The sequence below is a fragment of the Passer domesticus genome, chromosome 14 (assembly GCF_036417665.1).
Source record: "Passer domesticus isolate bPasDom1 chromosome 14, bPasDom1.hap1, whole genome shotgun sequence".
Taxonomy (NCBI): domain Eukaryota; kingdom Metazoa; phylum Chordata; class Aves; order Passeriformes; family Passeridae; genus Passer; species Passer domesticus.
The window spans coordinates 718,906-1,261,557 of NC_087487.1; the positions used below are offsets into that span (position 1 = coordinate 718,906).

At 42.6% G+C, this 542,652-nt stretch overlaps 10 protein-coding genes and 9 long non-coding RNA genes across 32 annotated transcripts; 10 read left to right on the forward strand and 9 right to left on the reverse strand.

Moving 5' to 3' along the window:
• Nucleotides 1-68,337: 68,337 nt before the first annotated feature.
• Nucleotides 68,338-71,990, forward strand: LOC135281115 (uncharacterized). Its single transcript, XR_010347875.1, has 3 exons — nucleotides 68,338-68,482; nucleotides 71,544-71,670; nucleotides 71,775-71,990. It is a non-coding gene; the product is annotated as an uncharacterized LOC135281115 (long non-coding RNA).
• Nucleotides 71,991-72,727: 737 nt separating this feature from the next.
• On the reverse strand, nucleotides 72,728-75,053 carry LOC135281113 (uncharacterized). Its single transcript, XR_010347873.1, has 2 exons — nucleotides 73,713-75,053; nucleotides 72,728-73,398 (listed from the first exon to the last, which is right to left on the reverse strand). It is a non-coding gene; the product is annotated as an uncharacterized LOC135281113 (long non-coding RNA).
• Nucleotides 75,054-75,275: 222 nt separating this feature from the next.
• On the forward strand, nucleotides 75,276-120,840 carry UBE2Q2 (ubiquitin conjugating enzyme E2 Q2). Of its 2 annotated transcripts, XM_064389726.1 has the most exons (13): nucleotides 75,279-75,696; nucleotides 91,423-91,527; nucleotides 98,033-98,137; nucleotides 99,762-99,818; nucleotides 101,852-101,992; nucleotides 108,245-108,329; nucleotides 113,048-113,108; nucleotides 115,198-115,288; nucleotides 115,617-115,675; nucleotides 116,929-116,977; nucleotides 117,860-117,955; nucleotides 118,388-118,454; nucleotides 120,205-120,840. In XM_064389726.1, exons 1-13 carry the CDS (start codon nucleotides 75,511-75,513, stop codon nucleotides 120,234-120,236), a joined length of 1,134 nt encoding a protein of 377 aa, XP_064245796.1. In that variant the 5' UTR covers nucleotides 75,279-75,510; the 3' UTR covers nucleotides 120,237-120,840. The 2 variants fall into 2 exon arrangements, with proteins under 2 accessions (XP_064245797.1, XP_064245796.1); XM_064389727.1 differs by lacking the exon at nucleotides 91,423-91,527 and having other exon boundaries at nucleotides 75,276-75,696.
• LOC135281114 (uncharacterized) lies at nucleotides 114,107-120,205 on the reverse strand. Its single transcript, XR_010347874.1, has 2 exons — nucleotides 118,548-120,205; nucleotides 114,107-118,016 (listed from the first exon to the last, which is right to left on the reverse strand). It is a non-coding gene; the product is annotated as an uncharacterized LOC135281114 (long non-coding RNA).
• Nucleotides 120,841-121,892: 1,052 nt separating the features above from the next.
• On the forward strand, nucleotides 121,893-129,319 carry FBXO22 (F-box protein 22). The gene is made up of 7 exons (XM_064389725.1): nucleotides 121,893-122,052; nucleotides 122,141-122,273; nucleotides 122,956-123,043; nucleotides 123,439-123,534; nucleotides 124,410-124,574; nucleotides 124,906-125,071; nucleotides 126,125-129,319. The coding sequence occupies exons 1-7, from the start codon at nucleotides 121,949-121,951 to the stop codon at nucleotides 126,552-126,554; spliced, it is 1,182 nt and encodes a 393-aa protein (XP_064245795.1). The 5' UTR covers nucleotides 121,893-121,948; the 3' UTR covers nucleotides 126,555-129,319.
• A 5,587-nt stretch (nucleotides 129,320-134,906) lies between these two features.
• NRG4 (neuregulin 4) lies at nucleotides 134,907-156,335 on the reverse strand. Of its 2 annotated transcripts, none has more exons than XM_064389730.1 (7): nucleotides 156,176-156,335; nucleotides 151,955-152,114; nucleotides 150,927-150,981; nucleotides 146,895-146,988; nucleotides 138,994-139,143; nucleotides 135,240-135,319; nucleotides 134,907-135,144 (listed from the first exon to the last, which is right to left on the reverse strand). In XM_064389730.1, the coding sequence occupies exons 3-7, from the start codon at nucleotides 150,934-150,936 to the stop codon at nucleotides 135,128-135,130; spliced, it is 351 nt and encodes a 116-aa protein (XP_064245800.1). In that variant the 5' UTR covers nucleotides 150,937-150,981; nucleotides 151,955-152,114; nucleotides 156,176-156,335; the 3' UTR covers nucleotides 134,907-135,127. The 2 variants fall into 2 exon arrangements, with proteins under 2 accessions (XP_064245800.1, XP_064245799.1); XM_064389729.1 differs by having other exon boundaries at nucleotides 134,907-135,164.
• A 141-nt stretch (nucleotides 156,336-156,476) lies between these two features.
• On the forward strand, nucleotides 156,477-240,985 carry TMEM266 (transmembrane protein 266). Of its 4 annotated transcripts, none has more exons than XM_064389721.1 (13): nucleotides 156,477-156,631; nucleotides 180,415-180,592; nucleotides 181,686-181,786; nucleotides 182,750-182,855; nucleotides 184,911-185,099; nucleotides 195,487-195,641; nucleotides 200,783-200,856; nucleotides 210,004-210,060; nucleotides 211,807-211,945; nucleotides 213,460-213,575; nucleotides 222,485-222,671; nucleotides 232,777-232,827; nucleotides 239,996-240,985. In XM_064389721.1, exons 4-13 carry the CDS (start codon nucleotides 182,842-182,844, stop codon nucleotides 240,565-240,567), a joined length of 1,554 nt encoding a protein of 517 aa, XP_064245791.1. In that variant the 5' UTR covers nucleotides 156,477-156,631; nucleotides 180,415-180,592; nucleotides 181,686-181,786; nucleotides 182,750-182,841; the 3' UTR covers nucleotides 240,568-240,985. The 4 variants fall into 4 exon arrangements, with proteins under 4 accessions (XP_064245791.1, XP_064245792.1, XP_064245793.1 ...); XM_064389722.1 differs by having other exon boundaries at nucleotides 180,415-180,492; XM_064389723.1 differs by lacking the exons at nucleotides 180,415-180,592; nucleotides 181,686-181,786 and having other exon boundaries at nucleotides 156,483-156,631.
• Nucleotides 215,731-219,093, reverse strand: LOC135280713 (uncharacterized). The gene is made up of 4 exons (XR_010347571.1): nucleotides 218,718-219,093; nucleotides 218,289-218,365; nucleotides 218,097-218,175; nucleotides 215,731-217,763 (listed from the first exon to the last, which is right to left on the reverse strand). It is a non-coding gene; the product is annotated as an uncharacterized LOC135280713 (long non-coding RNA).
• Nucleotides 240,986-241,142: 157 nt separating the features above from the next.
• On the reverse strand, nucleotides 241,143-270,191 carry ETFA (electron transfer flavoprotein subunit alpha). Its single transcript, XM_064389728.1, has 12 exons — nucleotides 270,101-270,191; nucleotides 264,358-264,507; nucleotides 262,551-262,632; nucleotides 262,369-262,451; nucleotides 260,821-260,920; nucleotides 259,529-259,639; nucleotides 258,284-258,385; nucleotides 257,422-257,490; nucleotides 256,356-256,438; nucleotides 245,449-245,514; nucleotides 242,050-242,130; nucleotides 241,143-241,240 (listed from the first exon to the last, which is right to left on the reverse strand). The coding sequence occupies exons 1-12, from the start codon at nucleotides 270,137-270,139 to the stop codon at nucleotides 241,202-241,204; spliced, it is 1,005 nt and encodes a 334-aa protein (XP_064245798.1). The 5' UTR covers nucleotides 270,140-270,191; the 3' UTR covers nucleotides 241,143-241,201.
• Nucleotides 270,192-279,204: 9,013 nt separating this feature from the next.
• On the forward strand, nucleotides 279,205-282,608 carry ISL2 (ISL LIM homeobox 2). Of its 2 annotated transcripts, XM_064388909.1 has the most exons (6): nucleotides 279,205-279,343; nucleotides 280,342-280,531; nucleotides 280,726-280,985; nucleotides 281,096-281,379; nucleotides 281,465-281,635; nucleotides 281,781-282,608. In XM_064388909.1, the coding sequence occupies exons 1-6, from the start codon at nucleotides 279,286-279,288 to the stop codon at nucleotides 281,895-281,897; spliced, it is 1,080 nt and encodes a 359-aa protein (XP_064244979.1). In that variant the 5' UTR covers nucleotides 279,205-279,285; the 3' UTR covers nucleotides 281,898-282,608. The 2 variants fall into 2 exon arrangements, with proteins under 2 accessions (XP_064244979.1, XP_064244978.1); XM_064388908.1 differs by having other exon boundaries at nucleotides 279,330-280,531.
• A 1,442-nt stretch (nucleotides 282,609-284,050) lies between these two features.
• Nucleotides 284,051-422,842, reverse strand: SCAPER (S-phase cyclin A associated protein in the ER). Of its 6 annotated transcripts, none has more exons than XM_064389663.1 (32): nucleotides 422,764-422,842; nucleotides 421,058-421,133; nucleotides 418,483-418,600; nucleotides 412,488-412,558; nucleotides 408,687-408,884; nucleotides 400,856-400,956; nucleotides 400,290-400,406; nucleotides 398,199-398,359; nucleotides 391,818-392,080; nucleotides 391,179-391,397; nucleotides 389,370-389,540; nucleotides 388,823-388,898; nucleotides 388,263-388,380; nucleotides 387,838-387,949; nucleotides 387,247-387,387; nucleotides 384,670-384,825; nucleotides 384,382-384,524; nucleotides 380,827-380,908; nucleotides 380,565-380,717; nucleotides 379,303-379,410; nucleotides 365,999-366,135; nucleotides 362,810-362,875; nucleotides 354,382-354,508; nucleotides 336,213-336,328; nucleotides 327,984-328,107; nucleotides 321,047-321,276; nucleotides 317,256-317,411; nucleotides 307,869-308,106; nucleotides 304,708-304,857; nucleotides 288,636-288,827; nucleotides 286,065-286,116; nucleotides 284,051-284,485 (listed from the first exon to the last, which is right to left on the reverse strand). In XM_064389663.1, exons 1-32 carry the CDS (start codon nucleotides 422,817-422,819, stop codon nucleotides 284,391-284,393), a joined length of 4,323 nt encoding a protein of 1,440 aa, XP_064245733.1. In that variant the 5' UTR covers nucleotides 422,820-422,842; the 3' UTR covers nucleotides 284,051-284,390. The 6 variants fall into 6 exon arrangements, with proteins under 6 accessions (XP_064245733.1, XP_064245734.1, XP_064245732.1 ...); XM_064389664.1 differs by lacking the exon at nucleotides 422,764-422,842 and adding an exon at nucleotides 422,614-422,691; XM_064389662.1 differs by lacking the exon at nucleotides 422,764-422,842 and adding an exon at nucleotides 422,256-422,546.
• Nucleotides 329,834-334,746, forward strand: LOC135281080 (uncharacterized). Its single transcript, XR_010347858.1, has 3 exons — nucleotides 329,834-331,917; nucleotides 332,620-332,731; nucleotides 334,318-334,746. It is a non-coding gene; the product is annotated as an uncharacterized LOC135281080 (long non-coding RNA).
• A 3,854-nt stretch (nucleotides 422,843-426,696) lies between the features above and the next one.
• LOC135280612 (uncharacterized) lies at nucleotides 426,697-427,727 on the reverse strand. Its single transcript, XR_010347492.1, has 2 exons — nucleotides 427,375-427,727; nucleotides 426,697-426,965 (listed from the first exon to the last, which is right to left on the reverse strand). It is a non-coding gene; the product is annotated as an uncharacterized LOC135280612 (long non-coding RNA).
• A 78-nt stretch (nucleotides 427,728-427,805) lies between these two features.
• On the forward strand, nucleotides 427,806-438,944 carry RCN2 (reticulocalbin 2). 2 transcript variants are annotated; one of them, XM_064388691.1, is made up of 7 exons: nucleotides 427,806-427,964; nucleotides 428,077-428,182; nucleotides 430,950-431,146; nucleotides 433,580-433,693; nucleotides 434,417-434,513; nucleotides 436,209-436,351; nucleotides 438,138-438,944. In XM_064388691.1, exons 1-7 carry the CDS (start codon nucleotides 427,863-427,865, stop codon nucleotides 438,288-438,290), a joined length of 912 nt encoding a protein of 303 aa, XP_064244761.1. In that variant the 5' UTR covers nucleotides 427,806-427,862; the 3' UTR covers nucleotides 438,291-438,944. The 2 variants fall into 2 exon arrangements, with proteins under 2 accessions (XP_064244761.1, XP_064244762.1); XM_064388692.1 differs by having other exon boundaries at nucleotides 427,807-427,964; nucleotides 433,592-433,693.
• A 7,440-nt stretch (nucleotides 438,945-446,384) lies between these two features.
• On the forward strand, nucleotides 446,385-496,739 carry PSTPIP1 (proline-serine-threonine phosphatase interacting protein 1). Its single transcript, XM_064388686.1, has 15 exons — nucleotides 446,385-446,686; nucleotides 463,117-463,217; nucleotides 466,777-466,851; nucleotides 478,046-478,080; nucleotides 478,894-479,000; nucleotides 481,021-481,083; nucleotides 482,090-482,188; nucleotides 483,838-483,883; nucleotides 484,676-484,755; nucleotides 487,050-487,148; nucleotides 487,681-487,777; nucleotides 490,380-490,464; nucleotides 491,924-491,994; nucleotides 493,198-493,295; nucleotides 494,799-496,739. Exons 1-15 carry the CDS (start codon nucleotides 446,654-446,656, stop codon nucleotides 494,928-494,930), a joined length of 1,221 nt encoding a protein of 406 aa, XP_064244756.1. The 5' UTR covers nucleotides 446,385-446,653; the 3' UTR covers nucleotides 494,931-496,739.
• Nucleotides 480,245-502,344, reverse strand: LOC135280616 (uncharacterized). 2 transcript variants are annotated; one of them, XR_010347497.1, is made up of 4 exons: nucleotides 496,763-496,866; nucleotides 491,895-492,001; nucleotides 483,176-483,267; nucleotides 480,245-480,736 (listed from the first exon to the last, which is right to left on the reverse strand). It is a non-coding gene; the product is annotated as an uncharacterized LOC135280616 (long non-coding RNA). The 2 variants fall into 2 exon arrangements; XR_010347496.1 differs by lacking the exons at nucleotides 491,895-492,001; nucleotides 496,763-496,866 and adding an exon at nucleotides 502,077-502,344.
• Nucleotides 496,982-505,882, forward strand: LOC135280618 (uncharacterized). Its single transcript, XR_010347499.1, has 2 exons — nucleotides 496,982-497,062; nucleotides 497,185-505,882. It is a non-coding gene; the product is annotated as an uncharacterized LOC135280618 (long non-coding RNA).
• On the reverse strand, nucleotides 505,304-527,011 carry TSPAN3 (tetraspanin 3). The gene is made up of 7 exons (XM_064388693.1): nucleotides 526,855-527,011; nucleotides 516,089-516,280; nucleotides 514,988-515,062; nucleotides 511,318-511,419; nucleotides 510,848-511,000; nucleotides 510,508-510,591; nucleotides 505,304-506,256 (listed from the first exon to the last, which is right to left on the reverse strand). Exons 1-7 carry the CDS (start codon nucleotides 526,915-526,917, stop codon nucleotides 506,164-506,166), a joined length of 762 nt encoding a protein of 253 aa, XP_064244763.1. The 5' UTR covers nucleotides 526,918-527,011; the 3' UTR covers nucleotides 505,304-506,163.
• On the forward strand, nucleotides 523,689-524,754 carry LOC135280614 (uncharacterized). The gene is made up of 3 exons (XR_010347494.1): nucleotides 523,689-523,753; nucleotides 524,042-524,153; nucleotides 524,687-524,754. It is a non-coding gene; the product is annotated as an uncharacterized LOC135280614 (long non-coding RNA).
• Nucleotides 527,012-542,652: the final 15,641 nt, after the last annotated feature.

The window sequence follows — 542,652 nt, forward strand, 5'->3', positions numbered from 1 at the left end:
GTTTCTCAGCACACTGTTGCCTTATCGTTAAACATCCCAACATTAATGTGCTGGGTTTGATGCAGATCTTAGTAAGTTGAGCCTGGTATCAGGGGTCACCTGATACCAGGTTCAAGTTCCTGCCTGTTATTTTCAGTCTTTTTTCTGCTTTCATCACTCCCTTTTCTCTCTTATTCACTATCCATTAGCTAGAATTGGTTTAAATTGGGACTGTTTAGCCTGGAGAAGAGAAGGCTCTGGGAGACCTTAATGTGGCCTTTGAGTACTTAAAGGGGCTTATAAGAAAGATGAGGACAGATGTTTCAATAGGAAAAGGGATGATGTTTTTAAACTAAAAGAAGTGGATTCAGTCTAGGCACAAGGAATTCATTTTTTACAATGAGGATGTTGAAACACTGGAACTGGTTGCCCACAGAACTGGTAGATTGTAGAGGCCCCATCCAAGGAAACAGAGTCAGACTGGACAAGGCTCTGAGCAATTTGGTCTAGTTGAAGACGTCCCTCCTCATTGCAGGGTGGAGTTGGACTAGATGACCTTTAAATATCCCTTCCAACTGAAATTATTCTATGATTCTAAACAGTGTGGGACCCAAGAGGGATTGTGAATGGTTTCAGTAAGACAAACAGAACAGTCACGGTGAGGAAATCTACTTGACTTAAAAAAAATAGTGCAGTCCTAGTGAGTACCTATAAATAGACGAACTGCATGAACTAGTGCATAACACTATTTCTCTGTTTTTCTCATGTTTAATCAACAGCATGCAAAAAGAGACTATAGAAAATTCTTCTCAAGTAAAGTCTTTATCCCGAGCCTTTCACTTTGTGCTTCTCACGACAGTGTGCTTGCCATGTACCTTGTCAGAGGCTTGTCTATCAGAGACCTGGCTACACTCCGAGCCTGCTGGGCAAGATTGTCTCTCCTCATGTACAGGGAATTGCTTTCACAGAGCTGAACCTTCAGTAAATAAGGGTGTGTTTGAGCAAAGCATCAGCGTGATGGGGAAGAAAGATTGCATCTGTTTCTCTGTTGTTACATTCTGATATCTGACCTATTTCTCCCCAAAGGCAAACCTTCCATCTGCCAACCCAGGCTGTGTGCTTTGCAGTGGTTGTAGAAGAAAGAGTGTGTGGCCCCTGAAGTCACTGTGCTTGTACCATCTTACGCTGCCTGGTGCTTGAGAACTGAGTAGCAGCTCGGGGTACAGCGAAACAGGCTGGGATTGCTTCTCCAAAGCAGTGGGCCCTCACAGAGCAAAAGGGTCACAGACCATGCACTGGTTGCTTGGGTTATCCTGCTGAAGCTGAGGTGGAAGGGAGGAATTACCACAGCTGGTTTTCACACACCTTCCTTTGCCATCCGCTTTAATTCATTCATTCCGATGGAGCACTCAAGGCCTTCCTTCACCACTCGTGCTCTGCAAACAGTGATGCTGCAGGATTCCATTTGTTCATTAAGCTGAGGTCCCGAAATGAAATGCCTTTTTAGCAGCCATTAGCATATGTGATATCGTGGATTTGCACGTTAATGCACTGTGAAAGCGTGGGAGCCACGCCTGAACCGGCTGGGGGCACTGCTGGAGATGCTTTGCATGCCGCAGGGTATCGGGGCTCTCAGATGCCTGAGGAATGCAAGATGTTCAAGTGTCCCGGGAAACTGGCAGTCCCCTTCTATGGATTCATCGTGGTGATTTTCAGCTGCTGTTTGTGCTAGGAAAGAACCATGCTGGAGCTTTCAAAGTGGAAGCAACCTAGGGTAATCTGGCTTCTTTAATGACGCAGGTACAGGTACAGGGAGTTTGCTGCAAAAATAAATCCTTCTGAGTGGAAGGGCACAGTTAGTTTCCAGTCGTTGTGATGCTGAAATGAAGTTTCAGAAAACATAGAACTGACTTCACGTTGCAGTAAGAGAACAGCTGTCACTTTCTGGTTGAAAATTACTACAGAAAATGTCAACTAATGGCAATTTTTTTCCCCCTAGCCCCTTTTAGGTGTGAAGTTAATGATATCTGCCAAAGTCCTGGCTCATGTCATCAGCAGTAAGGTTTATTTACATTGCTTTCTGTCTGGTTGAAAAATGGAACTTTTTACAGGTAACTTCTGCAAATACCCAGAGGGCTTTGCAGGTAAAATCCTGGTTTTCCTTACTCACCACTACCGAGAAGAGCTCATTAGAACAGCTGTACTGGAGCTAACATTTTGCATTTCTGGAATTTTTTTCATTACAAGTGCACTTACAGTCCTATTAGAGAAGTGGGATGCCTCAGTCATTCTGGTGCATTCAGTACAATTTTGGGTTAAATTGTACTACTGCAGCTTCATTTCACAGTGCTGTAGCGTAGCTCAATTTAAAATCTGCAAGGCAAAACAAAACTGTGGTACTGTAGTTCCAGTGACTGTCAGCTGGATGAGCTTAGTAGGTCCTCACAACTGTTGGTAGAAATTAGTGGGAAGGGCAAGGATATGTGGAACATTTAGTCTTCTGTAACTGAAAGCTTTGGAATTTAGTAAGCTTTTTTTTTGATTAGTAAATGCTTTATACTGGAGAACTAGTTTTCATCCAGAGGCTTACTCTACAGTGATGGACTGTGTCTATGTGGGTATTTGTGTCATAAAGTCTGTTTCCTACAGCATTTCTGTAGATGGATTTGCCTTCCCAGATGGGTTATAACCGGTATTTGTAATAAGCTGTCTTCAGGCAAGGCAAAACACCATCAAGCTTCGGCTAAGGGCAGTGCAAACTGCTGTGGATGATACCAAATTATCAGGTAAATAACACTCCTTTAGGGTTTCAAATGATGATACTATATGTTATCCCATCAGAATCTGCTCCAAACCCCCAAAATGTTCCAGATAATTGCAACTCATAACACTGGGACAATGTTACTAACAGGAATGACTCGGTAGCAATGGATGCAAGTCCAGCTTTCATGGTTAATATGCAAATTATTATGGATAAATGAAAAGCCACCTTTCTGCTCTGGAATATGACTGATGGCAGACAAAGTCACTCCTGAAAAACAGTGCTCTCCTCTTCTGGTTAATTTTGGAAGTTGTTACCATGTGCTTGTGAGCTACAGGTGTGTTGTGTTTGTAGAGTACATAGGCAATAATATTAAGTCTCTATCACTCACTGATTACCTTCACCATCTTTAACCTTTGACGTGCCCAAGTGCAACAAGCCCAGAGAGCTCTCCAAAGCAGTGCAGAAGCATCAGCTGGAGGTGGTTATGCTATTTTGGAGCTGATATTCTTATTTTTATTAGTCTTCTTTTGCTTCCTTTTACTTGCTTTGAGATTACTGCAGGAAAACCTGCTGACCAACAGTCATGCATCCTTTGAAAACATTGGAAATGAAGCTGTAGCTTTTCTCACAATGCCTGTATTTTGTATGAAGCTAAAAGGGGCTAAATATTTGCATATCCCTGGCTAGATATATCTATCTATCTATCTATCTATCTATCTATCATCTCCTTGTGTTCTATATACAGCATATGCATTTTTGCATGTTCTTACTTTCTGAAGTAAAAACTCTAAATATAGATTCCAGGAGTAGGACACAATTTCTTAATTTTGTCTATCTTGCTACATTATCCTAAATAAGAAACTGTGCTTCTTTAACTGCCAAATCAGTGTAATTGCTGTGCAGTTTCCAGCTTAGGTGTAACCACAGAGTGTATTGCATCTCTTGGTAAGATCCATTTATAAGTTTTTAGTATTCACAATGTTTTCTAGATTCAGTAGAATTGCCCCTTTTAATCCTCATCACTTTCTTTATTATCAAAGCCTAAGAGTCAGTTACTAAGGATTTATTTCCAGCTTTTTCAGTATTTACACCTTTCTAGTGAAATATGTGGAAAGCCCTATAGCAAAAACCTACAGCAAAAAACTATTTACCATGGGTGTCAAAAACTGTAATGCATATGACATGCTGTGAAATGGAACATCATTATCCCAAGAAAAAAGATTAAGCAGTCTGTGCTAAGGCAAATGCACAGTCAACTATGCAGATTGAAATTTTAGTACCATTTACTGCTGTGTTTTCTGCAGTAGTTGGTAAGCTATTGAGAAAAGCTCTACTGTCCACCAAAAGTAAATGCTATGAATAAATCAAACATGGTATTTTCAAGCTGTTGTGAATTTATTGTTGCAGGGCCAGACCTGCACATCTGCTTGAACTGTAGAGTGATGTGAGTTTTATCCATGAGGTTGGCAAATTTTATTCTAGCCAGACTTGTATTAGAAGGGTTACTTTTTTGGCAGAAAAAATTATTTTCCTTCTCAAGAGGCCTCTCTGTGCTGCAGGATGTTAATAGCAATAGATAAGTACATACCTGGTCATCTGGAAAAGCCAGCAGTGCTGTGGTGCAGAACACATTCACTGCAAAATTGTGAAGAGTTTCACTTGAATTCTAACCACTGCTCTTCAGTGAGACAGAGCTGCCCACTGCTGCCTCCTTCCTTGCTTTCATGTTGGGCCCATGCCAGGGTAGTAATGGCTCTTCTGTACACTGGGCTCTTAGGATGAGACATGGGCATTTGTGCATTAATCTTCTGTTACTGAGATCACTTGTATGCCAGAAAAAAAAACAACTCTCAACCCTTTGTGGCACAGTGCAAAGGTTTCTCTCTTGCACCCATGGTGGAGGGAATCATAACTTCTGTGTCTGCATATCCCTTCAAATGGAGAAGGAGGACAAGACTGAAGGACAGCTGTACTGCTTGAGCTTCACCTTTTTATTTAGAACTGCTACATTTCTAAATGAGAAAATAGAAAAAGAGGGCTGTAGGATACAAGACTGAGAGCCAAAAGACATGCACTGTGTTCTCAGCTCTACCACTAGTCTCTGGGGCTGTGTTTAGATAAGTACCATCCTTGCTCAGTGCTTCATTGTCCCCAGGTGTAAAGCAAAGATAAGGATTTCCAAAGAATTAACTAATGTTTGTAAAGGGCTTGGATGGCAAGGAATGAAAATGAATCATGAAAACACAGGGAAGCTGTGTAGTAATTTGGCTTTCACAAAGAGGCTTTTGCTTTCCTTAACAAGCAAATGGAATGGACACTGGTCTTGTGCTGCGGTGTGTTGTCATGGCGTGCCTGAGTTTCCCCAGTTCCTGCCCTGAAGTTTCCTTCCCAGGTGGGTGTCAATCACCTCTCCTTTCCCCACCCTTGACCCCTGCTGGGCACTGTCTATCAGACCAAAAATTCCAAGGAGAGCGTCGAGTGATTGGCAGGTTCAAGGACGCTCTCCACCCCCTGGAGGGCCATTGGCCCACCCAGGTGTCCCTCTCACCTGAGACCCCCTCCCCTGTGCCTGGTTGGTGCTCTCTGGGTCCCCTCCCCTGCCCCTCTCCCCAGGTAAAAGGGCAAGGAGATCATGTGGGGGGAGTTCTTGCAGAATTCAGAGGACATGCAGCACATAATTAAAACTCTGGGTTAAAAATTCTCCATCAGGACCCGCTCCTTTCTCTACCTCTCCTCAAAGGTTTCTCCAGCTCAGGAAGGCCTGAGGAGTGACTCCCTCAGCAGCAAGCTCCAGCCCCAAGCTCTGGAGCTCGGGTCATGCCCGACTTGTCCCCACGTTCCCAGCTGTGACCACAGGTGCTGAACAGCATCTCTGGGGAGAAAACCCCACAGGTGCCGCTGTTTGGTCAGCAGCTGGACCACACAGACCAAGGCAGTCCCGTTCAGTAATATTGGTAAAATCCAATAGGCTTGGCTATCATGAAGTTCATTTGGTGTCTCTAAACTGATTAATTAAACATGTTAAATGTAAAGAAGTGCAGCTGGGACAGATTAGCAGGGCATGTGGTTCTGTGGGAGGCCATTGTACATAACATATGGGAGGCCATTATACAGAAAATTTTCAATATGACTGTCCTCAAGGTCACTTGAAAGTGTTTGGGTACAAGTCCGATTGTTCCTGCTGCACTGCAGAGAAGGATGGAACTGAAAACACTGGTGGAAAAGGTCTCACAGCTGGAGAGGCAGGTACAGCCTTAATTTTTGCCTAGAGAGAAGCTCCAAAATTAATTCCTTAAATGTAGGGCTTTTGTACCTTCTCAGTTTGAGAAGCAGCAGGCACTGGGAGAATTAGAACCCAGAGGTCTGATACCAGAGCAGGCAGCTGGGAGATGGAGCTGTGTTGGATACAGAGGGTAGTGGTGCAGAGCTGGAGAGGAGGTGTCAGCAGGATCTTTTTTAGCTCTGCACAGCCAGGTACAGGACAGGAGCAGGCAGTGCTGCCAGGCACGCTGATGGCAAGCACAGAGGCAGGCAGCCCTTGAAGCCATTCACGGCATACACAGCCTGCACAACCTGGCATAGCTGTGAAGTGGGAATGTGTGTCAGGGCCGGCACAAGCGAGATGGCTCTCCTGAAAACTTGTGCCCCGAGTCTCAGTCTGACCCACATCTTTATTCACAAAGGTGTTCCATATGCATTATATTGCACAACTTTTTCATGCGTATTCAACCCCTGGCCCCGCCTGTCCTCGCCTGGCATGCTAAATAGGGCCACTCCCTCCTGGGCATGGTTTGCTGTGGTGGTGGCACGGGGGTCTTTCTGCGGTCTCTGAGGCTGAAGATCGTGGTCTTCCTCATGACTGAACTTTTCATGCGTGAGCTGGTGGTCCTTTGGTGCTTATCTGAGTCTGTCTGTCAGTCTTGATAAGCTTGGAGACAGAGAAGCCCCTTTATCTGGGTCCTTTGCATCTCTTGGTCTCCTCCGGTATTGCTCTTTATGCAAGAAGCTTCAGAAATTTGCGTTTCCTATGCCCTTCGTACCATGGCAGAGGTTTCTTAAGAAAAAGGTTAAAATCCAACACGTAATTCTACAAGTTAAAATTTAAATGCTTAATTCATTCTCTTTACTCAAGTGAACTTCAAAAACTTCTGTTTCCCCCTGGCAAGGCTTTCGTACCAATGCCGTGGTCGCCAAATGATCCACAGCCCGGCTGATGGATCTGCTGCTGCCGGGCCTGGACTGGCCATGGTGCTGTGCCTCTGGTTCCAGAGGGCACTGCTGCCTCTCCGTGTGACCATCACACCGCGGGCAGTGTAAGCAGCAGCAGCTGAGCCTGCTCCTGCCAGCCCCGCGGGCTCCGGGTCCTGGCCCAGCCGCGCTGGCACAAGCGGTGACGCGTAGGAGCAGCAACAGCAGATGGCAAGCAAGAGCTTGGCTGCCGGGCAGTAATGGAAGTGTAATAAAGGGATATTATGCAGGATCATGAAGCAATTCCCAGGTCCTGGATTTGAAAATTCGGTATTTCTATCTCAAAGTAACAAAAAAATTTATAAAGTCATATGTGTTGACAACGTGTTGGATTTTTTTGTGGTTGTATCACTTGATCTAGTAAAAGATCCTATTACTGCCTGCAAACTTTGCAATGTATAGAACTTGTGAACCTGTCATGTAACCACTAGCATTTCCTCTACCCTTCCTTCAACTTTGGTATACTAAGAAAAATTAAAAGAATAGGGAGCCATTTAGAAAAAATACTCTAATTGCATATTCATTATTTTTCAAAGCTGAAAATAGAGCTCCTTAGTTTGCTAGATAATATCTCAGTCTCTGAGTATTACACATCAATATACATTTAATGGAGAGACATGAGTATCTAAACACAGGCACTTCTAATTGATGGGGGGTTTTTTGTAATTTAGAGCAAGAATCCAAACTGAATTTTTAAGTATGTAAAATACTTTTTTTTTTTCGGTGTCCCAAATGAAAGGTTTTTTCTTTTGCCTTACCCATCATACCACAGCAGAATTTGTTATTTCCAAGTCAGAGGAAGCAGTTCCGTCTGTCTCTTCACATTTGGCTTTCGGGAGTTTCTTTAATGCCTCTGGTTCTCTCATCTGCACTATGTGGAAAGCAGTAATTTGTGCTGACATCATCTAACTGCCCTGAAGAAAAAATATGTTGCATATCACCAAAGAAAGGGAAAAATTTATCCATAATTTAGGGCAGTAATGGGGTTTAATTCACAAAGTCTCATAGCATCTCACATACTGACAGATTCTACCGTCATTAGCGACGTCTTGGGATGCTGTTGTATGGATTTAATCAGTTATGACTGAAAGGAAATCATTACGAGGGCCTCTGTTTTGTAACCACTTCTGGGCTTTATTATCCCTTGTGGTAGTTGTGCTTATGAGAACTCAGGAGACGTTTATTTTTCCAAGCGAGGAAACCCCCACAAATTGTTGATATTTGAGGGGGTTGGTGGCAGTGGGGTGCTGATGCTGAATAAAAAGCTGGCTCCTCCTCCCCAACCACAAACTCCCGTGACAGCCCAGACTGATGTATGGACATTTGTTGGTTATTTGTAGTTCTTAACCTGCCAGGGCTGTGCTGATGGTCCTGCCACAGCCCAGCAGTGTGCCAGGCAGGCAGCTGCAGTGCCCAAGGGGGGCACATGTCTTCTCTGTTTCCAGCCACTGCTGTCCCTGAGGCACACAGAGCTCACCGGGGCAGCTCCAGCCAGCAGCCTCTGTGACCTTATCCTTGCCTTCCACATGCACCTCATTGCTGCTGTGGTTTTCCTCAGTGGAGGGAAATCGTGTTATATGACATACAAGGCAATATGTTGCCTCTAGTTTAAGATTTCTGTTTGAAGAGATGAGGCATCTGATTAAGTAGTAAAACATTTGATTCAGCAGATAATAGATCTGACTCACTGGGTCATTTATTTGTTTCCCAAGTAGTCATAGAAAGTGATTAACAAAGTGTCTGGCTTACTACATGTTCTGGTTTTCTTTTTTTTTAATCCTGTATAATTAACTTATGTATGTCTGTGTGATTCCTCCCTAGCAGTCCATAAAATCTCTGTCAAATTTGGTTTGTGACATGTCTATCCCAGTGTATGCTCAAAAGCAATAGAGGCCCTGTTCTCACGCACAACTCAACAGCAGTCACTCTCAATGTGGCCACGAGCTAAATATAAACATGGGATACATTTGCTTGTCAGTAAAGGTGGTGTATTTTTGGAATTCAACTGGAACCTTACAATTTCCTATATGTTATTGAGAGGCTTCAGGGATGACTGTGTCTTCCACAGCCAAAAACCTATTTTGAGTTCTACCCAGTATTCCATCTGCTCCTTATTTCTGGCAGTCTGAAGCATGCCAGCATGCAAGGGGACAGAAGCCATCCTGTTTTGACTAGGCTAGAACTGTGTCTGTAATATTCTTGTTACAGTCCCATTTGAGGCAGTAGGAGTAATTGGTTTAGTGGGACTGGCACAAAACCAGACAGATCAGGTCAGACCAACACTGAACTAATTTTGGAGGATTTTTCTTACTGAAAATGTTTTAAAAATATTTTGTGTTGTCATCATTCCAATCAAAATGTTCTGGTTTTGAATAAGTTGTAAATATTGCAGACACTGAACTGGAGATACCCTGAGGTGAAATGCTTTTAGTCTCCGATTGCCACTGAATTTCTTTCCCAGAGTTTAAAAAATATTGACATTCCTCTTTTTAAAATTATTTTCATTTAAATGACCACTTTCCACTGGGAGCAGGAAGATGCTTTGAAGCATGTGCACTCCTTTGAAATTCTGAGCTAGGTTGGGTATTTCTGCCTCGCCCTACCCTATGTCTGACAGATATGTCCTGACTTCTTATGCTTTATGTGACTCTTTTCTGCCTAAATACCATTTTGTTAAGATTTCAGTTAGTTCTAAGAGCAATTAATTTTTGTAACAGCTGTCAGTGAGGAATTACTTTTCACCTGAAGACAGCTGCTGAATGTGAACACCTGAGAAAAAGCTGAATCCTTTGTCATTGGAGCTGAGAAGTTTGTGCAAAGGAGGACACTCCTCCCGGTGACCTGAGTTCCTTCATCCCTGCACTTGGAGAGGATTATGTCCTTGAGGCTGCTGGCATTGAAACACAGTGGTAAAGAAATCTTAGAACGTGACATGAAAGGGGTTGGAAGTCAAGGTGTTGGAAAACAGCTTCTTCAGGGTTCAGTTACATGGCTGAGGAAGGAGGAAAAACTGCTCAGAGAGCTTATAATGCTTGATTTCTTTATAAAGGCTAAATGTGTTGGGACAAAGAAATTTTAATTGCTGTTTGTTAAAGATTTATTATCATCCCTTAGTATATGGGCATGGCTAATAAAGAGGCCACAGGCCTTTAGTAGTGTCTTTAGCAACATCAAGGGAAGATAGCTTTGATAAAGTGTATCATCCCAAGATTCAAACACTTCTCTTTCAGATGAATCCCTTGTGTTTTGCCTAATTCTCACAAGAAAAAACTCTTTTTTAACATGTGAAAGTTATGATCCACTTATAATCAAACTGTCTTGCGTTTCTCTGAGCCTAGTAGTTCTTTCAGAGTTGGACTGCCAACACTAGGCTCAGGGAGGCTGCAGAAAGGGAGTGATTGGCACAGGAGAGCAGAAATTTGTGGATTATGAAGATATGAATATCTGTGCTAGGAATGAAATTGGATTTTCAAGCGAACAGAATTTCCCCACTGCTCTCAAAGCAGATCTCTAGGGGTTTGTTAGCTGGAGGTGAGGGGAGAGAGAGGAAGGAGCTGTTCATTAGTGCACAAGGCTTTCAAGAGGTGGCTTTGGGAAACTCATATTGTATGGAACAGCTCTCTGCTTCCAGAGGAATCAGAGGGATTGTTCCAGATTTTCTGTGACCAGCTGGGTCCCTTGGTAAAACAGCTTCAGAGAAGGGTGATCATGAGGGAGAACAGAATATGTGCATGCCACGCATTAGCTTTTTTTTTTTCTCTCCTTACAGTCCTCTCTCCCTGACTGAAGTCAGCTGCTCTGTGGTGGGTAGGAGGAAATATCACATGCCCCAGCTTTCCCAAGTTCTGCCTCTGCCAGCTTGTGTTCAAAGGACTCTCCTGCCTGATGTCTTACCTCCCACCACCCATCCCCTATCTGAGTGGGCTCCCTTGCCAGGGACACCTCCAAAGCTGCAGCAGTAGAATTGATCTAAGCACACACACCATTGGTGTGGAGTGCTGCTTGCTTTAAACCAAGAGCCATGCTGGTTATATTCCAATTACACTCTCCAAAGCACAGCTGCACTGGAAATGTCAGTGCAGCCCGTTTGTCCTGGCTCTTGTGTCGTGTTTAAGCAGAGGGGAGCATGAATGTGAGCCTGCAGGAAACTGCAGATCCCACAGGTCTTTTTCTGCCTTACGCTTTGCCAAGCAATTATTGAGGTTTATGTTGGCTTCAGTGCTTTTTAAAAAATTATCTTCAGGGTGTTTCATATTACCTTATTGTGTACACTTCAAAAATACTTCAATTAAAGCAGATTAGTATTTTATTAATATGATTTGTACAGGCTGTTTTCAGGCAGCTGCAATAAAAAGAAGTGGAATCTCATAGAAGAGAGATTCCAGAGTACAAAAAACTCCCAGCTGGAAAAGCTATGCCTGATGCTTCGCTTTACATTGCAGTCCTCACAAAAGATAGCTTTGAACTAACTAGAAACCACACTCCAAAACTAGAGATACTCTGGAGTGAATCTGTGTGAATGTGTGTAAGTGCTGGAAAGGATGCTGTGCTTTTAAATCCACTTGAAGGCCTGCTGGACCACCTGCTCGTGGCTACGCTGCCATCAGGAGCACTTCGAGAGACAGGGATCTAAACCAGAAGCAGAGAGGATTCAGAGCAGTGCTCAGAGCCCTGCGATGCCAGGACAGGTGTCTGAGGAGGCAGGTTCCACCACCCTGCAGGCAGCCAGCTTGTCAAGACAAGAAGGACAAGTGTCTCTTGTGTAGGTGAGAGCTGGAAGCACTGACTGAATGCCAGAATGCCTGGGGGATGTCTGTGTGTGCCCATGGGAGAATCCTTTGTCTATTGTCTGTCAACTCTTCAAAGTGTCTGAAAATTTACACACTGCTTTGCCTAAGGTCATGCAAAGAATTAAGGCTCTCTGGCCTCCACAGTAGGTGATGGGGGTTGCATATAGAGTAAGCTAAGTATTTTATTTGGAGTTAGCACCCAACTAAATACTATGGTATGTTGTGTCATAATTTAAGCAGCTTCTAATGCCTAAAAACACCAAGAAGCCCCAGAAACACTGGTACCCAGCCTTATTCTCTTTCTTGGGTCATTCAAGAATTGTTTGAAGTCATGAGTAGGTCTGACCCAGGAATTTTGGAACTGGCTGAAAATGGAGTCTGGTTTGCAAGGCTGTTTCTAGTACAGGTCCCCTGATTAATCAAGATGAGTATATTGGGATTTCTCTCTGCTGGTGGCTGCCTGTCTGCAGAGGTATTGAAGTGGTTCGAAGCCTTGCCCTTCTGGTGAGCACAGCTTTAGTCAGCTGTGAAGTTCCAAAGCGCCTGGGGCCAGCTGGGCAGGAATGTGACAGGAATAACAGCTCTTGCTTTACCAGGAAGCAAGGCTTCGAATGTAAAGCATGAAGTCACTACCCACAGGAGTTAAGGAGATGGGCTTTTTATTGTTTTATTAGCTTTTTACTCATAGCGTGTTTTTTTCATATTAGGATGGTAGTAACATTGAATCTTATTTTCCCAACCCCTCTGATTTTCCTCTTTTAAATCTCTCACAATTTGTTAATCCCAATGTTTTTGTGAATTAACATTCACAAGACCTCTTTTACTGTTGAGTTTCTAAGACATTTTTTCCTTCTCTAACTGGACTCTTTACACCCTCTTACTCCTTCCTTGCCTTTACCCACCTCCTCCTCTTTTTCTTAACACATCAGGTGGTTCTTCCAATTTTATCACAGCACTGGTAGACCGGCAAGTTTGCAAATGCATGGAACCACTTCACTGATGGTTCTTGCTATGTTTGCCAGTACCCAGCTGGAGAACTAAGTGCTGGTAAGCCAGATACAGCCTAATTTCATTGAACTTCATATTACTGTGAGGCCCAAACCACCCACTGCTTTCTGTGCATCAGCTGGCTCCTTTCTGTTATTGCTCTGAGAGCAGCACTCGAGCTGGATTTGTGCACTCTGGGTAGACAAGAGGGGTGGTGGAACTAAGCGTGGTCATCTGTCATGTTCTGCTGGCACAGAATTACAGGGAAATGTTCTCTGGGAGCTTTTCCCTTTTATGACTCGCCTGCAGATTTACAAGTGCTTTTGTAAAGGAGGAAGGAGGCTGGGTTCAGAAAGCAGCAGGTGCAGTAACTGGTAGCTTTCCACATGAGGAAGGCTGAATTTTACTTTGCTTTACTATCAGTGATTTCTTCCTCCTCTGAGATCAGTTATGCCATTTCTGCAGACCCAGGTCCTAACCTGTGTACAATCAGCATCACCTTAATCAGGTGGGATGAAAAATGTGTGCTTTAAGCCTGGCAATAAGATATTAGAATTCCTAGTTACTGGCTCAGTACTTATTGCTCAGTATTTAAATACTCAGTATTTATATTAGTTTAAATGATTTAAAAAAGAGAAGTCACATGTTTAATTTTTACTTCTCTCGCCACTCAGAGAACCATTTGGGTCCATCACTAGGTTCTGACAAGGGGAATTTTCTGGTAACTGAAGCATAGCAATAGTTGATATTACATTTGTCAGGCAAAAAACAAATATCCCAGCTCCCAAGCTGCTGAGCTCAGGCCAGCTGTGTATTCTTCTAGAGAGATTGCTGTTTCTGTACAGCTCCCAGGGGACAGGGAATTGAGCTGGTTCCTTGGGATATGTGTTTCTGGGGGAGGCATATAATGAACTTCTCCTGTTTGGCTCGTGAGTGTGCACATTATTTTGGGGATTTTTTTTTAATCTTACGGCAATTAAAAAAATCAAAGTAATCTACCATATTAAAGGACGATTAACTGGCTAGGTTTTATTTTTGATAATTTACTTAATAAGTCATCTAATTTGCAGGAAGATGGCAGCAACCAAAATGTGAGATGGTTCTTGATTTTTTCTATATCTAAGAGTTTTGTCCTAGAAGCATAAAAATTCTTTATTACTGAATGCAACAGAGAGTAGAGTTGGTTCAGATGGTTCCTTGGTCTTTCATTAAGAGCACTTGGAGTAAGCCTGAGCCTTGCTGAAGTCACTGGAGCAAGCAACCAGCAGTCAGGGAGGAGAGCCATGGAAAGAGATCTTGGTTTTGCCCAAGATGTAGGTTTGTGTGTGATGTTTCCTATGGTTCCCCTCAGGACTTTTCTTTCTGCATGGAGGGTTCAGCAGGTGGACTGGCTCTGTGGCACACAGAGCTCTGTACCTGCTTTGTCGAGGTTGGATCCATTCCTCATTCTTCTCCACAATTTCTGTGTGCTTGAACCAGTCCCTCAGCTTCTCTCTGCTGCCTCACTGGGATGTTGAGAGGATAAGTGACTCACAGAGCTGGAGGCTGCTCAATCCTGTGTTAACAGGGATCATATACATGCACTATATAATGTCTTAATGTGAATTTTACCCATTCAGCTTGATTCCTGTTCCAGTTGAGCTTCCCTTCACCCAGGATATTCAGTTGCTTTAGAATTGTTTCTAAAAATTCCTCTGGTGTTGTCTGCTTTAGGCTAGGTTTATGCAAACAACACTTCTTAAGACCAAAAAAAGCTATTTGCAGCAGCATGAATAACAAACCAATGTTATTTACTAAGATGTTTTGTATTTGAGGAGAATAGAAATTCCAAATCCCAGTCCCACTAGGTTTGTTGACAGAAGGTTTTGCCATCCTTTCCTGAACCTATTCTGTCAGTGTGTGATTGTTTTCTAGCAGAAAAAATCACAAATACAGGCAGAGAAATGGAAAAAGAAGTATAAATTTTGGACAGTATACTTTTGGATTATAATTTTGCATGCCTGCTTTGGTAAAGACCAATTATTTTGCTCTATATGATTGAGCTAAACTGACAGAAAAGAGAGATAATTAATTCTGGTATGGTTAAAATACCCAGTAAGTTACAGCATACAGAGAATGAAAAGTGCATCTATACATGGAAGCTCCTGAGCCTGAATCTTCATGCAGTCAGCCTCTTAGTAGGTCAATTAGCACCTTTACTCTGTTTGGGCCATAATAATCAACTGGTCTCTACAGAAATTGGAAATGACATTCACTGCATGTCCCCTTCAGACATTTATGAGTTCATTACCAGTGTAATAAGGCAGCAGAGCTCACACTGAGCATCATGACCTCTGAGTAATACCTAGATGCAAACATTTTGGCAAATAGTTACTGATTGCAGACTTAGGAAAAGAGGACATTTTAGATTCCACTCCTTTCTTCTATGCTTGAAAGGCTTGTGTAGGTGGGTACAGCAGGGACTGCTCCTGCTGAGACCTCCTCAGTCTGAGCAGGAGCCTTCAGCACCTGAAGTCCCAGCTGTCTCCTTTGGAGGTGGAGCTGCATAGGAAGTCTGGACAAGACAAGACCATAATTTTCTTTATCCAGGTCACTGGAAATATGTTTTGAAGCCTCCCTTGTTGGGTTTGTCATCATCCACTGTCTTGATTTTAAAGTCTGAGAGACAGGTGTAGTAAAATACATACGTTGGCTTTTTATCAGCCAAAGGTTATTCTTGGGGAGTATAGAGAATACATGACCCTGTTGTGTACATAGGAGGGTGAGGTGGCTGGGGAAGTTGCCTTGGTTTTCCTTAGGCAGTTCTTGGCAAGGCTAGGTAAGCATGAATTATAGCTGAAAATTAGTCCAGCCGTGCTTCTAGGGAAGGAGTGGTTTGGTTTCTCTTCAGTACTTTCCATTTTCTAACAGGACAAAGTCAGGGAAGCCTTTCTGGGCTTGTGCACGCTCCAAGCACCCCTCCTTGTTAGAATCTTCTCTATTTCTCCTGCCAGCTGGCACAGCATTTTAAAGCCATCACCATGCTGCACTTGGAGCAGAATTATCTCTGCTATAGTCTCCCTGAGGTCAGTGAAAATATGAGACTGAATTTCTGCAAATGGATTTTCTGTCCAATCTGCCTGTATTCATTTCTTTCTCTTGCCTTTGTCCGTGAGCTCACTCAAAACCAGTGTGGTTAAGTTGGGAGTATTCTGGGACACTGGATTTGTGCAGCAGATGCCATGGAAGGCACTTAAGGCTGGATAGATTGTTTTCTCTAACCAGTGTGTACATTTAGTACTAGGCTAAATCCTTTTGGATTAGAGAAGTGAGAGAAAAATAGACTATTTCTAGAGGGAATTTTCCTTCCATGCCCCTGATTTTTGTGTATTTACAATATTGCTCTGAACTGGAATCACTGTACTTGGTACACTTGATCTTTTCAATCTATTCCAATTATTAAGATTTGAAGTAGCAACCCAAAAAAGTGCTGATTCCTTCAGGATGACACTGAGGAGTCAGCCCAGCACTTTGTCACAGCTCTGTTTGCCAGCATGCTAAAGGCTGTTTATATCTTTCCCAAATCCTGGCTGGAGAAGAAATACAGCAGGCTGGAATTGCAGACAAACCTCACATGGGCCCTGGCATTCTCATTCACATGTTGTGTGTCCTGTAACTGCAACAATGTCTGTGTTCACACAGATGAGCAGACATTCCCAAAAACAGTCTTCTGTAACACCCATTCAGAGATTTCTGCCTTTCCCCTTAGGAAAAATCTTGTTCTTTTGCAAGAACTAAGGACACATCAAAGGTCCAAATGTGCCCTGGGCTTGAGGCCAGTTCTACCTTTGCAAAAAAGAGTTTATTTTGAAATGTAGGATTGGTTCCTGGCTAACAGGGAGTAAGGAGTATCAGTATGGAGTGTCAGGCAAAGTCTTGTGTATTACCTTTTTCCATATCAGTAAAATTTCAGAACTACAACAATTGCTACACATTTCTGATTTTTTTTTTTTTAACAGAAAGAAATACTGCTAATGAGTAATAAGATACAGGCTTGTGAGCTTACTTTGCTGCGAGTTTATTTAGCTTATTTATTTAGCTGTCCTCTCTGTTTCTCCTGCTTTTCTAGACAGTTCTGACATGGTTCAATTTGCTGACAGGGTCTTCAGCTGAGATCTGATGTGGGCACTGTGCGACATCCTGCATGAGCTGCAGGATCAGGAGTGAGTCTGTCCTTCCAAGTTCAGTTCAGCTGAGGCTGAAAGCAGTGTAAAAGCAATGTATTTTCCTGCAGAGAAGACAGAAAGTCGGGTTTGATCACGCTTCACTGCTTGCTCTCAGCTGAGACAGCTCAGACTCTCATTTCACAGCTGCAGGGTGAGCACAGAAACAACAGCTCCTCCAAGAAGGAGCAGAGAAACATAAAATGTTAGGGCAAAAGCTGTTGTGTCCAGAGACATGGATTGAAATCTCCAAAGAATATCATCCATCTCTGATCTTTGCTCCACACACTCAAATAGACCCATATGTGCACGTGCACTCACTGGGAGCCTTGATGCATGAATAAAAGGAAAAAATCAATATGTTGTGCACATTAGGAAGATAATGATGGGTTATACCTCTTGTCCTGGGATCAGCTCTCTGGTGTGTAGTGAGTATAGCTGTTTCTAATGCTTTAGAGCAGTAAAAGCTATTAATGTTTAAATATATTTGCCTTTTCTGTTCCACTTTTGCTGAAGGTGTGCTGTTATAGATCATGCTATCCCGGAGACCAGTAAGAAAATAGACAAAGTGAGTGTCATGTTGATGTATTTTTTTTTTAATTCAGTTTCTTTCAGTCTTTCTTATCCCAGCATTGCTGGTAGAACTGCAATGCTGTCCTTGTAAAAATTCTGGGATGGAAGAACTGACACCAAGAAAAGGAATTGATAACAGATAATGTCATCTCTCTGTTGCCTGTTTGCCAGGACTCCCTACAGTCCAGATTGGAAAATTCATTTCTGCATAGCAAATGCAGAATCAAAGCAAAGGGGCTTTGAAAGTACATCCTCATGCATTTGGGCTGCTGCCTTGCTATAATAATAGGTTTATTTAAGTCACTGCTGATTTCAGGATGTTTGGGACTTGCAGGACGTTGAATGAAAAGTCAGTGATTAATGGGACTAGACAATCACTCTACAAATGCATTTAGGTATTCAAACACTGTCCTACTTGAAGACAATGGAAAGTGTTGCAAAAATGAATGGTGTCTGGCCCTGCAGGGGTGTTTGCACCAGGCTGTAGGTAAGTCAATGAGCGCAATTATAACCAGCACTAAAAAATAGTTCCCAAAATGAATGACAGGCACTTTTTTGCTTATAGTGATCTGTAGCAGTACTGTCATAATGGGGAGGACTGTCTGTACACTATAGATCTTACCACCCTTCATAAATACAGAAACTGATGAAGAAACTCAAGTGACTCACTTCAAACTCTCTGAAATGTAAAATACCAACTGTGACTTCATTTATGAAGGACAAGAGCTGGCTCTTAGGAGTAAGCACATTAGTATTGTGGTGTGAGATGAAGAAGCAGACAGGAGGTTAAGGAACGAGAGGATTTTGTCCGTCAGTTCCCAAGGCAGAGCAGGGCACACACAGCAGAAGAGGAGTCACTCTGCACAGGCGGGACCTGCTATGGGCTTTCCATGTGTGGAAGCCTTGTAGTGTCTCCAGAGGCAGTGGTTGAAGACACTACATTTAAACCCTGATCTAAAGACCACAGAAATCACCATAAAGATTGTACTTGCCTTCAGTTCTTTCCTCTTATGCAGAAATAGAGATTTCTCAGCAGTAACAATAATCTGAGGTGCTGTAATCCTGGATAATTGCACCTGGACAATTGTCCATATTGGCCTTCTGTGTCTGAAACCCTCCTCAGCAGTGTTTCCCAAGCACTGCCTTGGGCTTTCCTTGGCTGTGTATGAGTTCCCAAGGGATGATGTGACTGTTGTGCTGCCTTCTTGTGCCAGCTCAGTCCTGTCACATCCCTGTAGCCACCCCGTGACTGTGTTGCAAGGGCGCAGCAGCTGGGAGGATGCTTAGCAAACACTGGTTACTCTGCTGCTGTATCCATGCAGGTAAACTAATTTGCTTCATCCTGAATTATTTGCTCTTTACACAATAACTGATTATTCTCCTTGAATCATCAAGCTTTTTAAACTTTGGGTTTACAGACAACTTCTTAAATGCCAGACTTGCAGATACTGAAAAGCGAAGGTTTCATTATTTATTAGTTCTTCTGCCACCTTTGTGTTATGCCAGTCTGGAAGGTGTTCTCTCTGGAGCAGCCTTAGCCCCACTTCAGCACATCTCTGTCAGCAGCTGAGCCTTTGGTGTGCTGTACAGCCTGGGGCAGGGCACATCCCTCAGGTGCAGGGGAATGCTGGCTCCTGCCTTCTCTGAGGAACAGACAGCTACTCAGTAATTTCTGCCATCACAGCTCAGCTCTATGCAGGCAGTTGAAAATAAATAAATAAATAATTATATATTTTTAAACATAATCCCACCAAAAATGTGAATATTGAAAGGTGAATGGTGATTACGACATGAATAAGAACAATCATGCCTGAGCAAACAAAGGTCCTGGCCACCAAACTCCTGATCTCTGCTGACATTTTGGTAACACACAGAATGCTTGGAGAAGAATAAAAGAAACAGATTAATGATCGAAACTCAGAGACTTCTACTAAGAAAAACTCATGTTTTTCTGTTTATGTTCATTTTCTTTTTAAGAATTCCAGACATATCTGCCTTTTTACTGCCTGTGAGTATCAAACACTTTCATAAACCCATTCACGATGACTCTCATATTACCTTATTTAGGGATGGTGAGTATTCTATTAAGAAGTATATTTAGTTAGCCCTGTTTTACCCTTGTGTGTATTACAGTGTTTTAAGAATATTGAATTTGAATGCTTATTCACCATTCTTTCTGTAACTCCTTGCAGTCACATTTAGATTTAATTGCCTGAAATAATTTGCTATCTTTACCAAACCAATCAAGCAAGTTTCTTATTCAAGTCACTTAATTGTGTGACTGTGAGGCAATTTATCTTTGAGACAGACACTTTGAATGTGTGTATGTTTTGAATACAAATACAGATTTACATGCTGTTACTATTCTACTAATGATGGTATAGCATTACTAACTTTTTTTTTTCCAGATTTAGTAAGTCTAAATAAAATGATAAAGGCTTAAGTCCAGGCGTTTAAAATCATGACTATGCCTGTGGATAATGAGGAGTGTAACCTCCTGTGTCCATTATCAAACTTCACACGTGTGCACAGAGACCACACAAGCTACTCAAATTCTCAATTTCTGTTCTTCTTAGTTAATGCAGTTCTTGCATTTAGAGATGAGTGCATATTTCCTCTGGAAATTAATAAACAATACTGAAAACATATTTATTTTATATATTTAAGGACAGAAATTAAGTTGCAGTATTACTTTTTATATCCATAATTTTAGATTACTGTAATTCAATATGTTCAAGTAATCTAGATATTCTAAATCCTGCTGATTGTGGCAGTAGGAGGGGTTTTGGTAACAGTTGATAATATAGTTCCTCTATAAGTATTTGTATTGGTAAAAGTTATCCAAAAAATCTAACCAGTTCTGGGAGAGCAATCACAAATGAACCCCACAGGGTAAACTTGAAAATTTTAATTCTTTATGAATTGTAAAGAAAAGAAAAGGCTTGTTTAAATCATGAGGAAAATCAAGTCTCCTCTCCGTAAAGAAGCAATAAAATGTGAGTAATAAAGCATTCATAATTCCTATTTCCTCACGGACTATAACATTGAAATACTTTCACCAAGTTACAGGGGTTGGATGAAAAAGGCAAACTCTTTGGAGGATGAATGTCTTTAAAGAGAACTAAAGGCTCTAACAGGAGGAAGTAACTGATATAAAATCAAGAAAAGATGCCCCCTGCGGTTTGTAGCCACCTGTGGGTGCTGTGGGCTGCTCAGAATATGAATCCTGGGAGCAGCCCAGCCATTTGTGTCACGTGAATGAATGCACGTCACACATGGTGCCTTGTACCCCAAACACCCCTGAGTTTGTTTGGTACAAAGTACTTAGCTTTGCCACGAGTGGAGCCTCTGAATGCTGAGCTGGTAAAAACCTGCTTTGTTCTTCCCTGGGGGGCTGTGCCACTGTGGGGCAGGGCTGGGTCCTCTGTACAGGATGTGAATTTGTGCCCCTGTGAGTTGTCTGAAGCTGAAATCTGCACCATATAATAGCTCTGGGCTTTCTTTTTGCATTGTAAGTGAGGTTGTGGCCTGAACTAACCCAGGAAGGATTTCTTAAGATCATCAAGTTCTTTGTCACTTGATGTGAGAACAAATCCATTTTCTAGGCTATGAAGTTAATTCCCTAAGTCACTGTCTCTGCTTTGTCCTTTTCAATTACTGCATTTAAAGGCAGTGGCTGTATTAAATAAGGGGGTTTGGAATATCTCCTTTCTAGCACATCCCCGGGGAAAATAATTTGAGGAAAATAGAGAGAAGATGAGTTGACAGCACTAATTCACCATTAGCTACCAATTATATTTGTGGAGGGTCAATATCATACCTGGAATAATGCAGGATGAGTTAATTATCTGCTTCATGATGCTGGCCTGCTTCCCCTTCTGGTTAGCCTGCCTAAGAGCATAAAACAAGGAGAGAAGAGGGGAAGATACTTGCCAGCTCCTGTTAGGGTTTGGTTTTTTTTAACATTGAATTATTTCCCTTAAGAAGTGGAACTTGATTTTGCCCCTCAGGCCTGGTGCATGCAAAGCACAGGCATCGCCTATCCAGAGGCCTTTTGACCCACATGGGACAGGGTTTTAGATGGTGCTTTTAGCAGTGATGGCAGTGACAGTGAAGCAAGGGAACCTCATCACTGTTCATCCAAGGACCTCACCTCAGCTGCTCCTGCGTGTGCAGAACTGCAAGCAGCTAAGCTCACTTGACTGGAGAAAGGCATGGTTTAGTAGTCAGTGTAAATAAGAACAGGATTAGATTTGCTGTGACATGGCCCTGGCCACAGTTCATTTTCAGGGCTCAGCTTCATGTCAGCTCCCTCTCAGGACTAACATGCACTTGGCAGTGCATTAAGCTGCAAGGGATAAACAGCTGTGACCGTGCGCTGCCTGTCCCCGGGCCACCATCAGCAGCAGGCAGGCAGCAATCTTGGGCCTGCAACGCCAGCGTGAGGCAAAACCAACGGGACGTGCCCTGGTGTGCAGCACGGAGGGAGGCAGCGCTTTGGGAGTGGGTTTGTGTCTGCTCCTCTGGGGAATGCAGCGCTTTGGGAGTGGGTTTTTGTCTGCTCCTCTGGGGAATGTCAGCCCACAGGGGCAGGGCAGACAGCAGGGAAAGAAAATGTCCCAAGAATGGCAGCTTGATCCACTGCCGGTTGCGTGTCATTTTAGATGGCAGGCCAGGGCGTTTCAGTAGCAAAATCAGAGGTTCCTTGCACATGGACTTCCGCTGTGTATCTTAAGAATAAAATAAGAATAAAAACGTGTTTCTTTGTTTCTGTGGAAAAGAGTTGAGGGTTTTCAGCTGGCTGATCATAAGAACATTTAAGTCACATAATCTTTTACAAAGGTATTTACAAGAGTGCTCACCCTGGTATCTAGAGCTGTGCTTTATGGAGCTGATGCCCGCAGGATTAAAATGAATGTTTTACTGGTTTTAATTTTGCCCATAAATATGAAAGAGCTGTCTTACTCAATTACTGTATTCATACTATGACTCTGTTAATTTTCCTTTTTGCCAGATGTGAAAAGAGGAGACCACCCCTGTTTTTCACTTGTGTAATAAGAGGCAGTGAGAAATGCACTAATGTTTCTTTTTGCATTACTGATCTGAATATTGGCTGTTTATCCAGTAGCTTTTCACCCAACTACTCGTTTATTAGTCTGATTCAGTTGCAGTTTCTTTGTGTATATCATAAAGAGGGTTACTTGAGACATGCAGAAGAGAAAACTTAAGTAATTTCAGATAATTCAGCAGCTCCCTAATCGTGATAACTTTAATAATTTCATGACTAAAGGATTTTAGCTTCTACTATTTTTTCTTTTTACTGTATATGTGTTATGAAAAAAAAAGTCATAGAAATAGTAGAGAAGATAAATAGACATGTAAAAAAGCTTAATTCAGTATAAAAAGATGAGTGATACATTTCCAGTGGCAAATTTTTACAGGAGCATATGCAAGTTTTCCAGATGTATTTCCAGATAAGTTTTCCAGGTATATATGGAAGATATTGGTTTTGTGAGGGGAAAAAAGGATTTTAATTCAGAAATTGCATGTAAAGTGTTTAGTTTAATCTGCACGTGCCCAGCTAAAGGAAGATTATGCAGTGAGCAGTAGACCTTCAAGGACTGCTTGAGCAGAGCCAGGACAGCAATTGTAGAACAGGCTGCAGCATGACTTTGGGCACACTGGCTCCACCCCAACAGCTTTCATTTCCCCTTCCACCTTGGCTCTATCTTTTCTGTTTAGGATGTAGATGCTTTATGAGTCGCATGCCCTTTGATGAAGTGCTTTTGCTGTGCAGTCATGATCTCTACTTCTGAAATAATATTTCATTAAATCTGCCTGGGTGACAGGGCTCTCACAGACTTCTAATTTAAGAGCCATTTGAGACAAGCAGATTTTTTTTTCTCAGTGTCAATGATTTTTTAATTGGAGCTGAATTTTCAATGCAATCAGAGAAATATTTTAATTTGCTTTGCAGTGTTGTCTCCTCCTTATGGTGTATTAATGCTGCTGAAGTAACTTCAGGTGACTGAGGTACCCCAGCCAGGGGCTCTGAACACTCCTCTGGCCCCTGCTGTGAGGATGGGTACCAAGAAGCCTGAGCTTCAGGTGCAGGAGAGGTTGGTGATGGTGTTTGTTTTCTCCTGAGCAGTTTAGAGTTACTGTTAACCAATGAGATCCTGAAGGGGTAGTGGAAAAAGTGCCATTCTCGGCCATGTGTTCTACTGGTTTGGTCAGGGGCTGTTGGAGGGGAAGACACTTGCTAATGAGCAGTGGAAGGAGAAGCAAACAGAGTGTGCTCTCTCAATTCTTAAAATTAGGTCAGTCCTCATTAGGCAGCATTTTCACATGTCACATAACTGGTAAACTCCAGAGTGCAATGTATCTTCTCTGAATATAAATGGACTTGTGTTAGTTCTGTGGATGTGAGAACCTCCATCGGACTGCACTCTTATTTTAGCACTAATGTTTGTCCAGTTCCTGCAAAATGCTGGACATTTACTCATTGGATAAGTTTATGATGTATCTTTGATTTACTGTCTCAAGCACTGCAATCCTGATTAAGTTTTGCAACAAATATTTGCAAATTATGCTGTGAGTGTTTCAAATGGCATTTCCATGCTTATAGCTCCTGGCTGCTAATCCACATGCAGAAATGCTCTTACATTTAAAAAGCTTTGGCCAACTTCACCAGAATGACTTGCTTAAGAGCAAACTGCAACATTAAAGCTTCATTTCACTGGAGCTGCAGGCTTTCATCTGCCCATTCAGCTTCGGCATGACCCCTTCAGAGCTGCACCTGCTCCTGAGATGCAGACTTTTCATCGGGTGCTGGGTTTGTTCATGCAGCTCACTTGAGGGCAAACCCTTGGAGTGATCCTGAGAAGTGAAATGTCAGTAAGAGTGGGATCCTTATACTTTTAAGCCAGTAGCAATAGAGCTGGCATCTAATGTGTTTGTCTTCCTGTGTATGTATTTTTTTGGGGTTTTTTAAACAGTTGGTAAAAAAAAAAAAGTGAAAAAAAAGGTAAAAAAAAAAAAAGTGAGGTTTTGTTTACACTTGGGAGGCTTTGACTCTCATCTCCCAGCCCTTTTGATCACATTTGGTCACTTAATAAAGAGAGAGCATATCTTTATTTAAAAAAAAATCCCACTTGCATGTTTAAATATTTCTTTGCTGTCAAAATACAAGTTTAAAAACCTGAGAAGTCAAATATATAGGGTTGATAAAATTTCTCGTTTCAAAATAGCCTGCAGCTCTACATCAACTTCTCACAGACCTGTACAGAAAAGACCACAAATAATTGAGTAGTAAATAAATCTGGATTGGCTACTGGCATTAAAATATTAGTCTATAATTTACAACTTGCCATGTGCAGTCAGTCCATAGTAATTTGAGAGCATGAATTATAGTGCTGTGATTTGTTCCTGCTTTCATTCTAGGGACATGGTTGAGAGGAAACTATGTACTAGCCCCAAGTTATTGTTCTGTCATTCATTCATTTCAATGTCCAACTGAAATATTGTATATTGTTATATTTACCAAGGCACCATATCTCAAAACAGCCACCTGAAAATAAGAAATTAAGTAGGGAAATACAGGAGAAATGAATCTTCTCTCAGAAGCCCAAGGCTGAAAACATCTGAGCACTTGAAGGAGAGTTCTCTGCCCTGCTGGTTGGTGCAGCAGCTCTTGGATGCCCTGGCTGAGCACTGGACACGTCTGTGCTGGGCCTGTACTCACACGTGTGCAAAGTGCTCTTCCCTCACCTTTATCCTTAAAATCCTCAGCCTTGTGCTCAAAGTTTCTGGTGCTGCCTCAGGGCTTACCTCCCATCAGGTTCTCAGGCATAGGGAAGGCAGAAAGAGGCATAAAAGCCCAGGCAGGTCCCTATTGATGAAGTTGCTGCTGCTGTTGTTATTGCATTTGTTTGTCAAGTGCCAGCAGATTTCTTGGTGGTGCAGAGGGAGGTCAATGTTTCCTGTTGTCTTGAATTTAAAATCTAAGTGCCACCTCTGTGAGCAGAACAGCCTTTGTTGATGCTTTCAGCTGTTTTTTGCGGTTGCAGTAACAGCAAAAACTATTGCAGCCTCTGATCCTTGCCAAGCAACTGGATAGTAATACATAGCAACACTGAGGAAAAGACAACTTATGGACATGATATCAGTGTGCTTTTTTTAACTTGGGGCTGATCTGAAAGCATTTTCTTGTGATGTATTTGACGTGGTGAATTTGAAAGGAGAGTAATGCTGGATTTGAGTGGAGGTGGGAGCTGGTGAATGGAGCATGAAAGGAAGTTAATGATAAGAGGACAGCTTTGGAAGGAAGCTGGAGAGGAAAGTCTGGTCAGAGAAGAGGCTTGTTTTGCAGAAGAAAGAGGGTCATAATTAATACATGACCTATAGGCAGGCCCGTGAAATAAAGGAAATAATGGAAAGTTAGAACTGTTAAAGGAGGGAGCTGAGCCTTTATGGTTCTTTGTGCCTTTGAGAAATATCTTGCTTTATGACTATTGGATTCCTTCCAGAAAGAATAATTCTGTTAGCCCCAAAAACCTGAGCTGTGCCTGCACTGCTGTTGTGCCATGTGAAGCCAAGGCTGCCCTGCTCTGCAGCAGCAGCAGCAGCAGTTCTCCTGCCTGCAGAATGCTTCCTTTGGCTCTGGGGCATTCCCAGCAGCACTGTAAATAATGCATCAGGACTGTCCATCTTCATCACAGCAGACAAAGTGGAAAGATACTTGAGGAAACTGGAAACTTGCTACTTTTTCTCCAGATCTTTCCAACTACTTCTGAGACCCATGTGAATGTTTCTTCTCCTATGTGTACATAGACATCAAGGGGAGAATGGAGCTGATTCTGTTTCAGCCTAGGAAGGGTCTCATCTGATTTCACCCACCAACTGTGCTGGGTCCTGTGCAGTCCCGTGAGTTGAAAACAAAGTAAAAAAAGGATGGCATTAAATCAATTGTAATGACCTTTACTGGGCTTTTAAGAGCTTGGGAACAGATTTTCTGCAGTGTAATTCAGCTAAATTTCACGCAATATGTTTGCAAATAATTTATTCCTTTGTGCTCCAGGACTTGGAAATCACATCCTGCTCCAGTACATATTGATGTACAGTTATTCCAGGCTGGACAGTTTATACCTGCAGAAAGCTTCTCTGCATTAACTTCATCTAAAAAAACCCACACAACACCACCACCACAAAAAAAAAAAAAGAAGAAACAAAAAACCCCCCAGAAACACCAAAACAAAAACAAACAAAAAAAACTAAGGAAAAAAAAAAAAGAAAAAAAAAAGAAGTCCCCAATACTTTAAAAAAATAGTATATGTAGAACTTTGTATTATCAGGTAGTACTCTTACTATTCTTCACAGCAGCCTTTATTTGAATGCCTCCTGAATATGCTTTATTTGAGGACTACTATAAATCAAGGTGCAGAATATTATATTAATTATACATGTAAGGAGAATCTGAAAAACTTAAGAATGTGGGCCTTGCCCCATGACACCACAGGGTCTGTTCAGCTGTGGGTGACTCAGAGGCTCTGGATCCACTCTTGAGTGTAATCCTGGTTGTGCAGTGACCTCTAGAGCTGGAGGGATGACAGAGGCTGCTCTGAACTCTCTGCTTCTCTGTGACTGGCATCTGCAAGTGCAACCCACATGTCAAAACCAATCTTCCTAACTGGTGCAGAGAAACCCAGGGGCTTCCAGAAAAAGTTAAACTTGTAACAACCTGTCCCCATTTTGTTATGAATGACAGTCATGAGATACCTTACATGTGCCAGTGACATCAGTGTTGTAAAAATACCACAGATACATTCTTGACAAAACCCAACAAAGGAAACCTAAAAATGTACAATGATGGCAAACTTCTGTATGTTCAAACTTCTGTATGTAGAATTCCAAGCACAGTTATTTCCAGAAGTTTAGCTGTGGCTTGTTTCACTTGAAATTATTTCTACTTATTGCTAACAATTTTCTTTGTTATTACTTTTATTTCCCGTGCAAAGGTTCTAGATCATGTCTTCTGGTGGGGATGAGTGCTGCTGATAAGTGGAGATTTGTCAAGCAGACAGTCCCCATTCAGAGGTGATTGTTATTATATACACTATGCCGCACTTTAAATGGTTTAAAATCAGAGCCCTGTTGCACTGAGTGTATACTCTGGAACATCATCCCCACTCCAAGGAGCATCCATGTGTAGGGTCTCACCTGGGGGACAGCAGCTGGTGAAGGAGGAGTATTCTTCTCTCTCTGCAAGATGGGCAGCAAGCAGCTTAGCCATGTCATGCAGGAAGTCTGGGCCAAATACAGTTTTTAATTGAGCTGGTAAACTGCATCGGAGTTGGTAACCTCAGCATTGTCCTCTCTTTGAAACACTAGGTTTGAAATTCTCCAGAATTAGAAAGCTGGTATAAATTAAGTCAGGAAAGATTAACGAGATCCTCAAAGATTTTAGCAGAATTTCCACTATATCCAAGTGAAGTGTAATTATGTTATGCTTGTGGAATAAGCTTCTCTGTTCAAGGCTAACACAGTTACATAGTTCCTGGTTACAGCAAAAAGAGTTTAAGGAGTGTTACAAGCAATCCCTGCAGTAATCCCTTGTACCATTACTTCAAGCTGTTCTGTCCTCCCAGCCCCACCTTCTGTCAAAAGGCCTGGTGATGTTTGGCCACAAATATGCTTCTCCAAAAATCAAGGCTAAAACTTGATTTTTTCTTCTTCCTTTCTTGTTATCTGATTCATTTTGCATGGTGCTAGTGGCACCTTGGTGTCTTTCCCCATTTCACCATAGACAGAAAGCAGGCAACCTTTCTGACAATTCAGATGCAGCAGAAGCTGGGGTTGCAGCCGAGTGCAGGCTGTTATGTTCAGTGTTATGAATAGAAAGTTGTATTTTTGTGTTATGAATAGAAAGTTGTATTTTTTTTAAGTTTCAGAGTTAAAAACAAGTCAGACCAGTCAGACCTCTTTAGTTTCACTGCCAAAGAAAAACTCCTCAATTACCTGTTAATGGCCGGTGATTAACCATTGTCCCCCTGATGCTGGCCGCTTGCCAGAAACAAACACAGGGACAGACCCTCCAAATACGAAGAAAATAGCAGTGACATCAGAGCCAGTATGAAGATGAGAAATGCATTGCGCCCCGAATTTTTACAGTTTTACAGTTTTTACAGGAAAAACCCCTAAAATCACGAGCCAACAAGTGACCTAAGTGACGTCTAAGGATGGGAGCGTAGTCCCGTACCTGCTTGGATCCTTTTTGCTTCTCACCCTAACCTGAAAAGATGCTGATTAAAGAGACGCCTCGGGGTGTTAGACAAAAAAGCAGGAATCTGCTGCTCTCCCGTGAGGACGGAATCCCCAGCTCTGCCTGCAGACCAGGACAAAGCTGCATCACCCTCCTGCTCGGTGCCACGCCTGGGAGCAGCGGCGGTGTGGGCGCGACCCGTCGACTTCTCCCCACCTGAGCTGATTCTTCTTCATAAAGGCATTAAAAAGGAGAAAGATCTCCTGCCCATTTATTTCACTACCAGGGCAGTCGTGGACCAGCAGAGCTCCTGGGGCAGGGCTCTGTGCTGGGGCTGCCCGCACCTGGCCCAGCCTGCTGTGCTCAGGCACTTGTGCTTGTCACACATTAGCTCTGAGCAGCTGCTTCCTGACCTCTTTCAAATCTCTTCGGAACAAAGCCTGGAAGTTCAGCAGCAGAGAGAGGAATGGCAATCCTGCTGTTCTGTCTTCTCTCTGAATGAATAAAACCTAGGTGTGATAGTAGGCCATTAATTAGCACTGACAGAGGGACAAGAAAAGTGGCTTTCCTGGGACACTTATTCTTCACGTGGAAACATTCCCTTGCTTTGCAGGTCAAGTGTCTGAGGTGTGTGGCAGGGTGTCTGCTGTGGGTGCTGTGCAACCAGTGGGCACCACAGATTGCTGGGTGAGCTCTGCCAAAAGGCCCCAGACTGTGGGTTACTTCCCCAACAACAGCCCTGTGAGCTTTGTAAGATACACACAGGTTCACAGGATGCTATGGAGTCAGCCTGGTTCTTGTCTTTCCAAACCAGAATAATTACTGTTTCAACACAAACACTAACTGATTTTTTGCTTCCAATAAGATTTGCTTAAAAACATTTTCTAAAAAACAAAAAGAGTAGCAAAATAGAAACCAAAGGTGTTACTTGATGTGTATCAAATAATACCCACTTCTGCAGGGCTCCAAGCATGCTTAGCACAGCTCTCAATTTTTCATTCCCTAGAATGAAAGCAGCGTATTTTTCACAGAGCAAATATAGCAAAAGTAAGCAAGAAAAGGGTCTGGTGGAGCAAATGCTTGATATAGTCAAGGGCTCAATTATGCATCAGTGGATTCAATTTACAGAGTAGAGAGCATCAGTCTTGGATGAAGTCAGTCTCCCACACAAAGCACTAAAGTACAAGCTGACAGAATGAATTAAGTAGAGTGCTAGCCAGAAGTCACTTCTTCCAAAAGGTAATTTGATTCACTCCTACAGAAATTAGGCACCAGAAGTGGAATATTTACATGTCTTGCTTGAAACCACTTGGAAGGTGTAGGAAAAAACCCCAACCAAACATATTTATTGTTGGGTGGCTTGTTTTGTGGTGAAAACTTTTCCTTGGATACAAGTGAATCTCTTCAGAAGCACCTGAGTGAGCAGACACCCCTGCACATTTGGTTTACAGAATCTAAGCATATTGGACTATGTCAGTGATAATTTTTCTCCCACATGTGTTTTGATGCAAGTGAGCAGTTTTGTGACATTTGGATAATGCAGATGGTACATAGGACTAAAGAGCATCACAAGCCATCTTTATCTGCTTCTCTTCATTACAGGGCCAAGAAAATCTTATTTGTGAGAGTGATAAAGTTGGTCCTTTTATTCTTGGTACTATGTGCACTGCTTTAATGCACAGCATCAAGCATCACAAATTATAAAAGAACAGTGTTGAGGGCTCAGAATGAGGTCAGTTGTGTTTCTCTTTGCTTTTGTGTGACAATAAAAGCCCTTGTAAGACTGTGATCTGCCTACATGTGAACCTAGGAAACCAGTATCCTCTGTTGTTGCAGACAACCAAATCCTGGCTTTCACGCATTCCCCTATGAGCTTGTCCATCTGAACTGGTTAGGTTTGTTCCCATTACTCCTGTTGGAAGAAGGATTATCTTCCAGAACCACCTGTCAGATCTGGAGATTTTTGCTTTTCTATTTGAATGCATCAGTGCAGAATGCAGAATGCATTCAAGCAGCCAAAACGAGAAGATTTTTTGCTTCATATGCAGAGGACTACAGAGTTGCAATTAAACTGCCTTAGCCCTTCAGTTTGACCAAGTCCTTGAAGTCCCCTCTCAGATCCTGCATGATGAAACAGTGGTATGCTGCCAAAAGAAGGGAAACTTTGCATTTATCTCTGGTGTGTTCTGCTAGAAAAGCTGCCATCGGTTTCTATTAACTGAAACAGAGGTGAGCAGACACAGAGTGAGGTGTCGTGAAGGATTCTGTGTTCTCTGACCTTTCATAAGCCTCCCCACCCATATATAAAAGGCTTGGAGATGGTTTGGATGGTCTCCAAAACACAGTGCCTCATCTTCTTCCCCCAGCTTCATGCCACTAATGAGTTAGCAGCTCCACCTGAGGTTGGTAGCAATGTCTTGACATCAGGCCTTATTCTTCTGTGGCTGGAGCAATCTGCCTGCTCCACGTTCTGAGGGTCAGGTTCTTGCAGGGAGCTGTACAGGGTGTTTTGTAGCTATTTTTCACTCAGTTGTTGGCAGGGCCCCAGGCTACTGCACCTTACTCCATTGACTCTTTCACTTGCATTTCCAATTTTCTTTCATGAAAGCTCAATCTATCACAGGCAGCCTTTCCACTGGCCATTAATTCTCACTGACTGACTGGGCTCCCATGCTGCATCACTTTGGAGGTTAATAGGATTACTAGAAATCCAAGAAACAGCTCACATGGTGACTTTTAAAAAAATGCAAAAGGAAGGAAGGAGGTGATAGCCAATTTGTCAGGATTCATACAGTGAGTGGGTTCACCTCCTCTGTGTTATCCAAAATTGCATTTGACTGCTGGCAGCCTTAATGGACCGATTGTCATTTTGATTGACAGCTCTACAGCAGAGTCTAGTGAAGGTTGTACAATTTAAATGAAGTTGCAATGGCAGTGGTGGCTCAGCGCTGTCAGCAGGGTACATCCAAACTGCAGAGGCAGTGTGGGCCCAAGGCTGTGCTTGAGCCCAGCCCGGGCAGCACACGAGTCCAGCCTGGGTGAGTGCTGCCTGCAGGTGAGCAGGGCAGGGCTCACACGGAGTGCTCAGTCTGCTCTGCAGGCACCAGAACCTCTCTGGGGGTCCTGCACCATGCAGACAGGACTGGGAGGCAAACTGAGCATGGCTGCTCCTGTTCCTTGGCTTACACTGGCAGTGTAGAAGCACAATGAAAGATAAGGATAGCACAATGAAAGATAAGGATTTACTGGGATATAGGCCACATTTTAGTCCAAAGCAGTCTTTCATGCTGTGTTCTTTTGCCTTTAGATTAACAAACTTAATAGCTGTGTAAAGGGCACGTATGTTTCCCATTGCTGAAAAGAAGCTTAATTATTGAACTTCCCTTCTCCTTCTCCCAGTGTCCCATTTCTTTTTTTCCCTACCTATAAAAGCAGGCTTGGGTAGTGTATGGTTACTGGTACCCTCTACCTGGTTCATTCTGTTAGGAGCCTGAAGAAGGTAAGAAGTGTGGAGGTGGTCTCAAAGGAGGGGATCTATAAAGTGGTTGTAAATTGAAGAAACTTCAAAATAACTGCTCCTGCAGGTTTGACAAAAGTGATAGTGCCTCCTGTTATCTTTGTCTTCTATAAGGTTCTTCCTAACATTTTAGGTATTCAAACTACTCAAATATTTCTGTTTTCTTTTTCTAACTCTGTGTACTGCAGTTCTCTCACAAGGCAAGAATTTCTTCAGAATCTCATCTTCAGCTGCTGAATTGGTGTTGGTTTGGTTTTCTTTGCTTGGGTTATAATCTAGTTTGAAGTGATTGTGGGGCTCAGTATTGCAGACAATAATTTGGGTGTGGTACACAGTCCACATCAAATTTCCCTGTGGCAAACACAGTCAAACTTCCCTGTGGCAAACACTTGGGTGTTTGTGTCCTTTTGGTAACACTGGCATTAAGGCCAAAGAGTAAAGCTGAAAGACAAAATTGCTCACAGCCCAAGAGTGATGTGGTTCTGCTGGGAGGTTCAAAGGGAGCAATTTGGGCAAGGAAAGCAATATCTTGTTGTCTTCTGTTGGGAATAAACCAAGGAAGAGTTGCCATTGCATTGATTATTTATTTCTCACCCTTTACTGTCAAGGCAAGTGTTCTCTCAAGTGAGCATTACTTTCCTTTCTGCACCTGCAGGACATGTTGCCATCAGCTTTTATATCAGTAACGCTGCTCTAATTCTTTCCTTCTTGGTGTGGTTGGTTTGGGGGGAGGCACCCCGGGGATCCCTGGAGGGCCCCTGGGCTGTGAGCTCGCTGGGAGCAGCAGGCAGGCAAGGAGACCACACAGGTTCTGAGGGTGCTGATTAGATGAGGGTTAATTGGGGGTCCCATCCCCAGGAACAGCATGGCCACTGAGGGGAAGGGAGAGGAGGAGAGGGAAAGGGAGAGCCTAGGGGAGGGAAGGGCCAAGGGAGAGTCTGATTTCCCTCGCACAGCTTAAGAGGGAAATTCAAAGTGGGCACGGAATCAGACTTGTGCCATTGGGATTACAGATACAGGATGGTTCAGGGCAGGACCACAGGCTTAGAATACACCACACATTTTGGAGGGGTGAAGGTATTGCATTTGGAGGAGGGTATTGCATTAGCTAAAATGCAATACCACACCTTCTGATTTTGTGAAAAAAGTTATGTGTGATCCCTGTGCTGTAACTTGTGCAATTCCAAAGGCAGCAGTATGTGGGAGATTTCCCACAGTCACAGGAACAGAACTGTTTCCAGATCCATCTATTTGTGTAATCCACATGCCAATCCCAGAGGGAGTGCAAGATTCTGAAACTGTGTATCCTCACATGTAATAAGAAAAGTGGTTATGAGGATGACAGGTGCAATTTGAATATGTAGATAAGCAGAACTTCTAAGACTGATAGTGGTAGGGGATAATTTGGGAATTGAATAGATCATTCCTCTCAGAACAGCACTTTCAGACTCTCCAAATGCATAGGTTTTCATACCAGGAACAAAGTCTGTAGACAAAAATATGTTGGTTTGTATTTTTACAAATACAAATTGATAGTTGTGAAGTTCATAATTGATCAAATTAGAATCAGATTGCCTTTTATCAGATTGGTTTCTTATGCAGGAATAACCTTTTCTGATTTAATCCTGTGCATACACACTGGGGACAGTTGCCTCTATATAAACAAGATAGCTAAAATGCCAAAGCTTCTGTGTGAGAAAAAGGCTCACACTCCATTTTGAGAGTTCTTGTTTTAGTGGTAGTGTAGCCAGTCAGGCGCTTCTTGTGCGTATCCCCAGAGCTTTTCTTTCCCTCTTGGATCTGCTATATAAATGCACTGAGGTAAATACAAACAAACAATCTCATCTGCTGGAGTAGTAGTAATAAGTCAACAAACTGTCATCTTTTACCATGCACAGCACTCATAGGAACCCTATTCTTTTCATTTATGAATAGGTAGAAAAGGATGGGCTTAGTAAAAATATGTCAGCTAAGGAAGTGAGAGAATCAAACACAGATGCTGAAACTGAGCATCATTAATATTTTTGTTAGGCTAAAGAGGCTGCATGTATCAATTTATATAGTTTCAGGGCAAAATGAGGTTTATATGGTTTCCTTTCACACAGAGCACAAGAGTGAGCTTTTAGTCTCATGAAGTTAACAATAAAGAGGAAAGAAAAGCTAAATCTCCAGGAGGGCACGTAGTGTGTGTTTGCTGTCTGCAGACGCGCATTGAGCTGAACAGGTCTCAGAGGCACAGTTCAAAGAAAAAAGGGCTGCCACAGCTGTGCAGGTTGTGTGGGCTGATGCATTCCCTTTACACACCGATTTTTCATTGAAGAGGAGGAAAATTCATGTGGGCAAACCTAACTTTGGAAGGAAAAAAAGGAGCGATCCTTCTAAACTGAAGTTATCTACTCAAAGCAATAGCTGCTAGTCCAAGCCAAGCATGGAAATTACATGAGAGATTCAGAGATAGTCTGAAATTCACATTTCTCCTGTGGACCAGCCCTAAGTGGGGGGTGTAGGTACCACATTGTGCAGCACATGGCCCCGTCAGCCCCAGCTGTGTCTGCAGTGCAGCAGAGACCTCACAGCAGCTGGCACAGAGCAGAGCTGGTGATGCCAGAGCTTGGCACAGCCCCTCATCCACATGCTCAGCGCCAGGCAGGGCTGGAGCTGCTCTGTGGATTCTCCCAGGCAGCAGCTGCCACCTGAGCACTGCAAACCCTGTTGGCTGTTGGACAGCGTTTCCTTCCACTGCTTCATTTTTCTTTTGTATTTGATTTGTGCTGTCCTTAAGGACTAATTTCACTGCCAAGGGAGTCTGTCTGAGGAACCTTCTTTCAGAGACACATAAGGAAACCACTAAAAGAAAAGCAGATATTTAACCAGTGTGTCTAACCACTGCACCAGTCTTGAAATGCATCACATTTTGATTTCTGGACCATTTCTGTGTCTAGAAAATGGATGGATTTTACTTGGTGTTGTGGATTTTAACTTCCTTGAACTCTTATAATCCAGAAACCAACAGAGTTTTACTCTTTTTTTTCCCAGTAAGTAGAAGAAAGGAAGTGATAACTGTTTGCCTTCCATTTCGTTATGGAGTGGGAAGCAGCTGCAGATCTGAGTACAGTGTTCTAACTTCACTGCTGTTGCTGATTGTATTATGTCTGGATATGCAAATCTTGCAAATTTTGTATCTGCAAAGCTTCTGGAAATACTTTAATGACATTTTATTATTTTCTTTTTGCCTCCTTGGCCTTATGAAATGTATGTTAAGAGTGTAAGAGAATTTTAAAAGGGTACATATGGCTTATTAAATATCTCCAAAGACTAGTAGAAAAACAGTTCACCTTGGCAATGAAGGTTACTTCTATCAAGAAAAATTTATTTGCTTTTAAAGCTGACAAAGTGTTTTTTTGGTGTCTGATTTATGGTGATGACCTGTACTTTGAGTTGCTCTTTGTCTGTATACTCGTGTGGGGTTTTTTACAAGAATCTTGAAATTTTTCTGAAATGAAAAAAGAGTTATGTAAGAAGTGAATTTGTGTGCTTTCCTTCTTTGGTCAAAAAAATAACATGGACAAATTTTTTTCCTGTCAAATACTAAGATTTTTCTAAGAGCCCTCAAAAACTCTGCTCTCCTGAAAATAGAGCAACGGTGAAGAATTTCACATTTAGAAAATAGCACAGTAAAAGGAGTTTTCCAGTAATGACACATGCTAATAATATTTTGTATGGTTTGGGCAATTCCTCATGAGGTCCCGAATCGTGTTATAAAACCATCCACTAGGAATAATAGTACTAAAGAGCTGAAGAGTTTATGAGCCATCTAAAAATCTGTGTCCACCTCAGTACCCAGTTTAACTGAGCCTCAGGGAATGCTGGAAGGTTTTAGCTCAGTAGATGGCAGGTCCTAGGAAGCTTTCCTAGCACATTTAGAAAAGAAACTATTGGAGACCAAAAAGCACTGAAGGTCCCAGATGGGCCAGAAGTGACTGGAATGGTTCCTATTGGCTCATCTAATGGAAATAGTTGTTCCCAGGCAGATTTTGCTCTTTCTGCCCCTGATTTAAATCCAGAACTTCAGTCAAATGGAAGGAGAACAGGTGAGCTGAAAATAAGGCCTCATAGATTTGCCCTGCAGCAACTCTCTCTGTTTCTCCCAGCATTGTGAAAGTCAAGACACAGTGGCTGCCTGCAGGCTGCCTTTGCTGCTGCTCTGCAGTGGGGCTCTTGTTCCTCCCAGAGTGCTGCACATCTGCTGCAGGAGCATTCCCCATTGCATTCCTGCTCATCTCACCCCACGCAGCTCCTGACTCTAACTTCAGTGGAACTGTCCACTGTAGCAGCAACAGACCCTATGTCCACCTGCCTGGTAGGAATTCTGTTGCAGGCTGGAGAGTTTCCAGCCAAGTTTGACACACCTATGCCTGACCCAGCTCCCAAATCACATCACATCCAACCACACAAAACCTGTCAGTGGCAGGCTGTAATGATCAAGAACCCCGTAGAGAAGTGGCTGCCTAAGTTACCCAGAGCTGCTCAGGAGCCCCAAAAGTTAGAGCTGTTGGGTTCCTCCCCTGCACCATACTGCATACACTTCATCTTTATCCCACTTTCCAACATCAAACCTTTGAACAACCTACTGCAATACCGAAGGCAGTTCACTGGCAGAAGGCAGTGTAATATTTTAAGCCATGTCACAGCAGATAACCCGTACCATTCACATCCCAAAAGCCTCCCTAAAGGTTTGTTTTTAATTTGTGGGGATGCGGGAAAGAGCAGGAATCCCTTCTCGGCTTTTAGGAGGGCCATGTACCATTGGGAGCTTGTCCCTGTTGGCACCCAACCAAACCATGATTGGTGAATGGACTCAAAAGAACAATTTGGTCAGCAAAATTCAAAAGAGAAGCATTGACAATTTGGACCCAAATTGCGACTCAGGAATTTTTCATTGGGCAAGGTCAAAGCAAATCGTTGTATCCCTGTTCCTTCTGGGGGTTGCAGCAACCAAAGCTCTAGGTGAATTAGGCCACCTATACTGCTGGGTAGTCAAACAGGCAAACTTGATATCCACAGCCATCAGCTATCTTCTAGATAGTAGTAAATAAGTGTGATTCGTGCTGACAAAATTGAAACAGTAACTAATATTGATACAGTAATTAAAATTTGGAAATAATAAAACAGTTAAAGGTGTAATGCCAAGAAAGAAAGGGAGAAGAGGGCCCCCTCACCTTCTACAGATGTTCAGAGCAGGAAGAAGCAAGAGATAATTATGACTAAATTTAGTTGGAAGAGAGGAGAATTTGGTTGGACACCAGGAAGATGTTAATTACATGAGATTTATTGCTTTAATATTAGAACATAATATTGGCTTATATTATATGAGCTTGGTGCACATGTGTAATCCAAAAGGTGAATTAAAGGACACTGAGGAAGAAGAGAGGCGTTCCTCAAAGAAGACCCCCAAAGATGGTACAACCCCCTAAAAGAATGGAGGAGCATGCATTGTAAAGGTGATGATGAGGGCGGTGATACAAGTGTGACAAATTGAAAATGGGAGGAGATGGTAATGACATACAGCATAAAAAGGGAATTTTGGCTTGACAAGCTTGTACATGAGGTGGTGGGGGTCAAGCCCTGCCCTCTGTACTCCATGGGTTATTTTTGCTTATATTGTTAGAACCAAATTATTCCTTATTTTAACCAAATTATATTGTCAATATTTTGAGTGTATTCAATTTTATATATGTTAAGCTACTTAATTCAAATTGCTGTTACATTTCAAATTCAAATTGCTGTTACATTTCATTGTGTTTGGGTTTTTTGATGGGATAATAGGGCAAATATAACATAGAGGACGAGGAATTTACCAGGCAGGCCACATTCCAAAATTTTGCAGCTATAGATTTCCTCCTGCTGCTGCATGGACACGAGTGCCAAGAATTTGAAGGACTTTGCTGCTTGAACCTGACGTCAAAATCACCCAACGCACACTGGCTCTCTGAGAAGTGAAAAGCCTGATGGGAGGAGTCAAGCAGGAATCCAAGGACTGGTTCAGAGGACTGTTCAAGGACTGGGCACCCTTGGTGGTCAACTTCGATAATTAAGACAATTCTGTTGTTTTTTGTTGTTCTTTTTCTAGTCGTGTTAGCATTCAGAATTCTACATTGTATGCTTTTAAAAGCTATCAACGGTTTAGTCTCCACTACCTCAGAAATCAACTGCACAGAGCTTGTGGACCTAAAGCAAACTGACAGGCCCGCAAATCATGAGTGGTGGACAAATTCATAATCTGGATCAGAATAGGTCAATGCTTTTCTTTTAATTTTTTTCTTAACAGAAAAGTTTATTTAGTGCAATAGTTGTTTTGCACTGGGTTTGGTATTTTCTACTGAATAGTATGTTTGTATCCTCATGGGATTCCCCTCTTATATCACATGGTCTTTCCCCTCCCTGGTCTACTCCTGCTGTTGTCCCCCTCCTCACTTGTATCCCACTGGCTGTGGTTCTTCTCCTCCACCCCCTTCCCCTGGGTTTAAATCACCCATTATCACACAATTGGCCTCTTTTTCCTCTGATCCTCTTGGCATCCCTTGGACCCCCTGGAGTAATTCCACAATAAAGCTGTGAGATTTTTGGTCCTGAGGAGAAGAGCACCTCAAGTCTTCTGTCCTTGTAAGGCTGAGGGGGGCTGAGGGTCCAGAGGTACCGGATTGGACCCTCAAAGGCCCGGGTGAGACCAGCCTCACAACTGTGCTCAAGTCTGTCTTTGTGAGCAAGACCTACTGCCTGTAGCTTCTTTTAGTTCAGCAAGCCTTGGGGAGCAGCTGCACTTAGCTGGCACCCAGCTGCTCCTGGCAGAGGGGAAAGAGTCACAGAGCAGTTCCAGTCATTCAAAATTGAACTCATGTAAGGAGATACTGCTTCTCAAAAACTTCAGAGAAGCAAGCAGCTGGATCCCTGACTCCTGGGAAATACAGTTTCTGCTGTTCTTGTGTCACTGGGGCAGGACAGGGAAGAATATATCACTTCATTGAGGCCATTCCCTTAATTGTCATTGTTTCCATGTCCAGCACTTCTAAATCTACTTTTGTTCCCACAGTAGCTCAGATTAGTAGTGCCTTCCTTTAGGGAGCTTTTATATTGCAAAAATAAATTTCTGGTTTGCTATTTTTGCTGCAGATATAAGGTAAGCAGAAAATGATGGGGTTCGTATACCTGGAGTAAGAATTAAAAATTTCATTCAATTACACAAAGAAAATCCCAAATTCCATTTTTGCCTGCCCAGACAGGAAGTGCTTTTGTTAATTCTAGTAATTATTACATCTTTTATTAGCCTATCAGTTTCATCTAATCTGGTCTTTCCTATTTTACTCCACAAACTCTATACAGGGTAGAAAAAGAAGCATGGTTAAGCTTTGCGCTTGAGTGGAAATTATTTATGTGTGCATGTTCTCCCTCTCACCTGATCCCCCACTTTTTCTTTATCTGAATTGCAGTGTAACTGATGATCTCGCTTCTACCAAAGTCAAGACAAATGCTGCTGTTTGCCTCCTTGTGCACAAAGGGTAGGAATGGTCTTCTTCCACAAAGAAGAAAGAGTTTTGTTTTGTTGTATCAAAATCTCCCTTTGGCCATAACCATCAGAGAAAATATCACTAGCAGCATTTCTGGATGGGTGATCTGTGGCCACATCAGCTGAATGTGTCCTGATAAGCTTCTCCATGGCCCCAGTGACTCCTACACCTCTTTCCCCCTCGTCCCTCTTCCCATCCCTTTCTCACTTCAGAACAGGAGACTTAAAAGCACTTAAACTGTGCCTTCTGTGGGTTGAGAATAGGGTCAAGATTTTTTAAGATCCCTTTGTCCAAGAGCAGGGAGTCCTGCATGGGGGAGAGGAGTTTCCCGGGACACCTTGGGTGTATGAAGTCAGCTGTGGTGTGGGGCCCTGGGGCTGGGCTGGCAGTGAGGAAGGGGACACTGCCAGCTCTGCTTTACCTGGGAAATGCCTCTGCCTGCAGCTTAAGAGGAGTGATCCTTGCTCTCAGCTCCTCTGACTGCCTGTGCACAGTTCCCAGGCAGGAGCTGAGTGTTCTGTGGTGCCTGAAGTGAAGGCTGCAGTTTCTCTTTGACTCGGACCAGGCTTCTGTGACACTTCCCTCACAAGTTTCCATTCCTGACCATCCCCTTGGTCTGCTCTGAGCTCGCCGCTCTGCCATGCTGCAGGGTTTTCATTGACTTCTCTGAAGCTGTTCCTGACCACAGTCACCTGAGGGGAGAGGGCTCAGTGGCACCAGAGTAGCTCAGCAGGGTTATCAGATTTGCTCCAGGGTTCTGAGAACAGGACAAGGTGACCAGGTGCCCTTCAGACTGTAAAGATGCTTATCTGCTGCTTCTTGTACCTGCCCTGTCAGCAGGCAGGCAGAGACACTGCACTTCTTTCCCCTGTGCAGGCTTGGTCCCAAGTCCAGGTTTTGCTTCTCTCTTTTGCACAGTCTCTGAAACATCCAGAGGCAGCTACCAGAACCTAGGTCTCCTTAACTGGTAAATTACTTTGTCCTTATTTTGCTCCTCATCATATCCTGCAATTTCCTGCTCATTTCTGATCTGTATTGCTGTCATCTTCTTTGTTGGATTTGTGTTGCTGTCACCTTATCTACTTCTATTCTGGATAATCTGATAGAAGTTAAAGAAAGTGGCTTTTCATTCTTATATTTTTATGTAGCAGTTCCAGCTAGTGTGCAATAGAACACTTGTGTATGAAAAAGGACAGGCAGGAATATGAGCAATAAATAGAAATGCTAATTAATGTGTTCTTCTGCTGTGAGAATTCTCTGTCTCCTAATTATTTTTTCTTCTTCAGAGTCAATTAGTTTAATGTGGTAACAGGAATTTATGATGGTGCTGCCAGACTGCATGTGTCTCAATCTCCGTGGATTCCCAGCATGACTTTTTGTTATGCACTGAGCAGTGAGAGATGTGTAACACTGAAAACATTATTCAAACCTCTTCCACTTTTCTCTATCTTTGGGCCAGGATCAGTTTAAAGAAAAACCACATGGGCTAGCAATAACAGTACATTAACTTGTCCTTTCTTGGTCCTGGAGAGATTCCTGTGTGTGCTGGTGTTCAGATGCAAACAGGTCCATTAAACGTGTCTGGACTGGGCAGAGATAAAGACAAACACGGAAATAAATCCTGCAGGACTGGGACCTTAAACCTGAGCAGAACACAAGGATACAGCAACTGCACAACCCAGTCTACCCTGGCTCAGTGTTTCTGAGTACAGGGTGGTTTACACAAAATTATGACACATCCATGATGCTCCTCCTAGCTCCAAATCATCTGGAGGCATTTTTTCTATAGTGACAAATGTTTTTCCTAATCTTCTTCCAGCCTGGATTCTAGTGACTGGGATCTGAGATTGGGCATGAGGTTTTGAACAGACACTTACTCTGCAGATTGCTGGACCTGTGATACTGATAGATGTTATTATTTTGGCTGTGCTGCACTGTCAGCACTTCCCATAGCACAGATTTTTGTATTGTGACCAAGATGTGCAGTGCCAGCTGAAACTGCTGGCAGCTGAATGGGACACATTTGGGATTTTGGTATTGTTCATGATGGTTTGGTGTTGGGTTTGAGCATTCCAGCTGACCTTCTCAGTACAATATTCAGCTGAGACATGATTTGCAATTTTAAACTTTACATTCAACACTTTTTCTTTTTTTAATTAAATAGTGACTACTCAGAAATCTCAGAGCTGGTGTCTGAAGCCATCTGGGATGTCTAGAAGAGAGCACTGAATGTGATGACTGCCAGGATTTGTGACAAGGACTGTGCTTGAATAAACTTGTCAGCCAGGGAGGGCATTATTTATTTTTGCACAACTTCTGGGGTTATGTCTTAGCATATATATTGTATGCACATAGAAACTTCTACCAGAAAGAGTTTGGACGAGCAAACCATCATTCTGGAATAGCCATTGTGTTTTCTATTTATACACCTGCTGCAGATGTTTTATCTGAAAACGCCCAAAGCATTTTCTTAGCAACATTCATGATGCTGTCCTTTCACGTCTTTGCTGATGTTCTTTATCTTTATTGAGAGTGCTGCGTCTGGGCATAAGCTACATTTTATGGTTGGATGGAAGATTGTTATCTGGGCATTTATCATTTCACACAAATCTTCTCTCTCTGTAATCAGTGAAGTGAATGTAGCTTTTACAGGCACGGCTTTGTGTTTGCACCTCCACCCCTTTATAGCATTTCAAAGAACAGCTGTCCCAGTTCTGCTCTATTTTGGGCCAGTGGAGGGTCCTGATACATTAATTAAAAGCTCGTCTGAGAGCAGAGAGAGGAATAAGAATTAGGTTTGTTTTGAGCTCTGTCCATCTCTAACCCTTCCCTCAGCAGTGGCTTTAGCATGGGTTTATCTTTGAAAAAAATATACAAACAACAGATATGGAGTGTGTTTTATCATATAATAATTTTAGAGCATCCTAGCACTGAAGAGGAGGGTAGATTATTTCAATGATTTGTCACAGGGCGAATGTTAATTTAATGGAAAACTAGAATGAATATTGGGGGAAAAAAAATAATCCTGCTACTGCAGTCCAGTGGGACAGAGAGGAAATGGAAGGACTATTGATTGGCTTATTTTAAAAGGTCTAAGGAATATATTATATCAATAACAATCTTTCCTTGGTTAAATCATCCAGGCATTATTTGCCTAATCAGACTGAATAAATATGTAAATACAGCATTTATTCCATCTGCATTAGGACCTGGCACAAATGTCCACCCACTCTGGGAAAAGTACTGACATGTGAATGCACGCTTAGAACAAAACATCTCTTTTGAACTTATGTTGAACTGGGCTCTGAACCCTGATGTGATTTATGAGCAGCTGTGGATGCTGTCCTGCAGACCATCCTTTCACAGGGGTGCTTTGCCCTGGCAGCACCAGCTCTGCTGGCTGAGCTTTGCAGCATTGCTGGGCTGCTCTCTGTCCCTGTGGACTCGGGGAGTTCATGTCCAGCCATGTGCCCACCTCACACAAATGGGATCATCATCCTCTGCAGAACAGACACTGAAATGGTAACACCTGGGCAGGCCCAAAACAACCAGGTGCAAAAGTACGTGGCTTGCATGTTGCTGGGCTTTATTGCCTATAGTACAGCATTCATTCGAATTACAGTCTTTAATTCCTTATGTTCTTTTGAAAAGCTGTACAAGCTCTATTAAAACTGATCAATTTTTTTTGTGGCTCATCTTCAGAGGAAGCTTGTTATAGTTTCTTTCTAAAAGATCATCAGTGGGTCTCCGCTGCATTGCACTAAAGTTGTTTTTGCGTTGTAATCTCATATAATAATGGGGTGGTAATGACTTTGCTAATAGACATGCAGGATGCAAATTATCTGTTTCTCAAATTTAAAATATTTTTGGTAGAAGGAGCAGCATAATGGAATCATCAAGAGGGTTTTGAAAAGTTCCTTCTCTGTATTTCTCTGTCTGTGTGCTTGTACTTAGAACATGAGATCACTGAGACAGTATTAGGAAACGAGATTTAGTGTCATTTTACAGGAGCTGTGTATTTCATAGGCACTGTAATTTGTGGAACAGTGGTCTCATCCTAAATGGAAATCCAAATGGAATTATGAGCACTCTTGAATTTTCAAAATTGTACACTTAATGATGATGGAGATTAATTTTATCATCTGTGCTTTGTGGCTGAAGCTGCAGGGTTGGAAGCAAGCATTAACATTTGATGAAAGATATTTTCCCATGGGGAAGGTCTGTTTCTGATACTGACCAGTCATCCACATTTGGCCCTAGATGGATTTTTAGGGCAAGTACAAGGCTGATGTATTGGAGGTAATTAGAGAGAGTTGTTAGAAAAATAATAGTGGCAAGAGACCACCACGAATGACTTGTGCAAGTGTGCTGCCTACAGGTTTTAAAACGTCTGTGCTGGATGTGCCTGTAGCTACAGTGGAGCTAAAGGATGTTTTTCGGGCATTTATAGGGGCCAGCTACTCCTATCTACTGTGAGGTAGGTAGGTAATCCTCTAGTCCAGTTAATGCTTCCTCTAAATCATCATTTCTGTAGGGAGCTCTCACTCATATCACACTTAATGTGATTAAAGAATCATGTGACTTCAATGTGTTAAAATCACATTAAGTGATTCCTTACCATGAATTTCAACAGATATTCCTTGTAGCCATTTCTGTCTAAAAGGTGTGCATTATTTCTCCTTGGAAGTCCCATGCTAGTTGTAAATGTAAAGTCCCATGCTAGCTGGGGTTTTTCTCTCTCTTCTGTTTCTACTTACCAGCTTTGGCTCCCAGTGGCTGAGAACAGCAGCTGCCAACGCTCTCTGTCTTTGTAAGGCTATTCAGGTGGAAAAGAAATTGTGCTTTCTTTAGTTCCAGTGTCATTTGACTTTCCCACAGTTACAAGGATTTCCAGGAGATTTGTTTCTTCTGCTTCTCCCTATGCCAAGGACTACAAAGGTGATATTTTTTTTCTCGGCTCAAATCTTTCTATTTATCGTGTGCTTAAAACTTGTAAGAGAGTTGCTAGAACTTTCTTGTCTCCAGTGATATTGGCCAAACACCTGAGGTGTGCTGAAACCTGGCTAGTAAATATCCTAAACTTTGCTTGTTAAATGCACTTTTAACAATTTGAATTTAACAAATTTAACAAATTGAAGAGCTGGCAGCTTGTCCAGCTCTAGAGCCACTCTTTGGTCACAGCTACAAAACTGTGGCTGCAGGTAGAGAAAAAAGTAATACAATAATGAGTGAGACTGGGCTTTTCAGTGTCTTTGTTTCTAGAGCTACCAGAAAAGCTTGATCATTAAATAAACAAATTGTATTAAAAGGAGACAAGGCTGGGAATGTTTTGATGAAAACTTTCTCATTGCAAAGTATTACACCTGCACCTGACTAGAAACATTTCAGTTTGGTCACAATCTGTCAGGAAGTTTCTCAGGCATGAGACAGAAATTATTGTAAAAGTAAGCAATAATTAGAATTTAATTTTCAATCATGAAAAGTTTGGGCTCAAGATCTTTGTGTTTTATGAACAGATATTTAATCTTTCTCTCCCAGATTCCCAGTCTCGGCAGTTACTTTGCAACAGAAATGATGATTTGAGTGTATTAGATAAACTGCCTGCCTTGCTGTGGGAGTGGTATAGTTTATAATACATTTCAGAACTGACTAAAAGGGAGGGATCTATCAGAAGAAATACAACAGAATCTATCAGAAGAAGTACAACGTTCCAGAATCTATCAGAATCAAAGGATTCAGAATCGAAGGTCCAAGCTTCCCAGGTCTCACATTGCTATTTCTTCAGAATTAGAATCAGTAAATCCATTGGGACAACATATCATTACCTCCATGTGGTAATTACCTGTACAATATATATAACATTCATCAGAATAAATGCCTAGTATTTGAGTTTCTGACTGGAAGAGTTAAGAAAGAGGGACAGTTAGGAAAGTGTATGTACCTGGGGATTGGAACAAGGTATTTTTCTGAAGAGAGTTAGAAAACCTTTTTCTTTCTTTTGGCTATCATGAGATCCTCTTCCACTTATGGCACACATTCTCCTCAATGCTTTAGATAGATAGAGGCTTGAATAATACTTGTAGCAAATATTTCTGAGGTGTGTTTTATTAAAAAAAAGCAAACAAGCCAGGAAACAAAAAAAAACACCAAAAATCCAAACCACATCTACCTGTGCAGTAAGCCTTCCTGGCTGCACACTGTGCTTGTTCCAAGCTTGATTTATGAAAGAACAAATACAGCACGCTCAGCAAGAACCCAGGAGAACCTATTTCACCTGTGACCTCTACTTCCTCTTATAGATGCAATAATTGAAATTACAATTGCTGCTTAATTGCAGTGACTCTGGGAATGCTGGGGTCTGTAGGATATTTGTGCTTGTGGCTTGCTCTTTCCACAAAGGGCTGAATCTGAAAAGCATTATCATCACAACCCATCCTGTATTAACCTCCCAATAAACTTGAGAGGAACTGTTTTGTCAGCTGGGGTTTGTGCCTGCAGCACTCAATACTGAGACATTTCACTGCTTGCAAATGTCAGCAGTTCCAGCTTATCTATTACAATGCTTCACTGAATTCAAACAAATTTCTTTTCAATGTGAAGTAGACCATCTGTGCATTGTTCAACTTGTCACTCCTTAGAATGCTTAAATAGTGTCACAGATGAATAATAAAAGTGTGTTGGTTCATGCACTCAGTTTTATAAAGTGTATTAGTATTCATGGTTTTCTTAACACTCCTGCACCCTAAAAATGGAACTGCTTGAATTTTAGTCCAGCTGTTAGTCAAGCAAATACTCCCGTGTTGATGTAGTGATGAACTCAAGTAAGAGATCAAAATGTGGAATGCTATTTTAAAAATTTTGGTGAGTTCACTTCTTGCACAGTGCTAGTGAAGCTGAGTGAGTGTCTGTGCATTAGATCCCTTGGAGGTTGCAGATGCAGCTGTGTTTATACTGCAGCCTGTTCCAAGGGCCTTCAGGAGAGCACGGGGTCCCTGAGCCAGACACAGAAAGAGAGGGGCTCACCCAGGGGGAACCACATACAAATGTTGAATGGGAGGAGACAAAGGGAGCAACCAGCAGAAACAGCTGAGAAGGAAAGTTTCAGTATGGGTCAAGTGTGGGAACAGCCAAAGCTTCCTGGCCCAGCTCAGTTCTCTCCAGATTTGGGGAGGTGTTAAAGAGCCCAGTCCTACAGGCTCATCCCAGGGCTGGCTTTCAGTTCTTCCCTGTGGGTGGTGGTAGGACTGTGCTCTGCCAGCACGGAGCTCCTCAGGTGCTTGGCAGCTTGTATGGGACTCTGCAGTGCCAGGGAAGTGAGCTGGGAAACCTGCCCTGCACCATGGCCTGCAGCACCAAAGTGCCTGTGGAAGCAGTGAGGGAGGCTGCTGTGCCCAGCTCAGAAACTGTGTGCTCCTCCTTCTGGAAAATGAACAGTGTGCTGATCTGGGCAACCCTGTGAGAGCAGGCAGATGCATGTAAGGAGCTGTGAATGAGCATAAAGGTGAGGAGTACTGACACTGCTGTTCCCTGAAGAAATTATGTGGAAGGAAAGAGCAGCATAAGTCTTGCTAGATTTGACATGGTGCTCACTCACCACACTGCAGATGCAGCTCAGTGTCTGCCATGTGTGGCAGGGTGTTTTCTTTTTGCATTCAAATCTTACATTTATCAGAAGTATTTGATGCAATGAGATTAATTTCTCTCTTTCAATTACTTTTGTTTTTCCTCTAGCTGATTCTAACCTTCTCCCACCTTTTGTTGTGCAAAATAGAAATACATTACTATTTTCTACTCCATAGGGTCATAATTGAAATTTTTGCATGAGGAGCAAGGTTTTCATGTTCAAGGTTTAAATAAAAAAAGCTGTATAATTGGCATCCCTTGAAGCAACCTGGTCTAGTGGAATGTGTCCCTGCCCATGGCAGGATGTTGGATCTAGGTGACCTATAAGGTCTCTTACAGCCCAAATTATCCCCTGACTCTATGAGTCTATACTCTGAATATTTATAACTTAAAGTTGGCTAAAATCGTGAGAGATTTTACCTTGCTCAAGCTGGATTCCATTGGCTAGGTAGGTGTCATTCCCAGCTCACCCAGAGGAAAACAGAGCCACACAACGTTTCATATGCTCCAACTGCACACAGACTTTGTGTTCTTTTAGCCTGAGGATAACTCAGGCATAATCTCTTACAGTGTAAATTCAAAATAAAAGTAAAAATAACAGTTCTAACTAGCAGAGCTTCTTTTGCAAAGTCGCTGAGTGAAGAGCTGTCATGTTACATTAAGAGCATGGTCACTGCAACTGATTACTTCATACAGGGTATTTGCCAGTCTGTCTCCTGTGTCATCATGAAGAATGCACTGGCTTCAGAATAGCTGCACATAAGTAAGTTGTGAAAAAGTCTGGGAGACAACTGAAAGTTCCTGTCATGATTGGTAGTGTGGAGAAATAGTGCCAAAGCTATCGGAAAAATACTCTCTTTTCATTATGTATTCCAGGAGATACAGACCTGCATCCCAAATATTCTTCAAAATATTTGGATAGAAAATGGGCACAGATAGTTAAAACTTGTTAGTGCTGGAGTTAATGGTAGTCCAGGCAAACACCAATCCATGGTATTTTCTGAAGTGCATTGCTGTGTTTTGTTGCAGAAATGAGTCAAGGAAGTAGCTGTGGTTGTGAAGTACTGAATATTCCATAGGAGTAATTAATGTTTGTCTTTTTTGGAGAAAACTCTTCTGAAGTCATACTCTACAAAAGCGTATTCCCTGGTTCTCAGGCAGACTGAAGCTCTTTGGCTTTGTCCAAAGCCTTGAAGAATAAATAGCTTCACTGTCAGTTTGTTCTGCTCTGCCTGGGTAAGACACAACCAATAAACTGTTCAGTGAGCTTAAGCAATTTGGAATTGCGCCAGGAGAAGGAGCAACAGCTACTTTCTTTGTTCATAAATCAAAGCCAAGGTGCTCAGGCACAGAGCTGTCCCTTTGAAACCCTGTGGATGACACTGGATTTCCTATAGGATTCTGTTAGGTTTAATATCTACATGTTTCATGGGGTCTGGGGTTGGAGACAGGGACAACACACATCCTGATGTCCCTGTGGCAAAGAAGAGAGTTTATCCCTCCAGCCTCTCTTTATAAAGGGGTTTGAAAAGCCCTGTCTGATGGATCACTGGTCTGATCTTTGACACTGCCCAGCTCCCAGAGCAGTGGGATGGAGCAGCTGAGGGTGGAATGGAATTGGCTGAGGTTCCTGTCACTCAGATCAGGGCTGGTTTATGGAGCCGGCTGCGTTTCTTGTTTATAGCCAAAATAACTGCCCAGTACAAGCCAGCTTGTACAGTAACAGGATTCTACCTTTAAAAAAATCTTCCAATTTCTTTCTCTCTTCCATAATACCTTTTCTATCTTCTTTTTAATACACCAAGTCTTCTATATGGCAAAAAATTAATTTTTTATTTTTTTCTCATTGTCTGTTGGCATTTCCATTTGTTAAAGGTTTTTAAGAAGGGTCAGTTGAGTTGGTTTAGTTTTACCAAAGATTTAGTAGATATAAAGAAACAATCTTTCTATTAATGCAGTCATACTCCTGTCAAAAATGGAGAGGGGAAACACTCTGAAATCTTATATTTACAATTTTGCCTTAAGCAACTGTGGTTTGCAATGAAAACTCAAAACCTTTCCCAGGAAACCTTGTTTGTGTTTGACAAATGTGTAATAGACATTTTTCTCCAGATGTCTTTAATTTTCAATATTTCTAAATCCTTTCAAATTTGCACTGCTTTCTAAGTTGCTGCTGCAAATATTTAGTGTACAAGAAATGCTGAATGGGGAAACATGAGGGTTTTTAGCTATTTCCCTGAGGGAGGATGGTGGTGTAGGAGCACTGTAGCATAGGCAGTGACCCTTGGATCAACAGGGAGGATCAGAAAGGAGCTCCAGGCCTACTTCTAAGTGTGTGTTTAGTATTTGTTCCAGATTAGCTGCATTTCAAAACCTACCATTTAGTGACCTGGTGGTGTGAACTTGTTCTCTGTCTGTTAGGCTATAACCAGCAGTCACCTCATAGCAAAAATGCACATTACAAACCTCTTCATCCAGAGGTGTCCTAGGAAAGCCTGCTTGTTTTAACTCCTGTTCTGAGCCGGGTAAAGCAGAGCTCTAGAGATATGCTGTATTTTATCCTGTATCTTGGGGTAGGTTAGTGGCAGATGAGGCAACAATTACCACTATGTTCTCTGGTCATGTGGACCTCATGTGGGAGGTCCACAACAGGAAAAAGAATATGAGGGTTATTGCAAGGGGTAGATTAACTGTGGGATTATTGCTGTAGGATTGCAGATGCCCAAGACTCCATGAGCAAGTTTGTGGAAAAGAGATTCCTGTTCTCTAGGTCCCACTAAATACCTCAAACCCAGTGTCTTAGGTTGGAAACACAAGATGTGGCTTGGGGTTTGCATTCTATTGCCATCTGTTAGAGGTGGGGCAGTTATCCTCTGTTCATTGGGCAGTTTTCTTTATCTCTTCCATGACCAATTCTCCCTCCAGGAGATCTTTTCTGTTCAAGGCCAGTGAGTGTCCCTGCATGGCTGATAACATCCATCATCCCATTGGGAGATGCTCTGCCCAGGGCAGGAGCCAAGCATTCCTACCTGGATACAATCTGAGCCTGGAACAGCACAGCAGCCTTTGCCCCCTGCATTCCCAGAGGAGCAGCTTTCTCCTGCCCTGCATTCCCAGAGGAGCAGCTTTCTCCTGCCCTGCATTCCCAGAGGAGCAGCTTTCCCCTGCCCTGCATTCCCAGAGGAGCAGCTTTCTCCTGCCCTGCATTCCCAGAGGAACACCAGGCCCATCTCCAGCAGCCCTGGAGCTCCAGAGGAAAACTGCCCCCTTGTGCAGGATCCCTGCTCCAGCAGAAGCACAGCTGGCACTGCAGGAGGGCTGAGCCACCATGGGATGGGACTGTGCCACCACCCTGACCCACAGGGGGTCAGGGACTGTTCTCACTCTGACAGTGTTATTTTGTATTACTGCACTTTTGTTTTTATATTTTCTTTTCTTTTTTTCCCTAATAAAGAACTGTTATTCCAACTCCCATATCTTTACCTAAGAGCCTCTTAATTTCAAAATTATAATAATTCTAAAAGAAAGGGTTTACATTTTCCATTTCAAGAGAGACTCTTTCCTTCCTTAGCAGACACCTGTCTTTTCAAAACAAGACACTCAAGAGGTCTCTGAGCTGCAGTCTGTAGAAGGGTATTTGGGGCTAGTACTTTCTCTCTTGCCTTCTTCCTGGAGCACCTAGCTTGGACATCAGGAGATCCAGGATAGTGAGACCAGAGGTGCATTTAGTCCAATTCTGTATGGCTGGACCTTGCATATTCTCAGCTAGATGGTGAGAAATGAATTTGCTTGTAAATGTACCTAATTGACCTCTGAAGACTGTGCCTCATAAAATGGCTAAAATGCATTATCATGTCTGTGCCACACAACACAATCTCCCTGTACTGCAGAGCCTGCTCTGTGGGACATCAGGCTGCAGTTTTGAGTGCTGGCAGTTCAGCCCCTTTTGTGAACACCAGATGAATTTTTAAAATGAAGAAAAGCTGAACCATTGCCAATAGGTTATAAGGCTGGTGAAGGAACATGAGACTGGGGAGATTTGCACAAAAAGAGCAGTAAGTGAGAGATTCTTCTGGACAAGACTTGTGCTCTGAGCTGTGTTAACTGCACTGAACTGGAATGTGTTAAATGACTGAGAGGAGATGGAGGCCATCTCCAAGCAGCACAGAACCCCAGGGACTGGTAAATAATGAACACAATTCTTCTGCTGTTAGTGGGATGACTCATCACTCGCTGTCTGTTTTAAGCACCTGCTGCAGGGGTTGGAGGAGGACTGGACCTCTTAAACCTGTATTGCAAGGAAAAAGCAGCTCTTGGCTGCTACTAGGTCATTCCTTTATCCACCTGTATATAAAAGATACCAGCAGCAATTACTGATAGAGGGAGCATAAACAAGGAGGAAAAATTGTCCTAAGGTGTTGTTTGGCAATGGAGGATCTTGACCCATAAGTTACTGTTTTCCTTGCCTTTCTTGAAACCAGGAAAACTGGAAGGTGGCTGCTGAGACAAAGATCTCCAGAGCTGTGTAGGAGTTTCTGCTGACAGGCACCAAGGGCTTCCCTGTGCACAAAAGCCCAGCAAAGTTCTGGGACAGAGCCATTCTGTCAACGGAAAGCCCAAAATCACTGACCCAGATACCAACTGCTCTGTGTGCATTGCTAGTGGCACCAGCAAAAACCTGATACTGTGCCCCATCATTTGTCCATTTGGCCAAGCCCAGAAGAGTCAAATGTGAGGTGTTCAGCTTCCTCCCCCAGCTCTGACATGTGGAAAAACAGAAGCCATTTCCTGCTGATATTTCCACAGGTGATGTCACTGTCAAAGCTTGTGTCAGTTCCACTGTGCAGGTTTAGGGGCAGCTCATAACTTCTTAGCAGTGGCTGTAAAACCATATTTTGTTGTAGTAACAAACTGGTGTTGCAGGATGCCAACCAAAGAGCAGGTCCCAGTGTTCCCTCTTTCATGCACCAATGTCCTTCACTTGCCTGTTGCTGCGTATCTGTCTTTGCTCACTGTGAAAAATGTGTATTTTATGATTGGCTTTTCGCAAGTATTAAAATGAATATTGTATGTGTATGTTAGAAAGTTATGCTGCATTAATTTTCTTAAGTAGTGTATTAAATATAGTTTTAGGTTATAACCTAATGTTAAAATAGAAACTATGCTATGTAAGATACTTGTTTAAGACAGGACTCGCACCAGATAGAAGCAACAGGACACCTAAATCTTTCAGAGAAAGGGAATTTATTGCTCCCTTATCAGCAGAAAACTAACTTCTTGCCACCTCGCTCAGACAGGAAGACGGCATGAGGATTAAGAGGAAGAAGTTGACAGTGACCAGACAGAATCCTGTGTTTGAATGGAATTTATGCATCATGTATGAGGTGTATGAATATGCAACAGGCAATTGTTTTTAAGGGTGAATTCTCTGTTAACGGGGGTCCTTTTTCGGGCTTGTGTTGCCCAGAAGGTACCCAGACATCCGTATCTCTTTGTTTTTATTGTCTCATAGTGTCCTAATCTCAACTGTTCAAATTTTATTACTCTAATTATATTACTCTTTTTATAACCGTTTTATTACTATTAAACTTTTAAAATTTCAAAAACAAGTGATTAGCGTTTTTGACACTCACAAATGAGCAATATTGAAGAAAATGAGTGAAATTGACTTTTTCTCTTGGAGGTCTTTGGAGCCCAGAAGGGGCTAGAAAAATGAAACCTGTCCCTCTGCTTGGATGACATTTTCTCCCACAGATAAATAATTTTCTCCCACTCTAAATTATAGAAAATAGCTCAGCAGACTTTATTTCACTTTATTAGCAGACTTTATTAGCAGTATGGGAAAACTAAGGCTGTATTTTGATATTGTGGTGGCTAACAGCTGGCGTGACTGCCTCGCAATAATAATTAATCCCTATTTTATAACTGAAAGGTCACTAATTGTACAGGTACCTTGATTATATAAGCTGAGCAGAGAGCAGGCATTGGCTGGCTGGCCAGAACAGCGGGTTTGGCTGATGGGGAGCCAGAGCACCAACCCTCAGCACTGTGTGAGACAGAGAGTGCACAGTGGGGTTTGCTGCTGTGCACGAACCTCAGTGGTCTTCGGCACACTCCTGCCTCTGACACCACAGCGAATTTTGGAAACAATTTTACCTGTGTTTGGACTTCCAAAGACAAATATGAGTACACCCATTGACCTGGTTGTCACAGCTATGTTTTCATCTGTGATTAATTTGATCCCCAGCTAATCACATATGCCTGAAAGCAGGATCAGACCTATTGCCTGAAATTCTTGAAAAGAGATGGTAGGCAATGTCTACTGGCATGCTGGGAGAACATAACTGTGCTGCTTCACATTTAACTGCAGGAGGGAATTTTCTTCCAAAGAGATCAACTTCAGTGTCACAATCTTTCCATTTGAGAGTTCTTATTCAGGCATACAACAAGAAGTTGTTCTGTTAGTGATGTGAGATAAAAGTAAAGAAGAATAATTCCTAAAAGTCCAAACCCCGTAATTGGCAGGTACGGCTGTCACAGCTGATTCTCAATTGCTGAGATGCAGGAAATCCTCCTTTTGCTAATCAGACTACTCTAAATTTAAGAGTACCTCTTTATCCTCTGTTGCCTCTTTTGGCTGTTTTACTGATGGAGAACCTATCAGCTGATGAGTGAAAAGTCACAGTTTCAGAGTTCTTGAACTGAGATGTTAAAAAAAATCTCTTGTGTGAGATTTGGGACATATTTATATCTGTTTTGGGATCAAATTCTTGTTTGTATTTTCTAGTAGTCACCTCTTCAACCTATGAGAAATTTGGGATTTTTGTAGTGTTTTTTTAAAGTGCTGTTCTCTGTTGCCCTGTTTAACTTTTTATCCAGGAACTGTTGTCTTCTTGCTAGTAGGAGTGCCACCACTTCACACCAATATCCTTCCTCTCTTTTCACATCCAATACTGTTCCAAATTTATAACCACCACTTATTACTATAAGTATTTTTCTCTGATATATATCTGTTTAGCTAAGGGCATTGATCTCCCTGTTTAATCCTCCTTTTTCTGCAAAAACATTTTCTTCCTTCCTTTTTAAAAAGGTGAAAATATCTTTTTAGGTCATTGAGAAACTTAGAACAGCCACCAGTATTTATTAGTTAGATGATTTCAGTGACTACACTGTCTGTTCTCTATCCACAGTTGTGTGTATCACATTAGTTGTCTGCCTTTTAAGTGAATTTAATGACTAATGTGCACACTCATTTGCTTTTAGACATTCAGATGAGCAATCTTATTTGTCATGAATTCTGCCCTTGACACATCCTTTGAGAGCACTTCTTGGGCCTCCCCAGTCTCGTGCTGGGGGCAGTCTCAGACAGTAGCTCAGCTCTGCTTTTGTACTTCCCATTGTGCTGCAGTTGTGTCTAGAAACCACACCTGTGATTGTGAATGAGTTTGTTGTAAGAAGAAACCCTTGTTCTGCAGAGCTCCGAGTCTAAAGAGCTGAGCCAGATGACAGGTGGAAAGGAAAGGGAGGCACCAGCAGGCTCTGTGACTGCTTGACCTCATGTGGCAGTTGTGAGGTGCCACGTGCAGGGTGTGTGACAAGGCTGGGGCAGTGATCCAGCTGTCTGGGTCCCCATGGCTTCGGCACAGCTCCTAGACCCGCCAGTCTCCAAAGTATCAGGTAGTGAGACCTTACCAAGAGTCCAACAGTACAGAGTGGCTGTAAATCAAACCAATGCAACTGTTTATCAGCCCAGGAGAAATTATCAGGAATAAGTGTATAATCTGTAGAGCCTTTGTGTCTGAAGTGGGATTGCTAGGGATTATTTATAGTGGCTTTTTACAGGGCAGTCGTCATGGAGAAATTGTGGAAATATCAGAAATGATGCTTCTACTTCTGTAAAGTATAAGATCATTCTTGGAGGGAGTGGTTTCTGGGAAGACAGCAGTGAAGTTCCAGAAGGATATCTGTGAAATGAAGTAGCCTGTCTGGGGATCAGCTGTGCTGCTCCTACTAATTCATAGGATTTCAGCAAGAATGTTCTTTGACCGAAGTAGGAAATACTCAACTCAACATTCTCTTTAGGTTTCTGTTAGAGATAGAGTTAGTAATTCATGCAGATAGAATTATATAAAAGGAATATGTATAAAAGCATCTCTAATTTATTATAAACAGACAGAAAACAAAGTGGCATCCTTTCTTGCTGGTAACTGAATGGACATACAACCATGATAAAACAGACTTGTAGCTTTTAAGAGAGAAGACTATGATTTTTACAATATATATAAAAACGAACCTACGGTACACAGGGGAAAGGAGAGGGAGGAATTTTTATCCTCAGGATGGTGAAACCGTGGCAGATGGGCAGAGAGACACCACAACATTTACCTGAAAAGGAAGCTCGGCTGCACAGGAGATGGGCATTCATGAAAGCGTGTGCCCGTGACAGGAGATGGGCATTCACGAAAGCGTGTGCCCCGTGACAGGAGATGGGCATTCATGAGTGTGCCCCATGACAGGAGATGGGCATTCATGAAAGCGTGTGCCCCGTGACAGGAGATGGGCATTCATGAGTGTGCCCCATGACAGGAGATGGGCATTCACGAGTGTGCCCAGTGACAGGAGATGGGCATTCACGAAACCGTGTGCCCAGTGACACCCAAGAGATGATGGCCCGGACAAGATACCTGTCTGAGATGATCAGGGCCATCAACACCTTCCATCTGAATACCATTCTGGGAATTGGGGAAGTGCATTATTCCATTCCCAGACGAAGGCTTTGTGCAGCTCAAACGAGGAATGAAACCAACTTGAATATGAAGAACTCAGAAAGAAACAAAGGGACTCTGCCGCGGGCAAAATAAATCATATAGGAACCGCTGCCTTGGAGCAGCCAGGGTGGACGAGGGGGACTTGGTGCCAGAGACCATTTCCCACGTTCACCCAGCTCACCTCCCGGAGTGTTCTGCTGTCTGATTGTTGGCTGTCGGGACTGTATTACGGTCGTAAAATAAATTGTTTTTATATTTTTTATTATAATTGGCCATATTTTCATTTTTACTTATAACAGTTTCCAACTCTGTACCCAACTGTGCAGGGCAAGCACAGGAGTGAACAAGCTCAGGTGGGAAAGTCAAAATCCACAAAAAGATGGAACAGCTTCTTTTAGAAGGGGAAAACTTGAGAAGACTTCTGTTTTCATCAGTTTTCCCTTTGCCTGGTTTACATACAAGCCTCATAGTCTTGGGTGTGTGAGACTGTGTAATATCAAGAGTACACTTCAGATACTGTGATATTTCTATTCACCTTGCTTCCTATTCCTAGAGGCATGCCTGGAGATCATCAGCTGAGAAGTCTAATTTACAAAACCACTTTTTTGCAATGCTGACAAAGACATGGCCAGTACCTGGTAAGGAATTGTGAGTTAAACTACTAGGGTAGTTATTCTTTTGTTGTTAGCATGTTAGGGAAAGGGTAATATGGCAAGGAAATCCTAAGAAAGTTGGCCAGAGATATTGCTTTGGATATTTCAATACTGCTTTGGATACTGATTTTCTAGCAGTGTTTTGTTAGTGTGTCAATATACGAAACCTATCTTAAATCCAGTTATAAGACATTTTCTTACCATCCCATATACTATTACATATATATATATATTACATCCCATAAACATTACCACTATAAACCAGATCTTCTATCAAACTAAGCACTTGCAAACAGCTGCTTATCAGAGGCTGTGCTCAGGGCTGCTGGCACAAGGCAACTCAAGATTTAAGGTACCTTGATGCTGCAGCAAGAGGGGTGTGCCTGGTACAAGCTGCAAGGATGCACTCTTGTGGCCAAGAGGTGCCGTACAGGGAATAGGTGGAGTTGACATCACCTTCTATTTATTAGGAAATTGAAGCCTTTCATACTCAAATAAGATGAATAAATTATCAGCTATACTATGGGAATTTTCTCTGCAGCATCAGTATTTTGTCTTAGTTGTCATTATGTTTTCTCTGCTGGAGGGTACATTTGTACTTCTGTTTTCTGAACTTCTTATAAGCAGGTGCTATTCAGCACGCGTCAGTGTTTGCTCCCCTGGGCACATATTCATATCTGCCTGCCAGCCAACTGTTTCTCTGTATGACTTAGAGGAGAGGAGCTGTCCAAGGGCAGAAGCTGGGGGACCACAGGCAGCTGTCTCCCTGAGGAGATCCCCCTGCCTAGGCAAGCCTGCACTCCATGGAACCCTGCCCCTGCTGCCTTTGCTCTGCAGACAATAAACCCACCACGGCTGAGGCAGTGCAGGACTGTCTCCCACTCTTGCTTTAAAATACTTCCAAGGTCAGGTGGGGAGAGTGCCAGGAGAGGACGGTGGCTGTGAAGTGCGGTGTTAACCCCAGAGCAGCAACATCAGAACCATGGCAAGGGGTGTGTGTGTGAAAAACACGGTCACTCCAAGAACCAGCCAAGAGGAACCACGGGTTGATTGAGGTGAACTCCTGAAAGATTCTGAGCATGTTTTAAAGGTGCTTAGGTGCCTGCTGGTATGGATGGAGTTTTGAGTGTTTGGAGTTTTGGAGTTCCCCAGAGAACCTACCTGAAAGCTATTTTCAGTCTTTCCTCTATCAGTAATGGTGAGAGAGATGGGGAGACTGAGTGGTGATCAGAAGCTGAATTTACTATGGACTACATATGCTTATATGCTATTCTAGAAAGGCTGGTAATTTTTTACTACAATGATTGAGTTAATCATCACATAAACAAACTTATACGTTTTGCCACATCTCTTGCTTGCAGAAGTTGATTCAATCTTTTATTCCTGTCAGCCAGTCCTGATTTAATCCTCAAAGCTCTGTTCGTTCTTGCCAAGGGATCCTGATTATCAGATCTCTTATGCTAATTACATCCAAAGTATTCTCTGTCTTGTGTGCCCCAATATTCCTCTTGGAGACATTATTCCCTCCCTGCAGAACACAGCTGATCATGTGTTTTTTCTCTGCCAATAGTTACCTATGTTGTGTGTTCAGAGAGGTTTTTTTTAACAGTTTGCTGATGTGCAACTGGTAAGTCTTTAGCATGAGTCTCCCCTGCCCACCTCTGTCATTTAGGAGCCCTGTTTCTACAAATAGATGTGTCTTACAAGAGTTTCCCTGTGGAGGAAGCCGGGGATATTTGCATACTGTTTATGTAAGGTAGCACTGACAAAACCCACTTGAAATGGTATGTAGTTATATCACTGATAGGGTGTTTTCCAAATATTTCTTACCATGTTCTGCAAAAGAAACCATAGTCAATCAGCAACTAAACTAGTAATGCAAAAGGTTAATAGCAAACAGAAGTGAAGAACATTGTAGCAGACTGCCAAGCAGTTGGCTCCATTCTGAGTGTGACAGATGGGTCGCAGGTACCAAAGCGAACATCGGATGTGCAGAAGAAAACACAGTCTGTAACACTGCCTCACTTCTCATAGAGACTCTGAAGATGAATGGCTCTCTCTGTTTTCCAAGTCACCCAAAGCCACCCTGGCAAAGTTACTTAGAGTAGGACTTTGCAGGATCTGTCCTCGGGAAGCACCATCGAAGGTCAGATGGCTCAGGAGTGATCCAGTGCAAAGCAGGGAGCTTCCAAGGCTGTTGGACTTGTTCCTGCAGGGAGCTGGGGACCTTCTCACCTGTATGGCCACCAGAGTTCATGTGCATAACTGAGTGAGAGGAAAAGGGTTTGGTACTGACACTGAGGCCATCTGGATCTCAGTGGATGTACAAAGGGCCCAGATGGAACACAAAGCCACTGGATGCTGGGTGAGTAACTGAAGTAGGTGATGTTGAAGATTCCAGTTTAACAGATAATGTGGATTATTCCTATAAAGTCCTTCTTTTTTTGAGATTTAAGATATTAGCATATACAAGATATGAACATAAGATTGGTCAGGACAGATTTGAATAGTTTCTAGTGTCCCTAGTTGAAAATGGGTTGGGAAAAGTTAAATAAATGGAAATTAAAAGGGAAAGAAGTCATGGATAAATATTCAGCAACACTGCTTCTCCAAACTGAGTTTGTCCCCTGTCAAAATGCAGTAGTATAATAAAATGGAATAGACTAGCTTTGGAACATTAATGTGATCATACTTTCCTTTTTATACTAAATTGTAACCACTGTCAATGAATCTGCACTGAAAATTGTTCATCAAACCATCTTGTGCTGCACTCAGACGGTAAAACTCCATCATAACTCTGTCCGGCTATCATACAGAATTAATTCTCTGGTTGACTTCAGTCTGAGACAAAGTAAATACTGGCAAACAGGTGAAGGCTTTATGAACCTCAGAAAAATAGATTTCTAGGTGCTTTTTCAGAATACAAAGTATGTTGTAGATTCTCAGGAACACTAAAATTACCAGAAACATTTAATCCCATACTGGAAATACCATGTGGTTTTCCCAAGATGCTGAATAGTAAAATTAGTGTGACTTAAATTAATAGGAATAATTGTCTAGAAATAGAACACTTTGCTTAATATCATAGTTCAGTTTAATTCAAGGAGCATTTTCTGAACTTGCACATCAGATCACTAGGAGAAAAAAATAACCACGGAACATATAAGGAATATCTTTAAAAGTCCTTTGAATGTTCTTATCTCCTCTGCATGAATACTGACCCATAGTAGCTGCTGCGATATCATAAGAATGCTCCAGGTTTACCTGAGTGTCACTGGCTTCTTGTGTGGAGATACCTGCCAAAGAGTGTAGTGTCTGTACGGCCTTCTGAGAAAGAGCCATGATGTCTTAAGAATATTAAGAATTATTTTCTCCCCTTCTGCTTCAAAGGATTTGTAGATGTAATTTTTTTTTTTAATTCAAATTTTACAGATTTTTAGAAAAATTCAGATTTCCAGAGCAAACAGGATTTGGTGAGCAGAAATGTCCCTTTCATTAACCATAGCTCTCCATCCCTGTGTCCCGTGAGATGGGTCTGGCCCCTCCCTTGCTTCCAAGGGCAGCTCCAAAGGTCAGGGTCCCAATGTGCTTCCAAAAGTGTTCCTCTGTCTCCATCTTCTGGTCAGCTCTTCGGCATTGGCTGCACGTCCTGCTGCACAGAGAAAGTGTGCATTTGTCAACGTGCAAAATGTCCTTCTCTGGTGGAGGCATGACCCTGCCCTTTCCCTCTTGTTCCTGCTGCTTTCCCTGGCTTGTGGAGAATGACACAGACCTGATGGGGATGGCACTTGGCTGAGTAGGTGTGTGAAGAAAGCTGCTTGTATTAACCACCAAGCCTGCTCACAGACACGAAAATCACAAAAAATACTATGAGCCCCATCCCCGTGTAGATAGGAGCTCTACACATCCTGGATGGTTTTTCTTAAAGCAGTTCTTCTGTTAAAAGTGACAAATATTGGCACCGAGGAGTGCAACAAGGGAATTGCTCCGAAATTGCTCACGCTGAGGGCCATGGAGCTTCCTGTGCCTCAGCTCTCAGGTGAAGCTCTTGGATCAGATCTGTGCGCAGAGCAGCAGCTTCAGCTGCTGGGACGGAAAAGCTCTTTAAAGTAGTGCCCCTCCTTGGAGGGTTGCAGATCTTATCTTTGGGGACTGAAGCCCATAAATGGTTCAACGAACAGAAGTAAAATTAAAGATCTGTAAACAATAGAGCTAATTATTGTTTACTGGGGGGAAAAATCCAAAATTTCTAGCTTTCCTGCCTTAATAACTACATATCTTTTTCCCATCCTAAAAAGAGCAACACGTTATCCAGCTTGTTGCTAAAAATGTTAGGCAGAAGTTGATCGCTGACTTCTTATGCTCATTTAACCTACATAGCCATACATCATTTAATCAACAGCGATTCAATTGTGTTTCTTCAGCTGATTTTGAAATTGCCATAGACAGTGATAGGCTGATGACTTGTGCTCTTTTGTTATAGAAAGAGATTATATTCTCTACAGGTAACTAGGCATAGGAAATTTGAAATGCATTCACTTTTTGAAAAAAGTCAGAGCAGTTCTTGGTCCTGCACATCCCCCTGCTGGCTGTTTTAAGCGGATTATAATCACATTTTCCTGGGTTTTTTTCAGTGTTTTCATCTTCTGTGTTGTGCGTGAAAAGCCCACACAAACAACAGGGAAAACTGACTGACAGCCTTGGGGCAACAGTGAAACTCTGCAAAATGCTGCCAGGCACAGAGAGCAAACTGAGTGAAACACCAGGGAAAAAGCAATTCTTTTTTGTCACTATATGTCATAATAGGAGCCTAATGGATTCTAACAGATGTGGGATTTCTGAAACAAGATGGTATCCTCAACACAGATGATGCTGTACTTTTTGGTGAAGGTTGAGTGTAAATGCTGCTTCTCACTTCACTATGACTGACGTGGTCCACTGGAAATTTCAAAACATCAGGGGGTGATATAGACTCCAGAAGATCTTTCTTTGGAAGAGGCAGCTATCTTTGGCTCCTTTCCCTGGATGGGAACTCTAAGGTGGAGTCCTACAACTGAAGCAATGTAGAATTCACTGCCTCTGGGCACACCACCCTTTCAAAGTAGGCCTTGTGCTTCTCATGAGCCAAAGCCTTTGTAAACAACCTCCAAAGGGATTTTAAACCAAATCAACTGACAAAATGTGGTACCAGAACCAGCAGGAATGGTGGAGGGCTAAGAGGGGTAAGCTCTCCAGAGGCAGAGGCAGTCTGGAGAGCTCAGTGCTGCACTCCTGTTACAGCTGCTCCCCTGCAGCTGTGCCTGGCACATTTGGGGGCAACTTGTCTGGGGACACTGGGATCTGGGGCTGGATGACCCTCCTTATCTGAAGAAGGCAGAGAGGAGATCTGGGGCCTGAGCTGCAGCTCAGCAGCTTAAGAATTTTCTTAGGTAGGTACCATCCTGGTATGAAGAAAACTCCAGGAACCAAGCTTCAGGTTACGTATTCTCAGCTATATCCCATCTGAGCTGTGTGAGCTGCAAAAATCAAATTAGAAATTCAGACAGATGGAAACCCCTCAAAAAATGTAGGCTATTTTGTTTCCTGGAAGGATTTTAACAAGTTGTTTAAAGCTGTGCAGCTTACTACCTATCTCTGCCTGGTCTTTGAGACACAATTTAAAATAAACTCATTAAAGGTTTGTGTTCCAGCAGGGGAAATGCACAGTTGCCTTTTTGCATTTCTAGTGGCAATATCAGCAGCACATAGCAACAAAGAGCTGGAAATCTCTGTTTAGATTACTGCCTAGCCCCCACAGTGGCATGTGATGACTTCTAAGTATGAAAACTTACCTCTTTGTAGCTCCTCTAGTGCATGTGCAGCACCAGCGTTAGTGCTTGGTAGGAGGCTGCTGGCAGTGAACCTTGAGAGGAGACTGTACAGTTGCATTTCACACTGTGAAGTTCTCATGGAATGCCACAGGCATCAGGAAGAAGTAATTGCTTCTGCATAGGTATCTGCAGCTGCTAAAAACCCTTTATCTCCCAAGTGTGGCAAGTGCATGAAGTATGTGATTCAAAAGAGAGATTGGTGGATGAGTAAATCTGAAGTTCAAACATTTCCTCATAGCAGGTTAACAAAACTTCTAAAAGTTTGGCATTTCAGTTGGGGTTTTTAATTGCAGCCAACAACAAAAGCTCCATGCCCCTTAATAAATGTGTGCAGGGTTGTCTTCCCCACAGTCCCTGAAGTAGGGCAGGGAGAGGCTGACATGGGAGATTTGTTTCTTCTGGACCTGCAGTAAAGTAAGGCATTTAGAGAGATTTTCTGTGGCTCCTGAGAATGCTTCTAATTACCCCAGAAACCTAATGGCTGTACCTACAGCCACACCTTTACACAAGAATTCCGTTTTCAGCTGCCCCGAGCTGCTGCCCTGGAAGCTGCACAGCTGCAGCACAGGGACTGGGGGCGATGGCACCGACAAGGAACAAGGAGACTGGAGCCCCAGCTTGTCTTCAGTGCTGGCTGCAGCTTGGCATGGAGGTGAAATGGGCCCTTCTGGCCACATTGCTAAGGCTGTGCTGGGAGGGGCTGTTCCGGCTGCTGCTGAATTGGAGTGAGAGCTCCCTGTGTTTGGCTCCTGCTCTGCTGTCCCTCACGGTACATCCTGCTCTGCCAATGTGACTGCACACACAGTCACTCCCTAACCTAGTTCTGTCAGAATGATGCAGGTTGGGTTAGCTATTTTTTTAATATGGGAAAAGTAGCCTCAAGGCCAGGTTCTCTTGCTCAACTTCTATTACAATAATAGCATGCAACATTCATATTATGCTCTGCTCGAGTGTGTGCGATCAGCTTGTGATTGGACTTAATAGCTCTGTAAATAAAAGAAACACAGAACAAAAAACGCAATAGTCCTCAGAAATCCAGCTGATTCCTGGAAGAGTTAACTCATTTAGAAACCTTTTAGTGGGCCATATTGATTACATGGACGTGTTCAGAGCAGCTGTGGATATTGCAGTAACAATGAACTGAAGCAGTTTATCAGCACATCAATTATTTTACTGGTATAAAAAGGAGCTTTAATTGGACTAATGATGATGGGCTCAATCTTATGTTGAAGCTATCTGGCTATCACAAAATTATCTCTCAATGAGCTCATCTGTTTTGCAAGGAAGAAGCTCATAATCTCATAGGATGGAAGATGTTCTGGCTATTTATAGTCACTGATTTTATTTGTAGGGAATATCATGACTTCACAAGTGCAGTGGCACTAGTCTCCCTGGTAAAGCATTTATCCTAATCTAAAGGGAGCTGTTTGCTACAAAGCCAGCCATGTACTTAAAAGGGCCATTGAACAAATTTGAAACACTGGCAGTCATTTGCTTGTAACAGCAGCAGGTGAATCAGTGTGTCCTGAATGCACAGCAGCCCAGAGCCAGACTGCTCTGTGAAAATGAGACAGTGAGACAGAGGAGAAGATATTCCTGCCCAAAATGGCTGAACTGCCCAGAGGAATTGGGCAACAGCACATGAGCAGCTGAGAACGTGCTGCAGCCTTCTGGCTGCTGGGGGCATGCAGGGATGGGTTTAGGCACTCTCAGTTAAAGAGCAGACTGCTGTTCTTACACCAAGGACAGGGAGAGAGTTTACTTTTTCTCACGTATTTCCTACTAGGAACTACTGTTCCAAACTAGCTAGTCTGGGCTAGCTTTTAGCATAAAGTTGTGTGGAATTACTTTTGACACCTGCTCCCAAGGGATGAAAATACCTCGCTGGTTGTTTGCAGAGATCACTGAGGACCATGGAGATAGCTGGAGTGTATCTCCAAGAGATCAAACATGTTCCCTACTGAGACGAATGGAGAATAAGTTAGTCAGAAAGCAGGGTGGAAGTGCAGTTTCTGCAGGGCTCAGGGATGAGAGGAGCAGTGAACCAGCAGAGATCACTGCTGGGGTGGAGGAGGGAGACTGGGGGGCTGTGACCTGCTTGTACCAGGCTTGGGTTAACAATTCCACAGCTTGAGCCTTCAACAGAATGTGGAGCCAGCCCCAGGACAGGCTGGGGTGCAGGCAACCACGTCAAAGCTGTGAAGGGAGGGAGTGTGGGTGCACAGCACCTGCTGCTTTCTACCAGGCACTTCATTTCTTGCATTGCTGCTGCAGTACCCTCAGCTATCAGCAAGCCACTGGGCTGCAGCTGTGCCTGAAAGGATAGTGCAGCCCCAAGTCTTAATTTTTTTTTTCTTCTTGAAATCTGCAGGAATAGAGTGCCCTTCACCAGCTTTCTGCCTGGTCTGCTGAGGCCTGCCCTTCCTGGTTGTGGGCTCAGTGACACCACAAAGATGAGCAGATTTGTACACAAGGTACGTGCAGGATAAACTAGGACCACATCAGTGGAAAAGGCCAGATGTGTGTTCCTTTAAATAATAATCCTTCATGTAATATCACACTTAGTTGTCATAGAAACCATGGCATCACTAAGACTTGCAACTCTTGATCCTGCAAAACAGTTGAGCACTTGCTTTTAATATAAAGTATGTGCTTAAATTCCAACTATTTCTATGGCACTGCTTGTATGCCTAGAACAAAGCCCACATTTCAATTTTTTCCTGTGTGAGAGTGATCTGGCACAGTAAAACCTCCTGGTTTCTTTAGTTAAGCCCAAACAGTATGCATGTTTCACAATCAGAAAAATTACTAGCACAGGAATGGTCTAAAGAGAGTCCAAACAGAACTTTTTAAAAAGATGTGTTGGCAACTGAATGCTTGATTAGATCACACCACTGTCTCTGCTTCTGCAGCCTGAAAAAGCATTAGTATAATGCTTTTCACAATTTCTTCCAGTACTTAGGACAGTGGACAAGTCTTAATTCTACTGATTGTATAAGGACAATTTTTTTCAATTAGTCTAGAACATATAGAAGTTAAATCATAATTTCTAACAGAAATATTCATGCTCCCAAATTAAATAACCTATTTATTGTAGCTGTTCATTAAGCATTTTGTATTTTTCTTTGAAAACTTAGTTTCTGATTTAAATGTTGAACACTTTCTGTTTTAATTTTAAGGTACGTTTTAGCATTCAAAGTGCTGAGGAAAGTATGAAAGTATCCCTTATGTCTCCAAGAAAACAAGAAAAGTTTGTAGTTGTGGGAGTTTTAAAACATCTTTTAGCTGGGTCTTTGAGCAGTCGTCCATGTTGAATGTTCAATTCTGTTGCAATGCATTTGCAAGATGACACATGGTATTTCACTCGTTTACATTAACTACAGTATTTCCCCCCAGATCATACTACAAGTGAAACGTCTGGGGTACCTTTTCAGGGACTAAATGTTCCCCTGCACACAGGGCCTCATTCCAGGCTTGCTGGGCTCAATGGGCAGATTTCCACTGGAGCTCAGTGGGTTCTTTATCAGAATTAGGTGTTTTATAGTTCATATTTGATCTCATGATAGACATGGGGTAATGCTTTGACCAATTTCAGCAGTTGATAACTGGGCCTACCCACATCTGTTACAACTGTTCTATATAAAGTTATACATTTACATTTGTGCCAAGGAAACCTGTTCTGTAGAACTTCAGTAGGTCGAGGTGGTGGCAACTCCACAGTAAATTCAGCGCATTTGTAATGCTTCCTGCAAGCAGAAGTAAAAAAGTAGCAATATCCCAAAGGCATCAGCTTTTGTGGAAATTAAAGCAGAAGGTTAATAAAGGTGGCTGAGTCACAACTCTCTTCCAATTCAGGAGATGTTTGTGGACAAATCTTCCTGCTACTTATTGAGCTCCACCAGCTGGTAAATGACTGTGTATTTCTAAAAGCCCTTCTTGTAAAAGGTTTAAATTTTGTGAATGGAGAAAAGGGTTTAAAAATGTTCCTGAGTAATCTCCTTGCCTGGAGCAGAATGTATCAGCATTTGTACAACTACAAAGATAAAGTGATGAGCGTGCTGTTGATTTTGCTGATTTCAGAGTACCTGGACAAAAAGAATCTCATCCATAAAAGCATTTTATGAAATAGCATGATTCACACCAAAAAATGAGTAAGAATTTATGGTAAACCATATTCACCAGCAGACACACAAAGAGAAATTTCTCCAGACTAGTTTTAATAATACTGTATAAATGTAATTAATTTAAGCTGGAAACAAGATAGGGAAAGGGAACAGTAAGCTACTTTTCTAGTTTATACTTACAGGGCTTAAGTGTAGTTTTTACCCAGCTCCTCTGAGTCTAAGAATTCATAGTGCTCCCGAGTGCTCGCTGAAGCCCATCGGAGGTGATGGACAAAAAGCGACTGACGGTCCTGAACGCGTGAAATCACTTTCGGAGCACAGAAGAGCGCCAGTGCCCTCCTCTATCGGTCGTGGCCGCTGGCCCGCAGGGGCCCGTTTCTCCCGCCGAGCCCCGAACGAGGCGGCCGTGTCCGGGCCGTGTCCCGGCTCTGTCCGGGCCGTGTCCCGACCGTGTCCGGGCCCTGTCCCGGCTCTGTCCGGGCTGTGTCCCGACCGTGTCCGGGCCCTGTCCCGGCTCTGTCCGGGCCGTGAGGGCAGCCAGGGGAACGGCCCGCCAGGGGGCGCCGTGCGAGCGCAGCGGGGCCGCTGGGGGACAGCGGGACGGGGGACGGAGGGACACGGGGACAACGGGACATGGGGACAGCGGGACGGGGGACGGAGGGACACGGGGACAACGGGACATGGGGACAGCGGGACGGGGGACGGAGGGACACGGGGACAACGGGACATGGGGACAGCGGGACGGGGGACGGAGGGACACGGGGACAACGGGACATGGGGACAGCGGGACATCGGGCGAGAGGGACACGGGGACACCGGGACATCACGACAGAAAGACACTGGGACATGGGGGACCCCGGCATGGGGCAGCTCCTGGGCACACCCGGGGCACACCCGGGACACCGGAGCGGGGCAGCTCCTGGACACACCCGGGACACACCCGGGACACCGGAGCGGGGCAGCTCCTGGACACACCCGGGGCACACCCGGGACACCGGAGCGGGGCAGCTCCTGGACACACCCGGGACACAGCCGGGACACCGGAGCGGGGCAGCTCCTGGGCACACCCGGGACACAGCCGGGACACCGGAGCGGGGCAGCTCCTGGGCACACCCGGGACACAGCCGGGACACCGGAGCGGGGCAGCTCCTGCGCACACCCGGGACACAGCCGGGACACCGGAGCGGGGCAGCTCCTGCGCACACCCGGGACACAGCCGGGACACCGGAGCGGGGCAGCTCCTGCGCACACCCGGGACACAGCCGGGACACCGGAGCGGGGCAGCTCCTGGACACACCCGGGACACGCGGCACCCGCGGCAGGGGCCGTGCCTCCGCCCAGCGCTGCCCGCACCCCGCCTCCTGCAGCCCGCCTCGCCGCCGTAACACCGCAGCCTTTTCCCTTGGCCTTCCCCGCCGTGCTCACCTCGGGCCACCCTCGGCCCGCTTCGTTGGCCACTCTTGGCAGCTCTTTTGCCCTCTGGCATTGCTTCCTCGAGGAAGCAATGCTTCCAGGGTCTCTTATGTCAGAGAGGCAGCAATCTTTGGGCCAACATTCAGGTAATATTTTCCTCTTCCCAGCTTCATTTAAATTTTCTTGCTTCTTCTCTGCATCAGAACTGAATAATCCCTTACGTAGTGCTCTCAGCCTGCAGATTTGGGGAGCCAGAACATAAAGGCAGGCCTGTGCTACAACTCGCTGTACTTTTGGTTACCATCTACTAATGAAGGGAGGGGACCATAAAAGTCCTTTAGTTCCTTCCCTCCAACCCTGTTCCTCTCCCCCTGTCTCTGTGGGAAGACAGTGTATTCCTATTTGACTATTCCCTAGCTAAAACTGTTTATATGAGACTGGTTCTTCAAGCCAGATCAATCTTCCAGATTTATCTCAGCAGATAGGGGACAAGTTAAGACTCTTGTCTAGAAAAAAAAAAAAAAATCACCTTGGTGAGTACATTGCCATACTACATTCTTGCAGGTGTCACACAGATGTTGTTCTGAGGTTGCTCAGTTGTGCCTGGAGCTAAAGTGAGTGCAAGCCAGGGCTAGGATTGGGGTGTGTAAAGGAGTATCCTAATGGACATTGGCTGCATCAGAGAATCTAGCTCTGGTGTTTAATGCTATTAGTCTCACATCAGAAATCTGTCCTCCAAGTCCCACACTCTGCTCTGGTTTTTGATAACTTTCTGCCAAGATCACAGGTGCAGTGTTCTAGGTAAAGAGCACAATAGAATGTACCAAGCAGGGTAGATTCTGAAACCAGCGACAGCATCTGCTCTGCCTCCCCGAGCCAAAACAGGTTGTAAGTGTGGGTGGAAATATGGAGAATCCTATGGAAAGTAGGAAGTGTGGAGGCATGGGAAGGAACTGGGAAGGTGGGGGGGGTGCGTGTTATAGAATGGGCCCAAGTGAGATCCAGTGTGATGGTGATATCAAAATGCAACCTATAGGAGAGCAGGAATCGCTAGGTTTGTTGCTTTATAGATCAAGGACATGATTTTTAAAATTTATTTTTCTGTACCTGTTGGAATTATTTTCTTGTCCTCGTTGCTATTCAAAATGTCTCTCTCTGGCATCTGATAATTTCATCAATTACAGTCTCTTCTAAATCACACTGAAAGTCTTGATCTGAACTCTAACATAGCACTACCATGATCCGTTTTAAACACATTCAATATCTTTCCTGTTCAATTATTTGCTATTTTTATTCCTTATTTACAATTCTTAAGCCAGTTCTCAAATTATGTGGGCGCTATTATTTCAAAAGAGATGTGAATTAGTTATATTCAGAATTCTGTGATTCAGTCTTCCAAATGTTGCTTTAATGCCAAGTATGTTGGTTCTGTTACTTTCCTTTTACTCACTGGTGTTGTAAATCCATATGAAGTTCCCTTCCTTATAAACTCCAGGGCACATATAACTGCTTGACTCTGTTATCCTTCACCTGTTTCAGCAGCTTTTTGTGCTTAGAATTTGTTTCTAGCAGGAAAAGAGTCAGATTTACAGAAAGTAATTGCTATGATCATTCTTTTTCTGAGGTTTGGTATCACATTTGATTCTCAGACTGATGTTTTCTTTGACTTTTTCTCAGTCATTCTGAGGAAAGATGACTTTAAGTCAGCTTTATAATGAAAATAAAATTATATTTTCTGTTCTTTTTTCACCAGTAAAGGTAGATGGGTTTGTTTTCCAGATGTACTTCACTATTTTGGGGGGGGGGGGGGGCGGGGTTGTGGAGTTTTTGTTTATTTGTTTTGTTTTGTGGTTTTGTTGTTGTTGTTATTGATTTTTTTTTACAGTGTTATATCTACCAAACTCAATTTTGTGCACATGATATTTAAAATTTAGCAGACACAGATTATGTAAAAATACTGGGGCTTGGTAGATCTTGACTTGTGGCCTGTGGACACTTGTGATTTCCAAATCAGCAAATGGTTGAAAACCACTGGGTTAGCTCCCGAGTCTGTCCTTCCCCACATATCAAATGAGGCTGCATCCTGTCCCACCTGGTTTGGTGGGACACTGGTAAGGCAGCACTTCAGTCTGTGGAGGGTTTGAACAGGGACAGTACTGTCCCAGGCATAACTCTGTTCCCCAAAATCTAAACTTGCCTACGAAAAGTGATGAAAGTAAATGAGAAACTGTGGATGGTAGGGTTGCTGAGATGCATTTGATCTGTCTTTTCCATGCTAAGTGGTTGCAGACTCTGGAACAATAACTCTGACCTGCCCTGTTCACCTCAGTGTCTGCCAACTCAGATGCCCTGTGCTGATATTTTAAATGTAGACAAAGTTAACTGCCTATCAAAATAAGAAATCAAAGGGGGATGGAGGGGCTGAGTATTCAGCTGTGGCTATGATTACTGTCCTGGGAGCACTTGAGCTGGGGGTCTGCCTATTCCCTTGCCTCCCACTCCAGGCAGAAATGTATTTAGCAGGACTGAGCCTGGCATCTGACCTCTGCTCCTGAGCATCCCTTTTAGGCCTCTGTGATGGCAAAGGAAGATAAGCATGCTGAGCCCTGCAAGGCTTTTGAGCCTGTGGATCCCCAGGAAAGGGTGCAGGTCCTAGGGAGTCAAGGGAAGGTGTGTTGCTCTGCTCTGAATAGTTTCGTTCAACTACTTCTTCCTTCATCCAGCTGGTTTGGAAAAATGATATCACATTTTCCTTTTTTGCTGTAGCTTGTTCATTTATTTTATCAAATGGAATGCCTCAGATATGGCTGCATGGCTCCTTGTTGCTTTCAGAGATGTGTTTTTAATCTGTTTTCAGGAAGCTGTGTGAGCCATTAAGGAGAGATCTAGGAGTGTCCTCTCACTGTATGCAGAAGGAGTTTGATTTCTGATGTGTATACAAAGAGGATTTTAATCCCGATCTGCAGCATTGCAAGACTGTGATTAGCATGGCTTGGCTTTCCTGGGGCACCTTTCTTCTAATAAACTCCCACAACTTTCATATAGAAAAGTAGCATATCATTGACCTTGCTTTGCAGACACCATCCAGCTTTTGACAGTTCAGAAATATTCACTGTTCAGTCATGGATGTAAATACAGCCAGGACTACATAGAAATCCACAAACAGTAGTGATCTCCACCAACAGATTATTGCTGTTTTCTGTACAGGATTACAAACATTCCTCGGGGGATGAGCCAAAGCACTCCAAAGAAGGGACCTAAATTACTTCATTGCTGACCACCACAGGGATGGACTCAGAAGAACTGGAGTTGAAAACTACGCTGACCATCCTGGGTACAATCATGAATCCCTCACCCACTGCACACTATGCTTCTTGAAACTAGCCATTTAATCAGCTTTCATGCACTGATGTATGTCTTTTTCACAATGCTTTGCAGGTGACTTCATTATTGAAGAATGACATTGGTGCTGGGAGCTCAGAATGATGTGAAAGCCTGGCTTTGGCAAGCAGGACAGCTTGACTTGTTTATTGGTAAAGCGGGATCCTCTTGACTCTTTCTGCCTTTGTCCAAGGTTTCAGATAGGGTCCCTCTCTTGTCCTTCTCTTTATGGGTGTCAGGTATTATTTGTCTTTTCTAGTCTCAAGTTCTGCTGCTATCTGTGAAAAAGTTCCAGAGTCTACCTGGGAATCAACTATTGTCAAACTGCATCATCCATTAGTAAAATCAATTTGCACTTCCTCCCATCTCATTAACTTTATCCTTTACTTTCTCTGTCTGCCGAGGTTCAGGGATACAAAAGATCTGGGCCTTCCGTATTTCTGAAATGGCAGTTCCTTTTTGGTACCTGACATTTCTTTGTGGAAAGTGACACCAGAATTAAACAGAAAGACCCCTTCCTAAGTGCTAGGCTGTAAATGAGAGAAGTGAGATCAAACAACAAAACTACAAACTACTCTCAGAGAAACAAATCAATCCTCTGCTAGGCACACTCAACTGAATGTACAGGAGCTACATTCAGGGGTAAAGCTGGAAAAACAGCAGACCTGGAAAAGGCATTCACAAGAAGAAGAGGACTAACACAAACTGAAATTCATCTGTGCTCTGGAATATCCTTTCTTTAAGCCCCAGACAACTATTGTTTTCATCAAAGCCCATTCATCCCATATTTTACTTAATTTCCTTCTTAATGGCTCCTTCTGAGCTTGTCTTTCCTTCAGTTCCCTTTGCCCCTTGCTGCTGGCCTTCTGTCTTGCCAGGGACATGCCCATCTCATGTGTTGGAAAAAAGGCTGGCAGTAAATGATGAGGGAAAAGACAACTTTGGTCTAAACTGTTGGTCTCCTTGTTCTACCCAAGAATGCAATGAGGAATCTGCTGGGTTTTTTTTCCAAAAAAAAATAATTTTTTTTTCAAAAAAAAAATTGAGAGTTTCAATTGAAGATTCTTACAACATTTCCTATATTTAAATAAAAAGGAGGAAAAAGAAAAAAAACTAAGATTATGAAGGTATATTATCTTCAAAAGAGGGTTTTGGCCAAAGTTCAGCCCCTGGCTGAACTTTGGCTGTATGATAGAGAGAGGTAATTGTGATGTTGAAGATGTGCATGCAAGTTAGAAAACAATGGTGCTTACAGGCTATATAATAGATCAAGGAACTTAAGAGCAACTGTAACTACTGGAATCTGATCAAATGCTCCTGGGGGCTGTACCAACATTCATGACATTTATTAACCTGGGATGTCAGGTCCCGCCCTGTGCACAATCATTTTGGCCTTTGGGAAACTCTGGGCTTTCCTGAATCATCTTATGACCAACATGAGATTCATGTCAATGTCCCATGGCAAGTCCTGAAGAAAGAAACAGGAATGAGTCACACAGGTCTAACAGCTCTTCACACCTCTGAAGCAGCCTCTGCATTCCAGAACAGGAGACAGCCCCAATGTGTTCTCAAGGTCTCATCATAGAAACTCATTCACAGCTTGCACAATGCCTACTAAATACTGAGAAAGGCAGGAGGATTCAGAGTGGTGGCTGTGCAGCTGCATGTTGCTTCTTGAAGCCTGCAACAAAAAGACAGATGAATGAGCTGGGGAAAGTTCTAGACCAGGTTTGCAGAACACACTTGGCCAATTAATTTGTTTGGCCTGCCAGGTGCTCAGAAGACAGTGTGGCAAGGTGGCCTCCCAGCCAGCACATCCACACATCTCAGCTGTGCAGCTGCCAAAACAAGGTGTGGTGTCACAGTCGGAGGAGAGGCAGAGGAGAGGAAAGGTAGATGAGAAGACAAGGATGATGGAAGAGCAGAGATGGTGATAGAGGCAGGTCTAGTAAGGTATGAGAGAAGGCGCAGTTTGAGCTTGCTAAGCCTACTCACCTAACTGCTGCAGTGAGGCATTCCAAGCCAAAATCCTATCCTACGAGGGAAATTGGGCTGAGTCACCATTTCATTTCTCTGCTGTTTCATGCATCACACCATGCAATGCCTGACAAAGTCTGCTTTGTTTGGTTTTGTCTCTGGGGTTCCCATAGGGAGGCTCTTCCAGGTCGTCCCTTTCTAATAGGTATAGTAATTTTCTGCTGCTTATTTATATCTAGTTTGCCCCTATACTTAAACCATCCCTTATCTCTCAAAGTTCTTTGCCCTGCCTGTTGATGTATTGACACACAACAGTTATATCCACTCTGGCTTCACTTCACCAGCTGTACGGTCTAAGCAATAGTTCAGCCTGTCTAGAAGAGCTGAGTTGCACACACTATATAACCAGTCTTTCAAATGACAGCTAAAAAATCCTGTGGGCTTTCTGGTATCTTTCAATGAGAGTATTTAACTAGTGTCAATCCTTCCTGAGTCCTTTTTTAGCAAAGTGTGTTCTTTGCAGCTCTCTTTGGTGGAAGGAGAGGAATCTCAAGCCCACAAATCAGTAAGACTTCCATATGCTTGGAGCTGGGCATGTGCGTAACTGTTTTTCTGGATCAAGATTAGAGTTCTCACCACTTGACAAGATTCACCTTGTGGTTAGTGAAGTGCTTCCAGTTTGTCTGGAATTAAAGATTTATAAAAAAATATCAGTTTTAGAAAAGGCAATTCCCTGTTTCAGGTTTATGTGTGTACTGCATTAATTAATACCTGGTTGGTGCAACGACATTGCCTGTATCACACTTGTCATCATGTGAGAGCCGTTCCATTTACCCAAAGAACTGACAACTATCTACATGCAAAACCAAGAGGGGACGGGACAGATAAAGGTGCAGAGAATGGTATTTCCAGTGTCAGGAAGGGGCAGTACCTCTTGATCACCGAATGTAGCGAATGTCCACTTCACCACTGATGCTTTCATGCATCGTTATGCTTTTCCTGGGGATAAAATGTTGGACAAACAATTATAGGGGACCTTAAATGTAGTAGTAGCAATTTTTCTTGGCCTCTGTATTGCTGGTTCCCAGCCTGCAGTCACTGACAGCAGATTTTGTGTGTATGGATCCACCAGAAACGTCAGGACAGCAATTCCTGGCTTAAGTCGACTGACCCCCGAGGAATACTGAAGGACTGACGGGACGCTGAGATGACAAGTGCAAACCCAATGCTGCAGTTTTTTCTCAGCAAAACAGAAGTGCGGTGAGGAAGCAATACCGAGTGCTCTTCCGCAGGGCTGAGCGGTGGGAGAGCAGGAGCAGCAGGGGTGAGCGGGTGCTGCGGTTCGGCAGCGGGAGCGGAGGGCTGCGAGCAGGGCTGCAGCAGCAGTGCCCGGGCAGGGCTGGGGCGGGCGGGCAGCGCCAGCAGGTGCTGCGGGTCAGCCCAGCCGGGCCCGGGGCGGGGCGGGCGGCGGCCCCGGGGGAGGAGCGGGGCGCGGGCCGGCCCCGGTGCGCGTGTCCCGGGCGCGGGGCCGGGCTACAGGGAGGAGGGCAGGGCGAGGGCGGGGCGGTTAGCGCGGCTGGCCCGGCCCGCCGGGGAGGAAGGGAAGGGAAGGGGAGCGGGCTGCGCTGTTGCCCTTTTAAGCGAGCGAGCGGGCGCCGGAGGCCGGTACAAAGGGAGCTCCGCCGTGCCCCGCCGGCTGGGGCTGCCCCGGCCCCGCCATCTTCTGCCCCGCAGGCGCGGCCGGGGCCAGGGTCGGGCCGGCTGAGTCGGAGGGAGGCGGCGGCAGCGCAGGCCCGGGCCCGGAGATGAGGCCAGGATGTCGGTGTCAGGGCTCAAGGCCGAGCTGAAGTTCCTCGAGTCCATTTTCGACAAGGACCACGAGCGCTTCCGCATCGTCTCCTGGAAGCTGGACGAGCTCCACTGCCAGTTTGTGCTCCTGCCACCGCCACCGGGCTCCAGCCCGCAGCCGCCGCCGCCGCTCACCATCCACTGCAACATCACGGTGCGGGGGCCGCGCGGGGCGGGGAGGGCCGGGCACGGCCCGCCCTCGCCATTGTCCGCGGGGCGCGGGGAGGGGGCACAGCCCCGCCGGGGTGACTCAGCACGGGGGGGGCCGCTCCTCAGGGGCTCCGGCCGCCCTCCCCGCTGCCACCATAACAAAAGTTACAGGGGGCGGGCGGCCCCGGCCTCTCCTCCTGCGCGGCGGGGGCTCCTCCGGGGGACCCGGGCACGGGGGAAGGACGCGGGCCGGGACCGCCGCTTCGGGGCCGAGAGCTGCGAGCCGGAACAAAGGGCGGCCGGGCCCGGGGCAGCGGGCACAGAGCCCTGGGGCGGTGTCGGGGAGGGGAGCAGAGGGACCCGCCGCCCGGCTCGGCCTTGCGGCGGCTCGCGGGTCGCCGGCTGTGGCGTGCGCGGAGCCCGGAGCAGGCGGCGGGCGGGCGCTTTACCGAGTGCGCCACACGGCCGCGGCCTGGGGCGGGCCCGGCCTCCCGCGGGGCAGCCCGAGGCGGCCACGGGGAACATGTCAGTGTCGCCGTCGCGGCGGGGTAACGCCGAGCCCCCGCTCTGCCGCCGAGGGGCCGTTTTATCATAACGGTGCGTTTGAACTTGTCAGGGCTACCAGCAGCCGTGTCCGAGTTGAGGGTCTGCTGCCTGCCGAGGGCTCTGAAGGTTCTCCTTTCTGTGGGTTTTTTTTTCTCCTTAAATTGGTTTGGCTTCATTTTTTTCATATGTGGAGGAGAAGTTGAGTAAAACGTTCGGTGCTGTGTGACGTGGTAAACAATCCTCTGGTTCTTTAGAAGTTTAAGGTCTAAACTTGCTGAAGGATGTGAATATATTGGCATCTGTGACTCATGTACAGGAAAGTGCTGGAGGTTCATTTTGTTGGGTTGGTCGCAGTTCTAAGTGAATTTAAATGCTTTATCAAGATTCAACTGAACAGTGACATATTGAAACACTTTGGGTGAAAACAGCACGTTTGTGTTCAAAGAAGACACATTCTACTACTCTTTTTTGTCTTTGTATGAAAGTTTCAAACACCATGGTGGTCAAAACATTCATGTAAATGTGAATATTTTAGTACTGAAAGATTAAAATGTGTGTGCAAACCAGGCAAGTCTAACAATTATCATGACCAGATTCTCACTTGACTTAAAGTAGATTTATTACATTAAAGGCAAATTGTTAAGTAGATCTTTCAGTTTTTACAGTTAGCAACTTTTCAAAGTGGTTTCTGTGGTTATGGGACAGATCTTTGTTTTACTGGGTACTTGTAAGACGTAAGATTCAGGGGTTTAATGGTAAGATAAACAAGAAGTGTTGGTGTTCCTGTTTCCAGACATGACCCATCAGATAATGAATTCTGTGACTTCCTATAAATATTTTTTATTCAGTAGAGAGTGTTCCATTGCAGAGAAATTTGGCTTTTTGTTTCCACACAGCATGATCTATTTCATAAGTCTCGCTCTAAACAATAAAATGGAAGGTCTGATCATTGTGCACCCTTAGTTGCCAGTTGAATTTGAGGAGTTATTTCTTCTTTGTCAAGTCACAGCTAACAGGTAAGCCAGAAGTAAGACCTGAAGTTGTTGTGCTCAGGGTTTGTGCTTGGTGTTTATCTACTTCTGGAACTGCTTTCATTGTACCGAGTTCTGATAGTAATTCTTCCTGTGAAGAAATACACCACCTTAGCTGTAGGCCTTTGGTGGAGGTGAGCAGGCAACAAACCGCTTAGGTCACTGTTGTCATATTTGTGTTAATGAGGAAACAGTGCCTGCAATCTGCTGTTACAGTCACTTGTCCCAAAGGTCAGGAGCTCTTTCACGTTCCATTAGACTTGTGGCATATGAACTTGCAAAAAGAGCAGGAAAAGTGCTCTTTGAAACCACAGAGCTGAGACTTCTGCTTTGATGAATGGCTGTGTCTGAGCTTCTTGAAAGTTCTGTTTACAATTGTCTGTGAGCAGCTTGGTGCTTTCTGATGTTGACTAATTTCTTGTTCTTCAAGGCAGGTGGCTACTTTTCCCATGTTAAAAATAAATGGGATGGGGCAACCTGAGATATAGACATAGCTCCTTTGAAACAAATGGGCAGCAAGTGATAGAGCCGAGAAGAAGCTCATCTCTGGACTTACATCCCAGTTCTTTCACACACATTTTAGAACTCTTAAGTGTCATAAAAGTGATTTTTTTTTTCTCCCCCTTCCCACTGAATGGAGTCCCTTGGCCCTAACTCCTGATTGCCTCCAGATATTTTTGGGGGTTTTTGAGGGTACTGTAAACTAGAAGAGCCTAAGTCTTTTTTTACTCTGCTTCAGTGGCTCTGCAGGTACTGAGGGAACTAGGACTTCAAAAAGCACTAGTAGCATGCAAAGACTGGTAAGGTTATAAAGTTGTTGGTAAACATGGTTTTTTTGGGGGGGTCTCCACATCAAAGCTGCTGTCATAGTGTTTTGGATTTGCAGAGCAAATATGCAGTTTTAACTGTTTGCTTCTTCTAGCTAGTTTAACCCCTATAATACTGATCCAGCTAGGGTATTTCCTTTACTCAGCAAAAGCATCCAGTGGGTTGTGTCTGGATGTTCAAGAATCCTGTTAAGGGGGAAGAGTAAGCACAGAGCTCAATCACCACTTCTTTTCTTTGTGGTTCTATTAGCATATCTTAATAGTTTACATAAAATGACAGCTGTCTAGCAGTGTGTAGAGATGCTGAGGTTATGGGATGGGGAAGTATCAGGTAGGGGAAGGAAGCTTTCAGTCGGTAAAAAGAGATCTGATAACTAAGTTGGCTCTGAAATTCCCAACAAATCTTTTTTTCTCTACAGCCTAGAGGGAAGAGGAAATATTGCTATGGAGATGTGAGGGAGCATATATGCTTAGGAACTGTGTAGGTCTCCACAAGTTTTCTAGACTAAAATTTAGAGTTTGAGAAGTCTGCCACTGGCATTTCTCAGTGAGATAATTTGCTGATTGTCTCTGTAGTATAAGTTTGTAGAACTATCAAAGTTCAATATTGGCTATAGCATCTCAGGGACACTGTACCTGTGACACTGAATAAGGCTAGAAATTAAAGCAAGATAGATTTTACTTGATAGCTCTTCTGTTTTTAGGGTGGCAGCTGAACTTTGTCCAAGTCTGTCCTTCACTATTTCTGGTAGCGACCTGTATTAGAGCTTACATGGTTAATCAGATTATTTTAAAAGAGGCAATTCAGGGTGGAGTCATCCCTGTCAGAAATATTGCTGCTTATTCCTGTGAACTGTCCAATTATTGAACTTGTTCAGGCTGTGTACCTTCACATTCCCATTTTGTTATGCCAACAATCGTGTCTCCATTTGGAGTTTTATTTCTGTTTTCCTCAGGTTTCCATTTTAGTTAACAGCACTATTCCATTTGATCAAGTTCAATAAACCTTGTCTTGTTCCTCATGTGTTTTGAAATAGTATCAAGCCTGTGGCCTTAGAGGAGTGTGTTTATTGATCATGACTTCAGGTAAGTGTCTTTCAGTACAATCTCTGGCTTTAGTTTGGTACCTTATCAGACTTAGGTCATAGTATTGCAAAGGGTGTGTTAGAATTATTCTACGCTAGAGGATTTTCCTTGTTATTTCAAGGAAAAGGACTGGTTTGGATTGCTAAAAAACATTTTGTATTTTATGTTATCTCTTCAAAGAGAAACTGGATATTAATATCTCTCCACCCATATGCAAAATTCCTGTTGAAATTCTGTATCCTCAAGTGACCCTTGCAGGTAGAATGGGCATTTTGTGCCAATTCCATGTGGTAGCAGGTTTGCCCTAAACGGATACCAGGCTGTGATGTGCAGTGATATCCTTCATACTTCAGCAGTTCAGTTCAGGTGATGTGGCTGACTCAGTAAACTCCTGCTTTTCTGTTGGAAAGAAGCATCTTCTGCTTATGCTGAAAAATACCCTGCTGCTAAATCAGAAGCTGCTATGAAAGACTTGAAAAGGCTGCTGCCTACAGATAACTGCAATTGGTGGAAGAATACTTTATTTTCCCTTAAAACCAGAATGGATGAAAAGATATTACCTGTGAAGCTTTTGACAAGTTGGGTGTATACAGAGAGTGAGTGTATTGGAACCTGGGACAGTTCTTCAAAGGCATAGGATTTTCATATTGAACTCACTCCTAACTAATGCCTAGACAGCTGGTAATCTTTTTTAAAAGGTTATTTATTTGTACACAGAACTAACCACATAATGAAGGAGGAATTCAGTTCCAACCACGGATATTTATTTTTTTGTACCTCATTAGGCATTCTGTAGAGAGATTGAGACCTTTGTCTCACAGCATATAGATGTCAGGACTGTATAAAAGCATACACAGATTTATCTTGATAATATGTACTTTTTAGCTAGGGTTAGATATACTTGCTGATTTAAAAAAAGGCACTCATGCAATTATTATCAAACATAGCATGCAATAGAAATTGACCAGGCTTAGTATCGCTTTATGCAGCAAACCAAAATCAAGCTAACAAAAAATTATTGAAAGAGTAGTGAGGGTTTTAGTTTCTCCTTTTATGTCAAAACTGTAATTGGAAAAAGAATATTGAAAAAAGGAGTAGGAGGAATCTTTTGTGTCTGGAAGACAACCTTTCTGACGCCACAGTCTGGTTGTGTGATGTGTGAAAGGCTGTAACCAGTACTTCAGGATTTAAAAGATGGTTCTGTATTCCCTACAAGGTATGAAATATCCCAAAATATCCTAAAATGTCCTGGAAAGCCACGGTGGTGGGCTTCAAATAGAAATGTGTGTAATAGAAAATAGTGTGTTGAGGTCTCAATGCACAGTAAATTGTGCTCATTTCCAATGAGTTGCTCATGTGAGTTGATGACAGTAACCTCAGAACTGGGATTGATGTGGGCTTGAAGGAGCTCTCTGTGAACTTTGATAATTAAAGAAGTTTTATAGAAAGAATTGCATTCTTTTTACTCAACATCTTTCCTCGTGTGAGCTGTTGAGGAGGTTTTGTCTCTTGGTGCCTTATTGATATCCCCAACACATATTGAAAATTGGAATTTTTAGTAAGAACAAAGTGTGATGGTAATAGTGCTGTTTCTTGCAGACCAGCAGAGGCTATGTGCCTTGTGAGGTGGCTGAAATTGAGTTTGCTGCATTATGATCTGGCTGGCATGTAAAAATTCTTACTGAGTTCTTGTTGATCTGGACTATTTCCCAGTCTGGTTTAGTTGCACAAACATCTGTCCTGTTACAGCAGGGGCACAGCACTGAGTGGGAGCTGCTGGACCTCGCAGTGCTGGCAGAGCCTGGGGTGGCACTTGGCCCTGACCTCTCCTGGGTGCAGTGCCTGAGGTGGCACCAGGGCCCTGGGCCTCCACCAGTGCCTGTGCTCTTACAGTAATGGCTGGACCACACTTAACCATGAGGAGTTTGTTTGCTTGAAAAATATGACTCTTTCCTGGAGACTGCAAGATACAGAGATGGAGACTGTTCTCTAAAATAGTATTATTATTATTATTAGAAAAGAAAACAAGGAGGTGAAATTTCTTGATAGGAACAAATGTTTGTAGAAGTTAACAGAAATTACTGCTATTTTAGTTATTCCTCAGTGTGGACTACTGTGCAGTACTGTCAGGTTGTTTGCCTTTTAGTAGTTTTGAAAGGTTGTAAATGCCTGAATTCCTGACTGGTGTATTAGGGTTTTTGGTTTTTTTTTCTTTAAATGGTAATATTCCCTTTTTAAGAGATGTGATAGTTGATGATTTAGTATGTGTTCTACTGTGTTTCTTCAGCTACAAGCTATGTAGGAGAAGCAAAAATGACCTTTCACCAGCTCCTAGAAGATAACTAGAAAATTAAATGACTGATTAAAGTAAGAAGATGCTATTTAGCATTTAGGTCTTCCATCAGTCTGCCTGTATGAAGTACACTTGAAGCTAATATGATCACAGCAGTTCTCAGTTGATCTCTGGTGGAATCAAGCATACCAGTTTGTCTTGCTTATGTCTTGCGTCCAGCTGTAATCTCTAAGCATGGTATAAAAATAATGACCTTACATGTGGGGATTTTTTTCTTTATCTCTTGCTTAAAAGACATCTTGGTGTACTAAGTACTGTAGGGCAGCTAATACATGATTTCTGAAGATTTAATACGAACTGTATTCTCCTTTCTCTCAGACCTTATAATATTTTGTCCCTTGCAGCAAAAGAATTCAGTGCAGTTGGAGATCTTGTAGTAGCTTCTTCAGTGTGTATTCAGGAGGGCAGGAGCATAAGCTCTGTTAGAACTTGTATAGTGGCATTAGGAAAAAAATCAAAGCGTTCCTGAGCAGTGGTGTTCAAGATACCACAGGCTTCTTTGAATTTTTGAAGTAGGAAATAACTGTGGTAAGAGTTGTGGTATTAAACTTATTAATGGTAAATGCTGGTTAAACTCCGTGGTACTGAAATTTTGCATGTGGGGGACAAAGTTCCATCCAAGTGGCTGTAATCTGAAGGCCTGTGGCTAAGCAGCATCAGGGCAGCTGTGTACATATTACTGTGAGGGGAGAGCTGGGGAGGCTGGTGAGTGGTGGCTGGGCTGCTCTTATGGGTTAGGAGCAGTAGGACCTCTGTCAGCCACGGGTGAGAATGAAAAATTCTTCTGCCTGCAGGTGTGTCTGGAGTACAGTAAGTTTGCAGAGGGAAAAGGTGAAAAAGAGGAAGATTGCTCTTGGAGAGAGGAGGGGGCAGAGATGGAAGGTGATGCTGAGTGGTTTGAACGCTTGAAAGATGTAAATTCCTGAAGTTAGAAGAAGGGGAAGCCTGGATCTCTTGAGTGACAACAGAGGTGATACCAGAATTTGCATAATGTGGGGTAACTGTGTACTGTGATAAAGGTGAGAGCAGGTCTGCAAGGAAACTTTCTGGAGTTAAGTTGGTGAGAGAGGGATATGTCACAACTTAGTTATAACCAGTTTTTCTGTTCCAGCAGTACTAGAAGCCATTTCTTGTTACTCTGGCATTGTCACACTCATGTTGATGATAACTGGCCTGTATAGCTGCAGAAGTAGGTAATTAATAACTCTTGATTATTAGAATGAGTCAATAATTTCAAGTAACTAGCCTTCCTGCAGGAATTTGGACACATCAGATTCTGTGCTGGTACTAAAGAGTACTGCAGAATCAGATTTACAAAATACCTTTTTCTTGAGCCCACGTGTGTAGCTGCTCTTAGGTAAAGCACTGCCAGCTTGAGCGTGTGTGTAACGTGTGCATTAAAGAGAACCCCTTGTGTCTGAGGGCTCCCGAACAACCAGCCTCTGACAACTGGCAAGCTGAGGGTACAAGCACACAGTGGGCTCTTGTGTATGAGGAGCAGGATAGCTTGATCCTGCTGCTGGGATGTGCTGTAATAAAAACCTGGACATAGTCTCAGGCCTACAGACCTGCTCCTAATCAGCAAGTCACTTAGTCTTCAGCAGTGCTGTGTGCTTTGCTCAGTTTTGAGTGTGGAGGATGTTTAACTTTATTTGTTGCTGTTAATGTTGGCAAAGCAATGTTCCTTAACTCCCTTAGGCTGGCCCTCCGTGATAGTGTACATATTCAGAGACTGCTTGCTTCTCAAGAACAACTGACTTGCTATGCTGTTAATGCAATCCTGTGGTGTTGAGTTGTGTTTGAGCAGCAGCTCCATAACATTTGGTAAATTTTTAGTTTGGGTCTGGACAAAAGTGGTAGGAGTGTTTGGGGGTTTTTTTTGTGCATTTCCTTGAGTGGAGGGATTATATGCTGCATTATTATGATGTGGAAAGTAAAATGCTGCTTCACAGTGATGAGCAGTAACTGTTTTGTCAGAAAAGAGCTTTTTTTTTTTTCATTTTCTTCTTCAAATTCCCATTTTAATTCTGTGTAGTTTTGTTCCACTGGACAAGTAGCCTCCTGCCTTTTACTTGGTATGGAGAGGGACTGAGGCTGTGGCAGCTGATAAGGGAATCTGATAAACCTGTTTTTTTCCAGGGTTGTGTGCAATTTCATGTATGGGAATTGGCTGTTGGGACATTTTGCATAGATCAAGTAATTTGAAGAACAACTGGCCATGAAAACTTGAACACAAGAAATGTAAGAATTACAATGCCACATTTGCATTCATGTTCGTGACCATTTGAAGTGATATTCTGTGCCTTTTCTACATTGGATGGAGATGTTTTGGCTTCTTATCAGGTGGTGATGTTTTGAGCAGTGAGATGTGTACCTGGAGAGAGATATGGAAGTAAAACACTTAAATATCTTAGATTATTCCACAAACTCTGAAGTTGCTGGCCTCTTGTATGTGCCTGTTTGAAAGCAGCAGTTGCTGAAGTTTTCAGGTTTGGTTTGTTTTCCTCAAAGTGTTATTTGCTGTCTTGGGTGTATAGAAATTTAAGAAGTTAAAGATTCCTTAATAATTTCAAGAGAATTCTTTGAACTTGGGCGAACTGGAAATTAGTGCAGATGAAGAAGCAGATTACAAACTGCTTGGATTTTGGAATAGTTTGTACACAAGTGAATTGCCATTGAAATACTGTCCCTTTTGATACTTCCTTAGTTCTGTGGTGATTGTTAGTGAAGATTGGCACTTGTAGATGCTGCTGAATCTATACATTGCAAAAAGTGTTCCGTGATCCAAATCAGTTGACTTAGATCCATGCTAAGACCACAGTGGTCCCTGTGCACTCATGCAGAAGGCGGCTGGAGAAGGTGCAGTGTCAGAGCACCTCACATGTGCCTGTGGCACTTGATGTGACAGCAGGGCAGTGGCTTTGCTCTCAGAGGAGATCTCCAGAAACATTCTGTATACTCACAACAATTTCCTCCTGGTTACTTTTGTGATAGCCTTCTGCAGTCGGTAGATGTTGTCTGTACAGAGAACTGTATTTTTGTTTGGGACAGTTTGTGGTTGCAGAGAGAATTTTACTGGCATCTGTAGAGTTGTGGTCTGTTGTGGTCTTTCTGCTCCATGAGGCACGTACCTTTGACCCTCCCGTTTCTAGCATGGCTGTGTTTAATAACATGAGCAACTCTGGAACAAGGTCCTGTGCTGCACTTGCCTCCTTCCCTGGAGAGTGTGTGGGAGAGGCCAGCTGTGACCCTGTTTGCTGTGCTGATTTAATGCGCTCCTGAAGGTATTGGCCTCTGCAGCGCTGAGCGTATCAGCAGAACTGACACAGAACAGCATTAGGGGATTCTTTCACCTTCTTCCTGCGAAGGTGCAGCATGATTAAGTTCTTGCAATCCCAGGGATCCTACCAAAGGATGATGCTTCACTGGGATTGTTGTCTATTGGCTGTAGCTGTCAATACAGCCATTAAATTAGAAAGTAGAATTGCAGTAATTTTGTGTGTTGTAGAGACAGATGTGTATTTCAGACAGCTGAACTTGGTGCCTTACCAAGTACAGGATTTATAGCAAGTGTTCTCACTGAACTGAGGCTGTTAGGCTTTAGGGAGGATGGAAGAAAAGTAAAGCTATATAGGCTTGCTTTTGGGCAAGTTTAATAGCATGTTATATACGATTTTAAAATTTGAGACAAAAAGCAAGTTGAAGCAAGTTCCTCTTGTTTCACTTTGCTTTCTTGCTACCACAAATACTAAATTTTGTTTTAAACCCTCCATTGCAAACACTTTTCTTATCTTTTAGAACTCCAGATCACTGATATATTAGATTCTTTAAGAAATTACACATTTTTCATATCTAAAAGTGCAAATGTTAGAGTATTGTAGTGTTCAATTACTTGATCTACTCAACACAGCAAATGGTGGTGTCTGAATGTTCAGAAATAAAAATTTGTGGGGGGGGTTAAGTAACAGGGAGTTTCTGGGAAATAGTTTGATTTGGATTACTTTCAATGAAAGTGATTCTTCATGCTGGCTGCTTTCTTAATTATTATAAAGGATTGGTTGAGAGGGCAGATGACAATCTGCTGGCTTTTAAAGTTTCTTAAGCCTGTGGATTTCACTGGCACTTGTGCTGCTAGTGGTAGAAAATGCTTGCTGCTTCTTAAGCTGCCTTTGGAAAATTTGCCTCTAATAATGGGAAACAATCTGTCAGTTGTGTAATCACAACTAATGCTGTTTTAAGTAGCTGTAAGTAGTAGTGTTTTATGGTCACCAAGCTCAGCTTTAGCTTTAAGAATGTCATCTGAAATCCTGATATTTTTGTTAATATTAACTCTGGGGTTTTTATTCTCAAGGCAGCTTGATACAGGTGGAAAAATAAGTGGTGAATAATTGACTAACAATTGCAAATAACATGTACTAAAGTGTAGCTAATTGTTGTTTATGCTTCAATATTTGTTGAATGTTCATGTAGGATGTATATATGACCCTTAATAAAGATCTGATTCTGCTGTTTAATTAAATGGACAAAATTGGAAAGCCATCTGTGATTTAAAATCAATAATTTGTCACGTGTTCATAGCTGCAAATGTTTTCAGCTTGAGAAGATTGTATTAGGCCTCTGGGATGTCTTGTTCCATTAGGATTTACTTTATTACCAAGATTTGGGTAAGCAAGAATGGTCTCTTTCCAGCCTTCTCTTAGTATTTAAGCTGGTTAAAAGACCTGCTTTTTGTATGTAAAGGTGGATGGAGAAAAATTTTGGGACTGAGAAAATTAATATTAGAAGGACTGCTAGGAAAATTACTTAAGTTTTGGTTGTATCTGGTATGAAAAGAGTAGAACTAGGTTCTGTCTATGGTGGGGATTTTGTGAAAACTAATGAACAGAAAAGAAAACTGGTTGAAATTTGTTCAGACAGTATGCTAAGGATTTTTAAAAGAAACCACCCCCACACTTCTTCCATCTAGTATGATTGGGAAATTAAAGAAAATTAAGAACTGTCACCATGTCGTTGTGATTTTAAACCATAATGCAGTAGCCATGTGTTTAATTGTATATTCCTACCATTTAGCTATGATAAAATGGCTCAGTTATGTACAAGGAGAGAAGATTTCTCTTTGGCCTTGTAGCAAACTGCAAGTACAGGTTGCTCTAATGTTAAGAGGGAGAGCAAGATGTTTTGTTTTGATTTAGCAACATCACAATTCTAAAAGTATTGTAGTAATTTAGAAATGTCTCATTTTAAAGTCTCTTTACTGATGTCAAAATTGTATCACTGTAGCTTTAGAAAGCAGGCTGAAGATTATATAACATTGCAAGGAAATGGCCTTATTGTTAAGGATGAGAAAGCTTAGATAGGATATACTTAGATGACAGATCCTGGCCAGGAAAAGCTGTCTTAATGTGTGTGTTCCTGGAATCTTCTGTCACATTTTGGTGCCTTTCCCCCCCCCTCTTTGGTTGGCAAAATTATTAAATGTAAGTAGCGCTCTTACAGAGGATGTAATGGAATGTCTGAACAGTGAGATCCCGTGTATATTCTTGTAACACAGTGTTTTTTCTAAATGATTTTGATCAGCTTTGAAATTGTTCCCATGGCAGGAGTGCAGGGCTTTATTCCCTTTGTATTTTGTGTGTTTATTAGTAGGCTAAATTCTTTCAGTGCACTCTGTCACAGAAGCATTTGCGTTCACAAAGCTCTCAGTCTGTCCTGGTGCTGATACAAAGAGTCTCTAGAAATGATGATGCCGTGAATTGTAATTGTATCTGTGCTGCTGTAAACATCCTGCCTTTGTCCTGCTGTGATGTCACTGCTGCCCTGTCACCGCTGCACTGCTGTGCCCACGGCCCTCCCTGGGGTGTGAGCCCTGCCTTCGCTTGTGGAGAGCAGCAAAAAAGCAGCAGTTACATAAAACATCTCCAGTACTGAACATGGGGAGAGCTGTGCCGCTGAGAGAGATTACAGAGACAAAATCACTGCATGGCAGCTCTCTAGTGAGAGGCTCACAGTAATGGGGCTTTTTAGCCACTGACAATTAATAGTAAAATAACTGCTATTTTAGGGTTCCTCTCATGAAATGTCTTTGAGAAGCCTGTGTTCCTTGCATGGACAACATCTCAAATCCATCTCTTATCTCTGTAGCATGCAGATACAGAAAAAAAAGCTGACTTAATTCTCTCAACAGAATTAGCTCATGTGAAGTTCAGTTGTTTGACCTTACAAACCACAAGCTTAGCTGTAAGTTGCCTGCTGTGGTTATTACAAACTCATGAGCCTTTTTATATCTCAAGTTCAGAATGTTTGAAGTTCATGTATGAATTCTGTATTTCAAAACAGTGACTCATATCCGTGTGGAAATCAGCTGTTCCAAAAATATGGATTACTTACAGAGCTAAAGAAACTTAATTCCATTTATATTTTTAAATTAAATGAATATATTTGTTGATAAGTGTGAAGAATTAAGAAGTGTAGCAACAAAATGGAAGTTTAATTGAATTTGTATTTTAATGTTAATAATCTGTTGTGAAAAAGTTGGAATGTGCAATTAAGTAATCATATTCCAAAAATCTAAAACTTGCAGTATTTTCTGACGCAGCTGAGTAAATATGCTTGCAGTGTTAAAATAGAGCCTGAGAAGTGCACTCTTCCATTTGTGTTTCAAAAGCTAGATTGGACTAAAAATTTGAATGGTTAATAATTTTTAGGACACAATCATCCATGTGCACTGTACACTAATAATCCAGGCAGTATCGAGTCCTTGTGGGTTTTCTCACCTGCAGGAGGGGAGGGCTTGTTTTCAGGGCACAAAATGGAGTGAGCGTAAACCCTGAGTAAGAGCTGTCACTATGAGCAGGAGGCAGCAGCACGTTCAAGCAGCCACTGCAGTGTATTTAAACTCACAGTGGGATTGCTTGATCATCAGACCTTCACTGTCAGTCATATCCCTGGCTGTTGGTGGACATGCTGCAAGTATTTTGGAGGAGATAATTAGATAGGCCCCCAGACTGGAACAGGTACTGGTCACAATAAAGAGTGTCCTACTGTGGGGTTGTTCCTTAAATTCTTCAGTGGAGAAATAAAATTGTCAGAAAAAAAGAATATAGACAGGAAAGAGTTGAGTTCCACTTTCTAAGCAGTCTTCAAATTCCAGATACAGTTTAGGCGAGAGGACTATCAGGTGTTTGTCTTCTATAAATATTTGCAATTAATAGACTTGTATAGGTCTGGAATAACATAATTTTAAAAATGCTTGATTAAAAAAAGGCCAAAAATACCTGTTAGCAGAATGGTGCGTACATGCACAGTCCAAATCTGACTGTATCTGGAGAATATTTTTATTCTGTTGAGTCTGAGGATTTTAAAGAAATAGATGGCTTGGTGAATCTTGGAAGGGATGTTGCTTGCTTTTTGTATTTCTTGACGGGAATGTTGGTGTAACCTAAAGTCATGGCAGTAGCGCTTACCCCTACTGCCTTTCTCTTAACTTCATGAGCTAGACAGAGCAGTTTGGGTCTCAAGAACACTGGGTCAAACAAGTATTCAGGCAGTGGGGCCACAGTTAGCTGAGATTCCCTTGTCCTGTTCCCCCTGCACATCTGGATCAGTGTGCAGTGGGAAAGGCTTGAGGTGAGAAGGTTGCACCAGTGCAGAAGACTTCACAAGTAGGTTGCATGTTATTAAAAATGAGTGAGATGTTATCAGTACAAAACCTGAAATACCTTTAATGAAGTTTAGCTCCTAAAAATAACAGTTTAGAAACCCAGTGGCAGCGGGGAATTCCGCTTTGTTTCTGCCACAAACATAGTGGTTAATCTCTTAAGTAGAACTGAGGAGAAAATATACTCTTCTCAAGCACTGTGTTGTGTGAAGGAGGAAGGTGATTAAACCACGTTGGTAAGCCTGCCTTAGCTGTAAATCTTGGCAAGCTGGACTTTCTTGATAGATCTTTGAGATGTTAGGTCTTAGTTAATCAAGAATAGATATTCAAAGGTCTCTGCTTTGTGGGGGAACAGCACAAGGGAATCTCAGCTAACCATGGCCCCACTGCCTGAATACTTGTTTGACCCAGTGTTCTTGAGACCCAGACTTCTCTGTCCATCTCATGGACATCTCATGAAGTTAAGAGAAAGGCAGGAGGGTAAGCACTATTGCCATGACTTTAGGTTACACCAACATTCCCATCAAAAAATACAAAGAGCAAGTGAAGTATGGTATTAGTGTGCTTTGAAGTGAAGATGAAAGATGTGAACAGTTTGTCTTTTTGTAAAGATACTGGCAATATAATGTATTCCTTTAAGGAGTTTTTGGCTGTGATTTAGAAAAAAAAATAGTCATAAACTTGAGGGGATTGAACTTGTTAAAAAATAAGTTTATTCAGAAGCTTCAGTTTACAGGTAGGATTTTAGACCTCTGTATCTAGAACTTCTCTGGAGTATGTTGTCAGTCTGTTTTGCCAAAGCTGATGTCCTTTAGTCATATGGCTTCATTTATGGGGTTCAACACTTCAGATAGAAGGTCAGCTAGGAAACATGCATTATTAAAAGCCAGTTTTGACATTCTTTCTTCATGTATTTTTCTCATTTTCAAACCTTGCTTGTTAACTGTTGAAGAATGAAGCATAATTTATTGTCTCTGGAATGAGAGATGGATTTTTTTCCCTTTTCCACTGCAGTGAGGGAAATGAATGAAAATTCCTTCATTAATTTGTAAGACCTGGGGATACAAAGATAATATCTGGTGATAAAACTGAGGTTCAGCAATTTGTCCTCAGCTACTAAAAGTTAATTGAAAGGATGAGAATAACTAAATAACTAAAGCAAAGCAAGTAAAATCCACACACATCAATGACATGAAGGGACACTTACTGTTGAGTTGGACGCTACATGGTATTTTCCATCCTCACAATCTTACCAAACCTGTGTGAGGAGAAAATTTGAGTTGGTTTTTAGAATGTCTGAGCAAGAGCCAAGGGCTTTCTGTTCACTTTTCTGTAGCAGGGGTCTGCCAGGCACCTTTGGAAGGACTGCATGCTGTGGCACCTTAGTGGCTCCCCTGAGCAGCTGTGGGTCACCTCTTTTCCATGGGTTCCATGTGCCCAAACCATGGCTTGCTGTGGAAAATGGAGCATACTTGTGATCCTTGGGCTCATTTGGTGTCACCTGGCTGTGTCCTGGCGCCTGCCTGCCAGCTGTGGGACTCTGGATGGAATGGAGTTATGATGTGAGCTCTCCTGGATTCAGTATATTGCATGAGAGATCCTCAAGAGTGAGGTGTCCTCAATGGGCCTTGGTGGTACGAAGATAAAATGGCAGATTTTGTCTGGGGTTAAACTGTGATCTACCAGTTAAACTGTCCTCTGGGGCGTTTGAGGTGTATTGCTTTTGGCTGAGGGTCAGTGCCTGAAGAGTTTCAATTATCCTGTTTGAGGAGGAAATCTAAAGATGCCAACTTTAATCACTTTCGCAACTTTTCTTTGCAGGAAGCTGTGTTTTTATGAAAAATCAGCATCAGTTTTATTCTTTGACATGTACTACTTGTGATTCCATTTTTTGGTGATTATCACCCATACTACATTCTTAAATTTCTCCCTCCTGCTCCACTTGCCCCCAAGGTTTAAACATTTCAGCACTGTTTCTTATGTTTATCCATCATCTGAGAGACAAAAATAGGTTGAAATACTAGAAGAACCAGTTGGCTGGATTTCTTTCAATTTCTTTTGCATTAGCTAAAAATGTGGTGTTAAAAACTGCTTTGTTACCTGACATAGAGTAAGATTAAAGGTGGTATTAACGCAGTGTTATGAAATTTTGGGGGTAAATGATTTTTAAAAGCTTTGGGATTTTTTGTATATTTGTTGGGTCTTGTGTTTTGTTTTGTTTTTTTAACAGGAATCTTACCCCTCTTCATCACCAATATGGTTTGTAGAATCAGATGACCCAAACCTGACTTCAGTCTTAGAGCGTTTAGAAGATATTAAGAAGAGCAATACTCTGGTGAGTGAAGTAATTTGGTTATTTTGGACATTTACTTGGGATTGGGTCCTTACTTGGCTTTGTCACATTAACAAGCAGGTCAGCTAGTTCAGTTCTAGGGTTATTTGGGGGATTTTATAAACACAACTTTCTCTTCCAAAAAACCTTAGGAGCCAAAAGTAATCAAAAATATTTGAGGCAAGAAGGAAAAGGCCCTTCTTTTAGAGAGTAAGCTTTTAAGTAAAGTTTCAGCCCCAGTTATTAGTGTGACATTTTCTGAAAATATTTAAACAGTGAAGTGGATGAAAATGTTAAAACTGCTGAATAAGACAGCTGTTGTAGAATTTTCTTTGCACAGAAGTCAATTGCAGAGGCAAAACTTTGTACTCTTGAGAATGTATATTCTCCAAACCATGACCCTAATACCAAGAATTCTTGGTTTCTTTAATCTGTTCCTTCTATCAAAGGAAGCTTGACCTGATGGCTTCTGGTTCATCAGAATGTTCCTTAGGTACTGATCCATTTAAGCAGTGCTGTAACTTTGGACAATTGATACTTAAAGGAAATCTTTGTATACAGATTCTGATGGCTGTTTCATATGTCAGAAGACTCAAGCATTGTATCTTAGTTAAATACCCTTTCATGTAGCAATGGGAGCTCAGGAGAAAGGCACGTGAATATAAAAATTGACTTCCTAGTTTCTGTAGGAAACTGTCCTTGAATAGTGCTTGGAAATAAATTTGTACAGTACAAATGCAGTTTGTGCCACCAAAAGGAGTATTGCAGCATACTGACAAGCTCAGGTGATCTTTATTAATATATTGTATAACATTTTGTGTTTATTTTGATGAATGTGAATGCGATACATACTAAACAAATCAGTCTGCAGAATACTGCTTATTGCATGGATTATGTGCTTAGTATTTGTCTGGTTTGGGAAAAATTGGGAGCGTTCTTTCTTAGGAAAACCTACTTGTTATGTTTCCTGGGATAATGTTCACCTAGGATCCCTAGCCTTATGTAAGAATATACAAGTGTCGTTTTCTGAAGGTTGTTTAGGATGCATTTGACTTCTAGCAGAAATAATTAGGTAACTAATAAGAGTGAGTCTTTTTGGGCCTTGCCATAATTAAAAACAGTTGTAAAGTGCTTTCATGCATTTTGTTGGATCTGATTGCACAAGATGTACATCTTTGTATTTTCTACTTCAACCTATGGTTTAGACTGAACTACATTCAGAAGAATATTATAAATATTAATCTTTAAGCTTTGCCTAGAAAGGGGCAGTAGCAGAAAATCTGGCCTGATGAGCTTTTTGCTTAAAGACACTTTTCAGAAGATTGTGCAGCTTAAAGCTGGTGTGGCTGATATTCAGCCTAAAGGTTCTGAACAAGGTATTTCCTGTGTGCAACTGCCTGCAAGAGGCTGGAAAGCTTTGTTGTAAACATGCATGGGACTTGCGGTGCTGAATTGCATATGCACACACACTGCTTATGTAGCTGGTAAGAAAACAGCTTCTGCTGTCAAGATTGTACTTGCCCATGTGAAAAATCTGATGGGTTGATGTAATAGACACCTGGGATGGCCCATTGGTTTCTCAGGAATCCGCCCTGCTTTGTGCTATGCCAAGGTGAAGGCAGATGGGAGTGGTTGAGGAGACAAATACTTGTGCTACAAAATCTGATTTCTTTTTTGGCTCCAAAGACATGGCTTGCAACTTTTTGATTTATTTTTTTTTTTTCTCCCTACAACTCTTCTCCATAGAACTTCCTCCCTCTTAACGGCATGGAGCACTCACACAGACTTTTTGCAGCAAAGTAGGAAGGGATAGGGGAGTACGTATAAAAATCTAAAGGCTTCTAATTTATCACATAAAAATTCACTTTGGTTGATTTAGGATAATCTAGAATGTTTCAAACTAGTTTTCATTTAATTTACTGCAGGAAAAGGATCATTAGTGCCATGTTGCTCTATACTCAGAGTTACCACAACAGTCAAATTTTGAATGGAAGAAGGCATAGGACTCTTCCAGGAGCTCAGCTGTGCTAAAAGCAGTGCTAGCACATGTACCCTGGTTTAGCCTTTGGTGTTCTACTGCCCTTTCTACCTGCTTTGTAACATGGGACAGGTGTCAGGAAACTGAAGGACATGCTCTTCAGTTCACATGTTTGACATGTGGAAGCCTTGTCATTTGACATGGTAACACAAAAACTGGTTTATGATGTCGAAATCATACATATGTTTCCTGGAAAATCTTCCTGTGGGTCTGAAACTGTTAGTTACCTTGCACCAGCATGTTGCTTTTACTATGAAAATTCGTCTAAATGCAAAAAATGTTGAATGGTTATTAAGAATGTGATCAGTATGGATATCATCAGGTTTGGACAGCTTAGCTGCTTGGTTGTCAATGTTGGGCAAGTTTCAGTCAGCAGATGAAGAGGCTACAGAGTTCTTTCAGCCCCTAGTGTCTCCTGAATTTCCTTCTGCAAATCAGCCATTCTTTAGATTTTGTAAGTATGAAACTGCCATCTGCCTTCTAGTGGCTGTGCTATGCAAAAGAGGAATCTTACTGTGATTTCCCTTGTTTGTTTAATATGATGGAAGTCACATGATGTGAGTCAAAAGCCTCAAACCTTATTTCATGAGATGTTAAGTATAACTCTACACTATTTGGAGGTTTGCTTTTTAAAGAGAATAGGGAAATGGGCTGAAATTCAGAGGCAGCTTTAATTCTCACACTCTCTAGACCTTAAACTTGCATGGCAGATGTCAAAAGGAAGTACACTATTCCTATTTACAGCTTGGGTAAGCTGCTGTCTTGTACACTGCTTCTGTGTTAATATTTTAGATTAAATCCCACATTTCAGGGAAGAATGTTGTCTCTTGCAAACTCCCAATGTGGCAGCAGCTATTTCTGTAGTGGGAGTCAAAGAGACAAAATGCAAGAATCAGCTTTGCTTTAGTTTGAAACTGCCCAAGGCTGCTGAGTGTGGGGGACGCCAGGCAAGGTACTGTCACTGTTACCTGATAACCAAGTAGTGGCCACATTCCAAGTGACTATTATTGCTTCCCTCTGTTTCCATTTGTAGCCCTCTTCAGCACTTTCTCAGTGGTAGGCTAAGATTTATTGATGCATTTATTTTTATATAGATACTGTGGGTGTAGGTAGAGACACATAGAATAATTAAGTCTTTCTGTGCTTAAACTGTGCTTCTTAAATTAATTTTTCTTCATAATCAGGAAACAGGGTGTTTCATAGTGCGCCCAGCAGGATATTAATATCATCAAAGGTATCCTAAATTTGTTAATGCTTTCATACTACATTAGGAAGATATCTTCATACATAAAAAAGCCTCCTAGTCTAGGCTGGGTTTCAGAAAAAATTGTTTGAAACTGTTTTTGGATGTGCAGAACATTAAGATAGGAAACAAAATTCCAAGAGGTGTTTGTGTTCTAAACCAGCATTATGGTGTCCAAAAGAGCCACCAACTTCTCAGAACTCTTGAAGCATTAAAAATTATAGAGGATGTGTATTCTAATGGTGTAATTTTTGTTATTTTGATATTAATTATAATAATTATAACAAATTTAGAAATCTGTTGTGTTTGGTCACGTGAGAGTTTCCCTTGTGCAGGCTATTCCCTTACCCTGTGGGTTATGAGTTCTGGTTGCTGTTTACTTTGTGCTCTAGGCAGTTTGTATTCCAGGGAAACTACTGGTGTGCAGATAGCTCACTTTTCTTCAGTAGCCTCCAACTGTGTGTGTTAAGCATTCATTTTACATTAGTCAAGCCTGTGAAGATACCCTGGAAATACATTTAAATTATTAACACATGACAGAAATCTGCTCTCCCTTTGAAAGTCTGTTCATGTACATACCAACACATACCAAACCATGCCAGGCCCTGCTTAGAGCACGGGGCTAGATCAGATGTCTTCCAGACGTGACTTTCAGCTCAAATTACCCAGTGATTTTTCATACAGATGAGCAGAGGATAAGGGATACCAGTGATGGTGATCCATGGCAGAAAGATCAATGGTATTAAATTAATTCCTGTGGAGGAAAAGTGTAGCAATAAGGAAGAAGTGTGGAAGGGCTGTGCAGATGGGATCAGCTTCTTGCCCTGCCACCACCTTTGCAAATTGTAGACACTGATTGCAAATAAAGCAGCTGATCTATAAAAATGAACTGCAGTCTGAGTTGCATTAAGCTAACTAACCCTGCAGTGTAGAATCCTGCCAAGGAAGAGGATCCCTTCTCTCAGCAGGTCTCTGCCTCCCCCTTCATGATGAAATGGTGCTTGTGTGCTGAAGGACACCAGAATTGATCTGCCACAAGACTGATAAGCTGCCACACAGTGGTGTGATCTGTGGTGCAGTGGAAATGAGAAGGTGAAGAGCTGCTGGCAGCCCTTGTCAGGCACAGCTGTAACTCAGCCCAGGCTGTGCCAGCACCTTGTTTTGAGGGTGCTCCTGTTCCTCGCTTGTGGCGCTGTGCTTGGAAGCAAGGGAAGCTTACAGTGTGGTAGGTCCTGGCTGCAAAAATTCCTTCTGAATTCCAGTTCAGCTGACAGGACTAATTGTGGGGGGGAGGGGGAGTGAAGGAAGCAGGGCAGGAAGCAGTTCTTAACTCTCCAGCCCTTACTGTCTCTGTCAAGTCACATCTAAAACTGTGTTCATCTGCTTTTACAAGGCCGGTGCTAATTGACCAGCCCAATGGTGGCAGTCTTCCCTCACTGCTTAGATTTATTTTTGTATGATTCACAGAAGATTTAAACAAATTATTGGCTCTGTGAGAAAAACTAAAGCTCCTAGAGTGGTATGGTTTGTACTCCAGCTCTCCACGAGGCAATGCTTGTGCAGAGAAAAGGCTTCTCAACAAAATGTGTAGCAGTGCAACTTTAAGCGTCTTGAACATACTGAAAATAATATTTCTGAGACCTGTGGTTCTGTCTGGCAACTAACTTTTTGATTGATTAACCTGATTCCTGTCTGCTAAAAGATTTCATGATGTTCTGGGTACCTGGGACGCTTCAAACAAGTGTAGAGTCTTAATGCTTATGAGAAAGGTGATTGTTACAGAAGGGTTTTTTGCCAAAACCTATCATGTCTCATGTATATACTCCTAAGAAATGTGGTTCTGGTGCCCCAGTCCTTAAGGTGATGTCTGCTTTATTTTTGAGTTAGGTTGATGATCTGCTTTATTGTTGGGTTGGGTTGACTATCGTGAATGATGCAGAAACAGCAGATATGGTGTGTGATAGTGCTCTAATGCAGGCTGGTACCTCAGTTCATGGCCTCAGATGGATAAATAACATTCCTGTGAAACACAAAGTGGAATTCTGCTGTAGAAGGGAAAAGCACTGAAGCTTTCAGATAGGAAAATGTTGCCCTTATGCTATCACTGCTAGTGATTAGGGCTTGGAAATGAGCTCTTAACCCTGGAGAGACTGAATTTTTCACTTCCAGTGGGGTAAGGTGAGAGCATTTCAACTGGCCAACAGCAAGACTTTAGACATATATTTTGAGTGCAGAAATGATTGTCTTGCTTGCTACCCTCGACAAGTGGCAAGACAAATTCTCCTTGGTTTTTGGAAGAAAAGTCCATAAATGGATATATAATTTCTGTAAGCTTCATCTAGGTTAGTATTTTGCAAATGATGAGATGTTGACCCTTTTACAAATGGATTTTGCATTTGTTTTTTTGTTTGGCTGACATATCTTGGAAAGGTAGGAAATGCAGTAGTGTAGTCTTTCGTGTCTTGCCCTTAGCTAGGAATCTGAGGCTGCCTAGAGAAAGTGAAGGGCTATAGAAATCACCTTCATTAGTGTGGTGATGAAAGAGCAGAGTTAGTGTTTGTTTCTGCAGAAGTAAATTTTTTTTCTGGCTTGCATTAGTGAGTGTGAGGTGGTGCATAGTTTGCAGTTAACAGAGCACAATCAGTGGAACAGGTTGGAAACACCAGTCAGAGATAGTAACAGATTGTGCCTCACCCTGTCACAAGATACAGCAAGCAGAGTGCCTGGGCTCCAGCTCAGAGCCTGCCTGGCTCCTGGGACTTGGACAGGGTTGGTCCTGCTTCTGCTGCCTCTCTGGTGTGCCCTGTAAAGGCATTCAGGGTATGGAACAACCAGACTGTTCCTCCTTGGTTATTTAAGCTGCAAAATGGGAATGGAGCATTTTGTCTCATGGAATGTGACCGTTTGCTTATTCCATAGTGATGTGCAGCTCAGACACCTATGCTTGGAATAGATGACACTGTCAGCAAAAATTGGTTTTCTGCTCATGGCTTTCTTCTTGGACATAGGAAGATGAGTGAGAGTCATTGTTAACTGGCCATGATCTTGAGTTTCTCTTGTGGGGGTTTTACTACAAAGATTACAGAGGAAATTTTATTCTGGCCCTAGCAGATTTAAATGCTGTGCACTGACTTTAAGTTCAGTATCAGTGTGTGAAGAAAATTCAAAATATATTTCTCTGTGCTTTGGTTTATTTAAACATATCCATGTTTTCTTGTTGTTTATAGCTTCTTCAGCAGCTGAAGCGATTAATATGTGACCTCTGCAGATTATATAATCTTCCTCAGCATCCAGATGTTGAAATGTTAGATCAGCCATTGCCAGCTGGACAGGTAAATCAAAAAGCTGTGGACACCTTCTTATGCCGATAAAGGAGGTTTTTTTTTTTTAAATCCAAGAAACAAGATAATGGGAAAGAAAGACTACACCTTGTATAAATCAGAACTGGGATATGAAGCATTTCTGCATTACTCTGTCCTCAATCTGAATTTTGTTTGCAAAACCCATTTAATAATGGTGATAATATTACACAATTCCCTTTGAAGTTTCTGTATCACTGAAAGGTGTGTATGTGATACCAGTGCTGTCAAGTTTAATTCCCTCCTAAACACTATTCAAGCCAATCTCTGTGCACTTGGAGTGCTTCCCAAACGTATTTTTCTGAAATATTTGGCTCTTTGTTGAAGAGTATGTGTTTCACAGTGTGCACTTGGATGAACTTCTGTTGATGTTTTCCTTCTTCAGTCCCTTGCAGAGACATGGGATATCAAGGCCATATGTTACTTTGGGTAGGGAGGTGCCTTGCTCACTTCTTGTGCACTTGGAAAATTAAGAATTGTGAAGGCCTGTGATCTTCTTAACCAAAATGTTTTGTATTGTGTTGAAAACAGAACTGTTTCTTTTCTATTTTTAAATAAGATTATGGGATCTTCTTTTGTTTGAACACATTAAGACGACATGATTGCTAAAATACTCCTTTAGAGTAACAGATGCTTTCCTCTGGTGACAGTACTATAGTAATGACAAATAACTTGCTCAAATTTTTGGTCACATGCCAAATTGTAATCCTATAGGTCTTTTCTCTGAGTCACCCACTCAGCAGTGCAGCTGTAAGGCAATGGGCTGTGCTATTAGCGTGTAGCTTTGTGAAGGGTCTCATATGTGCTGTGAAACTCGGAAACAAACTCATTAAAGGTTTCTTAGCCAGAAATGTGAGACAGTTTCAAATGAAATCAGTGTGGGGGAGGGTCTTAGTAGCTCTGACCAAAGATTCATCTGGTCCCACATATTGCCTAGAGCAGTGTCATTCCTTCTTTGCCAAAGGAAGAGTGAGCAGAGGACAAGCATATCAGAATGCTCCTGAGTATTTCTGCAGCTCAGATTTCCTCAGCTTTTAGTGGTATCCTGAAAGAGAAACTCATAAAAATTAACTCAGTGTATTGTTTTGATATTTCCTCAAACAGGCTAATAGCAATGGCCACATGATACTAGTGGCTAGATGGAAGTTCCAGGGAGTGGGGAAAAAGAATCCATTTAAGTTCTAGAGGTCTAAAGTTCATTGAGTATTTTTCTTTTTAGGGGTACAATATGTAGATGGATTCTAGTCAGAGCCATGATCTGATTTCATTTTAAAGGATGGTGGGTTTTAACCCACTTGATGTGTTTGTTGCATTTGTCAGTGTCTCAGAATAGGATATGCCTTATCTAAATTTAAAGCTTCTATTTACAACTGAATTGGAATTAATTGAGACATTCTATTTTTTTGCTTCATGAAAAAGTCTCTTTACTGTCATATTCCAGGAAAGCATCTTTATGCATCTCACCCTTATCTGCAAAGGACTGAAGTTTGACATGTAACTTTTGCATTTGCTGCTTCTCTTTGAGAGTAGACTTGCTGATTTTGAAAGCAAGAAGTATATGCAAAATTTATGCAGAACTTTCATTGTTGTATTGCAGAATGGAACAACAGAAGAAGTTACATCAGAGGAGGAGGAAGAAGATGATATGGGTGAAGTATGTCTATATATGAGATTGTTACCCTAATCTAGTAGAATTTTGGTATTTTGCTCTGCAATGTCTGGCTAATAATTAAACCAAACTGTAACATGTAACCTCCCTGGAGTTCAGCAGAAAAGATAATTAAAATTTGGATGTTTACCTGAATGTCAGTTTTCCCTTCAACTAGAAGACCAGTGGAATTTTCTTCTTAAACCTAGATCTCAGCTGTGAGGTACTTGGATACAGAGAATTGGACATCTGTTTGTGCTTTAGTCAATCAATACATAACATTGTGTGCCAAATCAGTAAGTTTTTTGCATTGTTAACTCCCATTTCAAGCCGCGTGTGGACTGGCTCTGATACAGGTGGAAGTGCCTCCCAAACTGAAGCAGACTTGCTAAGAGTAAATCAGTTTGCTGACTCATTAAATGGGTGAGCTAGGTTTTGACTGTAATAAATTGAAGGGACTGGAAGGACATTGAAACAGACACACTAAACTTTTATGTCCATGTCTGGCAACATGGTGCTCTCTTTAAAGAGATTTTAGTTGCAAGAATCACCCTTTTTGCTTGCATCTGCTACATGTTAGAATAGCTTCAAGATGCTTGCTTTCTACACCACTATAGACTGCCTCATTATAGTAGAACTGTTCTGACTACTTCAGATTTAGATTCTTGATTAAGGTTTAGTAAGAATGAACAACTCTCTCTGAATAAATGATCTTCCTATAGAAAATATCTAAATGTTACCAAGTTCTTAAATTAATTTTTGGCAGCCTTTCTTATGCCATATTTAGCCTGATCCAGACTACACCTGCTGGAGCTGGTGTTTCTGTAAAGGTGGTATGTCCCATATCCTGCTGCCACAAGGCTCTGATTGCTTGCAGACTGCTAGAGTAGCCTTTTGCATTCTGTTTGGGTTACTTTGTACAAAAAAGAAATGGTCTGCCATTATTTATCAGTTGTCAGGGGGCATTGTGTGTGGCAGTCATATCTGCAACCTGTAATCTAGTCCCGGTTCTAAATGGAGAAGCAGTTTTCAATTCCTCAGCTCTGTAATTGGAGAAACATGTGGCTTTTGAAGAATACTCAGTCTGAAGTCTGAAGGAAACAGTGTTGTCAAATGCACCAGTTGTATTTCTTGTTAGGTAGGGCATCCTTGAATTTGGGTTTTCCTGCCGTGCAAACAGATGGTGCATGGAGAGCAGCCCAGGTGTGCCAGAGCTCTGCATACTGGAGTGAATCCGGTAGTTGTGGAACCAAAGCCTGATGGTCTGGCTGCTGCAATGCTTCCTTTTTCTTGTCAGGGTGTTTACATGCTTTCCCTCCTCTGCATAGCCAGCTTTTGAATCACCTTCAGGCAATTGTCTGAAGCTTGGGGTGCTTCTCTGCCACAAAGATAACCCCATCTCCAGATACAGAGTGGCGGGGTTTTAGTGCCTTGGTCGAGAACATAGAACTGAAGTGTTGGCTTGGGTGATCAGAATGCTTGATCACAGAATTTTGTTTTGTGTCCTGATTCCAAAATTACTGCATCTAATCTTTAGCTGAAATGTTAACCTTGAATAAAGTGCACGTAATTTTCTAATATTTAACTTTCTTGAAGTGTGGCTGTAGCCCTGCCAGATATGTTAATCACTGCTTGAGAGAAGTGTAGTATAGTTAGGATTCTATTTGCAAAAGAGTCTGCTTTTAGAAACATCTTGGAGCCACCCTAACTTGGGCACTTTTGGATTTTCTAGTCCAGTTTGCTGCCTACTTCAGTGGGCTAATTCTCTACAATCCTATATTCTTGCAGAGGTAGTACTTGTTTCTGTGACCAGAAACATGTTGTGAATTTGGGTTTCATTTATATTATGAAGGTTCCCTATACTTCCAGTGGTTATGCTGGCTGAGGGTGAAGTTAGAACAAAACAGAAATGGCATCCAACAGTCACAAATCCATAGAGCTGTGCAGTATGTGATGTATCCCACACGCCTGTGGAGAGGGTTTCATTGAATGAAGAGCACAGGACAGTTATTTACAATTAGCTTCTCTCTCTCCTCTAGGACATTGAAGATCTGGATCACTATGATATGAAGGAGGAGGAACCAGTTGATGGGAAGAAATCTGAGGATGAAGGCATTGAAAAAGAGAACCTTGCAATCTTAGAAAAAATCAGAAAAAATCAAAGGCAAGATCACTTAAATGTGAGTTAATAATCCCATACTTCTTCTTTGCAATACTTCTGACTTTAAAACAGAGCTGGTTTTCAGCAAAGAAGGCCCACTGCTATACACCTAGACATAAATTAAACTGCAGCTGACTGTTTACCTGCTCATCTCCAGAGGTATCCATGGGTTGTCCCTCTATTTCTTGCCTTTTTCACAAACATTAGTTCTCCTTGCAGAATCAGCAGAATGCATCCAGGCTGTGAGCTTGACTTTTGTTACTGAACTCTTATTAAAGTAAAAAAACTAAAGCCATAGTTAAAATTGCCTGTGTTAAAACTCAGGGGTGACTTAAAATACTTGGCAAACCTGTGCTTTAAATCCATTTTATGCATGAGTTTATTTTTCAGTAATAGCTGTGCCACCTGGAAATTACTAAAGGGTGGTGGATTGTTGTGCAGTTTTTTTATTGCCATGCATAAAGTGAAGGGCCTTCAGCAGCACTGCAGCTTTGTTGTCAGTTTTCTGGGTGATGTTACCAGCAGGCAGTTGTAGAAAAAGTGCTTGTTCTCCAGAGGCTTAGAAGTGTTCTGTCCCAAGTGCCAGGTTCCAGAGAGGCTTCTACTTCTCAGAGGTGCATGTAGGAGGGTATGATGATATCATACAACCTTAATTTTATTTACCCTGACTCCCAAAGAAATCAAAGCTTTTGTTTCAGAGGCTTAAAATACATAAAACATGAAATTTAATATTTCTGTTTATGATCTGCTTCACCCACAGGATTTTAAATTTTTAACACCTAAACCTGATTGGCATTTCAGGGTTTAAAAGCAGGTAAACATAAGTTCCCAGATTGCTTTGGCTGTATAGTCAAGTCTTGTTTTGAGATTTGTGTAACCATAAGCACAGGTCACTTATAGGTTTTGTTTAGACTTGAATGTTCACAGTTTGAGAAGATGCTTAGTGAGATTTTCTGTGTTTCTGTGTGTATAACTCAAACTCCTAATAGTAAGGGGTCTTTTAATTGTTAAAGAAAATATGTCCTCTTGCAGCCTGAAAGGCATGGCCTGCTTTACAATCATCTGAAACGTGGCAGAACAGAAAAATGGTTTTTGTAGTGTCAGCATTCTTCCTTGGTGCAGAAAGCCTCTTAAAACTTAAAAAGCAGATTTTCTTTTGCTATCTACTCTTTTCCTATTTGGCAAATACTGCCTTTCCTTTTGCTTTTTCCCTCCACATTTAGTGGAGCTGAAATAAACACTGCTGGTTTTGTTTGACAACAGCAGATTCAACTTACATAATAGCTGTTTCTCATGCCAGGACACTCTCGGTGATGCTGGTGCATAAACAAGGTCAGCTGAGTGCAGGGAACAGGGTATTCAGCTGCTGCTGAGGAACTGTGGTATTTTTGTGGGTCACCAGAAATAGCTGTGCTGCTGAAATAATTTCTCCAAGGACTTGTGAGGGTTTACTCCTAGGTGCTGGAGAACCAAAAGCTATAGCTGTGCTACTGACCTAGGAAAGAGCTAGCCCAGTAGCACCTTATTGGTCCTCCATGCTGCCAAAACAGGGGGCTTCTGATAGAATGCCTTAACCATGCTCTAAGAGCAGTAGTTTGAGTGTATGAACACAAAGCAAAATTTAGATCTGTACAGCCCTCACAACTGGGTTTCTTAGAGGACGGTATGAGTTTCACAAACCTAAATGCAGTGGCTAAACCAGTCTGGAGTTTTTGCCCTTTGGGATACTTTGTTTCCTCAGCAGAGGCCAGTAAAACAAACCCATGCCATTTACATGCTGCTTGTTGGAAAAGGGAATGTGCTGCATAATACAGGGCTTTGACTGATGCCCAGTGCAGCCAGAAGACTTTTCAGTTCCTTTCCATGTTCTTTGGCCCAGGTCCATGGGCTGTCCTCTTTCCCCTTGGCTGCAGTGCAGGCTGGAGTTAAAGATCATGCTCAAGGCTTGTTCATGGAAAAGCAGTGCATGCACTCCCATTGTCATTTATTCCTGAGAGGTAAAAGACAGTTTTCTGTTTCTCAAGATGTTGTCATAGGAGTTTTTGGGGTTTATGTGTGTTGCACAAGTTAAGAATGTGTATTTACTAATTTTGTAAATGAGTTCTGTCCTTGGCAGTATCCTTAATCCCATTCTTCTTGCTGGCATCAGGAAATAAATTTGGCTTTTGGTACAGTGTGTAACTTGGAGCAAGAATTAATCCTCCTCTTAACATTGTAATAACTTTAAAGAACCACTTGCTTACCTGTAGTTAAAATAGGTCTTTGAACTGGAATCATTCAAATATCTAACAACTTGCTGCTGCTTGCTTTTCAGAGGTCTCTCCCCACATAGTCATTTCAGAGACTAATGCCTTTTGTTATTTAGATAATGCTATTAGCTTTTCCTGTTTCTTGCTGAGGAGTTTAAGCACTTCTCTTCAGAATTCTCCAAGGTCTCTACTTTAATCTTCAGATTTTATAAAATCTAACGTGTCATTTCTATTTTTAGTCTAATCCTTGAAGGAAGTATGAAACTACTTTAACTTCTAGGAACGATTGTGCTTTTGCACAAATATGGAGAAAGTTCAGTAACAAATGGAACTTACGTTCTTTAGCTCTTTTTGGGTTATTTTAGATTTCAGTTTATTATCTTGGAGGAATTTTCATGTTTTGTTTCAGCAGGTGATTTTTGGCCTTGTGGCTAAATCTTCTGAAATATATTGAGTGAAGAGGTTTCCTGTAGTATTCTGATGTGTTCACAGTATTTTTCTGATCAGACAGAAAAAAATCAGATCTTTGGATTAAAATCTGCAGTGAACTGCACCTCCTATCCCCTGTAACTTGGGGGAGAGCAGGCTGTGGGTGCATTTTGGGGGTTGGAAGGGGAAGGGAAACCCCTCATGTCTCTGTGGCCTTAGTACAGCAGGGCACTGGCAAGTGCTGGTCTGTCTGCACCACAGGGTTCGTGTTTCCAGCAGTGGCTCATCCTTGGGGGCAAGAGTTTGAGAACAGGGCAGGCTTGTAGTGGTGCATCTTGTGAATAGTTTTCATGTCCAACAGTTTTAGCTGTGAGAACTCCTGCATCAGGTATTTCTGTTATTTGCAGCTCTCAGCAGCTGGCATGTTGTCAGCATAGTTTTTTGCCTCTTGTAGCAGGGATTTCTCCAGCTTACCTGCTCATTGTTCTGGAGAGCCACAACACATGCTAGTACAGGATAGGAAGATTGAGACTTTTTGTGCCTATTTGATTACTTATTAGGAAAAAAGTCACTTGGGTCTGGTCCCACAGCTCGTTTAACTACTTCAAATGGCTTTGCCTTTCTGCTCTTGGCATCAGCCTCATGTGACAGATACCTATCAGATCCCATGATTGACCACTTATGTCTGAGGCAGTTGCAACTATAAATCTTACTGTCACAATTTGAGAAATGGGAACTTTATCTCACTTGGAGTGTCAAGTCCCAGTTTTCCAGAAGGATACTGTTATTTATATCTGGGTTCAGTCTTTGGAATAATAACTTGCGTGTAGTGAGTTATGGAAAGAGTTTTTAATTTTAGTATCACTGTAGTCAAAACTGACCTCAATGCTCTGTATCGTGCAGTGGTGGGATGCAAGTTGTGATCTCTTCCAAACAGCACTTCACAGTGGCTTCAAAACCCACAAGTGACACCAGAATGAAGATGTGCTTCAGTGCAGTGGTGTTTGGCATTAGGCTTACCATCAGGTTTAGCTGTTACCTTCCTCTTCAAGTTCCTCCAAGGGTAGTTCACATAAAATAAGCCCCTGTGCTAAACTTCTTAAGTTAAGCTTACTATCCTCTTTCTCCTGATTGTAGATTACTGGTTTACAGTCCATCGATTCTTTAGAGTAGCAAGTGTAACTATATTTAATGCTGCTATATAAGGAGTGAGCAGCCCAACCAGAAACTCCTAGGGGAGGAAGGGTGAAGACAAAGACCGAGTGTTTTGAGGCTTTCTTACACATGCTGCCACTAACTCCTTTAATACCACCTCATTTATCAGCAGTTATAATGGAAGTCAGGGGGATGTGGGTCTGTTAAGCTTTGGTTTTTAAATGTCTCCAGTACAGAAGATACTTAAATTTTCATTTGCCAAGATGAACTTCCAACATTATGTATAGAAATGCAGTAGTTTAATTGGATGGAAATAGAGATGCAATGAAAGAGGTAGATGCCTTTGACATCTAACTTGTTCTTAAATTGCCTATATTTATAGGTTGACAATCTGTGGAAAGTGTATGAAAATTTCTTCTTTTAGTAAGAAATACAGTGGAAGGGGCAAGGATCTGCACAGCTCTGCTCAGAAGAAAGCCAAAGTCTTTACACTTGTCTATGAAATGTCTTTCCTCCAGACTCAACATATTGATGAGTCTCAATCTTAATGGTCACAAAGCACAGCAGCTACACAAAGAGCAGTGATTAACACTGCTGCGTTAACTGGTTAAGTGTAATGCTTCCTTTTTCAGCTAATCTGTAAATAGTGGGCATAAATAGTAGTAATATGCAGATACTGCATATAAACAACTTTTTTCCATAAAATTTCATGTACTTGGTGTTTGAGAAATCCCTTCTTTGTCTGATACTGCTCTATAGAGTTGAGCGTAGTAAATGGAGAAATTACTTGTCTGAAGCCTTGTTTGTATGTAGCTTTTGTTTAATCAGGTGAAAGGAGTTGCCTCTTATTTGCATGTTTAATTACTCATACCGGTCTGTTAAGAAAAACTAGTGGAATTTCAGAAATCTGCATAATTAAATCCAAAGGTGTATGAAAATGAGTAGCCTTAGAAGAAAAGTCTACAGATGCTAGTGTGAATCTAAGTGTATTATTTGATACTACTGGATGGAGAAGACAGAGGACTTTGTGGAGGCTTCACCATCATGTAACTGTTACTTATACTTAATTTTTATGAAGAAGTAATTTGGTCCTACAGTTAAGACCTTGTAGAACATAAAATATCACTGTAGACTTCAGGCAAACAGGGAGGATGTTTTGGGTATTAGGTAATGGTCGCAGCTGCTTCATGTTCTTCCAGAAATACTTTTCTGACACTTGTCCAAAAAGGATATATTTATAGGTGTTCATAGTGTCTGGAAGGAAACTGAAAAAATAAGAATCTTCGATTTTTTTAGATGGAGTTAAAAGGCAGCCTCATCGACTTACTTATTCAGTACTTGTTACAGACAGGCTGAATTATCCTAGGTGGGTCTTTTTTATTTGGTAGTGGGGCAGTTGTATTTTTTGTCATGGTTTCTCCCCCCAGCCATGCTGATGAGCTGTGTATGTTAGCCTGTATTTCAGTGGCAGTGACTGAAGAGCAGGAGCAGAAGGGAGCTACAAATGTCCAATGGAATAATCTATCTACCTTTGGGAAACAGACTGATATCAGTGTCACAGGGTCGGGGTTTGGGGTGGTAACTACCTCAGCTCGTTTGGAGTCCTTGTTCCTATTCTGTATTTTAAATCTTATAATGCTAACTTATCTCTGTTTTTCAGAACTCTTGAACCTAAAGTGATATTTTGGGTGGGATATATAAGCAGAGTAATCACATAACATACAAGAAAATTGTTTTGAGTTTCCTCTCACTCTGAGGTGCTGAACAGTACAGAACTGAGCTCTAAAAGAACAGAAGAGATTTTGCCATAGTTGCATAAATCACAAGAACTATGACAAGTCACAGGAAATATTTTGTATTTTAAGGTTTACATACCTTTGTCTTACTCTGTGTAATGTTGATTTTTTTTTTCCACTCAATTGCAATAAATATTGCTTTTGTTCCACGTTTTCTAAATTCACTGCTTGGTCTTATTCCTCTGGAAGCTGCAGTTCTAGAGCTGTGTACTTACCAACTCCTGTACCTTTTTCAATGACCAAATAAAAATATACCTCTGAGAAAGCAATAAAACCTTGTGTAGAAGCTTGCTCTTCGGATTAAGCTTACTTTTCTTCCCAGTGTGTAAAAGCAGAATGTAAATATTTCACTCTTGAGATGTACTGTGCATCTATCTTGCAAATTAAAATGCCAAAGATTTTGGTCCTTTACAGAAAAGTACCTGTTGTATCACCTATAGCATTTAGTAGTATATATTAATGTTCTTTAGCAGGAGGGCCTTTTTTCTTTGGAGTAGACTTTGCTCACTAGAATATTTAACTTTTCAGAAACCCAATTCTCATACAGAAAATAATATATTGTTAATACCTTCTAGTTAGTAACGTAAAGCTGTTTGTAATTACTACTTTTCACTTATTTGGAGTCTTTTTTGTTTATTTCAGGGTGCAGTCTCTGGGTCAGTGCAGGCTTCAGATCGACTTATGAAAGAACTCAGGGATATATATAGATCACAGAGTTATAAAACAGGTAAATGCCTCAGATTTCCCTTTTTAACATATACTTTAATTCTCTTGGGAAATACTTGCTGCTAACTTCTCTGTGTTTTGTTGTCCTGTGTTTGTATATACGTGCATGTTTGTGTGTGCACATATGTAAAAATACATAGGTACATTATATATACTCTTACTACATAAAGTAGTTTATTTGTGGAGAAAAGTCAGAACATATATTCCTTGCAATAATGATGTGAACTACAGTGGAAAACAAGCCTGTACTTTAAATTAGTTTGAGTAATGACCAGTGATTATCTTGAGGTAGTGGATGGCTGTTTCATTTGTTTCTTATAGGAGCTGTAGCTCAGGTAGCTCAGCAAAGGATTGAGGATATTGAATTCCTGAGTGTTACTGTATGAGAAACAGAAATTACATAGATTTTGGGCAAGTTGTATTCCTCTAGGTCTGCCAAACAGAACTCCATCACTGCAGCCAGGTGTGAGACCCTGGTGCAGGCCAGGGCGAGAATAGGAGGAATGCCAAATTAGAGGGTCAGTATAAACTTAAATATGTTTTCACTTTTCTGGACTTTGCCCATATTTATTTCTAGTGGACTTAAACCTCACTTGACAAGGCCATTTTAGCCATGTGTAGAAGAACAGAGGTGAAGAGACAAAATAGGTTCCTGTTTTGATTTGTCATGTTTAACTTTTAGGTCAATTGTTTAATGTGTGGAAGTTCTGGGGACAGTGGTAAAATGTCTGGGGTATAAATTTGGTGAGGTGACCTGGTGTTGATCTAATGCAGCGTCCTTCTTTTAGCTTTGTTGCACCTCAGTGCTTGCCAGTGGGCCCCAATCACCATCTCTCCAGGAAAGAATGGATTAGTGGGTCTAAGGGAGAGCTGGAAGCAGATCTGTGTGAAGTCATGGGGGATGCTTTACGGTCCCATTTTGACCTTCAGGGTTTGTTTTGGTGATCAGAGCTGAGTCTGGCTATAACAAACTAGACTGTAAGGGTGCTCAGTCATGTGGTAGCACCACTGGAGTCAGCCAGAGGCCTCTGGCTAGATGTGCTTTGAGGGGAGAGTTTAGGCTTTCTAATAATGCCATTTCTTGGCTTTGGATAAGCAAATCTTAACGAGTTGCAAAAGACTGATCTTGATGTAGGAAAAGAGTACTCTAAATTATGAGGAAGAGTAAATCTTGCTAAACCTTTCAGAAAGTTGAGGTTCTAAAGGCTGAGTGCAGTAACTTAGAGCTTCTGACTTTGGAAATATGTAAAAACACTGCAACTGGATGCCTCATGTTGATCTCTAAAACATGGTGATGAAGCAGTGTCAAGTGGAGGTTGACACTACAAAGATTACGCAATTCTGCTTTGAAACTCTGTCCTACTGACACATTTATTACATTTTGCCAGTAAATTGATGCTGTTTTATAAAAAACTTACCTGGATTCATTCCTTACGGTTTCATTTATTCTTCGACCTTGGGTGAATTTATGTTTCTGGTTCTTTTCCTTTGCACAAAACTCCTGCTTTCATAGCCTAGTTCTGCCTTTTATTAGGAAGCTGTCACTACGTGCACAGGCTGTGGCAGGTAATTGGCTTTTTTAATGTCATTTTTCTTAGAGTACTTGTCCCATGGACCATTTTATCCAAAATTTAATTTCTTCCTACTAATGCACAAAGGGAACCATTGTGCAACTTCCAGGTTCTTATAACTGTTGCAAGGCAATTTAACGCTGTTTTAATTTCTTTGTAAGACAAGCCAGAAAGGTTAAGGCTGATTTTTAGTTGGGTAAAGATCACTTTATTTAGTTTTCATGAAGTTACATGTTTTTAGGACTGACTGTAGAACAACTCTGGTAGTTTTGAAGTGAGTAATACTTGTAGCAATAGTATTTTAATTTTTTTCTTTACTCTCGGACTGTTTTATAAAAAAGTACTATTAAAAGGTAGTGGCTTCAACTGTAGCTGTTTATTCAAAGTAGTGTATATTTCAGAAATTAATTTCCTTCATCAAATGGAGCAGTGCTGGTGAATTTCAAGCAAAAGATTACAAACTTGCTCTCAACAGCAAAGTTGCTTATCTACCTGGGAAATCTAGGGGAAGAATTGCCCTTAAAGAAACAAAAAATAATTTTCTTATGAGCTGACAAAAACAAAAAATACTCCTGAAATTTAAGATACTCTGTTGTGAATTAGTTTCATTAGCCTGTTCAGATAATGGGAACTACAAAGTCCTGTAAAACAAGATTATCTCAGGTTGGAGATTCACAAATGATTTAATGTAATTCAAGGGATTGGGAAAGGAGGGCAAGAAACAAAAAAATTGGGGATATTAAATGAAATCTTTTCTGTTTATATCTGAATAAAACAGATAATAAAGATATAGTTCATATGGACTTCAATTCCCTGTTTTTATCCAAAGACTATGTGGGATTTGCTTTTTGGTATAATAATGTTGCCCTAAGATGTTGCCTCTGTTTTGAAAGGAATTGTTTTTCTTTCTACATTTCCATTCCTTACTTTTTTTACTTGCTTCATGGTTTTGTGGGTTTCTTTTTACTTGATCACCTTTGAGTAATAAAAACCCCACCTCACCTTATATTTAAGCAAAAGGAGCCTACCTTGATTCCTTTCCTAAATCAAGGACTTCTCAAAAACTGCTGTTAGTAAGTTAAATTCTTTTTGACAGAAACCCTTTTCCTCTCACTGTCAAAATTACAAAAAAGCACATAAATTATTTCCAAATAACATCTCCTAGATTATTCAGAAAGCCCCAAACAACACCCTCCCTCAGCTTTGGATGGTGTTATTAAGTGGCTTCTGTGTCAAGACATGGAGCCCCCTTGCTGCTGCAGATGCAGATGCTGCTGCTGCAAACAGATGCGGTTTGCCTTGAAACTTGGCTGCTCGAGGGGCTGCTGGAGTGTCGTGCACTGGTGCTTCAGGCCCAGCCCTGAGCCGAGCCTGGCTCTGAACCCTCCTGCACCTTCTGGCTTGGGTGCAGTACAGCTCCTCAGGGTCCAGCTCTTCCTGCTGGGGAAGCTGCCAGAGAGCCTGGGCCTTGGAGCTGGACTGGGATGGAATTGTGGCTAAGAACAGGAGGCTCAGGGTGATGGAAGGAGTGCAGGAGTGGGGCTGGAGGCTTAGTGAGTGAAAAAAGGGGTGGAGGTTCTCTTGTGACCTTCCATTGTTTAGCACAGTGTCAGGAGCCTTACTGTAACTTACTGCCTTGTCTGTAATAAGTATTCTTTGCTCCTACTTGGATGCAGGTGGAAGAAAATATTCTGGATACAACAATGGAATAGATTTGTCATTAATGGAAGTTGACAATGAGCAGAGTTCTGAATGTCAACTCTTTGTTGTTACATCAGAGCAATACAAATTGAAATTCTTGCAGTTTGTGACTTACACCAAGGTCAGTTCAGAAAATAGTGTCCTTGGATCTGGGGAGTTGGAAAAAGGCCTTAATAGCTCCTTTGGTTGTTCCTCAGAGATGTTAAGTCTCTGAAGTAGCTGCTGATTAAAAGGGACATGGATAGCACAGTATGTGTTCAGGCCTACATTGTTATTCTAGACATAGGAAAATTAGAAATTGTGCTCTTGACTGCAGTACCCACTTGTTAGTGGCACTCAGAAAGGAGAACCAAGCATGGGTGCTTTAACTTGTGTGCCAAATTTTGAAATGCTTTAGGAATAATGGTGTCTGGAGAGCTAGAACTGTCATGTGTACTCCAAGTACTAATGCTTATAAGCTTCAATTGCAAGATTATTTTTATGCTAGAATAACAAAACTCAGAAATTAATATTCCCCACTCCTTGGGAAGAATGTGGTGACTGCAATCTGATGGTTGTATTGCCCTTCAGAAATCCTAGGCAGGTTCCTGATGTGGATATGGCTTCCAAATAATTAGGTCAGGAACAAAGATGCTGTTAAATATTAGGCCAGGTAAAGAGTTTACTAATAGTGGGTTCGTCTATATGCATGAATAGTCTGTGAAAGAGGAGGTTTAATTTCTGTACATGACAGATACCATGCTCTAAATCTTGTTGGGTGGTTAAAGATTTATTGCTTTTTCCAGAGCTGCTTGTGAATTTATGCAGAGAGGAAGCTTTGAATATACAAGAAAATGGCAGATATTTCCATCCTTCCCTGGGAATGAATTGCACAACTGTTGTTTAAAATGCTTAAAACAAACAGGCCACTGAAAGTCACCAGCTGGCTCCCACAGACCATTCTTTAGATGCATCTTTCTGGCTTCCTCAGTCAGCTGTTGGGAATGTGCCTTATCCCCTGCTGTATCTCCTTTCTGCTGGGTTTCTGCTGCATACACTGTCCCGTGTGCTGTCCTGGACTGCCTGTACTGATGAGACTGTGGAACACAGTGCTGCACACTCACACTGTGTTGTGAAGTGTCTTAAAAACACGTTGGTAGTGTACTGGGTGTAAAATATAGTGAGGAATAAGCAAGCTGGAGTTGTTGTAGGAGTTTTGAAGGTGAAATGGTTAAGTATCAGAAAAAAATTGATTAATGTGGAATTTTTTAGTAGAAGTGAAAACACTTTTTCCTTGTAGCTCTTCAGAAGTGCATCTGCTACTGGAGGAAGGACGTGCCTCAGTATCAGTATCCTACACATTGCTTACACCTGCTGACAGTATTCAAATTTAAAGGAAAGAATGGCTTTGCTAAGTTTTCTATCTACACTTCTAGTGCATAATTAATTCCATCTAATATTTCTACAGGGATATATTCAGTGGAACTGGTAAATGACAGCTTGTATGAATGGCATGTTAAGCTTCTCAAGTAAGTTAATAAAGTTTTTACGTGTTCTGAACAATCTGTTTTATTACTGCTGGGGAGATTCTTTTGATAAATCAGTATCTCTAGCCATAGCATATAAATTACTGTTGCATATCTGCCATAGCATATAATTACCATTACTGTAGTAGTAGCAGTAATGGTAGTTGTAGCCACTAAATAGTGGCTGTAATTCTGATACATAGACACATGTGGAGGTGGAATGGTAGTAACTGAGCTGGCAAAAAGACAGACCTGCTTTTCCCTGCCAATGCTATATGTATTGTTTTAACTGTCATTACTGTTCAATTCTAAAACTGCTCCAAAATATGCTGCCTTAAATGATGAAAATTCTTTTCAAGAATTTTTGCATTGATTTTATTTTTATTTGTTTTGAATGACAGGAAAATCCAACTTCTAGTTGCATTTAAGATGTAGGAAAGAACAGAACTGAGTGTCATTAGTTGTTTGTTTCTACAGTTAAACAGACACATAGGGCTGAAACTTCTAGCTATCACATAAATGTGAATTCTATAATTATATGTACCTTGTCTTCTGTCATCACCTAGTATACCAAGTGAAAAGCAATACATAACTCACCATGTTACATCCATAGGCCAGTAATTTTAATCCTAGGGGTGTTAGAGTGAAATTATTCCTGGTAACAGGATCATCTGCTGGCATCCCTGTACAGTACCCTAAAGAAAGGAAGAGCCTACCCAAACTGTGCTGGGTGGCTGCAGCATCTGGCAATGGATGAAAGAGCTTCCATGGGTTCAGAGATGTCCTGGGGGTAAGGATAAGGACAGAGGCTGTTTCAGCACAGTAGCTGACCTGCCTGTAGGAATTGTTGCCTTGTCCTAGGGGTGAGACTTGTGCAAGCTGGGTCACCAGCTGCTGAAATAGTTTTGTTTGCTTCTTAGTGTAATCATGGGCATGTGAAGGTTTTGAGGCTGAAACTGGCAGGAATGACACATCAGAGAAACCTGTGTCACATTGTTGAAGGCCTTTCTTATTGAGTGTGTCTGTAACTAAGGGTTCAAACCATGTGCAGTGATTTGAAACCTCTGTTCAAGTGCTATGAAGAGGTCTCATTTTCTTCCTTCAGAAAAGAGGAAATGGAGTATATGCAGCAAATGCCTTCCAGAATGTCTAAGAAAAGAAGTGTTGTGTTTGTTTATTGCAGCAAAAAGTGTCTGGAAACAAATGCCCTGTGTGCAGAGTAGCTGAGGGGTAGATGTTCAGAGGAAAGAGCCCATGTGAGGAAGGGACAGTATTGTTCCTTAGAACAAGTCCCTTTGAACTGCCCCAGCAAAAGCCATGGCTTGAAATGAGAGGTTCCTAAGCACTGGAAGATTTTTTTTCTGAAATAGCTTCACACTGGTAGGATGGGGGACTTCCTGCCCAAAAATTCTATAATGAGATCTTATAACTGTGTAGTTTTAGCTGTAGTAGAGGATTAGATTTAAAGGCCTTTCAGTCCCTTTATCATCTGGTTTTGGCTTGCTGCAGGTGTTTTTGGCTAGTCTCTGCTATTTAAAAGCTCATCGGGTGTCAGATTAACTCATTGGGATTAACCCAGTAGTGTCTGAATGAATGGCCAGGCTGCTCTCCAGCAGTGTTTTGGAACAAACAGTTGTTGAAATTCTGCTGAGCAGAAGCTGCTGGCTTTAGTACTTCTGCTGATGCAGATTACTTCTAACAGCTGATACAGAACTACAATTACATATTCCATAAAGGATTCACTATGTGCTGAAAACAAGATGACTACAGTCTTCTGTTTTTCTCCCCTCTTATTTGAACACAACTGAACTGAAGAGAATTAAAATTGCTCTTTTCAAATAAACAGCTTATTTTGTGCTGAGTTTAAGCAACACTGGATAGCATTGGGAATGTTGTACATTGCAGCAAGCTTTCATGCTGATCTCGTGGCAAAGTTTTTATTTGGTAAAAGGAGAAAGAATTTCCTACATTTCACCTTGAACTACAATTGGTAAACTACAATTACATAAAGGAAGTCTTTAAGAGGAACTACTGTTCACAGGTATTGAAAATATTAACTTTATCCATGGTCTCCCCCCTGCTGCTTTTATAGGGTTGATCCTGATAGCCCACTGCATAGTGATCTTCAGGTCTTAAAAGAAAAAGAAGGTGTAGAATACATTTTACTCAACTTCTCTTTTAAGGTAAGTGTCTGTAGGATGAAAAGCTGCAATTAAATTTGAGGCTTACTATAGAAAATTACTGAAATGACCCTCAGCTGTTACTTGGGTAATAATGGAACTGTGGCATTAAAAAACAGGACAGGAAAAGAAAACTAACTTTTAAGTTCAGCACTGAAGCTTCCCAAAAAAAAGCTTTTTAGCCAACTCTATGGAAAGGGAATTTTTACAGAACTGAAAACTTGTAGTACTTCAAATCTGATTTGATACATAAGATTATTGAAATACTTTCTGTTTGGGAAGCAATATCACAGTATTTTCCTTAACTGTTTTTTTTTATTATTCTTCTCAGGATAACTTCCCTTTTGATCCTCCCTTTGTGCGAGTGGTGTCTCCTGTGCTCACTGGAGGGTAGGTTTGAGTTACCCTGCAGAAACTGTGCTTTCTGGTCAAAATGTAACAACTTGAAAAACTCTGTGCCTGCCATGTGTGTAAGAACTGACCTCTGCGGGGGTTAACCTTGATCTTCCTTCTCCTGTTGAAGGGTGCTTTGGGTTGGTGCTTTGAAGGGCTCTTGATCCCTGCGTTGCCTTAAGTTTGCTGTAAAGTCTTACCTGTCTCTCTATTGCTGGTAACACTACCATACATTTTTTAAAAAAAAATTCCTTGAATGCTAATCCAAAACCACAAAATTTAATTGAAAACATGCTCCAAATGTCATCTAAAGCATATTTGAACTTTTGTCTTTGGGACTTGAATATATCCATGGAGAGACGATTAAATTCACCTTCCAAGGCTTTTATGCATGTACTGGTGACAGGAAATGATACCTTGCTTTTGAAAATGCAGTCTGTGATAGCTGGTGCTGATTCTTACGTGATTTGAATTGCCATGTGTACTTCTTTAATTCAGTAAATGGTTAGTGCAGTTAAATAGGGTTCCTGAGGGCTGCTGCTGTCTCAAAATTAAACAAGCAGACCCAAACACAGAAAATTCATTGGATTCTAATTTGATTGTACAGACTTCTTTTTAGAATGAAAAAAAGGATGGCTTTTCAGTAGTCATTTCCCTCTGAATGTCATATGGATCTATAAGGTATAAATGTCTTTATCATAGAGGAGAATACATTTTGGCAGTGGTAATTTCTCTTCCCTCAGTCCAGGTGTTGTCATGCTCAGGTGTTCTGCTGAGTCCCAGTCAGCACAATGGATAAAGTGTTTTTAAAATTTAAAAAAGGTATTTACAGGAAAAGAGGAAGAAAAGATCTGGTTATCTCATATTATTTATAAGTGTTAAACTTCTTTACACAATTGATTTTTTTTGTTGGTTTCTTTTAGCTACACATTGGTACCATGTATATGTAGAGTAGCCATAAAAAGTAACTTTCCTTTTTCCATGGTCTCTGCAGTTGTGCAGAATAGCTCAGTCAGTGATTTAAACTAAGTCTAGTTAGCAAACAAGATTTTTTGTTGCACTATGCTAATTTTCTTTGCCTAAGTATGACAGGGATAACTAGTTACAATATATTACTGATTAAAGGGCATTTCAGCTTTATGAACAAAGAATTGAACAAAGAAGCTGGCAAGAGCTTAAAGTGCTGTGAGCACTTGCATCTTTTTACTAACTGCTGATGTCAAGTGTATTTTTTTCACATTTGTTTCTAGGTATGTCCTAGGTGGAGGTGCATTATGCATGGAACTTCTTACTAAACAGGTGAATATGAGCTGTATTATCTGGATAATAAAACATGCCTGCAAATAAGGAAAATAGGTGCTTCTCTTGAGTTGAAGAATCCCTGTGTGGAATAAATGACACACTCCAAAGGAAACATGGTGGAATTAAACCTCAGTCCCACAAGATTTGCCTTGCTGATCTTGTGTGAGGTCTTCTTTTCTGCCTTGGATGGCTCACAAGAGATGTGAGGAGGAGGCAGGCAATGCGAGCAGGTCAGCTTGGAGCCCTCAGAATTTCTGTGAGGAAGGAGTGTGGAGAGTGAGCTCTGGGAAGTAAGACCTGTTGGTTTCTTTTCTAGAAGCCTCTTCAACTGCGTAAAGTGAGCTCTGGAGAAGTGAGGAATACAGATGATTACAGTCATAGATGATTTGTGTAGACAGAGTGATTTTCTCTTTAAAATAAGTAAATTAATGAAGTAACTTACTTGCAGGCTCTTGCAGAAACTCTTGCTAACTCTGGAAGGTAAAGCAATACCAGAGATGAGAAAAATTCTTACAACTTACTGAATTGACTTCATTAGAGATCAGTCTTGTCTACTTCTTGAAAAAAGGATTTGTCATTTCTGTTGTGACATTGCTGAAAATGTGTCAATGGTGTAAGGATGGAGCTTTTTTGGTTCCTGTCTTGCTGTATTTTGGAAATGTAATTCAGCCTTCTCATTCTTCTTACGAGTTCTTGGTACTAGGACTGTATATAAATCTACAGATTTTTGTGGAAAATAAATGTTAACTGAAAATCAGTAGTTGAAACTGGAATGCAGGGAAAAAAAAAATCCCCAAGCACATGTTCCAAAACAGATTTGTTGAGGTGAGCACAAGAAGCAAGTACATGTTGTATGTTAGCATTCTTTTCCTCCTCCAGGGCTGGAGCAGTGCCTACTCAATAGAATCAGTCATCATGCAGATCAATGCCACTTTAGTCAAAGGAAAAGCCAGAGTACAGTTTGGAGCCAATAAGGTAAATGTGCTGCATTTCTCAATTACACAAATCACTGTTGGGCTTGCAGTTCCTTGCTGACCTGCATAGAAGATGCTTAATGACAGAATTGCTATTGCAAATATATATGCATTTCAAATAGTCTCAAGCCTGTATGAGTTTTTTATTGGCAATTAAACTTTTTTTAATGTAATTACAAGCATATGAGGTGAGTAAAGCCTTGGGATGGGCAGGGTAGGCTTTTGCTATCCTTGTATTGGGAGGGGAGGGGAGGAGGATTAGAATTGGGAGGATTTGGAATTTCTGGCTCTAAGAAGGGAATCTTGAAAGCCAGAAATGTTTCAACATTGTGCATGGACTTAGTTCTACAGTGGGCTTAAAAATATACTTGTTAGAACAGTTTTTCTTGCATGTCTAGATGCAGGTTTTTATATTAGTTTTTTCTCCTTTCAGAATCAATATAATCTAGCAAGAGCACAGCAGTCCTATAAGTCACTAGTACAAATACATGAGAAAAATGGTATGTATATTCTTGCCACTTGGTTCTTGTGTGCACAGCACCCTGGGAATTTGTGTTTGCCACAGAGAAACTTGAAGTGACAAAATGTCTTACTTTGGCTTGGGAAGACCATAAATGTTTCTTCCTTCTTTTCTTCTTGCACTAGAAACACTGTAGTGCTTAAATAATTTGACTGTGATCATTGCAACTTTTCCAGTTTACTTGAATGTTGTGTGTGTGTTCCTGCTGCTTCTTGAATGTCAGCTGCATTTCATGTTCAGCCAGTTGATCTAGGAACCTTAAGGACTCTTAATATTGGTGAAGTATCTGCTGGGAGTCAAGAACCTAGTGGAAATAATCATTAATGAAGAGAGGGAGTGGGGAAAGAGACCTGAGACTGAAAAATACAAGTCCAAATGAGGTGTACTAGCTTGGAAAGTATACAGTAGAATAGGGAAACACCTGTTTTGGTGTGTGCTTCTTTACTCTATTTAATGTCTCTCTGCTGCATAAAACAAGTGTACAAATGCTTCAGGTATAATTGAATTTACTGTGGCAGTGTGAGAAGCCTGAGGCTTTAAAAGGTTTAAGTAGCTTACATGTTACATAAAGGTAGTCAGCAGAATTGGTGCTCTGGTCTTGTGATGAGGCAGTCAGTGCAGTTACACTTCGTATGTTTGGGGTTCTGGGTTGGACACAATGTCCTCCAGGAATTGAGGTCAGTGTGAACGTGCTTGTGTGACTGCAGTGAGCACCTCAGCTTCCTGCTGTTCACATGGAACATAACACCTGTACTCCTGGGAAGAAGATCAAAGATAACTACTTCAACATCATCTCCAATTTTACAGTATTTTGATCTTGCCGTTAACTGAGCTTTTTGCTCTTTTTGTTTGCTACAAAAGCCAGTGTGGCTGCTTACTTGTATGTCCTACAAGTCTCCAGTCCTGCCTCAGGAGCTGTACACAAAGCATTCACAGTACTCAGTGCTGCTGTGAAAGGTGTCAAGCTTAGAGCTGCTACGTGCTCTCTGGGACAGCACAAACAGGCCTTGTAGTCACTGTACACACATTTAAAGGAAACCTTACAAGAGGGGCAGGGAGAATTAAGATTGGAGCTCTGGAGGTGTCTAGAAAAAGCAGTGCATGCCTGATCAGGTATGATTCAGCTGTTAAACATGCCAAATTGTCAGGAGACCAGTTACTCAACTGGCATTTCTGAGCTTATTCCTACGGTAGGATAAACCATTCAGTTGCTTGTGCATGCCTAACTCTACAGTACACAAAATGGGATTTATATAACTGTCCCAGTGCAGTCATGTTTGTATGTCTATGTTTGTATGTTATATGTTTTAAGTAGCTGGAAGACTTGGGGGTTTTACCTCTCTTCTAATAAGTTTGGTTAGAGCAATGTTACTCCTTCAGCAGCTTCCTCTTGTTGGTGTTCAGCTTGTCCAGCTCAGGATAGCTGCTGCCACAGAAATCAGTGTATGCACACCCAAATATGAGGTCAGATCCTGGAATGTGCCACATGTCTCCCACTGCTGACTTACTGGCATTCAGGGCACTGGCTCTTGCTCAGCTGGCTTTAAGAGGGAAGGACTGAGCCAGGTGAGGCTTCCATCTCCCACAGGTGAAGAGTAGGGTGGTCTGGACCCTGAGGAGTAGGGTGGTCTGGACCCTGAGGAGTGAGGAGTAGGGTGGTCTGGACCCTGAGGAGTAGGGTGGTCTGGACACGGCAGCATTGGTACCTAACATGTCTCTGTTCTCCACAGGCTGGTACACTCCTCCAAAAGAAGATGGCTAATGCTGAGGACTGTTGCATACCTGGACCAATGTCAACAAAACAAGCTCTTTTTTATGTTTTCCAACACACAGACTCAAGCTATGAGTGCCCCTATAACAGCTGTACTGAGGACTTTAGCTATTAGATAGTTAGTGGATAATCTGTCAACTGACACGTACAGTATAAGTTACAGCCTTACCATTCCGCTCCTCTTAGGCATCTGGACTGAGCAGTTTGGGCCTTTACCATATTTGTTCTTATGGATTAAGCAGATTTGGGCCACGCCCTCCCCTCTCCCTTTTTTATTTGAAAGTATAAACTCTCCCTGCAGCAGGCTATCAACTTACTCAAGATCATACAATAGGAGTGAGTTGTTCGCACACTTCTGTGTATTTCTTACTTTTTGCAAAATGCAGACTGCAGAGATTTGCATTGTATTGTTTCATTTAAAGCCAAGAAGTTTAATACGTTGTTTAACATTGTTTTAGGAAATGTCAGGTCTTGCAAATCACAGTAGTTTTTCTGGTCTAAAATGACTGCGTTTGTAGTATTTTCCAAATTAATGATATAGGAAAAACACATGTATGTTAAGTCATTAAACATTTTTCATGGCTGTATGAGAATATGAACTGTTTCTTGGAAAAGATGCTTTGTTTAGATTATTTTAATTTTTTTGGTTTTTTTTTTCATTTTGTTTTGGTTTTTTGTTTTTATGCAGAGCAAGGCTGTGCCAATAAAACCTTGTAACTAGTCACTTCCACTGGGGCATCAGAACTTGCTGGGCTGTTCCTGCTACTTGTTGGCTCAATCTCCTTAACAAGAAGAGCCACAGTATGAAGCTTGAAGTTATTTAAAATACTAAAAACCTTTATAGGTGTTCCATTTTATTAACGGGTTGTTGCAATCATTTCTAAACTAATGAACTTGTAAAGTGATTGGCACAAATTGAGATGAAAGTCCTTGAATGAAAAAATTTTATATAAAAGCTACAATAAAGTACAAAAACATGTCATCCAATTCAGAGGTGTAAGAAATGCTGCCATAGTCATGACGGTGGTTTCTGTTATTGAAAGACTAATGGGAACTGCTGTTTCTTCATTAGGAGATGAGTCTGGGTCTATGTACTTACACAATTTCATTGCCTTACCGGAATCGACTCTTATTTTGGCTGTAGTACTAGTCCTTAGGCCTGTGCGCTCCTCGGGCCGAGTGAAGGGTGTGTTCCATGGATTGAGCATTTTCACAAGTGCAGAAGCATGTTTTTATGGGTTTTTTTTTTAGTTGACTATCGAACTTGTGCTCTTTTCTCTATCAGGCGCCCGCGGGTCCTTGTGCATTTGCTTCTAGATGCAGTTTTTAGCTCGAGAAGCGAGCCGGGCGCCGTTCGGCGCCGCTCCCAGAGCGCGCCGCGGCCGCTGCGCTGGGGCCGCCGCCCTGCGGCGCATGCTTCGGTGTGGGTTCCTTTTCTTCTGGCAGAGTTCCTTGGCAATGTACAGTAATTTGTAAACTTGCATCAAGTTTATGAATAAAAAGCATTTTACGAAGAGCTGTGTCCGTGCTGGGGCCCGGGGCGCGAGGGAAGGGGGGAGGTGAGAGCGGGACGAGTCCTCCGCGCTGCTAGGCGGCGCCACTGTAGTGGCTCGTGCCCCCTCGCGCTGACCGGAAGCTGCCTCAGGCGCGGGGGCGCACGGGTCACGTGACGCGGGGCGGCGGTCCGGGCCGGCGGCGGGGCCATGGAAGCCGCGGCCAAGGGCAGCTACGTCCTCGCCAACCTCGCCGAGGTGGTGGAGCGCGTCCTCGGCTTCCTGCCCACCAAGGCGCTGCTGCGGGCCGCTTGGTAAGGGCCGGGGCCGCGGGGTGGGCGGCGGCCGGCTCCGCTCGGCGGGGCGGTGCGGCCGACGCGCGGTGTCCGTGTTGTGTTGCAGCGTGTGCCGGCTATGGAGGGAGTGCGCCCGGCGGACGCTGCGGACGCGGCAGCGGATCGCGTGGGTGTCGGCGCTGGAGCCGGGCCCCGCCGAGAACCACGCGCTGGTGCGCGCGCTGGCCCGCGAGCTCGAGGTGAGGGGCGCGAGCTGGGCGCCGTGGCTTAAACGCTGAAAACGCTTCTTCCAACCGCTCGGCAAAAGGGACGTGCTCGGAGGCATGGGTGGTTTTGACAGTTCAAGCGTTGCGTGTTGATACACCGATCAAAACGCCGAGGATTTGCAGTTCAGGGCACATCTGTTCATCGCGGCAATCTTGTTAAGAGGTTAACCTTCATAGTCTAGGAGACACTGAGTGAACACTGCAGGACTTCTCTGTCTGGCAAGATTAACTTGGTGCTGGGTCTTCACTACGCAAAGATTCATGTCAGGCTCTTCCCACAGCAGGCAGATCGGTGATAAACCACCTGGACAAGAAGGGCCGGGAGCGCCTCTGCCCCGTGTCCTAGCACCAGCGCTGGTGAACGGCAGACGTCAATAGCCACGAGTGCAAGGAGTTTAGACAGTGCTAAAAGAAGGAGTAGAGTTGTGGGCCAGTCTGCTGAGCTGTTCTAGCTTCTGTGAGGTTTGGGTCAGCTACCTGCCTGTGGGCATTTCTGAGGTTAATGAGAGGTTCTGTTGGCTGACAGGAGCCTGGTGAGGGGGGAGGGACCGCTGTGGGCCGGCGGTGGAGCAGGAGCAGTTTCTCCTTGGTTTCTGCCCCCACTTTCCCTCCACTCTGTCCTGTCTTGTGTCCTCCTCCGCCTGTGTCTTTGCAGAAGGTGCACGTGCTGCCCCAGACCGTGCTCTACATCGCTGATGCAGAGACCTTCAGCGGGCACGAGGAGTGTCACGAGCAAAAGAAAGGTAAAGCCCGGACCTAACCCACTTCCACTTAAAGATACGTGGGATGTAAGCAGAGCATAATCAGCTGAAAGGGAATTCTGTGTTTCGGTTTCAGTGGAAAGAAAATGTTTTGCAGGAACTGTGACCACGTAGCGTTGTTTTGTGGTATGGAGCAGCTCACAGGTCTTTGTTAATGTGCACAGATGGGTTCCTGTCCCTTCTGTGCAGGACGCAGAGTGTGTGCCTGCCGGCAGCCCCGTGCTCTCGGGGAGCAGCACAGACCAGTGTGCTGTTACCAGAGCGGCCACTGATGGGCAGCATTGCTTAAACAGGACGGGGTTGGCTGTGGGATTTGCTCAGAACACACTTTTACTGCTGTCTGATGGGGTTTTTTTTGTTTCCTCTTATTTTAACAGCCAGAAAAAGAAACAGTAAAGAAACGGCTCTCGCACTTGAAAAGTTGTTGCCAAAGCGATGTCAGGTTCTTGGACTGGTCACCCCAGGGATTGTAGGTAGGAGCAAAATGTGTGGGTTTTTTAGAGGTCAGCTTGAAGGTGTTATTTCCCACCTTGTTCAGCACTGCCTTCAATTTTAAGGAGTTCACAGTGTCTCTGCTAAGTGACGTGGAGCTTGCTTCATGTATTGCAGTTATAATTAAAAGGGTTGATTTAATTGGGCAGGCAGCTTTCCCTGGCACCTTAATGTACTTATTGAATGTTGCTCAGATTTATCTATACATTTCAGTCATATTGTGACTAATTGTAGAGGGCATCTTGGTATATTCCTGGTTGTAATGGTCCAGCAGGAGGCATATGCAGTAACTGGAAAATTCACGGCCTCCTGTGGCAGGCTTGTTCTCATGCTTCACTTTTATCATTAGAAAATTGTTTTTTATAGTTTCTCACCTTAAATTCACTTCCCACATTATAAGTAAGGTGTTTGATTGTTGTCATTACCATATTTTATTAATACACTCCCAATTTTTGTGTCAGTTTTGCTTTACACTGTCATTACATGCTTATGGGACACCTTAAAAACTTGAATATGTCTGTGTGCCTGCGGACATTGGCAGGAGGGCTTGTATTGTACTGTTCTTGTTTTCCTAATGTTTTATATGTGGTGTGCCTGGGGAGATATGCATAAATATATCCATGTCTCCATGTCAAAACTGACTTCAGTGGGGTCGATAGCCAGGAGGACCTACATTTTTCATCTCTCCAAAACACTAACCAAAAAACTCACACCAGTTTTCGGTTAGATAAGTTGTTACAGAAATAAATTGTCATGTTTTACATCACCTGAGCTGTTCAATGCCTTTCTGCCCGTGTCAGTGTAAATTAATGTATTAGAATCTCTGAACACAAGATGCTTGGTTTTGTCTCTGTAGTTACCCCGATGGGTTCAAGCAGCAATCAGCCTCAAGAAATTGAAGAGGGCGAAGCTGGGTTTGCTCTGTTGTTTCCCAAAATTGATGGGGTGAAAATTCATACCTTCCATTTTTCCAAAGATGTGAAGAACAGGGTATTTGATGAAAGCAAATTTGCTGAAGCAGGTATGTCATTTTTCTCTCCTCTATGTGGGCTTTTATGAGGTGCTGCTCTCTGAGGTGCCAGTAGAGTTCTGAATAGAACCAGCAGTTTCTGTACTGGCTCCAAGAGCCTCTGTGGGGCTCCAGCTGATGGCTGCACATCTCTGCTCCTCCCAGTCTCTGGACTGCTAAGCAGAAGTCATCCTGAGAATCGGGTTCCAGTTACTTCAGTTACATTTCAAGTGGAGCTGTTCGGAGAGAAGTGTGATGTAATATTTGAGGAGGAACTAGGATGGTTAGACTTCAGAGTTCAGGATTTAAAAATAAGGGGATCAGTGTTGGCTTTTGTTTGTAGGTCTGAAGAATAACCCAGATCTCCGTGTTGTTCTTCTGTTTGGCTACAACTCCTGGAAGACTGGAGCTACTCGATTTCTTCATCAAATAGTCAATCCATTGAATGAGAAAAGTATCATCCTGGCTGGAGGACAAGTGGAGAGCTTTACATCACTGACCTCTGAGAAGTAGGTATTTTTTTCAAGGTAAATTATGAAAAAGATTTAACATGAGAGAAACATTGCAGATCCATAGCCTTCTAGTAATATTGAAAATCCCCTTTACCAGTAGTAAAATAACAATTTCTTAAAGGGAAAAATGCCACAACTGCTACACTGTGATGTAGCCAGAAAAGCTGGAAGCTTGGCATGGCTGTGTTACAATTTGGATTCTGGAAACCCAGCTAGGAGAAATCCAATGAAAAGGAGATTTCTAGCTTCAGATACCTTTGTGTGTTTATTGCAGTCAGCATTTAATTTCTGGAGTGCAGGTGGGTGAGTGCCTGTTGTGATGGAGCCCAGGCTGTGAACATGTGTTTGTGTATCTGCCTCAGTTTGGCTCACAGCACGGAGCAGTAGCTGCACACACAGCAAGGCTGTGCCCCAGGAGCTCACCTGATCCACAGTGGCTGCTGAAGGATGTGTCACTTGGTCCTGTGGAGCACGGTGCAACCATGCCCATAGCTCCTCTCGTCCCACTGGGGCTGGAGTCCATACTAATATCAACATTCTTCTTGCATCTGATTTTGCCAGCTGCACCATTGCCCCAGAGAAGGGAGCTGACTTTAAATGAAGTCACTGCAGATAAAGGTTAAATACATAACTACTTAACCCCATGTGTCCTGGCCAACCAATTTAAAGCAACATGAATCCAAAACCTGTATTGACTGCTGCCCTGCTTCGATGTATAAATCCTCAGTGGCTTTGCTTGTCTTAAGTTTAACTGATATGTTAGTTGGAATTGCAGAGCTGTGACATACACAAACTACTGAGTTCAGCATGAGTGAAACAAGTTTATGGTCAATACCTAGTAATGGATGTGGAAGTTTTTCTTTGTGAAAGGTTGCTACATAAAAGCATTGCTAAAATATGAACTCTTTGGTTTGCTTTTTAACTTTGATTGGTATCTGAGTCACTGCATTGTCGGCTGCTTTGACCCTACGGCTGCCGCAGCAGCAGCTCAGGCTGGTGAGAAGTGGTGCCCCCACAATGTTCTCTAACTCAGCGCCTGTTCCCTTTCAGTAACCACGCCCAGCCTGGTGACGCCTGCGGTGTGGTTGGGCTGGCTTTCAGCGGTCCCCAGATCCAGAGTGCCACTGTCCTGCTAGACCAGGATGTGGCTGACGAGAGGACAGCAGAAGCGGCCATGCAGCGTCTCAAAGCAGCGAACATCCCCGAGCACAACACCATTGGCTTCATGTTCGCCTGTGTTGGCAGAGGATATCGGCATTACAAAACCAAAAGGAATATGGAAGCAGATGCATTTAGGAAGTTTTTTCCAAATGTACCCCTCTTTGGCTTTTTTGGACATGGGGAAATAGGATGTGATCGAATAGTTACTGGGAATTTCGTGTTAAGAGAATGTAATGACATAAAGGATGACCTGCTTCATGGTTATACTACAGTTATGACTCTTATTCACCTTGGTTCAACTAAAGCAAACCAAGCATAAGTAAGGTTTAATGCTTCAGTGAGCTGTTTGTTTCATTCCAGAGAGCTGAGAAGTCTGGAAGAGTGGACATCTTGCAGTCAAAGCCCCTTCCAAAACATAAACATCATTTTGGTAATGTTATTGAGTCTTGTAGTTGCAATAGAGTTTACTGTAATATCTGTGAGAAAACCTTGCATTTTTTGTAGTCCCCTGTACATACCAGAATTGCAGGAAATTATATTTGATGGAATTCTGTATTTGAAGAAAGCCTCTTTCTTCCAAAATGAAAATGGTTTCTACACATCATAGAATATGCTGAATTGGAAGGGCCCATCAGAATCGTTGAGTCCTACTCTTGGCCCTGAACAGGACACCCCAAGAATCCCACCAAGTGCCTGAGAGTGTTGTCCAAAATCTTTTTGAGCTCAGGCAGGGCTTGGTGCTCTGACCACTTTCCTGGGGAGCCTGGTCCAGTGTCCAGCCACTCTGGGTGATAAACTTTTTCCTGATATCCAACCTAAACTTCTCTGGCTCAGCTTCGTGCCACTTCCTTGAGTTCTGGCACTGGTCATGAGAGTGAAGAGATACTGAAGACCACAACGAGGTCTCCCCTCAGTCTCCTCCCGGCTGAGCAAACCAAGTGTCCTCAGCTACTCCTCATAAGGCTTCTCCTCCAGATCCTTCCCTTCCTCATGGCATTCCTCTGCACCCACTCTAAACTTGATGGTTTTTTATATGGAGGTGCCCAAAACTGCCCCAGAGCAGAGCGGAGCAGGACAATCTCCCTGGCCTGGCTGGTGGTGCTGGGCTTGATGCCCCCAGGACATGTTTGGCCCTCCTGGGTGCCAGGACACAGCTTCCCATCAACCTCAGCTCCCTTCCCAGAGCTGCTCCCCACCCTCCTGCTCCCCAGCCCCTACACACAACCAGGGCTGCGCTGGCCCAGGTGCAGAATCCAGCACTTGCATTGTTACATTTCAGGTGGCTGGTGATTGCCCATCTCTCTGTCAGTGTCTCTGCAGGGTCTCTCTCACTGAGAGAGTTGACAGCTCCTTCTAACTTAGTGTCAATGGCAAACACAAACCCAAATGTAGAAAGAAACAGTACTTTGATGTGCTCTATTTATGCATATAAAGCACTCTAGAAAAAACACTGATGCATTAAATCTACTGTTTCCTGGATTTTATTTCTAGAGAGATGCAGAACCTTCCCAGAATCCTACTTGCAAAATTGAAGTGTTACTAGATAAAATCAATTAAAGTCTTTAGAGAAAAGTAACAAAGTACTTGTTAAATAAAGATAGAAGTATGTAAAAGTACCTTTCCTTCTATTCTTAGGGAAAGCTCTGATTTAAAGATGTTGTCCAGCTAAGAGTTCAGGTGGGCTCACCACCTTGAACTGAATTTCAGCTGCTCAACTGTGTGGCTCAGAATATAGTGGTTGCCTCTTCTCCTGTAGTGTGATTACAATCTTTTAAATCCAGGGTGCTTAGAAATAAATCTATCTATATTTAAGTTTTTATAAGAAGTTTTTTGTCCTTAAATTTGGAATTGTGGGACACACAAGATCTGGCTATATTATATTTATATAGAGACTTTAAGTAAGACTTGTGCTTCTGTATGTTTTTCCCGTGCTTTTACATCAGTCACCTGTTTGATTGCTGCAGCTGGCATGTAGTATCAAGTAAGTAAATTCAGCATAGTCTCAGTGTACTTAATATATATTTGCTGTTTTTTAAATTCTTTCTTCTCTTTTATTTTCACGTAGTAATACAATGACAAGAAAATAAGATTGATTTTGCACCATATCACCAGGTTTCTAAAAGCTAAATCAGGCAGCTGGCCCATTTTCAGTGTAGTAAGAAAATACTTACCTGTATGTTGTAACAAAGTAACAAGTTTTGCTTTAAATGTACCAAGGAAGAAGACTTCAGTTAGCAATTTTATGTCCATGTCTAGTTAAAACTTTTCCTGAACTTGGCCTAGCAAGCTTTAGTAGGGGTGTATCTGAGCATTAACTGTTGTCAGCTGAGCACAGACAGCACTTCCCCATGGCTGTATTGATGATGGGGTTTTTTAATTAGAAGATAGTATGAGCTGTGAACTCCCAGTGGCAATTTGTGGATGGAAGATTACTAAGTGTGAGTGTGACTTGGACAACATGTAGTTATTTCATTTAGAGGGAAAGGTATCTGGAAGTGGAGTACGGCTGAATTTCAGAGAAGCCCCTTGGTGGGAGGTGATGTGTGTTATTTTAGCATAACCAGAATGTCACATTTGGCCCTTCATGTTTAACAGGACAGAAAGGAAATGTTTCATTTCTGTAATGCAGATAGGATTCCTGGTGCTGTCAGCCATGCTGAGCAGCCTAGGAAGGTTAACTGGTTGCTGTGTTGGAGCAGTCAAAGAGTGATCAACCACGTGTCCTCAAGAAAGACTTGGCCAGAAGGTCAGAGGAGTTGGTGGTGAGCTCAGATGATGGCACAGCTAAACCAGAACCACCAGGGTGGTCTGCAGGGGACAGTCAGCAGGTCCTGTAGCTGAGGAATCTTCAGAGGTAAACACAGTACAGAAAAGGGGGTGGAGGGTGGGGTTGTCTGCATCAGAATCCAGGAATTCTTCTCCAGCATGAAGAAGCGTGGAGATGAATACCACAGAACCATGCACATAGCTGGAACCACTAGAATGTCTGTCCCAGGCCATATCATGCCTTCCATGTGACAGGGAAATGGTGTAAGTAGTTAAATTGCAACATCTGTCATTAAAGTGTTTTGCTACCCAAATTAATTTTGCCTCCATGCTGTTATTTGCTCTTCAACCACAACAACTGAGAGAACCCCAAATATATTTACTTACAAGGTACATGTACCAAAAGGCAGACATAATTGATAGAAAGTCTTGCAGTGCTAACATTTGTATTTGAAGCATTTGTACTTCTGCCACTCAAAAGAAGCAAGCATGAGGTTTTAAAGTGGTTAAAGTTACTTAAATGAGTATTCAGCAATTAAGGCAAATGTAAATAGCAGGATTACTCAAAAGATATCTAAAGGTTTATCTGCAGTTACAGTGCTGACAGTAACGTGTTTCCAGCAAGAGAATTGAGTCCCTAAGTGACCACAACTGGATTTTGGTTTTGTTACAAAAAAGGTAAAACTTGCAAAGTCACAAGACCTGCAGGGAGGAGTGACGGTTTTGCTTCCAAAAGGTAAAGACATTGTTTTTTCCAGTGTTTGAATATGAATGCTTTGCTGCACATTTGTTCTTCATGCATCATTCAATTAATTGATCTGTAGGTTTCAAAAACACAAAAAAATAATAGGCAAGCATTGTGATGTATAACCTTGTACTCACACAACTAAAGCAGCAACTACCAAACATAAAGCTATTACTGCTATCACTTTTATTTTAAAGTTACTACCCAAAGATCTCCTCATTATAGGATGTTTCTGTAACATGCAGTTGTAATAAATTGAGAATAAATTGATAAAGAGGAGCAAAACTTTTAAGAACAAATAGTTACATATGATTCTGAATTAATTTTTTGTAAAAAATTTACCTCAAAACTTACTGTCATTACCCCCTATTAGTTTCTATTTTTCTTTCTAAAAATTGAGAACTTCTTTCTACTAGAAGTAACTGTGGTAGGGGTTCTTAGCTTTCATATCAGAAATTGGAATTAAGTTTTCTGGTGTTTGGCCCTGTGAGAGAACAAGCAAAAAGCTTTTGTCATTCAGATATCTGCTTCTGTTTTACTCAACAGAATGATACAGAAAAATAACATCTGAAGTATAGAAGTTTGCATAGTTAGAAGTTACAAAGATCTTAAGTGTACAGTTAAGTGGTCTTTTATAGGATCTCTTATAGTTTCTGAGCACTCTGCAAACATTAAGAAAGTAATTATTTCCTCCACTGTCTGATTATTTTTCATGATTTCATGGTGGCGAAGATTTTTTTTTTACTTTATGAATCTCTGGTGCATCTCTAAAATCCATTTAATCTTAATACAGCAGTTGTATGTTCTGCAGACAAATGCAGGTAACACAGTTGTTTGAGTCTAATTATCATCTGCAGTTTTCCCTGTTGCTAAGCCCACTTCTCAGGCAGCTTCAGGAGAGGCTGTTTCAGCAGGACTTCAGATTAGCCTTAAGGGGTTCTGAACTGTAGGCTCCAAGGTGAGCAGTGAGGTAAACCAAGCTTACTTCTACTGCTGGTGTGCATTGGTCCTATTTTAGGTCAAACAAATAGAAGTTTAAATATTGTAGGGTCTTTTAATTCATTATTCCATGGCTACCAGCACTTCAGGACAGTGTGGGGTATTACTCTAAAGAGAACATACAGTGAGAAATTGGAAACTAAAAGGAAATGCCTGACAGAGGCTTGGATTATTTGGAAGTGATATCACCTGGATACTTATATTAGAATTATCAGCAGAGAAATAGCTAATTAGATTTTTTTTTTCCAAGTGCTTTCATAACTTAGGTGAAAAAAATTTATTCCCAAATCATTGAGATTTGTGCTTCTAAATGCTTTTGAAATACAATATATAAATTCTCATCATTACATCTCACAGGTTTATCTTCCCTGAGCAGGTAGCACAAAATTCTGAAAATAAATGTTTCAAGATTCACGTCACTGAGTCAGTGGCAGGTCATGTCACCATTCCATGATAAATTTTCACAGCTATGAGAGTTAGAAACAGCTTTTTTTGAATTAAATGCATCTTAGCTGAGTTGTCAATATGGCAACGGTGACGGCAAACAATAATCCTCTCAAAAGAGCAACTCCTGGAATCTTCAGAACTGGTGAAAATACCTGAATGGCAACAAACTCTGTGATGGAGAATGTACAACATAGATTGAAGTGATCCAGTCCTCTTAAAAAATGCCGCCAGTGGAAGCTCACCCAGATTTTTGCAGTCCATTGTTTGCCTACACAGAAGTTTAGATGAAGTATTACTTGCATTGAGAGGAAAATTTGAAAACAGTCTCTTTTAATGTGCACTAGAAAAAGTTTTTAAATGGTACAGAAACTGACATAGAAGTGCATTAGAAAGTGTTAAAAATTGGTTGTGGCTTTAATCTGGGGACCGAAACCAGCAGTATCCTCTGTTATTTCAGGTTCTGCAGCTCTAGAGAGGGTTCCTGCCGAAAGGTTTAAGAGGATCAGTGTCAAAGATGGAACTGAGCAGCAGTTGGTATTTCATTGGTATTTCACAGGGTTTGTATTGCCTGCTCTGCTATCATGAAATGGATCTCTTGCCTTACATACAGATTATGTTGAACAGGCTACAGTTGCCAGGAGAGCAAGAACAGACTTGGATAAGCATAAGCAGATAATTTAGAATAATGACCATTTCTGCTGTGAGAAGTTCTATCCCGCATTTCTTCTTGGCTTTCCAATTTTAAATTTCTTCAAAAATTCAGAGCCAGAAGGAAAATGTTTTCTTTTAGTGCAGCAAATTTTGAAGGAGTTGCACAACATTGAAGTTATCTTTAAAATAGGGAGTGCTACCAAATGGACTTCTGTTGGTTTTTCTGCTCAAAAGACTATGCAGCACAGAGAAATCCTTCTTTTCTTTGAAAAGCCATTTGACCTGTTAATTTAACTGTACTTTGCTCCAGTGTTTGTTTGGGCTGCTAATGAAAAAAAAATTCTATATTGAGTAACATATAAGCAACCTCTTATTTATAGGTCTATAAAGAGATTTCCTGCTAATGGCTGTCAGTTCTGCAAATGATCAAAAGGTTTTTGTGATATATTATGAAGAGACTTTTACTACAAGGTTCTGGCAGGATAACATGATCCCCAGGCATCAAAGAATTTTTGCCATAACACTCTAATAGATTGTTATCTAATCATTGTAATGGAGTTTCTTAGGAAATTAGTGTTTTCCAGTTTCTTCCCTACATAACCTTTCAGCTGGTGGAGAGGTAATTTCAAAGATATGAGATCTTCTGTTTCATGGAAATAGGAGTCAAACAGACCAGAGAGAGCCCTTATTACTCACCCTTTCATAACCGTGTAATGATTTTTAAGACTCCAGTGACTCCAACCACGAGATCTGATCCATTGGATCTGGAGTTTCCTTAATTGCTCACAGGACTACTTCATTAATTTTGTAAGCAATCATTGCTAAAGAGTGTTGCAATATTTTATTAAATGATATATAATGTTGGCTACACTGTACTTTCTGTGACATTTGACCACCTTAAAATGAATTTGTAGCCCGATGCCATTTTGATTTGAACGTCATAGTCACAAAGTTTGTGAACTGAAATCATTTTAGAAGCTGAAATGTTCTCAGATGCAATGGGTTTGAGGCGTCTGAATCGCTAATAGCATTTCCTTCACAGGTAACACTGATTTATAAATCAGCTTGTTCTCATTTAAACATGGGGTCAGTTTATTCAGCCCCACTTTTTATACAGATTGTTTCTCAAATAATGCAAATAAGCTCAGTAACAATGATTATTCCATGTCTGTCTAGAAAGCTGAGAGCTTATACAGAACAACTTCAGTCCATTTATTTCTTGTATCTTCTATTAGTATCTCCTTCCTGAATTGCCACTTGAATGACTGCAAGCCTTTTCCTTCTTCAGTGGAGACAGTATACCAAGCTGTGAGCCTGATTGTTTTATGATCAATAACACAGCAAAGTGATCTACCAGGTGTCATCTCTGATTCATTTTCACCGAGGCTGGGCAAAGTCACTTCAGGTAACGCTGATTCTGTGTAGCTGTCAGTACTGCTACACATCTCTTAACTCTGTACAACAGTGGCCTGTCCCTATGTGACAAAAAATAACTTCTATCTTTCCTAGCCTTTAAAACAATATTATCAGCTTTTCAGCTTATCTGCTAAAGATTTGAAGTCCAGAAAATAACATGTATGATTGGCTAATCTGGGGAGAAAGTGATCTTCTAGTGCTTTATATAACTTAGTCTCTGGATCAAGTCCTCTACCTGATTTGGTGTCCTCAGATTCTCCTTTCACATGCTGAGCTCTAACTTGGACTCTGACCTCTCTGCCAGGAGTTTTCAGAAGGTAATAAAACATTCTGGTTTGTGTTCTAGTAGCCATTGTGATGTGATTTCTCTTTGACTTCTCACCATATGCACTGTACCCACGTGCCTCCTCTTCCCCCTCCCACTGGGCTTTTGTCTCCAGTGACACAAAGTACACACTGCTTTTTCTGACACCAGAGCATGTAGTAGACATCCTAGAAATAGAAGCTTATTCAATGTTTTCTCTGCATCTATGTTTTTATACATCTTCAGACTGTTTCTTTTGGACAAAAGAAATCTCTGTTCTGAATTTTCTCTCCTTTCAATAAATGAATTTTCTCAGCTAATCTTCCCTTTAATACAATCTTATAAATCCCATATAATCACCTGCTTGGTAATGTGCCATTATGGAAACATATCTGATTGTTTGCTGGTTTCTACCTCCAGTGCTAGAAATAAGTTGAAAAAAAACAGTTCACATTTTCTATGCCTCTGACTAACCAGACATTCTCTTTGTGTTGTGAAGGCAAAAAAAAAAAAAAAAAAGCATGGACCATGGCAGATGGCATCTTTTTTTCTGAGTAAGAGAATCCTGGAAGGGACCAAAGTGTGGTATATAATATATTAGTGTGATCAACAGATGCTTATGTGAATAAAAGAAATAAATCTTTGGAGAGGGCAGCATTTTTTTCAGCCAAGATACCTGTCTTGATAATATTCAGTGTCAGAAATTGACCTGATGAACAAAATTCCTGACTTCTGCTATCTGAAATATCAACTGGAACATTCAAGGTAAGGTTTGAATTTCCTTCAGTAGTGAGATTTTCAGAAGAAAGCCAGACAAAATTAAAAACCATCAAGGAAGATGTCTTGCTTACTATTAGGAATGTACACCAAACTCTGCCTAAAAAACTTTTTTAACCATTATCAATCTATTTTCTTAATATTTCCCTTTAATTTCAATTAAAATAGTGTGTCAAGAACCTGGGCAATAAACTACCAATGGTACCTCACTCTGATGTTTGTTACAATTTAAAAAAAAACCAGAAAGGTAGGGGGTTTTCCCCTACATCTGGTAAGGGTATCTGAAACAAGCCAAATTCTGGACATGTATCACAAATATCAATTTTGAAATGATTGAATCAAGACAGGCTTCAGCTTCTCTGGGGAAAGCCTATGAAAAATGAAAAACCCCAATCAAAAATTCATAGTATCACCTCACGCTAAAATCCTGTGATATCTCATATTCTCTGTGCAGTGAAAAAAATAACATATTTTATTTATTTTCCATGTAGTAAAACCCAAAATTATCTCATGCATCTAGCTGTGCATTATTGAAAACCATAAAAAAATCTCACAGAATTCAAACATAAGTTATAGTGATTTTTGTATAATTGACAGTTTTAAAAGTACATAGAAACTCCATTAAGTGCAACTGTTTAAGTCTTAGATGTAGTCTTCTCCAACATTCTCAGCCTCCTATTTCAATCAACTTTCTTCTCTCTTCTTGCTTACCATGTCACCCTCTACAATTTAGATTCTTAGGGTTGCTCTGCATGTTGTTTCTCCACCATTGTTCCACTCTAATGCTTTAGGCTGTTGTTATTTCTGAAAAATAAAACATGTGACTTCAAATAACAAAAACTTCCTCCTCCTCCACTTCTCTTGTGGAGTCCAGTCATTTAATTTTAAACTGTACTCACTGTTGCAGCCATTGCTGCTTGTAGCTTCAACTAGGTTGGCACCACACTCTGAAGAACTTGTCCGTGGAATGGCAACTTTCCTGACCATAAAATCCAAAAATGGGACAACAGAGAGACAGAAAAATACACAGAGTGAAAAATGTTATCAGGGAAGAGACAAATTAATAGAATGATTTTTCCATTGGAAAAAATGACATAGATCTTCTCCAATTACTTTCTAATTAATACTCATTGCTTTTGAGAAGCATGTGTTTGAGAGAGAAGAACAGAGATCAGAGGGCAGTGCAGCATTTGGAACTACATGGCTTCTCTCCTGAAGGTAATGTTCCTGTTACTCATTTTAAAAATGAGTAAATAGCACAGAATTATTTATCAATTTTCTTAGTGTTTGTAAATTATGTGAAATTTTCCACACTTTGTTGAAGAGAAGCAAGTCTTGTAAATGGAACTGATCATTTGCTGTCTAGTTCCCTTTCTTTTAATAGTAATCAGACATCTGCTCTCTTGAGAAGAGTCATGAGCTATTCTCTGTTCTGTCCAGTTTGTGTCCTGTGGTGATGTAACTCCTCCACAAAGTCTGTTGTCTTGGACAGCTTAAATGGCTTTATTCCTAGACCCTGTTGTTTTGGCTGGCTGAGTTCTTGTTCATCAATATTACACTTACTTTACAGGTCATTTGGCATTTTAGCATGCACTTACATTGAAATATAGAAATTAATTGCAGAATTATTATGGTTTTCCCTAGGGTTTGCTCTATTCCTCTAGCTATATATTTAGGCTTTTAAAGAAAAACTGGCTCATGTGGCATCTCTTCTCATCACCTTTCTTATTCTTCTTCCAGTAACCCTGGCAAAATGTGTTTCTGGAGGAAGAAGACCAGATGGACCTGGTTTGATAGGTGAATTGCTGGAAGCAGAATATGCCATTTGTTCCTCAGTGGCAGTGTAATAGCAGGGATTTTTGTACACTTCCCTGTTTTGCCCATGTCAGAAGGACAGGCTTTATCAGCACTGTTTGTTGGAGAAGGTGGGGGGGTGTTTCAAGATGGAGAGTGGCTAGGTCTGTGTTTGCCCTGCCTCCATGTGCTCTGCAGACTGAAAAAAACAAATCATCAGCTGATAAAAATTTGATGACTCAGTTAAATGTAAAAGGAGAATTATTTCCCACTGTTCACCCAGAGCTTTCATGTGCAGCCCTACTCTTTTATGGATTACTTTCACTGTAAGTTGTTATTTAGTTTTATAAGCAGAGCAATGAAACCTCCACCCTTGTATGTTGAATGGATTTGTTTCTAGGGAGCATGAAATGCACTTGCACATGCTTGGTCCTCAAATCTGCCCCAAATAGTCTGAGAGAAAGAAAACTTGGAAAGGAGGGAGGCATGATGATACGGCCAAGAAAATAAAGCACTGAGTTCTATATTCCAAATTATTTGATGTATAATTTTAGGAATTCAGTTTCCTTGTCCTGAACTTCAATTAGTTTCTCCTCTTCTGCACCCCTCCAGATTACATTACTGTTTATACTAAAACCCCACTAGAACCCTCTGCTGAAAGAGCCATGGAAATGCTCACTGACACAGTAGCAGGAAAAAGGCTTTCTGCTCTCTGATCAAACGTCTTTGTTAACAAAGTGGAGTAGTGGAAAAGCACAGTATGTCTCTTAACATTTTAAACTTAACATATCCTGTCAGGAGGCCAAGTCAAAGATGATGCAAACTCTCAGCTAACCCTTATAAGCCCTAGCTCCACCCTCTTCTAAGACGTAGGTGATAGATGAAGTTTGAGAAAAAAGTTGGGATTAAGGACAGCTCTTAGCAATCATGCTCATTCACTCAGCTGAAAAGATGAGAGTAGATTAAAGTGTCCACTTGAGACTCTTCACATGTTGGTCACTTCAGCCAAGAGATAAGGACTTAGAGATGTAAAGTGTTTCATTTATAGTTGAGTTCTCTTGCAGATGACCATCCTACATCAGCCTCTGAAGTGCAAAGGTAAGACAATTTTAGCCAGTTAGGTTCTTTTATCTGTACTAAAGAAGTTCATAATGGTTTTATGAGATTTCCCAAATTAGTCTGGTGTGTAAGATAGGGATCAAGGACAACTATGTTATAACTCAGTTGTTGCCCTTTTTATTTTGCTAATAAAGAGGCACTACTACTTGTTCTGCCAATTAGGTAAAGCATGAGTAAAGAGAAGTTGATGTTCTAACCGTCTAATAAAAGATTTTTCACAGACCTGTCATTGCTGTCACTCTAAGCTTCTGTACTTGGACCATAAAACTCAATAGATTGTCTCCAGCTTTCCCCTAATTTCACTGTATGTGAAAGAAACGGGATCTTTTAACACATTACTCTCTGAAGACTTTGTTTTCCTTTTCTCAGAGACAGTTTTACTTCTAAAGAAATACTGTCTGTATCTCTATGAGACTTCAATGAATTTTTCTTAAGTTAGTTTAAGCTGCATTTCATTCTAATAAGTTTATAGTAATTTACAAATGTTTTTTAACAAACAACCACTGTGGCATTCCATGTCTAAGCAAAATTAATTTAATTAAAATTGCTAATATGGGGGGTATCCTTTACAACAAGGGATTTTTTTCTACCAACCGTTTTATCAAATGCTCTCTATCTCTTCTAAATACATTCAGCTGTGGGAGAAGCTGGCATTCAGTGGGTTTCCATGACAGCAGCTGAGGTAAAACTAGACCAGCTGTTCCAAAGGTCGCTCATTGAAAGGCACAGATCAGAAAAGTTGATTTGGCAATGTGACCATGGGAGCACAAAGAACAGAATTGCAACAACCTTTAGTTATCATAACCAAGGAGAAATGCAGTATAGGAAGAAAGAGAAGATTCAAGTCTGTGTTGGTAAAGAATTACAGGGGCTATAAGTTGCCTTATAGAGACATAGAGATGCATAAACACATATTATTGGTATATGGCAAAATGAGTTCTTACAAAAAGTGCTGTACTCTAAAAATAAAGAAGGGACACAGGTGCATTGCACAGGTGCAAAATAAAGAGAGCATTGCAAGTGAAGATGGTAAGTTTGTTTGGGTTTGGTATAAGTGTAGTGATATATGTACAGCATCAAACAGTTGCCTCAATCCCCGTAAATCTTTGTGGTTTTATTCCAAGTCCTAATATGTCTAAAATGCTACTAAAACCAGCCCTGCAGCACTTGCTGTCTGTCACTGATGTCTGCCTTTTACTCAAACCCAGATCATCCTGGACAAAATAGTAAGCTCCCTGAGTTGTCCTAAATGCTAGTAAACCTCTATCTAGAAGAATTCTTCAATTTCATTCTTTCCTTTGTTTTCCATTTCAGACTGGGATTTGTAGAAGAATTAGGAGCTAATGTCACCAGCTGCTTCAGTTACAGTTCAGTTGGAACAGTTTCTGATCCCTAAGCACTTTGTTAATTTACCTCTGCTTCTCAATCTTTGGACAACATCAGGTAGACTAATGTTTTAAAATGTTAGCACTAACTCTAGATGGACTGTAAAATCTCAGATAGGGGTATTTTTTAAAAAGCAGCTGTAAGTAAGAGCTTAGAAATGACACTGAGAAAACTTCAAGCCAAGAAGTCAATATTACAAGCAACAAGTTGAGACATCTCCATTCATTATGCTGAATAACCATACAACCTTATGGATAATTCATTACATACTTTTACATTCAAATAATTAGTACATGATTAACAGAAGAAATTTCTACTTGATTGAATAGCTTCAGCCTTATGAATCACTTTTACCTGCAAAGGAAGTAGAATGCTCCAATTACAAGAACTCCTAGAAGAAGAAGGGAAGCCAAGAAAGCTGCAAACAGGTCACCTTTTGTTTGGGATTTGATGCTGGGCAGCAAAACTTCCTCACAACGAGCTCCTGTGTAATTCTCAATACACCTGGGAAACCAAGTTGTATTTGGATTAGATGGCATCTTGTCATCTATGATGAAAAGCACAAAAGGCTTCTTCTGGCTAGAGAACTTGTTATGACTCAATTCAAAGGTTATATTTGCTTCACAGCAAGTTTTTTTACAGAATTTCCTCTCACCTTGTGTTTCTGGAACAAAGGGAATTAGGCATGTTGGGCATCAAGTTTACATTCTGATCCATACTGCTTTTATATATTAAGTTTAATATACTCATCACTGACAGATTTAATTCATTAAGCCTACTTCTTTAGTGTTAACTGTGTCATCCCACTGGTTCTCACACAGGAGTCATGCTTTCTTTTCCCTGTTTCAGGAAACTTTCTGGCTTCCTTTGTTGAAGATGGTAGTGTCAGCAAAAGAGATCAAGGAAATGAGAATTCATTGAGACACAGTACAGCTTAAACTGCAAAAGTAGTTTATGCACTGCAATAATTCATGCCAGAACATGCTACATGCTTGGTGAATAACCCCCTTTTGGAGAGACCTACATAAAAGTCTTCTCTACTATGTTTATTTTATGTGTTGAGCTTCTGTAAATTTCTTCTGAAGAAAGGATTATGGTATATGGTATTTTACCATGCTAAAATGGTATGATATTTAATAAAAAATAAATAAAATTAATGGCTTAGTAATTAATATTCAGCCAAAAATAGGTAGGTTGAAGCTAAACTAATCTTCATTTGTTATGTATTTTGCACTTATTCTGCTAAGTTTTCTTAAGGAATTGATTTCATTACAGAAAATGGGAAGCACTTCTTTCAATATCTAGATTCTGTGTGTATTTTTTATATATGTAAATTTGCTTCTCTCCATTTGTATTACTAAAGATCATGCTCCTTCTTGCTATTTCTGGCACTGAAGTCATAATAATCTGTGACATAAGCAATTTCAGGCTCCAGCTGAGAAAAATGGGCTAAACTCTGCAACATACTTGAAGTTCTCAATTGCCATTGGCAGCTGCAAGGTATAATTTCAGATGAGGGGTAAGAAGGTGGAGAGGGGAGGAACTGCCAAAAAAGAAGAATGTTTAGCATATCTAACTAAGAGCAAAGGATCCCTGTGAGTTTTCTGACATGATGCCTGATATGACTCCCACTACACTTTCTGTAGGTTATCGACCAGTATTTCAGTACTGCTGCCTAAGCCACTGCACAAACACTTACTACCCTTTTATTTTAATTCTTTGTCTTTGGAAACATAATAGAAGATTTAGACACTAAAAAAAGACATCTAATTATCATCATATATTAAAGCTATGCAACTGATCAAACAGACAGCATTTACTAAGGACAATCTGAGGCTTTTCAAAGTCATGATGTTTCACTGCTGGGAGAAGCAAGGGTAGGCAGACTGCTCTGATTGCTTGAGATAATGCTCCAGATATTTATTCTAAGTGTAGTGGCTTTTCAGGGGCCTGTTTCTGAAATACTGTAGAATACTTTAAGAATAGAAGTATAGTTTGAGTGGGGCATTGTTCTCTAGCAAGTGAGAGAGAAATGCTTTGGAGAGCTGAATAGAGTAACAGGGAAAGAAAATGGAATAAGAAATTCATAGGAGTATTCTTGAATAGCAATGAAAACTGGAGAATAATGCAAGGCTAAAATGACACAGGAAGAAAAAAATAGGTTTTGGCATCAAATTAAGGCTCATGGAAAAGTTCTAAAGAATGAGTGTAAAGGGAGTAAGTCAGTAGCCTAAAGAGCAGAATATAGCAGAAGGAAGCCAAGACAGTCATAGCTGCAGAGAGCTGCACTGAGATCAGGTGAAGGGTAAGGGTTACTGAACTGCTGTGATACAGGAGAGTGAGTTGGTGTGAACAGTGCATGGAAGCTGTATTCATGCTCTGCAAAGAACGTGGGAAAAGAATTGGGAATGTGCTGACAGCACAGCAAAAGGGTCACTGAGATCGTAGCACTTCCTACAAAACAGAAAACAGAACCAGATGTCACAAGTCTTTAAGAGAGAAAAGAGCTTGAAGGCCTAAGATGGTAAGGGGAAAACTATAGTGATATGAATCCAAGGTTATAGCAAAAAGGAAGCACATGCCAAACTTAAGACATCCTGCATGCTGAACCTATTAATTCTGCATGGTTGTAACAAAAACAAATTGTAGAAATATGACCAGCTAGTTTGACAGTATCTGTTTAACTGTGAGCAATGCATTAGGGATTACAAAACTACCAATCCACTTTTTCTAGGCTGGCCTGTTGACACACTTGCTGAAAGTGATTCCATGCTATCTAGAAAATGCTGTCATATACCCTAAAAATTATGTAGGTTTTCATAGAAACAGGAAAATTAAGATGAGGTATCTTAGGGTTACATTTGAATTATAAAATTATAGCTAATGTGACCAAGCTGTTCTACAGTTATGGCATTTCTGGAAATTGAGATGTTCAAATATTGGTTTGAACAAGCTTTATGAAGTCACCTTTCCTGATGTACAAATAGGTAAAGGTCTGTGTTAAAGATAGAAGCAACTGATGCTTTAAGACAACCAGGAAAGGTTTCTTCTGCAGGTCCTTTGCTAAAATAGGTGAGAAAGAAACTAAGCAGACTTCAGTAATTAGCAGTGGAATTCTCTCAGAAGACCTGCTTATCCTGCTGTACTAGCAAAGCTCCAATAATTTCAGTGGAGTTTCATATGCAGTGACTGCATGCGAGACACAAACGCAGTCTCTAAGAAGCCTGTGGGCTGTGAACATAACCCAGAAGGATGCTGTCTGTGTGGCATCTCCTAGAGGCACTCAGTGTTGCTGTACACAGCCTAAAAGCCAGTGGCAACTCCCTTTATCTTGTTTGTAAGGGATGCCTAAAAGTAGCACACAAGTTAAGAGCAGTTGTTGGCATGGCAGGCACTGGTGCACCTGCTCTTGAATGAGCTGGGGCAAAACCCAGAGGAGCCTGGTGCAGGCTGCAGTGAGGAGGAGTTGCACTCACTGAGTTTGTGTTCCCTGGCCAGTGCTGCTGTTGCCTGCTGTTAACCTGCTGCTGCTGGACATGCCCCGTGCTGCCTTGAAATGGCCCTGCTGTGCAGCATTCCAGAGCTGATTTTTAAAATGGAATGGGTCTTCCCCCCTCTAAGAAAACTGAAATTCTAATTCAGAGTTGAAAGACAGCAGACTTCAATGTTTGAGGGAACTCTGTGACTAAAACTTCCCACTTTCAGCTGGCATCCAGATTTCTGCTCTCCTGGATGGCTGCACACATGTGCACACACACACCCCTCTTGTCAGATGAGATGAGCCAGCCTTAACTGTTGTATACAAATGTCCTATAGGAGCTCCAGACAAAACACCAGCATATGGAAAGAAATCCACAGAATCTTGCAGCACAGGGTATTAATCACGTCAGCATCAATGCAAGGTGGAAGAAAATACACTGCATTGGATAAGATGTCAGGAGATGGCCAGCAGGTCTGCAATTACATTGATCCTTTACAATCTGATTAGTAAATAAAACATAACAGCCTTGCAGTAACACAGGCATTACTGTTCATTTCAGATGCTGTTTGCTGGACAGTGCAAATGATCCTATGGCACTGGGATTTAGTAAGAGGGTGAAGTTTCTTTCTTTGCCAGACTCTAAGGTAGGCATCATAAGGAAGTATCTGACAGACTGTAAAAGTAGGAAGTAGAATTTGAGTCAAATATGCACACAGATTGTCACTGCTTTGCATTATACTATCAGGGTGTTGACTTGACTTTTCATTTAGACATCAGTCAGGAAAATTTTAAATACTTCTTGGTATAAAAATTATTTCCATGTAAATACAAAGCTCTGAGCAGAAAAAGACGAGAAATTATCTGCTTGTTAATGCAGTTCAGATTACATGGCTGATAACTTCAAAATCAACATAATCTTCAGTCTGTAGCAGAGTCCTAAAAGTTGTCCTAATACATACAATCTAAGAACATCTAGTAAGTATGAAAAAGCATTTAGAGCCAAAGTGAATAAGCAATGGCAAAGTTCATTACTTAACTAAGCAACCTTTTAAAAAGTTTTGCATTTAGAGAAGTTTCAACACTGTTACTCTATATACACAGAGAATAAAATAAAATGCTCCTATTGGAGAGAAGTTGAAAGAATGGGTTATTTTTCTCTAAAAGAATGGCTTATTCTCCCCTCCCTTAGCTAGGTGTTTATATGGGAAGGTTTCCCTGCCTGGCAGTGACATTAATTTGGATTGCTAATAGTTTTCAAATGCGTAAGAGAGTGTTGTGCTTTATATTTTATGTCCCATTAAAAAGAAATCCTAATTACTGACTCTTTTTAGCTACACTTTTGGTGTGTATTCTAACTTTCGGTACTACCTTTCAAAAAGGCCCAAAGCAGAATTGACAAATACTAACTGGACAGTTTGTTTTCAAAAGAGCCTGAGGCACATCAAAGTGTGTTTCTGGAGGCAGAGAAAGAAGAAAAGCCCAGATGACTGGGAAGCCCTTCCCTGGCAACTTGTAGGGTGCATATTCTGAAGGCTGAAAGCACAGCAAGTGTATGATGTGTGGGATGCCTGGAATGGGGAATGAAGGACCCATGGCAGAGAGCCAGGCAAGGAGGGAGGACACAGAAAGTGGTGGAAGGAATTTGCATGGGATTTACTGGATTGCCATAGGAAAGGTGGAGGAGAGATTCCATTAGGATGGAAGCAAAGGAAGGGAAAAAGGAAGAGATCCTTGAAGATACACAGGCATTTCATGGAGGAGACTTGCAAGGTCTGCCTGCATCTCTTGCAGTACTTAGCCCTTGGCAGAGCAGGATCCCTTTCCCAACATGAGAGCATTCACTGTTAATTTCTGTGTGTACTGCCCTCTGAAGCAGAGCTCTGTGTGTGTTGTCTTATTCCATCTGTATTTTGCTTGACATACAGAAAGAATGTTCTCAGAAATCTGCCAAGTGTAAGAAAAAAAAAGAGAGTACCAGAGCTTTCCCTCATAAACCAAAATCTTCACTTGATTCTGCAGTGCATTAATTAGTGTTTGTGGGACAGCTGTGCATCAGGTGCTGAGGCAAACAGCTTTCCACCTTGTGTTTTATGATGCACCTGAGGCAGCTGCTTTTCCATCCTCTGTCCTGCTGCCTGTTTATTTAGTTCATTGGAGTGTTCCTGGGTTTGAAGCTCATCTGGTTTATGGTGACAGGTGTGCCTTTTACTGCTGAGAACATGAACTCCTTGCTGGGAAAGCAGTGAGGGAAGATGGCAGCTGAGCAACCTCATGTTTTATTTAAAATCTGCTAGTGTTGCACATGGGGGGGGGTCAATTAATGTTCAGCAGATATTAAATCTCTGCATTGTATATATCTATTTCTGATTAATAAAAAAACCCTGAAATTCCAAAGATAAACAGTAGGTCTTCACTTTTAGCATGCTACAAAACACATATTTCTAAAGAATGATGCATTTTTCTTAGCCACATGGTGAAATTACTTTCAGTGATGTTGTATAGGGAAATCTGGACTAACTCTGCTGAGCAAACACATTTGTGTGACCAAGTACTATGTCAAGGCAAATGTGTTTTAAGGTATTTTTACAGTTTGCTGGTCTGTTCTTTCTCCATCTCCTCCTTATAATTAACAATCATTCAGCCCTTGACTCTAAAAATGCTTTGAGTTTTCTTTCAGTAAGACATGATCATTTGAGAACACGGGGGAACTTGGGTGGGATTTGGCAGAAACCTTCATCAAAGAAACTGCACAACTGTGTGATGATGCCAGTCATGAAGCTCCAAAGCACCAAATATTTTCTGAATTCTGCTGAATAGTGATGCATTTTTTCTGTTGTTTCTATTCACATCACTGCTGATTACTAAGATATCTGTGTGTAAACAAAACCTTTCTCATCTATAATTAGCCTTCTCTGACTGATTAAGGAACATGCTTGGAATGAGGATGTGCTTAAATAGAATGCTGCTATTTAAGCCCATCTAACTTCATAATCATCCATTAGATACAGAAAAAAATACTTGATAATTTAAATGCAATAAGATTGCCTGAGTATAACAAAAATGCTCTTAAGATGTTATTTTTCTGCTTCAGTAGATTATAAAATCCTATAGTACCTGAATTGAAAATTACTTCATTTGTAGATGTTAAGGTGGAAATTATCTATGCTAACTGGTTTGTGCTCCTGAAGAATAAATTTTTCTGAGAATCTGTTACTTCATATTTATAGTTATTGCATTGAATACATATTCCTTGTTACACAGTCCAGCAGTAGTTGAGAGGGTGCTTTGAAACTGTGTAACTGCTGTTCTTTAATTTAACCATTCATTTTTCATTTATGTACAATAACACAGGATTCCTTCTAGAAAAAAAAGTCCAATGTATTTCAAAATGTTTTACTTTTTTGTGTAGTATTCATTTTATACTGCATAAGCTTGCAAGGTTTAGCACATAGAATAAACATCATACAGCACTTCAGAGCTTTAATCTCACTTCTGGATCTGATTCATTGTGACACTGAACAATGACAGTGATATGCTGTATATATTTTTCAATGAGCATTTACCACAAAATTCCCTCTTTTCTCCCTGCCTAACTAAATGAGTTTACGTGCCTGAGTTGAAGTATTTAGATTGAACTGTCCCAAATAAAAGATAGTAATATTTTAATTAGGCATCTGAGAAAAGATGTTGTTTCCTTCTTCAACTGTTTTATCCAGTTATCAATAGTTATAGCTCAAGACAGAGGAGGGAACAGAAGATGCCACAGAAGAAAAAAGATAATATCCTTATAATAATAGAATATTATTACATTAAGGATATATCCTTAATATAATAATATTAAATAAATAATATTTAATATAGTTATATTAAATATTATATTTAATACAACAACACTATAATATTGTCAAATATTAGATAATATTATCTAGTATTTGTCTGAATGCCTATTTTTTTGTTAAGCAAACGCATTAAATCAGCTATAATTTAGTCTCATGAATGATAACTCAGAATTAGTAAATGCAGGACTGTGAAAAGTAACAGTTTTATTTAGCCTCTTATGTCTTGTTAAACCAGAGAATAAAAAGATAGGGCAGTATTGATGCAGGAAATGTATCCACATGCAAAACCAGGAAGTGCTTCTTTTCCAGTTTGCTACCAGGCTTCAGAAGGAAGAATGGAGTGGTGTAAGAAGTATTTGCTGCCTTGATGTTTCTTTACCAAGTAGTCTTTGACTGTCACTATAAAGCTGCTCTTTGAGTATTTCAGCATGATTCCAAGAAGACAGTAAGTCTTGAATTACATTTTTTTTCCCTCTTAAAAGATTATATTATTTTTTGTGTCTCTGCATTTGTTCAGGTCAGGCCATTTTATATTACAAAAATTTTTGCAACATAATTAATTTGTAAGAAAAACTGTACTTTGCCTTTCTGAATGCCTTTCCCACAGTAATGGGAAAGGCATTCCATATTCCATGAGCCAAAGGGTATTTTGTTCTTTCTGTATTGCAACAAGGAAATATGGCTCTAATTATAGATACCATCCTGAATGCCTACATAACTGAATACTGTTCCATCTGCCAAGCAAGTATACACCAAGTATACACATTTATTTTTCTCATATTGCCATGTCTCTGTAAACTAGGTAACTACTAGGTAATTGGTATTTTCTTTTAGATAATGCTTTAGAAGTGATTCCTTAAAGAAAGAAAATGGAGAAATAGTTTTTAGACAGCTACTGTCCAATACTTAGACACACAAACTTCAGTTTCACTGACCTGCAGAATGGACTGGATACAGTAGGAATCATATAACAAATCCCTCCATTTAGACAAAAAGATCCATAATTGGTGCCACAGAGTTCTTCATGATCTTAAAAATAAGACCAAAAAAAACCACTGAGAAAAACAGACTTCAAACCAAAAACACAAAAATAAACTACTACCCAAATGAAACCAGCCTATGAGCAAAAAAGGTATAGGTCTTGCCTTCCAGGCCAGCAACACAGAGCACTGTTTTGCAGAACAGTTTCATGTAACAATATCCAGAAAAGATCACAAATTTATCACCGTATCAGACATGAAAAAGATAAACTGGAATAAATCAAACTTGCTCTTGCAGTGAGGAATTCTCCATTACTTCCTTTGCATTTGACCACTCACCATAGTGAGTACAGTGATTCACATGATGACCTACACGAAGTCTGCTGTGTCCTGTTCCAGTGGCACAAACTACCTTCAGCTTAACTAGCTCCTGCCATAGAGTCAGTCAGTCAGTCCAGATGCACTCAGCCCCAGGTAAGGACACTGAGACTGCTCTGGGCTGCATTACAGCTGAAATGCAGCACACTGGGACAGCCCTGGCTTTCCCCACCCTGATTCTCAGTGGCCAAACCAGACACAGCCTGCAAGCAGTCACTGATGTACAGGACTGCTGGCTAGAATATCATTTGCACAGATCTCAAAAAGGCTTCTTCCTAACTCAGTAGGCTTCTTAGATGAATTCTTAGTGTGTTAAACATAACTAGGCATTCTGAGAACACCCTGAATGCAGGACAGAAATGTTGGCACTTGTAGCAGCACTTGTCCATTTTGTGCTTAAAAAGCACATCTAACTGTACCACTTCACTCTTCCTGAAAGCAGTCTAAATTTGGAAGTTGGACTGAATATATTTGTGACACATTTAATGCATCAGTAACTCATTTCATATATATGCATCTAATATTTTTATATATTTCTTCCATCTTATGAAACCACAGTATCAAAACAAAAATAGACCAGTCTTCTGACATCACAGGGGTGATAGTCATGTGTTGCCTCACACTTCAGGTGTTCTTGCTGTTATTTTTCCCAGAAGTTCTGAAAACCAGAATTCTGCTGTGTCACTATTTATGTATAGAAGACATGTTCTATACATAACATAGAGTTAAGAGGAACCAAGATTATAGTTTTCTTATTTGTCCTTCAAGAAAAAGAGTTATGGTTCCCCTTTATTCCTGGAGGAAAAAAAAAAGTAAGAAGTGTGGCTGTAAGACATTCTACCCTGGAGAGACCTTCTACAACTTCTTATGTAAAATAAGCCAGGCTTTTCTAAGAGTGGCAGAAATGCTCAGCTACTTCTACCTCTGGGCAACAAAACCACTGTGCAGCCTGCTATCCTCTAGGCCAGCTCTACCAATTCTACTCTCCCTTCTTTCCTTACATTCTTCCCTTTCTATGACAGCATATTGATGCAGAAGTGTGAGTAAAGTCCTTACATTATTTTAAGATGAAGATTGTTATAGCCCAGGGCCCAAGAGGAATTCAGTCTCATGCTCCTGTTACTGGAGTGCCAGCATCCAAATGGTAACTGGACCTTCTTGCCTGTGTGCAGATAAATTAGGAAGCTGGAGGAGGGGAGAAGAAAGGCTGGAAAGATTGTTCATGTTTGACCTTGTTGCACAGAAATGTGTGTTCTGTCCTATCTTGTTAGAAGTTAAATGGAAATTTATTTTAACTCCGAAGCTTTCTGTGCTTGTCTGCTGGCAATTCATTTACTGCAAGTTCACAATTAAAAGACTTTTAAAATTATTTTGTATGGGTAATTGTACAATTGCAATAGGAATAAAATGGGAACGGGAGAAAACAAAGAGGTTTTTAGACAAGAACTACACCTTAGTTGATTTTAGTCTATTCAAACATAACAGTAGACCTCCTGTGAGAGTGTAGTTCAGTTGAATGCTACATCCTTCCTTAAATGAAGAGAGGGCACTGAACACATCAACAGTGGATAGAATATCTATACAATTTTAAGAATCGAGTGAGAAAAACAAAACTCTCAACTTTGACCTGCTCTCAACTCCGTTAAGTGTCTGAGGGAGTTAACTGTTGAAATTCTAGCAGAAGGAGAAGTAAGATGATAGAAGGTAGGTCCCACAGAAAAATCCTTTTGAACAGCTCATGGAAAGGTTTCAAAGAAATTCTCATGAGAATTAATGAGAATTTGTTAGCCTCCTTAAAGTCCTGCCTCGTGGGTTCTATTTCTTCATCTTTATGCAGAAATAGACCTGTCTCACACTGGCATAGGGGCAGAGTACTGAAGAATGCTAAATGCCTCGAGCCATTCTTGCCTTGGAACATTTGGGAGAATGAGCACTGGTAAGGTGTGATCTTTGTATCAAGGACCAGCTCTGCAGCCCAACCAGACATTTCTCTTCTGGCAAAATACCTCAGGCACTTTCTCTTAGGTCTATTAGAGAAAAGTGAGAGAGGTGGAGAGAGAGAACAAAAAGTGCCTAGGAAGCCTTTGAAACCTTTTTGATTGTAATTACAGACAGCTTTTCTACAGGCTATTTCTTTCTAGAGATAGACTTTTCTTCCAATACTAAGGGGAAAATGGTACCTTTAATTTTAGCAGTAATGAGAAACTTGAAGAAACCTCTATGTCCACCTCGATCAGGTACCCCTTTTTCCATCCAGTTGTGCTTTTCTTTAATTCTATTTTGTGTTTTAATACTTTGCTACTGATTAGTAAAACCACCTGAGTAATACAGTATAACGTAGATGTTAGAATTATGAAAGACAATCAAAGAAATGCAGGAAGCTTTAACACTAGGAAAAAATGTTACTAACAAATTGTAATTTGCTACAATACAAAAATAGATATTATTGTACTCCACACTTGTGATATTGCAATGCAGTAGCTTGCTGCAAAATTCAAAGTTAGAGTTCTGTATTTGTAGACAGGAAAGTGTAAAAGCACCAGTTTATCCCTTTAAATCAATAGTCAATGATGCAAAAGAGTATACTGGGAAATCAGAAGGGGTTCAATACAAGCCAAAACCCAATTACATTAGCATTGGTGAATGTGTTATGATTTTTCATGAGGTAAGTCAATACATTATATTAATTTTAAAATGCAAATTATGTGCTTTGAAAGTCAAATGTATACTACAGTCAGACTCCATAATGAAGATAGAAAAGTTTAACAAGTCAAGAGATGATGGACAATTAAAAAAATACAAAAGATTTAGCTTTGAAATTAATGGAACTCTATCAATGTCTGTTGTACATAACACATAAGTACGTATTTTGATACCACCTTCTATGTGAGAGATTTAAGAGAAGTAGGGCATAAAATTATGTCTTAAAAAAGTTGGATTTTGGTGGAAGAAGTGAAGAGGAATAAAATGAGGTTGTTCTTTCTAATGCTAGACTGAATACTTAAAGCTGACTGAGGTAATAGCAGCCTCTAAATACACTTATTCTTAATTATTCTTTTTGAGGACATGCAGGTGTCCTGGTTTCAGCTGGGACAGAGTTAATTTTCTTCCTAGTAGCTGGTACAGTGCTGTGTCCCTAAACTGTCTTGTCTGTTTGTATTTAAACTTTTGTAACCTGACTGTCCTGACTTTAAAAAAATGCAAATGAAGGCTCAATACCATCTTAACCCCAAAGAGGCAGCCAGTCCTGATAATCCACATGTTGACTCAGCTGTCTTGCCTAGTCCAGAGGCTAAAGTACTAGACTGCTAACACAAAAAAGGGAGGGATAGGAGTGGGAAATATTGGTAGAAGGTAAAAGGTGGCCGGTGAATGCTCATTTGTAAGCAGCTTTACACTGCACACTAACCAATCACAAATTGAAATATTAGGACTGATCAAAGCAAACATCTTACAGGATTTGTACCACTGGCTGGTAAACTAAAGAGGGATGGCGTTTCTGCAGAGCAGTTGTGACAGTCCCAGTGTCAGCTACCAAAATCAATGCAACCTCAGTGAATTCTAGTTATATAGATGTATGTATCCAAGTAAAGACTTGGAGGAAGTTACCTGTTCGCATATTATTCCGACAACAATTTTTGTTCTTGGTCAGAGGCAACAGCACCTAAAGATAAACATGTAAATTAAGCATATCAATTTTGAACCTGGTGTCTTTTTCTCCTGAAGAAATAGCTGTTGGAATGCAACTTTCAGCGTTTCTGCTAGGACATCTGTTGCACTCTGACAGTAACGTACTGTTGTATGAAGTTCCATTAATTCACAGTTAATAGCAAACATACGCGTCTGCTGTCAAGTTCAGTGAATCCCTGAAGGCAGAGTAAAACTAAATTCAGACTAAAGCATGTTTAAACAATGAATACTTTTTAAAAACTGCCATGCTTATTCAGAATTGTAATAACTGATGCACTTAGGCAGTCTGATTGATTCTGGCTAGCTAATTAGATTGACACTTGCACCTTGAAAGACAGTGCACACAACTGAACCATTCCTCAGACTGCTAATTAGTCAGGTAAGATCTTGGTGGTAGAATTCTTCCATTCCACAAACAAGAACTTTCTAATTTGTCATTTCTCAGAGTCAATATGGTTTTACTTGAATGTTCCTCATGTCTGGATGTCAAGTGAAATTAGTAATATAAGCTGTGAATTTATCAGAACTTGTACAATGATTTTTTAAATCTACAATAGAAACTCTCTGCCTGGACAGAAACCAATGTTCACTTGACATTACTAAAAGAAACTTATTCTGTAGACACGCCAACTCTATAACCATCTGTCGTAGCTGTATTCTGTTTTCTTGTTAGGTTTAGCCAAGGTTTACTGTACCAAATAGGTTACTGAACAAATCTAACATAATACATCATTTTCTCATGTTTGCTCGTTCTTTCTTCAGAGTGCATGTAAAGTAAATACTTAAGCAAACTATCCTACACTGGAAGAAGATTATTTTCTTTTAACCATTAAATGAGCAAATAAATTATCAGCTTTATGATAAATAGCTGCCTATACTGCAGCTTTAACTAACAGCTGACTTTCTGTAGAGGCCCTTTTCAAAACGTGTAATGCATTTGTACTTACTTTATAAGTAGATGGTTCTGGTTTTCATGGGACCTCACGTGGCTTCTCTAGCTTTTTAACTGTCCTGTCCATAGAAGACAATGTGAACTGGCAGTTCCCTGTGATCCTGGGCTGTTAACAGCAAGGTCCCCACCCAGAGTTGTCCTCTGGACACTTTGCTCTGTGTACAGAAGCAAGAACAATTAACACAGCACGTGGCACGAAGGAACAAATGAACAGGGATCACTTCAGAACGAAAATCTTTTCAAAAGAAAGAAATCATCCTGGAGATTCGTTTTTCTAGCAGTCAAGATCTGGATTCTATATGTGCTGTCAAAAAGGTTTCCAGTTTACACACAGTGCAGTGCAGGTGAGGTTACCACAAAGACAGACACGTGTACAGGGGCCAAGGACAGAACAGGGTAACACCCCCTCATGCTCCCAGGATTACTTGCACATTTTTCTAGAGTTTATTGCTGAATTCAAAATATTCACAAAATGTAGTATATATAAATTGTATCATACATATATTTTACACTGGCATCAAAAATCTGATTTAAATTTGTGTTTTATTGGAGCAAATAGTCTTTGTTCATTTAGTTTCCCTTTTCACAGAAAGCTCCACAAAACTGTAGAATATCCAATAATTCTCATTAAATATAAACACGATGTATAACGTAAATTTCATGCCTAGCTCCTGTACTAGATTTAATTAGGATAAGAATCCTTGAATTGACAAAACAGCTTGAGTTTTGCTACTGCCAAAAGGAGATCTGGCATCTCCTCTCCTTCATCTTACTGTCAGAATGCACCTCAGTATCTCTGGTGCTGCTCCTAGTCTAAGTTTAACTTTTTCAGAAGATACCAAAATCCAATGATCTGGCAGAAAATCCCTTGGGGGAAGCTGACGGTTTTCTACTGCATCAGTGTGTTAAATGGTCATGTTACACAACTCATCAGCTCTTGGGACCAGGACTAATTGTTCCATGTAAGACAAATTGTTTATGAGTGTAGAAAGCAAGGCAGCTTGTGGGACTACTAAATCATTTATTTTCAAACTTTGTTGCCTGTGTATTCAAGGAAATAGGGGGTGTGAAAATACTTCCCTGCCAATGTGAAAGCACAACTTTATTTTTTAAGTTCTGGTAATAAGTATCACAATATGGGTCTAAAGATGGTTTTTAAAGAGGTGCTGCTGACAGCATTCACGGCTTTGACTTTTTTTGTTTTTAAGACTGAAAAGTACATAATTAGGTAATCATGTATTTAGATGTTTTTCTCTGAGGTGTTGCACTCTGAACAGAAGTTCAAGTATGTATCAGTGTTCTAAAAAGAATAAACTGGACTATCTCATTAGATAATAAGAGGATATATTTAAAGAAAAGGAAGCACTACAGCAGAAATTGTTGCTAAATTTGATTGTAACTCATGCCTGTGTGTGCATTGAGTTCATACTAGAAACACAAAGATCATCTGTGCACCTTTCTTGCACTTTCCAAACTGAGTCTTCCTCTACATGCAGATATAGCCTATGCTCACAGAAACTGAAAATCCAATTGTATGAATGCTCAAATGTTTATCTTCCATGTATCTTGGGAGTTTGTGAAATGTTACTTTGTATATCCCCTTAAGAATATTTTAATTTTAAGTTTAAAATATAGCCTGTTTTGCCCTGTGCCAGCTTGTTGAAAAATCTTATCAGTTCTACCTTCCCCCTCATCTTTGTCATCTAAACTGATATTAAGAATAGTAATCCATTGTTTGAAATGCTTATACATGAAAGTTAGGTCACCTGTGTATACTGAGATATATTGGAACTAGTCTTGAACTTGTTAGATTTGTCTTTAAATGAACCTGTGTGCTTTACTCTCCATCAATTTAAATCAGAATCTGTATTGCCTCTTGGTTTTGTGTACTTTTACTGGTTAGCCTGCCTCAGCATCCACAGTACCTGTAAGTCTTAATGAGCACAGGCAGATAAAAAGCAAGCACTGAATAATGATTTGGGCTTTGGTTTATGGATCTTTGCTCTTCAAACATTCTTAAAATTAATCTCTATATAAATGCTCCCCCAAATTAAAGAAGATCGTTTCAGTCACGTGGCTATTTCAAATATACATTGTTTGTACATTTAGATTAAGTTGCACTTTACAGCTGTCTTTGAGAATGGGATTTTACTGCATTACATATTCTTTCTAAAAATCCAAAAAGGTAAAATCTCATTCTGCCTCAATATTGATCTCAAATATTTGGTTATGAAAACAATGAAGAGGAAAATTTTAAAAAATTGCTTATTATGCTGATTAAATATAAATTTCCTTCTGAGATGTCCTTGATACCTGTCAAGCAGTCATAGTCTACACCTCATACTTTCTCCAAGAGCCAGGAACTGTCCTGAAGTCTTGTTAAAAGGAGTCTGTTTTTTCTCACCTAGGTATAACTTCTCTTACCTGCAGTGTCTGAAGCTCATAACTGATCTGAGCACAGAAAATCATCAGGCATCAGAAAAAATCCATCAAACTGCCTGCAACGGATGCCTTGTGAAGGCTGGCCTGGAACAGAGGCTAGATGGAGTGAATTTATAAGGGATTTATTAAAAGACCTCAAGAGATCCACCTTGGGCCATACAAAAGCCCAGCCAGGGCTACAGCCAAGATGAACCAAAATGGACAATTGGTCACGAGGTCTCTCACTTTTATAAGTTCTGGTCCATTTGGATATTGGAGTTAATTGTCCAGTTATGGATTTAAATTATGAAGGCCCATCCTTTTCATTTTTCTCTCTTCAGTCCACGTTGTTTGTGCTCTTGGGCCTGAAATTTGGGTGGTAGTCCTTGGGCCCAGGCTAAGAAAGGAATTATTTTGTCTCCCTACTCTGTGAAGAGAGCTCACCATCCCTTAGTATCAAGATCAGAACTACACACTAAAGCAGTATAAAATCTGAAAAATATAAAAGCTAAAACCTAAGGCATCAAAACAAATGAGGATCTCTATAAGGAAGAACTACAGGTGAGATCTTATAACAAATCTGTATAAGAACAATGTTTCACTCAAATTTATATATTAGAAGTTTCTTTTAGGATGGGATAACCACAATATCAGGAAATTCAGACAAAAGACAGGAAGCTAAAGCAGATGACAAATAGATCACAAATCTCAGTGTGCTTTGGTTGACAGGGCAATTGGTTTGGAAGCAGTTCTTCAAAATTCTTTCCATTGCAGTTTTCTGAAGTGACAACAAATGGCTGAGTCCTCTTATCTTAGAAATCTCTACAGCAAAAATTTAGGTTTACATATTTATTTTTATCCACTAAAGTATGTCTAGGATTAATTATATACTAAAACAGGGGGTAAAGCTGTTGTCATGGTGTTGAAATTGAAATTGGAGACATTACAGTGAATTTCAGGGAAAACTGCATTGCCAAAATTTCCTAAGCAGCTTGCAAACAACTGCAAATTTCCATCTGAAACGCCAGTTCTATTGTGTGAGATATTCATACAGACATTGGCAAAGGTACAAAGTTTCTGTCCAATGTAACTACTGTAGTCATACCACAGATTTTTAATTTTGAGATAGAGATTCCAGTTTCGAGCTTGTGTGTGCTTATGTGAGGGGAATTATTAAACCTTTGCATTCAAAAAAATCACTATCAGTCCTGGAAAACAACCGCCACCACTATTCTATGATTCTGTGGGCCTACTGATTTCTTCTGTGCCACTTTTGCTTCCAAGCTTCATCCCTGAGTCTGGTAAGAAATCAACTGAAATGAATGCAGCTTGAGGTTTGTCTCTGCTGGTTAATTTTTATTCATACCTCAGTGGCAGATGTAGTGTCCCTCATAATGTCAGCTCTCAAATGTCAGTCATCTCAGATCCAGTAATCAGAACTCATGTCATAAGAGTTTAGATATTTAAACTCGTAAGAGTTTAGATATTTACTTTACGTCAGTCATCAGGAATTGAGTGTAATTAGTCTTCGTAATAATGATTTTGATTTTTTAAGATTCATCCAGCAGTAATAGCTGCTTGCTGCTACCAGCAGCTGTTCCAAAACACAGGAGAGATAATTGTCAAAACCTGAATTTCAGTCTCTATTATTTTGTCCATTTAAAGCACCTTAAATTAAAGCACTAAAGAGGTTCTTAACCTTGGGGCGTTTTACTTCATTTTTTTTCTTTTCTTTTTTTTTTTGTGCATTTAATTTTGTATTGAGTTAATTTGTTCTACTCAAACCACGGCTTACCACAGCAAACGGGTATTCTTAACTGCGCTGGTGTGATCTTTCCCAGCCATGCACCGGACAATCTGCTGAACCAAGGCAGTCCCTACTCCGCGCGCTGCGATGCTGCAGCGGCGGCTCGGCGCCGTTACGCAACGCCGGCCTGCGGGCCGTGCCGTGCCGTGCCGGGCCGGGCCGGGCCGGGCGGGGCCGGGGGCGGGGCCGGGGGCTCGTAGTACTCCAGCGCGCGCCGCCCGCCCGCCGCCGCGATTGGCCCGGGCGCGCCCGCGTGACGCGCGGCGGACGCGCGCGCGCCCCCTGCGCTCCCGCGGGCCGACCCGCGCGCCGGCCCCGCGTTTCCAAGGCGACCCGGCGGGAGCGGCGGGAGGCGCGCGCGGGATCGCGCGCGGGCGGTCCCCGGGTCCCTCCCCGCGCGGGGCGCGCGCCGGGCGCGGGTGCCGCGGGTGCCGCGGGCAGCAGGTACGTGCGGGGAGCCCCGGGGACGGAGGAGCGAGCGGGGAGCCCCGGCGCGTGCCGTGCCCCGGCGCGGGCAGCGGGTCTCGGCCGTGCCCGAGCCGCGGGACCGTACCGTGCACCGGCGCGGGCAGCGGGTCTGTGCCGTGCCCCGCCGTGGCCGTGCGCGGCTCGGGGATCCCGGTCCCTCCGCCTCCCGGGGCTACCGCGCGCCCGCCGTCCCCGGGGTCGGGCGGGGCGGCCCGGCGGGCTCCCCGCGGTGGCGGGGGCCGCGCTGGCGGGCGAGCCCCTCCGCGGCGGACAAAGTTTGGCGGCGGGCGGCGCCTCCCGCCAACTTGCCGGCGGCGGGGCCGGGGGCTGAGGGCGCTGTGCCGCGGGCCGGCCTGCGGCGGGGCCCGAGCCCCCTCCCGCGGGGTCAGCCGAGCCGCGGCCCGGCCCGGGGCGCCGCGAGGGTCGCGCCCGCCGGTGTTGCGGGGCCGCGGGCGGAGCGGCGGGGGCGGCGGGGTCTGGGCGCCGCGGGGCCCCTCACTCATCGCCGTCCCCGGCTCCGCTCGGCTCCGCTCTGCGCGGCCCGCGCGCCTCCGGACGGGCCCGGCTGGACAACTTCGGATGTGCGGACCCGGAATACGAACAGCCCCGGTAATGCCTGAGCGTGAAAGTTGCTTTTATTGTCTGTGTGTGCAAACCCAGCCAACGGTGGTGCCTCAGCAGTGTCTTCACGCAAGAGTACTCCGTGTCCGTAAGGCGCTGCGTTGCTTCTTGGAATCCCCCTCTCCTGGAGTAGCACCATTGCTTGCCCCAACGAGAAAAGCAATAGTAGCTTCTTTTCTGGAGTCGAAAGCCATTTAGAGTGCTTTCTACTAGGGAATTTTATGGTTTGCCTTCCATAAAATATAATAAACTTAATAGGCCTTTTTTGTTAGACTTGTAGAGGTGAAATCTAAATTGTGGGGACTGATGAGCTTCACTGGGACAGCACATCCCAGTAACTTTTCTTAAAAATAGTAGTATGTGAATGTGCATGGTTTCAAAGCATGTTAGTATACTGAAGTTAGGAAAAGGTTCTGCTAAGTGTGTCTGCAAAATTGCTTGGTTCTTACATGAAAGTTTAAGAGCAAGCTGATCTACAAGCTCTGTATTAGAGCCTGCACCTGCCACCAGTTGTAGCAGCTGCAGAAGACTGTATGTGTAAAAGAAGTGAAATGAGTAATGGAGTAGGGGTATTTACAGCTGTGAACGCAATCAGCAGAGAAGGCTCATTTGTCTGAACGCAGGGCACTCTCACAGGCACTCAGGAACTGCTGCTTTGCTGTGTGACTCTTAGGAATCCTGCTATTTTTGCAACACTTATTACTGGAATTTATATAAACAGGGGTAAGCAGCCTCTGTACTTTTAACGTGCTGTAATAACATTACTAACCAAGTGTGGACGAGATAGAACAATGCTGATAATAATTTTTTGATGGCTCGTGTGAAGATGCTGCGAGTTCCTGCAGGACACTTGTAAAAGGGTTATTGCTACCACAGTCACGTTAGGTGGGGGTTATAAATGAGAGTGTACAATGGTAGCTTAAAGATGCTTTGCAAGGAGATACTGCAATTAGCACTGTGCACCAGGTATCTTGTGTGGTAAAATGTGTGTCTTGATGCTGTGAACAGTGTCTGTCTTGCGAGGCAGAATACTCTGTTCAGAGAAGAGCAGGAATACTTCTCATTTACAGAGGATGCAGAATAAGAAGCAAGTGTGTGGTGCTTCAAACGTGTTGTGGTTCCTAAATGCTGGGAGGAGTGTGCCCACAGCCAGCGAGGGGATGGTGTGAGCGAGGAGCCCATTTCCAAAGCGATGCATGCGTGTATTCACCTTACTCGTTGCCCTGTGTTTCTGAACGAAGTGGAGTTTTTGCAGCTCTGTCCTGATGCTACTCATTGCACAATTGTTTAGGGCAAGATGCTGTTTTTGCCTGAAGGGTGAAAAGAGGTGGTAGTTGCTCACAAGTTTAGATGTGGTTATGGGGTAGTAATTGTGCTAAAGACAGCAGTGGACAGCAAGGACACGAAGCAAGAGTACACATCTGCTATTTCAGATAGCAGATATTTCAGATATTCTGCTACTCCAGCCACAAAACTGGAGTAGGAGGTGAGATAAAGATCTGAACTTGCACAGAAAAGGCCAGAAAGAAAATTAAGATGTGAGCTACGTATGCTTGCAGTGTGAGTACCAGTGCAAGCCTGCTACTCAGCTGAAGTATTTTCAGATCTTGACTGACAGCATGGATGCAGACCATAACAGTGTAGCTGTCTGCCCTCTCACTGTGCCTGCTCCCAAAGGTTAGTTGGATGCAAGTGTGGTTACAGTTCTGAAGGTGCCCTGTACAAGATGCTTAGAGCTCACTGTGCTTTGCCTCTCCTGGCCCCCAGTAGTGAAGTGCTGTTACACCAGCGTGGTTCAGTGGTGACTCCCCCAAACCTGTCTGATGGTGTCTGCACTGTGGGGTCTGACGCTGCAGTGATATTGCATCACAGATTACTTTTAGCCTGGTGGGACAGAACTAGCACAATCTCCAGCAAGATGAAGCGCACGGTTTCCATGTTGCTGGACGTGATTGGGTCCAAATTAGGAGAAGAAGCTGCCCTGCCCTGCGAGATCCTGACATGACTAAAATTTACCTGCATCATCAGTATTTGTTTAAATTAGTTGTATTGCTTGGCAATAGCACAAGAATTAATTGAATTGTGTTATGCAGAACAAAACTGCATCTTTTATCGGGGCAGGAAATGGGGTGTTACTTCAGTTACTTCAGTGGTGCTCAGCTAGACTGCTTCCTGGACAATGGGATTAACTAACAGAAAAAATGCTTTATTCCTATGAGCACTGCAGAACCAATACTGATATAGGAGACTGAGCTGGAGTCCTTTCTGCCACATGTGTTAACATCTAAAGTGTCCAGTAAGTACCATTTGAAGAATCTATGTTGCTAGTTGGTATATGAGAGGAGGACTGAGGTTTGAGTCCTCCTTTTCCTCTCCTCACTGGTTCTAGAGTGATACTGTGTGTTGCTGTAGGGTATTTGCTACACTCTTGTTAGGTTCAGTAATATGAGGATAAGTTTGGAATCAACGGTGTTGGAAAATGGAGAGTTTTGGATTTTTTTACTTGGAAAAATTTTTTTAACTTTTGGGAGTATGTATGTAGTGCAGATGGATATGAGCATGCTTGGTGAAATGTAATTTTCAGGAGAAAAATAATTAAAAAAAATAGTAAAAGGTTGGCTTCTTAATGCTCTGGGGTAGAACTTTGCCGTTGTTCATTCTTTGGCTCTAGAGGTTTCTGTCCAAGGTGAATTGAAACCTTTTTTCCTCCAAATTCGTAGCTGGTGTGTTCTGGGCAGCAGCAGGGCTGCCTCAGTCTGTCATATTTCAGCCCACCCATTTGCTGGGCTTAGGATTTGGTGTGACAAGTTGATGTATTAGGTTTAATTCTTAATTTAGTTATAAGGTCCCAGTGAAACCTGCTGTCTCCATGTGATCCCATTGAAATCACTGGGTTTGCATGAATAGAGTGAAGCCAGGCCCTGTAAATTCAAGTAGCAGTGGAGGTTTTCTAATAATACTTGTCAATAATGTTTATCAACTAAGCATTATAAATTGCAGCATCAGCTTATTTCTTGGTTTATTCGTGTGTCTCACGTGCACTTTATCATGTTGTAAAGTTCAGTGTTGCTTTGATGTGTTTTAACTAAAATTTCTTTGGGGCAATTTTTGTATCTTTCCTTGCATCTGTAAAGCACCATGTGTGCCTGTAGCATTGCACACAAATGAAACTACCTTTGAAAATGAATGTTCAAATCCACTGGTTGCAGTTAGACCTGTGAGTTAGCAAGTACCTGATTTAGGGTTGTGCAGATCCAGGTCTGTGTTACGAGCCACCCTGCTCACTGAATGAGGCAATGATTTGCAGGAAGAGTAGAATGTGAGCTTAGTAGTTGAGAGGAGGATTAATGCAAATGGAGCTAAAGTAACAGGCTGTTCTAAATGTGGTACTTCCAAATTTTCAAGAGCTTTACTTTCAGCCCAAATAACCTTGCAAATTAGTTTCGAACATGGAACCTCTTGGAATTGGAAGGCTTTAGCCCCTTTTGTGTGTTTGTTTGGTTTGGGTTTTATTTTGTAAAATTACACTACGTGGAGGTATAAACTTCCCTTGTTGCTTTAAAAAAATCCCTAATGGGATTTGAGCCTTCAGTGGCGATTTCTAATTCGGGTAATTGCCTTATTTGGTGAGGTTGTTACTGGAGGAATAGGGAAAGGACCTTTGGGTTCTGTGCTTTGTGTAGGGGAACAACAGGTAAAGTCTGACCTGTTTCATCCTCCTCTCTGCTCTGTGTCCTGCCTCTGCTTTTTGGCCTCAGCAGCCTCCCAGTGCTCACAGCACCCTTGCCTCTGTTCTGTCAGAGGCACCAGGTGCCCAGCCCTTTGTGACTTTTGAGAGGCCACCTTTTTTAATGCTTGATTAAAAAAGCAAGCAGGCATAGGAAAGCAGTTCAGTTTAACTTGAATGGATTGCTGAGAGACAAAGAGCATCTCTGCTGTTCCAGGGAACTTCAAAGGCTGCCTGCAGACAGGCAAGTGTCAGAGCTTCTCAAAAAAGTTGTGAAAGTCTTTGTAGTGGAAAGTGTTATGTGTCTGATATTTAAGTGTGCCTACCAGGTTTTTCCACTAATAGAAAATGAAAATTAATGCATAAAAATAGTAAAATACAAGTTTTATTGAAGTTAGTGAGACCTTTACTGTTGAATTATTTTATAATTCTTCCTTCAATGCTTTTGTTCAAGTTTATCAAATAATTTCTTATAGAAAAGTAGTCATTTGGACTACCAGTGAATTTAGATGATGGTACAAATGTACAAAGAAAGCTCTTCTTTGAGTGAACTAAAGAGCTCCTGTCTGTAATAATTAAAGCTAGCAAACATACAGGATGTAAACATGAGGCATGTGGTGTGTCTCAGCAAGCAGTGCATAATTTTTGTCTGTATATAATAGCTGCCTGCATTTTACAATTCACATGTAGTAAATAATTGCATTTTTATCTGGAATGATAGAAGTAGACAGCTTTGAAAGCAATTTTTAACAGGAAAGGGAGATCCAGTCAAAGTTAACGTGTTAATTGCACAAGTGTATTAAAAAAAAAAAAGCCAATCTGAATGATTTTTCTTGCACGTATTTGTTGCTTTTCTTCTGTTACCAGCAGCCACATCCAGAAATCTGAATGCTCTCTTTTTTTTTTTCAGTCTTAAGAAGAAGGACTTTGAGAGCAGGGCCAGTAGTGTAATTAAACAGATATGTTTGACTTGGAAAGGTGTTATTTTTAGAACTAGCTCAAAAGGGCAGGTACTCCTTGGAGACATTCTAATATGGTCAGAATTGTCTTCTCCAACTAAAGAGCAGTACAGGACGTGGGCGGCATCAAGGTTTACTTAAAAGTTTTTGACACATGTTATCTCTGGGCAAAAAAAAAAAAAAAAAAATTGAGGAGCGGCTGCAGAGTGGGCACAACTTCTGAGCCTCTGGGCTCTTGGTGCTTCATGAACGAGTGCAGATTCCAGAGGGGCTGCCCGTGGGGGAAGTCCTAGATATTTTTCTCCTTACTCTCTCTCCTTTTTTTGTGGCTCACGTTTGCTCACTTTGCCACCTCTGAGCAAAGGGGAGCATATGGCAGTGTGCTGTCCATCTGGTTGCCACTTACTGTGAAATCATTATGCAGGCAAATTTGGCCCCATCTTGAATTTCTTAGGTAGGAAAGACTGTTACTAGAATGACAGCTGAAGTGTTTATACTGAGCTGTAAATGTGAATTAAGCACAGAATGAACACAAAGGGCTCTTTCTGAATATTTTCAGTCTTCTACATTAAAAAACCCCTGATTTGTGCTATGCTAGTATTTAAAGCAAATAAGGCTGGGATCCTCATTGTGAACAGTAGACTCTTCTGGTACGGATGAAAGGCAAGTCCTGTCCCAGAGGATTTGCAATCTGAATACATTGTAATGAGAATATAGTGAATGGTGATAGGTGCTTAGGAGCCCCTTTGTTATAGAGATAATGCTGTGTGTATGTCATGAAAAATTCCATTGCCATTTTTGCATCCCTTGCATCCCTAGCACAAGATTGTTACATAGTCTCTTGAAATGCATAGCAGATGTTAATTCAGGTCTGTGCATTTTGGGTATACCCGGGTATTTCTTGTTTACTTGCATATCAAGGACCAGCACTGGTCAAGAGAAGTCTTACTGGCTTTGGTACCATGAATACATGTACATTTTTGTTTCCACATTTCACATTGCAAACATTGAAATTGTAGTAACCTAGCTTTCCTCTAGTTTTCTAAAGGAGTACCACTGAAAAAAACAATTAGGTGATGCTTATGCTGTAATATTCTGATACCTTATCTGCCGACAAGAGTACATGTGAAAGTAATTTTTAAATTCAATTTATTTTATAGCTAGGAGGGTTAACTTTTGTACATTTTCTATTGCACAAGTCAGGAGCTTGTTTTTCATGCAGCCACATGGAAAAGCCTATATTTTTTTAAATTGGAACAGGTGGCTATATAAGTAGAAGATAAGCCAGAAGAAAGTAATTTATCTGAAACAATCTTCCTTGCTGTTTAGATCAGAGATCCTCACTTTTGATTATTACATGCATATTTATTCTATAGTACTGCTGCAGTGATTCCACTGTGATATGTGATATGAAAGTGCTTCTGGACTGGAAAGAGTTTTGTCTTTGTGGAGGAGAGTGGCTGGAGTTTCTTCACTGCATTCTTTAAAGTTTTCATTTTGTTTTGAACAGAAGTGCAGTCAAGTTTTTAAATATTGTAAGTATTGAGATTTTTTGCCTTTTTTCCTGCAAGAGCCTATTTACAGGACTATTGCTTTCTGAAAAAAACTTTTGTTCTGTACTGCAACATGCAATGGGAGAAGTTAATTTTGTTTCAAAAAAAAAAGAAATCTGAAGTTTGAGATTTACTCCGAAGGAACTGGTTTTGAGCAGATATTCTTTGCATTAGTATGTCTTCCAAGTATTTTAAAATGGGAATTCAAACCTCAGTCTCAGCAGTGAAACTATGCTGACAGTGGGAATTCTGAGTAGGTTTGGGCAGGAGGAAATCTTTCATGGCCTCTGTTAGAGCCTGTGGGAGAGAGCTGTGGCCTGTCTGCTGCTGATCCACAGCCAACACCTGTGGTGGAGCACTGGGGCACCAGTGCTGCCTCCCTGCTGACTGCACCTTGTGCTGCTCTGCTGGATGACTTGTGCTCTGAGGAGTTTTTTTCCAGTTGAGAAGAAGAAGAAGAAAAAAAGGAAGGGTAGCACAGAAAAATTCAAAGCTTTTCTTTTAGCCCCAGTTCTTTAGCTCAGAGCATTGGAGAGTACTTGCTGAGTAGTAGTTGGGGTTTTTAAATGCATGGTGTCATATGACTTGTATTGAAAATTTCTGAAATATATTTTATTTCGGAGTTTGTTTTAGGATAAATCTGTGATGAATCTAAATGTGACATGCTGAGTGAGATTCATGGACATCTTCACCAAACTTGTCTCCCTGCTATTATTTTTTAATGTGAAAATGAGAAAGAATTCCTTTAGTAGGTTGCTTCTCATGAGATAGAAGTAATTGGTATGGCAGTTTCACTCTGTTTTAGAAGTCAGAATAGTCACCATAGTGACTGACATTTGAAAAAGATTATATTTCGTTAAAGATTCTAAAGAGTTTTAGTTTAATGATACTGGCCATCTTCCTGCATCTATTATTCTGCTTTAGAAAAAGCAGTAACTGTTGTGCAGGTAAAAAGCCATGGTTCTCGCTAAGGAAGAGACTATAACAGTTGTCTTGAAGTGCTGCTTTTACGCTGGTACCCAGGCTTCGTATCCTGCCAGAAGGCAGGAGTTTTGATGTGTAAATGAAGGTATTCTTTGAAATGCTGGGAAGGCCTGGAGTGCCAGGCAAAGGATTCCCCCAAGAGCCCAAGGAATAGGAGCTCGGGGATTGTTACAGCCCTTTGAATCTCGAGCTACAGACTGTCCAGTTGTAAGGGTGATGTTTGGTTTATTTTTTAATTGCATTCTCTTTTGATTAAAAATGCTCATCAGCAGCTCCCTTGTGCTTTTCTGAAATTTGGGAATGATGGAAAGAAACTTGGTGTTTTTTCCATTAGCAGTTGGATATTTTACCTGTAAAATTGGATAGCAGTTGGATATCTGACTGTAACACTTCATTCTGAAGCATAGATAGGCTTGTTGCTTTTGAAGAACTTCTTTCAGTATAAGATGATTTCCCTTTTTCAGGGGGAGAGGACTGCAGTCCAAGTAGCTGGTAGCCTGCCAAGGCCCAAATCTGAAAGCACTGGGTACAGTGAACTAGCAAGCAAAGAGTAATTGGTTATGTGTTTGAAGCATGTGCAACTGCAGCCAGGTCTGTGAGTGCCCGGGCGACTGGCAGCAGCTGGGATGTGGCTGATGTTTGCTGGGTTAAATGCAGGACGTGTACATCCAGTGAGAAACGTTCCACAGCCTCATCTAAGAGCGCTGTAAACTTTAGCACGGGCTGCCTGGATGGAGAGATTTCATGGACTGAATGAACACGTGAAGTCAGCCAGCTTTCTTCTGCTTCATGTCTCCAGATAAGGATTAAGGTAGATGGGACAAATTGACTGGGAAATACACATTTGCACAGTGCATTTTGTTGTGAGAGGGAGGACTTTATACTCTCGTGCCTGTGTATTTCACAAGATTTAAAAATCATTTAAACATACTTCCTTTTTGTTGGTGGCTGTGTGGGGCAGAAGCTTTCTCTCTTGGTAATGTCTTGTAAATGAAATTAGCTTGGTTATAATGCTATCATAAGGCAATGCCAAGTGGTCTTTCCTAGAATGACGGTAGAAAAAAGGGAAGGCCAGTGTTCAAAATATGAAGTTATAAAATGGATAATTTGATATTGCAGGAAAAACTGATAGCAGTGGTACTTTCCTTCCCTAGATGGACATCTGATCTTGGGGCTTTTACTGGTTGTGTTTAAATGGTTTAGGAAAGCACTTCTAAGAGAAAAAGGCTGTTTTTCTCTTAGTTTTACTGAGTATAATGAAGCATACTGCATGAACAACATTTGGCAGAAGAGAAGGAAAATGTATCTGAAACCTTTAATTATATACTGTAGGCAGCACTGTCTAGGTCAGAAGACACCATATTATCAAATAACATATTACAGGTATTCAGAACTTGCACAGTAGCTTGATTATTCAGTGAATAATTGGTCTTTGTTAAGCAGATAATGGTTAATGGTACTGTTTGCACTCAGAGCCTAGATTTGAAGTACATGATATAGAATATTTGTATTTTAAATCGTCTGTTATCCAGCTGATGCAAGAACTAAATAGAACAGAGTTCAGTAAAAGCTTCTAGGATGGTAGGCTGCCTCTTCTGCTGTGCATGTCTCACCGACTGTATCGTATCTGCAGTTCTGAAGGTGTTGAAGAGATTTTTTTTTTTGTTTCTTGAATTTAATTTTGTATGGGTGTTTGCAGCAATGCTTGGGACCATATAGACTGTTTAAACATAGACCATATTAAAAACCAAACAGAAAATGCCCTGAAGAATAAAACAGTTTGGAAGCTTTCCAACCTGCTGGTGGGTATAAAGGGAAGAAAATATATAGTGAAGGAGAACAAGAATATGATTACAGGCAAATAGGATTTATGAGAGAAATGCCATGCCTTTCTGTGTCACACACCACACCTTATTTTGCTTATCTAGAGAAGAGAAAGTATTTCTGCCTAAATATATGAATATTTACTTAGGCTTTTTAATCCTTAAAGATCCCAAGGTATAACATTAAATTGACTGCAGTGTCAATAGCTGGTAATTTTTACAAGTACGTCTGAATGGAGCTCAAGGAAGTTTACAGGTTCCTTGGGCACTCATTTATGTAAGCTTATGCTTGGAGGTGACCATCAGCTTGGGAGAATCCCCACTGCTACATACTCTGTTTTGTACAGGCTGGGGAGCAGGTGATGATGAGCAGACCTTTCTTGTCTGGGTTTTGTCTTACTTTCTTTTTCCCAAAGTGGAGTTTAAAAGAAAAGCAGTAAGGTGGTAAAATTATTGCCTTAAAGGACGACAAAAGTGATCAAACCCACCCAAAGTAATGGGTTCTTTGTATAAAGTGCAGTGTAGTCAGCTAATCAAAACACATATTCTCTATCTGTGACTGTTTAGCCTGCAGAAGATCAGCCTGCCTTGCGGTAGAGAAGTTGTGTTTTCCATGTGAGCTTAATCCCCATTTGAGCTGTGATCAGCACTCTGCTTTCCCTAAGGAGATGGCAGTGATTGTAGCATTTATCATGCATAAAGGAATCTGTCTTGCTCTATATTTCTGCCAAAAGACATGTAAAAAATAGAGACCAAGGCAGCAGCATCCATGATCTCAGTAACCTCTCAGACAACACGACTGATGGTAGGCTAAGGAAATCACTTCTCCCCTGCTCACCTGAGCCCCATATTTAGCAACAGCAGTAGTTTTGAGTTGGGCTGATTTAGAAGCCTGTCTGTAAAGGAATCTGCTAGCAGAATATTGGCTGAAAGGTTTGTGTAGTGCATGAAGCTGTTGACCTGTGCTGCAGACACATGAACCTCCAGGTGAAAACAAATTCTTGTTCACAGCAGAAATTGAGTACCTGGATAGAGTGCTGTGGCTTACATTAAAAATGGTTACTTGAAAATTCAGTGACATCATGGGCAAGAGCTGGAATTTTGGTGTTCAAGGAAAAATTGTAGTGCATACAATTATTTTACTAAAAGCAAGGAGTTTGTCTGGGTTATTTAGGATTGAAAAAAATAACAGAATGTAATGCATGTTCTGCTATCATCAAGCAGCCCTGTGTCTGAAGCAGAGACGTAAAACCAAGGGCAGAAGTTCTGTTCAGGAAAGGAAAGATGGAGCAGAGTTAAGTTGCAGAGCACTTGTTTCATGGAAAAGCACTGAATATTAGAATTTTGCTTTAGTCCTCTGCTCTGTAACATGCTAGCAAAAATGATGGATCGGTGATTCTTCTGACTTGGCAAGATTAGGGCTGCTCCCTGGAAAATGCAGCAAAAGAGCCTCAGAGGCTGCTCTGGCTATGCTCACAGATTTGTGTGCCTTTGCAAGGAGAGGAGAGGCAAAGGACTCGCAAGCCAAGATCAAAATAAAAAATGGTGTATAAAAGGTGCCATACATGACCTATTTTTCAATTTCTCTGCTAAGGGCAATGAAGCTGCATGGTATGTAATTTCTAACGATTTTCCTTGTATCAAGCTAAACATTCCATTCATTTTTCCCTCTAAGGACTGAACTATAAGCATTCTTGTGAGTCAAGCAAGGGCAGGTCTATATGTAGCAGCAGCTACTGGACCTACGTGCTGGACCAAGCTGCTTCCCTTCTTGTGTGTCATGGTGGGTGGCGTGAAAGGTGTTCAGGTTGCTAATTGCTAATTTAAAATCCAGATGAAAGGATGGATGACGATATTTGTATGTCCATAGCTAGAGTTTGTGTATCCTCTGTGCAAGGGGCATGACAGTGTTTTCAAGCTTAGATTTTTTGTCTGTTTTGATAGTTTTGTATTTGTTTTGGTGCATGGATAAGTGCATGTTTAAATTGGTTTTCATGTTTTTTTCTGAGATACACTTTTGCATTTATATAACTGGTTGTTATAAGTTATATGTTATACAACTGAAGGGTTAGAGGAAATAATTCAGGCATGGGTTTTTATTGAAATAAGACCTAGTATCACTGTTCACTATTACAGTTTATTTACCTAGAAAATCCTACTAAGTTTTATCCTTAAATAAGCAGGTAAGCTCTCTTTCCCTTCCCCAGTTTTCACAAATTTCAACACTATATCTGCTGACAGTGAGAGTAGGTGGGGTAAGGAAAAACATTTCAGCCAGGTGGACTTCTTGTCATTATCTATAATGTGTGTATGCACATGTGGATCCTGTAACTGTTCTGCCTTCTGGGCTCTCATTAAGTTCATCCTGCTGCAGAGCTTCGAGTTTGATTTGTACTTTCCACCAAGTTGTCTTTGGGATAGCCTCTTATTCCATTGACTTGCTGTGATATTTTTTGCTATCTGTAGCAAAAGGAGATGTTTAAGGAGAAGTATTTAAAGAATGTCAAATGTGCTTTTCATCTTCTGGACACAAACTGGTACAGCAAAGGGAAGAAAAGTCAGCATAATGTGACCAGCCATCTTTGTTTGTCAGTAGAGCAGAGTTTGAGAACATCTGGACTGTGAAACGCACCTCTTGAACTTTCATTGATTGGTTCCTTAGGCTGCCAGCCAGGAAGTGTATTTTTAGATACTTGCAGCAAATTTTATTGCATGTGAGCGAATGCCAGATCCATAGTTCGTCAGCTGCTGTTTTTCAGTAAGTAGGGAAAATGGATTTGGGTTTAAGTTAAATAGTTAATCTTATGCTGCATTGCAGAGTGCAGTTTGTACCTGAGTGAGTTAGCTTTAAACTGGGCAGTGGCAACTAGTCCCAAAGCCCAGCACAAACTGTGGTAATCCTGTGTGCTAATCCAGAAAGGAAAACTGCTGGCCTGGACACAGTGAGGCAATCTTTTCTTTCACTTAGCCATGGCCTCTGAAAACAGAGATGGGAAAAATGTCTGTTTTGTTTTTATGGCTCACCATATTTCTTTTCCAGAATAAAGGGAGGCATATTAATTTAATGGAAAATGAATGGATTGACTCCTTATATGAGTGAAATGTGATGCATGCTACAGTTACATAGCACACTGGAGTACAGCTATTCCTTGGGATTTTGAAACAAGGTTCTTGTTAAAAGCAGGAGAAAATAGTTCTGCCCTCCAGCTGTGTGCTCTGCAGCAGTGGGGAGGGCAGTGTTGAAATGTATAGTGTGGGGATGCCTGAACTGATCTGATCTCAGTGGATGACTTTGTCCCATCACATTCCCAAAGGATTCTGCTCTTGGTTGAGGGTGAGCTGTGGTTTGGCCTGCCTGTGTTTTTACCCTTTTGGATGCTGCCTGATGCTACTTCAGTGGCATCACTCTTCCTTTGGACATCTCTGTTTTGTGCTCTGTAGAAGAGTGTTTCCAATATTACTGGCTCTTGAAATTACTTGTTAATGAAATATCTTGTCAGAACCTTGTTCATCTTCCCTTCAAGACAGAAATTTTCCTATCCTGAAGCACTCCCTATTTCTCATGCTGTCTGTCCTGCAGTTTCTCCTGAAAGGTCTCTGTTCAGCATCAGTGTGGTAGGTCCATTAAACCAGCCTCTGTTGATAAGGTATATAATCTGTGCTGGTTCAAAACGGTGTGATCTTATTACTGTAAATAATGCCTCAAATTAGATTTAGTGCTTTGGAGCAGGGGTTATATCACTTTAAAAACCACCTTCTAAATCACCTAATGTGTCTCTAAGTAGCATGTGAATAACTAAAGCATGGGCTAACTTTCTTGTGTTCATTTCTGTGCTTCATTTCTGTTCATTGAAAAATCATAGAATTCTGGTCGTCCTTTTGGTGTTTTTCCCATCTTGGGCTGCAGTGGATTTTGCAGTGGATTTTTGTCAGCTCTCACTGAGAGCAGATACCTGGGATCATCTGAAAGCTTTCTACCCTCCACTGTTCAGGTGTTGTGAGCTCTACAGTTCATAACCTGTCCATTGTCAGCATTGTGTTTTAAAAGTGTGTGTTGAGAGTGAGAAGAATTATACCAGAGAATGTTTTACTAAGGACCAGTGTTCTGGAGCTATGAAGATGAGAAATGAAGGCTCACGAGATATTGCCCCTTTAAATCCTGCATTGGTCTTTGCAGCCAATTGTCTTATTTCTAGTGCTTGTTTTTACAGTGACAAGTGCAGTAAATCTCTCACCTGATGCCAGTATCATAATAATACCTCACAGATATTCTTCATATATTGGAAAATTTGTATTGTTTTGGATTTTTATATTTCTGATTCAAATAAGATTTCAAAAGCAATTAATTTTATTTTTGGAATATTTTCATATGTATCTAAGAAAACCTCAACAACCTACACTTGCAATACTTGAGGCTTTTCTTTCTATTGGAAAGTGGCAGGATTTTTATCAACAGAATGCTAGATGAAAGGTCAGAAACTTGAATACTAATCCAGATATGTTTCCTATGTGGTCTTGGGTTTTGTGTTTAGTTAGGAAGTATGTTTTCAGTAACTTATTTAAATTCTGTTGAAGGTGCTGGGGAGTCTTCAGCTGAGTTTGATAGATTGTTTAGCAGATAATGTTTGGTTTGGAGGGGTTAATGCAATGGTGATACACAAAATATTTCTGAAAATTTTCAGAGCTGTTTCACCAGCTCTTCATGATCTTAATCCAGAAAGCTAATGCAGATGTAGCTTCTTTGCTTTAATTTTTCTGGTTTTAACATGTTTTTATGAATTTCCTGTATCCTAAAAATGTTTAATGAATATACTGGCAAAGTAGTTTGTTTTGGGGTTTTTTTTTTATTTTTAATAAAGATGACTTGATAAATCTTAACAAAAGTCTATGTTTATAGCTGTAACAGACACGGTTCTGTTACAAGCAAGTGACTGGTATGTGTTACAGGTTGAAGAGCAAAAATATGTTTTATTTATATCTTGACATTTGTTTACTGTTCTGGGGCTTGCATTGCAGTGTGGATTCGTTGCATAACCTTTGCTTGAAAAGCATCCTTTTATCTGCTCAGTGTATTAGACAGAACCTCCTTATTGGATATGGGTCATGGGACTTGAAGTACTAAATAAGACACAGCTGAAATAGAGCCGAGCAGGGTGGCAGGGCGGCTGCTGCGTTGGGTCACACAGTGGCCAAAGCTTTTCTGCTGTGCGGTGCCACTGAATACTGGGGGATAGAGGACAAAGGTTTTTTTGTGGGACAGTGTGGTTGGGGTTTCCTGTTTTCTTTATTATCTTCTGCTTTGAAGAAAATAGTTACTAAACAAAGCTTTTTAAAACACATGTTTTATATATTCCCTGTGCTGAGCTCAGGGGTAGCAGAGTTTGTTGCATAAGCTTCCATTGTACATTTCTCCAGCAGACACTGTCATGTTGATAGAAGTGTTCACAGAAAATTATTGTATCTCCTTTAATAGATATTTGTTATAATTATTTAATAGACTGGCAAAAGCCACTGAGGTCTGATTTGAAGTTAGTGCCAGGCATTTTAAATGAGAATAACTTTTCTCCATCATCTCCCTAACTGCAAATGAACTACTTAGGCTGTATATTAAAAGAGAAGCCTAGGAATTAACATGCATGACTTTTAGTTGAAAATACATGAGAAGTTTGTATATGCTATTTGTTTCTTCCCATTTTGCTATGATTTGGTAAGTGTTGGGTAGAACAGTTACTCCAAAGTTTACTTGTGGAATAGCTGGAGAAGCTGAGGGCAGGTCCCTCTCTGTGTCAGTCCCTGCCCTGAACTTTCTGGCTGTTGTCAGTGGCAGCAGGAGCTTGCTGGGGCAGAACCTCTGGGGTTCTTGGGGACACTTCAGGACCACCAGCTCCCAGGCAGTGATCTATCTGCTCTAGATTCATCAGTTTGCTTCCCTTATCATTGTGTCTTATCACTACAGTTCCTCTAAATTTACTACAAAAACTTTTCTAAGGCAGGAAAGTTCTCTTTTTTTGGTTGGTTGGTTGTTTTTTTTTTCCTCTCTCCTCATTTTTTTCCTCCTCCACAAAGGAAAAACGGGTCCAGGAAGCCATGGCCTAGTCCTATGAAATCACCTGATGTGGCATTCAGGCACCGAAGTCCAAACAGTGAAACAGCGTCAGAGCATTAACACTTCTGTTTGAACCATGGTGCATATTTTATCTGCCTGTAAGATATTACAGTTCTTACTGCTCTGTGCCTCTCTTGCTCATGTTCTTCTGGGGCTGTTGTTTTACCACGTGTCTTTAGGGCTGTGGTTCAAAGTGCATTGCAGAAGCCTGAGGGAATAGTGAGGTAAAATTTATATCTGAATCCCAGAGTACCATCCTCATTGCTTCACAACATGGATTTCTTAGTATTAGCAGTAGCACCAGATTACTATGCCGCAGGAAAAGCTGGTTCTAGGCTCACAGTTTTGAATCACAGTGAGATTAATTTCCTAGTGAAGAGTGAACTTTGTGAGGCGTTAGCAGTTGAGAAGTTGATTTTAAGTTTATCATGATGCTGATGCTATCAGTGAAAGAGCACAAGCTGACAGTTCTCCCCTCTAAATCAAAGGGAGTGCATGGGTGGGTGTTCCTGCATCTTCTTTGAAATTTATTCGGTAGCTTGTGATACTCTGCATTTTCTCATGTGACAAGAATATCAGTCCTCTGTTCTTGCAGTTTAAAAGAAATGAGGGCTGGGCAGGGATGGTGATGTTAGGTATTCTTGAGAGGGGAAAAAGATAAATTGGACATTTTTACTTTCCATGTCTGGTTTATTTTATTACTAGTAGCTGAATACATTTTAATATGTATTTATATGAATAAGCAAATAGCTTCATTCTGAAGGAATTCTGCATGCCTGTGCAGATCAAATGCTTTTTAACATTTTCAGAAAGTACTTGTCTTGCATACTTCACTGATCCTTTTTGTATTCCATACAAAATAACTAAGGAATCAATTACTTCTAGTAAAAAAGAGCCTTTGCTTCCTATCCCTTTTCCAGGTCCAGTGGGAAGAACTGTTGCCTTATCTGTTCAGTTTGCAGTGGTCAGACTAGGCAGGCTCCAAACCTCTGCTGGCCACGTGTGTGTCCCCTGTGATGTGTTCAGACTCAGTTAGAGCTGAGGGGGAAGGCACACTGCTGCAGGGGGACTCCCTGGCCCTGTGTGTGTGTGTCCCCTGTGTGTGTGTCCCCTGGGATGTGTTCAGGCCCCCGTTAGGGCTCATGGGGAAGGCACACTCAGCTGATGGGGCTGCTCTGCGTGGGCTGTGGCTCCAGGTGCTTCACGGGACTGGCTGGGCTGGGCCTGCTTGCTCACAGCTTGGACCCACTCTCTCACCATCAGTGCTTGGTGGCAGAAACCCAGCCTGTAATTTGCAGTAAGTGCATTCCATCACCTGCTGAGGGATCCAGGGTGACCTGGTTAAATGCACCAGACGTATATGAAATAATGGCTCTCAGTACTCTGCGTGCTGTAATAAGGTAGTTAAATCTTGCCTTTTAGGCTCCCCGTGATCAGGAAAGCCTCTGCCAGCCAAAAGCAGTACAGCTGTTGTGTCCCCATACCTCTGTGAAATAACTTGCCTCTGAAGTGCAAGACAGATGTGAATTCAAGAATTTTAGTGTTTTTACAGAGTGGAGTTTATCCTGTGTGCATCAACAGGATTAAATGCTGCAACTGTTGGTAAATTTGCATTCAGAACAGCTGGGTTGTTTGTTTCCAAAAGCTGAATTATAAAGCATAACACTGTCCAAGAGAAGAGCAATACATTTCACATCAATGGGCTAATTGTTATATACTTGCTTTTAACATACACAGTAAAGCCATAAATTCATATAAATTTATTGCATTTTGTCTGGAAGGTTGCCCATAATACTTTCCAGGAATGACAAAACAGATATTTCTCACAAATATATTTGTGATTTAGTTGGTTCTTGGAATGAAATCTTTGGTTCCAGATGCTTGTTTTGATTTGTCTAATAACTGGTCTAGTTAGGTTTCTTTTGATTCTGTACTGCTGGTTATGTGAAAAATGGAATTGGTCTAAAGAACTTCTCATTCTCCTTCCTAGCTAGAAATATAATATTTATGGGCTTCACAGAGTTGTAATTGGCAAGATGCATTGAAATCCTCAGCTTCAAGAGATGCCAACAATTTCTTACAAGATTTTCTCTCTACTTTCTCTCATTCTTATTGTAGTGTTGTGAATCTTTTGTATTTTTTTTGACATTATGTTCTCTAGAAAACTAGAGGATACTTCTATTCTAAAATTTCTAAAGGCCTTTAATTGCAAAATCCATTAGGCCCAGGATCTGAATAAAATTAAAATTGATAGCTTGAGGAAGAGTCTTAAGGTTGAAGGCTAATGGCTGGAAGACAGTCTCAAAGTTACATTAATCTAAGATTATGATCAGAAACTCAAGTAAGAGTTAAGCTCCAAGTGAGATGGGCAGCACATATGGTGGATGAAAATGAAAATGTAGTGAGTTTTGCCTGTTCTTCTGACAGGTGGTGACAGACACCAGCACTTTCACATGACTAAGACAGATTGCCAGTGTCACCCTCCTGAACTGACACATACCTCGAACTCAGGGTGTCTCAAGGATTTGTGTTATTCTGCTGCTGTTGTTAAAAGCCTGAGTGAATTTCCAGCTCTGTCCAAATGCTTTGGACAAAAAGCAAAATTTGCTGTTGGATTCAAATGGACTTCCATTCTTCCCTCAAAAGCCATAAATAGGCTGCAAAAATTAGGTTCATGCCTGATAAGCTCAAATCTAGTCAGAGATGACCTGCCAGGTATCTAAATAGACCTAAAAACATTAATTCTGGCATGTTCAAAAGGGTACATATTTTTTGCTACACTATTCTAAAGAGCGGCTGGACTGATCTTTCCTGACTTGAAAACAAGAAGATGTGGCTGAAAGTTTCTGGTTTGGCTTTTCACTGCACTTCCAGGGAGTGGGAAAAAGAGAACTAAAAACAAGATCCAAGAGTTGACTCTTGACACATGAAAGCAAAATGAACTGCTTTGAAACTGAATTGGTACTTGATTTGCTTCCAATAGTAACGATTTGGTTTAATACAACTTGACTAGATTAGTGTCATTCCCAAACGTTTAAATTCCAAAATGCAGTTGTTTTTAGCCAAGGAAATATAAACCAAACTTTGGGGTTCAAATGGGGTGGGTGTGCGTGTGTTGTTTTGTTTGAGGGGGTTGGTTTGTTTGTTTTGAGAATTTGTGACACAAAAAATCGTGGTTTGTTGGGGGAGTGCCTGTGTTATGAAATTTGTCCAAACGATCATCGGACTGTATGCTGAGTCCAGAGTAATTTCATTTCCCAGACCAGAAAAAGTCAGATGTTTTCAGTCCAGTGGAGCTGTTGATGCCAGGCTCCTTCCTTATCAGCCTGTGAGGTGGCACATTTCAAATGCAAACTGATCCTGAGCTTCCATCGGTGAGCCCAGGAGCACACAAATCTGTAAAGGGACCTTTTAGCTATGTGATTGTTCTCTTTTGTTTGTTCTCTGGACTCAAGAACCCTGTGGTGTGGGGATTTTTTTCTACCACAAGCAGGAACTACAGATAACTGTGAGGATCACCAATTTATTACAGCTAAATACAAGCGGTTTGTAAAATGGAAAGGGAAATGGCATGCTTGGAATTACTCCAGAGAAAGAGATCAAATGAATAATCTGGCTGAATGAATGTCTTTTGTTTATTGAGGAGCTAAGAGCAAATTTGCTATTTGGATAGCCTTTGTGGATGGACAGGTTTTGCACACCTTTGAGATCCATATTGCTTTCAGTGTTTGCTGTAGCATTAAACTTCCCCAAGCAGAAGGCCCTCAGTGCAGAGGGCCTTTGCTTTGCCCTGTGGCATCTTCTGAATCAGCAGCCCTGTGGGTTGCTGCAGTACCTGCCAGGCCTGTGCCTTTTCTGGAAAATGTTGGGAGTGTGTGCGAACCCTGAATTCCAGCAGTGCCGGTGTGCACCGTGTAGCATGGACTGTTTGACAGCCCAGAGGAGCTGTGGGCAGCTCTCGTGTTAAAGCCTGTTGGTGCTGGAGCGTTTGCAGTCACACAACCTGTGTGGAGAGCTGCGACACAACCTCTGCTCTCCTCCCCAGCTTCCATTTGAAGAGAGAGCACAAGGAAGACACATGAGTGGAGTCTTTTTATAACCTTCCAAAACAGAGCAGCTCCTCCTCAGTTTCTTTTGGTCTGGAAGTGCCATGTGCTGCACACCTGCAAGCTCCTTGGAAGAGGGTGGGCTTGACTGGGCTGTCCTCAGAGTCTGTTTTGGATTAATCCTCCTCTAAAGGCTTGGTTCCAGTTGCTCTTACTTGTTCTGTACTCCAGATTTGCAGTACTGGAATGTTCAGGATTCAACCAATAATCGTGTTGCATTTGTGGTGAGATTATTAACTGTGCACAAGATAATTTTTCTCTCTTCTGGCCCATCTAGACTTCTCTCTAGAAAGTGAGAGTCCGCTTAGGAATAATGAGGGTCTTTAGTTACATGATTACATGCTGGGTTTTTTTTCCTTGAACAGTGTTCTACTTAATTTCAGCACAGAGGACGATTCCACAAGGGAATAGAATTATGACTGCATGAGCAAGTGCAAATCTGCCATTTCCTAATTTGTGAATGCTTGACTTTTTTTTTTTTTCTCCTTTTCTTCCCCCAATCGAATTACCTTTCCTGGAGTTTTTGGAGGAATTTTTCCTTTTTTTTTTTTTAATATGGTGTATTTAAAAACTTCACTGTCAATCCCTCCATGAAAAAGATGCAAAATTCAAATGTCCATTCTTCCTTGAAATAAAACACTCCTTCTCTTGTGCCTCTTTTCTTTTGGACACTGCCTAGGAATATTAAAGATTAAGGAAGTTAATTTGCTTTTTGTTTTCTGTGTGGCATCTCTGCATTCATAATTTTTTTACAAATCTAATACCTCATCAAATTCTTGTGTTACATAAGACATTATGGAAGGTCAGTTTAATCAAAAGAATTTTTTTAATATCATAGCCCCTGATTTTTCCTGTTGGGGGAAAAAGAAGAACCAATTTTGTTTAATCCAAACTAAGGCAAGGAAGTGCTGGAACCATGCCTGCAAATTTGTCAGTTTTTCCCTTTCAGAAGTACAAGTTGCTGGATTCCTGAAGGGAGCAGTTTTGGCATATATGACCAATTAAACTTTCTAAATGCAGATGACTGCAGCTAATTAAAATTCTCGGGACAAAAACAGTTGTGATCCCAGGGGGCCTGGGAATTTCAGTTCTTGGAGAAATGCAACTTGTAGTAGTGGCAATGAGTGATCACATCAGGTTGGTGGTGATCCTCAGGATGATGTCCATGGTGTTCATCACCAAAAAATCTGGCTTGGGTGATTCACAAGAGTTCAATGTGTAAATCACTCTTGCTGTTTTGCTTTGAAAGTGTCGGGGGTAATGTCTGTTTGGGTGTTTCCCCTACGCTTAGTCTTATTTCAGATTATTCCTTTTCCTCCTGTTTTTCTGAATAGCTCCTGAGGGCGTTAGGATTGCCCAGCTGGCACACAAGCAGCCATCATTGGCATTTACACTTCCAAGTGTTTAAGGCTTTCAGTGTATAGGCTGAGATAAGAATGTAACTTGTTTGCACAAAGGAAACAAAATTCTGTTTCTTGATGTGGACTAGATTCAGAGTAAAAAGCTCCAGTGTGACAGAAGGAGAAAAACCCCCACAGCAGCCCTCCTCCTCTGCACCGCTGCCTGAGTCTCTTCAGTGATTTCAGGCCGGGCGTTTGCTCCACTTGGGTATTGCCAATGGCCAGGGCTCTGCACTTCATCTTTGAGTGTTTCTGATCCAAAGTCTTTCTGCTCTGCCTGCTTTGTTTCTTTGGCTGTGCACACTGCCTTGCCCTGCACTCTCACTTTTGCTGGCACAGCTATTTTTGGAGCTGTACTATGACCTGCATCAGGGAAGCCATCCTACCTTTTTTTTTTTTCCTTTTTTTTTTCTTTTTTTTCCTTTTTTTTAATGGATGGGGTGTGGGCAGAGGAAGGAGATGGAGCTGGTGAGAACACAAAACCCCACCTTGCAGCAACAGCAGTGTCTCCTTGAGTGGGGCCTGAGGCATTTCCTTTGAATGCAAACTCAGAGCCTGTCCAACTGTCTTAAGCTGCTATTGGGGGACTTATTACAAGAACATCTCAGCATTTGGTTTTGTAGCTGCCTTGTAAGGGCACAAACTTGCATGCTTCAGCTAGCATCTGAATTTTGTACAGGAGCTTACAGATTCACGATAATACGCCTCAGAACATGAGCAAGTGCAGCAAACAGTTCTGAATCATGTTGTCTTGATTTCAGCTCAGCTGAATAGGGTACAAGTTAACTAGTAGGGACTTCAGTGCTAAAGGCTTAAATTAAATAATCTTCCTACTCCCCACCCCCAATTGGGCCCACTACATTGTGACACATATTTTGTAAGACTCTGCTTAAATCGATGCTAAAAGCCATGGCTTCATGCACCAGTGGAGTATAGATTTTCTTCTTTTTTTGAGTTTTGTTTTGCTTTTGTTTTAGCTTAGTGTATGCACACCATGTGCTATGCTTTAGCATACACTTTCCAAACTCTGTTCTATGCTTTTTGTTGTTTCAGCGGGATTTTATCTCTTACTAGCAAGCTCCAGCCAAGGTGTGGTGACTGACAATAGAAGATTGATGTAAACATTAACAAATTAACTAGGGCAGGCTGTGTGCTGGGCAAGGCCAGCAGCAGGAACCTTTGCTCAAGTGCAGGGCATGACCCCAGCGCTGCACAGCCGGGAGCAGGCGGTGCCCATGCCCCAGCACAGGAGAGGAGGAAAAGCACAGTCAGCCCAAGGACACCTCGCAGAAACCTTGGGAGCACGGGCATGGGTAGTGACAGAGCAAAGTTGAAGGGCTTGCAAGGCAAGGACAGCACTTTGAAGCATTTTGAAGATCTTGCTTCAGAAAGAGCTCAGTGGCTGGGGTACAGCTTCCTTCAGTGCTAAAGAGGGGTGAAGAGCTGAACCAGCTTGGCTGAGATTTGAGCTGTGATCTCGCATGTTTTAAGCTGGGCTACCAGTTGCAAATTTATACGCTTCCCATCAGATTGCACTGTTCTCTTGGTACATACAAGATGTCATTCATTTACTGCAGTGAATGTTTGTGGTTGTTATACTGCTTGAAAGCTTGCACTAGAAACTAGTGGGACAATTCTTTCCTTTCTGTTGTAACTCCCTTCCAAACTGTTTCTGTTAAACTTTGGAGACTGCACTCCTGCTGCAGCCATCTCACCTGGAAAACACACCATGGAACAAGCAGAATTGCTGAGCTCTCAGGAGTTGGGCATTGCCCATGCTCACGTGGCAGCTCAGCAAGTGCTGTGTGCTTCCTACTCTCAATTCTACGAAGTGGGGAAAAAAGCCAAAAACTCTGGACCTTTAGTAATTCCATCAGATGAGACTATGAGAGAGGCGGCATTTTTGTCTAATGAACATTGAGAGTGTTAGGTGGGGAAAGGGCTGCATGGAAAAATTTTCACTCAGGTGATTGATAGAATACCCAAAAGTTGCCTGTCTGTCGGCAGGGAGAAGAGCAATGTCATTCCACTTTGCCTAAGGGAAAATCCTATAGGAATGCAAGCAGGAGATAAGTTTAAAAGAATAAAATGTCCCTGCTGATCCCTGCTGCCTTTAAACACCACTCAGTTGCAAAGAAGTTTCTTGTGGAAATTTCAAGTTGTTCATGTTGCTCTGAAATGTGATTATTTTTAAAAGGAAGTCAAAAACAGATAGATGAAGTGGAGTGGATGATAAAAAAAAGTTTTTGCAGAATACCAGTATATGTTAAGATACTTCTTTCTATTGCTTGCATAAAGCCTGGAAAGAAGTGTGAATCACAGTAATCCATTTAGGAGACGGACAGATACATGTACACAGCCTATTACATCTCTTTTGTCTTCTTACTGCACTTCCTGACTTGTCTCTTCAGTTGGTTAGATCAGCTAACACATCAGTAATTTTCCCCAGCGATTACTCACGTTTTGCCTCTCTGTTTCAGGAGGGTTGCAGTGAGTCCTGTGCAGAGCTGGGTCCCCGTCTCTCCTTGCGGGCGTCTCGGTGCTGCTGTCCCAGCCCGGTGAGCTCCTCGTGTCATGGTAGCGATCCCTGGCTCCGGCTGGACTCTGCTCCCTGCAGAGGAGCTGCTGCCTCCTGCCAGCGGCTCCTTCAGGCCCGGGGTGAGCACACTCTGCTGCAGAGCTGCCAGCTCCAGCAGGAGGGAGCTGGTCTGGCTGGGTGCTGCTGCCTCCGGTTCAGAGCCCGGCCGAGCTGTAAAACACAGTTCTGTTTCATTGCAAATGCACTTCCAGCTTTGGGAAAGCAGGAGAAGGGAGGGACAGATATTTAGTGTTTGTGTCCTGGCCCATTCCCTAGAATCTTAGGATTAATCTAAAAAATAAGATTTCTTAAAATCTATGTACAGTTTTTGTCATTGCTTTCTTTTCGAAGTCCCCTTTGGATGCGAGATTGGGGTTAGCAGCACTGTGCTGTCTCCAGAACAAACGGTGAGGTTTTACTAGGTTAAGAAGCTTCCACATGTACATTTGCCTGTCTGTCCTCTAAGGCCAGTTTCTATCAGTCTTCTTCCCATTTCCTAAATCAGTTGGATCCCCATGTATTTTTTACTCCCCTGGCCTGATAATGCAGTTAGAGCAGGATTCTCAGTTTTCTCACTCTCAGAAGACAGGTGCACAGTATCTCATGCCTTGGCCATTTCCTCATGCTGAGTGCTTAGAACAGCTGATTTGGGTAAAATTTTCCATTCAGGATTGTTAGGAGTTGTTTCCTGTTGTAAAAATGTCAACTGAAAATGAGATGTTAGGGAGCTAACGCTGCAAACCAAGTCTGAGTCTTACATTTTAGTTTTGTTGTGCTGGTAGATGCAACAGTTGCCATCAGAAAGTTCTGTGTGATTTAAATATTCATAAATTTAGGCAAATGTTTTAGTATTTTGCTGTCTTAGGGGTATAGTAAATGAAATAATTTAAGGTGTATAAAGACCAGAGGATTAACTCCCATTGATACTTGAATGGATATGAAATCAAGTTTCTGCTGTGTTAGCAAAGCTTTATCTGAAAAACATTTCCTTCTTACTCTGTTTTTAGAAGTATTACAAGATTGTAAATAAATGGACGGTGTGTGTCTTTCTAAAGTATGTATAGTCTTTTATTTAAAGTTGTTCTCTTTGTATGAAATTAAATTTCTTTTGGCTGACTTACCTACCTGAGGAGGGTGATTACAGTGTAGAACTTTTTTTTCTTGCATACCCAGGCACATTATCTGGAAAATGTGAAAATGCATTGGCTACATTTTGCATTTTTGTAAAATTACACAATATGAAATAAAGCCTTGGAAATGGCTCTACAAAAGATGTAAGTTCAATTTTACTTTCTTGTAAGAAGTGATTGTTAAGGATTTTAATGTAGCTACATTTATATGTCTCCACGGTAAATACTTGACTAACAATTCAGCCTGTAGTTAACTCTAGGGTAAAGTTTAGTATTAGAGCATTTTTCATGATCATTTGTGTTATTGTAAGTAATTCTGCTTTGACGATTATTTCTGTTTAATCAAAATAAGAGTCTGTTTTTATATTACTTTTAAAAATTTTATGGCATCTAATCTTTGCAATAGCTTCACAAGGTCTTTCATGATTTTCAAGAGCTTTTGTTTGTTGTGTGGTATTCCTTGTTTTTCCTGCTTCCAAAACCTGTGTATCAGTAGGTCACATTCTCACAGGCTTGTCCTCTTTTGCTCTGGGGCCATGCATTGTTCCAGGTACAGGACAAGTGGAGATTTTGCCTTCTCCAAATGTGTTACTGGGTTTTTTTGATCAAAATACTATCCTGGTAGCAGAATGTTTGACGACATTATGTAATTTTTGGAAGAGACTTCCTAAGATAGCAAAGGGAGTCAGGAACAGTTCAAACTGGAAAATGGAGACCAAACCCCCAAACTTCATTGACAATGTTAATGCTTATGTCTAGAAAGTGTAAAAAATTTGCCTTCCAACAGAATTTATGCTCCTGAAGGGGTGAGCTTTCTCTGAAAATCTCCTTCCCCCTCTGATCTTGGTTATTTTCTCAACAATTGAGTGGTTTAAAACAAGACCTGTGTTCTTATGGAATTATATGTCTGTGTGTGAAAGTAAATGCACTGTAACTGTACAGCTTCCATAAGATGGAGGAATTAACCTGGAATAAAAACACTTTGAAAAAGTATCATGGGGGGAACTAACCTATTAATCACAATTAGCAACATGACAACTGAAGTCAGTGTAGCCCTTTGGATTTCTTTCAGCTGTGTTTTAGATAACCTTGTTTTGCTTCTCACAGAGACCTAATCTTGCAAGGCTAGAACTTTAATGCAGAGCAGCTGGAAATAGTTAAATATTGGAACCACTGCTGATTTGGTTGCATCCTCCAACATGACCAATCCTCAGTAAGTACCATGTGATACAAATTACTTTAAATGAAAGGGAACAGTCTGCTACCTGGAGGAGAATGATGTGACATCCTGGAGATTTTGTATTTCTCTAAAGATTGTGAATTAGCAGAAACTACCTGAATGATGCTGTGAGCATGTCTGATGTGCATTACTAACAGCAGTGGCTGAAAACTAGTATGTTATGTTGTTTTCAGATCTGTTTACCTTTCTTTTTCCTGCCCAAATCTGTCTGCTAACACCAGTCTGTTTGGTTTTCTTTTCAATCAAATCAGACTTTATTTATCATCTAGTCTGTCTGAGAATACAGAAACTCCGTAACGTTGGGGGAGGGAAGGTTGCACCAACCCATTTCCTGTTTCTTTTATGCTGCTGGAAATTGGATCATTGCATGCTTTTTCATGCAAAGCTGAACCAGTTTGGACTTACAAAGGTACATGTCCACAGGATGACATTAAAGGTGAAAATCAAAGAAAATTTTTGCTAAAATTAGCTTTCACCGCTACGTTTCTGGTTTCAGAATGAGAAGATTCTTGTTTACAGAAGAATACAGTTTTGTTGGAAATTAAAGAATCTCATTACTTTCCTTTATTAGTTAGACATGAATAAAATAAGAGCTTTTAGGTTGTTCAGGTAGTACTTCCTTTTACCTTTTTTTTTTCTGCCACAGTATGACATAGCTGCAGCCTTTCCCTGTCAAATATGCTACATGTAACAGCATTTTACTTTCTTGATAATTCTGGCAGCAGTTAGTTCCTTTTAATTCAATAATAGTATCTTCCATCTGAAAGAATTACTCTAATGGTGAGACTCAGACCAATGGAAACTTTCATTGCAGAATTTTAGTTCCTTCACCCACATCCGTAGATGATATCCTAATACAAGATGTACCAGTTAAGTTGTCTTCTAAAGTAGCCTTTTATTTTTGGGGGAAGAAAAAAGAACTGCTAACCAGGTTGCTTAAATTGCTGGAAAATTTTAATAAACTTCTTTAAAATAAAATGCAATTTTTGCAGTCAGATAACACAAGGTGCTAAGAACTTTTTAACTGTATCCCTGTGGAAAAAGAGTATCTTCACACCTGCTGTATACCTCTGACAGTAGCCTGAGATTTCTTCCAAAGTTACCAGGCTCCCCTAGAAGAAGCTGTAGAAGTTTGTGCTTGCACATCCTTGGGATCAAACAGGGCAAGCAGCTTTGCTGCGTGCAGCAAAGATCAGCCCTTGACATGCAAGCTGTGTCCTACAGCCAAGCCATCCTGTGCATGCACTGATGGTAACAGATAAAATTTCCACAGAAGTAGTATCTTGTTCTAAATGTGGGAGACTTACACATTGTCAGACTGTTTTCAGCTGCATGGAGTTCCCATTAGTGTTAGTGGGCTGCTGTAAGAATACCTGATCAGATTTAGAAGCTGTACATAAGGTTAGTTAAGATAATCTTTATGGAGGAGGCCATAATTCTTCTGAATCACTGTTCCCTTTCAGTACTATTTTGAAATAACTTGGAAAAGAATGATCCTTTTTAGGTAAATGGAACAAAGCTGCCATCCGTCAAAACTGTTTGAATCAGTGTTCAAATCTGCAGTGGAAGAGGGGTCTAACTGCACCTAGTGGTTAACAGTTGATTTGTATATGATAATTAAAAAGCCTAGCTATTCATTGCTAACCAGTCTAACTTACAAAGCAGTGAGTCTTTAGTTGGCATAGTTGCATGCCTTCTTTCTGTTTTGCATAAATATTTTCCTTTTGGGCTCATGCATTTTTTCTCTATTTGTTTATAACACAGCCATTTCTGTTTAGCACTTCTGAAGCAGATTCATCAGAGTGAAATGTTGTTCTCCTGTGTGAGGTTTCTGTTGATTACAGTGAGATCTACTAAAGTTTGGAGAGATTTGATCTTTAATGACAACACCTCCTCAGTGACCTTGCAGAGGCCTTTTAAGTTGTTGGCTCTTATAGGATTCCATAAAGTTCTTGTCTCTAATTTCCTTTTACTTGCTTGCTCATTTATATTTCTTTCTGTGTACACATGTGTTTATTACATTTTCAGGCCTACAATTGAAGGCAGTGTTTCGGAAGTTGAGATAATTTCCCAACAAGTGGAAGAAGAGACCAAAAGCATTGCTCCTGTGCAGCTTGTTAATTTTGCTTATCGAGATCTACCTTTAGCTGCACTTGATCTGTCTGTGGCTGGGTCCCAGCTTTTGCCAAATTTGGATGAGGAGTACCAAAGAGAAGGGTAAGTATAAAGGGCATTTTTTGTCGTGTAGTCTTAGGTTACAGGAATTTCATGGCCTGTAAAACAGGAAACCTTAAGCTGGAGAAGTGCAGCCAGTTGTCCTTAAACTCTATGTAAAATTATTGTCACAGGATAGAAGAGATCTTTTCTAATATCCCTAATCTGGGCTGGTTTAGAGCAGTTTATCATTTTAAGTGGTTCATAGCTAGTGTTTGACCACAGTCTGGAAGCTTTATCTCAGGAAGAAACAGATAATATTCCTGGCCTGTCAGAGAAGCAGAATGGTCTGGTGAAAGCTTGAAAAAGGTGTTTCAGGATGATGAGTGTTGGCTGCCATAACTCTTGGACGTAACTGTACATCTCTGACTGAGAGATAATGTCTGGTACTGCTGATTCCAGGACAGAGAGTGTACTTGTCACCCAGTAATTTGGATTGTGTAGTTTGTTAATGTGAGAATGTTGTCTTTGATAATGTACACAGTATATACATGCTGCCCCTGTATTTATAGAATGGTGGTTCCAGGTTCATTGCAATAAAAGATCTTAATCAGTTCATAGCAGCTGCCCAAACATAGCCCAGTGTCAGATTATGTAGCACTGTTGTCCTACAGGACATTAGAAGTCAGCCTTATGCCTGGTTCAGGCTTGAAGTGGCTGTAGGTGGACTGCTGTACTAAATTCTTTATGAAAGATTTGGGTCAGCTGGAGAGAATCCAGAGGAGGGCAGTGAGAATGATTAGAGGCTCAGAAAATCTGCCGTGGAGTACTGATTGAAATAACTGTGTTTCACATGACAAAGAGACCTTGAGGGTAGCTTTCAAGAGACTTCAGTGAGGAAGAGAGCGGCCTGTTAATGATCTCTGTGGTGTTTAGGACAAGAAGTAAAAAGCTTGAATTGCAGCAGAGAATAGTGAGGGCAGCAAAGTGCTGGGGTAGGCTTCCAGTGTGTGTGAGAAGGAGGGGGATAGAGGTACAATTGCTGGATGTCTTCAGGAAGATGCATTTGTCAGGAATGAGAACACTATATTTAACATCCCTCGGGACAGAAATGGGCTGAGCACTGGGGCCTGCCCTCCCTGGTTCTGTGCCTGCTGTTCCCCTGGGGTCACACTGAGCACAGACCTACTCCACTGTCACTGAGGACCAGGGAGAGCACTTCCCAGTAAATCATAGAGAATGCTTGCTGCTGAAGACTTTTAAAGGCTTTATAAGCACCTCCATTTATTAACAGCTCAGTGCATTTTAACCTGTGCTCTGTAATCAGCAGAGACCTGCTTGATCTGAGCTCAGCAGGTATTCTGTGTGGTACTCAGGAAGCAAGATGTGGGGAAGGCTCTTGCCTTTAATTGCTTTCCAAATTGGATTTTATGAGACTTCTCCAAAAGGCTGTTACTCCAAACAAGGGGAAATACATTTTGAGTAGGTTATATAAGTACGCTACAACTGTAACATAAAACACCCTGCATAGCAAAAGAGGCACTTGAAAATTAATTTGAGTATGCAGGTGTAATCCTCAGGCTATTTTGGTGCTGAGTCAGTACCAGTTTAGTTCAAATATGCATTTTTATAGATTTTTGTGATCTGAAACTCAATTCTTTACCGTGCCAAAGGGCACAGGGGTCTCTCACTATAACCAGTTGAGCAGCTTTGCAGTCTTAAACATGGAAATTGGCTTGTCATCCTTTTCCTCAGCAGAGATCTCTCCCTTCACTCAGACTTCTTTTGTAGCTTTGTCAGTCTGAGTGGAAATAAGCAGGTGCCCTCCATACCTCCCAGCTGTAGAGCACACTCTCTGAAGAAAGTTCAGAGCTTAAGTTTGGACAAACCAATGCATTTTGGCTGAGTGTGTTCAGCTGCCTTGTGGGAATGGTGGCTTCTTCCTTTCAGAAGCATCCATGACAACTGATGCCCTGAGAAATTTAGGAGCAGAGCTGGGCCTCATAAGCCCAGCAGCAAAGTAAAATACTATCCCTGTGCCACCTCCTGGCTTGGTTGGGAATATGACTGGTTTTATGGATGTGGTGTCATTTCATTCCCATGGCCTTTTTGGTTGTGAATGGCTTCAATGTGAGTGAGGAGGAGGTGGGGCAGGTCAGATCTGTTTGATACGGGGACTGGCAGCCACATCTGCCTTAGGTGCAAAGAGGGGGGTGTGGGGAGGGCAGCACAGGAGAAAATGGCAAACATCCCTGTGGTTTCTGCCAGCATCCAGCTTTGTGACTGAGGCTCTTCTACCCCAGTGCTGCTGTGCAGAGTGCAGGTGGAGATACCAGCCCTGCTAATGCCAGGGAGGAAAAGATTCCCTTCCCTGGAAGTCTGCTTTTTGTTGCAGACTCCATGTGTTACCTTCTGCATGCATTTCCCAGAGAACGTCAGGGAAGATGCCAGCCTGCATGGACCTGCATGTGCGCTGTGTGGCTCTGATATTCCAGATCTGCAGCTGATCTAGGCAAGCTGCAGTTGGTCACATTGCAGGGCTCTGGCACGTGCCTGTGCTTGGACAAGACTGAGTGGTTGTTACAGGCTGCATCTCTCCACAGCCTTGTTGGACAACATAATTGTTCATAGTCATCAGTTCCTGGTTACTCTGGGCATTCACCAGTAAGTCTCCATTTCCTTTCATGAAGGAGCAAGAGAGACTTCAGGCTAGGCATGAGGGAGAGGGCAAGAAAGGAGTCTTCTGATTTAATGGTTTTGCACTGTGCACCTCAAGGAGCACAAAAGGTTTTCCTCGACCTTTTCTTCTTTAAGTTTGTACAGTGCTCAGGGTCCAAGCACAAATTTGACCTGGTTGCTCCCTGGGGGAGCTTTCTGTTTCATCTGAGGGAATACTCCTCTTAATAAAGCTGATATTAATAGGTGATCAGGAATAGGTGGGTCATAACCCTCGTTGTGTGCCTGGGAACTCTCAGATGGCATCACGCTGGCTACCCCTCCAATAAGAAAAGAAAGAAATGAGAAGAAAAAGGAAAAAAGAATGTAAGTTGTGGTCTGTCTTTAACTTGTTAGACCATATGTAAGCTGCCATTCCCCTGGCTTTAATACTGGAATAAAAGCCTTACTTTGTGCAGTTTGATAGGTCTTTGCCTTTTCATATCAAATTCTCAGGGCAGTCAGTTCCTGTCGTTGGTGTTGTTGAAGGCTTTTTGTGGACAGTTTGAGCTGGTTTTGTCAGACATTTAGATAACAATGCTGATCCCTATGCTAAGCAAGAAGGAAAGGACTGCAGGTTAGAGGCAAGTTAAGCCTGTCCTTGAGGTACACCTGTAAGTAGTAAAAGGGTAATCAGGTAAGAAAAAAACCTCTCTGCTCTACCTGAAACCCTCAAACAAAATACAAAACATGTTGTCCTGCATTAACTGGAGAGGCTGTGGCTGTATTGAACTCAGTTTGCATGAAAAGAGCATGCCAACATTTCTTTAAGGAGCCTAAGAAAGGTGTGATGATTTTTAAATATTAACATTGCTTTAAATGCCACTCTTAGTTTCTTTTTTTTCCAATCAAGTATTCTGTTTTTAAAAAAATAGATTCTCTCTTCTGCTTTTTTTGCATTAAGTCCAATAAAAGTGATGGAGAATAGCAGAAAAACTGACAACATGCAGAAAGTAATACATGAATAAGGAAAAGCTCTCCTTCCTATATTTTCTATAAGTTCCAGTTAATAGGTATCAATCACAATAAATTATAAAAAAAGATAGTTGAACTACAGAGTGTATCTTATTGTGTGAATATGCAGATAGCCTCTATCTTGATGAAGATCTGGAGTAGAGAAACAAGGGGGAAAGATGTACACCAACGTTTAAATTATTTATTGTATTTAAATAATTTAAATACAATAAATATATTTTAAAAATATGTTTTAAATTGCAGTTTTGAGTTTTAATGTTAAACATTTGAAAGGTGAAAGTGTTTTCAAATACTGTGTTTTACATCAAAACTGTAAAGTTTGTGAGCTCACAGTTAATGCGACTCATTTGACATTAGCTGTAAAGAGTCGGGCTGTTGTAGTTTAAAAATTTATGATCATCTGTTCATAGCCTTAGATTTGTATGGTCACAGCTAGAAAGTGCAATAACTTTCAGTATTTGCAATATTGCATATTATATATATTGCAATAACTAAGTGGGAATATCGGAAAAAAGAAAACCATAAGGAGAGAGAGAGAGAAGAGAGAGAGAAAGGAAGGGAAACCAAAACTGAACAGAGGTTTACAGAGATGCAGAAGATAACACAGAGAAGAGTTGTGAGCTCTCATTTTAAACTGGTTACAAGACTGCTGGTAAATGTATTCACCCATTCCGGGAAAAAAAGATGTCTGTTCCTTCAGTCTGTCTTCTGTAATTGTACCAAGTAGGTGCTATTATTTTTCTTTTCAGATTAATCTTTCAGATATTACTTTGATTTTTTGAGGTATTTTACTTGTGCTTTCTACAAAACTTAAAGGTGCTTTATCTAGAAGATCAAGTTATCAATTTCTCTTGTTTTCTGCTTTTCTTGTCTTTATCTGGTCGTGTAATTAAAAATAGTCCATTTTCTGAAAAGTTCTGTGCACCTCTGCAGATCTTGTATCTGAAATAATGGTGCATAGTGAGGTCCAAGTCCAAGATAAAGTGCAAGGGTTTTGGAGGCACAACTATTTCATGTAGCAAGCCAGCTCCTATTTACAAAAGTGAGTTGTAATTTAGTTTTAGCTGCCAGTCATAGTCTGAATCCAGAAGGATGGTGCAAAATCCTAACATGAGGATGCAGTGAGTGAGACCATAGTGCTGATCTGTTCTTTGTGCAGTACTTTGTCACTGCTGCTCTTGGTGCTGTGGTCCAAAACAGACCTGCACTGCAGCAGAAAAGGAGCATTCAGCTCCAACAGAACCTCTGAGGTGCCCAGCTCTTCAGCAGAGAAATCATGAAATTTTGGGCTGTGTTAAAGGGGTTCAGTGATTTAGAAATGTCTGTTTCTGCACACAGCCTTTTAAGTGTTTCTCTTGGTAGATTTTGTTTTCCAGAGTAGCTCATTACTGTGTTTATCCCAGTATCTCAGTTATTTGAATGCATCCCCCCCATGTCTTCTATCAGTTGGTAGAGAGAGCAGTACTGTAAGTAAGTCAAAGAATTAATTTTCTAGCTCAGCGATTTTAAGAGTTTTTTGGTTTGGAGATATTTCTGTATCTTTCCAACAGAACTTGCTTTTCCCAGATAGTTTTTGAGGATAGAAATGGAGCATTTGTAACCCACAGAGCAGTGTTTGCAAAGCTCTTTATTGGAGACTGGAAATGACGTGTCTGATTTGTCTGGCTGACAGTGGAATTAATTGTCTAAATTGGGGATGATACAGCTTGGGGAAAATATTGAAATATGGATAAGCCATAAGACAAAGAGGAAATGTGAAAAGAGGAATGTTTGTCTGGAAGGCAGGTCTGTAAAAAAAAAACAGCTAAAAGCTGAGCAGCAGTATAAAAGCAAATCAGGTTTTAGGATTGCTTAGGAAAAAGAGCAGAGATTAAAAGAGAGGCTCTTGTTGTGCCTCTATATATCCAAGCTTTGCCCATATCTTGAACACGAGTGCAGTTCTGATCCCTGTCAGAAAGAATATGGTAGCTATAAAAGCACTGGAAAAGAATCAAAGAAAAACAGTGATCAAAGAAGTGATACGTCTTCCACTGGAGATCACTATGTAAACTAGGACTCTGCAGTCTGGAAAAGAGAAGGCTGACTGAGAGGTGATTGATATTACAAAGTCTGTGACACAGAGAGGTTAAAATAGGTTTGACACCCACACCTCCCTCCCAATACAGTCTCTAAGGTACATTAATAGATAAAGGCCCAGTTCCAAAGAAACAAAAAGAGTTTGCTCTTGGCACAGAGGGCAGTAGATGCCTGAAGCTACTGTCTGAAGGATGTGTGGCTGAGAGCAGCTTATCCCCACAAGGGGAGCCTTGAACAAGTTTGTGGAAGAGAAATTCACTGAAGTTTACTAAGTACACCCTGAGAAAACACATCTGTCCCAGGAAGTGACGAAATGGAAAAGAGCTGGGTTCTGTGAGAATGTTAAGAGGAAGGATTTATATGTTTGCTGTGTTCTTAGTCGTCTTGAGACATCTGCCCATGGCCACTGTTGGAGATAGGGTGCCAAGCCTTGGTTCAGTATCTTCTAGTATGGCTGTTCTTATGTTTCTTAAAGGGAGTTTTTGAGGCTGATGTTATATTGCACTAAAGATTTTAGCATAAAAAGAAAAAAACTAACAGCAGTTTTCTAGTGAGAGGAGTAAAAGGCCAGGTAATCACTGGCTGGCTGTGAGCAAATGGTGTGATATACACCTATAAAGAAAGCACAAATGATCCTAGAAAGCTTCAAGTACTTCAAATAGAGCTGGGAAGCATTCATGTAATTAATTAATTAAGCCTATTCTAAAATATTATCTACTGCTCCAGTTGTCTGTATTCACATGCAGAAGAGGCTGCTAGCATAGTTACAGGAACTGAGTGTTCTACAAAAAGCATGGGCTTTAATTGAATTACACACCTGGCTGCCATTAGTGTGTGGAATGCATCGTGGACAGGGTGTCAGCTCGGGAAAAGACCTAATTAAGCAAAGAATGAGTGTGTGTAAACTGGCCATGGGTGAATTTGAGGAGAAAAATGGGGGACTCTCTCTTGCCAATTGAGCAGCAGACTTCTACAGGAGTCTTCCAAGAAGTGCCATGGGGTTTGAAATAGTGTAAGTTTTAGGGATAAAAAGATGAGAGTGTTGTCAATAGTTAAAGTTCTTTAGTTAAACCAGGCTTGTAGAAGTCCAGAGAAGAGGTGCAGAGCTGTGTGTGTTCCTTGGAGTCAGCTGCTCCAGGCCTCCAGCTGCTCCCTGCAGCCTGCTGTGAGGCTCTGCTGTCTGTGTTGGCTCAAACACATTTTGTATTGTTATTCAGCCTGTGTTCCTGCCACTTCCTGACCATGGCCTTTCTGCTCCCTGAGATAGCACATTGGATCTCATCCATCCTTCTGTTTTCTGATCATAACCATCTTGTGAGGTGCAAACACTTGCTGTTTAGCCAAAAGAAAGGGAAAAAAAAGACAGGGTGTAAGGTATAATGCAGATTTTGGGGTATTTGTTTACAAAACCAGAAAATAGAAACAGTGACAGATGTTAACAGCTTGAAAAAACTGTTTGTAGTGGTTCCTTACCAGACAAATATGTTCAACCTTTCCCAGTTTTGCCTTATGTTCTTTTTTTTCCAAGCTGTTTATTAGTAAGACTAACAGGATGATGACAGATTGGTTTTGGACAAAGCCATGTGTGAAAGTATCTTTTAAAAAAGTTACCCCTGGTAAAATTCCACTGAATATATTTTAATGCCTCAGAACAAAGCTTTACAGCTCAGTGTCACCAACAATTAAAAATTTACTTGTACATTTATTTATTTCATCAAGGCATTGCAAGAAAGGTAAATGATATTTATGTTGTAGAGACAAATCAGCTGAAATACCTGATGAAACTGTTTGAAATAATGCAGGAAAGTTTTCCAAAGTCATACTTGTGTGTGAATTCAAGCAAACACAGTCAGGACATCAATAGAGTGTGTGTTTATTCTCTGAACAGAACAGGAGACTTTTTTTGCTAGTTTGTGGGGTTTTGGTAATTTGGGATTTTTGTTTGGTTTGGGGTTTTTGTCTGAAGTGAGGGAAAAAGGCCTTTTACTTTTGTCTATGGTTAGTATGAAATCTCTTCATAAATGTATGAGCTGTGTAAGTTATATTTTGGTTTGCTGGTTTTTTGGAAATTCTGTGTAGCTGACTTTCTAATCTGAGATCAAAATTTGAGTGTAGCTTTGCAGAGTCACAGGTGAAATGGGCAGAATTTGGAAGGTAAGTTCAAACCCCCACTAGTTCTGGCAGGGGTTTGTTTTTCTCCAAACCCAGATTTCTCTGAATAGATGACCCTTGCACATCAGAAGAGATAGAGAGAGAGAGTGCACTGCTAGAACAGTTTCCAAAGGTGAGGTCTGAGTTAGGAGTCAGGGTGGTTGTGACGTGCCACACACGGGTGTGCAGGTGCTGATCACTGTCCACCCACAGGCCAGGTGTTACCAAACTCACCTTGGTGTAGCCAGTTAGCATACAGAACTGGAGGTGGTTCTTCAGTGCTTAAATTTCAAATCCTTTTGTGTCTTTGAAATCAATTTATACATTTTATGAGTGTGATAGATGTGGAAATGTGCACATGAACTCCATGTGACCTCTTAAGCTGACTGCTTTGTCAACTGTAAACTGGTAGTTTCATTCGGAAGCTTTTTAGAATTGGTGTTAATAATATTGATTAATAATACTGAACAGACAGAATAATGCCATGTTATTTAGGATTCTATAACTAATTAGCAGTTTGAGTAGTGATTATCATGGTTATGTGTGTTGTATGCTAAGTATTACGGTTGTTTTATTCTTACTGGTGCACTTGGTATATTTGAAAATCTTGACTTTGCAGAGCTTTTAGAGATAGGTACTTGGGCCCTCTACTGATGATTCTGTGGATAGGAAAAGCTGTCCTGCAATATTAAAATACTGGCATAATGGGTCTTTTGGAAAAGGGAATATAAATGTAAGCGGAGACAAGAACTAAAGCCTGTTCTGTTTAAACAGAGCCACCCCCCTCATTGTATTTAGAAATATCTAAAAAACCCTCAACCCTAAGCTTAAAATCATAGTAGTATTAAAAACAAATTAACCTGTTTTGTGATATGTAAAATAAAACCCATTAAAAGATCAAACTGGCAAAAAGGCCTTTTTTGCCTTACGTTTTAACACAACCTATTTGAAATCTATTGCATTCTGTATTCAGGCTGGAGCCATAATAAAGTTTAACCTAAGGGCAAGTTGCTGATAGTAACACTTGTCAAATCTTCTCTGAAGCTTTGAGAGTCAATTGAGGAGGTCTTTTACAGTCAGGCAATCAGGCAATCTGACTACAAGTGTTGTTGATGTGCTTAATTCTGAGAAGCTGCTGGAAAGTGTCAAGTCTCTGAGCACTGCTTGGCATCGCTTTCTCCCTCATTTGTGAGTATGTCAGAACATTTTGTGATGTTTTTCCATGAGTTTGATTATAACGTGAGTTATTTAGTCTAGAGCTGTTTATTAGGAATTGATCAGTATCACCATGTCTTCTTGTACACCTCTGATTTCTGTTGTGATATTTTAGTCAGACAGTGGGGTTACTGCACCACACTTGCAGCTTTTTAAACCCTGGCTAATAAATCATGTCAGCTTTTCATTACCTAATGTGTATTTACAGTGCTTTGAAAATCTGAAGTGTCAGGCAAAGATCCCATTTGAAGTTTCTGAGGTGAGCCAGTACAGAACCTTGCAGAACACTGTGATGAGAGATGATGTGATACTGCATCAGGGTGGTACTGAGGGGGAGGACTTAGGAGATGAACAGAATCAGGATGGGCTTTATGCATCTGAAGTCCATGCTACTGTTATTCCTATTACCAATATGCCAAAAAAAAGGTAAAATTAGCAACCCTCATGTAAATGTGTATCTGCATTAGCACAAGAGTAGTGCAATGTTTACTGCTTCATCAGCTTCCCTCCTGAGTTCTGGTCCTCAGAGCTCAGCCTCCTCACAGCTTCCTGCATCCTGCCTAAACCTTATTTTTCCACTGAAAAAGGGTTGACCTCATCCAAACCACGTTTGGGGCTGGTCCCTGGTGCATGCTGACCCCCAAACTCTGGCAAGGGAATTCTTGGCCTGATGCACAAACAGGTTGATGAGAGCTGGACCAATAACCAAGCAAGAGAGCCTTGGCCAGAGGCTTGGCACTGCCAGGCTGAGTACCTGTGCTGCTGTAAAGTGTGGCTGTGGAGTCACTGAGCTGCTGCTTTGGTGTTTCCCAGACTCCTGTTCTCTTCTATGATATCATGGACTCATTCTTGCAACCCAAATCTGGCAGCCCTTATAAGATCTGTAGAGCAGGGATAAAGGTGCATGGCCAGAAAATTCAGTAGCAGAGAAATTATAGCAGAGTCCTGCTGTGCCTTGGTACTCACTGGTAAATGAATGCAGCATGTGTGTCAAAATAAGAGCACATGAGACCTGGTGAGACAGGAGGAAAGCAGAAATGTGTGTCTGCTAGTTAGGGCTGCATGACTCAGTACACTGAAGGCACTTGGACACCAGTGCACTCCAGAGCTGGGAAGATCCCAGGCTGAAGGTTTTTCTTACATTTCTCTCAGTAAAGAAACCAGTCAAAGTGAACTTTGCAAAGTCTTTGTGCATTATTGCTGAGTGTATCCATAACAGCAGAACTTACAATTTTGAGTTCTCTGCTCTTTAGCTCTTTTCCTTTTTCACTTCTTCTTCTTTTCTTTTCTTGTTTTTCCCTTAATTTTATTTCCTTAGATCTAACTGGCTAAAACCGTGCTGTGGGAGACGAGCAGCTGTGTGGCAGGTATTTTTGCTCAGTGCAAGTCTCAACAGTTTCCTGGTAGCCTGTGTAGTATTGGTGGTGATTCTTCTGACTCTGGAACTCCTAATAGATATAAAGCTTCTCCAGTGTGAGTAGGAGGATTTTTTTCATTTTGATTTTTTAATTTTTTTTCTTTAATTTTGATGAAATAAAGGCTTAACTTGCTGGGCTGGAAGGTTTTTGAAGGGGGAGGATATTGGGAATGGTTTTTCCCTACCATTTAAATGATTACTAGGCTAGGTAAGAAATGTGTTCTTGTGGAATCCTGGTATAGTGAAGTCAGTCTCTTGTTTATTATTCTGACCAAAGCTAGGTCAAATAACAATTTCAGTACAGGACAAATTTTCAAAGGATACAAGCAGAGTGTGCATGCAGAGATTCACATGTGTTGTCATTAATACTTGAAAAGCTCTGTCCTTTACAGACATTTACATATGCACAGGAGAAAAATCTGTGCATCATTAATCTCTGATACCCATCACATGTTGAGAGACAAAAGTGATGAACATACAAAAATAAATAGAGTACTTGGTGTTAGCTGCTTATTAATTACTTCTGCTCAAATTACAGCCTTCTAGCTTGTAATGTGCTGAAATGAGACAGATTTTCATTCTACTTTGCTAACACTCTGTGAGTCAAATCATAGCTTAAATGGAGTTCTGCTTTGTCTGAATTTACTCTACACAGGTTCCACAATGGAAATTTTAATGCTGTTTTGCTTCTTAATTCATCTTTTTTCCCCTACTCTTCTTGTCCTCCATTGCATCTCTTTTTTTTCTTTTTTTTTCTTTTTCGTGTATGATCAGAAGTTGACATGACCACAGACACCACCAACACTTTCCTCTAAGCTAAATGTGAGGAGCAGCCTCTAGTATCTCCAGCAATCTCAGATGTGTTGAAATGGCAGCTGGGGTTCAGACAATCCCAAAAATGCAAGAGTACATAGCATGAAAGAATGCCTGATGTCTCCTGTGGCAGCTTTAAACTGAGCAAACCATGTTTTTATTCTGTTGAAGTCCTTTTACTGTTGCAATTTGTCAATTGATCATAGTGGCATAAAGATTCAGGTGTTGCAGTTGTATTGAGATGACTTCAAGGGACTTCATTGATAATTGCAGCCTCTGATGAATGTGAGATGATGAATGTGAATGACTGTGTGTCATTCCATGCTGTTGCTCCCCATTTCCACCCATCTGTCCATACTGCACATACTGTTCAGGGCATGGCCACTCCCTTACTTTCTCTGCTCTCTGGTCACTCACCATTTTTGGATGAGGAAGCCCAGGATTTGGACAAGTCTGCCACTTTCAAAAAAGTCAGGAATGCAAATTCTGGGTATAAAGCCTTAAGGAAGAAGCTTTCAGCAATACTTACTGAGGTGTCACATTTTTATGTAGAGAATTTTCATTTCCTGTAGAGACAAAGGGTTTTAAAGACTGTTGATTTCTCTGAGTTTTAACAGTTTTGGTTACTCTCCTCTGGAAGCACTCATTTTCTCACCATTTATTTTATGAAGAACCTTCTAAAGAAAGGTCTACCTCAGGAATCATTGCTCCCCTGTGTTTCTGGTGCATGTGACACTGCTGAAGGCTCTGCAGCTTACACTTTGTGCATGACCTGCAGATATTTGGTTGAGGCAGGTGACTTCACTATTTAGAGGTGGCCCCTGCCACCAGGATGGATTTGCTCAGGTCCATTTCCCTTGTGTTACTACTTTACATTTTAACTAATGAATCTTGCCATGAGGCTTTTTGCCTTCTCCAAGTTTGTATACCTTCTATCTTGTTTTGAATCAGATAAAGGCTGATCTAAGTATTCCAGTTGTGCCTTGTAAGGGATGTTTGTCATTTACACTGAGGTTTTGCAAAGCCATTAGCCCATAACTGTGTTTCTCAAAAATATAATTACAATTTTAAAAGGTTCCTTATTCTTTATGAAACCAAGCAGCGCATTGGGATACCTTACAGCCAGTTCTGTCCATAATAACAACTGCTAATCCATGCTACAGAACTGTAATTACTTAGGAAGCCTCCCTTTATTAAAAAAAATCCAAACCCACCCACTGGAAAAAAATCAAACAAAAGATACCTGGTGTTTTCTTTGGCTGTGACATTTTTAGAGTATAGCTTTTCTCTCCTGCTTTTGGTGTAGCCTTTGGTTGCATGATGCACTTCTCCCATGCACAAAGCTATTGGTTTCATAGGTCGACACCACATTTAGAAACTGTAGGACACACATATGAAAAAGTCAGAGACCTTTTAGGGTGTTTTAGCACAAAGCATGTTCATACCAGAATTAGAAACCCCAGAAAGCAAGGGACGTAATAGTATTTGTTTTGTTTTAGGTCTCGTTCTGTAATCAGATTTTTAAGTCCGCTTGTATGCACTAACAAAACAGCATCACAATACCTTGTGATGTTCTGCAAAAGCAGAAATAGATTAGTATTAACTCATTTGCACCTCATAAAAAAAATGAAACGTTGTGTCAGGTTCCAGTGCCTCAGAAATACAGGTCATGCTATCCATTCCTCTTCTTCAGCAGTTTTGGGGAAAAGGAGTTCGGGAAATGATGGTGCTATTGCCCTCGTTCTGCAGTCAGCTGCAGCAGGTGCATGTGGAGGAGGCAGCAGCCCTCACTCCTTGGCTGTTCCCGGGCTGAGCCCTTCAGAGCCCGGGCTGTTCCCGAGCTGTGCCCTGGCTGTTCCTGGGCTGTGCCCGAGCTGTGCCCTTCAGAGCCCGGGCTGTTCCTGGGCTGTGCCCTGCAGACCCGGGGCAGTGCCCGGGCTGTTCCCTGGCTGTTCCCGGGCTGTGCCCTGCAGTGCCCTGGCTGTTCCCGGGCTGTGCCCTGCAGTGCCCTGGCTGTTCCCTGGCTGTTCCCGGGCTGTGCCCTGCAGTGCCCTGGCTGTTCCCGGGCTGTGCCCTGCAGTGCCCTGGCTGTTCCCGGGCTGTGCCCTGGCTGTGCCCGAGCTGTGCCCGGGCTGTGCCCTGGCTGTTCCCGGGCTGTTCCCGGACTGTTCCCGGGCTGTGCCCTGGCTGTTCCCGGGCTGTGCCCTGCAGTGCCCTGACTGTTCCCGGGCTGTTCCCGGGCTGTGCCCTGCAGTGCCCTGGCTGTTCCCGGACTGTTCCCTTGCTGTTCCCGGGCTGTGCCCGGGCTGTGCCCTGGCTGTTCCCGGGCTGTGCCCTGCAGTGCCCTGGCTGTTCCCGGGCTGTTCCCGGACTGTTCCCGGGCTGTGCCCTGGCTGTTCCCGGGCTGTGCGCTGCAGTGCCCTGGCTGTTCCCGGGCTGTTCCCGGGCTGTGCCCTGCAGTGCCCTGGCTGTTCCCGGGCTGTTCCCGGGCTGTGCCCTGCAGTGCCCTGGCTGTTCCCGGACTGTTCCCGGGCTGTTCCCGGACTGTTCCCTGGCTGTGCCCTGGCTGTTCCCGGGCTGTGCCCTGGCTGTTCCCGGGCTGTGCCCTGCAGTGCCCTGACTGTTCCCGGGCTGTGCCCTGCAGTGCCCTGGCTGTTCCCGGACTGTTCCCTGGCTGCTCCCGGGCTGTGCCCGGGCTGTGCCCTGGCTGTTCCCGGGCTGTGCCCTGCAGTGCCCTGGCTGTTCCCGGGCTGTTCCCGGACTGTTCCCGGGCTGTGCCCTGGCTGTTCCCGGGCTGTGCGCTGCAGTGCCCTGGCTGTTCCCGGGCTGTTCCCGGGCTGTGCCCTGCAGTGCCCTGGCTGTTCCCGGGCTGTTCCCGGGCTGTGCCCTGCAGTGCCCTGGCTGTTCCCGGACTGTTCCCTGGCTGTTCCCTGGCTGTTCCCGGGCTGTGCCCTGGCTGTTCCCGGGCTGTTCCCGGACTGTGCCCGGGCTGTGCCCTGGCTGTTCCCGGGCTGTTCCTGGGCTGTGCCCTGGCTGTGCCCTGTGGAGCCGTGCACGGGAACCGCCCCGTCCTGCAGCAGAGCCTCAGCCCCGCGGGGTCCGGGCTTGCCCGAAGCAGCAGCATCACAGACACATCCCCAGCAGTGTGCATCTGCCGGGAAATCGGGAACAGCATCGGCTGGGAGAGAGCGCTGCTGCTCCGAGCTGCTGCAGTGCTCGCTCGGGCTCTGTCCGGAGTGTTCCCCCCTGGTCGTGGCTGCTGCCTCTCTCTGTGTCGCCAGGAGGCGCCTGGAGCCTTGTATGTCAGCCGAGCCCTCTTGGAAAAACTGCATCCCAAGGGTTTCCCGTTCTTCGGGCTGCCCGGTAGAGACAGTGCCTTAGGAAACTTTATTATATTGTATTTTCCGATTTGTTTCCCCTTTAAGTAGTTCCTCTGCTGCAGCGCAGCAAATGCTCTCATCAAACCTCAAAATAGCTTCAGCAGTGGGAGTTCCAGTGGCAGGGCATATTTAGTTTTATTTGTATCCTGATTTCTTCCTACATGCTTTTCCTCTCCTCTCCGTATTAATCGATTCTGATTTTAAAATAAAATTCTTCATTTTGTATGTGCCCTGTATGTTCTTGGGAAATTGTTAAGTCTGCAGTCCTGCTCTTGCACACAGCCACTGCTTGCCTTACACAGTCATTCCCTGGCTCTGCAAGACTGCACAGACTGCTCTGGTGTGTCTGCTGTGGAGATGGTGGACTCACGGAATACCCTGCAGGAAAGAGGGAATGTTTGCTCTGCATTCCCTCAGTCCAAACTTGGGAGCATGTGGGAGTAGGAATTGCTAGCAGTTCAGTCAGTGGACCCTGTCAACTTTCTGCATTTTTCTGTCAGCATGAAATATATTTTGAAGCCCATTTTGAGCATTAGTTTTTAAGCACCTGTTCCTGATAAATACTGGTCATCTGAGATGAATTGTCAAAGACTGAACACAAGGAATAATGTGGGGATAGTAGAGCATTCTGTTTCTTTACTGAGTCCTAGATCTGGATTTTTAGGTGCACAGGAGTTAGTCACACATCTCGTACTAAAGCAGCGTTGGGGTGAGAACATGAAGCAGTGGCAGAGCATCAAAGACCTGAGCTGTGTCTGCCATTGCTAACCAACAGCAGGATCTGTTAAAGCTCCACTGAAGAGCTGCTAATGGTGAATGAAGGTGAGCAGCTGGCAGGGCTGGAGTTCCATGTCCATTGCATCCCATCCTTTTTCTGATACTTCCATTGCAAAATCCAAGCAAGCAAGCTTTACCATGTGTAACTTGTGGCAGTACTAATTATGCTAAACCTGAGTTTCACTCTGCTGCTGTAATGACCCTTCCTTGTATTATGTTCATTGCAGTTTCAAGTGCTTCCCAGTTTGCAGGAGTAATTCACTGGATCAGCCTAGTCATCCTCTCTGTTTTCTTTTCAGAGGTATGTATAACCAAAGTCTTTCACCACATTATGTTGTCACTGGAATTAGCAAGAGTTTTACTGTAGTTTGACTGGAAATAACATAGCACAGTGTATTTTAAGGAAAAAAACAAAGAAAAGTGTATTGTTGCTGCTTCTACTTAGCAAACTAAAAGGTGTTATTTAGATTAGCACTGTATGTCAGTTGCTCAGAATTGGTAAGGAAACATGGAAGGGAAGATAGTGCCTTAAAAATTATAATTGGTAAGCTGCAGAAAGAAATAATTATCTCTGAATCTACAGCCACTGGACAGGATTGTTTGATCCATTTGTTATCAGTGTCACTGGGTATAAAGTATAGGATTTAGATGAAGATATGTTCTTCAGGAATAAAGATCCATGGGAGTTTTGTACAAAAAGATCTGTTTTGAGAATGGCGTTATCTCCTCTCACAGTTTATTAGGGTAGTTTATATATTCCAGCTTGTTGCATATAGACCTAGTCAGAGAATGAAACAAATGGTGAATTGCTTTGCAAAAATGTTTATGAATGTATGCACTGGAAAAGGCTCTAGTCATGACGTAACAAATTACCAAATTGGGATAATCTGCCTTTCTGAGCTTTCAGTTTTGTTCTGGAAAGATGTCATTGGTATTGAGACATTTAGACTGCTCCTGAAACATTCCAAAATGCTTTTATTGCTATTTTTCAGGCTTTAATAATGTTACTTGTCACAATAACAAGTTTTATGTTTGTTAAGTTGGAAGAGTGCTTGGACTTAAAATATTTAAAAATATTTTTTCAGGTTTCACAGGAGAAAATATAATCCAGAGAGGTTTGTTAATGACTTCATTCTGTAGAAAATTTAGGTAGTTATAGGGTAAAGGTTACAAAAAAAACCCAATAATCAAAAAACAAAGCTATGATAGCTGCAAATGATTTATTGGATCACTGGTATTGGATTCATACTCATCATATATGATTGGTAATTTCCATGGTGCTCCTAATGAAATACATTTACATGTATCATTTTGTATTTCTCAACAGGGTTTTTTAGCTGGTGTTGTCAGTGGGTGCTTTCTGAAAGGGTTGTGTGATGGCAGGCAGGGATCTCACACTGCTCTGCATCCCAGCCTTGTGCTGCACTTACACAAACAGATCCCATTACTGGCCCCATCCTTTGACAGTACTGGTGGGTTGTAGGTTACATGTCAGATGTAAATAATCTCAAAACAATTAAAATAACTGGTAGTCTTTCCTTTGTGAATGATCCTAATTCCCAAAGGCTCAGGTTTGCTAGATGGTGTCCATTCCCTTTAAAGAAATCTGTTCCTCTCCCCTCCAGAATCTTCCCTTAGTGGGGATTAGCACCCTGGAGCTCGCTGTAATCCTGAGCTTCCCAATGGGATCAGCTGTTAGCAGCATGACTGCACAGCCCCATTCTCCTGACCCCTTTGCTTTCTGCAGCTGCTTGCCCCAGAAGCCTCCCCTGTGCTGCTCAGTTCCCTGCTGCTGGACTGCAGTTGTGTTTTCATTCCCCTGCACCACCAGCACTCTGCTCACACCTGGGCAGTGCTGTGTCCCTCCCTGAGTGCCCGGCTGCTGTTGGGCTGTTTGTGGCACTGCACACACACCCTGAGGCCAGGGCTCCTCTGGCTCAAGGAAGGAATTGGTTGTTTCAGTTCTGCTGGGACAGGGTACCCTCCAAAGTAGTTGAGCTGGTTCAGAAGTGTTTTTCAGGAAAAGAGTAACAGAAGTGTTTCACAAAGCCAAAACAGTTTCCCTGACTCACCATCCTCATTTTGGATCTGCATTGGCTTTTCTCTCTTTATTAGATATTTGGAACTACTTTGTCTACGTGCTGTTCTCATTTATTGTAAACTTATCCCTCACTTCAAGATCTACTTCTGTCTTCCAAAGTAGCTTCCTTCAGCTATTTGATTATGGTTTGAATTTAGATCAAAGAAAAATGAGGCCACAAGACAGCTATGTGAGGTGCACAGACCAGGGTAGATTTTTGGATATAGGTTCATTTGGCAGCTCAGAGGTAGGGTGGCTCCACAGAGCAGCTGGATGTGCTTTGGAGACCACCAGTAGACCACCAGTCTGGGAAAGAGTTCAGGTGCTGGGTTTGCTGGGGTTGGTCTTATGCCAGGTTGAGTTCATACTGAATTGAGTCTTAAGAGAGCAAAACCAGAGGGTATAATTTTCTGTCATCCAAATATTTTTTTTTTCCAAGAGGTTACAAAATACTGCAAAAATTGCAAATGGCTTTTTTTTTCATAGATTTTAAGAATCATAAATTTTAATTTAATTTTTTCCTTTGGTCCCTTCAGGGAATTCATTTTCCCCCTCTTATTCCCATACCATGAGTCAGCTGGTTTTGGGATCATTTGTTGAGAAAATCATATGTTACAGTGAGATTCTGAAGTCTGTGGTTGTTCATGCCAGGATGATATTCCAGAGATCAGCAGGTTTAATTAGTTTACCTGGGTATAACAGGCAACTGCTGAGGATTGATGAGTCCTTCAGTCATTGGTTTTTGACTCAAAGCAAGGATTCAAGGTTTCTGGTGTTCAAAAAACGTGATTTCCTTAGCAAGTACCCTGTTATGAGTTTGCATGTTTAGTGTTTATTCTGTAATTTGGTTCCCATTAGCTGTAAATATGGCTACAGAATTCTTCAGGAAGGCCTCAACTTAACAAACAAAGTTGTAAAATACTTGTCAAGATCCATAAAACTTTCAGCACAAAATCTAAATGTTTTGGAAGAATACCTCTGATTAAAGGTGGTGCTCTCAAAGCATTGCAAATAATTGCAGTGCAGTTGAAGTTAAACAGCCACTGGCTTTCTGCTTGGTTGAAATGAGGGGGCTAAACATGCCAGCAGCTGGCAAATGCCACCAGAACAGCTGCCAACAGAGCTGAGTAGCTGCTCTCACAGCATCTTCCTGCTTTCCCTAGGCTTGTCTTACAGCCACAAGCCTTAAAGGCACTTTATTCATTTTATACTCTGTCACTGTCTGTAACTTTCCAGCATTAAAATCATATTCAAGTGAAGTGCACAATAGCTTTTGTTTGCTTTTTTCCAAGTATTTGAACAGGATTTACTACTGGTTTGTCTCTGTTTACATACATCAATATGATTTGTCTGTGCACCAAATGTTACCCAGCCATTAAGACAGATGAGGAGAGAGAGGCACTCGGGGGAAATCCCAGTATCAGCAGCAGGGGGAGGCCAGGGCTGTACCCTCTCCAGAGGGCAAACTCAGCCTTGGTATTGTTGGCTGAGAAAAGGAGATGGGGACTGTCTCAGAGTTTTGGGAAGTGGATTGAAGTCTGCTCTTGGCAGTTCTCTCCCACTGCCACAGTTGCATGGTTCTGTGGTTCTTGTCCATCTCTGCTTTTCCACTAGGGCTGATGAGACAGTGCAAGAAGGGAGTTCCTTGATGTTAGCTGTTTGCTTTGCTCTGTGCAGCCAGCCCGGCACTCAGGCATCCTGCTGAAGGGAAGCACTTGAGGGTTTCCCTGGGAGGAACCAAGTCTTGTGTACTCAGTCAGGCAAGCACCAAATCACAGCTTTCTTGTGGCATCTGTGTCCAAGAAATGAGCTCTCAAATGTAGTAGAGTGAATCTGGGCTCCCAGCTGATGAACAGTCTGTTTCATTAGCCATGGCTCACAGGAGGAAAAACTCCAAGGCTTTCCTCATCCTCTGTCTTTAAAGGAAGTGTTCATAGTAACCTGCTACTTTTCTCCTTGTTAATAGCAATCTTTGAAAGGAATATAACCTCCAAAGGGAGACTCTGCTGTTAAGGTTCTGTTAAAAAAAGAAAAACATCCTAAATGGCAAAACTAAGTAAAAATGCCTTTCCCTTAACAAACACATAATTGATATTAGAGAAACTCAACTGTGTTACTTTTATTATATTGTTTGTGAGCTTCAAAGAGCTGAGTGGGAAGATAATAATCTCCTAATAATCTTCTGTAAGCTGTGGTTTATTTTCTGTGTGTTTACTTTTATTCCATGTACATACAACTTTTCTCCTGGTGCATAAATGCACTTCATTGCTGTAAGGTTTGCTTTCTAAATGGAGTGAGTAGTGATCTAGAAAGAAAGATATAGATTTTATATATTAATATGATTTATAAAGGTAAGTTTAGGCTTCTTTCTTTGCTAATGTGTATAAAATAAATTTTAGTATACTGGGAAATTTCTTTACTAAGCAATTTTCTGGCCTCGCAAAGAAGTAGTTACCATGGAAGGTGGTCCCATAAAGTTCTGGGAATCTTGCTGGACATCTGCCTGAAAGCCAGTCTGCCCATTTCATTTCCAGTAGTATACCTGGCTTACATTGTGCTCTATCAGTGCTTCATCTGTGCTTTCATCTCTTGATAGTGGCAGTGCAGCACGTCCTGTTCCACATGTTTCAGAGAGCAGAGTTAGTGCTTGTGTGACCGTGCCCAGAGGGAGCTTGTGATGCAGGGCTGCCTAAGACCAGTTCCCTGGCCACTCTGTATGTGTGGTGGAGTCTCTGGTGAGCCATTCCATGCCTGAAAAGCCCTTTCAAATCTATACAGAATTGTCAGTTGAAAACTCATTGGTTTTCCCTGTATGCTAAGAATTAAGATTGTGAGAGTATTGGGAGAACACAAGAAGAAATAAAGTACAGAGTTTGTGCAAAGGTGCATTAGGTATGTGATGTCCTGGTAGTGTTGGTGAGAGAAAAGACAGTGTGTTTGTGTCTGTTCATGGCTCCAAACTTTGGCAGGGAATGGTTTCTGTGGCACCATGAGCTGATGGAGCCCAGCAGTTGCAGAGTGCAGGACGTGGGGTTGGGTTGTACTGGACAGTGGTGAGGTGGGGCCTGTATTTTCAGAGCCTTGGTTGAAGAGGGGCTGTGTGAGGAGGGTGCCTGTGCCCTGCAAACAGAAGGATGTGTTTGTTTCAGTGTGCCAGCACGTTCCTCTGGGCCCTGCTGGCATGGGGACAGGGTGTGCTGGGACAGTAGCTCAGTACAGGCACACCAGGAGATGGCAAAAGGGGTTCTTCTAAGGACTGGATGAGCTAAGGCCACTGGGAGTGACCCAGATGGGAGGGGCTATAAATTACAGATTGGGTACAAGGTGTTCTGGAAAAGCTTTCAATAAATATTTGGTCTTATGAGATACGTGCAAAAGGCAAAAGCTTAATTTACAGAGTTTCTGGAGCCTCTGTGGCAGAGGTTGGAACGGAGGGAGGCAGGAAGGAAGGACAGACATCCCTTCCAACCACCTCCATCCTGTCTCTCTCCTGCCCAAGCTGAGTCCCACCATGAAATGCAGAGCTGCTCTCCTCTCTCCTTTGCCTGGTGCTGCTGGGCCAAGGTCCCCTCCTGTGCTGCCTGCTGCTGATTTCACACCACAGAGGGATTGGGCGCAGTGACTCACTGAGTAGTAAATTGTATATTAACTGTGCAAGCAGAAAAGTGCTTAAAATTACTTAATGTACCGTGCAGTCAGCTGACAAATGCAGATTGTGGGAATTCACATAGCTGGCTCAGCAAAGGACTTGGCCAAGTTTCCCTACAAAATCAGAGAGAGAACCTGCTGCATCTAAACCTCACTGCAGACAGTTAATGTCCTGCAAACAATTGTGTGTCACCAGGAGACTTTGTCAGTTTTGAAATTGGATTTCTGTCTGAAAAATTATTTAAAATTTTATCTGAGTTTACTTTAGCTTAAAGAAATTAACACAATTTTTCAGTCAGTTGCCTTTTATTAGTGCACTGGACAAACTTTTATGTAATAAATTAGCTTTAGCAGAAGAAAAATGTATTTCTGATATAACTAAAAAATATATGTGCTAAGGACTAAGTAAAAGGTTTCCAGTCAAAACACATCAAAGCTTTCTTTTCAAAGTACAAAAAAATCCAGTCTGACAGTGCTTTCTTTTAACAGGAAAGTGGTCACTCTGGTACTTAATTTTTTTTTTTCAAATCTGTATTCAAAAATGCAGAATGCCTGCGGTGTAATGCAAAACTGTGTGCATTTGTTACATACCTGCACATCAGTAGGAAACAACGGTTCTACTCCAGTTTTTCCCTTTTTCTTGTAGACTTTGTACTTAAAAATGCTAGAATTGTGGCTGACACTGGTTTTGTCTGTGATGAATGTTTTACAGTTGCAGTTCTCTTTTAATTCATATGCATCTTTCAATTTGGTCCTTGAACAGTAGGTAGGAAGTTTCCTGGATTGTTTATTTCTATCTCTGTGTTTTTTCAGATTCTGCTACAGGTCCTCATTTTTAAAGTTCTGTACAGAGACTGTATATAATCAAATGCAATATGTATATATTTGTATGAAACATATTTTTGATTGCTTTGCAAAAAAATACTGAAATGTTACATATAAGAAGTTCCAATGCTTTAATTTGCTGTCAAAGCATTTGTTATACTGAGCAATGAAGGAGGTGCCCAGTACAGTCCAAATTTCTCTGGTTCCACCTTTTCTGGGTGAGAGCTGTGGCAGCAGCAGTGGATGTTCTCTGTGCCATGGACACACGGAGGCAGAGTGGGGACAGCCAGGGCTGCTTTGGAGCTGTGCTGGCTCAGGCTGGCCCAGGGGCACCTCGGTGGCCAGGCTGGGGTCACCAAGGGCAGACTGCCTGTCCTGGCCCTTCCGTGGTGATGGGTGTGTTGGGAGTGACAGTGCTGCTGCACAGCTTGAAGAGCTTCCATGCAGAATAAATGTTTTCTAAGCTTACCCCCAGTTGTGCCGAGCTGGTTCTGAAGGGTGCACCTCTGGGCTCGGAGGAGCTGGCTCATCCCACCCTTGCACTCACCTTCCTGCAGTGCCTGTTCGAGCTGAGAGCCAAGCTGCTGATCATCTGGGCATGTTGTGCTGGACACCAACACCCAATCCTGCATTAAATGTCTGCCAAGCAGACTTCCAGTCACTGCTGGCTTGTGCTGATTCACAGCAGCAGAGTGGCAATGAAAACATTTGTGTTAGCTTCCAGCCCTTGGAACTGCTCACACCCATTAATGTGGCAGTAGCATGGTCTGATTTAAATGCTGCAGTCAGGAATTAAAAAAGCAGGAAGGAAAATACCTTTTTACATTCCCTCACCAGTCCAATGTTAAATCATATTTAGGGTTGTGAGGCAATGTCTCTGTTTTCTTTGTGCACATATGCCTCATTTCAGTGAAAATACCTTTGTGCACACCTGTCCAAAGGAAGGATGACTTTCACCCTCAGTTTTTGTGAAGTTGTTAGGATTTAGGATGGCTCCTCAGCCATCCTGTTAGTTGCTTATTGACCTGGCACTTCGTAAGTACTGCCCAAGCACAGCAGAGCCTGAGCTGTGCTCTCAGCAGGGTGGCCGTAGGAGACGTGGTGCCCCAACCTTTCAGAAGGCTCTGCTTGTCCCCGTGTGTTTCCCATGGCTGCCTGCTGTGGAGCCTGTATGCACCCCAGATTCAGCTGAACTGACAGGCTCACAAGTCACTTGTACTTCAGCTCCTCGGTGGGGAGGGAGGGAGGTGCTGGCAGAGGAGCTGGGATGCTTTTCCTGGCAGAATTCAGCTCAGGAGCTGAGCTGTGGCTGCAGGAGTGCCTTGGCTGGTCAGCACACAGCACGTGTGCTTACACCTTGTGCCTGGGTCAGATCACATCGTGCTGGCCAGTTTGGGGTCAGTAAGGGACTTGAGCACCTGCTCTCGTGCATCTCTTCCTCCACGTAATAAACCTTGAGGTTTATTTATAGGTTACTATGGAGAGAGCCTTACTCCCATGCTGCATTTGTGAAGTGCTTTGGAAGTGCAGTGATTTTAGGAGTACAGACTGGCAGCATTGGTGGATCTTGCTGTCTCTGTAGAGTGTCATCATTTTTTGTAGAGTAAAGAGGATGCTGCATTTTGTCTTCTGGCTCATGCCTCCCTTTCTCAGCCAGCCTTGGCCTGTGCCTCTGCATACCCCATTTCTGAGGTGTTGGCAGGAAAGTTTCCTGCTCCTTGGTGCTGTGGGGCTGGGCTCTGGAAGCACCATGTGCCCCACAGCAGTGTCCCCCTGGGCAGAGCAGGGTGAGTGCTGTTACCCAGGTTTGCAGTGCCAGCAGAATGGAGCACAGTCACCCCAGGCCAGCTGAGGCAGCTGGGCTCGTGGGGGTTGGCAAAACCACACACAGGAGCACGACTGAACAATTCAGTGTTGTTCTGCAATTAGGTACTGCTGGAATGATTGGCATCAGTTCAGAGCTGCTCGGGATTTAAGATTTGTATTTGTGGTGAAGAGTCACTTCTTTCTGCCCAGTTCTGGGCATGGTCACCCCCTCACATGTAGGCCTGCTGAGCACGGAGTCATTATGCTGCTCTTCAAAGGAGAAAGTAGCATTTTGGTGGCCCTTGTAGGGCTCCCAGCTGCCCACTCCTCATGTCTGTCAAAATCTGACCTTCGTGTTGCTGTTGGCAGGAAACATCCCTACCAATTAGGCTTTTATGTGAGTTCAATATCAATCGCAAGTTGACTGATGGATTTTTTCTTTTATTGTGTCTTCTGAAAGCCAAATTAAAAATTAGGAAAGGTGCCATTGGATTTTTGATAGGAATTCACCATTCGTTCATTCTGTGTTTTTTCTTTATTCCTCTTAGTTTTGCTTTATAGAGAAGTATCATAGAGATATTTTTCTCCCTTATCCTGTGACTTTCTGGGATCTTAAAATAAAGCAACTGCCTTCAACTGCAGTGAAGAGCATCTGCTCTTCAGGCTGATGAAGCATCTTAGAAAATCAGTGAGCACTGGCATATCAAAGATAGCCAGAAAAGAGATGTTTTTTCTCCCATTCTGACTGAGGGAGCCCCATGGTGGATCTTATATAGGCTTGGGTTGGGAGGTTCGGGAGGGTTGGTAATCTAAATCCCACAAATTTGAAAGCAAAATTTTAGGAAAGACTGATGAGCATTTGAACTTGGAATGTGTTTGTGGAGGTTTTGCTAAGTCAATATACTGGTTGGGAAACAATATCTGCTTTTTAAATATAGAAGTTTAGCCATTTCTAGATTATTATTTAGAAGAAATGTATAGTGCTTAAATAAGACCAAAAAATTATTCCCTAAATAAGTAAAGGAATAAATGTTTATCTAAGACTTCAATAACATTCATAATCTTTTTTCCCCTCATCTATTTTACTAGACAATTTTGAGGATTGTGGTCCTTGGCATATGGGATTACATTGAAAACAAAATAGAGGTAAGCTCTCTCTCTTGGTACTGTTTTCCAGGCAGCCCCAGTAGGACCATGAAGAACTGCTTTAGATGGCTTTGTTATTAACCTGGTGCAATACAATATCTTTTAAGGCAGATAAATACACACATTCTTTTCATTGTGTGCATTATCCATAGATGAGTGTTGCAGTCCCTTTTTCTTTGAGAGATTCAGAAGATTGCAATATTTGAAAATATTTTATGAAGGGAGGGATTTTGGTCTTCTTGCTCTTTGTGTGACTTTTGTTGTTAGAGCTGTGCTGGTCTAACTGACCACTGGTACCCTGTGATGTAAAAATTGTCACCTGAGTTTTATATCCCCATTGCCATAATTGAGTTGAAATTAGTTGAGTTAGTTGAAAAATTGCATGTGGTTTCCTGGTAGTAAATACTAGTTTGGCAAAACCCCCATTTTTATTGTGAAATTGTTTTGATAAGCACTGTAATCAGTACCTCAAATTAAAAAATACATAGAATGTATATACTCTTGTAGAGAAAGAAATGAAAATTCTTGTGTAGTAAATAATATATAATCCCAATCTGAGCAGAAATCCGGAGATCAGGAAAATTAAAAGCTCTTTCTTGATACTGCTTCATAAACCACTACTCTGCAGGAAGAACCAGAAGACAATCTAGGTGTTCTTGGAGCATAATCAGTGTAGACACTTGCATATTTTTGTAATGAAGTTGTAAACATTTTAACTTGTTTTGCTGAAAAAATAAACGAAACTTAAATAATTAATTCAGAGTTTCTTATTATTAAGGCTAAATGCAGCAGTTTCTGATAATTCATCTTGGTAATTTGGAATAGTGATATTTTTTACCACCCATTGAGTGGCTTCAATAAGAAGTATTTCTTTTCAATACACTGAATTGTTATACACAGTTCTGAATAAGTAGTTGTTAAAAAAAACGTGCCCTGCCTCTTTATGCAAACAGTTAATCAGTGGGCCTTGGCAGCAGGGGAGGGTTTCAGCAGGAATGAGAACGTGGTGCTCTGTTCTCCTCTGCTGGGCCAGTGTGGGACAGACACAGCACTGCTGCCACTTTGCTCTGAGACACATTTACTGGCTCACTTCTGTCTAATGCTTTGCACAGTTGCTTTTTCTGATCTAATCCCAATGCAGCCAGTGTCACATAAGTCATTCAGAGCAGTGCCAATTGTCAAACTCCTTGCAAGACTCACTGCCCCATGCAAGTGAGAGCAGGCAGTCTTTCTGTAGGTGCACAGCCATCCCCACATGTGAGTAGCCAGGACATGGCCAAGAGCCATTAAGTCTCTTGGTTCCATCTTTTTCTACTCGTCTTCTTGATCTCTTCATGTAGACAGTAAGATCTATGAGCAGGGACTGCATTTTTTTTTTTTTTTAGATGACACCATGCCAAGTAACAGGTAATAAATACCAGGGATGATAAAACTCTTTGGCTGTAATAACATTTAGACTATCACTTCTCCTTGGGGATTTTGGCCAGTATTTCCAAATACCTTTCTCTCCCCCTTCCCTTCCACCACAGTTTATCTTTCTTCACCTCATAAAAAGCACTCAGGAATTCTGTTGTGCTACCTAAAAAGGATGCAGCCTTTCTGTGACTTGGCCACCTCTCATATCCCTTTCAAATAGGTACATAATTGCATTTCTTTTGGACAAAGAGGGACTCCTTCAAGATTTCAAAGAGGAACAGCAGGGATATGATGTTAAGGAAAAGTTTGAAAAAACTGATTTCTCTCTAGGTGTTTGATGGTGCTATCATAATCTTGTCCTTGGCACCAATGGTGGCCTCAACAGTGGCTAATGGCCCCAGCAGCCCGTGGGATGCCATCAGCCTTATCATCACTCTGCGCATCTGGAGGGTGAAGAGGATCATTGATGGTGAGTGGGGACTCAGCTCGTGGCTGCAAGCATCACCTGGCAGGCTGGGAAAAGAGTTTTAAAAATACAGAAAGATTGCTTGCTACCACTGTTCCTGTCATTGTCCTTTCTCTTACATTTTGCTAGCACTGAACAGAAGAGAGTTATGACTCCCATGGAGGAGAGTGGGTCTGGAGATCATGGCTGTATCTCCTGCTCTCTAGGACCCTTTATAATTTATTGGTTTGTTTTCCTGTTAGGCACCTTCCTATCCCCTGTCCTGTAAAGTAAATGTCCTGACCTGCTTTATGTCTCTTGCCACCAGTTGTCATTCTTGATGCTGCAAAATAATTGATTCTCTGCTTTGCTGATATTTGCTGCACCCTCCCCATAACCATGCAGCCAGCTCTGTCTTGGGACTTTCTTTTCAAAGTTTTTGTCAGTAAATAAGTTTTATGTGGGATTCCAGGAGGATTTTCTTGCCCTGGGGACTCCCAGCAGGAGGTGCTCTCTGCAGTGCTGTGTATCCTGGAAATGAAGTGCATATTGGTGGTGTTTTGCACAGACCTCTGTGGGGATCTGCCAGGGGAGATGAAAAGTCCCCAACAAGTCAAGATTGCAGAGAGCAGAGTCTGTGGCTGGGCTGGAAGCAAGGACTTTACTGTAGGTTACTGTGTGCTCAGCAGCTTCAGGCAGCTTAGGGAAGATGAATGGCCTTTTTGCTGATGTGTGAAAAATTAGATTTGGGTTTAATGCCCAGGAAACTTTGTGTTCAGAGTTCAGAGTTTAAACAGATCTGGGTTTAAATGCCCAGGAAACTTTGTATTCAGAGTTCAGGAGAGGTCATAGCCCTCTGATTGAAGCATAAAACAAAATTGCAGGATTTTGTGTAGCTTCAGAAAACATTAATTGCAGTATGTATTGACCAGTTTTTCTGGTCAGTGTGAGTTTGCCATAGTTAAGTCATGAGCAAAATTTCTAGAGCCATTCAGAAAACGTATTGAAAACTGGCCTGTAGCTTGAAAAGCCATATTAGATAAATGCTCTTTTTTTTTCTTCAAAATATCTTTCTTAGTCTGCTGTGTCCATTAAGGACTGATTTCTAACCACAAAGTCTAGGAATTAAATGGTTAGGGCTGTGGAATAGTTTTTTCTCCTGGGGGAGCTGTGCTGTTCAGGTTTAGAGGGAATGGGGCTGACTCTAAAGAGAAAATCCTCCTACCCAGTAGTTCAGGAAATCTGTGGTGAACACTGGGGAAGAGCTGTACTAGCATGGAAACTGGGAAGAACAGGCAGCATTCATTTCAGTTCATGGAGGCAGATGGAGGTCTGACCAAACAATATCTAGACCCTGCATTTCCTGTGTGAGAAATCCCTCCCTGAAAAATGTACCCTAGTTCTGCTTCTATTGGAAATACTCTAGTTCTCTGGATGCAAGGGAAAGGGATGATGTTCTTTGGCCTGTAAAGGTTTTCTTCCTGATAAAAAAACCAAATAACAGCTGGGTTGCTTTAAGTGTTATTTGTGTTTTCCAGCATATGTCCTTCCAGTGAAAGTGGAGATGGAGATGATGATTCAGCAATATGAGAAGGCAAAAGTTATTCAAGATGAGCAGCTGGAAAGACTAACCCAGATCTGCCAGGAACAAGGGGTAAAGTTCAGTTATGTCTTTATTTACGCATATCTTGTCAAGGCAAGTCAAACAGTTCATGTACTTTGCTGCAGGCTGAGCTTTGAGAAGTACCACTGGGACTTGTGCTGTGGGGTGACAGGTCTCAGTGCTAAAGAAGCATTAGCTGCAGCCAGGATATTGTCAGCATGGTATTTGTCAAACAGCAGTCAGCTGCCTCTGCTGCTGGGCTCGTGTTTTCAGAGGTGAGGAAAACAAATGTGAGGAACAGAAAATAAACAGTTCCAGTATGTCATTTATTAAATGAGAACAGCTAGTTTGACATAGTAGTAACATACAAAAGCCATTGTTGGAGACTGCAGCTAGTATTCCTAGGGAAAGGATGTGCAATTTAAAAGAATTAATTTCCCTGCTTTAAATGCAAGAGGTGGCTTCCCTGTAGGTCAGTCAGAGACTCCTGGCAAGCTCAGAATGTTGCAGTAGAAGCTTCTAGTTCCTGGAAGCAAGTCAAGATTTAAGACTCTTCCCAGGCCCCCAAATGTTCAGTGATTCAGTCTAGAGGTAAGGGAAGGTGAAGTTTGAAATATCTCAAGTGAATATATTTTACATGAAAAAGGTGTAAAACCATTTTTGGGGCAATGAGCCACGAGTTTTTGCCATTTGTCTTATGCAAATGAGTTTTTGACTAACTTGCTTTAAAGTAGAAAGCAGGGATGAATGTTGAGGCTTGGGATAAGTGAGTGTTGAGGTGACCATCAGACCACAACAGGATGATCCCCAGGTGATTTACTTCTTGTTTCAGTGAAAGGGGAACTATGAGATATAGTCCAAATAAATCCTGGAGGTTTCTAGCTTCCAACTACCACTCCTGGCTTGTGGCAGGTATTTTTGAAATAAAAAAAACATCAGTATTTAGGTCCCCAACTGATTTTTAGGTTTAGGTCCAGATCGCCTGGATGTCAGCCTAGGATTCTGCAATGAACTGCTGGTGGTGGCGAGTTGCTTTGTCTGTGTGATGCTTTAGGAAGAATTGTAAACAGTGTGTCATTTCATAACACTGCTTTTGAGTCACTCATATTAACCATAACAAAGTTCTAAACCTAAGGCTTGGCTTCTGCCCAAAATTAGTAAGTGCCAACTGTATTGTCTTGGGTGGCAAAACTGCAGTCCTCTTCATAACAGCTTTGCACAATGATACTTGGTGGTTTGGGTTCTGTCAAGGTTGTGAAATTTCCAGATAAATGGTATACACCTCATTTTACAAGGGAGAGAAATCAGTGATTTCTTGAGTCCCAGTGCAGTATTTTGTCTGTCATACCATATTAAAGGTCTTGACAATCATAAATTGTAAAACACTTGTTTTTAGGAACTTTGCTATGCAGCCAGATAACACTCTCAATCTCTAAACAATTTTTGATGTTATAGTTTCATAGTCTGATCCCAGGTGGGGTTCAGGAGCAGCTCTTGCTGCTCTTTCTGAGCCAGGTGCTCCTGAATGTCTGACCAGAATTGCCCTAAATCCCAGCTCTGATGGTCACAACCTGTACAGCAAAGAAAGAAATGCTGCACTGGGAGAGGAGTAAATCTGAGAAAACAGAGCAGGTTCTCTTGCAGCCTTCAGGTGTCATCTGCTATGGAAAAATACAGTCTGTAGAAAGATAACAGCATGCTAAATCCCTGTTACTGGCCTGACTTGCTGCCAAACAACTGTCTCAGCTGTATAATATCAGGTAAATGTACTAATTTGCTGCAGTTAGTAACATAAGACATTGACAGGAGTACTGCATCCTTTTTTTGTAAATTATTAGCTTCATAATTCAGTCAAGAAAAAGTTGTCAGCATTATAATATTCACATTAACGTTGTGTACAGCATCTGATGGGGAAAGTGGCTCCTAATGGTGTATTTAATGTCTAAATTTCTTCCAGGTTTTTGCTTTTTCTTTTGATCACCTTTCCTGAGCTTTCTAAAGGGCTGCTGGTTCATGGTGTTTCCGTGTGCTGGTCTGCTTTGAGGGAAGGTTTGCCTGCAGTAGTCAGGCTGTGCCAGAGCAGAGCAGCAGCCAGGGGGGTCCCAGGCTGCCCTGTCCGTGCGGTGCCAGCTGTGCCAGGGCAGGGGTGCTGGGGCAGACAGGGCACCGGGGTGCCCTGCAGCCCAGCAGGGGGGGCAGGCACTGATGCACCCTGTGCTGCACCTTTGTGACCTCACTGGTGATTTGCATTTATTCAGTAGTTAGAGATGGGCTGAGAACATTCTTGGTGGAAAGGTTTCCCAGTGCTTCCTTTTCTGAGATCCTGTGTTTGGTTTCTTACTGCTTTGCTGCTGCTCAGGCAGTTGGGGTTGGAATTCTCAGGGTCTGGCATATTCTGCAGATGAAATGATCTTGAAAGTTTCAAGCAAAGTATTAATTATTTTGTTAGAGGATTTGGGAAAAGTAGTTAGCCTGTTTTGCTTGGGATTTAAAATAAAAATAATTAGTGTCTGGTTCTCTGAGAAGTTCCATGCTGATTTGAAGCTGGTGCTTAATGCTAGGCAGACAAAACCAGGATTTCTGTTTTAAAAATTAAAAGCAGGAAAGATACAACCTCCCTTCATCTTTTTGAATTCTCCTCCTTTTGTCAGTTGTGGGGTTTTTTTGACCAGTGATGGGGTATTACAGCTATGAAGTACATTTCCATTCCTGACTGACATTGGAGATGTACTTTTGCAAACATGGAAACTCTTTTCACATGTTGCTTTTTGGCTAACTGTACATCTGAAAAACAGAATATATTTATAATTTATGCTTGCACAGACCACCACTTTGTTCTGTGTAGTACCCCACTGCAACTGTTTGAATAGTTTGCTTTTTATTTATTCTCCGTTGGCCAGAAAAAGAGATTGTTAAGCAGGAATGGAACATAAGGGATTCCTAAAAATGGGTAAAGGTAAAAGAAGTCTCACTGTCTTGAGACTTGCAGTCACTGTCAAGAATATGCAGAGTATATTACTGATGGTTTTGTTTTATCAGAATAATTTAAATTGCAAAACAAAGTTCTGAAGTTTCATTAGCTACAAATTCCAGTTAGGGAAGATTGCTTTTTTTCTCTGGAATCACCTGTAAAGGAATTTCCATTTCTGATAGTAGATATACTTAGCTGATCTTTTCTGCTTAGCTTTCAGAAGAGTCATTCAGCTGAACACAGCCAGGAGTATGTGCTCAGCCTTATCACACCAGAGCTCCTTTTCTGTCAGTTCCTGTAGAATTGGGGTTTTCAGCATTCGTAACACTGCAACAAGTATGGGAGCTGTATTTTTTTTATCTTGGAATATAATTTGTACAACAGCTGCCAGTTTAATGACAGGGCTATTTAGCTGGTAAAATTACCTATCGGAGAAATAACATATGCTATCCTCTCATAATAATTTTAATTTATTTCTAACTACCAGTCATTTTCTTGGTGGATGGAAGGCAGCCAAGGTCATCCCATGTTTTATTCTACCCATAAATCATTAGTTTGCAACTGTCTCCTGATTTTTATTGTTACCAACAATGGCCTAACTAATGGAAATAAACATTGGATTGTATCCCAGTGGCAGATGAGTTTTAGGGCAGGGCATTCTGTACAGACAGCACTAATAGAATTGAGCAAAGTTATTGCTCCTGCACTAGACACAAGTAAGCTTCTGGCTAAAATGTTCATTGATCTCTCAGAAACTACTCATTAAAGGGGAGTACTCAGTGATTCACTGCTAAGTCTTCTTTCGAGTCTTGCATATGTATTATAAAATATCAGCTAGGATGGGTGGCCCACTTAATAAAACCAGGCATGTGAAAGGAGATGTTATCTAGAGCTCTGGGTGGCTCTGTCAATTTACCTGCTTAGAAATAATCACCTAATGCATTATTTCAGTGAGGAAGTGCTCAGGAGTGCCCCATAATTATTTCTGGTTTGTTTCCTGACAAAATATTGCCAGGTTTGTTCTGCAAGAGGACATGTAACAGATTTTGAAAATGGTAAGTTTAAATTCCCCATTGGTGAACTTTATCTTCGTGCCAGACAATCTAGTTATTCATTCTTCTCTAAAGCATTCTGTATCTCCCTTTTTCTTGGTAATGAGTGTATTTTCACATCAACCACATGTATTACACCTTTGTTGCTGTCTTCAGCTGCATCGTGGTGGGTGTACCCAGACAGTTCTCAGAGGTGCACAGAGACGTGCAAACTTTCTGTGAAATACAAGAACAAACATTTTCATTGTGAGAATGGGCAAGCACAGGAGCATCTTGCCAGGGAGGTGGTGCTGTGTACACACAGCCTGGAGATAGTCAGAATTTGAGAGGACAACCTGAGCTAAATGGAGCTGCTTTAAGCAAGATGTTGGATTAGATGGCTCTCCCAGTTCCATTGCAGCTTACATTATGCTGGGATTCTATGAAGTTTCCAAAAATATTTTTCCGTTACAGAGTATGTTGGAACTTACTGGTAAATACCCACCAGAAGCTTCCAAAGTATTTGTAATTAAGGAACAAGAATGTTGTAGGTGTCAGGAGGTGGTTTACCTTTATCTTCAACACAAGAGCATTTGTTTGCTCACCGGCTCTCTTTGAGATTTGCAAGGTTCTTCCACAGAGCTGATACCTATGAGTTAAAATAAATCAAAGTATGTGTTTAAGTTTATATGCCCTTTTTTTGTCGTCTGATGATATGTGCAGTGTGCCCCTGCCCTGCAGGCTGAGGGAAGGATGGTGTACCTGAAGTACAGACTGTGGTTTCCTCAGTCCAGCTGTGCTGGTCCAGGTGTACACTCAGGTCACTACATCAGCTCCTACTGCAAACAGAAATTTGACGTGTTCCCTTGGCCCAGAATTTTACCTTAAAAAGACTGTTACATATACCTTCTAATGATTTATTTTAGCTGCTCTGGACTGCCTGAATGAAGTCAGAGCAATCTCATTAGCTCTTGTACACATTAGAGCTGCCTGAGGTCAGTGTGCAATATAATCTTCAGTAGATAGAAGCACCTACAACCTAATTTGCTCATGCAGCCTCTCGCTGCATTTCACCTGTAAGGAACACGCCCTTAGACTCAACCTTTGGTTTAGGGGTTGCTTTGAGTGGCTGACACTGTTCCAGCGTCAGCCTGCAGGATCCTGGGATAATGCTTGGGAAACAATTCCTACCGGACCAGTCGCCTCTGTAGATCCAGGCCTTTTGTGAACAAAAATTCTGTTTCTCCTCTGTGACAAGGGCCATTGGTACCTGGGCTCGGTGACAGGGTGACACTGGCACCCAGATTGGTAGCTGTGACAGGGTGACACCAGTGCCCCAGTCCGGTGTCTGTGACAGGGTGACAATGGAGCCCAGTTCGGTGTCTGTTACGGTGTTCCCGTACCCGGTGTGTTCCTCTGCCTGGTGTGTTCCGTGCCCAGTGTGTCCCATGTCCAGTGTGTTCCCATACCTGCTGTGTCCGTGCCCGGTGTGTCCGTGCCTGGTGTTCCCATACCCGGTGTGTTCCCATACCCGGTGCGTTCCCCTGCCCGGTGTTCCCGTGCCCAGTGTGTTCCCATACCCGGTGTGTTCCCATACCCGGTGTGTTCCCGTGCCCGGTGTTCCCATACCCAGTGTGTTCCCATACCCGGTGTGTTCCCGTGCCCGGTGTTCCCGTACCCGGTGTGTTCCCGTACCCGGTGTGTTCCCGTACCCGGTGTTCCCATACCCGCTGTTCCCGTACCCGGTGTGTTCCCGTACCCGGTGTGTTCCCATACCCGGTGTGTTCCCATACCCGGTGTGTTCCCGTACCCGGTGTGTTCCCGTACCCGGTGTTCCCATACCCGGTGTGTTCCCATACCCGGTGTTCCCGTACCCGGTGTGTTCCCGTACCCGGTGTTCCCATACCCGCTGTTCCCGTACCCGGTGTTCCCATACCCGGTGTGTTCCCATACCCGCTGTTCCCGTACCCGGTGTTCCCATACCCGGTGTGTTCCCATACCCGGTGTTCCCGTACCCGGTGTGTTCCCGTACCCGCTGTTCCCATACCCGCTGTTCCCGTACCCGGTGTTCCCGTACCCGGTGTGTTCCCGTACCCGGTGTTCCCATACCCGCTGTTCCCGTACCCGGTGTTCCCATACCCGGTGTGTTCCCATACCCGGTGTTCCTGTGCCCGCTGTGTCCCGCGGTTGGTGGCGCGGCTGCAGTTCCCGCCGTGCTCGGCAGGTGGCAGCAGCGCGGCGCTGCGGGCCCGTGTCCCCGCGGCCGGAGCCGAGCCGGTGGCACGGAGGGACAGTCCGGGGCTGTGCCCGGCCCTGCGGGCTGGGAGCGCTGGCAGGGACCTGTGCCGGTTGGAAATGCTCGCACAGTGACCTGTGCTGCTCGGAAATGCTCGCACAGTGACCTGTGCCGGTTGGAAACGCTCGCACAGTGACCTGTGCCGGTTGGAAATGCTCGCACAGTGACCTGTGCTGCTCGGAAATGCTCACACAGTGACCTGTGCCGCTTGGAAATGCTCGCACAGTGACCTGTGCCGGTTGGAAATGCTCGCACAGTGACCTGTGCCGGTTGGAAATGCTCGCACAGTGACCTGTGCTGCTTGGAAATGCTCGCACAGTGACCTGTGCTGCTTGGAAATGCTCGCACAGTGACCTGTGCCGGTTGGAAATGCTCGCACAGTGACCTGTGCCGGTTGGAAATGCTCGCACAGTGACCTGTGCCAGTTGGAAATGCTCACTTTGTCCCCAGGAACTGAGTGCACAGGTGGAGTGTGGCTCTCCCCGTTTCTGCTGTGGCCTCCTTCTCCTTCACACCTGTGTAACGCAGTGATGCATTCAGGCTTCTGATTGTTACACTGCTCAGCAAAGCTTTGTAAATGCTGAAGCTCCTTAAAGCAGACATAGTTATTGAGCTGACTTTTAGCTAGTTCTGTCTATTTGTTTGAAAAAATACCTGCCACATTTTTTGTCTTGCATGAAAAAAGGAAATCGTACCATAACTCTGGGCCAGAATTAAGCATTTCAATGACAGTTATTTCTTTTTCTGACACATGTAAATGTTTTTGAAGGGTGAAATGTAGAAGAACAGAAATTATGTTTGAGCAAGACAACATGAAAAAAAAATCTCCAAATTTCTTTTTTGCCTAATTTGTTTGAATGCATTTCTTCCATTAAACCAAAGGGTTCTTTCTCTCTTTAAAGGTGGAATGTCAGGTATTCCTTGTGATTCCTTGTTTTTCTCTAGTCAGCAGCGATAAAACCTGAAATCCCTATGTTCATACTGGCACAAGCACCTTGAGCTTCAGGATGCTTCAGGCTGGCTGGGAACAGAGTTAGCAGTGCCAGTCCTTCCTAGCAATAGGTTAACACAATAACACGAATCTGCCATGGAGGCTTCGTTGCAGGAAATCAGGGAGCAGGGCAGTATTTTGACATTTGCTGATTCCACCTGACTCCTGACTGCCACTGCCAGAAGACTTTGGTTAAAAGCAGTGAGCACTTGCAGCCAGCTGTTTGCAGCTGCCAGGCCTCTGTGCATGGGATTGCAGGTGGAGGAAAAGCTGTGTGCTTTGTTAGAGCCCTGGATTAGCTGCTTTAATGGGATCTGGAAAGCTTGAGCTGCCCTTTGGCTTTCTAGATTTGAGTCTTGCAATGGGCCTTCCAGTTACTGTAGTTTCTTCCCAGATGCTCTGAAAAGCAGATGGACTCCAGGTGTGGCAAACTGGAATCCCTTTTCCTTTCCTGAATTTGTGGAAATTCTGTCTTCTTTCCCCTCCCTGTTGTTTGCACCATGTCTGACTGCAGTGGAATGAATGGAGTGCAGTGATGGGTTCCCAAATCTGCCAGTGAAGCAGATCTGAGTCACATCTGAGGGTGAAAGGCACAGCCAGGTGCACTCAGTCAGGGCTGTTCCACACCAGTTTTCCAGCATGGAGGTTCCAATTCCATGTGTGCCATGGCTGTGGAGTGGCAGCTGCCATGTCCTGCTCTGCTGTGGCTCTGCAGGCCCTGAACCAGGGCAGGCTCAGCAATGCCACATTTGAATGTTTGCCTGTTACTCACCTCATTTGTGTTTCCCTCTCAGACTCTAGAATTAGACATGACTTGGTCACTGCTGTACTGCTGATTTTAAAGAGTTACTCTTTTAAAGAGAAACTTCCTTGCAGCCCCACAGCTGTGCTGTGTGGCACAGGGAGTTTTTTCCTGCTTATATAAGGGTATAAAGGGTCTCTGCAGCCTCTCCAAAAAACACTGTTTTCCTTCTTGCATTGTAGAAGATACTGGCCATCAAAAACTAAATCTGCTGTGTCCCTCAGTCAGATTGTACCTGGTGGCTTCTTTTTTTCAGGTGTCTGCTTTATAACACCAGTCATGAGCAAATCTTGTGGCTGCAGAAGTTCTTTAGCATGTTTGAGAGAATGGCCATAAAAGTGGTAATCTTCCCCAGGGTTTTCTGCACACTGCTGAGTACAGAAGATCTCAAGTCAGAAGAGGACTGTAGTATCTTCCTCTTGTCTGATGGGTGAGGGAGAACCATTCTGGGTGCTGCTCAGAGAACCTCCCCTTCATTGGAAGCCTCATTACAAAGTCTGATAAGGGATATTTGTCATGAACCAAACTCCCTAAATGCCTGTTAAAAATCGTCTCCTGCTATAAAGGTTACATGAGGTTGGGCAGTAAGACTTGTTGAAACTGTCCAGAATCTTACTGTCAGGATATAGCTGTCCAAAAGAGAGGACCAGCAGGAGGCAGTCACTGGTTTTAGATGTGTGAGCAATGGTCCAGCTCACATAGGCTCTGAGAGAGCACCACCAGCTTGGACTCATGTCCTGGCTCAACCACACTATTTGTTTTACCAGACCTGTAGTGTTTAGTGATGAGTAATAGGTCCCCACCTGTAACATGCAAACTTCTGGCTGTGCTCACATGACATCAGTTTGTGGTGTTGTTTTCTCCTCTAGTTTGAAATCAGGCAGCTGAGGGCCCACCTTGCTCAGCAGGATTTGGACCTAGCTGCAGAGAGAGAGGCTGCCCTGCAGGTCCCACACGTGCTGAACAAACAGAGCAGCAAGAGGTACAAGGTGGTGGCCACTGAAGACTCCGACGACGAAGCCACCGAGAGCATCTCTGAGCTGCGACCTGCACGAGGTGAGTGCACAGCTGGTCCTCCACATGGGATCCCACTGAACACCTTCCCTCCTGCAGGGGTTCATTGCTTCCCTGCAGGCTGCAGTTTCCCATTGCTGCAGAGAGGCTGCATCTGCTCTGAAGTTGCAGGAGCTGTTGTATTTGGGAGCAGGTTCTAAACAGAGCCAAAGAAATGACTGGGGAAGAAAATGGCTAGGATGTACCTTCCCAGTGTCCTCATGGTTACATCCATCAAACACTGGAGAAGCAGCAGCCAGATGAAAGTTGGCCAAAGGATAATCACTCACAGGTAAAAAGCAGGGAAATTGGGAAGAACATTGAAAAACAGTTTTGGTCTTTGGCCACTTGCATTTCTGTGGTTTGGAGAGGACTCCTGCATCAGCTGTGAGGCTTGCCTTGCCTGGAGGCTGTGCTCTCACCAGTTCCTAAAGCTGCCAGTGTTGGGCAGGGCAGCACTGGAGCCAGAAAAGGAGGGAGAGGCAGTGTGGGCATCCTGCTTGCATGTCTGAGTGCTGGGCAGCTCTGTGCTTCAGGGATAGCAACAGTTACATCTGCCTGGATCACATTTTATTATGTAAGCACTGGACCTGATTTTTTTTCTGGAAAAGACAAAGCTCCTCTCCTGTGATCCACCAGCCCTTCCAGTGGAGTGCAGAATGTCTCCTGTTTTAATGTAATATCCCAGAGGAGACAACATTTTCTGCCTTAGTGGTATGTTAGTCTTCCTTGGGCATCTTAGCTTAATTATTGTGGATCTGTTGCAATTAGAAGTTTGCACGGTATCTTTATGTTGGTCAAACTGCTTAGAATTCAAGGCACAGATACTTTAAAAGCTGTTAGGCATTTTCAAATTATAATCCTCTACTTTCTCAACAGAGTAGTGAAAGCATGTAAAAATTGTTTTCGTTTTTTCCACTTTATAATATCTGAGCCCTGACTACAGTAAAGCCATTAATTATTCCTGATATGAAATTGTATTTGAAAGCAGACAGTTGAGCAGACTGACACCTAAAATGCATTTCCCTCTTTTTTTGTAGTATTTCAGAGATTTCCCCAGTGGATATATTATAATTTATGCATGTGTTCCTTGTGGGTTACTTTTAGAATTGAAGAGTGTTGCACACACTGTAAGGAGGCTTGCTGAAATTTTAGTGCTGTGGAGGTTGATCTAAAAATTCTTCTGTCCAAGGTATTCATTCCAACATCCAGGTTAACAGAATTACTCATTATTCATGTCTTCCTGTAAAATGCTGCCCACACTTGCAACAAAGTAGACACTCAATCTTCAGGATTGATTTCTGCACTTAGGTTACATGATTAGAGGGATTTGTTCTTTTCACTGAAAAAAAATACATGGAGCAAATAAGAAAACATGGATTGCTTCACATATTGGGTCAGGTGCGGTTTTGTTATATTTAAACATTTATACTAAATATGCAGAATAAATTTCCAATTCCTGGAGTTCATCTGAAAGTACCAGAGGAAATGTTTCTTGTGCACTGTATTTTATATTGCATAAAAAGTCTTTGTATGACTTGAGTGCTTGTTGTCAGAACCTAAATTAGGGTGACAGCATTTGAACAAGTAGTTTCTGTGGAATGAGGCAGGACCTGGACAGGAGAAATTCCCTGTGTTCTTACAGCAGTCTGTGGTAGACTGTCATCCCCTGGGGCTGCCAGCAGTGGTGTTCAGTGTGCACAGCCCAGGGCACAGGCAGTCGAGGCAGAGGATTTCTTATAGCATTTCTGGGCTTATTTTGCAGTGCTGGCTTAGGGATTACTTCTGTGTAACCTGAAAATCTCAGCTCACAGCTGGAGAAGGCAATAAAGATCCTGGGCCAGCCCTGCCTCATTGTTCTCCCTCCCCGCCTTAACTGGGGCTTTCTTCTCCAGCTCTCTGGCACCAACTTTTATTCCCAGTGACAGGCTGGCTGTTGCTGCAGCAGCTTTCATCATCCTCCCTTGGCCATGCTGGTGGCATCTTCTCATTCTGCATCCTCCTGAGCAGTGCAGGTGTCACCAGAGCTGCCTGTGCTGTGCCAGCTGGCAGCAGGGCATGACTGAAGGGCCCTCCATGTCCTCTGTGTGGGAAGGGCATAAGCAGTTGGTGTGGGATCTGCCATCTCCCCACCTGCTGGGGCATGTGAAATACTCAGAGATGTGGTTCTGCAGAGCACAGGCAGACAAGACAGTTCCTGTACTCTCCTGCAGCCACGCTGCCTTCAGGGCTTCCCACACCACTTGCTCTGCCTGGAACTTCAGCCACCAATGTTTTAACCTTTGGGTCAAGGGTTGTATTTTGCAAGTTGCCCTGTGTGTCAGACCATGTTAGGGATTGCTTTGCAACTGTTTTCTCTAAGCTGTGTTTTTAATCCTTAAAGATTCCAGGGTGAGGGCTGCAGCTAATCCTTCTAAGTGCCACTTGGCACTTGTGAGCTCTGGAGCACACCTGCCATGGCCCATTGCACTGCTGGGGAGAGGAGAAATAAGGGACCAGGTCACCTCCACTGTCAAAAGGAAGGCAGCAGTTCAAAGCCACAATTCAGCTGTTTGGCAGAACACACTCTGATGTGCTGTTCTTTTATGCTCTGGCAGAACATTAGCCCTACATACAACACCTGAGGCTGGGGGATGGAATGGAATGCATGTGTTTTTGCCAAATGAAACTTTGTCAGCCTTCAAAAAATCACTGTTTTCAGAGAGCTTTGAATTCTGCCAAACCAGCAAGCTTGAGTTGGCTAGAGAACATACTGCATGAGAAAATGGGATATTCCATCTCAGGCTAATCTTATTTCCCCCATCTATATTGAACAATGGAAACATTCAGTGCAGAATTCTTCACCATGAAGGGCTGATGGAATAAGAAAGCATTGAGACTTTTTACTCATTTCCCTACCTGGAAGTTTGATGGGACAAGTGCATAAGTTAAAGCTCCTCAGGGGCAGCTGTAGCTTGTCTCTGGTATTTACACAGGATTTTGTGCAACCCTTTATTACAGCATTCAGTAAAGTAACCCTGGTATCACATGGTACGTGCAGCACCTCAGTGAATTTGTGTAAGGATAGACAGTGACCTGCACCAGGAGAGCTCTGTGTGTGCTGGCTGATTTGGGAGTTTTCAATTGCATGTTTTCATCCAGATTTTCCTTCAGCAGATCTCCTGCTCTTTGTATTTAAAGTGCCTTAATTGCAGATACAAGACTGGGAGAAGCAAGAGCTCTGGTCAGATGGACACTGAGCTCTGAAAGAGTCCCCTAACTCCCCAGCTTACATTTCATGACTCCCCTGAAGGCCAGTCCTGTGTTAATTCTGGGAACAATGAGCTGGTTGCTGCCTGCCACTTCTGTCTGCCCAGAGCATTCACCAAGAGACCTCCTGACACAGTAGGAATAATAATACTGTGGAAAATGTATGGATATATGGTATTTCCTAATTAATATGGTAAAGAAGCAGGAATTTTTTTCAAATTTAATTTGCTTTGAATTGAGGTTTTATTTCTCCTGCCAGGAGTTTTACCTCCAGAACAGACAGATGAGAAGGCTGAAACAGTTTTCAGCCTGCAGGTCAAAGGGTACCAGTATCAACAGCAGAAACAAACAGACCCCAGAGAAGGGCAGGGCTGGAGGAGCTGCAAACCCAGGGCAGAGCTCTGACATTTGCTGCACTCCCAGAGCACTTCAGCTCTGTTTGTGAAGAGCTTGGGCTGAAAGCTGCTGCCTGTGAGTGCACAGCAGCATGGCTAATGATGTTCAGGAGAGTTGTGGTCAGCCTTTCTCTGAGAGCAGGGAAATACCCTGAGTGCTCCTTTCTTCTTCCCAGAGATGGTTGCTATTTCACATAATGGCAAATATCATCCTATCTATTAATCTCTAAATTATAAAGGAAGTTCTAAATTATAAAGGAGTTCTTACCCCATACAGTATGTAACTGGTCATGGTGAGAATAACAGCTAATGTTTTCTTGTTCTGCACAAATCATTTTTAGTGTTTGGTATACAAAGTTCCAGACTTCAGGGAATGCCAGGTTCACAGTGCCCCCTCTAGCCATTAATACTTCCTTCCAAAATTTATTATTCTTTAATCTCTCCCATAACATATGAATTAGAGTCCCTAGTGGGAATTTCTCATTTTCCTGCATATATCATTTCAGTTTTTGAAATTTTACACTACTGCCATATTGTAAGATTAATATACCACCCTTCTATTCCTTTGAGCAAGAACCGGAACTGCACATCGCCAAAAATTTTTTTTTAACTGTTCTGAGTCAAATTTCCATTTTTATGGGGTTAGCAGTAAGTCTTGTGCTTTGGGGGACTGCTGCAATTTATGATCATGCTTTAAAGAAAAGTAAAGCTTGCCCTCCCTGTAGGTGCCCACTGTTTTGCAAGTGAAGAAAGTAGGATATTGGGAGGGGAGCATGAAAACTTCTGGAGCTTCAGAGGGCTTCCCTTAACATTATTCATAAGCTGTCTGAGAAGGCAAAGCAGGGCACTGGAAAGGGTTTTGTCAGTTGTTCCTTGCAAGGCAGTCTGAGCTGGTTGGATGCCTTTAAACTCTAAGCCAGTTTCTTTGGTGATCATCTGTTAGTGCTCTAAGAGAACCCTGTTAGTGCAAAACAATAGATAAAAAATAGTTTATGGTTATTTTCAAATGCTGAAATGTATCTACTTTGAAGTCTACTCCTGGAAGTGGAGTATCTAAGTGCACACCATTTCAGCTTGACTTCTCTCTAGGTGCCTCTTCCAGGCTTTGTGGTTCTCTGTGCACTGACCAGCCAGGCAGGAATCAAAGGAATTAAACCTTAAGCAACACTTAGAGAAATGTGTGTGCAGTTAGTGGAGTCAGGCTCTTGTATTTCATAGTCACCAAATGGGTGGGGTAGAAACTGCTCACTCCCAGAAGGGCTGAGCCTACAGTCACGGCTGTGAGGGTGAAGTTGTCTCTCATCATTAATGTGAAGAGGTGTGAAGACATTGCTGACAGGTAGAGGAACACAGAACTGGAATGTTTTCCACTGTCCAAGCATGCAGCCTTTCATAAGGATCCCTTTCATCAGCAGATGGTGCTCCCCTGCCAGCAGTGATTGCTCTGCCCTCTGCTGTCCTGCCAGACGCCTGGCTTCTGATGTATTCCAAGTCTTTTCCTAATTCTCAGATTACATTTATTTGTTGCCAGTTCATAACAGTTTGTTCTTGAATCCTTTTGCTTAATTTTTTCTTATCTTGGTGATTGTTTTGGTGGCAGCCATATTCTTCCTTAGCTTTGTATTTTAGACTCAGCAAATGTTGCTGTTTCGCAGAGACAAACCCAGGTTCTTCTGAGTTTGCTTCAGGCTGACTGTACTGAGCCAGCTCAGATGTGGATCTGCTGATCCATACTCAGGGAACAAGGTTGGGAAGAGCACTGAGAGTCGCCCAGGCCATCCTGTGCCCAGAGCCCCCTGACAGAGCTGTGCTGCATCCCAGCCGTGCTCCAGTCAGCTCACAGTGCTCGTGCTGCATCATCTGCTCAAGTGAGGCCCATTTGTTGTCAGGATTCTGGGTTTCTGTCCCAGCAGCATCTGCTGATAATGGAGCCTGTTGCATATCCCAGGTTTCCTTCTGCACAATGACTTTGACCACAGATTGATTTCTTACTTAGAACCAGGCTGAAGCTGTTGCTCTGTTTTCTCTGCAAGCTGACTTTACAGTTGCTCTCAAGATGGAATATCCATGTGCCCAGGCATCCATCCAGCCTCTGCAGGGACTGGATGTGTGTGTGAATTGAACAGTGGTGTGAGTACTGCAGCTTGCAGTAATGTGGCAATCTGTCTTCAAACCAAAGGCAGGGGAAGTCTCCTGGCAAGTGCCAGCTGGCTGCTCTTGGTTCCTGTTGAAACAGATGAAAGATCTGCTTCTTCAGAAACCTCCTAGTAAAGACTCTTTTCTGGAAGGAAGTTGGGGTAAGACATTACTCCGAGGACTCACTTCCTCAGTGGGAGGCTGCACAGCAGAAAAAAGAATCTTCCAGTTCAGAAAATTCAGCTTGGAGAGACAGAAGGCAGTACAACCAATGACAATAAAAATATGAAATAAAATACTCTAATAATGAAATATTTCAAAATAAAACCCCCTTTTTAAGGCCTTTTCTTGTATGCAGGGGAGTTGCAGATCACTCATGAAGGCATTGATGAAACAATTAAAGATCGCTGTTGAGGCATCATAGAACTGAAAGAGATCTGCCTTGGGTGGAATGTCATTTATATGTTTCACCAAATTTATTATGTTTTTATGGGGCCAAGAGAGAGAGATTGCAATGTTGTCTCTTGGGTCAGATGAGATTATATGGCACTGTACTCTAAGTAAGAGTTTATTACTCCCTGAACCATTGCAGTGTGTGTTTGGAGTCCTGCAGGAAAAGAACAAGCAGATAACTTGGAAACCTTCATCAGACAAAATCCAGTGGTTGTCAGACAGATGCTGACTGAGAACCACATGTTTTTTCAATAACTGGGATTTGGGCAAGGCAGAGCTGGGACTGCAGTGCAGGGAGCAGCCTTGCAGGGGTTGGTTCCAGTGCAGGGGAGGCTGTGTTTGTGTGAGATGGGGCAGAGTGTGAGCAGCCTTCCCAGTCAGACATTGCCTCCTGTGGGGTGGGAGTTCTGATCATGTTGGAGTCAGCCCCACTGTCCCTTTGTGGTCTCTGCTGCCTCGCCCCTTGGGGCTGTCAGCAAACTCTGCTGTGGACCACAGAGAGCAGCCTGTTCTACTCCTTCCTTCCCCTGCTCAGCAGAACTCTCAGCTAAATCCTTCCACAGGCTCTCACTGCCTCCATGCTCCCCCTCTGCAGGGAAGATTGTGGATAAATCCTTGTTCACCACAGGTTTTCACATGGGGAAGAGCTGCCACACTCCTCAGCTCACACCTTTTGGAACTTCATCACTAAATTTCCTGTCATCCACATTTCCTTGGGGCCATTTATCAAGGGTGATGTGGCACAGAGGGACATGGCTTAGTGGCAGTGTTAGGTTTACTGGTAGACTCAAAGGCCTTTTCCAACAGAAAAGTTTCTGTGATTCCTGCTGGTAAATATAGCAAGAGGATCCCAGTCACCAAATGTCAATCCATCGACATTTTCCTAAGATTGCATTTTCATGGGTATTAGGAGGGGGAATGCTTTTCCTTTCTGCTTACAAAGTTCAGGTGTAGCTCTTTCTGCTTACTGCCAGTTTTTTAGTTTGCTATAAATACTGTTTGGGCATCTTTATAGTTAAAGATGCAAGATCTGTCTTCTGGAAAAGGAAGTGCAGGTAACATTTCTGTGTATTGGAGGAGATGGATTTATTTCTAGGAAAGAAGAAAAATTAAATCTGGATCCTGAAAATTCCAAGGTGGTAGAAATAAAATAATTTTTTTTTTTTTTAAAGTTCAAGAAAACCCCATGGAAATTGTGAATAATTAAGTACTTCTTAAGATAACTCCCTATCTGCAGCTGAAACTGGGCTAGATTGACAGCAGAAAACACTGTGTAGAATGTAAATAATACAAGTGCTCAGCCCCTTGTGTAAAAGCTCTTCCCTGCTTGCTCCTACAAACTCCCTGTGTGCCACCAGCTGATCCTGATCCCATGGGAGCCCCACTCCGAGCAGGGACTTCACCTGGGGATCCCCACAATCCCTGCAGCAGTGTTCTGAGGTGCTGTGCACAACTGTAGATTGTGGGTACGTTTATATAGACAGATGGGTGCTTTCAGTTGGGTATTTGTTGCATTATTTTGATCTCCTTTTTTCAGCAATGTGGAATATAATGGGAGGTGACTGGAATTGTTTATAACCTTCAATGCCCAAAGCAGCTGAGACTCCCATATGACTCAGATGAGTTTGTTAATTGTCAGTTTGCTTTAATGTAATGATTCAGAAACTTAATCTGTTGTTGAAATATTTATTCTGCTGCTGTTATTCCATTACTCTTTATTGGTTTTTATTTGTAAGAAACTACTTAAGGTTGAATATATGTATTTTATATTTACATACACATGCACACATGGATATATTTATACATATAATTTTTAATTTATAGCTAAATAGATCGGCAGTGGTGAGCAATGACATTAATAAAGCCATCATAGAATAACATTAAAGTAAGCAGCTGGGAGGTCCCCCAGCCTTGTGTGCCAATGGTCACACACAGGGCCAGGCCAGAATTCTTCTCCCAGCTCAGAGGGAGCAGGGGCAGTGCATTTCTGGAGCTCCTGTGCAGTGCCCACTGCTGCCATACAGAGCAGCCTGGTTCTCTGCTCGGTTGGACACAGCTGCTGTGTTTGGGAGCAGTGCCCTGGCACTTTGTGTCAGCTGCCAGACAGGTGGCCAAGGCAGTCAGTGTGTGCAGTCCTAAGGAAGCCTTGGTTTGAGCATTGTCTTTAACACACCAAGAGCAAGTGAGTGACTTCTCCAAGCGTTTCCTCTCTTTGCTGCAGAGTGTTTTGGCATTTGGAGAGACTGTACTGGGAGCAGCCAAGGCCCCTGTTGGTGGCTTTTGTGAGGTGACAGGGGGGTGACTCTCATCCAGCCAAAGTGCTGTGCTGTTTAGAATTGGACTCCAGGATGCTGAAAGTGCCCTGCCAGAAGTACAGCTACAGAGGCATCCTCTGAACCAGAGCCTGTGTCTGTACTGGCAGATTTGGTGGCACTGAGAGTATCAATTATGCATGACTGAAATGAAGTGTATTTTAGTAGCAGATAGCTGAAAAGCCTTGCAATGTATTCCTAATTCAGTGGCATCGCCCTGAGCTACTCTGAGGCCTCTTTTTTAAACTCAGACATTAGCACAAAGCACACCTCTGACTGCAGGCATTTAAAGATCAACAAGGGCCGAAAAAGCTTTTAAGATCCAATGAAACCAGGAAAACAGCGACATTTCCTTTCAGTGTCAGGTTAGATTGCCTTCTTATGAGTGCAGCTATTTCAGGTACAGAGTGCTTGGTGGTTTGGGTCTTGTTGTGTGAGGAAAGTGTTCCCCAGAAAACATCTGTTTCTTTCACCTGCAAACCGCAATGTGCTGTGATGAGGCAGGACTGTAGCCACAGAGACCCAGGGGGATGAAGGAAATCTGGCTCCAAGGGATGAGCAGGCTTTCTGAAACATGGTATCAAAAAGAGCACTTAAAAGGAGAGAGTGCTTTTAGAGCACAGATACAGCACAGGCTGGGCAGGTCAGGTTGCCTGGAAGCCTGAGTTCTCCAGGCCTCCTATACTGTTCCTTAGCAGCAGTGTTTGCTTTCGCTCAGAACAAGAGAAGTTGATGGTTTTTTCCACAATGGTAAAATGTTCTGTTTTTCCATAAGATAACAGTAAATCCCCCTGTCATCTGTACCATCTAAAATCTGTACATGCAACAGAGCTGCTGCTTTTCCTTCTGTGGTCACGTCTTCATTTTTACCTTGCTGTTGAAGTTCAGGTGTAGCTCTCGTGCATGTACGACAGGTTTAGTACTACACCCTTGAATAATAAAACTCTTTATAGTAGGTTTTAAGCCAACAAATAGTGTAATGTTAATATTATGCTGAATACTTACATGCATGTATTATATACACCAAAATAACTCTTCGTTCATTCAAAATGGAAAAGAAATTACATTATCTTGGAAGGTGGGGAATGTCACATTAAAATCATACATGGTGCCTCCCTTTCTCCTGTGGGAAGGAGGTGACTTGGGGGTGTCAGTGTGCAGCAGCAGTGGGTCTGTCTGTGCTGGTGCCTGTCAGGATAAATCCCAGGTTTATCTGTGTGCCCTGGGTGGGAGGGGAGGCCCCTGCTGACCAGGGAGAGGCCAGTGTTGTGTTTGTCTGTGCACAGCGAGGAGAAATGGCCAGCCCCATGTCAGCCCCATGGCAGGTCACAGAGCACCTTTCCCTTGGAGGCCAGCGTGCCTCATTCCCAGGCTGGTGCTGCAGAGGACAAAGGATAATCCAGTCCCTGTGCTGGCTGCAGCCACAGCCTGGGTGGGGTGCAATGCATACAGGCCTTGTGGCCTGAAAATCCAGAGCAGATGGTTCTGGGCATGCAGGGGTGGGATTCAACCATTGAATGAAATAAATGATCTTTTTTGTTTTTCTGCTTTTCTGTTTTTCAGAGGATGACATGAATAACTACATCAGCCGATACTACAACGAGCCCAGCAGTGGTGAGTGTTGCTTGAAAACACAAACATGAGTGGGGGTTTTGCATTGCATTGTGTGCTGTAAACCAGGTGAGACTGAGCAGTGGAAATGAAACCCACCACAGAGTCTTCTGGTTTGGTCCATGGAAGTGTGTGCCAATGGTCATTCTCTGAAAGCTGAAAGGCCCCAAGTTTGCTCTTGCTGATGGCACTCAGGATAGTTTGGAGATCTGGGAGGGGTTAATTCCCTGTAGCTGGGCTGTCCAGCTCACAGAGCAGTTCAAATGGATCTGAGAATGAACAGTAGGGATAAAATAAATGAAGAGAAAAAAACTGGGGAGACAGCTCAGCCCAGCACCATGCTGGGAACCTTTCAGAAAGGTTAAACTGAATGGTGGGAAACCTCAGTGGCTGGGCCTGACCCGAGGGCAGCCTTCAAATGGATGTTCCTGGCAGGTGTCCTGATGGCAGGGGGGTTCCTGCCCGTGCTGGGGGCTCTGCACAGCCCTGCTGGGCATCACGAGGGGCTCTGCCTGTGCTGGGGGCTCTGCACAGCCCTGCTGGGCAGCACAGGGGGCTGGGGGCTCTGCACAGCCCTGCTGGGCATCACGAGGGGCTCTGCCTGTGCTGGGGGCTCTGCACAGCCCTGCTGGGCAGCACAGGGGGCTGGGGGCTCTGCACAGCCCTGCTGGGCATCACGAGGGGCTCTGCCTGTGCTGGGGGCTCTGCACAGCCCTGCTGGGCAGCACAGGGGGCTGGGGGCTCTGCACAGCCCTGCTGGGCATCACGAGGGGCTCTGCCTGTGCTGGGGGCTCTGCCCAGCCCAGCCAGGGCTGGCCATGCTCTGGCTGCTGGCACAGCAGGGCAGGGGGGCTGAGGAGGTGGGGGTGTGCACACTCCCCTTCTGAGTATAACATTTTTTATATATATTAAAAACGTGTGTGTGCTTAAATATAATGTGTTATAACTGTGTATCTCCACATACACATCCCCATATATATATACAGGGTTATAGGGAAAAAACCAGGGTGTGTGTGCCTGCATATGCATGTACATAGAATATACACAAGGTATGTGTGTGTGTACATACATATATATGCATTTATGTGTATATATATACATAAGTAGAATGTATTATATACTTTGTATCTAGTATGCATATGTAGTGAAATACAGATGTATATATAGACATATCTCTATAGGGATATGCCTAGTATATATATAATGTATGTGTGTGTATATATATCTATACTGTATTCTATATATTGATATATATAGATATACATCTATATACACACATAAACCCAGATACATATACGTGGATAAAGATGTAAGTAAAGATACACATGTTTGTACATGTATGTGTATAGTGCATCATATATGTCTCTCCAAACATACACACATCCCCATATGGGTATTATGTAAGCAGATTTATACACGTTAAAGATATTTGTGATTTTGTGTCTACATACACAGGTATATCTTTATCTAAATACAAAGACTTGGGAAAAGCTGTGTCTGTACATACTGAGATATTTTATTAGAATGCATATATTAAATGTATAAAGGAGTGTGAGAGGAGAGATGGTCAGAATATATGTGTATATATTGTAGAAATACATGTGTATATATTACAGGAATGAAAACATATATCTCTGTAAAATGTATGGTATATCTTTAATCCTGTATATACATGGAAATAGATTCATATGCAACTGAAGCTACATAAATACTGACCAGAAGGGAGTGTGAGTGTCTAGATGTAAACCTAGCTGGCATTCAGTGGGATCCAGGCAGGCTGGAGAGGGGGACTCCTGGATCCTCCCAGCACCCAGCAGGGCCAAGGGGAAGCTGCTGGCCCTGGCCCTGGGCACTCCCCAGCACAAGCCCCAGCCGGGGATCCACAGCAGCCCCGAGGACGAGGACCTGGACCTTGCCTACCCTGCTCAGCCTGCAGAGCTGGCCCAGCTCTGGCCCAACAGGATCAGGATCAGCAGGACGTGGAGCTGCTGCAGCGAGTCCAGAGGAGCTGGAGCTGCCCTGGGCCAGGCTGGCAGCGCTGCGGGGCGAGGCCCTGGCACAGCCCTGGCAGTGCCCAGGCTCAGCACCCTGGCATGGTGGAAGGTGTCTCTGCCATGGCAGGGTGGGCTGGAAGGTCCCTCCCAGCCCAGACCATTCAGTGACCCCATGAGCACTTGGATACTGTATATCTGCACTGTGTCATCATGTACATGGGGAGGTGGATGTGCTTGCTGCAGTCAGCTTCTGTGTGTGCTCACAGATCAGCCTATGTGCATATAAACACGGCTGCTGTATGCTCCCGTGTATTTAAAGCTCTGTAAAGGCATTTGAACATGTTTGTGTCTATAGATTTACATTTTATATGCATTACAAAATACGTGTGTGCATATATAGCTGTAATGTATTGTGTATCTAGAGCCACATGCATACATGGATGTACTTGGATATGACTGTGTATAGTCCATATATACATATATGTAGTCTATACATAGTTCATATAAAGGTATAGTTCATATAAAGATACTTTGTGTGGCATATATGTGTGTATGTATACATATGTCTATCCCATATATATGGGGATAGACACTTTTAGATGTTTGAGAGAAACTGTATATTCATATTTTATATTTCTTAGGTAATATAAATCAAGGGGGTGTGAATGGCTGTATACAAATATTTTTAATACATATGTATGACATATAACATGGATCTAGCTCTGTGTATCATGTATATTATATTATAAATGATATCCCTATCTATAAATTCCCCACATAAGACACAGAGGGGAAAAAGTGTGTGTCTATAGATTTTATTTTAAAACATAATATATATTTTAGAAGTGTGTATAAGACTGCTTGCATATACATCTCTTTTTAATCTATTTTATGTATATTATTATGTGTATATCTTACATATAAAAATATACTTATTTTTCTGTAATTATATAGGTACATGGAATTTTATATACAGGCTTATTCTATATCTGTGTGTATAAATGAGGCTATTTATGCAGATATATGCAGACAGATACAAAGACAGGTAAAGATCTGTCTACGACATTAGTATTTTGTATATGTATAAATATATGTAAGGATATATATATAGATACAGGGAGAGATATGTGTGGGTAGGTATGGGAGAGCCTGTTTAAATATGTATACGGTTTATATATTAGGGCAGACATGAGTGTATATACAGAGACATATGTATTATATATAGAATATGTGTACATATCTAGATATATTACAAAGGGGAAACAGATCTATGCATAGAGACATTCCCTCTGTAAATATGGATGTCTTTATATAAAGCTATGTATATGGGCATATAAAATCTGTATATATGTATGTATGAGAGAAAGCCTATGAATCCACAGACATATGAATTATATAGAGAGCTATTTTAAAAATGTACACACATGCATATAGAGGTATAAAGTATTTGTTTTATTTGTGTCTATCCTTCTACATACATTCCCAAGCTCTACAGGACTATATATATAAAGATGTGTGAATCTATACATAGGTGTAGGGTATGTAAAAAGGGAAAGGTGTGAGGGACCATGTCTGTGCATATACATATATACATGTGTGTGTGCATGTTCACATATGGCCATGATGTATTTCATATTTGTATCCCTGTAGATATATACATTCCACAGGTATCTACAAAGATATGCATATGTGTGAGTCTGTGTGTGTAAGCATTAGAGATACATACATTGTATCACATGTATGGGGCAGATATACAGACATATTCCCCCATCTATATGGATAAATGTACATATAAAATTGGGGGCACACCCTGCATATACTTATGTATTTTATTGTGTGTGTGTAGAGACAGAGAGATATATACACAGGTATATGGTACTGTTTGTAGATGTATATCCCCATAATATACATTGAGAGACATTAAAAGTGGGAGGTAATATAATTTATATGTATAATATGTATCATTGGTGTTATGTATAATGTACTATATGTGCATATCCTTACAGCTGCTGTCCCTGTGTATGTACACACAAATTTATAGACGTGTGTATATCTGTGTATGTATACTTACATATGTGGGGATGTGTTCAAGGAGAGAAAGGGGAGTATTGTGTGTTCCATGTATCAAAAGTCCATCTGTCTGTAGCTGTATTTTACAGAGGACTCTTCATCCATGTACACATCGCCTGCATGTCTACAGAATGATTGTGTGCAAGAGACTCTGTGTGTGTGTGTGTAGTGAGCAGATATATACAGGCATATCCTATTTATTTACAGATGTGTGTACATATATACACAGGTCCCTTGATATTAACCCCCATTACACAAATAGCAATAAAGATATATCCAAGTTCTCAAGTAAAGTTACAATGTATTTTTAATATATATTTGTATATAAATACATGCATCTTATAAATAAATATACACACATAGAGAGGTGGGACCTTTTTATTTAGTAATAAATAATTGTATATATTGAAGGGGTGAGCTATGTTTTAGAGTGTATATGTGTGTGTATATACACGTGTGTGTGTAAAAGGTTCTGTATGGAGCTCATGTATGCACATATTGCCCATATCTGTATAGAGACATCTAACCATTATGTGTATAAAAAAGGGAGGGGGGGAGATAGACTCATGTCTGTAGCAGTGTATCCTCCAGAACATGTATGTGCCTGTATATACGGTGTACAGCCATGGTTGTGGATTTCTCAGTACCCTGAATACCTCTGTGGATCTCTAACAAGGTGGGTGTGGGTGTGTGTGTGTGTACACACACACCTCACTGGCTGTGGGAACATCTATTACATGTAACATGTGTGTGTCTCTGGGTGTGCAAGTGTAGCTGCAGTGTATCCTGACACAGACACTGTCCCTGAATGTACACATGGTGACAAGTGTGTGCAGTGTGTGTGCATGTACATGCAATCTATTATATGGACACACACACAAGCTCCCCATACCTGCATGGAGGAGCCTCTGCAGCTATAGATTATATGGATTTAAACTGGGGCAGGCACATCTTTGTAGGTGCAGGTTGTATTAAAGATGTATACACATTCTGTGTATACATCCCCATATTAAACTTTGCTGTCTATAAAAGGGTGTTTGTATATAATTTAAACCTTTATAAGGTTGGGGGTGTCAGGTAGAGCTATAGAGTTATACATGTATTATATGTACATCTTACATTATTTGATACACATGTTAGATGTATAGTCCTGTATATACATTCCAGATTTATATATACACACCATAAGACACAGTCCTACACAAAGGTAAGTATACATATGTGTAACTGTATAGTCTATTTAAAGAGTAACAATTACATTTTCAAAGGGGAAGAACAACAACTGTCCTATAGCTAGTACATATATATGGTTTTATATATGCATAGATGTACACAGACACACACAGATATGTCTGTAGAAAATGTACATGTGTATGTACAGGTGTAATGTATTACATATGGGGCTTGTATATATACATGCACAGATACAGCTCTTCCCCATATCTGTATGCTTAAATCTGTAAGTAAAGATTATGTATAAAATGAGGTGGGTAAGAGACTGTGTAGATACACCTATGTATTACATGTATGTGTGTCTGCACATGTATAGAGAGAGGTGTGTGGTATTGATATGTATCTCTAGATCCCCTTAATATACTTGGGAAGCTGTAAAAAGGTACATGTAGATATGTGTGTGTGTGTATATATTTACACAGATGTGTACATTAAATAATTAAAAGGGGGAGGGGTTGTTCACGTATAGGTAAAATGTATTCTGTATATCCCTATAACAATGTTCCCCAGCCATGCACCCAGTGAGAAATCTATGCATTTATATTTAAAGGTAAGTATACTTGTGAGTGAAAGCACAGGTGTGTTCTATTTGTAGTTAATAATTGTATGCATTTAAAGGGAAGGCATGTATTATTAGTCTATATAGTCTGTGTATGTGTACTGTATCATATATGGAATCTCCACATAGTCTAAAGATGTGTATATAAATAAAAAAATATATAAATAAAATACGTCCATGAAGTTCTGGCATGGTCTGCCCAGGGAGGTGGTGGAGTCACCAGCCCTGGCTGTGTTTAACAAAGCCTGGATGTGGCACTGGGTGCCAGGGTTCAGTTGAGGTGTTGGGGCTGGGTGGAGTTGATCTGAAGGTCTCTTCCAACCTGGTGTGATAAATAACTGTGTAACTACAGAGACAGGGTCACGTACAGCTGTCATCTCTTAGGTACTTATCTAGCCAGTAAATATACATACACATACAGAGAAGTATGTACACATTTCTGCAGAAAGGTAGAGGGGTTGTGTGTATTTTATTTAGTGGTAGACAGCTGTCTGCCATTCAAGGGGGCACTGTATCTGTGTGTGTGTATAACAGAAGGTCTGTGTACAATGTATTCTATATGGGGCTATACAGACATAGCTCATTTCTGTATATAAAGACCATGTGCATATAAAGAGGGGTAGGGAGGGGGTGAGAGCCTGCATCTCTGCACCTGTGTATTGTATGTAATACATGTGTGTGTGCTCATGTATGTATATGCAGTTATGTGGCATTAGGTATGGCTGTGTGTCGCTGCCTATAGAGCCCCAGCATATATACAGCAGATACAGAAAAGGCATGTGTGCATAATTTAAACACTGTCTCAAGACAGGGGCTGTGAATGTGCAGGTATAAAGGTGTGTGTATCTGTGTCTGTATTCTAGGTACACATGTGTACACCCACATACAGAAACACAAGTCCAGTGTGGAGGGGGGTGTTCCATGCTGTTGTAGCAGTAGTTGATTCCAAGTACTTGAGGGAGGGACTATGGCCTATAGGTACCTATTGCCTGCACACATGCAGGCAAAATGGATTGCAGAAAGAGCTCCTTATGCACACATACACACTAGCTCTAAACCTCTAGGTGCTGGTGTATACACACACATATACAGGCATACAGTGTATCCCTATAGACAGAGCTGGGGATAGAGAAAAGGGCTGTGTTACTGAATATCTATTTATATATAATATACATACACCTGTGTGGATGAGAGGGGTCTGTGTGCTCTGTGTCGAGATGGCTTGGTGTCCATCACCGTAGGTACAAAGCGCTGCAGGTGAACTGGCTCTAGCTCCGCACGGGCTCTCAGCCGCCTCTGTGCTCTGTCCCTGCAGACAGCGGAGTGCCCGAGGCCGCCCTCTGCGTGGTGACCACGGCCGCCATCGACGTGCACCGGCCCAACGCCTCCTCGGAGCTGTTCACGGTGGAGGTGCCGCTGCGCCTGGGCAGCGCGGGCACCTCGGCCAGCCTCACGTCGGGCAGCGCCTCGCGCTCCACGGTCAGCTCGGGCCCGCGGGGCTGCAGCGAGAGCAGCCAGACGCTGGGCTCGTCCCCGGACTGCAGCGCGGCCTGCGAGGAGCCGCGGCCCGAGGCCGTGCCCGCCCGGCAGCGCGCGGCCCAGGCCGCCGTGCAGGAGCTGCTCTCGTCCCTGTCGGAAGAGGCGCGCCTGGCGCAGAAGGGGCTGGATCCCGTCAACCTGAAGCTGCCCAGCCCGGCCGGCTCGGTGGGGGCCAGCCCCGACCTGGGCCACCGGCTCAGCGTCTACAACCGCAGGAACCAGGAGAGTCTGGATGTCTTCCAGCTCAAGCCGCTCCTCGACTGCCCCCAGGGTGCCCCCACGATTGAGGAGAAGTACGGGGCGCTGGGGCCCCCAGAGCCACGGCTGGGCAGGGTTCCTGAGGCATAGGCTCGGGGGGCTCCTGTGGGGACGCGCTCACCACGCTGGCCCACAGGCTGCCACAGCTGGGGCGGCGGTGCTGAACACAACCTGCGGCCTGGGCACGGCCAGCATCGCCTCTGCTCCCCAGCGTCGGCGGCATGCGACCCTCCTGCCCTGCCACCAGCTCTGGCCAGCTGGGACCTACAGGGGCCACCTGGGAACAATGGACCTTCCAGCAGCCCTAGGGCAGTATGGACCCACGGGGCCTGGAGGGACAAACAGACTGTGCCGGGCACACCATGGAACTTCCATCAGTCCAGGGCCAGCACAGCGCTGGGGCAGGACGGAGCTGCTGGACAGCTTGGGCCCAGCCTGACCCTGCCCAGGGGCTGAGCGTGACTGGGAGGGGTGTGGAGATGGGAATAAACACTGACAAACACAGCCAGCCTCCTGCCTTGTATTGCTCCTGCCTTCTTCTCTTACCTGCTTTCCCTGTCTTGCTTTCTTCCACCCCACCGCTCCACGTGCCATGCAACTGACCACCAAAAAACCCCCCCCACAAAAAACAACCATCCCAACACCGCAGTGACTGACCCCACCTCTTTCCAGTAAAATCCTTTATTTGCCCTTACTCCACAGTGCCGGGTCCCGTCACCAGCGCTCACTTCTTCTTCAGGAGCTTCGTCATCTCTGGCACCGCCTGCAAACACCAGTGCCAGGGTAGTGCACGTTCCCCTCTGACCCCCACACACTCGCCCTGTGCAGTTCCCAGCCCTGCAATTACACTGCCCACCCTCCCAGCACAGCACTCCAGGCTCACAGCACTCCCCACTTCTCTCCTGCTGAATAAAGCCTCTTAATTATTTAAGAGAGCTACATTTCCATTAGGTGGAAATAATGCATTCGTACAAAATTTATTAAGGAAATTGTCTACATGGTGTTTCTTCAGAATGTGACTTTGTCCCTGGCTCACAAAGAGGCCCGTGCTCACCACGGAGCCAGCGGGCATTATTTCAGGAATGGCATTAAGTGCTGGCAGAGTTTCTGCCCGTGCCTCCACAGACATGACACTCCCGCCTCTCCCACGTGTGGCCACACACAGGCCTGGGACAGGGCGGGCTCGGAGCTCCAGTGGGAACTGCAGGCTCCTCCTGGGCATCAGGCAGTGAGGCAGCAAGCCCAGGCACAAACAGGCACACCTCCTGCCAACTCTCTACTGCCAAACTTTATGAAGCTTTAAAATGTACACAAGCACCTATGTGTGGTTATTTCCAAAATGGTTCAACCTCAGGGAACTGGAACTGATGCAGGCTGGCTGTGACACTCCCCCCAACACAACCTACTTGCAGGGATTTGATTTTAAGCATGCAAATCATGACATCAGAAAGCAAATTTTTAAACAACAACCCAAACACGCTCACACAGACATCATTAACTCTCATTAGTTTGTATTATGTAAGCTCCTGTCAGCTCTCCCAAAGTTACCCTGCACATCAAGTTTAGCCTCACCTGAAATAAGTCTGCTACCAGTCCATAGTCTGCCACTTGGAAAATGGGAGCTTCTGGATCCTTGTTAATAGCAACAATGGTCTGCAAGCAAAGGTAAAGCACCATATGAATCTAGGTATTGATCATCCTCGGGGGCTGGATTACAGGCCAGGTCTTAGCCAGGAAATGGGCTATATTCTCTCCAAGGCCCCAGAAGTGGAAAAATATTAAATGCCCAGATAAATCTTCTATCTCAAAAACAAGCACCTCCTTCCCTCCACACAGACCACAGTTCCCCTGAAAAAAAGAAAAACCAACCCCTCCCTTCCCTGCTCATCATACACATCTCTGCTATCTTTCCCTGTTGAAAAACATAGAAAAAAATTACTACAAAGGATTATCTGCACATTCTAAGCTGCACCACTGCAGAACTAACATGGAGGCAGCAGTTACAACAAGCACAATAAACCCTGCCCAAAGGCCTCTGTACTTACAATGGGACAGCTTTTAGTTTGTCACACAATAGAAAACAGCACAACAAATCTCAACACAATGATCTAGAAAACGTCTTGGTTTAATAAACCCTGCCCTACACTGAATCATCCTTAACTGCCTGTGACAGCTCCCAGCAAGATAAGCATGGGGGGTGTCCTCATCAAAATCTGCAACAGGATGGGGAGCACTCCACAGAGGAGGGAGAAGGATCCTGAATAAACCCAGCAGCTCTCAGGAGGAGCCTGACACCCAGAAGGGGCCTGGAGCACAGCACTGGGGCAGTGCCTGCCCTCCACACCAACAATGGTTTGGGGCAGCTCAGGCACACACTGCCACACCAGGGAACCCCCCACGGGCTGTTCACTCCCTGCACTCAGCCCAACACAATCATGGCTCGGTAAGCAGGGCCCAGTGGCAGTAACTCAAAAAGAAACCTTCACAAATCCTGTGGTTTTAGGCCCCCAGAAATGTTATTTGTTGGCCATTTGTCCCCTGAGCGTCCCTGTAGAAGACCCCACCCCACATGCAGGCAGGCAGTCCCAGAGCCCTGCCCCAGCTCATAGCCAAGGACATGCAAGTGCTGCAGCAATGCTGCCCTTGAAATGTTCTCCCCAGAGCTCTACTCTTTTACAGAGTTTTACTTCAGTTGCCCCTCTCTGCAAATGCAAGCCTCCCCAGACAAGCTGCAGGGCAGGAAGCAAATCCAGGCTGTGATCCCTGAGGGTACTGGCCCAGTAAAGACTTTTCTGACCCTTCTGAGGCCCTGCCATTCCTTGCACAACCATCCACAGGGGCTGATGCTGAAGCCCAGCCAAGGCCAGCACCACAGGGGCTGCCAGCTCTGTCCTTAGCACAAAAATAATTAACAAATTGCTTGCAAAACTGTCTGAAGCTTTGGTTTGGCAGCTTAGTCCTTCCTCTGCCTCCTTTACCTGAAGTGACTTCAGTAAGATTTGGTTCCCTACCTCATTGCTAACTCAGGTAGCAGCAAAAGCACCACCCTGCTCACAATGGAACTTTGTGAGTTAATCTTTTCTGAGTAAGAAAAGATAGGGGAACTCTCATGAGGGAATTAGAAATAAGCAAAGAAAGCAACAACAACTTTTCAGGTCTCCTCAAAAGCTGCATTTTCTACCTTGCTGTAAAAGAACAAATAAATTATACATTTCACTTGGTAGTAAGCATCTGACTGCTTTGGAAAACATATCCTGAAGTGTGCAAGTTCACAATGCCAGATAATTAAGAGTGCTGAGGGAGGACAGGGGACACTCCAGAGAGCTCCCATGGCTGCAGAATTCTTTGTTTGGGAAAACTGGATCTTCTTCATAACTACCCCACCTAAATGCTTTACCTAAAAGGAAGGCAGAACACATTCCACATACCAATAACTAAATCTGAATTTTACAACAGACACATTAGCTTACACTAAAAAGCTCAGATATGGGAGAAATTGAAGGGTTAAATAAGCATCTCATATGAACAAATTTCATCTGTCATTATTTCTCACAGCAGAATACCTCAAAATATCAAACATGCCTTTGGAAAAGCCATAAAAGCAGAGGTTTTGCTGTTACAGCACAAGATAATATCACTGCTCAGTGTTTTTGTAACAAAAGAAATTCTGGATCAAGGCAGAAGTTCCCAGTGCTGCTGGCAGCCTTAACTGAGATGAGGCAGCAGATAAACACCAAGAGGGTCACCTGGAGCTTCCAGTATCCAGCTCTCAGGCAGTGGCTGCTGCTCTCCACAGCTGCCCCTCTCCTCACTCAGCCAAGGGCACAGCTGGAGACTGAATGCCCCAGACAAAGGCACCTGTGGCCAGCAGTGCCAGGGGAGCCCAGGTGCCCTGGCAGCAGTGCCGTGCCTGCACTCCCCCTCTGCTGCACTGCAAGCAGGAATGTGGCAGAGACTGTGGCAGTGCTGCCCACCAAAGCCCTTGGGAATACCGTGCCACAATTCCCACTTCTCAGGAGACACCTTCACCCCTGCCCATCACACACCCTTAACATCTTGAATTTTGGTTGGGTTTTTTTCCAGTACATCAACTAATACTAACACCACTCAGGTCCCTGCTTTTAGAAAGCTTAGCATTTCCCTCCAAAATATTTATATAATACATGAGAAAAAGGAATGGTCAGAAAGCAGAGATCATCCTAACATGCAGGCTGGTTTGTGAGGACAATTACCAGTCACAAACTCACTGGTCTGTCACTGGTTAAACACAAGAAACTACCTGAAAAGTCTTGCAACCCTTTTCCTCAGCTTTGTAAGCTATTCAAAATTGTGCCTTGGTTAAGTTCATTCTCTGAAAATAGAAAAAAAAATACATAGCCTTTTTGAAAGAATTACTGTGGGAGGCAGGACCTCCAGTTTTTGATGTCTGCCATTTCATAGTATCAATCAGCAGGTAACTGCTCCTCTTTTCAAACACTGCACTGTGGGCCAAACTGGCAACTCCAATTTAGGATTATTTGCTTTGGCAGCCAATGAGTTAAACCTTTTAAAGTTTTACTGCCGTTTTATTGCAGGTTTCCATTTGAATGGCTAAATGCAGGAATGTCAGAGACATCTTTTACTTTATGGAATAGTAAGTTCATAATTCAAATTGTGCATTGTTATGCATGAATTAATATGTCATAGTCTGGAATAAAGGCAAATGGAACTATGGTATAGAATTCAGGCATATGTGCTTTGGGTTGGGCTTTTTTAAGCAAAGTCAATTAGCTGCTTCCACTGATCACTTTGGGTTGTAGTGCAAAGGTTTTTCTACCCCATGAGATGTTTTGCCACAGTATCTTTTTTTGTCAAAGAGTGTTTTAAAGCAGCACGAAATACGGAAACCATCTAAAGCACTGATGCAAAAGCAAGGGAGTCAGCTCACTTCCTTTCTCAGAAATCTCTTCTGGTACATCCACCTTCACATACCTTGCTGTCTTTCATTCCAGCCAAGTGTTGGATTGCTCCAGATATTCCCACAGCAATGTAAAGTTCCTAGGAAAAAACAAGAGAGAGACGTTTTTGGTCACCACACCACAGTCTCACTCAGCTCTCACAAACCTTAATCCAAATCAATTACATGCAGCAGTTTTTACATTACAGTAGTTTCCAATACTACAGGCAGCTGATGTTTGGTTCCCTTCCCCACCTGGGGATGCAATGTGACTGCAAAAGGAGAATCCCAAAGGAGCATCTAGCAAAGACAGATTAGGGGAAAAAAATAAACAAAGTCTGCATCAAAAACATATGACACTGCTCAGCTAAAGGCCAGAGCAATCCATGTTCTCCAGACCCTGGAGATTCCCAGTGCAAATATTAAGGAAGATAACCCAGAGATGGATAATGCAGCTCTGAAGAGCAAACCAGGGCTCTTCTTCAAAGCCCCCCAGAGCCTTTACCTAAGATAGAATGCTCAAACTGCAATTCAGGTGTTAGGCTTTGAAAGGTTCCCCAAAGAGCAGGATGAACCTTTGGGGGCTGGTGCCCTGCACACCTGAGTTTGTGTTCCTCACCTCAAGCCTCCCTTCCCCACTCCCACACGGGAGGAGTGCAGAGGCACACCAGCCACACCAACAGCTCTGCACTTCCAGCTTCACATCTCCAAAGAGTCCCACAGTCAAAAGAGATTGCAATTTACAGGTAAATAGATCTGTGTCAGCTGTTTTATGTCAGCTGAAAACTGTTACTTCTCCTTGGGCTGAAAGTCATCCAGTCTATCATCTACCCAAAACCAAGGGTACTTCAGAGCCCTGACAGTTCTTCCAGACAGAGCTGAACTCTGTAGCTAACTAATGTTACAGAAGAAAACTAAAGAAAGCACTTTTCACCAACTCATTCAGTAACAGAAAATTAACACATAAATTTAGTTAGGGGCTCATCTACCAACAGCAGTCAAAAGGTGGTATTCACATGTGCTTATAGAAGACACAGCCCCAAATACTAACATAATTTCTCTTTTTAAAATACCAAGGGTATTACATATCTAAGAAAATATAAATCTAATTTAACTCAATAAATAATATTGGGAGGCCACAGGGAGGGCAAGAGGGTCAAAACCAATCTTACCACTGTGCAGCTGAAACTGCATTACAGTTGAGTGGCTTTTAGCATGGCAGAGCCAAGCCCAGCTGTGGGACATGCACAGAGCTACACAGGAGTGGCAAACAAAGGTGCTCAACCACAGACCCACAGAGGCTTCTGCCACACAGGCCTCAGAGTCATTACATCAATTAAAGAAAAAAATGCTTTCTGATGTTTCTCCAACCACAGACTCTGCTCACTATGTTTGGTGTTTTTTGGTTTTTTTAATAGGAATAGAGAAATTAAATTTATGGAGTTCTTCTGTATTTTTATAAAAAACTCTCTCGCGTAAAAACTGAAGAGGAGGGGAAATAAAGCAGAAACAAAGTATTTCCTATCAAAAAGGCTTCCTTTGAAACATGGAATCTAGTCCATGTACTTCCACAAAACCACGCAGCTGGTGAACACACTCAGAAACTCCTTGGCCTCAGCAGGCTTTTACCAAGTGGATTACTATTGGAGGTCAATCCATTTTAACCACAGCTGCAATGTAACCTAATATGTCCACATTAGAACTCATGGCAAGAATGCAATATTTTAATTATACCAAATAAAAGAACAGATGTTACAGCAGAAATTATTCTAACATCATGCTGTCTTTAATACAAGTTCTTTTTAAAGACACATTACCGTAATTTGATTTTTTTTGAGAGCAATTCATTAAGTGCCAGTCATCCAGACTACCAGATACTCTTATCAGTCTGCTTAACATTGTGAAGTTCAATCTTTGGAAAGAATCCAGCTAACCAGGAGCCAGATGCCTATGAATATATTCTATTAAAATATCTAGGAAAGACAAGGATGTTTCATTAAAAGGACATTTGTAAATCACCAGGCTTGTCTAAAAGCACTTATTATGCAACCAGGCCATGGCCTTCTAGGTTATGTGCTTTTGGCTCCCTGGCTCAGACAAGTGGTCCTGCCAGTCAGCTCTAACCCTGACAGCAGATCACCTCAGCAATGTTTCCACAGAGAGTGCACAGGACAGCAGGGTTCTCAGCAACACTTCTGTGCTGGCAAAGGGACAGGACTGCTGAAATCTTAGTTTTAATCTATTCTGCAGTTCAGTAGGAGGGACCCAAAGGAACCACAATGTCTAAATGATAAAGCTTCAGGACTGTTCACTGCTGTCCTGAGAAGAATTCAACTGGTCATCCAGAGAGGACATAAAGCACTGAGAAATTCAAATCCTTATTTATTTTCAGAGTAATAGCCTTGTTTTGATGTTTTCCCTGAAATCACCAAGTTCTGTCAGGCCTTCTGCTGAGTCCTGCCATTGCTGTGTCAAAGCCCCAGGTCAGGACTGTAGCCCCACGCCCTGTGAAGCAGGGGAGGCAGCTTTGAAGGGCTCCCTTGCAGAGGGTGCTGGGCCATGGCAGCGGGCTCTGCAAGGAGCTCTGGGTCCCTCAGAGCTCCCCTGGCCAGGACACCCAGGCAAGGCACAGAGCAAATGCACCCGAGCCTGGGGCACACCTCTCAGGGGCCAGACATGGCTTTACACCAACGTCAAGTTCCAGCTTTTTGGAACCCTGGAAGTTGCTCTAATTACTGCTGCCAGGCAGCTGATGCACAGCCCCCAGTTACAGGCACTTACAGCAAAGTCCAGGACATGGAGCAGCATTTGTCAACTCCCTAGAGCTGGGCACAGGCAGATTTCCACTGAAGGGCTGCTGCCAGCACTGGGCCACACGAGAACAGGCAACAAAACAGCACACACATATTCCAGAGCAAAGGGTTCACAGCACTGTGAACAAATGAAGTGCCAAAAGCAACTGAAGTCAAGGAAGTAAACGTTCTGGTGGTATATGGACAGGACATCAGCTTAGAAAATTGTCTTGGCTCCCAGTAACTTCATTTCACAGAGGAAATACTGTACAAACATCACAGCCATGCCACAAATACTTTTATGCAGTTGCTGGCAGACATCAGTACAGGGAAAGGACACCAGAGAAGAGAGCTGATGGCAAGGAGGAGCAGGATGGAGGGAACACATGGCACGGGACACTGAATGCACCAAACAGGCAAGACTCTGCAAAGCAGAGCCCAGGGAGGCACCAGCACTCCAGATGTGCTGCTGGGAGGGCTCAGGGCATCAGCAGTGGGCAGATGTGGAGGGGGTCACCAGCACCCACGAGGCTTCTCCCAAGGGCCACAGCAGCAAGCCGAGGTGACTCTGCCAGCAAACAGGCACAGAGGCCAAGGGGCTTCCATCTGTCCTGCACAACACTGGTGCAGGCAGGACTCTGACACAGACCTCCACGTTTATAAGCACAAAAATGTGGCATCACAACCACCCCAAAAACCCCCCCAAACTCCAACTCCCAAACTGATCCTATTCAAAGTCAGGATTCCAAATCAAAAATCCACTTTCTCAGTTGCTAGTTATTCATCTAGACTTACATTTTTCAAACAGAAATTACCATGGTATGTCTTTGAGTCATTACATGCTAATCATTAAAATGAAAAAAAAAAAAACCCCTTGGCCATTCCCTGAACTCTATTTCTGCTTCAGACATACCCAGCCTATTCACTGGCAGACTTCACATGCACAAACCTGCACACCTGGCCCCAGAATCCATACAGCCAGTTACATGCTGTTTGGACAAATGCACAGGAGTGCTGTATGTGGATGACTGCAATTACCAACATACCAATGCAGTTATTTTCCTGTGCATACAGACTCCTGCAATTATTTATAGAATAATTTGTGCCATATGATATTACTTCATTTATACTTACGAGAATATTTAAATATGCCTTAGGCTGCCTTGGGGCAGTTAAGGGACATTTGCTTAAGAGAACTACCAGAACAGTTTTTATTTCAACTCCAGAGCCTTTGAATGGTGCTGGGACAGCCCACAGGGCAGCCACAGGTGCTCCACAAGCTGAGGTAGCTACTTTGCAAGCATGTTGTCAGCTGCTATTGATTTTTATGACAATTTCTGAATTATGCTGAAAACCCCCAACACACATCAATTTATCATCCTACCACTGGCATGCTTTTAAACAGGCTGGTTTAATAAACCCCTGTGGCATACACACTATTTTTAAAGGCAGTTCAGATATTTTATTTTTTCTGCAAGAGTGAAAGGACAATGAAATTAGGAAGAAATCTTTGTGATCAAAATTGCTTTGTACAAGAGATTCCTTTCACTTACAAGCTATTAGGCCAATAAAATATTTTCTGGCTTGACAGGAGATCATGCCTATTGCACTGTACATCACACACTTCTCCAGTATGTACAGCTTTGGTGCAGCTGAACCCACTCCATTCAGGAAGCACACATCACTAAACTAGAGCCCAACTGCAGTTTCTTTTTCACTTTAAGACCCTTTGATCAGCCAAGCTGTGTAATTACTCTTAAGCGTGGCTAGGGTGTCTGCTGGAGTGCAGGGCCATACAGCAATTTTTTCCCCCTCTCTCCAGGGAAAAGCACATCAATTGCTTTCAGCTAAATGCACTCACATATGAATATTTTAGTACAATTTAATGTTTCTGCACCAACCCCAAAGGAGCAGAGCATCAATTTGTGAACATAGTTTTCTTGGAGTTAAAAGCTACACTGGATAATGCAGGATGAAAGGGGTTGTCAATCCTTAGCTTTTTAGCAAGTCACAGAAAGACAGTCTGTAAATCCAGTCCCAGCTGCATACAAACAGCTCTCTAAAGTTTGCCACCATAAAGCTACTTTTCAACAATAGTGAATTATCAGAGGAGATATTCCAAAAACATTTACCCAAGCACAGTTGGTTTTCCCAATGCTATTCCCATCTGCCACCTACCTAGCAGCCCCAACCATTTATACCATGCAAAGTGCACCTGCTGGTCTGTCAATAACACCCAAAACCTGATGTACAAATAACACACTCCTACAAGGCACTGAGCTGAGCAGAGCCAAAATGATGTACCACGCTTTTTGAAGAGAGAAACTGTTTTATCTCAATGTTCCCTTGTATGTGCAACAAATGAGGAAGTAATTAAGATCTTATCATTGATAGCAAAGAATAGAACATTTTTTCCAGACAAGAGGAGTGACAATTCTCATGATGCCAAGGGAACTAATTAGTTAGTTCTGTTGTTAGTAATTTTAGGTAAGGGCCAGAGAACAAAAAAGAAGAAAAATACTAGAATAAAATATGCCTTGTTTCACTTTCCTTATGCTTCCTCACAAGAGAGTGAAGTGAAACAGCAGATAAGGCAATCTGAACAAGCAAAGGATCCCTAAGAAAGTGATGGGAATTAACACTCAAGGACAGTTAGCATTCACTTATTACAAAGAAAGAGAAAATACAGGAATTATGTAAATGATGTGATACTGTGCCTCTCCCCTCCTGCTACTCCCAAAGCAAGATGACAACTACTAAGTGCTAAAAAGCCACTCATTGCAGTGAAAGGGATGCTCAGTAAAATACTGGGGCACAGAGAGGCTCAGAAAGGATCCCATCCTCTTCTAGAAGAGGGGAGCACTAAGAATTCCAGCATTCTTACACAGCTTTGGTGCCTTTCAAGTGAACCAACACCTCACTCCTCAGGGTCTCAACTGAAGCTGCACCTCTAACATGCTTTCCTTTCCTCTCATTATTACTCCCTTGTCAGGTTCCTTCAATCTCTTACAGCCAGAGAGATCCTCTAGCATGAAGCTGAAGCAGTGAAGCCAAGCAGTTTCCTCCTGGCCATCACATCAGACCTGCACTGAGTTCCCCTCTGCGTTGCCCAGATGAGGTTTCTCAGTGCATGCACCTGCCTTCTGTGCAATCAAGACACATTCTAGCACAATCATTTAATCCAGTGTCAATTATTGCTACAGCACATATTTCCTAACTTCTGCCTTCCTGAGTTTTCCACCTCAGTTTCTTGTCATCTATTTAGTTTCATACCCAATGCTGAAAGTAACAAGAGAGCAGCAACTGAACACCTTAAAAAAATTAAATTAAAAAAATAAAGTTGTTTTGCCAGCTAGGAAATCCTACAGCAGAAACTAAGGCAGCTCTAGTGTTAGACCCTGAAAGAGGACCAGTTTTAGAAGAGTGAAGATTTAAACTCTGAAGAGATTAAATTAGAAGAACATATTTCAGGCAGCAGCTGATCCTTCACAAGGTCAGAGGATAACAATATACACACACACTTGCCAAAAAAGCACCTCTCAGTGTCACTGAGGTTCTGGCTGTTTTCTGGGGACAAGGATAATCCCAGTACAAGCCCACCTTCCTTCAAAACCTGAGGGAAGAATATAATTAATTAGAATAGGCTGCAAGGGAAAATCTGGGAAGCCATGGGAACAGTTTGGGCATTTGAAGACAGCTGCCAGGTGGCACTGCAGTGCAGGACTGCCCACCTGGACCATGGGTGCTGCAGAGAAGTGCCCAGCTCCCACCCATCCCCAGCAGCCCTGGGAATGCTGGCTCAGGGGCACTGGACCCCCACCACAGACCATCAGCCCCAGTCCCCCTTGCCAGCCTGCACTGCACAGCCACAGCAACCACAGGAGCCAGGAGAGGTTCAGAGCAGCTGCTTTCCTTTCTCACAAGTCAGAGTTTGTTCTTTGATCGAATATCAGACAAACAAGTTCCTGAGACAGATTACACACTGTTTTGCATGTTAGAAATGTTGCTAATTATGCCTTGGGCAAGGAAAGCTAATACTGAACTAATAAATCAAGCATTCATGTTTCATTTACCAGTTTTAAATAACTGAAAAAAAACACTTTTTACTTTCTTTCTTTCTTTTCCACACCTGTTTTGTTCTTGTTTCATTCTTTGTGAACATGAGAGAAAGAACTGGGAAGATTTTTACTGTGGAAAGTAACACCCCTGACTATTTGAAATTTCTTACATAAAAATAGAGTTACTCTGGGGCAATGGTGTTAGGCTTGAATTAAGAATATCCAGTTAGTATTTTCTAATTGGATATACTTAATTAATATTTAGTAGTAAGCACTCACAGGAAGGATATTTTTATCCAAACTCAGCTAATTTTAACGTTCTTACAAGTTCTTTTTCCTTAAACAGAAACTATATACAGTACTTAACCTGGGAATCAAATTTCATTTTTCTGCAGGTGTTTTTCCCACTATTTCTTATATGCAGGAAGAAATAGTGGGATATATAAGAAATATAAGAAATAGTGGGAAATAGTGGGAAAAACTGGCTAAGTGTAAAAAATATGCTAAAACGACTGTCACTGATTAAAGACACTGAATATACTAAACTGCTTTTTTTAATTAGGAAGAAAACATTTTGTATTTTAATATATCCACTTATGTCTAAAAATTTTCTTCCCTCTCATCAAATAATACAAATCAGCCTTCTCTTCCATAAGACAGAATGTTCAAATAGGAGCTGCAATCACCTGAAAGCAAGAGGTTAAAAAAATGTACTAACAGAAACAAAAATAATACACTGAATATTTTAACAACTAGACTAAAATTGTACAAAAGAAAAATTGCCAAAGATCCAGTCAAAACCCAACAATATACATAAACACCAACATGAACAACACCTTGAAGTTTACCAGACCAAGGCTACTTTGGAAAAGCAGATGTGCTGTGTAGAACTAGGGCTCAAACAGACAAAAGGTGAAATCTGTGCTCTTTAATTAACTGCATTCCTCCATCACTTCAGTGAAATGATCTCCAGTTGCCCCTTGAGTGGCAGTGTGTTTGTGTATTAATACCTCAGCATTCTGGAAAGCTGCTGTGCTGTGAGGTTCTTGGGTTCTGTGATGCACTGTCTGGGCTGCACTCTCAAAAAGTGAAACCAGTGACAGAATTATGAGGGACCAATGACCAAGACCACCCTTCCTTCCCCAAATGCACAATGGAAGGCACGGGGAAGGAACAAGCAGCCTTTGCAGTTACGTTATCACCCAGGGATGAGCACAAACACACCCCAGCAGTCACACAGAAAAAGCAGCAGAAGCACCTCCCCTCTTCCTGAGCTTGGAACTAACCCTTGTCCCTCTGCAGTCTCAAGCTGACCCAATTCCAGAGTCCTGGAAAACAATGCATTCCACTCCTCCACTGAGACTGAGACTATTAATAGAAGTGTAAGAGCACACACAAAGATCCTTTCCCATCAGAAGCCAACAGCTGCACAGGAGAAAAAGCCTGGCTCAGACTCCAGAGTTTCTTGTGTCTGAGACTCTTCCCCTGCTTAAAACCCACACACCCAGAGGGCACACACCATGTCAACTCAAAACTGAACACAAAACTCAGGTCTCAGCTACCTTACCTGCCCAGTGTTCAAACCTGCTTTGCAATTCCCCAGACAGAACATCACAAGCTCTCCCTGAACTGACACCGAGCACCTCTCACACAGGGAGAAAGCATCTTCTGAGAACTGCTAAAATAGCCAGTGTCAGCTTGACCTGACAAAAAGAGCTCAGTTCTTCTTCAAGTCAACTCTATTTTCCACTGCAGAGAATCATTTTCTAGCTGAAGTACCAAAAAGACAGTGAAGTAGAATTAGGAATGTTAAATTAAGAATTTGCAGCTTTCAACTGCTTCATATTTAAGATGCCTACCAAACATACAGAAAAATTAAAACCTCTACTCAGCAGCTCTGTGGGCTTAGTATCAATTCAACTTGTACTTCCATTACAATTAACATTCCATACTTTCTATATTTCTAAGGCACTGAATTCTATCCTTGCATGTATTTTAAGATCCAGACTAAATATCTGACATTTGAAAGAAGAGGAATATAATTTCCAGTACTCTGCACAACTCACTATTTAATGAACACTTGTTAAGAAGTGAGATGAGAGAAAAATGCATCAGCCTGCAGACAAATAGAGCACCACACAAGTGTGCCAGTTCAGATCATTTATGACACCAGAGTTTAACACTCATTCATTACTCTTGACTAAAGACTATTTTGTTAAATATTTTGTCCTCTAGAAGAGGACAATGACAACACTGATGTGATCCTATGATGTGGCTTTATGCTCTTACTACTCTCACATGTTGCTATGGGCCATCTGTGGCAAAATACAGCATTGTATCATCATCAAAAAACAGCCTTTTTTGTTTCAACATAATTGTTTATATGCCCTTGACTCTGGAAAGAATGCTCATTGTTGAGCCTTAATACACAAACCAGAGCTGAGCTGTCTTCAAATTAATATTCTCCACCTCATTAATGGATATTTAGGTAGAGAAGAACTAAGGATAGTTAGTCCCTTTGTCATGCCCTTTGAAAATACACATTTAAATGACACTTAGCTTATACCCTAAGCATAAAGAGTTGGGGTGGTATTTATAATCCACAGAAACTCCCAATTTCCTTACACAGCAGAGGTTAATATCACTGCTATCAAGATTTTAGAATTACCTTAGTCTTATCAGGTCTATTTCTCAGAAGGAGTGTTTTGTAGCAGTTGGTTATCACATAGATTTACAGCTTTAAACACTAGCATGTCTAGAAATAGCTCCACTCAGGCCCACAGGGTCATCATCAGATGGCCTGTGATGAGGACTTCAAAAAAAGTAGCAAACAGCCCCATCCACAACTCAAGACAGAAGAAATCAGAACCATGGAACATCTTGTTCAAGAAAATGCAGCAGACAGAGCTGACAACAGAATCACAAGTTCCTGTCTTTGACATCCAAGTATTACTCTATCCTGCTGGATATATTACTAGAAAAATAATGGTCATGGTTTGAATTTCTTAAATTTGCAGCAATGGCAAAGGCAAAACATTTCAGGATCCTATCAAGGCTTTGAACATGCACAGCTTTTTAGTATTATTTAAATTATTACGATTTGGTAAATGCAGCAATTGAAATACGATGAGTCTTTCTATCAAGTTTCAGCTCACTCTTCCCTTCTGGTTTCATTAAGCCACTAACAAGTAAAAGGCTCCTTGGTGCCTTCTGTTGCCATACACAAAGAGCTGCTTACTGAGGGGCAAAAGCTTTACTCCACTGTGGAGCTCAGTGTAGCCCTGACAGAGCAGCAGATCTGAGTGCTGCCCCACGCTGAGCTGAGCTACATTTGTACCTTCTTATTTACAAACACCCAAATGTGCTTCACCTGGCTACAGCTTTCCTGCATGTCCTCGGGTATAAAGGACAATGAAAGACCTCTCAGACTTCTGCACGACAGAAAGCCCCACACAGACACAAAAGACACAGAAATCAGTTCCCTGTGATATAGGGATGCAGAAATAGCAGAAAAATACGCACAGCATGTTATTGCCCAATACTGAGCCATTCAGAGTATGTCCTTCTTGGTATTCCACTCTACAGCAGCCAATCTGCAGATTATCCCTCTCTTCAATTTCTTGCACTTTCATTTCTTACAAAAATTTTGCTTTGACTGTACTGCAATAATTCAGTAACAGCTACTAAAAGTTTTTTAACAATCATCACCTGAAAAAACCCAGAACACACAATTGCAAGAGATCAAGCCACGGATTGATGTAATTTTGAGTTTATGTCAGTAATGACATATCTTAGCATATCAATGCCAGCTGCTAGGAAGCTAAAAAAGGTTCAGGTAGCTATGAAAAAAATGCAGCATGCAAACCCCTAACAAAACTGTGTCAGAACACATCCCATTCACCCAAAGCAGAGATCTCCATCACAGCTTGCTTCTGTCATTTTGTAAACACAAAATGTTACAAGTGACAGTATCACAGTGGGCACGCTGATGTTCCTGTTAGGCCTGGAATTAAGACTCTCTAGGTGCTTTCTGAAGGAAAATGCATGCCAGAAGCATCCCAGCTCTATGATGAGAGACATTTCCATACTTACTGGTGCTACAATTTTGCCCGTCTGTCCGACCTGCATGTCATTAGGAACAAAGCCAGCATCAACAGCTGCACGGGAAGCTCCAACTAGTTGAAAGAAAATATTTTCAATGTTTTCTTTTAAAATATTTGCAAGCCAAATTTATATCACCATAAAAGCCCATGTATTTTACTGAAGAGTCCCACACTCTAAGGGCACATATTTAAAAACTTCCCTCTTAAAAGCTCTTATGGTAATCCCTCTCTATACCACTAGCTAAAAACTTCCAAATACTAAGTGCTAATGCACTTCATAAGCAACAGGAAATCCCTACTCCCAGCACCAAAGGGCCATATATTTAACCAAGGATTTCAATCTGGCGTATTTCCATGATTTTTTCTTGTTGCTTTGTCAAAAGAAGATTTTCCCATAAATGCCTTTCCAAAATGTTCCTTCAAGTCTGAATGCAACATATGTGCTGTCTTGTATTGCTGTGAATCTCAAAAGTCAGGCATGGTAAAGAAAAATAACAAAGTAAACTCGAAAATGCCATATGGACATTTAGTTAGCAAAAACACCACTTTAAAAACTAAGCAAATCATGTGAATGCTAAAATTAATGGAATCAAAACATTAGCGCAAACAATTTCTCCTTCTTTCCCAACCTTTATAGAAAATACTTTACTGAAACATTGTAAATGGTTGATTTTCTCCTGTTAACACAAAAGCACAGCAAAAGGACAGAGCCACTCAAACTACAACAATGTGAGGAGGACTGGGTTAAGAAACACTAGAAAAGGATGTATGCAGAAAGTATCAGCTCTTCAACATGAGCTGTGACTACATTTTGTTTGCAAGCTTCTGTTCTGGAGATTTGAGAAGCACAGGGAATATTACAGGTTAGTACTTTGCTTCACACACAGGCATTTAAGTAGAGTTGACAAAACTTTATCTATAACTAAACTAAGAGCATTTTAACCATTTGATAGAGATATGAAAATAAAAGACCTAAGATGAATTCTGGTTTTAATGTGACCTGTTTAAATATAATAAACAGGGTTAAAAAAAAAAAAGGAGGAAAACAAGTTTACCTGCAGCATTCAATTGATCCGCAAGTTCATACAACAACTTAAAATTTTCACCACTCTTCAAGCCCCGCCCTTAAAGTTAAGAACAAAAGAAGATCAAGAAAGAAGAACATGTGTTTTAAGATTTTTTTTGCCTATGTAAACCTTCTGTACGAGTATGAGCATTTGCAAAGACACAAAGATATGGTTGCACAGGGTATTTTTGGATACATTACTAGCCAGTATTTAATATTTGGAGATTTAGCTTTTGTCTTTGCCATTAATATTTCATATGTATAAACCAACACCACTCTGTCTTGTTTACTTCCTGCACACAGCACCATCAAGGTCATTGTCCAAAACCAGGGAAACAGAATTTTTTTAACTAATTTGTGCTCCCTCTGCTGGCTTCATGAACAAAACACTGTAGTGAAATTAGTAAGAAATCATTTTAGCTGTATGCATACAGTAAAAATCACAGTCCATCACTTGACACCTAAGGAGCAGAATACAATCAATACCGGTTTTAAAATCATTAAGGTCATTACATAATAATGTTCAGACTGACTGAAATGATCAACAGTAATTTTGATATATGAAAAAACATGATACATTTCCATCTAAAAAACAATTAATATTGCTAACATTTTAAAGAGGCTCATCAAATATGAAAATGTTCTTACAAAGCCTCCCAGCATATGCTAGACTCGTGTATTACCTCTTTACAAAACACATGTTGGGTGCTTCCCCAGTAGCCCCCATGGAATATTTCAGAATTACACCATAATTTCCTTTTTTTTCCCAATGTATCACATTACAGACATGATTCACCAGGAGGTGCCATTACTGCAATGCAACATCAGCCAGCTTCCCTGTGATCACTCACCCCCTGACACCACCACTTTGGCGCTGGTGAGCTCCGGCCGGTCGCTCTTCGTCAGCTTCTGCTCAATCCACTCCGAGATCCCGACGGGCGCTGGGGGCGTCACTGCAGTCGCCACACGGGCCAGGCACCCACAAGGAAAAGAACAAAGCATGTGTGTTCAAGCTGCAACCTGAGCTCAAGCTCAGTTCCAAGCTCATTCATAACCGATTCTGCCGCGAGCTTTTGCCGAGTCCCAGCAGCTGCTCCTGGCCCTGAGGAACGAGCCTCATCCACCAGCTGTGCTCAGGGAACCTACTACAAACTGCACCACAAGGAATCCTGCTGCACAGGTGCCACACACTGACACCAACCCAGCACAACAAGTGTGAGCCTTCCTGTCACAGGCAGACGAGTCAGGCAATGCACCAGCAGTGAAACAGCAATTCAGTAACGTTTGACTTCTGCCACCCACAGACGTTAGGAAATACAGGATGGTCAGAGGCAGGGACTAAGCCACAAAACAAAAAGGCCCACAGTGAAAAACAGGAGAGGTCACCAAAATGGAACATGTTACCCATAGTAGTTGTGAAGTCTCCACCTGTGGACATTCTCAAAGCCTGACTGGACACAGTTGTGGGCAACATGATCCATGGGGCTGGACTAGATGATCTCTAGAGATCCCTTCCAACCTCAAATACTTTGTCATTCTGTGACTGGATTTCTCAATTATCAGCTACACTGGCTTCATTAAATTGTACTGATTAGTTAAATTGAACTGATACAGTTAAAACTGATCTAAAACCCTGTATTCTCCAATCAATTTAAACTGCCACTAATTTAGCTTGATGATGTAATGCCCTTTCTCAAGTGCAATATGATTAAACCAAAACTGCAGAGAGCCAAACACTCCTATTTTTGCTCAGTCTTGTTTTGAAAACCAATCTGGTTATTCAAACAGCTGTAACTTGTCCTTTCTTAAAGTTTCAAGACTGCAGGGGCAGACGTTTAGGCAGCGAGTGGAACAAGCATGGATTTCAGCACAGATAGTCTCAGTTCTGGTCAAAGAAAAGGAAGTAACTGTGCAGATAATCTCTGTCTTCTCTTACCAGACATCACTAAGAAGTGCAAGAACCTGTAATTAAAAACATAAAGCTAACATTATGACAATCAGTTTGCTTTGACAAATACTTCTACAAAACACCACCAGGCAGTGAGCAAAACTAACTCTACTGAACAAAACAAGAGCATCCCAGAACAGATACTCACACTTTTCTACACTGGCACTACCACCACTCACTGGTGCAGCCTCAAATGAAGTTCCCCGTACAGTAAACACTTTGACTGCTTCATCACACTGCACAGTGCAAATAATATTTCCTAAAAAAAAAGACATTAAAAATAATAAAGATTATCAGACATACCGTGCTTAAAAAAAATATATAATATCAAAACCACATTAGCAGTTGTACCAGAATATGCAACATCCGCCAAGGTACTTCCAAAATTGCAGTTTTAGATGACTAAAACTTAGCACTTAATAAACAGCGATTACTAATACTTTCATTTATGTTTTAGCCCTGTGTTTCTAAAGATGAATACAAATCCTCTATTTTCAAATGATACAAAGTATTCATATAATCTCTTATGAGTAAGATTTTAAATTTCAGAAGGAATGAAAAAAACAACTTTGAAAATGCCATTCTTACACATAAAGAATGTCTACAATTCAAAGTAGATCTTTAATCCTGTTGCATGAATTTGTCAGAATTGAAGACAACGAGGCCTCCCTCAAGTATCTGTGGGACTGTGTTTCTCTCTACAATATAATATAATACTTCTGAAGGCTGCACGGAATGCTAAAAGAAAAAATGCTGCAACATTCATAAACATTCAACTATTCACAAACTAAATCACCTTGAAACTGTGAGTTACTGGGAAGGAACTTAAAGTGCAGCACTAAACCACATTCTAGTACCATAACTCAAAATGTGATACCCTGCTGGTACATGTGGTACAATCTTTACAGTAAAATTAAGAAACAGAAGCTAATGAGCTAATATCTAAAATAAAACACAGTGTCAGCCAAGCATTAGGGAAACAGGACTGAAAAAAATAATCACAAATTAAGGTAATTAAATATTAGAAATAATCCATTCAATGTCTTCATAATTAGAAAAAATAACCCTGTGGTATCTTAAATCAGAACTAATGCTAGTCCTATTAAATAAAGCTGGACAATTAACCTGATGTCTTATGCTTTCCAGAACCTGATCAGAACAAACAGAGTACATGGAAAGGATGGGACCAAATTCTGTTCCTTAAGGTGACAGACATGGGTCTGACATGCTTCTACCAAAGCCCTTGGAATTATTTGCTTTCTCGCACAGGGATCATTGTGTCCATCCCCAGGATTCATTTTTTATTAATCACAGCAATTGAGATTGTAAAGGGAAAATTCCTATCACATTCCAAGGTTTTAACATCAGGATCATGTAGAAAAATTAGCACTACTGGATTCTTCATTGGACAAATACCACACAGATTTTGAGATTACCCACCTGCATAGATAGTTCTCACAAAAGTATTTGGGGACTTAACTTCAATGATGTCAGAAACAGGGGCAACATCAAGCTTGCCAGCCACTCTGGGAATAAGATTCTAGAAATTAGAGATAAAAAGTTAGCAAAGTAAGCTAACTAAAATGTACATGGTCAGTAAAAGAACACTGCTGACCCGATTTCATATAATGCTGTCTCCAAGACATACAGAACTAAGATTTTTGAAGGGCTACTCATGTAGCTGTAGCAGTCAAATAAAGCCCCATTACTGTAATAACATTAGACATTTTATGAGACTTACTGTAAGTAAACCCGTAATTCAATATCTTAAATTAGGAGACTTATTTGCTTCAAATATTCTAAAACTGAATATAGATGCCATTTACTCAGAAAATGGACAGTTAAGGACTGTTGAGCTCTTGGCACTTCAAGGGAAAAAAAATGGTGCTTTCAGAAGTTAGATGCCAGAAATTATAGGAAAAACACCCTGCACTCTTCCCTCCAAAGCAAAAAAAAAAAAAAAAAATATTCTTATTAAAGTATATATTCTCTTGCTCCAAAATTTACTCCAGAAAATTACTTAGCACCTTTAGGAGTGGGAAGAAGGATAAAAAGAGCAGCAGAAATTATGAAGAAACCAATGATAAGATGATTATTTGCTTTTTGTCTGCCTCCTAATCTGGTGCAGGAAAAAAAGACCCAGGTCTGAAATCTTCACTCACATGAAGCACTCAAAAATGGCAGTGTAAGCTTTAAAGCAAAAGCCATTAATTCCTACTATGACACTGCAGATAAGAAAAAAAATTAAAACATTTAAAACTTAAGGTTAATTTCTCTTAGCAAAAACACAAGCGTGGGGATTGCTATTGATTGGAAGTGAAAGCAGGCAGATGGAAGGCTGATCTCATTGCTCGTCCTGCGTCGGCAAGATTTCTCAAGGATCCTTTTGCTCTAATTTTCTGCACCACTGTGCTGCCCAGATTCTTAGTACTGAGGCTCTCCATGTACTTACAAACACATTTAAAAAAAAGGTTTTGAAAAATTGTATTTTCATTAAAAACCATCCTGGCTGGAACTTAGATTTGTGTTATTTATTTATGTTTACAGACATTTCAATGTACATGACTTATCTCACAGATGCAAATCCTACTCAAAAAAAAGTTTGCTTCCAATAGGTTTGCACACTCTCATTTCAACATGCAAATAACAGATTTTTCATCCCAATTTGCTGTGCTTTTCCTTACAATTTTCATGCTTTCAGATCACTTAATCTGCTTTGCCTTATTGCACATTTTGCCTTGTGTCCATAGGATTGGCTGGTTACCACAGAATATTTCTTCTATGCTATTTTTTTCACATCAGCTCATAAAAGAACTCAAACATAAATCATGAAATCTAATGACCTCTTAAGCAAACTACTGTAAAATAGTTTGCAAATGCAGAACTGTCCATGGCTGATCTCTCTCAGGCCTTTGATTCACACTCTTACATACAGCAGTGTCTGTCTCTTTTCTACAAGAACTTTTTGATGCTCTTTCATCTACTCACCTTCCCAAAGGCAGATGCTCCAGCGCAAATATGGGTGTAATTAAATTTTTTATGAGTTTCCACAATCAAGGGAGTCAGCTCCTCTGAGAATAAAAATGTACTGCTTAGCATTTACAACCATCTTATTTTCAATCACAAACACAAATACACTTCTTTTGTCCATAGGTAAGAACAACTCTCACCTGCTAGAAATCCCTTGTACACATCATGCTGAGCCACGAGAACTTTTGCAACACCCTGCACTTTGCTGAGTTCTGATGCTACCTGTGATTACAAGTGAATTATTATTAGTTTGTGTTTTGTGTTTAACAGGCACCACAAACATATAACAAGGGAGTCCCCACTGCAAATAGCTCACAGCCTACAGATTCATAAAACCAGAACCAAATGTACATGAATTCCAAAATCAGAACAGACCTTAACAGAATAAAATGCAGGTCTTCTGATTCACAGCACAGCTCCTTATGGGATAATGAAAATGAATGTGTGAATAAGAGAACTACGGAGCAAATCAGCCTCAGGAAAACTTGCCTCCTGCATGCAGGGCTCCACAGCAATCCCAGCATTTCTTACAGCAGCCAGCAACAGCCACACTTGAGGATTATTGCTCAGTACTCCAATACAATCACCAAGAAACAATTCCTATTTAAGTTCAGTCAGTATCTACCAGACAAACAAATACAAATGTACAATGCTGTTATGATTTTTGTTCAAATTCTAGGAGCAACCCTTTGTTTCCATCTGACTTTTTGCCTACTGAAGCAATGCGTATTTAAATTTATATTTATGCACTTTTTTTCGTTTGAATTGGCAGAAGTGAAGTTTAAATGATAAAAGGGTTACTACAGATCAGAGAGAAGAGGACTGACAGCGAAGTCTGGAGACCACATGCATCGTCCAGAAACACTGCAGTTTTACTGAGTTTGATGAGTATCAGTTTACCCTCAAAAATTAACAAAAGGAAATAAAGAAAAAATCCCTAGTAGCTGCTGCAGAATATCTGTTTCAGTCACTGGCTCTTAAATAAAAATCTCTAAACCTTCATTTTTTATAAAATACTTTTTCCCACCATAACATACAGACTCCATATATTTAGCATTAAAACAAACAAAACATTCACAATCATTTTTCTCCTACGCAAGTGCATAGAATAAGGAAAATTAAAGACACATGTCAGGTAATTATTTCTTTTTTTTACTTTTTATTTTCTTGATTTAGATAAATATTGGCTTCATCTCCACCTCGAACACCTACTGAGGTTTCTCCACCTATTTGTTAATAAGCTGCCCTAAGTATGCCTTCTTCATGAGATACTACATGTTGCTTTCAAAATAACAGTGCATAAACAGTATGTAAATATTAGGCACAGTTTTTTTGTACTTCTACTGGTCACACAATACCAAGTCATGCTGGAATAAAAGTGTCACTAATGTACTACATTGTCTCTAGAACTGGCACATCAAAATTACACTAGAAATGCACAGCTAACGTACAAGGAACTTTTTACATACATGAGCAGTATGATAAAGTTAAAAAGCACTAATTTCAGAATTTCAGGTTGCAAACACTCTCTACACAACTACTGACTGCTTAGTAACAGCAACTTGCTCAAAAGCCCAATTGTTGTTTCACTTCTGCTGGTTTCCATTTAAACAAGCAAAAGCTTCTTTCCAAATTCTTAGCACTGCAATATTTGTCGTTTAAACTTTACAGAGATGTATCTTGTTTTAAAAGTTAATTGTCCTTTAGTCCTATAAAAATTTGCTTGCTCAAGCATGTAACAACCATTATTGATACCATTCCCTGTAAAATTAAATCTATATCCGTATTTTCTCTTTAGAAGAGAAGCAGTTTCAAGTGCAGGACTTTTCTGGCAGATTAGCAACTCCTGGCACAGTTTCTCCTGACTACAGATTATTTTTCAGGCTGCCTGAGAGCGTTGTTTCACTGCATTCTTTATTTCACTGGTATGAAAATAGCCTTTCCTACCTTGTCACAGCTGGTACCAGCCACCAGACAGGAGACCTCTCCTCCCAGGCGCTTTGCTGCAGTGATGGTGTTGAGGGTGATGGGGGTGAGGGATTCATTGTTGTGTTCTGCCACCACCAAGGTGCTCTGGCACCTCCGGAGCACCGACGCCTGCAAAGCCAGAGAGACACACACCAGTGGGAAACTTAGCATGGAAACCAAAACCTGTTCCTCGGGGCATCCAAGGCTTTACAGAAATTCATCACTTATGCAAGTCGTGAAACACTGCTTGGCTCATTCTAGATAATTTTTATTAAGTAAAGAGAATACATAGGGTGCTACAAAAAGGAAAATACAAACCCGCTTGACTTCACCTTGTCTGTAACATGCTGTGCTTAAACTGAAACTCCACAGGAAAATACTGAACAAAATTAAGAAAAAACATTTTAACACATTATATTCCAGCCCAGTTGATCAACTTAACCAAGTACCTTAAAGACTGAGGATTAGACAAGGAAATCAACAGTTGCAAATAAATATTTACTTGGTTTTCTAGGGCGGTTCTCAGGCAGTGTTTTATTATAAGTTTTAAACAAAATCTAGCTACAGAACCTACTTTTATATTTAGAGGCAGAATTTTATGCATTAAAATTAAGCAGCAGCAGCTGACAGCCTGAAAATACACTAGGAGAAACCTTTACAGGCATCAGGTTCACTTTTCCCTCTTTTCCTTCAAAACATTTGAGCACCACAATTTAATGGTCCTTAAATAACAATTTTGACCAATTCACCATCCATACACAAACTTGAGCTTCTAAAGCAAAAATGAAAGGAACAAAAAATAAAAAAGGCAAAAAAGTGCTATAAAACCAAACCAAAATATTATAAATTCTGAGACCTTCCTCTCTGATATTCAGGTTTATGTGTGAAAAGCATTATTCCTCAAGACTAATACTAGGGTAGAGAAAACATTTTGGATGGGAACAGGAATAATATTGTCCCTCAAGCGTTTGTTTACCCTACATAAAGCAGTGATCAGTGTGGGATGGAACACATGGTAAACCAAATAAATTAATTAATATAAGTAAGGAACAAATACTAATACAACGCTGAAGATGCACAGCCAAACACTACTTTTTTTTAATTTACATACCAACCCCATCTCCCCTCGTGCCAAACATGTACCTGCCTACAACTTCAAATAAAAAAAGCTTCAGAAAATATGAGAGGCTAAAATATGCATCTGGACTTCAATCCCACAAAGCCTACCAACATACTGAATTTCAAACACAGCAAGCAAATCCCAAGGACTTCCCTGAAGCTAATCACAGTGTACAAATAAAAATACAAAGATAAGTTTTTGCAGAATCTGAATCACAATTTGTCCTTTTGATTAAAACAATAAGATTTTGTAGAAGTGCTCTGCATTTAATCTCTTATGCTTCAGGTTAAACATAATGCTTATACTTGCTGTGATTAAATAGTATAAGCTCCTTTGAAACCAATTGCCAGTAACAAAATATTTACTGTCACTATAGCTCAGATGCTGTATTTTTGATTAAGTTTCATATATCACCTTCAATAAAAGTTACGAAATTTCAGTCGCCATTTGAAGAATAAATCCATGCCTTTGTGGCAAAAAGCCCACTCTCCAATGATTTACAGTTGTGCCATGGGATAAAATGGACCATACTCCTGGAAAATCCTCAAGTTTTCAAATTTCCAAAGGGAGACACATGCATTTTAAGCACACACTTATTTCTGCCTATATTATCACTTTTCCCCAAAATAAGCACTGCACCAGCACCATCATTCTGTTAAACCATTCTAGAATAAACTGAGAAATAACTGGTTTTTAAGCAAAAATAATATGAGCAATAGAAATTGCTTAAGCAGACTGGCTATTACAGTATTAATCAGGTATTATTTCTAAACCAATAATCCCACATTTTATATTTGTGGGAATATACAGAATATGCACACCAGAAGATCACTTCATGGATGACATTTCTGAACGTAAAGACAAGACCAGATCCAAAATAAATTTAAAGTCACATTATATATTATGGGTAAAAATCTAGATGACAAACGAGATTTCTATGTGAGTCTGAATTTTATATACTAGGACACATGAAATAATTTCCTCAATAAACAAAACCAAACCAAACTGACTTTGTTTGTTATAATAAAGAATCTGCAGTAAAACCAGAGGGTAATTCATTCAGTCATATGGTCCTGAAAGCTAAGAAGCTGCAGGGAGTCAGTGACAGGACAGGCAGTCATTTTGATGAAGTTACTGTCCAGCTGCACGTGTGGGAGAACAGCCCATCACTTCACTGACATCATTGCTGCTCTTGGGCAGGATGTCTGCTTGGGAAGCATCAATAAAACAGGTAGGTGGAGAATAAACCTAACCAGCTGGCAGCAAGGAAAGAAAGCACAAGAAATAAGACCCACAAATCAATCAAACTGTTGAAAACAATGCTTTAAGAAGGAACAGCACTCAGTGCTTGTGCCATGGAAGGTTCCTGGTGAAAACCAAGCTCTGGAAAATAAGACTGCCCACAGAAATCACCTCCAAATAAACATCCCACCACCCTGGGCACCTGAGTAGTTTCTGCAGCATGACAGCAGGTAATGACATCCCAGCACCACGGAGGTAGAACGGGGAAGTTTCTTTTCCTCAGGTTTAGGTACAAATCACAGTTACAAACCTATGTTTCCTCTACAGCAGAAGCATCTGCACTTCCTCTCTGGTGGAAACTCTGGACAGTGACTCACTTTATACAAAAACTAACATTTGTGAATGAAAACCACCTAGAATTTCCAACTTCCCCTTCCCTCCCCACTATCAACTGTAGAGCAAACTTGGCCTCTAACTTCCAGGTGTTTAAAAGTTGCTAAGATGAACTCAGATGTGCAGTATTGATCAATTAAGCCACTTGCAAAATAGACACAGATTCACTGCACTGATTGTCTCAAGTTTCCCCAAAGCACTGTTTTGCTCCCCACCGAGGAGCCCACAATATTTTCCAACCAGAGCACAAAAAATGTAAGTACAATATCTGGATTTCTAGACTCCAGACAAAATACCAGATATTGGTCACTGCTACTGTCACAGTGTAACATCAGCACTCTGGGCACATGCAGTACATGTGCAGAGGTGAAGCCACCACCACACACCTCCAGGCACCCACTGGATGTGCACGGGTGCCCTGCCCATCACACACAGCACTGCACACTGAGCTCCTCTTGGTCTTTCAGCACACAGGCCACCTGAACATGCCCAGCACTGCTCACAAACAGATTTGCTGCTTGTATGCTAAAAAACAGTTGCATCAAGAGCTGGAAAAACCTAGAGGGAAGTGTGGTAAGTCTTTGCTTGCTGCTTGGTGAGATTGGTGTGCAGCAACAGTGGTGGCTAACTGCCTGCAGCCTGCTCCAAGGACACTGGAATTAGGAAATCAGCTCCAACTAAAACATGTGGCAGGCACAGCAACACAAGATGAGTCAGCAAAAAAGTTGTTCCAAGAAATGCCAGAGATGCAACAGGTGAATTCTACATAGGCCCATGCTCCAAATATGCATCAATAAGAAACAGGGTGCTAGAAACTTCACCTGGAAAATAAAGTTTGTCTCTATTTAGAAGAGCCATTGGAAGTTACAGGAACAAAACCAAAACAGACATTCACAAGGCAGAGCACCAAACAACAGGATCTACAATGGTATCTCTAGCGCTGATTTTCTTAGCTATAAAAGCAAACTGGCCAGAACCTAAAATTTTAAAACTGCTTATTAGGAATTCTGGATCTCATAGAGAACCATTAACACAGGGCAAAGTTCCCAAGAAAGAACTCCAGAAACTAGCAATTGGAGTGTTACTAAAGATAAAAGGCTACATTCCTAAACAACAAAGCAATGCCTAATTCTAGTAAGACACAGTCTTGTAGCTGTAAAACTTTAACTAAATAAATCTGGTAAACTCAGAGAGAGAGAAGAGAACTCAAGCATATACTTCTAGAACCTCCCTAAAGACCTGGCTACAAAAGAGGTCTAAGAGACAGCTCTATAACTCCAGGAAACACTAATTAGAAAAACAACACTAAGGGCACCCAAATTAAAAAGGAGCTGTAACTGCAGCAAAGAACAACAATAAAAAAATAAAACCACTTTGTGAAAAGGATTTGGCAATCATAATAAAGACTTAATATTACAAAGGGACTGAAGCAGCAAGAGAAAGACAAAACACACAATAAAATTTTCCAAATACACCCCTTGCAAACCAGTAATAAAAATCAACAAAGCTATTTTGAAATACAACACTGAGTGTATTTAAACACAGGGAAGCCCCTAAATCACTTATTCCTACCTCTGCACCCAGATTTTGTGCACTTGCAGTCTCAAACCTCCTCAGTACACCTCCATCTTTAAGTTGTACAAAAGTTCAACTTTCCCTCCTGCTCATACTCCACAGGCTTCTCTCATCATCTTTTCTCTACACTCCACTCACTCTTGAGCTGTAAGTGTCAGCAGGGCTAAACTTTGCACTTTTCAAAATGTGAAACAAAACCAAACTGTGAGTTTGTTTCACTTCTGTCACAGACTACATTGTTACACATACACTGAAGATGCACACAGAGTTTTAGGGCTTTATTTTATAATGTTACTGATGTGTATGGCTGAAAACCAAGCAGCTGAACTCACGTGTCCAGGCCATAGAACTGAATTGCGCAGCGAGCATGAGAGTAAAGTACTATTTACACAGTAGTATGATTCAGAGATCATCAAGACCTTTGCTCTACAAAGCCTGCAGCCTAATGAAAACTGAGACATGATTACAACAGTAAGAATTTTCTGATTAATTCAGTCATGTCTGACCTGGTCTACCTCTGCTCATCTTTTAAGAGATTTTTATCACCTGAAACCATTTAATATATTCATAATTACTATTTTAGAGCTGTATTGAATTGTAGTATGTGTAAAAGCCTTGGAGAGCTCAAAAAGAGACTTGTGAGACTTAAAGCTGTTTACAAGGGCTATTTATACACAGTTCTAGTGGAGGGGCTATCTCCCAGTGCACAGTAAGAAACTGAAGAGATATTCGGGGACATCTCATCAATCATCTACTCCAATTAACCTTGAGTTCACCTAGACCTCGGTAACGCGGCCAGCAGGACACCCGGAGCAGCAAAGGGCCTCCAAAGCCCAGCACTGAGCCGCATGAAGGTCACACAGCAGCAGCAGCAGGCGTTTGGCATTGGCTTCTCCACAAGTTGAGATAATCACGGCAATCACATTTCTGCACAGGTGTGACTGACAAACGGTGGATTCACCTGCAATAACGCCGAAAGGCTCTCCTTGAGCCACTGATATTCTTCTAGTACTCTTAAGAGTTGACAGCAACAAACTTTAGAAGGTTTCTCCACCTGTTACTCCGCTTGTCCTGCTCAAGGGTGGATGCGAGCGAGCACCCCCGAAGTTCAGGACTTCCCTGACACCTGCGTTGGCTTTCCCTCAGCTCCTGCCTGCCGGGCCGCTGGAAAGGCCTTCTGGACCACCCTGCGTCCACTCGGAAACTTTATTTTTGACAGAGGGAGTGGGAGGAGTCCGGCGGAGAACTCGGAGCCCGGCGGCGCGGGGCTCTCGCCTCTCAGAGACCCCCGCGACCACCGCTGCCGGGCGGGAGGAGCTCGGCCTGCGCCCGCCCCGCGCCCCCTGGGCCCCGCTGGGCAGGGCTGCGCGGCCCGGGCCCGCCCGCACTCACCGCCCGCCGCAGCCGCTGCGCCGCCGCCGCCCGCAACATGGTTCCGCCGGCCCGCACCGCGCCGCTCTCGCGAGAGCACGGCCGGCCCGCCCCGCCCCGCCGCCCCATTGGACCGGCCGGCGGACCAATGCGCGGCCGCGGCGGCGGGGCGGACAGGAGCGGAGAGCGCGGAGCGGCCGCGGGCACGGCCCTGAGAGCCCCGCACGGCCCTGAGAGCCCCGCAGGGCCCCGCATGGCTCTGAGAGCCCTACATGGCTCTGAGAGCCCCGCACAGCGCTGAGAGCCCTGCATGGCTCTGAGAGCCCCGCAGAGCCCCGCACGGCTCTGAGAGCCACTCACGGCCCCGAGCCCTCAGAGTCACTCACGGCCCCGAGCCCCGCACGGCCCTGAGCCCCGAGTCCCGCACGGCTGGCTATCCTCTCCCGCACGGCCCTGAGAGCCCCGCACAGCCCCTCACGGCCGGCGGTCCTCCCGCGCTCCGCTCGGCTGTCTCTCCGAGCCGCCCGCTGTCCCCCCGCACGGCCGGCTGACCCCGCACGCTCCCCCGGTACAGCTGGCTGTGTCCCGCGGCCCGGCTGGCCGTGTCCGTCCGCCCCGCACGGTCCGGGCCGTGCCGGAGGGCGAGAGCGAAGCTGCCGCTGCCGTAGGGGCCGGCCCAGCCCCGCGGAGCCCTCCCAGCCCACACTGACCTGGCACCAGCGCCAGCCTCCTCCGGTGCGCCGCTCCCGCAAAGGGTTACCGCCTTAAAGAGAAGGAAACACCAGAGAGCAGAGTTATGCCTTCAAATGCCGGTGCTCCTTGCCAGATCCTGTCCTAAGCCAATGAAATGTGCCTTGCGAAGAGAAAGGAGAAGTCTCAATTTACGGCTGCGGAGCCAAAGCAGCCGGCGGGACTCCGGCCCCCGCCTGCGGAGCCGGGTCCCCGGGCCGCGCTCCCGCACGGCGGCCGGAGCGGCGGAGCGGGCGCGGGACGGGGCGCGGGGCGCGCTGCAAAGGGCAGGAGTCACCGCGCTGCCCACCCGCTGTCCGCACCTCAGACCAGTCAGGTGCCACGAGCCCGGGATGGCATCCTCTGTCCACGGCAGATTTCTGGCTCCCTCACCCACACCCCTGTGCTTGGCCCCAAGCAACATTAGGCAATAGCTCATGAGCTCTGAATAATTTATAGATCTATTTTATTATTATTATGATTTCCCAGAATCAAGGCAAGACATCTTGTGCCTGCCCCTTACATGGCACCAGGGTGATCCAGGGACCAGACTGAGACTTGCTGTTTTTCCATACATCTGTATTTATTTCTGGGTGTCAAGGAGTGGTATTTAAAAATCAATGAAGCAAAATGTTTCAGGCCAAATTCTCTGTGCTGTGTGCTATGGCTCTCTGAAAACCTGATGTCCTGGAGAAGCTGGCAGGAGCTGCCACACTGGAGCAACTGGTCCTGCCAGCCCAGAAGCCCCAAGCACACATGGATTTGGGACGTTCCAGAATGGAATTCCCGTCCCAGAGGTCACAAGATAGTCAAGAATACAGTTTCTTCCTCCCCATCCTGAAGTGGTTTAGAGTGTAAATAAACCCCAAACATTCCCACCCCCCCTGCTCCCAGCAATTATGGCCATTGGATTGCTCCTCCAAGAATCAGTCAGTGATTCGTTCTGCATTGCTGGGTCACTGCATAAGAAGGCAAAAGGCAGATTGATCAAAAAGGCTCTTCGACTTTGCCACAGTCTTGGCACAGGATCACCTTTTAAATTTATTCTGCCGTGTGATTTTCACATCAGATGCCAAAAAGGGCTGCTTTACAGCAAAAGCTAACCAGGTCCAGCAACTCAAGCATCTAAACGGACAATTTACTTGGTCTCAAATCTCAAATGTCTCTAGAATAGAAGAAAAGCAGCTGTCCTGCACATTACAGCTCCCTGGCCGCAGAGCAGAACCTTAACTCCTCAGGGCCCAAAGGAGGGCTGCAAAGGGAAGAGCTAAAGGAGGTGGCAAACCTCCTTCAGGGCCTGTGCCTGATTGTATGGATTAAAGCAGCTCGAGGGCTGCTCTGACTTCTGCCCGGTCTGGCTCCACCCTTCAGTCCCCAAAAAAGGAAGAAAACAAAATGAGTGTTTGGAGCTGCCTGTGCATCGTCTGGTCTGTGCAAATGACCAAGTGAAAAAAAAACCAAACTATTTATATGAGGATGAGGGGGAAAACCATTTTGCAGAAGCCACAGCACCCTGAGAGGGGTTTAAAAAGAGGATTAATATTTGCTGTGGCTCTTTATCACCAGTTTGAATGATGGTTAAGGTGCAGTGTAACTCTTCAGAGATGTGGAGTTTTGTACAGTATAGAAATCCCTACCTGCCCCCTAGGTAATCCAACAAATGCAACAGCAAAGGCAAAATAAGAACAGCCTAGGCATCCTTAATTTGCCCATTATGTCTTTTTAATTGGGGTGTTTTACTCATTAAAAGCATGGCATGTAATTTCATAATCCTATTTTAGGCTCCAAAACTAAGCTTCCAACCTGCATATCTCATGTAGATGAAATCTTTACAACAAATGTACACCTAAAAACCCCAAACCACAAGAATAATCAAAGTGATCTCATTCAAGTTGGGGCTTTACTGCCTTGCACTAAAACAAAAGTGAGATACTATCAAAATTGACTAAATGCATCATAGCCAATAATAAATTGATCCATTTGCTGTGTGTCTGGCTTCATGGCACACACATCTTATTTTCATGAGCAGAGTGACATTGCTGCTCTTTAGGTCAGATTTTAAGGTGTAGCTCACCAATTCAGAGACATGGCAGGCTTTTTATTATATTTTCTGTTTATAATTTTGATTCAAATCCTCAGCAACACTTCAGATGGACAAATCCTTATTGAAACTGGCTTGATGCGGATTACAGCCTGAAGCACAAAGGAAGTCTTTATCACTTATGGCCAGTGTTTTAGGAGCTTATAACTGTAATCAGGTAGGGATTATATCAGCATGATCCATACAAGCTGAACCATGGCAAAAAGCTTTTTTCTATTTGACCTTCCCATAACAATAATAGAAATGGAAAACATGCAACAAACAGATGCCACTGAAGTAGAATCACTGTCTACTGCAAGCAGAAGTTACTACTTTGTATTTTGAAAGAAAAATTAGTCATTAATTAGTGGAAGCAGATCCTTGTATGGTGCATTGTTATCCAGGATTATTTCATTAGGATCTGCTGACCCAATTTCTGCATTGGAAAGAGAATTACATTTTTTCACACTATTGGGATTGGGGAAAAGAAAAAAATAATAATATAGATTATTCAAACTTTTAAAAATATGGTTGCAGATGAGGAAAGGTACCTGTATTGGTATCTCTACAGAAGCCAAATGAAACAAGGACCACTACAAATATGTAATGATGTCTTCCCTAGAATCGGATTTTGGTTTTCTTAAAATACATAATTCCTAATTAAAACATATGGAATCCAGCTAATACAGCCTCATGACTAAGGGATTTATTGAAGAGCAGGAATTTTTTTTATTACTGCTATGATGGTCCCCTCTGTCACAGGTCATCCTTAGCTTACTCCTCCTGCAATCACCCTGGGGATAGCTGACTCAGATAAATTAAAAGAGCTTCATTTGGGAAGCTTCCCCAGCACACGAAAGGATTCGCCTCCTAATCTGTCAAAATCCAATAACGTTAAAGCAACTGCAACCTGCTGACAGCTCAGCAGGACCCCCAAACCAATGGACAGCCCCACACCACAGCCCCACACCAGACAGGACTAAACCCCACCTTGGAAGCAGAAGCAGGAGAAGTTTCTGCTGCTGAAAAATTTTGTGCCCGAGTGCTGTGAGCTCAGAGGGCCCGAGTGCTTCAGCCCCCCCAGGATGTTGCTGGTCCTCCTGCACTCACCCCTTGCCCAAGTCACAAGCTGCACACAAGGAGGGGCGTGTGTCCCCAGAGCCCTGCTCTCTGCCCCCCATCATCACTGGCACAAAGACTCCTCTCCACATGTCTGACACTGAAGGTCCTTTCCAACAGACACCACAGGTGTGCTTGGTGCTCTGCTCAGGTCACCTTACCAGCGTCACCTGCATGGCTCAGAGCAGCAGCTGCTCCTTCCTGAGGCCTTATGGAAACCTTTGGACGGGGACAAACACCACAAGCTCTGCTTACAAAGTGCAGGACTGAGGAAAGAGCTCCCCCAAAGCTACCCCACAGCAGGGACAGCCCTTCTAATACTGAGCCTACAAAACCACCACAGCCAGGTATTTTATTTTTTATAAACTACTCTCCTTTGCTAATAATTTCCATGTGCCAGTCAAGTAACAAGTGAGGCTGCATATTCCTAAATAACAAGATAACCTGAGGAGTTCAATAAACCCTTTCTACCAAGCTGGCAGGCAAAATGGGACCCTCATAACCTCCTGAAAGCAAAGGCTCGGGTTACCTTGGAAGGCAACTTGTCTTGCCTAGAGTGATGATGGTTTATGGAGGACAAGGGAAACAATGCTGGTGAGAAGAGCTCTGCTGCCCTCCCAGTGCAGACACCTGGATGGGGTTTACGACCTTCCAACCTCCTTCTGCATGCAGCTCGCCCTGTTGTCAATGCAGATATGTGTAACATTCTCTCACAGGTTGTACCAGCATTATTTTTTAAAGGGGTAGCTGCACTTTTTTGCCCATTACACTGCTGGAAAGGAATCCAGATGCCACTGTATTCCCACTCACACCAGCCCGAGCCATTCCTGCAGCAGCAGGGACAGTCAGCTCCAGGGGAAAAACTCTTTGCCTTCCTCTAAGGACTTTTCAAAAAAAAGTTGCTTTTTCCTTTTTTATTTCTGTTTCTGCTCAGTCAATAGCACTTTTGTGTAAGCACAGCAGCTGGAGTAGGCCTTGTTTTAAGTGTTTTGGAACCTGCTTGATTTTTGGTATTTTTTTATTTATACTTTTATTGCAGAGCCTATTAGGGAGGAGAACCTTCTGGCCACTTATAGAACCTGGTGACAAAGGCTAATGTACCTCCTGCTTGCCCTGTCACAAAGTCTAAAGTAAAGTCTACAAAGTCTGCAATTTACCCATTGCCTTTAATCCTGCAGATAACAGCATAATGAGATCCAGTGTCTGGGGGTTGAACCTAAACTTAGGTGTCCATTCCAGTGAAAGTAGTCAACAGGCAGGATGGGAGAGCAGGGCAGCCTCTCCTGCACTGGCAGGTGACACCAAGACCAGATGCATTTCTGGGAGAGACGACTGAGGTCAACCATAAATTAACAGGATCATTGTGAGGGAAAAAATAATAATTCTGTGTCCAATTGCATGGTCTGGTATGATGGAGACCAGAGGAGATAGGCCAATAAGTCTTTTCTGCACTCATGAACTTTCTGAATCTTTCTTATCCGGAGGGGAAAAATGGCAAGGGCTCTCTTTGCCATGTTACCATGGCTGACTCTTAATCACTAGCAGGGCTGGCAGTAGCTGTTGTGCAACACCACTTTCCCCAACGCTGGGCCCTGTTCCCCTGCAATGCTCCCAACCCCTGCTGGTCTCAGAAGAATTGAGCCCAAAGCTCCACATAGCAATTCAAATGCATCACCAGACATTAGGCCACCGGGTTAACCACTGTTTAATTTCGTCACATTTGTTTGTGAGTTATGTACGTGCCTTTCTTTTGTCAACATCTCCTTTTAGAAAGGATATTGATTTTGTTTTCAAAGGCGCTCAAAAATAAAATGAATGACTACATTCTAAGGAAGAGTCATTTTCTCAACAGCTGTAAATAATTTATTGTTCGCAACCCACCCAGATCAAAAGATACTTCATCAACTGATGTGGCAAAATCTGGTGCAAGCTGCATTTCTATTATCTCAGATCCAATTAACCATTTGGAGCAGACTAAAACATAACTAGATCAATCCAGAATCAGATTAATATCCAATCCATAATCACATTAATCACAATCTGTCCATAATTAGCCATCAGATAATCCCATTGGACAGGAGGTGACATGCAGTATCCCATTATCTCATTAATTATCTATTTTCAGTATCAGACATTGTGCCCAAACACAAGGAAATGTTTTTTTAGAGGAAAATGGATAGGGAATTCTCATTTTGCTACATCTTCCCCATTGAAGCTCCTGGTGTCTCAGTCTTGGGAGTTTTACAACATTTCTTTGTTTTGCCATATTCTGCTAGGACCAAGGGAGGTTTTTTGAGAGACATCATCTTTTTAATAAAATATGACTATCTTAGGAAGATGGATAAATAAAACATTTGTTTCATGTGAACAAGTTTGTGAAAGAAAGAAAACTCTTCATCAAAGGTTTTAATGGTAACATGATAACAATAGCTTTGCAATGCTAAATCTTATTGCAGATGGTTCCTGTCCTTTTTTGTAATGTAAGTGAAATTGCGTTCCATCTGTTTTAATTTTATAATGGACTTAATCCATGGTTGGCTCTGAAAGAATCAGCATTTACTGCCTTTGCAATCTGCTGCAAACAAAAAAAAAAAAAAGGTTACCATTTCCCCCTTCTAGAAGGAACTTGAGTATTTATTTGGGAGCAAACTCCAGAGCTGCTCTGTGGACAGCGGGAAGCACCATTAGGCAGCTTCAGCCCATGGCCAGCAGCTCCTGCCAGCCCTCACACCAAACCCGACTGGAACTGCCCCAAAAGAGACTGGAATCTCTGGCCACTGGGTGGAGGAGAACGAGCAGCAATCAGCGTGGCAGGAGAGATTGCTCTTGGCTTTGACTAGAAAATGCTTCCAGCAGCTCCAAATTACCTGAAAGAAGTGGTCCAGGAGGTGCCCCCTGGACTGAATTATTCCATGATTTTATGATGTGCTTTCCCTTACCCTCCCTCAGATGAATCAACAATTAACCTGTTTGTAAAACGTGGTATCAAGCTGGTTCAATGCCTCATGGCATTACCTGTAGTAATTGTATAGATTTTTGTATATCACATAGAGGAGATGCAGGGCTTTCAACACTTCCCTGGCAAGTAATTTTTTGGCTTTTCTACTAAACTGCCTGTGCAGCACTGCTACCCTGTTCCTACCTGCCTGGTTGTGAGGTGTGTCCAGTCCAACCATACCTGCCTGGTGTGAGCACATTGCTCTGTTTGGATACAGGTGTGACTGCAGCACAGCTCTGCACAGGTTTGATAGCCAACCAAAAGTTTGGTTGACTCAGCTGTAACTTTACTAATTCCTAAACTGGTGGGAGGTTTGGGAGAGCAGACAGGATCCTGCCCTCGAGTGGGGAAAGGCTGATGCAACACAGAGCATCCCTGCCAAGCTGCTGTATTCTTAGATATGTCTCATTCTCCTATCACTGACATTTTTGCATTTTGTTGTTAACACATGCAGATACTGACTCACCCAGGACTCTGAATTCTGGCTCAGGCTGAAGTCACCCTTCTGTACCCTCTTTCCTGCCAGGTGCTCAGTCATGGACCTGTGGTGCCCCACAGTGCTGTAGAGGTTCCCATCACCCATCCCTCAGGGTGACCCCAGTTTGAAGAACCAACCAAACTTTTCCAATTGCCTTCATACCTCTCACTCCCCACACAGCTCTGCCACTGGCCGGTGGTGGGCAGCAGTCAGACCATAAGCCCCAGCAGGGCACTCATGGTACACAGGCAGGGAACACAAGGGCTCACCCTGCCCTGAGGATGTCACTGCTGCACCGCACCTCTGCACCTCTGCACATGCAGGGGCAGGCAGGGATACCAAAACCCCTTGGTGACATGTGTCCCTGCTGAAGTGGGTACTTCTAATGCCATCCACCTCTTTCCCCCCGCGGCTATCGTACAAATTTAAGAGCTTGCTTTCAACATTTGGGGCCCTTAAAGGGGTAGCAAGGGCTGTGACCAGGCTGGGAGAGCGGGTGAAATAGTGAAGCACTTTATCCAAAGAGTCCTTTCCTCCTCCCCAGCTTCTGGGGTTTCACCTGCAGGGTGCCTGACTCGCACAAGACACAAGCGCTTCAGAGGGAAAACCCATCCCACCTCCCTCCTGTGAGGAAAATGAGCGCATCCTGCCCTTCCTGAGCCGACATCTGAAGTCACCATGTCCTTCCCAAGCCATACAGGTTGGCAAATGCCTGTCAAATTCCACGTGTAAAATTAAAGAGGTAATTTCATGGAGGTGAAGGAAAGGAGCAAAGCCCCAAGACAGCAGGAACCTCAATCCCAGCATTTTTAAGCTTTCCTGGACTTTATGAGGCACTTGTGTTGCTGCGCTGCAAAGTCTTTGGGAATTTAACACTGAGTCAAAGGCCACGGAACTGCTTTCCCTATTTTTCTGCTAATGCACGGGAAGCCCGTGGCAACTGGGCGAAAAGAAGGAAGAAAAAAGAACAGAAGGTATAAAAAAGCAACAGGAGAGGTTCAGCTGCGGGAACAGCATGGAATCAGGTGCATGAAAGTGCAGTAAAATACTATTTTTCTCCGCTAATTTCAACTCGTCAGAGGCTGCTGCCCGCGACGGCCGCCCCGACGATGCGGTCCGTTCTGTTCGGGTCCGTTGGGGCGGCTCTCCCGCACCGGGGCCTCAGCAGGGAGCTGCAGCCCCTTCCCGTCTGCTCCTCTGCGCAGCGCCGGACCCGTCCCGTGGGCACCTGCCAGCGGCACGCCGAAACGCGGGGAAAAGAACGCCGTGAAAAGAACAACGAAATAAAATGCAAAACAGATGAGAAAGAGAAGGAAGAGGGAAATAAAAGGAGAAAAAATTAGGCGAACTAAAACTCAAGAAGAATAACAGGGAAAAGAGAGGAGGAAAAAAAGCTACAATGCATCTCCTTCTCCTCGGGCTGCCGATGCCGCCGTTCCCTGCGCGCACAGGGTCCCGCGGCGGCCGGGGCGCAGGAGCTGCTCCCGCGGGGCACGGGGCAGCCGCCCCGTCAGGGCCGGCGTCGAGCGGCCCGGGCCGGGTCCCGCGGGGCGTGCGCCCCGCTCCGCGCCCGCCGCGCGCCCATTGTTCGGCAGCGCCAATCCGCGGGCTCTCCCCGCGGCCGCCAATCGCCTCCGGGGGCCGCGCGGTGAGGTCAGCGCCTCTGCGCGCTGACATCACGGCGCGGCCCGGCGGGGCGGGCCCGGGGGGGCGGGCGCGGCCCCCGCCCCGCGCCGCGCGGGTAGTGGTGGAGCGGCGGCTCCGCATCCCGCATCGCCGCCGGTGCGCAGGGGGCCGCCCGCATGGTGGACATCCTCCTCCCGCGGCCGCTCCCGGGCGCCATGGGGGAGCCCTCCAAGAGTAAGTGCGCGCAGCGCAGCCAGACGCGGGGCCGGGGCGGGCGGGCGTGCGCGGGACCCCCAGGTCGAGCTCCGCGCCGCCGCTGCCGTCGGGCGGACTGACGGACCGCGGGCGCGCTGACAGCGCCGGGAAGGGCTGCGGCCCCATGGCGGCCGCGGGCTCGGCCCGGGGCAACTCCGGTGCCGCTGCTCCCGTTCGTGCCCGGCGCTCCCCGGCCCCGCTGTCCTTTCTGCTGTCCGCGCCGCTGAGCTCATTTCTTTCGGCTGTTTCCATTTCTTTCTCTGCTGCCCTCTGCTCTTCCTTTATTTTTTTTTCTTTCTTTGGTCGTGTTTTCCTTTCTTTATCTCTTTCGTGTTTCAGTTTGTATTTTTAAAAATTTCTTTGCCCTTTTTTAAAATTTTATTTTCTTTCTGTTCTTGTTTAGTTTTATTTCTCTTTCTGTCTCTTTGATTCCATGTCTCTTACTGTTTTCATTTGTCCATGTTCCCATTTTAACCGTCTCTGGGTTTTCGATGCTTTTGTATCTCCTTCCGTCATTCTGTTTTAATATCTTTTTCTTAATTTCTTTCGTTCATTCTTTCTTTGTTTCTTTCCTTATTTCTTTCAAGTTTTCCTCAGCCCTTGTTCTATTGGTTTTGTATCTCTGCTCTGCTTTTATTTTCCTTTTCCAAAATTCTACATTTACGTGTCTGTCTTTCTGCATTTATTTGCCTTGATCAAGCTTCTGTCTTTTTTTTTTTTTTGTGTTGTTGTTGTTGTTTTTTTGTTGTTTTTTTGTCCTGGCCGTATTAATTTGTCTCCTTTCATGTTTCCATCCTTTCTGTCCGTGTGTCTGTCTTTATTTCTTTTTCTTCCTATTTTGGAAAAAAAAAAACCCAAACCAAATCGGAATAAGGAAAAAGGATGAAGTGTAAAAAAGATAATGTTCTTTTCCCTAATTGCTGACCTCTGCGCTGGCACCCTGCTGGCTCTGACCGTACCCCGCTCGCTCCCGGCAGGGCGGCCGGGGCTGGCCCTGTGCGCGGGCTGCGGGGGCCGCATCCAGGACCCCTTCCTGCTGCGGGTGTCGCCGGACCTGGAGTGGCACGTCGCCTGCCTCAAGTGCGCCGAGTGCGGGCAGCCCCTGGACGAGACCTGCACATGCTTCCTGCGCGACGGCAAGGCCTACTGCAAACGGGATTATAGCAGGTGACCCCGAATGCGCCGGCACTCGTTAGGAAAAAAAATAACCCAGACCCGAAAAAGCACAAAAGCCCCCTTAAACTCCCCGAATTTCCCCCAACGAAAACCCGGCTCTCGGCCGCTGCCCGCACCCGCGGTACCGCCTGGAGCCGCCCCGACGGCGCGGCCGCGGGTCCTGACGGCGCGCCGCGTCCCCGCAGGCTCTTCGGCATCAAGTGCGCCCAGTGCCGGGCGGCGTTCAGCAGCAGCGACCTGGTGATGCGCGCCCGCGACCACGTCTACCACCTGGAGTGCTTCCGCTGCGCCGCCTGCGGCCGCCAGCTCCTGCCCGGCGACCAGTTCTGCCTGCGGGAGCGCGACCTGCTCTGCCGCGCCGACCACGGGCCGCCCCCCGACGGCGCCGTCGCCCGCGGACCGCGCAGCCCCGCGCTGCCGCCGGCCGCCGCCGCGCACCTCGCAGGTACCGGCTCCCCGTCGGGGCGGGCGGCGGGGCGGGGAGGGTGTCGGGGGGGCTGCGGCGGGCGAACGAGCGGCGGCGCTGACGGTGCGCGCCCTCCCCGCCCGTCGCAGAGCCGGTGCCCGGACGACCGCCCGCCCCGCGGCCGCCGGCGCACAAGGCGGCGGAGAAGACCACCCGCGTGCGGACGGTGCTGAACGAGAAGCAGCTGCACACGCTGCGGACCTGCTACGCCGCCAACCCGCGCCCCGACGCCCTCATGAAGGAGCAGCTTGTGGAAATGACGGGGCTCAGTCCCCGCGTCATCCGCGTCTGGTTCCAGAACAAGCGCTGCAAGGACAAGAAAAAGTCCATTCTCATGAAGCAGCTCCAGCAGCAGCAGCACAACGACAAGACGGTGAGCGCCCGCCCTCCTCAGCGGGGAGGGAGTTGTGGGTGGGGGGCTCGGGCGGCAGTCGCGCTGAATCCCCGTGTGCCCGCAGAGCCTGCAGGGCCTCACCGGGACGCCGCTGGTGGCCGGCAGCCCCATCCGCCACGAGAGCGCCGTGCAGGGCAGCGCCGTGGAGGTTCAGACCTACCAGCCGCCCTGGAAGGCGCTCAGCGAGTTCGCCCTGCAGAGCGACCTGGAGCAGCCCGCTGCCTTCCAGCAGCTGGTGAGCCGCGCCGGGCCGCCCGCGGGGCCGCAGGGCACGGGCAGGGGCCGGGCACGGGCACGGGCAGGGGCCGGGCCGGGTGCTGAGGGAGGGGGACGGGGCAGGGGCCGAGCGCGCCATGCCCTCACCATCGCTGCTCCCCCAGGTCTCCTTCTCCGAGTCCGGCTCCTTGGGCACCTCCTCCGGCAGCGACGTGACCTCGCTGTCCTCCCAGCTCCCCGACACCCCTAACAGCATGGTACCCAGCCCGGCCGAGACGTGAAGCGGCCCGTCCGCCCCGCCGCGGGATCTCCGCATGCCTGCGCTCCCTGCATGAGACACCCGGCCCCGGGCCGCTCCCAGAGCGCCGGACAAATGCCTTTGTTTTTTAATTATTGTTATTTAAAACCAAACAAAAAATATGTTACTGTCGGCCAAAAAAGCACCGGGATCCTCGCTGCCTTCACCAGACCGGAGAAAGAGCCCCCGCCCTGTTTTTTTTCGTGGTTTTGTTTTTTTTTTTTCCCTGCGGATTTCGATGTTTCTTTTCCCCAAAGAAACTCGGATTTCCCTGCCGAAGCCCGGCACGGTGACAGGCTTCCTCGCCCGCCGTTTGTGCTGGGGACGGTTTTTCTTTTATTTTTGAAAGGGAAAAATAAATCATTAAAAAAAATTCTACAAAATGGGGAGAGACTCCTCCGGCTTGCGGCCGCGGAGCTGGCCTGGAACTTCCTCCGCGGAGCCGCGCCGTCCAGCCTCATCTCACACCGATGCCTCTCCCGGGCCACGATGCCCGGCCCCGCACGATCTCTGGAAAAAGGGACACGGAAACGAGACTTTTTAACGGGAAAACCAGTACTAATAATGTTAAGTTATCAATGGACGAAGGACGGATTGTTTGCGCCTTTAACGATCAAAAGTAAGTTATTGTTATTTATTGTCAGAGTCAGCGGTTGAATAGTGGGATTAAATATTTTGGACTTAATAAAAAAAAAAAAAGAAAAGAAAAATGGATTTAAACGAAAAAAACAAAACCGAGCTTTAAAAAGTCGCGAAAGGGCAGCGAAGGGGCGCCCCAGGCGCGGAGCGGCGCGGCCGTGCGGATCGGGAGCGGAACAGAGAGGGTCGGGACGGGCACAGCCCCGGCTTCTCCCGCACGGCCTCACCGCGCCCCGCTAATCGGCTTTCAGAACCGGGGCCACTTATTTATAGCCGGGGAGGCGGAACGCAGGTTTCCCTTTCGGAGCAGCCCCAGGCTCGTCCGGCCGTGCCGCACCTGCCGCGGCGCGGGGCCGCCTCGCCTCCGACCTGGGGGCGGCGGGGGCTGGGCGGCGGGGCGAGGCGAGCCCTTCCTTCCCGCGTCTCCATCCCCCCGAACAGAGCCAGGCGGCGACTCCTTATCTGCCTCTGGCATCATCTGGGAGCGCGGCTCCAGCTCCAGCTCCCGCGCCCTCCCCTCACCCGCGCGGGACCAGCGGGCCCGCCTGCTCCCAGGCCCCTTACCTGCTCAGGACCAGCTCCCGCGGGACCGCGGGCCCGCCCAAGCTCAAGGCACGGCGAGCCCCGCACTGACCCCATCCCCGGGCAGCGGGGGAGAGCCGGGCCCTGCCGGAGCCCTCCGGGCTGCAGGGGATGCGCAGCGCGGTGCCGCGGTGGCTCCACACCCCGACAGACGGCGGAGCGGGGGTGCAGGGACCGGGCCCCCAGGGCCGAGCTGCCGTCGGGGCGCACGGAGAGGCCCGGGCTGCTCAGCCCGGGGCTGCCCTGCACCGCCGGGACGAGCAATCTCCCGGCTGGGGACAGGAGGGGATGGGAATCCTGCCGCCCTCCCAGCCCCGCCGCGGGGCCCCGCCATTACCTGGCTCCGTGCGGGCCGGGCTGGAGCTCCGCGCGGTCTCCCAAGCGAGGAGCGCGGCTCGCCTCAGGGCCGGGCAGCCACGGGCGGCGCTCGGGCCGCGGCCCGGGGCCGCCAGGAAGGGACTGTTCCGCTGCCGGTCACGATCACGGTGCTGGTCTCTGCTCCGGCACCGGTCGCGGTTCCCGTCCTGCCCGGGTCGTGCTCCGGTGCCCGCGGGCCGCGATCGGCGCCGGGCGTGGCGCGTCCCCTCAGCGCCGCTCGGGCGCGGCTCCGGCCGGAGCGGGCGCGGAGCCTCCGCCGCGCCCGGAGCGCCGTGAGGGCGCAGCGAGCCCCGCTCGGCCCCGCCGAGGCGTTAAAAATGCATGAGGTCTAAAAAGTCTGTCTTGGGTGACGTGTCCTCAATCACCCAAAAAATTATAAGCAGACTTTCTCCGTGGCCAGATCTGACGAATTATTTTGATTTGATTGTGATTGACTCTTGTTACCGAGAAAAACATCTTATGAGTGGTTTTTTTTCTCTCTTTCTGAACCGTGTTGCTTATGGTAATTCAAACACACCGATGATTTTAACACAGGAATCACACAAGACAGAATAAGTTATTTTATTACAAGATATATAGAACATATTTTCTCTATTTGCAACCTTATTTCAGCAGTTCTGCAGTGCAAGTCCCACCACAGGGCAGAAAACACCAGTATCATGGCATTGGATACAAGAACGAAATAAACTCAAATTATCAAAATTACAAAACAGAAATTGGAAGTATCTACAGTACTTATATAAATAGTGCAAATTATATATCTATAGGACAAGTATTTAGAGTATCAAAACCATTGCGGAACAGCATTTTAAAGAAGGTAGTCAGCAGGAACTGGTCGGTGTGACGATGTTAGGGATTTAAAAGCTAAATACAACTCTTATTTTTTCAAGAAGAACTGTCGAGCTTCTTCCCAGGATTGCCGGGGGAATCTGTTGGAGAGCTCAAGATAATCTTGAGAACTGAAAAATTTTTCTGTTGAAGACAGAACATAAAATTACCAAGTTATTCTCTCTTAAGATAAGATGACAGTAAAACAAGAATAATGAATGTGCAGCCAATTTGAGATACTTAAATTACTTTAAGTAATTTACTCCCCTCTCCCTATCCAAATCTCTTCAGCCCATGGGGTGATGCTTTATGGAGCTCACGGCATCCACGCTTGGCTTTAAGAACGGCAGCAGAGGCTCTGATGAGCAAAGGTTCCATTTGTTAGCTGGTCAGGCTCTCTGCCCTGTGCAGAGCAACATTTTGCATCTTTGCACACTTTATGTTCTTGGACACACCACTCAGCCTCGTTACACTTTGAGAAGCTTCAGGGGCATTTTCTGCTCAGCAGTTTCTTTTTTTTTTACCACAAAGGGCTGCAGAAGAGTTGTGCTCCCGACTCCCCAGAGCATGGGCACAAATGCAGCTTTCACTCCAGTGTGCAGGGACGTGGACAGGACTCCACTGTGCACAGCTTGGAGGGTCTGACCCTCCATGCAGCACCCAGCTATGAAGTTTGTGCTTTCAGGTTTTATTCCTGTCGGTGTGATTATTCCCTTTTTTGGGGGGGATACCATCCTTCACATTCAAGTGATATACGAGATAAAAATAATCCTGCCTACACAATTATTAACTTAACTTTTTTGCAACTGGATAATGTTTGGAAATCGCACTCATGTGTTTGTTTAAAAGTTCCTCCAGTCTGAATAGTGAAAATAAAAAGCAAGTTTTCCACTTGGATTTTAGATGTTTCTTGAGAAGAATCTCATGGAAATACAATCCTGGAAAGTTGGTGCTGCAGACACTGCATGAGTCTGCTTCAGACTGAGATGTCTGATGTTGACAGTAAAAATGTCCATAAAGTTACTTTAATTTTATAATTTATTTTTAAACAAAAACTTGATGCTTTAGACCTAGAACCATTCACCTCCTAGCAAATGCTGAGGAAATGGGGGTGTATTTTTACTTATGAGGGAGAAACAATTGTCCGAGTGTCACATTTTATGCATAATTCCCAAGACCAGATGCCCATCAACACTTGAATTTCAGATGTCTTTAGCAAGTAACAGCCATCTCAGCTGGGCATCTTTCAAATGTTTAGCCTAAAAAAGTTGACTGCATTTAAAATAATATTTATAATAACTGAGGGGGGAAAAAAACTCACGACTCTTCTGCAAACTGACAAACTTTAAAGGACAATTACAGGACAGTATTTTAGAGATTTTTGGCTCCCTGAGTGCATTGGCATGGCAGCATAGCTTCTGCAACCTAAAACTTTTGAAGGCAGCCTTTGTGTCAGCTAATTAAATATGTGCAGGTACAGTATCACATTTTAAGACACGATACCACATAGCATTGAATAAAGATTAACAGTCTGAATCCCTGATAGACGAGCAGCAGACTGGAAGACATTTATGCACAGGACAGAATGTAAGCCAGGGAGCCCACCCCCAAACTGTAAATTTACTGTATTCCTTTTCAGCCATACGGATTCAAAGAACTTAAATCACAGAATCTACACATTTTGCTACCCAGCTGTTACTCTGTGACACTGCAGGGAACGTACCCCTCTGCTGGGATAACTGATTTTCCATTTGGCCTGGGCTCTGTGCAAAATCCTATAGGGGAAAACAAACAAAAAAAGGCATCAGGTTTTCAGATCTTACATGTGAGGAATTAAAACAACATTTAAAAGTCTTCATAGTCATTCAAAAATACCAATACTTCATGTAATCTGTAAATTAACAAACTCTGGCTTGTTTGCTGAGTTTCATAATACAGTACTGCCAGCACTTAAACTCTGTCATTTACAGTGGATTTTTATACATTTATTTATATCTGTTTTCAAAAAATATATTTTTAGTCAATGTCTTCTTAGGAAATAGTTATTATTGTGATTTTTATTAAGCCATTTAACCATAGCAATGTTTCTGTAAAACAAATGGTGTTTCAGATTTTTGCTCCCAACTCCAAATACACTCTTACGAAACTGATGACTGATCCCAATTTCAATGGCTGTGCTTCCCAGCAATCCAGGAGCCTGAGGTGCTGATCTCCTGGGAGAAGGAGGAGTTGCTGCCCAGCGCTGCTGGCCCTGGCAGCCAGCTGTGCCCCCAGCTGTGCCCCCATCAGTGCCCCCAGCTGTGCCCAGCGCAGAGCACTGCGCAATCCTGCTGCTGTCGGGCGTTGGGGTGCAGCATCCTCGAGCGAGCACGGACACCGACCTCGCCCAGAACCAGCCAGCTCCCCACCACAGACCCTGCCCTGTGCTGGAGTCTCCACCCAGCAGAGTTCTGAGGAAGGGATTACTCGAGATAAGATACAGCAAATCATGGATACTCCTGAATGTTTCCACTTATTCCTGCACATCGCCAAACAGAAGTAACAAAAATAAACAGGCTGATGCAAACTTCAGCTGATGGAAATAAATCTATCGGTAGGGAGAGCGCTGTAAAATGCAGAAATGCCCTTCCTTTGATTTTGGCTGCACATTTAACACACTGTATTTAAGTGTTATATTCGTACACGCCACCAACCTTTTACGCAAATGGGACTTCTTTTGGCGTTCCCTGGCAAAGGAAGAATCTCATTTTCTAGTCACAGGGCAACATTTTAGTTAGGTTTCCCAAACCTTCTGCTGAAGCAAATGAGAGATTTGCCTGACAAAGAGCAGCGAGCTGAAACAGAAGTAGAGCAGCAGGTCCCTGTGCGTGCGCGGGATCTCAGCATTCCTTGGACCCTGCCAGCACCGCGCTCCGTGTGTGCGTGTGCAACTCTCGGGATTAGACTTCAAAACGGGCAAAATACTGAAGGACCCCTGAAGTCAGCAGTGACAGGACACTTCACAGCACACACAGCTCTTGCATATTTTACTAGAACACCTTTCTTTAAAAGCCTGCAGGCACAGTACACGAGCTTGCCATCTGCGACACAACTAACTGGAAATCAAATTAGTAACGTTGACCCTTAAAAATATACTTACGCTTTACTATATCTACTGGGGATTTTAGTGCCATTTCATCTCTTACAGAATAGAAATCAACATAAACAACCTTAATTATTCATATAGGGAACATTCTCCTCCACACTCCTGTTTTTTAGCTGAAAAAACCCCAAACTAAACTTGCTGCACTTACTAACAATGCATAAATCATATTTTTCAGTTTCACTATAAGAAAGCCAAAGAAGAGTTATAGCTGTGTATTTAACCAGAAGTTCATTACTGTACGGCAAATGTTTTTAATACTAAGTTCCAAACTTCTTTTTAAAAAAAAATGCTCTGCAATTATTTTAGTATTAAAAGGATAAAAAGTAGCTGCACTCCTAAGTTTGATGTTATGCAAAGACTTTTAGTAAATATTTAGTTCTGGTACTTTCTCTCTGAAATGCATGTAGCCTATTGTTGGACTAGTTATAAAGCATTAGGGAAAGGACTTCGATTAACATTTCTTTATCAACAACAGTAACTTTCAGGTGACTGATACAGGGTTACAGACTCCCAAAAGCTATTATTTTTAACAGTATGGTGTTTACAAAAACTGCATTTATTCACTGGAAACAATCAATAAAATGCTTGAAAACCATGAGGCAGGCAAAAAATCTGATAGATAAAACAGCATATAAATTTAGACAAAGGGAAGAAAAAGAATGCAAATCTTTATTCAAAACAGTATTTGTAATGACCTCGGTGGCTTACTGTCAAAAATAAAGATTGCAAGATTAGACTGGTAACATATGTTTTGTGTATTTTCTGCATAAAATACGTACACTTTCCCAGCTCTCTGTAAATATATGGCACACAGTATACAACTATAAATTTATATGTAAACACATCAATATACTGATTTCAGATATGCTATATAGGCAGGAATTTTTTAAAAAATAAATATTTTAAGATCTACATCATATCTTCCCAGTACATCCAGGAACCCTAACAGAAACCGGATTCTGCACGAACAGTGAGAACCTGAACTCCTCAGTAACCTTTCAGTGTGATAAGATGCCTCAAGTACAGGCGTAATCTGTGGTTTAGAAGAGCTGCAGTGAGTCTGGAAGCACTTCAGAGCTGTTTGCTTGTTCTGCTGAAGTGAAGATCCCCACCCTGAGAGCAAAGGCGAGCACAGCTCCGCAGCCGTACCTGGATGAAGGTGGCCAGTAAAACACAGCTCATCTCCTGCTCCAGGATGATCTTGTTCTGAGGGTTATTGTAACACGCAGCTATGAGCGAAGGGAAGAGCACTTTGATTAAACGAGGATCACTGAAATACTGGAAAGGCAACTGGCAGAGTTTCTGCAGCACCGTGGGGTGACGGCCAGACTGTACAATGATCTGAAAATACAAACAGAACAAATTGAAGCACGTGATCTATCTGTTCTTCTCTTCCTCTTAACCACCAAGGGTGCTGAAGTCATGCTAAAAAAATGAGCATGGATGAGGAGTACTAAAAATAAAGCCTACAACATTTAGTTCAAATAACTTCTGTTTCAGTGTGCAAGTACTATTTTTATTGCAGAGTAATACAAAAATACGAAGCCCTGAAATTTTTTTTTTCTGTATCACCCAAAAAGACAGCAAATAAATAAGGGATTAATTTACAGATTACAGTAAAATAGATAATTTAATACCTTAATTCAAAAGACAAAGAATTACAGCTCAGGGACTAGTCTAAGGTAGAGGCATGAAAGACAAAACGCCGACGCCTGCCATTTGAGCGCACTAAGAACGGGGGAAAGAAAATGCAGGAAGAAATCACCAGGATTTTAAAAACCCTCCCGAAGCTTGACCATCCCTTCCTGCAGCTGGCAATTCGAGAGGACTGTGTTTCAGGGGAGACGTCTGCCATTCTCAGGCACCAAAAAGAAAAGGGGATTGTGAGCTGCCCAGCGAGGAGTTTCTGTAAGGAGAGACTCAGAGAGATCCTCCCATCTGTGCTCCTTATCTCGGTTTCTATCAGTGCCATTGGCTCTAAAAGGAGAATTGTTTAGATAAATGGGACTGTTGTCATGAAGAAGGCTAAGTTTACAACTGTATACATCTGAAGAAATAAGGCAATGCTATCACTGGTCTCCTACAAAGGAACCTTTCCATTTCACTTGATATTCTTATAAAATCTTTGCCATAAACTAAAAAATGCCCAAATCGGATCTGTTCCAAGTAACCTTGATTAGACAATTACAATATGAAAGAGCTGTTTGACCCAAAGTTGGCTTTTCAGCATAGGAGGAAGCTCCTATAAGGCTGGAACACTGTAAAACTGAGGGTCATGACTGTAAATTGTACTTAGAAAAACACAATTTTACAGGTACACACCCAGACAAGACTGCATTCAAATTAAAACCAGAAGGACAGAAAGAAGCATTTGAGACTACAGGAACATAAATTACAGGGATTTACAAGTTTTCAAAGCACTTTTAACAATACCTTCAGAGCACACACTAAGTTGATAATGCAGTTCAGTTTAAAAACAAGATGAACAAAATAATAGTTTGCATTTTTTTCAGTTCACCAGTCAAAAAAGACATTGTAAAACCTTTCAAAATACTGGTAGCAATGTCCTAATGCCCTTAAAGACAGGAGCATTTTTTAAAAGACAGACAAAAAAGTGACAATTAAGCATATATTCAGACATTGTTTTGAGGAAAATATCACTAAAGCATTTGGATTATTCTAAACTCTCAGCTCCCACCCTGTAAGCAAGAGGTGCCCCCAAGTTTGGGAGTACTGTTGAAATTTTAAATTAACCAGAGTGGCTATTATACTGTTCTATTTTTTCTGCGGTAAATTCTATAATCAGAAAAGTATTTAAAATCAATCATAATTGGTACTAAAATAACTACAATTGGCATTTCTGATCCAGGACAGAACAAGAGAACTCTTGATTTCTTTTTAATGGCCACCATACACTTGATGAATAGGCAGAGGAAAAGAAGTTTTTGGGACTTTTTATTTTTCATTTCACAGTTCACTTCCTTTACCTGTCCTAAAAATGCCATGGATAGTTAGTGAAGTCCTGCCAAACTCACAGTGCAGATACCCAAATAGCTTCCATGGAATTATTATTTCATTATATTTTTATTTTCAACAGCTTTACTACTATGATGTTATCAACATTAAAGATAGGAAGGGATATCGAGGGGTTGCTGACTGTTTTAATCTGGTATTTATCACATGTGGAATCAATTTAATGATTTCAGCTCATTGTACTAATGCAACTACTAAACCTGATACACTACATTATGTACTCTGAAGAAAAAAACCATGAGTCACCCCTTACTGGAAAAAAACCCAATCAAATAAACGTGCAGCAGAGCACCTATTCCTTGTCAATAGGTGGAGAAAGTGAAGGCCAGCACTTGACTTAGCAGATGAACATCAAAGAAAACAAATGAAAACCTTGCACTTCTCTTGCTTGACTTTTTTTTTTTTTTTTCATTTTGAATAGTCACTTGACTTAAGAATCCCAGGGACTTTTGCAGGCCTGGAATATGGAATGCTCATCTTACAAACCGCTCTCATACAAGAGATACAAGCTCCTTACTGAAATGCAGCTTGCCTCTCCTGCTGCCACAGACTGGGATCCAGACACATTTACCTAGAATTAGCTTTTCTTGTTGCTCTCTCTCTAGCCTGCAAATCAGATATGCCTGTCAAATGTAACAAGATCCTAATTAAATCACTGCATTTCGGTACAGCCAAGCATTTAAGCACCTGCTTAACTTCAGCTATGTGCCTATGTTCCATTAATATTTGCTTGTGGTTTTCTTTTTCTGAACTGAGACCTATCAAATTAGTCCAAGCAACTACAATTATTTTTCTAAAACCAGAGCAGGAAACTCACATTGATGTTTTCTGTATTTCCTTTTAAAACTTGCTTATTCTCAAAACTGACAGATATTCGTATAACTTTATTGGTTTTGCCTGTGCTTAGCTGGAATAAATTCCAGCTTAGTTTATCTTATTTATGGCCCAACATGTACCTAGATGCTGGAACAATCCTGTGAAAAAACAGCACACCGGTAGGAGAAACAGCAAATAGGTTCCTGAAATGCTCTTTCATGATGAATGAAGAAAGTTTTCATTTGTGCCACCAGCCAACTCCAGGCCCTGATCCATCCTGGAGGTGGAGCCCCTGTTACAGAGTGGGTGAGAATTCAGGTTTAGCACACCAGAAAGCACTGGCCAGCACTGCTCTCAGTGTAAAAGCCTGCTGAGGAGAGACTGGAGCAGCTGAAATTCTCACTTTCAGGAGTCCAGTTGTGCCTGGTTGGTGTCTGTCTGCACGTCCAGGTCTCCCACACCACGCACGCTGCACCACAGCCAACTGTCCAGCACCATGAGTGATGTGCTGACCTGTGGAACTTTCCACTGAGCAACACCTTGCAGGGCTGCTTATCAGTTATCTTCTGTCACTCCCACCACTTTATAGCCTTCTGCAGGTCCTGCTAATTGGCTTAATCTGCAATAGCCAGCGGGTCAGGCTCTCTCCCCTGCCCTACCAGCAATCCCTGCTCCCGTGTGACTCTCTGGGAAGTGCACTCTGCTCTCACAACTGCAGTCATCACCCCCATCCACTGTACTGGTATTTCTGAAGTTTATCACTTAGGAAAGCATGATTCACGATTTCTGAAGTCTCTAGATGGAATCCATGTTTTCCTCACGTTTATTTGGGCCAATATTCACTATAAAGTGTATTGCTTGGCCATTTGCTGCACTTCTCACTGTGAAAGCCTGAAGCAGTATAAAAGTCAGTCTTTCAAAACAGACTCCAATGACAAAAGCCAGCAATATGCCACACAGCACTTGAGCAATAAAATAGGACAATCAATCAAAAAAATTAAAAGCTCCATGTTGTATGAAACAGTAATAAAGTAGTGAGAGGAACTCATCATTCTGCTGGGAGATAAGGCCTCCCCTGTCACTCAGGTAGGGTGTCTGGCTCCAGACCTGATGTGACTGCTGGAAGGATATTCCAGAAGGATATTCCATCCTGGATACTCAGTCCTTCCCTGTATGTCCCCCAGGACAGCAGCCTTACTCTCCTGCCACTGCTTCCTGGCACCCTGCAAAGGAGAACTTCCCAGGACTGAATGCCTTTGCTAAGGAACTAGCAGACCACATGAATCCAGAACACTTGGGCACAATTTTCTTCTGGGTAGCAAAGGGAAACGTTGCAGCTCATTTCATTTTTCAGTGAGTTCCAAGGGCCCCAGAATTAATGTTCTGATGCTGCTGCAGGAATGAGAATCATAAGAGTGCAGCTCCTTTCCTTCCTTGCAGGGAGATAATGGGTAGCACACACAAGGGCAACCTTAGCCCAAGAATTAGCAAAGTAAAGATGTTTTGCTGAACACCTCCTAATTCCATTTATATACTGCATATATATATATATATATATGTATTTGTTCTTCACTTAATCTTTCTCTGTATTCCTTTTATCAGTGAAAACTTACCATTCCTTTAAAATGCATATGTATGTATTTTTGTCAAAGGAAGGTAATAAAATCCTCATACCTAACAGGATCCAGAACTTTGGAATGGTACAGCAATGACACCGAATGTCTCAGCAGTTACATGTCAAATCAGATGTAAAATCTTACCAATTCAACAGTTAATTTTACAGAAAACTAAAAAAAGAATCCTCTTGCCTTTGAAACTAGATTTTCATAATCAGATAACTGAGTGTACAAACAGGATTTTCATCAACAAAACTAAAATGTCATTGAGAAAGTTGAAGAATGTCTGTATGTAAAATACTGAACAAGTATTAGTTACATTGAAGTGAATTGATAATTCATAGATTCATATCATTCATAGATTCATATGTTCTGAATAGACATGTAATGGAGATGCATGCTAGTAATTTGTCAAGAACTAGCAGTTCAATTAAACTGCTCTGTGAAGATTTATTATGGAGTAGCATTTTTGGTGACAATCTGATTTTCTTTTTCCAAGTTTAACTGCATTCAAAAAAGGGGAACTAATTGAATTTAAAACTCTGCTTGCAATCTTCCAGATATTTAAGGAAGATTATGATCAGTTTCCAGTGGTTCTATGCATGTATGTTAAATACTGTCAGATACTTTATTACAAATAACAAAATAAAAGGTTCAGTGTCAGACCAAGAACTTTTTCACCACTTGTGCACTACACAAGGTTAGCCCAGGATTACTGCAGACTGGAAGTGCTGATTTTTAGAGCAATATTTAGTCTAGTTCTACTGGTGGATTTAGGTTTTCTTACTTCACTTGGACATTTGCAGCTCTGTAAAAACATCATTCATGTGAGTTATTTCTATCAATATATACAATAAACCCACCAGAATGATCTTTTAAAGAAGCTAATTAATTTTGTAGTCAGGTAGAAGAGTAAGCCAGCAGCAAACTTTTTTGTTTGTGGAAGGACAAAACAAAGAACTGAAGTGATTCACTTTGGGAAGAAACTTTGGGAGCAAAGGCACAGCTGGCATCAGTGGCACTGCTGGGACACATGGCAGCCACAGGGGCATGGCCAAGGCAAAAGGAGACAACACCCAGCAGCTGCACTGCCATCTGAGCCCTGGCAGTGCCTCCCACCACCACTCCCAGCCAGGCCATGGGAACTACGCCTGCTTTCTGCAGCCCATCAGCTTCTTTCATCCACACAAGAAGGGGAAAACGGGCAGCAGAGAAAGGAAAAAGATTGCCAAGGAGAGAACTGAAATCTGGAGGCACAAACCCAAATGTGGAGTTTTGAACAAAACCTTACAAGCCATCCAAGTGCACTGCTCTTGTGTGACTGACTCTGCATGAAAATGTTGTGGTCTTCGTAGTCTGTAGTCAGGCTGATGGGTTTTGTTAGTTTTAACTAAATATTAGGAGTTGTACCTCTTTTCTCAAGTGAAAACTGAGACAAAGTTATCCTCATGCGGATACAGGAACAAGCAGTTGGAAAGTTCAGAACTTCCTGAAGCAAAACCTTCTTTGGCTCTTGGAGAAAAACCTGGCAGTGACACGGGGTGTTCCACAGGTACTTAGAAACAAATACAGTGCTTATTACCAGGAGCTGAATTCACTTTCCAGAAAAACATCCTGCCCAACAGAATTTCCTTTCATTTTTATGAAACGAAGCATTAAAATGAGCCCTTTACTTGTCTGTGCTCTTCTGCTATAATGTAGTTCACGTTCAGATGCAATTTTCTTAGAGCAGCTCAGTTTAAAAAGTGAATGGTTCTCCGAGGGGCACTCCCTGCCTTCTCTGCTATCTCAGATGACCTGTGCTTCCAAACTTCAACATGGCCATTGTAAACATTAGCATTTAAAAATGCTACTCAGTATGGGAACCACTAATGTTTCTTATCCATGTATTTATCATTTATATAAATGCCAATTCTAATTTGTACTACAAGTAATAACTTCATTGAACAGGAACTGTGCATCTAATTTCTGTAACAGTATTCCATCAAACAGTTAAATCCCTTTTGTTTGATGTCAGGTTATTTACAACTTTGTAAAAGAAATAAGTCTTTATATTAGTAGTCCAGAGTTTCTCTTCAAAGTTAGATCTGCATTATTTCTTTGCTTCTATATAAACAGATCTCATACTGTCAGCATTTAATCAGCAGAATATGTCACCACTTAGGCTCTTCTTCTGTTTTAAGGTCAAGCTCTTTTCTTTCCATTTTGCAAACTCCACTATTGGCAAAGCTCTGAGCAAAGAATGTTCTAAATTCCTCCTGGTTTTCTCAGGAATCAGAGCACCATTTCCATGCAAAAAGAAAGTTCCAGAATGTTACACTGAAATTTAAAAATAAGAATTTTGTCTATTTGAAAAATTCCAGTGTTTATTTTCTTAGTGTCACGTGTAAGCTTTCAGAGAGAAGATAAGGGTGGTTCAGGAATAACATCAGTCTTCCTATAAACCACATTCTAAGCATTGTCCCTTCAGAGCTCTATGGTTTAAACACATTCAAGGGTACTCTGTGTATGCATCACAGAAAAAAATTATTGCATCAGTTTTTGTGTAACCATCCTAAGACATATGAACATTTAGGATAGGACAAGGGCCAACCACCAGGACAGTGATGCACTGAAAATGTAAAAATGTTTATCAAAAGTGATGCTAGTGGAAAATCTAGCAAAAGTTTGTTATACAAGCTTTTGAAAAATGCAGAAAATGCAGCCCAAAATGACAACAAACAAATTACCTTAGTTATAAGATAATAAATTAAGTATATATAAGATTAAATTCAATAATAAATAAACAATGTTAAACAAATGTTGTAAAATATAAACTTCATTACAATGTGATGAAAGGAAAATGGAAGCAATTCTAAAATGCATTGAGATTACTTGTGAATGTAATACTTGTGCAAGCTGCAGGAGAAAATAATAATCTAATATCTGACCTGGAGAAGGTATTAAGGAAAAGCCTAACTTCCAGAGTGATAGCATTTTAGCATTTATTAACATAAAAATAAACATTTAAATGTGAGGTTGTTCTCACACTTCATGTTAATCATATACTTAAGGACCCTGTTAAACCAAAGGGCATCAGTGCATTCTAGAAAATTCTAAGCTTCATTGTTTCCACAATAATGTAACAGAACATTCATATGTTTAAGTGTTGGTCTAATAATTTTTAATCAGAAAGTATTATTATAGATCCAGTGTATGAGAAATACATATCTTCTGTCAGATAAAATAAAACCCCCATCACAACACATCTCAAATTCTCAGGTGTTATTCTGAGCCCTGAAGTGATCAGAATTAGCATTTGTAGCCCTGCACAGTTTTTGAAGAATCATCCTCACACTCAGATAACATCCCCAGCTTCGACGATGAACCCCTTTAAACTCAGGCTGCTGCTGTGGGCACAACTCTCCAGTCATTTACTCTGAATGAAATCCAACTGATCTGAATGAAGATGATTTAAAGGGTAGACAAGAAACAGGACCAGCCTACAGAAGTTGAGGCAAACTAGTGGCTGAGGTTTCTGCCAGCATCCTTGGAAACAGCTAGTTTGGGTCAAAATCCCCAGAAGGTGTGAATAATTCAAACATTACAGTCTAAAACACATAAAATCTTTTTGTGTGTCTCAGAGCATTTTCTCCCTTCAAAAGCAAATATTTTCTGTCACACTTTGGAACTCTAGTCATAAGTAAGCTATATAGTCTTGAAATTATTATTCCTAGCACGTTTTGTCTTATGGCTTCCACAAGAAATGTAAAGGGTTTGTGAAAGCACCCAATCATCAACTAAAAAGCTTGTGAAACACTGAGCCACTGGACATATTACAGAGCTGTCTGAGACAAAGCTTCAAAGAGAGAGCGAGAAAATGTGCTTTTCTGCCACGAAAAATGAGCTACAATTTACCCTTTACTACGGGGAGAGGAAGACGAGCAACATTTTCCATAGTACTCCATTAATGCATTTTGTTCTTTATGTTTCAGTATCGCTTCAAACAAGTGTGACTTGAGCTGAACACGGCACAGGGGGCTGGGGAGGCTTCTGCGGGCCCCTCGCCGCTGCCAGCCCCGGAGCCATCCAAGGAGAGCTGTCAGCTCCGGGAGCACAGAGCAGCTCCGGGAGCACAGAGCAGGAACACAGAGCAGCTCCAGGAACACAGAGCAGCTCCGGGAGCACAGAGCAGCCCCGGGAGCACAGAGCAGCCCCGGGAGCACAGAGCAGCCCCGGGAGCACAGAGCAGCTCCGGGAACACAGAGCAGCCCCGGGAGCACAGAGCAGGAACACAGAGCAGCCCCGGGAGCACAGAGCAGCTCCGGGAACACAGAGCAGGAACACAGAGCAGGAACACAGAGCAGCTCCGGGAGCACAGAGCAGCCCCGGGAGCACAGAGCAGCCCCGGGAGCACAGAGCAGGAACACAGAGCAGCTCCCGGAGCACAGAGCAGGAACACAGAGCAGCTCCGGGAGCACAGAGCAGCCCCGGGAACACAGAGCAGGAACACAGAGCAGCCCCGGGAGCACAGAGCGGCCGCCGCGTGGGGCCGGGCACAGCCACGGCGGCTCTGCGGGGCCGCCAGGGCCCGGAGTTTATGAGAGAGGCACAGGGAGTGCCCTCACACATGAGGCGAGACAGACAATAGCTCGCAAGGCCGATTAAAGATTTGCAGGCTCTAGCCTGTGGTTCAAGTGTCCGTGTGAAAGCGGCTCCCCAGCGAGGCCGGGCAGCGCAAGCTCAGCCTCCGAGCGAGCGGCCGGGCCCGGCTCCGGCTCCGAGCCGGGACAAACTGCTCACCGAGAGGACTGTGCCAAACTCCGGGCTCTTTTCTCGATGTGGACCAAGTTCCACTGGGCATTGAGCTGAGACCGCCGAACTCCTTTTATCCCGACCCGGGAGTAAGATTACAACGCGGCTCTCCGGAGGCAGCAGCAGCTCCCTCCCTTCTCCAAGCCTCAGTTATGGACTGCATTTGAAGGCTGTTGAAATTAGTGGCTTTTATGACATTGAGAGATAAGTTTATTCTTCCGTGTTTACAGTTTGAGAGGAAGACAGTAAGATAAATCCAAATGCATTCATTTCTCACACTCATTCCTATACACTCTTCTCCCTACAGGAATGAGCCAGTCATCATGAACTGAAACTAAATACACTTTCCTTCATGCTAAGTCTTCGCTCATATTAAATTACCTTCCCCACATCCTCTCAAAAACCCAAAAAAATCCAGGATGTATTTTGGAATGTCAGAAATACAATTAAGATGTGACACATGAAATGTGCAGTCCCAAATGCTTCTGACATACTCGATTTGCTTTGTCATAGATCATTCTTTAAAAGAAAAAGTTCATCAGGAAGCTCAAACAACAACAAAGGTGTCTGACAAATTACCTAAAAGGCATCCTCACTTTTGCCTGACTGCCCAGACAGGAATGCCATCTCTCCCGAAGACATTGGTTCACTTAAGTGAATTTATGTGGCTGAGGATGTAAGGCTGTGAGAGCCAAGGCATACATTACAGAGCTGCCTTAATGTACTCAGCTCTAACTCGGGCACTTTAATCCTCAGGGGATTTCTGTTCACAAGCTCGAGTGCTTCTAAATGTGAGTCAAGACTACAACTTCACATGAATCACTCACTTGCCAAAATCAGCTATTCCACAAAATTTACCAGGCGTATTTCTTGTGCAAAGCTATAAAGCTTTAAAACATCAGGGTGTGGGGCTTTTAAAAGAAGTTTTAACGAATAAACCCATAACCTCAACATGAAATCAATACTCCTAAAAATTCCTTTTTGAGAAGAAATTACAAATTCAGAATTAAGTAAATTCAGATCTGATTTACTAACAGATAGAGATGTTAACTGCATGGTAACTACCAATTCCTGCCTCTTTACTGTTTGTGCTGTATTTTCATAAAGTCCACCTACCAGATCAAAATTGTTCCAGTTCCTCCACAGCCCCAAAAGCAACATAAACTATGAAAGTTTAATGATGGCCTCTAATAAACAACCCATATGGAAACTCTACATATTTTTATAACTTGCAAGTTTTCCTGCTGACTTCTGATTATCACAATTTTTCCATTTTAGAAGTATTTTTCTTCCTTCCCGCTAACACTAGAGAAAACTGGCCCCATACTAAAACTCAATATGTACTAACTCTGTCAAAAGCACAAAATAATTTCTCTCCAGAAGGTCACTTTTGATCTTAAATCCCTTTGTAAGCATCCCTTGCAGCCCAGTACCTGTAACCACAGCTAGGATGTGTCCTACACAGATACAGATCTGTGATACACACCGGGACAAAGGCTCCTGCTACTTTATGACGCAAGAAGGACTTACCACACAGAAGAAATGTTTAGAAGAAAATATGACCAGAAGTCAATCATTTAACAAAAAAGGGAAAATTAACATGGGATGAAACATTTACTGGGGACTAACTACCACGCTCTGGGTGCCACGAGTGAGTCCTAAATTTCAAGATCCTTTCAGAACTGTGACTACCATACAATATTTCAATTTCTTTACACATTATATTTTTACCTGTGATACTGCTGTGTGACATTTTACATATTTAACATGGGAGAAATTCCCTCCCAAAATATCCTGTAATCTCACTGCTCCTTACTCCTTTACCTGGAGTTAGCTGGGATGCCTAAAACGTGTTTTGCAACTAATTTTCCACACCTGTATAGCAAGGAGTAATTTTTAGTAGGTGACTGATACTATTACATCTAATTCCATGTGCTTCTATTTTCAGCATATGGATCATTAGATATTAACATTTCAATTATTGAGTTTATAGTAACAGACCTTGCTGTGGACACAAATGTCTGAGGACAGAGAAGTAAGTGAGACATGCAGCTGGAAGACTTCTGGGAATGAAGTCCCTCCTTCAAGGACACATGGTGTGCATGTAAATTTTTGAAAAACTTCTGAGAGAACTTTTTACTTCTATCTACAAGCCTATTTTTATAACAAATTTCTGAAAAGCTGCACACATTTTTTCCTAACTCTTTCAGCAGAGATTTTATTTTGCAGTCTAACAACAGTATCTTCTAAAAGCATACAGTTCATATCTTACAAACCCTTAAAGTTGGTGGGATCCTTCTAGAGTACTCTAGAAGTACCAAAGACTGGCATAACAAAAAGCTATTTTTATTTAAATAAAGGCACAGCAATGCAAACGAACAATGCAACTTCTTTTGGAGCCTATCAGCAAGATCCTGAGTCTGAGGATCTGATTTGTGAAGACTTTTCAGATGAAAAATATTCCCTAGCTGCAATGAATATGGAAAGATTTCTATTCCCAATGCAGCAATGTGAAAGAAAGCAAATCATCTGTCATTCCTGTTAATTTAATTACAGGACCACATTCAATTATTCAATATAATATGCAAATAAGGTTATTTGACAGCACATGCTAATTATATTCATTATACTAATTAAATCAAACAATAAAAGGGAATAAAATGTAATGAAATAGAAGGATAATTTAAATTAACAAGAATATTTTAATTAGAAACTGTAATTCTACAGTCTGATATAGTGGGGTTGGCTATTGAAAGATTGGACATTATTTTTATTACACAGTTCAGCTCTACATGTCCATCCTTGGTGTCAAGGGACCTGTTTTTGTACAGCAGCAGATTAAATGGTGGCCAGAACAAGAGAATGCCTTTTCCCTGCTGACCCTCCCAAGGAGCAGATGCCCAGTGAAGCTGGGCTGTGAGCAGGGGCTGTCTGGCTCTGTGGCAAACATGGGCCATGGATACAGAACAGACAGGGCAGCTCAGGCCTCACCACTGGCCTTGCAAAGCTTCAAATACTAAAGAAACACTCCTTGCCTTCTGCAGTTTGCACTTCCATAACTGATTTATTTCTTCAGTGACAGCAGCTGCCCTGGAACAGCTTTATGAATGTTAAAACAAAATAGGAACGAAGGAAGGGAATATTACTAATATATTATATGTGGGCAGAGTCAGCAAAATCACAGCCTTTTTAAAATAAACAGAGCAAGCACTATCAAAACACTGAGGAATGTGTTCCTCAGGAATCCATTGTCCTCAGTGCTCCTCGACAGAATCACTTGGGGCTGGCCCAGGAGCCAGGCGTGGTGCAAACACCAAGTGGGAGCCCAGGCAGAGCAGAGCCTCTGTGTGGGACCCAGCAGGAGGGGCGAGGGCTCCTGGAGCTGGCAAATCTCAGGCTCCAAGCTGCACAAAAGAAAAGAACATTCCTCCTTCCTTCTTCATCTGCTACTCAACTAACTCTAAAGACTTCTACAGACAGCATAATAAATGAAGCCAAACCTGTATTATACTAAATGACTGGCATATGATGCTCTTGGAAGATTTTGTTCTATGAATGTGAAATATTTAGGAAATTGCCCTCTTATGATTTTGACTGCATAGTGGTAGTAGTTCACTTACTTAAATCACAGTACTACTACAGAAGGTCAGTGCTGAGGTTCACAGGCTGTAACATTTCTGTTTTAGAAATCTAGCTATTCTCTAAACTGGGGAACTGCTTTGCTTTTTTTTTTTTTTAAGTTGCCTTTTTTCCCTTCTTCCAGTATGCTGCTTTGGATATTTATCTGTTGATGTGGATGGACAAAGGAACCACAAAAAGGGATGCTGAAAACTCCAAACAACTGTCTGTCCTTTTCTGTTTTGAGTATTGAAAGGAATGAAACATGCCTCCATTTGCAATAAGAAATACAAATTTAGAAAGGAAATTACTTTAAACTACAAATGTTTCCAAACAAATGCACATTTGACTGCAGCCTTGAAATATGTCAGTTATGGACTCAGTTAAAGTTGATTCAAATACTAAATAGAGCTATCTGGCTTTATAGAAATTTGTTTTCATAGCTCAAGTCTAGTGTATCTATTTTTATTACACTGTACTTGCCAGAACTTCAAGCCTACTATTTGAAAACTTTCACTGTGAGACCAATTTTTTATTTTTAGTAGGACTCCCCAGATGATCAACAACGGAAGAAAAAATTGGAAGCTCTTAACATAATAAAAAATTAAACCATAACTGAATGAATAGAAAGCACTTCCCCCTTCATGAAAAGCAGCCTGTCTAGTAGAAGTCACAACACAAAGAGCACCTTAAAATAATGACCATAAGCAAGTCATACTACTTTGCCTGGTAGTAAAAGAAAAATTACTTCCTTTCACTAAAAATCCTTCCCAGTATTTTTCAAGTACCTGAGTGAGGAAAGCTTCAGTTTTTCAAAATGCTTTTTTAGACAAAAAAGCCAAACCCAAATGTCTCTTCCTCAGGTAAAATCCTATTAATGAGGAATATTAGAAATGACATAAAATGTAATGTCACGACATCCGACATCGCCTCCAAAGCAAACCACCCTAAAAGAGAGCTTTTAGGGTACTTAAAGGACTGACACAGCATGACTGTCTGACTGAAACCCCAAACCTGACTTTGAGAGCTGCAGAGGCCACCTTCAGCCCCAAGAGCACAAGCTGAAGGCTCCAGGACCCAGCTGGGAAGCCCAGCCCCAGCCAAGGCACCCCCAGGGCCCGGTGCCCGCTGCCCCAGCCAGAGCTTCCCAGGCACCGGCACTGCTGGCACGGCAGGCTGGCACTGCTGCAGGAGCCTGTGCTGCAGGGAGCCTGTGCTGCAGGAACCCTGTGCTGCAGGAACCCTGTGCTGCAGGACCCTGTGCTGCAGGAACCCCCTGTGCTGCAGGAATCCCCTGTGCTGCAGGAACCCCCTGTGCTGCAGGAACCCCCTGTGCTGCAGGACCCTGTGCTGCAGGACCCTGTGCTGCAGGAACCCCCTGTGCTGCAGGAACCCCCTGTGCTGCAGGACCCTGTGCTGCAGGAACCCTGTGCTGCAGGAACCCTGTGCTGCAGGACCCTGTGCTGCAGGAACCCCCTGTGCTGCAGGAACCCCCTGTGCTGCAGGAACCCTGTGCTGCAGGAACCCCCTGTGCTGCAGGACCCTGTGCTGCAGGACCCTGTGCTGCAGGAACCCTGTGCTGCAGGAACCCTGTGCTGCAGGAACCCCCTGTGCTGCAGGACCCTGTGCTGCAGGAACCCTGTGCTGCAGGAACCCCCTGTGCTGCAGGAACCCCCTGTGCTGCAGGACCCTGTGCTGCAGGAACCCTGTGCTGCAGGAACCCCCTGTGCTGCAGGAATCCCCTGTGCTGCAGGAACCCCCTGTGCTGCAGGAACCCCCTGTGCTGCAGGACCCTGTGCTGCAGGACCCTGTGCTGCAGGAACCCCCTGTGCTGCAGGAACCCCCTGTGCTGCAGGAACCCTGTGCTGCAGGAACCCCCTGTGCTGCAGGACCCTGTGCTGCAGGAACCCCCTGTGCTGCAGGAACCCCCTGTGCTGCAGGAACCCCCTGTGCTGCTGTAAACCCCTGTGCTGCAGGAACCTGTGCTGCAGGATTCCCCTGTGCTGCAGGAATCCCCTCTGCAGCACTGCTCCTGCAGTGCCAAGTCCTCCATGCAATGAATCACATCTGTTTGGACTTGTGTGCCAGAACAGAAATAGCTGAGCTGCAGAGAGACGACACCACGGTTTGCTGGCACTTCTGGGAGCCAGCTCGACCCATCGGGCAGCAGAGGGACCCAAAATGGCAGCAGCAGCACACAGGGTTAAAAATGACCCCTCTGAGGTGCTGCCAACAGGCAGCTCCAGATCCTGAGTGGGATTTTGGTCACATAGGGTAGGGAGGCTGCAGCATCCTCTCTCCAGCTGTGGCCAATCCCACAGAAACACCACTATGTAATTATATAATACTTGTGACAGCACTGTCTGCTTTGAGATATTTCAGTGCTCCAATTATAGTCAATAACTGTAAGAATGCTACAGAGCAGCTTTTCTCCAAAACCTTTCCTGACAAGTTTTAACACTTCCTCCTGCTCATCAGCTGACCTGAGGGTACTGAGCTCCTCACCCTGAACCCCTATCCCAAATTTGAGCAGAACAGGGAACAAGCACAGAGAGAGAACACAGTCAGTACCTTCCCAAAATGCAGCATTCAGCTGAATTGTACCCAACATGTGGGCACCTACACATTCAGAGTCAACTTCTCATATTCCAAGAGCCAGTGCCAAGCCCTGCCCAATACACCCTGAGATGTTACATATAAGCTGAGGAAACCAGGAGATTTTTTAAGACTGATAAATTTGAAATATTTTTTGAGTTTTTTGGCTGTGTTACTTTATAAGCCAGTAAGAGAGGTCACAGAGTCCAGTGGCAGAAGTGGACAACAGTCAAGGAAGCTAAAGGGGAATTTCCACTGTTTCTTGAATAGGGCACTTAGTTTATGACTGAAAAGATTAATGGAGAAGAATGGCTTAAACATGAGCACTGGCAAGCAGGGAGACAGCTACACTGGCATCCAAGGACAAGTCTTCATGGGAGAGTAGCTTAGTTGGCTTTAAAAAGGTTTAACTTGGGTACCACAACCATCTGATCACGCTGATATGAAGCTAACTTAGAATTAAAAATATCAGTGGCTAAGTATGCCTTGGCAGGGTGCAAGGCCAGTTCAAATCAATGCAATGGCAGCACAAGAACTACAAATGGAGTTTGCTTATGGACACACAAAATTAATGTCTTTGTCTTAACACACAACTTCAGCTTCTCTTTTGCAAACACATCCGTTTGTGCTCGCAGGAATCCCGAGTGCTTCAAAACCAATGCTGAGGGGATGAGCTTCCTGACGAAATGAGAGACCCAGGACTAAATGTGCCCTTGATAACTTCTGCTCCCCTTCTCCATTTGCCTTACCTGGTTATCTGGGTTGTTTACAGTGAAGTAGCCCACACAAATGATGACTTCGTGCAGCAATCCTTCACAGGTATGCTGAGAGCAGTACCACAGCAGGGAGCTGATAATGTGCCTGAAGGCCAGGGACAGCCCTTCAGCTCCCACAATCGACTGAAAAATAGACCAAGAAACAGAAATCACACTCCAGCAGTATGTTTTAGAACTTGTGTGAATTGCACACACATCAACTGCACCCTTCTGGGGTGTTTTTGCAAAGTACAGACTATGTTCTTCCTTGTGAAAGGCCACAATCAGATCTCTTTTTTCAGCTGCTTACTGTTCACAACTGGAATATAATATTAAAAGCCACAGAAGCAAGAATAAATTCAAATTTTCAAGGGACACAGGAAAAACTGGATTCTGCTTATCTGACGCTCATGGCAGCATTAGGTTGACCATTTCATTTGACATACATTACATGATCCAGGAATATTTAGTAATATCTATTAGAAAAAAGCAAAAGATACTAAACCATCTTCATTTCTGCAACAGAGCAAAATGCATTTCTCATTAATAACTCACACTCTAAATGGAATACAATGATTAATAACAAATAATGACTTTTCAAACATTACAAAAAGTTAGAAACATCCAAAAGGAGAGAACACTCAGCTGCAAAGCTTCTTGGGATGTTTTTTAAAAGTAGGCAAATAGCTGTAACGTGGAGATTCAGAATTAGATTTTATCTGTGCAGCCTACAGCCTCTATTTAATAAACATGTCAAGCAGACAGAGCGACACAGGGTCAAAGGGGAAAACTAAAGCACAAGGAATGAGCATGACAGTCTCCTAACTCTAATGAAACAGCAGTGCAGGCCTGAGAAAATCTCTTTCATTTCAGTGTTTTCTTTATTTTCTACCTTGTAGCCTGTGGTAAATACATATAAATAAATCCCAGGCTGTGGCATAGTTTAGTCCTGCTGAATTCCAAATACACCCAGCAAAAGCAGGATCCTTGACAATGGAACCAGGCTCAGCTGTGGCTGCTTTCGATCTTGAACTTCATTCTGGTAAGTCAGTGTATTTTCAAAATTTAATGCCCAACACAGCCACCATTTACTGCTTTATGTCATGTAAATGCCATGTCCTCAGGTCCATCCTTATTTAATTAGTGCTGTCTGTGCATGTTGTGACCCAGTACTCTGGGTTTAACCTCCACTGATAACAAGAGGTCACAGGGCACCTGAGTTTGTGTACAAAAGTTAAACTAATTTTTCAAGGAAACTAGGCTTCCTTTTTAGCCAGAATTAATATCAGCTCAGGACCCTGTGCTCTTTCTCACTACCATCTTTCAATTGTTTATATTGTCAAATTAAATGAAATATATACCCATGAGCCATCTGTGCTAATACAAACTCGAGAATACCAGACCTCTTGTGCTAATCAGAACCTCCTATTCCACAGTCCTACCAATTTGTGATAAAACTACTCCTTAGAGATAATGATCACACAGGAGGCTCTTCCCTCTTCTTTCGCCAGCCTGTCATGGCCCACGGGGTCAGTGTCCAGCAAACTGCCTCAGGTGGATGTCATTTTTAACACTACAGAAACAAATCACATTAATGCATGGCGAGGGAGAGCTGCTGAGGCTACCCCAGGGTGCCTGTCTATCACAACAGCACCATGCCCACGGTCCAGCAAACAGCTGGACACCTCCTGGGAGAGCCCTGTGGCCAAGAACTGAGAGAAGCAGCTCCCACTGCTGGGGTTCTGGCCACCCTTCATGCAATAGTTACTGACTTGCACCACTTCAGGTAGAACAGACTAACACAGACCACGGGGTTTGTAAGTTAATGCTAACTGTTTCTCGTAAGTGCTGGGATGTAAAGGCATGGCTAGAGGGATAAATACAGACAGGGCAAGCAGGAGATGGTGTTTTAAAAATTAACAGCAATTTCTTGGGATAGCAGGGAGCAGCCCTCCAGCCAGTGTGATCTGCTCCAGCTCCCCTGCAAACTGGATTGTTCCAGCTCCAGGCTGACTCTCCATGCACCTCTAACACCTACAGCAACACATGGACAGCCAGTCTGTCCCAAACCCAGAGTGCTGAACGAGGGCTAGGAGGGAACTGCCTTGACTGACAGAAGAAATGCATTCAGTGTAGTGTGTAATCAACCTGCACTCAATATCCTGCTTCTGTCTCTGCAAAGAAACCCTGCCTGAACTGGTGCTGCAGGTGCAGATGAACTCTGCTGCACACAGAATCTTTGATGCAGATGATACCAAACGCACGGAAATTCCATGACAAGAAACACCAACTGAAGGAGCCACACTAAATTCTTCACTTGTGAAAAGCTCTCATTGAATTTAATGATTTCAGATGGAGAGTGTGGTACAGCATACTACAAATGAATGAAATTCATTAAATTAAATTAATTCATACATTAAATGAAAAAGAAACCTGTTCTGTTGAATTGTGGAGGATTGATGCTGCTAAATGTGTTTTCAAAACAATGCCTTCTGACAGGTGTTTTATATTAGCAATAAAACTTTACCAGCTTACCTGAGAAATATACCAGTATTTGTAGGGCAAAATCATTCATTTACACTTGAACTCTGTTCACAGACAAAGGTAAGCAGTCCTTCCCAGGACTCAAAATGCAGCTTTGTTTTTTGATTTAATAAAAATTATGAAAACATATTTTCCAATTTTTGGTCAACAAAATTTTACTTCTTAAAGAAATTATATCAAGCGATTATCAGTTTCAGCTGCACAATCTTAAATCAAGTGGCCCCTGAAAGCACTGGAAAATATAATACATGGTTATAACACAAGTGAATCCTTTCACATAAGAAAAACTTATTTCATCCTTTTGACTGAGATTTTCCTTTTTACACTTTTGGGGCTTAATAAATATAAAAAGCACTTTGCTAGAAACAAGCAAAAAAGAAGTTAGAAAACATAATGGATTGGATTCAGCATTTAAAGTATTCTAAATTTCCACTTTTTGGTTAAATTCATCAGCTATATGGTAGACATAACAATAGTTAGAAATTTTATGCACGAAACCTAACATTTAAAAATTCCTTCAATAACTAAGATCTTAAGAACAAAACTTAGTCCAAAGACATAACCAATAATGAACACTTTCCCACCAGGAGAAGTTTTGAAACATCAGTTACCTGGAAGGCAGGCAGGTCGAGAACAGCGAAGCTGTTGAAGAAGCGCAGGCTCTGGATGGCCACCTGCACGGTGCTGGCGGCGTAGCTGTCCTTGGGGCCGGCCGGGCTCGGGTCCGAGATGGGGCCGTGGAACAGGACGCAGTAGAGCATGTGCAGCACCCCCACCAGATCCGTGGCCTGCAGCGCTGCGCTCAGCCCCGTGGGCTCCGGCCGGCCGCTCTCGAACACGCTGCACGACCTGCCGGGACCGAGGAACACTCAGCTGGGAGCCAGGGGTGCCTCCAGCGCCCCGAAACCACAGCACTTCCAGAAAACACCCGCAGGAATTAGGGCACCGTCTCACGCTCTCTCTAGTTGCAGTGCAGCTGTATCGTTCAGGATCTTGCCTCACATCCTGTGCCCGTGATCCTGGGGACACTGGGAGCACACAGGGGCTCCGTGCAAGCCCTGCCTGGGTCAGCAGCCTGCTCTCACCTTTGCTGCCTGCAAAGCAGCCAGCAGCAGTGGGAGAACTCCCTGGAGTCTCTCCTGCCACAGTGATGGGCTGCAGGCACTGGAACAAACTGCCTACCTAAGTAGCAAAGTAAGTTACTGGGAACAGATGATCTTAATCAAATGGGTCTGCAGGAATTTAAGAACGAAGTGTGGAGCAGTAGGAAAACACTCTGCTGCTTACTTCAGTCAGATGCTGTTATGGGAGACTGCAGCAGGGCAGCAAAGCACAGGCAAGCACAAACCAGCACAGCTCGTGCACACGGGAACTGGGTCTCTGTGCCACCTTTTGGGTGTGCACATAAAATAATGGAGAAGGTTTTTGGTTATCTCAGATATCAGCACAGACAGGCAAGTAACTCAGGACTGCCTTTTCCATTCTTACATCCAGACTTCCAAAAACACTTCACACAATCCTTCATGATTTTTACCACTCGTGTTTTTTCACATTATTAATAATCCAGAAGATTATGCAGAACAACTACTAAGGAACAACTACTAAGGAAGACTCAGAATATCACTACCCTGGAGGCTAAATAATGTGTGGAGGGTAGGCAAGCACAAAGTGAAGCCCCAAAATAATTCAGCAACTTTTATGTTCTCTGATTCTAATTCAAACCCATAACATAAACTACATGAATTTCATTTTGGAAACATATTTAGTCAATATTGGTAAACAAAGGAAACACTAAAATAACAAAACACAGCAAACAGTAACAAAGAAAATATGCTACATCAAGGACTGGTTTTTATCTCACCTACTATGTTTCCATCTTAAAAAAAAAAGAAAAAAAAAAGGAAAAAAAGGAAGAAAGTGTCAATATCAAAAGAGACTGCAAAGATTGAGTGTATATATGATTCTTTGTTATAACTAAAGGAAAATATGACAGATTATATGAGAAAGCATTACAAAAGGATAACTTAAATGAGGGTATTTTCCCCTTTTATAACTACTAAAAGCAAAGGAAAAGGATGTGAAAATCAGAACCATTTTCTAAAATCATCTGTAAGTTTGAAGACCTCAGTTTAAGAAAGCAAAGACCAGGTACTCAGAGGACTCAGAATATTCCTGTTGAGCAGAACCAGGAAGGAGCTTTCCCTTGACTAGAGCAGCTCTCAATAATCTCTCCTGTATCTGTACCAGGAGCACCCTGCACTCCTCTGTTACAAACACTGGCTCCAGAGACATTTCCAGCACAGATTCTAGGCAGGCTGACTAATCCTGCTTTTTACAATTGCAGACAGACTTCTTCAACAGAGAAACTAAACCATGAGCTCAGCAACGACCAAGTTTTGGCAACCATCACTTTGTTTTGTCATTTTCACTCTTCCTAGTGAAGCAAATAAAGCAGGGAAGAAAGCATCACCTTACCCAAAGCAATGTCTGTCCATGAGAATTTCTGTCTGTTAGCAGCCCTCCATCACCTCCACGGACCACAGAGAGGGAAAGAGGCAGAGCAGGATGATGAACCTGCCTTGCCCAGGTCCCAGAGCAGCCCTGAGCTCAGCTGAGGATGACAGGACAGTGTTTGGGCTGTACACAACTTGCACTACTGGCACCCATCTGTTTCCACCACTGTCCCCTCACATCTGTACCTTTACAAAGCAATAGGTCAGATGATGTAAGGAGTGGTCTCATCTGAAATCAGCACTTGTGGGTACCATTTCTGAGTTATTTCTATTTACAGTCTGTGAACATTCAGTGCTGCTGAAAAAGCTACTCAGTGTTGCACCCTCTGCTGCTACCCCCAGGATCAATGTCCCAGGCCTACTTCAGGGACACCTATGCTGCACAAAAACCACTCCACACTGCAGACGTAGTCCACAAGTCTGTGACAGAAGAATCAGATCTTTAGTAAAGCACAGTAAGAACAAAAGCAACATAGTTGTGCCTGTTGTCCTTAAGACCCTAAGATTTACTCCACAAAGAATAAAAAGTGGAAAAAACCCCTAGAGTTCTACGTGTGTTTGGGTGGGGCTACGCTGCACAACAATTTATGGCAGGGCTTTGCTTTGGAATCCATGCCCCAAATCTTCATTTTGAAGCTCTGTGGTCTCTAAGTGAGTGTGTGTGAATGGAGTCAGCAGAGACACTTCCTGAGCCACCACCTGGCTCTGCCAGCTGTGCCTTTGGAGATCCCTGCTGCAAAGTTCCAGGTGTGCTGGCACACCAGCCTGCCTGGGAGGGAGGCACAGCCCTGATGGCTGCAGGAGCAGGGAGAGCTGGCAGCTCTGGGACCACCCTGTGCACAGCTCTGCTCTGTGGGTCTGGGCTCCCTGGTATCCCTCACTCCAAAATGCCTTTTGGTGTCCAAGGATTTGTTCTGCAGGATGCAGTAGCCAAAATGTGCTAACCATCACTTAGTTACACTCGACTAACTAGAATGTTTATTGCCACAGGATCACATGAGAGCACAGCTCGTCCTGCCAACTAGTATTTCCTAACTTCACTCTTAGCTTTTTCAGCTGTACAAAACAGAAAAGTACACTCACAGTCAAATGATAACCCCAAATTAATTACTGCATATGATACCTCACAGAATTTTTTTCCGACTCTGTGCAATCAGAAGATTGACCAATTTTACCCAAGGTTAAAGTTAGCTTGCTTTCAACTCTCACTCCATCATTATTTTTAAACAATTCCATATGAGAAAGCTTACATTGCTGGATGAAATCCTTTTACCATTTTGTGCTGCTCTGGGGCAGAGAATGAATCAAAATATACATTAAAAAGTCAACTGTAAAATAACTAAATGCAAGCATTAGTTTTTTCACAGAAAAGATGAAAAATTTTGAAATTTGTACAGAAATTTGTATAAAACAAAACTGTTAAAGAGTAATTAAAAACCTGTATTTAGATTTGATGGATTGAAGGAACTGCCACAAAGAATTTATTTTGGATGTTGCCTGTACTACAGCGAACGTGTATGTGAACAGAACACTGGCTCCTGTTGAAGTGAACTGTTGGTTGCACTGCTTTAAGCCTAAATGTTTACAATAAAAAGGTAAAAGAAGTTACTTGTACGTGCTGTGGGCTCTAGAAGAGAAAAAAAACCTACATGAAATGATGTAAAATAAAGCATGAACCTCTGCCTCTACTGCTCTGAGTGATTTTTGTCAAGTCTGCACAACACTGGGTTTCATACCTTTAGCAGACTTTTAGTTCACCTCAAAAAATAAGCCCAATGAAAATTCAGTTCTGTTGAGACAGACTAAAGCAAATCCCCCAAAATCCTTCATAAGATGACAATGTCACACCAGAAAACAAGACTTTACACAACTGAAGTTAAGAGATCAGATTCCTAGAGCTGCAATTCCTTTTAATTCTCCTGTTTAAAGAAATTTTGTCTCTGAGTCTGTAACAGCTGCAAAAGTAAAATAGTCACTATGGACAAAACCCCTTCAATTAATCCCTGAAGGGAAGTAAGACCCACTGGATTTTTAACATTGGTTGATAGAGCTGGGAAAACAAACAGGCTTTCAAACTTTACCAGTCACAATAATTATGTGTTAAATATAAACACAGAAAAATAGACAAATATTTCTATTACAGTCAAACAACCTGCATGATCTTAAAAAAAAATGTTTAATGAAATGCACAGACTTTTCATTATGGGTTGCCACTGTGATTTTTACCTTGGCCATCAATGGGTCTCAGGAATTGGTATGCGATCTGTGACTTACAAAAAGAGTTTAAGAATTAAAAACGTAGATATATCTATCACAAGAAAGAAAGAAAGATACTAAGCAGTGTTACTTTGTTGCTTAAAATACACCATTATTTATTAAAAACAGGGATTCAATACGGCTTGATAAGAAACAGCATACTCTGCAGAACAAGTATAAAACTACAATTTCTCCAAGCTTCAATATGAGCAAACTGTTTATATCTTAAAATATATTGTTTTAAAAACTGGCTGAGCTAACAAGCAGACAAGCCTCTCTAAGGGTATACATTATAATGTTTGTATATTTGAAATATATACTCCTGATTAAAAACATGGAGTGAAATGAAAACATGAGTTTCCAAGAGGCTTAGAATATAATCTGTTGGGGCTTTTTATTATTAGGATTTAAAAACTATCATCAGTACTTTTTGCTTCTAAATTATTTTATTTAGAAAGAGATGTCAAAATAAAGAGGTCAAATGATAATAAAAGAAGAACAAGGAAGTATTTAGCACCTGTCAGACCTTGCTGCAATTCCCCCTGTCAAGCAGGGACTGCAGTGCTGCACAGAATGATGAACTGAAGCCTTCCAGTAACTTCAGACACAAGCTGGAGTTACTTTAACACCGCTTGCTGGAGCTGCTGGCCCTTGGAAGTGGTGAGAAGCAAAACCAAGGATCAGACAGACTTGCATCTGAATCTCCATCCAGCAGCCAAAACTGACATTATCTTAATGACTGTAAGAACACTGAGCCCAGCCCTGCCCACTGCCCTGTGCACCTGGGACAGGACAGGCACCGTTCCCCTGGCTCAGAGCCTGCATCTGCAGCTTTCTGCCTCTGCAGCTGGTAAGCACAGCTCCATCAGCTGCTGACACACATTTACACACCCTACCACTGCTCTGGGACAGAACAGCAGCTATTTAATTACTGCACTGCTCTGGATTTTCCTGGGGTAATGAGAAAGCTTGAAGGCAATTCTTAAATAGAGAAAACAGCAAAACCTTTGAACAGCTGGTATTCCCAAGGACCTACATAATTGGAGGGACTATTATTTGCAATATTCCCTTATGCGCAATGCAGTATCCTCCTTGTATGTGTGTTACTGCTCTCTACTGTCCTGCTCCTGGGGAGAACATTCTGCCCCAGTGACTGACTCTCACGCTGCAGTGCTGCCCTTTGTTTCCCCAGCATTAACTCTGTGTCAGTGGGAGTTTCTTCACTCACACTCATGGGCAAAAGTGAAACAAGGCATTAACTCTAGCCCTCCACAGAGCAACAAATAAACTTCTGGGACAGCAACTGTAGGTCCAGAGAATGAGGAAAAATGGGATCTAGGCTGGATGAACAGTGGGCAGCACAGGAGAAGACAGGCACACAAGCAAAACCTTTGCTGTGCTGATAAAGGACCTGCCATGCAGATCCTCGTTAGTGTTCCCCTGCTTTTAGCACAGGCTGAGCTGAGGCAGCAGGGCCATGCCTTTATTAATGCTCCTTGCATTCCAGGCCTGCTCATTGTTTTCTGTCCTGTGGGCACAAGCCAAGCACATTCCAGATGTGTAGTCAGGACCTGAGGGCCCAAAACAGGCCTTGAACCTCTCATGCTCACAATGATACACTCTGGAAAACAGGGCTGTCATCCTGAACATTGCTACTGGCCTTCTGCAATTCCACACAGATTTCAAGAGGTCTCTATGGCCACACAACCCACTGCTACTCCATATAAAGTATATTTAATATTTTCATTATTTATTTTAATTAAAATGTCTCTGTTTTCAATTCTGGCTACTGTTACTCCTAATGGCGAGCAAAAGTCAGTTAAACATTACCAGGGTCATAATTTTCAAGCCTAAGTATCAAATGCCAGGTTCATCTGCTCAGCAGAGAGAGCTCAATATTCAGACCTGCTGCATTTTCTGATTTCTCCCAACAAATCCCTGTTTTCAGCTCTCGTGCACCATTTTTTTTTAAACTCATCAGGGAGGAAGGAGCTCTCACCTCCACTCTTAGCTATAGATGCAAAACAGCATCAGAAAAATGGGACTTCCAGTTGGAGGTCTCAAGTCACCCTCAATGATTCTCACTGGGTAAGAGAAGGGGACAAAAAGTATCAAAACAAGCTTGAAACAGGATAACGAGTTATTAAGGTTTTCAACAATTGTTCTTTTCTATGTATTCCACAGTGTTTGCAAAATGTGCTATTCCATCCACAGCAAAATTTCAATTAAAAGAATCAATCAAGCATTTATTAGCCAGTATCAAAAATTGTAATTTGAAAAGTAAGATCAATATCAAAGTTAAATCTTTTTTAAAGACCTTGATCATTAATGAAAAGAAAATCCCTCTCTTATAATAGGGTATGTTTATAACATATGTTCAGAATAGATTCCCTTATTTCAATAACATTTTATGATTATAAAATTGAAAATCCTCCAATTTATGTTTCTACATTAGTAAGACTTTTCTTTACTGTATCTAACTCCATGATTTTGGACTTTTTTATTCCTAAAAGTCTACCACAGTAATAAAAGAAGTCTCTTAATTCATGTCTTAAAATTTTACCATCTACATTATATCAAACACAGACCTCATTTAAAACATAATGTTGATTTATATATATATATATCTCAAATAATTTGAGGCTGTTCTCTAATAATCATTATTGTTGTGACACCTTGCCTCACGTAAAGGCACATGCAGAGAGGGACTTGACTGAGATCTCTCCACTGCCTACAGAATTCTTCCCATGAAGGAACTGTCCAACTACACACCGGGTATCATTCAGAGCTTGGTTTAGAAATACTCTGCTGAATTTGGAGTTTTATAAGATGTGCTTTTGAAGAAGGCACAGAAGTCTAGATTGACAGCTCTTCCTACCTCAGAGCACCAGAAATGGCCACACATACTTTGTACCCACAGGACTGGACCTTTTCATTGTTTAAAACCTGAGTTTTAAACAAGAACTTCTGGCCCTCTGGGGACATGGCAATTACAGCTGCAGTACAGTTCCCTACAACCTGGTGGGACCTGAATGCACAGGAGAAGGATCCCACAGCTCACAGAGGATTTCCCAGCTGTGCTGGGCTGGTTTGAGCCCTGAGGTGGTTCCTGGCACCCCAGCCAGTATTTGCTGTCCTGGGTCAGTTTCCCACGATGCCCCTCACTGCTGTGTGCTGAGATCTGCACACAGGCCAGACAGAACTACCACAGCTGCTGTGTGACAGACAACAGCCTGAAAAAGCTCTACTGAAAAAAAATCACATTAATTTTATATCCCCATCCCCCGGTTAACACTGAGGAGCATAAAGAAGTTCCAACCTGGACCCATCTTATATAGGAGGATATATGAAAAGAACATTTTAAAATTGCTCTTGCAACAATGGTGAAAGCCTGCCATTAATTTGGCAAAACTTATTTTCATGCTGCAGTGAGAGAGCACTTGAAATACTTCCTGGGCTCCTCAAATCTCAGTAACGAGCTCAGCCCTTGGCTGCTCAGAGTGGCTGGGATGGACAGAGGGCTCTTACAGGCAGGCTGGCGCGGTGCTCAAGCCTGTATCAGCTGAGCTGGAGAGTGAGAAAAGCTCACTGCAAAGGCTGCAATGCCACCACCACCATTCACCAGCAATGAAAGAGTATTTCTGTATTTCTCACAGAAGGGCTGCCCTTTGTGCTGCAAATCAGGTATCACACATCATGCGTTATTGTAGTGTGATGTATTTAAGAATTCAATAAATTTGAGCTCTGTTTCTGCCACCTTAATCTGTGTTTGGCAGTACCTTTTTCCATTTAAATCACCTCCAGCACTGAGGACTTCTGTAACAAGACAGAATTACACTCTGCATACACTGCTTAAATGACAGGGGGCTCAGGTGATGAAAGACATGTGATTTAAATTGCCCTTCTAATCAGTTACATCAAGGCTTTTGATCTTCAAGTGAAAGACAACAGTTTTGAAATCTCCAGGTTCATTCCTCTCATTTATTTTCATGCTCAAATGAACAATCTAACCTGGAATCATGAACAACCAGCACCTTTGGATAAAATCCAGAGCACTGCTGTTTATGGAGGTGGTAGGATCAGATACTTCTTGGTGTAACTGTGAAGAAAAACACTCAACCCCCCAAAATTATTCTGGTGCTACAAAGAACAGATGTTCTTGATGGATGTACATGTGCAGTGCTGTGCTATTTTGGGGTGCAAAGATCTCTAATATTTTGGTGAAGTGTGTGCCTGCTACAGAAATTGCAAATACTGTATTACTTAATCTGAGCTAGAACTATTATTCCACTAACAGAGGGGTGATGTTTTTATTATTTTATTTAGTGAGTATTTGACTTCTGGCAGTGCTCTGCTGGAATTTAAAATGTCAAGTTGGCAGCTTTCAGACAGGGAAATTTCAGTAAGTTGGGATGGTCTCTTTGGGCTCATATTTCTTGCAGCTCTTTTTCCATGTGTTTGTGTCTCTGGCTACCAGCTACAGCTCTTACCTACAGCTTTGTCTCTTACCCTATGTTTTATTAGCTCTAGTTTTTCAACCCTAGAATAATTTTATCCTTCAGGAATGCATTGTGAAGTTCTGCCTGCCTTGATTTTTCCTGAAATGTGTAACAGTAATGGTGTGGTAGGTTCTAGTAAGTGCAGCCCAAAGGTCTGAAATTTTGACTCCCCCCTGAGTGTCAGGCTGTCCTACACTGCAGACCACAGAAGTCGAGATTTGCTGGCAGGCACAAACCCTCATGCACACTTCCCACAGCCTTGGTTAGGTTACAACAACAAGCATTTTGCATTAGAAAATTCCCTGACAAATCTAGTAATAGCTTCCTTTATGGAAAATAGAATTCCCATACTGACAGTGGTATTTTAAAGAGCAAGAGCTGAATTAGGCTGCTCTGGAGACAAATCATAGAGACAAATCAATTAAAAGTTGACTTTAGGTGATAATAAAATACCTCTTGAAGTCCTTGAGACTGGACACTTCAAACTATCAGTGATAAAAGCCTGTGTGGAATGATGAGTAAAGGAGGCAAAGTTTGCAACTCTGATAGATGGCTTGTAAGAAGCAGGCTCAGTGCCGGTAACTCACAACAGATTGCTGGTAAGAGGGTGAGCAGAGGAAATCTCCAGCACGTTTCTGTCCCTGTGTGTCTCACAGCTCTGGCTGGCAGCCTCAGCAGGAGGCCCCAGCCTGAGCAACACGTTCTGAGCTGCCAGAGGCAGTGCACCCACCTTCCACTGAGAGCCAAGCACAGCTGGCACATCCCGTGCAGCACGGCCGTGGCGCTCTGCAGGAAACCAGCCACACTGGGGTTCTCATCCACAGGGCCTTGGACTGACAGGAAACAGCAACACAGCTTGTCCACCAGTCCTATGTTCACCACATAACTACAAACACAGGAAAAAAGTGGATTACAAAAAACAGTTCCACAACAGTTTGGGTAACTTTGCAAAAGAAGCAATTTTTGCTTCTCTGCTATCAAACCACTCAAAAGGCAGGTTGTGATCACTCAAATACTCTTCCTGAAAGGGTTCAATAAAACAATTTCAATTACAATAACTTCAGATCTGGCTCTCTGTGACTATCAGTTTTTGTTACGAGATCTAAGAGCTGTAGGATAATTTGTATTATACTGTACAAGAAAGATGACTGTAAATGTTTATTTTAGCATACTGCTAGGAGGACAATGGAATTTTGCCATAGTTAGATGATTTATAGTAATCTTGATTGCTCTGCAACAACACAATTTCTTTTTAGCATGAAGAGGTAAACTCTGTAGAACACACTAATTCAAGAAGACAGTGATGTTACCCAGTTAATGTTTTACAGCAATTCATATATCACAGCAACCAACTGGCCAATTGTTGGGCTTTGTTCCCCTCTTATAAATGCATATATGCAGCAGCTCAGGGACTAATAGAATATTATCAACGTTCTACCATTAGTATAGAAGGATCAGGATCAAAAAACCTCCTCAGGACTCAATCAAAGTCAATATAAAGAAAACCATGTAGTGACTTTTTTTTAAACTGAAAAATCCCTTAACCTTAGGGTTAACCACATCATCATTGCTGATCCTCAGATCACAACTGCTGAAGTTCCTTCTTTAATTTCTAATAGCTTGGAAATATATGTCCAAAAAAATCTGCTCTTCACCCCTGTAGCAAGATCTCTCTGTCCACAGCAGGTTCACTCACACTTTGATCATTATCAACTCTACTTAAACCATGGACAGATGTATTTTTTTCCACAATCTTTGCTGATCAGTCACTTTGCTGATATCACCTCACTTTACTTACTTTCCTTTTCTACCACAAACATTCAGCTTCTCAGCCTTTAGCCCTTCTCAACCACCATATTCTGCTGACTTAAGTGAGATCAACTCTCTTTGTGGACACAAAGGTCCACTGTAATCACCTCCCTTTCTTTCCCCTCTAATTTTCTATTTTCCTCCACTCTACGAAGCGGGAGAAACCTCTTGTCAAAACCAGAAGAGTGCTGTTTTATCCTATGCCTCCACTCCACTGAAAAGACATGGGCAAGAATTGCCTTCAGACACCACCAAATGATCCCCTGTTCCTACCCTGAGTGCCCACCCCAACCCTCCTGCTCCTGAGATCACTGTCCCACAGCTGCTCCTCAACTGCCCTTGGCAGAGGTGGCTCTAAGAACAGAAGCTCCTGGAGAAGGGAACAGCACTGGCTTTAAGTTTACTAGACTTAACTAGACTTGACTAGACCACCCTAAGTTGACTCAATAGGGAACATTATTAAATAATACTGATTCTAGTCAATAAAGACTACTGATTAGATAATGCTTCTCACAGAAGTACAACTGTTTATTAAAAATAACTATTCCCTCACAACACATCCTACAGTCTGATTTTGAAAGAGGGAATTTTGACACTAGGGAAGAAAACCTCATCCTTTTCAGACACTGATGTTGCTCAAAGACAGATTTCTCTGCCACAGTCCACCCTAGTGACACAAAACTTTTGGAAGAAATTAAGGAATTGAGAATAAAAATACACTGGATATAAAGCTAGAAGTCGAACTGCAGCATGGAAGATTTTTAAAGCTGCTGAAGTACGGCAGTTAAAAACACATAAAGATGCACAAAGATTACTTAAGTGCATGCTCACTGTACAGGTAAATTTGCCTCCTCTATTTAGCAACATGAAAGGTTACTTGCATTAGGTTTCTTGCCAGTTTTGATCTAAGCAATCCACCTGATCACACAGGTGATAAACAAGTTCTCCTGCATTAGTGGGATAATTCCAGGAACAGAGCTGGGTGTTAGATACATCACAGTCAGAGAAATGCTGAGTGCTGGAAACAGCTCTGAGAAATAGGAGGGAAGAGGAAGAACTAAATAAAATAGAGCTAATGCTGATAGATGGTGGCTCACAAAAAGGCACAACCTTTCTCATCAGCATTCTCTTCCCTAGCAGCATCTCTACAGTGTGACAGCTGCACTGTGTCCACTGTCCCCCTCCTTCCCACCCACACCTGGGCACAGAGCAGCTGCTCCTCTGGCAGACAGGAAATGGAAGAGAGCTCTCAGTCTGCTGGGACTGCTCTTCACTGGCATCTGGAGACAGCAGGAAGATGCATGGAGCACTCCTTTCCTTGAGGAACTGAGCACACACACTGCTGGAATGTCAAAGCTCTCTAATCTACTGCCTCCATCTCTTTTTACCCACAGGAGCACAGCTGAAATAACCTGGCTACCCTTTTGATACCCAGACAGCACATAGATAATTGGTGTTTATGCATCAGGTCTAATAGTCCCAAATAGAAAAAAAAATAAAAAAAATTCAGTGCTCCTCTTTCTTCGCCCATGTTCCTAAAACTCTCACTTAATCAACTCCCCATGACACACGATACAATGACCTGGAGGTGAAAGATTCTCATTAATGACAGAATTTGTCTGGTTTAGACTGGTTTAAAATGCCCTCTCTCTTTTTTTCCTAATTGCACCATTACCTTGTCATCATGCCTTTCATTCCTCATTTATAACCAGATCCCCTAAAGTGCCTCAGGTGAGGGACCTGCTCAGATTCTCATGTCTCTCCTTATCTTGAGGGTTTGCCTGTGCTGGGCCCAGTCAGTGTCAGATGTCTGCTCAGCACAGACCTCCCACCCTCCCATTCATAAATTGCAGAATACAACATCCTGAAATTTCACACTCTATCAAAACCTGTTTGGGGAGAATGAGAGTTACATGAGAACACAGAAGTTTTAGAGGTCACTGGTATCTATGACAACTACTTGTTTTGCTTTTCTCCTCCAGATGTCCTCTTTGTCTCCATCAGCATCATACCAGACTTTGAAACCTCCGAAGGCTCACTGTGACATGTTTTCAGTAGCATATAAAGAAGAACTTCATTTCTTCATAGGGCTGAAGACACACTGGTGACTATGTATATGATAATTTATTGATAACTATTTATATAGTTTACCAGTGAAACTGTATACTTTTAGCAAGTCTAGTATACTGCTGGATATATATTAGTTTCATATATTTAAAATATGTATTAATTATGTATGCACTAATATATTTAGGTTCAGTTATTAAAATGAAGCTACATTATAAGATCAGATTCTAGGAATGACTGGGTGATTTTTATAATAGGAAATGTATATATTTTTACCAGCTTATATGAATGTATGTATGACATGAGAGACCACAGGCAATGGGCACACATAGCTGGCACAGAGAACTGAGAGAAAAATATATGGAAGCTATCTCCTAGGTAATCAGGAGTTAAAGTAAATGGAAAGAACATAAAAAACTAGTCCAGAAATAAAAGAATATTGGGTTTCTGTATTTCTTTGTCTGCAGTTTTCTGAAGAACATTTTTGATTGAGAATATAGTATTTCAGTAGTCTTCTTGACTACCCACACAAAGTACTCTGACTGCATCAAGGTTAAAGCAGTTTGTTCCTCTCTTAAATCAACGCAATTTGCTTTCTCTTTCATAAGGAATACTTAGAATAAGTTTCATAATCTTTTTTTAAACCTGATTAGGTCTTGGACTCTGCTGCTGAAGGCTTCCACTTGTGAGGATTTACTTTTCACTTCCTGCAATATCTTCAGTGCAGTAGAGTGGCTGTTTCCATCTGGGAAGCTGGAGATGAGACATCTGAAAATCACAGCAGTTACCCTCAGAAGTCCTGTTGTTAAACCTTCAAATACCTGCTTATTTACACTTCTGCCTGCAGTAGCATTATGGTCATCTGGAACACTAACCTAAGTAAAGAGAAAAAAACACAAACAACTAGAATTCAGTAAAACTAACCCAGGCTGTAGAGAAACATTTATAAATCTGCACAGGCCTACACTGGAAGTAACAATAAAGTAACATTCCAGCAGTGCTGATGGACATGAAACCATTTCAGGTACAAGGTAAGGTAAAGCACATAATGCAAGCTGGACCAGAATAAATGAAGTCAAAAGAATGCCATGTCTGAGAAGCAAGGAAGTCTGATAGCAGCAGAGTAAGCCATTAGTGTGATTGTGTTCTTATGCTTAAAACATCAGCAGTGACCACTGCACTTCCCATCAGAGGTCACCCACCTGTCAATCATGTCAGAAGCACAACACCCAGTTCTCTCTGAGTTCTCTCTGAGACCTCAGAGGAATCTCATTTTTCTAAATTATTTAACTAGATCCCACTCCTAAAAAGGTGAAGTTGAGCTGTACAACATGTAAATCTGAAGACAGATCTATATGCAGGATACAGATTTGGAAGGAGATTATTACTCATGAAGAACATAATTTTTTTAAAAATCATTTTATTTTTCCATTTCTGCAGTCCAAGGTAATTAATCCAGCTGAAATCCTGCCCTGTTACCATCAAACAGTAAGTGGAGTGTGTGTGAAGTCCTGCAGGGCTCGAGGCAGACACTGGCAGCAGACAGGGCTTGGGGCTCCTGGAACATCCCCACGGCTGGTGCTGCTGGGCCAAAGCCACATCCCTCTGCCCTGCCACAGCCCGAGGGCTGACACAGGCATGAGGGATCAATACTGGCTGCAATGCCATTTTCCTTCCAGGTTAAAATCATTTACACTCAGTATATGCAAGCGAGGCCAGAGAAGAGCATTCCTCCTCGTATAGGTATCAGGAGGGATTTGGTGACACTTGGTGACAAAGAACAACATGCACATTTCTTTATTATTCATTAGCTCTGAGCCTTGTGCTGTACTTAAAACTCATTGTAATGGTCTGTTTCTGGTGCTGAGCCAAGAGAGCAAGTGAGAAGTCTTTAGCTGCTTATTCAAGTTCAATAGGAAAAACAATGCTAGGTTGCTCCAGTAACATTTGTTGACTAAAATAATTCTTGCCTAATGATACCAATTGCTCACTGAGACAGATGGACTGAGCTTTGCAATGTGTAAATCAACTTAAATGTGGTGACTTCCTGCTCGGAACACTAAGTTTTAAAAATTGCTAACAAACGTTACTTACTGCTTTTTCACCTTAGATAAAAAATTATATGTGGCATTTTTTAAAAGATTTAATACTATCTTCCAGCAGAGCCTTTGGTTTGCTGTAAAGAGCAGTACTATGAGTGGATAATGTCTGTTTTTGTCTTCCAGTTCAATGTACATAGGAGAAATATATTTTCTAAGTATAGCTTAGAAAATATAAAAGCTATAAAAGTTCATGCTTTAAAATAAAACTGCTCTTCCTCATTTGAAAAATAAATAGAGCTGGCACTTACTAGAGTAATTTACTGCAGAGCTTATTTCATGTTCAATTTTTTTGGAAAACGCGTGCGTGTTAATTAATATAAAGTGAGAACAAATGTGTTTTTTCACACAGTGTTATGTCAAACAACAGACAGAAGGAAATACTGCTTGACAGAAAATAGGAAGATTTGAACTGAATTCCTTGAAGAGTCTCCTTTTATACTAACTCAAATGAATGACAACAGATCAGCTCTTTTACTGAAGAAATAATTAATGGGATAGTGTGAAAGTGTGTTGAGATTTATGTTCAAAATTAATTGGTGTGCTTGCAGAAGCAAAATTAATTGGGGTGCCTGCTTGTTGATTATTATATCAAGCAAGGGGGTAAGAAATCTTAAGATTTAATAGTGTAATTATGAAAGCTTTCAAGCTCTGGTTTCTTTGTGTCAATTACACAAGGAGTTAATGACATCCACAGAAACTGTGTTGAACATCAGCTTTGAATGGGTAAATGTAACAACATTCCACATTCCTGAAGTTTAACAGTTTATATGACACAAATCTACAGGTGTGATTAAACACTTACACTGATTTTTCGATTAATTGGTATAAAACATTTTAAAGTCACAATGGAAAAATCAGGAAATGTGTAAGTACTGTCCAAATATCTGACATATCCAACACCTCAATGCTATTTTAGCTTTTCTGATGGCTGACTTTGCTGGGCCTAATCAAGAGTCCTTCTTTCTTTAAGTCAGTTCTTGAACTGGAACACTCTGGTACAGACTCCACACAAGTGATAAACTATTCCTTGGAGAATTCACCCTGTGCAGGGGTTCCCATGCTTGTGCAGAGCTGCCATAAGCTCTTCAGCTCTGCCCAGCATCTTGGGCTTAATCCTGTAAGATGCTGCAGAATATGGCCCCAATCCAGTAAAGCACTTAGGCACACATTTAATATAGCTGAAAATGCTCCTCTGTTCTGACTCACATCACCAAAATACCTCTGCAGATCAGAGCACGTTCTCCTTCTGTGCTAACAAAAACCACCAAACAATTTCCAGTTAGCAACGTAGAGGTCCAGCACTGACAACTCATTCATATTTTTATTTCATAAAAGGCATAGTCCTCCACAGCCATGAAGAATTTCAAATGTAGAGTTGGTATACCTAAACTGAAAGACTTCAGACCTTTAGAAGCACACAATTTCCCTTCATTTGGTCAATTATTTCATATCATTCTCCCATTACCAGGAGTGATTTTGTGCTTTTTGCATGTGTAGCCATTGAGCTTGCCTCAAAAACAGTCTGAAAAGCACACTTCAGAAGTCTCAGCAGGCTGTCAGACTCTCTGGGTAGTAACTGGTGAGCCAAAGAAATGGAAATGGCTCAGGAAGTGCACGGCCTTGAGATGGTGAAGGTGAAGGTTTCAGTTTTAAATTCCCTACTGCTAAATACTTCAGCAAGTCATTACCTCTTCTACTCCAGCCCTGTTTTCAGGATTTACTACTCTTCACATGGGCTAGCGTCTTGGTTTAGGGAAAATTTGTCAGAAAACCTCTAAATGGGTTTCCTCTAGAAAGCAAATTCAAGCAGCCCCTCCCCCAACTGGTTTGGGAAGAGATTTCCTTGGAGAAAAAGTGGAAAAAACTGATTATTTAACAGGCAAAGCATTCACCAGCACAAAAAAGAGCAATATTAAACAATGAAACTTCTTGCTGCTCTGAAGAGATGACACGCTCAGAAAGTCCCTCTGTGGGCTGTAGCTCGGCTCACTCAGTCTTTTATCAGTCTCTTATCAGTCTCTTGTCAGTCCCTCTGGCTCTGGAAATGCCACAGCCCAAGTCCAGCCCGGTGGGCCACAGGTAAGAGCTGCTGGTGCTCTTCTGGTGTTCAGGCCAGAGCAGGTTTGAACAGCTCCAAAGAAAAAGAAAAACCCCAGTCCAGGGAAGTTCTCTGCCTCAGCCAGCTCAAAACTGACTAAAAGCAAAGGAGAGCTCTGTCCTGCTGTCTGTCCAGGAGCCGGAATGTGGAGGGGTGAGTGCAGTTTCTGAAAACAAACTGTGCACTTCTCTCCTCCCTTTGCTCTCAGAACCAGTCTTAAAGGTGCAAAACCTATTTCTGGGCTAAACAGACCAATGGGGATAGGAGCATCATAAAGTCACCCCAGGACAGCTCGTTATTAGGGACTGAGGAAACTGTCAGTGCCACACAGCTGAACACTGTGGAGACAGATGTCATTTCAAAATGGACTGGAAGAGCCCAGCAGCACAGATGTGCCTTGCATTTCACAGTTCCTGTCATCATCAGTGCTAATGTGGAGCTGCCTTATTTGATGCAGCACAGAAGACTAAAAAAAACTGACCACAAATGGTGAAGAAACTGCAATAGGATGTATGCTCTCATTCTGAAGAACCCCAATTAAATGGCAGCACATCCCAGGCACGAACTGGAGGAGAAAAATTACCATCCTGTGACTAGGTAGCCAGATTAACTTAAACCCAGAAAAATTTCACAGGCCACTAACCTAAAATATGGTCCAAATTTAAGCACTGTATTTTGGAGAAGAAAAAGGTAACCAGCAACTGGGTTTTGATCCCGACATTTGTTTGATGGCTACCTCACCTAACATTCATAATGATGTCTTACTTAGAATTTTCAGATACCATTCCTTTAAAGATTGCTTTAAAAATAATCACAGGGATCTGTCATGGTATCACACAGGTATGGTTCAGATGTATGGCTTCTCAGATATCTTTGGGGAAAGTACATGACACCTGTCACTTGACTGGAAATAAAACCCCCAAAATATGAAATGATCCTTACATGCCTACAGCTCCATGAATGACTTGGTTTTGTCGGTATGAAACCTTCCAAAACAGACAACTGGAAAAGCTGCAATTATTGTGCAACTATCTTCTGGCTACAGTAGACAAAGAAGAGCAGAGGTAGCAGTAAATAAAAAAGCTCCAACTCCAGCACAAGACCTGGATGAATGCAGGTGGGCACGTTTGATCCATTAATCATGGAAATCAGGAAACACCCCTGCTGTCCTCAACAGACACTGATTTAGGCATTACCAGAGCTAAGGAGGCTGAGGAAGGTAACAGGGGAAGTCAGGCTACAGAAGGTTCCCTACCAGTGCCTTTAGGCAGGAGGCAAAGAAAGGTCTGAACAGGATACTTCAAACTGTATGGATCACACACACACACACACACACACACACACACACACACACACAAAAAACCCAAACCCAACCCAAACCAAAACGAAATCCACGCGAAACCGGTTGGAAATAAGGTTCATACTGGATGCATTCAAGATTATACTGAAATGCTCCTCCAAACAGTACTGTTTCTATGTTCGGCAAATATTGGTGTACTTGTTTAATAATTTGTTAAAACCTTGCAAATATATATTCTCATTTATTACTCCTGGTATTACTTTGGGCTTTATTTTCCAACAGTAAGTGGAAATACACATGACATAGGCAAAGGCTGCATCACATGGCTCATCCAACCAGGAAAAGTGGAGGCAGTTAAAAGTCTCTGGGGGTGTATTTTAGTATTTTGGTATTCAGAGCTGCTCTCAGTTTGTACATTTCTTTTTTGTAAAAAAAAAAAAAAAAAAAAAAGAAAAATTAAAACTTGATCTGATTTATTATATTTTCAAGAGAGAAAAATCAGGGTTAGAAAAGCAGCAGTGTTTTTGGGTTTTGTACTCAAATATGCACTTCATGGAACTATGAAGATATCCCAGTTTAAGGGCCAATTCTGCATGAAGAGAACATAAGAGACTTTCTGTATAGGAAAGAAAAGTCCACTGTGGATCACGGGAAACATTAAGCTTTAATTACAGTTTTGCTGCAATTCAAGGGCAGTATTTGGCAGCAGACTGAAAGGAGCTCTAAGTGCACTAAACGTTCCCTGTGCAGTATCTCTGAGCTCTAGGTGGCCAGCTCTGCCTCAGAAATGCCCTCTGTGCTCCGCCAGGACGCTGCTGCACGCGGGCCAGGCGGGCTCAGGCAGCGCTGTGAGGCCGGGCAGGGCGAGGGGCCGGAGATTGCCGCGGTGATGGCCGAGCCTGCCCGGGAGCAGCGCTGTGAGGCCGGGCAGGGCGAGGGGCCGGAGATTGCCGCGGTGTGGCCGAGCCTGCCCGGGAGCAGCGCTGTGAGGCCGGGCAGGGCGAGGGGCCGGAGATTGCCGCGGTGATGGCCGAGCCTGCCCGGGAGCAGCGCTGTGAGGCCGGGCAGGGCGAGGGGCCGGAGATTGCCGCGGTGTGGCCGAGCCTGCCCGGGAGCAGCGCTGTGAGGCCGGGCAGGGCGAGGGGCCGGAGATTCCCCCCGTGTGGCCGAGCCTGCCCGGGAGCAGCGCTGTGAGGCCGGGCAGGGCGAGGGGCCGGAGATTGCCGCGGTGTGGCCGAGCCTGCCCGGGAGCAGCGCTGTGAGGCTGGGCAGGGCGAGGGGCCGGAGATTCCCCCCGTGTGGCCGAGCCTGCCCGGGAGCAGCGCTGCCCGGCCCCGCGCTGACAGCCGAATGCTCCCGGAGACCGCGGCTGTGCCGGGCCTCGCTTTGTGCCAAAGAGCTCGGACCAGCCTTTTAAAGTGCTCGTCAACTGTCCTATGGCTGTTGATTCGAACAGCGTCGCTTAAATTATTAAAAGTATGTACATAACTTTTCAATTAACAAACTGCTTGGCTCATGAAAATACGTACGCACAATTTATAAGTAAAAAACCAGGACTAAATATCTTATGATGAGCAGGTCACTATGAATTAAAAATGAGTTTTCAAATAAAATATTTAATGACATTTCAAATTAAATGAAACATTGGAAAATTAAAACTTTCATTGCTAAAGAGTCCTATTTAAGCACTTCAGTAAATCAGCCTCTGGCAATGTATTGACCCGACTTAGATTCATGACACTGAAACAAGTAAGAATCAAACACACAGTCACAACTCATTGTGGTCTATACTCCAAATATTCCTGTAGGGTGAATTAAAGAAAACAACTTCAGAAAAAGATAGAACAATATCCACTCATGGGGTTCCTGGTACACATGCTTTTGCAGAAGTCATTAGTAGAAGCAAATACCTCAATTTCTACAGAGTACAGTAGATATAGCCACCAAATACAAACAATAAATTAATTTTATTCTTTCAAGCCTTTACTCTTATTTACCTCCTGGTGTTCTTATACTCTAAATACTTTAACATGTTTGTGAAGCATGTAAAAATTTACAAATTAAAGAAGTTTTTTTACCTACCGTAAACTGGTGTATCAACAGGTCCATCAGAAAAGTGATCTTATTACTAAAGAGGACATAGGTGCAGTTTTCTATGCAGTTGCTACAGGTGAGGCTGTAAACATTTACTGTACTGCACAGTGACCTAGAAAGTCAGAAGGGAAGAAAAATTAGAATTTTACTTACTTCAGTAAATTAGAAGCAAATAAATGGCAGCATCAAAAAATAATCTTGCAGGAATTCACATTTATTAACTTGGGATTCTAAAGAGAAATAATACCTTAAATGAAATCAATTCAATAACTTTAAAACAGCAAAGCCATACTTACCTGAAGCCACACACTCTATGGGTACAGGACTCTCTATTCAAAACTGTGACCAAAAGTGATACAGAATATCAGCCAATTTCATCACTTGGATAGGTAATATTTCTCTGTGTGTGGCTTACAGCTACAGAGCACACTGAACTCTTTCCTGGCAGGACCTTCAAGCCCTGTGTGAAGTATCTGACAGCAATTGCCAGGTCAGCAGGGCCTGTGCTCCAGCTCAAGGGACACAGATGCCCAAGGAGCTGGCAAACCCAGCAGGTGGAAGGCCTGGCCAAGGTGCTCTGGTGCCACATTGTCCCCTCTCCTCGCACAGCCTGCAGTGCTGCTGTGCAGCTCCACTGTCCCCTCTCCTCTCACAGCCTGCAGTGGTGCTGTGCAGCTCCACTGTCCCCTCTCCTCTCACAGCCTGCAGTGGTGCTGTGCAGCTCCACTGTCCCCTCTCCTCTCACAGCCTGCAGTGCTGATGTGCAGCTCCATGGTTTCCCTCTCCTCTCACAGCCTGCAGTGCTGATGTGCAGCCCCACTGTCCCCTCTCCTCTCACAGCCTGCAGTGCTGATGTGCAGCCCCACTGTCCCCTCTCCTCTCACAGCCTGCAGTGCTGATGTGCAGCTCCACTGTCCCCTCTCACAGCCTGCAGTGCTGCTGTGCAGCTCCACTGTCCCCTCTCCTCTCACAGCCTGCAGTGGTGCTGTGCAGCTCCATGGTTTCCCTCTCCTCTCACAGCCTGCAGTGCTGATGTGCAGCCCCACTGTCCCCTCTCCTCTCACAGCCTGCAGTGCTGATGTGCAGCTCCACTGTCCCCTCTCACAGCCTGCAGTGCTGCTGTGCAGCTCCATGGTTTCCCTCTCCTCTCACAGCCTGCAGTGGTGCTGTGCAGCTCCACTGTCCCCTCTCCTCTCACAGCCTGCAGTGGTGCTGTGCAGCTCCACTGTCCCCTCTCCTCTCACAGCCTGCAGTGCTGATGTGCAGCTCCATGGTTTCCCTCTCCTCTCACAGCCTGCAGTGCTGATGTGCAGCTCCACTGTCCCTCTCCTCTCACAGCCTGCAGTGCTGTGCAGCTCCACTGTCCCCTCTCCTCTCACAGCCTGCAGTGCTGATGTGCAGCTCCACTGTCCCCTCTCCTCTCAGAGCCTGCAGTGCTGATGTGCAGCTCCACTGTCCCTCTCCTCTCACAGCCTGCAGTGCTGTGCAGCTCCACTGTCCCCTCTCCTCTCACAGCCTGCAGTGCTGTGCAGCTCCACTGTCCCCTCTCCTCTCACAGCCTGCAGTGCTGATGTGCAGCTCCACTGTCCCCTCTCCTCTCAGAGCCTGCAGTGCTGTGCAGCTCCACTGTCCCCTCTCCTCGCACAGCCTGCAGTGCTGCTGTGCAGCTCCACTGTCCCCTCTCCTCTCAGAGCCTGCAGTGCTGCTGTGCAGCTCCAGCAGCACTGGGGAGCCCCACCTGTGGCTGGGGGAAGAGGGCACAGCTTTGCAGGGGGAACAACACAAAACAGAAGCACATGCACAACTGCTCTCTGCACCATGGGCAGTGATTTCCATCTGCTCCAATTAATGTGTTCTCCTCAAAACAGGCCTTGCAGGGAAGCTGGGACCAGTCCTTGAGAATATTCTCCCAGAGAAGATAAATCTTACCAAAGAGAACCCTATTCCAGAATAAACAAGAAGTTTGTTTCTCGAGCTTTGCTTACTACAAAAGCCATCACTGTTACCTCACAAACACACACACAGACACACAACACAAATGCGTCATGAATACATCTAACAATAAACACAGATGGCTAGACATTCAAACTGTTTCTCTAAAGTAAACTAAAATAAAAAGAACTTTCACTTTGTTGAGTTTTTCTCAACATATGAAAAAAATGTGACTAAGTTCAAATAAGCTCCAAAGAAGAAAATAAATTATGAGCACTGCTGAAAGGTCATACAAAAGTGGGACTGCAACAAACACCAAGTTACTGCATTGAAACCATCAAAGCTGGAATTTAACAGAACAAGCTGCAGACTAACTCAGCATACTTCTGGAGCTGAGTTTTACACTTTATCTTTCTCCTAAAATACTTTTTGGAACAACAAAATTATTTACACAATAAGGACTGTGGCTTTGCTGTTGCTGGGCTCATTGCTGTGGCATCTGGTCACTCAGCCTGGCTCCCCCGAGCTGAACTGGAAGCCTCTCACATACATTGTATTTCTCAAGCAAAGGAAAGCTGGAAATGCTCAGAGGCCAGAAAAAGTGGAGCAAAATTTTTTCATTTGTATGGCTGGATTGTCTTCTCTTCAGCCGGAGAATTCAGAAGATAAGTGAAAGAACATTTATACTTTCCCTCCTTTTCTGAGTATCATCATATTACTAGTTATATTAATTTAACTGTACTGGTAATTAATTTTACTCTATTGCCTAATTAAATCAATTTCAATCTGCAGCTTACATGACGTGAAAACAATATTAAATAATTACTTATTGACCAAAGGCAGATTAATTTTCATCTATTTCACCTAATTTTTACCCTACAAGGATAACGCCTAGAGATAATCAAAGCAGGATGCTTCACATGCATTTTTACAAATCTGTCTGCAACACTATTCTCTCTTCTTCTCCTGACACAGAAGGGGATTTAGTTCCCTTCTCTCAGTAATGCTGAAAAGTATTTTCATTAGGCACCTCCTTGTATCTTTCATGAAGATTATTCCTTTGTGTAAGTATGTTTAGAGGGGGAGAGAGAAAAAACTATATTGGTAGTATCTATATTCTGTTGAGAAGATGCTTTAAATCAGCTTCTGTCATTTTATCAGCTGTTCTAAAATAAAGATCAATTCGATTTAAATATAAACATTATAATTCATCCAAAGTGTCAAATACGAACTTGTAGGTTAATTCTGACAGCATTTCAGAGTTCTGAGGTGATTTAGTTAATTCACTGCAATAAATGCTTTTTGATATATGGGATTCCTAATTCCTAAGAGGATAATTTATTTTACACTTGAAAACACCAAAACTTTCCACTTCATCTAAAGACCAAATTCCACTGTACGACTGCATCACGCTTTTGTATTTCCCAAGTGACCCCCACGTCACAAAGAGTACTGGTGCTTCCAGAGACTCTGATAATGCATTTGAAAAGGTGCTGGAAGCAAATGGATGTCAAATGAATTTTTCACAGCAATAAAGAGGGCTCCTTTAATTGATACCATGGGCTTGCTAACAGCAGCTCGTCTGAACACATTCTGATCACGGCGTGCTCAGCTCTGCCACGGCCCCACGGCCTGACTGGAATCCAGCACCACGAGTGTCACACAGAAGTGTCCCCAGGTGGTTGGCAGTGTTAAATGGCAGATTAGAGACAGCACAACTAATTTCTTTACTTTAATCTTATTAAGAGAACAACAGCTGTCAACTGTCACCATTTCTGCACAAGGCCAGCGAGACAAGCGAGGGGCTGCGAACGGCAGAGCCACAACTTTATTCCACCACACCTTCAACTCGCTGGGATGGAAAACCCAATGCACCTCCCACCCTCTTCTTCCCTTTTGGAGGAAAATAACTGCTCTCAACTGCAAAGGTGTCATCTCCAGACATGCCAGGGGCAGCTGAAGGGCTGGAGCAGGAGGCCCTACAAAGCAGGTGGTTATTGATTACGGGTGTTGCTCTAAACTTTGTATCACAGGCACAAATCAGCTTTCCAGCTCTGGCCCCTGCACGCTCACTCCAGCCCACGGCCAGGCTGCCCTCAGATGCAAGGCTTTCCTCCAGAGTAAATCCAATTATAAAAACCTCCTTATGGTACACAAGCTTGGAGCCAAAAAAGAAATCTGTCTTTAAACTAGACAAAATATGCATCTGTATGTTATGTTTATTTTACATTAATATGAAGGAGGATTCATTTTAATAAAGCTAGATCTCAACAGTTTATATATCTGCATGTGATTATTTTTAAATGTTAGCTCATCTTCATTTCCTCAATTTGCCTGATATAAACAAGTTGCCAAACTTTAACTTTTATTAAAAATACTGAGGCATTAACAGTATGTAATCATGGAAAACTAATCCATGATAGTGCATCAGCACACAGAGGCAAGAACTCAACTTATGCTTTACAAAAACCAGGGCACCATCAACATACAAAAATTTACCTGTTTCAAGTGTAAAACTTTTCCCTATTCTTACAACTACTGATGTTACAAATGAACACACTTTGATTATCAATGCATAACCCTAAAAGCTCAGTATGGCAGTGCAATATTACAACACTAAACATTATCAAATTTAGGATGCGTTAATTCAGTAGAAAATTGCTCATTTTTAACCAGTTTGAATATTATGCAGCAGTCTGATGGGGAAGGTGATCAGTACTGGTAATTACCTGCTCAGCCGCAAAGAAGTGGGAGGTGAAATGTTACTGAAAAATGGTGCACAGAATGGCTGTAGAGTGGAATGGGTAAGGAACCATCAAGGTAAGAATATGGACAGAAACAACAATAAAACTGCATCAACAGCAACACTGCAGCTTAAGAAGTGTATGTTCCCAAACACAAGTAAAAATTATAGAGAATAAGACATAATACTAGCTCTAAGTTGAAAACAGTTCTTACTAAAAAATGTCATTTGTATCAATGCTACCCAAAATATTACCGGGGCACTAATTTCTTCTTTTTATGTATGTAATTATGGTTTGAGCTTTTTTACCCTGATAATGTTTGCCTTCAATGAATGATACAAGAAACTTTATGAAAATAGAAGATATATTAAACTTTACTTCAATCCCATCTTAACTTGTAAAAGTCCAACTTTATTCCTTACACAATTACTGCCAATTTCTCTTTTAAAATACTCAAGGAATTCAAAGCATTTCCCAAATGTTAATTAAACAAACCCTACAAGCCTCATTTGTTAGCAGGTTTGTTACCAACATGTCATGGTAAATGAGCTGCACATTGCAAGGCAGCCCAGGGGAGGAGACTCATCTTCTGCTCCTCATCCAAAGGCATTCAATTGTTTTGCTGTGCAGCTCCCATTTGCTTTTTTGTACAAGAAGAGTATCATTGGGCTCTGAAACCTTTACAAATTCTGTTGACTATGTCTTGTTTTATGGAGACAAATCCTGGAACGCTACAAAATGCTGCTTTGAGAAATAATATGGCTGGACATTAATTTTTATGTTAACACCAAAAATAAAACTTACTATAACCCACTATTTTCTCTTCCCCTTTCCCAGTGATTTATTTGAAGGGGAGGAAAATTGCCCTAACACCAAATGTATCATCTGTCTCATAAATGTCACATCCTCCTCACAGCATTTCCCATCCTGCTGCTCTGACCACCAAGCTGGACAGTGGTACAAAACAACAGGCCTATTGTTAAATCTTCTGATTATAAAGCTTTATCTTGTAGACATGGGATTAAAGTTCTGAGCTGCACCATACAGCCAGGGTTTTGGGGAAAGAGAGATGTAGATAATAGCCCATGTAATCTCCTCACCTACTTGTAAATAGCTTATCCCCATCACAAAGCAACAGACAAATTCCCAATTTAAGATGAGTACAAATGGTTAAACATTGCAAGAAGCCACAAACAATCTGAAGTACAGTAGTGTCCTTTAGCAAAGCATATTTGGCTGGGGGAAGACTGGAGGGCAATTCATGAAAGGTCTTCATTCAACTTCTCTCCACAGGGCTTTGCTTTGTCTTTAAACAGAGAAAATTGCCAGAGAAAACTGCTCCTTCATTAGATTCAAAGTTCAAGAAATCAGGATGTAAATGACATTTGCACAAAAGAAAGAAAAGTAATTTCAAACTTGTTTCAACATTAAATGAGAAATGTGATCTGAATTTTCTTCCTCATTTAAAGAATTAAACATATTCTATGATTGCCCTTGGTTTTGAGCCTCCCTTAAACGCCCTGTATGTGAAAAATTTCTTGAATGCTTTCAGTGAGACCATAGCAATCCCCATGAACATGGTTTGTGCCTGGTTCAAATTGCTCATAGCAAGTCTCACCCTCTGGAACTATTGTTGCTCTCGACAGCTGAGGTGCAGACTCTGCACAGAACATCCTTCCCACCAAAAAGGCCACAGAAATACCAAGAGAGGAGCCTCTGCATCCCATGCAGCAAGACCAAGTTCCTTGGGCCACTTCCAGCTGACTCCAGACTCCCTGAGTCAGACTCTCACGGACCAACCCTGCAGGAGCAGTTTGCTTTAGAGAGCAGGATCCTGTGTCAAATTACGTGCAAGCTGATGGATAACTTCCCAACTTCCATACTTTCAGGTGCCTACAAACTGGAGACTGCAATTTGCTGTGAAGTTGAATGAAATGCTGTATTTCAGGAGTGGAGCAAAGTTCTTCAGAAGATGTTTTTAACAAACAATGCTGTCAGAACAGTTTCTATTAATCTCTTGTCTGCCCCTGTACTTCCTTTGGAAATACAGCTAGTGGAAAATCCGTGTTAATAAAACAATGTTTAGAAAAATTTTCAAATATGCAAAAACTCTTTTTATAATTCAGTCATGAACAGGCTCAGGAATCTGAGTGACCACTGATCTGAAAGAGCTGTGAGAGTGACCGGCAGAGAGAGGAGAACCTCTGATCACCCGTTTGGATGTGATTCCTGTTACACAAATGTGCCTGACATGGGGCTTTATTTATCAGCACACAAACTCCTTCAACACCTAGTACATCCTCAAACTGCCTCACAAACTTCAAACACCATGTTTTTAGTAATGTAAACACAGTGTTCTCAAACCTTCTCAAGAAAGGTTATCAAAACAAGACTATTCTTAAAAGGAAAGAACAAAAACTCAAAGATGTATGAATGTGCACATTCTAAGAATTTGAAGCTCAATTTAAACTAGGCTTTATGTGGGCAGACGGTGCACTCCTGTCCCTCGTGAAGTTTATCCCACATTGATGAGATCACTCAAAATTAGAGACTCTACAGATGAAGAAGCCCCAAGGCTGGCTGTGAGCTGCTCCCCACAGGCCCACCTCAGGATTGCTCACCAGTGGAGCTGGCTGGACCTGCAGCAAGTGCATTTGGCACGACTGCAAACGCAGGAATTTTATTTATTCTCTTAGAAGTGCAAAGTCAAGATATTTAAAAATGTTTTTTCCTTAGTGGTCTTTCCTAGCACTTCACACTTATGTCCCATAATGTATTATTGGCCAGTTTTCATCCAAACTCTCACACTAATTTACAGTAGTGCCTAAATTACAATTACACCAATGTTACAAAATATCTACAAACAAACAATGACAATGGTACACACCAGGATATCCTGGGTTTGTACTAAAACCATGCCTAGCTGTGCTCTGAAAGCACCTATGTGCCCTTGACTGTTAGCATCTACAGTTAGAGATTAGGGAAAAGAGCACACTTTTGAGGTACCAGGCTTTGCAGGAATTCTGCTTAGTCACCACCTTCTTTTTTAGGGATTAGGCATTTAAACCCTTCCATTCTTCTGTTCTGTAAAGAGGAATTTCTCTAATCCACAAGAATTTTGATTTACCTGTTTGTAGGCGCCCTTTCAGCTACCAGTATCTTACAACTATTTAATTTTAAAAGCAGACAGATTCCAGTGAATTACAACCCTTTGAAAAATTCCCCTGCTTCCCACTAGAGATCTCTGCAGACTAACTTCAGAAGACATGTATCTCCTCCTCTGTTAAAACACGGTTTTGTCTCTTCAATTTTTACACAATTAGCTGCTGCTCAAATATATCATAGCTCAAAGTAAAACCACCAAGTTAGGAAACCACAGGCTGAGTGGAAACGTCTTTCACCTTCCACAGAATAGAGAACAGCACAGTTTTGTGCTCTGAAGTCCAGCACAGGACTAGGAGAAGAAGAAGCAGTGAAGCAGCAGATATGAAATGAGTATTCCAGTGACTCTAAGTGCAGGTGAAGGACCCATCAAACTCACTTCAAGGGAACCCGGGCAGCTGCATTCAGGTTGGTGGGAGAAGTCACCATCTGAAGAACATTTTCCAGAGCAGTCAGTCCTCCTGCAGCCCGGAATGCAATTTTATCTGCTGTGTTCTGGAGAAACACAAACACAGAGAAGATCCAACAGAAATTAAAGAAATGTCTACATAAAGGCTACATCTGACACTTGTGGATTCTGTCAATGGAGAAAGTCCTTAATACATTTATTTATCACATTGGACATCTTTGAAAAAGAGCATTTCACTGCTCAAGCATAAGGAAGAGGTTTTCTACAGCAGGAGTTGAAACCCTCAGGTGCTATGTTTTCAATTATCATATATACATACCCAGTACTACACAGGTAATACACTTGAATACCATATTTCCTGTAAGGACATACAATTAAAGGGACTTTAATAAAGTTCACCTTTATTTGTTGCTATTACTTTTGGAGCTATGCTGCTTTGTATGATTTTAAAAATACAGACAATCTCCAGATGGGTAATTCCTCCTTTTTACAAACTTTTCCAACAGAAGACAACCTCCAGGCTTGGTTTATGAATATGCACAAAATGGCTTAGGCAGATCCCTTTTCCGAGGTATCCACTTAGAACTTGCACACACCAGAATTTTACACGTAATTACCATCCTATCATTATTCTCACAGTTTGCACATGACGGGGATTTTGCTACAGCAGATCCAGTATTTTAGAACTTACACTCTTGTCCTTTCCTACAAAATTGGTTTAATGTCCTCTGTTTAAAATAAAGCAAGTAAAATCTTATTCTCTAAGCTGCTAATCTTGTATAGTTTTTTGGCAGTTTGTATTTGATCATCTTGATTTTGTCAGTGATGATGATGATGATGATATACTAGTTAGTAAGAATTTCTTCTTTTTTCCCTCCAGTGTTGCAAGCACTTCACATATGGGGAAAAAAAGGGAAATCCTCTATAAACATGATTATTACTAGTCTACAAAGAATGTATTCTACTGTAACAGACTGCATAACAAAAAAAACCAACTCCTAATAACTCCAACAAGAAAATATTTATTTGAACAACTACAAAAATAATTGAGCAGCTGCAATATGATTTAGATGGACAACATTTTCCCTGTGAGATCAGACACTGCACACAGAAGCACACATCCCACTTTTTATTTACATCATGCAACTTTCTCTCCATTAAGTTTCGGTCAAGCAAACAGCTACATTGTATTTAATTTACAAGCTACAGAAAAACTATTCATAGAAGTCAGATATTCAAGAAGGAAGTGTTTTCCACAATTAATACGAACTGCATTTAAATTTTTAGACAACCAAAAGATTTATCTTCCAAGGAATAACTGGCCTCAAATGAGTGGAAATCTGTATGCCAACTCACCAAGCAGTGAAGAAAACCAACCAGTGGTTTCCTACAGGCTAGTTGATAAGTATAATTTCTAGCAGTTAATTTTAGCCCAGTGAGCCCAGTAACTGTGCCTTAACTAGAGAGTTATTTTTTGAGTTTCACTCATATATTCTTCCTCTGTTTCCTCTTCCTCCCATCTAAAAAAACCCCAAGCCCCTGCCTCCTTAAGCTCCCTTGGCTCCCAATAACACTTTCCACCAACTCCTGGTAGAGCTATAAAGACCCAAAGAGTGAAGGAACATTCCTGCCATAAATCATCCTTATTGACTTTCTCTGAGCACCTTGGCTCACAGCCACAGCTCTCAGAGCTCCTCTTGCCCTGCTCCCCCAGTGCTGCACCCCCAGACAGAGCCCAGGGCCTTTCCCACCCTTCCCTGCTCGCTTTGGCTGAACCCCCCAGGTGTAAGGGATGCTGCTGTCTGCAGGGTGCCTTTCCTTGGGAATGGACAGAGCCTGGCAGTGCAGAGCAGGAGCTCAGAGCTCAGAGCTCGGGGGGCTGTGCAGCACAGCAGCGAGGGCTCTGACACTGCTGATTTATTCTCAGTGCTCCTCCAGCTCCACATGTGCCCAGCACTTGCCACTTCTCACTATCCCTATTTCTCATGGGATATTATGCCACAACCTATTAGCTCTTGTGGCAAGAAGTCTTTCCTGTCATTCAGACCAAATATGCCCTTTCTCTATTTCATCCCATTACTCTGAGTTATATCTGATTTATTGCACTCATTTTGTTTGTTCCCTCAGCAACTGCTCCTTTCTTGAGCTTGCACACTGCTTCCTTTTCCTACTTGGCTTGTTTATCAACTCCATGTTCCCTTTAATGCTTAACTCCACCTTTTATATTTTTTCATGTGAACTTTTCTTACTTGTGATTTTTTTTTTTTTTTGGCAGATCTCCTCTTTTCTCCAAAAGTACCGGTAATGAAATGTCCAGAAAGGAACCTCCCCCTACCCTGATCAGTCATTAGAGCCACACTGAAAGAAACAACGTCTCCCTATTCTGAGGGAAGGTTTTCACAGATCTATTTTAAAAATACATAAATCTTTTGAAGCTGTTTCATTTCCTATGTGTTCTCCTTCCATTTCAATCTGGAGCATCACTTGTTTTATAGACAGACTTTTTTCAGAGCACCTGGTTCACTTTTGTCTAATACTTTACTAAAATACAAGTCTACTTGTCAAAATACAAATTTGCCTTTTAAATAAAACTTCTGTTACTACTACTACCAAGCAGAAGGGAGTCTGTAACTTCTTCTGATTTTATATGATTTAGCTACATACAATCTTTCTAGATTACTCATAAAAATTCATTAGCATTTTGATGCTTATGAATGGGAATAAGTCCCTAATGATGTGCATGGAAGAGAGGGAGAGGCTTCAGTAAAAGGAAGATACAACCAGCAGCAAACTCGGGAAGGTCCATGAGCGCTGTATTTGTTACCTGTGCTCACAGAGGTCTGTAAAACTGCCACCTAGGGAGACATGGCTTTAGCACATTTAATATATTTCTCTCCAGTGATTCTTGTAAGATGGAGAACCTCCAGGGCTTCCAACCCGTGTCCTGGAAGGCAACGTTGAGGCTGAAGTCGCTGCTGGTATCTGGCTTGTGTGAGTGACCTTGGTCCCACCCCAGTGTCCAGCTCTCAGGAATCCCAGGATCAGGCACAGCTCCTGGAGCTTGGCCACGGGAGCTGAAAGCAAAATGTGCCCTGCCCACAAAGGAGCACAAGAGTCACTTGAATATTGCACTGCTGAGGTCTGCAGGGTGAACACCATGGGACTGGGGAAACCCTGGAACAAGAAATCGTCCCTGAGCCTCCCATGCCAAGACCTGGTACTGGGAGCTGTTATAAAGGAATCTCCCCAGGGCTGAAGCATATTGTCATTCTATCTCTCAAGCAGCCAAATCACACCAAATTCTTTTAAAATATGTCTGAATTAATTCCTACTTAAGGCAATTTTCAAATTTTAAGTATTTTTATAGTCCTCTAAAGAAATCTTTCTTGGATCATAAAAATACGTGAGCAAGACATCTTACACAATTTGTCTTTCTCTGAAAAATGAACTAATATCCTTGAAAAGATGATGTCCAGAAGTGCTAAAGCTTTACATTAGCTGATGCATATTGCAAGAGGGATTCAAAAGAAGTGGACTGAGACATCTCAGTTACTCAGAGCCCTTGCTCACACACTTTTCTTATTTAAATTGGTCTCTGCCAGAACCTGTTTCAGAATGAAAGACCCTTTCAGGTAACCACAACTTTTATTCTGGTAGCACCCAAAGCTCTGAGCAGATTAGGAATCATGTGAGTATGAAAACGGATAGATCCTACTGGGAATAAATATTAAATCCCTATTTGAAAAGAGCATAAACCAGCATTGCATGTTTTTGCTGCTCTAAAGGAGCCTCCAAACTTCTAACTCGGCCTCCCAAATTTTTTAGCTCTCCTGTTTATGAAACCTGTTTCATAATTTCACTGTTCTTTGAGTAGCTGCACATTTACCTTGGGAGGGTTATTCTGCAATAGATACTGTGGGATTCATGTTCCTTGAACAACAGAAAATATATAAACATGTTTTTATACATTGTTTTCAAAATGTGTAAAAATTTGATTTGTTAATATGTACTTTCAGAAATTCACAGCTATTCAAATAACATTTATAAACAATTTGATTTTTAAACACAATAGGATTTCTGTGCTCTGAAGTTACCTGGTGACACAGGAGAGCAGAGACAAATGAACAAGTAGGCAAAAATGATTGTTACTGTCATCTGCGTTTTTTAACAGAGATGAGGAGGCACAAAAGCCTTAGGGATGATACCTAGATGTGTCTTAAACATTAGGAAAACAAAAACAGAGATGCAGCTCCAGAGAGCAGTAGACACAGCACTCAAACCCAACCCATGAAAAGAGCCTGTTTTCCTTATCCCTCCCAAGTCTATCGTTGGGAACTACAGTGGTCATGTTTGCACAGGAGGAAAGCCAACCCAGCTGATGCGACAGGAAGCACGTATTTAATCTCTGGACCATTATAAACTTGTCATTCGAAGCCCACAGCCACTAATTTAGGCAGAACACTGCATGAATCAAGTAACTTAGTGGGAAGAGTGTGTACACTAATGCATGTGGCACTGTAAACAGAAACTGTGATAAATTAGACAAACCATGTAACCATTTTATGGATTAATTATGAATTAAACAGACTTAAAAATGTAAAATTAATCCTTAAAAAAGGACAAACAATCAAGACAGCTCCCTGCACAGTGGGCAAGCATGGCTGACTTATTTACCTACCTGTTACAACACCTTAATGGATCTGAATTTGCCTTCTCTCCTATGGCTTGAGTGACAACTGACTAATAGGATTACAGGCTCTGTTCCAATAATACAGCTCAGCTACATGCCAGCAAAAAATGACAGCCTAAACCTGAATTACATGGCCTGGGAATCCATCCAATTATTAACTAAAGTAACTGTTATTACCTAACCTAATCAAAGGAGAAGCAGCTGTTAATCTTTGGTGGCCTGCAGTGTAGTAGCGGTCAGACTGGATGGACTGTCTTTGTACTTGACTCCTCCACAGACAATAATTATGTCCTTTGTGATCAAGAAGGAAGGGCTTCCTAACCTTTCAGACAGAGGCAGCAGATGGGGAACAACTGTTTGTGTGTTCATTAACAAGATAGGGTAGATTTTATCAGGGTTTGGCATCTGTGGCACCCTCCGAAGCACCACTTACCCGAGGACACAAGTATGTTTGGCAAATTCGAAAATGAGCAGACTAAATACAATGTTCAATATAAAGTTTTCATCTCATTACCTGACATTTGGTACAGAAAAATACACACAGCTCAGAAAGAGTGATTTACACATATGCCCCATCCTACCTAATGTGGCCAACAAAGAAACACATGAAAAGGCCAACTGGCCTGTGCTGGTACTTGGCTGGCTTTTGTTGCACTCATTAAAGCAGTCGCATAATGTGAACTGTGTGCTTCAGAAATAAAACCAAACTGGGGCAAAATGCTGCTGAATTTATACAGGCCAGTGGGTAACACTAAATACCACAAATACCACAGAGGCAAATAAGGCCAGCACTGCTTTGCAACAGCTTTTGGGTTGTGTGTTGAATATTCCAGGAGAGAAAGGAGCCCAAAGCCTGCCCTGCACAGGGCACTGGCAAAGCACAGCACTTGCAGAGCAGCAGAGGTCAGGAAATCTGTCTCACCAGGAGGCACGACAGAAGTGCCACTTAGTTTATGCTGGGGAGAGTAAAAAAACTGCTGGGATAACATGGTGGAAGGACCTGAATGGGAAGATGTCTGATAATATACAGGAACAGCTGATATTTGGAAGCTGAAACCGAATTAATTCAGGTGAGAATAAAATGGGGCTTTTTTAAATGCCAAGAGTAATTAATGATGAGCATAATATACTTAGCATATATAGTTGACTCTCAATCATTTAAAGTTTTTAAATCAAACCTGATTATCACCTAGAAAAATATGATCCCAGTTAAATCATAATTTATTAATTTGGTGCAAGAGTTATTGGGTGAAATCCAATGTCCTGGACCAAAGTACTCCCTTCCATACATTTCTCCTGTTAAAGTATTATTATTATTAGTTAATAAGTAGAGCAGAATCAGAAATAATGCTGAGCTTCAGCACCTGAAATTATTTAATGCCAGCTTTGCTATCTCTGCCCTATGTGACTTAAGACCATTTGGACTATTTGAAATATTTTGAATTAACTGAAATACTCTGGTGTAGACCTTCCCTCAAAGACAAACCTCCAAAAGAAATATTTTCATGAAGACTAAAAAGGAAATTTAGAAAAATTATTTTTCCTTCATTAACCCAAAGAAGGTTGTCTGCTGGTCCTGCAGAATGTCCAAATCAGAAGCTGATCTGGAGAGCCCATTTGAACAGACTTCAGGAACAAAAGTACTTCAGAAGAAATCATTTCTGAATGGAACCAAATACTTTGAAACATGCTGACTTCTATTTCTGAAAAAACACACTTGTGCAACTCTATTCTAAACTGTTTATTGATGGAAGAAATAATAACTAATTAGTAAAATATAGTAAAATCCATCTTAAGAATTTTTTTCTTTCCTTTTATCTAGTGTTTGAAGAGTATATCTAAAATGCCAAGGGCTAAGAAATGCAGTTCAAAGCTTGCTTAGAAAAACAAACCAGACAACCGAATATTGTGTTGGCTTCTCCTTTTTTTCCACCTTTCCACTCCCTTTAAATAAATACACAAGTATATCTGCAGGCACATACACAACCATGGACACATTTGTGGCTGTAGAAAACCTACATTCTTTGAGTAGTTCTCCAGACTTTATATAGTGAAAATCCCTGGAGAGTACACCAAAGGAGAATTTTCTATTAAAATAAGCAATTTTGCTCCCTGTAACACTTCTCTGAGTGAAATTAGTGTTATAATAACCCCCCACTCCACATGTAAACCTCAAATGGGTTTTCAAAAATAAGTGAATCCACCCACAATAAAATTTCAATCACTGAATATCAATGAAAAACTAGTTAAGGATTAAAACACGAGCCAGAACTGGCTAAGTGTCGTTTGAACTGGAGGGATGCATTCATTCACATCAAGGAGTATCTCTCTTGCATTTGTATCCATTTCTCTCTCCTGCACTGCTTGTGGGTTAAAGCCCCAACAGGGAGGCCCTGGCAAACACTGCACCCACCCTGTCCTGCCCAGCAAAGGGCACATTCTGAGCCTGAAAGGTGCTTTTGAAGCCTTAGGGGCAAGGCAGCTGCTGTGTCTGTGCTCCCTCAGGCAGGAGCAGAAGTTCCCTGGCACCGGGGGAAGGTGCTGCAGCCCCTGCAGCAGCTCAGCCCCTGCTCTGCCCATGGAGAGGTGCCTCTGGCTCCTGAGCATCGGGCAACATTGGCTTCTTACCTCCACAGCTCAGCTATGCCAACTTCACAGCCTGGATTAGCACGCAGGAGGACAAATACCTAACAACCAAAAGGGTGAAGAAACAAGCACTTGATACAGCATTCAAATGCAATATAAAAAATAAGGCTCACCTTACTTTTTAACTGTACCAAAAATAAAAGAAGAAGAGGCATTTTGGACTGTCCTCTCTGAAAGTCTACCATTGACAAGCAACCCAAAATTTGTTGAGGCCTAGGGACAATACCAATACTAAAAATTGATTCTTAGGCCCGTCCTGAAAACACTAAACATCCCGTGCACATAAACCTACTTTCTGTCTATGGCATCATACACTTAACTCATTTTTCTGCTTGCTAACATCTGCCCACATTGTCAGGTTGTCGGAACCCAGAGCATCTCTCTGGATGCCCTGGATGTCTCAAAGCCCTGGCAGGGGCTTGGAGACCCTGGCAGGAAGCCAAAGACACCTGAATGTGAGGAAATGAGAGAATTTCAGGTCTGAATGGTGAGGGGATGATATTCACTTGATAAAACTTGAATTATAATGCACTGTACAGGGGGGTTTTGTATGTTGTACAGGAGGGTTTGAAATTCTGTACATGGGTCAGGAGTCCCAAGATGGAGGGATTTGGGCGTGCCCTGTCCTTCTTCTCTCTTCTCCTTGGCATTCATGTTCAGGATGATGTTGGCATGTGTGGATTGGTTCATGGTGAAGGTGCACTTGCCAACAAGGGTGAAAAGTATTGGAAATTGAAGGTAAATATCTAATACGTAGTTTTCACTATAAAAGAGACAACCACACCGTGGGCGGGGGAGAGTGCCCTTGGCGGTCTTGCTGATCAGACCTCGGCTGGACAGACAGAAAAACTTTGTAGATAAGGAACAATAAACTCAACTGAAGACCAAAAAGCAAGAGTCCAGACTCCTTCTTGGAGAGCGCAGCCTGCCCAGAACCACCTTTTCCCGTGCTGGGGCAGAGACAAGTGACAGCCGACCCCAGCATCAGGTCAAACCAAATTAAATCAGACTCCTTACTGACTCACTGAATGATCTAACTGAACAGGATGAGCCTTAATTACACAATCTCCTTCCAAGTTCTGCAGCTCAGCAGTGAAGTCCCAGAAGTTTTCAGTTTAGCAGTGAAGTCCCAGAGAGGCACCCTGTTGTACTTCTGCTGACAAGGACAGCATCCTCACAATCCTAACTGTGAAGCCACAAGAGTCAGTGAAAGCCATAAAAGAAAGACAGGTAAAGGTAAGCCAGTGAATTCCATGCCCTCTGTTCAGCTGCTTTCAGCCATGCCAAGCAGCATTACAGGAAACACACAATATTGCTTGGAAAAGTAAGAATTACCCTCATAGATGTCCTGAGAGACAGCACTGAGCATTGCAGCACTTGTGCTTATTAAAAATAAATGTTTGGTCTATTTATAAATAACAGGGCCTCTAGTAAGTGCATCAATTAGAGGAGGAAAGCAACAATAGAGTTTTAATAAGAGGAACAATAATAAGAGAGCTCCTGGATCTCCATAGATGGTTCCATTAGCTGAGGCTAATTTGACTTTTTCTGATTAATCACAAAAATAAAATTTCCCAAACAGGTAAATAGAAAGCAAAATTATATAATCTTGTCCTGTCCTCTCTCAACATTTACTGGACAAATGAGCAGGCAAGTCAGGTCTCTCTGAACACTGGATCTGACAGGTCACTGCTGAGAGCTGCCAGCCACTACAAAGCAGCTGATTTCTGCTGAACCCAGACTGTGCAAGCCAGTGCAATCCAGCCAAAGTGAAAATACTGAAATTATCTGGGAAAGGATGTAGGGAGAGGGAACAGTGGCTGTTAAAAGACCTGTCATGAAATCAAGGGCACTTGAACCCTAAGCAGAGCTTTCCCCCCGATTGCCTTGGGTGCTCTCTTGTGACCAACCTCCCAGAGCATTTGCCCATAAGCCCACCCACAGGACAGCCACAAAGACCTGTGGGGCACAGGAACAGGGTGGGTTTGTCAGGTGCTGCACACATCAGAACAGACCATGAAGGCCTCTGGGTGATATGTTCTCAGGTCAGAAGTGGTCTCAAATCACTGCTGAACTTAAAAATATTTCAAAGAAAATATATTTTTATATATATACCATCAGATCAATTTAAACAAAAACTTATTTACACAGCATACTAATCATTATTTTATTGTGATTTCTAAACTGCCCTTTGCTATTGGCAGAAATGTGCCTGGGCAGGGAGCTCACCTCACTGAGAAATCAGTGCCTGGGCTTTAATGACACTGAAACATATCTCTTGTCTTGTAGTGGAGGAACTTTGCATACCCTGGAATGTATAAATATCCATTATATCCATTCTGATATGATGTATTAGCTCTAAACTGACGTAGAAGCCTGATCTGACAGCAAAAAGCCACAATTAGTACAACACTGGAAGCTGACAGCATTTAATTACATCGTGCAGCAGTTCTCAACTACACCCAATGTGAGAAATTAACCTCCCAATAATCTTGGAATAAGAACACTGCAGAGCTTATCTGTGAACTCAACTTGCCTTTTAATACCATTTCCAGCAAACAAGTTAAAAAATATTCTGTGACTGACCCCTAGTAACAAGTTCCTATTTATATGTTCATCTTGGGGAAAAGGTTAATCCACAGATTACAGAAACTCTGGGCAAAGGAATTATTGATGAGATAAAGCTGCTTTGCCCAACCTGCAGCACACAACACACACCTGACCTGTTGACTTCTTCCAGGCAGGGGCAGGAAAAGGCTGTTGGGGTGGGAAATGCTGTGCACAGAGCTCCTGCTGTGCTTGCCCACTGCCTCTGTGCTGGGACTATCAAATCTGCTGCTGCAGTTGATACAGAAGGGGATGTTTGTACTCCAGCAGCAGCCTGGACACTGCAGATAAACCGGAGCTCACGGGACAGGGCTGACAGTCCAGACTTTGAACACTTCTGTGTTTGAGTGGCACTGTGCATCACTGGCACTCAGTGATCATCACCTAGACATTAAAATTCTCCAATTCTCACAGGCTTTAAAGAAGTGCATTAATTTTGAGGAGGGTTACTTACATGTTGTCTTTTCCAACAATTCTATCTGCTTTATCCTTCCTGGAGTTCATGCTCCAATTGAGGTTCTGTACTTAACACTTGCAACAAAGGAAGCATAAATACAGAATTCCCTATGTTACTTTCTGTGTTGGCGAAATTATTAGATTTTCAGTAGCAATATACAAAGTTCCAAGGGTGCAAAATCTAGTTTTAGCTGGTAAAACTTTTTAGTTTAAACTTATTTGTTTTTTACTTAAAAAAAATAAATTTTGTTTTGAAACTTATTTTTATGTTTTGTAATTCAAAACCCTTCCTAATGTTTGGATTTTGAACTTTGAATTGCTTTTAAACAGTTATAATGTAGCTTTACATTTGATTAATTACTTCCCTTCATGTGACATCATTGTAGCTTTGGAACTGGCTACTGCAGGAGTATGCTGAGTTGAAAAATTAGTGGATGGATTAAAATATAATCCACTATTTGCATAGAAATACATCATACGTCTAGCTGAAATGAACCCTAAAGTTTTAACTTCTCATTGTAACAAATAAGAGCATCAATTACTTTCCCAGAGAACAAAACCTGTAAGGAGAAAGCACAGTTAAGGTGGCATGGGGGTGTTTATCTTGTTTTTTAAAACTTTGGCTAGGAAATGCCCATTGCCTGGTATCAACAAAGACTTTTTGGTGTAAACCAGTGCACTGTGCATGAAAATCTTCACGTGGCCATTAGACACAGGAGAGAAAGGCAGAGGCTGCCCCGTGAGAGCAGCAGGGCTCTGCAGGGGGAGGTGGAGGGGAGCAGCCTCGGGGCCTCTGCAGCTGATCTCAGCCCAGCTCGGGATGTACCTCTGTGGCACAGCTCAGCCCTGCTGCTGCTGCCCTGGCAGTGCTGCAGCCCCACTGCAGACAGACAGACAGACGAACAGACGGACAGCCCTGCAATGCCAGGACAGCACCAACAGCCCTGGCTCCCCAGGGTGCCCTTGGACTGTGGGCACACAGCTGTTTCCTTGTGAAATTAGTACTGTTGCATACATGTAGTTCCCCTTTTTCTGCAGAATGAATCCCCTGTGTGACTGCAGGTTTAAGTTTTGTCAGGACACACAGCGATTATCCAGGTAATTCCCATGTGCTCCCACACCAGGAGACAGCTGCTGTAAGCAGCTTAGCAGGAGAAAGAGCTGTTTGATTTCCAAGCACAATGGTGTCTGAACCTGTTGGCAGAGAGCAATTCTACTTCTAAATAGATTTATGACTTGTAAGGACTCAAAGGATCGCCGCTGCTGCTGCCAGTGGTGTCCTCTAGTGGAGAGCGGCAGTGCTGAGGACATGGGGACAGCACTTCTTCGATCAATTTAGTCAATACATTTTTGAGAGTTTTGTTCATTCGTTCCACCCTCCCAGAACTCTGGGGGTGCCACGGAGTATGCAATCTCCATTTTATCCCTAAAGCTTCAATTATATTGTGCAATGTTTGGGCCACAAAATGTGGACCTTGGTCTGAGTCTATGGTATTCACCATTCTGTATCTGGGGATAATGTTTTCTAAGATTACTTTTGCTACTACTTGGGCTGTTTCCCTTTTGGTTTGGAAGGCTTCTACCCAGTGAAGCTTCTACCCTACTATAACTAGTAGATATCTGTATCCTTGTACTGGGAGCATCTCAGTAAAATCTATTTGTATGCTCTGGAAAGGTCTTAGAGTTAGTTCTCTCCCGCCAGGTGTTACTTTTCTCATGACTTTCTGGTTTACTTTTTGGCAAATTAAACACTCTTTTGTGATTGCTTTTGCTAGGTCTTATACATCTATGCACAGATTATTTCTTAGGAAATGATCCCATAGTCCTTGGACTCCCCAGCGGGTTAATTTCTGTAGTTCTGTTAGCACCATCCCAGCAAGTACCGGTGCTGTCCCCAGGCTGACCCAGAGCCACCCTGCCAGGAGCACCCCGCTCACAAACCCGCCACTCACACTGCTCACGGCTAGAATAATGCCCACAGGTAACTTTTTTAATCCTCAGTCAGCCTAAGAAATGAATTATTCTAGAGAATTATATGTGTTAAATTATATACAGAAACTGTGCCTGTGTGCACATGCATGGAGATATGTGAGATCACAAAATACAGTGTGGGTCAAGCCATTGGTTCATGATTAAGGTAAATTCACTGTGACAGTAATTTTCACTCTTTTTCATACATAATGCTTTTTTTTTACTTATGTAAGATGGTGACAGATAGGCTGGCAATTATTTCTTTGAAGGCCATACCACTCTGCTACACTAAGAACACACAGTTCCTTAGGTGCAGCACCAAAATTAAATGTGCAAGAGTTTGGGAATCACAATTCTCACTGTATTCTCAAATATACTTTAAGCAACAATACTGAGTCTTTATAACAGAGTATTTGCTTCTAAAATCTATTTTGTCTGTATATATATGTCATATATATATTTATATACACATACTCACACATATACAGACACAGGGCAATTTTAAATCTCCGCAGAGATATTTGAAGAAACTTATCCCATGTTCCATTTAACGCTGCTTTTGTTCCATACATTAGTTCTCCAACAGTTTTTAATTTTATTGTTTCTGTTCCTGATGATGAAGAGTTTGTATTATTGGGGGGACTGTCCCTCTTCACCCTGGCTATGGTCACCATCCCCAGTGGGCCCAACAGTTTAGAGAATAAAACATAAATACAGGGCCTGAGTGTGTTGTTAGAGCCAGCCATTTCTGACAGTCTTTACAATGGGATAAACACTGTCTGTCTACAGCCCTCATGTATTTGAAAGCTACGACAAACATTTTACTGAAATGTAAATAACTGACATCACCACCGCTCCAACAGGAGGCTGAAAAATCTCTCTAAAAATCCCAAACCCAAAAACACTGCCTGACACAAAACAAACCATTAACGGTCGCTGAGAGAGCATGTCTTAGAGATCATGAGCATGGAGACCCTTTTTCTAGAAAAAGGATTAAACCACTGCAGTCAATTACTAGCTCATATTCACCCATTTTTCAGTTAAAAAATTATAGCCTTCTCTAAGGAAGTATATTTTCCCCCTAAAATCTGTTTCCAGTAAGAATATTATTCTGAATTAGTAATGTAAATAATCATACTTAAACTCAGCCTATTCAAAGGCTTGTAGATTTGCATGAGAGAGAGAGCTGGTAAGTAACTATAAGCACTGTGGCCCAATTTATTAAAAGCCTCCTGTTTTATTTTGTGTTTCCCTTTTAATTCAACACTTTAACAATTTATTTTGCACTCACTATTATTTACTGAGACTTTTACAGCACCTAGAAAGCCTGAAGGAGATCAGGGACACAGCTATCCTCAAACCCATCCAAAATCATAGTAAGTTTTACAAGCAGAAGCAGTGAAATCCTGTTTGTAGGACTTTGTGCCTTCTGCCTGTAAGGGAACCTCAGCTGTAGTGTTTGTGCTGGGCCACAGATCAAACCTGCACCCTGCTGCTGCAGCCCACTCCCCAGCAGCAGAGCTATGAGAGCTGCAGTCAAACCCTCAGATAAAGAAACCTTATCACTCCTGTTGTGGAGGAGATCTTTTTCAAACTAGTGATCAGCAAGAAGCATCATATAAAAGCAATTCCAGTTAAGCAGATTAACTGTTGCCCCCGAATTCCAAATATCATGAGGTTCCCTCAGAATCCTACTGAATCTGCGTGCCATATTGCCAGTCAGATGGAGAACAGACACATTAAGGGCTTGTCTAAATGTCACATGTAAGTGTTGTACAAATTCAGCTGGAGTGATTTAACTGCAGTCTTTTAGCTGCAGCTGAGCCAGGTGAAAAGGCCACTGCCCTCAGCTGCTGTCACCATGCCTGCAATGGCAACAGCCTGCGTGCCCCCAGAATAAGTGTCAGCCAAGCACAGGCCTATCCAAACCCACACAGGACACTTCCAACATTTAAAAGTAGGACTTTGAAAACCTGAAGGCACACCCAACAATCTATGAACAAATTTTAGGAAGAACTTTAGGCAAAGGATGTTCTGTTGGCAAGTGTAAAGATGACCATATGAGAAACAGTGACCTCTGACCCAGGTCAGGGCCACAACCTTAGAAATGTATGCACTTCAGTCAGCTCAGAGCCTAATGTCTATGCAGTAGACATTTTTTAATTAGTAGATCTTTTCAATCAGGAAAGTTTTAAATCAGGAAATCTCACCTCTTTACATAACAGGGAAATAAATGACATAAGCATAAGCAAGTTGAAACTGTAGCTGCAGTCACACTAACAGGTTGTACTGCTCTCACTACCCTGGCTCCTGAGAGTTCCCATTCCAGGACATTTCTGTGGGTGCTGAAGGCAGGCTCGAGCAGCCACTGTGGGACTCCTTGTGCATCTGAAACACACGGCTGCCCTCAGTGACGGATGGGTAGAATTAGTCCATCAAGGAATGAGCATGCATAAAATCAAAAGAATCATGGCAGGACAAGTGCTCTAGCCCTGCCACTTCAAACATCAGCTCTGCCTTCTGTAAGAGTTTTTCTTTCAGCATCAAAGGCCCATTCATAGGAGATCTCAAACTGAGGGTTATCAGATCTTACTAAGAGCTTGAAGAGTCCCATATGACATTTGCCAACCTCAGGCCAGGGCTTTCTGGTAACATTTGCATGCATTCTGCTGTTGTGGCTCTGTGTGTGTTTGTTTTCCTAATGTCCTTTTAAACAAAGTAGAGGTGAAAGTGAATACAGCTTCCTTCCAGGATTTCTGCCAGAAAGGGTGAGATACACAAACCCAAGGACTTTCCAATAATCCAGAGCACGCCCAAAGCAGCAGCACCACTGGCTGGACACACCTGGGGAACAGCACTCCAAGCACACACAACATCAGGATTTGTGCTCCTTGCCTCCTACCAACACATGGCTGGAGGGACACAAACCTATTTAAAACTGGAACCATATGGTGGTTTATGACTTTAGAGTACCTCTTATGCATATTTAATTTAAAGGCACGTGAGCCACATGTTTCATGAAGCTAATGGCCACACTCCAAGTCAGATACTCAAAACCTGCACTTCAATTTGCTTATTCTTCACAAATCCTTTTCCAGCACTGGACACAAATCTCCTGCTTTTTGTAGAGCTTTATCCAACTAAGCCAATGTGGGCACATTAGGAAGTGTCTGGAGATCTAACAACCACTTGAAGCAAAGCAAAGCACATCTCTTTAATGTGTTAGCACCCAAAATATGCTGTGTTGCACAGGGATCCAGCAGCAGTGAATGAGGAGCAGGTAAGGTGCTGCAATAAACAGCCAGGACTCCAAAATACACAGTGGTTAAGATGCATGATTGCCTGAGAGAGATTTCTCAGATCTGAGTATCTAGAGGATATATAAACCTTTCAAACTGCATTAAACAAGCACTTCTTGCTGTATTAGTGGAATCACTTGGCCCCAGGTGCAGAATGTGCTGTGTCCAGCAGAGCAGGAAGGCAGAAACAAGAGCAAGTGTGACCACCATAACCATGCAGGCATGCAGCACCCTAGAATGTTCTCACACCATGAAAGAGGTTCAGAAGTGAGAGAAAGCCTTATTCAGTATAGTGAAACACATCAGATGAAGGCTAAGTCCAAACAGAAATTGTTAGTGTGATCTGATTGTACCTGGAGGCAAACCCCATTGACACAGGGCCACAAATCCTGTGTGTGGCTTTTTTTGTGATTCAAATTTGCATAAACCTTTCATAAACCCACCCTTTCAGGCTGTTTTAGCACAGTCATGGAATTTCTAATGAGCTGAATAACCCCTCCTTCTGTTGAGAAACTTAATGGTGTATATTTTTCTTATTTATTGTTACAAACACCAGCTCAGCAATTTATTTCATGAACTGTAAAACCAATCATTTTTTCCCTGGTGAGCCTGAATACATAAATTTTTCAGGCAGTGCAAACTATTAACAAAAGAAAAATCCAATGTTTCACAGTATGAATGAAAAGAGGGGTTTTGGATCAATTATATTTTGCAATAGTTTTGCAGGACTTCTTGTGAGTAAGAAGAATTTCTAGTAAGTGGCAAGGATCTATTGTAGTGAACCCTGTCCTCCCTCAGGGCAATTCTTTATTCAAGCCAGGCCATTAGCAAGGGTAAATCAATGTTATCAGCTCACACACACTGACAGCTTGTGTGGTTCCCGCTCCCCCTTCCTCCCCCCTCATTAGGTTATATTTTTATGCTCTCCAGGGAAATTCAATTAACAGTGTCAGTCTCCTCCTCTCAGCCCACGACTGACACCATCAGGGCTCTTTCAGTGCCCACTGACATGTAAGATGTGTCTGTGGATTTCTAACTCCCAGGTTAACAAGAGAATTCCCATCCCCTCCTGCAAATGACCATGTATGATCCGTGCTGTAAACACTGCAATGGTTACTGAAATCAATCCCTCTTGACCTTATTGATCAGGACGTTCAGACAGAAAAATACTTCTCCAGTGGGAGGTTGTGGGGCAAAACATTTTGGGAAATGTTTTGGGGGTAAACCCCAAATCAGCAACAAAATAACCCGTCTATGAATACTATCAATTTTAGTTTTTAATTCCCCACTGCAGACTCAACAGCCAGCAAAACCATGTAAGCAATTAATGAGTAACACTTAGCTGCAATTCACACCTCATCTGAAAAATCTCAGCAGATGACTACTAGTAAAAAGGCTGGATACTACTCCACATTCCAAATAATTTCCAAGGATTATCTAGATAACTTTCAAACAGATTCATCTTCTCATCATAGTCATGCAACAACATTATTTCTTTATTTTGAAATCAATAAAAAATGAGTTTTTCAATAATTAATGGAAGCACTGTAAAATGTGAAAATGGCACAACTCTTTCAAACACACTCTTAAGCTTGATGAGCAGCTCCAAGGCACCCCCAGAACACAGGTGAGGAGCCCGTGCATCTCAGGCAGCCTCCAGCATTTAAAAGCATATGCCATTAACAATTGTGTTCTCCACATTGACCAAGCTGTGAAAAGCATCAAGCAGAGCTCTCATTTTCACAAACATCAACTCTGAACCACAATGATGCAATCCCCTTCTCAGATTTCATTAATTTGGTTTCTTCCAGAACTAATTTTCATTATGTCTTGATTACAGATAAGAAAGATAAGTATTTTCTAGTGGTTGAAGAGAGAGCAGAACATAATGTTCCAGCTGAAAACCCAAATAATGTGGTCCTAATGGAGCAAAAACCACATTGCAAGTCAGAAAGCACTGTGGCAGCAGACTGACAAGGAAGCAGGAAAAAAGATGCAAATGCAGTGCTATGAGTTAAGGAAAAAAATCCAACATTTACCATAAAGTAAAACATGCTCTGCAATCATATCACTTAAAAAAGTCAAAACTGTAGAAATAACCCACATACATGCACATCATACCTTCCTCCTCCAGTGAGGACCCACTGACTCTGTTGAACTCTGGCAAAACTCGATTGGTGCTCCAGCAAACCTGGATCCAATTCTTTCCTCTGTTTTCTGCTAATTGGTTTGGCCCCTTATTGTAAAAGCTGTTTGTGGGTAAGCACTACAAGCTAGATGACTGAAGTGACCCAGGTTAAAAACAATCCTCGTGAAAATACAGGGGGAAAAAGTGGAAAGTGTTATAGCAGACACTGCTTGTTACGCAGAGGTCATTTATTCTTCAACATCTCACATTAAACATTCCCAAATCCACACTGATGAGACTTGAGGGCAAAACATTTTATAGGTCAATCGTAAGTCACAATACCTCTTTTTCCAGAATCCGAGAGATCTCTCCTAAAGTCCTGTCCAGACCAGGAACTTTGTGGTTCCCCAAGGAACAGCTATCCTGCATTTGGAGGTGCTTCAGAAGGTCTTTTGCTAATCGCTGTAACCTTCAACAGAAAACAAAGAGCAGTTAAAGCAAAAAGTGCCTTATTAACCTGCATTTTTGTAATGAACCTCTGGTAACAGTGAAGAAATCATGAAAATCCATGTTAAATATTGTTATCATCTATCTGAACAGGATGCTAAACATCCAAGGAGATACTGTCAGCTTGGAGTGACATTTCACTATCTACTTTTTCAAAGAAACAGGACAGATATAGAGTGAGCAGCACAGCCATAAAGGTGCTTTATTAGCTACATTTGTTTCTACTGTTTCCCTATTCCCCTTCCACAGCTCATCCTGCTAGTTTTTGCCATCCTGATTTTCAAATTATTTCACCCTATTTAAGATGAATAAGGGAAATGGAACAGCAGGACCACTTGGCTGATTTCTTATAGGCATCATAAAAGAAATGGCTCTTCAGGGTTATTTGAATAAAGGAAAAGCAATGGTTCTGCAGCCTACCTCAGAAAGGGCATTTTATTAACAAGGGTCAGTAATGAAGCCAAAATGCAGAGGTGGGAGTGATGTAGACACACACATGGGTTGGGTTCCATTTCACTTTTACACATCTGCACTGGGCTATTCACCTGTGCTCTCCTGCTCAGCACTGAGGGGAAACACCCCGTGCCAGGGCACAAAATACAGCAGTCAAAACACAGCCAGAGCTCATCCTTCTGTGCCCTGACTGTGAAGGTGCAGTGAGAGCAGCAGGGCAGAGGAGACAAGGCTGCCAGAGCCCCTTAGCTGGAGAATGGGAGCAGTCAGGAGGAGGTGCCACTGCCTCAGTGTCCCCTCCTGCTGCTCTGAGTGACAAGGCTCAGGGCTTGCTGGACCTTTGGTTTCATCTACTGGGCAACCTGCACTAGTGGGACAAAGCTGGCAACTGAGCAGGAGGAGTGGCAGACACTGCTGGGACTGGAAGCCTGCACACAGAAATCTAGAGGAAGGAAAAAGAGGGGAAGGGTAACAATGCTCATCAGAAAATGGAGATGTCAGGGTTAAAGGGCCAGAAGGCATTCACAAAGTGAGCACAGAATGCTGGAAAAGAAAAAGATGACAATAACCAGTCTCCCAGAAGTGAGACAGAAGATGGAATGGCTGGAGAATGTACCACAATAGTCACGCTAATTTAAAAAAAAATCCCCAATATCAGAATATTAATTTATAGAATAATAGTTTCCACGTAATCAAGAGACAACAGGTACTCTGTGTCTTCTCTTTGAAAAAATTAGGAGCTTCATTAATAGCTTTCAAGACATGTTGAAGATACATATATGTTCTTGAAGTACAAATAAAAATGATTTGTAGAATTTTGAGTCTTGGACTTCTTATCATCTGGTCAGCTGAGACCACTAATATACAACCTGGATTTTTCTATGACAAGAAAAATAAAAGTAGATTACATCCTGATGAGATTTTTTTGCACTGCTATTTCCTCTGTGGAAAATGAGGTTGGAGGAAACCTCTGTCTATCTCCATAAGCCACAAGCTAAAATGGGAAACAAAACTAGAAGCCAAAGCCCAAATAACTGCCGGACTTGGACAGTAAATCAAAAGACCACAGCACCAATGAGAGGTGGAACTGCTGCAGTCCACAAGCAGAGTATTTTCAGAGTGGGATTTAGAATAGCTATTGCCTTGGCAATATCCTAGCACATTAAGCAAAAAATACTTTATTTCTTTGGTATATCTACCCAAATTCCATGATTAAAGCCTATATAAAGCCCACTACTCTATATTGTAACTTCATCTGACAAAAGTCAGCAAGACAGGTTTCCATTTGCTTCATTTAACATCACAGGAATGGAATTCCACCAGGATTAACCACAGAGGCTGAAGAAAGGCGCTTCCCTAATCTCCATCAGGCATCAGCATACAAAACGTGTAAGGTTTATCAAAACACTACTCACAGGACTCAAAGAGAACATCATCATATTACCCTGAGCCTTCAGCTGACACAACTAACACAAGAGTCTCTCTTCAGTCTGTCAAGATGCTCCCTAAGTTCAGTTTCTGTCCTCACTTTAAAAACAACCTGTACAGTACTAACTCCCCAAGAAAAGCTTCCAGCTTTCCATTTCTTCTGAAAGTCTTTCTGGGTACTTTTAGCAAAATTCAAACTTTCTAAGTGTGTGTCCAGCATCATAGAGTAAGCAACTGGAAGAATGAATTTCCGATTCTGCCACATTAAAGAATTACCTCTTGCATCCTCATATCCTTCTGCAGGGGGAGTTTTTTGCCAAAACCTGTCAAAGGTGCTGTGTGATCACATGGGGAGGAGAGGGGAAATAAAACCTGCCTCCTCCCACCCCGTGAGCCTTGGAGAAATGATTTCAATATCCTCCATACTGACTTCTTGGCCGTGTCAGAGAAATAAGAATAATTTTTGGACTGTTTCAAAGGACTAGAAATATATGTAAGAGGACTTGTGCTTGGATGCAGAATTTGCCATTGCTAGGAATGGATTTGGAAAGAGAGAGCTCTTTGTACACACTGGACTCCTGGCACACTCTTGGTATGCACTGGGGATTACTTGGACATGGCATCCACACCTGATCCAGTGACTGTGGAAAAATACCATTGAATCCAAATCCAAACATTTCAAGACAATTAATTAGTCTTCCTTCTGTCTCCCAATTTTCACTCCTCCAATGCTTACTAAGCCATACATGGAATGATAAATAATTGAAACTTTACTGTGCGGGATAATAGAGAAAGTTAATGTTTTTTCTCCTTAAATTATTTACATCTCACTTATTAAGGTTTTAGTACTCCTCACAAATGGATAATTCAGAATGTAGAAGAAATATCAGAAGGATGTAAGGCCCTGATTTGTCTTGGAACACTACCATAATGTAAACTAATAAATTGTATGTTCAGCAAATACAAATAGAGTATCTGATCTTTATTCACTGCAAATGGGAAAACAAGGACTTTTCATAGCAAAGGTTTCTAACACGGGCTAAATACTTTTAGCAGGTTTAATATATTATATAGGCCAAAGGAAAAAAGATCTGTCAGTATTTCTAGGCCACATTTCATCTCCAGAAAAACCCAAAAAGCCCTGAAATAGTGGCACCAATGTATCCAGCACTTGCAGATTTAACCCGACGTCTTGGCGGCACTGATGCCCAGGGAAGGATGGGTGTGGCCGGGCAGCCTGGGGGCACTTCCCCAGGGAAGGAGCGGACTCTGCTCCAGGCGTCCTGCCCGGGCTGCCCCGCTGCCAGCCGGACACACGGCCGCGATCCCGGGACACACAGACACAGCCGCGATCCCGATGCCAGGACACACAGTCCCGAGGCAGCCGGTGCCGGTGCCGCTGCCGGAGGGAGCGGAGGGCGGCTGCAGCAGCCCGTGCCCCGGCCCAGGCAGAGCCGGGGATCCCCAGGAGCTGTGCCCAGCCCTGCCCAGGCAGAGCCGGGGGATCCCCAGGAGCTGTGCCCAGCCCTGCCCAGGCAGAGCCGGGGATCCCCAGGAGCTGTGCCCAGCCCTGCCCCAGCCCAGGCAGAGCCGGGGGATCCCTAGGAGCTGTGCCCAGCCCTGCCCCAGCCCAGGCAGAGCCGGGGGATCCCCAGAAGCTGTGCCCAGCCCTGCCCCAGCCCAGGCAGAGCCGGGGATCCCCAGGAGCTGTGCCCAGCCCGGCCCAGGCAGAGCCGGGGATCCCCAGGAGCTGTGCCCAGCCCTGCCCAGGCAGAGCCGGGGGATCCCCAGGAGCTGTGCCCAGCCCTGCCCAGGCAGAGCCGGGGGATCCCCAGGAGCTGTGCCCAGCCCTGCCCAGGCAGAGCCGGGGATCCCCAGGAGCTGTGCCCAGCCCTGCCCAGGCAGAGCCGGGGATCCCCAGGAGCTGTGCCCAGCCCTGCCCAGGCAGAGCCGGGGATCCCTAGGAGCTGTGCCCAGCCCTGCCCAGGCAGAGCCGGGGGATCCCCAGGAGCTGTGCCCAGCCCTGCCCAGGCAGAGCCGGGGGATCCCCAGGAGCTGTGCCCAGCCCTGCCCAGGCAGAGCCGGGGGATCCCCAGGAGCTGTGCCCAGCCCTGCCCGCTCCCCGTGCCCCGGTCCCGGCACACGGGGCACGCTGCGGTGTGCCATGGCAACACCAGCCCACAGCCCCAGCACTGCCAGACACAAACCAGTGCAGCTACATACAGCTTGACACGGAAACCTGACGTGCACCATTTTAAACAGATACTAAAAACACAACTGTCCCAGCCATGTTTCAGAAGTCATTTCTAAGAAAGAACTCTAAGTTAGAGTCATTTGCAATCCCAGCCATGAATCGGTGCTGTGCCACTGGAAAGGGACACCACTGTCTGTCACAGCAGGACAAAGCCTGTCTGCTTATTGCTGTTAGTGTAGTACCCGTGTAGAGCTTAGAAAGCACTTGGATCAGTGCTTCCCTAGTGCACAGGGTTTTATAAATCTGCAAACCTTCAACTCCTAAGACCACTGAAACAGTCTATCAGTTGCATCAGGAAATCAGTGGTCTCATAATATTAAAGTGGCCTAATCTTAAAGGTGATCTAAAAAGGCTTTTTACCTGCCAAAGACTAACTCTGGTTTCTGTCTTTCTTCTGTAACAACTGACAGCATGACTAAGAACTAAAATCAGATAAGAACTTGCATTCCATAAGTGGTTCTGGTTGTGAAGACACTCAGTTTGGGGGTAGAGGAGTGGATAAAGAAATGTGGCATAAGAAAGGAAGCATAAAAGAAAGATATCTTTCTTTAATTCTAGAACACATTGCTTCTGTTAAGCAAATAAATAAACCTACCAATTGTGTGTCACTTCAAACAGATTTTTAAAAGGAGCTTCTCCATTTTTAAGCACCACAGCCCACTAAGTCAAAAGATATTTTCTGTTCATTGATACACTTCCACTCCAATCTGAGTACCTCAAACCTTCCCTTGGGAAAGACAAAACCTCTTTGCATTTGTTTTGACCCAAAGACAGCATTTAGCACTCAGAGTTTTTATTTTTACCCCCTTTGCTCTGTGGTGGGACTTTTCCCAGTAGCTGTGCAGCTCTCCTGAGGGCTGTGCAGACTCCCAGCTGGCAGCAGCTTGCTCAGCCAGCTTGTACCCAGCCAGGCAGAGGCACAGCATCGCTGGCACACCGTGTGCTCTGCCTGCCTGCACAGCTTCTCAAGGTAACGATGCCTCAGACCTGCTGCTGCTTCTTTCCCTGTGCTGACTCCTCTTCCTGCTGGCCTTGCTGAAGTAGGATCCCCTACTTAGTTCTGTGTTTTCCTATTCTTTTTCTTTATATTAAGACTAGGTTCAGTCAATGTTAATACATACAGTCTGGGCTAAAACTCTTGCCTCATAAAATTTCTTGCCCTCTCCTTTCTCTTACAGAAAGAGATAATACTTCCCCATTCTTCTTCCATTTTCTAATATGTGTTGTGCAAAGTAAACACATTTTAAACAGAAATAAATTGGCTTCTGGTTGACTCACAGATACTCCTCTACTTAAAAAGCCAGTTCAGACTTGAGCTCCCATTTTTACCCCCTTGATTTCAAAGAAGCTCACAAATATTTAAGCCCTCAGAGCAGGTAAAAAGTTTTGTAATTTTAGAAATAACAATTACTATGGTCCCTGAAATTGTATTTTAAAAATTTAGATGTAAGCTGATAGATCTGTAGGTTTTTACATGAAGACTGCAAAGAGACCTCCCAGAGGAAGGAAGGATGAAGTGAGCTACACAGTGGCCACCACTAGCTCACACCTGAAAGGGCACAGCCCTACTGGAGGCAAACTAAAAAAGCAGATAGAACAGAAGATTCCGCCTGAAAGCAAATGAGCAATTAATTACATAAAGAGAAACAAAAACTGTAAATTCAGGATCAGTCAAAATATTTGAAAGTATTTTTAAAGAAATTAAAATCCAAATTTTTCTAGCACTTCCATTGAGATAGAACTGACCAAGCTACATCACTGATAATCTCAGAATTTAACACAGAGACACGAGAGCTTATTAATATCTTCAGAGTCAAATGTACACATTTCTACTTTCTGATTACTAGAACCTATTTTTTTATTTTCTAGTAGCAAAGAAAAGCAAAACACAAAAGCTACAAATCTGGAAGTCTCAGTATACCATGAAATTAATCTTGCAAATGGAAGTGCTGATGACCAAGAAACGAAGCAAACTCTTTCCCATGTGTTTATGCAGGTGTGCCATCTGCTGGAGATGGGTCATTTTCTTGTGTCAAACTTCAGTGATGGATTTTTATTATTTCAAAATACATCTAAGATTCAGCAGCAGTTTTCAAGCTTTTGAAAAACCTAAGTAAAATATACTTGCACACAGGCTAGTTGCATGTACATCAAGGAGGTCTAACTGCAAGGATCTGAACTGCTTAACCACCAGTAACTTGTACAAAAAGCCACCTTCCTCAGCAGTTTATGAGCCATAGAAACAACCACAAAACAGACAGGATCTGGTACAGGTTATTACCTCAGTCTGAAGACAAACATCCCCAATCTGAAAGTTGCTGCAACTTCAGGATGAGGGTTTTTCACTCCAGTTCTTGAGACCTCCCCTTGACTGATGCTACAGAGTCCCTAAGGCCAGCTACCAGTAAGGCACACACAGCATCTGCCCACTGGGAGTGGATGTCTCAGGAACACTAAGAACAGGGCAGGCTGCATAATCCTCTTTGCTAATCTGTTTGTTTCCCCACTTTTGGCTTAGGAGTCTCTTGGGCTGGCTGTGCTTTCCTAGAGCTGCAGGAGTGCAGGTAAGCTGTCAGTGAGCACCTGTGGGAACCCTGCCAGGAGCTCCCCACATCCCCCAGTGCATTAAGAGCACTGGGTCTGGTTCCTCTAGAACCTGGTTTCCAGCTCTCCCCTGTGCTCCCTCATCCTGGTACCAAGGAGACAGCAAGCAATCACCATCCATTTTTTCCATGCCATTTGTGATACTGTAGATCTCTATAACATAACCCCACAAGAACTTCTTCCCATTATCACATTTTCCTCCAGGAGTAGTACTAGTTTATTTATTTCCTGATACATAAGACATACCTGAAATAATTACATATTTCCCTTTCTGCTATCTCTGAACCTTTAGCAATTGTAGCTTATCTGTTCAGAGACAGAGAACCAGAACTTCACATCCTATTCAAAAGATGTAAATGACCCAGGTATTTGGACCTGATGACATTCTCTGTTCTCTCTTGTTTCTAAGTAATTGTAACGAAGGATTTTTATGAGCTGCTGAATACTGAGCTGATATTTTCCAGGAACTACCTATCCCATGTGCAAATTCCAGGCTCACACTTTTTATGTGAATTGTGTTCTGTCTTCCCCCTCCAGTGGGTAGCACTCAATATACACTGGATTTCACCTGCCCTTTTACTGCTTGCTTACTCACTCTCTTCAAAATTATCATTCAGCACCAATTCTTGTCCCTACTATCCTGAATCTCTGCATGAACATTCCACTGTCCCCTCACTGCTGGCCCTCTTTTTCCAAGTTATTTGAGAGCATGTTGACCATCACAGAACTGCAGAACTCTACTGGTAACCTCCCTATTCTGCCAAAGACTGATGAAACTCCACTTCATTTCAATTTCTTAACTGTTTTGCACTTGAACTACAGCTGTATAGTTTCTTTTAAAATCTTAGGTAATAGACCTTATCAAAGTAATCTTGGAAATCCCAATATTTTTCATCTTTTCCCAACTGATTTCAATGGAATCAGAAAACAAAAGCTGAGCAATTTTCACCTTCAAACTAAGCAGAGGAATTTGTTAGTGATCACAGACCTTGTTTTCATCTAACCATCCAGCTGTTTTCATCTGTGCCTTATCCTTGACAACAAAAAGGTCTATTCTTTAAAAAGCTCGTCGGCCTAAGACATCTGTGCATTAAAGCATCTGTGTTTCCACGCCAAGAACCTTTGCTTCTGACTAAATGGAGATCAAACATAAGATTTCCAATCCCAGAATCCCAGCTGAATTTTCACCCATCAGTCTTAAAGTACAATACTGGAACCTTCTTGATTCCAGGTAAGAAAAAGTTAAGTGTATGTTCTCTTTACTGTAGCAGGATGATATAGAGCTATGATATACGGGTTAAGATATACAGTGTCTTCAGAAAAAAAAGACACATTTATGGTCTTTATTGCATTTATTGAAGTCTGACCTTTTGTATCAGAGAGTGCTTTGTAACTCAGGATGGCAACATGCCCCAAATTGGGGAGAATCTTCCACACCTGCTCCACCAGAAATTTCAGGGGCACTTCTGTGACAGACAGGGGGAAAAAAGCATATGTCTAAAATATATAGAGATAAGTGCTTACTTGGCTTTAAATGGTGAATCAGACACAGCATTTTTTGCTTCCATCAAGCTCTCATATTCCTTTGCCCTGGAGGAGAAAATATTCATTATTATTGACTGTTGTCTAAAGCATACAGGATGTAATACCAGCAAGAGAGTTCAAACCTCTGGGTTTTTCTGCTTCATAATAAAGCACAGCATTTCTGTCAATGCTGCTCTGTCATAATCCATAATCCTGGTGCTTAACTACTGGCCATTGGCCATTAACAATTTATAATTAACATCACTACTTTAGAAAACATCAGTACACAAAAGGTGCATTTAAATTGACTTTTCAAATGGTAGAAAATTTCACAAGTGATATATACGACTGTAGTAATCTACTACCTATTATAAAATGATTAGTGAAATAATGCTATTAATATTATGAAAAAATATAAATAATATTATTGTGTAAAATATAAATGACTTAGACATGTAGAGCAGACCAGATTAGGACATCAAAGAGATTACAATTAACATACAAATAATGGGTTGTATTTGCAGGCACAGGAGCATTTTTTATGGAACTATGGACTGTAGTGTAACATAATGAATGTTAGGTGAGCAGCACAGAAACACCTCCACCAAGGACTGCTTTACTGCTGGAAAGAGAAACACGACCTCTTTAGTCCCTTAGAAGTATTGTTTACACTGGCCATGTGCCAAAAAGCAGGAAGAGGGAGACAAGACCTTTTTCCACTGCTTGTTTTCACTCCAGCAGCCTGTGCCAACAGGTGAAATCCGTGAGTCGCTCCTGGAGCAAGGCAGGACCACAGCAACAATCCTGCACCCCATTTCCAACAACACACATGTAGAGCAAAGCTAATCCAGGCACTGCAGTGATGCAGAGGCATTTCTCTCAGATACATATATTAAACCTTTCTTTATATTTTCTGTTCACCCAAACGGCTCAAGTTTCCCAAAGCTACTCAGATTTTCCTTTCGTTTGCTTCGCCATTGCAACTTAAGCTCCACACAAATATTGTTACATCACCACCAGCTCTGATTTGTGGGTCATTAATAAAGTCATTAATCACAGCTGAATTTAGTATTAAACATGAAGGTGAGATTCCTTTATTAACCTTTTGCCTTCTTTGCCAGAAACAACACATTTCAGCTTCTGTACAGGCAAGTCAGTCAAACTTGAATTATCACCCCAAACCCCTGTTAATAAATGCACAGGGCTGGAATGCTTTAAGTGCCCTGCAAAGCCTGGACCAACTACTTGCTAAGCACACCCCTGATGCTTCCACTCAGCTTTCACCAGCCCTGCTTTTCCTGTGTCACTCTCCAAACATCCTCCTGCTAGCAGCACATACAGGATAACCTGAGATAATTCACTTACCTATATATCAGTTGTTACTGATAACACCAGTTAAATGGCTTAGGGTTATAAATATAATTAATAAGCCTAACGAAACTTCTCAACACATCTAATATCCCATTGATCACCATTTGTCCCCTCATTCACCTCTACCCTTCATTGCTTTGATACTGCAAGAGTGATTTAAGATCTGGAAACTCAGGAGTGCAACAGAAATCTATTTGGTTGCAGTTCTTATTTTTTTTCCAGTTTAAAATATCACAACTTCCTAGAAACTGAAATGAATGTGACATTTCAAGTGCTGAGGTGTAAGGGCATTCGTTGTACCTATTTATTTTCCTAGAGAAGATCTGCAAATATGTACTAAAACATGATGTGTAGATAATCTGCTTACACCTATGGAACTCTAAATTAGCAGCATCAAAATACCTCTGCTTTATGTTGCTACTGGACATTTTTATTAGTAAGTCTTTTGTGTTAACATCAGAAAATCTTCTATTTAACTCTGAGTTAGCTTTAAGGACAGCAAAGCCATTGAAAAGTCTAGCCACCCTTTAAAAGTAAAACCAAGCTGAATGAACATGAACTTAATGTCTCCTCAATATAACTTCGATTTTGAATCTTGCACTGTATTTTTCAATAGTGCGTCACCATTGTAAAATGATAGCCCTTTATTACTGTTTTAATCACAATTTTTATGATGAATATGCTGACTCACACAGCAGTCTGACACATATAAACTCAAAATGTTCTGAAAAAGTTTTTCTCCAATTTGTGCCAACAATAAATTATTATTTCAACTTGCATTCCAAGGTCTGACAAGTCTTTGACTAAATTCAACAGAAACCACTCTAGAGAAATAATTAAAACTGGACCCAGAAACTGCATGAAATCAACAGGTCATATGAATAACTGCACCCTGAGCACCCAGAAACCTGAAGAACATTATCCAGTGCCAACAGTGATGTTCAGCTAGTGGATCTGCTCATCCAAAGAAGAGAGTAGTCAGAAGCAATAATACACTCTAAGAGTGGTGTGGTTTTGAAGGCTGATGTGCCTGCTAGGACTAAATTAAGCATCTCACTTCTACTGTAGTTCTAAAAATCTGTGCAAGCTTTTTGTCTTATTTGAAACCCTTCTTGCTTAAAAAGGCAGAGAAGATGTGTAACCATGGCTCTTACCTGGGTGAGAAGTATTTTTAGAGAGAAATGCAAACATGTGCTGCAATATTCAGCTGAGCATTAGCCTGAGCTGGGGACCATTCAGCCATAAAGAGTGACACTGCCAGTTCATGATATAATGATGTCTGCACATCACACTGATTTGCACATGTCACTTTTTAGACTAAGAACAAATTGCACATCTGACAACTCGCTTTCCACTTGAAGATATTTTTAACTTTCTTCTTGTTGTGACAGGCAAAAAAATGATTAAATTTAGTCATGGGATTTGACACTACAGCAGGCTGACTTCTATTTGTTGATTACTATTGATTTTCTTTGATACTTCATTTAAAAATCAATAGCTAGAAAGAAAAATAGGCATGGTTTACACAAATTTAAACATGCTATTGTATGCTAGAAGAGGCTACAGTTTTGGCAGGGCACTGGCATCCAATTATGAGAAAAGCTCTTAACAGGTGAAACCAAGGGCTCCAGATCGATACTCAGTTTTCTTTCTCAATCAGAGAAAGTGCCCATAAATTAGGCTCATCAGTGTTATTTTCAAGACACTCCCAAAGCAAATACTTTTACATTTTTTCAGCCTTCCACTGCACTCACACTAGAGGACAGAAGGTAAAGTTTAGAACAGAACTTGGAAGAAATAAAAATAAATTGGTACTACCTGGAGTTCATCCGTGCCTTTAGCTTTTTGGCTTTCTTTTTAATTTTCTGTTTCTCCTCTCCATCTTTTAAGGGTTCCACAGGAACAGAACTCTCAATCACAATGTCCACAATGTACTTTTTTAAGGACAGGTGCTCCTGCAGAAAATAGTGGAATAATATTTAATGGTATAGTATGTGATAGAGATCATAGATTATCTTCCCAGGAAAAAGAAGAGTGTTAAATATTTAACCAAAGGTTATGAAAATGAAGCCAAATTTTAAAATAAATCTTGGGAAAGAGATTATTTCACACTGGAGAGAAGAGGCTGTGCATTTTCTAAAAAGGGAGGAAAATTATTAAAAGAAGAAAAATAAATAGTATGCCTGCTTTTCAAGAAATGGTTACCTAACAAGTAAGGACTCCAAGCTGACATCCTCTCTCTCCTACGAGCTGCCTTTTACAGCTACAGAAAACCTGCCCTACCATTACATGAAATAAGTTAATTTTGGTTTTTATATTAATTTTTCATCAAAATCAAAATGTGTCTTAACCTTCATTAAAATATATGAAAACGTATTTTACTTTTCACTACTTATAACACTACCATTTATTAATACAACTACTACTTTTCCTCTCAGATTAAAAATTTTGAATTTAGACAAAATATTGGTAAAATTCTGGTTCCCTAAAGAAGAAATGTTAAACAACCAGTTCAATGCCAGTTATTAGAACAATTTGCACAATTTTTAATATACTGAGGTTTGTATCTGGTTTCTTACAAAATACCAAACTCATTATGAAGTACATGTCACCACAGCTTATTAGGATAATTTATCCTTGAATATTATTATGGCCACAATCAGATGTGGTTATTCTTTCCCTTTTGGTAAGTACCTTTAAAATTCAAAGAAAAATGTGACGTGCTAAAATAATTTATAGACAGTATTTTCCAAAAAACAACCTATATTTTCTTTCATTGATTCAGGAAAATACTGTGCCTATTGAAAACAAAATAAATCTCAGTGAAATTTCCTGGAAAAAGACCATTTAGTTCTTGGAAAGCAGTGCTACATGGTATAACCTAGGAATATATATCTGGTGGAAACAGTAAATGAAATATCCATTTTAAATCATAGGAATGCAAAATGCATACTGAATTAGTAGGTCTAATTCTACTGAATGAGTACTGAACATAAGAAATCCAACACTATGGTCTAAGCAAATTCTAAAGGTAATGTTGACTTTCCCTTTGCTCCTCTGCCTACCTTGGGTAGTCCCAGCACACCTGAAGAGTCTTCCTCAATGAACTGTCCAAGTTGTTCAAACCACACACATTGCCACAGATTGCTATAGTTGCTGGTAAGGCAATTTTAACAGCTTTTGTAGGCATTTTCCCTGCCCTTAATATTCTCCATTTAGTTTTAGCAAGAAAGACTTAAAAGAAAACCTTCTCAGGGTACCTCCAGAGGCTGTGCCCTTGGAGCATCATTGCAATGAGTTAGTTCTCCACCAAGCTGCTGCAGTTCAGAATGAACCATGCCTGTCCTGGTTATGGACCCCCAGCTGTCTTATGAGAGAGATGTATCCCTCAACACCCTCTTAAAAATACCTTTTGCACTATTCTTCTTTTTAAAACCAGAAATCCAGTCCTTAGGTTCAAGCTGCAGAGGAAACAGAGGGGTTGAAGTTTGACAATGTTAAGAAAAGCAAGGGCTTCCTCAGGAACAGAGCATGGCACTACTGCTTTGCTACCAGGCTGCAGGGTACTGGTCCTGTGACATCCACTGAGAAAGGCATTTATGAAGGGTTTCCATGGGATTTCAGTGGGATTTATGAACACCCCTGCTTCCCAAAGGTACAGCCCAGCACCTCCAGGAGCCACCTCAGTCTCTGCAGTGAGCTGCAGTGTGGGTAACACACAAACTAAGCAGGGCTGATACTGTGCCTCTGCACCTCTGTTCAACACTGCAACCAGGATGCTGCTTCACCCCATCTTCACACTGCTCCAAAGTGACAGCAGAGTGGAATAAAGTTCTCATTGCACTCTGGGATGGCCACAGAATCACAGAATTTCTAGGTTGGAAGGGACCTTTAAGATCATCGAGTCCAACCCATGTTCTAACACCTCAGCTAGATCATGGCACCAAGTGCCACATCCAGTCTTTTTTTAAACACATCCAGGGATGGTGAGTCCACCACCTCCCTGGGCAGATGATTCCAGTATTTGACCACTCTTTCTGTGAAAAACTTCCTCCTTAAGTCTAGCCTGTATCTCCCTTGGCGCAGCTTGAGACTGTGTCCTCTTGTTCTGTCTGTTGTTGCCCGGAGAAAGAAAACGACCCCCAGCTCACCACAGCCACCCTTCAGGAAGTTGAAGAGAGTTGTAAGGCCACCACACCAGGGCAGCTGTGACCGTGGGGTCACACTTGAGCTGGGCACAAAGCAAGGAGACAAAGCTTTGCACGCCCTGCACAGACACTCATCTCTTTTTTCATCATCTTATCTGTGATTAGCTGCTGACTTGAAGAGAACTGCAGGGTTCAACAAGCACATTCATGCCCCAGGCTGTGGGGCCAGGAGAGCACCAAGATGGTTGCACACATTTGTTCACAGGAGCTGGAGCACCTCTGTGCACCATGGTTCTCAGCGTTCTCAGCTTTCACACAGGCGCTGTGGATTAATATCAGACTTCATCCATACAGCTCATTAAAGTCAGACCAGAGTAATAATCCCTTGTGTCACAAAACCAATCTTCCTCTGAAGGCACAGATCAAAGCCTGAGATTATCACCGTGGGCAGACTGACACCATTCAGGTATGAAACAAGAATAACAAATAGCTTGGGATTGGGTGACAACTGGCACCTGAGAACTGCTGCTCCATCACCCTCCAGAGCAGGGGAAACAAATTTATTGGTGTGTTTTACTGAGCTCCCACCAGCTACCTGAAAAAACTGAGGTTTTAGAATCCACTGAGTCACAGTGAAGTACAGGAAGTCCAATCCTTTAAATAATTAAACTCATAATTTTACCTGCACAGCCATAGCTGGCCAGGGGAACACACCACAAAAATAACAACCATTGGAGCATAAAAGGGAATAAAGCCAGTGCAGTGTTTTCAGAGCAAACTTCTGTCATCCTTTCATTTAAATAAGAATGAAACGCATCAGTTTGGGGTGGGTGTATTTCTAATAAATGTAATGCAGGACAACAGGGTAATCTGGACACTTCTTCCTGAAAGCCTTTACCTTCTTTGCAATCATTGTTTTTATATAAGTAAATGCTAAGTGCAGTCAGAATTTGAGATCAAATGAATTTATCCTTTCCCTAAAGGCATTCTGGGTTTATTCTTATGGCAGCGTGAGGGGTCATCACTGGTCAAGTCCTGTGCTAGGCTGAGCACATTCTGTCCCCAAATCCTCAGATACTGGTAAACCACCACATCTTTGGAGAATTTAGGCCATTATAAAAGCAAAACATTGTAAGTAGAGGCTCTTCTTTAATGGAAGCTGCTGTCATTATGATCTGTATTGAGCCTACCAAAAATTATCAGTGCAGTTTTAGTTTCAGCCATATCACTTTTAGCTGTGCAATTTCTATGAAGCTCTGTTTTAAAGGCTTATATACAATATAGTAATTTTGCCAGCTCTGTCCTAACAGAACACTTTTCATCTCAGGATTAAACCAGAGCCAGTGACAATGGTCACTCTGTGTCAGACTTCTGCCATCATTTTTCATACTTGATACTCATCCTCTGAGCTGCACAGCTGAGATCAGCAACATCACAAAGCAAGGTCTCAGCTCTTGTGAAGGTGACAGAACCTGTGCCACGAAGAGCAGGCACGGCTCTGTGCTGGGATGTACAGCTGCAGGATAAAGGAACAAGAACTGAATGCTGACATGGTCACCTCAGTGTGTTCCTCTCTGCTCATGTGAAGATGGCTCAGTTACCCACTAGAGTAGAAAAACTCCTGCTCCTTCTGTCCTGTGTTATTGCCATGCATTCTCCAAAGTGAAGAACTACTGTTAAAAATCCCAAGGTATCCTGTACCTGTCTCAGGGGGAGACCCTCAGTCTCCAGCTGAAAAAGCCATGAAGCAAAAGTAAGATAGTAAACATCCACCATGGGATATTTAATGGCATTTTGTACAGACACGTTATTTAAATTTTTACAGAACACTGAAGTAATTTTTAGAACAACCAACATAAATTTCATAAAAGTTTCAATACTTTATTTACAAACAAGGTGATAAAGACTAATATTATTGCTCATGTAAAACTGCAGTCACCACAAAGCAAACAGAATTTCTTTGCTATTCCTTCCTTCTCCCTCCACTCTCAACTGTTCTCACTTTTGGTCAAGTCATTGAAAATCCTGAAGCTTTCCAAACGCAACAGATGGGCCTCCTCTACAAACTGCATGAGAAATGGAGTTGCCAAAACCATTAAAGCTAAAGCTAATAAGGTCACCACTGAAGTCACATTCTTGCTGGTTATTGCCTAGTCCCCTTCAACTGCCTGAACCAGAAAATCTACCCTGTTACTCTCATATCTTGAAGCTGATAATTTTAGTTGACTAAGCACTTCTTATAACCAATGTTTTCTCTGTTTCTTATATGACATGTTTATACTACAAGGATAACAGCATTATAATCAATATCCCCTGAAATAAAAGTAATTTTTTTCAGACTCCAGAATGAACATAATTGCAAAGTTTTCCATGGACAGTGCAGCAAATGCTACAAAATGCTGAAATGCTATATAGCTGAGCAGAGTCCACTTCTGCTTGGATGAGGAAAACCATACCTTAAACTGGATTCTGAACCTCAGTTATCCACATAAAATATAACAGCTGCACAAGAAATTTCCCAACTGACATCCTCTTCATACAATAGCCATTCACAAGACCAATACTCTCCAGCAGCTCTCCCAATTTACTGTCCTAATTACAGCAAGAGCACCCATGGATCTGTCCTTGGCAGGTGAAACCTTGGATATGTATTTATCAAACCAGAACACAACTGCAAAATTATGTTCCTACCCCATTTTTTCCACTATGACATTTCTTGGCTCTGTGTATTACATATAATTCATTTCACTACTCAGAAAATATTAATAGGAACTTTATTAAATTGTGAAGCATGCCAAACAGAATTCTTCCTAACAAAATTCCCTCCTTCTAAAATTAGGGGTAACCATAACACAAACACTTATTTCCTGTTCCTTTCTTTTGAAGTAAGTGTTCCTTTCTATGAATTCTGCCTGGGGCACGCCTGCACAGGCAGGACAGCATTGCCAAGCCAAGGAGGGAAGGAGAGCCTGGCTGTGCTGGTGCAGGGCAGCCCCAGCTGTGCTATCCCTGGCACAGAGCTCCCCCTGCACAGGCAGGGACAGGAGCCTCTGGGATCCCTGGAGCAGGCAGGAGAAGGCAGGAGCAGCAGCCAGGGGAGCAGGGAGCTGCTGGCACCTGCTCCAAGCTCAGGAGGCAGCACTGCAGGGGGATCCTTGTCCAGCATGGGGCAGGCAAGGCCTGGCAGTGCCACGGCCACCCAGGGCTCCTGACCTGAGCTCCATCATTTATAAACTCACCAAGTCACAGATCTGCAAAACCTTCCTGCCTGTTGGACTTTCACCCAAAGAAACCAAGCCAAAATGACCCTGCTGAATCTCAAAGAGTTTGTAGGTTTTTTCCCCTCTGTTATTTTTTCATTTTCATTGCCTTCTATATTTCTGGATTCTGGCCAGAACTGAAGCAGAATGCCAGAATGGCAAGGCTGATTATTCTGTTATTTTTGTATGCTTTCCAACCTTGAATGCCCAAGTTCTGAAAGAAAAGGCATTCTTATAAGTGTTCTAACCCAGTTCTGCACACCAAGGCAACTTGAAAAACATCTGTCTCCAGCTATTTATCTAAACTCAGTCTTCAGAACTTCCAAACACTTGTTATTACTTGCCCTCTCACATCAGCATTAAAATATAAGCATGAGGAAGACTATAAAGAAATACTTGTAGTCGCTTATTTCACATAATAATAGCTGTCATTCATTCACCATTTTAATATAGAAAATATATATATCAAACTGAGTATTTTCCATAAAGGTAATGTACATAAGGAATATATTCTAGAAAATCAATAGGTAACTATTCTGAAGCCTACATATATCTTTTGGATTTACATCTCTACCTGTTTCAAAATAAACAATATCCTGTAACTGCAGAAAATAATTTAAAAGTGTTTTCACTATTTATTACCAATGTCAGGAATAACGGTTTCTTACTTGTGTATATAATCACTTAAGGGATATATTTGCCAAACTTTGAGGAGTTTTTTAGGGTTCAATTCTAAATCACATTACCACAGGAATATTTGTTCATGATTTTACTACATGTTTCAACAGAATTACTATTTTATTTTTTCCTCATAATCTAGGACAATATTTAATATGGAAAACAGATGCTGAAGCAGTCTGTGAGTAGCACACTTCAATTTTAAACAATGACAGCCTGAAACACAAATGATCAGTAATTCTTCATTGTAAAGAGATCAAATACTATTATAGGACCACAAGTGATCATCCACTCCAAAATATGCACAATCTTAAGATGGAAGGTATTCCTTATTACTATGAATTAAGAAGTGTTACTAGAGGTGCTATACGTACAAGAAACAGGTTATAATGTAATGAGTTTTCAAATATTATTTTCTCAAAATCAAGATTTTCATTATTCACATTTCTATGCTAGACTGTACTTTAGAAGATGAGTTGAGAGCACTAAAAAACTTTTATTATTCATTCAAACTGAAGAGTAACCTTTCATTGTACAACTAGGTTTTCCTTGATATCTGGATTTAGGTTTTTTCCCATGAGGGACTAATCCTGCTTTTCAGCATAACCAAACTAAGAACTATTTTTACTGCTGACAGTGACAGCACTTTCAGCCACCTTGCTTGTCCATGGATTCAGTGACATGACAGTCTGCCACTAAGACACATAACAAATAATAATCTTAATAGCAGCTTTAAGTATTTTTTCAGATTTTTAATACCATTCCCACTCGTCACTCCAAAATGTGGGAACAGAAGGTAAATTCTCTGTGTGATAAGAATTCTGCATCCTGGCCATGGAAAGCATCCCTGCAGATGAGGGAGGAGGGCTGCAAGGCACTGACTTTATCATCTGGCTGCAAGGACAGCTGAGAGAAAGGGGAGATCACAGTGAGCTGGGCCTGCCAGCAGCAGTTCCTTTTACTGCTTGTGGATATTGGAGATGCCCAAGCCAAAAATAGGAAGGGTGCAGCTGCTGGCAGTGATCTAGCACAATTAAAGGCACAGCCAATAAACTATTAATCTCATATGTTTTTGCCAAGAAAAACAATACTTCATAATAAATTAAAGTAAGAAGCTATTGCTCTGCAAAGTACAAAAAACTAGAATTGATGTATGGGGTACTGAGAGACCTTCTGCAAGCTGCAGCGTGGATTAGACTTCATAATCATTGATTTTCATGACAATGTCTTCCAGGACAGAATTATTCACAGCAGAATGACATGGCCAGAGCTCCTGGACTGAAAGGACCACAGGTACCCACGAGGTATGAAACATCCATAAACAAAAATGAACCACAGATGCCTGGCATAATTCCACTCCTCTAGAAACACATAACTCTACTCTAAAAAACATCCTTCCTTCCTCAGGAAAAAAAAAAAAAGAAAGAAAATTGAGTAAAGCCAACTCAACCAGAACCTGAGGCTTTACTGGGATGGGGAGTTCTTGTTTGCAAGTGATTTACAGATTGTTTCCCCTGAGCAAGAGAAGAAAAATGGGCTACTGTTGGAGAACTATAATAAGATGCCAAGAAAAAAAATGAACCTTCTTATGAAGTCTGTGGATAAAGCAAACAGGAATATTGTTCTACATATGACCAAAAGACATGCACCACCATACAGCCCAGAAATGGCTGCAGTGCCACCAGAGCTGGCCCAGGCCCATCTCCCTGTGCTGCAATGGTCAAATGGAGCAGCCAAATGCCAGGAGAGACGAGGGGCAAACACCAGGGCACGAGCCAGGCTGGACACACTGGGCACTGACCAGAGCTGTGGCTGCCCCTGGATCCCTGAAGGGTCCCAGGCCAGGCTGGATGGGGCTGGGAGCACCCTGGGACAGTGGAAGGTGGCCCTGCCACAGCAGGGGTGGCACTGGAGGAGCTCTAAGATCCCTTCCACCCCAAACCAGTCTGATTTCTGAACACAGGGAGACATGTAACATACATCTGAATGTTCCAGAATAAAAAAGAGAACTATTAATTGTGTATAATGGTTTTTAAAAGCTACATACCCACAGGTATAAACCTCTCAAACTCCTCTATTAGATGAAACTAAAATCGTGACCCTGTTTAGTATTGTTATTTTCCATTTTGCTTAATCATATCTTTTAGGCTACCAAAGGAGTTCATAAAGCACTATACTTCATTTAAATACAAGAACTTGAAAACACTCTGATTCAGAAAGGAAAACAAAGGCATTTTTTCAATACTGCAAAGGCTAAAGCAACAAAACAGTAGTGATATATAATTTAACTGGAATGAAAACATAGTGTATTAAAAAAATAATTACCAAAATCCTGGCACCACCATGTGTCTAGACAAGAAAAATCCTTGTAAATACAGATGAAGAACAGCAAGGGTCAGACATTAAGCTATTGCCACATCTTTTTCCCTCAATGGTTTCCTCTGCAAGAAATAATGGAAGCAGCACACCCTTCTAGGAAAACAGCTTGATTTCTTTCAGAAAAACAACTCCTCACTCGTAAAATCTAAAAACCTTCCAGAACTTCCAAGTGCTGTGTGCAGGAGCTCTGGCTGTGGGTGGTGCTGGCTGCAAAGCTCACCTGGCTGGCACAGCACAGCACAGCCCTGCCTCGGCTCCCAGCACAGCCAGCCCGGGCTCACGGCTTGTCCTGGGGCAGCTGCCAGCACAGGAGGCACTCTGCAAATCAGAGCTGGGCCAGGACAGGCTCCCCTGCAGCCCCAGCTCCACAGGGAGCTTCAGTCACTGGCCAGCAGCTTTTTTCAAAGGAACGTGTGTGGGCTCAAGCAACCGGGTCTTTCTATAAATCCTCACATTTTAACGCTGTCAGTCTTCAGACAAAAATCACCTCTCTGCTCCATCATGGGATTACATTTTCATTTGATCTAAATGCACCTCTTAGAAGTCCTTTGTTGCCTTTATGTAATGACAATAGAATCAGTTTTCTCTCCTGATAAGAAAAAGCACATTTTTCACATATGCAAACAACAGTTCATTAATATTTCTCCATCTTTCTTTGGAATACATAAAATTGTAGCATGCACCTTATATAAATTAACCAAACCCAGCCAAGTTATCTATTGCATCTGGTTTTTAGAAGAGCTTTTCACTTATTAGAAACATTCATAGACCACATGGAACGACATGATTTATATTCTGAAAGTCCCTTTAAACCATGGCATTTAAAGGCCAGGAGATACAGAGAGAGCTGGGACAATGGTTCAAAGGGAGCCCTTGAGTGTATTTCTCCAAACAAACCAGCAGAGACAAGAAAGGCAAAGGCAAAAGGGAAAGCAGAGGGGCATAAAAGTGCCTAAAAAGTGCCTGTAGCTCCTAAAATCTAGGAGCTACAAGTAGGAGAAAACGTCTACAAGGTCCTTGCAGAGACTCCTCAGCCTAATGAAATGACCAGGTGTTGTCCCATGGCTCTTGCAGGCACCTTTTCAGTGAGGCCTTTGTGTCACACAGGCTTTCATTCAGCAAGCAATTAGTCAGGACTACCAACATACTAATTGATTGCAGTGAAGTCCATGAAAGCAAATTGCTTACACTGTTTACATCCTTTGCTGAACTAAAAGCAAGGTGGATGCTGAGAGAGGGACGGGAAATCAATAGCACAGAAAATGGCACTGCAAAAGCAGGAGCTGAGGGTTTGATGGAAGCAGCCAGGCACTTAAGCAGAGAGATAATGCAGGCAGCTCGCTCTTACTGCACTGGAGATAATGCTGAAAGGATGTGGGCCAGCGGGAGCACTGAAAGCTTCAGAAATATACTGAAGATGACTTTCAGCCTGCTGCCAGTTTTACCACCTAGGTGAATTAATGTATCTACAAGAGGCCAGGCAAAAGCAAAGTTACAAAGGAAGTAACCAAAGTGAACAGAACTTAATTTGCTTTTACAGGATAACCACTGTTAGAAAACCAAGAGCTGCTTGCTGTAAGAGAAAGCTACAACTGTTTCAGCTGGAGACTAATAAAGCCCCAAATGAAGAACCCAAAAGGCTGACGTGCAATAAAGCTGCCACACAATCTGAGAATGAACTTCTAGGCTTTTTCATTTTTGTATCTTCATTCACAGCAAAACTATTTTCTTTGTACGTTTCACATCCACAAATGAATTCACCTTCCTGACGGTCTAATCCCAGCTGTCAGCTCCTGCACCAGACAAGCTGGAATTAAGCACAATAAGCACTTAATGCCAAACCAGTGGGACATTGCTCCAACATGAAGTCTGCTTTTACCTCTGAAAATGCCTCTAAAATGACAGAATTTATAGACATTACAGTGAAGAGAAAACCCCTAGGATACAGCAGCTTCTTTTACTTCTGGAAAGATCAACTCCTACCACCCAGCTGGCCCAGAGGAATCAGTGTCCATGACCATCAAGAAGTTTTTAACTTTTTGCTTACAGTCAAATTAACCAAGAAAACTCCTTACTGTGTGAAGAAAAATTATACAATCATTTGTTTCAATCGGTTTCCAAAGCCCTGAGGAGACACCTAAATCTGAGGTACCAATATGGACAAAATTAAAGTATTTAAAATTTTGTGATTTCCCAAGTAATAGTAAAGAAATTCTATTATCAGATTAGAATTTTATAAAAGCTTTCTTTCCAGGCAGCTACCTAATATACTGAAGAGGCTGAACACAAAATGAGTCAAAGATCAAGAGTAAGTTATCTGAGGTGTCAAGTGCATAAGGTTAAAGGTGAAATTTTATTAGGTCAAAGGTGATATAAATAAAATCTTTTATGTCAAAGAAGAAGGGCCACAGACAAGACATATATAATCTAAAGACATCACAGATGACAAGTAATAACTTTAAGTAGCACAAGTGTATTCTCACTAGAGTTACCTTCACTGACTGAAAATTGAAACTGGTGATAAACAAGTAACTGTGACTACTGCAAATATTACAAAAAACTATGACCATTTCCTGCAATATGGCTTCACTTCTGTATAAAACTTTGGAATTTTTTTCTCAAGTATTTCAAAACTTGGGAAGTTACTGAATGCTTTAGTTGTGAGGTTGGCATTTACTATGCTTGCTGAATAAAGGGATACACAAAGCAGATAGCTCTGGTTAGTAAAACTGCTTTCCTACTCTACACTGCCCAGATCTATCTCACTACTGCTCTTTGAACAAAAAAAAAAAAGTAATAAAAAGCAGAGAAGGCCTCTGACCTGGAAAATTTTAGATTACAATAATATAGCTCAGGATTTTATACTTGGACTAACTGAAATATGACCATAAATAATATATAAAATACCTAACAATGGAAGCATCCATACATTGCCAGTCTGCCAAATACTATGCACCATCTTGATTAAGGATATTGGAATCTGATATAGTAACTGTCAAGCTGTTAATTCAGTCAGAATTGTTCTCTCCTTTCTATCCTGCACTAAGCATTATTCAAGAAATACATACATTTAACCTTCATCTAGGTCTTAAGTTCTCATCAAAAGGTTTTGCTGAGAAACCCTGGATATAGGCACAAAAATCAGGATCTTTGTGCCCTCTAGTGGAACTTCTGTTTCCCCAGCTGGGTGCAAAGGCAGCTGTCAGTACCTGATTCTGTTCCCCAGAAACTGGAATTGCTCAGCTATCAAATGAGATGTGGAGAGTGTGTAATGTCCAGGCACAAGGAAATCCAGTCCAGTGCTGCTGCAGGCTCCTCTGAGCCAGCTGCCCAGCAAGAAGCACACTTCAGGCACCAGTGGCCAGACAGGTACCAGCAAAGGCCAGAGAGATCCAAGAAAATGTCGATCCATACCTGGGAGTACCCACAACAGGACAGATTCTGGGAAATCTCACAGCTGGTATCTCCAGGCAAACAGGTGCAGTATGGAAATTTTATGTGTAAGCCTGGCACAAAAAATCCAAATCCAAAACCACACAACTCCCAGTAAACACTGTCCAAGAAGAAGAAAGAAACTGAGAAACTACTTTAGGTACTTTCATTACAGCTGGGAAGGGGCAGGAAAGTGCAACTCCACAAACATTTATTCCTCCAGACTACTGTCCTTCTCCAGTTATCATTTTCTGCTTTTTCAGTGATAACCACCTCTGTGGATTCCAGCACTTCAGAGACCTAACTCTCCTAAGTTTTTAGAAAGGAAACCAGATATACGAAGTTGAAAACAAAGAGAAGATTTCAGTAAATAAAAATAGTGAAAGAACTGTGAAGGAAAGTGAAAAAAAATCAGAACTACTGGACAGTGTCATCTGAATCAGCCTGGCTGGAAATACATTTCCAAATACAAGTTCAATCTGAGTCAGTGCTGAAGAACTGGCTTGCACACTATTTCCTCCTAATATCTGACAGATATAATACAGGGGCATGCATAAATTTTTTGGATGTGTCAGAACCCAAGTTCTCCTTAAAGAGCCCTTGACTTAATACTGTAGTTGAATTCTGGCAGCAGCAACAAAAAATGACATGAGACAGCTATGCAGATGTCCTTTCTACAGAAGAATAGACTCCTGGTAAAGTACAAAACCTTCAATGCTTCCTCAAAATCACCCTAAATGCCAGCTCTTCTAAGGAAGCTACTGAAAAACTAGTATTCTTCTTAGCAACATTAACACTTCCAAAACGTTTCAAATCTTACATTTGGAAGTAATTTAGCACTACATTTTTCAGCATTATGGACCTTGACGCACAGGACAGCACACCTGCTCACCTAGCAAAGGACTAAGAGATTTTAAGCAAGATGAAGAAACAAAGAAAACAGCAGGATGGTGACAACTGTAATGTATAATGTATCTGCAAAGATAAATGTAGTGACATGAAAAATGCCTTCGATTAACAGAAAAGCAATTAGTCACATTTTATAAAGAATCAACTTCAAGTGGCAATTGCCTGCAGTATGTGAATGCACTGTTTCTTTCATTGTTTTTCACTGGTATTCTGCTATGATCCCCATGCTAACAGAAACAGTTTTGTTCAACTCCTTTTTCAAGCTGAATGGCATTTAAAAACAGAAGTAATACAGAAAAAATAGCACAAAACTTACCACTTCTTCATCCGAAAGCTCTCGTCCTTGTATACTACTGTTTTCTCTCACAGCCTGTTGGTGTTTTTTCCCTTTAATGTGGCTGAAAAGATACACTTCTGATGAAATCTGTAATGACAATAACTTAATATTTATTTTTCCTTTGCAAATTCCATAACATATAAGTAACAGTACTTTCAACATAATATAAAACATGCCAATTTGTCAGGGGTATGTTCAAAAATTCAAGCAATTTTACTCCTCAAGCTAATTTACATAAACATATTTTATGCAGGACTTAACAGTAAATTACAGAATAATTTGCTAGCCAGCAGTGTAATAATAAATTAAAAAATACATTAGGCTCTTCTCTCATTTTCACTTCAATCTGATTTCATACATTGGAGTTTCATTCTGAAATGCAAGATCAGTGAGTACCCAAGACTCCAGCCTGCTGAGCCTGAGTTTCTGTTCCAGCACTGCCTGAGGTGATCCCATGCAATCTTGCTTAATGCAGCAATTACAGAGAAATAGTGCTCAGTGACATGTAACTCTGATAATGCACAGTCTGTGCAAAGCAGTGAAAGCAGTTATCAGCAGGAGATCTCCCAGCTCTGGCCCAGTGGCTGTGTGGCTTCTCTCCCCCACCATTCCTGGGACAGGGAGGGCAGGCACAGGCAGAGAGCCCTGGCTGAGCTTGGGACACTGCCAAGCAATGTCCTTGGCTTCCAACAGAGACCAAAAAAATCAGACACCAAAGGGAGAGAGGAGACAAAGAGAACACCCCTTTTCCTGTCCAATGCTTTCAAGCATCCAACCAAACTCAATTCAAGAACTTCTTGAGCTTGATGTGGTTTCTCTGTGAATTTCAGTCCAACTACACTTAACCAATCAGTCCCTGAACTCACAGTAAATTCAAATACCCACAGCATCTTACAACAAGGTGTTCCCAGCTCAGTTGCCTGCTATGTAAAGGACCACACTCTTTACTTTGCTTTAAATCGATCTTTAAACTACCTTCTTCTATCCGATGCTCCCGAGTTCTTGCTTCTCTCAGCACAGCCAATAAGTGAGCACTGCCCAGAGTCTCCATTCTACCCACAACTCTACAGCTCTTTTAAATCTTCCCTAACCCACCTGATTCATGGGCAGAAGAATAAGATGCACTTTTTACAAAAGCAGAGCAGGGATACAGCAAATGTGCAAGTGAGTGAAGCAGAACTTGGAGCTTCATGGCTTGTGTTGGTCTTGCAATTCCAGCATGTCCCCTCTGCCCAACTCACCATGACATTGCACAATGAGCACTGCTTCTTCCGCTCATAGGGTGTGAGTTTTGGTGCATAGTCAGTATTAGCATGTCTTCCACTACTGAGTTCAGCTGCTTTCTCTTTTCTCTGTTCAATTTGTTCCATGTGCCTTCTAATACTTTCATCATGCTGAATGGAAAATAAACAAAGCAATGAAAACACATTGAATGACAGAAAATAGAATTGAACTGCGCAAAGAAATATTGATGTGTTTTTCAAGTAATGTATCCTTTTATACCTTCAGTTGAATCTTCTTCTGCAATTCTTCCATGGCTTCTTGCTGAGCTGCAGTAAGAGCTGCCAACCTCTCTTCTCGGTCTCTACCCAAAAGATAGTAAGTACAGGGAGAATTTGTATCAATGTAAAGCATGAATAATACTGACACATTTATGTTTGGAATGCAGAACAAGAAAACCCAAAAATGAAGTTGAAGATGATTCAGTAGAAAAGAAAAACAACAAAAAACTACTTAGAGAATGCAGACGTTTTCATTAGAATGACTTAATAAAGACAGACACTTGAACCTTTGGAGCAGAACCTGGATCACACCTCAGTCCCAATCAGAGCAGTGACAGTCAAGAAGATGCCACAAAAGAGTGATGAATGTGAAACCCTGTCACCACTTACACTCTTCAGCCAAGGGCTGCAGTCACTGAATCAATGGGGAAGAGCAGACGACAAATTGAAAACCCCTTTGCAGCACTCAGGGCAGTGCTTTATTAAATGCTCATTGGTACAAATTTGAATATAGAAACTCCCAGAGAAAACTCTGATCAACAGAATCACCCTGTTGAAAAAATTTAGATTTTTTTCCTGAGAAAAGAACAAGGGGTGTAACTTGACTTGTAACCATGACCATTAAGCAGAAACCCACTGGTGGAAGTTTCATCAAGAACAACTTCCTATCGGTCAGTAAGCCAAGAGACCAACTAAACCCTAAAGGGGAAGAAAGCCAGCTACTCATGCTGTTTATACAAACAAAATTTGTAAAATGTAATGGCAGAGAAGCCTGGCAGCTCTAAAGTGCCAAAGACATAATGAAGGCTCTGGGTAAAACTGAGCTATGAAGGAGTCAACCAAAGCCATCAGCCATCTTTTCAAAAAGCATTCCAAAATTAAAGGAGCTTGTATGGCAAAACTACAGAGCCTGACATAAGGACTATTATCCAAACTGCAATGGATTTTGTCATGTGTGGATTCCTGTTTGTCTGGGATTTTAAACAGAAATCTGATAGAAAAAACAAGATCAGTTCCATAAATGTAGAAGTAACATTTTTGAAACAAAAAGCCAGAGAAAATATACAAGCAGATAGGAAAGAAGACAGCAGAGGAAGTAAATCAAATGATAAACACTAAAAATCGTTCTTTCAGAGAGAAAAAGCAAACTCTTCCCCTTACTGTGGGTGTGGGAGGGGTGGGGAAGAGATTATGGACGAGAAGCATTAGGTACTTTATGTGTTATCACCCCTGGGTACAGAAAGGAAAACTGAACTACAAGCTCATTTTAGCTGTTTCTTTCTGTCTGCATTCTAACGTATTTGTTTAATGCTACAAACTACAACAGATTATCACCATTTCATATTTAGGGTTAATAATGTTTTGTCTTGGAAACAAAATCTTCAAGTTTCCATTTACAGAGCATCAACACAACTCCTGCACAAGCCCTTCAGAAAAGCATTCTTTTTCTATGGTTAGGACACTTTATACAGTTTTATGATTTCTATTGACAAGAACAACAATTTCCGTATTGTGGATTTCAACTCTCTGGAATATAAAATACTTTGAAATTATAACTAAAGCTTTACTGGAAACAAGTTAAGGGCAGTGGGGCTTTTGAAGTCAGTTTTAAGTACACTATTCCATTCATACAGATATTTTAATCACACACAGATGCACATGGTAAAGCTTATACTGAAGAAACTTTAAGCAGATACTGCAAAAATTGCTCATTCCAGCCAACATTAAATCTTCAGGATACAAGCCAAATCCTAGCTGTAGGAAAAAAACCCAACAAAACATCAAATGATACATCAAGGTTCCACCAAAACACACTGCAGTCCAGGACAGAACAGCCAGATTCCTGTCAAGCTCATCCCGCCCTGAGCGTCAAACCCAAGAGCCCGAGTCCTGCCCTCACTCTGCCATAGTGGAGAAACCTCAGAACTCTTATTAGGGGATGCAATGACTGACAGAACAGAATCACCACATTGTAAGGCACCACGTGTATTCTTTCCTACTCTTTCCCAAAATTATCAAAAAAAAAAAAAAAAAAAAGAAAAAAGGAGAAAAAAAAAGAAAAAAATCTCTCGTGTAATCAATATCTGGCAAAGAAAAAAAAGATAAAAAGATAAACCAAGGGCAAGCACGGTACTGCAATATCAAGTACAAAGGGTTTAAAAACTGAGTGTTTGAGCAACAAACACAGAGATTTGCTGACAGACAATAGCAACAGAAGGCAAATGGAAACTGCTTTTTCCACAAGTCATAAGGAAATCAATGGGGTTCAACAAAGAGATAGGGCAGATTCAACACTGATTGAACTCAAAGAGCAAGGAATTTTATGCTTGAAGATTTTCAACAGGATCTAACTGCAGAAGGCTTTAGAAGACAAAGATGTCAGGAGGGCAATTATCAGCCATTTGCTTACTTTGAGGGTTTCCTCAAATTTCAGAAAGATGTAGAAGCCTTACACATGCAGGGTCTATCTTCTCAAAACAGCATAAACAAATTCTCCATTACTCCTGATCTTCCTCGAGTACTTGCAAATGCAAATAAGATCCTGAAGGATCCCTTCCAACTCACTTAACCTCAGGTGATTTTGGCTCAATACGCTGAGGAAAGGTCCATGAAGCCCCAGCAAAGGCTACAGATCCTGCCCAGAATTCATTACACATCTAATGGAAAGCTGAATCTCTTTCTGATGTTGCTCAGACTTCAGAAGATGAAAGGTGATCAGTACATTTCTGAATATTTTTTTGGGGGAAAAAAAATCCTGTTCATGACAATTTTGAAGAAAACAAGCCATGACATTAAAAATGTATCAAGAACCATTAACACCCATCACAGAAAAATCCTAAACTTAGACCAAGGTTTTAAGGAACGCTTGTGAGGGGAACTGCAGGAAAAGAGGGAGAAATAGTAAGTGAATACAAAGAGAATTTGGTAAATTAAAGAAGTAGAATATATCAGAGTGCATCAGACTGGAAAGTAAACCTATCGTGCACACCAACAATCATTCTCCCTGCACCTCAAAAGGAAGAGAGAGAAGTGTCCATGTAAAGTTCCCTTATGAACTTTTAATTATGGGCAAAACTATAAAACAAGCAGCAGAATTAATGAAGCCTGAGGTCCTGGCTGTGTGCTTCACAGATGTAATCTTTGGTGTCTACAACACGAAATCAAATTGATGCCCGTTAAGTCCAAAAGTTTCTGGAGAGTGGAGGAAATTGAGAACATGGGTACATCAATCCTGTTTACTTTGAAAACTAAGGTGAAATATGAAAAAGGCACATTATTACAAGGTCTTGTCTGCAATAAAACTAAGACTAATGTAATAAAATACAACCTTACAACTTACATTGTGCACTTATGTAAGGAATACAAAAACATACTACAGAATTTATGATGACTGACCTGATTTCTTCTTTCAAGCCATTCATCAAGCATCCTTATTAATGATACTTTTGAAAACCCTAAGCCTGACAAGCCAGGAAGGAAGTGCTGTTGCAGAGAAGGTGCAGTTTGCTGGGGAGGATAATGGTGAAGAGAACCAAAGAAACGATTGCAAAGTTACCTGGCCCTCTCCCGTGCTGCATCTTCTCGTGCTTTTTCCTTCTCTTGCCTCTGCTGCTCAATCCGTGCTTCTTGCTCCTTCCTCTTCATCAGCAGCTCCTCCACCCGGGCCTGCCGCTCCGCTTCCAGGGCTCTCTTGCGCTCCTAGCCAGGGAAAGCAAATTCTCGTTGCTCTTTTAGTCATGAAACACACAGGAATGAAGAGAAACTGTACTTTAACGTCTGCAGAGCCCAGCTGAAACACAAACCTGTGTTTCCTTGTGGCCCTGCAGCTCCAGAGCCATCCTACCTGAACGGCCTCGTCCCGCGCCTGCTTCTCCTCCTGCCGCCGCTGCCGCTCCTCCTGCAGCTCGTTCAGGCGCTGCTCGTACTCCTTCAGTTTGTTCAGCACGTCGTGCCGCTTGTTCTGAGCTTCCAAGGTGTTTATAAAAGCTATTTCATTGACCTGAAAACAACCAGAAAGCAGAAGAAAAGACCCAAGAAATTGAAATAGGTTTCATCTTGGGGAATTTCATCCATTTGTTAATTATTCACTTGATAATTAAACTGGTGGGACATTTCTCCAGAATGAGCTGGAAAACCATCAACTTGAGAATAAGTCTTTAGGCATTGTGATGATTTTTATTGTTTTGTTTTATTTTAAACAAAACAGCCCATGGAATATAAAAATAAAATTTGAATTGTAACAGAGAAACAAGAAACTTTGGGTAAAATACAGAAAAGTTCTCTCAATTCTATCAGCATCAAGACTTCATCAGTCCATTCTCTCAGTCACAAAATGTGTAATATTAAAACCCAGATGGATGAGTCAGTAAAATACACCAGTGCTAGTAGAATCCAACGGGGCTTTTGATCTAACTTTAAATACACGTGAACTTGCTGATCAAAAAGTGAAAGTATACATAATATCAATAAGAAAAAACTAAACAGGCTCATGGTCTAATTTTTCTTACCCATATAGCCTGTTTCATAAACATGTATTATCTTTTCCAATCACAGGATAGTGCAATACATAAGAACAAAAAATAATAAGAAAAGGCTAGCTTAAAAGAACTTTAATGGGTACACTAAATAAAACAGGTAAAGAGAACACATACGGACAGACAAAAACAGATCATGAAAAAGGGTGGTAGGATCATGTTTGTATCTTTGTTTACTGACTAGAATCCATTTACAGGATGGCTTTTACAGGTCAGTAAACAAGCAAGCACTGGGAATTTAGATAACCAACTGGGCAGCAACAGTTACCATGGTTTGCAGCTATCCTACCCATCAGCTATTTCTCTAAAGCCTTCTGGCCCAATTAACCTTGATTTCCAGAAAACAAGAACCTCATGAGGCAGCAGATCCCACACACTTAACCACACAGAATATTTGAAACATCTGCTTATCTGGGGAACTATGGAAGTGTGATTTAGTTAGTATAATTAAGAAGTCACACTGGTGTAATGGAATAGTAATCAATGTATGGCAGACTGAATTAGGTAGTCTAGAAATCCTTTTAATCCAAGATAGAAACAGCAATGAAGTAAAAAAGTGCAATCAGTTTTGTTGTGCTTATCTTGAAATACAAATGAACAGCTGCATCAATCACAGCTGAGATACATGCTCATCACAGAATGAAACTGTTTCAAGGAGATGCATGTATCTTCACTTGGGAAAAACAGACTTTAAAATAAAATACTTCATTTCTTTTAGGCTGGTTTTGGCTGGGATAGAGTTAATTCTCTTTGCAGTAGCTAGGATGGGACTATGTTTCGGATTTGTGCTGGAAACTGAGCTGACAACACAGGGATGTTTTAGTTACTGTTGAGCAGGGCTTGCACAGCATCAAGGCCAAGGGACCCAAGGCATACCTGAGACCACAGGACATCAGTGCAGCAACAAAACTGGGGGGAGGTTGGTGTGGGGCCACGGGTCGGGGACTGGCAATTGTTTCCTTTTGCATCACTTGTCTCGCTTTATCATTTATCTGTCTTTGTTATATTCCTTTCTCTTAGAACTGATTTTTCCCCACCCGGTTATTAAACTGTTTCTGTATCAATCCATGAGACTTCTTATCTTTACACTTCTGATTCTCTCTCCCCCCACCAACCATCCCATGTGACAGGAGGCAGAATAGGTGTGGGGTTGTGCAGTACTTAGCTGCTAGCTGGGGTTAAACCATTAAAAATTTAAAAAATTTTTATAATAAAATAAAAAAGTAGTATGAATGAATCAAACCAAAAAGCATCCATCTAGTGACTGCATAATAAAATAAAAAAGTAGTATGAATGAAGCAAACCAAAAAGCATCCATCTAGTGACTGCCTTATGGAATTATGTATGAAGTCAGAAAAGCACTAAATATACTTAATTTAGAATAACTGCCACATACTAACTGCAGGTCTCTGTCTATTCCCAGCCTGCTCAATAACATCAGTGGTACCAGACACAGCAACACAACTACTGTTTAAGGACATAGAACGCTGGATCTGGAATGGCTTTTTAACAAAGGACAAGAAAAATGAGCTCCTCCAGGGAGCTGGAAAAGCAGAGAATTGATCATCAGATCTTCTAGTCCTTCCAGGAGGACTAGGTATCACCAAAAATGCTGCCACACTCTGTGAGGAACAAAAGCAGCAAGATAACAATCAGTTCTTTCTTTCAACCCCTCTCTTCTCCCACACCAATCCACCCTGATGTCAAACAGCAGCTAATTCATTTTAAGTCATATTAGAGAAAAATGCACCATTTAGACATCAGCATTTATCTGGTTCACATGAGTTCGTATCTAAACTGCACTGTCCTTCACAAACTATTTCTGAGGTACAACATTTACAAAAGCATAGCTGTTAAATAGTTCCTTTGAAAACAAAGTCACTCACCTTAGCTTCTTCCTCTTGTGCTTTTTTCACAATTGCTTGTAGCTGCACTTCACGTTTGAATTCTGCATGGAGTAACTTCTCCTCCATCATCCTGCGCCTTTGATCCAACAATTCTTCTTTCCATTTCCTCACATCTTTCTCCTACACACAAGGAGATTCATTACTAACAAAGCACCTGATAACAGGGCCTGAATTTTCTTCAGGATTTTCTAATCCTTGAAGCTTTCTTCACAGTAACAAAATATTTTCACGCCCTACACAAAGCCTGCCTTAAGTTTAACTCGAAATACACTGCTTCAGTTTGGTGAGTTTTACCATTTCTGCTGAATACATGCAACACATTTCTCCTCCTGTCATACCTTCCCTGAATCTGAGATTGTCTCCTAGGAAATAGTCAAGAAGTTCATGATTTGAAATAATGCTTTATTTAATTGCTGTGATGCACAAGTCAGCTGTGAAAACTATGTAAACTCAGACGCAGATGACAACTTCATTTCACCACTAGTCTGAATCTGTAATATGTCTACTATGTGGAAAAAAATCCTTTCCTGAAAGGCAGCAGAGCAGCCCTTTATATCACAGAAAGCTTACCCTCTCCATTAATTTCTGAAGCTTCAGTGTCTTTTCTTCACGTAACTTTTCTCTCAGTTGTTGAGCTTTCATTTGTTTCTCCTCATGCTTCTTTTTGGATTCTGCTATTGTTCTTTTAATAAAACCAAAGAAGAGAAAAAGTGAGTTAGACAATATTAACTGACAGTGTAGCAAATATTTCTATGCCATTTCACTAAGAGAAAACAAATAGGCCACTGGAGGGCAATTATTTCCTGTAAATGTGAATACTGTTCTTCTAGACTTCTTTAGTTAGCAGACAATGAAGTACAAGCCTACTCATGAAAAAATACAGAGAGATTTCTGCAGCACTTTCCACCCAGAGACTCAAAGAGAGTAGATTTTTGAAGAGTTTCCAGCAGCCATGAGTCAGGTTGCCTGTTTTCCCTGGCTGACCCAGGCAGTACCTCTTGCGTGAGGGTGACGAGAGTTTCTCGTGCATGTGGATCCCGTGGCCCGGGGGACGCGCGGGCTCCTCCTCCACTCTGTCTCCCCAGGAGTTGCTCTGGCGCCACGACTCACGAGCTGTACAGATAAAAACAAAAGTGGGGATCATTTAAATACACTTTCCTACAAGAAATGCCAATAACAAGGATTAGTTTCTCTAGTTCTCTCTCAGATGGGTTTCCTTGGGCCTAGGTGGAAATACAGACTGAAGCATCTTTAATATCTGTCCTTTTTAATGCTCAATGGTTTTATTACACTTTTATCCAGATGATAATATAAAACTGGATTAAAAACCATACAATTCTAATAGAGAGATGCAGAAAGAGAACTGAAGAACAATGAGACACAGAGACAGTTTGAACACAAGTCCATCTTTCCCCAGGAAACAACAGAGAAAATAAATTACATTGGAATGTGTCAGGCAAACTTCTAAAACCTTAACTGGCCATGAATAAAACAGGCATTTTTCTAAATTTTAGCTGTTATTTCCATGTAAGCACAGTAATATACAAAAATTTACCTTCATAATCTGCCAGAACATCATTCCAGTCCATAGACAAACCACAGAAGGATATGCTTCCATTGCCCATATTAGCCTGAAATATAGTATGAACCAGACAGTAAAAACATAAACCTTAACTTGCAGGTGCACACACACAGTAAACAGTGCCAACTCAGGATTATTCATCAATGTTTCCAAACAGATCTGGCCTCCTCAAAGGTCAATGCTGTTACCACTCTGACAGTAAAAATGAAGACTTTTGCTTCATCTACTCTTCCACAGTAGCAATGAATGTAACAAGTCTCAGCTCCCCGTTTTGCACCCAGAAATCAGCAGCAGGACTCTGACTACAAGCTCAGAGGGCTCTGCACCACTCAGCAGCACAGTACTGCTGAGATCAGTAAGACTAAATATCCCTCAGTACGGGATAATAATTACATGGCACATGTCAAACAGGTTACTTCACACCAAAAAAACCCAACCAAATCCTGTATTTATTCTCCACTGACAACAAAGCTTTAACAGGGTACAGTTCTTTGTACAGTACAATGAACTGGACACTCACAGAGAAGTCACTGTCATTGTCAGTCTCGATGTTAATGTCATTGTTTTCCTCTGCCTCAATCTCTCTGGTTAACTGCTCCTCCTCTGCAATAGCACTGGCAATGGCTTCTTCATTGGCCTTCTCCAGCCGATCTGCTAGCTCTTCTTTCTTAGCCAGGACTTCTGCCATGGACTGGAGGAAACATGACACCAGAAAAATAACCAAAATCAGGGCAACCCAAAAAGCAGGATTCCACATAATTAACATGAATTGTATGATATTTTGTTCATATCAGTAAAAAAACTGTAGGTAAACTTCTGTTTACCTACAGTTTTTTTACTGTTATATTTTGTGAAGGTAGCTGAAAATACAAACCCCACTAAAAGTGTTAGCAACTACTAACTCATTTAGTAACTACATGAAACACTAAATTAATTATTCACATAATTTAAAAACTTATTCTACCAACCCTGTCATTAAAAGCACAAAGACACTTCTGCAATTACTGTTTTAAATACTTACTCTTAGGGACTAAGCAAGGCATACTCTGAGACATGAGTGCATGCCATGCTGTCACCTCTACAAAAGGAACCATGCTCCAAAGTATTATTTAAAGATGGAAATTATCTGCATGCACTGTATCTATCAACTTCACCATAGTTAATGCAATGGAATCTCAGGCTGTACATGTTTTCCAACATGAATGACAAAAGAGTGAGGCAAAAATGTAAGCCTGGATGTGCTGATTGTCTTTCCTTCTCTAGTGCCCAGCATTAACCAGACCACTTCCACTCCAGTACCAAACAGTGTACCACAGTACACAAACTGGAGCTTAAAGCAGTGTAATCTGGGCCAGTAAAATGCTTCCAAGAGACACAGACACCAACCTGGCAGCATCCTGAACTGTTAATAACTGAGCATCTGAAACAATGTTAGTGGGTGAGATGCTTGAAATCTGTTCTAAAAGCAAATAGGTAGTTGGCTTGGAAATTACCTAGCAGGACTTCAGTTTGCAAAAATTAAAGGGAAAGTGATTTATAGGAAAATTTCTTCAAATCAAAATTTTAATCTAGTTTTTGACAAAACAAAACCAAACCAAAATGAACACAAAGCTCTAAAACCCCAAAACAAAACAAAGCACCTGAAAGTCTAATCTGGATTTTATGTAACATTACTGTAACTCTGTACTCAGAGAATCCCAGTGAAGCAGACACACCCTGAGACCTGCAGAATTCTCCAGACAGGAAAGGACACTTTTTGGGAAACCAGACAAAAACAGGGAACTGACTTCATGCTTTTAGCTTTAAGATTGGCACTCCTCCAAACTGCTTGTTGTAAAGGAAGACCCAGGACAGCAGCTCAGCAAGTCTTAAAAGGCAAAGGTCTGACTTTGTTTCTAACAGAATTTTGATATCCCATGTTTCCAGTTTGAATGATGAGCAAAACTGAAGTAAGACTTTAATCAGAGTGTGACTTGAAATGACTGCTAGTGGAAGGAAATTAAATATTAGCACAAACATTATTAAAATAAGTAATGAGAGCAAAGATCTATTTATTCCAAGTAACACACTTCAATCTTTCTAGTTTAAGTTCTAAAACTTTACCAGAATTAAGTTCTACAATGAAAAGTATCTGTGCAACAATTTATTTTTCCTACAGTAGGTACCTCATAGATTCTTCTACATAGATTCTTCTACATATGTTTTTTTTTCACATATACAGTTTATACAGCAGTAAACACTCTGCAACACAGACCAAAAAAACTAAGGCTTAGATTTATTATTCACTCACAAATCTTATGAGGTTTCTTACCAATCTGGCAGCACTCACATTTGAAATATCTGTGGGATCCATTTCAGTTTCAGATTTAGCTTTTTCTGTTTGATGCCAGTCTGCACAGGCAGTGCTCTGGGGGGAAGCCTCATTCATCTGCAGAGTTTTTGAACTGCAGTCAGTACCGGTGAGAACTGGAGGCATCTCAGGAGCTAGCTCTAAGGAATCCCCTTGCAATGCTGTGCCAGTGCTCCCATTGGCTTCTGAGGCTGTGAACTAAAAAGAGGGATTTGCAAAATTAACAAAATAGAACATACTGATTTTTAAAGTCAGAGACAAATTTTAAGGAAATTTGGCAACAACAGTGAGTGACACAAATAAACTTCACTTATTTCACGTGCTCATTACCTTGCAAAAGTTGCATCTTTCTACCTGAAATCTATGTGTGAGATGTGCTGAATGCTGACTTTTTGGAAAACATGAAAAAGATGTCCACAGCATCATAATTTTAATTAGCCTATTTGTGCTGACATCCTACTGCATTTCCATAAATGTAACTGAAATAGCCATTATTTTAACAGCCTTTCCCTACCTGGCAAGTTCATAAAAGCTCTAGCCAACACCACCTTTAGAAAATGCTCTGAAGAAAAGTTGCAAGATTTAAGGTTAGGAAACAGCTCAAAATGATGTACTGACCTGAGTCTTCTCAGTAAGGGGACCCTCGGAGTGCTGTAAAGGATCCTTCTGCAGCAGCTCTGTGCTCTCAGATGCAGCACTGCCAATGACTGAGCTCCCATGCTTGTTTTCTGCTGGTGGTGAGATGATGTTTTCTTTGTCACTGTCACCTCTGGACTTCAGTGATTCTGCAGCTGCAGGGGCTTTTGCTGCCAAAGCAGTGGATCGAGATCGAACGGGCCTTCCACGCTGAACTGTTTCCCAGCCCTCGGCATCCTTTCGGTCTAGGTGAGAAAAACACCCCGTGCTCAGACAGGAACACTTACAATTGAAGCATTAGAAACAACTATTTTATTACAGTATTGCTCAAGTTGTGAGAGAAAAATGTTCTCTTTAAAAATCAATACCAAAAAAAATCAATGAGATATTCTTCAGCAAAGCTTTTTACTTCAAGGAATGCTATTGGTATTACAGACACTGGACAACTCCATTCATGGGACACGTTCTGTTACTGCAGAGTGAAGCTGCTCAGGCACAAAAAGCTGTAGGAAATGGCAAGATGTACTTAAGCTTATCACATTTTTTCCTTGCTATTTCATGAGAAGGTGAAGCACAACAAAACAACAGTATCTGCTTTTCTTTGCAGCAACAGTAACGTTAGAGGCCTTTTGTGGAAGTGCAAGTACAGACAGAACAGCACAGCTTAGCATGGAAAGCAGAAATGTGGCTCGCTATCCTTACTATTCTGCCAGTGCTTTCTTTACATCTTTTTCTATTTGTTTCACTCTGATAATAAAAATACACTAATTGGTGTCAGCTTTTAGAAAACTGCTTTTCTTGGATTCCAGGAAATAGCAAAATATTGCTAGAATGGGACTGCAAGCTGAAGGAGAAAATAGGAAAGCAGTTTTCTTCAATTTACTTTGATTTCTATATAGCTGTTACAGACAACATACTGATCAACATTTCTGATATTGGTATGTATTTGAAAACCATTTAAAGTTACATTTGTCTGCCTGAAGCATCAGGTCCTAGGCATGAGCAGATTTCTAGATTTCAAGGTGAACCCCTTCTCCATATGTAACATTTTTGTGGCCAGCAATTAATAGCAGCATGTAATTTCCCACACATCTTGAAATCACTGAGTGATTTTTTGAAGACTGACAGTTCACAAGTGTGAAAGGTAAGCTCAGGCCTCTCTATTTGCTGAACAAAAAATTCTTGCAAAAAACTTGAGAACTAACTACGTATATATTGTCCAGCACACTTCTGACAAAAGCTGCTTTTAAGATTGTTTACATGTAAGGAGGAGAAGGGTGGAGGAGATAACTTTTATGTGGAGGAGGAGAGATGCAAAAAATCCCAACACTGTTTTACAGAGGGTAATAATCTAGACTACAACTTGGATAAAAAATTAATTCTCTGGCTGTTTCTAAAGCTTTTACTAACAAGGACAGTCATATAGTTCAGGCATAAAGACCAGAGCTGCAGCTCAAACATTAAGGTTTAACATATGAACTGGACTAAACAGCCTTTAGGGGCACTTGAACTGCTGTCCAACAGCAGCAGTAACCAGTAAACTGGAAACGAGCCAAACCCAGAACTGATGGCATGTTAATCCTCTGCTGCCATTGGCATCCAGCATTTTACAAACACTGCTATTTAACTGTGAGGTTCTTTTAACATCTCAGGTTGAAACACAGCAGCCTGGCCCAACAGCTGGTGTAACTCCTGAGTTACCAGGGAATTTGACAGGCTGTACTGGAATTTATCTTTGCTGAGCAGCTCATGCAACAGCTGGTTTTACCTAACTATATAACTGTTCACAAACCTCAATGATATTGGTAATGACAGATGCAAAAAAAAATTTTGGTATTTTACTACTGAGACAGTTTCACTCTAGAAAAATTACTGTGTATTTTTAAGTAAACAAAATTCCCCAACTGTCTGAATGAATATGGCTGATCTCTTCAGATCACTGCTGGTACCAGAGTCTGCAAAAAAGCCTTTCTGTGTTCCTTCTCCTCACATGCATTTGCACACATTTCAGTGTCCCACTGACCAGAACAGCAGTCAAAAAACCACCAATTACATTTTCCCTTGCCACAAACTTCCCATTCGACCCCTGTAGGCAACTTTGCCTTCTTTCCATTTCTTCATCTTCATCTAGAAAAAATATTACCTACAGAACCTAGTGATGGGAACATATTGCCCTCTCAGGGACAATCTTAACTGCAGCCATTCTCCAGGGAACAGGGTTTAATTCCCCAGGCATCACAACCAGATTTAGTGCAGAAAGCTCTCAGCCTGGGCAGCCTCTGGCTCTGCCCCCTGTGGGACAAGGACTGCTCAGGCCTCTTGTCTCCCACCCCATCCACTTTGGTAACTGATGGGACCACAACGACTCTGCTGTATCTGGCTTAGGACACAATCTGGCCAAGAAACTTCCCTGGCAAGTAACAGACAGCAGAGACTGGTCAGAAGAATTGCTAAAATCAACCAAAAAAACACCACTGCAGCAACTTTTGGGTTGCAATTCTTTCTGCTTGTCATTTGCAAAACAAGACTGTTGAAACACTTCACTTCTATTTGTTCTGAAAATTGAAGTCACCTTTTACATAAAAGCATCTTTTCTACATTAAAAGGATCAGAAGATAGCCTTTTGTTGTATCTACTGCCTAAACATAATTTTATTAACATCTAGATAATAAGATATATTAATCATATAAATGTATCTTAATAATTGTACTAATATCTTTTACTAATATCTACTAAAGCTTATTCTACCAAAAAAGAATATTCTTGCCTGTCTTGCCTAGTTGTTCTTTGTCTCGTGGCATATTTCTTAGTAGTCTAAAATGACAGAATGAATCAGAACAAAATTATTCACAGCACAGAAAAAACCATAATCACAGTTACCAAAGTAAGAATGAATCTTTTCATAAAAGCCAAACATGTTCAATTTTTAATTTGCATTTGTTCATTGTCAGATTCATATTTATTACCCAAGACTCAACCAAGCATTTTAATAGCCTAGAAATACTTGCATTTGAAAGAATATTGTTTGGTGATTTCTTTAAAGTGAAAGCAGTTTTAATTCATGTATGTATTCAGACTCCTGACCTACCTGGAGTCAGTTTAACAGTGTGATGCCACCTGACAATTACAGTGCACCAGAAGATTCTGCTATTTTAATTCACCAAGCAGTTTAAGGTTCAGTCACTGCCAGGCACATTTTTAACAAAGAGTTTGCAAGCTAATATGTTTATTGACTTTAGATCACATCTAATGAGAGACAAAGGTAATACTCAGTGAGGCATCAATCTGCCTCCATATTTTTTCCCTCTGTGTGGAATTCTTACAGCCCAGTAGCCATCTCCACAGGCTACATATCACATGCTGGGTTTGATTACTCCCAGAGCTTTGTAAATGAATAATTCATCTGCCTACCCTGATCATTCTCTAGTTTCATGTGAACTTGGCTGTCCCTGCCTGCTCTTGTGTTACATGGATGTGACAAGCCATCTGTCATCTCGGGGCCCTCCCAGCCTCCAGGCTCTTGGGAAGTTGCTCCATCTGGAAGAACTGGCCAAGGAGCTCACTGGAAACAGCACAAACAGAAATCCAGGCACCTGTGTGCAAGCTCCTGGAGGTTCTACCTCAGGAGATGCACAGCCCTTCTAAGAAATGTACTTGCCAGTAACCTCCTGCCCAAACCCCCACACAAATAAACTTCAGGCCCGTCTGAGCCCAAACCAGGCCAGCTGCCTGAGAGGGCTGGACATCCTGCAAGGTCTCCAGTCATAGGTACATTACAGAGAACATCTCTTCACAGCTATGGACATGAGCAATTCATACAAGAAAGATGATAATGATACTAATAAAAATTAAAACCAACCAGATTTCAAGTACAGCAGCAGAAAAAAATTTAGTACTTCTGAGAAGTTCACATGTTCTAGACTGTTCTTTGTCCTAAATCCTGTAATAACATTATTTCAATTGTAAGCACCTATTACATTTCTAATACACACTCTAAACTTGTACAATTCATCTCACTTTTTACCACAGGCACCAGGGAAAGCAGAAGCAGAAATTGCTCAGACAGTAAGAACAGACTACATTTCATATTGTAAAAAACACTCAAGGATCAAAGACAATTTTTTAAAATTAATTAAAATATTAAGGGTAACAGTAAGTTTAATGAGGGAAATGAGATAAGATGATTTAACCTCATTTAATTATGCATTCAGAAAAGGAAAGATTAAAGAACTATATGGAAAAATAATGCATTTTCTTTCTCCCTAAGGGCTTACTTAGTTAAATTTGGAAATTGCATCAACCATGAAACAGATACAGTATCATACCACTCATCCACATCAGAAAACCATTGTGAGACCTAATGATAATGCTGGTGGAAATTACTGGAGAAAAAGCATCTGGGGAAATCCTGTGGCTGTAAGCCCCAGCTGGGCTTTGGGTGGGCAAGGGAGCACTAGAGGAGGCAGGGGGAATCCCTCCCCCAAGGTGCCCCAAACAGCTGGGAGTGCACTAGCTGGGCAAGGGGCAGAGCAGATGATACACAAGCCCCAGAGCTGCTTCAATAATGCATGTGAAGAGCCCCTGTGGCTCCCTTCACATAAACGTCACAGATTTTCTTCTGTTCTCATCAGTGGGGATCATTGGATCTTTCCAAAGTGATTCCACCTCCCACACACAGGACAACATGCCCCTACAGAGAACTTGATTTGTTAAAAACATAACAATTCAGCCACAAACAAATCACTGAAATTCTCCAATGCTCAATGTCAGCAATTAGAGATTCCTAAGAATAAACGAAGTCTAGAGGATGACTGTTATTTCTTAAAGTGAAATGTTTCGAGTCTGGATTGCATCCTACATTTGATTGGGAGATTACAGAACACTTGTAGCCAGTACTACAGGACCTAAGGGACTTCTCTCTCTTTGGAGCTCATCAGCTGAAAGTAACATTCAATAAAACACAGCACAACACTGATTCTTCAGCCCTATAAAAGCTCTGAAAGTAACACAAGGATCAAGTCTTTTGTTTTCCTCTTAGCCTCTTAAAATACATTACCCATATTGAAATACAGATCACTTTTATTCCCTGCGGAGCTAGTAACAGTCTCCATATGCACAAGAACACCTAGTAAAGGGATTTTAGCAACAGCTTGGAGCCTGTTGCTCTATTACGAGTGATAATCACCAGAAAAAGCTTCTGTTACAAGCAACTTCAACTACTGGTTTATCTCAAAAGTGGAATCACACATCAATTACAGTGCTGAGAACTCAGCCACACAGCTCCTGCTCTCTAAGCAGCTCCCTACAACTGTACACAGCAAGCTGGTCCCTCAGGCAAGCAGCAGCCATGGATCCCTTGGGGTATGGCTTTGATGGTTCTGCTCTGAGTAGAGGAACCCACTCCTGAACTCATTCACATTACACTGCAAGACCCCTGGACAAGGTGTTTTACTTCCACCATAAGCCACAAGTCTGCAAGTCACCATACATGACTTCTACTACTCCTACGCTGAACATACAACTATCTTAAATTGATACATGCACTTCCTGGAACTTTTTTTAATTAAAAAAACTAACCAAACAAACAAACACAAACAAAAAACCCAAAACAACAACAAAAAACCACAGCAGCACACTTTTAATTTTCTTTCAGAATATCCATTTCTACATCCTGCCTGATGGTTTTGCAGAAAGTCATCTGAGACCACACATGAAGAAAATAAATGAAAAGAAATGCATTTCTGAAGACAATCTCAGAGATCCAGTGCAAAGAAACTAATTTTATAAATCAAATGGTTGTTTTTTATGTCTGCAACTAAACCAATCTTTTCTAGAACAAAAGATCCGGAATCAAGCATTCTTCAAAAAGCATCTTTAGAGAAAAAATTCGTAACTAAATGTGGTAACTCTTGTCTTCCAAGGAAAAAATATCAATTGTTACTTCAGCATAGTTCTAATAGCATGTTCTTCCAGGACATATAAACTGTCCTGAGCTCCTCCCAGACTCCTGGACATGCATTATTCTTTATATTGTTAAGCCAACCCAACTTGCAGTCAGTTAGATTGGCAGTTTGTGACCAAAGACCTTTTGCTTCTTGGGATGTTATAAACTGGTTTTAACAGCTCAAATTCCAGTTTGTAAAAATACAGCAGAATGTTACCCACACATCAAAACACACTTTTGTCTCAAACTTAACTATTGCAATAAAAGGCTGCATGAATCTTTTATCTCCATATTGAATTTAAACATTGTATTTTGCAAAACTAGGTTTAATTTTGCTTAGAACACAGGTCATCACATTCTGAATTCACTTTATACCACAGAGTTTGTGAAAATAACTTAGGCCACTGGAGGGGACTTGCCATTTCTGCGCAGCGCCTTCTGTGCCGGAGGTACCAGGCAGGCTTGTGCTGCTGCCAGCTCAGGATTGGCAGCTTTACTTCCATGGTTGGCTTTTACCTTGTCAGCCCAACTTACACCAGAGGGAGCCAGGCGTGTTGCAGAAATTGTCACTGCAGGGTTCCTAAATGAAAGTCAGAGCTCTTTTTAGTGTCTGATCAAGTAACAGAATGGTTAGAAAGCTTTAGCAGTCTCTCAGAGACCATCAGAACAGTGCCAAACAGAACTACCTCTCCTTTGGCAAACTCTCCAGGTTGCAGCAATTTACATTGAAAAGTTGTTGTAATTTGCTCAACTAATTTCTGTTTTAATAAACAGGATTAAATTTAATTGTTGTGATACTAATTTCTGAAGGCATTAATGTTTTTGGCAAGCAAAGCAATGCATAATAAATTCTACATACTAAAATTGAAAAATATTCCTGTCATTTCAAGCCTGGCATTTGACCATTTAGTACTCCCAATTCCTTTTCATGAAAAATAATGAACAGAATTTTCCTACTCATCCTCCATATAAGTGATTTTATTTATCACACCCTTCTTGTTATCTCTTCTTCAAATTCTTTTCTTTTTGCATCAATGCTGTTGGATACCTCTGATTGTCCCTGTTTCTAGTTTCTGTACTTTTCCTACTTTTTCTACACTGCTTTAGGAAAGATGTGAAGATGACTACAGGTATGAATCATTAATTTCATTATTTCATTATTAAAATCATTAATTTTCTAGAGGTAGACCACTACCTTCTCTTATATCTCCTATTCCTTTCCTAATAACTCCTAGCATTCTGCCAAAAATTTCTGTAGCACCAAGTATGTCTCAGCCCTTATTTTCCATCCTATTTTCTCTCTCACACACAAAATACTGTAGCATTCTGGGGTTGCCTTGCTTTGAGACACACAGTAAGAAGAAAAAAAATTGCAAGTGTGAAGGATAAAAAACTCATCTTGCCGTTCCCTGCTCTAACACACATAGTTTCTCATCATGTCCCTGTGATTGTGAATAAAACAGTTCCAGCAGCAATAGCAACAGGTTATTACAGCCAAATAAGGCTTAGCTGAAAGACTAATTGTGCTGAGCTGTTGTGTTCTAATAAAAATAAAAGAGCATTGATTTCCACCAGATTCAAGTGTTTCATTTGAGAGCTTGTGCATATTTTCTCCCCACCACCAGGCATTTCAGCAGACACCTCTCAGATGTTGCCAGGTAGGCATCAACAGATTCACCTACACAGGGCCTACACCAAACACACTCTGGTTTTCCACCAAATACACTCTGTAGTATTTTTGTAGAAACATTTGATATGCACAGTTTCAGAGAGCTCAATCCTCAGCGGTGCTGACCAAACAGTCCAGTATCACATCCCTGCTGAGGACACTGCAAGCACTCAGGAAACTGGGCAGTGTGCTCCCCAGATCCCAACAAACCTGAAGGAAGCACAGCACACAAGATTTCAATGGGCCACATCTGTGCTCTCCAGAGTGACACAGCATCAGGCAGTGCTGCTCTAAATCTATGCATGTTTTTGTTGAACTGCTTTCAGACATTTTCATTTCAACAAGTAAAAGATGCTCTCCTGTAGTATAAAACATGCTCTATATTTGAACTAGTATCAGTTTTCCCACACATCAGAATCATCATAATCTCACCTTACACTCACTCCTTCTGACCTGTATTTACTTCTGCTCGCTCAGCTGGCCATTCACATTGCACACAATGGCAATTTTAAAATGCCAGTGACAGACATTTTGACCTTTGTTTTGTAGAGAGAAGAGAGTACTAAACAGATCACATGAAATACTTAAGAGTATTTTATCTTCAGGTCTTTGTAATGACCAGTAATTAAATGCATTACAAAGTCTGGAAAAAGTAAGTCCTTGATAGGATTTTCATTTACAGATCATGGGGTTTTTTTCCTAGGAATGCAAAAAATTGCTTATATGATTTAATTACAACAAAACAATACAAGGGTTACTACAGAAAAATAGTGCATTCATAAAATTTGCTTCAAATTAATCTTTATTTTAGCTTCAATAAACTTCTCAGCTGGTTTCATACCCAAAATTTAAACTCCTTCGAGCATTTGATGTCACACTAATCCTGTCTGTGGAGGGACTTGGGATCACGTGGCGTCCTGGAGACATTTTCTTTACTTCCCAAGCCAGTGAAGTTGGTCTGCAAACCCAGGAAAGAAAAGTTTAAAAATACAATTCACAATAACTCTTCCTCTATCATCTTAAAGCAATACTAGAACCAACAAATGTTCAGTATATTTACAAATCCTGCTGAATTTAATCATACATCTTAGCAATTGTTTCTACACCAACTACAAAACCTATTATCCAGACCCATACCCAAAATAATGCCTCTTCTCAATACCACAATGTTTATTTCAAATTCCAGTACAGAGGAAAGCATCAAACCAACCACTGAAGAGGAAAAGATGAGGGAAGGACTGGAAAGATCCTCTACTTCTAAGTGACAGTGACAATGCACATGAAATGTCCTCACACCCATTTTGTCCAAAAGAAAAACTGGTTCTATTTACTGAAGCTCTACTAGAAAATGAAGTTTACTGTGAACTTTACTCTCTCTGTAGATTAAAAAAATATAAATCTAATTACCTGCTTTGAGCATCAGCTTTTTCTAGCTTCTCCTGTAGCTGTATCCAATCAATCAATGCTTTGAAGTCCCTTACATAGTTATCAAGCATCATCAGGACTTCCTGAAAAGCAACCATCACATCAACCTTTCTATTTAAAAATAATCCCCCACCCCAATAAAGGAACTGAAAAGAAAGAAGGACGTTTACTATTTAGCTTTCTCATTAAAAATAAATCCAGGAAAACCCCTGAAAACAAGAAGGCCCAGACAATTAAGATTTTTATGTGAACAATCATTAAAACATTTATCCTAAGAAAAAAGGTGCACATTCTTCAAGATCTGTGTCAGCATCAATGTGTAAGGACAAAATGGCAGCATTTGCAAGAAAACAACTCTAAACACACATAAGGATACCTGTTTCATTATTTATGCCCCTTTTTGGTCAGAGTTATCTTTTGAAATATACTGAACATACATCACCAAGAAGGCAAAACTGTATAAAACCTAATAGGTCTGTGGAAGACTAAAAATATCACAATTGATCTGTTTGTGGAGTAAAAGTAGACAAAACTACACAAAGGCAACAGCATCAGAACCTGGGTGGGATTAAAACATACACTGCCAGAAACTATGTGGGCATGCTGGAGATTTACTCAGAATATGCGAAATCTTGATGAAGTAGTTTGAATCTGGAACCACATGTTGGTCTCCAACAAATAAAATGAACTGTTACAAAAGGACATGTCACTTAACTTCACACTACACCAGGAAACGGTAGTGGCTGAAGAGACTTTAAATTTCTGATTCTGATTTCTGATTAACATATCCTTAACCTTGAGAAATTATTGACTGTGCCTATGGATGCCCAGGTGGCACAAACATGTAAGTGTAGTACCTACAGGATGGTCAGATTAGATCCAGAAACAATGAAAAATTCAAGGTAAGTTGCCTCTATGCAGTTAATGGCACCAGTTTTTCACGGCAAAGCAGAACAAAACACAATATAATGGAACTCTCAGCTGTGTTACCTTGGCAAACTGCAGCTATCTACTGCCACTGGCCGGGAAAAGAGCAATTCTTTGTGTTCCACATATAAACTCAAAAATCATTGACTGAACATGACAAAACACACCTCCTCAGCAAAGCTGAATATCACCAACACAGCACACGAATGTCTCTCTCAGGGAGAGAGTCTGAGCCCATGTCAGTCAGAGAGCAGCTTTCATAACTACTCTATCCCAGACAAGAAAAATGTGTCCTGTGCCCTGTTGTGACAGTGTGCTGAAAATAATCAAAATCCATGAATGAACCTTGAATATGAAACTTAAATGAGCTTCACATGCAGAATGTAAAACACAGACATAACTTTATGGTATAAGGAAAAAAAATTAATGACAAAATGCTGCTGTTTCACAAGTTATTTACTATGCCAAAGTCATTCCTGCTGTTAATTAGATAAATTTTCTGCTCAAAGTAAGCAATTATTATTTAGAAATTTAGGGAACAATTACAAATGAGAAGGTATTGTTTCTTAAGTGTATAACTACAAATTTTAACATTAAAACCTTTGACACCAAAGCCAGTAAAAACACTGTCCTACAGTCCAAGTAACTAATGCAGATTGTTGTAACATCACATCCCATATATATTTACTTTTAATTGTCCTTCTAACAGGAAAAAAAACCACCTCTAACACATGAAAAGTGCTTTTTCATAAAAAATCATATGGAATAATATTCATTTTGTTTAACTTTGAAATTCAGCTTCAATTTTGACATGAGTATCCCTACTCTTTATGACACACACAGAGCATATGCTGGTTGCTGTAAGGGAAAGGCACCACAAAGTCAGACACCAGGGAAGGAAATCAATCAGAATCCCACTGCTGATGCAGAAGTTGCTCTTTGTTTTGAAATATTCCTCAAAAATGCTAACAGATATCTTTCTTACAAAGCAGTTGGTTTACAACAGCAAAAGAATTAAGTAAGGTCTGCTACAAGAAATGAACAAATCAAGTGTTTCAAGCAGTTCTTTTTTCTGTTCCACTAATAAAATTTCAGCTTTCTAATCCAATTCATGTCCATTTAGGTTAGCCCATACTAAGTTGTGCTGACTATTACTAACAATGAGAGCATAGAAAGCAAAATTTAATTCTGAATCATTTACTTTTCAAGTCAGCCACTAACATATTCCTCTGGAAAAAAAAAAGAAAGAATTAACGCAAATATGAGTTATATTTCTGAAGCTAGTTGGCACAGGAAAAAAACACACTAAATGGTTTAACCTATTTTAAGGAATGTTTAGCTCCACATTATCAGAAATGATCAGAGCAGACCCATGCAGCTGTAACCCGAGCCATGTTTTATGAACAAGGGAATACAAACAAGACAAGCAGCTGGAGCGGCCCCACACTCACTGATGCACATCTCTCTCCCTACAGCCATGAGGGCCATTTTGTCAAGCAGGATGGAGCAGAACAAAAGTGGCTCTGAAAGCGCCGTTGCAGGCATGCAGATAACTCCATATAGATGTCCAGCTAAAATTACCAATTAGCTCTCCACTGGGCTGCTGGGGCTTCGATTGGTTTGCAGGGCAGCCGGGGCTGGCGCAGGGCAGGCCGGCCGGCGCCGTCCCTTTGTCCTGTGACACAGGATCCCGGCGGCGCTCCCGGGCCGCCCGCCCTACCTGCGGCACTCCCGCAGCCGTGCTGAGCCAGCCCGAACCGCGCCACTCGAGAGGCTGCTGACAGAAAGGAACCTTCGTGGGCCACGCTGCGCCTGCACTGCAGTCAGAACGATTTTATAGCTCGTTATTTCTCAAGGTCACATCCATCCTGGACGGTTTTTAAAGAGACAGTTTGAGCTAAGTAAGAAAGCAATACTGCTGAAAAACAACCCTCCGAGGAAAAATCAGTGACATGAAACTCAAACCAGCCACAATGCAACTCCTGTTACCTTCTCCTCTCTGTTCTCATCAATTCTCTGATCACCAGTTCTGCATGTCTCTTTTTTTTGTCTCCCCTTCTTTTCTCCAGCTTTCATTGATTACTCTGGTTGCCATGTATTTATCTCAAAGTTGGACTTCTAGCCTCTTCAACTGTGTGATCCTATAAATTACTTTGTAATCAACAAAGATCTTCAAGGGAACAATCTTCAGTCAGGACTCGGGTCCTAGATAGGCCCATTGTAATCCCACTGTAAAGAATGGAAGTGCACTTCAGAAAGCCCTCAACCACTTTGAAATGTCCTTTCATGCATTTATTCTCCCATTCTCAAATAAGGGAGAGACAAACAGGGTAGGAAGACTGTAGGATTTTAAGGTTAATCCAACCCAAAATAATAGCACATGCATCAGAGAAATTAATTCAGTCACCACATCTGTACTTTACCTTATGTGCCAAGCTAGAAATATGGGTTCTATTTTACAAACCATGGCCACTTTATGCTAATGCTAGTAATATCAATACTGAGTATTTTAGTTTATGTATTTACAAAATAAACTTCTTTTTTTTTATACTGGAGCATGGTTTTTTATAGCACACAAACTAAGTCCCTTCCTTTTTAAAATGTATGTTTTCAAAGTTAACTGGATGTTTCAGTAATTTGACACAAAAATTGCTTCAAAAATTCCTTGTAGCCTTTTCATACAGTTGAATTACAGATAATTAAAGCCAGCTCTGAGGTTGGTTCAACCAACGTGATTGTCAAAGCGATTCTTACAGCTTTGGGAAAGGATGAAAGGAAGCAGCTCCTCTAGACAAAAGACTCTCCTTATATCAACTTCAGTATGTGGCAAATAATATTTTCAGCAAGCACATGGTTTCCTAGACCCAAGTGTTAAATGCAGCACATCTGGCTCAGCTCCTCACTGATGTACCTTGGACATGGCAGCCACAATCCCCTGCACCACAAGGATGTGCTCCAAGGGACCACAACCATTTGCAAAGGAAATTTTCTCCAGAAGAGTTAATGCAGTGGCACATGCAGGGACTCAATCACACAAAATTTAAATACACGCATGTCTGATGGAAAGGACAGAGAGGCAGGAACGGGGATACCCAGACTGCCAACTAAAAGACGTGCTGCCTTTTCTGAATAGATCCCTATTGTTAAAGGCCTCATCCCTTTTTATCTGTAAGACTGAATGCTTGATCATGAACCCATTTTCCTGTCCTTCTCTGTTGATTCATCCATGGAAGATGCCAATGACGAAAAAGTAAAAGTCCATAAAGAGGCAGCAGGAATGCTCACAGATTTTCACTGGGCACAGACTGCCACAATACAGCCAATAAGCTACTTATTTAGGAAGATATTTACTCTTGGAAAATATCCCCAAATTCAGAACTAGAAGGTGTATTTTGTGAGTGAGTGCTGTGTGGCAGCCTTGCACCCTCTGCCACACTCCAGCTGCAGTACTGCCTGTCCCAAACGCCAGCAATGGCTCAGCTGCACGAGCAGGGGTGAAATCAGGGGAATTTGCAGACCCAGGCCCAAAAGCTGCTCTCAGAGAGGCTCCTCTCTGCTCCTGGGAGGCCTCAATCAACTCAAACCCTCTCAGGCATCCCCTGACCCAAAGGCCTTAACCAAAATCGATTCTTTCACTGAGGAACATCGTGCAACGTGTCTAAACTTTTAATGAAAGCCTTTAGCCACCTCCTCACCTTGTGCTGTATGTGAGGAGCAGAACAACAGAACTCTGCTGATGAATTTTCCATTTCATAAGAGGGAGTAAGAATCTCAAGAAAATTTAAAACTGTTTTCACTGAACCAGACCGATTTAAGAATGTATCTGTAAACTTCAGAAACAAGAAAAGGCCAAAACCTTCCAGAAACACACCAGAAACTTTTAGAAAACACAAGAGATTGTACAAGCTCTAAGTCATGCTAAACAGCAATGTAAAAATAATATAGAACTAAATTTTTACATGTTAAAATTCAGCTTTTTTTGAAAGGAAAAGAACAGCTGAAGCTGATAATTCATTCTAGGAGGAAGACACCTCCAAAATGAAATTAAAGGTAGTTTGATATTCTTCTATACTTGCTGTATCATTAGTTGTTAGATCCAGTTGCTCAAACTCTATCAATGAAGGGTTTACCTAAGTGTGTAGTGGTTTTTTTTATATATACATGCACCACACACATATATAAATACAAACTAAGTTGCAGAGAAACATGAAAACACCATAGAAGAACAGCAGCTGAAGGCATCTGCTGCATTAACCAAAACTAACTACAGAATCTGCCTTCTACCCACCTACAGATCTTTTGGTCTTAATACCTTTTATCATACAGCAGGAGATTTAAAGGCATTACCATTTCTGCTCTGCCTACACTTGCCACCCAAACCTAGAAAACAGTAGGTAAAATATTTATATAAACATCAGACACACAAAACCCCAACTAATATAGAGAATATCCACACAATTTGCATTTCAAATGTTGAAGGTTACCATCATATCTACTAGGACATATTTAATCTTTTATCACTATTGCACAAGCTGATTTATATACAGTAAGATGATGCTTAAACTTGAGAACTCTTCATTTATTTCAGAAATAATTCAACCATATTCATTACACCTTTCCACACAAAGCATCCAAGCCATATCTATATATCTACATACATGATTTGAGAGTTCTCAGTTCCAAATCAATAGCAGAATACCAACTTCAGCAGAGCCCAAAGCTGAGGAAGTACACACAAGCACTGATCTTCTTACACACATTGCCACTGTTTGGATCCTCACCACAACCCCTCTGTCTGCAGTTTCAACCACAAAGAGCCACCAGAGCCCTCTCCCACTGGGGAGCATCAAACATCCTCAGTGACAATGCAATCGATAAATCTGCAACAGCTCGTGAGGACACGGGAGAGCAAAAGGCACAAAACACTAAAGACCCCCAACTAACACTTTTATACCAGGTTAAACAGAAGGTCTAAAATGCCAGAAGTTGTCACGTTTCATTTTTACATGGGTCTTCTTTGAAGACAACCTTTATACAACTACAGTGTTTAAATAGAATAGCACCTGCCCATTTGACCAAGACAGAAGATTAAAGAGTCAAAATTGACGAAGTTTTTGATAACATGAATTTATCTTAATTGAAAGGATTTTTCAAAATACCACTCAAAAAATGAAGGAAAGGCTAGCAGTGGGACTATTTTGGTTTCTTACTTAATACTATTTCCCATCTATGTCCAACAGTGAAAACGAGAGAAACTGGACTGTCTGTCAAAACCACCATAAAATAATGACAAATAATAGAATTTATAGAAGAGAAACATTATTGGTAAAAATTCTTTGCAAGACTAAGCAGTTTCACACTTCATAACTTAATTAACAGAAATTACAGTAATTTATCAAAAGAATAGTCATAATTTAACAGTAACCTGTAAAAGAAAATTCCATACAAAAGACCACAGCACAAACACATATTCCAGCTGCTTAGGTAAGGCACACTTGTGCTGAGAAAAAAGACTTTTGAAAGGCAAGAGTAACATGAACATTACATAAATTTCACAACATTTGACACTGGACTGCCCTGTTTGCTCATTTTTGGTTTTTTTCACTTCTGTTTTGCAAACACATAACCTGATCCACACAGATACATCCATCATTGTCAAGAGTATGCTAAAATGAAGACTTTTCACTCAGGCTACGTCGTATCCCCATCCAAAAGCAGATCAAGTAGCCTGATTAAAATGTTGAACGATATCTAACCACCAAAATATGTGATAATGATACAAATACGCTTCTGTTCTTTCAGTCACAAAAGTTTAAAATGCTAATTTAATTACAATGCAAGGCTGGCTGACTTTCTTAAACCAAAAAATTCTACAGAGAAGTTTCCTGAGCAGGAAGACAGTTCAGTAACAAAATGTTAAATTGTGTTAGACCAACCAGAGATTTGGAAGCCTCTGAGCTACTGTTCAGTTCTCAAAGCTGCTTTCAATGAAACGTATTTGTACGCTAATCTCAAAAGCAATTTGGCTGTGTCTGATTACAGCAGAGAATGAGATGCATAGGATAAGAAAAAAGTTTACTTAAATTGATATATGAATTTTTTTACAGTGATTAGATAATCATTTCCAGAATGTGTTGAGTTTCCAGCCATGTTTAATATGAAAACAAAGTCACATCTTTAACATCTCTTTTATAATGTATTCTGACTTCTTTTAATGCTTGTGATAAACTCCATTGCCAAAGCATGAGTGATTTTTATTAAATGACAAGGGTATTTCTAGAGATCTACTAGAAAATCACAATAAAATGTGAACCAGATGCACAAGCTATTACAAATCCAGGTTATTTGAAACAGGGAAGTGTCTTACAGTGACATCCCAACCAGACATTGCTTACACTCGACGACCAATCACTTTCTTAACAAAGGGAGAATGAGAAGAGTGATAACTATCACTGCAGAAAGGGAGCAGTGTGCAATTAAGCCACTTAACAGCAAGCAAATGAACGTGAAAAAGGCTGAACTGCAACAGTGCCACCTACAGTAAAGGACATTACTGGAAAAAGAAATCAATCAGCACTTAGTCACAAAAATAACAAAATCAGAACTCAATAAATAAAATCTGATTTCAGCAAAAAACTGAGCTCTAATAATATTATGTACAACATGACAAGTTTTGTACACTTTAAAAATTAGTCCTTGGTCAAGATGAAAGCATTTTCTTAAATATGAATACATATGTCCTCAGCTTTCCTACTTAAAAGCCTACACAAAATGCAAATGAAAAAGTAACATGTTTCTGAAGCTCTAATTCCTCATTTACTTCTTTTCTAAAATATAAAAAAAGCCAGATAGAAGCCAGATAGGCAAAGGACAGCTGGAGCATTACCTTGCATTCCACCACACTCTGGTCTGATTCACATGTGACGTAGATTTCATCCACTGCCCGCCGGAGGTTGTCAAAGAGGAAGGCCCAGTACCGAGCCCGCAGATCCACCTTTCGAGGCTGCCTGGTCTTCGTTGGGCTCTTGTCAAAGTTTTTGTCTCCAGCTCCTGCTGCTGTTAATTTACAGTCCAAGGTAGTGTTCTGGAAACAAGAAGGTCCAAGGGGAAAGAGAACAACGAACAGAAGTACGGTAAGGAGTTGGGTTTCTGTGCAACACACCTTTCACCAACATATTGACACGCCTGTAAACAAGAACTTCTTTCCTGAAGACGACTACATCACTGCACTCACTTGAGCTTTTTAACACACACTTTCTTAAATATAGGCAGCACTTATGTTCAACTAGATTCTGTTTCTTTGACAGTTATAATATTTGCGTTCTACAGCAGTACAAGATACTCTGCCTCAGCACACTGGGAAGATACATTTTCTAATTACATATCCTGTGTTACTTTTTCTGACAGATGTGTATATCCAGAGGTGAAAATAGCATTTCACTATAAAACATACCAGCAATATTCTACCATAGGGAAAGTCTATTACCAAGACATTACATATGACATAATTGTTTTTAAACCCTCGTGGTAAAACATGTTAATGCCAGTGAAATGCTGATGTGGCTCACCCTAAAACACAGACTCAAACCACCCAGTACTCCTTTGCTGCACAGGTGCAGGGGACAGCCAACATGCTAAATGGGGATGTGTGTGCAGGACATTCCAAAGGGCTCTGAAGCACACCTATTTGGCTAAAAATACCAAATCACCACTTGGTCCCATGACACTGCCCTTATTAAACCTAAATTTCTCTCCTACAGAAGAAAACAAACTATAAAAGGCTGCTACCATAAGCCTGTGCACTCCAGAGCCAGTGGACAAGGCACCCTCAGTAAACACCAAGTGACACCCATCTGCTACCTCGTGATGGAGCTATTAGCTGCCTGTTAAGGTAGTCTGGTTTGGGTTGGCTTTTTACATTCATGTATTTAATGGCACCTTTAATGTAGTTTTGATGCACTGGTCCACTGAGGCATGTATCTGCAGCGCATCAATTCTTACTGGAGTACTTTTGCAGGGATTAATGCCAAGTCCCATTCTAAATGCTCTACTTTGGTGATTGAATAAGAACAGTCAAAACTGAGACCACAGCTGGCAGTACACAGGTTTTGTAATTAGAATATCTAATCACTAACTAGAAACAGTGTAATTTTCAAAACAATTGGCTGGGATTCAAGCCTTTTTGTCCTGTGCCACACACCATTAAACAAATTCCACTTTGCACTTAGGGAGGAAGGCACAGTGCCATCAGAATGGTTATGCTCTCACCTGCTTTTGTGGTGAAATGCTAATTTTTCTGTAAGAAGCAGAAGAATGGGCACCTGATTTACTACAATCACACCAACATCTCTGCTACCCTTACATATATCTCCAAGTGCTCCAACTGTACTCCAGATGAACCCCAGTTAATGTATGCACGAGAGTCATGCTCAGAAAGATGCATGGCATAAACAACCAATGAAAAGCAATTCCAGAAGGGTTTCATATTTTTTCTTCCAATACATGTCACCTTTTAACAAACTGCTGGGAGAAGAGATGCTCCTAGGCTGAGGCCTTGTGTACAAACATTTAAAACTAAGCTTATATTCTGGCTAATTTATTGCTCCTTGAAACTCCTGTTTATAATGAAGCAAGCAAAACTATAGAATCATAAACAGCTACATTAAAATAACAGTGCTACCTGTTGCTGTCTGTATGTATAAAATGTGACCTCAGGAAAGTGATCAGGTTTACAGTCATTCAGCTAATACTGTTGAAAAAAGAATCAGTTGTTTTGGAATGGGACACGTGCATAATTCCCACTATTTGAAAGATACATGTTCAAACCTATCTTTAATAGACAATGTTAGAATAGAATATGTTTTGATATTTAGCAATAAAAATATGTTATCCATCTGCTGTATTTGGCATCCATTTATCTTCTCTCTTATATATCAGCCATATTTTAATGAGAAAAACACCTTGTGTAGGCTCTGTAAGCCACAGCAGCTCCATCATTACCCTGTAAGCAAACTTTCAGGGTCTCAGTAAAACCTAAGCAACATTTACAGCTACCAATGTTCCAGCAGAACACCTTTGAAAGGATAAAACCCTCTAACCTACCTGATTTCTTGTAGACACTATCACACAAGCAGGTTAGCATTAAATTAGAAAAAGTATTTTAACTTGCAGCCATAGTTCAAACCTTCAAGTGCAGAAGATGCAAAGCTGATGTACCTTTGAAGTTAACAGACATGGACACATCACTTCTTACACCCCAAATAAGGATGATGAAAGTGATATTAAACTGAATCTCTTTGTGTTTTTTTATTTTTTTTCTCCTAATAGTTTCAGTAACTTCCCTTGGATTTGTGGAAAGTGTACAATGTATATTTATAGTCCTGGGATGCCAAAATTTATTTAATGTATATTTGCCAGCACCCTACTGAAAGGAAGATGAGGTTGGTAAGATCATATGAAACAGCTCTTGTAAGTTTATTTTCTTGAGATTAGTGGCCCATTTATATGTAAAGGAAAATTAAAAGTGAAAGCTCAACAAAACTAAGCCAAAAAAAAGCCACCAATTACAGCAGTATCCAGCGTCTGGAAAGCAGAAATAAAAGTGCTGAATGCCAAATTGAGATGCCAAGATGCACAGACACTCAGCAGTGTTCAAAGCTTAACTGAAGGCACCAGGAATGCACAGCAGCTTCAGCACAGCAATCCCACGCTGAGCAGCAACCAAGCCTTCTCCTGAAAACTCAGGGTTCACACAACACCCAGGTGAGACAGAACCAAAGTGCACATTGCTCTCCACTCCCCTCTTCTGGGGGCACACCCTGCCAGGGAGCCCCAGGACAGCACTGACCCCCCAGCCAAGGGAACCAGCACACACCCGGTCTGTAATGGAGCAGTGTGTGAGCAGAGAACAGCTGCCAAACTGAACTGGGAAAGTAACAGGCCTGTGTTTTAAAGATGCAAATACATCCCTATGGAAGTTGAACATTTTTTCTTTTTTCAAAAAATAACATCTTCCATATGCTTTATTACCAAATTCTGACAGGCTGCCTCAAAACATTAAATGGCTAAAGCTGTACTAATGGCTAAATCCATAAATCAAAGAAAAACAGTGGTTAAAAATATTAAACATGAGGAAAGATTGAGGTATTACTTTATTAATGCAATAAAGGTTGTCATTCACAGAGAAAAAAAAAACGGAATAAAAATAGGAGTAGTGTCTTCTGTACATTCTCATGCAAACTTGCTTTCCAGTCCTAACTCTTAGAAATTTTACTCACCTGGACTCTTCTCCAAATTAAGATCTACTGACTTGAGCCACTAACACATGAGGTCAAGAAATTTCCTTTAATTAGAAATTGGGAAGAAAGGCAGCCCTTGTATAAGCAGCATACTTACAGCAAGACTATCCTATTTCATTTTATTGAACAGCACATTCCTTAAAATAACTTTAATGCCAATAAGTCATGTGTGCAGAGGCTGGGAAGTGCCAAAAGGAAAGGCTGAGGAAGATAACCTAAATTCTGGCAATTTTAACTTCTGAATACTTTACTGTGAAACTCATATGCTTTAAAAATACAATGTATGCAGAGTTTTAGAAAAGTATTAATTGGCCACCAAAATACCAGTGATCTCACAGAAAAAGTGTTATGTCATCTATTTTATGTCACAATAAGAAATGAGCAGATACCTGTTTTACAGTCTTGTGGGCTCCTTGAGTCACCCTTTTTGTTTTTCCACCAGATTGCCATTTTGATTTTCCTGTGGGAGAAGCAACTGTTTTAATCAACAACAGTGATTTTAATTAAATAGAGCACTCTCAAATGCACATATCTCATCTTGCAATGTACTTAGACGGGCACAATTTCTGAGTTAAGACTTTTGGCAAATTTTAGATTCAAAATATATATTCCACTGTTTAGAATGTGGATAATGCCAGAAAACACTAGAGAATGAAAAAAACACAGGAAAGGCAAGACATACAGAATTCATTAAACAAAGGTAAACTTTGAGTTCTCAGTGCCTCTAAAAATCATATAACTGCAATCTACATGTCAAACATTATACTAGTTTTCTATATAAATTTTAAGAAGTCTGCTTTTGATTGATTGCTCAATCAGCTATTACAGAATTAAAACAAGAAATATATTTGTTAGGAAAACCAAATGTAATGATTAAGTTCTTCTGGAGCTGTTCTGACAAGAAAGATGGGAAAAAACAGAACTTAGGTCAGGATTTAATTCATCAACATTTAGATAGCCAAAGGAAGAGAGAAAAACATTCACAGAACACAAGTCATTCTCCTTTAGACCTGAAATCCTTTCTCAAACATGCCTGTCTTCCTCCACTGTTTATACAAAGTGACTTTAGCAACTATGCTTCCAAAATCAGTTTAAATTTCCCCAGTCAGAGGGGGCAATTCCAGATCTCAGTGCTGCAGTGGTGCCAATTAACTGATTTAGAGTTATCTTTGCATAGAAAAATCTGTGTTAGCCTAGACCAACCTGATCTGTGTGCACTTAATCTTTGAGATTTGCTATAGGGTAATGTAAAAAGAATCCTCCAAGTATCTAAACTTGCACAACACAAAAATCACAGAATCCAATTACCAAAAATGTAAGCAAGCTAAGACAAAACAGTAACTAGGGCCAGAGTTTTAGCTAGCAAAGATTTCATCCAAAGAGAAGTCTCAAAATTATTTAGCTGGATGAAGCCAAGCAAAGCAATGCATTAGTTGAATGCAGCCCTCCCTAGACCATGGACATCATTCTTAAATTGCAGAATTGACCAGATCTGTTTTTAACAGTTGAGGCCAAGTTCCCAAATGCAGTCCAGCTGTTTCACATTGCTCTGGTTATGTAAAGTAGCTGCAAACCTGACTTAATCAAGCAGTTGTACAGCTGGTTTGCACAGCTGGTTTGGATCACTGGCTATTCCAGGCACCAAGGCTTTTAATTTAAAACAAATTTAAAATTATTTGCTTGATAATTCATTTTTAAAATGCTACATTAGCCAAAAAAAAAAAAAACAGGTATAAACTGATATATTAAATTCAATTTATCAGCATTCAGGAAAAAAAAAATCATTCAGGTACTACATGTATAAAACCATCCTAGCCACTAAAAAGCTTGAACTGGGGAATGGTTCCTTGGTTGACTTCTGATAACATAAGTATTTCAATCACCCAAGTCTCTTCTGATGTGATTTACATTCCACGAAGACATGGAAGGCAATGGCATACAGGACTTGCACAGTGAAAAGGTTTGCTACAAATACTAGTTCACTAAAATTAAAAAGGGGCAGAGGAACACATCAAGTTGCAGACTCTTTAGATTCTATAAATCCAGAATAACAATCCATCACCTAAGATCTGTGAAATGTCTGAACAAATCCCTTCTAAAGACAAAAGCAAGTTTCCAGGCACTTCCTATATGGGGCAGACATTTAGATGCAAAATAGCAGGTTTTGCAAACTTAATATAGTGTGGGGCAAGGACTAACTTTTTCTTAAGGTGTGCAGGCCAGAAAACTTTGCATTTTAGCAGCAGCTAAATTTTAAAACTTTCTCGTTCCTTTTCTTGTTCATTATTTTACAGTAATGGCTCTGGTAATGAGAAGATTATTTCTGCTTTTGTCCCTCTATACTCCCAAGCAGTGGCAACACCGCTCAATGGCTGTTTGTATGTTCAGGATGACTGGTGTGTAACTGGTGTGGAGCTACAGCATGCTGGCACTGCTAAGGGATGCACAGACTTCAGTGACACCTCAGGGCACCCCCTGCTAGCAACTGACTGAATTGTAAGGAGAGAATAATTGTGACCCAACAAGATCATCTCCTTTCGCTATTAAGTTGCCCATGTGAAATACATGAAGCATCAAAGTTTTGCAGCATTGGAGGAGCTAGAGACATATTTTACACTAAAAGTCCATTTTCTCCCTGTCTGATGTTTAAATATGAAGCACACAGGGCTCATGATTTGTGAAGTCTTCCTGTCCAAAAAGCAGAGGTGCCAATACCTGCCAAAAACCCCCACTGATAAACTATTTTCAAAAGCTATCTTTCACCTAACAACCTCAACAACCATCCCACTCACCTCTCTCTTTTGGACAGTTTTACTGGTATGGGAAATGTGGGAATTGCCTTTACATTTAAGAGTTAATTACAGCCTTCATTTCTGTCCTGGCTATAGCAGAGATCAACTGCACAGGTTGTTTCAATGTCTTTGACACTGTTCATCATCACATCCTCAGCAGAAATGGTAATTTTCAACTGAGGAAGCATACTGAAGTTTCTAATCCTATTATGAACCACATTTTCTTACAAGTTTGTAGAGCAGCAGTAGATGCTATTTTTCTAACTGTACTACGCTAAGGATCTGGAGAAATTACTGCCTTCAAGCATGGATATAACCAAAATTCTCCACATTTTCCCACCTCTAAATTGAAGTACGGCAATATATTTTGCACAAAATTAATTTTATAAATTACTGTCAGTGTCTCATCCAGAATATAATGGCCCTGTATTCACCTACCCACACTAGACTGGATTCCCATTCGTTCCAGTGAAATTCAAGGTTTGAAAGTGATAAGCCTTAAAGAATTCCCTTCCCTCCCCAGTACATTCTGCCAGGTCCCATTAGACCAGTGCTGCAAGGGCTCACCACAATGTGTGCAGTCAGGACTCTCACAGTGCCTCACATGGCCAAAGAGAGCCATGGCATTTCATGACTTTGATCACATTCCTCAAAACTTATTTTCTGCAGCAGTCTCTTGCTAAAATAGTGGAATATGCTGCAAGCTCCCCAGTGTGCCAGGTACCTTTCAACCACTAAAATATGTTTCCTTACCCTGAAATGCTTAATCTGCAAATGAGTTCTGTAGGGCAAGAGCCCAGGTGATTTTAAACAAATAGGAAATAAGAAGAGAACAGTCACCAATACAAGATTTTCCAATTTTTCTACACTTTTTCTATCTTACCCATCTATTAACATTTACATATCAAGCCTCTGCAATTTTTTAACTGTTGCTAATATAATCCCTAAGATTTTGTAATAAAACTTGTGTGTAGCTGCTTGTCTGCATTCAATGCCTCAAACTTCATTCTAGGCATATGAAATAATTACAAAGGAAAAAAATTCTGAAGCCCTCCATTGGAATTATCACAGCTTTCCAAGGTGGGCAAAAACAACGTGACAGCAATCGGTGACTGGTGGCTGCAGGTTTGGAACGCAGATTCCATTCCAGAGAAAGAACACCAGAAGAGGGAATTTTTCTGTTTCAAGACTCCTCCTGGGACACCAAGCTAACAATAGTGTTGATTAGTTTATCCAACAGAATTTGCTGTGTACTACTGAATTCTGTGAAGGAGTATTTGAATTTCACTGGTTGAAAAGTGTTACAGTCACTCTCTCTCCTAGACCATCACCACCATGCCAGGGATTTTGTCATGGCATTGATCTGTATTCATAATTAGAATTTCAGATCTGACATAACTGGGGTGCACACTGCTCCAAAGCACACAACAGATGTATCACCTGCCATTCCAGAAATCTTTTTCCTTTTTATGGAAATACTGCTTACTGGCTGGAACTATGTATTTAGAGAATGGAATCAGAAGGTTTTGATTTCTTTTTTATCTATGTATGCTATATAAAATACACAAGTCTTTCAGAGCAAGGGGAAAAAATGGGAAGAACATCATAAGCACACATTTTTTAAAGGAAATAGAAAAAGGATACAAATGGAAAAGGTGAATTCAGCATTTTAATTAATCAATCCTCTATAAAACCCTCTATAACCCTAGTAATAAAAAATGCTCATACCTTCACCAAGTCTGGAAAAAAACCTCATTATGAATAACAGTATATAATTTAAAATGTTAAATCACACACTGGTGCTGCCAAATCAATACCTCTGAATATTACAAGCAGAAGATACTGCCCAAACACAAAATTCTACTTTGTACAGGAGAGTGGCAGGATTGGCTCAGGCACCCTGAACCTTTGGCCTGATTTACACAACCCTTGAACGAGTTAGAACTGTCCTAATCCATAATATTGCTGTGCTGACAATCCATAATATCGTCCCCTCAGGGACACAGCACATATGGAAGGATCAGTATAAAATGAACCAGAGCTCAGTGACACCAAAATAAACACCCCCCCATGCCAGGCAAGGGTCAAGAGATAAAGCGTCTGGCTCTGCCAGGCTTTCACTAGCCACAAGCTCCTTTTCACAGGGAAATTTTCCATCAGACAATAATAATCAGATCCTTTGCATTATGCAAAAAGATCAGCTTATAATTTGATTTCAGGAAATATTCAAAAGAAAGCACCACTGACAACTACAACAGGGCTAATACCACCAAAAGAAGGAAATGAATACAGCTACTTAGATTTTAATTACTGTACATAACTACTATTTAATGAAAGCTAAAAATTCACTTTTACATTCGTTTATCGTGGTTTAGCAGAAATTGTTAGAGCAAACATTCATCTACAACTCAAAGACATTTTAAGGAAAAAGTGTTAAAAGTTTTTAAAATAATTATACAAGCAAGGTAGTATTCAAAACCAACAGACTCTTTACACAGAAAGCACAAGTTGCTCAAAAATACTACTGGAAATAAACTGCATGTTCCCTTACCACACACACATTCACATCACTACCTTCCCCAGAAGTGTAATTTGGAATCTGGAAATACTTTGGGCCCCAATTCTACTCTGCTTAAAGACAGTTTAAACTTTGCATCAGACATAGGGTGAATTGTTTTGCACCTTAAGACATAACATTTGTTAGAAATGTCTTTTCCACTGGCAGAATCACAGAACAGCCGAGGTTGGAAGGAACCTCTAGAGATGGTTTAATTCAGCCTCCAGGCTGCCCAGAGCTATGTCCAGGGATGTTTTGAGCATCTCCAAGGAAGATGATGCCCACAGTTTTTCAAGGCAACTGGTTCCCATGTTCAACCACCTTCATAAAAAAAATTTACCACCAGCATAAAAAAAATTTACTTTTAGACACTCAAAAGCTGCAGCACCTGGACAGGGACATGCACTTACAAAAATATTTGAGATGAAGTTCTCAAAAACAGCATTCAGACATCTGGAACAGCTTGAGTAGGATAAAAATAAAAGTCAATTCCTGGCTCCTTAAGTCATCATACCACAAGAGGGTATTACAACAGTGATAAAACTGTTCTGAGGACTTGCATTATGGAAAGCTGTCCCCACATATCCCCTACTTTAGAGAGTCTTCATTGGCATTTACCAAAGCTGAAGTGATCCCAAAAGAAACTTTCAAATTTCTTTGTTTTAGAACACAGGCAGCAATTTGTCAGATTGTTCTAAGTCATCCCTACAATTCTGAATTCCCCAGTTACAAGAGGTCACTTTAGGACAACATCATTGTGTTACACAACTATCTTGATAATACCAGCAGAAGAAAACAGTCTTAGATGTTACTTGCAGACAAATTAAAACAGTTTTTATTCTGCCACTGGAAGGTTTTACAAATCTGCCAACTGCAAGGCACATTTTGTAAAAAAACTTCTAAATTACACTGTGTATGCTAAACAGAACACTTTTATATAGAGAAATTTTACATAAGGAAAATATTTCCAGATGAGCAACTCCAGTTGACAGAGGAATGGAAGTGCAAAGACCTGGAAGACTGTTAAACACATACCATCATCTTCCTTGTTTTCCAGTGGGACACTCCAGGCAATCAGGTTCCTTGCTGTCCGTCCCTCTTCTGCCACTATTTTCCTCACTTTGTCATGGCTGTTGGAGCGCTGGAAAGAAGCCTGAAAAGAAGAAATACATGGACAGGCACACAAGAAAGAGGAATCTTTGGTTTGAGTTTGACATGGTTATTTCATCCTGTATGTGGCTACACTGTCCAACGTGGTGCACAGGTGCTGAATTTTCCTGAAATATCTGAAACAGGTGTATGCATCCATTTTCATCCCCATTCTTCTGCACAGAAGCAGATTTATTCATCAGCACGTCATGGAAGTTACTACCCAGCCCTCAGTATGGGCACGTTCAGACCACATCACTTTCATTTAATTGCTTGACAATGCTGCTGGGGCATGACAGCAGACTTCACAAATGTTTTAATTACCCTGTGTCAATTAGAACTAATTATACAAGCTAAAGGCAGCATGAGACCAAAATACATGTGTTGGCTGATTGGTGAGAGCCTGGAGAAAGGCATGAGCTGTATGGGAACCATCTGAAACATGCAAAAAATCCCAGCTCTCTCACTGAGGAGACAGGGACATAGAAAGGAACATATTCCTGGCAACAACTGTGATGGGCTGTTACTACAAAGCTGCAGCCAAAGACAGAATAAGAGACACTGGGGATGCACTTCATTTAGCTAATAAACACAGTTCTTTGCACTCGTGAGATGTACCATCACAAGACATTTGAAACAAAATACATTAAGAAGTATTTGTATCAACTGACAGATGTCAATCACATAAAAGCTTGCCTCTTCTACAGTGTAGGAAAGTTAATCCACAGAAAACATTTTGCAACAAAGCCAAACTATGCACGGTGATGATAAATGTCTGTATTGTGATGGCACAAAACTGCTGACCACGCCAGCTTTAAACACTGGCCAACTTAACCATAAAGAAGTTAAATAAACCTAACAATTATTTCAGGCACAAACAGGCTGATTTTCTATAGAACTAATCAGGAAGCACGTTTTTCCTCTTTTCATTTTTACCATCATATGGCTCAAGCCTGCAACCACTTCTACATCTTTAGAAAGAAAATGCAGTAAAATTACACTAAAAACAAATATAGAAGCTGAGTGGCTAGAATTTTTTAAGGCAGCAGGAAACATAACACAAATGAGAAACTCCTTTTACTTTAATGTTATCTAATAGTTTTTAACTTGGGCTTCTCTCATCTAGATGTCTTCAGTTGCCTTTTAGGAAGTTACAGTGTGCCATCTAGTGCTTCACAGACCTGCCCAGAGACACGACCAGGCAACACAACAGAGGAAAAAACAGCACTGCTGAATCTCTGAAGTTTTGGAAAACAGAGCAAAACTACATACCTTGGCCCAAAGCAACTCAAATAAAGCACATAAAACCCCCAGAACCCGGACAGAACTGGTTCTAGTCTATCCTTATTCTATACAAATAATTGCCTAATCTTGCTGGGAATTTTTAGTAAGAGCAACCATTTCTGCTGTAGCAAGTTTAGTTTGGGTTTTTAATCCCTTGTTGCTTAACGATGTGAGTGTAAAATTTTGCATTAGTCCACAACAAACTAACTTCCCAAATTATTTATTTTTATACAAGCCAGACAAGCTTAAAAGGAAGCAGTAAGTATCTCATCATGACATTTCAAGGTATTTTGTATCATGAAACTAGAGCCTACCTTAAAATTCTCATCTCTGTAACTTGGACATCAGTCAAAAGGGAGGCCCAAACAGGAGTCAGCAGTGAGGAGCTGCACAGCCACCAGAAGTGAGAATCACTGTGCCAAAGGCAGGAGTGGCTATCAACAGCCTTTTCATTTGACAGGAGCTCACTGCAGTCCCCTTCCTCACACACTGACCCCTGGTTTTTGACTGCTCCCTCACCCTGAATCCCTGCTACCTGCTGCTCAGCCATCCAAGCGTGTTACCTTCTGCCACATGCTGTGCACACCATCAGCCCTCAGGCCAAAGGAGGGACTGGAAACTGCTCAGCCTTAAACAGCAAATGTTTGTTATTTAGTCTGTAATGCTTCTTTTAATGGCTATAACCACTAAAGGACCTTTTATGAGGATTCTTTTTTAAATTATGTTCATAGATATAAATACATGATGTAAACAAACCGACCAGTTTCACCCACTCCTTCCCAAGGAAAAGCCATTCAGCCCTAAGCTCAGCTCCTCCTAAGAACACCACACTGGTAAGTGTGACCAAACATGAAGGTCTTACACTACAGCACAGGTTGGATGAAAGCAGCTTAAAATGGGAGTCAGCTGAAAAAGAACCAATGCAAAAACCCCATATACTAACACAACTAGAAATTATGCAAAACAGAAGAAATGCTCAGATTTATTCTACTGTAAAATTCCTTTTTGAAGGTTCCTCTCTACAGTGTTAATGAGTAACATTTATTAAGCTCCTAGAATCAATACTTTAATAGAAGGTACAAATGAACTGATTTATTAATTAATCCCAACATGAAAAATTATTTTTTCTTGCTGTTGAAAAAATACCATACAGTGTAATAGCTACTGAATGTCTTACCATCATGTTATAGCCTTCCTCTGCATCAACAGGCTCACTTATTACATTTTTGGATGACCCCATTGAGTTTTCATACCTGTCAAAAAAATGCAATTAATTATTTTTCCTTAAGCCACTTCTAAAACTACTTTTAGCTTGCTGGCAGTATTTAGGTCATGTACATCAGATGAGCACAGTAAGGTTGTCAAAAGATAATTTTATTTGTAAAGTGTTTGCACTGCTCCTTACTAAAAATAGCCAAAAGTCTGAGAAGAAAGCAAAACGAGACTGACACTACAGAAAAATTTTATAAATCACTGCATGGACTGTTCTATCACAGTGATGCCAGCAGAATAATCTTTCCTGTGACAGAGAACTGGGCAAGCTGGTGATCAGTTCAGAAAGAAAAACTAATCAGTGATGCACTAACAATCATCATCAGCTAACTAATGACAAAGTAAAATAAAACTGAAACTTCTGGTCTCATGTAACAATAAGATGTGAAGGCTCCTGCACAAGTCAGCTCCAGCAAAGTGAATACTTTATGCAGCTGTAGCACAGAAACACTCCCACAAATGAAGAAAGTACACAGGGGTAAATACTTACAGCTTTATCAAGAGTTTCCAGAACACTGTTAACCATTCTGAAATAAAGTTAAATCCTTGGCTTCAAGGTTGATAAATTCTAAACAACTGCTGATTTGAGTGCAAACAGTCTAATCTTACTTGTCTGAACAAGTAACAAGTCTGGACATTAAATACACTTCTAAATTATTCAAAATCAGGTAAAAAAACCCCAACAATATTAACCTTTAATCAGATCCAAAGTCAGATTTTGTTGGCCTTTACCATGAATGACACTGTTTTAAGCAGGCTGTTCACCTGTTCTCACATTACATAATAGCTGACTTTTCTAAAAGGATGTACCCCAGCCTGTGCCAACAAGCACACGGATGTCTGTGTGGCTTAAAGCAACCTACTAAAGCCATACAAACCAAAATGTTCTGCACTTGGATGAAGGGACTTTTTGAAAAGAAAGACTGTACTTCTGCATCACTTCAGCCATCAGAACAGACCCACTGCTGAGTCTTCAAACACTGAAGCATCTTAGCAAACATCTCTTGTACACCAAGCTGGCTTGATTGTAATCGAGGGATAATAAAAGCCCATAACGCAGAAATATGAATCTGTATTTAGAGAACTGCACAGAGAAGACAGACCCTGAGTACACTGCGAGACCTTCAGTGCTGTCAGCCGTGATTTTGTCTCTGACAGCAAAGGAACACCACGGGACTACGCTAGGAACGACATCAGTATTTTCTAAGATGCAAACAGTCATGTGGCATTTGACACGGGCTCGCAGTGCATTTCCTCAGCGCGGGTGCCTCTCTCCCCACACACAACTCCCACTCTGGACAGGTGGGCCTGTACAGCCTAAAGCACCGGCGGGGTCCCAAGCGCCGGGACCCCCTCAGGCTGAGTCCGAGTCTCCGCACAGGCACTGCGGGAACGCCGGGAGGGGCTGGCTCAGACGGACAGCCCGTTTCTCCCTCAAGGCACGGCCTGACCCACACCCACCGCTCCCGGTCGCCCGTAGCAACCGGGCCGTCCCTGCCCGGTCCCGCCGGGGCCGCGGGGCTGAGGGGGGGCGCGGCCGGCCCGCCGCCATCTTGCCCGCGCCTCCCGCGCGCTGCCCGCTCGCGCCGGGCCCGCGCGCCGGCCACTCACGCTCTCCGCCGCGCCGCGCCGTCCCGCCCGCGCGCGTCCCGCCGCGCTGACGTCATCGCACCCCGCCGCCACCGCCCGCCCGCAGCCGTGCCGGCCCCGCCTGCCCGCCCGGCCTGCGCATGCGCGGCTGCCGCCGCTGAGACCGTGCCCTCACCTGGCCCCACACCTTCCACCTGTTATAAATAAGAAGCTTGACTAGGCCAATCAATTTATTAATTAAGATGGTAAAGTATGAGCAGTACAGCGCTGGGTACAGTGGGGGAAATTTTCCCTCCAACTGCACGCTCATAGTTGGGGCTTACAGATATTTATAGGGGTGCTCATAAGGTTTCTCAGCAGTTTCCATTCCCAATTTTTACATCACAATTCTATACACTATTGTGATTTAGTTTTTCTCAAGTTGTATCCCAGAAAGGAGTATCTCCACAATGTGGGGTCCAGCTTCCAAAAGAAGAGAGAAGTCTTCCAGCTGGTGAGGTCCAGATTCCAGGTGCGGGTTCACCTTTTAATTGCAAGGACTATAAATCTCATACCAGTGATGTCCAGCTTTCCTTGGTCGAAACTATCAATCCTTGAGTTGATGTTCATCTTCCTTTCTCAAGCTGCTTTTCAATATTTTGTTAAGGCGTCGAGATAAGCATGTTTCCTTTTTATATATTCTAAAGCTATAATTTCAAAGATCCTTACTACAAGCAATATTCTAAAATTATACTTCAAAAGGTTATTATTGCAAAACTTTTTAGCTAGAAGCAGAAAGTTCCTGTCAAACAGCAACATCCTTAAAGCTTTAATGCGAATGCTCCCAAATCAACTTAAGACTTATAAAGGTTAATTGCAAACAAAGGATAGGTTCAAAGGCCTTCTTCCATGCTTTACTTCCTCAGTTATTTATCAGAAGTGTCTGTATAACTGTCCCATGGTCGGTTTCCACACGTATCCCAATCACAGATACACAGGTTGCTGTATGCACCTGACACGAAGCACAGCTTTGTATTTCCCACACCCTGATGCATGTCCAGCCCGCGCCGCTGAGGCGGTGTCCTCACCTTGCCCGCGCCTCGCCCCACCCTGAGGGTTCCCTGAGTCTGTTCCCACAGCCCCTTGGGCAGGGCCAAGCTCGGGGCTGCCCTCAGCCCCTGAGGACACCCTGGGTCACAGAATCTGCTTGGGAAAGGCCTCTGAGACCATCGAGTCCCTCCTATGACCAAACACCACCATGGCACCTGTGAGCGAACACCACCTTGTCACACAGACCAAGTGCCATGGCTAGTCTTTCCTTAAACACCTCCAGGGACAGTGACTCCATCACTTCCCTGGGCAGCCTGTTCCAAAGTTTAATCACTGTTTCTGTGAAGAAACTCCTGCGGATGCCCAACCTAAATCTCCACTGGTGCAGTTTGAGGCCATTCCCTCTCACCCTGTCACCATTGCCTGGGAGGAGAGACCAGCCCTTACCTGCAGTTGGTAAGTTGTGGAGAGCCAGAGTCCCCCTGCGCCTCCTTTCCTCCAGGAGCCCCTACAGCTCCCTTGGCTGCTCCTGGTGCTCCAGATGCTTCCCCAGCTCTTCCCTCCTCTGGACATGTTCAAGCCCCTCCGTGTCTTCCTTGTAGTGAGGGGCCCACGTGTGACCCCAGGGTGTGAGGTGTGGCCTCAGCAGTCCCAGCACAGGGGGATGGTCACTGCCCTGCTGCTGCTGCCACAGCCCAGGGGCCAGCAGCCTTGTGGCACACCTGGGCACACCTGGGCTCGTGTTCAGCTGCCATCAGCCTGATACGGCTTCCTGTGCCAGTGTGATCACTGAGGTCATGGCAGTCAGCCCCTCAGCATCCAGCCCCTCCCCACTGCTGGGAGCGGGGGAAAAGGGAACAGTAAATAACTGTGTGCAATACAGGGGGTACAGGTATAACACAGGCACTTAATCCTGGGGTGTAGCACTGAGGTGTGATTTGGGCTACTGCATCCAGCTTGCCCACCTGGGGACATGTGGGGCTTGTGAAGAGGCCAGCCTTCCTCATGGGGTCTGAGGCCTGGGAAACGTGATTTGTGAGGAAACACAGGACAAGTGGAATCTATTAAGATGAAAGGGGATGTGGTAGGAGTGTTCAAGCATGTAAAAGCATGATGTGAAGAGAATAATTTGTTTCCCTCAGTGTGACAGGAATAGCAAGAAGAAAGAGGCCTAAATGATAAACTGGACAGCTCAGGCTGTCATCTTTAAAACATTAAAAGTCCTGAAAGGATGGCTGTAGATGGCCTGGGAGATCATACCTTTTTCACCTGGATTTGCAGCAGCAACAAAATCTCTCAGAAACTACATCACTCGCCCGTGGTTCAGAGCAGAGAGCTGAGCCATGAAGGTCCCATCCCAGTTCCTCACAGTGCCATCCTTTGATAATGCACTTATTATTTATAAGCTGCCTGCTCAGTGTGTGGCTGAGCTGAGTGCCATGATACTGTGTTGCATCAAATCCTGCTGTTCTGGTTTGATGCCAAATCAGGTATAGCATCAGAAGAATCTCCTGTTATAACCTATTTCCTCAGATATTTATAACTGCACTAAATGCAAAGAACTAGAAAAACAGGTCAGTAATGTCTGCAGAGTATAAAATACTTTCTGCAAAGTCTTATGAAACAATTAGAACGTTCAAGAAGTCATATTTGGGTACTACTAAAGCAAACTACTGTCACTTTGAAATCCAAACACAGGGTATTTAAATGTGATGATCTTTATAAATAATTGCTGCTCAGTTATTTCCCTTACTTAAATCTAAAATCAACAACTTTTATAATGAAAAAGGGGACGATTATCTTTGCATGCAGGTCTTAGATAAACCGTCTCATGCAGCTTAAAATGTTGACATGTGGTAATAAAATAAGGGGAATATGTCAAAATGGAAGCCTATCTAAATAAAGCTTCTGTCAATCAATTTATTCTGACAGTGTATAAATGACATACATTAGAATAAAATTAATTAAGGCTTATTTAAGTTGAGCAGTGATTTATAAAACTGAAATGCAGAAATGTCAAAAACTTACAGTGAACACCAGATGGATAACTTGACTTGTTAGAAATAACTGTTCAGGAACTGAGGCTTGTGCTGCTGGACAACTGCTCTCATGCTGACAGTCCAACAGACCCAATTATACTTGCAGATCTCACAGAGAAGAAATTGTGTTGAACATGACATTCTAACATTCTTTTTTTTTTTGTCACCAAAAGAATGGCTCCAAATAGATTTGTGACACACTGCATGTGATTTGGCTTGAGGAAAGGGCAGATTTTCCAGAAAAGTCAGGAATTTCACCACATAAAAAAGTTTTTATATAGCATGACTTGTATTCCGATTTAAAAATAGCTTCACTGATGCTCCCTTTTAACTCACAATAGTGATGCGTTTGCTATGCAAGTGGTTAAAATAATGGAAGGAACAGAAAAACCTCTCTCTTTTCCCCATCTGCATTCATACCAGAATGGTCTTGAATTTTATTATACAACTGGTTTAACTGTGTGCTGGGAAGGGTCTGGATTGTATTTTGAGATGGAGAAGAATACTATTTCCTCTGCTTTCCCTCTTGATGAGATCCAGATTTTTTTCCTAATATATAGGATATAATTAATTTCATAATAATAAATGTGGTTTTGCAGCTTGGGTAGGCACTGAAATGTCCAGTCTGATACACTTGTCAACCCTTGAGATACACAGTGAAGATGCTTTTTGTGGTGTTAGTAATGCATCAGACAAAGAAAACAAAGCATCCTGAGTGCTATTTCAGAAACTAATCAAATTGTATTTCTGTCTTGATTGCTCATAGGATTTGCTTTGTCTACACATGTCACAAGTAGTAGGACTTAATTCACATTTTGTATATGTGATTTATTAAATACTGATGGGAAATTTGACATTTAAACCAATAAAAGATATTAGACTTAACTCACTATTAGATTTTTTAATGGAAAGACATTTCTTATACAGGCAGGAAATTGCAATAACACATTTACTGATTTATTGCAATATTTTACTCTCGGATCTTCAAAATGAACTGTCGTAGCTCTTCACAGTTAATAGAATTGGAGGTGAACTGGGATCAGTCCATCGCTCTCGCCATGGAAGGGACTGGGCAGTGCAGCAATTTCCATTACCTTGGGGCTCTAACAATGGTGTTCGTGGAAACACAGGTAGGTTAATCTCACTTCTTTCTGCCTAAAGGAGGAATTTTGAAAATACCCTTGTATTGAAAAGAGAAATAACAAATCTAACAATGGTCCTACATAAATCTCAGCCCAGTAACAATGATTAATTTGACCACAGTGGGGTCGGGATCAGAGCAATCCCAATTCCATGTGACAGCTGTTAGGAATTATATTCTTGGGGAGGCCCCTGCTCAATTACTCGATGTATTTTCAGTTTGTCTGAGTGGTCAATGAGGCTAAATTTATTTTACAGCTTTCTATTATCTGTGTTGAACAGTTATTAAAACTTGTATTGATCCAGTTATTAACTCTTACAAAGCCTTGCTTCCCTTTCTCTTTGCCTCAGAAGCATTACTTGGGAGTTGCGCCCTTAAGCAAGACTAATGCTTGCTCCTTTTTGGTATAAAGCTTTTGCACACCTTGTTTCCTGATCATCTTTCCCTTGCAGGGTTTGTTGATGCCTGCCTGAAATTCTGGTAATCACAGAATATGCCGAGATGGAGGGGACCCATCAGGATGATCCAGCCCAACTGTGTGTCCTGTGCAGGGCATCTCGAAGAGTCACTCCTACCGTGTCCAAAGGCTCCTCGAACTCAGACTGTGGTAAATCACTTCAGTCTGACAGGCCTCACTAATGTTTAACACTTGGATAATTCTCAGTATATCCTGACGGTATTTGGTGCCTTTCGCTGGTAGACCAGAAAAGCCTAGGCGAGAGAGGCCCGCTCCCGTTCCCGAATGGCTCCCACTGCGCGCAAACGACACCGCCGGCCCGACTGCGGCCGCGGGCCCGACCCTCCGCCGCGGGCCCGACCCTCGGCCGCGGCCCGACCCTCGGCCGCGCCCCCCGCCCGCCCCCGGCCCTCTCCCCGCCCCTCGCCGCGGATCGCTCTGGGCGGGCGGCGCGATGCGGCCGGTGCTGCTGGCGCTGGGCCTGGCGCTGGCGCTGGGAGCGGCGGGCGGGCAGCACCGCGCCGAGTACGACCGGGAGGCGCTGCTCGGCGGGCAGGTGGGCCGGGGGCGGGCGGGGCCGGCCGCCGCTCCGGCGGGGCCGCGGGGCGGGCGCGCGTCCCGAGCCGGGCCGGGCCGGGCCGCTGACGGGGCGCGTTGCTGTGCCGCAGGAGGAAGCGGAGGAGTACGCGCGGCTCAGCCCGGAGGAGCAGCAGCGGCGGCTGAAGAACATCGTGAAGAAAATCGACGCGGACGCGGACGGGCTGCTCAGCGAGGGTAACGACGGGGGCCGGGCGGGCCGGGTTGCTCCGGGAGGAAAACGCGCTCTGCCCGTGACACAGCCCGTGGCTCTTGTGCTGGGGAGAATCCCTGTGGAAAACATCACGATCCCTTGCACAGTGAGTTAGAAACACTGACAGGCTCATATAGAGGCTATCTCCGTGCCTAAAGCTTCTGTTTGACTCCAGAAGAGACCACTGAGAGGGGACCTCACTGGTAGGTGTAAATACCTAGAGGAAGGGCGCCAAGAGGATGGAGCCAGGCTCTGCTCCGTGGTGCCAGCTACTTGGACAGGAGGCAATGAACAGAAACTCGTGCTCAGGAAATTCCACCACAATATAAGGAAGAACTTCTTTCCTGTGCAGCGATTGTGCATTGGCACAAATTGCCCAGAGAGGTTGTGGAGTCTCCCTCACTGGAGATACTCAAGAACCTTCTGGACACAATCCTGTGCCATGGTGCTCTGGGATGACCCTGCTTCAGCTAGGAGGTTGGACCAGATGACCCACTGTGGTTGCTTCCAACCTGACCCATTCTGTGATGGAAGGAGTGTGGCCAGCAAGAGTTAGTGTAGGTCAGAGCAATATCAAGTTGAAGGTACCTCCTTTGCATTTGTACCTGCTTCTTGCATGTCTGAAGCTACTTGGAATCAAATGGGTTTCCATGTTTGTAATCCTGATATGTGCAAATCAGAGAGCAGGTGTAAGATGGAAAGAAAGTACTGCAGCCATAATTCTGCACAGGTGTGCTTCAGTACCTGGTGACACCAAGTGACATTGAAGGATCATATTGCATCATAGTACAGTATCAAATGGCTCTTCCCAGACAGGTTTTCGTCAGTCAGACTTAGGAGCTCCATGGTAAACTCAGGCCCTTTCTTTCAGTACATCATTATGATAATCTTAATTTAATTTTAAACCCCATTATGAACCTTTTTTTCTTGTTCTGCTGTGATTTTGACAAAACGTCTCATGTGTGCACACACAAAGCAAGCAGAATCCTTGGTCAAATGCCAGAACATTATTTCATTGAAATGACACTAAACATGCAGGAAGCTTTCTAGGTGAGAGAACAAAATGCAGTTTTAAAGACAAGATTGACTGTCTTTTGAATGCTTTACACTTTATACGCTGAATTTAATCAACTGCACCCTTATTTCAGTGTTCCTGCACGGACTAAAAGGTGTAAAGGTGAGATAGTCTGTAGCTTCAGACTGTCATGGGTAATCCCTGTCATCATCACAGGCAGCTCACAGCATGAAAGCTTTAAGAAAAAAAGTCTGTATAAAAGTATAAGAATTGCACCCATACTGTGTCCTCATGGTGTATTTACTGCATCTGCTTCTCAGATGAAGCAGATGCAGTAAATGAAAACTTGCCTTACTTTCACTTCCCGAAGGTAAAACTCACAGTGGAATGTGTTTTTACAGTAAGAAACTTATGGCACTGAAGCTTTTGGAGCTCACTTATTCCTCAGTGTATTGCAAAACTCTTGAGAACATCTTCCTTACTAGTGCCTCCATTTGGAGGCTGATAGTGAGAGAAGATGAAATATATTAGTGCTGCTTCTCTAATGTTGGAATATTAAGTATTTCTGATTCATGTGGTCACATGACTGTGCCTCACACCCTAAGTGCTGGGAAATAAACCATTAATTAATGGTGCCCATCTTTAAGAAATGTTGCAGTTTCTTGTAAGGCAGTGCTGGTTTGTGCACAAGCCTTGCTGGCACACACACCTCTGCATGTTCAATTGATTCACAGAATCTGTTAGCAAGCTGGTCCCTTTGCTAATATAAATTCAGTACTCAAAATGTATTTTCAAAAATCCCTTGCTGCTTTTCAAGGATATTTAAATAAACCTAATAAAGTTGTATTGATGCCTCTGCCAAGGACAGGATAAGATACTTTAGTATTTAATAAATGCTGTAAGATTTTTCTCTGTCAAAATAATGATTTCTGTAGGACTTTTTTTTTAGTCATCGTGACTCTTCAGAGCAGGATTTCAGTTGAGTTGATTAGGATGTATAATTTTTGCAATGCAGAGGAAGATGTTTTTCCCTTCCAGGCACCTGAAAATAACTGAGAGATACTGGGAGAATATGTTCTCCCAGTGTTCTCTAAATGAAGTAACTTTAATGTATTTCTGTCAGTTCATTGGTATATTAAGTTTTATTTCTTTTAGCTACATTTGTATAAAAACAAGCAGCTAAAAAATCTTTCCAAACTCTGTGAGGCTTGATTTCAGCCCCAAGTGAAGGGAAAATAGCACTATATAAGTACTTAATATTTTATTTTGGGTAATTAAGGCAATGACACAAAATAAAGTGGTTTTTATTTCAGTTTGTGGATTTTTCAAAAGAAACCCCAGAGTGATGGGAACAATGTTTTTTTGGGGGTACCAAATTAGATTGAGAGTTGTCTGTCTAAACCATACTCAGCATCATTTTCATAAAGCTCTGGAGAAAAAAGAAATGATGCTATAGTGTTGATTTCCTTCAGATTAGAAAAGACAAGGCCACATAACTATTAACAAACCCCCTGAAGTCTGTAGCTGTGATCTATTCCATCATTCACTTACATTGGAAAAAGCCACAGCATGGAGCAAACAGACTGGTTTGCTTTAAGTAACCTCTTGCCTATATGCTTTCGTCTGAATTGTAAAGTGTATTCCAGGCAGAATAGATCTGTGGGATCTTCACAATTTTTATTGTGCAGATGATTCTGATTTTCTTTATTTTACTGTATTTTTAATGTTTTCCACAGATGAGCTGAGCTCCTGGATACAGCAGTCTTTTAAGCATTATGTTACACAAGAAGCTAAGCAACACTTCAGTGACTATGACAAAGATGGTGATGGATTGGTGTCCTGGAAGGAGTATAACTTGCAAATGTATGATCGTGTAATTGATTTTGATGAGAACACTGTCCTGGAGGACCAAGAAGAAGAATCATTTCGCCAGGTAAAATGTTTCAGCAGCAGCTCCTGTGAGCTGTTGGCCAGAGGCAGCAATATTTGTTTATTGTGACAGAACAAGATGGGTAGAGAAAGCAAAGCAGCTGGCATATGGTTAACATGTTATGCTATCTGAGATAGGGGAGTAATTAAAGGAAAGTAGTGGAGTATTAAAGCTGCTACTGACAAAATAAAGACACAGTGAAATGGTACCTCCTGAGTGTATTTTGCTGACTGAGTGGAGCGTAAGTCTATTGACAGTCTTACAGCAGAGCATGGTCTCCAGCTAACATCTTAACCCAGGCTGCAATCCACTGGGTGAGGCTTGACAGGGTCCTGCCCTCAGCAGGGACCTGCACCAGTGGGGCTGGAGCAGAAGGAACCTCTTTAACCCCTTGGTTGCTCTGTTTCAGCCATTCTTTCAGTTGCTGCTCAAGCACTCAGTGTGGGCTGTCAGTATTGCCTGCTGTAACATTGCCTGTCCATTAGAGACCCACAGAGAAAGCAACAGCAATTCAAACAGTTTTAAGCTATGAAAATGCAACTGCCACAGCTAAAAATGGGTGTTTAAACACAGAAGTTGTGTGTGAGTCACGTCTATGAAAGCAGATGCTTAAGCAGGGAAGGAGGCAAGAGAGGCAGGGAGAAAAGGTTCGCAAGAACCACCATGTAGCAAAACTTGTTTCCTTTCAAGTTCCACATTTATAAGTACATGTAAATGTTTCCCAGAAAGACAGTAAGTGTGGTTTTAGACTATTCCGACCAGAGGTTTATTTTTTCTGTGAGGATTGCTTCTTTTAGTAAATTGTAGTAGATAATATAGGGTGTTAACAGAAGTTAAACTGATATAGTGAACAGAGGATTTTACACACTGAAGAAACAAACTGTAATGCTTAGAATGTCACATAAGTGAATAATTACATAGATTTTAAATACCACAAGACTTCCCAGAGGAACTTCCAGTCAAAATATTGACTCCATGTTTGAGGCATTGCCATCACAGATACATAGGGAGCTATAAATCTGTAAGCTGGGATAGAACTGCTTGCTCATGTTATGACTTGACTGCTTGCTGCGCTTTCCTGCCTGCTGACTTCTCCAGTGTAGATTGTAAATGAGCAGCATTGTACAAGCATCACAGGTCAGGCACCTTCAGCATTTTCCTTAGGTTTTCAAATCAGTGGTCCTGCTCTGATCAAGGTGAAAGATACAGTTTAGAAGTGACATCGGGTAACCACAGGAGTTTACCAGAAGGTGGCGGCCTTGCTCATCACTTCCCAAAGGACGCTGCAAAACTTTCTCCCTCAATGGTTCAAGCTTACACTGCAGTATAGTACTGTCTGTAATTCTTCTGGATTGCCTTCCTAGTTAAATCCCAACTAAGGTCAGCTTTTCTCTAAGAGGACATTGAACTATTTTGCAGAATAGTTAAGATCTTACACTTTATTTTTTACATGTTATGCTCTGTGTTCATCAGCTTAGCCTGATTTTGAGAGAAGTGTCTATACTCTCTGGTAGGATATAAACCAGAAGTACAATTTCAAATGGTTATTTGTAAAAAAATGTTTATGACTTCTGATTTGCTGGCTACTCCTGTACCCAGATCACTCTCACTGATAGCACAGCACACTTAAGGATGGGATTCCAAGATTTTTATAGTTCACATGACCTGCAGTTTGAGCAGAGATTGGTTGTCAGTGGTGTGTGTCTGTATTTTGTCTAAAGAGATTGTACAAAATGAAACACAAAAAAATAGGAAATCTTTGCACATCTGGAAGACAGAAATAGGAAGTGCAAGACATTCCGAAATAAGAACTTGCCTGCTTATATCAGATTTTTTTTTTTAATGCTATGCTAATACGTATACTTGAAACAGGTTAGAGAAGTGACATCTGTTTAAAATTATCTCGTGTAATGGACAGCAGTCCTGTAGTGAAGGAAACTGGCCTTAAAATGGCTTCAGAAAAGACATTTTACATACATATCTTTTAAGACCTTCTCTGAACTACAGACAGCCCTTGATATAAATAAGATGTAAATCCAGAAAGTTGTCTTTAAAATGTACATTTTCGAATTTGCAATGGCTGCCATTAATTATAGTAATTGTACTCCAGTTTATTATTTTAGAAATTGGTGACTTTTAGAAGAGGATGCACATATCAAAATGAGAATTCTTGGTCTTTTCATTATCTCTCTTTGGTTCATTTTAAATGTCTCCTTAAATTGAAAGAAGCAGGGTTTTTTGCGATTCTTAGGATAAAACCACCTCAATTAAAAGTGTTGTTCTTACTCTCAGTGAACTGTTTTTAGTGAAAATTTAACATCAGTATAGTATGAGTAGGTAATGTGAAACAATTAATATCCTAATGAGCTTACAGCCAGCTACTATTATGTTGTTTTTCCATTCCAGTAAGGGCTCTAACTAAATCTATTTTCTAAGCTTCATTTAAAGGAGAAAAAACGTTTTGAGAAAGCTAACAGAGATGATGTTCCTGCTCTAAATGTGGATGAGTATATTGCATTCGAGCATCCCGAAGAGGTGGAGTACATGACGGTAAGATTCAGGGGAGCACCTTTACCAGCCTCTGTGTGTGGGTCTTTTCAATGTGTGTCCTTAGCCTCAGTACCACTGAGGAGGTGGAGCAGTTGTGGATGTAGTTTGGACTGCCCAAATTAAAATCAGGTAATGTCTTGTGGATCCACTGCTGGAGGCCAGGAGCTGGAGCAGGGGTTCAATGCTTTCCTTTGAAATCTGTTTCAAGAGCTAGGATTGCACAAGTATCCCCAGCTTTGGGGTCTGGACTGACTTAGCCACCTCTCAGCTTTGTTAGGCTGCAAATCCATCAGTGAGATTTTAGCTTTTGGTTTTGGCTCTCTGGTGGACAAAAGACCAGCCAGTTCTCCTAACAATTCAATTAAGTTGCAAAAATGCAAATTAATGAATCTACCAGATGAGAAAAGTGAAATTGGATGATAGAGCTTTGTACATATTCATGTTTCTTGGCTGCTTTTGCAGTTTTGAAATGTGTTGAAGGATTGCAGCTCTATGGGCACCTTTCAGATTTGGTTTTCATGAAATCTGACATTCTAAACTCTTAAGGACAGATCTGTTTTATTGCACAGGAAGCAATTACTGCACTAGTCTGCATAAAACACAAAAAGAGATTTGAAAGGAGGCAGTCTTTCATTTAAAGAATAGTCATTGCTCTAAAATGGTTCAGTGCTGTTTTCTCTTGATCACAAGTTGCTAATTTTGCTCTTTGTATGTACACAAAAGGACTTTGTCATTCAGGAGGCTTTAGAAGAACATGATAAAGATGGTGATGGATTTGTTAGCCTGGAAGAATTCCTTGGTGATTACAGAAGAGACCCAAGTAAGGAAAAACGGGAAGGGGCATGAAAGAGGGAACTTAAAAACTTTTGGAATGGGAAGAATTGGATACACCTTTATTTTCAGCTTTTCACATTAGACTTACAGATTCTGAGGAAAATTTTCTGTCTTAGATTAATTCTGTTTTCTGGAACTGAGCATAGTAGACTCCTTATTTCAGTCTGCCCCATATGTATTTGGTGATGGTTTGTGTGTAGCCCATTCTTCAGTTTCCTTGCAAGTTGCTTCTTGTTTTCTGAAAAACTGAAATGAATTCCTGACCACAGAGGATGCAGCTGAAACAAGGTGCAGCCGTACTTGCCAGCTGAACACCTCTGCAGATCCAGCTAGCAGGAATGTAAGGGTGAACTGCCCTGGCCTTGATCGGCCTGAGCTGGCAGCTGCCAGCCTTGCTTTGGAAGGACGGAGCTGGGTGTGTTGTGAGGGGGATGGAGGGGTAGTGTGAGGAGTCACTTCACTGTTCCAGCTATCAGAAGCCTGATTGCTGCCTTTACTCTTTGGTTTCTTTGGGTTGTTTTTTTTTTCCAACCTTGCCTTTCCTTAAACTTGATCTATTCCTTCTTTGATGAGAAGGACACTTACCTGATGCTTATCAGGATTTCTCAATGAATATTTTACACACTGTATTTGATTTGATAAAAGCTAGGGCAAATAATTCTACCCATTCCAAAAAGCCCAGTAGCTTCAGTTTTGTGGAAAGTCTGCTTGTCCCAAAGGAGTGCTAATTCTGAATTGCATCCTAGCTGTGGAGAATTGTGTAAGCCACATGAGGATATGGAGAACCAGGGGAATAATCTGTTTTTCTTCACTCTAATCAGCCACCTGGAATTTCACCTTTTATAACCATCTTTGTTTGTCAGAGCCAGTAAAAACAACTGATCTCTGATGCAGCTGCAGGGTTCTTTATCTTTTTCCCCCGCTCTAACATGAAAGAAAGCTTTTCCAAGCCAGTCCTTAAAAAGTTGTTGGAAAGGAGTAAAATTGTTGCAGTAATAGAGAAGATAACAGCTTTGTCATTACAACTTGTTAGTAAGACTTGAGAATCAGCTGTGATGGTACTTCATCTTTTCTCTCCTGGAGACAGTGTTCCTGCAGCACTCTTTGAAATGACTAATAGCCTGCATGGGGGCTCTGATTCATAATGAGCTCATGATTTGGGGCAACACTGTATGGTGAATTGTGACATAAAGGAAAAATCTCCTTGCAAAACCAAATGTTAGAAAGGAAGGAGAGACTTCACTTTTTCTTCTTTAATAATAGAATTGTAATTATTTTGAAACTGTTGCTTACCTACTTGTGATACCTGCTACTTTTCATAAGGCTTAGAAAGCCTTTCATAAGGCTTAGAAAGCCAGTTCATGCTTGTCTGCAGTGTTTATAATTTTGATTAATTACTTCTCAATTCCTTAAAGAGTTAAGGACAAGTCTAAGATTGCTGTAGACTGCAGGATGCAATACCTGTACATTGGGTAAGGATAAAACAAGAGTGCAAATAAATACTGACAGTAAATGAAATTGCTTTCCCTACTTTCCTCTGCCCATTAAGGTTTGTTTTGGTTAGTGACATCACTTCTAGGTAATGTTTTATGAGAATAAGTGTATTTGCTTAGGAGAAAAGATGAAAACCTCTGCTTTAAAGTGAAGAGTAGCTTTAAACTTTCCAATTGTGTCTTACTAGCTGCAAGGGAAGATCCAGAATGGATACTGGTTGAGAAGGACCGGTTTGTGAACGACTATGACAAGGATCATGATGGAAAACTCAACCCTCAAGAGCTGCTGTCCTGGATAGTACCCAACAATCAGGGTATTGCACAAGAGGAGGTTCGTGGTTTGACTGCTGGTTAGGTTTTAATTACTGCAGGAGAATTTTGAAGAATCACAGTGAAATGAGAGAAGCATGCAGATTTATCGTGTCTTAGTTATTGAAAAAAAATATATCAGTAGATCTTTGCATATATTTTTAACTTCTTTTCACTTTGACAAGGAATGCAGGTCCTTTAACTGCATTAGGCAAATGTGAAGTTCTTATTAATTGTGTAAATGTTTGTAAATTAACAAAGTGCTTTTGTACATGTTTAAATAGCTTATCTGCTTTGACTCAAGGGTACAGAATTTTAATAAGTGATTTTTAGTTGTTGTAGGTAAATCTAATGAGATGCACTACCTAAAGAAACTGCATAATTTTGAAATAGGAAATTGATTGTAATTCTTCTAACTGGATAAATCATCATAATTGTAGAACTAAAAACTGGTTTTAAGTACAAGAAAATGGAAGTACTCTGTGATTCAAGATGGTGTAAAGCAAACTTTGATGATGCTAATTAAAATGGTTTAATCAGAGGTAGAACAGCATAATAGCTTTTAAGTGGATTCTCATTTTAGCTTATTTTTTGTGGCAGTTTCCAGTCCCTGACTGCAGTAGAGAGGATTTCTGCCTTTTTTCTAGTAACTTCTCAGCTAAATTTTCCTTGTCTTTGCTTTACCCTGGAGGATTTTGGTGTTCAGAATGGCAGGAACGCCAGACCTTCCCATGGCCTCATGTTCCTGGGGAAGAGACGTGGCTCCCTGTGTCAGACACAGCCATGTGCTGCTCCCTGAGCTGCCACCTGTGCCCTGCTGGGCTCTGGGGCTGGGAGCTTCCCTGTGGCACAGCAGCAGCACCCCTGGGTGCTGCTGGGTGCTGCCATGTGGGACCCGTGGGATGCTGAGCAGTTCTGGGAGTATTGCTGTAAATGGGGATCTGTGAGCCTTTGCATGGCCTTTTCTGGCTGTGGTCACTTCTTAGTTCACAGAAATAGTGCTGTTCTGACGTGAGCTCTGGGTGCTGCTGAGGCTGTTCATACCTGTGGTAGCTTCCTTGGTCTGGGGTTTTTTTAGCTCTTCTTAGCAATCTTTCAGATTTTGGCTTACAGCAAGGCCGTGCTATAGTAATAGCTCAATTCTGCAACTAATAATTTGTTTTATTTGTTTTTCTAATTTGCTAGTTTTTTCCTTTGGGTAATATAAAGGCTTAGCAAAGTCACCTGTTCTAAAGAGAAGGTAGCCTTGATTTCAGTCATAAACTGCTGTTTGAAGTCAGAGTATCACACTTCCATTACAGCATTTCAAAATCACTTGAGAAACCCAGTAGTTAAATATTATAAAAATAGAAAAATTACTATCTATTCCATTTTCAGGAATTGACATGTGGTGACCAAGATGTCTGTCATATTAATATTTCAGCTTTTGCCATGCAGAGTGCTTTTAAAATCCCCTTGGCTGACATTTGTCCCCGTTATTTTTGGCTCAGTTACATTGAGCCAAACCAATCAGGAAAAGTGGGAACAGAAGGATTCTCTAAATCACAGTATTTGTAGATGTTCAGCAAATGAAAACAAAGCCCATGTAATACCAGGACTCCTATTTCTCAGAAATAAGAGGTGCAGTAGAGCTGCTGCACAGCCTGTTAGCTTTGAACTATGAAATACTGGTGAATGAGCTACAACTAAAATACTCTGCATTTGGCTCTTCATCTTACTGCTAAACTTCCCTCTATTTATAATATATAAATAAGCAAAAACCAGAATTGTTTTAACTCGGTGCATGTGGTGGTCTGTTTCTTTTACAGGCTCTGCACCTCATTGAAGAGATGGATTTGAATGATGATAAAAAACTTTCTGAAGCAGAAATTCTTAAGAACCAAGATTTGTTTCTTAACAGCGAAGCAACAGATTATGGTAGGCAGCTTCATGATGAACGTTTCTACCATGAAGAACTTTAGATTATTTATTTTGTAATCTTTTTTTCTTCCCTTTCTTTCATTTTAAGCTTTTGTTAAAAGCACTCATCAGCTGCATTGCAAGTTTCATGCTGTAATTACAATACACTAATGTTTGTGTAAATAATTTGCATTCAAAATTAAATTGCCCTCCTGCAAACTTCCTAAGCCTCTTCTAGCCTTCAAAATGAAATTGCTATCAAAATACTTGCTATCAAAATTCTGTAGTGTTGGGAAATAAATTACTTCAGGGTAGTACTGTATTGTGAAGAGTTGTTCTACTGTACTTGAAGACAATGGAGAATCTAGATGGTTCTGAAAGAATGCAAAATATAGTAACTGAGACTACTATTTTTCTAATCAATTAAATTAGGGCAGAGTGTGGGGAAGGTGGGGGATGTTTAGAGTTAGTATTAACTGTGTTTTGTTTAATGCCTTTGGAGAAATACTTACATAAATGCCTCAGTTGTTTAAGAGGTTTCTACTTGATTTTGAATGGTTTCTATACTGTGTTTTACTCTATCATAAAACTTGCTATTTTTACATCAATAGACAAGAATTATTTTTAATGTACAGTTGTAGAGCATTAGCAATGCAGTGGTATTTTACTGTGTCGAGACCTTCTTCATTTGTTGGATTAAAACTTCAAATGTTCTATCTTTCTGTGTTTTGTACATCTATTTCTCACCTTGGGTCACCCATAGCAGCTCCTGGAGATGTGAGCAATGTGCATAATGTCCAGTGGCAGCATTCTTGGCTTTATTAACCAGAGATTTGTCATCTTATCTGGCTGCTAAAGAAGATTCAGAAAAAAACAAGGTGTGCATTTAGCATTTTCTGGACAAGTTTGCAAAAGCAATTGTGTTTATTTTTTTATTTGTAGTATATGGAAGGCTAAAGCATCGATGCATTACATAAATAATATTTGTAGTAATAACCTCTAAAAGTTAACCTCAGCTGAAAGCTTCACAAGTGAGTGCTGTCCCATTTTGTGATTATTTGAAATAAGGGTTAATGAAGGGTTAATGGCACTACAGGTTCAGTGTAGGAAAGTCCAGATACTCACTTCTGTCTCCTGGAAAGAAATGAGCTGAGTATTCCAGACAAAGACAAAGACTCACAGAACAGCTTGGGTGGCGTGTGTTAGGGTTTTTTAATTCCTTTATAAATAACTCTTGTAATGCTCTCATAGTGTTCTCCTTGGCCAATGTTTTCCTTCCTCCCAGCTCTATTGAGTAAAAGCAGCTAGTTCTGCCTTGTTTTTTTCCCAGGATACCACCTCTTAATTATGCCCAGAACAAATGGAATTCCTTTTGGGGTAAGTGCTGTGTCAGTAGAAGGTTAGAAATTTTGATTCAAAGCAAAACCATGTACACTATATTTGTAGATATCATAGTAATAGAAATTCAAAACACTTTTTCAGTATTAGTGGTTGGATTTTTTTCTACCCATATTTTTTTAATATCAGTTCCTTGGGAATATGAGTACAGCTATTGCCAATAGTGGTGGTGAGATCTGTTTTTTTAAAAAATGAAGTCTAATAAATCCAGTGTGTCCAGAAATATTAAAACAAACAAAAGTGTTGTCTCCCATGATGCTGAGCAAATCACTGCTGCTGAAGAAGGGACATTTGGGACACAGATCCAAGGGTCCTTTTGAGACATGGAAACCTCCTCAGCAGCACCTGCATTGCCTGCTTGGCTAATGAATGTGCAGTACTTGCAGATGAGTAGTGATTTGCTGTGAATTAAGGCATAGAGAAAGCCAGTGTATTGATAAAGCATTCAAAAGGTGTCAGAAATTAAGAACATCTTTCAGAAGTTACCTGAATTTATAACAAGAAGAAGGTGTAAAAACCCAAATAATTTTATTTTCTCTTTCACAAAGTACTTTTACTTTTCTCCCAGGTGCAGCCCAATCCTGTCTGTGCTATTCAAGACCCCAATGACATTGCACTTCTTCACAGTTCCCTTTTTCCTTTGTTTGCCTTTGAAACATCTTCAGGGGTAATGATAGTTTAAACCCATACAGAGCACAAAAAAACCCCACATTTCTATGATTCAAACAATTCTGTTATGTACAAAGTACCACAATGTTAATTCTAGAGGAAATCCATTAATGTTCTTTATGATTATGGCAGAGGCTGATGATCTTTCTCTTGGGTAAAACAGCAAAACAGGGTCCACCTTTCAGTGATGGCCTCTATCAGAAACTGCTGTAAAATGTTACATAAGAGGATTTTACTGAAGCAGAAGGCCAGCAGGACTGTCTTGCACTGTGAGACTGCTTTTGGAAGGCTGTTCCAGCAGTTCCCTCTAACAGGAGCAGAGGGAGTTGAGTTTCAAGGCCAAACAGAGCCTGGGGTGGGGTCTGGGCTGTGCTGGAGCAGCCTCCAGCCACAGCCACGATGGCCCAGGGCAGCTGGAGCCAACCAAGCCAGGTGTTCAGAGGCTGCACTTTCAGTTTCCATGGGAACACAGACTGGCTCCTCACAGAGGGCAAGGTGATTTCAGCATTTTGAATGGGTATGATTTGGGATCATTTGCAAGCCTCTGCCATTGCCTGCATGGAAATTCGGAGATGATTCGTGTGGGATCAGAGTGGCAGGCACAGCTCAGCAGCTGAATTGTGTCTGTTTCAGCCATGGCTCTCCTCTGGCAGTGGTTTCCTTGCTGCTGCTGTCCCCAGGCTGTGGGGCCCAGATGGACACCGGGAGCTGAGCTGTTGGAGTTTGGACATGGCTGCACTGCAGCTGTTGTTTGGAAGCCGTATGTAAGATGCAAGGTTCTGGAGGCTGGGAAGGACTGCACCAGTGCCTTCCAGTCTCCACTGGCATTTCCCAAAGCACCATTCCAAGGGACCACAATACACCTGAGGACTTCTGACAATTGCAACCATCTCAACGCTCGGATTATCTGAGTATTCAGCATTTCTTTGTCTTCTGCCTTAATGCTTTTCATGGACTCCCTCATCCTCTTGCTATGTATAGTAAAAGGTCTACTTGAACTCCCCAAAGTCAGAAACATTTCCTCTGAAGAATGTCTTGCTTGGCATCCTGGATGAGCACAAAAATGTTTGTAGATGCTATTTTCATATTTTACCTACTGTCAAATCCAAACCTGCCATCTAAATCCCTGATAAAAAGCTTTGCTCAAAGTAGTATATAGTTAAAAATTAAACTTACATTCTAAAGAATGAGGAAATTGGGGAGGGCTTTAAAAACAATTTAAAAAAAAAAAATCAGACCCTGACTTTTTACTACAGAATGCATTGAAATGGTACATTCTGCTGCCAAACAATTTAATTACTGGGGGGAAAACCCTCAGGAAGTGTGTTCTTGGTGCTATGAAACAAAACACTGATTTTTAACCTCTAAGAGCGGAGGTGGAAGGAGAGGCAGTGGCTGTCAGGGAAGAGTTCCTTGTTGACCCTTCTGGATTTCCGAGTGAGCCTGTCTGGTCAGGCTAAAATCCCCTTAATGGTGGAGCCAGGAACAGTTGGTTGTGTTATAAGTAAAAATGAAAATATGCCCAATTATAATAAAAATATAAAAAGAATTTGTTTCGCGACCATAATGCAGTCCCGACAGCCAACAATCAAACAGCATAACACTCCGGGAGGTGAGCTGGGTGAACGTGGGAAATTGTCTCTATGGCACCAAGTCCCCCTCGTCCACCCTGGCTGCTCCAAGGCAGCGGTTCCTATATGATTTATTTTGCCCACGGCAGAGTCCCTTTGTTTCTTTCTGAGTTCTTCATATTCAAGTTGGTTTCTTTCCTCGTTTGGGCTGCACAAAGCCTTCGTCCGGGAATGGAATAATGCACTTCCCCAATTCCCAGAATGGCATTCAGATGGAAGGTGTTGATGGCCCTGATCATCTCAGACAGGTATCTTGTCCGGGCCATCATCTCTTGGGCGTCACAGGGCACACGGTTTCGTGAATGCCCATCTCCTGTCACGGGGCACACTCGTGAATGCCCATCTCCTGTCACGGGGCACACTCATGAATGCCCATCTCCTGTCACGGGGCACACGCTTTCATGAATGCCCATCTCCTGTCATGGGGCACACTCATGAATGCCCATCTCCTGTCATGGGGCACACTCATGAATGCCCATCTCCTGTCACGGGGCACACGCTTTCGTGAATGCCCATCTCCTGTCACGGGGCACACTCGTGAATGCCCATCTCCTGTCATGGGGCACACTCATGAATGCCCATCTCCTGTCACGGGGCACACGCTGTTGTGAATGCCCATCTCCTGTCACGGGCACACGCTTTCGTGAATGCGCATCTCCTGTCACTGGGCACACGCTGTTGTGAATGCCCATCTCCTGTCACAGGGCACACACTTTGGTGAATGCCCATCTCCTGTCACTGGGCACACTCATGAATGCCCATCTCCTGTCACGGGGCACACGCTTTCGTGAATGCGCATCTCCTGTCACGGGGCACACTCATGAATGCCCATCTCCTGTCACTGGGCACACTCATGAATGCCCATCTCCTGTCACGGGGCACACGCTTTCGTGAATGCCCATCTCCTGTCACGGGGCACACGCTGTTGTGAATGCCCATCTCCTGTCACAGGGCACACACTTTGGTGAATGCCCATCTCCTGTCACTGGGCACACTCATGAATGCCCATCTCCTGTCACGGGGCACACGCTTTCGTGAATGCGCATCTCCTGTCACGGGGCACACTCATGAATGCCCATCTCCTGTCATAGGGCACACGCTTTGGTCAATGCCCATCTCCTGTCACGGGGCACACTCGTGAATGCCCATCTCCTGTCACGGGGCACACGCTTTGGTGAATGCCCATCTCCTGTCATGGGCACACACTTTCGTGAATGCCCATCTCCTGTGCAGCCGAGGTTTCCTTCGCAGGTAAATGTGGTGTCTCTCTGCCCATCTGCCGCAGTTTTGCCATCCTGAGGATAAAAATTCCTCCCTCTCCTTTCCCTGTATACCGTAAGTTCGTTTTTAGATATATTGTAAAAATCATAGTCTTTTCTCTTAGAAGCTATAAGCCTGTTCTTTTCATGGTTGTATGTCCATTCAGTTACCAGCAAGAAGGGATACCATCATAACTTAGAGATGCTTTTATACATATTCCTTTTATATATATTCTCTTTGCATTAATTACTAACTATATCTTTAACAGTTGGAACTTCCAAGCAGTGCCAGAGCTGCCCAAGGCTGACACTCGGCAGCCATCTTGGCTGAGTGCAGTTCCCTTACATGGCGCCAATGGTCTGCTTGCTTAGTCCTGATTGGCTGAGCCCGCCGGCGCCCGGCCAGCCAGCCAATGGCTGCTCATGTCGGCACGGCCTGGGCGCGCTCCGCAGCGCTCCGCTTACACAATGAGGGTCAGTGTTACCTTCAGGTGTGGCACCGGGGTTATGTGTGACTGTCGGAACCCAGAGCATCTCTCTGGATGCCCTGGATGTCTCAAAGCCCTGGCAGGGGCTTGGAGACCCTGGCAGGAAGCCAAAGACACTTGGAAATTCGACCTTAATTCATAGAGCAAATTGCCAACCTTATATAAAGAATTATGGGTCACAAAAGTTTAAGTATCATAGTAGTAGGAATCACAGGGTGAAGGGAAAAACTTCAGAGCACTGTACAGGGGGGTTTGTATGTTGTGCAGGGGGGTTTGAAGTTCTGTACATGGGGGTCAGGGGTTCTAAGATGGAGGGATTTGGGCGTGCCCTGTCCTTCTTCTTTCTTCTCCTTGGCATCCAAGTTCAGGATGATGTTGGCATGTGTGGATTGGTTCATAGTGAAAGTGCACTTGCCAACAAGGGCGAAAAGTATTGGAAATTGAAGGTAAATATCTAATACATAGTTTTCACTATAAAAGAGACAAGCGCCCCGTGGGCGGGAGAGAGTGCCCTTGGCTGTCTTGCTGATCAGACCTCGGCTGGACAGACAGAAAAACTTTGTAGATAAGGAACAATAATTGCAACTGAAGACCGAAAAGCAAGAGTCCAGACTCCTTCTTTGAGAGCGCAGCCTGCCCAGAACCACCTTTTCCCGTGCTGGGGCAGAGACAAGTGACAGCCGACCCCTGCATGTAACTGTGAGGCCTTCAGGGCCCCTGTTAGCCACCACAGCCTTGTGTCCTGTTCCTGTTAGAGCAGAGGGGATACACAATTGTGTCCCCCTTGTAAAGCCCTGCAAAGCCTGGCGCAGCACCCCATGGACATAACACAGCGCCACCAGGGCCTGGGGCAGGGACCCAAATCGACCCAAATCGACCCAAATCTGCTTCATCACAGCCAGGGCTGGGACTCGTGCCAGCTACTCTGACAAATCCTCAAAAGTAGCTGGACTGGAGACCTGCTCTGGGCTGTTCCGAGGAGCTCACCACAGCACAGTGAGCTGCCCGTGCTGATGGCGTTGGAGACAGCATCCCTGGGAGCTGCTGGGAGGTGACTCTGCTGCACCAGAGCACCCCATCTTGGGTGGGATGGGGGCCGGCACAGCCCAGCGTGAGGTTCAGGCAAATAATTGGCTTTGTGGTTGGAGGCCAAGCTAAAAATAACAGGAAAGTAGCGTAACATTTTAGAGGGCTAAACCACGCTCGGTTTATTTTTATGAACCCCAACAACAGCAAAGATGGTTTCAAAACACAGCTGTAACTTGGAAATAGTAACAGGAAACATTTGGGTTTGGAAGGACTGAGATAAAACACTCTAAAAAGATCCTTTTATTTTTGGATACAGATCAAGTATGACCAGTGCCCATGCCCTCAAAATGCATTTTTTCAAGGAATTCTCCTTTCTGGATGAAAGCTTCACTCCTTTCTCCTCAACACTGCACGTGAATCCTCACATTTCTCCTCCCACACTCATGCAATGATGCTTTCTTCCTGCTCCACCTCTGACCCTCCAGGCTCTCTCTGCTTGCACTTCATTTTCCCTCACAAAGTCCCCGCACATTCCCTGTCTTCTTCAGACCATCAGGAAGGAACCTTGCATATTCTTTTAAACAGCAGCTACAGACTGCCCATGGAGTGAGCAGGGGTGGCTGCAGCCCGCAGCTCTGCAGAGCTCTGAGCAGAGCCCGAGCCCTGCTGCAGCCCAGCGAAGTTGCAAGAGTTCCTCACTGCGGAATGATCTGCCCGGGGGCTGCTGCTGGGGGCAGCAGGGAAACAGCAGCGTCAGTCAGTCCTGATGTGTTCTTGGTGGGGACAGACAGCTTTTGCATGGGCAACCACCACAGGACTATTTTTCTTTTCTTTCCCTACACCCCAAAAATGTGAGTGAGTATTTAAAAACAGGTGTTTAAGAATGCTTAAAAGATGCATCCTAAGAAGATGAAGAGAGGCAACCTCACCTGGAGGATAGGTGCTTTGGAGAGGGTTTCAGGGAAGCTTTAGAAGTGTTACCCTGTGCTCAGGTATTTGCAGCTGTGTTATAACTGGAGGAGCTGATTTGGGGAGCTGCCTGAAATACCTGGTGTCAGCAGTGTGCTGAGTGTGGTCTGAGTGCTGCTGCTCACTGGTCTGTGAGGCTTCGCTCAGGTCCTGGTGCTAACAAACTCTTAGCTCTCTTCTTTTTCAAGACTTTGGATTTTACTTCTAAATTTCACATATCTTGCATATTCATATGAACATTTATGTGAGGGCATGTAAATCAGGAGTGTTCTCAACATTGACATCCAGGTATCTAAATGTGTGCAGACACCTGCACACTTCTCAGAGTTCTTAATTTAACCTGAGTCCTGAAAAGCCTTTCCAGCTGCAAAATGCAGCTTTGAGCTAAGCTTCTTGTGTGCAAAGGCATGGGCCTCTGCCAGCCCCTGAAGGTGCTGCAGAAATGGGGCACTATGTTTCTTTTGCTTCTTTTTCTTTGCAAGACCACAGCATTTGAGAATAGCTTGTCTCTATGTATTGTGCTGGTTTCTTTTGCACTGTAATTGTCATCTCTCTTCCTGCATCTGATCAAATCATATCACTGAACTTAATGCCTTTTTTTTCCCCCTCTATTTTTTTCCTGTCTGCTCACACGCACCCATGGCAAGGAGCAGCCTGACACCATTTGACATCTCCTTGCTTCCTCATTTCAATATTAACTGTTCACCAGAAGAGAAACAGGTTTGGGGTGCGGGTGCTGAGCACTTGCCTGTCTCTGCGTGTGAGCCACAGCTCTTTTGCCCTCTGTCCCTCACAGCCACAGGTCATTTCTCTGAGCTGCCTGGGACAGCCCCATGCTGTTGGCACCAGCCTGACTTCAGGAGGTGCTGCACTCTCTGCTTGGGCTGGGGTGCAGTGACAAGGCTCAGAGCTGTGCCTGCTGCTGCTCTCACCCCACAACAGGCTTGCTGAAGGATTCCTACCCCTCCACAGAGCAATAATAATGACCCAGCTGCAGTTTAAAGATGCTTTTTGGGTAAGTGAGCATTTACTATGTGTTTCCTATATTCAATGTATCTGTATTTAAATTTTTTTAAAAATACAGCTTGGTTCTATATATAGTTTAAAACTAATTTCATGCTGTTCTGTGTTCCAAATTTAGTTTAGTAAAAATCCAAATTTGTCTCCAAGCGAAAACACAGTGTTTAGTAATATGTTTGATCCTGGGCAGAAGGATGCAGTGTAAAGAATCTTTCCAGTCCCCATAAAACCACTGGCATTCCCAGTCCCTGTGCTAGGGCCAGAAACCTCTTTTGAAAGGGACATGGATTTGTCTGTCTCACAGTGCTAAGAACCTGCTTGCAGTGAGTGTCCTCAGCTCTGGGAATGGCTCCCAAAGCAGGTGAGCTGTTCCTAATTATAGGCTGAATTCCCTCCTGTTTGGTGAAGAGCAGAGCCAGCAGCTGCCAGCAAAATGCTCCTGCTCAGCTCCCTCCAGGCTCCCACCCTGCTGACAGGAGCACTCCCAGGCATGCAGAGCCCGGGAGCTGTGAGGTAGCACAGGTTGAAAGGACCAGCAGTGACACTCCACAGCTAAGCCCAAATGCACAGCTGACCTAAAACCAGCAAATAACTGAAATGAGGAGATCAGCTCCACATTTGTTATTTGACTTTTGTTTGAAAATCCTTTTGGTCTCCTGTTTTCAAGCTCTTTCCCTGCAGTTACAAGGTAAAAGGAGTAATTTCTCTCACTGTGATAATCTGAGATTCTCTTGCAATTGGAGAAAGTCCAAAATCAAAATTCTGTCGTTGCAAAGTTGAGTAAACAGGATGTTATGTGGTTGCCTCTTTTCTGGGCAATCATTTATCCACATGGAGGCATGACTTAAAGAAAGACATGAAACCGTATGAATTTTTTCTGCCATTGCCTGGTTGTTCTTTCTGCTTGTGCTCTCTTTCTCTCCACCCACGCTTCAGGGTAAACCCTCTCTTGGTAGAAAACAGAAGGGCAGAGGCAAAAACACATTTCAGTGAACCACCATCCTCCAGGCACTTCCAGGAAGCCCTCCCCACCCCCATTGCAATACTAGATTTGAACAGTTAAAAAGAATAAAAATACAATGAGGAAATACAAAAGTCTGTGTTGGTGTTAGGACTAACTGTGCATGACCACACCTATGTGAGATTCTCCTCATTTGTGCACCCACTGACTGCACAGGGTGGGACACAGCTGTGGGCCAGTGCTGCCCTGGGAGCTTCAGCCCTTGCATTGCTGAACTTCCTTGGAAAACAAGCCACCTGACTTTTAGAGCTGGTACATTTGGTATAGTTACTTTTCAATGCCTTGGTCTTCAGGGAGAATCAATCAAGCTCTGGGAGTAGTGTGAGGGTGATTAATGCCAGCTGACAATCTGGCCAGGCTGGTTCTTCATGGCTCTTCTCCCTAAACTTCTCCTCTGTGCTTAGTCACATTACCATGACTCAATTCCTTGCTGAGCTTTGAAGCTAACAGCTTATCTAAAGGAAAGCATCTTTGGATTTCTTTATTTTTTGGCTGGAAATGTATTGCCCAGCTTGGTTAAGAGGGCAGGAATGTATCTGATTGCAGGATAGAAGCTTTAGCTATGCAGTAAGTCTTTAAAAGTGAAAACTTACAGGATATTGCACAACACAACACAAGTGTGCAGCATGCCCCCCAGATCACAAGATCAGCAAGTATTTTTGCATTCATAAGGATCTGTTGTGAGAGGAAAATGTATTCATGTGGTTTGCTTCAGCAAGCAATTATCTCCTGGTCTGTACACTGAACAGAAACTGCCTTTCTGATTGACACCCAAAAGGTGTTTGCCCTGTGGTGGGTGCCTCAACACAGCCCTGATCTCTGATTGCTGCACCCCCTCCTGTGCTTCACCCTGATGAGATGTCCCTGAACAGCAGCTCCCTACTCCACCATCAGGGAACTTTTGGATAAGCAGGGGTTTCTGCAGGACCTGCCTCAATGTAAAATATGTAAAGAAACCCTAAAAGCAGGACATCTCCCAACTAGCAGAGAAAGAGCACCATTCATCACTCCCCAAAGTTCTCCCTGTTCATAGAACAGGGTGTGCTGTCTTCCAGGAAAATGCAACTTGTTCCTCATAACAGGTTTAAGTTTTATCCTCTTTTCCAAATAAATGTAACAGTGATAGTAGTATACTAAAACTTCCATACTTAGTTAATTTGTATTTTTTTTTGTAGCATGGCCTGAGTAAAACCCGTGTATTTTTTAATTACGGTTTTTATTTCTATATACTCCACACTCTCTGTAATGGTTTAAGGGACAGTTGCTCAAAGTCTGCACTAAAATGTGCTTCTTAGCAAAAGTTTTTCCTCTGATAATATTTTTTGGAAAATGTTAGTGAAATGAAATTCAGATCAGTTTGATAGCCAGTGCAGGGCAGTTGCTGATGGATTAATATTCTGCTGGGCTGCTGTACAAGCCTGGCAGATGTTACCTGTCTTCTCTAGCATCATATGAGACAGGTAGGGAAATGCCCATGGTAATGGGGAGTGTCTATGTGGCACCAGCCGAGTTCCATGGTAATCGGGTTATGTTAACAGGCAGAGCAACAGTAATTTTTTTTTTGTTACAAAAACCACTATCCAAGAAAATCTTTCCCCCTCAGTCACAGTGTCTTTCTTCTCTGTTCTTACACTCATTGTTGCTTTTCCTTTGCAATTTCTGTCATTGCCTTTTCCTTCTATTTAGTCTCCCTCCAACCTGCTGCTCAAAACTGCAGCTGCAGCCCCTGAAATGCAGCTATTTCTGGCCAAGAGGTAGGAAGGTACTGGCACCACTTCCTGGCTTTGCCATACCCACCTGGGACCAGGGAATGAGGGAAAGAGGAGGAGGAGCTGGTTGGTTTTGGGGCAGGCTCCAAAGTGCCCAGAGTTGAGTGGGAGCAAATCTATTCCCTCATACAGCTTTGAATCAAACTCAAGCAACCAAGTCAATTCTGAAAATATGTCATGGGCTCCTTAAAAATAAGTGCTTGGAGTGTGAAATGCTTGCTCCTTCTCAGCTGTGGGATGAGCTTGGGGCTTGTGAATTCTCACAGCTTACATATAAAAGTGTGGGGGAGATGCAAATATGAAGGCCAGCAAATATGAAGCAGGCCATGAACATGAGGTGGCAGGATTTGCTCCCCTGCCCTGCTGTGGGCTGGTCCTTTCACAACCCTGCCTGTGCACCCGTGGCTGTGGTCAGACACTGCAGCAGTGGGAGCCATGGAAGTGCTCCAGGAGCAGGGACTGTTACAAAGATGCTTAATGTCTCTTGCTTTGATTTCAGGCTATTTTCAACCTCAGGTTCATTGTGAAGTTGACTTTGTATATGAGCCTCTCAACTCCTACTGTAGCTTTTGTCACACAATGGTCTGTTATATATGCCAAAAAAGATGCAATTAACTTCACAAATAATTTAGCTTCTGATGATTCTCTTAACTGTGGAACAAGAGCTCCGTGGTGATAAAAGTCAGAGTAAAGCTATTTCCTGAACTTATTAGGCAACATGCTGAAGAAATACAGCATCAATAGTTTTACTCAATATAGGAAGGTTTTTTTATACCAGGAGCTACCCTGCTTTCCTGTAGAGGTTTAGCTTTGCAGGGCCCATTGTTTTGCAGCAGGTATGTGAGGAGGAAGTGATACTGGGCAGGTTTGTTGGGAGGAACTGGAGCTGGGGAAGCTCCTGCCAGCCTAGCACCCTGAGGCTGAGCTCGGGCAGACAGGAGTGAGGCTGGCAAACCTTCCAGCCTGGCACCCCAGCTTTGCAAGTGGGTCCCACCAAGTTTGATTTGAATGGCATGGCACCAGTTGCATCTGACCCTACTGACACAAGGCAGGTTAAGGTAAATCATCTCCCTGCACAACAGCACGCAGGTGGGATCTGCTGTCAGCATGTCCTGCATCTCCCTGAGCTCCAGAGGCATGGCCATGGTCCTGCACTCCCTGAGCTCCAGAGGCATGGCCATGGTCCTGCACTCCCTGAGCTCCAGGGGCAGAGGCATGGCCATGGTCCTGCACTGCCTGAGCTCCAGGGGCATGGCCATGGTCCTGCACTCCCTGAGCTCCAGAGGCATGGCCATGGTCCTGCACTCCCTGAGCTCCAGGGGCAGAGGCATGGCCATGGTCCTGCACTCCCTGAGCTCCAGGGGCAGAGGCATGGCCATGGTCCTGCACTCCCTGAGCTCCAGAGGCATGGCCATGGTCCTGCACTCCCTGAGCTCCAGGGGCAAAGGCATGGCCATGGTCCTGCACTCCCTGAGCTCCAGGGGCATGGCCATGGTCCTGCACTCCCTGAGCTCCAGGGGCAGAGGCATGGCCATGGTCCTGCACTCCCTGAGCTCCAGAGGCATGGCCATGGTCCTGCACTCCCTGAGCTCCAGGGGCAGAGGCATGGCCATGGTCCTGCACTCCCTGAGCTCCAGGGGCAGAGGCATGGCCATGGTCCTGCACTCCCTGAGCTCCAGGGGCAGAGGCATGGCCATGGTCCTGCACTCCCTGAGCTACAGGGGCAGAGGCATGGCCATGGTCCTGCACTGCCTGAGCTCCAGGGGCATGGCCATGGTCCTGCACTCCCTGAGCTCCAGGGGCATGGCCATGGTCCTGCACTCCCTGAGCTCCAGGGGCAGAGGCATGGCCATGGTCCTGCACTCCCTGAGCTCCAGGGGCATGGCCATGGTCCTGCACTGCCTGAGCTCCAGGGGCAGAGGCATGGCCATGGTCCTGCACTCCCTGAGCTCCAGGGACATGGCCATGGTCCTGCACTGCCTGAGCTCCAGGGGCAGAGGCATGGCCATGGTCCTGCACTCCCTGAGCTCCAGAGGCATGGCCATGGTCCTGCACTGCCTGAGCTCCAGGGGCAGAGGCATGGCCATGGTCCTGCACTGCCTGAGCTCCAGGGGCAGAGGCATGGCCACAGCACTGGTCACATCCAGGCCAAGTCATGACTGTAGGATGTGTAGAAATGGGGAATAAAGAGGGAACCAGCTTGGAAAAGTTGGACTGGTTGCCCAGATGATGTCTGTGTTTGTTGTGAGGTTGACTTTATCTCCACAGAAGAGGCTGCTGTACTGGTTTTTTACATGCAATTTCTTCCATCATTTCCCCAGCTGCTCTGGGGCTGACACTTGGCTCCCTGAGGCAATGAGAAGCACCCATGCAGGGTGGAGGGGGAGCAATCACAGCAGTTATTGAAACCAGAGGAACTTACAAGTAGAAAACCTGAGCATTCACTGTGGCTATGGAAACACTGGTGCTTCACAAGTCACTTCTGAGCAGAGCACAACAGCTAAAATTAAGCTAAAATGAACTAACACTAGATGAATGGATTTACAGAGAGTTCATTTTGGGTCAGTGACTGAAATAATTAGACAGTTAAATACAGTTTATTATAATTTTCTGATGACCATGTTGCAACTGAGAGGTTTGAATATTAAAATTTGTTGATTGATGAATCAAGTCACTGTGACAATTTTGTTAGTGTTTTTACACAGCTGTATCTGGTTTGTTTTGATCCATCCTGCTCTGCAAAAGTTGGCTGGTTTTACTTGGGCTCAGGGAAGGGGAGGATTCTTTTTTATGCCAATTTAAAGTGTGCCATGAGTCTGTATTTCAAATATGGAGCAGGTGAGTCATGGACTCTCTGTCCACATGTACACGGCTACGTCTAACCAACACCACTTAAAGAGTGTTTGTCACACCCAGCTTGAAATGGAGCCTCCCTCAGAGCTCAGAGGGTGTCCTGTGGCTTGTTAGAGCAGCCCACGGAGGTGCATTTTCTGAGGCAGAATGGCTGAGGCTCAAAGGGGCCTCTGGACATCTCCAGCCGAGCCTCACCAGCACAGGGCCAGTCACAGCACCGAGCTCAGAGTATCTGCACAGATGGAGACTCCACAGCTCTCTGGGCAAACTGACACTGTGTCTCACCACCTCTCTGCAAAAACCTTCCTGTGCTTAAACAGGACTTGTTGAATTTCCACAGATGCTCCTTGCCTCTTGCCCTGTGGCTGAGTGCCCCTGCAGAGCCCTGGCTCCATCTCCCCTGCTCCTCCCACAGGAATTTAAACACACTGAGCGCCTTTCTGCAGGCTGAGCAGTGCCAGCCCTCAGCCTCTCCTCACCATAGCTTCTCCAGAGTGAATCTCAGAGTGTCCCTATTAATCCCATTTCAGTAGATTTTTTCCTGGCAGGACTGGGTGATTCACAGCCTGTCCCTTTCCTCCCTCCAGGCTGACACTCCTGCAGTGCAGCAGAGCTGCCTCTCTTTCTTCAGTCGCTGGCTGCAGACACTGAACTTGGGCTGCTTCGTAGGCACAGGGGAACACCTGGAATTTCAATCCAGTAATACTCATTGCATGCTTGTATGGAAGGCAAGTTAGGCTGCTTGGTTATATTTCAGCTCCTTTAGCTCAAGAAGACCTTCTTCTGATTTCATTTTCCTGCCTTGCCACAGCAAGGTAGATTCCAGCTGGCATTTGGCACAGAAAACACTAGTTTCATCTCCAGTTTAATCTAGGTTTTGTAATAAAACTTCTCTCAGCAGCCATAGTTCAATAATGTACAAAGCTTGCTGTGTCGTTCAGTAAGAGTTTGGGGATTTGAGGCTGGGATGAGGTGAGGGCTGGGGGAACACTCTGTGTGGAGATCACTCAGCCTTGCTGAGGCTGTCACGGTGAAGGAAAAAACCCACATTGAAAATACACATCTGGATCCCAATAGCTTTTCAGTTCCCCAGAGAATTATTCCCTTGCTGTACATAGAGTTTAGTACTTCTTTAAAGTGGTGGGAAAATGTCACTGAACAAGACTGAGGAATTGAAAAGTTCCGTATCTCCTCATGCAACTTTATCTTCACTTGAAATGAAAGGCAACAGTCTTGGGAATTAAGTGAAAATGTGCCAGCTCAGGCTAGCTTAGAGATACCAACTCCTGTGGTTCCATTCAGAGAAAATAAATAAATAAACACGAGCTTTTTTCTTTTAATGTAAGAGCTTTTCAAATCCAGAAGCTATTTCGTGATGCTCTCAATTTGTCCAGGCCTAATGTATTCCTAATATGAAAGAAAATAAAAAATAAAGGGTGGGGGGGAAGACAAAAAGGAAAATAGGTGGTCAGCAGCTCTGAGGTCTGAGTCTCATCACTTGATGCTCCTTGCAGTAGGTGCTGTAATTACTGAAGGGTTATTAACAGGCTCTGACATAATAACAAGGGTTATTGTCAGGACTCTGACAAACAGCCCTGGGGCTGCTGCTCAGCAGGATGGAAATCCCCAGGAGCACAAAGAGAAGGAAAGGAGGGCCCTGCCACTGAAAGAGCCTGGGTGAACATTTGGTTAGGACATGGGTTTCTGACAGAATCTTTTTGTGGGAAAACACTGTTTTACTGGAAGTAGGGGTGCTGTTTTGGAAGATGAAGCAGGGCTTTGATGAAAAAGTTCACACCTGGTAAAGGCTTTCTCTGGAGATGGAGAATTAAGGTGCATTGCTAACCAGAGAGGAGGAGGAGGAGGAGAGCAGGCTCCTAAAAGCCTGCTGTGGTTCTGGGAGCTCTGCAGGGGGAAGGCACACTCTGGAACAGGAACTGGAGCTTTCCTTGCCCACTGCCTGCAGCCTGCATGCCTTCCCTGGGCCACGAGGGTCACCCCCACATGAAACAGCTGGAGAAAGAGGTTCAGATGAAATTCCCCTTTCCTGTACAGGCAGCAGATGGGGGGTGGTGTGGCAGCTGTGGCAGGGGGTGTCTCAATCAGACACTGATGCAGTGTAAGAATGTTGCACCATATTGAGTAATCGGATGTGTTGAAAATTGTTATTTAGGTGGCAAAGATCTCTTGTGAAATGGAATTGGTAACATGTAGATATTGAAATAATCTTTACTAAGAAATGAAGTAAATCTTTAATTCATTCCCCTTCTACAGCAGGAATCTGGGAATATTTCCTGAAGTTTTCCCATGTGCCAGGGGACACCTGTAACAAAGAGAGCATGGGTTCAGAAGTGACTTTTATGAAGTGCCTTTTTCAGAACTGGCAGGAAACAATTCTAAGCATTTTAATTCAAGGAGGAAAAAGACACATAGTTTTTTAAAATAAATTAATGTACTAACTAATCAGGTCTGGTTCCAGTGGTTCTGTAAGACCTGGTGGACAGTTATCTCTGTGCTTGAGCAAGTCAGGGCTGTTTCAGGTTTCACTCACCATGGGTCTGGGAGCTCACAGTGCTTGTAAAAGGAGGGGAGACCTCTTATAACAGAGAAGGAAACTGGAAGTGGATGAACCAAAGAGGAATAGAAACACAAGTAATCTCTGACCATTATTTTGTGTAAAACAGAAGTATCTTCTACTTGTAAGATTCTATTTCTCCTCATTTTTCTTCCAGTTTCTCTTGTGTAGCTAATATTACTCAGTAGGAGACTGAAGGAACATCTGATCTCACCATTGACACGTTTGTCTGTCATGTTTCAGAAGGACCATGGCAACAGTCCTGTGCCTTCTGAAAGACAGGTGCAAATCCTCACTTCTGGCCTCTCTGTTGGCTCCCGAGGAGAAGCCACTTTAATTTATGAATTTAGCTGTTGTCTGAAGTCATATGGAGAACGTACAAAGGGATGCTGCCACCTCAAACCTGTGTCATGTAGCCACATCAAGCTCCCATTAAAAGCTGGTGAGGGATTCTGCTGCCTCCTGTCCCATTTCTTACAATCCCCACCCCAGAGGTGTTCCAGAATTTTGTTCTATATGGATTTCCTGAATGGATTCCTAGTTTTTCATCATGCTTTTTGTTGTGATGCATATCTGTCTGCTGGCTCCTTTTTCCTTCTGCTAGCACAGGAGCACTGAACTGCACTCAGAATAATGTTTAATCAAATCATTAAGAAGACAACCTAAAACAGAGATAATAAGCACAAGCAGAGTCCTTTTAGTAGACTGGAATTGAGACTTTCCAAGGCTGTTCCCTGTGTGCCATGAGTCTGCCAGCCAGCAAACCACCTGCAAATTGAGGCAGTCTTTGTGCAGCATCACTTTGGATCGTGCAAATCAGGGGGTGATTAAAACATGAAGAGAGCCAAACGATATGCTGTGACTGTAAGAATGCCTAATACATAACATACGAGCAGTTTAGGATGCCAGTGAGAGGGCTCAGGAAGCTGAGGAGTGAACTCCTCTGTCAGCAGAACTCTAAATCAGCCATTTCCTTCTCAGAGAAAACCCGCAGGGTCAGGAGCAAAAGACCACTGGGGAGTTACTGTTCTTGTCTGTGTCATTTGCACTGCTACTTAGTTTGTGGATCCCAATTTCACTTTGGCTGTCCTGGCTGCTGCAGATTTGAAGTCTGGTGAGAATCTCACTCCAGAGGCAGTGGAAGAGGCAGTCTAGCAGCCCAGCAATTTGAATGCTGCAGAGGCAGTGTTTTTTCCCTTCTGATTTTTGAAGGTCCCATTCAAGGTTCACCTCTATGCTATTTTCTGGCAATAAATACAATTTGCTCCCCATCAAAGCTACTGCATGTCAGATTTAGGTAACAGGCTGCAGCAAAACTGCAAACTAAGCCCTTGTGGAAAATGCCCAAGTCAACTTGTGGAATTACCACCAAAATGTTCCTACCTACATCCTGAGAAAACATTTATGTTTTTGATACACAAAGAGTGAATTTACAAGAAGTGACAGAAATCTTGTACAGCCCGCTTCAACCCACCTACTCATCCTTGCTTTTTCTGCTTATGTGGGGAAAAAAATCAATACTTTAAAAAATAGATTTTTTTTAAGCTCATATAAATTCTGAAGTCGGTCTTGGAAAGCACAAGCAACCACCACATTCCCATCCATTCCAGCTGATTTCAGCCAGTGGGAAAAAGGAACTCTTACACAGTACAGCATGAGCAAATGCTTTTGAACCCACTAAGCAGTTGATTATGACATGAACATGTGTGTAAATGTCTCATATCACACCCAGCACTGGTCAGGGGAGAACATTTCGGTCAGAGGTTTCCGATGTGACACCACTCTGTTCTGGGCATGGTGACCTTCCCCCATGTGTGTGCTCAGCTCAGAATGGGGCTGCTGAGCTGCCTTTTCAGCTGCTGGCACATTCCCAGGGCCAGGCAGAGGAGGGCCAGGCTGAAAAGCTGGGGTTGGTTTTGAAGAGGGCTCTTTCCTGTGCCCCTGCAGTTGAGCAGAGCTGGGACAGCAGCCGTGGAGCAGGAAGCAGCAGCAAAGCAGCTCTTATCACAGCAGGGCACCCCTGAGATAAGAGCTGGACAGGGGATTTCAGCACACACAAAGCAGGGTGCCCACTGCTGTCCTGTTTATTCAGAAGAACATGTGCAGAAAGACAGCAGTAAACTTTCATTTCAGCACACACAAAGCAGTGGTACTCACTGCTGTCCTGCTTATTCCAGGAGAGTGGGATGGTGCAGAAAGACAGCAGTAAACTACCCAAAACATTTTCTATCAGGAGTATGTTTTCTAGAAACACTAGAAAATTTTAAAGTGTACCAGGGGAAAAACCATGAAACATAAAGCAAGTGATTGAATTACAGTGAAAGGCCATGCCATGACAGGAGATATCCAGTCCAATATACTTGGAGATTCTAAGTAATATTTGACTGTTAGGTCTGCTTGCTGCTCCTCTACACATAGAAAGCCCTTGGCAGAGCACTTGACAAGGAGACTGGCAGATCAAAGGAACAAGATTTGAAACACTCAGGGCCAGTACCCAGTGGTATGATGCAAGAGTACAATTATTTGATTTAACTCGGTCAGAAAAACTTATTTTCAGTCCAGGACTTAGATATCATGTGTGATACCACTGTGGATAGAAAGGATTTATTTCTGACAGTTGAAAAAGATACTGTCAAAATGATGCTTGTTCAAAACTTCACTGTGCCCTGTTCCCTCTAAACTTCCTCCTCACACCAGTAGTTATTTCCTTTTTAACTCTGAAAAAGTGGATCTTAAGTTTTTATTTTACTAAAACTGTTACAAGTTTACCTTAACTAAACTAGATATGAATACAAAAAAAGAGTTTGATTTAGAGAAAAATTACAAAAATACTCATAACAGATTCAGTATCAATTATTTTTCTCTTTGAAAATCTGTATTAATAGTTTATTTGGATCAGGTAGCAGCATTTGGCATTTTCAATCCACAACCATGTGAGAACACTTCTGATACAAGCTTTGGAAAAATATCATTAGGAACCAAGATGAGGAATTAACTTTAATAGCTGAATACTTTCATACTTAAGCAAAAGTGTGTGTGTGGGGGTGTTAAAAGATTGTTTTTAATATTAGCCGGTAATAAATTTCAAATAATTCCTAACTGAGGGCATATTAGGCTGAAAGAGCCCCTGAGAGCTCTGCTATGGCTGTCATTGCTCATGCCAGGCCCCCTGAGAGGCAGAGCAGGTACAGTCTGTGGATTCTGATGCTGTGTTTAGCACCACAACAGCTCAGCACTGTCCTGCTGGGTCCTGAGCAGTGCACCCAGTGTCTGCTGTGGAGATTTTCATTTCCCAGCCCTTCCTGCCCATCAGGGTGGTGCCACTGCCCAGCTGCACCCTGGAGTTGCTGTCCCTGTTACCCCCTGGACGTGGTTCCTTACAGAAAGCAGGTGAGCAGGTGCTGCAGCTGGAGATGCTGGGATGAGGCCTTTCCTGCTGAGAGGCAGAGCTGCAGCTCCCAGAGCCCTGCAGCAAGCCCAGGTGGAGCTCTGGCACTCCCCAGACAGGACACACAGCCTCAGAGCAGAGGCTGCCCTGGGGGAGATGCTAAGGTGCTGCCAAGCCGGCTGATCCGGCAGGAGCAGGGAGAGCTCTGAGCTGTGCTGTGTAAAGCACCTCTAAACAAAGCCCTGGATGGGGAAGCCAGGGTCAGCATGGTTAGAAATGCTCCCAGGAGAGCAGCCACAGCAGAAAAGCCCAGAGATGCCTCCCCACAGCCACAATGGCCTGATGAGCTCACGTCACTGTGACCATCACCAGCTGCACATGCAGGGTGTGCCATGAGTGCTTTGTGCATCAGTTTGGATGGGTTTACTTCAGACCATCACCAGCTGAACATACAGGGTGTGCCATGGGTGCTTTGTGCATCAGTTTGGATGGGTTTACTTCAGACCATCACCAGCTGAACATACAGGGTGTGCCATGGGTGCTTTGTGCATCAGTTTGGATGGGTTTACTTCAGACCATCACCAGCTGGACGTGCAGGGTGTGCCATGAGTGCTTTGTGCATCAGTTTGGATCATTTTGCTTCAGTTCAGTCCATTGGAAAAGCTATTTACTGAAAGCTGCTTCAGAAATGAGCACAGCACTTTCGTCTTTCTTCCTTGATATTGTTACAATAGTAGCCTTTTCACTTCAAAATGTAAACTCTTGTACTTAAAAAGCCTTGCAGTTCCCTCTGAGCACCCAGCAGAATGAGGCTCAGAGGAATATGTTCTGGAATAAGAATATGTTCTGGAATAAGAATTTAGGGAGTAAAAGACACAGGGTTACTCAGCTTGGTGCCACCAGAAGGTAAAAAGAAATTATGTCACCCCCCAGCAATCCGGGTACTTCCTACCCTCTGGGCAGGGAACTGATAGTCTTTCCTTGCAGACTTCATTACCAAAGCAAAATCCTCAGAGCCTCTCCCTGATGGCTGCAGGAGCCAGCTCAGAGCCAGCCCTGAATAATCTCTCCCACAATTAACTCCCAGCATTTGCCTGGGTGGTTACCCATGGAGAAACCTGTACCAGGAGGGACAGGGCACAGTCCCAAGGCACAGATCTCACAGGAAAATGCTGATGGGAGGAGGGAGCAGCATTGTTAATCCTCAGAGGGAAAAAGAAGTGGAAAGAAGAAAGGGTATCCCAGCGTGCTCACTGTCATCATCTCTGCTTGCAGGGTTCCATGCCTCCTTTCAAGTGTTCTAGGAAAAACTGTTCTGCTTAAACTACAGCACAGAAGTTGGAGTTTATAGGCGTTTATAGGGTAGTTTATAGGGTAGTTTCTAGGGTAGTTTGTAGGGTTTCAGTGCTGTAATCCCCTCCACATTTATTTTGTCTCTGAAAGGACAGTGCTGCTCATTGCACTGGAGAGAAGCAGCTTTTGTTACTGGGGAGAGGGGAGGAAAGGCTGCCCCTCCTGTATCAAGGATTTTCAAGAAGAAAACAAGAAGAAAATCCCCAGGCAGAGAGCAGAGCACACGTGCAGAGTTAGGGGGTGAATTTCAGGACAACACAACTCTGCTCACAACACCGAAATCCTGTCAAGCACTTTCTTGTTGGTAATTATAGGCCTGTTGGACAACAAGGAATAACTAATCTTTTTTAGTAACAAGGATTAAATCCTCTTTCACAGCCACACAGGCTTTGACTACGCAGAATCCCTTTATTGGCAATGAGAGAAATTACTGGTGGTGAGTCAAATCGCCCTCTTCTAAGCAACTAGATTTTAGTATAAGCAAATTATGTTTTACACATTAAATGCCTATATTTATTATCTAATTAAAGCATTTTTCTAATCTCTAAAAAATATAAAATAGTTATTTGACTATTCATTAGTTCTTAGAATCATGACAAAATCCTTCCTGAGAAGTACCAAGCACTGTCTGACTAGTGCAGCTTAACAGCTTTTGCAAAACCACTCAATGCGGGTGCTAATTATAACACAAAATGGTAAATGGAAAATAGAATAGAGGCGAGACAGCTTAGCAAGGCTAGACAGTTGTTTAATGAGATCCAATCTTGCTGTCTGATTGTCTTGACAAAGAAAATGTGGGGTCAGTTATGGTGCTACACAGGAAATCCTTAAGACACTAGATAAAACCAAAACGGGGCTGAACAGACAAAGGAGGGGAAGAACTCTAAAATGGGCAAAGACACTGATCTGGGGGAGGTGCTGGATCCTGCCATAAGACCTGAAGAATGGGCTGGAAATAGCTGTGCTTGAAACAAATTGGGAGGATGAAATATTGTACAGGAGGTATCTGATAACCTTCAAGCATGGGGTAACAGAAAACAGATAAAAATCAAAAAGTTTCAAAGTACAAAATGGGAGTAAGAGATCAGTAGTGAAAAAATCCAATATACTCCGAGACCTTGTTGAATAAAGTAGCAGGAGAGGAGAGAATTGCAGGTATATCTGTAGATCATAGCTCATTTAAGTGCCACTGCTATGATTTGATAGTGAAAGAAGGCAAATACAATCCTCTGATGGACCAAAAGTGGTTTTTTGAGAGCTGACATTAATGCCATGGTAAAAAGCATTACTTGGTCTTTACTAGAGTGGTAAAGCATCATCCTTGTCCAACAGGGATTTATTCAGCCTTGAACAGGTGCTATAACAACACACGGGAATCAATGGGATGACAAAGCAGAATGCCAGGAGAGGGCAGAGGAGGTTTGTTTGGATGCAGGGAGAGGTTGAGAGAGGATGCAGTTGTACAGCACGTGAAAGAAGAAATAGAGCTGTTGAAATAAAAGAGAAACATTTGTGTAAGTAAGCTGAAGCCTGAGTGATTCATGGCTCCCTTGTGGTTGGAAATTAAGAAGCAGTGTGAGTGACCAGAGCAGCTCACACTTGTCTCACCCTGCCTGTGGCGTCTCCTCTCCCTCTGCAGCCCAGGCAGGTGGCACGAGCTGTTCAGAGCTGCTGCCTGCGAGCCCTGGTTTGGATTTCTGACCCTGGTGGTTCTGAAACAGGGCCTCCACATTCTTTGGGAACACAGAGGAGGACAAGGAAGAAACTTTTGAGATGAATGCCCCCCAAAATGAAGATAGATTAAATGAGTGTCTGTAGTAGGAGTCCTCCTTAGGAGCCAAATCTCTACAAGGACCAGCTAGAGGAACAAACCCCAGAGGAACCTGGCAGGCCGTGATGCTTCCAGGGGCCTGATGGAACTGCCCAGTGGATTCAGCCCATCAGGCTGCCCCCAGAACACTGCTGTGTTTGTGTGCATCTTTTTGGGTTATAACAAGTTGGGGTTGCATTCTCTGCTTAGGCAATTTAATAAGTGTTCTCTCAGACATAAAGAATTTGTCATCTTTTCAGTGTAACAACTGTGCCAGTTTAAAAGAGGTGGAGAAAGACACCAGTTGAGTTTTAGCATTTACTGGACAAAGAGAGATATTAAACAGAAAGGCAGCCTAACTTCACCATGAACTTATCACTCTGCCTTCATTGCCTGTGGCAGTGGCTGACTGCTGCAGTGATACCAACCCACAGGATATTTTCACTTACCTCATGGGCAGCATTTCTGGGACAAGAAAGCTGTGTACACAGCTATGGGATATAGCTGATTGCATCTGAAAATATACAATTAAAATGCTGGGGGTGTGAGTTGGTTGTGGAGCATCTGACCAGAGTTTCTGCCAGACAGAGGGAGCCATTTATACTAAATTTTTTTGCATCAGCAATGCCTTCTGCCATTGGAATGTCCTCAAAAAAAAGAGAGAGGGGGGAAGTGCTAAGTCCATTGTCAGGGTATTATCAAGAAGCTTTCCTACTTTTGTCTCTGAATGGCAAAACTTCTGCTTCTCATTTATTTCATAGGAGGATCCCTTCCTGTGATATGTGTGTAAATTGCCCTTGGAAACATTAGGAAAACTAATGTTTTGGGCTTGAGATCCTGTTTCTTCAGGGGTGATGGCTTTAACAATGGACTGTGGCACTGGAAATGTTACTACAGCCTGTAGGTTTACAGGGATTGTCTGCAGAAATTTATCCTACCTCTTGAAGAGCCAAAAAAAAATTGTTCCTAGATCTGCAAATCTCCACAGAAGCCCCAAGGCCTGTGTGAGCAGCACCTCACCACCACCATTCATCCCCAGAGCTCCCCTGCTCCTCTCCAGTCCCAGCAGCAAGGAAGCAAAGGCACAAGCCCAAGTGCCCAGCAGTTGCTTGCCAGAGGATCTTTTCCAAGTACCAAAACTTAAACAGCTGTCTTCTTCACAGTGGTGGTGGAAAGCAATAAAGTAACCCATTTATTAAATGGTAACTGCTTAGGGGACAGTGGATGGATGTATAAACTGCATTCAGTTCATATGTAAGGGCTTGTATTGTAGATAAACTGCTTGAGGGAAGGAACACACTCATTCTCTTTATGGTTTCACAGCCCGTGATTTTACCATAATGCTGTAACATAAAGCTCAGAAAACATTCCCCACTACATTTTCAATAGCGTTATCACTATGTACTGGTTAACTCAGACTCCCTGTGGAAAAATGGCTTGTCCTGATCCTCTTGTGAGGCAGTGGGAGGAGCCCTCCCATGAAAACACCACTGCCCAGGTGGCACAGTCACTGCCCCACAGGCTGATATTTGTACTGAGCTGACTCTGACCTTTCTTTTTAGACATACAGTAAGAGGAATTAAGACACAAGAATTAGAATTTAGGTAAGAGGAACTGATGTGCCTAACAGCTATTACTTTTTCTTTCTGTCTTCAGTGCAAGGAGTTCACCTTCCACACTGGCTACGAGGTGCTCGTACAGCGACTGCTGGAGGGGAAGAAGATGTGCAAAGATGTGGAGGATTTGCTCAAGCAGAGGTATTGAAAATCAGAGTGAAAAAAGTGTGAACAGCCTCCTTTTTTGTCTCATTTGGCATCTGGAAGGGAATAGCAGGCTGTTTCTCAGTTTGGTATTGTTATGAGCTTACATAGAAAAGCCTGAGTAATTTGAATCCCAGCCTTGTGCTGTGAAGGTAGATAAATAGAAATCTCAAAGACTTGAGAAGGGAAAAGAAGGTTGAAAGTGTCAGAAACCCAGAGCTCCACTAAGCTCCTCGTTATGAGTCCAGAAGCACACAGTAGCACCTACATCCACAAGTAGCACTTTTAAGTTTCTCCTTTTGCAGAGCAAAAATGACTTGCACATTTTTGTTTCTCTTTGAACATGCCGTTGCCACAGGCACTGTTTCAGTTTCCTGCCAAAAATGAGATGTTTTTCAAATACAAAGCTACATAAAATGCTACCTAAAGCCTTACCCAGACACCCAAACCAGCCCCTGTTGCTCACCAACCTTAGCAGGCTTTGAGTAACGATGTTAAAGTTTATGCTCCTGATTTTGTGCTTCTTGGTGCTTCCCAACAGCAGCTATGGACAGCTGACAATTTTATGGGTGAGAAAATATGTATCACACTGCTGCTCTGGCTCCTTTGCCATTCATTTTTGTAGCTGTGACTTAGAAAAACAGCTCTGAAATTTGGTTCTGTTTTTAGGTGGCTTCAGCAGTTTCAGCATGTAGCATGAAGCACACACTTACTCAGGCATGGCATGCAGGAAAGACCACACAAACAGGGATTATATATCCAGCAGGCAATCTCAGAGCAGCTCATCTTGGCACTGTCACCTTATGAATATTGCTCTGCCTTCCTGCTTTTTCTTCCCATGCTGTCCCCATCTAGTTTTTTGGGTTTAGGGTGGTTTTCTGAAGGCTGACTTTAAAGCCCTAGGACTTTCAAAGGTGTGTGAGTTGTCAGACTCAAAGGTGGCCATTTCACAGCCTGTGAATTCTTTCATGTAAACCTGAAGCTATTTAAGTTGCTTTTCTCAACCACCAGTGTAAGCCTCTGGTATTGGCACACATCACACAGTCCTGAAGTCACATCTGCCTGATGGCAGCCTAGCTGCAAGTGTTTAAAATAGCTCCTTTGTGCCTCATACCTTGCAGAGATCAGAACTGCACTGCAGGTCTTGGGCAGTACAATTCTGCATCAGATGCTACACATGCCTGTGCTCCTTCCAAAATATTGCAGAGGCTTCTGAAAGTTGCAGGATGAGGTTTTTCCTGGTTTATGGTGGAGGCACAAAGTTCTTTCCATAAAGAAGAAAAAATACATGTACAGTAATTTTGCAAATATTTCCATGAGGTTTTTCACACCCCCAATAGATCGTGTGTCTGTGTGTGTACGTGCCTGTTGGGGGGAGGAAAAGGAGATGACAAGTGGGCACTGAGTCAAAGTTGTGATTTCCAGTTTATCGCTGGCAGTTTCTTTCAGCTCATCCTCACATCACTCATAGGAATGACCCAGCAGAAGATCAAAGGATGAGATGAATCTCTCTTTCTAGAGGCTGCCCATACCATGTGGTTCATGCTGGAATTTCAACAAGGACTCCTGCAGTCCTGAAAGCTGCCCCGGCCCTGGCCACACTAACACGCGATCCATTTTCCAACCACAAATCCCCTAACTAGCCCAGAGAAGGGCCTAAGAGGTTTGGGAGTGAGAAAACAATTGTATTCCAGAACAAAGCCCAGGGTTAAAACACAAAGTATGCTCTGTCTCTGAATGGCTGCAGGGAAACCTAGAAGCTGTGTGCAGGAGTGCTGGAAAGTGGGAAAAGCAGCATGAAGAGGTGAAGAGATGGTGTCAGCCTCCTGTCAAATTCATCTGACCCTGGCCTAATCCAGTCCCATCCACACTGAGGTTTCAGGAGCTGGGACTGGCTTAAAATCTGGCCATGCTTTTTTCCCATGAGATACCTGTGTACTGAGCAAGCAAAGTGGGAGTAATTACTGGAGTAATTCTCATTGCTTCACAGGCACTGGCACTAAGCAAAGCCTCTGACACAGAAGAGTTTCTTGATACTGAAATCAGAAGAAAAATAATCTGTTCTTCTTCTGCAGCATTATGTGTCTTGAGTGTATTTCCATTTTGATGAAATTTCATTCATCTAACATGAAAAAGAAGTGGTGCCTCTGCATGGCCTGTCACCATATTTTGCACCCTGTTCCTCTGACAGGAATGCCAAGCAGTGATGTAGGAACATCCCACTGAAACACAGCAGTTCTGAGAGCAGCAGCAGCACATGCACTGTTCCACAGGTGGGAGCCATGGACAGAGGCCAGGAACACTGCTCCTGCTGCAGGGCAGTGCTCCAGCAGCCTGGCTGATCTCCTTGGGCTGGGGAGAGTCCCAGCATGAGCCTGCCTCAGGTGCCAGGAGATGTGGATTTGCACCTTGGCTGCAAGGCAAGGAGCTCCCAGAGCCCAGGGGCAGCAGGAGGGTGGTGGGACCCTCTCAGGGACCCACCCCAACAGCTGCCATGGGGCAAAACTGCAAGAGCAGCCTTCAAACTGCTGGAACTCAGCAAAGGCATACAGAGCACCTTCTGGCCAAGTGGGAAGATTGATGGGACTAAATCCAGCAGGGTTGTATGGCCTTACACCCACATCAAAAGAGTACGTTTCTCTAAGGTGCCAAGTTTCAGGCCAAAACAGTTTGAAATGCTTTGAAAGTGCTTTTGAGAACTGGACCCCAAACAAAATCATCCCTCCCTCCAGGTGGTAGCACCAGGCTATCTGTTCATTATTTATTATTGACCATCCCATAGTTTTTAGCAGCTACTCAAAGACTGACAACTTGGTTCCACCCTGGTCTTGCCCCCAGGAGAAAGGAAGTAGCACACTTAGTACAAATACTTTTTTTAAAGAGAATAGAAGTTTCCTCCAGTGCTGGGGGAAGGGAAAGCAAAGGAAATATTTGTATTTCTTTATTAACCATGGAAACAGAGCCACTTTCCTGAGTCACCAGTTACAGTTCCCCATTAGGTGACATTGCCCCCTCCACAAAGCTGCCCCAGCCTCAGCACACAACCACCAGGGCTCCTTTGCCCTCAGCCTCCATGGCAGCTCTTCCAGCGGTGCCTCATCTTTCTGATGGATGGAAATACTCCTGCTACCCCTGGCTCCCATTTATTCTCAACATTTCTTGGCAGGATCCTTTGGAACCTACTCTTCACTGCCCTCACAGACGGTGTTTTCATGGATTGAGCCAGCCATCATTTTTAAGTTCCTTCTGTTCTGAACACCATCTCATCTCTGTTCACCTCCTTCTTCCCAAGAATCCATGTGCTGGGGGCAGAGCTGAACATGGCATTCCACAGTAATCAAAGCCATGAAGATGGGCTTCATTTTTATCTAATTTCTTCCAGAAATAACTTACCCAAAGTATTTCAGAGGTTAACTAACAGCACTAGGATTGAGGAGATAGAGAAATCAAATAAGTTGCATTTCTGATGTTTTGCACCTCAGGTATAATTACAGGATTTGTGTAAATGTGATCCTGGTACCACTAAGAGAAATTGAGTAAGTTTTTCTTTTAACAGAGCACAAGCAGAAGAGAGATATGGGAAAGAGCTGGTTCAAATTGCCCGAAAAGCAGGAGGACAAACAGAAATCAAGTAAGGAATTCTTTTATTGTTACAAAATTATTTTGGAAGAAATACCAGACTCCTGTGTTTTGCCTGTGAATGAGGTCACAACCACTCATTTCAGTACATTACACAGCTCTTCACAATGTATAGGGAAAGTGGGGAAACACCACAGTCCTTCACAGTGGGATTCATTATTTGTGAATAGTCTCTATTTAGAAACTGCCAGTAGGTCCTTTCCTGAGATTTTTTTTTCCTTTCAAGATTCTTAATGTTTAATATTTGCTTCCAAAAGCAGACCAAGTGATGGGGAAAAAAGAGAATGGAAAAGGTTATGAAATGTTTAGGATGGTGGCTTGACAATTCTGAACACTGAAAGACTGTGACAGAACAAATACAAAGACCCCAAAAATCAGCCTCTGCATCAGGAAAAAAGGCTTAGCTTAGGAATACAAAATGTAAATTTCTCTGAAGGAACCTAATTTGAAATAATTCAATGGAACTACTGAAATACACTAAGATGACATATATTTTTCTGTCTCCTCCATTACTATCTTAAATGATGTATAAATTGTGTTGGGAGGGGAAGATAGATATTGGTAAGGAATTTAACTTAATAAACACTGCTGATAAACTGCTGCTATTATTGATGGCAGCTGCAATAATGAGACATTTTGTCATTATTGTAACAAGTAATAATACAGTAATAAGATGGCAGAGGATGAAGATGTGGGGTCACAGAAGACAATCCTGAAAGAGAAGACCTCAATCTAAACACAAACCAGCTCTATTGATCCCTGGGGCCTGCTCCCCTCCTCCATCCCATATCTCATTTCCTAATTGCAGTCTGCTTTTCACGCTGATTTATCACTGCCAGTGCAAGTGGTTTCCTGTCCATATTTTATGGGGAAGCTTGACCCCAAAGCTTTGCCCTGCCATGGCAGGCAGGTCCCAGTGATCCCCAGCACCGCTGTGGCTCGCTGGTGGCACAGCAAGGCTGGCACAGACACTGCTGTGCCTACCCAAGGGCTGGGTAATGCCAGGGGAACGTGCAAGGCTTTCCCTGCCAGTGCTGCAGCTCTGCCTGGTCCCTGAGCAGCACCCAGGGATGCCACAGTGCCAGGAGATGGCTTCTGCCTCCCTGGTGGCTCAGCTCACTGACCTAATCGGTGAAAAGGAAGGAGAAGAAGAAATATTCTGAAATTAAAACAGCAGGTTAAGAATGGATGGGTTTTTCTCAATCCAAAGGCTAAGATCAGCATTCCAGGATCAAAGAAAGGCTTCACCTCAACTCCTTTACTGGCAACAGAGGGCAGACAGAGCAAATGTGTTCAGCAACAAGCAGCTTTGGCTGCCCTTCGGTAACTCAGTGCACAAGTCATGGGTCTGCCTTTTCTCAAGAGATTATGAGAGCTTGATTTAGAAGCAGAGCCAAGTCTCAGTGATGGGATATGGATCCAAGTTCCCCTCAAGGTGGGGGGAAGTTTGGACTTGGGCCCAGCCCCACTTTGATCCAGCAATTTTATAGCTTGGCATGGAGGGAAGGCTGAATACACAAACAAAGCTGTGCTGTGGAGCTCATTTACTGTGTTTCCATAAGCCACACCTGGCCAGGGAGAGACCAGCTCTGCACTGATGCTTTTATCAGAGAAAGTGTCTCACTGCCTGGTCTGAAGCAGAGAGGACACTTAGCTCTCTCTTATCCAGCATCCTCTGATTGTTTAAGGAATTACACAGAGAGTGAAAGGCATTTGTCCAGGACAAACAAAAAATCAGAGAAAACTAAAGTCTGTCCAGGGCTGGAACAACACAAGAAAATGCAGTGTTTGGTTTTGATGCCTTAAAATTGCTGAATTTTCTGTGCCTGTGTGTTCTCCTCAGTGTGAAGTTTCTGTTTGTTTATGTGACATTGATTGCTGGCAGCAGTTCTGCCCTCAAGGTCAGTCCTTCAGGGAGACTTGAGGCAGGGAATCTATGTACTCTCTATAACAAGAAAAGCTTGAAAGGACTACGCTGCAACTGTGCCAGTGCATTTTTCCAAGTGTTTCCTCTTTATAGGACTCCCTATTTTCATCCAGCATACTGAATCCTAATAGAGCTACAAGATAGGCTGAGCAGGCCTGTTCACATCTTCAAATGCAGTTTTGGGTAGCAGTATTTCTTAAAGTCTAATGAATTTGTACCTAAAACTTCCGTCTGACAATCACAAAAAAAAAGTAGCTTCCAGGGTTTTTTTACAGACATTCCTGTGCCATGCTATGTATGGCAGAGGAGCAGGAATTACTCATTTTAAATCACTCATTTTCTTGCTAATGCAAAATTATTGTCCTCTAGTCTTAAATTTAGCCACCTTTTAAATATCTCAGATGCTAAGGCTTTCTGTCCCTTCTCCTGGGAAATTCACACAGCAGTAGTTCCTAATATCAGGAGGGTACCTGATAACCTTTCAAAAAATCTATAAAAGGAACATAAAAAATGCATCCACAACAAACACTCAAAACCTTCCAGTATGAGAAAATTCCCAGAAGACCTTAAGAGAAACAACTGCAAGGCCAAGGTTGATATTTCAGCACAGTCAGGATAGCACAAAACAAGGTGCAGGCAACAAGAAGATGAGAAAATGCCAAGCACCAGAGCAGCCTGGAGAAGGTGATGGCCCACTGCACCAGGCAGTGGCCATTGCTGCAGAAAACTTCTCTCCCAAGGCTGCCCTATATTTTAAAAGCATTTATTTTTGAATCAGAGAAAAGAACAATTTCAACATTTTTTCAGGCTTGCTCCTTCTCCCCCCAAATTCTGCTTCAGCTGGAGCAACTTGCTGAACTCAGCTAAATGTATAAATAGATGCTACTGCCCTTTTTTGTTCACCAAAGACACAGATGAAGGAATATGCTGCTGACTCAAAAGCTTGTAGGGAAGGCTCACTGGAATGTAACAGCAACTCTGGGACCAACAAGGCAGACACGCTGCACTCTGGTTGTTTCTGGGGTTCCCAGGACAGAGGAGGAATTGATGAATCTGACTCTATTTTCTTAGGTGGATTATATTATATTATATTATATTATATTATATTATATTATATTATATTATATTATATTATATTATATTATATTATATTATATTATATTATATTATATTATATTATATTATATTATATTATATTATATTATATTATGCTATACTAAAACTATACTAAAAGATAGAGAAAGGATACATCAGAAGATTTAACAAGAATGAATCATGAAAACTCGTGACTCTCCAGAGTCCTGACACAGCTGGACTGTGATTGGTCATTAAGTAAAAACAATTCACATGAAACCAATCAAACAATCACCTACTACATTCTAAAGCAGTAAAACAGGAGAAGTAAATCAGATAATTACTATTTACATTTTTCTCTGAGGCCTCTCAGCTTCCCAGGAGAAAAATCCTGGGCAAAGAGATTTTTCAGAAAATATGATGGTGACACTGCATCTTTTCTTATTTTTAGAAAAAACCAGGAAGGGGTTTCTAAAAGAAGCTGGTGCTGGATACCACTGACAGAGCAAACAAACACACCAGCTTCCAGCTCAAGAAGTAGAAGTTCCCTCTAAGTGCTAACAGCCAAAGGGCACCATCACTTAATAAGCTGCTGGGCCTCCCAAAAGCACTGCAGCTGGTACAAACTCCTTCCCTCTTCCCAAGCCTGGCACAGCTCTCCCTCAGCAGCTGCCACAGGCCTTGGCAAGCCCCTTCCAATGCACAAAAGGATGCACACACTTCAATCTGAGACTGCATGAAGGATCACACAAGCTCAGACTAACCCCTTCAGCTTAATATTCTGTCCCCAACACTAGATCCCAAGGGAAGGGTAGAACAATAGGGCAAGCATATAAAGATATTTCTTCTAAATAATCTAGCCATAGCAATCAGTAAGTTCACAGGATGCCACACCAGTAGCAGCTTTCTATGGAACAGCCTCCAGCATTTTCTTGTTTTTCTTATTTGAAGCCCTGAAACATTTTAGCATCCACTGAGTTAATAGGTAAAGCAATGTATGCCTGTTACCCACTTTTTAAACTAAAAAAAATTAAATCTGCATCACCATTTCCTAGTCTCTACTCATAAAAGAAATTACAAAACAAACCTACAGCCATGTTTTCTTGGCAAATGACAGCTTATACCCATACCCAGCAGGGCAGAAAGAACTACAGGTTTTGAAGTTTAAAGTGCAGTATTTGTCCTCTCAGTGGTGCACACATGGGAGAGGATGTACAGAAACTGGGATTTTCAGCCAAGTTACAGACTGAGATCACAGTTGCAGCTGTTTGCTGGGAGTGTGCACAGCAGTGATGCCTCTCACACTAGAGATGATTTTCAGCAGAGCTTGTGCCTTTAAGAGGAAACACCTTCTGGCTGCAAGGTGCCTGGGAATTTCCATGCAGTGGCTTTGGGCAACTCCTCAGCACAGCAACATGAAAGCAGAACATGCTACAGAGCCCAGTTCTGAGCTGCATGCTCAGCTTCAGCCAAAGCAGGGCCTCTGGGAACTCTGTTCTGTGAAATAACTGATGCAAACATGCATTAGCTGGTTAAACTCTCCCTAGGCTGACAACAGCTATTTTTGTCATTTGCTCTGCTTGTCTCTTCCCATGTATATGATTTCCTACATTTTTCATCCCTTTTTTTCCAATCCCACCTCCTTAGGACCTCGGGAAAGGGTAGTTCTTTCAAGCCCTTGTGTGCTCTGCCCTTCTCTGCAATGCCTGAAATAGAACATTTCAGTGAGTGTGAGGTGAGGGCATCTGTAATGAAATGCCAATTGCTATTTCCTGTGGATAAAAATAGTGCATCTGTCACTTAATATACAAAATCCTCTGTGTTACTCCACACAAAGCAGGCATTTTTTAACTGAAGCTAAAAGTCAGCGTGGAAGGTCACATCCTTCCATGTTTGCTTCTTCTCCACCCAAATGTTCTGAACCCACACAGAATTTATACACTAACACTTTGAACTTTCAGGACTCTGAAAATGGACCTAAGGCTTTGCTCAGTCCCTGTTAAATTTGATCTAGATAAGCTCTCTGGTGATGAGGACAGGCATTTTTGAGCAGTGCTGTTCTCTTTCTGAGAGATGTGAGGAAATTTAGTTTCATGTTAAAGGTACAAAATTTGTTTTGACTGTTTTAACCTTTGATTTGGATGGCACAGCTCATTCTGGAGCCACAAGGAATCTAATTTGATATCAGGTTTGCAGGGAGGAGAAGGAACATGGAGGTTTCCTGTTTGCTCCCCTGCCCCAGTAAAGTGTGGGGTGATTTGTGTGCTCCCCGTGCCCAGCTCTGGAGAGAGGACACAGCCCCCTGACACACTGACACACACCTGGAAACACCAGAACGTGGATGTGAACCCCCCACACCATGAGAGGAGCCCTGTGAAATAAATGGGCAGGAGATCTTTCTCCTTTTTAATGCCTTTATTAAGAAGAATCAGCTCAGGTGGGGAGAAGTCGACGGGTCGCGCCCACGCCGCCGCTGCTCCCAGGCGTGGCACGGAGGAGGAGGAGGGTGATGCAGCTTTGTCCCCTGGTCTGCAGGCAGAGCTGGGGATTCCGTCCTCACGGAAGAGCAGCAGATTCCTGCTTGTTTGTCTAACACCCCGGGGCGTCTCTTTAATCAACATCTTTTCAGGTTAGGGTGAGAAGCAAAAAGAATCCAAGCAGGTACGGGACTACGCTCCCATCCTTAGACGTCACTTAGGTCACTTGTTGGCTCGTAATTTTAGGGGTTTTTCCTGTAAAAACTGTAAAAATTCGGGGTGCAATGCATTTCTCATCTGCATACTGGCTCTGATGTCACTGCTATTCTCTTCACCTGGAGGGTCTGTCCTGGTGTCCCTCCCTGGCAAGCGGCCAGCATCAGGGGGACAATGGTTAATCACCAGCCATTAACAGGTAATTGAAGAACTCTTCTTTAACAGTGAAACTAACTTACGGCAACTGGTCTGACTTGTTTTTAACTCTGCCACCTAAAAAAAATATAACTTTCTATTCATAACACCCTGCACACAGGTTGCTGCTGCCATGAAAGCCACAAAATCCCAGAGCTGTCCCTGAGCCCAGCCTGGTGCCCGGTGCAGCCTCTGCAGCAGCTGATAGAACAACTCGTGTAGCTCCACATCACAGCCTAGCTGGGGCCTGGGCACAAATCCTTCCAGCTGCACTGAGGGCTGTTGCCTTTCTGGTTACAGCTCCTCTGAGAACAAGAAAACGTCCAGGCAAAATTCATTCTTCAGTGTTTTTACCACATGCCCACTAAAGAAGGTCAGACAGTGCTGTGACTCAGGTACCTCCCTGCTAAAGGAGCACAACTCCTCCCCTTCATTTCTCTTCTGCAGTGCAGACACAGTCCCGGGTGGGAATTAGTTGAGAGCAGATGATTTTGGACACATCTCCCCACACTTTGCTACCCCCACTGGGCTTCACAGAAGGAATTGTTGGTAAAACCACACTGGGTGTTCCCTGTGTGCCAGGAGCAAAGGCAGGTGTTAAGGGTGGCTCCGAGGGGACTGTCACTGCAGGCTTTCACAGCTCTGCTCTTGGGATCCACATCACTGGGGGCTGAAGGTGACAGGACTGCTGGGAGCTGTCTGCAGGGCTCATCTGGCACAGACTTCTCTCAGTTTCAGAAAATGTATTTTTAAAAATTGCAAGAGCAACTGAACATTGTAGATAGTACCAATGTCAAAATAGAAACCTACCAGAAAGGAAGGTGGGGTTATTTCACACTTCTATTCACCAAGCAAAGGTAGAAAAGAAAGAAAATTAAAAACCATCTGTGGTTTTCCGGTTAGAAGAACCTGTTTTACCTTCCTGTGTGCAAGATATAAAGGGACTCTCTAAATTACTCAGTTAACCCAGGGTCTAAAGGCAAAGTACTGGGAACAAATGCCCAAACTATCAAGCTTAAGGTTGAAAAAATTGAAGTGGACAAAACAGTGTGGTAAGAATAGCTGCCACCCAAGCACTGCCAGTAACAGGGCTCTGCTAATTACAGCTCTGGTGAAACAGAAGTCTGCTTTTGTTGGCTGTGAAGCAGGTCCTGATGGTCCCCGTGGCACAGAGGACTGCCCAGCACTGCTCAGTGTTTCAGCAAAAGCAAGGTCCACAAACAAGGAGAGAGAAAGCATAAAAAGCATAAAAAGCATAAAAAGCATAAAAAGCCAAAGCAAGGCAGTAAGAATCTTGCAGCCACTAGATGGCAAACCCCCCCCGAAGTTGGGCAGTGGCTCTGCCTGCTCCCTCCTCCTCCAGAGTCACTGCTGCTTCCATCCAGAATGAATTTTGACAAATCCAATCTTTAAGTGTGCAACAGGGAGTCGTTTAACAAACATACAGAGTAAATTTGTGTGCAGCCTTATTTTCAAGGAGACACCTGCAGGATTCTCCATGTGGGGGTGCCCAAAGGGAAGGCTGGAGCTCTGTGTTTAGCCAGAGTGGTTTGACAGTCTTCCAGAATGCATGTGAAAATCTCAGAAGTGAACAATTAAAAAAAAAAAAAAGTCAGATTTTCAGTGGTGCTTCAATTGTTTTTAACCCTAGGTTTTCTAATTTAGCTACAGGACAAACACAAAAAACCAATTACCACCAGAATGGTAATGGCTAAGCAAGCAGCATCTGCTGAGGGTAAAACACTTTCAGAGTGTCCAGGAGAGTGAGATGTCCTCACTTTGGATGCCTCAGAGTAAAGCTCATATCATCCCACTGGAAAGACAAACCCCACCCAGAAGCAATCAGTAAGAGGTGCTGTACATCCACACCAGCACAGATAGAATTAAAACTCATTCATATATCAGCTACAGGAGTCACTTCTATTAAACCCAGTGAAGCACTGAAATATTTCACTGATATAATCAGAACATCCAGGAGCAAATCTATAGCACTGCTGCTGCAGCCAAGGGTCATAAAGGGAGTCCTGATGGATCCACAGGTCAAAATTAGATTGATTTATTCCTTCCCACATATATAATTTGGCATTATGACATATTTGCTGGTCCTTTAAGCCCTGGAAGGATGTAAGGACCCAATTAACTGATTTTAGAGAATTATTATAAAAATAAGGAAGGAAATGGCTTAAGCCTATTTCAACCTACTTGCACCAGTCAGCAGCTATGGAATTGGCTGGACAAATCCTTCATACAAGGAAGAAAAGGCCAGAGATTTCTGAAAAGGCCATTAGAGTCCATGCAGGGGAGAAATTGATCCTCTTTGGGTCACAGCCAGAGGCATTATTACACCAGAGACCCCCTTGGCCTCACAGAGAGCCAGCAAAAGGAGAGCAGCTCCCTGCGTGGCCTGTGGCCATGAACTGCTCAGGTGCCTGGAAACCAAAAAAGCAGCAAATTGCTTTTGTCCTTGATACATACTGAGAAATGCTATTTTTCATTATCCACCACAGCAATTTTGTCCGTTTTTGCATAACTTGAATCACCAACAACAAAGGGAAAAAATCTCTGAGAAAGAGAAATCAACATAGAATGCAAACAGTATGTCCAGTTTGCAACTGCCCTCTGTTTTTTTTAATTCCAGTATTTACCTGTTTCAGGCATGAAGTTGTTAGAACATTATCCACTTCCTGTTGGAAATCACTGACTGGAAAAGAAAATTTTATTCCTTGTATATATTTATTTTTACAAAATAATCCATTAGAAAAAGTTATCTCTGCTGCTGATATTCAACTTGTCTTTTAATGTCAAGCTTTTAATTAGCTGAAACTAATACTGCTTGTTTCCTTTGTGGTGTGAAAATTTAGTTTCCATCAAAATTTCACACCAGACTAACTTTTCACAAAACAAACTTCAAATGTATAAGTATTATTAGGAAATAATTTAAAAATACTCAATCTAGAATGTTCTCCCTGGCTTATCTCAGGAGATTCACCACAATCTAATTGAAATATGATAAAAAAATCAAAGCAGCTCTTCTTTTTTGTCTGAAAGTTTTCCTTATATTTCTACAAACTTAGATCTGGAACGGGTTTCCAGGCAGTTTTTGCTGAGGACAGGTCCAACCTTTCCCTTCATTCGTGCATTTTCTTATGCCTGGCAAGGCAGCCTCCCTGCTGGGAGAATGTTTGATCAGCAAACAGATGTCCAGCCACAATTAACACAGGGCAATTAGGATCCTTCCTGTGCCTCGAAGGGCTCCCAAAATGGCCCAGGAGATGCAGATTTCCCTGCCCAGCTGTGGGTGCACGTGGCTGGAAGTGGCAGCCGCCTCTCCAGGTAGAGAGATTTGGGGGAGATTTGGGGCTCTTCATTCACCAGCTCTTCCCTGGGCTCTGCCTGGGGCACACCAGGGCTCCACGGAGAGCCCAGAACTGATTCCTTCCAGGAACAGCACACTCTGGGGCTTGAAGAGATCATTTCTAGATCTGAAAAGCTTCCAAGTGACGCCCCAGCCCTGGCCTCTGTGTGCAAGCGCCCTGCCAGCCTGCACGGTCAGAGCTGCAGGAATTTATTAAGTCTTAAAATGCCTTTTGCACACCTTGTGCTCTCTCATCACATCTGTGCTGGTATCTCTGGTGCCTTCTAGAAGTGCGCTCTGCCCCTGCCAAAGAGAGGACACCAGTCTGTGGCTGCTCTCGTGTCCTGGTCCTGGAGCCACGGGGCTGCATCCAGCAGCTCTTGCTGAGCACCGCGCCGGCATTCCGGCGTGGTTTGCTCCGCACGCCGGGCCTGTGGGGTGGGCAGGAGCGGGGCTGTGTGCGGGCAGGAGCGGGGCTGTGTGCGGGCAGGAGCGGGGCAGGAGCGGGGCTGTGTGCGGGCAGGAGCGGGGCTGTGTGCGGGCAGGAGCGGGGCAGGAGCGGGGCTGTGTGCGGGCAGGAGCGGGGCTGTGTGCGGGCAGGAGCGGGGCAGGAGCGGGGCTGTGTGCGGGGCTGTGTGCGGGGCTGTGTGCGGGCAGGAGCGGGGCAGGAGCGGGGCAGGAGCGGGGCTGTGTGCGGGGCTGTGTGCGGGCAGGAGCGGGGCAGGAGCGGGGCAGGAGCGGGGCAGGAGCGGGGCTGTGTGCGGGGCAGGAGCGGGGCTGTGCGCGGGCAGGAGCGGGGCTGTGTGCGGGCAGGAGCGGGGCTGTGTGCGGGCAGGAGCGGGGTTGTGTGCGGGGCAGGAGCGGGGCTGTGTGCGGGCAGGAGCAGGGCTGTGTGCGGGCAGGAGCAGGGCTGTGTGCGGGCAGGAGCGGGGTTGTGTGCGGGCAGGAGCAGGGCTGTGTGCGGGGCTGTGTGCGGGCAGGAGCGGGGCTGTGTGCGGGGCAGGAGCGGGGCAGGAGCGGGGCTGTGTGCGGGCAGGAGCGGGGCTGTGTGCGGGCAGGAGCGGGGCTGTGTGCGGGGCAGGAGCGGGGCTGTGTGCGGGCAGGAGCGGGGCTGTGTGCGGGGCAGGAGCGGGGCTGTGTGCGGGCAGGAGCGGGGCTGTGTGCGGGCAGGAGCGGGGCTGTGTGCGGGGCAGGAGCGGGGCTGTGTGCGGGCAGGAGCGGGGCTGTGTGCGGGGCAGGAGCGGGGCTGTGTGCGGGCAGGAGCGGGGCTGTGTGCGGGGCAGGAGCGGGGCTGTGTGCGGGCAGGAGCGGGGCTGTGTGCGGGGCAGGAGCGGGGCTGTGTGCGGGCAGGAGCGGGGCTGTGTGCGGGCAGGAGCGGGGCACACGGGGGTGAACGGGAGCGGGAGCGGGGCACACGGGGGTGAACGGGAGCGGGAGCGGGGCACACGGGGGTGCTCGGCAGACGCGGTGCCGGCGCTGCTGCGGGCAGGACCGGGCACCGAACGCGGGAATGGGGCCGCACACAGCGCTCCACCCTTGGGGTTACTTCACCCTTGGGGTTACTTCACCCTTCGGGTTTCGCTGCACCCTTCAGGCTAAGTTCCCCCCGGCCGCCGGCCTTTCACTGGTATCTACCTGCAAGGTGCAAGACGAGAGAAAGGGCTGTAAACACTCACGGTCACAAACAGAGTGCGACCGGGGAAGAGGGTGCACAGAAGGAGTGCTGCAATTCCCTGCTTCATGGAGCATTTTATTGCGTTTCCTGATGGTAACAGATTGATGCTATTGTGCTTGTTAGCATGGTCAGCTTTTATTACGAGGCCATTAAGGGTTTTATCTCTGTGTGGATCTTTGAGGTTCTGAGGGAAGGTTTTTTTCCCGTGGATTGCCAACCCACCCTTAGAAGCCACTACTAATAAAGTGTCTTGTTTCTGCCCCACAGCACACTGAAGGAAGCGTTTGAGATGCTCAAGCAACGTAAGTATTTCCCTGTTCCCTTCTGACCTGGGAAACACAGGCACCCAATGAGTCCATCCTGTTCCCCACACCATTCCCAGCTTTTCTTTCACAGCTTATGGTGCAAAGAGAGGAGGAAAAGGATGCCTAAATGTGCCCAAGGCTCAATGAAACCCTTTCACACACACAAAATGCAGCACCATGGGAGCCAACAGGACACTGCACCTGGTCACTGGCACCTGCTATTCACACCAAAACTCCCTCTTGAAAAGCAGCTGCTGGACTGAGATATTTTTAGGGCCTGGGTAGGGGAGTTCAGCATTTCTGAAAAATGCAGGGTTCCATTTCAGAGGCACTGAAGCTGACAAATGCAGAGCAGTTCCCAACCATTTCAAACAGCACCAGCCAGGTGCTCTGAAATTCAATCCATCTTGGCTGATCCTTGGAAATTCTCCACGTGCAGCCTCATCCAATGACTGGCCACTGCTGGCAGCAGCGCCCAAGAGCAGTGACAGCCCAGCAGCACAGCCAGGGCAAAGCACACACAGGGATGATGGAGGCCAGAGCTCCTTCCCTCCCTCTGCACAACACTGACCCTCAGTCTCAAAGGAAGGGGGCAGCTGGGGTAAATGGGGCCATGGAGAGATACACTCACTCTGTTCTTGAGCCCTCAGCAATGCCTGCATGCAGAAACACAAGAGGAGACCTTTTTTAAGGCTGTCCTGCTTGTGACAACTCATAAGGCAGTCACGTCACAGAAACATCTCCTAAAAAATGTGATTTTATCTTTAAAGACCTTCCCAATGACTGAATATGAATTCTGTTTTGCTTTAGAAATTGAAAGTGTTGGGAACTCTCATATCCAGCTGGCAGTAATGCTGAAGGAAGAACTGAAAGGAATAGAGGAGTTCCGAGAAAGGCAGAAGGAGCAAAGAAAAAAGGTGAGAAACTGGAGAAATGTTGAAAGAGATTGGGTCAGTGGGCTGTGCTGATGACCTGTCTCCAGCCATAGGCTGGGAGTTGTGCAGAAGATCATAAAGCATTGCCAGCATGCCTTGCTCCCTCTATAGACGAGACTGTGGAACAAAAATCTCTTTCTGATCCCAGCTGGAAATAAAGAAGTGCTCTGAACTCAGGAGCCAGAGGCTTTTATCCCTTTTACTCTCTCTGGTGTAACTGCAGATGCTGTTATTATTATTATTTCTGTAAGAACTTAATTCTTCCTTTTCTCTTTTTTATACCCTTGCTAATGTTTTTCTTTGATATGACCCTGCAGAATCTCCAACACGCACTAAAAAAAGGCATAACACAAACGTTTAAAAACATGAAAGTAAATTAATGTCATGCTGAATGCAGCAGCACTATATGCTGAATTCCACATACATGGAATAAGTATCATCTAGTTGATGTTGTATACTAAAAAAATTTAGTATATTTAAAGCCATTTCATCCCCTTTGACCTCATCAAGCCCTAAGTCTATTGAAAAATAGCTCTCAATAGAGACAGCAGTGACCACTCTCACACCTTCTCTGGGTCTGTGGGCTTGAAGACAAAGACAGGACCATCCCTTCACTCTGACACCCTCAGCACTGAGTGATGGAGGAGTAAAATGGGTATTCCTTTCTTTGCTAATTTTAAACAGGTGAAAATGGTGAAAATACATATAACCAGTATCCAGTGCCACAAAAATCGTGTGTCTACAAGCCCCTGACACACAGGAACTTGGAATAGCAAAGAATTCTGAATATGAAAGTGGGTGAAACCAATGCTGCTACTGAGATTTGAGGTTGACAGTGATCTGATGAAGCAAGTAAGGCATTAAAAGACAGACAGTGGGCACCAGGTTCATCAGTGTTTGTCCCCCATTCCCTTTGCCACTGGGATGTGCAGAGAGGCTCCCTCCTGCTGACAACTGTAAGCCTATAACTTGACTGGGAACAGTTGGAGGGGCCTGGGGGAAAACAAAAAACAAAAAAAAAAAAAAAAAAAAAAAAAAACCCACAAAAAACAAACAAACAAACAAACAAAACCCCAAACCAAAACAAAAAACAAACAAACAAACAAAAAAAAAACAACCAAACAAAAAAACCCAAAAAAAACAAACAAAAAAAAAGCTTTGGAGTCTTAGATAAGCTTTTATTCTCTGCCCAGCATGTGGCTGTGAGGAAGCCAACATCAGACATGCTGAATGGTGTCAGCAGTTTTGGTAACCTCCCAAAATGCTGTGATTTGTACTGAAGCTGTCTCAGGACTGTGCCCAACTTGAAACAAGCATCTGGGTAGCCTGGAGAGAGTTTTGCTTGAGAAGAATGTAAAGATTAAAGGACCAAAAGTCCCCCTGAAGAAAGCCATCCCCTGCCAGCAGGAGCATATCTCAATGTCACATAAAGCTGGGCATGTCACAACTAAAACCATGGAAGAGAAGCCAGCACTGTCCTTCCAACACTGCCCAGATGACTCCAGCATGGAAATCAAATCACACTGAGCATAAAGTTGCCAGAAGCAGTGGAATACACAAGAGACAGGAATTGTTTGGATTGAAAATGGGCAGCTACCTGTGCTCATGTGGGTGAGACCGTGGTTTGGTCTGCAGAGATGTGGGACCAAGCTCTGGCAGCAGCAAAGGAGCCCTGCTGGCAGAGCCCACTGTGAGTGGGTGCTGCAGTATTTCATCTCCTTAAGAAAGAAAAAAAAAAAAAAAAAAAGGAAGAAAATTAAGATCTGCATCCTCTCTGCTATTAATGGAAACCACTGAAGCAGAATTATCTGGGATTATTTTTTTACCTGGCACTTTGATGCTCTCTGTATCACTTAGAAACCTGTCATTTATAAAAGCAGAGTGAATTTTGAGGGAGGTGGCTTATAGAAAGGCCCTGACTGTGGTTCTCCTGATGCTGCTGCTGGAAGGGGGAGGAAGAAGTCCAAAGCAAGAACTGCTGACTTGTGTGTGTTTCTTGCAGTACGAGTCTGCAATGGAGAGGATGCAAAAGAGCAAACTGTCCCATTATAAGAAAACAATGGAGGTAAGCAGGGAGGGCTTGGGCAGGTTTCCTGATGCAAACTGGCTCCAGTAAAATCTGTATCACATGTACCTCTGTTTAAAGAAAGGTCAAAGCTGTGTGAGTGTGCAAGAGTGTGTGAGGGAGGGAAGATGTCACTCCTGCTGTGAGGAGGAAGCTGATCTTCCCTGCTGCACCCACTGAAAAGTCTCCAGAAGGTTAATGCAGGATGAATGGTGCCCCAGGTCAAACAGGATTTCATTCTCTCTAGGCAAGGGTGCTTAGAGGAGTAAATGTAATTTTTCAGTGTGTGTAAGTGCAATTTTAAGAACAGTGAAGGAATCTTGTAGGCAGGAGGAATCCTTTCCATCTGAAAAGCTTGCAGCTACAGAATCTACAGGCAGCTGGGTTTGGTTTCCAGTGGGCAACTGCCTCTAGAGGCAAGTAGCTGCAGACCTGTCAGTGCTACAGCTGGAAATGTACTAGTCAATTTTTTTTTTGAAATGTGGTGGTTCTAATTGCATCTCTAAGATACAGAGATGTTTGGGGGCAAATAAAGATTTCTCCTGTTTCTGAGAACTACACCAAGACTGTTGCCTATGGGGTGCTGGCTCTGCCTCACAGCTTGGAGCAATGGCCAAGGCAACACCTGACATCCCACCCCACGGCCACCCTGGGAATGTGGGCTCCCAAATTCATCTCTCCAGGGCTCCTGGGCAGATGCCTGGTGCACCAGTGGTGGTAGAGCAGCCTCTGCATTGCTGACCCCTGCCGGGAGTTGCAGTTGTACAAAGCAAACAATTTCAGGGCTGCAGGAAAAGGATACAATTTGTGCTGTCAGCCCCTGTTCCAATGTTTCAGTTCTATTTTCCTGCCTCCTTATGGTGCCATTGGGATTTTTTCCATTGCCTACACTGGGCACTGATTTGCTGCCCCAGACTGCAAAGGGAGAAGTGGCTGGAACATGTCTGGGGGGAAGCCAGCCTTGCTGCCCCAGGCAGACCCTCACGTGTGATCTCTTTGCCCCCAGGCCAAGAAGAGCTACGAGCAGAAGTGCAGGGAGGCAGACGAGGCCGAGCAGTCCTTTGAACGCACCAGCGCTGCAGGCAACCCAAAGCAAACAGAAAAGGTACCTGAGGTGACAGTGGGGGGAAATGGGGCTTTGCCTTCTCCAGGTAGGAGAGAATACAATTAATCCATTCTGTAGGATGCCAGGGGCTTTGTCTTGAAATTAACCCCAAAGAATCCTCTGGGAAGGGACGACGTTATCTAATTAATTTATCCCAGGCTGTGATCCAATTGCTCTATGAATCCTGAAAGGAAACTGAATGGGATTTTTCTCTGATATTACTCATTACAAAAAAGAAACAAGTCAAAAATATGTCATGCCGTTAGTTTTGCCTTTTGGTCTCTTACACTTAGTAGGCGTAGCATCTTGCATTAAAATGCATATTTTTCCTCAACATTTTTCTCCTCATGGTGAGTTTAATTTCAACTAAATTTACAGACTCAAAAATAAATCGTTGGAAATTAAGGCACTGCAGTCCTTCATTGCATCGTCTTTATACTTGCAGCTGACAATTCACTAACTTTTAATGGGAACATTTTACAGGGAAACAGATGGAGAAAACAAAATAAATGAACTCCCTTTGGCTCGATAAAAATCAGTGCAGTGTAAGCAAAAAGGATCAAAAATCATCTCAAGGAGGGGGGAGTGGTGGTGTGGAGACTCTAAAAACAGCATCAGAACTTTACATTTTATTTCCAGCATTCCCTAGTCTTTGATGAGCAAACACCTGCAGCTTAGCTGCAAAGAGGGGATGGAATCCTGGCCCTGCCAAAATGACACCAAACATTTCACAGCTTCAATGGCAGCTAAACCTGACCCAGCTCTTTCATGCAGAAGGATCCCAGGGTGCTCCGTTGCCATTTCTTCCCTGAACGTGCCAGCACGTTGGGAATGCACAGAGGCAGCTCACAAGCTGTTTAATTCTGCTCAGCATTTGCAAACAGTTTGGGCCAGGAAGCAAATAAGAATGAAACTTCGGTTCCCAGCTTGCTTCCTCCAGGTTTCCCAGCCAGCTGTGATGGGGAATATGATCAGAAGAGCCCCTACCTGAGCCTGGTCTTCAAGGGCAGGGTGGAAGAATGTGTTACACTGATGAGCAGAGCATCACTGTGCTGTCATCCCCATCTGTGCAGAAGGACCTGTGGGTACAGACCTGTCAGTGATGGCTGTTTTCTCATTGGCTAAAAGCTGCAGGTTTTTAAAACAGAGAACTTCTACTTCAAGTGAATTTCACTCTTAGGCTTCTGAGTTGTTATGGGAAATAATCTGGCATTTGTAAAGTATTTTAAAAGCTTTTCATCTGAGTATTACATGAGGAGCTTGAAAGATGAAGAATTTTAACTGCCATTTATTTCTGCTTACAAATATCTATTAGAAAAGCACATCAAACAATTGAGGGAAAAACAGCTCAGCCAGCAGGCACAGCTTCAGGCTGGATCACACTGGCTCTGAGCTCCTCTGGCAGGGATGTCTGAATGGAAAGCTTTCCCTTGAAGTCACTGCATCTATGGCTGCACCTGGGACATTCTGGTCCCTTCTCCACAGCACACATTCAGCAGAATTGTGCATAAAGGGGGGACAGCCAGGAAGTGCTTGCAAATTAGAGCCTTTCCCCTAGAGGGGAAAAGAGAGCAGGCAGCACAAAAAACTGGGGGCAGAAGCAAAAATGTGTCAGAAGTTAATTTGGGGTGTTTCTTTTCCTGTTTCAGAGCCAGAACAAAGCCAAGCAATGCAGAGATGCAGCAAATGAAGCAGGTGATGCTGTTGCAGCTGAACTGAACTATGAGTCTTCTCACCAAAGATCTACCAGCACAGGATTTTGATAGAACACATCCAAATCACCCAGGCTGTCAGGGTTCCCAGAGTCATCTACCCAGATATTAATGAAGAAGCAACGTGACAGTCACTGGCATTCACTCCCCTTTGTGGAAATGCCAGTGTCCTGCTTGCATTAAAGAATTTACAGAAGACTTCCTTTAGGGACTTCACCCAGGGAAGAAAAGCTCTTCTTGAAGCAAGTTTGAAAGCACAGTAGACACTCAGTTGGCCCTGAGACAGCTCAAATCACATCCCCCATGCCCATGTGCATGAGCACAGCAGTGATCTCCAGCCACAAACGTGTGTGTGCCCAGGAGGACAGGCCAGCACACACCTGATCTGGCTCAGGAGCTCAGCTTGTGCCTCCCTCCACATGGAATAGCTTACACCAAATCCCATGGCTCACCTGGCTGGAAAGAGCCTAAGGATGCTCAGTGCCCAAGCACGGTCCAGGCTCTTCATCTCTGAATTGTGTTATCCCTGCCATAAAGTTTATAACTGATCTGCAAACCATACAGAGAGATCCTTACTCTAGCACATAGCTACAAAGAAAAAAGCACAATAATTATTGTGCCCCACCAGTTACAAGCTCACATATTCTTGTGATACCTAAGCAAACCAAGGCCTGAAGTGTAGGAATCACAGGAAAGGCCCAATAGGAGGAAAGAGAGAAAGGCTGTAGCACTTTTCCCCTGACTGTTGGGTTTCTGTGTCTGTGTTTATTTACAGAGAACGTTTACAAACAGAACATCGAGCAGCTGGATAAGGTCAGGACAGAGTGGGAACAGGAACATATCAAAACCTGTGAGGTAAACATTGACTTTTTGCAGTGATGTTTGCACACTCTTTGTTTTATCCCATTGGAAGATTTCAGTCTAAGGCCTGAAATGCCATCCCAAGGGTTTTGCTGTTTGCTTTTTGTGGAGTCTCAACAGATGTCTTTGCAAAATTACTGCAAAAACTAGATCTTATTTAGACATAGCTGCTCCTGTGTCACTGACATTCTCCTTGCTTGGTCAGCATAGCTATGTGAAAATAAAGGAGGGGAATAAGTGCAGAGGTGGGAGAGGTGGAGCAATATATGAACTGCTACATACCCCAGTCACTCTTTATGTTTCATAGCACTTTAAATTCACCTGCAAGAATATTTGTCCTCTGCCATGAAATAATCTTTCAGTTAAAAAGCAGTGGTAGAGAAGTCTCTATCTCCATTTTACTGAGGATGGACAAAGAGCACTTGGCTATTAAGTTTTGCACAACAATTTACAGGAACTGGTTGGCATCCAAATTAGCCACTCATTTGATCACAGTAATCCTTCAAGTACATTTTCCCATCTGCTGAAGTCTGATTTTGCTATATTTACTTGTTGCAGGCTTTATTTCCACATAAAATAAAATGCCAGGAGGATACATTTCCAGTTCTCTGCTTCCTCTTAAATATTCCCCATCTGAGAGGACTGAAAAGCCCCACAACTGGCACAGACATTTCCACAGATATGATGCCAAGCCTTAGTCTTCCAAAGATGCATATTTTCTCCCTTCTTAAAAAGCCAACAAACCAGTGAAGTATTCCACAACCTCACACTCTTTTTTGTCCCATATAGCTAAATCTTGGCCAGCCCACAGAACTTGTGACCTGCTTACTGCTTAATCCAAACAGCCATTCAGAAAGCCAGGGCATCTTTAATGCCTTCTTTTAAAAGTGCTTGTAGAGAGGAGAACTGATACTCTTTGGTTTTGTTTTTTTTTAACTAGCAATTAGTACAAAAAGCAGCTTAGAATCCTACACTTGTGGCTGCATAGTGGATAATGTGGAATTGCTGGGGTTGCTTGGGTCTGTAACTGAGTGCTGGACAACCACAGCCTGAAAATGCTGGCTGGCAAGTGGCAGCTCTGGGGTGGCCCTTGTCACAGGGGCTGTGCCACGTTGTGGTGCAATGCCCTGGTTCTCCAGCAGCACGAGGGATGTGTCAAACACAGCACCCAGCTGTGCTTTCCTGGGTGCTGACAAGGGCTTGAAAGGCCAGAGTCACTACACCTCCCTCTTGGATTAACTGCGTTTCCTGACAGGACACCATTTACCTGGAAAATTCCCCACTGGCTCTGGTGCTGTTTCAGCAGCCTCGAGGGCTTTCTAATCAGAACGAGCATTGAAACACTCATCCTCACCCTTGCAGGCTCTCTTTAATTACTCTCAGAAACCAGTCCCCACAGCAGCTTACTCCCTTGACAGATTGCTTTTTCTGGATTTGTTTAGTTGGTAAGTTATTAGATGGCAGGAAGCATACCCAACTGAGTGTTCTGCTGAATGTTGTATACGTTTGTGGTGTTCTGGACATAATTACTAGCAAATAGAGATGGAAACAGATGGCTGGAGGCATCTGAGATTTTCACACCTCATAGAAAACCAAAACTTTGTTCTACTTTTAACAGTACAATGTAGAGATCGGGGTGATTTGGTTTTTTTCATGTTTTTAAAGAAAGAGCTTATCTGCCTCTTCCCCCAAATCAGTTCACACTTCTCTCTCAGCCCCCTTCCCTCTTCCTAAGCAGTGCAGCAACATGAGGAAGCCAGACAGATGAAGGAAGGGAATAACTCTGAAGACAGAAAAATGCCTTCTCTTTACCACAAAAATAACCTTCAATATGCAGAGTCAACTCCAGAGAGCCTCAAGTACTTTCAAAAGAGAAAAGTTTACAGAGACATTTTAGATGGCAGAAGTGGATACTTTTGCCTCTAACTCTAACATAAATACAACCCTTTCATGCCAGTACTCTACTGATCTGTTAAACATCCAGATTTCAGTGATGGGCAGACAGCACCCTGACTCTGAAATCCTCAACAGCAGAGGTAGCAGTCAAATCCAGATCTGGATTCCTCTCCCCTGCTTTGTTTTTGTCTCTAAAATATAACTTTAATTTGGTGCAACCAATTAGAACAAATTTTGAGCACGAACAGTAGATGTAGCTTCATCACCCACTGAAAAAAAACATCCTTTACCATGGTGCCCTCAGCACAGGTTTGCATCCTCAGCCCTGTCCCACCTGCAGAGCCAATAACTCAATGCCACGAGGCTACATCACATTTCCTCTTTGGCTTTAGGTCTTCCAGCTGCAGGAGTGCGACCGCATCACCATCCTGCGGAACTCGCTGTGGGTGCACTGCAACCAGCTGTCCCTGCAGTGCGTGAAGGATGATGAGGTACAGCCTGCCCTGCCCTGCCCTCCAGGGGAACATCTCGCTCCTGTTCTCCCAGAGGCAGCCCAGATGCATGTGTGCATGCAGGCAGTCTGTGGCACAGACTGTCACAATGCTTGGTGGCACTGGCATGTGTGCTCCTTGGTGTGCTGGGCAATGCTTCCTGCTCCCAGCACACTCTGCTGAGTGTATTTGGGCTCTGACACAATTTAAAAAAGGCATCCAGTCATGGCCTCCAAAGTGGGAGATGTAAAGAATACACTAGATTTGACTTTGAATGGTTGCTTCCTGCTATTAATTTCTTTATTGAAAACTTCTGGACTGCCTTTGTCCTGCTCTCTTTAAAGACTATGCAGAGCACAGATTTACAAGAATATTGGTACAGGGGGCAGGCTAAAGAGCAGCCAGGCCAGACATGTACCAAGTATGAAGTGTTTCTTAAGGGGACAATTACTACAAGAGCATTGTTTGCTAATTCAAGGTGAAATGTTAAAAGTTAAATTAATTTTATTTTGTATTTTATTCTGTTTTGTAGATGTATGAAGAGGTTCGGGTCAGCTTGGAGAACTGTGTTGTAGAGTCAGACATAGACTACTTCATTAAGACAAAAATGACAGGAACACAACCTCCAGGTAATTATACCTACTGATCTTGTCAGATGGTTTGTGCAGTGCATGTCCTTTGGAGGTGAAACCAGCTGGAGGAATTTCTGCTCCAACTTTTCTTTCCCACCTGCCATGGCTCACTTCTCCCACACTGTGCTGCCATCGCTGCCTGAGTGATGCTCTAAGTGGGATAGCAGAATGATCCAGCTTAAAAATAACCCTCCAAAGAAAAAACTTGTTTTGGCTTTGCAGCCAGGCTCATTTCACAGTACAGCTGAATTGACACCGCTAAGGAGGTGGCAAATTGCCTTGCAGAAATGGCAACTTCAGCTTCCTGCAGTGGTGACAAGACAGAGCCACCTTACCAAGGAACTGCACCCCTTGGCAGAGGCGCTGCCTCTTCGTTTGCAGCACAGAGAAGTTTTCTATTCTGTTCCACACGCCCAGTGGGGAATAACAAATTTTCTGCTCTCAGGAAGTTTGCACAAGCCAAGGCTTTGGCTGGGAGAAATTCTGAACTAAATTGGCTTTGTCCCAGCACACAGAACTGCTGTCAGGTTCACAGGCTCTGCCCATTCAAGCCAAAGCTGCCTTTTCCTTGACTTCAGTGTTCAAAACCTCTGGTCTGAAATGGAGACCGACCCAGCACGAGACAAGAGCAGCTAGAAAATGAAAACCTGCTGCTCCAGGCAGGAGTTCTCCAAACATCCTGCAGGAAAGGAGCTGTCTGATGTGTCACATGGCCAGACACAAACCACACCTGAGTACTTCAACAGGCAACACCAGAGAGCTACACAAACCCTTCCATGCTAGGAGCTGTAGGCACAAGATCAGCAGTGTGAGGGCCTGATCCCTGTGGATAATTATCACCTACAAGAACACTGCAGAGCTCCAAGCTGGCAGGAATTACACCCCAGGCCCTTCTTCAGCAGAGCTGGGTGCTGCCACTAACTCAGCACTGAGCTATCTGAGGCCTGCTTTTCACTCAGCCTTTTTGCCATTTGTCTTATGGTGGCTAAAAATTGGGATTTTGGGAATTTTTAAAAACTAATATATTGATACTGGATGCCATTTTGCTGCTATAGATTATTCTTCTTCACATAGAAGATTTAAATTCACTGATAAGGAGAATTTACCCAGGAAAAATTACACTTTCAATGGCAGAGAGCAGAACTTGCCTTGCAACAGTGTGAAACAACTTCTGTATACTAAGAAATGCATCATTCTCAGCTAGGTTTTTTTGGTTTAGGTTTTTGGGGTTTTTTTCCTATATGAGATTTGTCATACTCCAGTCACCTAGGAAATTTCTGCAAAAAGCTCTTGGCCATGTCAGAGTCATTTCTAATAAGAACTAGGTGGAAAAAACCCTTGAGAGTTTTATGAAAGGCAAAGAAAACCTGACTTGGTGTTTTGTTTATTTTTTCCACCTTCTAGAAGGCAACATGTTCTGGAAGCAATATCCTAATTTCTCCACAGCTCTGGCTAATGAGTGTGCACTGTAGCACGTGGTGAGCTGTTGATCTGTGCTATTATTTACAAAAGGCAGGAGGAAACCCACATGTAATTTTGCATTGTGTGGCAGAAAACCTTCATCCTGACCAAACCTTGATGGTCTTGCTCACTTCCTTTTCTACCCAGTCTTACAGTGCCCTCTAGGCTGGAAACTGCACCAAGGTGACGGTGCAGAAGGGCAACAGGAGACCCTTAAACTGGTCAGAAAACTCCCTAATTACCATGAGTCTTATTTGTCGGGATTCTTCACACTGTAGCTCTGTGTGGCAGTGTGAGAATGTCAACATAACCTTTAGCCCAAGTCGAATGTCTTTCTTAACTTGCTGGTATCAGGGCTGAGATAAAACACTCTCACAGGCTTCACTCGTGTTTGTTTGGCTCTCACCGAGCAGGCAGAAAGGCTGCGTGGCCACCAGCTGTAAGAATTGCACTGGGAGCTCTGAGCTGACAAATAAATCCATCTGTAACTATTTCATCTGTAAAGTTGCACTTGGAAATGGTCTGAATTTCACACTTAACGACACCGTAGGGGAGAGCGAAAGAACTGCAACCTAAATGTGTTTGAGAGAACAAAACCCAAATATCTCTGGGTAAACAGCAAATAAGCTCTCAGGAGGCGGATGGGGGAGGTATGAGAGGTGGGGAAACACACGAGCAAACACCAGGAAATTGCTCCTTATTGCTGCAGGCAATAACACTCCGAAATCTCCCCGGCTCTGACAAAAATTCCTGACTGGATACACTGAGAAAAGAAGAAACAAAATGTGCTGCAGCAAATTCTGCATGGACCCGGTTTAGGGCACTCAGTGACCATACTCTGCCCCCTTAAATCCTGAGCTTTGAGGCCATAGAAGAAACAGCCATGGAGGAAAGTGCCTTCCTCATTAGGGCAGTCCCAGCTCTTGGGATGGCCTCAGGCCGAGGTGCCCCTGGAATGGCTTTTGCCAAGCCCCCAGGCTCCCCTGAGCTGCTCCATCCTCATTCCAGGTGAGGGCAGATTCCAGGTGAGGGTAGATTCTGGTTTGCTCCAGCAGCCCCAGGTCGCATCCTGGCAGGGAGAAAACAGCTTTTCTCGCAGTGTTTCCTGCTGGAGCATCTCGTTTTCCTTGCCCTGCAGATGCCATCGGCTACGAGAGCTACTACAGCCGGGAGCCCGGCCGGCGCGGCAGCAGCCCCACGCAGTCCTGCGGCGTGATCAAGAGGTGAGCCCGCAGATCTCCCCCAGCCACAGCCGAGCTGGGCACAAAGCACCGCGGCCAGGGCTCTGCTCCTCCCGTGTAGCACGAGGTGTCAGGAGGTGCACGGGAGACGTGGAGGTGTTAAAACGGAGTGAGAGCAGTCGTGCCGTGCCCCGGTGGGGAGAGGACAGGGGGTGATGAGTTCCTCGCACAATTGCTCAGGCACTCGTTCCCTCCTTCCCGCTGGGTCAGGGCACGGAGCACCCAAAAAAGTTCGCTCCAGGGAGGGTGAGGGTGAATGTGGCTGGGAGCAGGGGCTGGAAGAGCCTTCCTTTGGGGCCGTGCCTCCGTGCCTGCAGCACTCGGCTGAGCAAAGAGCTGCTCTCGCTGTCTGCACCAAAGGAGGAAACACAGGCTGGAAAAACTGTGATGGTCACGGAGGCAATTTTCCTAATTTTTGCTAGTAATGTTAAAACATGGATTCAGTTATAACAGCAGAAGAGCGTGGTGTCTCTATTGGTTTAAATATTTTATACTAAAATGGCAAATTCACAGTGGGGAGGGCATCACAGTTAAAGCAGAGAGATTTAAAATTTAACAAGCCCTATGACATGGCAAAGACAAGGAGCAGGCAGTGATCTCCCATTTGGAACGTGGTCCAGGCTGGCCAGGGAGCTGCTCAGGGTTGTACACAATGCTTTGTTTTTCAGTTGGAAACTGGATCTTCTCGAATAATGAATTCAGTGCTGCATCCTGTGCAGTTACATAAGACAATTGTACTGCCATTCAGAGCACCACTGTGAGCAGCATGGGCAAGGAGCCTGGAGAGACTCAGCCTGAGTCTTTCAGGAACTCTTGAGAGAGGATATCCATGTTCCAGAAAAACTGAATGTTCACTAGCTGAGAAATCAGACCCTTTAAATATGCCTCAAGCATGCAATGCTATTTCTATCTCTGCTTGAGAAACCTAACCCATTTTCTCACTTTTACTTAGTCTTCAGTACCCAGCTGTGATACAGGAAATAACTAGGGATAGATTAAAATAAAAACTCAAACTCACAGCTTTTAGAAAGGCTTGTTACACAAGCTCTGTATTTTAAATTGTATCAGGGTTTCCCTTAAGCACAAAGAGATATTAATCTCTTATAAGCAACTCTTGTAAGCAATTTTCATCATTTCAACATTGTGGATTAATTGGAGTTTCACACCATGAGCCTTTGGGTCTACAAAGAAATATTATCTGCTTCATTTCATGCACAATTTAGTGAAGGCTGATGGTTCAATAGTCTGCTGCATTTTTAAAAATACATTTTTAAAGGATGGTAAATATATCTACAGCATAAAAGAAAATAGAAGGCCATGGGAAGAGATGACATCTCCTCTGAAGCAGATGGAGGGAAGGCTGAGTCAGAGCTGAGATGAAGGAATGCTCATACCCAGGCCTGTTCACTCACTTTGGTTTTGGCTTCTCTTGGTTCTGCAGATTCTCTGGACTGCTGCATGGGAGCAGCAAAAACAACACGGAAACAGCCACTCCTTCAGCCCCTCCTCTGGGTATGCTCTGCAGGAAATCAGTGCACCAGATGTGTTTGGTTTAGATCGTGTTGCTAAACCAGGCTTTGACATGGAGCAGAAATGTACAGCAGATATTCACATGTTGGCAGGCAAGAGTAGTCTGGAAATTAATTTTGCTTGGATGTGTATTAACAAATTTCCCAGTTTTAAGTGCCAGACAATCCACAGAGTCTTCAAAACCTCCATCTAGGCAGGGGGGGCCTGTACATTCAGAGCAGCAGTCTGACATAGATATTAGTTTTCTCCTTGTGTAGCATAACTACCACTAAAAAGCCCCACAGAATACATAAAATTTTTAACACACCAGGCACCTGGCTTATGAATACAAATATCCATCTCACCTCACAGTTATATTGTTGTCTTGTAATCCTTATAACTAGGAATTTATCAGATGATATTTAAAACACAGAATTTTGACTATGTAAAAGGTAACAGTTTATTACATTTTTATTGATTTGATAGTAAACAAAAGTATTTTAACTGTAGTTCTTACCAAAAGAAAAGTTGTTTTCAAACAGCTTTCAAATCAACTGCCTCTGTCAGCCCTGCCTGCTTGGGCACCCAGAAACACAGCCCAGACTCTCTTGCTGCATTTGGTGCTCAGCAGGGGAAGCCCCCAGGCAGATGCTGGGAAGAAATGAGAAGTTTCCCTACTTACAACAAGCTGTATCAAAACAAAACATCAGCAAAAAAAAAATTATGTCCATGACAAATAGCTGTGTGAGAACTATATAAACCATTGGAAAATATCTGGTGACCCCTTGGCACAGTATTTTCCATTTTTCTCAAGGGGAAAAGTCCTATGTAAGCCAGGGAACTGCTGGAATTTTATACCCCCAGTAGCAATTTGTTAAACCATTTTAACCAGTGTTTCCCTCCTTGGATGACTTGGATTGTGTTTTACCAGGGGGAACATTTTTCCCAACCTGAGGCTGAAGCTGGTTTCTGACCTCCCACAGAGTTCAGTGGGTGTATTGTCATCCCATCAGCGGGGGACAGTTTTTGTGCAAGATTTACCTACAGCTCACAGCAGCTTTTCTATACGTGTGCATCTCCAGGCAGAGGGAGAACAGAAAGCCTTGTATTTGTGAACTCTTGCATATGATCCCACGCTTTTATAAGCAACTGAACTCTTTGTTTCTGTGCTGGGTGTTTCTTCCTTATTTCCCCGTCCCTTTGCAGAGAGAACAGAAGGAGTCTATGCATCCATTCTGGTAAATGAAAAAGCTGAGATCACGTCATCACAGGACTACAGAGTACTTTATGACTACACAGCCCAGGTAAAAAAACGCTTCAAAGTAAACACTTCAGAGAGTCACAGTTAAAATAAGTGATGCTGACTGAAACATCCTGAAAGTGTAAATTCTGTGAAGGAGATGTTACTGTCATCTTACAGCCAGGGGCATGAACTGTCCTGCTCCAGTTTAGCACTGGTTCTCCATGCTGGAGAGGACAGAATCCCATAAAATACATTCTTTCCCTGTACTTCCATGTTGCAGGCTGCAGAATCCCAGTGGATGTGGTTCATCTGCCAACAAAAGGCTGTTAAAGAGAACCTAGATCCTGAACTGGGATATTGAACTCTCCCTGACTCCTAGCTAGGCAGAATACCATTAGTAAGAGGTTGTGAATGGACTGGTTATAAATATTTGCTAATTCTGATGGACTCCAACCCCACTTGCTTTACATGTCAATTTAAAGGTTCCTTTTGTTAGTTTTAGATCAGCAAAAGAAGCAGCATTCAGGAGGTTTTATGTCTCAGTGTAGAGAGAGCCTCACACCAAGGGACCTGCCACCAACAGCCAACATTGAAGAAATGTGACAGTAACAAAATGGATAAATGCCAGATAAATTATGAAAACAGAGAAAAAGCTCAAAAGGGGCACTATCCTTTAGGTACAGCAGTATTCCAATACCTTTTATTCAACACTGTTTTTTTTTTCTTCATTTTAAACTTTCTTTTATTATTTACATGAAATTTCATGCAAGCACAGTTGAAAGCATCTCATTGTTAATGGCAGCTCCCCTAAGGAGAATACTGGATCACCTCATTACTCCAGGAGTCCCTTAAAACTGTGCCTCACAGGGATATTCCCTGCTGAGAAAAGAGCCTGTTACTGCCTTTAGTATATTGTATATTGAGGCCTGTCCTTTTTTGAGTCCGTTCTTACCTACTCAGGTGCATTAAATTCAGTTTTAGCTGACACCTCTGGAAGCCTCCCTTATGCTGTTTTCTATTTACTACACTGTGGGCAGCAAAGTGGTTTTCTATGGAAAATAGGACAGCACCACTGAACACTGATGGCTGCCTGGGAGCTCGGGGATTATTTGCAACTGCTGCACTTGTCTGGGGATGAAAGTCACTGCTGGCCAAGAGTCACTGTCCCCCACTGGTCACTGCTGTCCCCTGCTAAAAGAGCTGAGAGACCTATTTCAGGCATGGATTAGCAGAGGCACTGTTATCCCTCTTGGGAATTAAGCTGTGCTCTATTTAGCAGCACCTGCAGACTATGCAGGTCATGGTGAGCTGCTTTAGGAGAGTGGTGTTTAACCCCTTCTGGACTTCCCAGTGATAAAACCATCAGGTTGTGCAGGAGGAGGCACCCTGGAGGCATCCTAAAGAAATAGCCAAAACGCTTCATCCCTCCCTGTGTGGTATTTCAGAACCAGAAGGACACTGGCAGACTGTTGATGAAGAGCAGGATTTAAAAAACCCCACCAGACACTTCTTGGGCCCTCCTGCTGTGTCAGGCCATGCCCATCTCTTTCCCTTTTCCTTTCAGAACGTGGATGAGCTGGACATCAGTGAAGGAGACACCGTGGTTGTCATCGCAGAGAACGACGACGGCTGGTGGACGGCGGAGAGGAACGGGCAGCGAGGCTTCGTGCCAGGCTCTTACCTCCAAAAGCTTTGATGAAAGAATCCACAGTCCTCAGACTTTACAAAGATTCTGTTACTGAAAACAGCACCCAAGGTCTGCTTCAGCTGGCCAAGAGCATCCCAATAATAATGTTTTTTACAACCACAAGTCAGGAAATAACCAACTGACCACGCTTTTCTCTCCCTTGCTCCTGCCTCATCCCATTATTCTCCTGACCTACACTATCTGAAGAAACTCCTGAGAGATTAGGGCTTGCATGTTTTGGCACAGTCCTACCCTCAGCACACTGTGCTGCCAGCAGCGTTGCAAAGCTTGGTGATCCTGGGAGTAAAATCTGGCCCAGATCTCAGCTGTGCAAAGGGAAAGATCACAGAAGCAAGTGCAGTTTCTGCAGGCTGGAGGACCCAGGTCATGACAGCCACGTTCTCTGCCACGGATCCCTTTCTCTCCAAGCACAGGCCATGCTGGCATTTTTGACAGACGATGGTTTATCAGTCATGGATGAAAATAAAAAAAACAGTGAATGCACCCAGAGAGGAGCACCTGAAGGACCAGGACACATCTCTCATAGGAAATCTTGAGACAGTCCCCATCACAACCATCTCCTAACACAATGAAATCCGTTCTAGCCATGGGCTCTGCTCTGCTCTGGATTCTGGGACAGATGATGTGCCCAAGGCTTGCTTTTGTCTTGGCTGGAAGGTTTCCCTAACGCCTCTCTGGGATTATGAAGTTTAAAAATCCAACAACACAAACAGCAGCTGAGCCAAGCCTGCAGCAGTGCTGCACTGCCTTGATTGCTCTCCTCTGAGCCCCAGAGAATTGCCAATTTCCTCTCCCTGCAATGTCAGCAGAGCAGCCTCCCTTCCACCTGCTCAGCCTCTGCTGCCCAGGCTCCTTCTGCTGCCTGCAGCCTCTGCACCTCTGCCACAGGCACATCCTGGGCTCATTCTGCAACAAAACCTCTTCAGAGATGGTGCACTGTGCAGGTTCAACTCATTTCACAGATTTCAGCTCTATCAGTCTTTCTAGTTTAATATTTAAGAATGTTTCCAACTGTTACTGTACTGTACAAGGGATTGATGAAGTTTCTGCCATTCTTCCCTTTTTGGCATTTCAAGATAGTTAAAATTTAAAACCTGGTGATTTAATTTGAATCAGAGCAAACTGTTTCTGGGGGCAGAATGACTGTTTGCCAAAGTTTCAGGCCTTAAAACTGAATCAAGACAATGAAAATTAATCTTATTGATATCTGAATAATCTTATTGCTATCTGAAAGGCAATGGAGGGACTGTTAGCTCAGACACACAAAAGAAAACAAGAGAAATCAGGACAAAAGAAAAAGGTGTAATGGTCAATGCAATCTTTTCTTAAATGAAACACAGTGAAGAGGCACTTGCAGTATCTTATTCAATTCTTCCTTCGAGGGTGGAACAGAAGTTCCAGGCCCTTTCCCTTTGGCAGTCCTTGCCACACTCCCTTGTCCTTGCCACACTCCCCAGCTCCCCCCAGCACATCCACAGCAGGGCTGGAGGGCCCCAAGCCCCTGGCACCAGCACTGGCCAGGCTGGAAGGGAACGAGAGGCTTCTGTGACACACCTCAAGTGACACAAAGGCGCACAGTGGGTCCAGCTCAGCCAGGACAGAAGGAGGGGAGGCTGCCTGACAGCCACAGCATCCCTTGTTAGCTACAGCAGGAGAGGAAACCAAAAGCACAAGAGATCCAATGTATTCACTTCTTGAACACTCAGTCTTCCACAAAGAAGAATGTAATGAACCAATAAATAAATAAATAAAAATAGATGGATATTTTGCAGATTATCTTAAATAAACAGAAAAAAACCCCCAAAACCACTGAGATGCACCTTCTCTACTGGTGTGGGACACACAGATTTTGCAGGACTCCTCAATTCCCTGGGGGCCCAACTTCACACAAGGCACTGCAGGGCCTAGTCTGGATTGCCCTGAGACCCAACTGCAGATCATCTTTGCTGCCATGGACCACATGGTCTACATCACCAACAGACAGCAGGTGGAATGGTGGCTGCTGTTTCTCTCCCATCAAATCATTCCATATTTTTGATGTTAAAGTCAGGAAACCAATTTTCTTTCTACCAATCTCCTCTTCTGTCGGGTAAACACTGTTGAATGGCAAGAGGCTATAGGTATTTTCAAACTCTCCCCAGTGTCACAGCATTTGGGTCCCACATGCTAACTCCAGACTGTTCAGGAAATGAAAAAGCAGCAGCAGTGTTTTCTCATGAATCCTCTGCTTCACATTGTCCAGATATGGCTTGGAACTACTTATCAGCCAAATTCTTCAGTTTGCCCTATCTGCATGGCAGCACTTGTCACAAATAGAACAGAGATATCAGGAAATACCCACACCCTCTGAGAGCATCCACATTTTAGGTGTCATCCATCTACCCACCCCCATCAGTAGGAAAAGCAGGAAGGTCATTTGTACGTTACTGCCTTAATAACATTGCCCTTATTAACACTTCCTCTCCAGTTTGATAACATTTGGGCAATAAAACTGACACAATTAAGTTATTTTTCAATTATCAGCTAAGGTGGAAGGCTGAAATGGGTCCTTTCCAGTGGCATTCTTATACTAAAGTCAAAACATTGTTTTATTTTACCATTTACTACCAATTAAGGAGAAGAACAGGAAAACCTGTATGAAATAACATTTAACCAATGACAACCACACGTAATTAGGAAATGTCTGCAAGTACAGGGTGAGGTCCATCTCTGCACAGAAGAGATTTCTCATATTAAGAGCCCACAAGCCAGTAGTAACAACACAGCAGTATCAGACTAGAAACAGAGATCCACCAGACCCAGCTCTTGGACAGCCAACACAGCCAGGCCTCCTGCCAAGCTCGGTGATCCGTGGAGCCAGCCAGCTTCCAGCATTTCCAGCAGCCAGGCAGCTAAGAGGAGCTCAACCCCTTCCCAGCTGGGCATGTAGCAACAGCAGGAGCACAGTGCCTGGTCAAGGCTTGAAGAGTTTGCCACCTCCCCCAGGACCCTGGCTTGAGCTCTGTGGTGTGGACAAGCCCAGCACACATCAGCCAGAGTGGTAACAGATCACGGGCATACCCAGGTAACTCTGACCTTGGCTTCCTTCATTGTTGTGGTCTGATGTCACGGTTTGCCTCAGACACCCCGGGTTTCTCCTGAAGTTTCCCTCGCAGGTGTGTCAGTCACCTCTCCTTCCCCCACCCCTGCCGGGCACTGGCTGTCAGTCCCGGAATTCCAGAAGGGCTTTGAGTGATTAGGCAGATTCAAGAGATGCCCCCCACCCCGGGGTGCATTGGGCCAGCCAGGTGTCCTTTGTCCCTTGAAACCTCCTCTCCCGTACCTGGTTGGTGGCTCCCTCTCCCTTCCCTCCCCTCTTCCCTGGGTTAAAAGGACGGGCAACCACGCAGCCTGGGCTCTGTTGGAGCTGTTGCTGGATTTGGAGGCCTGTGGGCCAGAATAAAAACTCTGGATGAACATCCTCCATCAGAACTGACTCCTTCACCATCGCCCTAAAGCTTCTCCAGCACAGGGAACCTGAGGAGCGACCCTCCACGGGAGGAAGCTCCATCCTGCCACCACCAGAGCTCCAGCATGCCTGGACATGTCTCCATGTGCCCAGCTGTAACATCCAGCTAGCCAAAAGTGTCTCTGGGGTGAAACACCACAGCTGCCACTGTTTGGTTCAGACACAGGGGCCGGGCAAGCCAAGGCACATCCCATCAGCAATATTGGTAAATACCAATACCTCATGTCTCAAGAGCTGAACTCGTGGCCTGAGTCTCCTCTCCAGGTAATCTTCTCCCAGTTGCAGCTCACACCTCACTATTACTGAATGCAGTTGGAAGTGGAAGCACGTGGATCCAAGAGGAGACCACTTCAGCCAAGCACCAGGTGCTGGGTGTCTGACAGGAGCCTGGGGGGCACTGAGGAACACCCAGCTCAGCACTGGTGGGTAACTCACACTCCGTGGTACCACAGAAGCTCCTGGCAGTATCACTGTGCCATGGCTCAACTGAGCAGCACGGGGGAACTCTACATCCCTGCTACCCAAACACGGTTTGAAAAGATGAAAAGTCACTGTTCACCTCCAGTGTGGAGTGGCAACAACTCCGCATGGGACAGGACAAACTGGAGAGGCCTGAACAGCAGCCTAGGCTGCTCAGCACCATCTCTTTCCTCTCCAGCTCACAGGGCTGGGGCATTGGACACAAGAGCAGTCACCAGCCACATGAATAGCAGTACTTCCCATGTCCTACACAGGAACTACACTCAGAGCTAGTGAGCAAGACAGGAAACAAAGCTGTGATGCTGAGTCTTATCTGCCTTCAGGAAAATAAATGCCGGCTAAGGGCTGGTGTGCTGGGTTTTGCAGGGGAAGAATACTTGTGCGGAGAATGAGATTCTGGAAGAGGAATTAGTGTCCTGGTTATTAACGAAATGCCAACACCACGTTCACTTAGAGAGCAAAGAATACTCCAACTGTTAGCCATCATCTATTATTTGTTGGCAATTACCTAAATTCGGCAGCCAGCTTACATTTTGCTCAGAGCCACAGTTACCTCACATTTGTCACTCCTGGATCCTGCACAGTGCAAATCTGATCTGTTTCAAGAAGAGCTGGATAATGTTCTTCCATGAAATTAGCCAGTTCCATGTGGTACAGTGCTCAACTTGTTCTTCGACCAGCTGCTAGAGGACGGCTGACACCTGATCTGGGACAAAGCTGCAGGGGCACCATTAAGAGCACATTGGCAGCCTGTCACTGCTGGGTGACATGTGGCTGCAGCCATTCCGTTCCTCACACTGGCCCACAAGGCAAATGTACTGTGTTCTTCTATTCTGACTGAAAGCACAGACTAAATCTTGCTTTTAGACAGAAAACTCTAACAGAAATCACCGTGACCTCCCAGCAAAATCGGCAGAAATCAGAGCTGACATACCTGAAATTTCTAAGGAGAAAGTATCATCCAAAACCGCCAGGCAAACAACTCTGAGCACAGCTTCGAGTTTATAACCAGGGATTCCACATATCCTGAGGACTGAGTGTACAAAACCAGCTGGGGGGCAGAGGTCAAATGGGAACAAATACCCTAAGAGGATGTTTGAAGGCAGGAGGAATTTTACTTACCGGATCTAAATGAGCCATTGTTAACCAGATTTGGAAGATTAAACCAACATGCGTATCCCAGCTTTGCTGCCCTTACCAGAATTCAAGCGAACACCAAATCAAGGCAGCCATAAAGAGAAGTAACCAGTGTGTTAATGGGTGCAATGCTGAAGGAGCTACAGCTGCAAAAGTGGTGCTTTGAAATTCTCTGACTGAAATGCAGGCATTTACCGCAGCCTCTGCCTCAGGGTAAATGGACACAGGACAGCCCAAGACATTCCATCTTAACTTGAATGAATTTTCCCGCGTGTTACACACTTGGATTGTTCAAGCAGCCCAGGCTAAACTCTTGAATAAATCAATGGCTTCGGAAGCAAAGGTGTGACTCTGGAGGAGTCGCACCTCACCCCTCAACTTCCCCATTCATCATGGGGAGCTTGTAATCCACTCCGAGGCTGAGCTGAAAATCTTTCCGCAACACTCAGCATTTTGGTGATTGTTCAATCTCAGACCCAGCCTAAACAAGCAAGCACTGGGTGGTGGTCGGATCAATATTTGCAATGGAAAATGTCATACAAAAGGACAAATTATATTGTGTACCCAGTGCTCGCTTTGTAACAGGACTGGCTGGCTCTGAGGAAGGGGCTACAGACAGAACACTGACACTCAGTGCAGGGAGCCTCTGGGGGAGTTCAGTGCATTCCCTTCCACTCTGCAAGGACACAAACGCTCAACAGCTGCATCTAAAGAAGGATTGTTCTGAATTTTTAAGCCGAAAACAGTCCATGGAGGAACTTCTTGGGAAAGTGGTGAACTTTAACCTCGCCAGGATAAGAACGCTAACGTAAGAGTGAATGGGAAAGCTTTCAATGCACTGATAGACGTGAGAAGTGCTTTGTCTTTAGAGAAAGGCTGCACAGCCCTTCTTGTGTCTGAGCCCTGGCTGAGGAAGGGAGACTTAAGCGACAGTGACTTTGTTCCGCTAAGTGGCAGCTAAAGGTTTCACCAGGTCACTGCTCAATTCAGCAGCCATGGGAGGATGCAAAACCAAAGCGGGAGCGAAGGCAACTGGAGAAATGCATCCTCCCTGCTCTGCAGGGTCCTGTGCCAGCTTTTATAAGCACAGCACTTATCAGCACAAGTTCTAAATTTAACTTGTGTTTCCTCAGGGTCTGTAACGTATCCTCAGTGCACTTTTCAATGCTGAAGGTGTTAATGTACAGGGGGAAACAAAGCTATCAGGGTAAACGCTGGATTTAAGCTTTCAAAATGGACGTTGCACTCAAAGGGCAAAAGCACTTAACAGAGTGCAAGGCTACAGCTCCAAGCATGCTCCCCAAGGATGGGGCATTCTCTGAGCTCTGGAAGTACAACGAGTGCCTAGTCCTACAGCGTGTACTGGGAATTCAGTCCTGCCTGTTGCCTGTGAGGTGCTTGGTAAAGGCTGGCACAGGATTCAATGCCCCCTTTGCCACAGCTGCTATATCCCTCTCCTACTCTCAGCTGAGAATGTATGAACACCACCCCTGCACACACCTCATGTGCTGGCAGATTTGTTCAATGCAATTCAGTGGCAGACTCATTCAGACAAGAGCAGATCTTGCTGCTTCCTTTGTTCAGCTGGGAGAAAAACTTCACAACTCCATCTCAGAAGTGGTTTTCTAGAGCAGACTGCTTGTGCATGCAAGGCATCCTAGATACTGTCAAACCCCACAACTGCCCGTGGTTTGCTTAAATGTTTTATTTACATGAGGGAAGTACATTCCAGTTGTCAGTCACAGCCTAACCTAGCAAAGGTCTGACAGACAGCTATCCTGGAAAATGCCTAATTATACTCTGAAATGGGGCAGGAGCCCATTTGGTTAAAAGAGCTGGTACCTGAAGCACCACACATCCAAATGAAGGCAAAGCTGTCTATTTTCTGGAGTGCCACTAGGAACAACTCCATGGTCCCATGCTGCTGTGGCTCACGTTACCCCAGGCAACCCAGTCTGCAGGCTTCCCTTGACAAAGAAAGAAGCTTCAACTCAAAAGCTCTGACATACCTTTGGCATTCAGGGTCAAGAGAAGGAGGTGAGAGAAAATACGTGGTTCAGTGCATATCACCAGAAAGAAGTGCTTCTTTGCTCGCTTCAGCAGGATCACCAAGTCTCAGGTCCCCAGACAGGAGCTCTGATAGTCTCTCACTTGTGCCAGTTTAAATTCATGGCCACACTTAATCTACAAACTCTGCCCTGCTTTTAAATGCTGAATAAACTTCGTGTTCATCTGCAGTGTAAATACCCCACACAGAACAACGGAACTGCTGTCCTGGAGTCCAGACACTGAAAGAAGCAACATCTGTTGCCAGGCACAGATCCAGCAGGGATTACTGCAGCCACAGCAAGGACTAAATCAAAGGCATGTGCCTGGACTAAATATGTATTGTGAGCACAAAACCTTTACAGTGAAGGCAATTGCCAGACTGAAGAAATAAAGGAGCGGGTGGACAAATCTAATATTTACCTCTGCCACCCTGGGCAGCTGCCAGGACATTAAACATGTCCAGGGTGCAGCACATGGCCATGGAGCAGCTGTGCTTCCCCAGCACCTCCTTCTCCACCTAGCAACAAGTGTCTTGCAATTTAGCATTATTTTAAACACCAAACCTTGTGTAAAGGAAGGAAATACAACTTGCTACAGGACTGTCTTGTACGCCTTTTGCAGATAATCCTTTCATGTGGCAGTAGAAGGGCAAGGTTTACACCTACTGCTGTGTCGGGCACAGGCAAACCATGACTGCTCCACCAAAATCAGATCATATGCAGACTTTCAACAGAGCAGCAGCAACAGAATTCTGCTACCTGCCAATGAGTTTGCTCTCTCCTAATCAGTCCCAAAACTGAGATGGATAAATAGCAAACTCAGTTATCACAACAAACATGAGAGACCCATGCTGAAGCAGCCCAGGAATAGGAGACTGATCTGCAGGACAGTGGGAAACAGGCTAACACTGCCAGCACCTTACCCTCCCACAGCCAGGCATGGCCTACAGCAGCCAGTTATGTTGCCACTTCATAGAGCATTGCATCCCATCAGCAGTTTGGCAGACGAGGCTCTGTGCTCACACCAGTTCAGATGTGGCACAGATGGAAGTCTGCTCCGTGCCTTTCAGCAACAGCCCAAGCTTACATCATGGTTTAAAAGAGGCTGCCCCCAAGAGAGCTTTCCAACTGCTCAACGCAGCTCCAGGGGAACGGATCAGCTATGAGAGGCCCAAAGAAGTAAAACTGAGTTTATTATGTGTAGCAAGGACAGCTGCCCCAGTCAGTAGAAGTGGCACCCAAGAGCAAAGACTGCAAGGAGCAGGGTAGAGGCTCAGGTGGCATTCTCCAAGCACTGCAGTCACCCCAGAGCATGCTGCTGCTGCTGGACACAGCACACAGAACACCAAAGATCCACTGCACCTGCAGACTTGTCGTGCATTCCAGAGGGATTTGGCTCAGGCCCAAAATTAAGTCAGTTACAAGATCCACTAACTGTACTCTGAAGGCTATCACTGATATTATTATCACAAGGACTTAGCTCAAATCTCATCTGAAACTGCAGTACTGAAGAATCTCATGAGCTGTCCTCTTCTGGCTATCAAGGCAGAAACTTCTTTTTTCACTAACTTTGTTAAATTGAGCTTGTTAGACCACTTTTCCTCTGTTTATTAAGGCAAATGGAGAGGATCATGCCTTACTAGACCACAGTCTGAATGCAACCCTCCAATTCTCATAAGCCTCCTATTAGGGTGCTGAAAGGCAGTAAAGCACAGGGCTTGCACTGCAATGTACTTGAGTCACTTTAACAGCAGTGAAAACAACAAAACCCAATTAAAAAAACCCTGAAGGCAATTCTAGTTTCCTGTGTTAAAACTCCACTGGATCAGGTAAGGTTTAGTGCTGCAGCAGAGCTCCATGCAGCACACACAGATTCACTCAGTCTGAATAATTTCCTGTGCAGTCTGCACTGAGCCCTCTCAGACTCCTCAGCTACAAGATAGCCAAGAAGAAATTCATACAGGAACTTAAAAAGACCAGACAGAGGAATCAAGGAAATAAAAGAGCTATAATGAAACTAAATCAGCCCTTGTCCCCTAAAATGCACTGCAGTTAAAAGTTCAGTTGGGCTTTGTCTAGACCATAAAAAAAGTTGTAAAATATTGAGTAGTTTCCACATTCCAGACAAATATTCTGCTTTTTAAAGAGGAAACAGACTTCCTTCATTTACATGCAAGTACTGTCAAGTCATCTGTACTTCAAATCCATGTCTTCCAGCAAGATTAACAAGCACTGCTATCTCCCCCAAGCTATCCTCACTTCCAAGGGCATATGCAGGCCCATGACTGTGGAGTTTCTGCCTTGCAGCTGCTAAGAGCTGACCACCTTTTTAAGCATCCTTAGCCTTATTTTGTGCAACACAGGTCTGTCATACAACCTCCACACTGATTTTTACAAGCCAGGGTCATCTCAATCTTACTAGTTCCATATTTACAATATGCAATATGAAGATAATCAAATGCAGTGAGCAGGCTTGCTGCCACATCTGGGAAATCTGATACCACAGTCAGGAGGTCTCTGGGTTGAGCCACATGCTGTACTAAGAATGAAAGGGAGTATCATCTGAAACCCACCTTTAGAAGTTAACAGTGTTCCATAGGTACACTTCCACGGCAGTGTAACAGCACTGAGAAAAATCCCCCAGAAACCACACTGGCCTCAAAAGTGTGTACGCATTAGAATTTTCTTTTTCTGAGTGATGTTTCTTTAGTTAAGAGATTATCTTGGTGTCAGTTTAGCTGAGCATGTCTGCTTTGTACATAAGCAACTGGTAAAAATTCTGAGCATTCCTGGCTTCTGCAAAGGAGGAAGAACCCGAAGACACTGAAAGTAGGGCAGTGACTAAGTATCTGAATAATGCAAGACACATTAAAACATAACTGACATACAGTAGTTACAGTAAAGTTATTCATTACCACTGTTTGGAGGCAACAGATTCTTCCTTAATTGTATGCACATGATGTAAACTTTCCATCAAGTTCAGCCAAGTTTGTTGTTCTGTGTTTCACTGCTATTGTTTCAAATAAAAAGAAGAAATACAATACAATCAGGGTTCCAGCAAACCATAAATTCAGATCTATAGAAGTGAAGCCACCCCAAACAGTTGTCTTCACATAGTTTGTGTATCCAGCACACCCAGACTCCACTGGACCAAATACAATGGAATCTTGAACAGAAAACAAGACATGTTTACAGGGAGGATATACAGAGATTTATTTAATCAGGTTTATTATTTACAGTTGAGATCACTTTCACAGACCACTTTGCTACTCTACATGGCTACATTGTTTCCAAACCAACTGAAGGTCTACAGTCTAACAGTTCACTCAACACATAAAACGCTCTTCATAGAAAAATGAAATATTTCATTATAGAACAGTAGTGCATACATTATACTCCTGAAAAGCCAGCTTGTATTTTAAACCACTAAGTCTGAAAGACTGGATCTCTGAAGGTCAAAATTGCAGTCACATAATCCTAAAACTGATTAGGTTTTTTTTTCCCCCTACAATTTCTTTATATATAAAGTGTACTGGACTTAAGTGTTTTTTTGTTTTTTAAAAGTGACACTGGTGAGGGGCAAGATTAAAACATTTTTTCTTCTCAAATTAAATACAGCTGGCTTCCTTTGTACAACTTTGGCCAGAAAAGTTCCATGTAGTGAAGGTTTAAGACTTCCTCTCTCTATATGCAGGAATCAGCCAGTTAATGCTTAGAGGTAATCTACCAAAGTAGGCACACATCCTTTGACTTTCATATCAACCAAATTACACTTAACTTGCAAATGGTTCTGAAATTAGAAAGTTTACTAGCATACTAAAACATTTAGATACATGAACAGCTGGCTAAAACAGTGAAAGTCACAGGTAATTGTATGGGTTTGTGTAAAGCTGTTGTTTTGCCCGTCACCAGTGCACAGTGCGGCTGCCCTCATGTCTGAAAGGTGTGCTTGGACTAAGCTTGGGGCAAGAAAGCTGTGGAAGTAAACCTGGCCCGTTCACCTTCCAGGGAAGTGGGGGAAGATTGAACTGCATGTTGGAATTCTCTTCTAGGCATAGGTTCCACCAGCAATGAGCAGCTCGTAGGCAGGATCCCGACTCCTCCTACACAGGACTATACAGGCACACAACATGCCCAGAAGCTGGAGAGAAAAAACAGAGAACAAGCCTGAGAACAAGGGAGATGCTTCAAGACACTCAGCCTCAGCACAGACTGCCAGCATGCTTCGAGACTGTAACCAACAAATGGCAACAAACCACTGCTCCTGAAAGAGCCTTGTCTCCTGCTGCCAGCTCCCAGGGCCACAGACTTCAGCCTCATTTTCTTATGAGATTACCCTGGACATCTGAAACAAGACTTTTTTCTGGTCAGCCACTTGTATTCTGCCTCAGTGATTCAGACAGAAGAAACTCCTAATGTTTTTTAATGAAAGGTACAGATTATTCAATACTGTATCTGGTATGGAAAATTCAAGTGCAATTCAAATGCATCAGCTTAACTGCTATGCTGAGAATGGGCTTTTGAAAGAGATTCCACAGAACTCTCTCTCTGTGAACATGTCATATTAGAAAGCTTAAATCTAAGGCAAATAATTCACTTTTAGACATGTTAAAATTCACAGCACCACAACTGTGCTGGCATGCTTACCAGGATTTAGGGTATGATCACCTTGTGTCCACTTACAAGACTTAAACCACATGAATAATCAGGGATGCAGGGCATGGTATTTTAAAGAAGTTGCATGTTTACTGAAGGTAGACTAACACTGTAGCATCTAAAAAATAGCAGGTATAGTGTTGTGTTTTGTGGTTTACAATAACTGGCAATAGCTTCTAGTAAAGTATTAAGATTGTATTGCTTTGGTTGTATGCATGGAAATTTATCCACCGATGCAAATACTTCAGGAGGCTCCTGTCCTATCTCTGGATTATAAAGCACCACTATGAACACAACTCGATTTCTGAAAAAAGAACCCGCTCCAAAAATACACCACAAAAAATCCCTCAGACAGAAAGCAAACTAGAATGAAATGGGTGAGTAGATCTTCCTCTCTGACACAGCAAAAGCCCAGTGAAAGTAGTACTGGGACAAAAGGAGAATTACTGACTTTTTAAAAATACAGGCCAATGCAAACATTAGGTGTGTAACATGTTTTATAACCAAATGATGGTACATACAACATAGTACTCCAGTCTGCTGAAAGACTGAAAACAGAATGTTTAAAAATCCTAAATCTATATATGCAGTGGTTAGGAAAAGGCATGATGAAATTCTAGTATGAGCTTTTAATTTCCTGGAAAGGAACAAGCTGTAAAGATCAATACTCTGCTTTGTCTGCACTGCATTATCAGCTTTGGATCTATAGCAGAAAGCAGCTCAGGTTAAAAAAGCACATGGAGAGGAACACAGTATGGTACTTCAGCTGTTGTTAAAACAGCACCTTTCTGCACTCAGGTGGTTGCAGCTCACAGACTGACTCCTAAATATATTATCAAAGAATCATGAAATGGTTTGAGTTGGGACAGACCTTTAAGGGCCATCCAGTCAAGCCTCCTGCAATAAGCAGGAACATCAACTACATCAGGGTGCTTAGGTTCATAAATTTGTGTCAGAGCAAGAGGAAAGAAGTCACATGGGAGAATGACTTGTCATGGACACAGCCCTTCTCAGCAAGGAGGGAATATCTACAATTAAACCCACTTCTGTTGGACTTGTAAAACGGACATTTTATGGGAGCTGCCAGTGGCTACAGAACTCTCAAGAAGGCTCACAACCTGCAAGTACAAAAACTCCTGTGCTGTTCAAAGCCAGGATAAAATGAGAAGTGTGATGCAGAACACCTTCTTTAGTCCTTCGCTAGAATTCAATCTAGCCATGTACATCAAATGAATAAAAGCAGATCCAGCACATTTACAGCTATTTACACAAAGACAGCCCTGTTCAATGACTCCCTCGAGATATTTAATTGATACAGTTGTGTGAAATCTCAAACATTCAGGTACTACAGTAAAACTCATGCAATTAACTTCTGAGATACTATTTAAACCATTTATATCCCCTTTAGGAGGTTTCTGAGCATACTCCTAGAATTCACTATAAACAAAGAAGTGACTCACGTATCTCCATGTTCTCTACAGACATTATTTATTATGTCATTAAAAAATGCTAGCACCTCTAAACAATTCAAGGCATTTGAGTCTGTTTCTCTTTGGTTGCTATTTAATATTGTGAACTGCTATTTTAGAAATCTGAGTTGAGGAAGGATCCATGCATCCTCCTCTTCAACAGCATTCAGGAAAGTTTAGACACCTCCTGCATTCAGGAGGTTTGTTTAGTTTTTTATTCATTTTGGTTTTCATCTGCCTGCTAGCAATAACTACATTCAATCTTTCCCCAAACCTATTTTGTATAAAAATTCACTGCCTGTATATACAGGTGCCCTTTGTAAATGATCACCAGCCACAAAAGCTGTGTCTTTGCTCCCTATCTATTAATAGTTCTGTGCTGTCACTGTGGCTGGGACCAGGGAATTACTGCACACTGGAAGATCCCCATGGTAACTGAAACATGAACATACCAAAAATTGCTTCTATGCAGAAAAGACTAAGTTGTTAATAAATTTCAAGCCTTGCACAAATACTCTTCTCAGTCTTTTAATTTTAAAGCAATTACTGAAGGTTAAATTTGTTGACTATAGGCTATCAGAGGTAATGAACTTTGAACAGCCTCATTGCATAACAAAATAATCTGTTCAGAGGAGGCTGTGCAGCCGCACAGGGAAGGTAGCAAAATTCAGAACTGGTAAAAAACCCATAATTATTCCTCTAAGGTTGCAGGGTATGACCCAAGTTGCAGCCATGTGCTGAAGTTGACATTCTATCTCTCTCTGTTAGCCCACAGACTATTTTGTTGAGAACTGAGCCAAGTACATACTTGAATTCCGTATGGCAAAGACAAAGATGTCAGAGCTTTTCTCTCAAATTTCAGGAGATAAATAATAGAACATTTTGAACAGAGGGGTGCAAGCAGTCACGCTGCCATTGCAAGCATGTGTCAAACTCTGGGCCAGGGCCAGAAAGGATTCTGACTGTGCTGCATTTTGGGGCATGCCTGTTCATCAACCTGCAAAAGTCCAGAACTAAGAATAATGCCTCCTCTTGGGATTCTCCTCAGCCAGTGTCATCAGATACACTTTGTTCCTGACATAAAAAAAAATTTTGTCACAGTAACTATGGTTGTGGTAAGACATTAATTTTCAGTACACAAATATGTTTCATTGTTCAAGCAGACCAAGAATTGCTTTAACAACCAAAGTTTTAAGGAAGACAATTAAAATTATACCTTCCCTTCAGGAGACTGAGCACAGATCTCACCAAATTTGAAGTTCCACAGCTGAAGTAGTCTGGGTCTGAACAGTTCAACATGACTGTATACAGTGCTATGAGTACATCCTTGTAACATTGAAATACAAAGGGAACCCTATTTTCACAAGACTTTGCAAGATTATTTACCTTCAAACATACAATCCAGCTCAAAAGCTGCTTTTGAAAACAGAAGTGCTTAAACTGTCAGACTTGACAGGTATTTTCTGAATTCAAATACTATTAAGAGCACTAAAGTAACTTTGAAATTAGTTTTTAAGTGTCCTGGGATTCAGCATATGTACTACATTGCTCAGAGACCATAACATAGGCACAATCTGAAAATAATGTCATTAATGTACTAAGTCTGCCAGTTGATGAGCATCCAAAATTTCAATTTTACAAATATATTTGGGAGACAGTTGTAGTCTTTTTTTTCTTCCTTAAAGTTTAATAAACACTAATACACACATGAGTTTATTTCCTCAGTTACCTTTTTATGACCAGGGTAAACTGTAGCAAGGTTCATGGAAGGATCTCCAGTTTAGAGCCTCTTTATTTAAGTCCAAAACCCAAGAAATCTTCAAGACACACAGCAAAGCTCAGCTGCCCAGGAGCAGAGCACACTATCAAAAACCTTGGGTTTTGAGATCTCCTGAGTGGTCCTAACACTATTTGTACACCATGAACCATAGTTAAGATAATGTACCTCTAAAACAGCAAGAAAAATGAGTTGTTTACAAGTTGGAAATTAAACACTACACAAAATCTTCAAGTTTTAAATGCCATCACAGGATGTTTATGATACTTAATACCAGGATGATTAAGTTTTCACGAAATAATTTACCATTTACATCAGAGTGGATTACTGCATGTAACACTGACTGTTCAGCTCTAACAGAATATATAAGCCATAGCAGTGGGAAGTTCTGTGTTAAAAGGTACTGTCTGTATGTGCATACCTGTAATTACCTGTACTGCAGTTTAGATCTAATTTGAAAGAAGTTAACAAATAAAGAGCATTCTCTTACCTGAATAGCAGCAAATGCTAGTGCTGCCCAGATGACATACATCATGATCTCCTGAAGCTTCTTTACAACCAGAGCCTCACACCCCTGAAACAAGTAGGCTTCTTATGTATCAATCTGGCAATCATATGTGGACACACCAAAAAACCCCAAAAGCATCACATAGGGCAGAAAGATAATGCTAATACTAAAAAAAAGTAATTAAATGCAAATTACTCACAGATGAAAATAAGAGAGAGGAATTATCACATCTACTTTCTGTTAAAGCAAATGCACCCAAGATTTGATTTCTCCCAAAGAAAATGAATTGTGGCTGTGTCAGTTCATGTTGTGGCTGCCTTACCTCTGAATAAAGGTCCATGGGGCGGGTCAAACTGCCAGTGCAATTGCTGAGGGCTGCTTTGCAACAGCTGAGGGGCACACTGTTGTTTTTAGTTTGTTTGAACCAGATAGTATTCTCCCAGTCTGAATAGTTATGGATCCCACAGCAGCACAGCTGGAAAATCAGACAGGTAAAGAATTCAATTTTAACTGCAATACCAAGAGGACAGGTATCTTATGCTCCACTGCAGAAAAATACTTAAGGACTACATATTTGAGTACAAGCATAGACTGAGAGATAGCTAATTATACAAAAATGTATCTCCCTGTCAGCAATAATATTAATTTTAACAGAGTTATTTGTTGTCAATTCAGCAATTTCCTAGAGTTGTGAGAGTGGAGGAAGTACATCTACACAAACAGCAGAGCAACAGCCTCTGTGTTGTAAGGACAGAAAGGAGTGGAAAAGTGGCGCGAGTCTCGCTGTCTCACCTGCCTCTGTACATAGTCAATAGCACGACTGGCTGCATCGGGATTGGTCCCGTTGTATCGGTTGTACACTTTCTGAATGCTGTGGTCAACTTCATCCTCCACCTAGGAGGGGTAGGAAAGCAGCTGCATCAGCTCACCAGAACAACAGGCACAGGTTAGGTAACATTATTTTGCTTCCAGTTACAGCATTTCAGGAAACCAAGGTAGCTCCCCATCATCTGTAATCAGCATAATTCAGTGGTACAGCTTCCTAAATTCAACCCCGACTTTTGCCAAGATGTTGCCAGCTTGCAGCTACAGGAGAAGGAAAATCCAGGAAGCTACCTTCCAGATCTTAGGCAAAGCTACTTTGCCTGTCTCTCAGAAAAGGAACATGCTTTTCCTGTGACACCGTGGAAGACTTTTCATGAAGTTAAGGCTGTCCATGAGAATATGCACTCACCTCCCTACTTCAAGGTTCCAAGCCAAAACCATTATAACCGTCTGGGCAAACTCATTCCCCTTGGGACTACGAAGATATTGGGATCAAAAAGTACTAAGTCATACCACCCACTCTTCTGGTTGAAGTACAGGTAAATAAATTCTCCAAGATGCCTTCTGGCTGACCCTACAGTGACCAGGCTCTGTGTTCAGCCCCAGTCTCCCAGGGCTTCTCAAGGAACACCAAGGGCAGTACATTGTGTACAGCAACATTTACTGCAATAGGTCTTAGAAGTACTGCAACTGAGTCAAGATGCTGTCAAGTACATGTGCTACAAATGGATGTCACTCAAGAACCATCACTTGTCCCCTCAAAGGGTATTCTGAAATGCCTGGTTTGGAGGAAATATTACTAGACCCTTTTAAGTACTACACTTTACTGTAAACTATTACTTAAATAATACACAGTTTAGTGCAGATAAATATTGGTGCAATTTTAAGATTAGCTCTGATTTGATTTTTTTCTATCACCTTCAACAGGAATTATGTGCAAGGAATGCAATTTTAGGACTGAGCAGTAAGCATGCATATTCTTCAGATTTGCAAGCTACAGTAGGAAGGTCTTGTCAACACATCATTCCTTTAAATACTTCAATGGAAGATTTTTCTGCAGCAATAGCACAAGCTGAATTCCACCACCACCCCCTCCTCAAGAATGCTGCCTATTTCAAGATAGATATGCATAAAAGTCAATGTAGCCTGGACAAGCAACTTGTTTCAGACCAGTTCAAAAGCAATTGTTTGATGATTTAATTTGATTTACAACTCCAACTCATAACAAAACAGTTGTTCAATTTGCCATATACATTTCAAAATAATTTATTTCAGTGCTTGTTTGTGCATCATTTGGCTTGCAGTTCAATCAAGGCAACATTATGCCTGAAAACCATGCAAATTCCCTAAGATCCAAAGAGAAACCACTAGCTCTAGTTAACTGGCAGGTTTAGTGAAAAATGGATAGAGTGAACCCCTCCACCCAGAAGAAAAAAAAAAACCTACAGGTCCTCAAGCAACCAAGCCTTTCATTCACTACTGGCACTTCCAAAAATCTGACTTTTCCAGCTAAGGAGCACTGATAGGAGGCTCTGCAGCAGCTCAGCCCATCTCAGCAGGGCCTGGGCACATTTCACAGGGCTCTAAAAGAGTCTGAATAGGATCAACAACAGGTTTACAGAGGCATGCTGGAAAATGAAGCCATTTTAGGATCAATAATGGTATCTTAAGAGCGTACAGTGCCACTTCCTTGAGGCATTATGCCCAATGTTACAACTGCTATGACTTTAATCTTTCCTTTTGTTTGCAAGTTTGTATGGTGAACACAAAGTACTTCTAACATGATTCAGGTGCCTTTAGAAAAACCAAAACAAGGCTCCCACAGATGTATATACACACCATGTCAGAAACAACAGACCAAAATTAACAAAGCATAAAGCTGACTTATTTATCCTGGCAAAAATAATCAGAAGGATTAAGCAGACTTCCCCTCCCAGCTCACTGGTAATAAATTTATTTCTGTTTACTTCTGTAAGACTTGAAATGGTAGTTTAAGATGCTAGATACTGCAGGGTACTAGAAACCTGCCATCTTTACTAGCAAAACTTGTCTGTCCTTTCCAAAGATTTAAGGCTCAATTTTCAAATACTGACTTCCACAAACAGCTTAACAGGCTGCCACCAAAACCAGACAACGTTCCCTCTTCTCCCAAGCTCTGGCCCTGCATTACCTCCTGCAGTGGAAACTGCATCAGAGCAAACCAAAAAAAGAGAAACAACAGGAACACACAGCTGGGCAAGGCAGAGGCATTAATCTGCTTGTATCTGCTGTGGATACTGCTCACTGAGAAAGAGCAAGTCCCTTCAAGATGGGAACATGAAAGACAGTAAGATGACTACTGCATAGTCCAGATCAGATCCACAGTAATTCCTGCACATATTAAAGTATTCCTCTGCAAGTACTGAAACAGAAGGAAACCACTGAGATCAACATGTAAGAACCCACTGCCTACTCCCCTGGAATTGTAGTGCTTTCCTCAGTGGCTTCTAAGGTCTACTTCCACTACAAACTTAAGAATCCCCAATGATCATCTCAGGTCACTGCCAAGATACCAGAAATCAAATGCAAAGCATGAGAAAAAACATATTCTGAGTTCAAGCATGGCCAGTAGAGCAGTTCTGTTGAAGCAGCTTATTCTAAGTGTTATGCACCAGGTCTGTAACACAAACACTTCAAGGTCCTGTGGTCAGTGCTTACTCCAAGCAGCCTTCCCTGGGGCCCAAGCACAAACACCACTTTTACTTCCAAGCTGGCTCCCATTTGTTCCAGGATAGCAGGAGAAAGCAAGGAGGAGAGAATGCTGAACCTGTGTTGTTCACAAAAGGCCAAAGAGACAATGGTACTGTAGTTCAGCTTACTGGTAAGATATCTGAGTGTTCTACACTATGAACATGCTCCACGTCATGGCTTAAAATGCCTTCTCTGGTCTTTTTTTTTTCTTCCAGAATTTAGATATAGACATATCAAATGCTAGTAAACTGTGCAAGTTAGAAATTTCTTCAAATTACATTGTGGCATCTCTAATACCATGTAATAACTTTCTAACATGTATTATTGCCAGAAGAAACACATCTAATTTCATTCTTCTGGTCCTGTTTCTTAATTCCATTAAACAAACAGTGAGAAAAGTTGTAATTTGTTTGGCTATAATCCCTGTCAACAACCTGAGTAATGCTAGAAAGTATATATTAACACATTCAATCTATTTCATTATTAAGCAGCGTTAGTTTACACACCCAAAACACATGACAACATTCAAGTTATTGCATATCAAAAAAATATGCCCTATGTTCAAATATTGTGTAGCCTCAATTATTCACAAAGCCAAAGCATAAACAAATTAGAAGACCATCTGGAAAATGTAAAGGTATCAATTACTGTGACTCCCTTCTCCTGTTTAACTGTTAATGATGTGTTCCAGGTAATTTTTGACTAAGATATAGCTCTCTACATTCATGTTGTAAATTTTAAAGTACTGGTATCACAAATTAATCCACTCAGATGTCTGATTTTAATCCCTTAACAAACAGTTAACAGTTTGTTAACTGTTCTGCAGAATCAAACACAGTGAAGATTACACTTCTGTATTATGATCAGAATCCACAACAAAATATTACTGAAACTGAGAAGTTCTTACCTTTGCTCTGTAAATGTATCCAAGAACCACGACCACAACTTCAGTGATAAAAACCAAGAGCAAGATGATCACAAACTGCAAAATACAATCAAAAGTGTTTGTGCCAATAGTTTCATTCATTTGCCTAATGAAAGGCTCCACATAGATTTTTCTATTTAAAGTTTTTTTTGCCTCAAGGTTTTGATTTAACAGATAATTTAATGCAGGCACTTAAGTTGACCAAATGAGCCCAGAACTCATTCAAGAAACTTTAGTGTTCACAGCTTCACCAAGTAGTAAGAAGCTGCCCAGTCAGGCAAGTGCAGCTGTCATTAGTACTGAAAATGCCATACTGCAGGTCTTTAATCAAGTGTTTCTTTCAATCTTCTTTGCTAGATAAATAGGAGTGTCCCATCAGAGAGGCTACCCAGGCAGTTAGAGTGGTAGATGGACTAAGGGAATGTTTCTGAAGATTAAGCTCTGTAACAACTGAGCTCGAAAAGACAGCAAGCTATGCATTTGTCTTGCTATATTTAGGAGCACTTTCAAAGAAGTCTACACAGTACTTAAAAAAGAAGCCCCAGACCCTCCTGTGGGGACAATTCAAATACCAGCCTCTCCTCTTCTCTACCTAGTTTTCCAGTCAAAATTACAGTTCAAATACTTGGAAACACAGGGCATAAAATACTGCAAACCAAGTGCTCCAAGTAAGCCATGAAGAACATAATCAGGCATTATGACAACCCTTAGTTAACCCTGATGCAAGACACTAAAAGCAAGAAGACTCCTGAATCACTTTTCTCTCCAATTCAGCTTTTCAACCACAACAGATAAAAGTGAGATTTAAAAACTGTTATGACTGAATCATATGGTTTTACACTTTTTAATGAGATTGCCACAGCTTTAAAAAAGGTAAAAGTGAGATGCCTTCTGCTGCTACAACTGTTTAATTTAACACCTTTATTCAGAACAGAAAATTGAAACAAGACGTTCCTAAAAAAATTAAGCAGATAACTTTTAAGGCCATAAAGAAACAACTTCAGGTACTATTTGAGGAGTTTATTAAGAGAGAAGGCAGCCAAATCTACACCAGGCCAAGCCACTGCAGAGCTCTGCACTCACCGTAGCCAGGCCACAGCGACTCTCTCGAATGGTGGCGCAGCACCCGATCAGTCCGATAATGAAAAGCAGCGTTCCCACAGCTATGATGATAACAGCTGGAATTAGTGTGTACACATCTTCAAAGAAGTGGTCATAGTCATCATATGTGATGAACACATAGGCTCCCACGTAGCACAGGATGCCTGCTGCTGCCTGCAACAGGCACAAAAACATGGTAAGTTCCTTGGAACACCAAGCCCGTCCTTCAGCAAGGTAACAATTATTTTAACAAACACCATAAAGTAGTGTCCTCAGAAATTTTGCCAGTTACTATCTGACTTACTGTTACAGTAAAATAGATGTACACATTGTGAATGTCAACCTCTGCTAGGGAAAGATGAACTGCTAGAAACAACAGCATTTCTGAAGAGTTTACAGCACTGGAAACATCTGATTCCAACCAGAAAGCAGGCAGAAACAAATATAAACCAACTACTAAAAGGCAGAAGCAAATACCTACAGAAATGTACCACAAACTTGCAACACTGAAGTTCTCAGAAGGATTGTTTTAAAAGGACCATTTGGTACAACAAACAGACAACTTGAAGTTACTGCAAAATAAACCTTGTAGGACAAATCTGCAACTATCCATATTTAAACAGTAAGACACAGCTCTCACATCCATCTGCCATGACCTTGCCTCCCTTACAGTTACAACGATCCCAACACATCAATACCTTCACTATCTTTAAGCTGAGCAGAGCTAGTGAGAGAACTGTTGCTTGAGGAGCCAACTAACACACATTTATTTTTAAATACAAGGGTCTTATCCGTTTGTGCTTTATAAATGCCTTCCCTAACTGCCCTCATACTTGCTGCAGAACAAAATATCAACTTGCAATGATGGCAAATATAATCTGAATGTTTCATGACAGGCTTTTCCAATGTCCCAGTACAAGGCCCAGCTGAAACAATGCACCCAGAAGGTGCAATGGCTAGGCTATGAGCTGGGGAATTTCACTGTGCTGTGAAGGGTAGTGTCCCTATTGCAAACCAACCCATACCCTGCACACAAGAGCTCCCTCAGCCGGAAGGTGACACACTGTCTGTCTGTCCAGTCTGAGGGACAACACTGCAGGCTGCCTCCAGCCAATGCTCCCACTCAGGCAGAAACAGATAGAGCAGCTTCCAGTAGCTGTGATACTGCAAGGCTGGATTGTGCTGGTGTACAACCAGAGACTTAATCCATAATTCAGTCTAGGAGAACATCATTTAGCCCAGCTGCCTGCACAAAGCAGGCTCAACAACGAATTCAGACCAGGCTGCTCAAGACTTAGTCTCAAGTCTTGGAAGTCCTCCTTGGGAAGCCTGTTCAGTGTGGCACAGAACAAGACAAGCCACAAGACAAAAGGTATCCAGGATTTCAGCCCTGTTTGCCACTACATCCTAGATATATTGCAACTCCTTTCTATAAAACAATAGCACACAACCACTACCAGAATATTACTTTATGTATGGAATATTCCCTGCAGCACTTTGCTACAGAAACACCATGTCAAAGAAAAAGATATGAAGAGCCAGCTCAAAAGTATCATCATCTGCATGGATTTGAGCAATACATTTGACCTCTCCACCTCTCTTTCTGCAGCAGAAGTAATTATGTACTCTGCAGGAATCTTAAAGGCATCCAGGAGGCTCACATTCATCCAATAAAAGGTGCTATGTACATACAAGGAGAGGGGAAACTGAAAATTCAGTAACAAAGACCAAGAGCAAGACATCTTTCCCAGACAAGAGTGAACAAGCTATTGCAAAATCACCCCCATGCACAGAAGATGCTGAAATGCTAATCCATCTGTACAAAGCCTGCCATATTAGGTACAACATGGCAAAATGCAGACACACACTTTCTGTACACAAAGCAAAGACTCAAAGTAGTGTCACTGAACAATGGAATTACATTAACTGTTGCCTAGCAATGAAGCATGTGAATGGCAGGCCAGTGATGTAATCCCCTATTTCTAAGAGTTAAAATGCTTGTTAGAAATATGGTATGTTACAAGGTGGCTGATGAAAAACCACAGCTGTGGCTGGCATCAGGCAAAGAATATATACCAAAAAGCTGAAATCAGAACCATTTGTGAACTCCTTTGTCCTTCTTTTGTTTTAATTTAATTGGGCTTCCTCTTTAAGAAAAATCTGGATCATAAACTGCAGAAGCACATGCATTTGAACAATGTATTTGAAGTAAAAGGAGTTTAGCCTTAAAAAAAAAAAGAAAAATCCAATCTGTCTACAGGTGTTATCTTTCCTTCCCTACTTCAAGAAACACATGCATTTTAAGAAACATTGCTTTTGCAGCCTTTAGACAGATTAAAAGCTGCCTGGTTTGAATACTTCATTAAATCCCATCCACACATGGTACAAGAATGACTAATCATCCATGACAGCACTGGGCCTTAGGTTTTACTTCTGAACCATGTTGAGGAGCTGGTGTTTCTGAAACAGACACTGCCTCTGTGATAAAGCGACCCTACTCTTCAGAGCCACTGCTGCTACCTCTTCAACAAATAATCTGCAGGGGGGAAGGTCCTGAGAGCAGAGGTACCTGCAGGAGCCTGCACAAGGTTTAAAAGCCATGAATCACAGCTGAACACTGATTTTGAACAGGTGCAGGACAGTCTATCACAGAACAATGAAAACAGCAACACTACCCGGTTAGTTTACACATAAACAAGTTTGAGATGACCTCCCTTTTCCTTTCACATCACAACCACAGGACTGTTTATTTCAGCCTGCTCTAAACCAGCAAGGGGGAGGTCTCTAAAGTGTTTTAGCTGGGACGAGAAAAGTGCTTTTGAAGCAATCCTTCTTGCTCACCTTTTGATGATTTTCTCTTACTACCTTCTGGCTTGCATCACTGGAGTGTGCATCTTAGGAGTGTCTAAGAGGAGTCACTCTGAGTGAAACTAAGCCAGACAGGTAGAGTTCTTGTGCTGACTGCTCAGAGGTGTTCAGTCAATGGGACTGCCCTGGCCCGAGGTCCCTCCCCCTTCAGAGCTCAGCAGCTCCAACCTGAGGTCTCAGCACACCGGACAGTGTCACCCACTGATACAAATAACATACAAACACTGTGACAGAGAGGACAGTTTTAACCACACAAAGTGTGCAGTTTATGTTGACCAGGGCTGCTCCAGTTAAATGCACATTTATTACCTGTTGCAAACCAAGTACAAAGTTGAATACATGTGTTTTTAAAGAAAAAAACCCAACTCCTAACCAACTGACTCTCCCCCACCTAAAACCAAACAACCCACCCCAAACCACCCAAAATAGTACCATGTGCTCAAACCATCCATCTCAAAATAGGAATCATCTAAGGAACCCAAAGTCTCTATAGACACAAGGATAACTTAAAAAATCATCAAATAATCTAGATCTCAATGTTTACCATCCTGCAGAGTAAACAGGAAATCTGCGAAGTCCGACCTTGTTCAAGTCAAAGACAAATGAATATAAAGCTACTGTGTTTACAATCATGTATTTCCTATCATTAAATGGAAGTCAAATATATGAAGTGCACACAGTTCAAACAAGTCTTTGATAAACAGGGCTTGAAGGAAGAATTCTCCAACTTAATCTGCTCAATGCTCTGAATAGACGGCAGCATTTCCTGAATCTGTGCCAGGTAACACGCATGCTCTAGGGACATGACTGGTTACTCAGCATTCACATATCTCTTTACAGTTGTCTGCATCTAGCTTGTAGTTCTGAGCCTAAAGCAGCACACTTATTTTAGGATGAATTAACCTTTAAAAACACTGATATAAAAGTACAATCAGTGAACACAGCCCATTGCAAAAGGCTTGAGCAAGTCAACATCCTTTTAATCAGAAGCAAGTTTCACAGACATGTAGACCTCTCACAGTTCAGAAAAGGATTGATTTTACTGCTTTGGCTGGAGCCTCTATGGAGTTATTAAAAGCTCAACAATTACACAAAGAACTGGAGGGAAAACTAGAAGACCCAATGACACAATGATAAGCATCACTCAACACACTGTGGGAAAGCTCAGTTAAAAATCGAGGTTCTTTGGGCTTCTGTGACAGCCTCTTAAGCTCATGGCTACTTCACAAAGTCAGCTTTCACCTCCCACAAGCCCTGAGGTGTACAAGGCTGTACACTGGCCAGCTGCACCTTGAAACAGTTTCAGGGGTTCTGTTTGCTTGTTTGTTTTCCAAGTAGGCAGCAAACATACACCAAGAACTGTTTTCATGTTTTCAGCAATGCTCACACGCTGCCACAGTTTGAAAGCCAAAATTGTGGCTACCTAAGATGAGTAAGATATTTAAACTTTTTCCACTGATTATTTATTTATCAACCATGGACACTGCAGCTTCATTTACAAAGCAAAGTCTTCCTTACACTACCCTAATAGTGTTACTGCCAAAGAGATCTGATCAACACTACTTACACGTTCACACTTTTACTCTTCACCTTGCTATGGAATTTTCTTCACTTTGCAGAAGTTCTGGATTTCTTTTGTGGTACTGATCCAATCGACTCAGCCAAAGAATAGTATTTGTCCCTTCAGAGTCTGTTTTATTCACTGTTTTAAGAAAAACACACTCTCTGAACAAGAAAATGAAGGTAGCAGCAAAGTACTGTATCTTAGGAGAAAACACACCTGATATTCGAGGTGTGAATGCTGCTATTAAACAAGAGGAGTATTTAACATTTTTGGTAAAGACACCTTCTTATAAATTCCTACTGCTACCAACCTTACCACTGCCGATTGGTAAACATTGACAGCAACACAGACACCACACTAAACCGATTATTCATTCCACTGTGGAAATATCTTTCAAGCATGGGATTGTTAACTGCACTTCTACACTAACAGACCCTCAGCTTTTCTGCCTGGATCCTGTCCTAAGACAATTTTCCCAACATGTCTACTGCTTTCCTCATGTTAAATGTGAGTGTATCTTTGTTCTCACTGCCTTTCTAGCACGTTTTTTAAAAAGCAAAGCACACGCTTACTCCAGGACAGATTTTTGAGAGTCTACAGTTATATCAGTTTCATCCTTTTTAATGGTTATTTTTGTCTACACATACCAACTCCTGAACACTTCCTACCCACAAGCAGGAATGTGGGTATTGTGGTCTGCCTCCAGATTTTTGGGCTTCTTAGAACAGTACCTGAATAAGTGGGTTTTTTTTCCCACATTTCTCCATTATTTGACTTCTAGGGTATTTTTGACATTTTTGGTTCTTTCCAACACTAGAGTACTCATAGCCTGATTACTGTCATAAAAAGAAGAGGATGACAAAAATTTTTAAGTCTTCCTTTTAGTTTTCTGTTCTTCAAAATTTATTTCCTTACCCTCAAAGGCCCAACAGGATCTCTCAGGGGTTTATTTCTCTTACAGTCTTCTCAGCACTTCACTGCTGTGTAACTCTCCACTCCCCTCCCAAACAAACCCACACCCATACTCGATATTTTCCCTGGTTCCTGAAATTGATGCATACCCAGCTTAGAACCCAATGGTTTCCTGACAATCTTATCTTTGTCCTCAACAGTAATAATTTAACACTGAGCTATAACTGTCTTATAAAATCTTTTGGGAGAAGAAAGACAGCAATTCCATTCAGCTCTGTAACACAGTTAGAACTATCTTAAAGGCTTATAAAACAAGCAAACCCTGTGAAATTCAAGCTGGCCAGACTGCTCTGTCTGTAGGAGCCACATGCAGTTCTGTAGCACCGTGCCTGAACACCTCACATTCAAAGGCTTTTCAGGCTCAAGCAAAAGGCTGAGCTAGGCTGCTTTTGCATTCAGCATTACATATTTAAAGTGCCACTAACTGCAAGATGCAGAGCATCTGAGTCTTCTACCTTTTAGAAGCCAAGGCAACAATACAGCCGTTCTTTTACACCGATTTAGTCACCAGGGCTGTAACTTGAGCTGGTGCTCTGCTGTTCCCAGGTTCCTTGCCCTGCAGGAGAACAATGATGATCACTCTGTGCTTCCAAGTTCATCAGGTAAAGCGATATTACAATTTCCTTGTACTATTCAAAGGTATCACATTCAGCTCTGCAACTTGGTTTTGTTAGGTATTAGACATTTTAAGCTCAAGTTCAGATACCAAAAATCCTGAAAAATCCCAGGCAAAGACCTGAAACTCATCCTGTAAAGAAACATGAATGACACTACCGTGTTGCTTAAAAGCAAATCAAACTATTTACTACTAAAATTCAGGACCTGGCCCATGTTTGCTATCTGAAAATTCATATTCAAATATTGCAAGAAAAATCACTCAGAGGGCACAACACTTCAGAGTTTCAAGTCTTGATTTTTTTAAAATTAAAATAACTGGTTTTTTAATGCACAGGATTCCAAACCATTATATAATCCTGAAGGATACACTCTCTTCACACTACCATACTGGCAGAAGCAGAAAATATTACATTTCTACATCCAGAAACAATTGTCTTTAAGACAAAAGGGCTTTGGGCAAGTAATCCCTGCAAAGTTACCTCTGGGATTATCCATCAATTAGAGTCTGATCACCAAAGAACTCTCGAGAAATTTGTTTTAAAGTCCAGAGCAATAACTATTTTCAAGTTCACAATAAACAGGAAAAAATACCGGGCTTATCGCTATGTGCAAGAGAACGTGAGTGCTAATCTTGCTTTCTACTACTAAATTTGAATGAATCTTCCCATTGCTTCATTTTCTTTTTTTTTTCCTAGCAGAAATCCCTAAATATATTACACACCCATTGACTGCTGAAGCTCCTCTGAAAAAATCCTCCATTTCCCCATACTCTGGCCACTGCACTGTGGTGAGCACAGATCTGTAGAAAGTATTTGTGCTCTACAATTTCTCTAAACAATCATACCAAGCATGTTTTATAACAGCCTAGTCAAATGAACTGTCAAAGTAATGATTTCAAGCCAGCTAAATACTACAAGAACAACTTAAACAGTTTGCAACTACTCAGTGAAGGTATTGTAGAAGCAGAGCTCATTCCTTTTCTCAAGGAGGACACAGAGGTGAAAGATAAAAACCTCAGCAAGCACAGGATATCTGGCACTATTTTAGCAGAGCAGGCTGTCAAAGCACATAGATTCCTTGGGAATATAAAATAGATTCCCTTTTCTGAAGCAAGACCCCATGGAACTCTGAATATTTTAGCATTCTCTCCTATGAACTAAACTAAGACTGAAAAATTTCCTTAGTATTTTTGTCTTCATCTCCTCTTCACACTGGTTTCAACTGAATTATGCAAGTCACACCATGAAGCCTTAAATTAAGGGCACACAAATAAACACATTTGACAGCAGTCTTTAGGCATTTGTTTCAGGTAAATCTATTTATTTCTCTTTCAAAATTATGCAGACCTTAACTTAGGAGGTGTCCTGAAGAACATGCTATTCTCAAATACCTTACTATATTTTTTTTCCTTGCAATTAGTAATTATCAACATGTCATCAAGGTAACAAAAAAATCTTGCTAATTATGAAGATATATGTACTAGAAGTTACTTACTTGACTTCTAAGCTGTATTGTCTTTGATGTCACAATTACTTCCCCTGCAATACCCTTCCTTAAAGGGCTCAGCATCCCCTAAATGAAGTCACCAACTGAACAAATAAATCTTGGGCAAACTTCAGGTAAAGGTCAGCTGAAGGATTGGCTTTCCTTTGCCATTTATCATATCTACCCAAAAATTAACTCATAGCAACCAGACACTAAGAAACTATTAATCAGATCAGTACTCCCTGCTCTAATGAGGGCAAGTTTTAACTGATACTTTAGCAAGAAATGCATTGATATGAAGCATTTTTGACCTCCAACACTCTTTGACCAAAGTTTGAGTTTTACCCAAAATTCAAGCACATGTTCCACACAAAATTTACACTCTGCTACTCTTTATGACTACCAGTCATGATGCTGTTTCCTTACAGAGCTGTATTTCAAAGGCAATATGGGCACTTAGAGAAGATGCACTCAATGCTCAACACCCCTGAAATACAACTCAGCTGGACTGTGAAAATACCACACCAAGAAAGTGGAAAGGTGAGTAAAGTCCATTCAGCTTTCTACATGATAAACTAGTACCTGCCCTGCTTTTAGACAGCTTCCACAGCCTAATTTAAGAAATAAAAAGCCTGAAATATTACCAACATGTAGGAAAATATAGTTAATGTAAGAATTTTACACAGTAAAAACATGCTTTCACAAGACAATAAATTACTTTTTATAGTGTCACCGAAGATTTAACAAGTAGCACAAGACTCTTCAAAGTGAGATGAACTTGTAGAATTGCAAGCAGTAGCTGTAGGTGGCAAGTGGTTGTCACCTGTCAGCAAGGTCTGATCTGCTACTTTCAGACTTGAAAGAAATTTGTAAAAGTTAGAACCAAGACTTCAAAGTAAAACAAGTAAAACAATCTCTGCTATTTCTTCACAGCACTGATAATTTTCTGAACATCTCAGTTATTAGACAGATATAAAATCTCTGAGCATTCCAATCGTCCTACAAGTAACAGACCCATAGGGTGAGGGGGAAGTTAGAATCCACTGTGTAGTCAAAACTTGCTATTCCTACAGGTGACCATGAAGATAGTGACAACACACAAGACGGGTACATGAAACTTAAAGAGAGAAACTTACAAAAGCAATTCAAGGTTTCATAGTTACTTGACCAATTCTAGGCATTTTCTACTGTCAAGTCTCAGGAAATCCCAATGACCTAATTATCAATACTGGAACTACAGCACAAGGAAAAGTTTCCTTTAACAGCACAGAAGCACTTACATTGCCAACTAGAAGAGCACCAAATGTTAACACACACAGCTCAGTCAACAAATGAGCTACTGACTCTAGCTTGTGAAAGAAAAGAACACCACTGATTGCTGTAAGTCACTTTCAGAAAGCCTGCCTCATTCTACATGCAGCTGATGAGCTGCAAGGTTGTTCCAACACAAGCAACCCAGTCACTTATCTGCCAAAAAGCTACCAGCACATGCTGACTTCTTAGGCTGGAGGTGGTCTGCAGAATACAAGATTGATGACATTTTAATTTGACGTGAAGTACACCTTATCTGAACACTGTTGTGTTGCTGTTGTTCAAATACAGTCTGCTCATTTTAAATTAAGCCAAGTTTGTCTCAAAAGTAATCAAAAATTGTAAAGCACAAAGTTCAGCATTACACAAAATACCTTTGACCCCACCACTGTATGAAATAAATAATTCCAAACTCCAACATGCAGCTAAATTACTAAATGCAGCAGACAACGAACAATACATATCACTAAGCTTCTGGAGCACAGGAGAAACTGCACACAGAACTTGTGCTCATCTACTCCAAACAGAGCCTCGTTTATAACAGCAACTACAGGAAAATCTACTTCAAGGTGCCATCAAGAAGGCGACGCACAAAAACTGTGTCCAGTCAAAAACTTTTAAGTATGATGTAGAAGTCGTTAAAGAGCTTTCAAAACGTCACTTGTAATTATGCATGGAACAAAAAGCCACACCCAACAAAGCAGATTCCAATCTTACGGCTGCACTAAGAGACTGATGTCACTACTTTTTACTTTAAAGATAAGAACGGAGCCTGCGCCCCTCAGCCAGAATTACAAACTTCTGATCTGCACCACTTAAGGCCGAATATGCCTCACCTTCACTGCTCCTCTCCCAGAAGAGCTGTACAGGCAAATGCCGGTAAGAATGCACAGATATGCATTTTCCCTGAACATGACTCATTTCCAGGCGCCCTTAAGGAGCATTCCTTCGTAAAAATTCAGACAAGAACAGTCATCCTGTAAGGCTAGTAAGATTTCATATCACTTTCAATAATAAATGAAGCAGCTATATAAATAGCTACACTTTTATGGTCCAACAGCTTGTTACCCCCTATTACGTTTTCGAAGATGGAATCTCCGAACAGTTGGGACAACAGATATTCTGTTCCTGGAGCTGGGATTAGAGCAGGAAAAACGCAGTACCTAAATGCACAAAGGGAATGCTTAAAAATTTCACAAACGATTCTTTAAAATGATTTGAGAGTTACACTATTCTGCCAAGCCAATTATTACAGTGAATACAATGCCAAGCTAGAGCCTGTATGTCCATCCTGAAAAAGGTCATTTACAGCAGCCTACTGTTCCTCTTTTGAAAGCTTTTGTCTTACTGTCACTGTAGCCGTGGGAAGCTCCAGCGCTGCATGCACACTACAATGCTACCGTGGTTAGCGGCATACAGACGCACAAATACATGATAATCTGGACATAAACACGTCCCGATTCCGCGTCAGCAGCCGCGGGGGGAGAAGGGCGTCCGGAGCCCGCTGGGCGCTCGGGATGTCCCGCCGCGGACAGCCGAACCCAGAGCGCCACAAAAACCAAACTGGCTACGCAAATTGAACTGCCACAGACCTGAGAAGCTCAATAATGCAGGAGAGGAAAGCTGCATGCGCTTACACAACAGCCTCTACCAAGATCTCGTTAAACCTTCCAGGCCAGGTTCAGCTCCCCCCACCCTGGAACTCGGGAGGAGGACTGCCAGGGAAGGGACAGCGCCAGCACCGACCGCCCACAGCCCGCGAAGGGGCTCGGAACGCCCGTTAAACATAAAGAGTTTAAATACGAACTGAACCCCGGCGGGGCGGCGGGTGGGGGGCAGGCTGCTGAGCGAGGCCCGCAGCGCTCTAGGGGCCAGGCTCCGACCTGGAACCCGGGAGCCGCCGTGTCTCGCGAGGCGCGGCCGGACTCACCCAGAAGATGAGGTTGAGGAAGACGAGGACGGTCTTGGAGGAGGTGATGCCGCACTGCCCCATGGCGCCGCAGAGCCCGGCCCGCGTCCCTCAGCGCCGCCGCACGTGACCGCCCGGCCGCGCGGGCAGCCTAAGATGGCGGCCGCTCGCCTCACGTGGCGCGAGGGGGCGGAGGCACCTAAGATGGCGAAGCGCTCCCCCTTAAAGCGGTCCCGCCCTCAGGAGGGGCTGCGCCTCGGCGGCCCCGATGGCGCGTTGTTGTGAGGGGGAGGTCAGCCCTGACCTCCAGCCTCGGAACGCGAGCAGCAGAATGTAACAAACAGCCTGTGCTTGTGGTTCAGCGCCTGAAGCGATAATTTTCCGGCTACCTCACAGTCCTAAAACAGGTGCCAAAGAACTCTGAACATTCACATCCTCCCTCAAAAAGCTGCACCGTAAAGCTGGTGACATCCTCTGGAGACCTTCGGCTTCCGGGGAAATAAGGCCCGATTGCCGCCTGAGGGGAGGTTGGAGGGCGGCCCGTGCCCTGAGGGAGCTGGGCGGGCAGGGAGAGCCGTGTTCCGTGAGGAGAACACCCTGCACTGCACAGTTCGTCTGGGTGGAGGAGGAATGCTCCCAGTGAAGTGAAAGAGTGTGCCTCAGAACCCCACAAACTGTCAGGAAAATGCCGGTAATCGTTGGGGGCTTTGGACACATCCAAACAGGGCAGCATTTTCCAGCGAAGAGCAAAGGAAAAGTGAGTTGAGAAATGAAAGATGTGCATGGTTCTAGAAGTGGTAACACCAATCCAGGACTTGCTGCCCAATTTATACATATACTTTATTTTAGCATGGCTAGAATCCAGCCCTTCATTTTAAGGGCCTTTTTCTTTTGTCTTGCTAATCAAACCAAACGCTTCCTCCCCTCTTCCTTCATGCACCAGGACATCTTCCTTCTTCATCTTCCTTTTATTCTTTTTCTCCTCTCTAGTCCCCTACTTTTCTTAGAAATGCCTGTCATTCCTGGGCTGCTCCCCCTTGCTTGGTGAGCTCGGTCTTGGTCCTTTCCTGCAGATTTGCTTCTCAGGTAGAAACAAAACTACCCATGTCATTGAAGGCCTTAACCTTTTATCAATTGGTCTGGTAAAGGCAGACAAGTAGCAATCAGTTATATTGCACTGTTCTGTTTCCATGGTAGCAAAGTTAGTTCTTTTTCCTCCTACAGTTTGGAAAGTTATATCCAGACCCAGTTCTGGATACCATGGAGATACCAAACCTTTTTTCAGCTTTCATTTCAAGTCCTTATATGTTCATGGATGAAACTTCCCAATCTTGCAAGTGTTATCAGACCGTTTTCTGACACTAAAAATTAATTTATATACCCAGAAGATATGCTTAAAGTTGTTGCACAATTAATGGGGTTTTGCTCTGAATTTATGGCTTTTAGGGTGTGATTGTCTTGTAATTTCTGCTTTTTATCTTCTGTTTATATGTGCTTTATATTACAATCCTGTGACATATGGTATTTTTAAAAGCCTATATAGATGGTACTATCAAAAAAGCCATTAAAAGTTGATAGAAGAGAAATTTGATAGGGAAGGGATCAATGACATTTAAAAACTCACAGATTGTAGCACAATGCTGTTATACAATTTCAACGTTGAAATTAACAGTCTTATCTAATTTTCTGTATTAATTCCCTCTGCTTTCACAGGTAGAGAAAGATAGATTATAGATATCTATACATAAATTTCACATACATTTTAATAGATTCACAGGAACTGGTGTTCAATAGAGACTCTCGGGGTTCTTTTTTTTGCATTTGACATTGAGAGCTGGCAAGGAAGGGCCAGGGCTTCGTGCCTGGAGGTAGCCAAGGGGCTGTGGTGGGGCTGCAGGTTTCTGCACCCAGGGAACACCAGGGACTGTAGGGAGAGAGGAGGAGTGGGGAGACTGCAGTGCCTCGAGCTGGCACAGGGTGTGTGTGGGCTGGACTCACACTGCCTGAAAGATAAATGCCAAGTGTTCCTCTAAGCATGGCTCCTGAAAAACACACAAAAACAACAGTGCCTGGCGCTCTGCTTTGCAGTGCTGCCTTGCTGCTGTCATGCATAGAGTGCTGGCTGCTGGTGGCTGCCAGGTGGGGTCTTTGCAGGCTCCTGAGCAGGGAAATACTCTTGGTTCTTTGGAGAACACATGAAAAACTTTAGGGTATCCTCAGTCTGTGACTTCAAATCCACAGACTCTGTCTGGGATAAGGTGTGGTCCTGTGCTGGCATCTCATGCCAAGCGTGGCACACAGCCACGTGACATTTAGGGGGAAAATGGGACGAAGAGTAAGATGCCATCAGAAATTGCCCCTCCTCCTTGCATGGGAATGTAGGCAGGGAATTCTAGCTCTCTGCGGAGAGGAGGAAGGGTGGATGGCTTGCTGAAGTGAGGTGGGGCAAGGCAATTCCCAGGAGAGCAGGCAGCAAGGCTTGCTGGAAAGCAGGTTGTAACAAGCACTGGGAACACTGGCTGCAGTTTCAATAGCTGCCTTAACTGAGTTGGATTGAACTGTCTCCAGCACAGCTTTGTTGCTTAGATCTCCACCTTCCTTGATGTGGACAGGTAGCTTGACTGCCAAGATATGCCTTTTTTTTTTTTAAATACAGTTTAAACCTTTTTAAAATTCCTCAGAGAATGTTTGTTCAGCATTCCATCGCTTGTGACTGTCATCATAGCAGTATTTTCAGAAAGATGTACCAGAACTGAGCTGAGCACAAGGATATCCTGCACCTCCACAGCCTCTGAGAGAGGGAGAGGATCCAGGGCTGGGTGGGTGCAGGGCAGGAGTGGCCCAAAGGTGCTGAGTGCAGAACGGGTGCTGGCGAGATGCCCGCGTGTGACCCCCAAGGCTCAGCCTCTGCCTCCCATGGCACACACTGGGCAGCTTGGCTGGGTGCCTGCTTAAGGTAAGAGGCTGCAGGAGCTGTTTTGCAGACTCAGAAAAGCAGAGACAAATGTGCAGGAAAATACCATAATGATGTAGTTTGACCTCCAGTTTAATGATGCCCAATTTAACTCTCAGAATTTTTAAACACCAGGAGTTAAATTCTGTGGACACAGTGTACGTTGCATTGGTGCAGTTGAGTCTGGACTGTCATAAATCACTCATCTAGCAAGGCCTGTAGAACATTCCACAGCAGAAGTAATTTTCATTTGCAGACATGCATTACTAAAGTAAAAGTGTATTCTTGCTTTTGAGACAAACAATTTAGCTAATGTTGTAAAAATGAGTTAACTCCATTTGAATGAATTAGGTAGTAGAGAATGATCTCATGCTTTTTCTCCAGCTCCTGAGGAGGTAATCATAAGCTTCTTTGAAGTGTGTAATAGCCTGGAAAGGTCCATGAACACTGAAGGATGCATAGTAAAAATGACTGATTGCAAACATTTTCCCAGTCAATCTTTTCAGTATTTGGAAATACAGTTAGAAAATGACAGCACCCCTATCACAATATCCAAACCAGTGGATAGAGGGGAGAAGTGGGACTGTCCCTGTAAGGTAGGGAGGGCAGCAGTGGTGAAATCCAGCCTTTCATGTGTTCTGGAGCAGAAGGGATCCCTTACCACTTTAATCCCACCCACCTGATTTTGTGGTTCCCAGGAATGCCAGTCATGACTTGCAATCCATTAATTGCTCTTCACTGGGAGTAAATGGTCTCATAGGAGTCACTCTGTGCATTTCTTCACTTTTTGATGGGCTTGAGCAGTGTGGACTTCTCGGTAATGATCAAATGTTGGAAGCAAAGTCATTTTATTGCCAATGAAGGGATGCTAAAGGAATGGGGAGCACTCTTCATGACCGAGGAAGGGGAAAAATAGGTTGAGATTAGTTCATTATTTTTTCTTTATATCTCTATCATCTATTAACCTACATGAAATACAATTTTTAATAGTAAATACCTATATACACTGCATTTAAATACAATTTTCATGAACTGATATAATAATGTATCCTTGTGCAAATACATAAAGGATGTCTGTGTGCTCTAATCTCTATTTCTGTATTTATATTTGATAGCAGTCACTGTGTCTTGCTAAGGGTTGGCATACTGGAGGAACACCTTTCAGATTTGAGAAGCATCACAGAAAAGCAGTTTGGAGCTAAAGGTCTGATGTTAGACAAACTCTGAAACAATTCTGCATATAGATTCAAAGGACTGATACAATAGCTCAAAAAACAAGACCTGAGGAGTTCTGTTTAGAAACATGTCACCGACATTGGCAGTTTCCCCAGAGGTACATTAGCATTGTTTTTGTTAAGAAATAGGTGTAGATTGGCCTCCAAGTCCACTCTGATGCTGGAGAGGAGCTGAATCTGTGTAGTTCAGCCATTTTATGATGTAAGAAAAAGTGAGAAATCACAGCACTGTCCATTCTGTTCTTTGGAGTCTTTTGCACCAAAGTACAAATAGCACCTTCTCCCTCCTCGCTCCCCCATCGTTACATTTTGTGCAGGAGTTCTCTGCCAGCTCCAGTCAGCTCAGTTTTCAGGATCTGTCTCTTGGCAAACGGCCTCAGTGTTCTGCTTTTCCAAATCCCTCCTGCCTGCGCTGCCCTGCATGCTCTCTGCTGCACCGAGGCACTGCTGGAGGAGAGGGTGACGCTGTTCTGTGCACAAACACCTGGCCACTGCTGAGAGGGCACTGCCGTGGGGACTTTAATCAGACCTGCTGGAAAGGCAAGGCTTGTGAAATCTCAGAGCACCCTGTGATGAGATCTCCCTTTCTGCAGCAGTGGCAGCTTCAGCAGCCCTCTGCTGGCTTCTCCATTCTCCCTAACCCTTCTTTGCATGACAAAGTAGCAAAGGTACCACTAGAAGTATTTGTGTAACCATGGAGACCAAGTGGAGGCAGCAGATTGGAGGAAAAAATAACTCAGGCAAAAGAAGGCTGTATTTTTAACCCGGATTTTTATCCAGTCTGTTCACTGGATGGTCCTCAGGAGAAAGTGCACCAGCCTACCTCTCGGGGCCATGCATAGGCAGAAATGAACAGTGGGCAGGTGTGGACTTGGATTTGCTTTCAGCAGAAATGCTCTTGAGACTTCACCCTCCAAGAACCTTAAAGTGTTTCACCTTACCTGATCATCATTTGCTATCTGTTTGCTGGTTTTTGTTCAAAATTCGGCTGTTAAAGTAATTTTCTATAAGCTTTTGTGCTCTTTGGACAGTGCTGTGCCTGTTCTTGCACATGCTCTGTATTCCTGCATTGCCTTTTTCCCTTTGCAGCACTCTCTCCAAGCCAATTCACAATTCTCTCACTGTAGCTATTTATGTTTGTGTTTTACCTACTGAGAAAGTGTCTCACAAAGAAAACTGATGAAATAGAAAATTAAAAGCTGGTCTAAATATAATAAATCAGTGACAAGCAGAAAGTAAAAAAAAAAAAAGAAAAAAAGAAAAAAATAGACTTCCTGTGCAAGCACTGCATGATGGGCTCATTATCCAACATGCCTGTCTTGTGTGTGATGGGTAGGACTTCATTTTGGTGATGTGGTGGCATGCCCTGGGGATGTGGCTTGGGGAGCACAGGGATGTGGGGTGTCTTTGTAAGATGTTGTGGGGCCTCCCTGCCTCAGATGCTAAGCACTACTCTCTGAGTTCATTACATAATGTGCAGCTGAAAATATAACTAAAATATTTTATTCTTGTAACTAGCATTTTTCTATCTGGAAATTTGATATTTTTTTTAATTATTTTTTTATTTTTTTATTTTTTTTATTTTTTTTAAATCCCATCTTCCAGTTGGGAATTTTTAAAAAAACCCAAGCTATAGTCACAAACCAGCAGGACTGCCTTTGCTTCTGCAAAACAGAAACCCCAAAGTGTTGTCTCGGTGCCATCTGCCACTGCTGTGAGCTGCTCCAGGTTGAGTGTGTGTGTTTGCACACATCTTCTGATCACAACCTCTGCAGAGCACCCATGGTTAAACCTGTTCTGCTGAAAGGAAAGGGGGTGTTGCTGTTACAGCACACACTTCATGGATGCAGAACCTTTCCTGGATGCACTTCATGGTGCTAGGAAATCAGCATAGCCTCTTTTTCTGCTTTCCCCACAGTTTTCTGTGGCTGCTGCTGTGCCTCACAGGTGTGTTATGGTCTGAAGCCTCTGGGAAGCAGGGCTCCTCTAAGTGCTGGGCTCCCTCCCATGGATAATCTGGGATACCTTTCTGGGTACTGTTGAGTGGCTTGGAGCAGATGCCCAGCACGATCCTGCCAGGTATTAAGTGCTGTGATACAGCTCCAGAGAAGCATTCAAACATCTCCATACCTTCAGCTGTGATTCCAGTAGAAAGAAAGGCCTAGAAAAACCAATTGGTACTTTCCAAATGGGTAAAGATAATTAAAGGGAAAACAACTCCTTCTCTTGTATTGCTAAAAGCAATGTTTACTTCTGAACTCTCTCTGCTTTTAATTTTTTTCCTTTAAAATTTTGGTGATTCCTGGATGGCAGCTTACTCAGCTGTTACAAGGAAAATTAAACATCTTTCTTACTGCTTGTAGTTTGCAGTGTCACAGTCTGAAACCAGCTCTCTGTATAATTCTAGTAACCCACCTGTGGCTCAGTACCCAGAAGCAGCAGCAAACCAAACTGGTATTAAGATTTCTACCAGCTAGAAAAGGTAGAAAGTGTTAAGCTTTGTGTTGTACCCTCATCATTGTTTTACCACCTCTGTGTGCGACAGTTTTTCAGGGGAATAATTTATGTCATCCATTATTATGTGTACTTTAGTGCTCAGTTAATGCGACGTAATATTTCAAACAAAATACAACTTCTGTAATGAGATACCTCGTTTCTGCCAGGATGTTATTAGGATCCCTGCTACAGTGATCTAATGAGATTGACCTTCATTTCATAACAAATTGTGCTCCCCGTGAAACTATTTTTAATAGCATTCATGTAGGGAAATAAATGATTTGAGTAATTATAAATTTTATGAAAATGACAAGTTACTTTAAAGTGCTACTATATTTTTACAACGTTACACACCGATTGAGTGCAACATTGTGAAAGCCTCCTGCGGCTTTGTTCTCTCTGCCGCTCCGCAAAGAACAACATTAATGAGTTGGGTTCGTGCTGGGTAGAAGATAAACCCCGTGCAATTGGGAATCGGGCGCTGGTTTGGGCATCTCGCAGGCTCACCCGGGGGCTCCTGCCCGGAGTGCCATTTGCTGCCATCTCCTGGGCGGTTCCCGGCATTTCAAGGAGAAAATCCAACGCGTGCTCTAATAAATTGCTGTTGTCCTGATCGTCAGAGTCGTAGTGCACGTCACTTATCACAGATACTTTATTGAGATTAATCCTCTTTTAAGAGGTGATGAAAAAGAAAAAGAGGCATCCATATCCTCAGTGTTTCTGTTAATTGTCTTAAAACTTTTCGTTGAAGCAGGATGGGTATAGGATTTCAGAGAGAAGATGAATAGGATTTGGATACACTTGGCATTATATATCTAGAAGATAAGAATGCTCTACTACGCTGTAGCTATTTTAATCTGAAAAGCTTTCTACCTACTATTTAATCCTCACCACGTCCTCAGACTTCTTTTCTTACATAGTACTACTTCTGTGATGTCATATCCACTGTAGTGCAGAAGATTCTTTATATTTATTTCCCATTGCAGGCAGAATAAGTGACGTAAAAATTATGTGACAAAATATTTTCTTATATTTAGTCATATATGCAGCTTATATTTTACTCCCATATTTTCGGCAGACCTGGATGGAAGTCTCATGCCTATAAATTCTGTCTCAAAAATCCCATCTCCAAAAGTGTTCTGAATAAACAGCTTAACAAAAAACCTATTTGAGACGAAAAGACTAAGATGCAAATTAAACTTTAAAGGAAAGGCTTCACAAAAATAACATCGTTATTTCCTCAAAGTCCATAGAAATTCCCACATTAAGATAAAGAACTTTCAAGTCTGTATGTAGAGCACCATCTGGTGACTTGAGCACAGCAGGATCCCACGGCAGGGATTTCCATCCTTGCCTCATCCGGGGCAGGGACATCCCCCGGAGAGCTGCTCCTGCCCTCCTGCCCGACCCGGCTCCCTCATCGGTGGGCTGTCAGCCTTGCCCGGCCGTGCTGTGGCCGTTCTTTGTGCAGGGAGCAGGAGGGGTGGGTGCTGCTGCTGCGGCCTCACCCCTGCCCAGAGGCAGGCTTTCCCTCTGCCTGGGAAGGGCTCCCGGGAAAGGTTCCCTGCAGCTCGGGAACAGGCAGCAAGCACAGGAAAACTGCCTGGCAGCCAGCTTCTCTTGGCTGCCCCTCTTCCTGCCTGCCTGAGACATCCGCTCACTCTGTGCCTCTCTCTGCTGCTGCCACTCTTCTGCTCTGTCCTCTGTCACATCTTCCTGGGAATGCCACAGTCACTGCTACAGAACAAACCCAGCAGAAACGTGCCTGCCTGGCCTTTGGCTGTGGGCTGTGGGTGGTGCAGGGTGGTGGTTGTTGCTGTTTATTTCCACAAAATCAATGAACTGGATGATCCAGTTGTAAGCATTATTCTTAGGCACATTAGCTATTTGTGGATTTTGAGCAGTCTTGTTACAGAAACAGTTGGACTTCAAGAGGTTTTAGTTTTCCTGTAAGCATAGGGCCAGTAAAAAGATTTGAAGCTTAATTTTCCACTGCATTATACCATAGTACTATAGGTTTCAGTGCAGTTCTATTTAATCCTAAACTCAAGGTAATTGTCTTGAATATCATGTTTTCAACCCATAATCCTCTATAGCCCACATATCTCAGGCAATCATCTCAGCACCTGTGGATTTCTGAATCACCTTACCACTGAAAAAACATATCTCCTTTTTCAGTAGAATAGCCCATGGACTCAACAAAAGGACCATATGTCTGAGTCTGGATATAGCATATGAAGGGCTTCCTCCAGCAGTAATCACACAAATACTGCAGGAATGAAATGTGCTACTATGGCTCTTTTTTTTTTTTTCATGCAGCAACTTTCTTAATTACTTAGAGAACCGTTTCTTATAATTTAGCACAGTGGACTGGTTACAAAATCAGTCAGTGCTGTATGTGAGGAAGAGAGAAGTGCCAGCAGTTTAGCTGATGCCAGGTGTCTGGTTAGAGCAGGAAGGGAGGGTTGAGGGCCAGAGATCACACATTTGACAGTGATACTGCATTGCTTCAAATCTCCTTCCCACAGCATCCAAACACCTTTGCATGACTGTGAAACCTGCAAGGAGGTTGTGAGGACATTTTGGAAGGGTACAGGACTTGCTGAATGTTAAAATATAGCTTTATACTGAGATTTAATACAATAAGGGTGAACCCTATTGTAAATACAGAAGCCAGTAGCTCTGTAAACACTGAAGAGATACATATTTCATCATTTGCAAGCTCATATTTTAATCTTAATTTTTTGTTGGTTTAATCCCTTGGGAACTTCTCTGTAGTGAAAAACATGGCATACATTAGTTTAGGCCTTTAAATTATGTTTATATATAAGCAATATGGAGAACATGCTACACTACTGTTATTGATCAGTTAGGTTAAAAAAAGCCCAACAATAAAACAGAGTGAAAAAAGAAGCAAAAGACTGAATTTGGAAATTTCCAACTGTAATAACAGTCCCTCTGAAGCACACTAATAAGGCCAGTCCTGACCATGCTGGATTTGTGTGGATTTATGAGGCAAATGGCTGCAGGGTATCCAGCCACTGAACCTTGCCACCTCCAGCTGTGGGTCCCACCACATGGGAGCTTTGCCAGGGATGTGCTGCCTCCTTATGAGGAGCTTCTGGCTTCTGAATTTTTCTAGTTGTCACCAGTTTAGGTGTCCTGAGGCTCATGGCCATGCTGTTTTCCATTTGATAAACAGCACCCATGGAAGAACCTGTTTCAGCTGCTCCTTTGCATGCCACCAGCAGGGCTCAGCTGTGCTGAGCCAGCCTAGCTCTGGGGCCTGCAGTGGAGCTTTCTTAATTTACACTCAGACCTCCCCAGACCAAAAGATGCACCTTTGCAAAATGCACATCTCCACCCCAAATGGAGCCTCCCTGTGCAGGGATCTGCCATAGGCAGGGGGATTCTCTGACTTTGGAATCCAGGGAGTTGCACAATGAACTCGGGCATTTGTTCTGACTGTAATTGCAATTGATTTTTAAAATCAGCAGGGAAAAGTCATTCTGTCTTGGATGTAAAACACAGCTGCCTTTCCCACAAGGAAGGCCTTTTCCAGAGATGTGAAGTGTCCCAGAACCCAGGCATGCATGGCTCGGGGAAGCACTCTGGATTGTGTTTGAGAGGGTTATGTGCAGTTGTGGCCTTTATTCTGTAAGTGACCTACTTCAGTAGAGAGAACTGTTCTGTAAGGGCAGCTGTTTTCAACTTTGGGTGTTTTGGAGAGACGAGGAAATGCAGTGAAGGATAGAATTAGGTCACAACTTCCAAAATCTGCCAAGATTTTTCTCTTGATTGGCTTACTGCTTCTGTAAAGCAGTCTATCACATTGGAAACAGTAATCTGTCCTCTGCACTTGCTGGATCAAAGTATAAAGGGAACTCACTGAAATCATAAAAAATTTAATTTTCTATATTTCTATGTGGAAGTATGGCAATAAAGACAAAGCAATCTTCTCAGCTCTGTAATTAGCATTTATGATTGGGAGATAAACAATCAATCAAGTCACTTAAAGCATTTCTCACAAGCAGTTCAGTACTGAAATGCAGGGCAACACAAGTACTGCTGTGATGAAGTCACACTCAGGGCAGGAATAGCAATGGGATTGTTGATGATTAGTGGGATAAGAAGCAGGATTAGAGAGACCACTTTTAAAACTGAGGAGCTCAGTTCAGTTCAGACATCGTCCTGAGCCCACTGATTGCTCCCTGTAGAGAGCAAGCTTGAAATCTTCATCCCTGTGCTATTTAGAACTAATAAAAATGTTCAAATTAGAAGCTAGGGAAGTGCTTTCACATCATATCCCTCATTAAGACACTTTGGGGAGGGTGGAAAAGATAAAATTATTCAAAAGCAATCTTAATAACTGAAGGAATGTATTAAATTTGTCTCCATCCAAAGGGTGGCCCAGAGCTTTGCTTTCAGGGGCTGGGTGCACCCATGCCTGTGGGGGAGGCAGTGGTGAACAGAGTGCCTGGAAATCTGGCCTGCATTGTATGAAACAAGAAACTAGCAGAGATTTTGTGGCTCATGTTCTGATTAAATCTTTTGCATTATATCCTCTTTCAAAATTGCTGTGGATTTTGAGCACTTACCCAGCTGTATCCATGGTAAGGCACACTTCTCAGATGCAGTTAAAACAAGCTGTTCATGCTTTTTCATGAAATAACAGAAATTCACAGTCATACCACTGTCTTCTTCTGGCAGTTTGGAGATATGGGAAATATTGCAATCAGATGTTTCTAATTTACTTCAATCCCTCATTAATTTGATCTCTCCTTTAATTCAATCTCGGCCTCAGGACCTAAATAATTTGTATTAAAAATAACATAATGACCACTCTTTCTTTTAATCAATGGTGACTGCTTTAGGCAGGTATTAGCAGATAATCTGATTACTACATACACAATGAGTTGGCATTTAGTTAATAACTAACAGGAAAAATTTGGAAAACAATCAAAGGAGAAAAAAATAAAAAGAGGAAGAGGGATAAGAGAAGAGAGCCTTACAAAGGCATGCAACATTAAAGAAAGTATTATGGAAAAGTTATTTTTGCTGGTGATTGTTATTGGTACAAGCCAGTGGTGTCAGCCATGGGCGACAGGCTCAGCCCAGCAGGGGGATGACTCCAGAGTCAGGTCTGTGGTAAATCTGACACCTTTTCCCTTCAGACTTATTTAAACTTACTAATGGGATTTGGAGGTTAGATGCTTAGAGTTATTAGGCAGGCACAGCTCCACTGAGCTCTGGCTACATCATTTGCAGCCCTCTCTTTCTCAGTGCAGGTAGACACTATTTGCCTGCCCAGGAGCCTTTTTATGGGAATGTTGTTGGGAAAACCCATGTTGTCTGGCAAGAAACCTTGTGTAGCACAGCTCAATCCAGGCTGTACACAGAGCAGCGTGGAGCAGCTCTGCAGCCACCAGTCAGGCTCTCGGGCCAGTTCTCTGCTTGCCACAAGGTCCCCAGTCCTCTGGAGACTGAGAGCTGCCTGCAGCAGGACTGCCAGGTCTGGCAGTGCTTGACAGGTGCTGACAGGGACTTCCTTTGAGGAGACAGTGCTGCAGCTCTCATTTTCTTACAAACCCAATCTTGGGTCTGCATCTGAAGCAGGTAGTTTGTATCCACTATCTATTCCTGTCAAATTGGAAATAGTGCTGTAAAGATAGCCCTTCTAGCAAGGCAGGAGTTCTAAGGAGCCTTGGGCTGTTATTTCCCACCTGCCTCCCCTCTCCCTGCTCCTGATGCCTAATGGGGCCCATGGTGTGCTGCTCAGCAGATGGCTTTTTTCCAGTGCAGCAGTATTGGAAGGGTCAGCACAGCACAGGGGATCCCAAGCTTTACAGAGACACCTTTTGGCTACAGCAGAAGAAAGAGCCTTGACAGTTTGCTGTTTGCAAGTTGCCCAATAGCAAAAGGGAGATTTACACAGTGAACTGACATTTTCCAATGTGCTGTAACTCTCTGCCCACGTTCCCAAGTCCACTGGGGCTCTGTTCAGTGTATTTTACACTGATGTGGTGATGAAAGGTGTCATGCCATCTCAGAAGGGACCTCTGGGGGTGATAAGAACTGGATGTGCTCATCACACAAGGGCCTTTGAAGCTTCTAGTAGAGACTGCTTGAAGTCATCAGCACAGTACCACAGCAGATTTGGGAGTTAGGAAATGCAGTGCCTGCTACTCCCATTTCTGAGGGGTGCCGAGGCAGTTGACCACTGGACTCCTACTCATGTTAATGAGGCTCATTCCCAATGTCCTCTTTGTAAGAAAGGCTGCTCAGCAATACCTTGGAATTAGGCTGTGGGAAATTCCAAGTGGGAAAGCTGCTCCAAAACAGAGTTTCTCCTGCAAACCAGAGGTATTGACACCTCCCTGGGAGACAGAAGAGGATGCTGAACTGACAGAGGACACTAGTCTCAGTCCAGACGTGTATGGGGGCTGAAATGGTAGAGCAGCTTCACCTGGTACTCCAGGGCTATAGCTCTGAACCCTTTCTTTTGGGGCTGTATCTTGTTACTTTTGTGTTTGAGCAGCCATTATTAAAATCGACAAAACAAATTGATAAGTCTATAAAAATCATTCTGCAATAGATTTCATTGAAGGAGGCTGCCAAGTCGTGATGGATAGTTGTGAGTCAGTGGTGAATAGAATGCAAACAGAAATACTGTAGGAGATGGTTTAGTTGAACAGCCCTGGATTCCTGCATACAATTGTCCCCAAATGGCTTGCTGTGTCTTTTTTATACACTCCTTTGCCATGCTGTCCATCAGTTCCTGGATCTGTAGCATAGCAATTAATCTCTTCTTGTAAAGTGATTTAGGATCAACACAAAATTCACACTGCATTTTTATTATACTTCTGGTGAATGAAGAAAAATAAAACCCTTTAATTGTGACAGAACAAAAGCAATGTAACAAGTACAAATTCTTTAGGGAAGACAGACAACTGTGCCTAGGAAGTAGTCTTAGCTCAGTGTTTCCAGTTGCTGATTTGCAGGAAGAAGTAATTAATCACAAAATGAAATCTGTTCAAGATTAGCATAAATTGCAGAAAATTGTAAAAGACTCCAGATGGATTTGAATTATTTGAAAAAAAAACCAGACAAAACCACCAAAGGGAATGTTGAGTTGGATGAACACAGACTAATTCCTAGTAAAAAATAAGCAAAATATTTTTATGTGAACATCCAGAATTTTCAAGACTCTAAGCGTGGACGTGTCTGCCCAGCAGAAGCAAATAGGCTGCTGATGGGCTGTGGATGAAACACATTCTGCCATTTCTACAGAATGCTGTACCCTTACTCTTAGCCCCAGTCTGAGCCAAAACACCTCTAAAACCTACAACAGAAAAGGTCTCACTCAGAGCAAGGAAGAGATCAGGACTGTGTGCTGCAGTTCCTATGGAAGGAGATGTTGAGGGAGAAACACTTCATGCCACAGGGACATGATTTGAACAGTTCACTGCTGCAAAAGGGCCAGGGATGGTGAAGCTCTGGATGGTATTTAAACATTTGTAACTAATGCCACTAAACATTTGTCATGTAGCATCGACAACCTCTTCTGACTTCCTGTTGTGTCCTGTTTGAAGCTAAAGCACACCCTGGTGTCCTGTGATTGCAGCTTCAGCAATAACTCCTGTGCAAATACAAATGCATAAGATGAAGGACTAATATAGCAGAGCATACAAAACTTTTTTTTTCCAGTTATGTAAATGGAAAGAAGTTTCAAAGGAGACTTTCTTCCCTGGCCAAGAGAAGCTGCGTGACTGGCTCACAGGTTATGGGAATTTCCTTTTCTTTTGATGGTTGCACTGGTGGTTGTACATGGGCAGACTTCTGGCCCATTTCCAAGAGTAACTTGATTCAAATTTAGTGCCCATGTAGGAACCAGGAGAATTTTATTACCTTGATTTAATTCTTCATTTTCTTTACAAGAACATTTATGTCCTTCTGCACTTTGGAGAGGTGCAAAGTTAATAGCTTGCTTCTTGTAGATACACTGCAGGGATTTCATGTTTTTTAAGGGTAATCTGCTATTCACTGCAGTTTATCTGGATCATTAAGACTCCAGTGAAATCAGCCAAAACCTGGCATCTGACATGAGATCTGCCCCTCAGCCCCACTGCACACAAGTTCTGTCCCTGGGGCTGTCCTGTCTCACTGGGCTGTGCAGGGGAGCATGGGCTCCTCCCAGCACCTGTAAAACACCAGGCAGCAGCTGGAGAAGGAGCTTTCTGGGGATCTGCTGGTAGGGCTGGTGCTGACAAGAGCAGACAGGTAAATACCTGAGCAGGAAACCTCTCTATTCCTGATCCTTCACTTTTTGGAAGACAAGAAATAGTTTTGTGATTTTACCTTAAATTATTGCCTGTTACTTCCAGTGCTTCCTTCTGTACGTGTCCTGAGTCTGCCAGCTGCAATGTAACAAAAGTTCACTCTAATGACAGCAAAACAAAGGGTGAGAACAGGAGATGTAATAGAAAATGCACCTTTGGTAGCTATTACTTTGAGTTCTCTGATTTTACACAACCAAATCTGCCTCAGAGCCTCCGAGCTGCTCTCCCAGTGACTCCCCTGGTGCCTGTTTGCCAGACAATGACTTTTTGTTCATCTGGAAGCACTGAACTGACAGCAAGGAGCCTGCTTCCACCTTCCACTGGGGTGGGTTAACGAGCAGGCTTGAGTGCTGCCTCCTGAGACAGCAGCAGCAGCACCAAGTGCAGCAGATTTGAAGGCCCAACACTGTGTTTAAATGTGTATCTTTCTCCACAGAGCTACAAGGCAGCTCAGAATTGAAACTACAGCCTCTCTCTGCAGAGCAGTTTGCCTTGGGAATGGCTTCCACCAAAGCTGGTTAAAAGCACCTCTGGGCAAGGAGGATGCTGTGATTCCTGTGGGGCACCACAGAAGCTCATTAACTGGGGCAAAAGCAGCAGCCTGCAGAGCTCAAGTGATGCAGGGAGGCTTTCCACAAAAGAAAGGTTTATCCTGTTAGCACATGGCTCTGCTATTGGGTGAGTTTCTGAGCTGGTGAAAAATCTGATACAGACATTTTTGCATCAACTGAAACCAGGCATCTGTTCCACTTGTGTTCATGTCTGGCACAAGCTGAAACGAGAACGCCAGACTGCG

Excerpts from the sequence above, each read along its gene's own strand:
- UBE2Q2 (XM_064389726.1), top strand. The coding sequence starts at position 75,511 with ATGTCGGTGTCAGGGCTCAAGGCCGAGCTGAAGTTCCTCGAGTCCATT. Across the intron at positions 91,528-98,032 it reads TTAAGAAGAGCAATACTCTG|CTTCTTCAGCAGCTGAAGCG; the intron begins GTGAGTGAAGTA and ends TGTTGTTTATAG. Across the intron at positions 101,993-108,244 it reads AAAGGCAAGATCACTTAAAT|GGTGCAGTCTCTGGGTCAGT; the intron begins GTGAGTTAATAA and ends TGTTTATTTCAG.
- FBXO22 (XM_064389725.1), top strand. The coding sequence starts at position 121,949 with ATGGAAGCCGCGGCCAAGGGCAGCTACGTCCTCGCCAACCTCGCCGAG. Across the intron at positions 122,274-122,955 it reads CGCTGGCCCGCGAGCTCGAG|AAGGTGCACGTGCTGCCCCA; the intron begins GTGAGGGGCGCG and ends GTGTCTTTGCAG. Across the intron at positions 123,535-124,409 it reads GGTCACCCCAGGGATTGTAG|TTACCCCGATGGGTTCAAGC; the intron begins GTAGGAGCAAAA and ends TTGTCTCTGTAG.
- NRG4 (XM_064389729.1), bottom strand. Across the intron at positions 139,144-146,894 it reads GTATCCAGTCCATTCTGCAG|GTGTATTGAGAATTACACAG; the intron begins GTCAGTGAAACT and ends TTGGTTTCCCAG. Across the intron at positions 135,320-138,993 it reads GCATTCTACTTCCTTTGCAG|GAAAGTTGCCATTCCACGGA; the intron begins GTAAAAGTGATT and ends TTTTATGGTCAG.
- TMEM266 (XM_064389721.1), top strand. Across the intron at positions 211,946-213,459 it reads GGTGAAGAGGATCATTGATG|CATATGTCCTTCCAGTGAAA; the intron begins GTGAGTGGGGAC and ends TGTGTTTTCCAG. Across the intron at positions 213,576-222,484 it reads AGATCTGCCAGGAACAAGGG|TTTGAAATCAGGCAGCTGAG; the intron begins GTAAAGTTCAGT and ends TTTCTCCTCTAG.
- ETFA (XM_064389728.1), bottom strand. The coding sequence starts at position 270,139 with ATGTTGCGGGCGGCGGCGGCGCAGCGGCTGCGGCGGGCG. Across the intron at positions 256,439-257,421 it reads GGATCAATTGAATGCTGCAG|TTGGAGCTTCCCGTGCAGCT; the intron begins GTAAACTTGTTT and ends TCTTTCAACTAG. Across the intron at positions 241,241-242,049 it reads TGGTAGCAGACTTATTTCAG|GCGGTGCCAGAGATGACGAA; the intron begins GTGAGGCTAAAC and ends TGGTGTTTGCAG.
- ISL2 (XM_064388908.1), top strand. The coding sequence starts at position 280,266 with ATGTTCTTTTCCCTAATTGCTGACCTCTGCGCTGGCACCCTGCTGGCT. Across the intron at positions 280,532-280,725 it reads TGCAAACGGGATTATAGCAG|GCTCTTCGGCATCAAGTGCG; the intron begins GTGACCCCGAAT and ends GCGTCCCCGCAG. Across the intron at positions 280,986-281,095 it reads CGCCGCCGCGCACCTCGCAG|AGCCGGTGCCCGGACGACCG; the intron begins GTACCGGCTCCC and ends CGCCCGTCGCAG.
- SCAPER (XM_064389662.1), bottom strand. The coding sequence starts at position 422,374 with ATGACTGTTTGCATCTTAGAAAATACTGATGTCGTTCCTAGCGTAGTC. Across the intron at positions 380,909-384,381 it reads GCAGCACGGGAGAGGGCCAG|AGACCGAGAAGAGAGGTTGG; the intron begins GTAACTTTGCAA and ends TCTTTTGGGTAG. Across the intron at positions 288,828-304,707 it reads TAAACAACCCAGATAACCAG|ATCATTGTACAGTCTGGCCG; the intron begins GTAAGGCAAATG and ends TTGTATTTTCAG.
- RCN2 (XM_064388691.1), top strand. The coding sequence starts at position 427,863 with ATGCGGCCGGTGCTGCTGGCGCTGGGCCTGGCGCTGGCGCTGGGAGCG. Across the intron at positions 428,183-430,949 it reads GGACGGGCTGCTCAGCGAGG|ATGAGCTGAGCTCCTGGATA; the intron begins GTAACGACGGGG and ends TGTTTTCCACAG. Across the intron at positions 436,352-438,137 it reads AGGGTATTGCACAAGAGGAG|GCTCTGCACCTCATTGAAGA; the intron begins GTTCGTGGTTTG and ends TTTCTTTTACAG.
- PSTPIP1 (XM_064388686.1), top strand. The coding sequence starts at position 446,654 with ATGACCCAGCTGCAGTTTAAAGATGCTTTTTGG. Across the intron at positions 478,081-478,893 it reads GTTTGAGATGCTCAAGCAAC|AAATTGAAAGTGTTGGGAAC; the intron begins GTAAGTATTTCC and ends GTTTTGCTTTAG. Across the intron at positions 483,884-484,675 it reads AGATGCAGCAAATGAAGCAG|AGAACGTTTACAAACAGAAC; the intron begins GTGATGCTGTTG and ends GTTTATTTACAG.
- TSPAN3 (XM_064388693.1), bottom strand. The coding sequence starts at position 526,917 with ATGGGGCAGTGCGGCATCACCTCCTCCAAGACCGTCCTCGTCTTCCTC. Across the intron at positions 515,063-516,088 it reads GTCGCTGTGGCCTGGCTACG|TTTGTGATCATCTTGCTCTT; the intron begins GTGAGTGCAGAG and ends TGTATTTTGCAG. Across the intron at positions 511,001-511,317 it reads TTGACTATGTACAGAGGCAG|CTGTGCTGCTGTGGGATCCA; the intron begins GTGAGACAGCGA and ends CTGATTTTCCAG.